The 411,011-nt window shown below is 38.2% G+C and overlaps 22 protein-coding genes, 2 long non-coding RNA genes and 3 pseudogenes across 35 annotated transcripts; 7 read left to right on the top strand and 20 right to left on the bottom strand.

The window, feature by feature from the left end:
• Positions 1–22,032: 22,032 nt before the first annotated feature.
• LOC129372553 (uncharacterized) lies at positions 22,033–28,691 on the bottom strand (annotated as a pseudogene).
• Positions 28,692–31,487: 2,796 nt separating this feature from the next.
• On the bottom strand, positions 31,488–34,132 carry LOC129372490 (uncharacterized). Of its 2 annotated transcripts, none has more exons than XR_008607253.1 (4): positions 33,957–34,132; positions 32,961–32,987; positions 32,238–32,328; positions 31,488–32,074 (listed from the first exon to the last, which is right to left on the bottom strand). It is a non-coding gene; the product is annotated as an uncharacterized LOC129372490 (long non-coding RNA). The 2 variants fall into 2 exon arrangements; XR_008607252.1 differs by having other exon boundaries at positions 32,904–32,987.
• A 2,019-nt stretch (positions 34,133–36,151) lies between these two features.
• On the bottom strand, positions 36,152–39,298 carry LOC129372491 (uncharacterized). The gene is made up of 3 exons (XR_008607254.1): positions 39,208–39,298; positions 37,480–37,526; positions 36,152–36,800 (listed from the first exon to the last, which is right to left on the bottom strand). It is a non-coding gene; the product is annotated as an uncharacterized LOC129372491 (long non-coding RNA).
• A 12,102-nt stretch (positions 39,299–51,400) lies between these two features.
• Positions 51,401–61,470, bottom strand: LOC129372489 (nucleotide-binding oligomerization domain-containing protein 1-like; annotated as a pseudogene).
• Positions 61,471–114,716: 53,246 nt separating this feature from the next.
• On the top strand, positions 114,717–116,409 carry selenok (selenoprotein K). The gene is made up of 4 exons (XM_055049930.1): positions 114,717–114,839; positions 115,277–115,367; positions 116,016–116,090; positions 116,310–116,409. The coding sequence occupies exons 1-4, from the start codon at positions 114,821–114,823 to the stop codon at positions 116,407–116,409; spliced, it is 285 nt and encodes a 94-aa protein (XP_054905905.1). The 5' UTR covers positions 114,717–114,820.
• Positions 116,410–116,965: 556 nt separating this feature from the next.
• On the bottom strand, positions 116,966–127,290 carry LOC129372531 (actin-related protein 8-like). 2 transcript variants are annotated; one of them, XM_055049929.1, is made up of 14 exons: positions 127,275–127,290; positions 121,654–121,779; positions 120,746–120,916; positions 120,545–120,655; positions 120,298–120,402; positions 120,024–120,197; positions 119,698–119,791; positions 119,322–119,454; positions 119,072–119,225; positions 118,858–118,953; positions 118,636–118,776; positions 118,218–118,530; positions 117,863–118,026; positions 116,966–117,570 (listed from the first exon to the last, which is right to left on the bottom strand). In XM_055049929.1, exons 4-14 carry the CDS (start codon positions 120,614–120,616, stop codon positions 117,427–117,429), a joined length of 1,590 nt encoding a protein of 529 aa, XP_054905904.1. In that variant the 5' UTR covers positions 120,617–120,655; positions 120,746–120,916; positions 121,654–121,779; positions 127,275–127,290; the 3' UTR covers positions 116,966–117,426. The 2 variants fall into 2 exon arrangements, with proteins under 2 accessions (XP_054905904.1, XP_054905903.1); XM_055049928.1 differs by lacking the exon at positions 127,275–127,290 and adding an exon at positions 125,501–126,351.
• Positions 127,291–128,344: 1,054 nt separating this feature from the next.
• LOC129372554 (uncharacterized) lies at positions 128,345–132,946 on the bottom strand (annotated as a pseudogene).
• A 126-nt stretch (positions 132,947–133,072) lies between these two features.
• Positions 133,073–143,163, top strand: chdh (choline dehydrogenase). The gene is given in 12 exon segments (XM_055049742.1): positions 133,073–133,110; positions 135,249–135,350; positions 135,430–135,684; positions 135,827–136,057; positions 137,136–137,302; positions 137,877–138,028; positions 138,156–138,285; positions 139,279–139,413; positions 140,662–140,804; positions 142,448–142,550; positions 142,634–143,006; positions 143,008–143,163. Coding segments are annotated over 11 exon segments (1,800 nt in total). The 5' UTR covers positions 133,073–133,110; positions 135,249–135,282; the 3' UTR covers positions 143,051–143,163.
• A 2,555-nt stretch (positions 143,164–145,718) lies between these two features.
• On the bottom strand, positions 145,719–214,803 carry LOC129372579 (voltage-dependent L-type calcium channel subunit alpha-1D-like). The gene is given in 56 exon segments (XM_055049997.1): positions 145,719–149,867; positions 150,518–150,703; positions 151,349–151,483; positions 151,567–151,676; positions 151,984–152,279; positions 152,612–152,638; positions 152,967–153,388; position 153,781; positions 153,945–154,060; positions 155,126–155,256; positions 158,079–158,180; positions 158,446–158,548; positions 158,649–158,745; positions 158,860–158,987; positions 159,114–159,273; positions 159,361–159,452; positions 159,595–159,660; positions 160,210–160,338; positions 161,103–161,144; positions 162,526–162,582; positions 162,584–162,610; positions 163,169–163,246; positions 163,419–163,529; positions 164,110–164,151; positions 164,153–164,269; positions 164,375–164,391; positions 164,394–164,575; positions 164,737–164,856; positions 164,858–164,881; positions 165,644–165,696; positions 165,782–165,889; positions 166,041–166,128; positions 166,340–166,446; positions 168,050–168,109; positions 168,198–168,257; positions 169,541–169,670; positions 169,803–169,944; positions 170,519–170,579; positions 170,710–170,764; positions 170,871–170,985; positions 171,372–171,492; positions 171,660–171,867; positions 172,055–172,280; positions 172,401–172,561; positions 172,889–172,915; positions 173,122–173,209; positions 174,684–174,758; positions 176,018–176,187; positions 176,290–176,393; positions 177,866–178,062; positions 178,797–178,949; positions 181,133–181,275; positions 182,092–182,231; positions 206,085–206,190; positions 206,715–207,183; positions 214,366–214,803. Coding segments are annotated over 56 exon segments (6,897 nt in total). The 5' UTR covers positions 214,484–214,803; the 3' UTR covers positions 145,719–149,573.
• dcp1a (decapping mRNA 1A) lies at positions 212,224–222,369 on the top strand. The gene is made up of 9 exons (XM_055049996.1): positions 212,224–212,425; positions 212,751–212,791; positions 213,769–213,896; positions 215,758–215,824; positions 217,203–217,341; positions 217,936–218,034; positions 218,609–219,178; positions 219,280–219,498; positions 219,926–222,369. The coding sequence occupies exons 1-9, from the start codon at positions 212,294–212,296 to the stop codon at positions 220,004–220,006; spliced, it is 1,476 nt and encodes a 491-aa protein (XP_054905971.1). The 5' UTR covers positions 212,224–212,293; the 3' UTR covers positions 220,007–222,369.
• A 314-nt stretch (positions 222,370–222,683) lies between these two features.
• On the top strand, positions 222,684–233,424 carry LOC129372544 (transketolase-like). Its single transcript, XM_055049950.1, has 14 exons — positions 222,684–223,114; positions 223,951–224,068; positions 224,372–224,485; positions 224,953–225,050; positions 227,574–227,765; positions 228,471–228,589; positions 229,222–229,418; positions 229,530–229,694; positions 230,485–230,641; positions 230,727–230,857; positions 230,937–231,020; positions 231,480–231,573; positions 231,676–231,798; positions 232,683–233,424. Exons 1-14 carry the CDS (start codon positions 223,008–223,010, stop codon positions 232,868–232,870), a joined length of 1,887 nt encoding a protein of 628 aa, XP_054905925.1. The 5' UTR covers positions 222,684–223,007; the 3' UTR covers positions 232,871–233,424.
• A 6,956-nt stretch (positions 233,425–240,380) lies between these two features.
• Positions 240,381–245,834, bottom strand: LOC129372513 (uncharacterized). The gene is made up of 8 exons (XM_055049893.1): positions 245,751–245,834; positions 245,513–245,651; positions 244,415–244,515; positions 243,669–243,749; positions 243,034–243,181; positions 242,727–242,806; positions 242,561–242,654; positions 240,381–242,388 (listed from the first exon to the last, which is right to left on the bottom strand). The coding sequence occupies exons 2-8, from the start codon at positions 245,625–245,627 to the stop codon at positions 241,979–241,981; spliced, it is 1,029 nt and encodes a 342-aa protein (XP_054905868.1). The 5' UTR covers positions 245,628–245,651; positions 245,751–245,834; the 3' UTR covers positions 240,381–241,978.
• Positions 245,835–246,005: 171 nt separating this feature from the next.
• Positions 246,006–248,388, bottom strand: nsun5 (NOP2/Sun RNA methyltransferase 5). Its single transcript, XM_055049892.1, has 4 exons — positions 247,268–248,388; positions 246,972–247,179; positions 246,570–246,734; positions 246,006–246,247 (listed from the first exon to the last, which is right to left on the bottom strand). Exons 1-4 carry the CDS (start codon positions 248,181–248,183, stop codon positions 246,058–246,060), a joined length of 1,479 nt encoding a protein of 492 aa, XP_054905867.1. The 5' UTR covers positions 248,184–248,388; the 3' UTR covers positions 246,006–246,057.
• A 581-nt stretch (positions 248,389–248,969) lies between these two features.
• mybl2a (v-myb avian myeloblastosis viral oncogene homolog-like 2a) lies at positions 248,970–256,306 on the bottom strand. 3 transcript variants are annotated; one of them, XM_055049925.1, is made up of 13 exons: positions 256,043–256,306; positions 255,766–255,901; positions 255,186–255,285; positions 255,024–255,095; positions 254,835–254,927; positions 254,168–254,388; positions 253,944–254,064; positions 253,757–253,813; positions 253,379–253,638; positions 252,589–253,291; positions 251,323–251,565; positions 250,545–250,745; positions 248,970–250,366 (listed from the first exon to the last, which is right to left on the bottom strand). In XM_055049925.1, the coding sequence occupies exons 3-13, from the start codon at positions 255,282–255,284 to the stop codon at positions 249,755–249,757; spliced, it is 2,682 nt and encodes an 893-aa protein (XP_054905900.1). In that variant the 5' UTR covers position 255,285; positions 255,766–255,901; positions 256,043–256,306; the 3' UTR covers positions 248,970–249,754. The 3 variants fall into 3 exon arrangements, with proteins under 3 accessions (XP_054905900.1, XP_054905902.1, XP_054905901.1); XM_055049927.1 differs by having other exon boundaries at positions 255,766–255,904; XM_055049926.1 differs by lacking the exon at positions 255,766–255,901.
• Positions 256,307–257,536: 1,230 nt separating this feature from the next.
• On the bottom strand, positions 257,537–270,006 carry sgk2a (serum/glucocorticoid regulated kinase 2a). The gene is made up of 13 exons (XM_055049862.1): positions 269,847–270,006; positions 266,766–266,817; positions 265,865–265,926; positions 264,791–264,848; positions 263,363–263,446; positions 261,324–261,455; positions 260,794–260,906; positions 260,674–260,710; positions 260,503–260,589; positions 260,216–260,311; positions 259,965–260,120; positions 259,588–259,677; positions 257,537–258,830 (listed from the first exon to the last, which is right to left on the bottom strand). Exons 2-13 carry the CDS (start codon positions 266,778–266,780, stop codon positions 258,675–258,677), a joined length of 1,086 nt encoding a protein of 361 aa, XP_054905837.1. The 5' UTR covers positions 266,781–266,817; positions 269,847–270,006; the 3' UTR covers positions 257,537–258,674.
• A 1,008-nt stretch (positions 270,007–271,014) lies between these two features.
• Positions 271,015–285,281, bottom strand: l3mbtl1 (L3MBTL histone methyl-lysine binding protein 1). Of its 5 annotated transcripts, none has more exons than XM_055049644.1 (22): positions 285,059–285,281; positions 283,433–283,628; positions 282,049–282,233; positions 281,637–281,763; positions 280,411–280,588; positions 279,956–280,094; positions 279,757–279,805; positions 279,397–279,485; positions 278,015–278,119; positions 277,715–277,850; positions 277,133–277,224; positions 276,702–276,853; positions 275,713–275,789; positions 275,312–275,415; positions 275,096–275,206; positions 274,812–274,953; positions 274,386–274,488; positions 273,795–273,983; positions 273,660–273,709; positions 272,559–272,716; positions 272,404–272,466; positions 271,015–272,302 (listed from the first exon to the last, which is right to left on the bottom strand). In XM_055049644.1, exons 2-22 carry the CDS (start codon positions 283,596–283,598, stop codon positions 272,168–272,170), a joined length of 2,550 nt encoding a protein of 849 aa, XP_054905619.1. In that variant the 5' UTR covers positions 283,599–283,628; positions 285,059–285,281; the 3' UTR covers positions 271,015–272,167. The 5 variants fall into 5 exon arrangements, with proteins under 5 accessions (XP_054905619.1, XP_054905621.1, XP_054905620.1 ...); XM_055049646.1 differs by having other exon boundaries at positions 285,048–285,281; XM_055049645.1 differs by having other exon boundaries at positions 285,006–285,281.
• Positions 285,282–285,393: 112 nt separating this feature from the next.
• On the bottom strand, positions 285,394–289,818 carry LOC129372382 (serine/arginine-rich splicing factor 6-like). Of its 2 annotated transcripts, none has more exons than XM_055049650.1 (6): positions 289,614–289,818; positions 289,110–289,243; positions 287,386–287,513; positions 287,088–287,290; positions 286,907–286,978; positions 285,394–286,802 (listed from the first exon to the last, which is right to left on the bottom strand). In XM_055049650.1, exons 1-6 carry the CDS (start codon positions 289,718–289,720, stop codon positions 286,331–286,333), a joined length of 1,116 nt encoding a protein of 371 aa, XP_054905625.1. In that variant the 5' UTR covers positions 289,721–289,818; the 3' UTR covers positions 285,394–286,330. The 2 variants fall into 2 exon arrangements, with proteins under 2 accessions (XP_054905625.1, XP_054905623.1); XM_055049648.1 differs by having other exon boundaries at positions 289,083–289,243.
• A 621-nt stretch (positions 289,819–290,439) lies between these two features.
• Positions 290,440–295,392, bottom strand: eif2s2 (eukaryotic translation initiation factor 2, subunit 2 beta). The gene is made up of 9 exons (XM_055049972.1): positions 295,278–295,392; positions 294,171–294,354; positions 293,939–294,045; positions 293,718–293,847; positions 293,542–293,642; positions 292,308–292,456; positions 292,154–292,210; positions 291,971–292,056; positions 290,440–291,716 (listed from the first exon to the last, which is right to left on the bottom strand). Exons 1-9 carry the CDS (start codon positions 295,290–295,292, stop codon positions 291,541–291,543), a joined length of 1,005 nt encoding a protein of 334 aa, XP_054905947.1. The 5' UTR covers positions 295,293–295,392; the 3' UTR covers positions 290,440–291,540.
• A 1,322-nt stretch (positions 295,393–296,714) lies between these two features.
• Positions 296,715–302,848, bottom strand: chmp4ba (charged multivesicular body protein 4Ba). The gene is made up of 5 exons (XM_055049976.1): positions 302,500–302,848; positions 299,201–299,378; positions 298,899–299,013; positions 298,385–298,511; positions 296,715–297,972 (listed from the first exon to the last, which is right to left on the bottom strand). The coding sequence occupies exons 1-5, from the start codon at positions 302,681–302,683 to the stop codon at positions 297,911–297,913; spliced, it is 666 nt and encodes a 221-aa protein (XP_054905951.1). The 5' UTR covers positions 302,684–302,848; the 3' UTR covers positions 296,715–297,910.
• Positions 302,849–304,450: 1,602 nt separating this feature from the next.
• Positions 304,451–314,350, bottom strand: LOC129372433 (vesicle-associated membrane protein-associated protein B/C-like). Of its 3 annotated transcripts, none has more exons than XM_055049753.1 (6): positions 314,092–314,350; positions 310,776–310,928; positions 309,664–309,767; positions 309,373–309,453; positions 308,815–308,946; positions 304,451–308,434 (listed from the first exon to the last, which is right to left on the bottom strand). In XM_055049753.1, the coding sequence occupies exons 1-6, from the start codon at positions 314,147–314,149 to the stop codon at positions 308,267–308,269; spliced, it is 696 nt and encodes a 231-aa protein (XP_054905728.1). In that variant the 5' UTR covers positions 314,150–314,350; the 3' UTR covers positions 304,451–308,266. The 3 variants fall into 3 exon arrangements, with proteins under 3 accessions (XP_054905728.1, XP_054905727.1, XP_054905726.1); XM_055049752.1 differs by having other exon boundaries at positions 308,815–308,994; XM_055049751.1 differs by having other exon boundaries at positions 308,815–309,021.
• A 2,180-nt stretch (positions 314,351–316,530) lies between these two features.
• On the bottom strand, positions 316,531–343,572 carry gnas (GNAS complex locus). Its single transcript, XM_055049502.1, has 12 exons — positions 342,070–343,572; positions 336,179–336,251; positions 331,602–331,656; positions 331,360–331,479; positions 326,857–326,954; positions 321,829–321,883; positions 321,423–321,496; positions 321,217–321,275; positions 321,005–321,125; positions 320,327–320,457; positions 319,548–319,615; positions 316,531–318,884 (listed from the first exon to the last, which is right to left on the bottom strand). Exons 1-12 carry the CDS (start codon positions 342,206–342,208, stop codon positions 318,738–318,740), a joined length of 1,140 nt encoding a protein of 379 aa, XP_054905477.1. The 5' UTR covers positions 342,209–343,572; the 3' UTR covers positions 316,531–318,737.
• On the top strand, positions 343,572–381,397 carry si:dkey-11f4.7 (piezo-type mechanosensitive ion channel component 2). Its single transcript, XM_055049501.1, has 56 exons — positions 343,572–344,135; positions 348,049–348,144; positions 351,316–351,417; positions 351,604–351,649; positions 353,060–353,219; positions 353,315–353,528; positions 353,845–354,058; positions 354,218–354,395; positions 354,595–354,693; positions 354,827–354,868; positions 355,852–355,984; positions 356,221–356,375; positions 357,503–357,769; positions 357,944–358,052; positions 358,272–358,393; positions 358,754–358,813; positions 361,202–361,350; positions 361,450–361,614; positions 362,157–362,198; positions 362,862–362,894; positions 363,100–363,212; positions 363,526–363,701; positions 364,167–364,343; positions 364,631–364,795; positions 364,965–365,165; positions 365,259–365,463; positions 366,020–366,121; positions 366,212–366,377; positions 367,227–367,470; positions 367,610–367,706; positions 368,001–368,160; positions 368,660–368,749; positions 368,901–368,989; positions 369,845–369,910; positions 370,370–370,482; positions 370,617–370,737; positions 370,818–370,892; positions 370,990–371,156; positions 371,288–371,484; positions 371,566–371,724; positions 372,417–372,728; positions 372,830–373,088; positions 373,689–373,877; positions 373,968–374,175; positions 374,272–374,404; positions 374,935–375,082; positions 375,163–375,377; positions 376,020–376,178; positions 376,292–376,439; positions 377,037–377,225; positions 377,389–377,481; positions 377,929–378,098; positions 378,580–378,696; positions 379,295–379,374; positions 379,501–379,726; positions 380,080–381,397. Exons 3-56 carry the CDS (start codon positions 351,384–351,386, stop codon positions 380,333–380,335), a joined length of 8,007 nt encoding a protein of 2,668 aa, XP_054905476.1. The 5' UTR covers positions 343,572–344,135; positions 348,049–348,144; positions 351,316–351,383; the 3' UTR covers positions 380,336–381,397.
• Positions 381,398–381,483: 86 nt separating this feature from the next.
• atp5f1e (ATP synthase F1 subunit epsilon) lies at positions 381,484–383,120 on the bottom strand. Its single transcript, XM_055049503.1, has 3 exons — positions 382,997–383,120; positions 382,544–382,665; positions 381,484–381,659 (listed from the first exon to the last, which is right to left on the bottom strand). Coding segments are annotated over exons 1-3 (156 nt in total). The 5' UTR covers positions 383,029–383,120; the 3' UTR covers positions 381,484–381,657.
• Positions 383,121–384,056: 936 nt separating this feature from the next.
• Positions 384,057–389,012, top strand: LOC129372543 (PRELI domain containing protein 3B-like). Its single transcript, XM_055049949.1, has 6 exons — positions 384,057–384,184; positions 385,662–385,830; positions 385,923–386,012; positions 386,726–386,796; positions 386,957–387,059; positions 387,182–389,012. Exons 1-6 carry the CDS (start codon positions 384,153–384,155, stop codon positions 387,296–387,298), a joined length of 582 nt encoding a protein of 193 aa, XP_054905924.1. The 5' UTR covers positions 384,057–384,152; the 3' UTR covers positions 387,299–389,012.
• A 543-nt stretch (positions 389,013–389,555) lies between these two features.
• On the bottom strand, positions 389,556–394,258 carry bpifcl (BPI fold containing family C, like). The gene is made up of 16 exons (XM_055049733.1): positions 394,136–394,258; positions 393,910–394,037; positions 393,523–393,634; positions 393,260–393,388; positions 391,974–392,129; positions 391,808–391,871; positions 391,645–391,705; positions 391,457–391,548; positions 391,178–391,354; positions 391,024–391,083; positions 390,747–390,914; positions 390,479–390,546; positions 390,350–390,392; positions 390,220–390,280; positions 389,994–390,070; positions 389,556–389,905 (listed from the first exon to the last, which is right to left on the bottom strand). Exons 2-16 carry the CDS (start codon positions 394,007–394,009, stop codon positions 389,828–389,830), a joined length of 1,446 nt encoding a protein of 481 aa, XP_054905708.1. The 5' UTR covers positions 394,010–394,037; positions 394,136–394,258; the 3' UTR covers positions 389,556–389,827.
• A 505-nt stretch (positions 394,259–394,763) lies between these two features.
• Positions 394,764–400,031, bottom strand: LOC129372536 (vesicular inhibitory amino acid transporter-like). The gene is made up of 2 exons (XM_055049936.1): positions 399,248–400,031; positions 394,764–397,638 (listed from the first exon to the last, which is right to left on the bottom strand). The coding sequence occupies exons 1-2, from the start codon at positions 399,629–399,631 to the stop codon at positions 396,451–396,453; spliced, it is 1,572 nt and encodes a 523-aa protein (XP_054905911.1). The 5' UTR covers positions 399,632–400,031; the 3' UTR covers positions 394,764–396,450.
• Positions 400,032–406,305: 6,274 nt separating this feature from the next.
• Positions 406,306–410,770, top strand: actr5 (actin related protein 5). The gene is made up of 9 exons (XM_055049365.1): positions 406,306–406,690; positions 406,925–407,163; positions 407,277–407,446; positions 407,522–407,739; positions 408,026–408,190; positions 408,980–409,084; positions 409,265–409,404; positions 409,581–409,713; positions 409,861–410,770. Exons 1-9 carry the CDS (start codon positions 406,307–406,309, stop codon positions 410,161–410,163), a joined length of 1,857 nt encoding a protein of 618 aa, XP_054905340.1. The 5' UTR covers position 406,306; the 3' UTR covers positions 410,164–410,770.
• Positions 410,771–411,011: the final 241 nt, after the last annotated feature.

A 411,011-nucleotide genomic window follows, 5' to 3' on the forward strand; every position in this document is an offset into this window, starting at 1 on the left:
GCCTCAGTTCATAAGGACATCCATCCAAAATGCCTCCTGTTTCGCTGCTGCGCTCAACACGTTCAATCGCACGCCCCAGCTTCCCAGCAAACCATCCCAGCGGATCCCTTTCTTGGTGATTCCTCGCGTACAGCTGCTTCACCGTGTCCTCGACCCTTCCTTCCCCATCAGACGCTCCCGAGTCTGCGCTCAGCCCACCTGCACCCCTTCTCCACCTCCACCGTCCAGGCTCCCAGGCATACTCATTCACTGACCTCACCACCAGGTCGGGTCCCGGGGGGATGTCATTCCTATCAGCATCGGGAATGCTCATCCGAGCTTATCGCGTCAGCTCGATGTCCTTATACGGGTCCGAGCGCCAAAGACTTAATTAACTTTTCTAATCGCTTTCATTCTCGTCTGAGTCTCTCCAGATTGAATTGTTAGTTATATTTACACTTAATTAGAAGTTATTAATTATCCACTAAATGGCCAGATACATTGTATAATTGGAAATTATTTCATTTCCATTCTCCGATGTATCTAGGCTAAAGTGACACACTTTCATATATTGATTTTTTAAATATTTGAAATTTAGGATTTGCTTCCCCTAGGATAATTGTCCGTTTGGTAAAGAAAAATGACACTTTTGCATGTAAATATCTTTTAAATATTGTAAGTAATGAATCTATTATTGTTTTTTCTATGTTTTGCATTTACTTTTTTTTAAAAATAGTATCGATTCAATTTATGTAGAAGTAATTAATGAATGTCTCAAGTCACTTTGCAAAAACATTAATTTCAGCAGAACATAAACAAGAATCCAGCGAAAAAAGAATGCCAGAGACAAAACTCCCAATACCTGAACTCTTTCAGTACTTTGGCCCAGTGGAACCAGTGGGCCTGAAAAGATGCCATCTTTAATGACTATTTTCCATCATAGATACAGCCACACAAGCTGCATCTTTTATGACCTATGACTATTATAAATTATTAACTTATTGCTGACAATGTTGTTATTTCTCCATTTCAATGCTGAAGATGCTATGCCGAAACAACTTGAGTCTGAACCACTTTTATAGTTTTTTAGTGCAAGAAACAGAAACTTTGTGATGACTCACATCAGTTTTGTACTGATTGGTAGTTAATCTTCCCTAATAAAGACATAGAAAATGATCCATCTTAACATCTCCTACAGAACATCATGGTTTATAGATCTCATTCCTCTTGGACTCACTTTTTCAGCATCAGTTTGTTACATTAAAAAATATCTTCATCTTCTGGCAGCAAAGAGTTTTTGTGTATCAAGTTAACTTTTCTTCTGTGAATGTTTTGCTGACATATCTTACCTTGGTACATTATAAGATGTAATAACATCAGTTGGTTCAGGCGACTCTGGTTCTTGTCATCTTGTGAACTTAACACAAAATAAATAGTTTCTTTTATGTCCTTTGATCAGAAAATTGGATCCTTGTGCCAGACCTGTTTCTAAACCAATACAATGCAGTACATGTTTCCAATAAAAATAATAATTTGGTTCTATTATTATTTGACCAACTATATACTTTTTTCTACTAACGGTTTTGACTCACACAATTTAAGGTTTCCTAGCAAAAATTGATTTTATTTTATTTTTCTATTCAGTGATCTTCACTTTCATTATCTTGATTTTCATATAATGATTTTATGTAAAATACAAATGACCAAAACATGATGTTGCAAATGAAAAGCTTCCTGAATTTTCTTGGCTGATTCTCTTCAATGGCTGAACAAATAAAAACTTTAAATGCCAATCTTACTTGTAATCATTTAATTGCATATAGATTTTATCAGATATAAATATTATTTAGATGTGCATTTAAGTACTGTCCACAAAAGTAAATTGTGCAGTGCTTTATAAAATCAACAACAAAGTCAAAACAGATCAGAAATGAGGGTTTGGGGCGAAAGATTTTCCTTTGAAAAACAACAGAATGGACTAAATTAAACAAAATCATTGAAAAAAAACTATAGTTCAGTAACTTTTTCTGTATTACTAAATCATTTTAAAACTTTTAATTTATTTCTGCAAAACATACCAAGAAGATCAACTTACATTCAAATAAGAAATAACTTGCACTTATATCTTCAAACAAAATATAAGTGCAAGTTGTTTGATGCAGGTTTTTCTATATTATTTAAAGTGTTCATGAAAACTCAAAGAACAGGGCATGACTTTCTATTGAAATTATCCACCTGATTTTTATTTAAACTATGTCTTGTCATTGTTTCTGTTTATATTTCTTTGCATAATTTCCCAATGAACATAATACTCTGCATTAAAATAATGTTCAAAAGTTTCAAAATCTATGGACTATCTTTTGAGCACAATTCACTGTGTTACCAACTAGTGTACATTGTGCTGCTGTTTATTGTGTTTTACTAAGAAAATACATGAAATTTTACCAAAGTGTCCTACCTTTCATCTTCACAGTGAAAATTTAAAGCTTCATCCTTGGATCTGTCACTTTTCAAACTCACTGAAGAAGAGTTTGTAGTTTGGTCCTGAGGTAAGCTACAAGAAAAATAGCAAAATATTTTTATAGACAAGCTCTACCAAATCAAAATCATTTTCCCCTTAAAATATTTCAGATTAACAATGTGATTAAATAAAACGTCTGGCATTGTCAAATATTTCACCTCTACAATGTAGTTTTAGGCTAATAGTTTAATTCTTAAATTATTTGAATAAATTCAGATGTCGCAATAAATAATGCTCTGCTCGCCCGTCTACAGCTATTGTTAGTTATATTTATACTTAATTAGAAGTTATTAAATTATCCACTAAATGGCCAGATACATGCATATAATTGGAAATTATTTCATTTCCATTCTCCGATGTATCTAGGCTAAAATGACACACTTTCATATATTGATTTTTTAAATATTTGAAATTTAGGATTTGCTTCCCCTAGGATAATTGTCCGTTTGGTAAAGAAAAAAATGACACTTTTGCATGTAAATATATTTTAAATATTGTAAGTAATGAATCTATTATTGTTTTTTCTATGCTTTGAATTTACTTTTTTTTAAAAATAGTATCGATTCAATTTATGTAGCAGTAATTAATGAATGTCTCAAGTCACTTTGCAAAAACATTAATTTCAGCAGAACATAAACAAGAATCCAGTGAAAAAAGAATGCCAGAGACAAAACTCCCAATACCTGAACTCTTTCAGTACTTTGGCCCAGTGGAACCAGTGGGCCTGAAAAGATGCCATCTTTAATGACTATTTTCCATCATAGATACAGCCACACAAGCTGCATCTTTTATGACCTATGACTATTATAAATTATTAACTTATTGCTGACAATGTTGTTATTTCTCCATTTCAATGCTGAAGATGCTACATGCCGAAACAACTTGAGTCTGAAACCACTTTTATAGTTTTTTAGTGCAAGAAACAGAAACTTTGTGATGACTCACATCAGTTTTGTACTGATTGGTAGTTAATCTTCCTAATAAAGACATAGAAAATGATCCATCTTAACATCTCCTACAGAACATCATGGTTTATAGATCTCATTCCTCTTGGACTCACTTTTTCAGCATCAGTTTGTTACATTAAAAAATATCTTCATCTTCTGGCAGCAAAGAGTTTTTGTGTATCAAATTAACTTTTCGTCTGTGAATGCTTTGCTGACATATCTTACCTTGGTACATTATAAGATGTAATAACATCAGTTGGTCCAGGAGACTCTGGTTCTTTGTCATCTTGTGAACTTAAACACAAAAGATAAATAGTTTCTTTTATGTCCTTTGATCAGAAAATTGGATCCTTGTGCCAGACCTGTTTCTAAACCAAAACACTGCAGTACATGTTTCCAATAAAAATAATAATTTGGTTCTATTATTATTTGACCAACTATATACTTTTTTCTACTAACTGGTTTTGACTCACACAATTTAAGGTTTCTTAGCAAAAATTGATTTTATTTTATTTTTCTATTCAGTGATCTTCACTTTCATTATCTTGATTTTCATATAATGATTTTATGTAAAATACAAATGACCAAAACATGATGTTGCAAATGAAAAGCTTCCTGAATTTTCTGGGCTGATTCTCTTCAATGGCTGAACAAATAACAACTTTAAATGCCAGTCTTACTTGTAATCATTTAATTGCATATAGATTTTATCAGATATAAATATTATTTAGATGTGCATTTAAGTACTGTCCACAAAAGTAAATTGTGCAGTGCTTTATAAAATCAACAACAAAGTCAAAACAGATCAGAAATGATGGTTTGGGGCGAAAGATTTTCCTTTAAAAACAACAGAATGGACTAAATTAAACAAAAACATTGAAAAAAACTACAGTTCAGTAACTTTTTCTGTATTACTAAATCATTTTAAAACTTTTAATTTATTTCTGCAAAACATACCAAGAAGATCAACTTACATTCAAATAAGAAATAACTTGCACTTATATCTTCAAACAAAATATAAGTGCAAGTTGTTTGATGCAGGTTTTCCTATATTATTTAAAGTGTTCATGAAAACTCAAAGAACAGGGCATGACTTTCTATTGAAATTATCCACCTGATTTTTATTTAAACTATGTCTTGTCATTGTTTCTGTTTATATTTCTTTGCATAATTTCCCAATGAACATAATACTCTGCATTAAAATAATGTTCAAAAGTTTCAAAATCTATGGACTATCTTTTGAGCACAATTCACTGTGTTACCAACTAGTGTACATTGTGCTGCTGTTTATTGTGTTTTACTAAGAAAATACATGAAATTTTACCAAAGTGTCCTACCTTTCATCTTCACAGTGAAAATTTAAAGCTTCATCCTTGGATCTGTCACTTTTCAAACTCACTGAAGAAGAGTTTGTAGTTTGGTCCTGAGGTAAGCTACAAGAAAAATAGCAAAATATTTTTATAGACAAGCTCTACCAAATCAAAATCATTTTCCCCTTAAAATATTTCAGATTAATAATGTGATTAAATAAAACGTCTGGCATTGACAAATATTTCACCTCTACAATGTAGTTTTAGGCTAATAGTTTTAATTCTTAAATTATTAGAATAAATTCAGATGTCGCAATAAATAATGCTCTGCTCGCCCGTCTACAGCTATTGTTAGTTATATTTATACTTAATTAGAAGTTATTAAATTATCCACTAAATGGCCAGATACATGTATATAATTGGAAATTATTTCATTTCCATTCTCCGATGTATCTAGGCTAAAATGACACACTTTCATATATTGATTTTTTAAATATTTGAAATTTAGGATTTGCTTCCCCTAGGATAATTGTCCGTTTGGTGAAGAAGAAAATGACACTTTTGCATGTAAATATATTTTAAATATTGTAAGTAATGAATCTATTATTGTTTTTTCTATGCTTTGAATTTACTTTTTTTTAAAAATAGTATCGATTCAATTTATGTAGAAGTAATTAATGAATGTCTCAAGTCACTTTGCAAAAACATTAATTTCAGCAGAACATAAACAAGAATCCAGCGAAAAAAGAATGCCAGAGACAAAACTCCCAATACCTGAACTCTTTCAGTACTTTGGCCCAGTGGAACCAGTGGGCCTGAAAAGATGCCATCTTTAATGACTATTTTCCATCATAGATACAGCCACACAAGCTGCATCTTTTATGACCTATGACTATTATAAATTATTAACTTATTGCTGACAATGTTGTTATTTCTCCATTTCAATGCTGAAGAAGCTACATGCCGAAACAACTTGAGTCTGAAACCACTTTTATAGTTTTTTAGTGCAAGAAACAGAAACTTTGTGATGACTCACATCAGTTTTGTACTGATTGATATTTAATCTTCCCTAATAAAGACATAGAAAATGATCCATCTTAACATCTCCTACAGAACATCATGGTTTATAGATCTCATTCCTCTTGGACTCACTTTTTCAGCATCAGTTTGTTACATTAAAAAATATCTTCATCTTCTGGCAGCAAAGAGTTTTTGTGTATCAAATTAACTTTTCGTCTGTGAATGCTTTGCTGACATATCTTACCTTGGTACATTATAAGATGTAATAACATCAGTTGGTCCAGGAGACTCTGGTTTTTTGTCATCTTGTGAACTTTAACACAAAAGATAAATAGTTTCTTTTATGTCCTTTGATCAGAAAATTGGATCCTTGTGCCAGACCTGTTTCTAAACCAAAACACTGCAGTACATGTTTCCAATAAAAATAATAATTTGGTTCTATTATTATTTGACCAACTATATACTTTTTTCTACTAACTGGTTTTGACTCACACAATTTAAGGTTTCTTAGCAAAAATTGATTTTATTTTATTTTTCTATTCAGTGATCTTCACTTTTATTATCCTGATTTTCATAGAATGATTTTATGTAAAATACAAATGACCAAAACATGATGTTGCACATGAAAAGCTTCCTGAATTTTCTTGGTTGATTCTCTTCAATGGCTGAACAAATAAAAACTTTAAATGCCAATCTTACTTGTAATCATTTAATTGCATACAGATTTTATCAGATGTAAATATTATTTAGATGTGCATTTAAGTACTGTCCACAAAAGTAAATAGTGCAGTGCTTTATAAAATCAACAACAAAGTCAAAACATCAGAAATGATGGTTTGGGGCGAAAGATTTTCCTTTGAAAAACAACAGAATGGACTAAATTAAACAAAAACATTGAAAAAAACTATAGTTCAGTAACTTTTTTCTGTATTACTAAATCATTTTAAAACTTTTAATTTATTTCTGCAAAACATACCAAGAAGATCAACTTACATTCAAATAAGAAATAACTTGCACTTATATCTTCAAACAAAATATAAGTGCAAGTTGTTTGATGCAGGTTTTCCTATATTATTTAAAGTGTTCATGAAAACTCAAAGAACAGGGCATGACTTTCTATTGAAATTATCCACCTGATTTTTATTTAAACTATGTCTTGTCATTGTTTCTGTTTATATTTCTTTGCATAATTTCCCAATGAACATAATACTCTTGGCATTAAAATAATGTTCAAAAGTTTCAAAATCTATGGACTATCTTTTGAGCACAATTCACTGTGTTACCAACTAGTGTACATTGTGCTGCTGTTTATTGTGTTTTACTAAGAAAATACATGAAATTTTACCAAAGTGTCCTACCTTTCATCTTCACAGTGAAAATTTAAAGCTTCATCCTTGGATCTGTCACTTTTCAAACTCACTGAAGAAGAGTTTGTAGTTTGGTCCTGAGGTAAGCTACAAGAAAAATAGCAAAATATTTTTATAGACAAGCTCTAACAAATCAAAATCATTTTCCCCTTAAAATATTTCAGATTAACAATGTGATTAAAAACGTCTGGCATTGACAAATATTCCACCTCTACAATGTAGTTTTAGGCTAATAGTTTAATTCTTAAATTATTTGAATAAATTCAGATGTCGCAATAAATAATGCTCTGCTCGCCCGTCTACAGCTATTGTTAGTTATATTTATACTTAATTAGAAGTTATTAAATTATCCACTAAATGGCCAGATACATGTATATAATTGGAAATTATTTCATTTCCATTCTCCGATGTATCTAGGCTAAAATGACACACTTTCATATATTGATTTTTTAAATATTTGAAATTTAGGATTTGCTTCCCCTAGGATAATTGTCCGTTGGTGAAGAAGAAAATGACACTTTTGCATGTAAATATCTTTTAAATATTGTAAGTTATGAATCTATTATTGTTTTTTCTATGCTTTGAATTTACTTTTTTAAAAAATAGTATCGATTCAATTTATGTAGCAGTAATTAATGAATGTCTCAAGTCACTTTGCAAAAACATTAATTTCAGCAGAACATAAACAAGAATCCAGCGAAAAAAGAATGCCAGAGACAAAACTCCCAATACCTGAACTCTTTCAGTACTTGGCCCAGTGGAACCAGTGGGCCTGAAAATGCCATCTTTAATGACTATTTTCCATCATAGATACAGCCACACAAGCTGCATCTTTTATGACCTATGACTATTATAAATTATTAACTTATTGCTGACAATGTTGTTATTTCTCCATTTCAATGCTGAAGAAGCTACATGCCGAAACAACTTGAGTCTGAAACCACTTTTATAGTTTTTTAGTGCAAGAAACAGAAACTTTGTGATGACTCACATCAGTTTTGTACTGATTGATATTTAATCTTCCCTAATAAAGACATAGAAAATGATCCATCTTAACATCTCCTACAGAACATCATGGTTTATAGATCTCATTCCTCTTGGACTCACTTTTTCAGCATCAGTTTGTTACATTAAAAAATATCTTCATCTTCTGGCAGCAAAGAGTTTTTGTGTATCAAATTAACTTTTCGTCTGTGAATGCTTTGCTGACATATCTTACCTTGGTACATTATAATGTAATAACATCAGTTGGTCCAGGAGACTCTGGTTCTTTGTCATCTTGTGAACTTAAACACAAAAGATAAATAGTTTCTTTTATGTCCTTTGATCAGAAAATTGGATCCTTGTGCCAGACCTGTTTCTAAACCAAAACACTGCAGTACATGTTTCCAATAAAAATAATAATTTGGTTCTATTATTATTTGACCAACTATATACTTTTTTCTACTAACTGGTTTTGACTCACACAATTTAAGGTTTCTTAGCAAAAATTGATTTTATTTTATTTTTCTATTCAGTGATCTTCACTTTCATTATCTTGATTTTCATATAATGATTTTATGTAAAATACAAATGACCAAAACATGATGTTGCAAATGAAAAGCTTCCTGAATTTTCTTGGCTGATTCTCTTCAATGGCTGAACAAATAAAAACTTTAAATGCCAATCTTACTTGTAATCATTTAATTGCATACAGATTTCATCAGATATAAATATTATTTAGATGTGCATTTAAGTACTGTCCACAAAAGTAAATTGTGCAGTGCTTTATAAAATCAACAACAAAATCAAAACAGATCAGAAATGAGGGTTTGGGGCAAAAGATTTTCCTTTAAAAACAACAGAATGGACTAAATTAAACAAAAACATTGAAAAAAAACTATAGTTCAGTAACTTTTTTCTGTATTACTAAATCATTTTAAAACTTTTAATTTATTTCTGCAAAACATACCAAGAAGATCAACTTACATTCAAATAAGAAATAACTTGCACTTATATTTTCAAACAAAATATAAGTGCAAGTTGTTTGATGCAGGTTTTCCTATATTATTTAAAGTGTTCATGAAAACTCAAAGAACAGGGCATGACTTTCTATTGAAATTATCCACCTGATTTTTATTTAAACTATGTCTTGTCATTGTTTCTGTTTATATTTCTTTGCATAATTTCCCAATGAACATAATACTCTTGGCATTAAAATAATGTTCAAAAGTTTCAAAATCTATGGACTATCTTTTGAGCACAATTCACTGTGTTACCAACTAGTGTACATTGTGCTGCTGTTTATTGTGTTTTACTAAGAAAATACATGAAATTTTACCAAAGTGTCCTACCTTTCATCTTCACAGTGAAAATTTAAAGCTTCATCCTTGGATCTGTCACTTTTCAAACTCACTGAAGAAGAGTTTGTAGTTTGGTCCTGAGGTAAGCTACAAGAAAAATAGCAAAATATTTTTATAGACAAGCTCTAACAAATCAAAATCATTTTCCCCTTAAAATATTTCAGATTAACAATGTGATTAAATAAAACGTCTGGCATTGACAAATATTTCACCTCTACAATGTAGTTTTAGGCTAATAGTTTAATTCTTAAATTATTTGAATAAATTCAGATGTCGCAATAAATAATGCTCTGCTCGCCCGTCTACAGCTATTGTTAGTTATATTTATACTTAATTAGAAGTTATTAAATTATCCACTAAATGGCCAGATACATGTATATAATTGGAAATTATTTCATTTCCATTCTCCGATGTATCTAGGCTAAAATGACACACTTTCATATATTGATTTTTTAAATATTTGAAATTTAGGATTTGCTTCCCCTAGGATAATTGTCCGTTTGGTGAAGAAGAAAATGACACTTTTGCATGTAAATATCTTTTAAATATTGTAAGTAATGAATCTATTATTGTTTTTTCTATGTTTTGCATTTACTTTAAAAACAAAAATAGTATCGATTCAATTTATGTAGCAGTAATTAATGAATGTCTCAAGTCACTTTGCAAAAACATTAATTTCAGCAGAACATAAACAAGAATCCAGTGAAAAAAGAATGCCAGAGACAAAACTCCCAATACCTGAACTCTTTCAGTACTTTGGCCCAGTGGAACCAGTGGGCCTGAAAAGATGCCATCTTTAATGACTATTTTCCATCATAGATACAGCCACACAAGCTGCATCTTTTATGACCTATGACTATTATAAATTATTAACTTATTGCTGACAATGTTGTTATTTCTCCATTTCAATGCTGAAGAAGCTACATGCCGAAACAACTTGAGTCTGAAACCACTTTTATAGTTTTTTAGTGCAAGAAACAGAAACTTTGTGATGACTCACATCAGTTTTGTACTGATTGGTAGTTAATCTTCCCTAATAAACAAATAGAAAATGATCCACCTTAACATCTCCTACAGAACATCATGGTTTATAGATCTCATTCCTCTTGGACTCACTTTTTCAGCATCAGTTTGTTACATTAAAAAATATCTTCATCTTCTGGCAGCAAAGAGTTTTTGTGTATCAAGTTAACTTTTCTTCTGTGAATGTTTTGCTGACATATCTTACCTTGGTACATTATAAGATGTAATAACATCAGTTGGTCCAGGAGACTCTGGTTCTTTGTCATCTTGTGAACTTTAACACAAAAGAAACAATAGTTTCTTTTATGTCCTTTGATCAGAAAATTGGATCCTTGTGCCAGACCTGTTTCTAAACCAAAACACTGCAGTACATGTTTCCAATAAAAATAATAATTTGGTTCTATTATTATTTGACCAACTATATACTTTTTTCTACTAACTGGTTTTGACTCACACAATTTAAGGTTTCTTAGCAAAAATTGATTTTATTTTATTTTTCTATTCAGTGATCTTCACTTTCATTATCTTGATTTTCATATAATGATTTTATGTAAAATACAAATGACCAAAACATGATGTTGCAAATGAAAAGCTTCCTGAATTTTCTTGGCTGATTCTCTTCAATGGCTGAACAAATAAAAACTTTAAATGCCAATCTTACTTGTAATCATTTAATTGCATACAGATTTCATCAGATATAAATATTATTTAGATGTGCATTTAAGTACTGTCCACAAAAGTAAATTGTGCAGTGCTTTATAAAATCAACAACAAAGTCAAAACAGATCAGAAATGAGGGTTTGGGGCGAAAGATTTTCCTTTGAAAAACAACAGAATGGACTAAATTAAACAAAAACATTGAAAAAAACTATAGTTCAGTAACTTTTTTCTGTATTACTAAATCATTTTAAAACTTTTAATTTATTTCTGCAAAACATACCAAGAAGATCAACTTACATTCAAATAAGAAATAACTTGCACTTATATTTTCAAACAAAATATAAGTGCAAGTTGTTTGATGCAGGTTTTCCTATATTATTTAAAGTGTTCATGAAAACTCAAAGAACAGGGCATGACTTTCTATTGAAATTATCCACCTGATTTTTATTTAAACTATGTCTTGTCATTGTTTCTGTTTATATTTCTTTGCATAATTTCCCAATGAACATAATACTCTTGGCATTAAAATAATGTTCAAAAGTTTCAAAATCTATGGACTATCTTTTGAGCACAATTCACTGTGTTACCAACTAGTGTACATTGTGCTGCTGTTTATTGTGTTTTACTAAGAAAATACATGAAATTTTACCAAAGTGTCCTACCTTTCATCTTCACAGTGAAAATTTAAAGCTTCATCCTTGGATCTGTCACTTTTCAAACTCACTGAAGAAGAGTTTGTAGTTTGGTCCTGAGGTAAGCTACAAGAAAAATAGCAAAATATTTTTATAGACAAGCTCTAACAAATCAAAATCATTTTCCCCTTAAAATATTTCAGATTAACAATGTGATTAAATAAAACGTCTGGCATTGACAAATATTTCACCTCTACAATGTAGTTTTAGGCTAATAGTTTAATTCTTAAATTATTTGAATAAATTCAGATGTCGCAATAAATAATGCTCTGCTCGCCCGTCTACAGCTATTGTTAGTTATATTTATACTTAATTAGAAGTTATTAAATTATCCACTAAATGGCCAGATACATGTATATAATTGGAAATTATTTCATTTCCATTCTCCGATGTATCTAGGCTAAAATGACACACTTTCATATATTGATTTTTTAAATATTTGAAATTTAGGATTTGCTTCCCCTAGGATAATTGTCCGTTTGGTGAAGAAGAAAATGACACTTTTGCATGTAAATATCTTTTAAATATTGTAAGTAATGAATCTATTATTGTTTTTTCTATGTTTTGCATTTACTTTAAAAACAAAAATAGTATCGATTCAATTTATGTAGCAGTAATTAATGAATGTCTCAAGTCACTTTGCAAAAACATTAATTTCAGCAGAACATAAACAAGAATCCAGCGAAAAAAGAATGCCAGAGACAAAACTCCCAATACCTGAACTCTTTCAGTACTTTGGCCCAGTGGAACCAGTGGGCCTGAAAAGATGCCATCTTTAATGACTATTTTCCATCATAGATACAGCCACACAAGCTGCATCTTTTATGACCTATGACTATTATAAATTATTAACTTATTGCTGACAATGTTGTTATTTCTCCATTTCAATGCTGAAGAAGCTACATGCCGAAACAACTTGAGTCTGAAACCACTTTTATAGTTTTTTAGTGCAAGAAACAGAAACTTTGTGATGACTCACATCAGTTTTGTACTGATTGGTAGTTAATCTTCCCTAATAAAGACATAGAAATGATCCATCTTAACATCTCCTACAGAACATCATGGTTTATAGATCTCATTCCTCTTGGACTCACTTTTTCAGCATCAGTTTGTTACATTAAAAAATATCTTCATCTTCTGGCAGCAAAGAGTTTTTGTGTATCAAATTAACTTTTCGTCTGTGAATGTTTTGCTGACATATCTTACCTTGGTACATTATAAGATGTAATAACATCAGTTGGTCCAGGAGACTCTGGTTCTTTGTCATCTTGTGAACTTAAACACAAAAGATAAATAGTTTCTTTTATGTCCTTTGATCAGAAAATTGGATCCTTGTGCCAGACCTGTTTCTAAATGCTCTTATTATTTTATCTAATTAAAAATTATTGAATTAATGTAATTAAATACAACAAATAAATTAATGATAGAGTGGATAATTTTTTATTTAACTGAGCGGAAAATGAATTTTGCTTTCTGCCAAAGCAATTCATGTCTGTTTTTCTTTTATTGTGCTTGCAAATTACAAAGATCCCTAAATGTTATTAATGCACACAACACTTAAAGAACAACACCTTTTTTTTATTTCCATGTATTTGAGATCATTGGAAAACTTAGGATTCACTCTTTCAGAATCTGTAAAAACTCAAATGTCAACTTGTTTTTGTCGTGGCTTTTCTCATTTTCTAAACAGCTTCAACTTTATCATTAGGATAAACAAAGAGAACAATAATAAGGATATTAAGAGACTAATATTTTTGTTTCAGGTTGTATATATTGACATGTTGTGTTATTGTCAGGGTATTTTCAAATTAGGTGATCTGTGAGCGTTTGTTAGCCCTCAGTCTGAAAATTACAGCCATAGCTAAATTGGGCCGTGTTCAATAAAACCAACAATAAAACAAAAACTGCTGAGAAAGTAAAGTTCAGAATGAAAGATTTTTCTTTCAAAAAAAGCCGTTTGGACAGAATTTAACAAAAACCACATATTATTCATTAACTTAAATTTGTATTACTATCTATTCTTCAATCTGTACATTTGTTTTTGCAAATCTTTACAAGAAGGTTGAATAAATTAAATTAAGAAAGAATTACAAAGTCTCTTTAGGGACTAATGTCACACAGTGTCTTCAAACAAACCATAGAATTTGTGGGGAATTTTCCAAACATGCCACATTGACACTACTAAATTTATGTGTCATATAAAACTACTTTTAGGCAAATTGCGTTGCTAATTCGTCTTTCAATAAAACAATCTTTAAGTTATAAGATGTAATTTTTGAAAATCCTTAATAATGATCAGTTTATCATTACTTATTACTTTTTCTTTTGAGGACCTTTTTCAGAAAAGACTTAAAACAAAAAAGCTTCACTTACGTCCCACCTGACATGATCCCATCCTCTTCCTCAGACATTTTGTTTTAGAGCTCCTCACTTTTCACTAGGATTGCATTTTATCTTCATAGGTTACTTCATACTAGACATCTTGCTTCAGTATTTTTTTCTTCTTGCAAAAACACAGTCATAGACGCCTGAAAAGTAGCAATCTATGAAAAAGGAGGAGATCTGTATGAAAGTCTTCTGACTGATGACTGAACTCTGTCACCAGATTTCTTCCAAAGAGAAAAGTTAATATTTAACAGCATTAGTACAAGAACTTTGGCCTTGATATCTAAATCCAAGAACATTTCCTGTTATAAATCTTTCAGTATGAGAGTCAAAGATTAAGCTCAAAACTACCTTTATAACAAACTTCTTACAGGTCATGTCTTCTATGATCTCCTAAGTATTCATTACAATTTAGTTCATGTTAAATTCACATCAAAGTGTGTTATTCTGCATTTCCCTTGTGTCAAAAAAATCTATATTATTTTCTGCTTTGCGTTGTCTTAATGTTTTTTTTTTTTTTTGGTGCCATAAAAAGTTTGATCAATGAACTCTGTTTTATTTCTTTAAGAACCAAATGTGTAATATCTTGTTAACACAGTAATGATAACAAAACATGCCGATAGCAGGTCCATGTTTCCTATGTCTTCCAGAATCATATAGAGAATGTACAGTTTCAGGAGACAAAATAATACATTCAATTTATTTATTTATTTAGTTCCGGTTATTTAGTTCATAAGTAAGAATGGAATATCAATAATAAAATAAAATCCTTGGACTTGAAAGTCTCTCGTAATTCTGGAGTAAAATGTAAATATGGAAGAGAGAAGTAAACAATTAATATCTAAGCACATTCTTTAAAAGTATTTTTCATACTTTAAAAGGCCATATCTTTAAATTTAGATCAAAAGCTCAAACCCTCATTTTGTGAGATGTGACCAACTCAGATCCTTCAGCTTTTAATATCTAAAAACTGGTTCTCCATCTTGACATGGTTGTACTCTCCTCTCTATATTCTTCAGAGTCTGAAATGGATTTAGCAGCTGCTTTTGAAACATAAATGAAACATCCTGAAGTTTAATGCTGCCACAAGAAAATATGTTATGTTTCAATTATTGCCTGTGTTTTCTATGATATGTTTTTATGATGTGAAGCCCTTTGAACTTCCTTGTTGGTGAAATGTGTTGTATAATTAAATTTGAGGATCCTTTCATTGAAGTTTAGATTGTGGTGATTTTATTCTTTTGCGCTGAGCTTACATGCATTTCTAGATTGTGTAACATTACCTTGTCCTCTATAATCATATGTCCTATTATATCACATGAGAAGACTTATCAGAAAAACTGCAGCAATTTTTACATTCAATGAATAAAAGTCTAATATTGATTAATTATAGAATGCAAATGTAAGATATACTATTTAGAAGCTTGTTTTTTCACAAGGTTCCTGCTTTTTCTCAGACTAATTGTAGTTGACAGTAGCTGTGGTGTGAATTATATGCATGACTGCGTCAAGCCACTTTATTTTACAGTTACAGGTAGTTTTATAGTAGTTTTATAGTAGAGACATTTCACTGCAGAGGTTTAGACAAACCACATTCACATGATAATAAAACGTCATCCAAGGATAGCTTCAATTTCAAAGGACACACAGGCATGTTCTGCAATTCACATTTTTTATTGCACTCATTATCACTTCCAGCTTTTTTTCATAGACATGACCCTTCATGTTTTAGTTTTACTTTTTATGCTGAAGCTTATATCCAGTTTTTTAACTTCATTATTTCCTGAAGTTTTATATTTTTGTTTAATCCATTTAGATTAGTTTTAATGCTGAGCACAAAAACATGATGATATTATCTTTCTTATCTTTATTTAGATAATTTTTCTCGATATACATTGCATTTGGAGTTAGTTGTGTGTTTGAAAGTGTTCCTTTGATCATCGATAAGTTTTAACAAATCTCCCACATTATTTATTTAAATAGTAAAGTAACATAAAGTGAAAATACATCATTGAAAACATGTGCTCTTCATTCAAGAAATACATACATTACCATAAGCTACTAAACAACAGCTAAAACTAATAGGTTTGCATTTATTTACTTATTTTATTATATTTCACACAAAGTCACAGAGCCTTTCTGAAACCAGAAACCTGCAAAAAGCTCCTTTGTGAATTTTGCATAGAAAGTGTGAATCAGACTCAGATTTCCAGAAGACATGTTAAAATAACTCAGTGTACCAACCTGCCAGTCAAGCAATACGGCTATTTTATGGCACGGTTTAATCCTAACATTGAGTCGATCCGTTCCATGTAAGGCAACACATTCAGTCTTGGAACATATCAAACACCAGGACCAGTCATTGCAGCCCAGACCACCGGCTGTCTCGTTCTCTGCCCACAGTTTTATACGCCACTGCAATCCCCACCTTGCCAGTCCATTCCACTTCCCAGTAGGAGATGCATTTTAGACTCTCCTCACAAAGAACCTGGGTCCTCTTAAATCTCTCCTCATTTTCTTGTTGTGAAACCCTATTGCTAATATTGAGTATAGTTTTTGCTTCTTTGTTTTTTTCAGACAGAAGAAGCCGTCGGCCTGCTTTTTTTCCATCAAGTTTTAGATCTGCAGCATCTGACAAAAATAAAAAGAAATGGAATTATCAGTCATTGAAGAGAAAAGTGAACAAAACATCAAATAAGCTAAAGATATGTCAGGAAAATTGTTGGAAAGTAAAGGAAAGTTAGTGAAAAAATTAAGAAAGAAAAAGAAAACATGGTGAATGCTGTAATTGTCATGTTGCTGGACTAAAAGTGAAACTTCTTGTATTTCCATCTTCTATCTAATTCTCTGGCCAGTTCATTAAATCAACAGGATATCTGAGAGTCTCTGGGTTTATATATGGCTTAGACTTTGTTCTTGCAAATAATCTCTCTTAACCTGCATCAGTAACCGCAGGGTTAGAGTTTGTTACGTCTGAAAGCTAAAAGGGTTTGAAGTCACGTCTTGGTCTAAGAACAGTCTTGATTAATTTTGGATTTTTAATCCAGATTAGAAATCTTTTAGAGAAGGCTCCCAGGCCTCTAATTGATCGTTCAGTAATTCACTGTATATATAATCTATGTAGATGTTTACGGTCACTGACCTCTAGGGGCTCTCTTCATGAGAGAGCTCTGTCTTTGTATGTATTTCAGTTCTACCTGGCTGCCACAGGTGTATTGTGTTGGAGCTTGTCAGCCTCCCCATAAACAGCTTCATACCAGAGCTGTCAGATCCCTTTTTCCCTGGACCTTGATCTGCAGTGATCTTGACTGTGAGCTGACTGCTTGTGGGGATTTAAATTATTTTGATGTGCGAATATTGTGGACAATCAGGTGTCTAACTAAAATTGTGTTTCTATTCACAGTGGCAGCTGGTAGTGGTTCTCTGCCATTTTGTTTAACTGTTTTCTCCTGTTTTGTGGTTAGACAGGGAGTTCAGATTTTGTACTTTTTTCCACTTCACCTCTAGAAAGTTTATTTTTAATTTCATAGTTAAAACAGAGAGTCTTTTGTTCATTATTTTGGCCTTGGGAAGCTTAAAGCCTCCCAGTGTTTTCTACCTGTTGTGATTGAGGTTTTACCTGAACTGCAAAATAAACTATATTTTGCTCCTGACATCAATTGTTCAGATTACTGATTTCTGTGTTACACCCGGTGCCAGAATTTACCCTTATTGGTCTCGCGGAGGGGTTGTAACAGTAGACATATTCCATCATAGACATCAACATCAACATTAAATAATCTCCTGACATCATATTTTGTCTGAATTTTCTTGGGTAATACTTACCTTCAGTTCCCTGCACTTTATTTCCATATTTAATCACACACAGGGACAATTCATGGCATGTATGTTACAGATATTGTAAACTGGCATCATTATCTTTGAATTCAAACTACTTTTAAGTGAATGCATTAAAGCACAGTTTAATCTTCCACCACTATGTTTAGAACACAAATAAACCATGGAGCCTGAGAACAATACAATGATATTAATTATATTAATATATTAATTGTACTCTCATTCCATGGTTATAAACTTCAGTGTGCTAACCAACTGGTATCATGACATGTCAGCTCCAAAACACACAAAAACTCTTCCAGTATATAAGAATTTGATAGCAACAGCAGTGACATCACCAAAAGTTGGACATTTTTTAATTGTCTTGTGTTTCATTGCTAACCCACATGTGTACATCTCCATGTACGAACTTGAAGTTTTACATGTACAAATATTCTTGATGGCTTAGCTGGAGGAGTGCAGCTGATTTTCTCCTCATTGCACAAGTTCCATAGAAAATGGAGAGAGAACGAAGTTGCCTCTCATGTCTCAAGTCTCTGATGCATTTTTGGCTTCCTGAAAATCTCCAATCTGGGAGAATTTATCTAATTTTTTTTCTTCTTTTCAATCAAGCTCATGTACATGATGCCAAAAACCATCTGACTGTGCATAGAGTAGAGATTATTACATACTTGTTAAAACTGTCACAATGTTGTGACAATACAAGATGAGACACATAATCTGTGCAAAGATTTTGCTTCTCCATCTTCTGCCAGGGCTACTATTGTCATCTGACTGACTGCACTGCTGGTGTTCAAAAACAATCAGAAGGTACTAGAATTGTCAATAAACACGCTACTAAATGTGCATATGGTGAAAAATCAACTTACCTTTCCAGAAAAACTGTTTATTCACTATTCTATGCTGAACATACATGACAGGCTCTGCTGGTAGAAGAGAGCAAATGGAGAAGGTGAAGCGGGGTTGCAGGTCATATACAAGGATGATTGACATCGCTGACGCCCTCCTCCTGACTGGTCGTTTCCAGTTAGCACTGGGAGCATCGTGCTAAGGCTTGTTATCGCAATATAGTGGACATTTAAAAAATATGTAAAAAAAGTTGGGGGTATTTTAATAAAAGTTACATACTGCAGCTTTACTGCACCCACTTATTCAGGTCAGCTATGCGGCAGAAAGAAACACCTAAACCAGTGATCCTCAAAGCCAGGCCTTCAGGGCCGGTGTCCTGCAGATTTTAGATACGTTTCTGCTTCAGCACACCAGTCAAATAATTAGGTAATTAGCAGGACTCTCAACAACTTCACTGCACACTTAGATAGTAGATCAGCCACTGGACTGAGTTGTGTGGAATCAGGGACACATCAAAATGTTGAAGGTCATCGGGCCTTGAGGCCAGAATTTGAAGATCCCTGACCTGAAACATGCAAGGCAGTGGAACCTGAGGAGAAGGATTCAGAAGCTCTTATGAGGTATAAGAGCAAGTTGTCAGAACTCAGAGCTGACACTACTTTGCTTGTCATACTGTGTCTCACTTTGCACAAGATTCCCAATAAACTTGAGAGCTTTTTATTAAAACAGTGCCTGGAGGATATTGTTACAAAAGACACAAAAACATGCAGACACCCCCCCCCCCTCCCCACACACACACACACACACACACAGGGCTTTGTAGAAAATAATTATTTATTAACTATACAGTACATATTTATGTTTTCAAAGATTTTAAATTACTTCATGTTAAAATATAGTTAAAATAAATGTATTGAACTCTGAACAAGTTAAAAAATATATATTTTAACAAATTTCTTAGGTAAAAAATAAAATACATGTTTTCTCAAGGAAAGGGAATAAAAGCTAAATGCCATTTTTATCAATCAGCAAATTTGTTGTCAAAAAGAATAAAAAGGTACAATTAAAATATTATTAATTTGATCAAATAGTTTAAATAACATGCTTGTATTTGTAAAAATTGAAAATGTGCATTATAAATTTATTAATAATAAAAACATAAAAACAATAAAATCTTTTGACTGGTTTAAAGTAAAAGTACAGAACCCTGTCTATAAAATAATAACAAATCCAGCAGAAAAAATGTTTCACATAGTATAAAATATTCAATCTAAATTTACTTAGCCTTCAGAGATGCTTTAGAATCTACTTTTATTTTAGTTCTCACATCCAATTAGCCACAAACATAAAACACATTTCTTTGATCAAAGCATATTTAAAGAAGTCTTAGTTTTGTTCTCTTTGTCTGAATCATTAGATTTGTCTTTGACATGTAAAGCAATTTTGATATATTGGAGTAGCGTACAATTGGAAACTGTGGCATAAATTACTGTAATGTTAAGTATGGTCACACAGTCACAATAATTATCTACCCGATAATTATATGTTGGAGCTACTTCACATGTATTGTGGCAACTGGCATGTCATCAATGTGTACATTAAAAATTCAGACTGTGTGGTCAGGTACTTCATGCCTGTAGACCTAAACAACCTAAACACTGTACATAATATAAAACAATAAAGTCGCTATTTTAAATAGAACATCAGTATTTTCTTCTGTTCACTAACTGCTGGGACTCTTTCCGTCCATCTTGTAACCCTAATTGGGATGAAGAATGTGCATGAAGAAAAGGATTCAAGTTCAATTTTTATTATGAATTATGACACTATACTGGTGTGGTGTTTGACTCTTCTTGATTTTCTGTTTTGGAATAATTTGTTACACTTCAGTGTCTCAGAACATTAAAACAATTTACATATTAGTCAAAATGCACAAAAATCCAAGCATGAAAGTGATTGCCAGCCACCTCTGGTCCATCACACCTGAATTCACTGTCTCTCGTCTCACCTGCGGTGGTTTAATGCTACACCTACTCCCAATCAAGACATCACTTAAACAGGACCCCCTGACAAAGAAGAAACCAAAAGATAATTAAAAGCTAGGTATCATGCTGACATGCAGAGAAATTAAGAAACAAATGACAAAAAATAATTGAGAGATCTTCCAATCAGGAAAGGTTGCAAAGCCATTTTTAAAGCTTTAGGACTCTTGTGAATCTCTGAACCACGGTGAGATCCTTTACCCTCACATGGCAAAATCATGGAACAGCTGTGTGAAGTTTCCCAGCAATGGCTGGCTGAATAAAATTACCCTATCAGTGCAACAACTTGTCAAAAGTGTTTTTTCCACTGGCAATTTAAGCCTTCACTGATTAATGTGTGGTTCAGTTTTACCCCAGGAGGTGATGTTTTCCATTATCCACTTCCTCACTACTGTGGGCAGGACGTGAGCAGCAACTCAGCGATGGAGAACTTCTAGGTTCTGGTTCTGATTAACTCAGATAAACCCAGATATTTAATTTTGTCTGATATAAATTAATTGCTAGACTCTGATCAGCTGAATATTTTGCTAAACATACAAATACAATTACATCCTAGCACTTGATTTTTTTTAAATGTGCAATCTTTTGGATTTAACTAATCCAGTACCTATAGCCACATATACTTTTTTTAATCCAAAGGAAAAATGAAATTCACATCACAAGTTAATATTATGTAGTTCCAGTATTTCACACTGTCTGCACAAATCAGCAGCTTTGTCAGAAAGCTGACCACAGTTTCACCGTTTGTCTCTTATTTATTGATGATCATTCTTCAGGACAATGCTCTGCTAAATCACGCATTCTGCTGCAAAACTTAATGCAAGTTCCTGGTGATGCTTCTTTCTAAGCAGCTCTCTGATAACAGTCACCATGTATGCAGTTCACAGCTAAACTATAATAGTTTTGGGAGTTTTCAATGAAATAATTCACGAGACAATGAATGAATGTGGTCCGCTGTCAATCAAATTGTTTAGGTGCCAAACCCTAAACAATTTTTATACATAAGTATAAAAATCTGAGAACAGCCCAGGCTGAAAGATGTCGGATCTGCTGATGGAAAATTAATCTGATCGGGGCGGACTGATACTGTATTGGTTAGAGGCGACCTAGAGGAATAGCAACTAAAAAGTTTCATAACATCATTTAAAAAACTATCTCAGTTAAGGTCAGAGGCCACGCCTCTACCATCAGAAAATGACTTATTTAAAATATGCCAGCAAAACACAAGAAGAAAACCACTGGAATTTTTCCTCTCATAATAATAAACACATTCATTTATAAACTCCATTTTGTGTCTAATTGTGTTGTCTTTGACTAATATGTATTTTTAATGTTTTGAAACCCTGAAGTGTAACAAATATGCAACAAAATGAAATCAGAAAGGGGCAAACACCTTTTCATACCACTCTAAATGCTTACAGTCTTTTTAACTTGTGCACTCATAAATCTACAGGTCACACAAAGTCACAGAACCTTTCAAAACCAGAAGGCTGGAAACAGCTCTGCTGTGAATTTTGCTCTGAACGTATGAATCAAGCTTCGCTCTTCTGACGTTATATTGTAGTAACTTAGAGTTCCTCCCTCCCAGTCAAGAAACACACCTATTTTGTTGCATGTAGGGACTTTGATTTCTTTTTTTCTGTTTTTATGCAAGGCTTTGTATCCAGTCTTGGTCTTGGTTTTGGAGCAGAGCAAACTCCAGGACTTGTCATTGCTTCCCAGACCACCATCACGGTTCCAGCTTCTACCCACATCTTTATATGCCACAGCAATTCCCACCACACCTTTCCATTCCACTTCCCAGTAACAAAATTGTTTCAGGCCTTTATCACAAAATACCTGGGTCCTCCTGAATCGTTCATCACTTGTATTTCGCATTTCCAACTTCTTGACATCATTATTAGTTTCCACTCTTTTGTTGTTTTCATTCAGAACAAGCCGTCTGCTTGCTGAGTTCTTATCGAACATAAGATCTACACCATCTGAAAGTGTTCAAGAAGAAAATTAAGTAAGCTTTGTGGAAATTTAAGCATTGACAGTTTCAGAATGTGAACTGTGTTTACCATAATGAAACCATAAATTTAAATATTATATCTGCTAAATTTGGAGAATTATGAGTATTTAAGTATTTTGGGATTTCCTTATATATAAAATCATGTTATCTTAATTGCCTGTTAAATACCCTTGTGATGATAAAGTTCTAACTTTCATTTTCAGATAAACATGTTTTATCTTGTAATACAAAAATGTAAAAGTTTGGAGGAAAAACAAACAGCTCACATTTCCTCCAACCAGGTTTTAGTCGACATTGTCCTCCATGGTCGAAGCTGTGCACAGTAAGACAAGAAAGATTCATTTTATTTTGGAAAAAAATCTGAAAGTCTTTAGATAATAGTTCATTCCTACTTTTTCAAGTTATGAAAGCTTATTCTCTTATTCACCACACACTGTGTGCATTAAGTTTAATTCCAGCTCTTGGACTATAACATTTATTATTCAGCCAAGCCTAACAAGCAAGTGACAGTGAGATCCCTCAGAAATACCTGACTGCTGTTACAAAGGCTGTACTCAGACATGGTGCATCATTAAATTAAGCCAGTTTTCTTTTAATAGCACTAAGTAATATCAGATTTATTTACTCACTTCACTGTCTCAAGTTTCTTGCTTGGATCCTCAACTATTGCATTGAGAGCCCTCATGCCATTGTCTCCAGGATGATTGTAACTCAGGTCCAAGTGTTTCAGAGATGAGTTTTGATGGGACTCAATAGCTTCAGCCAGAGAAATACAGCCTTTCTCTGTCACCTGACATCCTGCCAACCTGCACAAAGACACAATTTTGGATTAAAAATAGAGCTCAGCAAAATTTGACTGTGATATAAAGTCCAGTATTTTATACTATATGTATGATATGTAGATTAATTACAAAGAATAGAAATAATTCTTTGTAATCTTGAAGGTTATGGACAAATAGTGAGCGTCCAAAATATGGTGTAATAAAACATTAGAATATATTGCAGCTTATTTTTGATAATAAATCCATTATTTCCTCATACATTGCTTCTAACATGACATTTAATAATCTTTGAATATATTTGTGTGTAAAACTCAATTATGGTTTAAATGGAAAAGGCCTGAACTTGTCTAGCACTTTATCAGTTTCATAGGATCCCAAAGTGTTTCATACCACATTTGATCATTCACACACACATTCCACTCCAGTGGTAGCGAGATACTAGATTGTAGCTACAGCTTCCCTGAAACTGTCTGACAGAGGAGAAGCCGCCATGAACCATCAGGCCGTCTGACCACCAGAAGGAAAATCAGGTGAAATGTCTTTACCACAACACAATGGGGTTCAAACTGGAAACCTACTGGTTCCAGAATAGGAACTGGTAGGTTGAGCCACCGTCACCCTTAAGGAAAAACTTTCAAATTATTTAATTTATACATGGGCTGTTGTCTCTAAACTTTAGTTTTATCATTCTCAGTACAACTACTGTTGTATTTTATTGACACTTAACACTAACAAGAATTGTTAACACATAGAATAACCTTAAGTCTTGGGACAAACCAATTTATAAACTCAAAATAGTTTCTAACTATAACACTGGTTAATATATTACTTTCATGAATAAAAACCTACTTGAGAGTCTCTAGTTTACAGTTCATATGTTTCAACCATCAGCAAGTCGCTTCACTCCAGCATCCAGTAAATCATTATGACTCATGTCCAGCACTGTGAGGTTTGAGGATGGTTTGGTCAGCACTGATGATGTCAGACCGTCACAAGATTCTTCAGAGAGCTCACACCAACTCAGTCTGTAAAAAGATCCATGAAAACAAACACGTTAAATTGACAAACCCATGTGTGATTTTCTTCTAAAACAACAAAGGATCACAGTGAAGGAACAAAATTGCAAAAGCCCAATTCTGATGTGTAATATTAATACTTTGATTACAATGAAGAAAAGTAACATGAAGCCTTTTTGAACTAGGAAACTATAGTAAACACTACTTGGAAGCAACTTAAAGATTATTTTCACATTAATATTTTGCAGCTTTTTCTTGTTGAAGAGGTGAAGATTATGATTGAGTGAGTTTGTTTCATCAAGGTTCAAACTGATGGAAGTATGGCATTTGTATGAAGATATTAATTTATGATAGCCTTAAAAGTAAATGGTAATAAATGTAAAGTAGCTGTTTTATATAAATACTTACAAAGTAGTCTCTGAGACTTTGACCACTGGCATCAATCCCAGAAGAACTTTCTCTGATTTCAGGTATTTCTTAAGATCAAACACGTCAAGGTTTTGATCTGATGTCAGCAGCACAAAGGTTAACGCTGACCACTGAGAAGCAGTGAAAGTTTCAAAAGGTTTTTCTTCTGATTTAAGATAATTTTTGATTTCCTGAACAAGGGTTTGGTCATTCAGCTCATTAAGACAGTAGAAAAGATTAAGGTTTTTCTCTGGGTCACTGTTCTCTTTGATCTTCTTCTTGATGTAATCTGCTGCTTCCTTACTAACGTCTTTGTGTTTTTCACTCTTATCAATCAGATCTTGAAGTAAATCCTGATTAGATTCCACAGAGAGACCCACTAGGAAGCGAAGGAACATGTCCCAGTCCCCATGTTCATTCTCAAAGCCATGTCCACTGCATTCTTATAAAACTCTGAGGCAATTGGGTCTGAGGATGCTGAAGTTGATTCTATGAAACACATTTTCTCCTTTGTTTTTAAATAAGTGGAAGACATGGAGAGCTGCCATGTACTCTTGAATGCTTTTATGGACAAAGCAAAACAGCTTCTGAGGGTAAAGCTCGTGATTTTCTCTTTTGATCTGAGTTAACAACCCAGAGAAAACAGCAGCTTTGGTTACATCAGTCCCACAACTGGTCAAGTCTTCTTCACTAAAGAGAAGGTTCTTCTCCTTCAGCCCTTTGAAAGCAAGTTTCCCCAAAGACAGGACTGTTTCATCATTAGTTTTATCACAGGGTGTTTCTGTTCCAGATGTTTTAACGGTTTCATAGGTTCCAGAGGTTCCAGAGGTTCCAGAGGTTCCGGAGATTTCAGAGATTTCAGAGATTTCAGAGGTTTCAGAGGTTTCAGAGTTTTCAAAGATTTCAGAGGTTTCAGAGATTTTCAAAGATTTCAGAGATTTCAGAGGTTTCAGAGATTTCAAAGATTTCAGAGGTTTCAGAGATTTCAAAGATTTCAGAGGTTTCAGAGATTTCAAAGATTTCAGAGGTTTCAGATGTTCCAGAGATTTCAGAGGTTGACTGATCTGTGTTGTATTTTACTTTTGTCTGTCTGTGCTGGAGCAAAAGGAAATGTGTGTACATGTCAGTCAGAGTTTTTGGCAGTCCATCATCTTGATTTCGTTCAACAAAGTCCTCCAAAACTTTTGATGTGATGAAACGAAAACAGGGATGTGGCACATTATGTCAAGAATTCTTGATTTCTTCACATATGACAAGATTTTTTTAGCCACTTTCTCATTGAATCGTTTCATGAAATATTTTTTCCTTTTGCTCATCATTAAATCCTCTCACTTCTGTCATTCGACCAACTTTTTCTGGAGGAATGTTGTTGGATGCTGCAGGTCGAGAAGTGATCCAGATTTGAGCTTTAGGGAGCAAATTTCCCAGGATAAGATTTGACAACAGACCATTTATCGAGGTTGGTGTTGTGACATCACTCAATTTTTTTGTTTCATTGAACTCAAGATCAAGACGACATTCATCAAAACCATCCAGAACAATCAGAATCTTGTATTTGTCATAATCAGTTATTTCAGAAGTCCTCATTGCTGGGAAGAACTGATGAATCAGATCTTCTAGACTGCATTCTTTATCTGCTCTCAGATTTAGCTCTCGGAATGGAAGTGGAAAATGAAATGAATGTTTTCTGTTGCTTTGCTCTCTGCCCAGTCAAGTATGTACTTCATTGAGGCAAATGTTTTCCCTATTCCTGCCACTCCAACGGTGAGAACAGTCTTAATGTTTTGATTACTATTTGCAGGTTTGAAGATGTTACAGTATTTAATAGATGTTTCTTCATTTGTCGTCTTGAAATTTGCATCCTGAACCTCCATGGCTTCATTCTGAGCACGCTCTCCTTCTATGATGTAGAGGTCAGTGAAAACCTCTTTGAGAAGAGCTGAGGTCTTCTGTCCATCAATCCCTTCAGACACACTGGTGAATTGATCTTTTAGTTGACTTTTGAGTTTTCTTTGACTTGTGATATCAGGCTTCTCTGAAAAAATACAATGTAAATAAACAAAAATATAGATTAAAAAGATTTGAAACAATTTTATATATTCTTTTGACAAAGACTAAAACACACGCAATAAAAGTGTGACAAATGAAAAACTAAAACTAAACTTGTGCAATTTTCTGTTTATAGGGTATTTATGTAATGTTAATGCTGAAAATCCAACCACACTGTAGATTTAAACTTAAAACTACAGATGTTGTTGTAGATCACTCAAGATATATTTGGGATAACATATTTTTGTCAAAGCAAGTTCTTGCTGTCATGGGTTGAATTAAAAATATGAGTTTCATAAACACTGCTTAAATATTTTATGGTGCAGATGGTCAGTGAATGCACCAAGAATGACTGATATGGATATTTATACCTGATATGGAAAGAGTGAATGTGTCATGTGTGAACCAATAAAAATGGATTGCAACTCAATATAACTGTATGAGAAGTTGTCATAACATTCGACTAGTAAAGCAACGTCGACTTCTGCATGAAGGAACAGCTCTGCCTTTCAGCCTCCAACCTTGAAGAAATACCAATTTAAGGTTGTTGCTCCAACTCAACAGTCAGCCGAGCTTAGAAATAGGTGCTGAAAATGACTTATTATTAACACCTAATTTTGTATCACCTTTGCAATACAAAATTATTCATGAGTATTTGTGAATGAATATGTTATGGTCTTTCAATTTTTAGTTGTGTTTAGTGATTTATTGAATGATTTGTTGAAGTGGTTTTCACTACAGGTCCACCATATCAAAGCAAAAAAAATGAAAAGAAGAAATACACAGATAATGCACTGTTTACAAATTAATGAATCCATCTTTGGAAGGACTTAATGAGCAGCGGAAAACAATATTGTCATAAGATCATATGACAAATAAAGCTGAGGAAAAAAACAATTGTTAGCAATGGCTTTTTGTGGAGTGCATACATTTCTTTCAGAATTATATTTTTTTAATCTGATTTTACTATTTTGTGGAGATAGTTTTAATCATTGTTTCTTTAAACTGTCAGACTTAGAGTGGATTTTGTGCTTTTTAAATTTGTTTTTTGTGTTTGTTTTTATCTACTTGCTCTATTTTTAATAAATGAAACTTAAGTACGAGTTTATTTTACATCTTGGAACCTGAACAATACACTATAATTTCATTGAGATTTCTTTTATATTCATAGCTCTCTGGAATGGAAAAGATTCATCCTTGAAACTTAGTTTGAAAAGTTACATGGCTAATTAGTTTATAAATCTTAATATAATTTGATGTAGTTTTTACTAAAAGTCAAAATTTTGTAATTTTACTGCTAAAAAAACAAAAGTTTAAATGTCAGAAAATACATTAAAGTTAAATCTAATTGTAAGAAATTTGTATCTGCAGATCTTACCTCGTATTTCTGTCAGTCTGTCAATGAAACCATCAGGGATTTTCTCATCAGCTGGAGGCCGAGAGGTCATCCAGATCTTGGCCTCTGGCAGCAGGTTTCCTCTGATAAGGTTTGTTAGTAACACATCGACTGATGCTGGTTGTCTGATATCAGTCAAGACATCATTGTTTTCAAAGTCTAAACAATGTTGGTATGCATGGAGTCCATCCAAAATAAATAAAATATTTAACTGGGAATAGTCAGAGATGATGATATCTTTGGTCTCCTTGTAGAAGTTATTAAGAAGCTCAAACAAACTGATGTTAATTTTTATCAAGTTGAGTTTTGAGAAGTCAATAAGAAACAAAAGTTCTGCAGGTTTTGCCTCCCCATAGAAGGCATCTTCGATCCAGCTGAAATATGATCTTTTATCATTAATATTTTTAGCCCATTCTTTTATAAATTTTTTCATGTGAAAAGATTTTCCTGTTCCAGCTTCTCCAATGGTCATCACTGTTCTACTCTTTCCTTTCACATCTTTGAAGACTTCAGAGAGTTGAACCACTTTTGTAAACTTATTTTGTTTACTTTCTCCTTCTTCAGAGCCATTTTCTCTTCTGATGACATGTTCTGTTGTTCTCTGGTTTGGATGACTGAGCTCATCTTCTTCGTCAATGATTTCTTTCAGAAATCTATTTCTCAGACGTGACTCCAACTTCTTCTGTTGTTCATATGTTTCTAATCAGACAAAGTAAAGTTGTACAATGATGTAAAATCATATAACTTTTGAATAAAAAGTTATATGATTTATAACTTTTTATAGCTAAACTGTACATTTTTATTGTACAGTTTACCTTCTGTACAATAAAAATTTACAGAAGCTAAACTGCGAATAATTGACTTAGATGTTAAATATTCTTACCGTGACAGAAAACAGTTTTGTTGATATATTCAGGAGGAATCTTATCAACTCCTTTTGGTTGAGAAATTATCCAAATATGAGCTTCAGGAAGCAGATTTCCTTTGATCAGATTCGTTAGCAGCTCATCCATTCATGCTTCTTCCTTCAAGTCTTTAACTTCTTTGTTGTTTTCAAAGTCAAGAGGAAGTTTGCATTTTTCCAGACCATCAAGAATAAAGCATATCTTTTTCTTGTCATCTTTGAAAACAGCATTTTTTTTCTTGAAGAAATCATCCAGCAGAGATTCCATGCTTTTTACTTCATCTATCTTTGTATTCAACTCAGTGAAATCAAAGGTCACTAAAGACTTTATGTGTTTGTTGGAGTTTTCTTTTGCCCAGTCAATCATGAACATTTTTGTTTGGAAAGTTTTACCAACACCAGGGACTCCTTTCATCAGAACAGTTCGCACATTATTGGACACATCAGGACGTTTGGAAGCCTGAGATTTATTGTTGGTAAATAAATCTTTGGGCGTGATTTTATTCTTTATCCCACTTTCAAACATCACTATCTCAGAGAGCTTTGGGTTACTTTTCAGTTGACCCACCTCCTCAAGAATTACTTTCTTCAGGTATTTGTCTTCTTTTCCATCTCCTATTATTGAAAAAATATGATTTGTGAATAACAGGAATAACAATAACTTTGTATTTGAAACACTGTTAAAAACAATACCTTTAGAATTATTGCATAGAAAAAAATCTGTATTTCTTCCTGACAACAAGTTAATCTCCAAACTTCTGTAACTCCCTGTGAATTGTGCAAACCCTATTTCACTCAAAATGATATATTTGGAAAATGTTCTTGCAAAGCTGGTTTACTTTACCAGCATGTTAGTGATTGTTATAGGAAGGCTATCTTTTTGGAGAAACTGCAGCAACATATGCACCAGGTATTAAAACCCACTGCTTGCTCAACTCAAATCTCTAAGAGCGACTGCATTAAGGGTGAGATATAGTTAATCTTTTAGAGTTTCACATTGAGCACACAGTGAGGCTTATGTGATTAAAAATATGTTTGTGATCTAAGAATATGCATTATGTGCATTTACATATAATACATGTTAGCTCCACTTTGTTCTGGCATGTCCTTGATTCTGTATGTGTGAGTGTAACTTGATAAAATAGAATACACTGAAAAAAATAAGTCATTGGATGAACATAAAAAAATTATGGAAAGGATTTCCACCTGATTACTTTGCTTTATTTCAGCACCATGTACTTGTGTTACTCCTATTTAAAGCAAATGTGTTAGGTCAACCTAATTTATTAAGATTATTCCAATGTAAAGCAAATGTGTTGGCTCCACTTGTTACTATGGTGATTCAATGGGTGATTCTAAATCAAACATGTTGGCTCAACGTAATATATTGTGGTTATTCTTATATAAATAAAATGAGTTGGCAAAACATAATTCATTAAGGTTGTTCTAATTTAAACCAAATATGTTGGCTTAACCAGAATTATGGTAAGGCAATGGATGATTGTAAATCAAATGAGTTGGCTCAACTCCATTCATTAAGGTTATTCAAATTCAAATGAAATGTGTTGGCTCAACATATGTTTTAAAGGTTCCTTTAACTCAGTTACTATAGCATGACCCAGTGTAGTGCAATACAGCCCGCCCAACTAATCTGCAATGTTTAGGACCAAATCATTGATGTAACTTCATTAAGATGAATGTAAATCTAGTTGAAACCACCTTATTTTACAGTGGTACCTTCACACTACCTGATTCAGTAGGTCCAACTCACTAAAAGCAAGTTAGCTCAACAAATATGCTTCATGCTAAAAGACAGCTAGTTAATCGTGTGGAAATCCTTTCCATTATTTTATGACGTTAATTCAAAGACATATTTTCAAGCGTTAATCAAGCATTTTAAGATAGCACTAGGTGAAAGTGTAGGAAGAACACTCAACAATTAGAAAAGGTACAACAAATTGTATTTTCAGAATTGTTATACATCGTTTTTTTACACAGCACAAAACACAGCTGAGTTGGACATTGAAATAAAAAAACAACTACAAAAAGGTTACAGTTTCATTTCCCAGCCAATTCTTTACAACATAAAACATGTCAGTATAGTTGCTCAACTTAGAGAACCGTAACAATATAAATCTTTTCTACTGCAGACTTTAAACACTCATTTTCCATATGAAACTTTACTCAACTTAGCGGTGAGTTTCATATTGAGAACTTGTGCTTTCTTTGATAAGTTCTTTCCATCCAATTTCATTATTATTTTCTGTATTACTTCAAAGGTATGCTTGAGTTACTGAGCAAGTTGAGTGCTGAACGCACTAAACTTGAGGGTAGCTCAAGTTTAGTGCGTAGATTAGTCCCAGCAGCATCACTATTGCAGAAGATACACTGCCCAAGCTGTTCATAACTTCCACCTCCTCCAGGACAATCCCAACATCCAGATGTGCATCGGCAGCCTCTGCACCCTCTGCTCAAATGACGATTCCGAGGACAGCCTCGGCTTTGGCCATTTCTGCGCATTCATCAACGTCCTAAGGGAGTTAGGGAAGGGTATTGGGGGAGAGACAATTCACATGTAATTAAATAAATAAATTAAGATTGACATTGATTGAGTCACTCATGGACCTTAGTTGGTGAAAGTATTTTAACAACTCTTAGGAGTTCTATTGTAAACACAAAGAGAATTTAACATACCATGTACTCCCTCACCAGCTTCTCTGGATCTTCATTTAGGTACACACAGACATTTGAGGATGCACTCTCGTCTGACCTCAGCAGTGTCTTCCTAAATATGCAGATCAAAAAACAATGAGAACAATCTCCAAACTCCAGCAGTATAGGTTCACACACTTGAAAACATAGCTGCATTCAAAGGAAGTCACAACAAAAGTGATCAGTGGCTTGCAGTCTATTTGAAAGATATTTAAAATTGTTAGTATCCCTTCATTATGCCATGACTAAAATGGAGTTTAACATCTCATTTAAACATCTAACTGAAGCTGTTAGAGGTTTAAATAAAGACATGAATATATCACCAAAGAAATATGTGAAAAGTACAGAATGGTCAACACAGTCTATATCCTTCTACTTAAATGAATATGCAAAGCATTCCATGTCTTACAAGTACATGGACAGTCTATGTGTGGGCATGGATAACGTCGCATATGCCGGTGTTTAAGTGTAAAATGTTTTAACAGGTCATATCTACGAGACAGAGAGAGACTACACTCCTTACATTTCCACATCCCCACGCAAATAAAGACAAATAAAACAGACTGGCCAAATAAATGTTTAGCTGAACTCTAGCTCTATAAGCTCTCTAACACTACATTCAGTCACTTTAGATCTGGCAAAACTTACTATTAGCCACTGAAATCTATAACTTGATAGCCGATGAGCCCCTTGACCAGTACTTACGCAGGTGGATTACAGACAGGTGATGTTCTGAAAGAGATCAGATATATTTTCAGCCATTAAAATATGCAATTCATACTGAACTGAGTTGTATCTTTTAGTACAAGTCCCTTGAATGCCTCATGAATATAACCACTGGACACTTGTATGCAAGCACATATGTGCAGAACAATGGTGAATTGAACATGGTAGAAAGCAATAGTAACAAAGGTCAAAATGAGCACAATCAATCAACACAAAAAACATCAACATTTCAAAATTAAACCAATGAACTTCAATATTGTTTCTGAGCTACAATTATTTGGGGACAACAAAGAAGAGTCCAAAAAACCCCAACATCTTTACAGCAGAGGAATATGTATTTTAAAGAAAAAAAATAGAAAGCTCAAGTCTGTAATAATGGATAATCCATTGAGAGTTTTAGCCTGACAAAATATACTAGAAATCCATAACTAACAGGTATTTTAGGAACATTTAACAAAGCTCAGAAAGCAATGCTTTCTGCAGGTTTCACCGACTGAAATGTAGGACTTTTTATTACCATAATTAATTAAGAATCTCGATGATGATAGAAAGGTACCAAAGTGTGTGTGTGTGTGTATCTACATTTACCTCCATAGTAACATTACTGAAATAGAATTAAAATAGTTAAAAATAGACTGATGTTAGATCTGTGTGTTAAAAATCCACTAAACCTCCAGGGAGCTCAGGAGGAGCAAAACTGTGACATTTCCGGGGTCCATTTGTGTCTCTGGCAGCAGCTTTGTGACCCTTACACTACATATGGCTCTGCAGAGTTTTTTCGCACAGAATGTACCTAACATGGTGCGGCGATAAATGTAAACAAAAAGCTATCTGCCTTAACCTAACCGACTTAATCTACAGAACATGAAATAATGTGACACAAGTATGGAACAAGTAGAAAATGGTGCAAATGGTAGAGAAATTTTAAGTTACATATTTTTATATGGATTTAGATGAAAATAGTTTGACTCTTACCTTCTTCAAATTAAGTAGATGCACGCCAGGAATCTCCCCTCTGCCCTTGAAAAAACCCAACAAGGTGCGAGCCAGTTATCTCGCGTGATTTTCCGTAATCTCTTGATGTCGCTGGATCCTCTTCAGCGGGAGATGAGTCTGACACAATAGCGCTTTGGAACTGACGTCACTGTGTTTTTTTTTTATTAGATTAACTTTGACAAATATTGATATTGAATAAAATAAAAAAAACATATATATATATATATGTTTAAAAAAAAAAAAATATATATATATATATATATATATATATATATATATATATATATATATATATATATATATATATATATATATATATATATATATATATATATATATATATATATATATATATATATATATATATATATATATATCTTGGCACAGCCAAGATACTGCGCAGGACCCTCAAGCTCCCAGGCCTCTGGTAGAGGCCTGGGAGCTTGAGGAATTAGATGTATTCAAGTTGAGATAACGTCATTCAATCACGTTAGTTCAGTTGAGAAAAAACCGATTGTCTCGCGTGTTCTCGCGTGATATCCCATGATCTCACTCGTTGTCGTCATGACAATATCAGTCTAACTATAATGAATCATGTTAGCTCAACATGATTCAATTTTATAAATGTGAAGTCGTGGAATATCTTGTTTATCCAACATGATTTTATCACGTTTTCGCTTCAAACCCAACATTATTGTGAAAGGTACATGATATTTTTTTGTTAATGTAATACGCCCCGACGTTCTTTTTTTTTTTGGCGGAAGATCTAGCTGACGTAATTGAATCACGTTATCTCACCTTGAATACATTTTATTCCATTTGCGAGAAAAAACCGATTGTCTCGCGTATTCTCGCGTGATATCCCGTGATTTCCCGTAATCTTGCGTGAACTTGCGTGATATCGCGTGATCTCACTCGTGGTCTTCAGCATAGGATCGGTCTGACTATAATGAATCATGTTCGCTCAACATGATTCAATTTTATAAACGTTGAAGTTGTGGAATATCTTGTTTATGCAACATGATTGTATCATGTTTTTGGCTCAAACATGCAATTATTTAGTTAACAGTACATGATATTCTTTTGTTAATGTGATAACCCCTGAGGTTCCTTTTTTACAGTGTAGTGTGGGGACACTGAAACGTCCCGGACATTTCAGGGTAACAGCAAAGTGACAAAGCACTGAAAACATGTAGAGTTGCATTTATGTAAAAATCTAAAATATATTAAAAAGAATTAATAACAACAAACAGGATGGGCAAAAACATAAAATTCTATGTAGTATAAAAGCAGTAAAATGCAGATAGCTCAAGACATTATTATGCAAAATGGTTGGAGTAAAGAAAATTCCATAACACAGTAAAATTTACAGTAAATAGATACATTTTGTACCCTAAGAATATTTAATTGGAAATACAAATTCTTTTTATCATTATCAATTTTACAAAAATATTTATTTTCCTTTTCTTTACTTTTTGCTAGATAAGCATAGTGTATGTTTTGTAAATATGATGGCAAATTACTTAATTAGTAATTAACTGCAAAGAACATATTTAATTGCATTTTTTGTTAGTCTTTTTTAGCTGTTGCAAAAGAAATAGCAATAATGTCTTCCAACATCACGTTTTCAAATTTTCTGTCAACCTTTAACATTTTTTAATACAAAAGCAAAGTGGGTCAACGATGAGCTGCCCAGGCAAACCGTGTATAAAATTATTTATGAGGCTTTAATTTGAAGGAGAAAATAACTTGGTCTACTTAGAAGCTGTTTGCTTTTCCATGATAATTATATCCTTATTTTACAAATTGCGGCAACAAAATTATTTCAATTACTTTTAATTGGTTTAATTTTAACTTATTCTTGTAATTTCTAAATAAACAGAGTAAATCAATCAATCAATCAATCAATCAATCCCATTAATTCAGACACAAATATGCCCCATAAAAAACAAAAACAGTAAAAATAAAATAATCCACTGCCATCTAAAACTAAGGCACCTGTGATACCACACACAAAAAAAACCCTCACTGAGCTTTGAACAGGATTGGTCAAAAATTATGTAAAGTCATAAAATGATGTAAAATCATATAAGTCTTGAATAAAGTAAACAAAAATGGATTGAAGCTAAATTAAGAGTAATTGACTTAGATGTTAAATATTCTTACCGTGACAGAAAACAGTTTTGTTGATATATTCAGGAGGAATCTTATCAACTCCTTTTGGTTGAGAAATTATCCAAATATGAGCTTCAGGAAGCAGATTTCCTTTGATCAGATTCGTTAGCAGCTCATCCATTGATGTTTCTTCCTTCAAGTTTTTTACTTCTTTGTTGTTTACAAAGTCAAGAGGAAGTTTGCATTTTTCCAGACCATCAAGAATGAAACATATCTTTTTCTTGTCGTCTTTGAAAACATTAACTTTTTTTGTCTTGAAGAAATCATTCAGCAGAGATTCCATGTTTTTTTCTTCATCTATCTTTGTATTCAACTCAGTGAAATCAAAGGTCACTAAAGCCTTTATGTGTTTGTTGGAGTTTCCTTCTTCCCAGTCCTTCATGAACATTTTTTTTTGGAAAGTTTTACCAACACCAGGGACTCCTTCCATCAGAACAGTTCGCACATGATTGGGCATATTAGAAGTCTGAGTTTTATTGTTGGTAAATAAATTTTTAGGTGTGATTAGGTTCTTTTTCCCAATTTCAAACATCACTGTCTCAGAAAGTTTTATGTCTTTTTTATGTCGACCCATCTTCTTTGGAATTTCTTTGTCTTCCTTGGCATCTTCTATTATTGAAAATGATCCTTTGGGATTATCTCCTGTAACTTTTAAATTAAATATATGTGAGCCACAGCAATAACCATAACATATTTGATACATTTGATTGACAACACTCTTCAGAATATATTTTTGGCAATAATCTGCTCTCATTACTCATATTTCTTCCTGGCATCCAGCTGTCATCAACATCAAGCAGTCAGAATTATGGAAACTATCTGTATTTCTTCTGGGCATCACTTTAAACTCAGCTGACAAGTGATAAGATTCATTGAGTGTCACCTGAGTAAATTATTATTAGTTTACACCATTGACACTTTTGTCTTGAAACATAAACTATTGTTAAGACCTTGCCAATACTGGTTTAAGTATCAAGATTTGAGGCTTTATAATTTAAGAGGAGAAAAAAACAACATAAACATAAAAAATGTTTGGTCTTCTTAGAAGCAATTAGATTTACTTTCCTGTGAAATTTTTTAATGTTCAAATAGAAACAACAGGAATATTTTGACAACAGCAGGTAAGACACTAATCATTACTACGTCAAACAACACTTCATTAAAATAACACCAACAAAAAAACAAGTAAAAACAAAATCTTACAATTACAAAATAAAATATGACACTGGAAGTTTAACTCTTACAAATATGTTTTCATTAGTAAACAGTTTAAAGCCAATAGAATGTTAGACTTTAAAAAATACGTATCTTTTTAAGTGCTGCTCACCTGTGTCAGCTGGTCCAGATGTTTCAGATTGGTTGTCATTCGAAACACTGCAGACAAAGACAAGATATTTAACTGTTTTGACTTATATTTATTTAAAAGGACATATGTTTACATATTATATTTAAATTAAGACTGGAAAGTAAAGTATTTTATTTGCTCTAGGGCTGAAACTTCATCACATTTATTTTAATATTTCAATGTGTCAGAAATTTTAATGCAATTTAACCTAAAATACCATATCAACGCAAAACATGTTGCAGGAAGTGCAGATGTCCCCATCCCTAATGTCAGCATTCACAGTCCATATTTGTAAAGACATATATTTTCAAAGAAGTGAAATAAATGACAAGAAGGTTCCCAAAACACTTTAAAAGTGAATGGGTGTAAAGCACTTCTAGAATCTGGATAGGTTAACCTAAATCACAGATTAAAGCAATTTAATACAATTGATGTTGAGTTCATATGTCTATTAAAAGATTTTAGCAACAAAAACAGTTTTAAATTGAAAATATTTATTTTGTCAATATATGTTTTTCAACAGACAAAATCGCAATGATGTACTTCTTATGACCAAATGCAAACCGCCATTTTTTTGGCTGGTAAAACAACTTGCTCTCATCAATACGTGTAGGCAGAGTAATAATAACAACTGTATAAAACAGCAAAATGCCTGTAAGAAGATCCTGACTAAGACCCAATTATCTTTGATGTCCCACCTTCTCCAACACCAGACAAAAGCAGAAAACTCTTGAATGAAATGAAAACAAAAAACAAAAACTGATGTGGTTGATTAATCCTAATTGGATAGACATAGGCAGCGTGATGCAACACAGGAAGGCATTTACAATCCAAAACAGTAAATCCAAAAGTCAAAAGAAAAAGAAAAAAAAACTTTTAAAATTAAAGACATTTTATAAGCAAACTTTATTTTGTATGTGAAATGAATCTTCAGCACAAAAACACCACAATATTTTTTGGTAAGCCAAAAGAAATATGAGCACCAACCCTTACAAATTTGTCGAATAAACCAGATTGTGCTTCTTTTTCAGTGCAAATTGTTTGATTTCCTACATTATTAAAAGTAATGTAGGAAATCATATGAACTCATAAAGAAAAGGACATTACTTTTGAATTGAAGCTATCTACATGGTTTTTATTTAAATTATGTCCTGATATTGTTTCCATTTTTTCTATTTTTGATCATTTCACAATGAACATTAAAATAATTTTCTAAAGTCTCAAAATCTATGAACTATCTTTTCACCAGGATTCCCTTACCAAGAAGATAAATTTTAATTAAATTAGGAAATAATAATGGCTTCAAAGAAAGGGCTTTGACCATTTATACCAAAGCATAATAAAGTGCAGACTGCAACAGTATTTCACAAATTTGGCCAATAAACCAGATTGTGATTCAGATTCTTTTTCCAGTGAAAGTTGTTTGATGCATGTTTTTCTGCTTTATTTAAAGTGATCATACAAACTCATAAAGAACAGGGCAAACCTTTTGAATTGATTTTTATTTAAATTATGTCATTTTATCTTTTCTTTTCATGATTATTTCACAATGAACATAATCCTCTTCAGATTAAAATCATTTTCAAAAGTCTCAAAAGCTATGAACTATGTTTTGAGCAGAATTAATTATATGACCATAACTATTGTATATTTTGCTGCTTTTTATTGTGTTTTACTAAAAAATACATGAATATTGCCAAAGTGTCTTACCGTTTATCTTCAGTGTCAAAGCTTACAGGTTCATCCTTGGATCTGTCACTTTTTAAACTCACTGAAGAAGAGTTTGTTGTTTGGTACCAAGGTAAGCTACAAGACAAACAGCAAAATGTTTTTTTTATGTGACAACCTCTAATGAATAAAGATCAGTTTCCCCCTTATACATTTTTACATAATGATTTACATAGGTTAAGTGCTTCTCAGTCTGAAAACATTTGAGAAACACTGACATAAGTGAATTTGGCAGTGATTTATAAAACCAACAACACAGCAAAAACAGATGGGAAAATAAGGTTCCGGCTGTAAGATCTTTGTTTCAAAAACAGCTAATTGGACAGAATTAAACAAAAAACACATTATTCAGTAACTTTGTTCTCTGTGACTATATAATCTTCAATCTGTCGATTTGTTTCTGTAAAACTTACCAACGAGATAGATTTAAATTAAATTGAGACATAATTTGTCTTCAAAGAAAAGGCCTTGACAAGTCAGTTTATCTTAAAGGAGAATAAGTGCAGACTGCAACAGACATCACCCATCAGTATTGGCCTTGTTCACCTGCTTTATTTAAAGTGTTCATACAAACTTATAAAGAACAGGGCATACCTTTTGAATTGAAGCTATCTACTTGATCTTTATTTAAATTATGTCATTTTATCTTTTCTATTTTTGATCATTTCACAATGAACATAATGCTCTTTGCATTAAAATAATTTTCAAAAGTCTCAAAGGCTATGAACTATCTTTTCACCAGAATTCACTATGTTACCATAACTGTTGTACATTTTTGCTGTTTTTTATTGTAAAAATACATGAAATATTACCAAAGTGTCTTACCGTTTATCTTCAGTGTCAAAGCTTAAAGGTTCATCCTTGGATCTGTCACTTTTTAAACAACAAACAGCAAAATTTTATTTTTTTAAGACCAGTTCTAACAAATATAATGCTTTGCTCACCCGTGAAATGCTATTATTATTTTATCTAATTAAAAATTATTGAATTAATGTAATTAAATACAACAAATAAATTAATGATAGAGTGGATAATTTTTATATTTAATCATGCAGAAAAGGATTTTTGCTTTCTGCAAAAGCAATTCATGTCTGTTTTTCTTTTATTGTGCTTGCAAATTACGAAGACCCTAAATGTTATTAATGCACACAACACTTGGTAGTAAAGAACATTCATGTATCTGAGATCATTGGAAAACTTAGGATTCACTCTTTCAGAATCTGTAAAAACTCAAATGTCAACTTGTTTTTGTCGTGGCTGTTCTCATTTTCTAAATAGCTTCAACTTTATCATTAGGATAAACAAAGAGAACAATAATAAGGATATTAAGAGACTAATATTTTTGTTTCAGGTTGTATATATTGACATGTTGTGTTATTGTCAGGGTATTTTCAAATTAGGTGATCCGTGAGCGTTTGTTAGTCGTCCTCAGTCTGAAAATTACAGCCATAAGTAAATTGGGCCGTGTTCAATAAAACCAACAATAAAACAAAAACAGCTGAGAAAGTAAAGTTCAGAATAAAAGATTTTTCTTTCAAAAAAAGCCGTTTGGACAGAATTAAACAAAAACCACATATTATTCATTAACTTAAATCTGTATTACTATATATTCTTCAATCTGTACATTTGTTTCTGCAAATCTTAACATGGAAACAAAGTTTGCAGATTCAGAGAATGGAATTGCTTTACTAATTATTCTTTCAACAAAACAATCTTTAAGTTTTAAGATGTAATTTTTGAAAATCCTTAATAATAATGATCAGTTTATCATTACTTTTTCTTTTGAGGACCTTTTTCAGAAAAGACTTAAAACAAAAAAGCTTCACTTACCTCCCACCTGACATGATCCCATCCTCTTCTGCAGACATTTTGTTTTAGAGCTCCTCACTTTTCAGTAGAGTTGTATTTTATCTTCATAGGTTACTTCATACTAGACATCTTGCGTCAGTATTTTTTTCCTCTTGCAAAAACACAGCCTGAAAAGTAGCAATCTATAAAAAAGGAGAAGATCTCTATGAAAGTCTTCTGACTGATTACTGAAGTCTGTCACCAGATTTATTCCAAAGAGAAAAGTTAATATTTAACACCATTAGTACAAGAACTTTGGCCTTGATATCTAAATCTAAGAACATTTCCTGTTATAAATCTTTCAGTATGAGAGTCAAAGATTAAGCTCAAAACTACCTTAATAACAAACGTCTTACAGGTCATGTCTTCTATGATCTCCTAAGTATTCATTACAATTTAGTTCATGCTAAATTCACATCAAAATGTGTTATTCTGCATTTCCCTTGTGTCAAAAAAATCTTTATTATTTTCTGCTTTGCGTTGTCTTAATGTTTTTTTTTTTTTTGGTGCCATAAAAAGTTTGATCAATGAACTCTGTTTTATTTCTTTAAGAACCAAATGTGTAATATCTTGTTAACACAGTAATGATAACAAAACATGCCGATAGCAGGTCCATGTTTCCTATGTCTTCCAGAATAATATAGAGAATGTACAGTTTCAGGAGACAAATAATACATTCAATTTATTTATTTATTTAGTTCTATTAAGAATGGAATATCCAAAATAAAATAAAATCCTTGGACTTGAAAGTCTCTCGTAATTCTGGAGTAAAATGTAAACGTGGAAGACAGAAGTAAACAATTAATATCTAAGCACATTTTTTAAAAGTATTTTACTTTTAGGTATTCATACTTAAGAAATACTATCTAAAACAATGTAAAGAATATCAACACAGCTGTATGAGGCCATATCTTTAAATTTAGATCAAAAGCTCAAACCCTCATTTTGTGAGATGTGACCAACTCAGATCCTTCAGCTTTTAATATCTAAAAACTGGTTCTGTCCTCGTTTTCTCCCTCCATCTTGACATGGTTGTACTCTCCTCTCTATATTCTTCAGAGTCTGAAATGGATTTAGCAGCTGCTTTTGAAACATAAATGAAACATAAATGAAACATTAACAAACATCCTGAAGTTTAATGCTGCCACAAGAAAATATGTTATGCTTCAATTATTGCCTGTGTTTTCTATGATATGTTTTTATGATGTGAAGCCCTTTGAACTCCCTTGTTGTTGAAATGTGTTGTATAATTAAATTTAATTGACTGATAGATTGTATTCAGCAGGTTGTTTTCCTCTCAGAACAAAGACAGTTCTCTGATCTTCATGGAAAGAGAGATTATGATTCACGATAAGTGTCAATAAAAAATAACAGTATTAAAATACTGGGACAATAAATCCTACAGATTTGTTAATCATTTCATAAGTAAATCACTACAATGATTTACTTATGAAGTGATTTATTTACAATAAGAAAATAAGTTACCAGTTCAGACACTTCTAGGAACTTTTTATTGAAGTTTAGATTGTGGTGTGTTACAGCCCCTGGCCTCTTGGATCTGTGCAGGGTTTTGTTATGCAGGTTCAGTTGTGATGGCTCATCTCCTGATTGGCTACCTGGAAGCTGCAGGAACTACACCCATTGGACCAGAAGAGAACTGCAAGCCACCAGATGTTAATGAGACTCACGTGATCCTATAAAAGGCTCCCGAAATCATTTCCTCATTGGGACAGCTTGTAGGAGGAGGTTTTGCTCTGCTGTTCCCCACTTTTGATTGTGATTGTCTTTGACAATTTTGTGAATATTTTGGTTGTTTGTTCTGCTAGAGCAGGTTGACTTTGCTTTGGTTGTCTTCACAAGCCAGACACTAGTATTTAGGAGGCTTGCTGCTCCCTTTGTGTGTTTGTTCTTTTTTTTATTTTCTTTTTGGTTTATTTGAGTTACTTTAGACTGACCTGTTTGGACATTTTGTGATTTATTTCGCACTTAACCTTTCTTAATGCTGTCAGCCCCTTTCTTTTGTTTTAATTGGATTAAGTTGTATTGTGTCTTGGTTTTGTGAGAACTTTATTTCTTTTTGTAATAAATCACCTTTTTATTTATCCCTCCTATTCTCTGGACAATTTTTATGTTACCGCCCTGAACCCCTAGACCAATAGGGGCGTAACATGGTGATTTTATTATTTTGCGTTGAGCTTACATGCATTTCTAGTTTGTGTAACATTACCTTGTCCTCTATAATCATATGTCCTATTACATTACATGAGAAGACTTATCAGAAAAACTGCAGCAAGTTTTACATCCAATGAATAAAAGTCTAATATTGATTAATTATAGAATGCAAATGTAAGATACACTATTTAGAAGCTTGTTTTTTCACAAGGTTCCTGCTTTTTCTCAGACTAACTGTAGTTGACAGTAGCTGTGGTGTGAATTATATGCATGACTGCATCAAGCTACTTTATTTTAGTTACAGGTAGTTTTATAGTAGTTTTATAGTAGAGACATTTCACTGCAGAGGTTTAGACAAACCACATTCACATGATAATAAAACGTCATCCAAGGATAGCTTCAATTTCAAAGGACACACAGACATGTTCTGCAATTCACATTTTTTATTGCACTCATTATCACTTCCAGCTTTTATTCATAGACATGACCCTGCATGTTTTAGTTTTACTTTAATGCTGAAGCTTATATCCAGTTTTTTAACTTCATTATTTACCAAAGTATTATATTTTTGTTTAATCCATTTAGATTAGTTTTAATGCTGAGGACAAAAACATGATGATATTGTATCTTTCTTATCTATATTTAGATAATTTTTCTCTATATACATTGCATTTGGAGTTAGTTGTGTGTTTGAAAGTATTCCTTTGATCATCAATAAGTTTTAACAAATCTCCCACATTATTTCTTTAAATAGTAAAGTAACATAAAGTGAAAATACATCATTGAAAACATGTGCTCTTAATGTAAAATTATATATTATATATATATATATATATATATATATATATATATATTAATATATATATATATATATAATATATATATATATATATATATATATATATATATATATATATATATAGTCCTGAGAAGCCAGCTCAATGGCAAGAACAAAATCCGTGCGATAAACAGCTATGCCTTGCCAGTAATCAGATACCCTGCTGGAATAATTAGCTGGCCAAAGGAGGAGATAAAAGCCACAGATATTAAGACTAGAAAGCTACTAACCATGCATGGAGGGTTCCATCCCAAATCCAGCACCCTGAGATTGTACACGAGCCGCAAGGACGGAGGCAGAGGACTAGTGAGAGTGAGAACCACTGTCCAGGACGAAACAACTAAGATCCATAAATACATCAGGGACAAAGCCTCAACAGACAATGTGCTCAGTGAATGTCTCAGACAACAGGGAACGGAGGTTGAGGTGCCAGAGATACCATCATGGGAGGACAAGCCCCTACATGGGATGTACCACCAGCAAATAACCAACGTGGCTGATATCAGTAAATCCTACCAATGGCTGGAAAAAGCTGGACTCAACGACAGCACAGAGCCCCTCATCCTGGCCCCCAGGAACAGGCCCCAAACACCACAGCAATAGAGGCCCAGATCTACCACACCAGACAAGACCCAAGGTGTAGGTTGTGCAAGGAGGCCCCTGAGACAGTCCAGCACATCACAGCAGGGTGCAAGATACTGGCAGGGAAAGCGTACATGGAGCGACATAACCAAGTGGCAGGCATAGTGTACAGAAACATCTGTGCAGAATATGGACTGGAAACCCGAGATCAAAGTGGGAAACACCCCCAAAGGTGGTGGAGAACGCCAGAGCTAAGATCCTGTGGGACTTCCAGATCCAGACAGACAAAATGGTAATGGCGAACCAACCAGACATTGTCGTAGTGGATAAACAACAGAGGAAAGCCGTTGTGGTAGATGTAGCAATACCAAGTGATTGCAACATCAGGAAAAAGGAGCACGAGAAACTGGAGAAATACCAGGGTCTCAGGGAAGAACTGGAGAGGGCCTGGAAGGTGAAGACCACAGTGGTGCCTGTGGTCATCGGGCCCTCGGGGCAGTAACCCCCAAACTGGAGCAGTGGCTACAACAGATCCCAGGAACAACATCAGACATCTCAGTCCAGAAATGTGCAGTCCTTGGCACAGCCTATATATATATATATATATATATATATATATATATATATATATATATATATATATAAATATTATTTCACACAAAGTCACAGAGCCTTTCTGAAACCAGAAACCTGCAAAAAGCTCCTTTGTGAATTTTGCATAGAAAGTGTGAATCAGACTCAGATCTCCAGATGACATGTTAAAATAACTCAGTGTACCAACCTTCCAGTCGAGCAATACGGCTATTTTATGGTTTAATCCTAACATTGAGTCGATCCGTTCCATGTAAGGCAACACATTCAGTCTTGGAACAAAGCAAACTCCAGGACCAGTCATTGCAGCCCAGACCACCGGCGCTTCGTTCTCTGCCCACAGTTTTATACGCCACTGCAATCCCCACCTTGCCAGTCCATTCCACTTTCCAGTAGGAGATGCATTTTAGACTCTCCTCACAAAGAACCTGGGTCCTCTTAAATCTCTCCTCATTTTCTTGTTGTGAAACCCTATTGCTAATATTGAGTATAGTTTTTGCTTCTTTGTTGTTTTCAGACAGAAGAAGCCGTCGGCCTGCTGTTTTTCCATCAAGTTTTAGATCTACAGCATCTGACAAATATAAAAAAATAATTATCAGTCATTGAAGAGAAAAGTGAACAAAACATCAAATAAGCTAAAGATATGTCGGAAAAATTGTTGCAAAGCAAAGGAAGGTTTGTGAAAAAAGAAAGAAAGAAGAGAGACTTTGCTGGACTAAAAGTGAAACTCCTTGCATTTCTATTTTCTATCTAATTCTCTGGCCAGTTCATTAAATCAACAGGATATCTGAGAGTCTCTGGGCTTATGTTTGGCTTGGACTTTGTTCTTGCAACTAATCTCACTTAACCTGCATCAGTAACCGCAGGGTTAGAGTTTGTTACATCTGAAAGCTAAAAGGGTTTGAAGTCACGTCTTGGGTCTAAGAACAGTCTTGATTAATTTTGAATTTTTAATCCGAATTAGAAATCTTTTAGAGAAGGCTCCCAGAGGCTCCCAGGCCTCTAATTGATCGTTCAGTAATTCACTGTATATATAATCTATGTAGATGTTACGGTCACTGACCTCTAGGGGCTCTCTTCATGAGAGAGCTCTGTCTTTGTATGTATTTCAGTTCTACCTGGCTGCCACAGGTATTGTGTTGGAGCTTGTCAGCCTCCCCATAAACAGCTTCATACCAGAGCTGTCAGGTCCCTTTTTCCCTGAACCTTGATCTGCAGTGATCTTGACTGTGAGCTGACTGCTTGTGGGGATTTAAATTATTTTGATGTGCGAATATTGTGGACAATCAGGTGTCTAACTAAAATTGTGTTTCTATTCACAGTGGCAGCTGGTAGTGGTTCTCTGCCATTTTGTTTAACTGTTTTCTCCTGTTTTGTGGTTAGACAGGGAGTTCAGATTTTGTACTTTTTTCCACTTCACCTCTAGAAAGTTATTTTTAATTTCATAGTTAAAAGAGAGTCTTTTGTTCATTATTTTGGCCTTGGGAAGCTTAAAGCCTCCCAGTGTTTTCTACCTGTTGTGATTGAGGTTTTACCTGAACTGCAAAATAAACAATATTTTGCTACTGACATCAATTGTTCAGATTACTGATTTCTGTGTTACACCCGGTGCCAGAATTTACCCTTATTGGTCTCGCGGAGGGGTTGTAACAGTAGACATATTCCATCATAGACATCAACATCAACATTAGCTTTCCAGAAATAATCTTCTAACATCATATTTTGTCAGAATTTTCTTGGGTTACATGTACCTTCAGTTCTCTGCACTTTATATCCATATTTAATCACACACAGGGACAATTCATGGCATGTATGTTACAGATATTGTAAACTGGCATCATTATCTTTGAATTCAAACTACTTTTAAGTGAATGCATTAAAGCACAGTTTAACCTTCTACCACTATGTTTAGAACACAAATAAACCACGGAGCCTGAGAACAATACAATTATTTTAATTACATTAATATATTAATTGTACTCTCATTCCATGGTTGTAAACTTCCTTTACAACCGGTCTCTTACCTGCTGATACAGTGTGCTAACCAACTAGCATCATGACATGTTAGCTCCAAAACACACAAAAACTCTTCCAATATATAAGAATTTGATAGCAACAGCAGTGACATCAGTCAAAGTTGGACATTTTTTAATTTTCTTGTGTTTCATCACTAAATCTCCATGTGTACATCTCCATATACGAACTTGAAGTTTTACATGCACAAAATATTCTTGATGGCTTAGCTGGAGGTATAAGAGCTGATTTTCTCCTCATTGCACAAGTTCCATAGAAAATGGAGAGAGAACGAAGTTGCCTCTCATGTCTCAAGTCTGATGCATTTTTGGCTTCCTGAAAAACTCCAATCTGGGAGAATTGATCTGTTTTGTTTTGTTTTTTATTCAATCAAGCTCATGTACATGATGCCAAAACCATCTGACTGTGCATAGAGTAGAGATTATTACATACTTGTTAAAACTGTCACAATGTTGTGACAGTACAAGATGAGACACATAATCTGTGCAAAGATTTTGCTTCCCCATCTTCTCCCAGGGCTACTATTGTCATCTGAATGACTGCACTGCTGGTGTTCAAAAACAATCAGAAGGTACTAGAATTGTCAATAAACACGCTACTAAATAAATGTGCATATGGTGAAAAATCAACTTACCTTTCCAGAAAAACTGTTTATTCACTATACTGTGCTGAACATACATGACAGGCTCTGCTGGTAGAAGAGAGCAAACGGAGAAGGTGAAGCGGGGTTGAGCAGGTCATATACAAGGATGATTGACATCGCTGACACCTTCCTCCTGACTGTTTGGTCGTTTCTAGTTAGCACTGGGAGCATCGTGCTAAGGCTTGTTATCACAATATAGTGGACGTTTTAAAAATATGTAAAAAAAGTTGGGGGTATTTTAATAAAATTTACATTCTGCAGCTTTACTGCACCCACTGATTCAGGTCAGCTATGCAGCAGAAAGGAAACACCTAAACCAGTGATCCTCAAAGCCAGGCCTTCAGGGCCGGTGTCCTGCAGATTTTAGATACGTTTCTGCTTCAGCACACCAGAGTCAAATAATTAGGTAATTAGCAGGACTCTCAACAACTTCACTGCACACTTAGATATTAGATCAGCCACTGGACTGAGTTGTGTGGAATCAGGAACACATCGAAAAGTTGAAGGTCATTGGGCCTTGAGGCCAGAATTTGAAGATCCCTGACCTGAAACATGCAAGGCAGTGGAACCCGAGGAGAAGGATTCAGAAGCTCTTATGAGGTATAAGAGCAAGTTGTCAGAACTCAGAGTTGACTCTACTTTGCTTGTCATACTGTGTCTCACTTTGCACAAGATTCCCAATAAACTTGAGAGCTTTTTATTAAAACAGTGCCTTCATGATATTGTTACAAAATACACAAAAAACACGCACACACACACGGCTTTGTAGAAAATAGTTATTATTAACTATACAGCACATGTTTATATTTTCAAAGATTTTCAATTACTTCGTGTTAAAATATAGTAAAAATAAATGTATCGAACTCTGAACAAGTTAAAAAAATATATTTTAACAAATCTCTTGGGGGAAAAAAATCATAAAATACATGTTTTCTTAAGGAAAGGTGAAAAAAGCTAAATAGTTTTATTAATCAGCAAATTTGTTGTCAACAAAGAATAAAAGGGTACAATTAAAATATTATTAATTTGATCAAATAGTTTAAATAACATGCTTGTATTTGTAAAATTGAAAATGTGCATTACAAATTTATTAGTAATAAAGACATAAAAACAATAAAATCTTTTGACTGGTTTAAAGTAAAAGTTTTTATAAAATAATAACAAATCCAGCAGAAAATATGTTTCACATAGTATGAAATAGTCTAAATTTATTTAGCCTTCAGAGATGCTTTAGAATCTACTTTTATTTTAGTTCTCACATCCAATCAGCCACAAACATAAAACACATTTCTTTGATCAAAGCACATTATAAAGAAGTCTTAGTTTTGTTCTCTTTGTCTGAATCATTAGATTAGTCTTTGACATGTAAAGCAATTTTGATAGATTTGGAGTAGCGTACAATTGGAAACTTGGGCATAAATTACTGTAATGTTAAGTATAGTCACACAGTCACAATAATTATCTACCCGATAATTATATGTTGGAGCTACTTCACATGTATTGTGGCAACTGGCATGTCATCAATGTGTACATTAAAAAATTCAGACTGTGTGGTCAGGTACTTCATGCCTTTAGACCTAAACAACCTAAACACTGTACATAATATAAAACAATAAAGTCGCTATTTTAAATAGAACATCAGTACTTTCTGCTGTTCACTAACTGCTGGGACTCTTTCCATCCATCTTGTAACCCTATTTGGGATGAAGAATGTGCATGAAGAAAAGGATTCAAGTTCAATTTTTATTATGAATTATGACACTATACTGGTGTGGTGTTTGACCTCCTCTTGATTTTCTGTTTTGGAATAATTTGTTACACTTCATTGTCTCAGAACAATTTACATATTAGTCAAAGACAACACAGGTAAACACAAAATGCACTAAAATCCAAACCTACATAGCCCTGTGTGAAGGTGATTGCCACTACTATGATCTACCTAACGGTCCATCACACCTGAGTTCACTGTCTCTCGTCTCACCTGCGGTGGTTTAATGCTACACCTACTCCCAATCAAGACATCACTTAAACAGGACCTTCCTGACAAAGTGAAGTAAACCAAAAGATAATTAAAAGATGGATATTATGCTGACATGCAGAGAAATTAAGGAACAAATGACAAAGCAATAATTGAGATCTTCCAATCAGGAAAAGGTTGCAAAGCCATTTTTAAAGCTTTAGGACTCTTGTGAATCTCCAGTGAACCACGGTGAGATCCTTTACCCTCACATGGCGAAATCATGAAACAGCTGTGAAGTTTCCCAGCAATGGCTGGCTGAATAAAATTACCCTATCAGTGCAGCAACAACTTGTCAAGTGTTTTTTCCACTGGCAATTTAAGCCTTAACTGATTAATGTGTGGTTCAGTTTTACCCCAGGAGGTGATGTTTTCCATTATCCACTCTGTTCCTCACTACTGTGGGCAGGACGTGAGCAGCAACTCAGCGATGGAGAACTTCTAGGTTCTGGTTCTGATTAACTCAGATAAACCCAGATATTTAATTTTGTCTTATATTAATTAATTGCTAGACTCTGATCAGCTGATTATTTTGCTATACATACAAATACAATTACATCCTAGCACTTGATTTTTTTTAAATGTGCAATCTTTTGAATTTAACTAATCCAGTACCTATAGCCACATATACTTTTTTAATCCAAAGGAAAAATGAAATTCACATCACAAGTTAATATTATGTAGTTCCAGTATTTCACACTGTCTGCACAAATCAGCAGCTTTGTCAGAAAGCTGACCACAGTTTCACCGTTTGTCTCTTATTTATTGATGATCATTCTTCAGAGCAATGCTCTGCTAAATCACGCATTCTGCTGCAAAACTTAATGCAAGTTCCTGATGATGCTTCTTTCTAAGCAGCTCTCTGATAACAGTCACCATGTCTGCAGTTCATTGCTAAACTATAATATTTTTTGGAGTTTTCAATTAACACACGAGACAATGAATGAATGTGGTCCGCTGTCAATCAAATTGTTTAGCTGCCAAACCCTAAACAATTTTTTATACTTACGTATTTTTATACGCAAGTATAAAAATCTGAGAACAGCCAGGCTGAAAGACATCGGATCTGCTGATGGACAATTAATCTGATTGGGGTGGACTGATACTGTATTGGTTAGAGGCGACCTAGTGGAAAAGTACCTAAAAAAGTTTCAAAAGACGCCACAACATTTAAAAAACTATCTGAGTTAAGGTCAGAGGCCACTCCTCTGCCATCAGAAAATGACATTTAAAATATGCCAGCAAAACACCAGAAGAAACCACTGGAATTTTTCCTCTCGTATTAATAAACACATTCATTTAAAAACATTTTGCGTTTAATTGTGTTGTCTTTGACTAATATGTAAATGATTTAATGTTCTGAAAAATTGAAGTGCAACAAATATGCAACAAAATGAAATCAGGAAGGGGCAAACACCTTTTCATACCTCTAAGTGCTGACAGTCTGTCTAACTTATGCACTCATAAATCTACAGGTCACACAAAGTCACAGAACCTTTCTCAAACCAGAAGGCTGGAAATAGCTCTGCTGTGAATTTTGCTTTGAACGTATGAATCAAGGTTCGCTCCTCTGACGTTATATTGTAGTAACTTAGAGTTCCTCCCTCCCAGTCAAGAAATACACCTATTTTGTTGCATGTAGGGACTTTGATTTCTTCTTTTCTGTTTTTATGCAAGGCTTTGTATCCAGTCTTGGTCTTGGTTTTGGAGCAGAGCAAACTCCAGGACTTGTCATTGCTTCCCAGACCACCATCACGGTTCCAGTTTCTACCCACATCTTTATATGCCACAGCAATTCCCACCACACCTTTCCATTCCACTTCCCAGTAACAAAGTCGTTTCAGGCCTTCATCACAAAATACCTGGGTCCTCCTGAACCGTTCATCACTTGTATTTCGCATTTTCTTGACATCATTATCAGTTTCCGCTCTTTTGTTGTTTTCATTCAGAACAAGCCGTCTGCTTGCTGAGTTCTTATCGAACATAAGATCTGCACCATCTGAAAGTGTTCAAGAAGAAAATTAAGTAAGCTTTGTGAAAATTTAAGCATTGACAGTTTCAGAATGTGAATAATGAATCAATAAATTTAAATATTAAATCTGCTAAATTTGGAGAATTATGAGTCTTTAAGTATCTTGTGATTTCCTTATATATAAAGTCATATGTTATCTTTATACCCTGTTAAATACCCTTGAGATGATGAAGTTCTAACTTTCATTTTCAGATAAACATGTTTTATCTTGTAACACAAAAATGTTTGGAGGAAAAACAAACAGCTTACATTTAATACAACCAGGTTTTAGTCGACATTGTCCTCCATGGTTGAAGCTGTGCACAGTAAGACAAGAAAGATTCATTTTATTTGGAAAAAAATCAGAAAGTCTTTAGATAATAGTTCATTCCTACTTTTTTCAAGTTATGAAAGCTTATTATCTTATTCACCACACACTGTGTGTATTAAGTTTAATTCCAGCTCTTTGACTATAACATTTTTTATTCAGTCAAGCCTAACAAGCAAGTGATGGTGAGATCCCTCATAAATACCTGACTGCTTTTACAAAGGCTCTACTCAGACATGGTGCATAATTAAATTAAGCTAGTTTTCTAATAATAGTACTAAGTAATGTCAGATTATTTACTCACTTCACTGTCTCAAGTTTCTTGTTTGGATCCTCAACTATTGCATTGAGAGCCCTCATGCCATTGTCTCCAGGATGATTGTAACTCAGGTCCAAGTGTTTAAGAGTTGAGTTTTGATGGAACTCAATAGCTTCAGCCAGAGAAATGCAGCCTTTCTCTGTCACTTGACATCCTGCCAACCTGCACAAAGACACAATTTTGGATTAGAAATAGAGCTCAGCAAAATTTGACTGTGAAATAAAGTCCAGTACTGTATATTTTATATTATATTATATTATATTATATTATATTATATTATATTATATTATATTATTATATTATATTATATTATATTATATTACAAAGAATAGCTGTTGTTGTCATTTTGAAGGTTATGGCCTACAAATAATGAGAGTCCAAAATATGGTGTCTTAAAACATTAGAATATATTGCAGCTTATTTTTGATAATAAATCCATTATTTCCTCATACATTGCTTCTAACATGACATTTAATAATCTTTGAATATATTTGTGTGTAAAACTCAATTATGGTTTGATTGGTAAAGGCCTGAACTTGTCTAGCACTTTATCTGTTTCATAGGACCTCAAAGTGTTTCATACCACATTTGATCATTCACACACACATTCCACTCCAGTGGTAGCGAGCTACTAGATTATAGCTACAGCTTCCCTGAAACTGTCTGACAGAGGAGAAGCCGCCATGAACCATCAGGCCCTCTGACCACCAGAAGAAAGTCAGGTGAAATGTCTTTACCACAACACAATGGGGTTCAAACTGGAAACCTACTGGTTCCAGAATAGGAACTGGTAGGTTGAGCAACCGTCACCCTTAAGGGAAAACGTTCAAATTATTTAATTCATACAATGGGCTGTTTGTCTCTAAACTCTAGTTTTATCATTCTCAGTACCACTTTCTCAGTATTGTTGTATTTTATTGACTCTTAACACTAACAAGAATTGTGAACACATAGAATAACCTTAAGTCTTGGGACAAACCAATTTATAAACTCAAAATAGTGGCTAACTATAACACTGGTTAATATATTACTTTCATTAATAAAAACCTACTTGAGAGTCTCTAGTTTGCAGTTCATATTTTTCAACCCATCAGCAAGTCGCTTCACTCCAGCATCCAGTAAATCATTATGACTCATGTCCAGCACTGTGAGGTTTGAGGATGGTTTGGTCAGCACTGATGATGTCAGACCGTCACAAGATTCTTCAGAGAGCTCACACCAACTCAGTCTGTAGAAAGATCCATGAAAACAAACAAGTTACATTGAAAAACCCATGTGTGATTTTCTTCTAAAATAACAAAGGATCACAGTGAAGGAACAAAGTAAAAGTCTTGCTTTAAACAACAGTAAAAGATAAATTATCATGTCTGTGTTGTCAAACTAGACAAATGGCAAAAGCCCAACTCTCATGTGTAATATTAATATTTTGATCACAATGAAGAAAGTAACATGAAGTATTGTTTTGAACTAGTAAACTATAGTTAACACTACTTGGAAGCAACTTAAAGATTATTTTTACAATAATATTTTACAGCTTTCTCTTGTTGAGGTGAAGATTATGATTGAGTGAGTTTGTTTCATCAATGTTCAAACTGATGGAAGTATGGCATTTGTATGAAGATATTGATTTATGATAACCTTCAAAGTAAAAGATAATAACACTTTTTATATATCACAAACCAAATGATTTTTGTCAGTGATTTCAGTGTGAGATTTTTTTCCAATTTAATGACAGTTTGTCAAACACCAATTTGACTGGTAACCAATTTGCTTTCAATGCTTTAGCAAACGATGAGTATTTCTTGTTGTTGCTTCAAATAGTCATTCTGTTAAATATCATCTCAGGCTTTCATTTTGCCTTTGTATCTATTTGACCTTAATTTTAATAGCATTACTGCATCTTCAAGGAAGCCCTAATGAAAAAGTGCCTGCTAGTTTAAAGCTGTGGTTGTAATGCCTTACTATTACCACAAGAGAACAGAACTGTAAAAAGGTGAAAGAAGAGATCTGCTAACACAGTGCAGGACCTTGAACTTTTATATATTGTGAATTAGTTTTCAAATAAGCAGTGCAACATTTGTCTGTTTTGTTTCCTGATGGGAGATTCTAAAAGCAACTGCAACAATTATTAACTATTTTTTGCATCAAAATCCTAAAAAACACTGAATAAATTTGACAAGTTATAGCTCTACAAAAGACACATTTTACAGTTTTTATAAATACTTACAAAGTAGTCTTTGAGACTTTGACCACTGGCATCAATCCCAGAAGAACTTTCTCTGATTTCAGGTATTTCTTAAGATCAAACACGTCAAGGTTTTGATCTGATGTCAGCAGCACAAAGGTTAAAGCTGACCACTGAGAAGCAGTAAACTTTTCAAAATCTTTTTCTTCTGATTTAAGATAATTTTTGATTTCTTCAACAAGGCTATGGTCATTCAGCTCATTAAGACAGTAGAAAAGATTAAGGTTTCTCTCTGGATCACTATTCTCTCTGATCTTCTTCTTGATGTAATCTGCTGCTTTCTTACTAGCGTCTTTGTGTTTTTCACTCTTATCAATCAGATCTTGAAGTAAATCCTGATTAGATTCCACAGAGAGACCCACTAGGAAGCGAAGGAACATGTCCCAGTCCCCATTTTCATTCTCAAAAGCCTTGTCCACTGCATTCTTATAAAACTCTGAGGCAATTGGGTCTGAGGATGCTGAAGTTGGTTCTATGAACACATTTTCTCCTTTGTTTTTAAATGAGTGGAAGACATGGAGAGCTGCCATGTACTCTTGAATGCTTTGATGGACAAAGCAAAACATATTCTGAGGGTAAAGCTCGTGATTTTCTCTTTTGATCTGAGTTAACAACCCAGAGAAAACAGCAGCTTTGGTTACATCAGTCCCACAACTGGTCAAGTCTTCTTCACTAAAGAGAAGGTTCTTATCCTTCAGCCCTTTGAAAGCAAGTTTCCCCAAAGACATGATTGTTTCATCATTAGTTTTATCACAGGATGTTTCTGTTCCAGAGATTTCAGAGGTTGACTGATCTGTATTTTGCTTTTGTTTGTCTGCGCTGGAGCAAAAGGAAATGTGTGTACATGTCAGTCAGAGTTTTTGGCAGTCCATCATCTTTGTTTCTTGGCAGTCTATCATCTTTGTTTCTTGTCAGCCCATCATCTTTTTCTTGTCAGACTATCATCTTTGTTTCTTTCAACAAAGTCCTCCAAAACCTTTGATGTGATGAAACAGAAAACAGGAATGTGGCACATTATGTAAAGAATTCTTGATTTCTTCACATATGACCAGATTTTTTCAGCCACCTTCTCATCACTGAATCGTTTCTTGAAATACTTTTCCTTTTGCTCATCATTAAATCCTCTCACTTCTGTCATTCGATCAATTTTTTCTAGAGGAATGTTGTTGGATGCTGCAGGTCTAGAAGTGATCAGATTTGAGCTTTAGGGAGCAAATTTCCAAGGATAAGATTTGACAACAAACCATTTATCGAGGTTGGTCTTGTGACATCACTCAATTTGTTTGTTTCACTGAACTCAAGATCAAGACGACATTCATCAAAACCATCCAGAACAATCAGAATCTTGTATTGTCATAGTCAGTTATTTCAGAAGTCCTCATTGCTGGTAAGAACTGATGAATCAGATCTTCTAGACTGTGTTCTTTATCTGCTCTCAGATTTAGCTCTCGGAATGGAAGTGGAAAAATGAAATGAATGTTTTCTGTTGCTTTGCCCTCTGCCCAGTCAAGTATGTACTTCATTGAGGCAAATGTTTTTCCTATTCCTGCCACTCCAACAGTGACCACAGTCTTAATGTTTTGATCACTATTTGCAGGTTTGAAGATGTCGCAATATTTAATAGATGTTTCTTCATTTGTCGTCTTGAAATTTGCATCCTGAACCTCCATGGCTTCATTCTGAGCACGCTCTCCTTCTATGATGTAGAGGTCAGTGAAAACCTCTTTGAGAAGAGCTGAGGTCTTCTGTCCATCAATCCCTTCAGACACACTGGTGAATTGATCTTTTAGTTCATGTTTGAGTTTTTTTTTACTTGTGATATGAGGCTTCTCTGAAAACACAAAATGTAGATAAACAAAAAATATAGATTAAATAGTTTTGAAACAATTTTATATTAAATATTCTTTAGATATAAATATAAAAAGACACACAAAAGAAGACTGCTAATCACAAAATCTGACCTGCTCCTGTGTGACAAAGGAATGTATTGTAAAAACTAAACTTGTGCAATTTTCTGTTTTATGGGGTTTTATGTAGTAAAACTCAAAGCACACAGCAGACTAAAACTTAAAACTACACATGTTACATATAAAAGGACATTCTTACAACAAACAGTGGTCTAAATGGCTGACATACAAGAGCAAGGAAGCATAACTAGGAGTAACATCTTACAATGTTGTTTTCTCTCTTCCTATTTAACTATGAATCAGCGCCCCAAGATCTTTGTGTGTTATATGTTTCTTTGTAATAAAAAATTTATAAAAAATAAATAAATAAAAAACTACAGATGTTTCTGCAGATCATTCAAAATCTACTTGAGATCATAGATTTTGTCAAGGAAAGTTCTTGCTGCCATGTGTTGAATTAAAATCATGAGTTGTAATTATATACCAGTGCTTATACATTTTATGGTACAGATTGTCAGTGAATGCACCAGGAAAGTACCTGATATGCAAAGTGCTCATTTATGTTGTGTGGATCGATAAACATCAGGAAACATGTAACTCCATAAATGTGAATGAGAAGAGTTTTATAAGATTCTACTATTAATGTGACATCGACTTTTGCATGAAGGAACAGCTCTGCATTTCATCTTCCAACCTTCAAGAAACAAAGATCTAAAGCTGTTGGTGCTGAAACTCATCAGTCTGCCTAGCTTAGAAATAGGTGCTGGAAGTACACATCTGTACAGACTCAAACCAGTTCTGTTAGAATTGAAAGAGCAACTGGGAGTGCAGATACACATCTCGTCAATAAACATATTAATTGGTGCCTTTAATGCATGTTGCAATTTGTTTTGCTGAAATATTACTGGATTCATGAAGAGGACAGTTTTATCAGCATCATTTGCAATTTTAGACACGAGTATATTGCAGCGTATGAGATTTGGAGTATGCTTTGGTATATACTGATGACCATTGCCCTTTGGAAACTGTGATGGCCAAATTCATGGCCACACCCTGATGTTGACAAAAGATGGGGGCCAAGGCTCAGGAAGATTAAGTGCTGATTGGATTACACCACTAGTTCCTGCTGACAGGGGGAAATGATAGTTTTTTGTTTAGATAAGTTTGTATTTGATTAAACATTAGTATTTAAAGTGAAATATTTTTTATTTTTGGCTCTTTAGTTTAGCCAAACTTAGCTGTACTGTTGTTTGTTTTGTGTTATTTGTAATTGTTCTTTTTAGTTACAATTATAATTGCAATTATTGTGTCTTGGTCTGATCAGCCAGTATATAAACCCCTGTGTGTCATTTCTTTTTTAGGTCAGTCATGTTTGTTTGTGCAGATAGTTTGTTTACATTTTTTTGCCTGAGTTCAGTTTTGTTTCACCTCTTTTATGAGCTCAGATTATCTTTTGTCATTTATGTTTTTTGGGTTGAAATAAAAAACCCCAAGTATATCCTGTTTTCTAAATATATTCTGTGACTCTTCCTGTTTTAACTTGGTCCGTCACAAAAACCAAGAGGCAACCATTTCATTTAAGGCTTTTAATCAGTTTTATTTAATATAGTTTTAACTACCTATTTCTTAGTAGCAAGTATTAAGTCTCTCCTTTTGGTGTGAACCTTCATACTACTAATTAAATGTAGCTGCCGTCAGACTTTTGTGTAAATTATTTACGACTCTGATGTGCAAACTAGGCCCATAAATAAATAAACACAATTACAAAAAACAATAAAAAACACAACTACAAAATAAGAAAACACAACAGCTTTAACTAAACACAACTGCAAAAAAAAGTAAACTCAACAATGACCCTATTGTGTTGTGGGTATTTTTGTTAAAAATATAAATGATGCACACATAGCTGCTGAAATTATTACTTATTTGTCTTGTGATACAAAATATTTATGTGTATTTGTGAATGAGTATTTTGTTGTGCTGAAATTTTAAGGCTGAAACAAGTTTTACTCAGAATACATTTGGAGAAAATATTGGCCATTCACTTCTAAATTTGCGCAACAATGTTGCGCTATATTACACTACATGTAATATTTATTCAATATTTTATGCCTACTACATCACTAAAATAAATCAGTGTTACAAAGTCTTTAACAACCATGAGTCAACATTGACTGTGGCCACCTATTTAGCCCTGAAATACATCTTACTCCTCAGAATTTAATTGTGAGAGAATCCAACTTCTTTAACTCTTTTGAATCTGATAAAGGCTTGGATCAAAAAAGTAAAAATTTGCCTTGCATCTGGACTCTCTATGGATCTGTTCCAGGGATGTGCTGGAACAGATCCCTGGGGGGTCATTTCTTCCTAGGGAACTGACCCCCTGGGGCTCCTGAAGCTCCACCCTGACTTGTGCAGTTTTGTGCAATTGGACTGAATAACTCAAGTATAGATCTAAGTTGGAGTTGCACAGTAGCACAGTTGGTACCACTGTTGCCTTGCAGTAAGAAGGTAAGGTCTGGGTCCGATTCCCAGCCTGGGGTCTTTCTGCATGGAGTTTGCATGTTCTCCTTGTGCAAGCGTGAATTCTCTCCAGGTACAAAACACAGCTCAAAAAATTGATTGGTTAGTCTTTCTAAATTCTCCCTAGATGTGAGTGTGTATGTGCATGATTGTTTGTCCAGAACGTTGCTGGAGATAGGCACCAGCAACTTCCGACCGCATTAGGGTCAAGGGTGAACAGATATTAGATGGATGGAGATCTAAGTTGTTTAAATAAGAAGCTAATATGACTTAATTTTAATATAAACATACATACATATGTATAAATAAATAGAGCATTTATCTCCAACATAGTTGATTTATCCTAATTTGCTTTGTAATCACATTGTAACATAAACTAAAATAGTGTAGTTACAAAACTTAAATCAATTTATGCAATCAGTTTTACCAATTCATTTGAGTTTACTTGACTTGCTGGGTTTTACAGTATACATATATTTCTTTCAGAATTACATTTTTTTTTCACATTTGCCTGTTAGTTATTATTTGTTTAATCTGTCATGTGTAGAGTGAAACTGATTCTTTTCTAAATATATATTTCTGTGTCCATCTTGGGTTTTATCAACTTTCTTCACTTTTAATAATAAGAATAATGAAACTTAAGTGTCAGTTTCTGAGTTAGTTTTTAAGCAATACACAGTAATTTCATTTACACTTATTTAGTGTACATACATAGCTCTTTGGAAAAGAAAATATCCATCCTTGAAACTAATTTTGAAAAGCTGCATGGTTAATTAGTTTATAAATTTGAACATGATTTGATTTGATTTCAACTAGAAGTCAAACTTTTGTAATTTTACTGATGACAGCTTGAATGTTAGAAAACACATTTAAGTTCAATTTAATTGTAAGAAATTTGTATCTGTAGATCTTACCTCGTATTTCTGTCAGTCTGTCAATGAAACCATCAGGGATTTTCTCAGCAGCTGGAAGACGAGAGGTCATCCAGATCTTGGCCTCTGGCAGCAGGTTTCCTCTGATAAGGTTTGTTAGTAACACATTGACTGATGCTGGATCTCTGATATCAGTCAAGATTTCATTGTTTTCAAAGTCTAAATCTTTATGTGCATCAAGTCCATCCAAAAGACAAAAAACATTTAACTGGGAATAGTCAGAGATGATGATATCTTTGGTCTCCTTGTAGAAGTGATTAAGAAGCTCAAAGAAACTAATGTTTTTATTTTTTATCGAGTTGAGTTTTGAGAAGTTAATTAGAAACAAAACTTCTGCAGGTTTTGTCTGGCGAGAGAATAAACTTTTAAACCAGGCAAAATGACTGTTCTCATTATCATTTTTAGCCCATTCTTTTATAAATTTTTTCATGTGAAAAGATTTTCCTATATCAGCTTCTCCAATGGTCATCACTGTTCTAGTTTTCTTTCCTTTCACATCTTTGAAGATCTCAGAAAGTTGATTCACTTTTGGAAAATTTTTCGGTTTACTTTGCACTTCTTTAGAGCCATTTTCTCTTCTGATGATATGTTCTGTTGTTCCCTGGTTTGGATGACTGGTTTCATCTTTTTCATCAGTGATTTCTTCCAGAAATCTTTGTCTCATACATGACTCCAACTTCTTTTGTTGTTCATATGTTTCTAATCAGATAAAACAAAGTTGTACAATGATGTAAAATCATATAACTTTTAAATAAAGCCAATAAAAATCTGTAGAAGCTGAATTAAGAGTAATTGACTTAGATGATACATAATCTTACCTTGACAGAGAACAGTTTTGTTGATATATTCAGGAGGAATCTTATCAACTCCTATTGGTTGAGAAATTATCAAAATATGAGATTCAGGAAGCAGATTTCCTTTGATCAGATTCGTTAGCAGCTCATCCATTGATGTTTCTTCCTTCAAGTCTTTAACTTCTTTGTTGTTTACAAAGTCAAGAGGAAGTTTGCATTCTTCCAGGCCATCAAGAATAAAGCATATCTTTTTCTTGTCATCTTTGAAAACAGCATTTTTTTTCTTGAAGAAATCATCCAGCAGAGATTCCATGCTTTTTACTTCATCCTTCATTGAATTCAACTCAGTGAAATCAAGGGTCATTAAAGCCTTTATGTGTGTGTTAGACTTTTTGTTTGCCCAGTCCTTCATGAACATTTTAGTTTGAAATGTTTTACCAATTCCAGGAACTCCTTCCATCAGTACATTATTGTTCATACGAGCAGGGTTAGAAGTCTGAGATTTATTGTTGGAAAATAAATCTTTGAGCATGATTTGGTTCTTTTTCCCACTTTCAAACATCACTATCTCAGAAAGTTTTGGGTCACTTTCCTGTTGACCCACCTCCTCAAGAATTATTTCCTTCAGGTATTTTTCTTCCTTGGCATCTCCTATTATTGAAAAAATATGATTTGTGAATAACAGGAATAACAATAACTTTGTATTTGAAACACTGTTAGAAACACTACCTTCAGAAATATTGCAAAAAAATCTGTATTTCTTCCTGACAAGTTAAACTCAGCTCAATAACAATAAGATGCACTGAACTAGTGCCAGTAAATTAATATGTTTTTTGTGCACCTCCAAATTTCTCTAACTCGCTGTGGATTGTGCAAACCCTATTTCACTCAAAATGGTGTATTTGGAAAATGCTCATGTAAAAGCTGGTTTACCTTTACCAACATGTTTGTGATCGTTATAGGAAGACTGTCTTTTTGGAGAAACTGAAGCAACATATGCATTAGGTATTAAAACCCACTGTTTGCTCAGCTCAAATCTCTAATAGCGACTGCATTAAAGGTGAGATAAAGTTAATCTTTTAGAGGTTCACATTGAACACACAGTGAGGCTTATGTGATTGCAAATATGTGAACGAAGAATATGCAGCATGTGCATTTACATATAATACATGTTAGCTCCACTTTGTTCTGGCATGTCCTTGATTCTGTATGTGTGAGTGTAACTTGATAAAATAGAATAGAAATATCTTTCATTGTCCCACAGTGGGGAAATTTCAGTGTAAGAGCAGCAAAGTGACCAAACAATGAAAACCTTAAAACAGAATTAAGAATAAAAAAACGAATGGGCAAAAATACAACATAATACACTATGCAGCAGTATAAAGATCACCTAAACAGCAGTAAATGAAGAAAGCTCCACATGAAACAAAATGGTAGAAGTAAAGAAAATACAAAAACACAATCAAATTTACAGTAAACAGATAAATTTTGTACCCTAAGAATATTTAGTTAAAATACTAATTCTTTTTCATCATTGTCAATTTTACATATTTATTTCCCTTTCAATTACTTTTAAATGAATCAGCATTATATATCTAGTTTAAAATACAAAGGTAGATTAATTAATTAGTAGTTGACTTCAAAGAACATATTTAATTGTATGTTTTGTTAACCTTTTTTAGCTGGTGCTCAAGTATTAGCGATAATGTCTTCCAACATTACATGTTTTCAAATTTTCTGTCAACCTTCAACATTTTTTAATACAAAAACAAAGTGGGTCAACAATGAGCTGCCCTAAACAACCCGTGTATAAAAATATTTATGAGGATTTAATTTAAGGGAGAAAATAACTTGGGCTACTTAGAAGCTGTTTGCTTTACAATGATAATTCTTTCTTCATTTTACAATTTGCAGCAACAGGATTATTTTCATTACTTTTAATTGATTTAATTCTAACATCTTCTGGTACATAAGTTTCTAATTAAACCGAGTAAATCAAATAAATCAATCAATTATACTTATTCAGAAACAAATATGGCCCAAATAAAACAAAAACAGAGAGAACAATCATGAAAATAGTAAACATAAAATAATCATCTACTGCTATATAACACTAATGCCTCAGTGTTATATAGCATTATAACAGACCATAGAAACTCACTGAGCTTTGAACAGGATTGGTCAAAAATAATGTAAATTAATAAAATGATGTAAAATCAGAAAACTCTTGAATAAAGTTAACACAAATTATCATGTTCTGTACAATCTAAGTGTAATGTAGATGGATATTCTTACCGTGACAGAGAACAGTTTTGTCGATATATTCAGGAGGAATCTTATCAACTCCTTTTGGTTGAGAAATTATCAAAATATGAGCTTCAGGAAGCAGATTTCCTTTGATCAGATTCGTTAGCAGCTCCATTGATGTTTCTTCCTTCAAGTATTTAACTTCGTTGTTGTTTACAAAGTCAAGAGGAAGTGTGCAATTTTCCAGACCTTCAAGAATGAAACATATCTTTTTCTTGTCATCTTTGAAAACAGCATTTTTTTTCTTGAAGAAATCATCCAGCAGAGATTCCATGCTTTTTACTTCATCCTTCATTGAATTCAACTCAGTGAAATCAAGGGACACTAAAGCCTTTATGTGTTTGTTGGTGTTTTCTTCTGCCCAGTCCTTCATGAACATTTTTGTTTGGAAAGTTTTACCAACACCAGGGACTCCTTTCATCAGAACAGTTCGCACATTATTGGACACATCAGGAAGTTCGGAAGTCAGAGATTTATTATTGGTAAATAAATCTTTGGGTGTGATTAGGTTCTTTTTCCCACTTTCAAACATCACTATCTCAGAGAGTTTCTGGTCACTTTCCTGTTGACCACCTCCTCAAGAATTATTTCCTTCAGGTATTTGTCTTCCTTGGCCTCTCCTATCATTGAAAAAATATGATATGTGAATAACAGGAATAACAGTAACTTCATATTTCAAACATTGTTAAAAACACTACATTCAGAATTATTGCATAAAATAATCTGAATTTCTTCCTGACAAGTTAATATCTGCTAAATAACAATAAGATGCACAGAACCCACACAGTAAATTAATGTTTTTTGTGCACCTGCAAATTTTTCTAACTTCCTGTGGATTGTGCACAACGTATTTCACTCAAAATGGTGTATTTGGAAAATGCTCTTGCAAAGCTGGTTTACCTCTACCAACATGTTAGTGATCGTTATAGGAAGGCTATTTTTTTGGAGAAACTGGAACAACATATGCACCAAATATTAAAACTCACTGCTTGCTCAGCTCAAATACACTCAACTCAAATCTCTAATAGCGACTGCATTAAGGGTGAGATAAAGTTAATCTTTTAGAGGTTCACATTGAACACACAGTGAGGCTTATGTGATTGCAAATATGTGAATGAAGGATATGCAGCATGTGCATTTACATCTGATACATGTTAGCTCCACTTTGTTCTGGCATTTCCTTGATTCTGTGTCTGTGAGTGTAACTTGATAAAATAGAATAGAAATATCTTTCATTGTCCCACATTGGAAACATTTCAGAGTAACAGCAGCAAAGTGACCAATCAATCAAAACCTGTACAGAGTTGCACATATATAAAAATCTAAAATATATTAAAAGAGAATTAATAATAACATACAGAATGGGTAAAAATACAACATAAAATACTATGCAGTGTAAAGATTACCTAATGACAACCAGTAGCGCGTCACCAAATAACGCGTTACTAACGTCTGACCACTTTTTTCAGTAATTTGTAACCTAACACTTTGCTATTTCAAATCCAGTAGTCAGACTGCAGTTACTTTTCAAAATCACTTTGCATTACTATCTTATTTTGTTATTTAATTGTATTTTCACTACAAGTCTGGTTGAGTGGTCGACGTCTTTATGCGACAATATCAGCGACAAGGCCGTGCAGAGACCTTTGGAGGGGCAGAGGCTCAAAATGAAAAAAGGGCACATTGAATAAGATCTTAAAACACCATACAACATAGCAACAACCCATATCAAAAAAGAATTTAATTGGATCCTACTATATCGTTGCCATCATGTGGGTACAATGCAAAGCAAATGTATTCTATATTTTCCCCAACAGGTATAAAGTTGCTGTTTCTGCTGAGAACTGAGTTGATCTGAGACTGTAGCTGTTAAACAGCCCAGAGGAAAGAAAGTCTTTGGTTATGAAGTTAGGAAATAAGCAAATTTGCACCATTTTACCAATTAAGCCCTAATAATATCTATTTAACTTCTTGAACAATTTGGCTGCAGACTGATTGATAGATCAAAAAACTCAAAGGTGTTTAACGCTGTATAATTTTTTTGATGTTAGCATCTCTGAGATCTTGAATTGTAAGACTGGGATGTCAAGGCAAAGAAAACTAAGTTGCTGCTGGTAGGGGCCTCTAGAGATTCAGTGGCCCCTAGTATCATGGAGCAGTGGTGTGGTGAGGGGGTGAGGCAGGCGCTGGAGACCCAGGTATGGTGAATGATAATAACTTAATGAAATAACAGTCCAAAACAAAAGTCAACAAACAGAAAAAAACAGCTCGTGGCCAGGCAGCACAGCTGAGCGGAAGCCAGGGCTCAACACCGGTAGTAACTGGTCATACAGGCGGCTTAACAAACATGCAAATGTGCAACACGAAACGACAACAACTGACAATCTGACAGCTACTGACAAGGACCCGACAAGGAACAAAGGACACTGGAGGGACTAAATACACTGAGTAATCAGGGAAACAAGACACACCTGGGAGTAATCAAGGGAAAGACAGGACAACGAGGAGAACTCAGGACACAGAAAACTAAAAAAAAACACAACAGAAAACACACGGAACATGACACCTAGAAATGATTAATTGTAACGCAGACCATAGATCTAAACCTGTAGCATCATTTATAGAGAATGAAAATGTCATAAAATTTAATTTAATGCATTCAACTGAGGAAAAAATATAAATAAACATTTAGGATTGAATTAAGAAATTTACTTTGTAGAAGTTTAAGGAATCATCTTGATAGTTTGATTGATGTGTTACCATGACTACAACGTGGTGTAATCTTTGAGTTTGAATTTGGTTTGTTCACAAATACATCACAGCAAAGAATGAATAATCAGTAATTGATTTTAAACTTGGCCAATAAACCTGGTCTCCCTCTCACAGACTTCACCTTATCAATGTTCATATTTTCTCTGATGTTCATCTTTTGAACTCTAAATGCTCTGGGCTGAATCTTCCTTTAACACTTGAGGTTCTGCGGTAACTTCTATTAACAGCCGCAAACCTCCAGCCCAGATTAACAGTGGCTTTAACCCGCCTGGAGGAAACATTAAAGAGAAGCAGAGTAAACAGTCAGCAGGTGGTATCGGGTGGCACCGGGCCTTCGAACTTCGCCGTGACTCATGGCGACAGTCGCAGTACTATGTATTATATCAGGATGTCTGATATAAAGACAGACATTCTTTACATCTGTAGGTGGGACCGACTCAGACTGCCTGTAGCGAACTGCGCATTTAGCAGAATGATGAAGTTACAGTCAGAAGTTTCTCTGCAGCCGAAGCATTTGTTTAGGAGCGAGGTGGGTTTTTTTCCTGCTATTGCGAGGACAATTATGAAAATACAAATAGAAATAGTTTTTCTAAATCAACATCAGACCAACTTTTTTATTCACAAACAAGCGTATGAAAAAAATTGTTATAAGCACAGATCAGCTCTCCCCTCCATGGACCTGGAGTCTGAACAACATGGAGGCAGAAACTGAGTCATTATTAGACTGAAGCAGCCAGACTCATTTATTTTGCTAAATTATTATGTTTAGCAAAAATATAATTGCTGAGGGGCACAAACAGGCCTCCTGATACACAGATTAAAAAGAAAAAGAAGAAATAGAAAAAAAAACTGAAAAAGGGCACTAGGGGCATCAAGGATAAAAGGTGCAGGGGCTGAAGGTCCTTCACCCCCACACCCCTTCTGCACGTGCCTGATCAGTGACAGAAATGTAAACAATGGAGGGAGACGTGCCTTTTGAGTTTCTGTCGCCAAGGCCGATTATTATGACCGGCTTTCAACGAGTTGAGCCTTTTGGGCTCATTTTTGAATGTGAAGTTACTCATTTGTGCTTGGAAATAAGCAGAGATTCATAATAAATCCCAGAATTTGTCTGTCATCAAGGTAATTTTAGTCAGACTCTCCCTGTCCATCATTTCCCAGATGATCCGTTCCGCTGTGTCTTTGTTAATGTCAAGTTAATATGTTACGTCTGAATGACATCAAACTTTCCAGAAAACTCTAAAAATCGAGATTAATCTGAAAGAGCAATAAAACAGCCACGAATGAACGAGTCTGTAAATTGTGCAACTAAACGCCATTATAAGTATTAATATTTATATAAATGTCACAAATCTGTGCAGCAGCCATCAATAGTGGACCTGCAGGAGGAGATCTGTGCGCTGCACTGTGACACCAAACACAGGGCCGTAACGCACAACCTTGAGGTTGAGGGCAGGATGGGGGCTTTAAAATCCTTCTTAGAAAATAGAGAAGCACACAAAACCACACACAAATTACTAACTTTTTTGTTTTTGTACTTTTATGACCATTAAGAAATCTCCCTTTAGTTCAACCATATGAGTGGAGACAATGTTGATGTTACCATTATAAAATAACTTGCAATTAAGTATTGGCAAAGATCAATGTCATTTTCACAGGTGATAGTGTTGTTTGTAGCTGCTGAAACTAACTAAAAAAGTTACTGTAATGTAACTTAGATACTTTCTAAATCAAGTAGTCAGTAATCTAAGTTACTTTTTCAAGGAATAACCAGTAATCCGATTAAAGTTACTTTTTCAAAGTAGCTTTGCCATCTCTGATCACAACCAGCAAATAATGAAAGCTGCAGACATTAATCAACATGGTAGAAGTAAAGAATGGTCAAAAATAATGTAAATTAATAAATGATGTAAAATCAGATAACTCTTGAATGAAGTTAACACAAATTATCATGTTCTGTACAACTAAGTGTAATTTAGATGGATATTCTTACCGTGACAGAGAACAGTTTTGTTGATATATTCAGAAGGAATCTTATCAACTCCTTTTGGTTGAGAAATTATCAAAATATGAGCTTCAGGAAGCAGATTTCCTTTGATCAGATTCGTTAGCAGCTCATCCATTGATGTTTCTTCCTTCAAGTCTTTAACTTCTTTGTTGTTTACAAAGTCAAGAGGAAGTTTGCATTCTTCCAGACCATCAAGAATGAAACATATCTTTTTCTTGTCATCTTTGAAAACAGCATTGTTTTCTTGAAGAAATCATTCAGCAGAGATTTCATGCTTTTTACTCCATGTTTCTTTGTATTCAACTCAGTGAAATCAAGGGTCACTAAAGCCTTAAGTGTTCGTTGTACTTTTCTTCTGCCCAGTCCTTCATGAACATTTGTTTGGAAAGTTTTACCAACACCAGGAACTCCTTCCATCAGTACAGTCCGCACATTTTTGGACACATCAGGGCATTTGGAAGTCTGAGATTTATTGTTGGTAAATAAATCTTTGGGTGTGATTAAGTTCTTTTTCCCACTTTCAAACACACTATCTCAGAGAGTTTTGGGTTACTTTCCTGTTGACCCACCTCCTCAAGAATTATTTCCTTCAGGTATTTGTCTTCCTTGGCCTCTCCTATCGTTGAAAAAATGTGACATGTGAATGACAGGAATGAAAATAACTTCATATTTGAAACATTGTTACAAACACTACCTTCAAAATATTGAATAGAAACAATCTGACTTTCTTCCTGAAAACAAGTTAATCTCTGCTAAATAACAATAAGATGCACTGAACCCACACAGTAAATTAATATGTTTTTGTGCAATTCCAAATTCTTTGTAACTCCCTGTGGATTGTGCAAACCCCATTGATAAAATAAAATATCTTTCATTGTCCCACAGTGGGAAAATTTTAGTGTAACAGCAGCAAATTAACCAATCAATCAAAATATGTATGGAGTTGCACACATATAAAAATCTAAAATGTATTGAAACAGAATTAAGAATAAAAAAACGAATGGGCAAAAATACAACATAATACACTATGCAGTATAAAGATCACCTAATCACAAGCAGTAAATGAAGAAAGCTCCACACATGAAACAAAATGGTAGAAGTAAAGAAAATACAATAAAACACAATCAAATTTACAGTAAATATGTAAATTTTGTACCCTAAAAATCTTTAGTTAAAATACTAATTCTTTTTCATTAATGTCAATTTTACAAAATATGTATTTCTTTTACTTACCTTTAAAAGAATCAACATTATATATCTAGTTTTAAAATACAAAGGTAGATTAATTAATTAGTAGTTGACTTCAAGAACATATTTAATTGTATGTTTTGTTAACCTTTTTTAGCTGGTGCTCAAGTATTAGCGATAATGTCTTCCAACATTACATGTTTTCAAATTTTCTGTCAACCTTTAACATTTTTTATTACAAAAACAAAGTGGGTCAACAATGAGCTGCCCTAACAACCCGTGTATAAAAATATTTATAAGGATTTAATTTAAGGGAGAAAATAACTTGGGCTACTTAGAAGCTGTTTAATTTACAATGATAATTCTTTCTTTATTTTACAATTTTCATCAACAGGATTATTTTCATTACTTTTAATTGATTTAATTCTAACATCTTCTGGTACATAAGTTTCTAATTAAACAGAGTAAATCAAATAAATCAATCAATTATACTTATTCAGAAACAAATATGGCCCAAATAAAACAAAAACAGAGAGAACAATCATGAAAATAGTAAACATAAATAATCATCTACTGCTATATAACACTAATGCCTCAGTGTTATATAGCATTATAACAGACCATAGAAACTCACTGAGCTTTGAACAGGATTGGTCAAAAATAATGTAAATTAATAAAATGATGTAAAATCAGATAACTCTTGAATAAAGTTAACACAAATTATCATGTTCTGTACAATCTGAAATTTCTTCAAGTTTTTAAGTGTAATTTAGATGGATATTCTTACCGTGACAGAGAACAGTTTTGTTGATATATTCAGGAGGAATCTTATCAACTCCTTTTGGTTGAGAAATTATCCAAATATGAGCTTCAGGAAGCAGATTTCCTTTGATCAGATTCGTTAGCAGCTCATCCATTGATGTTTCTTCCTTCAAGTCGTTAACTTCTTTGTTGTTTTCAAAGTCAAGAGGAAGTTTGCAATTTTCCAGACCATCAAGAATGAAACATATCTTTTTCTTGTCATCTTTGAAAATAGCATTTTTTTCCTAAAGAAATCATTCAGCAGAGATTTCATGCTTTTTACTCCATGTTTCTTTGTATTCAACTCAGTGAAATCAAGTTTCACTAAAGCCTTTAAGTGTTTGTTGTACTTTTCTTCTGCCCAGTCCTTCATGAACATTTTTGTTTGGAAAGTTTTACCAACACCAGGAACTCCTTCCATTAGTACAGTTCGCACATTTTTGGACACATCAGGAAGTTCGGAAATCTGAGATTTATTGTTGGTAAATAAATCTCTGTGTGTGATTAGGTTCTTTTTCCCACTTTCAAACATCACTATCTCAGAGAGGTTTGGGTCACTTTCCTGTTGACCCACCTCCTCAAGAATGACTTTCGTCAGGTATTTTCTTCCTTGGCCTCTCCTATCGTTGAAAAAATGTGACATGTGAATAACAGGAATGAAAATAACTTCATATTTGAAACATTGTTACAAACACTACCTTCAGAATTATTGCATAAAAAAATCTGTATTTCTTCCTGACAAGTTAAACTCAGCTAAATAACAATAATATGCACTAAACTAGTGCCAGTAAATTAATGTTTTTGTGCAAATCCAAATTTTTTTTCTAAATTCCTGTGGATTGTGCAAACCTTATTTCACTCAAAATGATGTATTTGGAAAATGTTCTTGCAAAGCTGGTTTACCTCTACCAGCATGTTAGTGATCTTTACAAGAAGACTGTCTTTTTGGAGAAACTGCAGCAACATATGCACCAGGTATTAAAACCCACTGCTTGCTCGGCTCAAATACACTCAATTCAAATCTCTAAGAGCGACTGCATTAAGGGTGAGATATAGTTAATCTTTTAGAGTTTCACATTGAGCACACAGTGAGGCTTATGTGATTGCAAATATGTGAACGAAGAATATGCAGCATGTGCATTTACATCTGATACATGTTAGCTCCACTTTGTTCTGGCATGTCCTTGATTCTGTATGTGTGAGTGTAACTTGATAAAATAGAATAGAAATATCTTTCATTGTCCCACATTGGAAACATTTCAGAGTAACAGCAGCAAAGTGACCAATCAATCAAAACCTGTACAGAGTTGCACATATATAAATATCTAAAATATATTAAAACAGAATTAAGAATAAAATACAGAATGGTCAAAAACTTCTCTTGAATATAGTCAACAAAAATTATTATTTTGTGTACATGTTAACTGTAATTGATTTAGAAAAATATTCTTACCTTGACAGAGAACAGTTCTGTTGATGTATTCAGGAGGAATCTTATCAACTCCTTTTGGTTGAGAAATTATCAAAATATGAGATTCAGGAAGCAGATTTCCTTTGATCAGATTTGTTAGCAGCTCATCCATTGATGTTTCTTTCTTCAAGTTTTTAACTTCGTTGTTGTTTACAAAGTCAAGAGGAAGTTTGCATTCTTCCAGGCCATCAAGAATGAAACATATCTTTTTATTGTCATCTTTGAAAACTGCATTTTTATTCTTGAAGAAATCATTCAGCAGAGATTCCATGCTTTTTTTTTCATCCTTTTTTGAATTCAACTCAGTGAAATCAAAGGTCACTAAAGCCTTTATGTGTTGGTTGGAGTTTTCTTTTGCCCAGTCCTTCATGAACATTTTTGTTTGAAAAGTTTTACCAACACCAGGAACTCCTTCCATCAGAACAGTTCGCACATTTTTGGACATCAGGGCATTTGGAAGTCTGAGATTTATTGTTGGTAAATAAATCTTTGTGTGTGATTAGGTTCTTTTTCCCACTTTCAAACATCACTATCTCAGAAAGTTTTGGGTTACTTTCCTGTTGACCCACCTCCTCAAGAATTACTTTCTTCAGGTATTTGTCTTCTTTTCCATCTCCTATCGTTGAAAAAATGTGACATGTGAATAACAGGAATAAAATAACTTCATATTTGAAACATTGTTAAAAACAATACCTTCAGAAATATTTTAAAAATAAACAAATGTTTTTTGTGCACCTCCAAATTTCTGTAACTTCCTGTGGATTGTGCAAACCTTATTTCACTCAAAATGATGTATTTGGAAAATGTTCTTGCAAAGCTGGTTTACCTCTACCAGCATGTTAGTGATCTTTACAAGAAGACTGTCTTTTTGGAGAGTATTAGAGCAAAATATGCATCAGGTATTAAAACCCACTGCTTGCTCGGCTCAAATACACTCAACTCAAATCTCTAAGAGCGACTGAATTAAGGGAGAGATATAGTTACTCTTTTAGAGGTTCACATTGAACACACAATGAGGCTTATGTGACTGCAAATATGTGAACAAAGAATATGCAGCATGTGCATTTACATCTGATACATGTTAGCTCCACTTTGTTCTGGCATTTCCTTGACTCTGTATCTGTGAGTGTAACTTGATAAAATAGAATAGAAATATCTTTCATTGTCCACAGTGGGGAAATTTCAGTGTAACAACAGCAAATGAGGAAGCAATCAAAATATGTATATAGTTGCACATATATAAAAATCTAAAATATATTAAAACAGAATTAAGAATAAAATTCAGAATGGGCAAAAATACAACAAAAAATACTATGCAGTATAAAGATCACCTAATCCAGTACAGTAATTATATAAGTTAAGAGAGAATAAATATAATTTGCGAGGTTTGTATATATTTGAATGTGCAAAAGACAAGAGCAAAGTCTAGATGTATTTCAGTTATTGGTGTGAAATTGTGGAATGAACTAAATGATGAATTTAAGTTATGTTCTTTTTTAATAAACTTTAAAAGAACTTTAAGATGTAAAATGATAAAATCTTACGCTATTATTTAGATTTATATATGTATTGTGAGAATATCCTGGTAGGTTAAAGGGTAAAAAAAAATAGGGTAAGCAAGTATAAGCTTTGCTTCAGCCTATTACTTTTTTGGTAATTGTGGGTTTTATTGTTTATTGTTATTTCTTTGTTGTTTCTGGTGATGTGGACAATTTACCAAAATAAAATGAATGAATGAATGAATGAATGAATGAATGAATGAATGAAAATGAATGAATGAATGAATGAATGAATAAAATAAAATGCAGAAAGCTGCAGATATTACTTAACAAAATGGTAGAAGAAATAAAAAAACACATTAAAATTGACAATAAATAAATAAATTTTGTAGCCTAAGAATATTAGTTATTAATACAAATTCTTCATTATCATTGTAAATTTTACAAAATATTTAATTTCCTTTCCTTACTTTAAAATGAATCAGCACAATATATCTCATTTTAAAATACAAAGGTAGATTAATTAATTAGTAATTAACTTCAAAGAACATATTTAATTGCATTTTTTGTGAGACTTTTTTAGCTTTTGCTCAAGTATTAGCAATAATGTCTCCCAACATAAGATTTTTTCAAATTTTCTGTCAACCTTTAACATTTTTTATTACAAAATCAAAGTGGGTCAATGATGAGCTGCCCAAACAACCCGTGTATAAAAATATTTATGAGGCTTTACCAGATTAAATTAAGGAAGAAAATAAACGCCATATAAAATTAAAACGTCAGTGATTCTACAGACCATAGAAACTCACTGAGCTTTGAACAGGATTGGTCAAAAATTATGTAAAGTCATAAAATGATGTAAAATCATATAACTCTTGAATAAAGTTAACACAAATTATCATGTTCTGTACAATCTAAGTGTAATTTAGATGGATATTCTTACCGTGACAGAGAACAGTTTTGTTGATATATTCAGGAGGAATCTTATCAACTCCTATTGGTTGAAATTATCAAAATATGAGCTTCAGGAAGCAGATTTCCTTTGATCAGATTCGTTAGCAGCTCATCCATTGATGCTTCTTCCTTCAAGTATTTAACTTCGTTGTTGTTTACAAAGTCAAGAGGAAGTTTGCATTCTTCCAGGCCATCAAGAATGAAACATATCTTTTTCTTGTCATCTTCGAAAACATCAATTTTTTTCTTGAAGAAATCATTCAGCAGAGATTTCATGCTTTTTACTTCATCCTTCTTTGTATTCAACTCAGCAAATTCAAGGGACACTAAAGCCTTTATGTGTTTGTTGGTGTTTTCTTCTGCCCAGTCCTTCATGAACATTTTTGTTTGGAAAGTTTTACCAACACCAGGGACTCCTTCCATCAGAACAGTTCGGACATTTTTGGACATATCAGGGCATTTGGAAGTCTGAGATTTATTGTTGGTAAATAAATCTTTGGGTGATTAGGTTCTTTTTCCCACTTTCAAACATCACTATCTCAGAGAGTTTGGGTTACTTTCCTGTTGACCCACCTCCTCAAGAATTACTTTCTTCAGGTATTTGTCTTCTTTTCCATCTCCTATCATTGAAAAAAATGTGACATGTGAATAAAAGGAATAACAATCACTTCATTTTTGAAACATTGTTAAAAACACTACCTTCAGAATTATTGCATAAAATAATCTCCACTTCTTCCTGACAACAAGTTAAACTCAGCTAAATAACAATAAGATGCACTGAACTAGTGCCAATAAATGAATATGTTTTTGTGCACCTCCAAATTTTTCTAACTTCCTGTGGAATGTGCAAACCCTATTTCACTCAAAATGGTGTATTTGGAAAATGCTATTGCAAAGCTAGTTTACCTTTACCAGCATGTTTGTGATCTCTTCATTCCTTCCCATGTTCAGCACGTTATTACATCAAATCGGGTCTCACCCCATCTATTTTCTCTTTGCATATATTCGCCTGGTAAACCTTCACCAAGTTCTGCTCCAATATCAATTCTCCCCTCTTTATCCGTCAGTGTTCCCCTTTGTCATTCACTGTTTTGATCGTCGGTTCAAACTTTTCTTCATCTGCAGTCTGCTCCCAGGAAACATTTTTCATGCAACACTCAGCAACCTAGCACATCATCTAGGCTCCCCTCGAACCCAGTCGTGGAAACTCCTTAAAGGGTCTTCAAAGCTTAGCTCCTCTAATACCGATAGCCAGCTCTCTCACACTCCCATTTCTTAAGTACCTCAGCACACCACTCAGATCCAGTGCCTTCGAGAGTCATATCAAAGTACTCCTCTCACACGCTTTCTGCTATGGATTTCCTAGATTTAGTGAGTTCACTTCTGCATCTTTTGTTCAGTTGATCGGAGATATCCTCCTTATCAAGCTCACCAAAGAAAGGTGCAGCACCATCTCTATTGCGCACACAGACCGTCCGGCATCGCCGCTGTTCAAAGGGTCCCTACAGCTTCTCTCTTCTAGCTCGGCTGCTGGTCATCCTCAACCTTCTCAACATACATCAGTCCAGATCTTTCAGTGTGCTAGAAGCTTAACGTTTCATATCAACAGGTGAGTATCTCTTCAAATGTCTGGTGATGGAGCAATGTTCATCTTTAACACCTATCTTTACCTAGGCGATCTGGCCGGACCAGCGGTCCTCGGCCTTCAGCTCAGCACAGCTATCTCATCTTCCACAGCTCAGGCCCCCGCCAATGTAGACCAGCTAGGCCTCAACCCGGTCCTCCTTTTGGGGAGAAGACTGCCTGAGCTTCGCCGAGCCGACCACCTGCCCTTGGTGATCCCCAGCTCAGAAGTCTTCTACCGGGTTTGAGCGGTGGATTTAATGGAACGTTGTACCATTAAATCTTCTAACTGCTATTTTTGTGAGTCCATGCACATTGAAATATTAACATTTTTTTGCTGAAGAAATCATTCAGCAGAGATTCCATGCTTTGTTCTACATCCTTCTTTGTATTCAACTCTTTGAAATCAGGGGTCACTAAAGCCTTTATGTATTGGCTGGATTTTCCTGTTGCCAGTCGTTCTTAAACATTTTTGTTTGGAAAGTTTTACCAACACCAAGAACTCCTTCCATCAGAACAGTTCGCACATTTTTGAACATATCAGGACATTTGGAAGTCAGAGATTTATTGTTGAAAACTAAATTATTGGGTGATTAGGTTCTTTTTCCCACTTTAAAACATCACTATCTCAGAGAGTTTTGGATAATTTTTTTCCCTTGGTATCTCCTCCTGTAATTTTTTAATGAATTATATGTGAACAACAGAAATAACCGTAACATATTTGAAAAAATTATTGACAACACCCTTCAGAATATATTTTCACCAATAATCCTCACTTATAACTCATATTTCCTCCTGGCATCCAGCTTTCATCAACAATCAACATCAAACATATTTCTTCCAGACATCAATTTAAACTCAGCTCAATAGCAATAAGATCCACTGAGTGTCGCCTGAACAATTTATTATTTGTCTTTGATATTTTTGTCTTGAAACATCAACTAATGTTAAGACCTGACCAATATTGGTTTAAGTATCAAGATTTCAGGCTTTATAATTTAAGAGGACAAAAAACAACTTGGTCTTTTTAGAAACTATGAATTTAGGCAATTTTTTCTTTACTGTTCAAATTGAAACAGGGATATTTTGACAATAGCAGGTAAGACACTGATCATTACTACATCAGACAACACTGATGTAGCTGCAACCAAAACGCCTCCACCAACCCCTCCCAGGGACAAAGCAACCAGCCAAAGCCTCAAAACATTCTGACTCTGTGGGAATCCCACTGAAAACAGATTTTCTGCACTCCAACCTGAGCCTCTAAGTGAAACTTCGCCTTCAAACATCAACAGTGAGGCAAGACCAACACATCCATCCCCCAAAGCTCCAAAGGACAAAGCGACCACCAGGAAAACAAGAGTGATGTATTTTCCTGGTGACACTGTATCTGATTTAACCAACAAACTGCTCTCTCTAACCCGATCAGCCAGATATTGAGACTTTAATTGTGCATGTTGGAGTCAACGATCTGGCAAAGCAAAAGTCTGAGATTCTGAAAAAGGACTTTAACATTCTTCTGAACACTATGGGAAAACTAAAAATGAAGTTATTTCTCAGTGGTCCAATTCCATCACCTCAATGGGGAGATGAAAAACACTCCAGGCTGCTCACGATTAGCAAATGGCTGATTAAAACCTGCTCTACCAGCTCAGTGACCTTCATCGATAACCTCTGGATCTATTGGCAGTGCTTTCACCTTTTTGGAAGAGGAGGACGCAATCTTAATAAACATGGGATAAAGCTACTCGCTGCAAACCTTTTTTATTTATCAACAAGGACAGCAACAGGATCATCGCGTCAGAAGAGCAGGCTCAAGGATGTCTGACTAGGATGGAATGCTCCTGGGATCAGGAGCACGATATTCCAAAACAAGCTGATAAATCCACTGGAGACGGAGCGACTGCTTCCCTCGCTCCTTCCCCCCTCCCTCTCTGCTCCTCCAAGCATTCACAGGATTCAATGGATACCAATGAAGAAATGTCCTCCAGACCAGAGTTTTTTAGATTTACAGATGGAATGAATCAACAGGTTTGCCTTGGCATGTCTCTCCTTAACACTCACGTAGCAGACCTCACTACATTTAAGCCACCTGCCCCTGACTTTCCAGAGGATCCATCACTCTGCGTTTCTGAGGTCTGAGGCCGGGGACCAGATATTATCTTTACACCCATCTTCTTCCAGAATGGGTCTGGCCCCCCGGCACTGCAGAACAGGACATTACCTGTCTGGATCACTACAAGAAAATTTACAAAAAACAGAAATATGAGATACAGCGGTCCTAATTCGAACCTCAGACTGAACCACTATTGGCCTCCAAGTCACTTAAAGTAGCTCTTTTAAATATCAGATCACTCTGTGCTAAAGCTCTGTTAATTCATGATTTCATCACTGAGTATAATGTTGATGTTATGTTTCTGACAGAAACATGGTTGAATGAAAATAATGACCAAATCGTACTAATTGAATCAGCACCTCCTAACTACAAAATTGTAAGTGAGAATAGAAAACATAAAAAAGGAGGAGGCGTGGCTTCTATATTTAAGAAAACCATAAATTGTAGTAAAATGTCTTTGGGTCATTTCAGTTCTTTTGAGTATCTTGGAATTCAGGTTAAAGGCTTCAAACGAACTTTGACACTAACTTTATACAAAACTCCAGCATATGTGGAAATTTCTTTACTGACTTGAATGATCTTCTATCTCTCATATGCATTGATTATGATTGTTTAATAATTGCTGGTGATTTCAACATTCATGTGGACAAACCCCAAGACAGAGGAGCAAAAAAGCTCTCTGATATTTTAGAAAATTTTGGTTTAACACAACATGTTAAACAGGCAACACACACTCAAGGACACACACTGGACCTGGTTATCAGTAAGGGTGTGACTATTTCCAATATCTCTGTAACTGATGTCGCCCTGTCGGATCACTTTGCTGTTATCTTTGAAGGTTCTTTATTCTTTGACCCACTTGGACAAAACAGCTACTGTCACAAAACGTTCTTTCACAGAAAACACAGCAGAAACATTTAATCAAATCTACTCTTCTTCCTCACCCTTAAGCTGTAATGATGTAGATAAGTTGGTAGATGATTTTCAGTCTAAAGTTTCATATATTACTGATTCCATTGTCCCAGTTAAAGTAAAAGTTGTGTCTGGTAGGAAGAAATCTCCATGGAGAAAAGCACAAACAGTTCGATCTGCAAGACAACTCTGCCACAGGGCAGAACGACAATGGCGTAAAACTCAACTTCACGTTCATAATGACATCTATAAAGAAAGACTACGTAACTATCACTTAAACACTAAAACACGCAAGGGAGGCCTTCTTTGCAGATGTCATAAACAAAAACATTAATAATGCTCGAACTTTATTTGCAACAGTTGACAGGCTCACAAACCCTCCTGTGACGTTACCACCTGAACTCCAATCTATTGCTGCCTGTAACAAGTTTTCCAGCTGCTTTTCAGAGAAAAAATTCAAAAAAATCAGAGGATTAATCTGCACATCAACTTCAAAACCAGAACCATTGCTGAACAGAAAAATTACCCACTTTCAACCACTTAATTATAAACCCTAGAAGAAAATTATAAGTCAATTAAGTTCAAGCTCCTGCTGTCTGGATGTCCTTCCCACACTTTTCCTTAAGAAAGTCCTGCCTGTTATTGCTACTGATCTGATCCAAATCGTAAACTCATCGCTCACATCAGGCGTTTTCCCCCAGGCTTTGAAAACAGCAGTCATCAAACCACTGTTAAAAAAGACCCTGGACAAATCACTATTGCAGAATTACAGGCCGATCTCAAACCTCCCATTCATCAGCAAAGTTATTGACAAAACTGTGTGTAAACAATTAAATAGTTTCCTCATGATGACCAACTGCTTTGACTCTTTCCAGTCTGCCCTCGTAAAAGTACTCAATGATATCCATATAAATACGGACTGTGGCAGAACCATAGTGCTGGTTCTGTTGGCCCTCAGTGCAGCTTTTGACACTGTGGACCATGACATATTATTGAATCGACTGGAGAGTTGGGTTGGACTCTCCGGTTCGGTGCTCGACTGGTTTGAATCTTACATAAAGAACAGGGATTTCGTTGTTTCAATTGGAAACTTCTCATCAAAGAGTCAAAGGTCACATGAGGGGCACCCCAAGGTTCAATCTTAGGACCCCTCTTATTTAATATTTATATTCTCCCACTAGCTCAGGTCATAACAGGAAATAATATTAGCTACCATATATGCAGATGATACTCAGCTCTACATTATGATGTCACCAGGTGACTCTGAACCCATTCAATCACTGAATAAATGTTTAGAACAGATAAATATGTGGATGTGCCAAAACTTTCTCCAACTGAACAAAACAAAACTGAAGTCATTATTTTTGGACCTAAAGAGGAACGATCTAGAGTCAATGCACAGCTTCAGTTATTACAACTAAAAACTAGCGATCAGGCCCGAAACCTGGGAGTAGTGATGGACTCGGACTTGAACCTTGCGAGCCACATAAAGACAATTACAAAGTTGGGCTTCAATCACCTGAAGAACATCTCCAGGATTAGAGGACTAATGTCTCAGCCAGATCTAGAGAAACTCATTCATGCGTTTATCTTTAGTCGCATTGATTATTGTAACAGCGTCTTCACAGGCCTGTCCAACAAATCAATCAAACAGCTGCAGCTGATCCAGAACGCTGCTGCTCGCATTCTCACTAGAACCAGGAAAATAGAGCACATAACACCAGTTTTAAAGTCCCTCCACTGGCTCCCTGTAGCTCAAAGAATAGATTTTAATATATTGTTGTTAGTTTATAAATCACTGAATGGTTTAGCACCACAATACATCAAAGATCTGCTGTTGTTGTATCAACCTTCCAGACCTCTCAGGTCTTCTGGTTCTGGTCTGCTCTGCATCCCCAGAACCAGAACCAAGAGAGGAGAAACAGCTTTCAGCATCTATGCAACAAAAAATTGGAACAAACTTCCAGAAAACTGTAAAACAGCTGAAACCCTGACTTCCATTAAATCTCAACTAAAAACGCACCTGTTTAGAATTGTATTTGAAATGTAATATGTAACAATGTATGGTCTATTTTATGATGCATAACTTTGTGTTTATGATGTAAAGTACTTTGAGATGCCTTGTTGCTGAAATACAAATAAAATTTGATTGATTATCTTGATTGCTTTGGGTTCCTTGGATTGTAATCACATTATAAAATAAACTAAACTAAAAACTTAAATCAATTTATGCAATCAGTTTTACCAATTCATTTGAGTTAACTTGACTTCCTGGGTTTTACAGTTTACATATATTTCTTTTACAATTATATATTTTTTCACATTTGCCTGTTAGTTGTTGTTTGTTTAATCTGTCATGTGTAGAGTGAAACTGATGCTTTTCTAAATATATTTTCTGTGTCCATCTTGGGTTTTATCAACTTTCTTCACTTTTAATAATAATAATGAAACTTGTCAGTTTCTGAGTTAGTTTTTTAAGCCTAAGCAATACACAGTAATTTCATTCAGACTTATTTAGTGTACATACATAGCTCTTTGGAAAAGAAAATATCCATTCTTGAAACTAATTTTGCAAAGCTGCATGGTTAATTAGTTTATAAATTTTAATATAATTTGATTTTCACTAAAAGTCAAACTTTTGTAATTTTACTGATGACAGTTTGAATGTTTAGAAAACACATTAAAGTTCAATCTAATTGTGTGAAATTTGCATCAACAGAGCTTACCTCGTATTTCTGTCAGTCTGTCAATGAAACCATCAGGGATTTTCTCATCAGCTGGAGGCTGAGACGTTATCCAGATCTTGGCCTCTGGCAGCAGGTTTCCTCTGATAAGGTTTGTTAGTAACACATTGACTGATGCTGGATCTCTGATATCAGTCAAGATTTCATTGTTTTCAAAGTCTAAATCTTTATGTGCATCAAGTCCATCCAAAAGACAAAAAACATTTAACTGGGAATAGTCAGAGATGATGATATCTTTGGTCTCCTTGTAGAAGTGATTAAGAAGCTCAAAGAAACTAATGTTTTTATTTTTTATCGAGTTGAGTTTTGAGAAGTTAATTAGAAACAAAACTTCTGCAGGTTTTGTCTGGCGAGAGAATAAACTTTTAAACCAGGCAAAATGCCTGTTCTCATCATTTTTAGCCCATTCTTTTATAAATTTTTTAATGTGAAAAGATTTTCCTGTTCCAGCTTCTCCAATGGTCATCACTGTTCTAGTTTTCTTTCCTTTCACATCTTTGAAGATCTCAGAGAGTTGATTCACTTTTGTAAACTTGTTCCGTTTACTTTCTCCTTCAGAGCCATTTTCTCTTCTGATGATATGTTCTGTTGTTCCCTGGTTTGGATGACTGAGCTCACCTTCTTCATCAGTGATTTCTTCCAGAAATCTTTTTCTCATACATGACTCCAACTTCTTCTGTTGTTCATATGTTTCTAATCAGACAAATCAAAGTTGTACAACAAGGTAAAATCATATAACTTTTGAATAACGTCAATAAAAATGTATAGAAGCTAAATTGAGAGTAATTGACTTAGATGATAAATATTCTTACCATGACATTGAACAGTTTTTGTTGATATATTCAGGAGGAATCTTATCAACTCCTTTAGGTTGGGAAATTATCCAAATATCAGCTTCAGGAAGCAGATTTCCTTTGATCAGATTCGTTAGCAGCTCATCCATTGATGTTTCTTCCTTCAAGTCGTTAACTTCTTTGTTGTTTTCAAAGTCAAGAGGAAGTTTGCATTTTTCCAGACCATCAAGAATGAAACATATCTTTTTCTTGTCTTTGGAAACATTAACTTTTTTTTTGTTGAAGAAATCATTCAGCAGAGATTCCATGCTTTTTACTTCATCCTTCATTGAATTCAACTCAGTGAAATCAAAGGTCACTAAAGCCTTTATGTGTTGGTTGGAGTTTCCTTTTGCCCAATCGATCATGAACATTTTTGTTTGGAAAGTTTTACCAACACCAGGGACTCCTTTCATCAGAACAGTTCGCACATTATTGTTCCATAATGTATTATAATATAATAACTTCTTTTTCTCGTTTTCTATCTGAGAGAGTTTTTGGTCAATTTTTAGTTGACTCTCCTCCTGAAGAATTACTGTCTTCAGGTCATTTTTTCCCTTGGTTTCTCCTCCTGTAATTTATAAATTAATTATATGTGAACAACAAAAATAACCATAACATATTTGAAACAATGATTGACAATGGTCTTCAGAATATTTTTTCAGCAATAACCCATACTAATAACTCATATTTCCTCCAGGCATCCAGCTTTCATCATCAACATCAAGCACTCATATTTTAATGAATGACAATAATCTGTATTTCTTCCGGACAACAATTTAAACTCAGCTCAATAGCAAAAAGATCCACTGAGTGTCACCCCAGCAAATTATTATTACTTTGCATTATTGACACTTTTGTCTTGAAATGTCAACTATTGTCAGGAGCAATAATAATAAGACCTGGAAAATATTGATTGAAGTATCAATTGAGACTTTATAATTTAAGAAGAGAAAAAACAACTTGGTCTTCTTTCTTGTGACAATTTTCTCCTTAGTTGTTCAAATAGAAAGAACAGGAATAGTTTGACAACAGCAGGTAAGACGCTGATCTTTACTACATCAGACAACACTTAATTAAAATTACACCAACCAAAAAACATCTTAAATTTCAAAACATAATCTGACAACTGAGAGTTTATCGCTTAAAAATATTTATTTATTAGTAAATAGTTTAAAGCCAATGGACAGTTAGACTAAAAAAATAAAAAATAAAAAACTTATCTTTTTAAGTGATTCTCACCTGTGTTAGCAAGTCCAGATGTTTCAGGTTGGTTGTCATTTGGATCACTGCATGCAAAGACAAGATACTGTTTTGATTTATATTTATTTAAACAGATATATCAATCAAATTTTATTTGTAAAGCACATTTTAGTAACAAGGCATTTCAAAGTGCTTTACATCATAACAAACACAAAACTCAGTCATGCAAAATAGAATAAACAATCAAAACATCACATTAAGTCATTAAATTTTAAATTGATAACTTTTCAAATCCAACTCTAAACAGGTGCGTTTTTAGTTGAAATTTAAAGGAAGTCAGTGTTTTAGTTTTCTGGAAGTTTGTTCCAATTTTTTGGTGCATAGATGCTGAAAGCTGCTTCTCCTCCATATCAACGCAAAACATGTTACAGATGTCCCCATCGCTAAAGTCAGCATTCACAGTTCATATTTGTAAAGACGTATTTTCAAAGAAGTGAAATAAATGACAAGAAGGTTCCTCAAACACTTGAAAGCTGAGTGGGTATATTAGCAATTTGTAAAAATATGAATAGTTTACATAAACAACCAATTTAAACAATTAAATATAACTATTATTGACTTTATGTCTATTTATTCAATAATTTAACATCAAAAACTGTTTTTGAATTGAACATGTTTATTTTGTCAATCCATGGTTTTGAATACATTATGGGCATTGAAATAGTAACAATTCTATAAGACAGCAAAATTGCAGTGAAGAAGAAATTATACTTATATTTTGGGCTATAACTATTATAAATGATTAACTTATTACTGAGAATGTTGGGGTTTTTTTTCATTGTTTCACTGCTGATGAAGCATGGCCACGCAACTTGAATCTGAAAGTTTTCAGTAACTTCTAAGGTTAATTATTTCATCTCACTCAAACTGCAGACAGTGAAGGCAAGCTATTTAGAGAAAGCCATCTATAATATTTCTTTGTATACCAAAGATAAAATTTATGGAAGATATATAGCAGTTTCCTCCAGAAACTTGCTAACCCTGGTGGTTTTGTGTTTAAAATATGTTAAAAGTTTGATTTGAATATGACAAGGTAATCCAACTCAAAGCAAACACAAAAAACTTAATTAAAATAAATGTATATTTTTAAACTCACTTAACTTTTAAATAATCAGCCATTGAATCTTAAAACAAGACATTTATTGTAATTTCAAAATTTAAGAATGTATCGTATTAAGTCTCTGAAGAAGTTAGATAAAATACTTTGACATGTTTAGTAGACTTACTTTTTAGATCAGGAGGAAAATCAAGATTTTTTTTTATTCTCTTTACTATTATGCACCTCTGCAGCAATTTATTGCCACATAACTTAAGTAACTGGTACATATTATTGAGGCTGTTAGTTTAAGCAAACACTTTTATAGTTTTTTAGTGCAAGAAACATAAACTTTGTGATGAATCACATCAGTTTTGTACTGATTGGTAGTTAATCTTCCCTAATAAACAAATAAAATGATCCACCTTAACATCTCCTACAGAACATCATGGTTTATAGATCTCATTCCTCTTGGACTCACTTTTTCACCATCAGTTTGTTACATTAAAAAATATCTTCATCTTCTGGCAGCAAAGCGTTTTTGTGTATCAAGTTAACTTTTAGTCTGTGAATACTTAGCTGACATATCTTACCTTCGCACATCGTAAGACGTAATAACATCAGTTGGTCCAAGAGACGCTGGATCTTTGTCGTCATGTGAACTTAAAAAAAAAAGAAAAAATAGTTTCTTTTATGTCCTTTGATCAGAATATTGGATCCTTGTGCCAGACCTATTTCTAAAACCAAAACACTGCAGTACATGTTTCCAATAAAAATAATAATTTGGTTCTATTGTTATTTGACCAGCTACATACGTTTTTCTACTAACTGTTTTTTGACTCACATATTTTAAAGTTTCTTTGCAAAAACTGATTTTATTTTATTTTTCTATTCAGTGATCTTCACTTTAATTATTTTTCTATTCAGTGATCTTCACTTTATTTTATTTTTCTATTCAGTGATCTTCACTTTATTTTATTTTTCTATTCAGTGATCTTCACTTTAATTATCCTGATTTTCATAGAATGATATTCTGTAAAATACAAATGATCAAAACATGATGCTGCACATGAAAAGCTTCCTGAATTTTCTTGGCTGATTCACTTCAAAGGCTGAACCAAGAAAAAATTAAATGCCAGTCTGACTTATTATTTAGTTACATACAGATTTCATCACATATAAATATTATTTAGATGTGCATTTAAGTACTGTCCACATATGTAAATTGTGCAGTGCTTAATAAAATCAAAAACAAAACCAAAACAGTTCAGAAATTAGGGTTTAGGGTGAAAGATTTTCATTTGAAAAACACCAGAATGGACTAAATTAAACAAAAACATTTTCTTTTAAAAATCATTCGGTAACTTTATTCTGTATTACTAAAAATTATTTAATCTTTTAATTTATTTCTGCAAAATGTACCAAGAAGATCAACTTACATTAAAATAAGAAATAACTTGCACTAATATCTTCAAATAAAATATAAGTGCAAGTTGTTTGATGCATGTTTTATATTATTTAAAGTTTTCATTAAAACTCATAATGAACAGGTAACTGTTCATTACAGTTACTTCCTATTGAAACTATCCACTGGTTTTTATTTCAACCATGTCTTGTCATTGTTTCTATTTATATTTATTTGCCTAAATTCCCAATGAACATAATGCTCTTTGCATTAAAATAATGTTCAAAACTCTCAAAATCTATGGACAATCATTTGAGCAGAATTCACTGTGTTACCAACTAGTGTACATTGTGCTGCTGTTTACTGTGTTTTACTAAGAAAATACACTTAAATTTTACCAAAGTGTCCTACCTTTGATCTTCACAGTGAAAATTTAAATGTTCATCCTTGGATCTGTCACTTTTCAAACTCACTGAAGAAGAGTTTGTAGTTTGGTCCTGAGAAAAGCTACAAGAAAAATAGCACAATATTTTATAGATAAGCTCTAACAAATCAAAATCGTTTTCCCCTTAAAATATTTAAGATTAACAATGTGATTCAATAAAACATCTCGCATTGACAAATATCTCACCTCTACAATGTATTTTCATGGCCCGGTTAATAGTTTAATTCTTACATGACGAGAATAAAGTCAGAATGTTGCAATAAATAAAGCTCTGTTCGCCCGTCTACAGCTATTGTTAGTTATATTTATACTTAATTAGAAATTATTAAATTATCCACTAAATGGGCCGACTCATGTATATAATTGGAAATTATTTCATTTCCATTTTGCGATGTATCTGGGCTAAAATGACACACTTTCATATATATTGTTTTTAAGTATTTGAAATTAAGGGTTTGCTTCCCCTTGGATAATTGTCTGTTTGGGGTAGAAAAAAATGACAATTTTGCATAAAACTAATTTTTAAATATTGTAAGTAATGAATCTATCATGTTTTTTTCTGTTTTGCATTTACATGTTTTTAAAAAAAACCACAAATCAGTATCGATTCAATTTATGTCGCAGTAATTAATGAATGTCTCAAGTCACTTTACAATAAATTCATTTCAGCAGAACATAAACAGGAATCCAGTAAAATTCGAGAAATGCGAGTAAAATACTCCCAGTACCTGCACTCTTTCAGTACTTTGGCCCAATGCAACCAGTGGGCCTAAAAAGATAACATCTTTTATGACTATTTTCCATAATAGATACAGCCATACAAGCTGCATCTTTTATGTTCTATGACTATTATAAATTATTGACTTATTGCTGAGAATGTTGTTATTTTTCTATTTCACTGCTAATGAACTACATGCCCCACAACTTGAGTCTGAAACTTTCGGTCACACGTCTGGTTCATTATTTGATCCGACTCATAATGCAGATAAAGTAGGCAAGCTACACTGTAAACGCTTAACAGATGAGAAATTAACAAAGATCAAGTGAACATTTTATGTGAAAATGCAAACAATACAAAAACATAAAGTTGATGGATGAAAGCAAAGATTCCTCCAGAAAGGCTCTTTGCATTAAAATAATGTTCAAAAGTCTCAAAAGCTATGAACTATCTTTTGAGCAGAATTCATTTTATCTCACTTAAACTGCAGACAGTGAAGGCAAGCTATATTAGAGAAAGCCATCTATAATATTTCTTTGTATACCAAAGATAAAATTTATGGAAGATATATAGCAGTTTCCTCCAGAAACTTGCTAACCCTGGTGGTTTTGTGTTAAAATATGTTAAAAGTTTGATTTGAATATGACAAGGTAATCCAACTCAAAGCAAACACAAAAAACTTAATTAAAATAAATGTATATTTTTAAACTCACTTAACTTTTAAATAATAAGCCATTGAATCTTAAAACAAGACATTTATTGTAATTTCAAAATTTAAGAATGTATCGTATTAAGTCTCTGAAGAAGTTAGATAAAAATACTTTGACATGTTTAGTAGGCTTACTTTTTAGATCAGGAGGAAGAGTAAGAATTTTTTTTTTCTCTTTACTATTATGCACCTCTGCAGCAATTTATTGCCACAGAACTTAAGTAACTGATACATATTATTGAGGCTGTTAGTGTTTAAGCAAACACTTTTATAGTTTTTTAGTGCAAGAAACATAAACTTTGAGATGACTCACATCAGTTTTGTACTGATTGGTAGTTAATCTTCCCTAATAAACAAATAGAAAATGATCCACCTTAACATCTCCTACAGAACATCATGGTTTATAGATCTCATTCCTCTTGGACTCACTTTTTCACCATCAGTTTGTTACATTAAAAAATATCTTCATCTTCTGGCAGCAAAGAGTTTTTGCGTATCAAGTTAACTTTTAGTCTGTGAATACTTAGCTGACATATCTTACCTTCGCACATCGTAAGACGTAATAACATCAGTTGGTCCAAGAGACGCTGGATCTTTGTCGTCATGTGAACTTAAAACAAAAGAAAAAATAGTTTCTTTTATGTCCTTTGATCAGAATATTGGATCCTTGTGCCAGACCTATTTCTAAAACCAAAACACTGCAGTACATGTTTTCCAATAAAAATAATAATTTGGTTCTATTGTTATTTGACCAGCTACATACGTTTTTCTACTAACTGTTTTGACTCACATATTTTAAAGTTTCTTTGCAAAAACTGATTTTATTTTATTTTTCTATTCAGTGATCTTCACTTTAATTATTTTTCTATTCAGTGATCTTCACTTTAATTATTTTTCTATTCAGTGATCTTCACTTTATTTTATATTTCTATTCAATGATCTTCACTTTAATTATCCTGATTTTCATAGAATGATATTCTGTAAAATACAAATGATCAAAACATGATGCTGCACATGAAAAGCTTCCTGAATTTTCTTGGCTGATTCACTTCAAAGGCTGAACCAAGAAAAAATTAAATGCCAGTCTGACTTATTATTTAGTTACATACAGATTTCATCACATATAAATATTATTTAGATGTGCATTTAAGTACTGTCCACATATGTAAATTGTGCAGTGCTTAATAAAATCAAAAACAAAACCAAAACAGTTCAGAAATTAGGGTTTAGGGTGAAAGATTTTCCTTTGAAAAACACCAGAATGGACTAAATTAAACAAAAACATTTTCTTTTAAAAATCATTCGGTAACTTTATTCTGTATTACTAAAAATTATTTAATCTTTTAATTTATTTCTGCAAAATGTACCAAGAAGATCAACTTACATTAAAATAAGAAATAACTTGCACTAATATCTTCAAATAAAATATAAGTGCAAGTTGTTTGATGCATGTTTTCCTATATTATTTAAAGTTTTCATTAAAACTCATAATGAACAGGGCATGACTTTCTATTGAAATTATCCACCTGATTTTTATTTCAACCATGTCTTGTCATTGTTTCTATTTATATTTCTTTGCCTAAATTCCCAATGAACATAATACTCTTTGCATTAAAATAATGTTCAAAACTCTCAAAATCTTGGACAATCATTTGAGCAGAATTCACTGTGTTACCAACTAGTGTACATTGTGCTGCTGTTTACTGTGTTTTACTAAGAAAATACACTTAAATTTTACCAAAGTGTCCTACCTTTGATCTTCACAGTGAAAATTTAAATGTTCATCCTTGGATCTGTCACTTTTCAAACTCACTGAAGAAGAGTTTGTAGTTTGGTCCTGAGAAAAGCTACAAGAAAAATAGCACAATATTTTATAGATAAGCTCTAACAAATCAAAATCGTTTTCCCCTTAAAATATTTAAGATTAACAATGTGATTCAATAAAACATCTCGCATTGACAAATATCTCACCTCTACAATGTATTTTCATGGCCCGGTTAATAGTTTAATTCTTACATGACGAGAATAAAGTCAGAATGTTGCAATAAATAAAGCTCTGTTCGCCCGTCTACAGCTATTGTTAGTTATATTTATACTTAATTAGAAATTATTAAATTATCCACTAAATGGGCCGACTCATGTATATAATTGGAAATTATTTCATTTCCATTTTGCGATGTATCTGGGCTAAAATGACACACTTCATATATATTGTTTTTAAGTATTTGAAATTAAGGGTTTGCTTCCCCTTGGATAATTGTCTGTTTGGGGTAGAAAAAAATGACATTTTTGCATAAAACTAATTTTTAAATATTGTAATAAATCTATCATGTTTTTTTCTGTTTTGCATTTACATGTTTTTAAAAAAAACCACAAATCAGTATCGATTCAATTTATGTCGCAGTAATTAATGAATGTCTCAAGTCACTTTACAATAAAATTCATTTCAGCAGAACATAAACAGGAATCCAGTAAAATTCGAGAAATGCGAGTAAAATACTCCCAGTACCTGCACTCTTTCAGTACTTTGGCCCAATGCAACCAGTGGGCCTAAAAAGATAACATCTTTTATGACTATTTTCCATAATAGATACAGCCATACAAGCTGCATCTTTTATGTTCTATGACTATTATAAATTATTGAGTTATTGCTGAGAATGTTGTTATTTTTCTATTTCACTGCTAATGAAACTACATGCCCACACAACTTGAGTCTGAAACTTTTCGGTCACACGTCTGGTTCATTATTTGATCCGACTCATAATGCAGATAAAGTAGGCAAGCTGTACTGTAAACGCTTAACAGATGAGAAATTAACAAAGATCAAGTGAACATTTTATGTGAAAATGCAAACAATACAAAAACATAAAGTTGATGGATGAAAGCAAAGATTCCTCCAGAAAGGCTCTTTGCATTAAAATAATGTTCAAAAGTCTCAAAAGCTATGAACTATCTTTTGAGCAGAATTCATTTTATCTCACTCAAACTGCAGACAGTGAAGGCAAGCTATATTAGAGAAAGCCATCTATAATATTTCTTTGTATACCAAAGAAAATTTATGGACGATATATAGCAGTTTCCTCCAGAAACTTGCTAACCCTGGTGGTTTTGTGTTTAAAATATGTTAAAAGTTTGATTTGAATATGACAAGGTAATCCAATTCAAAGCAAACACAAAAAACTTAATTAAAATAAATGTATATTTTTAAACTCACTTAACTTTTAATAATAAGCCATTGAATCTTAAAACAAGACATTTATTGTAATTTCAAAATTTAAGAATGTATCGTATTAAGTCTCTGAAGAAGTTAGATAAAAATACTTTGACATGTTTAGTAGGCTTACTTTTTAGATCAGGAGGAAGAGTAAGAATTTTTTTTATTCTCTTTACTATTATGCACCTCTGCAGCAATTTATTGCCACAGAACTTAAGTAACTGATACATATTATTGAGGCTGTTAGTGTTTAAGCAAACACTTTTATAGTTTTTTAGTGCAAGAAACATAAACTTTGAGATGACTCACATCAGTTTTGTACTGATTGGTAGTTAATCTTCCCTAATAAACAAATAGAAAATGATCCACCTTAACATCTCCTACAGAACATCATGGTTTATAGATCTCATTCCTCTTGGACTCACTTTTTCACCATCAGTTTGTTACATTAAAAAATATCTTCATCTTCTGGCAGCAAAGCGTTTTTGTGTATCAAGTTAACTTTTAGTCTGTGAATACTTAGCTGACATCTTACCTTCGCACATCGTAAGACGTAATAACATCAGTTTGGTCCAAGAGACGCTGGATCTTTGTCGTCATGTGAACTTAAAACAAAAGAAAAAATAGTTTCTTTTATGTCCTTTGATCAGAATATTGGATCCTTGTGCCAGACCTATTTCTAAAACCAAAACACTGCAGTACATGTTTCCAATAAAAATAATAATTTGGTTCTATTGTTATTTGACCAGCTACATACGTTTTTCTACTAACTGTTTTTGACTCACATATTTTAAAGTTTCTTTGCAAAAACTGATTTTATTTTATTTTTCTATTCAATGATCTTCACTTTATTTTATTTTTCTATTCAGTGATCTTCACTTTAATTATCCTGATTTTCATAGAATGATATTCTGTAAAATACAAATGATCAAAACATGATGCTGCACATGAAAAGCTTCCTGAATTTTCTTGGCTGATTCACTTCAAAGGCTGAACCAAGAAAAAATTTAAATGCCAGTCTGACTTATTATTTAGTTACATACAGATTTCATCACATATAAATATTATTTAGATGTGCATTTAAGTACTGTCCACATATGTAAATTGTGCAGTGCTTAATAAAATCAAAAACAAAACCAAAACAGTTCAGAAATTAGGGTTTAGGGTGAAAGATTTTCCTTTGAAAAACACCAGAATGGACTAAATTAAACAAAAACATTTTTTAAAAAATCATTCGGTAACTTTATTCTGTATTACTAAAAATTATTTAATCTTTTAATTTATTTTTGCAAAATGTACCAAGAAGATCAACTTACATTAAAATAAGAAATAACTTGCACTAATATCTTCAAAGAAAATATAAGTGCAAGTTGTTTGATGCATGTTTTCCGATATTATTTAAAGTTTTCATTAAAACTCATAATGAACAGGGCATGACTTCCTATTGAAACTATCCACCTGGTTTTTATTTCAACCATGTCTTGTCATTGTTTCTAATGGAGCTAAGGCGTAAATTCAAGCTGGGAGACAGAACACAGCTGATCTACAAACAAGCTGATCCACTTCAATCACGTCACACCCCGCTGCGGCCAATCAGGATCGGCGCCCTTGCGCGTCCCAGCCAAACAACGTCAAGCCGGTCCATTCAAGAAGCCGAGCCTCCGGGATCTGCCTGCTCATCAGCTGTGGTCTGCAGAGCACCGTAGATGTCCTTCCCTTCTTTCACCGCTCAGGTCCAGGAATCATCCCTTGGCCGCCGGCTGCACTTCGTTAATCTTCCAGTGGCTCCTCACAGATCCTACTGCCGCGCCTAGCCTTCCTTCGGCCTCCATCGGCGGCGTCGAAGCGGGACATCTTCCCTTTTCATGTTGTGGTCATATTCCGTCATCCGCCTGGTTCCCTGCTCCGGCTCACGATCGTTCAATTGCTGCGGCTCTCCGACGCTGCCCCGCAGTCGTGCGCAGGTTCTCCCCAAGACCTGCTTTGGTTCCTCCTGCTGTTTCCGCTCTCTCATCATGAACTGGCTCCATTACCTGGACGGTCTCCTCCTGTTCGTCTCCGGGCGTAAGCTGCCTCCGGACCACTGCGCTCACTTCCGTGTCTTGGCTCCCAGCCGGCTCTTCAGTCTCATCATACCATAACCTCTCCCGCCCATCGAGGGCGTTGCCAGGTAAGACGCACCCGCTCCTGTCTAGTTCATCAGCCGTTCGCTCAGCTCTCAGTCAGTGCACCAGCACTTCAATGCATGTTCATGTCGCCCCTGGGCGGGTCAATCTGTACGTCTCAGGGACAACCGAACGCTTAGTGCAGTCAGCGAGCTGGGTTCACCTCATCTCAGCCTAATCGGCTCTCAATTCAGCATTTCGTTCTGGCATTCCCCGCCCGGGCCCCGAAGCCCTCGCCTCACTTCGCTGGCTTAGATCGCTCCATTCCGCCAGGAGCCCAGTCGCTCCTCGGCACACCCTGCCCTCTAATCCCAGAGGCCCGCAGTCTGTCTGCCACAGCTTCAGTTTATTTAAACAGGATGTGATTCTTTAAAGTCACGGACGAGTCCGGGTGTTAAGTCTGGTTCGATAAGGGTTTGTTTCTTTGTTGCTTCTTTTATATTTAGGGGTTGTGCTGTCTGAGTATCTTGTTTAGCTCCCGTAATTCTGCCTATTTTTCATTTAAATACGCGTAGTTGGTCGATCTCTTGTGCGGCTCTCGCTGGCCACCAGAGAGCGGCGCTCAAGGCAATTTCTGTTTTCTAAGGCGTCGGGTACGCATCTGCTATTCTACTTCCCGAATTCAGCGCGAACCGGTTTGTCTTAAACTCAAGTTGCCAACAACCTCTGGCGTTAAGAGCCCACGCTCATCGCTAAACAAGCATTTAGCATAATCGCCTAGTCCGAAAATTAATATAAGTCTCACCAGTATTTTAGTAGTTTTTGTATATTCGTGCAATTCGAATGTATTATGGGAATTTAAGTCTCAAGCTCATGATAACGCAGTTCATGGCTTTTTCATGGTCTCCTGCTACCATCTGCTGGACAAATTTAGAAGTGACGATCATGTCAATCAAGATTTATACCTTTCATTCATTTCCTCTTCTGCATTCCCCGTAGAACTCGCTCAGCCTATGAAAGAAGCCAGGTCTTTGCTGCCTGTCACTACTCACGGCCATTACTCTCCCTGAGCTGATCCATCCTTCTTAGAACCAACGCTCGACTAAATGACACTCTATATCCCTTCCTGTGTTCAGCATGTAATGGCACAAAATCGGGTTTTGCCCTTCTACTCCTTCCTCGTTTACGTCGTCCGGCAATCAGTCACCAAGTCCTGCTCTTATGAATCCGTCTCCCTTACTCCTCCAGTTCTCTCAGATACTTTAAGACGTCCAGTTCTCACCTTCATCACTCACCGTCTCGATGATTGTTGATCCAAACTTGTCACGTCCAGTTCTGCCTGTCGGAATTATTTCTGTGTAGCGCTTCAGCGATCTAGCACATCATCTAGTCTCTCCTCGATCCTTAGTCAAGGTATCTCCGTTACAAAGCGTCTTCTTTCACCAAGCGCCCTATCATGCGCTTCCTTCCTAGCATCCTTCAAATTTCTTAGTCCGTTCCCAATCCTTCCCTGACCACTACAACCTCCTCATAAGCTTCCCAAACGAAAGGCACTACTATCTATTCTGCACCACAGCCGGTTCAGCATAACCATTGTCCAAGTGTTCCTACAGCTTCTATCTATCGCTCGGCCATCGGCCATCCTCAGCCTTCCATTTCATGTCGGACTGAACTTCAGCTGTGCGTGAAGCTCAACGTTCTTATCCGCTATGTGAAGTATCTTTCAAATGCCTGGTGATGGAGCACTGACAGTCTTTAACACATTCTTACCTAGTAATCCGGCAGACCAGCAGCCTTCGGCCTTTAGTTAGCGCAGCTAACTCATCATTCACAGCTCAAAATGCGGCTCGCGCCCCTCGGAGGGCCCCCGCCAACGACACTGCTCGCGCCCCTCGGAGGGCCCCATCCAGCCCCTCGGAGGGCCCCCTCCAACAATGCGGCTCGCGCCCCTCGGAGGGCCCTCATAACAGCAGCGTTGTATTAAAAAAAATATGTATTTATATACTTCACTACTTAAGTATATTTCGAAGTACAGGGCATTTCAGATACTTTAAGACTTTAACTCAAGTAACATTTCAGTCAGTGACTTTGACTTTACCAAAGTCACATTTTGGAGAGGTTCATATTCTTTCACTTGAGTGCAGTACTTGTACAACATCGCCCCGCAATATAGCTGCGCCTCAATATTGCAGACAACAGGTCAGCTAGGTTGACCAAGTCCTCTTTTGGGGGGAAAAATGTTGCCTAAGCTTCGCCGTACCAACCACCTGCTCGGTGATCCTCAGCCAGAAGCTATTAATTCTACCTCATACTCTGTCACTGTGTCCAACGTCCTCGCCTTCATCACCCACCGTCAACCTTCGTCAGTCAAATCCCCTATATTCTCAGTCGTTCGCAGGAATCAATCTTCACGCAAACTTTCGCAACCAAGCACAGCACCCAGTCTCCTTTCAAACCCAGCCGCGAAACTTCTACTCTTCGACCTCTAAGCATTCCACCAGGTATCCCAACCGCTGAAGCCTATCACGCTCCCTCTACTCAGAAAGCTCATCACCGTGCTCCAAGCTAGTACTTTCTACCCCTATGCTAAAGCGCTCCTCTCCCGCGCTCTTCTCCAAGCATTTTATGGTTTCCTCAGGTCGGGCGAGTTTGCCTCAGCTTCTCCAGTCTTCAACCCTTCAAAAGACTTATCAATATCCGATATCAAGTTTTTCCCCGACCATTACACCCTCCTAATCACGCACTCCAAAATAAAAGGTCTTCGTACAATTCTATCGCACGCATAGACGGTCCATCTTGCCCCTTCCGTGCCACGCTCAAATTTGTGCAAAAGGCATCAAATCTATCAGGAAGCTAAACCCCTGTTTATAGCTCCCGTAGGCTTCCCCACGACCGCAGTTTGGTTTATCCGCCACCTCCGCCCTATTTTACAAGAAGGCGGCCTTCTCCCCGATCATTATTCAGGACATCCATTTAGAATAGGCGCTGCTACGTCCGCCCCAGCACAAGGCGTCCCCATCGCTTCCCTCCTCCAGCTCGGCCGCTGGTCATCTTCGGCCTTCACTTCCTACATCAGACCCAATCTCGCAACCGTGCTCGAAGCCCAACGCTCCATGTCATCAGGTGAGCAGTCAGCATGACAATGTAGTTTTTTTTTTGGGGCCATTTTTAACCATTAAATTTCTAGGGGGACCGGCCGGACCAGGGATCCTCGGCCTTCAGCCTGGCAGCAACCGGTCCCCTTCTCCGCCCCACATAGCGCATCGTGCTCATCAGGCCTCGTATACGTCGGGAAGTCCTCACGACGCGGCTCGCGCCTAACAAGTCCATCAGACTGCAGGCCCCCGCCAACGACGCGGTTGGCGCCTAGCAGGCCCCCGCCAACGACGCGGCTGGCGCCTAGCAGGCCCCCGCCAACGACGCGGCTGGCGCCTAACAAGTCTATCAGACTGCAGGCCCCCGCTCCAGAGCCTGCATACAAGTCCGTCGGACTGCAGGCAGCTAGGCCTCGGCCCGCACCCCTCTTTTGGGGGGTAAGACTAGTGAGCTTCGCCGGACTCAGCATCTTCCCCCGGCGATCTACGCTCACTAGTCTTCCGCCGGTTCGAGCGCCAAAGATTTGTTCATTAAAATCTCCTAACTGCTTATTTTCTCTGTGTGAGTTGATCCAGATTGAAATGGAGCTAAGGCGTAAATTCAAGCTGGGAGACAGAACACAGCTGATCTACAAACAAGCTGATCCACTTCAATCACGTCACACCCCGCTGCGGCCAATCAGGATCGGCGCCCTTGCGCGTCCCAGCCAATCAACGTCAAGCCAGTCCATTCAAGAAGCCGAGCCTCCTGGGATCTGCCTGCTCGTCAGCTGTGCTTCGCCCACCTCCTCCCCATCTCCACCTTCAGCCCGATGATCATTCTCCAGGCGCCCTACGCGCTCCTCCATCCAAGGCTCTGCTCCATCACTAGTTTTCGGACCGGGGGGTAAGACTAGTGAGCTTCGCCGGACTCATCATCTTCCCCCGGCGATCTACGCTCACTAGTCTTCCGCCGGTTCGAGCGCCAAAGATTTGTTCATTAAAATCTCCTAACTGCTTATTTTCTCTGTGTGAGTTGATCCAGATTGAATTTATATTTCTTTGCCTAAATTCCCAATGAACATAATGCTCTTTGCATTAAAATAATGTTTCAAAACTCTCAAAAGCTTTGGACTATCTTTTGAGCAGAATTCACTGTTACCAACTAGTGTACATTGTGCTGCTGTTTATTGTTTTTACTAAGAAAATACATAAAATTTTATCAGTGTCCTACCTTTCATCTTCACAGTGAAAATTTAAATGTTCATCCTTGGATCTGTCACTTTTCAAACTCACTGAAGAGTTTGTAGTTTGGTCCTGAGAAAAGCTATAAGAAAAAAAAAAAGCACAATATTTTTAGACAAGCTCTAACAAATCAAATCATTTTCCCCTTAAAATATACATTTTTACAAAATGATTATATAAAATGTTTGCCATTGGCCTGGCATTGACAAATATCTCACCTTTATGATGGACTTTTAATATTAACTTAACTCTAACTGCTCCTCCCACCCTGGTGGATTACAATAAAATCCCACAAAAAAGAAAAAAAAATCAACAGGGCACACACATCGTTTAACCAGACATAAACCTAAACACATATTTTGCTTTCAAACTCCATTCAAGTTTAATTCACACTTCAGGTTGCAACAAAACACACTACAAACCATCTATACAGTGAAACACTTTTGTGTAACTTTTTTTGTTGTTTGTTTGTTTGTTTATTTTCCATTCATCCATACTGCTTCCCGTGTTTATCATTATTACTTTTTTCTCTTGAGGAATTTTTTCAGAAAGAAAAGACTGAAAACAAAAAAGCTTCACTTACCTCCCACCTGACATGATCCCATCCTCTTCCTCAGACATTTTGTTTTGGATCGCCTCACTTCTCAGTAAGGTTGTATTTTATCTTCATCTGTTACATCTTGCTTCAATATTTTTTTCTTCTGGCACAAACACAGACGCCTGAAAAGTAGAAATCTATGAAAAAGGAGAACATCTGTATGAAAGTCTTCTGACTGATTACTGAAGTCGGTTCCAACAGTCACAAAATGTCTGCAAAAGAGAAAAGTTAATATTTAACAGCACTAGTAAAAGTAAGAACTTTGGCCTTGATATCTAAATCCAAGAACATTTCCTGTTATAATTCTTGCAGTAGCAAAGTCAAGCATGGAGATTCATTTTAATGTTAGCCTATAAACCATAGTTAAGCTCAAAACTGCAGTAACAAACATCTTCTTTCTTCTTTTGTTTTGTATTGGTGGATGGCAACCAAGTTAAGGTGCATTTACTGCCACCTACCAGACTGGGATATGGTCATCAATGATCTCAGAGGAACTATAATAATATATTATTTAACATTATTATACATCAATTAATTAAAAATCTAATTAATTGATTTCTAACAGAATTTTATTTATTTCCAAAAGATTTATCAAAGAAAATCCTATTTTTTCTATTTTTTAGTATCGACTTTGAGTGCTGAATTTCTTCTGAATACTTATATTCTAATAAGACAAGTTCCACTGTTTCTATCTGATTACAATGATTACAAGTCCATGTTTCATTTTTCCCTATTCTGAAAAGAGAACTATTAAGTCCAGTATAACCAATTCTAAGTCAAGATATGACTACCTCTTCTTTCCACCTTCCATTCCTACAACTATTATCCCCCACAGTCTTTTGTATTTTATATAAATCTCTACCAGTGTCATGATTAGCCCCTTGTTCCTGCCAAACCTTAAGGATTTTATTTTGAATAATGGCTTTACCCTCATTTTTTAGCTAATATATCTACTTCTTCATTTCCTTCTATACCTACATGAGAAGAAATTCAGGCAAATCAAACAAAACATTTCTTATTATGTAGCTGAAATAAGAGATATATACCTAATAATAAATCTAATCTACAAGATTTGCCAGATTTTATACATAATAATGCAGCTGACTATCTGATGCAATTATATATATACTTTCCTTTTACAAAAACCCCTTTGAAGAGGACAGAATATATTTTTACTTTCAAAAAAATATGATAGTTTATATGTGACAATTCTCTCCATTATTTTCCCTAATTGAGATGCAAGAGCAATAGGCCTATAGTTTCAAGGGTCCATTGCATTTTTACCTGGCTTCAACACAGGAATTATAACAGACTGTTTCCATGCCGCAGGAATAATCTCTATCTCCAAAATTGAAAAGGTTTAAAATAACAGTAAGTGATATATCGTTTAAATGTTTAAGCATTATATAACAAACTCCATCTTTTTCTGGTGTTGACTGTTTAGCATTAAAAAGCTTTTTTCAGCTCATACATAGTAAAATGCATTTCTAGATCTTGATTTGAAACTATTATGTTGTTAGTGGCTCCTAATAAGAGAATATTAGGACTAGACTTTAGATTCCAACTAAAATCTACTCTTCATATCTTCAGATAATTTTCTGAACTATGTGCTTTAATTAACATTTCTGCTAATAACTCTGCCTTTCTTTATTACTAACAGATATTTTCCCGTTAAATTCTACAAGGAAAAGTTCTTCTTAACACTATTCATTTTCTTCATAACTCTCCATACCTCAGATAACTTGGTTTCTCTTCCAATAGAATTACAATATTATCTCCAACATGCCTTCTTATCTGCTCTAATAGTCTTCCTAACTATAGCTTGTGCTTTGTTATATTGAATTAATGCCTCAAAGGTATACCATCTCTTTACCAATTTAAAACTTTATTTCTTGCCCTTATAGCAAGATTACATTTCTCATCCAACCATGGAAAAAACATTTTTTCTCTTTCCCGTTTTCGAAATTGCAGTTTTAGCTGCATTAACAATAACAGACATAAATCTTCAAATGAATAAAACAAGATTTCATCTAATTTGTCACACTGATTATTAACTAAATATTGAAATAATTCCCAATTAGCCCTACTTAGTCTCCACCTTGGAATCAGTACTTCCTCTTCTTTAACTACTTCAGAAACAATAGATATTATAAGGAAAATGATCACTACCCATAGGAGAATCACTCAGCACCTCCCAAGATGTAATTCCAGCTATTCCCTTTGACACCAATGTTAAATCTAAAACACTTTCTAAATTCCTATTACAATCATATCTAGTCGGACATCCATCATTAACACAAACCAGTGAATGTAATTCAAGAAACTCTTCAATAGCCAATCCATATGCATCTGTATTTAGACTCCCCCATAAAATATGTGAATTAAAATCACTACACCATACAGTCTTTCCTTCATTCTTTTCATTTACTTTATTAAGATCTTGAATGGTCAACTTCTTGCTAGAATTATATAGATTAATCACTGAAATCTGACCATTTCCTATCCAGATCTTAACAACCATTGATTCATAATTCTGCCCTATGAATTCCACTATATATCTTACACCGCCTTCTGCAAAAGTAATCTAACCCTAACCCCCACCATGGCTTTCCTTTGTATCCTTCCTGATTGTTGTATATCCAGGAATTACAAAATCTAATTTAAGCCAAGTTGCTTAAATGCAAATCCATCCATCCATTTTCTGATCTCCCTAACGGGGTCAGGAGGTGCTGGTACCTCTCTCCAGCTGCGTTCCGTGCGAGAGGCGGGATGCACCCTGGACAGATCGCCAGTCTGTCGCTGTAAATGCACATCAAATGAGGCTTATTTATCAATCAGATATGTATTTCTTAAAATCTAGACCATTACTAATTAGACTTCTTGCATTCCACTGGAATATCACTAACATGAAGAAGATGGACCACCACCGCATGATTGAAGTTGAAAAGATTGCGTCTCGTTCAGTTTTTCCTTAATTGATTCCCAGCTATCATTTTTAAAATTAAGATATTGTTGGGCTGCCTTCACAATTATTAGATTTTTTTTCTGTTTTCCTTTGTGTTTGAGCAGTGCAATTTATAACCTCCACCTTGAATAAAACAAAATCCTCTTTCTTCATGAGTAGAGTGTCTCATCTTTAATCTCGCTGCATTCTAGACAATTAGAACTTCCTTCTTCTGCCCTTGTCACTTCATTTGGATGCATCATTGGTTGAACAGGCCATTTCTTAGCCGCTTCTGCATAAGTGATCCCAGCAGTGATTTTAATTTTCTGTACTTCCGCAGCTCTTTTACTAGCTGCACATCCCTGAAACCTGAACTATGTTCACTTCCACAATTACAACATTTCAAGGAGCTCCCTCCTCACATTTCCCATACTCATGATCCCACACTTCTGTTTTCCCTTGCATACTGCTGCCACATGTTCAAATTTTTGACATTTAAAACACCGCAGTGGCTTAAGAATAAATGGTCGAACATCATCACTCATTTTAACCACAAATACTTTGTCTGGTAGAGTTTTCTCTTCAAACTTTAGCATGATAGAAAACTGTCCTTTCTTTCTCCATTTTTGTTTCTTTTTAACCTTTTGACTTCCACTACTTTCCCTCCTCACCTATTAAGATTTAATGTAATCAACTGGCACATCAGGAGAAATACCTGAAATTACGCCGCACACATATTTCCTGTTTCAAGCATTCTCCCCCTTACATTTTCACCTAGAACTTTTTCATTATTCATTGCCCTTTCTTTTTCTTGAACATAATTACAATAATCAATAAAGATCTATCTCTCAACGTATCTCACTTTTCCAACCAGTGAGTTGATTTCTTTAGTCAGTTTAATTGGATTCCACTTAGCCTCTTTGACTGTTTTCGAGACTGTTTTAAACTCTGTCATCACTGTTTCTCCTTCGGCCTCAGAAACAGACGATTCTGTTTGTTGTCTTGATTTTTTGCATTTGTGTTTAGCTTTTTGAGTTTACCATAGTCCTTCATTTCCCCCGCCATCACAACCCTAATCGATTTCCGCGAAATCACTTCCTGATACATAATTTCCCTCTGACGTCTTTCCAACCGCGTTCTTGTTCCTCCGGTCTCCAGAATCAGTTTTAACTAATTCTAGTTAAAACTGAATTAGTTTTAACTAATTCAGTTCGGTGTCCTTCTGTCGCGGGAGCGCGCATCACTCTAAACTCGCATATTGATGAGAAAACGGACTGAAATCTGACCGAAGAGGAAACTTTTAAAGATATTCGTAACATTATCACGTTTCTTCACCATGTAAGCCCTAAAACCGTAAATTTTATTATGCAGATTAATTAAAATAAATACGGTTTTTACAACTGTATTGAGACATATTTTCAGTCAGTGTTTTTTTTTTTGGCAATATGGATTTTGTTCCTGCCAAAATTTCCACAAATATTATCTTGTTGATGTGAAACAATCGACAAGATAATCTACTCTGATTATGTAGAAAAAGTTGAAATCCCTCTTCAATCTTTATTTCTTCAATTTAGCAGGGGGATGCATTTTACAACAAAGCCTATTATTAGCCTGCTGATATTGCATGTCCTCGCTATTTTCCTCAAATGTTTTCCTATTGATGTGAAACTCATACAAGTACGAAGCAACAAGGTGAGAAAAACAAGAACAATTATTGTGTATTATAATCAAAAATGTCATAATTGGATGACTAGAATGTTAATGTAACATTTTATCTTCTCAACAAGGGCATTAAGAGAAGCAAAGGGATGAAAGTGTCAAGGTGGAAATGTGAAACAGTCAAAAATGCCATCCAGCAAGATATCGTTCTATGTAGTGTGTTTGCTCTGAAAGTAAGCATAATATGTATAATATAATAGGATCATATTTAAGGAACATAGAGAGGGCATGCAAATTCTGGCAGAAACAAAATCCATTTTGCCAAAAAATGCATCCCCCTGCTAACTTGGAGAGATTTAGAGTTAAGAGGGATTTCACCTTTTCTTCTTAATCACACTTGTTCTGAGATCTACTGCTAGAAGTTTCTTATCAGCAGGACAATAGATAGGTGATGCACATATTGGCAGGCTCAGAAATTACAATGCATCCCCCCTATATTAATAGACAGGACAGTTAAAGGTGATAGAAAACCTTCTACATTATGGGCCTCTGTTTTGCAATGCTTTAAGCTATTATGGTGTTAAACGAAACAAAAGGAATTTCAGACCAGCTGCAGAAACATGTTCATCAGACACTGACTGAAAAACCTTTGACTCACATGTCTCAATATGTAAAATCGTATTTATTTCAATTAATCTGGTAAATAAAACCCACAGTTTGAAGGCTTACATGGTGAAGAAACGTGATAATGTTACAAATATCTTTAAAAGTTTCATCTTTGGTCAGATTTCAGTCCGTTTTCCGTTTTCTCATCAATATGCCAGAGTTTTGAGTGATGCGTGCTCCCTCACTGCAGGCGAGCGTTATGCCTTTCCGCTACTTCCGACTCTGGTCCACGTTCCGCACCAACAAGTGGACCGCTCGTCCTTTTCTTCCAGAATGCAGAATTAATTTTTAACAAATTCTAAAGCTTTCGGTGAACTTCTAAATCTGCTCCTTAGTCGCATTTTTTCGGGTTTGCTACTGCATCAGAAGTTGTTCATATTAGACTGGAGTCCAGTTTAAATAGAGACTGTTGAAATTGAATTTTAAAGTAGCACAATAGTACATAAGTTAACGTTTACATTGAGATAAACTTAGATACAAATCCAAACTAAGACAACTGGGGACTCTCTGAACTTACATAAATTTCTAATCAGAAAGCAGTCTTATACTCCCTAAGGAACATTTCAGACAGGGAGTGTATTGGCTATCAGGGCAATAAATTCTTTACTCAGGGTTGAATAGTTCAGACAAACATTAAAAACTATAGAAGTCCGTTGCAACATATAATCAAACACATTGGTATATTTCTTTAAGCATTAAAAAGCATGTTTTTAATGAGTTAGTTTTAGATCCAACTTATAGTTAGTATTAAGCAATACATTTTGTGCGAGTTTGTTTAAAAACACCAACTGGTTTCTTGTTGAATCATTTTGAGGCAGAGATGACGTTCCAGATCCACGCCATAAATCAGATCGCCTAAAGGATCCTGGTACGAGAAGAGCTGGGTGTTTCAGTGGTCTCAGAGGAAATAAAATTAACATTTAAGACAGCCCACACAAAGGAAAACACACCTCCTAATGCATATATTTAAATGAGGAGAATACACATACACATATTTCCATATTTTCTTAAATTAAATATTTCTATAATAACACATTCAAATTTTTTATTTGTTGAGTCTTTCATATAAGCTATTCCATCTTTAATTAAAGTGGCACATCCTCCTCCACTACTGTTACTCCTATCCTGTCTTTCTAATGCTATCTCCAGGAATCTTAAAATCTAGGTTACGTTTTAACCATGTTTCTTGAATACATATTAAATCTGGAATTATTTCTAATTTACAAACTTTTTAAATTCTTGTCCATTTGCTATTAAACTTCTAGCATTCCACTGGAGAATATGTAGAACCATTATAAAAGCTTGGATCCTAATCCTGAACATTTTCTGTTGTTTCAGTGACACTTAAAATGGTATGAATTTGATCTGCTTGGATTTCTTTCATATCTAAAAACCTTCCAGCTGCTGTTACAATTGCTCTCATTTTATCACTCACTTTTTCTTCTTCATTTGTACTGTTACATCAAATATATTTTTTTGCAACAAAATTTCCTTTTTTCACCACCATTGTATTTTCATCCACTCTACATTTATGCAAACATGCATTTTTGGAATATTTGTTGTTGGAACCAAGATTTGTCTCTGATAATTCTGCCCTTGATTTGTATTCCAAGTTGTTTCTTCCAACCTCATTCCTCTCCAGGCTGTATATTTAGATTACAGCAAAAGCTCACACCTTCATTCTTGTGAGATGCGACCAACTCAGATACTGACAACTTTTAATATCTAAAAACTGATTCTGTCCACATTTTCTCCCTCCATCCTGACATGATTGTGCTCTCCTCCCTGTAACCTTCATAGTCTGAATGGATTTAGCAGCTCTAAACAGAGCTGCTTTTGAAACATTGTAAATAAAATATTAAAAAACATCCTGATGTGTAAAGCGACACAAGACAACATTTTAATGCTTCAATTGTTGACTTTGTCTTCTATGACTGTATTTTTTTGTGTGTTTTCATGATGTAAAGCACTTTGAACTGCCTTGTTGTTGAAATGTGCTAAACAAATAAATTTGATCGATCCATTGATTAATAGCATGCAGCAGATCTTTTTCTTGTCAGCACAAAGGCAGTAGTCTTATCTTTATGGAAAGAGAGATCATGTTTCATGATAAGTGTCAATACAATTATAGTATTACAGAAATAGCTGTGGACAACAAATCCTTACAGACTTGTTAATCATTTCATGAGTAAATCATTGCAATAACCATAAACTATTAAATTGCCTACAAGTGCAAGATTTACATGTAAATAAGTTACCAGTTCAGACACTGTTTAATCCATTTATTTTTGTTTAGATTTAATGGTAAACAGTTTCCTTAGTAGAAAAACATATTACTGCATCTTCCTTGGTCTATATTTAGATTGTTTTTCTCAACATTGCATATTGGAGTTAGTTGTGTGTTTGAAAGTATCTCCTTCTTTATCATTAATAAGTTTTAACAAATCTCATAAATTATTTATTTAAATTGTAAAGTAACATAAAGCAAAAACACAACATTGAAAACATGTGCTCTTAATGTAAAATAATACAGCATACACTGACATAAGCTAAGAGCTAGATTTATAAAGACTTGTATTTATAATATATTATATTATATTTCACACAAAGTCACGGAGCCTTTCTGAAACCAGAAACCTGCAAAAAGCTCCTTTGTGAATTTTGCATAGAAAGTGTGAATCAGACTCAGATTTCCAGAAGACATGTTAAAATAACTCAGTGTACCAACCTTCCAGTCAAGCAATACGGCTATTTATGGTTTAATCCTAACATTGAGTCGATCCGTTCCATGTAAGGCAACACATTCAGTCTTGGAACATATCAAACACCAGGACCAGTCATTGCAGCCCAGACCACCGGCGCTGTCTCGTTCTCTGCCCACAGTTTTATACGTCACTGCAATCCCCACCTTGCCAGTCCATTCCACTTCCCAGTAGGAGATGCATTTTAGACTCTCCTCACTAAGAACCTGGGTCCTCTTAAATCTCTCCTCATTTTCTTGTTGTGAAACCCTATTGCTAATATTGAGTATAGTTTTTGCTTCTTTGTTGTTTTCAGACAGAAGAAGCCGACGGCCTGCTGTTTTTCCATCAAGTTTTAGATCTGCAGCATCTGACAAAAATAAAAAGAAATGGAATTATCAGTCATTGAAGAGAAAAGTGAACAAAACATCAAATAAGCTAAAGATATGTCAGGAAAATTGTTGGAAAGTAAAGGAAGGTTTGTGAAAAAAAAAGAAAGAAAAAGAAAACATGGTGCTGCTGTAGTTGTCATGTTGCTGGACTAAAAGTGAAACTTCTTGTATTTTCATCTTCTATCTAATTCTCTGGCCAGTTCATTAAATCAACAGGATATCTGAGAGTCTCTGGGTTTATATATGGCTTAGACTTTGTTCTTGCAAATAATCTCTCTTAACCTGCATCAGTAACCGCAGGGTTAGAGTTTGTTACGTCTAAAAACTGAAAGGGTTTGAAGTCACGTCTTGGGTTTAAGAACAGTCCTGATTAATTTTGGATTTTTAAACTGGATTAGAAATCTTTCAGAGAATAGACTTACATTTCATCATCCCAGGCTTTAACCGATGTGGTCCATTATAGTCAAAACTGTTAAAAAAAATAAATAAATAGAAACATGTTTAATAAAATCACACTTTTTATGTTTAAGAGTATTTTTGGTGTAAAACCTGTATATACGTTACTTGTATTTCTTATGAATATTTACTCTCACTTTGTTTACGTTACATATTTCTCCATTTGAACATTTTGATGCTCCATGACATGGTACAGGATAGTTCATAAGTTGCTTATCATAACCATAAATTAATTGGCTCAACACACAGGGGCGGCAGACAATGAAAGGTCACTGCTAAATTTTTGCTGACGATAGAAATCCACATCTGCAATAGTCGCTCCTCCCATAGATTATTGTGAGATTATCTGTGAAATATTTTCACAGATTATCTCACTCATGTTTTACTGTCACAACATTCTGACAGTTTTAACAAAAATGTTAGGAACATTTATATTTAAAGCTTTAAAGTGAGTGAGAATTTTATTAAATATGAATATTGAGATGTTTGACAAAGTACATGCAGGCCACTTGTTATATGTTTTTAACATAGTCTGCATAAAACATGCACTAAAATGTTAGTCGCATTAGAAAAACAGACACTTTAACGTACCACACTGCCTCCAGCTTCTGAGCTGGGTCTGCAGAGATGGCGTTGAGAACGCTCATTCCATAATCTCCACAGTGATTGTAACTCAAGTCTATGCAGCTATTTTTGTTTGCATTTCCTTCTAATCAGATTTCCTGATTTTCTGTTAATCAGTTTTGCTGTGACACTTTCATTTACCTTGTTTCCTCTCCTTTGAATTTTACATGACGCTCCCTGGAACAGTCGCTTCTCATTGAGACGCCGGTCGGATCAGGTGAAGATGATCTTTGATCCACAGACATTCTGAACATAATATCAATGAATAAGTAATATGGATGAATGAATAAGTCATTTATTTTTAATACACAATCAAGTACAATCCTTTGTGTATGTTTTTCACTGGACTTAAAAACGTCTATGCATGCATATCGTCATTTTGTGAATCTCAAATTTCATAAAATTCAACAAACATAATTTCAACATTAATTCTTCCCTGAAACTGGAGAAGCTCCTGTAAGAATCCAGCTTAGCACCAACAGAGCCAGACTGGAAGAGTGCAGTCTGGCTCTTGAAGATCCTTTGAAGTCGTTTTTTTCATCAGCCACCTTCATTTACCTCATTTCTTCCTCTCTTATCTCTGGTCTTTGGTCCATGGACCGACGACTTTTTGCAGGTGAAGGAGGTCGAGGACTGGAAGACAGACAGGTCCGTTCAGCAACTCTTGTTGGGACTCTGGTTTTTCATTTTATTGTGTAAATTGTGTTTCACAGCTCGGCGACGTGGTTGGAAGCAGGACGTCCAGCTTTTGTTACTTGAGAAAGGAAGACGAAGAGGGAACTTCTATCATAAGACTCCATTTGGAGGATATTCTTGTTGCGAGGACTGCTGGTGGCGCTCAGGATCCTTTTAAAGATTGTTGTGTAACAAAGGAGGACTGCATCCTCCAACAGAGGACGCAGTCACAGGTGAGCTCACCTGACTAATGCATTCTCGCATGCTGCCTGAAATAACACTAAAACTCAGTAGTCATGTGACCTCACCTTATCACTTCCTTCTTTGTGTATTAAAACTCAAGATTTTTTCTGTTTGCATCCATTATAACTTATGATACGGTTTGGATCTTATACGAAATGTTTTTCACTACAACACTAAAAGAAGGTCTTATTAGTTAATCAATTAAAACTTATTTTAATCAAACTTGAAAAGCCCCAAACCATTCAAAGCAGATATTTAATTTCTCTTTCTTACGTTGAATCCGTGTTTGGAGTAATACCGGCTCTGCCCTTAAAAAGCTGCTTTCTGTGGTTAAAGAGACAAATATAGGATTACACAATAATACAGTACATACTTCTACATTCAAAGACATAACATCATTTAAAGAGATCTCTAATATTGAATTCAAAGGAAAGCTGGAGTTTATTGTCAATCAGTAAAACCATATTCATATTTTATTTCCATGTTTCTGGTAGTGATTACTCATTTTTGAGCAACAACATAATTTGCCCCTGCTTCTTTAGTTTAGTTCTTCCACAGTGCATTCTGTTGATTAGATTTACCTGATTCTTGCTCCAACAAGCTGCCTCCCCAACATTTGGGCTTCTCTTTTCTGCCTCTCCTCTTCAAACTGGAGTTTAAGTCGTTTGCAGTTGTCTCTTGGTTTGCTCCCTGTGGTTCTTTCATGTCTCCAGCAGCATGTTTTCTTCAGTAATTCACATTAGTGGAGATTGCCGTCCTTTTGGCTTAGCTTCATGTGATTCCTCCACCAAACACAAAGAGTAAAATATGAATTTATATGCCGAAACATAAATGTGCCATTTTTATAAATTAACTATCAAAGGAACAACAAAGAAAACTATTTTGGAAAAAAAATTTGGAGCCACTTAAACCATAGAGAATGATGTAAAAACAGAAAGCAAAATACACAGCAGTAAACAAAGGAATATACTTGTAATGCAAATAACTGGAAAATCTAAGGTCAGAAACTTTAGTATGGAGGCAAAAATGAAACAAAAACCTTTTGTCTGTCACTTTGATGACAAATGAATACATTGGGCATTATTCCCATAGCAGACATCAAAGATGATTAAACAGAGTTTCATATATTTGAGATGAAGCCAAAGTTTTAATTTCACAGAGCAAAGTAAAAGAATTTAGAAAATAGAGCAACCAAGGAGGAAAAATAAAACTACAGATTCAACCTAAACTAACCCAGGAGGACAAAAAATTGTCAACAAGTACAACTCAAACCACAAAACATAAGTTTAACCTAGAAGTCCTAAAAGAAAAAGGAAATGAAGAAATGTGCATTGACACTGACTTGTAATGAAGAGCTGAAACAATTATTCAGAAAGAGGATATAAGAAGATGTATAAAGACTGGTTTTAGTTCAGTTGTTCAAGGTGTCACATTAAAGGCAGAAAAACAAATTGAATGAATTAATTTTGCTCTGATTGTTTCACATCACAAAAACAGTGTTTACATTGTTGAGAACCAGAGCAGCAGTAATTCAGGAAGAAAAAATACTAAATATTAAATACTAAAAATACATTAAAGCTCTCAAAGTCAGTGTTTATTGTTGTTTTTGTTGCTATTTTTGTTGTTTTTTTTTTCTTTACAAAAACTTAATTTATTTTTTAGATTTTCATGCATCATTTTAGACTGTTAATAAAAAATGTTCTGGAAAATAATTTGGATATTTTTAACTCCTCATATCTTTACATTTTCAAACAAATCTCAAAATTTAAAAAAATAGAATTAATTTGAGTCTTACAATTAACACTTACAACTGGCCTCTTCATACTTTAACTGAAACTTGAGGCCAATTTTTTTTCCAATATTGGATCCAAATTGGCTCTTTAAATAGAAATGTGATCAGTTTGACAGCACTTATAGATCTTACTGTACATGGTTCCTTAAAGCTACTGCTGGTTCTGATGTCACTCTTTGCAGTTGATGCGTTTTTGCACATGTCTGCGTGCTTCTGCTGCAGCAGATGTCTCTAGGTCTCTGAAAGTGACTGAGGTGTTTCCTGCAGAAGAATTTCACCTCTGAACCCCAAAGAACCACTCTGCCCATTCATCATGAGGAATCAGGAACACACACTCATTCAAACATACAGTCAGGAGAAAAGAGACCAGTGGGAACATGTGGGAATGAATACACTTCATTTAGGTTTTCCACGATGATTCATGAGATCGTGATGCTAATCAGTCTCCTAGAGCCTGAACCTTTGACCCCTGGAGCTGGAAGCAGCACATTTGGTTCTTGTTCTGAGTGATTATGTCTGAACAGTCTTTCTTCCTTCACAGTTCTCCACATCCTCAAATCTTCCTCGCCACCCCCTAAAACTTTCCTCAGTTATTCCAAAAATGTTGCTGTATGTGACATGTGTCTTTCACTACGTGAATTATATCCTTCTAATCGGAAACTATGCTAAGAAATCTCACTTTTCCTTTTCTTAGTTGTCTGGTTGCCTTCCCAGATCAAAATTTGTTTCGTTATTATTATTACTCAACGTATATCCTCAGCACACAGCTGGGGTTCTGGTGATTGTTGTTTTCCTCCTCTAAATTAGAGATGCCAAGACGACTGAATGTAGACAACAGGTTTCACACCAAAGGAACAAACACTCAAATACTAATATTCAGTACAATCAAATACTAAGGTACTAATACTAATCAGCAGGAATCTGTAGACCACAAGAACCTGCAAACTGTGGCTGATAATTCACCAAGTGAATATTTACATCTATTTATAATTACAGTCATTACTTAAATACCAAACCACCAAAAATACTCAAATTCTCACCAATGGATGTCCACACTAATGGTTCATATCTGACATCAGACACGGCTGATGTCACTGAGGAAGAGTGATCGCTTCAGGAGGAGGAAACTTGAAGGCTCTTTGTGTGTTTGAAGAAATCTGGTGTCTGGACTGCATTTGGCCATATTCTGTTTTTTTTTTTCTTTCTTTTTTGTGAAATATACCTTGACATAATAACAAGTGAGTTCTAGGGGGGGTTTTCGTGAGAGGTGTTAGAACCACCGCTGTGTAGATTATATATGCTCTGTTGGTAAGAGACTGGAGGGATAAGACAGATGAGGGAGACACAGAGAGTGTGTGAACTTCATGTTAATCACATGAAGCGATGAGAGTGTTGAAAGATTATTGTGAAAGAGCTGGCCCGCTTTTTTTTTTTTTTTTGAAAAGTCAGAGTGTGAAAAATACCTGACCCCGCTACTTAAAACTAATGGACTCATCCATTAAAGCCTTGTGAAAACACAGCCTAAGTGGAGGAGCATTAACTTCAGAGTCGGTTGGAATGCATGCGTGTGTGTTTGAGCAGCAAGCGATTGTCAAAGTGATAGATGAGTGTTTGTGTATTGTGTGTGTACAGTCATGAGTGAAGGTCTGTGTGCGGATGGGTAAGGCTGTGTGTCTTTGGAGTTCAGTGTGTGGCAAAAAGATGAATTAGCCACAAGTTATTCAGTTATTTCCTGTTTTAATAAATCAGGGAGCAGGTGTCCTTCGCAGGCCCACTGTGGAGCTACTGCACTGCATACAAACACTCACAGCGACATCAATTGCTGTGGACAGCTGGAAGAAAACTCTTTCAGTTCACATGTTACTTACTTAAACATTTGAGCCACAATTTATTACTTGAGCAACATGGAATGTCATAAAAAAAAAGTTGAAAACCAGCCAAAGTAGAAAAGAAGCATAAAGAGTAAAAAAATTGAAAATTAAATGTGATTGGCAATAAAAGTCATGGAGACAATTGATCCTTTTTATTTTGTCTTTAGAGTACTTAGCATACCTATAAAAGGAATTATGTAAGAATAAACTGATCATTTTTATTTGTGTTCTTCATGACCTTTATTTCTTTCTGACCCTGGATGTTCTCCAGGACTCCTCTGTTCCTCACCCCTCCTGGGTTTGTGCAACCTTTGCTGCAGATGTGGGAGTTATTAGTTAAACCACAACAGTTGTACGATATGGAGAGGAGCAACTGCAGGCCTAAAATCCCATAGATTTTACAGCTTAATTAAATGTTATAATAAGTGACTGTGGTAATAAGGAGAAGAACCACAAAACAAATGCCAGAACCCGAACTGTAGACATGAGAGTTTGCTTTGGAACAGATCTGGGCTTAATGAGAAGCACACTCTAGTTGGGATTTTGTTTTTCAGTCTCCAGATTAATTATATATAATTGCAGGTCATGCTTCTCTGTGGAGATGGATTTCTGGTGCAGAATGTAGTTTTATGTGTGAGTTGGACTGTGATGGTCAAACAATCTGTGCTTACTTAAAGCAGAGCAACATCTGTGGCCTTCGATGACCTTTGGTTGATGTGATCCAGCCTTGTTGGCTTGTGTTTTACCACTATGCTATTTGGGAAAATAGCTCTTGTCTAACTATTTTAAAATCTATGAACTAAACATTGGCATGGAAAATTTTGCATAAATCCTACCGTTATTTCTTTTTTGTCAAAAACAGAATACACCAAAGGTTACAGAAAGATTAGCATGAAACTTTTACCAGAGGTGGGACCCGACCCAACGCATGTCTGGAGGTTGGCCCAGATCCTGAGTTCAGATAATTTTATTAACTTATGTATTTATTTTTCTACTGCCTTCGTTATCCATCGTTTTTAACCTTAAACAAAAACCAAATTGAATAAAATCTGGAGCTTTTTCCAAAATAAAACTTGAGCAGAGGAAAGTTCTAATAGATAAGAGATTCTAAATGCCTTCTTGTGGAGCTTTATGAACGGTTTCTACTTTAGTAGTTTGCTTTAAGATAGGTTCAGTGCATTGCTGCTTTGTGTATTACTTAAACAAAATGTTCTGTGTTTGAATCAAAAATCATTTAGGACCAACCATAGAAGCCTCATTCAGCCAATGATGATGAATAAATAAACAACTGAAGAATATATTTTACCCTAAAGTCAGTTACACATAGAAAGTCGGGCACAAAAATACTAATAAATAAGGAGAAGAGTGCTCCTCTACTGTCTTGCCCCATGACCCTTCTCATTTTTTGAAAGTGATCCCTCAATCTGAGACAATAATCAAAACACTAAAATGTTGAGCCGTCAGGCTGGCATTAAGCACACCAAAGATAAAACATATATCCAAGATGTGGAGTTGTTTTTTTTTTTTTTGTTTGTTTGTTTGTTTGTTTTTTTTAGGTTTATTCTGTCCCAAAGAGATTAATAGAGAAATCTTAAGAGGTCACATAGTTAATCTAAAATATAAGCACAGCTTGTTATTTTCATTAGTTTATTTCAAAGCTGGATACTTTGGACAAAACATAAAATTATCTTGAAAATATATGATTTTAAAACGATCAAACAGTGAATTGGTGCAGTAAATATTTCTACATGTTTGCAGTATCTGCTGCCCTCTCCTGGATGAAAGAGGAAACATTTGAAAACGGTAATTTTACTCTGTGTTTAATGTTTCTCCCGGTGCCTAAGCTGAAAGCTGAAAGGAAGCACCAGAATGCTCTTTCACAAAACAGAGGATTAAACCAAAACACCCTCAGTCTGGAGTGGAGACCAGCCCTCATGTTGATTAGTGAGTGCTACCATAATAACCACTGCACCACTCTCATGCACCACTCATTTAAAGTATTATATATAGTATGTTGAATATGTATGCTCCAGAATTAACATAAAATTGCCTGACAGACCCACTTCTAGCAACTCTGACAATCTATACTGCTAAAAACAGTCTGCCTTTTCATTCTGTTCCTATGTGTGTTTTACTGCCTGCACTTACAACCTAGAAGGAAATATGTGTATGAGAATTACTTAGAATTTAATTCGGCATTAGGAATGTCTGCGTATGTGAAAGTACAAGTGACAGATTTAACATTTAAAAATAGCACTGTCCACAGCAATGCTCATTTGATGCAGCCACTATGTATCTGAAGTGTTCTGACCAAATGTGTCACAATTAGTCAAGCGAGTGAGCCAGGGACTTAAAGGGCAAAGCAGTGGGTTGAAGAAAGCTGGCCCTGTTTTGGAACTACTATGGAGATTATGGTACAAGAATATGAAAATAATAAATATATTATATAAGAAAATCAAGAGTATAACATACAACCTTGAGCAAATTCTTCAAGAGAGCGCATACTACAGAGCTTCTTATTTAAGTAAAATCGTGTGATAAGATGGAGAACACTTTTTGTTCTACATAAGCTCCTCCCTTGCCGCTGGCGAAGGTTTTCCAACCGCCTAATGCGACGTTGAACAGAAAGGAGCAGACCCCACATACACAGACCCGGAAGCACAGGCTAACTGTAAACACAGCTGTGAGGCTGTTTTGCCTTCTGAAAGATGGTGTACGTGTCCAACGGTGAGTGGATTGTACTTTCTTCACCACTCTTTTGTTAAAATAGAAAGATATGTGCAGCTTTGTATTGAAATCTAAATGTATGTAGACATTTTGAAGGTTACGTAGTGGTTTGTTTTGGGACCATTAAGCTACTATTAGCTGTTTAGTTCGTTAGCTTAGCCAGGCTGAATTAGCTTAGCAGCTGTCAACTGACAATATGTTTGTATATTTTACATCACCGTCGCATAACGTACCTCGAAATAACACAAATTAAAAGACGTGCTGTGATTTTGAGTCTGTCGTACTCCAAGTGGATTTTATGTAGAAAACACTTTAAGAGAAATCGAGTTAATGAGCAGATAAGAGAGAACTGAACATTTTCTGTTTTCGATTAGCAGTAATATTAAACTGTTTTTGTAACCTAATGTTTCATACTTCCCTCTTTGTGTCACATTCAGGCCAGGTCCTGGACAGCAGGTCTCAGTCCCCATGGAGCCTGTCGTTCCTGACTGACATGTTCTGGGGGGCTGTGGAGTTCATCAGCCTCTTGTGAGTTTTGATATTATGCAGTCGTTACCATAGAGGGATATTCAGCAGGCGTTTATTGCTGTTGATTTGTACGATTATTGCTTACAGCTAATAAAACCTAAGATTCTGTTTCTCAGAAAAATGTAACATTTTGAAAACACCAAATGCTATGTATCTTGAAACGGCAGGGACAAGCAGCAAAAGGTCATTTCCAAAGTTTTTTGAGTGCTGTATTCAGGGATATACAAAGAAAATTTGGTGGAAGGAAAAAAAGTGTCATTACCAGAACTTTTTTTCTGCACTTGGCATTTCTGTTAGCAATAATTTTTTTTATTTGATTGTATGTCCAGAACCCATTTTCACTAGTGTTTTTTTTTTCTTTAGATGCGAGTCATAGCTATGAAAGTGCTTGAAAGGCATCATTATGCGTTTATTGCAGGCAAATACTTTTTGAGTTTAATCTGGTCTGTTATGTACATAAATTAACTTTTTATATTTTGTGGGGAAGCCCCTGTAAAAGTAAAGATGAAATCTAGCCAACTTGGTGCTGTGTTGTCCTAATGAGGCATATACAGATAACAAAATCAAAATCATTCTCACACAAGTATTGTGTTATAAGCAACTCTCATTATTTCATATAGTCTGTTCTGACCTTTTGTTTTCTACCAGTTTTAGGACAATACTTCACCCTGACTTGTCAAGGAATGGAAACGTGGCTTCATCACGCTTCAGCGATGGCAGAGGGTAAGTCCCAGTTGTACTGTCATCTCACCACTGAGGCATGAAAACTGAGAAAAGCTGTGCCACAAGGGAGGGGATTGCAAACATTAAGCCAGTTATTACTTTTTCATTTCAAATGCTTTGAAACCTCATTAATTTACTATATACATCCAGAGATTGTGTTGATCACTTTTACACCCATGGATTTTTGATCTCTGTGGTGACATGTACTTGATTCTGCAGACCTCCAGGTCCTCCTGGTGGCAGAAGGCGGATGGGTCGAATAACTCACGGAGCGGGTCCCAACCCTCCACCAATGGGTGGAGGAGGATGAGGAAGGTGAGCAATAGTTTTTCCTTAATAAAACTCAAGACAACTTATGGTTAATTTGTACATTAATTCATGGAGTTTGTTGCTTTCTTTGCTTATTCATTAAGTTCTGGTAGCCACTGCAGAAATAAGTTGCTTTTAGCCTGATGGAGTTTAATGTCCATCTCCAAAAAAACCTACGTGACATTTTAAGGAATATAAATAACGTCGTTCCTGTACATTTCTTCACTTTAGGTAAACGCCTGCACATACAGTGTGGGCGTGGGGCCAAGCACAGTGTCTGACCACTGAGAGCACGCAGACGGAAACGGCACCGTGCTGAAGTCCTTCTTCATCAGCTGCCACTGCTGCTAGCAGTTTCTTGACGCCTTTCTGGGAATACCTACACATAGGAGCCGGATTGGTCGATTCAGCAGCTGTCTGCATCCCTCCTCCCTGTTTATGTTTTTCCTCTGCTTCTGTCCTTCCAGGTCACATCAATGTCTTACTCATTTAGGTTCTGCTCATCCTCTGGAATCATCATCATTTAGTTTCCTTCTTTAATTTTGTGTTTAAATAAATGACCTATGCTGAGACAAACACACACAAATTGAAAACTGTATGAAGCAGGGACGATTGTTTTCTATGTTTTGGTTAAGATTTTACAGTGTAGTTATTTTGTGAGTGGAAAAATAAATAAATTAAATAAAAACAGTTACGTGTTGTCATGTGGACACCAAGAGTTAAAACATTTTTGCCCAGATGAGGTGAATTAAGAAATGATTTTCTTCCAAATGCAGTTATTATTTTTCTTCAAATGAGACGAGTTTATTTACACTTCATGCATGAAAATGTGAAAACAGGAATCTTTACAGAACAATTAAAATTCTATAGAAGACATCTTATAAACAGAAAACTATAAAATGCATCCTGGGTTACAAACGCCAATCAGAACAACTATACATACCAAATGATATGCAATTTGTCCCTTTCCTTGTCTGCCCTCTGATGTATAAGTGGTGCGTTTTAGCTTCAGGACCTCAGTTGGGTTTCACCAGACGAATGCAGCTCTTTCTCGGAGCATTCTGACACCGAAGCGCTGCCACTCTCTCTGGTGAATCCACATCTCCTGTGTGGTGTCCAGGCACGCAAGCACTGCTCCGCCCTTCCATGAAATCAGCCTGGGGTCCATGTCCTTCGACACAAACACACCAGAATATATAATAAGTCATGAAACATGTTGCATATTTCTGTTAGTAGGAGACGCAGCACTTTGTAAAGTTTGTAAAGCGTTAAGGAAAAACAAAAGTCAGTTTTTGTACCATTATCTATTAAAATTTTAAGCAGTAACTTAAAGTAGATGTGGAATTTGAATAAGTTTAGAATAATCTATAATTATGACTGAATTTATCAGTGAATCATGGTTTGATAAGCACTACAATGGAAATTTTAGCGTAAAATAAAAAAATACATGTGGAAGTTATTACTTTAGGTCGTGTGATGACTTCCACGTTATCGACCAGCCTTCTGAAGGATGGCGGCATCTTGTTGATGATGCGATGAAGCAGGAATTCCTGAGCTCCGTGAAACATGAGCCCCCCTCCCACCACCAGGATGGAGCTGTACATCTTCCGTTTGGTTTCATCCGACGCTTCAGACACAAAAATAAAAGCTCAAATTTCCTCTGGGATATACTTTTATATATTGTTTTTCAAGATGCTTTAAATGATTTCCCTACATCACTTATTTATGTTTTGTGATCTCGTCCTACTCCCTTATTACTCAATCTGTCTACTAAAACATGTCATGCGTTTTATTTCACTCCTCCCAGCACTTTCTTACCACAACAGTCGATGCTATGCAGGATAGCCTTGTCCAGGCCCAAAGCCTTGCTCTCGAACTGGCTAATGATGGCCGTCTTCCTGGACAGGTGAGCGGACAGCGGCTCTTCCGCCTCTCCTGGAGCCATCAGACACTCGCCCTGGCTTGGCCCCAGCTCCATTTCTCCAAGCATTCCTCCTCCTGCTGCACTCCCGCTCCCACAGCCTCTGGGCATGTCGGACATCTCCCCCATCCTCCCCTGGCAGCTCAGTTCACCATCCAAACCTCCGCCTGGCCTGGAAACGGCCTTACGCTCAGCTGCAGATTTAGAGGACTGTTTGGGAGGGAAAAAATAAAAATCATGCAATAAACAACACAAGAGAACCAGCAATTATTTATCTGAATGCATGTAATTTCACTGTGTGGTAATGTGAGTTACCTGGTCCCCTTTGCTCTGTGTGGAGAGCAGGTAGTGTTCATCATGGGGATCTTCTGAGTTGCCTTGGGAACGGTGCTGTAGTGATGTCATTTTCTGACCAACGATGCCGAATGTGCTTGGGTAGAACAGACCCATTGGCGCCTGCAGGGGACACAGACATGTTTTTTATGGCAAAATTACAGACTCATTCATCAACTTCTTATAACTGTTTTGAACCTGTACCTGTAATTTTTCATCTCCGAGTCGAATTTGGTATAAAAGAGCCGGGGCTTCTGGGAAACGTGTCTGAAATTCATGATCTTGTAACCCTGATATGTCCTGTTACAAAGAGACAAAGATTGCAGATAGTACCAATTTAAAAAGCAACCCTGGAAGAAGAAACTGTTTCCCTCAAATTTTTAATTACTCATAAATTCTCTTCTCAACTAACACAGACCTGATCCAGATGACAGAATGTCTCCTTTAGATGCTGCAAGAGCTGACAGTCCAGCCTGCTGGTCAGCTGGCAGTCTCTGTAGGGAAACCCTGCCCTCTGCAGGAGCCAGAAGAAAGTGCGGGTCACGTCTGAACCACCATAGGCCAAACAGAGCCTGCAGAATGGAGGAGCGAGCAAACACACACAAAATGCAAGAAATCAACTATTTTCTGTTGTTTATAAGTGTGTGTGATTTGCAGCACTTCCCCACCTTGAGTTTCGATGGGACACTCCATCCTCAACACAGCAGATGCTGGTCTTCTGATCGCCCACATCCACGACACAAGCGCTGCTCAACCCGCTGCCGAATGTAGCACACACTGACTCCTGGTGCACAATGATGGCTGCAAATTACACATATTTTCACTCCATAAGGCAGAAACCATGAAGCAATGAACAGTTTATTAACATGTGTCTATTTTGCCCCAGTTTTAAATTTAGAAAAACAACAGTTTTCCCTGTCTTCTTGCTTTGTATTTGTCGACCACCCCAAATTCCAACAATACAACAGAGTGTGTGATTGCAACGTGTCAATGTGAAAAGTATTAAGGAGTGTGAAGACATTTGCAACAGTAAATGCCCAATACCTGAAAAACCCATGTTATGTAGCAACATGTTGACAATTTCCTTTACATGCTGTCTGTTGTAGATGTCGGGGACCAACAGGATGCATCTGTAATACTACAAGTCATGAACAAATAAAAACACAAAATCAAATGTTGATGTAGCAAAAGGAAGTTTTTCATCCCATTTTTGAAGTTTTATTGAAGCTAAAGCTGGTTGCAGAATTACAGCAAAAATGGTGCACATTCCATCAATAGAAACCTTTCCTTATCAAATTTTCTTGTACTTCTTTCTAGTTTGAAAAGAATGCAAAGAAGAAAGGCATAAAAAGCTGAAACGAGACTTTTACCTTTAGCTCTTTTAGGGGAATCTCCAGATGCTTCTGAATGACGTAACTCCACAGCGTCTCGAGATCGGCCAGCACTGCGGTCAGAGACCCTCCAGAGCCAGAATGCACATTGAGCTGACCTCTGACCACAGGCCAGTGGAGGTTGTAACAGTCTGATGGATTCACATGCAGAGCCTGTAACAAGACATGATCAAGATGGGTGAACAATAAATGAACCACACAGAATTTATCAAACATTATACAGACATTGTATATAGTTTTTTTTGTGTTTTACCTCCTCTCCCACCAGATAATTGGGATGGTGGCTTGTGTTTGTCCACTTCACTCTTGAACTGCTGTCTAGAACTGCTGGACGGATCTGACAGTTATAAGCCCTGGCCTGAAAACACAAGCAGGAAGTTGAATCAAGTGACTGCCTCCACAAACACCACATAATAACACCAACCCGAGTTGCTACGGCATCAATAGCCATTTCAAAACTTCTACAATTTCCGCACCGGTTGTCCCTTTTGTAAACAAACCTGTTCAGCAGACACAGGAGTCCTTCTCACACCGTTGGACATCTTCTTGGACCAGATGGCCTGGTCCACCATTTTCAGTCCATTCTGCCTCTGCTCGCTGCTCTCTGCCTTCTGTAAGCCATGAAGACAAATCAATCATATCACAAACAGCCAGGTACGACGGTTGTGTGTTAGACTCAAACCCGTCCAACAGTGACTTACATTCAGACCCTCTCTCAGCAGCCAAGCATCTTCATACCTCGCCTGTCCACCCTGCTTATGCCGCCGCGCAATTACATGAGGGATAATGACAGGAAGGGTGTCTGTGGCTCGGCCAATGCGAAGCGTTCTTGATCCAGGGTGGATTACGATGACAAAATTGCTCTGTATTTGCTATGAGACACAAAGGTAATGCATTTTAATGTAAAATATAAACAATGAATGGTTGTGCACACAAAATCTTTATTAGCTCAGCATTAAATATGATTTTATTAGCCACTCATGAATAAAAAGATTATAAGTGTTCAGGGAATTTATTTTAAGTTTTACTTCCATCCATTATTTGTGGAGGGATTCACCCTGGACAGGTCGCCAATCTATCGCAGGGCAACACAGAAACAAACAACCAAGCGCGCGCACACTCACACCTAGGGAGAATTTTGAAAGACCAATTAACCTAGCAGTCATCCTTTTGGACTGTGGGAGGAAGCCAGAGTACCCGGAGAGAACCCATGCATGCAAAGGGAGAACATGCAAACTCCATGCAGAAAGACCCCGGGCCAAGAATTGAACCCAGGACCTTCTTGCTTTAAGGCAACAGTGCTACCAACTGCACCACTGTGCACAGTGGTGCTGTTTTAAGTTTTAAAAACACTATTAAGCTTTTAAAGGAAACATTAATTTATTTGGATGAAAGCTTTCTTCAGGACGTAGTTCTGAAGATATCTACATTTAAATCAGATGTCAAAACACAACTTCACATTTATTTTAATTTTATTTTATTCTTAAACTAAGCTTTTACACACAACCCAAAACCAGAAGAAAAAATAAATAAAGACAGCTATTGCATTATACCTTGTAAAAATAAATTGTTTTCAAAATGAAAAGTTAATAAATAAAAGGCTGAATACTTCCTGGGCAGGTTCAGGGATCGCTGCAGGAGCGATGGGTCTCTTCACTCCGCGCTGCTGCTCCTTCTCTTTCTCCTTGTCTCGCTCCTTTTCCTTCTCCTTCCCGTTGTCCTGCTCTTTCTCGGCCTGCGTCATGGTCACGTTTTACATTTCAGTCAAAACACATCAGGAAAAAGATAAATTGTAGTTTCACAAAGCAACTCAAAGTGTAACAACAAATTTCCAGTCTTGCTTCGGTCAGTGAAGGTTTTACTTCCGTGTTTTATCACGTGACCCTTCTTCGCGGGTAGTTTTAGGAGTCACAGAGTTGCATTATCGCCATCAACTGGTAGAAAGCGTTGATTGCGATGACAGTTCTGCAAAGTGATGCAAATACCACCGATTTTACACTGATTACCAATTTCTGGAGCCTTCCTGTAATTCTCTCAGCTTTAAATTTGGAAAGTAAAAATGAGACAGTCCATCGTGGTGAAGAGAGACCTGAGTCAAAAAGCGAAGCTCTCGATTTACCGGTTGATCTACGTTCCCACCCTCATTTATGGTCATGAGCTTTGGGTCATGACCGAAAGAACGAGATCTCGAATACAAGCGCCGAAATGGGTTTTCTCCGTGGCTGGGCTCTCTCTTAGAGATCGGGTGAGAAGCTCAGTCATCCGGGAAGAACTCAGAGCCGCTGCTCCTTCAAGTCGAGAGGAGCCAGCTGAGGTGGCTTGGGCATCTGGTCAGGATGCCTCCTGGACGCCTCCCTTAAGAGGCGTTCCGGGCTCTTCCCACCAGGAGGAGGCCCTCAGGAAGACCCAGGACACGCTAGAAGGACTATGTCTCTCTGCTTGCCACAGTTTGATGATCGACTTTGTCATCGTTTCGTCTGATTTGCGGCCATATGACTTGGACACTCGGTAAAGAGAGGTGCGGAGCTGTCCATCAACCACTGTCTGGTGGTGAGTTGGCTCCAGTGGTGGGGGAGAATGCCGGTCAGACCTGGCAGGCCCAAACACGTTGTGAGGGTCTACTGGGAACATCTGGCAGAATCCCCTGTGAGACGGAGCTTTAACTCCCACCTCCGGCAGAGCTTCGAACACATTCCGGAGGTGGTATGGGACATTGAGTCCGAGTGGACCATGTTTCGCGACTCCATTGTCGAGGCAGCTCACCAGAGTTGTGGCCACAAGGTTGTCGGTGCCTATCGCGGCGGCAACCCTCAAACCTGTTAGTGGACACCTTCGGAGAAGGATGCCGTGAGGCTGAAGAAGTTCTATCAGGCCTTTTTGGCCTTTGGGACTCTGGAAGCAGCTGATGGGTACTGGTGGGTGAAGTGGCATGCAGCTTGTGTGGTTACTGAGGAAAAACTCAGGTGTTGGAGGAGTTTGGAGAGGCCATAGAAAAAGACTGCCACATGGCTTTGAGGCAATTTTGGTCCACCATCCAGCATCTCAGGAGGGGGAAGCAGTGCAGCACCAACACTGTTTATAGTGGGAGGACCCGGACCCAGAGGGTGTGCTCCAATTATAGGGGGTCACACTCTTAAGCTTCTCTGGCAAGGTATATTCGGGGTTCCTGGAGAGGAGGGTCCAAAGTCATGCTGCCTTCCTGAATCGATCCTCAGATTCAAGAATAACAGTGTGCTTTTCGTCCTGGCCATGGAACACTGAACCAACTCTACACACTCAGCAGGCTCCTGGAGGATACATGGGAGTTTGCCCAACCGGTCCACATGTGTTTTGTGGACTTGGAGAAGGCGTTCAACCGTTTTCCTCGGGAGCTCTGTGGGGGGTTCTCCGGGAGTATGGGGAGTACGGGCCCATTGATACGGGCTGTCAGGTCCCCTGTATGACCGGTATCAAAGTCTAGTCTGCATTGCTGGAAATTAGTCAGGCTCGTTTCCGGTGAGAGTTGGACCCCGCCAGGGCTGCCCTTTGTCACCGATTCTGTTCATTTCTTTCATGGACAGAATTTCTAGGCGCAGCCGAGGTGTGGAGGGGATCCATTTTGGTGGCCTTAGGATTGTATCTCTGCTTTTTGCGGTTGACGTGGTCCTATTGGCTTCATCAGGACACGATCTGCATCCCAGCCGAGTGGGAAGCGGCTGGGATGAGGACCAGTGCCTCCAAAACTGAGCCGTTGGTCTTGAGGCAGAAAAGAGTAGAGTGCCTTCTCCGGTCTAGGAGGGTGTCCTGCCTCAAATGGAGGAGTTCAAGTATCTCAGGATCTTGTTCACGAATGAGGGAAGAAGGGAACGGGAGTTCGACAGGCGGATTGGCACAGCGTCTGCTGTGAAGCAGGCACTGTACCGGTCCATCGTGGTGAAGAGAGAGCTGAGTCAAAAAGCAAAGCTCTTGATTTACCGGCCAATCTACATTCCTACCCTCATCTATGGTCATGAGCTTTGGGTCATGACCGAAAGAACGAGATCTCAGATACAAGCAGCCGAAGGGTGTCTGGGCTCTCCCTTAGAAATAGGGTGAGAAGCTCAGTATTCTGGGAGGGACTCAGAGTACTCTGCTGCTCCTCTACATCTAGAGAAGCCAGTTGAGGAGACTCGGACATCTGGTCAGGATGCCTCCTGAACGCCTCCCTGATGATGTGTTCCCCGCATGTCCTACCGGGAGGAGGCCCTTGGGAAGACCCAGGACACGCTAGAAGGACTATGTCTCTCGGCTGGCCTGGGAATGCCTTGGGGTTCACTCGAAAGAGCTGGAAGAATTGGCTGGGGAGAGGGAAGTCTGGACCTCCCTTCTGAAGCAGCTACCCCCGCGACCCGACTCCAGATAAGCGGAAGATGGATGGATGGATGGATGGATGGATGGACGGACGGACGGACGGACAGATGGATTTTTCAACTGCATCCTTAAAACAATTTTTTAACAGAATACAAAATACAAAAGTCTATCCATCCATCCATTGTCTGCCGCTTATCCGGGGTCGGGTCGTGGGGGTAGCAGCTTCAGAAGGGAGGCCCAGACTTCCCTCTCACCAGTCACTTCTTCCAGCTCCTCCGGCGGAATCCCAAGGCGTTCCCAGGCCAGCTGAGAAACATAGTGGGGAATCAGAACCTGAAACTATCTATCAGTGATACAAATGGCCACTGGGAAGCTATAATAGTGGACATTGATAGAAATAAGAACATTTTGGTGTATGTATATAGATATAATAATAAAGCAATGAATTGTATATTTTTGCTAACCTCGAAGTGATAAAAAAAAACAATGGAAAATAAGATATTCCACAACAATCTGACCCACATGTCTAAAAACTGTCAAAGGAGGTTGGAACCCCCCACATCTGAAGACTGTTGAAGGAAATCTGAACCCCCTACGTCTGAAGACTGTTGAAGGGAATCTGAACCCCCTACATCTTCTGAACCCCCTACATCTTCTGAACCCCCTACGTCTGAAGACTGTTGAAGGGAATCTGAACCCCCTACATCTTCTGAACCCCCTACGTCTGAAGACTGTTGAAGGGAATCTGATCCCCCTATGTCACCCCCTACGTCTAATGACTGTTGAAGGGACTCTGATCCCCCTGAGTCTTCTGAACCCCCTACGTCTAATGACTGTTGAAGGGACTCTGAACCCTCTAAGTCCATAGACTGTCTGTGAGAAGCTGGGGATTCAATTGCGTCTTTTTCTTTATCCTCACTATTTTCTGTCTCCAGAGTCTCTTGGATTGGATGAACTTTAATGCTGCGACAGAAAAAATTACAGACAGATTTGGTGTTTTTCCAAGCAGTTGTCAGAGGGAAATGCACTTTTCTAGGATGTGAAAAGACTCTTTTGAAACAACATAGAATCTTGTAATCTGAAATTGGGTGGCCCATTTCCATGAGATAGAAAAGTCTATCCCTTACCACATCCTCATTTCCAGTTAGAAGTTGGAAGATGTCTTTGCTGAGTTTTTTGTCCATATTGCTGAAAATTGGAAACTCTACGTCTCTTAGTTCTTCCCTCACGATCCCAGAAAGCCTTTTGAAGACTGGTACAGTGTCTTTAACTTTGTATGGGGTGACAGATGCGTAACTTGCCCTACAAATCAGTTTCCACACAACTTCATACACCATTTTACGACGTTCCTCTTCAGTTCCATGTTTGATTACTTCTATGTTCCCTATCAATGATTTTCTCCTTTCGGCAGCAATAACTTGACTGTCGGACAGACAGTTTTCATTAGAATACAAGCTCTCAGTGTCAAACAAAGCATTTTTGAGCGTTGTTCTTACAGATGAGAAAAATCTATCCATTTTTGTAGGCTCAGGAAGAATGGGATTCTCCAGGTGATACTTGAATTCTTCTACTATCCTCGGATACGCAACTGGGTAGAAAAGTATTGTGAACAAATGCAACTCGCTAGCAATATGGAAAGAATCGCTGGCGATGCCTTGGAAAATCCTTTCGCTTAGCTTGTCTGACATTTCCATCACAAAGGACAGCTCGAGTTTCCCAGTTTCTCTTACAATTTGGCGAAGTAGCTGACAGTGGGCCTCCTCAAACGTTTCTCTAATAAGATGCCGAGTTGGTATGTCTGCAACCTTCTCAATCACCTTCCAAAGAATGTCACTGACAATTCTCTTCTTTGAATAATCAGGGCTCCACAGTCGTTTTTTACTGTAGCGTTTTTCAATTTTTTTACTGATCTGTTCGCAAGATTCAGCCAATTTTTCAATCCAGGTTAACTTAGTCATGTCTGTGTCTCTGACTTGAACTCCGATAATGGATTCTGTGTTGAAAGATTGCAAGCAGTTTGCAGCTGATCATAAGGTAAATTCTACTCTATTCTAAGAGTTTAGACCTGGTGATGTCACAGAGTCTGACTCACCAATGATTGATTAATTCCACTTAAAAAAAAAAAAGATTAATTCACTTCACATAGAAGCCTTGGTGCCTGCACCATGGCAACTGTTGCTAGTGGTAATGAGCATGCTCAGTAGCAAATAGTAAAGCCCAGTTCACATTTACACAATTTCAGAATAGACGGCCGATCGTTGGATGATTCTCAAAACGTGAGAGTCCACACACTCGCCGATTTAAAATCGTAGGTTTGACGGATTTGCTCAAAGAGTGTGAGGTTTCAGTCAAGGACATTCGAAGTCCAGATATGAAATCCCTTAAAATTCTGCACACCTGAATTTAGAGTAAACAAACATGTAACTTTAGTTTGTGGACTTCTTTTAACCCCCCAAAAAGCGTGACCAAACATCAAAGCTTTGGATTAAGAACTGGAGACATCATGAGCAAGTTTTTTCCCCCTCATAACAAATACTAGTTTTAATTTTTAATGTTTTTATAATTTTTGGTTGTGTTGATGTTGTAGAATATGCATATACTGGTTACTATTGGATTAACAAACACGAAATGAAAAACAGAGTATTAATGTTCGAGGTGGGAGCTTCGGAAAAAGAGTCTGCTCCGTCTTGAGTCCAACCGGAAGTTCCTCTGGTTTACAGTTTTAGCAAAATTATTTGATTTTCTATTTAAATAAATGCAACAAAGCTATTTCTTACTACTTTCTCATAGAATAATATGTCTGTGACTTTTTGTCTCGGCAATCATAGCCTGAAAAACATAATCAGTGCTAAAGAACAACATAAATAAATGCAATACACTTAAGTAGAGAGACCAATTTACCTGACAGTCGTGTTTTTTTGGACTGTGGGAGGAACCCGGAGAGAACCCACGCATGCACAGGGAGAACATTCTCTTAACAAACCTTAGAGGTCATTAAAACAAGCTAATTCTAAACTGAAATTACGTCACTGGGAACCTGTTTTTACTGGAATAGGAGTCTTCTAAATGCAATCGTTGCACCAGATTTTGTATAGAGGCATCAAAGCAAAGTTAAATACTGATACAGAACTCTCTTTTCAATGCTTTATTTGTAAAATGTTTGACAAACATGCAATTCCTCTTCTGCTCCAAAATTATGTATCACTTGGTGTTGCTCCATCACAAGTCCCAATAAAACACAGAGTCTAGATACGTAGAAAGACTGTATGCTAAGAATTTTACAAAATATAACTTTGAGAAAAATAACTGACAACGAACAGCTCCTAAAATACATTACTTTATACAAGTTATTAAGTAAACGTCAAGGATATATTTGTTACAATAACAATGACAGCAATGTACCTGAAGGTCATGTTCATAGTACATTCTTTTGGAAATTAACCTATGTGATTTTATAAAATAATGCTATTCAAACATTGAATGAATGCTAACTAGGAGGTTGATGTGTTAGAAAAGATAGAAAAACAGTAACACAGACAGACAAAATTCAATATGAATCCTATATTTATCTGGATTCATATTAACCCTTTCAACAAAGATCTTTATTTAGGGTCCTGTCAGATATATCAGCCTTCTTTGCACTGAGCATTTCTACAGCTTCCCTCAATTTTGTTGTGCTGTTTTGGCTGTACAAAATCTTATGCTTGAACAACAGCGATGATATCTTCTTCCTAACCTTCCTCTGGGAATGAAGGCTCTTGTAGAGTCTGTTCAAATCTTTCATCAGACAGAAAGCCCTGCACATCTGCAGCTCTGGCAGCGGCACACAAGCATTCTTGTCTTTATCCGCATGCAGCTGCACCACCCAGAACTTGGCCAGCTCAGTGGCACTCCTGGCGTGACTGGCCACCATGTTGAGAATCAGAGGGTAAAGGTCACCAGTTGCAGCTGGGATGGGATGTCTTAGGAGGTTACTGGTGGGGTGCAGGTCCCGGCATAGAAGAGGGCTACAAGGACATAAAAAAACATTTAGTACAAACACACACATAGAGTCAAGGAATGAAAAGAGAAACAAAAGAGTTTCCACCTTAGGGGAGATGATCAGGACACGGTCCGCAAGCTTTACTTGTTCCGCTAACCAGCGCAGCGGTCCGAGTTCTGCAATTTGTCCCTGCTGCCACATATCAATCGCCACCCTGCAGCCACCGTGCCACTGCAGAAACTCAGCCAGCGCCACAACCGCCCGCTGAAAGGCCGGCGTCACCGAAGGATACACCACAACCACCATACTGGAGTCATGGGGGCCTCGGGAAGGATTTCAAACGCAGAGTACGACGAAAACATCTTATCTGGAGACCAACAAAAAGAGGCATTTACTTAGAGCACTGATGTAGACAAAGCACACATTTGGTGCTGATGCATGTCATCAATCAGTACTTTATAAATTTTAAATCCAAGGGGCTAAGGTATGCTTTCACGGTGAGCCAAGTAAAGCAAGTCTGCTGAAAAAGGCTGCAGAAAGACAAATGTATTTTAGGTGGAAAGTGTTTTAGAGTTTTAAAGATACTGAGAAATCTAAACCTTCTTCAAGGGAAGAGCATGTTTGCAAACTGGGATGACGACGTTCAACATCGATAGCTGTTTATTACTTTCAGTGGTTTAATCCAAGCTCAGATTAGGTATAAATATACATTTTACTTACAGATAACAAAGCAGGAAATCAAAATTATCAACAAGGCCACAATTCCAAAAGCGATTATGTTGATGTTCTTAACTTCTTCTTTTCGTACTGCAAAAGAAGAAAAATATATTTAATAATTGAGACAGTGTGGCATGACAAACACTAGAACAAGTGAAGTGTCCACATAGCTGGGATTGAAACATTTGCGATAGTGTTATTTGATCTCAATTATGCATTTGATGTAGTTCATACCAATTGATAGATTCGAAAAATTGTTCTTGGGATTGTCTGTTATTGTGCTAAACCAGTTCAGGTCACATTCAGCAAAGGTGAACAACCTTGTATTGGTAATTATAAATGTGGATGAACAAAAATCATCAGTCATTGTTTTTTTTTAATTTTATTATTTCCCCCTAAAATGCAAAAAAATTATGCAAGAAGAATTTATGTTGTCTTGAACTCAGACCTAACTTTTAATAACTGCATAATGCTTGATACTGAGCCTACTATCATCTTAGAAACATCGCCAAAATTCTGGTTTCCAGTCAAAACAAGACACAGAAAACTGATTTTCAGTCGGTTAAGTTGCTATAACAGTCTGGTGTGATTGGCAAACTATTGAAGGATATCTTTTTCTGATGGTCATTTTCAAAGACATGTTTGAAAGATTAGTGATGTTTGCCAAGCAAATAAAAAAACAATACATATTTAAATTGTATTGATAGTTATACAATAAATTTTTCTTACTTTCATTATTCGGTGTTGTTGGCATAGACTCTGCAACAGAAAACAAAAAGCAATAAACATTCTCCAGATTTCTAAACGATAAAATCAGTGTTTCCTAACACTGACTGTCAAGGCACCTGCCCACGCTTTAGATGTTTCCTGATCCACACTCCAAATAGTGGCTGTGATGCACCAGCCAATAAGTAGTACAAGAAGAACAAGATGAATGAGATGAACGAGAAGGATAAGAAGAAAAGGAAGGTGTGTAAAAGCAGGGAAACCACAGAGAGGGCTGTGGTATTTATAGCAGTGTAGTAAACACTGCTATAAATAAAATGCTTATCCAAGGTAGAAGTATTATTTTATATGTTGCAAAATACCTAGCTATTATTTACCCTAATAGAGTAAAGTTTAAAATTTTACATTAAATGTGTATTTAATATGCTGTGTTGTCAGCTAGGTATAGAAATGGGGTCTTCTTGGCTGTAAGGATTATTGGTCATTTAAAATGAGAATGTTTTTTCCAAAAGATTTAACTTTTGCTGAGCTTGACACTTGATTTGCTTACCCAAAGTTGCCTTTGTAGTACTTGGTGTAACAGTTGCTGCAAAAAGAGAGAACGGTTCAAACATTCATGGTATGTCAGGTTTTGATTTTTAATATGGTAATTATTTTGTTTTTGTTTGCAAAATTACAGACACAGCATTTCTTTCTTAGTATTTTATCTAACGAATTAGTGGCACGTTAAGTTTAAAAAAAAAAACATTCTTTTTGTTTCGTTTATTCTTCAGTATATCAGTTAAAGTTGCTGATATACATTCTTGAAAGGATTTGCTTACTTGTTGTTTGACGAGGTACTGAAAAAGGCTTTGATAGTATTATGGGGCTACTTCCATCTGGAGGTAAAGGCTCATTATAAACGGTGACATGGTAGGAACCATAATTGACGCCAACTAAAAAAGAAAACCATTCCTGTAGGTGATACAGAAGATATATATATATATATTTTAGTATGGACTTTTAATTATGCAAAAAAAAAAATAAAATAGTTGGACCATCATTACAGTGTGTGATCATGTTGTTTGAAATAAATATCAGATAGTTTAGTAAGTCATTTGTACCTTCTCCAATCCACTGAGGTTTGCTTGAGTCAAAGGGGGTTTGTAGTGACAGATGTGAGTTAATGTTCCTGCAATGACCCTTGTGCCATTCAGGTGAATAATACTAGCTAGAGAAGAAAAAACAGTTTATAAACATGGTTAGAATTGATGGTTCACATTATTATTTCTTCATAGAGATAGAAAAAAGAGCATCTATAATTGAGTGTCATTTTTAATTCCAATCTTGTCTTTACAAGGCGTTAGAAACTTTGATAGACATGGGCTTCATTGACTTTAAGGTGACAGCAAAGCAGATAGGTAAATACTTGATCAGCTGGAAATTTTACATCTCCAAGTAACTTCAAAACATCAGCCCAAAACAAAACCCCTTCATGAATGCATCCATTCTGATATGTTTGATAGGCTAAGAAGCCTATCTTCAGCACACAACCTGTACACATGCATTACCAACACACAGTGTACATAGTGGAGTGGACAGTCTTGTAATTTGTCATTTAAAATGTTGACTCATATAATCTTTACCTACATCTTTAAATCTGTCTTGAGGTGACGGTTCGTAACATCAAAAACAAGAATGGTTTTTCCTACCATCAATGTTGATCGCCCAGCTTATGTTCAGCTTTCTTTCATGTCCGACCGTCACCAGTTCCACTTTCAGGCCTGCCACCTGAGATGGACTGTCATTTAGGGCTGTTGTGGGAAAAGCTAGAACATAGTGAAGTGTAATAATTATGAAGGTTTGTAGTACATTTATAGAGGTCTCAGTGAAAATATATGTAGACATTATTTTTATGTCTACACTGTTTTCCAAACCTGCTCACCTGAGCAGACTGTGCTGGGGTTTTGAAAACTTTTAGTTTCATAATATAATGTGAAGTCAGTGACACATAACTGATTTTGTTTTTATGATGAGCCAACAATTTTTACTGTCCTTTTTACTGGTGGTAATTACTATCAGTGGGATTTAGCAAAATAAAAAACGCATGCTACTTGTATGTGTAACTTTTATTAGAAACTAGATTAACTAGATTTCAGAGTGGATATCAACTATTTAGCTTTGCATAATAATCAACATTTAAATTATTGGTTTTTGTTAATTAATGTCATTTATTTTGCAACGGGATTAAAAAGTTTTGGGGTTTTTTGTTTGGTCTGTTTTTTTGTTTGGTCTTTTTGTAGATTTTTTTTTTGATTCGTTGGAGGTGACGCTGAAGTCGTGTTGTTTCAAATGGTCAAAAAAAATAAACCAGACAAAGATGACCTGAGTGGATACAAAACGAAGTTTTAAAATTCATGTTACTTATCAACAACTTCCAGGGAAATTTATTTTTCTACCCTGAGTGCTGCCTGATCAGAACAATCAAAAAATTGCCTAAAGATCTCTAGCGTTGGGAAACCTCAATGAGAGATATGGAGAAAACATGGGCAGTGGCGGGACCATCAACAACTCATCCAAGAGGTCAACAAAGGACCAAGGACAATATTTAGATAATCCCCAGAACAGTTAGGAAAATATTATAGGACTGAGGACACAAAGGATATATTTTTCATGTGTCACTTCTCACTGTGGCATCTTTAAGACACTGACACTGTTTTAGCATAATCATAAACAAGAATTACCTTCTGTAAAATAGTTAATGGGCTAAAATTCACCCACAGCAATGTACAACATTTGCTGCCAGTTATGGCAAAGACTATAGCTGACAATAATAATAATAATAATAATAATAATAATAATAATAATAATAATAATAATAATAATAATAATAATAATAATAAACACTGGGCTTACCGTAAGTCTTCGCACACTCAACTTTCTGTAAGAAAATTTCAGACACAATGTTCTCAGACAATATCAAATTTGTCTACAGTGGGTATAATGATGGATAACTTACTATGTCGTGGGCTGTCCCCTGAGAAACCACAAAGCAGAGAGAAAACATTATAGTTTGCCACATGATCATTGTCTGATCTAGAACATTCAAAAATAAAAAGAAAGAAAGAAAATCAGCATGAATAAAGATTGCAGGAGCCCGTGTTGATGCCCGCTGCGGACTTAACGAGCCCTGTGACAAAACTGTGCAGAACGAGGGAAAGACCAGCAGACTTAACCCCCGCCACTCATTTGTTGATCTAGACCCCCACTCCAGAGCTAAGGTAATTGTTGACCCCCCCCACCCCCCCTCTAGAGCTGCAGTCGAGAGCTAAGGTAAGAGCAAAATACACATGAAAAACTACTTAACATGACAGAAAATGACGCATTTCATGTAGGTGGGTAGGAAACGTGTCTCGCTCTGCTTCAGCTCGACTGAACGGAGTCTCTGAAGCGACATGCAGCGGTTTTCCCTCAACATCGAGCTGAAGCGGCTAACGAGCTGCTCCTCAGCTTCTCTGAGCAAAGTTAGGAGTTTAATCTGGAAAACTAACGATGATGCAGCCACAAGGACTTTACACACAATATTTGTAAAGCGCTTTATTTTAATCCTTTAAAAAAAATCCACGTTTGTCAAATACACGATCGATTATGTAGGACTAAAGAATAGATGTCGTAAAAGTAACCTTTAGGAGCAAAAGTGGAAACTGCAAACTTTAAACAGGAGAGTTTGCATCTTAGGGAAGAAGTGGTTTTGCACATTCATGTTATCAGTGGAGCTGCTATTGAGTATTAAGCAAATAGTTTGTAAAATAAAGCACACTAGTTCTCAGGAAAGAACTGTTTCACCGCCACCTTTGAACTAAAAGCTGTAAATAGAAGCAGTCAGTCTGTGTTGCCATGTCCGAACAGAGCAACAGGTCTGCGCGCTGATCACATTCAACTTAATGCAATTACAATTGTTACCTTAATCATGTTTAGATTAAAAAGACAAACAAGAAGTACCCATCGGTCAGACATTGAACTTGCGCTAAATATTAGTGGTGAATGTTGTTTACATTTGTATATTAAAATAGAGGAGCTGCTAGAGATGCTCCACCTAACAATCAAAAATATCAATCAAATGCATCAAAACTGACATACATTAGATTTTCAGTCAAAATGATGTCTGCCATTGAAATGGGAATTAAATGAGGATATCTATGAATGGTTGAAATATACGTCTTTATATTGATCCTAACCAAAAGCATAGACATTACTCTTGAATTTCATCAAGGTTTGCTTTGGATTATTTTTGAGGAATAATCTTTAAAGTCTCATTTTATCTTTGTTGTAAACATTTAAATCACCCAAAGAAGCTGCAGCACCCCCCCCCCCCCCCCCCACCCTCCTAAAGTTTGACTATTTAGAAAAAAAAACGGAATCAGTCAGAGTCAGCTGACCTAAAGAAAAACCAGTGGTAAATTCTGAGGGAAATTTCATTGTAAAGGGAAGTATTTACAACAGAAGTGCTTTAAAATGTACCTCACGTCAATGACCAAATGTGATAACACTAAGATTTGCTGATAAAGGAGTTTTGCACTGACAGTCAGCCCTTACGTCAAACATGTGAAACCCTGGGGTTTTAAAAATGATTGGTAATGGGGAAATAGTCCCATTATGTATCATTTGACCAATGTACATTCATTGGTCAAAGTAGCAGTGTTTCTTCTGTGTTTAAAGGCCTGCATGAACAGCTCACACACAGTGCAGTTATTTGATTTATAATTGCGCTATATTTTCTGTAAATTCTGACGTCTTTATGTTACATCTACAAAAACGCAATGGCCCAGACAGAGCAATCTTACAAGACGTCAAAGTCTAATTTTCTTTTCTTTAATGGCAGAATAAGTAAAAACTGGAGACTCATACAATGCACCAGAGGCGACTACTGTACTTAAAATATGTCCAAAACTGCATGACATGCTTCTCTATTCATTTGCTTAAAGCTCCCTGATATTTGGGATAAACTAACCTGGCAACTTCTTTCTTGAATTAAATATTTGCAAGACCAGACAGTTTATTGCAGGTGCTGTAAATTTTAGTGCAGACTCAGCCTGTTTGCAACACAGCATCACACATGGTGAAATAATTGTCAGTACAAGGTAAAAATAAGAACTGTGTGAAAGAGAACCACAATGATGAATCCATTGCTCAGCATTAGTCACAAATGTGTGACGCTTGAGGTTTGTCATTCATTTAGTAAAATGCATGACAGTTCTAATACTAGACCAATAGGCAAAGGTATTAAAGAGAAAACAAGTTAATTTATTACTCTCTGATGACTGTTAGGAAAAAGCATGGGAAAACCATGCTTCATTTGGTTTTATCATTTGGCAGGTCTGTACTTGAAGAAACCCTCACCTTGTGTTTCAACTCTGTTTTAGTTTTACATTCACCTTGTGTCCTCGCTAAATCATCATTGTAATGTACAGCTCATAAAGGAAGTTTCCCCCACAATTTTTGGCCATGATGGGCCAAGCAGGAGCCCAGAGACTTGCGACAGGAACCTGGAGAAGATTCATAAAGGATGGCAGGTGCTTACTTGTCGCACTTTTTCAAGAGAAATGGCCAAACTTACAGGACTTCTTTTTAACCTCCCTTGCTCTACTGCAGATGTTTCACTACCTCAGCTTCTCACCGGAACGCTTCATCCTCACCTGCAGCCAATCAGAAAACGCCGTCCTATAGCTATGTGGTCATTGGGGCAGGGTCAGCGGGTTGCGTCCTCGCCAATCGCCTGACAGAAGACGCCCAGGAGTCCGTGTGTCTGCTGGAGGCCGGACCCAAGGACAAGTGGCTAGGAAGCTCCCGACTCTCGTGGAAAATCCACATGCCAGCCGCACTGACCTACAACCTCTGTGATGACAAGTACAGTGATTGAGTATAAATTTAAGCAATTAGATCATCCTCAGTTTACGCCAGTGACTGATAAACTTTTGTCTTGATAATAATTCAGAGCTCAGAATCTTCTTTTAATTGTCCTACTGCGTTTCTTTTCACTCCTTTTCAGGTATAACTGGTTCTACCACACGTTACCTCAGGCCCACATGGACAACAGGGTGCTGTACTGGCCCAGGGGTCGAGTCTGGGGAGGATCCTCCTCACTTAATGCCATGGTTTACATCCGTGGACATGCAGAGGACTACAACCGCTGGCAGAGAGAGGGTGCAGAGGGATGGGACTATGAGCATTGTCTGCCTTACTTCAGAAAAGCCCAGAGCCATGAACTGGGAGAAAATAGGTACTTAGTTTAAATGGCTTTATTTATTTTGCAAATTACTTTTTGTTTGCATCAGTTTGACAGAGTCTAAAAATGGGCGATAAGATTTTTTTATCACAAAGTGTCAATGCTTTAAAAAAAAAAATCCATCTCTTTTTCTTTTATTGGCTATAAATCTTTACTCTGACGCAATCAAAGCCACACAAACATGAGACTAATTTAAAAATAAAAGTTATCAAAAGACAACTCCACTACATAGGTTCCATCAAGTATTGGAGCTGTGCTAGTCCACGGTATGAAATAATAGTGTTTAATCATAATTGTCAGACATTAATTAATTTATTTTTGCTGTCATAGAACCAGCAATGGGAAAATAGTCTGAACAATACCATCAGTTTTTAGGATTAGAAAACATTATCAGGGTACTCAGTCTGATTGTATGAATACAGTGTAATACATTTCAAACCTCTTAGAAAGTTCAACACCACAAGTCAAGTCACCTTGAGTCAATGGAAAGAAGTTTTCCTGCGTGTATTTCATATATTCTAGGTACATGAGGACACTTGAGATGCAATGGGCTTACTTTAATTGAATGACAACAAAGTGTGTCTATGTGTATTTTAAGATGAACAGAAGTTTTTCAAGAGTATGAATGTGTCTTTGCTAATGGAAATGTGAAACTCCGCTTACCTTTGTAGATGGTCATGTTTTTTTTTGTGATGTCACGTTTGGTTTAATTCTTCTATTTTTAATATTCACTGAATATTCAATCTGAATCTGAAATGACAGGGCTTTATTCACAGTCATAGAGGAACCCAGGACTGTGCATAAACTATTAATTTAACTAATTTGTAAATATGTCCAACTTAAAGCTATTATCATTCTGAGGTGAATGAATCTTAATTAGTACAGACAGAGTGTATGGTCTACGCTAACTGGCTTTGTTATTATCAACATTAATAAGACAATTGTCTGACATTAATGAACATATTGTAGCAGAGGTGCTTATACGATAATCCCACGCTTCCTGCTGGAGTTTGAAACTTCCTAGCATTTGTGAGATATTGTAATATTTTGTTTTTCCATCTTTTTATTTCAGGTACAGAGGTGGCAGCGGTCCTCTTCACGTGTCCAGAGGAAAGACCAACCATCCTCTGCACAACGCTTTTATCGAAGCAGGCCAGCAGGCAGGATACCCCTTCACTGATGACATGAATGGATACCAGCAGGAAGGCGTTGGCTGGATGGACATGACCATCTACAAAGGTAACAGAAACAGAGAGGAAAACACTTGAGGTTTAGTAAAAATGATGGAAAGAAGAGTTAAAGGGATCAGGTCAGGCTTAATACAGGAGCTGCATTAATGAACTAACAAAAAATAACTATATTTTTTGCAATTTTATTATTGGCGCTTGATTATTTAATAATCACCCCAAATGTCTGAACATCTTATCCATTATGGTGCTTATGTAGTCCCTTAGTAAGATGGAAAACTTACTAATGCTAGCGAGATTATAAATGCTGTGAAAACCTTCCAGCTCATCAGAAAACTGAATTGAAATACTGTGAGAAAGAAAACCTCATGGTTTAATATGTTAAATATGATCCTATATTTCATCTTTTGTATGTTTTGCTTTAATTGCCAATGCTGAAATATCAGTAAATTGGCCACAACTGAAAGCCAAACTTCTAATCTAGAGTTAAAGCAAAATCTTTCACTTGGGGATTGTATCTTCTCAAAAATGGAGCGCTGAGCTGGGTGGAAAAAGTGGATACCACCACTAATCTCCAGGATTTTACTGGACAAATAAATCTTGTCTGAATAAACACATGTTTTCAGGAAAGAGATGGAGCACTGCCAGTGCCTACCTCAGACCTGCACTGGGTCGGCCCAATCTGACGACAGAGGTGCACTGCTTGACCACCAAGATCCTGTTTGATGGCAAGCGTGCTGTGGGGGTGGAGTACGTGCAGAACGGAGAGAAAAAGAGAGTAAGAAGCACAACTATCTCACTTAATACAGTAGACAAAAAAAAAGATGTTTTTTTTTTAAATCATTGTTACCATTTTTCATTTTTTTACAACAGCTCACAGACTCAGTTTTTTCATTATTACTCAGGTGTTTGCAGATAAAGAAGTGATCTTGAGTGGAGGAGCCATCAATTCCCCTCAGCTTCTCATGCTGTCTGGTGTGGGAAATGCAGATGAATTGAAAGACCTCGGTATTCCTGTCATTCAGCACTTGCCAGGTGCGTGAAGTTTAAAGACTCTGTTGACATTGCTCTGTATACATTTTATGGAGATTACATCTTAAGGCGTTCAGGATTTTGAATCACTTTTTGACCTTGTCGTTCCTTGGTAGCTGGTTCTCATACTCCTGAAGGAGGCAGTTGTTGCACAACCTGTAACTTTACAAACATTTTTTGTTTGAAAAAATTCAGCAACACTGGAGCACCACAGGCGATTTTACTCTCACCTTGTACACATCCGACTTAGCCTGCACTGAGCAAAGTCGCCTTCCTGTGTAACTCCACTCAAATAAAGACGTCACAGTCTGGGCTTTCTCTCACTCGCTTGGATTCCCTCTGCTAGATGTTGTACCAGACCAATCAGGGAGCAGAAGGAGAAGTGGTGAAAAGGACGTTGATTTTCTGCGCTGTTTTGGAATTGTAGTCTGCCTGTAGTTTTAGTAATGGTAGCGGAGACAGTCTGCGATGCCCTCGCTTCCACATTGAATTAACATTAACAGGTGTCTTGTTCTCTCTACATAGCGGAGGATGGTTGTTTACCGTAAGCTTCATAGACTTGAACTGGTGTATTTTATACTTCGGGGCAAACATTAACTATAGGAAATTTAAAACGGGAAGCAATCGTTTCTCAATAGTCGAGATCCCAGACTCTCTGCTTAAGACAAATAGCGTAGGACAACGGGTCTGGTTTTTACCAGGCTACCTCAGACCTCAAGTTGAAGTTCTGCCAGCTGCAGAAATGCTCGGAATACTTTTACTGAATGTATTATAAATGAATAAGAAGCTCCTTCAGATTCACCGCAGTACAAACCACTACTGAGAGTCCTCTCTGTCCACTGTCACCAGTGTCCACTGCATAATAACTCTTTGAACAAGCTTGCATATTCTGACTTTCAGCAAAAATGTAATAAAGTTATATTTATTGAAGTATTTTTTTAATTGGATTTGGATTGAACTGAACATAAACTTTTGTCTTTTCACTGTGTTGTTCAGGCGTTGGTAATAACCTGCAGGACCACTTGGAGCTGTACGTCCAGCAGCAGTGCACTCAGCCCATCACCTTGTACAAGGCCCAGAAGCCTTTCCACATGATCAAGATTGGCCTCGAGTGGCTAACTCTTTTCACCGGTAAACAAATTCACCTCGCAAATGTATTATATCCCCTGACGTTTTTACTGTTTTATCACATTACAATTATGCAAAACCCTGATGAACTTTATTGCAGTCGTATGTTAGACGAAACACAAGTAGTTCTTAATGCTGAAGTGGAATTAAAATCATGAACGGTTTTCAGCATTTTGTGCTAATAAGAATCTGAAAAACAATTTGCTTTCTCCTCCTTCCATTTAGGCAACTTCACGTGACCAGGTTGTGTTTCTTTGTTTTCCGTATGGCTTATGGCAAGCCTCTAATGTGACTTTTGCATCAGCAGATTCATGTTTCTCCTCCTGCTTAGAATAAACAAAAAGGAGAGCAAATTATCATTGGCAGTATTTTAAGTATTAAAAAAAAACCAATACTTATTGATAACAACGGTTATGAAATCCTTGTATCGCCCAGACCTGGTGAAAACAATTGTGGGTCACACATTTCAAACTTTTATTTGTAAATGACTTTGAACCATTATTTTTAGTCATTATTTTTGTCATTTTCTTTCCACATTAGCGCGGTACACTGCTTTGTGCTTTTACGTTACAAAGAGTTTACAATTCCCTGCAGAAATACATGTGAGAGCATATTAACCCTGTGGCATGTACAGATTTTATAGAAGCATTTCCTGACACAGGTCATCAAAGTGAACTGTCCCACCTGTTTCTGATGTGCCCCTGCTTGAAACAAACCCTGAGTCAGATGTCAAGTTTATTAGAAGCCAAATTTAGCCTCCAATTAAAATCAGGCGTGCTGAAGCAAAGCACCTAAATTTACAGGGCAGTGTGCCTTGAGGACCAGGTTGGGAAACATTCTGTGTTGTCTCCAAACATTATAATATTTTATTTTACCTAAATGTTTTGGGGTTTTTTCAACAAAATGATCAACAAAATGAATACACTTATATATATATATAAATTTTGTTTATATGTATATATAAAACTAAGACACATATATACCTTATAGGAACATTTTTTTAAAATTATTTTTACTCAATGCAATTTGTAGAATTTGCCTCAAATAGGACTCGGGTGTTTCTGGGAAATGTTCTATGCAGTGACAAACGGCACTGATTGACAACTGATTACTGCAGGAAACAACTCTGTGGTTTGGCAGTTAGGAACATTAGCTATGCCAGACATAGAGTTGGTAGACATACTTTTTTTAATCAGGTTGTGATTGTTTTTTTTTTTTTTTTTTTTTATTGTCTCAACCTTCTTCCCCCAGGCTACGGAGCTACAGCCCACTTGGAGAGCGGAGGGTTTATCCGGAGTCGACCTCACGTCACACACCCTGACATTCAGTTTCATTTCCTGCCCTCACAAGTTATTGACCATGGCCGGGTTCCTTCAAAGATAGAGGCGTATCAGGTGCGACAAATGACAGATATGCTCTTTTCTCTTTCTTCCTCCTAACTGTGGGCAGTGTGTGCAGCCAAATTTATTCATTACTTTCATTTAGACTGCTAATAATAAACTGTATGCTTTGTCTCTTCAACAGAAAGTTGAAGAGACAAAGTAGTACATGTAGTGTTCCCTTTACTGTTCCATGGAAAGTCACATTAATACCTGGCTCTTCACAGAAAATTCTTGGGAAATGATTCTCTCTTCCAGAGAATTACTCAAAGGGAAATAGCTTTGGGTTAACTCCATCTTTCCATGCAGATAATTTAAGAGACTCATGAAAAAACATATTCTACTGTGTGAAACTACCTAAAATGGGTGAAGTTGTTTAAGTAGGGCTTGATTCAAATAGATACCAAGTGAACACTGGTATTGGGTCAATGCTGTTGTCTCTTCCAAACCTCATGTAAATTTCAGAAATTTCCCCAGAGTTCATGCCATATGCCAATGCCAAACATCAGGCGCTTACTTTTTTATTATGATTCCGTGATGTCATGCCTTTATAATGTTGATATTAAAAACATCTGCTCATAAATGCAGCTTCTCTCCAACACTGTCAGTGCAGAAGGCATGTCCTTCCTCGGCTCCTCGATCTTGCAGGCTCACTTTGCCCCTCACTCTCCCTGCTTTGCAGAAGAGGGAATTTATCACTGTGATAACGCCACAAATTTACATAAACATATCAAAGCAGTTCACCTTCTAGTGAACTCCAAGACACAGAAAATGTTGGTAAAAGTTGATCAGAGATGCAGACTGATTAAATATTATAGTCTATATTCAGCCAGCTGAATACAATTATACTGGGTTTCAAAAATATTATATGTACCACAAACGTAAAATATGAATATAAAATGAATATGGTCACCCTTTTGTGTTAATTAAAGGCAAAATGGTATTGCTATAGAGGTTACATGCAGTTACAGGCGACGGTATACCAATATTTTTGGATTGTTGCAACGATTTGAAGGACCTACAAGCTCTCGCAACAAAACGGTTCAAGAGTTTGCTGAAGATCTCTGTGAAAAAAATCTTAGTAGTAAAGTTTCCTTGTGAGAAAACCAGCATAGGGCCAACAAAGGTGACTCAAAAATACTTTCTTAAGGGCTTTATGAACAAATTTTTCTATATTTCTGTTGTATTATCGATATCAGTGTATTCATATCATACTATTGGCTTTTATCCAACTTTTTTCTTAAACAAATGTGTAGAAGAAGATACTGTGAGAATTATTTTATCTATATACTGCTACATAATTTTATGTTGTTGTTTGTTGATTAAAAAAATACAAATTTTCCTAAAATTTGTGTCCCTTATAGTATCATTAACATAATGCAGTTAGCCAAAAATGAAATCACAGCATAATTATTAAATGATCATGACATTTCAAGACAATAAGTATTGGTACTACTTGCTATTCTAGCCCGTTATTTACTTGATAACAAATTCCCAGTATTACTTACCATTGTTGTGAAGAACTATATACTTAATTGACTGGTTTTTTATATGAGTACACTTTTTATTAAGCTTAATCTTCTGGAGCCTCTGCTATCCTGCCAACATCTCTAAAAGTGTAAAAGTCTTCAAAAATAAGGAGTGTTCTCATGTTTTAGGTTCATGTTGGACCGATGAGAAGCACCAGCATTGGCTGGATGAAGCTGAAAAGTCCCAATCCCACAGATCACCCAATTCTCCAGCCAAACTATCTCTCCACTGGTAAGAACTGAAGTCGCTTGCTTGGCTGAAATAGAGCAGAAGATAAAACAGAATCATGTGCGTTTTCTGTCTTATCTTTGCAGATATTGATGTGTGGGAATTCAGGCAGTGCGTCAAACTGTCCAGAGAAATTTTCGCTCAGAGTGCCTTCGACCAGTTCCGCGGTCCTGAGGTCCAGCCCGGTCTCCAGGTCCAGTCAGACGCCGACATCGACGCTTTCGTCCGCCAGAAGGCCGACAGCGCCTACCATCCCTCCTGCACCTGCAAAATGGGGTCCGCCTCCGATCCGACGGCGGTGGTGGACTCGAGCGCACGCGTCCTGGGTCTGGAGGGACTTCGGGTGGTTGACGCTTCCATCATGCCCAGCATCGTGAGCGGGAACCTGAACGCCCCTACGATCATGATAGCAGAAAAGGCAGCCGACATGATCAGGGGTCTGCCTCCTCTCGTGGACCGGGGTTCCTGTGTACCAGCCCCCGACGCTCGAAACGCAGAGATGATCGGCCGATTCGATGATTTAACTAGAACGATCTCTGAGGTGGGAGCAGCGGGGAATTTAATCAACAAAAAGTGTGACTTAATTTTGTTTAACTTTTGATTCGCTTAAACTCTTTTTGAACTCCACAAATTGCCCTTTGCGTTGAAGTGAAGGATTTAGCATGAAGTTTGATATGCAGGCAGTCTGCCGGTTGGGACCAACATACTAAGAGATCATACATCATTCTAAAAGTAGACATTATTATAGCCTGCCGCATAGCAGCTGTGCAGTAAATGCAAATTGCTTTTTGCAATTTGCATTTACTTCAAATTGCAGTAAATGCAATTTACTGCAAGTTCAGAGTGTTGCTGTACACTGAGCAACAGTGAACACTTGCTCAGTGTTTTTGTTTAAATCTACTAATACATGAGGGCTTAAGGGGAATGCCGTTTGCACCAACATGGTTCATCTCAATTTCACCGTATCCACAGCTTGAAATGTTTTCAGCATTACAGAGAAACAGGTGAAACACTAATAAAACAAAAATCAGACTATAAGTCATTTGGTTCAGCTTCAAATATTATTGTCCCGTTAATTATGATTTAATGCCTCTGATATGAAGGTTCAGTTACAGTGCAAGGTTCTGTCTTCTTGTCTACTGATCAGCTTCCTTCCTGCAAACCTGCAGCTGTTCAGTTCAGCTCATTTTCAGAGGTCTGTTTGCAAACTGTTGAAGTTAACAGGAAGGCAATCGCTCTTTAGTTTCTGTTTGAGTTAACCTTATCTCAAAAAGGGACGTTTTTACTGCAAGCCAGTGTGCTTGCACGGTTGCTTCTATGTTCAGAAAAAGATTTGTGCTGATTAGATTGGCCTGCAAAGCTGCCTACATCAGCATTTTCTATTTGAACAAATGTGGGACGACACTTGTTTTCTGACATAAGTCGTAGGGACATTTTTAAACCTCCTTCAAAAAACAAAAGCTTTAAAACACATATAAAAGGAAGAAACTTAAGATTTTGTGACCAAAAAAACTGCCTTTTTCAGATTCTAGCACTAGCAGATCTCTTTACTAATGTACAAAAGTTTTTTATTTTCTAGATTGCAGCTGTTGCATTTTAGGGCAAATACCATTTTTACATATTTTCCTTCTCAATTGTGTTCAATTCATTTCAATGCATTTTTATACCCCTTGCTCACTACAAATTTGGTCTCAAGGCTCTGTTCTTCTTTTTGTTCTTAATTGTTCATTTAATTTCAAAAATAAAACTATATATGTGGGGAACAAAGTGAAGAAAATGCAGCTGGAAGGTACAGAAGAGTAGTGCTGATACTTTTAGAACTGTTGCATTAATACATGCCAATATGCATCCAAGACAAAAGTAGGAAAGTGTAACTCTCTAGCTCCAATTTGAGTCAAAAGGTTTTACTTCATACAAGTCTCACTTTTTTCCAGTTTTATCACCAGTTTGTGTCCTTCTGTTGTTTCACCTATGCTGCAGTAAGGTCACAGCCTGTCACAACAAGCACACTTTAAACGACTGAGGTTAATTTTCTCAAATGTTATTTGGCTCTAACAAGTTACTCCACCCTAATGCAGCATGGAAAATCCAGGGGAGATTAGCATAAATTATCTATATTTAGGACTACAGCTGCTTAACTTGCTCTATAAGCTTTGGAGGAGAACGCTGTTTGCTTCCGTAGAGTTTTTGCTCACATTTCCTGCAGTGCAGCAAAAATGCTGACCACGTTGTTTTTCTGAGTCTCCAAAAAATGGAAACGCATGCATTCCACATTTTTATTTCAAGTCAGAAACAAAATTTTTCTCTGTCATTGCCTTGAGAGATTTCCATAATGACTGTGCCTGTTTCACTGATCATGACTCAAAAGGTCCTTTTTTGTTTCAGGAAAATGTGTTGGCATTCCTGATCCGCTTTGGAAAACAGTGGAAAACTCATTTTGCGATTTAATGCTTTTCATCATTTTCAATATCAAAGATGCAACATTTGCCCTTTAAAGCAGCAGTTCGCCTTGACTTGCTCCAGACCGTATCACAACATGCAGAGCACTAAACTGCACATTCATGTGGAGTGTTTATTAACAACAGCTAAATATCAAACACGGCAAATTATGTTAAAATGCACCTTTTTTCTCTACACTAAAAATTTAGAAATCCCAAGTATGTGTTAAATAAAATACATTTCTTGTATTGTTTTTATGAGTGATTACATAGATTATCTTAATAAAATTTATAAACGACTGATAAGGAAAATTAAGGTTTTAACATAAATGCAATAAAAGAAATAGTGCCTTTAAGATTATTTTATTGTTGATACAAATTTGTGATCGAAGTTGATGCATATTTGTTGTGATTTTATTTTATATTTTCACTAAAATCTTAAGTATTGACTGAAGTCAATTATCCGTATTATAAGCTACAATGGATCTTATTTTCTACAATGACCTTAACTGTGTTAAATTGTGTTTCTTTGTTAAAAATCCATACTGTGACAGCTATTGTTTACACTATACTGCACTGTTGTGCAATGATGCATTAATCATTTTTTTCTGTATTCTATTTTTCTGAAGGAATAAACATGTGAATCAGAAAAGGATATTTTATGTTTTATGTTAATATATCAGAGCTTTTCTTTATTTTTATTTTTTTTTAATTGATTGTCAACAAGCCATCCTGACCTTGTCCTCTTTATTTAGCAATTATTACAAAAATCAGCAGGTGCATCATCATTTCAGGCAAAAAAATCAAATGTACAAAACAAGGATGTTGCTTCTGTTGGTACAAAATCTAGAAGGTACTAATTATTCTGCTACAAAGTAGATAAAGACAACTTTTAAAGTGTTTTATACACAAATAGGTAGAAAGCAGAAATCTTCAAGTTAGTTCTTACAAACACTATACAAACTGTTTTTTTACAACCTTTTACAGACCTCTGTAAAGCAGTGGCAAAGTAGAAAAAATAAAGCTGAGTTGCACAACCAAGCCTTGTGTTCTTTGTCACTTTATCTCCTGATAAAACGAAATTGTTGATTTTTTTTTTTCTTCAAATACTTGTACTATAAATTGTGTTCTTCTGTAAGTGGATGACATTTGACAGTTGGACTGTGGCAGCATCATGCAGCATTGGCTGATATTTTGATTTTATTATAAAGTTATTTCTAGAAGCAGCAATTGATAAAAAACTGAATAAGGAAGATGTTTGGTACAAAACAGCTGCTGACGTCCTGTTGGCTGGTAATCCAAGACACCTCACTACTGTTGGACAGGTTTGTAAAGAGAATTAATGAAGTAAATGTTTTCCTTTCACCCTTGATTAAATCTTAGTACTTGAAAATTTTCAGTTTCGCTAGAAATCTAAGCTTTCAAATATCAGGATTATTTTTCTGTTGGTTCAACACAAACTCTGACTCACGGTCTCTAAACTCTTATTGCGTCTGTCCAAACCTCAGATAAACCATGACACAATATTTGTTTTTCCAAACAGTTTGCTTTCCTGTGCTGCTCAAGAATGTGTTAACGTAATCCTAAAAAATGAAAGACATCAGTCAGTCCTCATGAATAATTCGTAGTCTGCCCATTGATTCAACAAGGGATTATTTTTGTACTTAAAAAAACTCAATATTGTATCTTAGGTAAGTAATGTTCGCTTTAGAAAGGACTTTTTGTAGAAAAATGTTTTAATATTCAATGGTAACATTAAAACATTCCCACTATTGAGCATCGTGATGTAATGATTTTTGTTGCCTCGGTACTTGGATACTTAAGTCGCTGCTAAATCTTGGATCATTCCGAATACAATTGAATATCTTAACACCATTAAAACAAAGGAAGGCAATCAGGAGGATGATTCCAATAAATCAATGAGTATAAATGGATTAGTCAAAGTCCGGACCTCAAGTTGATTGGCATGCTTTCAGGACCTTATAAAAGTCATTGCATAATTTAATTTTTCTGCAAATATTGATGGGCTTAATTTATCATGTAATGGAGAGTGGCCAAAAGGCCTATAAAACAGCTTAAGAAGATAAATACAAGTTATTTCAGCTACACATCATCCTATTTGTTTCACACTGACTTTTGCAGCGTGGTAAAAGTTTTTGTCACATATTAAGTTTTACTGAGACACTTTCATGTGTGTGTGTTTTTTTTTTTTTTTTTTGAAAGCACGTTTTTTAACTGAAACATGTGGACCAGGTCAGGTCACTAAATATGTTTCTGTGTTGTTTTCCCCCATAACTACTATCCAATCTTAGGGGGGCAAAAAAATCATATCCAAATCCAGACAAATAGTTTTATAATTAGTTTAAATTTTAATGTGGTTATGAAATACCAAAGTCCCTATTGTTTATGTATGTGTGTCTACTGTGGTGAAGTGTGTGTAGCTGTGCACAGCAATCCCTTTGTTTTGGTCGTATCAGTAAAGAAGCCCTTTGATTTCACACATTGCCTTTCCACAGCCCAGAGCCGATATCTGCAAGTCGACCTGAAGCTGTCATAGTTTGGCAGTGCGTCGCGGAACATGCAGGCCAAAGCTGGAGCAAATAAAGCCGAGCCTCACATCCTGCTGGATCTGTGTGGTTCTCTTCTCTCTCCACAGATGTAATTGTTGTGAAACTGCCTTTAGGAAAAAGCTTCACAGAAACATGCAGGGCTGAGATAGATGGATGAGCTCACCCCCAGAAAATGTTCAACATGGAGGCTTGTTATATGTGTCCATCACATGTGAGTGCTATTCCACCCGATTTCACAGCTGGTCAACAATCTGACTGCTGACAGTTGTGAAACAGCGTTGAAGTAAAACTCTTGCAGCTGTGGAGGCGATCCTGAATGGTTTCGGGTTAAAAATGGGTGAGAGTAAAAGCGTCGCACACCTCAAGATCTGTTACAATGGTTTACATTTAAGCCTTTTCTCATAATAAACTCAACTCCATCCTTTTGGGATGATTTCTGGGAAAGTGACAAATTGCATATTTTAGGATGCAGGAGAAAGCACATAGAGTAGAAGGATATGCCTGAGGACAAAGTCTTGAATTATTGATATGTAATTTCCTCTTCAAATAAAAAAAAAACGAGAGCAATGGTTAACCCTGAACTTTTAACCCTCAGCAGCTTGATTTGAATATAGAGTCCTTTGCAAAAGCATAGATGCCTCTTGAACCTTTTCACAATTTGTCACCTTACAACCACAAGCTTTGACAGGTTTTACAGGGATATTATGTAAAGTAACGCATAATAATGAATGAAAACTGAGAAGCCAACATTCTGGAGAATCTGTTTCTGCTGTAAATGCTGCTGCGGCTCGCTTCTGTTGAGCAAGCTGCAGCAGTTTTTATGGAAACTAAAAGACGCCTTTTATTTTTACCTGCAAGATAAATTCTTATATTCCTCAAGCTCATTAAAATTGGATAGAGAGAAACTCTGAACATGGGTATCTATGTCATTGAAGCACATAAATATGCTTTGACCTAAGACAATACTTATTTAGTGGGTTTAACTGTATTATTATGACATCATTAATTTGATGCCAAAATAGACAGAGGGAAATTTGTGCCAACACTCCGACTTTTTTTTCCCAGTCATGACTTTCAGTTGTGCAAATATCGAGACAGTTTCACATTCATATCCTCCTTACGATTCTTTCTCCATCCTGCGGTTTCTACTGCCTTACGTCATTGAAGCACATAAATATGGCCTTTATTTTAGTCCTTCCTGTTCTTAAATATGCATGGTTTTGTTGGTCTATCAAATGAGATCACAGTAAACTACACTGAGGTTTGTGGTTCCAATGAGACTAAATGTGGAAAAGGTGAAAGAGGTGTGGCTGCTTTTGCTATCTGAGCTGCTCCTGCTTTGTTTCCATCTTATTCAGATAAGCAAACAAAAATATATGTTTTCATCAATCCTGACCAATAAGGTGTAAAATCACACATTTTATACACATAAAACGCAACTAATTGCAGGAATCCTTGGAAAACCAAAGGCCCAATTAGCTTTTGACATCTAAACTGCGAACCAGGCAGTAAGATTTAGAAATGCTTTGCCATCTAAAGCTATTTACACAACAATAGAAGTCTATTTAATTTTTCTGCTTGTGTGTGCAGGTGGTGAGTGGTGGCACATTTGTTTTTATTGTGTTGGCTCTTTATGAAGTAAACAATGAGATTTACGGCCTTGTATAATACTCACAATAGCCGAGTTATATCATCCTCAGAATCTAAAACCAAAAGTTTAGAATTTTTATCCATCTGATGTCAATTAGGAAAATAGAAAACAAGTTTCAACGACTGGCTTGCCCACCGGGAAGCTGGTGTGTAGATTTATGTCTCCTGATTTCAATTACAGCAGGTTTTTTGTGTTTGTTTCTCTATGACCATGTGTCCGTTTTATCTGCAATCTACTAAGCAGAAAAAGAAAACAAGGCACTTTGCTCTCACGTTTATCCCGTTTCTAATTTTCTGTTCTCCGCGGGGCCTGCTGAGACATTCCCGTATGTTAAATGAAACCAGACAGAGTCCGCTCTGAGTCGCTGCTATAGAGAAGTGATGCATATCATCTCGTCCGTTAGGTCCTCCTCACACTTCACAGCCACGTACTGCTCCTCATCGCTGTCGTCCCTCTGGTGCGCGTCGGCGAGTCGCGAGTCTGAGCTGACGCTTTCCGTCCCCGCCACGTCGCCGTTACCCATGCTGCCGTTCAGCAGATTGCTGGCGGCGCTCTCCATCTCGTCAATGGTCATCTCGCAGGCGTCTGCGATCTCGTGTTTGGCCGCTGTCACAAACTTGGGGTCCCTGGCGTATTTCCCGAGACCTTCAGAGATCAGGACCTGGGAGGGATGCGAGAGAAACGGAAGATCATGATGATAATATTAAAAGACAGATAAAAAAAAAAATCAGATCAGAAGGAGAGAATGTGTGAAAGCAGCTAAGGTAAACCAAAATGGTGGAACTAATTAAATAGCTGAATTATTAAGATTACTGAGGACGACAGCTGATTGTTAGCTGGACAGAATGCAAAGGTGAGAAACTCATAAGAAACAGCAGCCATTTTTGTCATTTTATGTCATAAATTATCCTTCAGTAACAATTACACCATGACTGGATGATGATGACAGTAACTGCTTCAGGATGTAGATAGAAAAAAACAGTAGGTTTTCATTACTACATGGTCCAAATGAACATTTTTAGACATTTTATAATCTATACATAGGTATGATATTTGACTGGTTCATTCTCACACATGGATATGGCCTTTTGTCAACCTGGATGGATGTCCAGGGTTTCTGTCATGCTGGAAGATGGACCACACTGATAGATAATTGATTTTTTCCCAGCATCGTCATGAATTTAGCTCCATCCATTTTTCAGTCAACTCAAGAAAGGCCACCACTGTCCTTCACTGTGAGGAAAGTGTCTTTTCGAGTCGCCTGCTGACCTGCACCGGAGCTGAGCAACATTAAGTTACTGATTCACTCACAGCCTCCACCAGACTGCTAGCGCTGCCTCTGTTTTGCAGGAAGTGTGAGCAGCTTTCTGCGGGTAGCTGCAGACGTGACGGTGTTTGGCTGCGGCTGGGCAGGCTGTCCTGGCAGTCGGTGTACCAAGAACTTCTCTTCATGGCCCCAGGGATGCTGCCCACACTGCCAGTACTGCGCCAGTCCACCTGAACACAGACATTTCACTCTTTAGCCTTTACAAAATCCACGAGGCAACAGCAGGGATTGGGTTTTTCTTTTAACAACAGCCGAAAACATAAGTTAATAATATTATTTGGTTTCAATGTATGGATAAAGAAGTGATAAGCTTTTGTTACAGTTTAAATTTCTAAACACACATTTTGAATTTCTAAATCTCATGAGTTTCTTTGATGTTTTTAAGACATTGTTTTCTGGGTATCCACAGTATGTCAAATTCAAGACTTTTAAAGACCTTTTTAATGCCATCTTAATCCAATTTAAGACCTAATAGAACTACAAACCCAGGGACTGGTCAAGCATAGATAAAAATGTGGAATTTCCTGGGTTTGTTTGTGGCTCTTGGCAGTGCTGTTTGTGTTTCTGCATATGGCTCTATGCAAAAATTCACCATAGACTGCAAAAAGCTAGCAAGCCTACAAGGGTACATTAGCAGCGAGACACTGGTAGCCTCATCCACTTCAAATCACAGAACGCAATATGGATGACACAAGTCTGACAGGAAATTACATGTATGAGATGAAAAAGTCCCAGACTTTAGACGTCTGTGGACCAGCAGATTTTAACGTTCCATTTCTACAGCAATGCAGACGGTCGATCGGCGCCGACCAGACCTGTATGAGTGGCGTGTAGCAAGGGCCGCAGTCACGGCTGATGGGGGAGGCGGGAGGCGTGGCCCACGAGCGTAGCGACCTGGTGGGAGACAGATGTGGGATCCTGGTGGCGTCCAGACCGGCTACTGCCATCACCTGAACGGGAGCGAGGAGACAAAACAGGTTTCTAACCCCAACATCAGCCACATTTCACTCGTTTCCAACAGGCGTAGGCGTACCTGCTGCTGCATCAGGTGCAGTGGAAGAGTGCATGATGGAGATGGAGGAGCTTCATCTATGCTACTTCTTCTGCGAAGACACTCAAAGCTGAATGTTGGTGTGTTGCAGGCTTAGAGGGAGCAAGAAGTGAAACTCTTTCAAACTCAGGATGTTTGAGGCTGATATTGTCAAAAAGCATATTATTTATTTTATAATGTCAAATGAGAAAGAGGAAACATTTAAGATTTTATACACAGAAATAGCCTAATCAAATATAACATATGCACTGCAATTTTCTACTAATTATTTTAAAATACATAAATTCTATCAAATTAAGGTACTTTGAGTAAAATGTTTACGTATTTGCAGATCTAAAAGATTTCAATCACTCAAACAACTTAATGACAAAAGCATTATTAAAGAGAAAGCAGCTGAACCTTGGGGGGATGGTAAAAACCATCTCCGAGGCGACCGCCGGTCATCCTGGCATATAGGCTGCTTGTCGTCGTCACAGTAACCTTCAGACTCACAGTCGTCCCTGAAAGGGTCCAAATCTCCGTCTGCAGCGTCATGGAAGTCCGACCTGGACAACCTGTCCTTGGTGAGCATGATGTCGTCTTCGTAAAATTCCTCCCCACTGAAGTATTCCCCAGACGCCCGCTCTTCATCGCTGTCCCTGCCGCCTGGCTCCTCTCGGCGAATGGTCGGGTGAAGCGCTCCGCCATTTTTTGACCTGTCAGCAAAATCACACAGACGTTTTGCAATTTTGGTTGTTTAAATTCCATTCATTGTACTGGACCCAGTTTGTTATTTGATTAATGTTTCTTAGAATCTTTCATCTAGATTTTGAGGAGCCCGGCCAAAAAATAAATAAATCTTGGCTTACAGCCCGTCTGCACAAAGCAAATACTGTAGAACAAGAGGCCGGTTTTTACCAGGCTAGATTGAGAGCAAAGATGTCAAATTTTGTCAGCGTGACTCCAAATTCAACCAAAATAGATTTGGCATCAAAAGTTGTGAAGCTCTAAGTTGTACGTCATTTCAGTGGCTGCATTGGTTACATACCTAATATAGGCCTCATAGTAACGCGTCCTGATCCATGTAAAGAAGGACGAGGCGATTCAGGCAGAGAAGAATGGTATAAGCAGAACAATGGAAACAAAAATGTGAAAATGTGAAAGTTTTAAATTTTTTTCAACAGATTCAGTTCTGGATTTTTACACAAGAACTGCAATCCGTACCTTGACAAATTCACTTTACAGGATAAACTGGTCGTAATATTTTACCTCTTAGATGTGTTTTTCAGTTTAGATCAAAATAATAGTTTTTTAAAACTTAACAATGATGTTGGACTGCTACTATTTTGACCAAAACTGTGAATACAGGTGAACTAAAACATAACGCTGTTTCTGTAACCCACCTTGTGGAGTGGGACTTCCACTGCTTGTCATGCAAGCCCCTGCTGTAAGACGTTGATGACTTATTTCTTGCTGAAGACGGGCGACATCGCTGCAATAAACACTTCTGCTGCCTCCCAGAGGACATCGAGAGAAGCGAGGGCACGTTGGCGTTGTTGAGGTTGGCGTTGGAGGGTATTGGGGACTGAGCGGAGGTGGAGTTACAGTGAGGGTAATCGTACAGGTGAGGGGAATGATGATGGTTGTAGTGGATGGGTGAGGAGTTCATCTCCGTCTCTCCTTCCTTGTCGCTGCTGCTGGCTCTCCTGCAAATCTGAGTGGGAGTGCAGTAGATGATCTGTAGGGGGCGCTGCGTGACGGTAGTGGGCTGGGGATGATCCATGCCAACGTGGTTAACATGATTCCCAAAAAGGCCGCCGTTGCGCTTCGAGAAAACAACAGACATTAGCAACAAAAAACAAAGACCAACAAACCAGATTACTTGATTGTAAATTGACTTTTTCTATTGTGAACAGTCTCAACCAACCGTCTTATTTTTAACAATTAGACAAAGCGTACATTAAAACATTAAGGAGACCTATTATGCTTCCTTGAACAAGTTAGTGTATGGGCTGTGCAAAACATATTCAGCACATTTTTACAAAAAATCCTCAGTTTGAGTTTTCACCTCATACTCTGAAATCAGTTTGAGCTTCTTTAGGGATCAGCTGTTTCATGTTTTAAATAGGTTTATGTCACACATATGCAAATAAGTGATGTTGGCCACACCCCCCAATTTAATGTTTTAAATATGAAAATGACTTCAACCAAATGCACACTTGCACAATGAAGCGTCTTTGACCCAAAAAACAACTGGTTGGTTGTTTTTGTGCTTGGTCTGTTTCTACAAGCAAATGGAAGTACAAAAATGTGCAAACAGACAATATTTTGAATAACAGGCCTCCTTTATAACACACATAATTTTTATTTTTGTTTTTTACCGATAAATCTCCTCTTCTTCCTCTCCCGTTGCTTCTACAAGCCCTTCCTCCTGTAGGTCACATGATATGGCTCGGCGAATTTCTGGTCCAATGTCATGCAGGGTGCGCAAGCCGGCCTGCAAAGTAAGAACAGCAACTGTAAGATGTGACAATTATCAATGTAGGGACTAAAATGTGGATTTAAATAATGTTTAAGGAATAGTTTTATAGCTGGGGTGAGTACTATAACTTTAAGGTCACTGTAAAAGTTAAGCCTGACTTTGCAGAATCACTTTAGAAGAGATAACAACCAAAAAATTACTTTGACAAAAGCAGAAAAAACACATTCCTGTGTGGGTGTGTTTGTTCGTCATGGATAATAGCGAGTGTTGATATTTGGAAACCTGCTTGTTTCTTCAGAACTGGCAAAGATTCGTGACCGTTTATGTTTCGGCTGTACAAAGATTTTTTTTTTCTTGAATTTTCATTAAATAGTTAATGTTTAGTTTATCATTGAAAAACTTAAAATACCAACAAATAAACAAATAATCACAATAAATATGTTTTTGTGTAATTAAGAAAAATGATAACTTTGTGACCCACGAGAAAAAGCACCAGACTAAACACACCGATACTACCAAACAGGCCACATGACTCAGTCATTATACGGTTTCCTTGTATTTCTCCAAGGAATCCAAAAGCTGTGCAGCTGATCACTCACAGGGAAAGAGTTTCTCCATCATGAGAACGGGACATGGTGGTGATTGGGGTTCCTCAGAATCTCTCCGATTTTTTTTTCTTTCGTTTTCACGCTATGCTCAAAAGTTCCTTCTCATCAGCAGAGGCAAAAACAAACAAATCTTCTGTTTTAGAGACCAAGCATGCGTCATATTCAGTCAATCATACCCTGGTTGCCGCAGAATACGCTTACTGTAGAGTATCGCTTTCTATTTGAGAAAATAAATTTAAGAAATTACTTTAATGCTCTAAAAATGTTTGTTTCACTTTAATTAAAATAAAATAGAAAATTATTAAAACAAAAACATGTAACTCCACATTTAAATGTACAAAATGTTCTTAAGTGGGGCATTTAAAAGGCACTACATTTAGGAATTAATTTAAATAATATTAATTTTTTTAATTACTTAATTTCTTTAGCGCCCATTCGCAAACCGTTTGAGATACAAACTGTTTTGACTCACCTGCAAAGCCAGAGTGGTGTTCTCCCAAGACCTCCTTCCCACCAGACCTTGCTCTTTGCGCCTCTTGAATTTTCTGAAGTAGTCCTGTATCAGGAAGGTGGCATAGAACTTCCCCACTGTTACCTCGTCATCTAAGTGAACAGACCAAACACACCAGAAGCCTCCCGCATCAGGACCCAAACACCTCAGCGCTGATATTCTGCAGTAAGCCGAGCCGAGGTCAAACACACGACATTCAAAAATACCCTGGAGTCTGAGAGGGACCAGAAGCACGAATGCCTGAATGTGCCTGATGATAGTCGACGCCACAGAGTGAGGGATGCCAAATACAGAAAGTGTGTGTCTAAAGTTAGAGCCATGTGTTGGGGAATGTCCAGTGTGGTCATGTGTTGGTTCTGTCATCTGATTTTAATCCACCAATTCTCCCCGAACATTTTGCAGGACCAACGACACGCTTTGCTCGGAAGTGTCTCCTGAGGAGATACGTAGCTATTTCTAGTTGTGTCTGGCTGACACTTAAAGACGGGGTTTGTGTGTTGTGTTTGTTTCTTCTGCTTACAGCCTGTGTCTGTAATGAAATATGATGCATTTAGAAATGTTAGCAGATTTTAGGCAACGTTAGATATAAAATGAGGGTCCAGACACAATGAAGAATGTACCTGGAGAATAATGTTTACAATTATTAATGCTTACACTAAGCAATAAGTCAGTTTTTCAGAAACAGGTTGAAAATTCTAATTTAATGATCGTTTTGTGTTTGTTTAAAAATATCAATAAAAGCTGGTATGACTGTTCTCGCACACAGTTGTAGGGTATTGTTAATTCCAGTTCTTAAAAATAAATTTAAAGCAATTAAATCCTCTACCAGCATGCCAGAGCTTTACAAAAAAAACTAATATTAGAGGCCAATTAACAGAAATTGCCCATAAATTTCCCTTTATGCATGAATACACTTCATCATCTCTGAACTATTTAATATTATTAAACACCGAAACGGGAAACATTTTAGAGCCATTCAAATTGTCTGTATGACTTTCTCCAGTTTTTGTCTTCAGATATATTTGTACTGTCTGTTTGCCATTTAGTTTGGTGGATCCACAATTGGGCTTTGGCATTTTTCAGACTTATGCAACTTTTTCAAAGTTTTTCAGAACATTTGGGGTTGTAAACAAAATGTTTCCAAAGTACTGAACTGATTCTTTGTACAAAACACTACAGGAGGAGAAGAAGACCAATCTTTGTGCACAATTTCACCAGTCATTTAAGATATCACGCCTGGAAGATTCTACTGCCAAATGATTTACGGTGTTTACACAAAGAAAGATCTAATCATGTGCAAATGCATTTTGAAACTATCCTGTTGCTTCATGTCAGAGAAAAAGACAATTTGTCTGGCATGAATTTTAGAGAAAGAAAAGTCTATGTTTTTTGGGGGGGTTGGGGTTTTACATTTCTTGGAACAACATAATCTGCAGCAGGAAGTGCATGCAACAGCAGAGCACGGGAAAATCAGAGTCGGATCTACACTATCAATCATGAGGGTTTGCAGAATGAACAAAGGATGTTCACCCTGGAGGAAGCTGTGTCTACAGTCTTGTTTATCTGCCATGCAGGGAGGCTCATCAGGTATGAGTCTGATTCCTCAGATAAGCTGTTGCTGAAGCAGAATGGGGAGCAGAGCGGAAAAACAAAACGCAGCTGAAACATGGTGGGTGGTAGAGTTCCTTTCAAAAGTATCACCTTTCTTTGACCCTCTTATTGACAGAATGTGGTCAAGCAAAGGTGACATGTGGAAGTAGACGCTTTAGTGTTTGTTACTTGAATAGTTTGAGAAGAAAAAGCGTCTCTACCTCACCTGAAACAACCAGAAAGAAACTTCAAGAGGCTCTGCTCAGAAAAAGAACCAAGTCATGTGTTTTTAATTTACACTTAAGATAAGTCTTATCTTAAGAAAATATGTCAGTAGTGTTTCAATTAGATATTTTTGTGCAATATATGGCTTAAAGTTTTAAAGTTAGTCATTAAATTTATTGTGAGAAGAGTACATAAGGGACCATCTGTTCTTTTTCTGTACAGAGCTTGTTGAAGTTTTTTTTATTTTTATTTTAAAAAGAGGTATCACTAGTTTCATGCCACCAGACCAAAGCAGAACTACTCCAGAGAGCTCAGGACGGCAGAAAGAGAAGAAAGACAATGCCAGCAACTGAAAGCGGAACAGAGACGCTTCTGTGGAACAGAGACGCTTTGCAAAAAAAGAAAATAAAAAACAAGCACAAGCAAAAGAAAAGAGAAGAAAGAGAGAAGGATTCAGAAATTAAAGCACAAAAACATGCAGCACTCTGACTAACTAAAGCAAACAAAGTGTGGAAGCTGCAAAAACTACTCAGACACAGGAAGTCACTTTAGAGCAGAATGACAAACATGGAGACGTTTCAGACACAGCAGATTTCAAACAGTAAACATTTAAGAAACGAGCGACAATAACCAACAATAAATATATCCAAGTAATTTGGAGCTTTGGAAAAATTAAATGAACCCTTAATTTTTTAATACTGAATTGTAAATAAATGCTCAGAATTGATACGGCAAGCGGTCAAATAATCTATTAGGATTGTGATTTTAAAACTGTGTGGTTTCTCTGCAACACGCCGACAGCTGTTAAATAATTATTAATAAAGGTATGTTTCTTGAGAGAATTACAGAATGAACAATACATTTTAACTAGTGACCCAAATTTAATTTAAAAAAAATAACATTATGAAAGCTGTTTGCTTCTGTTTCCTTTAATCATGTTATGTTATATTTGTTACCCCCCATTCAATGAATGTCATTTTTGTTCCTAACAAAAACTCTGTCTAGTTCAAATTTCTTTCAGCCTGCATTTCACACATTGGCGTGAATTCAAATGACTGGGTCTCAGAAAAGCGTTTTCCTGAGTGTAACGACCACTGACCGCCTGCAGGAGGCACTACTTGATCCAGCAGCTTCATGCTGGTCCTCTTCCAGATCTTCTTGATTACGGCTCTCAGCTCCTCGTTGGCTTGCTCCAAGTTACCTTCAAAGATAGTGAAAATGTTAGAGTGGTAATAATGAGTTCAAGTTAAGATCAGCATCTGATGATGGACTCTAAGCTATTGAATTGGGTGGAATTGAACTCCCTCTGGTGGCATAACATGGATCATGCATCTTTCTACATGAACATCATCACGACAGTTTTCATATTAGTTGTTATTATTCTGCCATGCAGCAATAATCAATGAGAAAATAAAACAGTAAAAATAATTTTGTAGGATTTCGACAACCTGAGCTTGTAGACTCACCCTCAGTCTTTATCTTAAGGGCGGTGCGGACTAAAGCAAACAAGGTGGCGTTAAACATGACGGTCCCGTCACTGTTGAGCGGCATGTTCATTGCCACCAGACGCTGCAGCAGAATTCAAACTTCATATTAATTTAGACGCATCAGTGTAATGGGAGGAGGTTTTTTTTCTGTGAATATGAGGTTGTGAGTTGTATAAACCCACCTTACAGGCGACTCTGTGAGGACAGAGCTTGCCAAAGCCCAACGGAGGCTGGATCCTCCTCAACAAGGTGACCACGTCAAGATGTTTAATCCTACCCCTGGGGACACATTAGGTGAAAAGAAAAGGAATGAACAGGTTTCAAGAATTAAAAAAAAAAAACATTAAGGAACAAATTTTAATCAAAATGTTGGGGTGGGGGTTTTGCCCTTACTTGGCTTCAGGATCATATTCAGACCATATCCTTTTAAATTCATCCAGATGGTGAGGGCCAAGAATGGACCAATCACGAGTCAGATAATCAAAGTTATCCATAATGACCGCAACAAAGAGGTTGATAATCTGAAACAAGAACATCCAGTATTTTTTAACCTTTTCATTGATTGCTTTGCTGTGAAATCTGGTTGACTGCTAGGTCTGTGGTAAACACGAGGGGCAATGGAAGTGGCGAGACAACCAGAGGGGTACCAGAAAGGCGCAGAGCATGTAGAAACTGATGAAGTAGATTATAGCAAAGTTGCTGCCGCAGGTTCTCTCCTCTCCCGGGTTGTAGTCGGACTCTGAGTCGCACAGCTTCCCCGGCAGACAGGCCAGCATGATCTCCTGCCACGCCTCCCCTGTTGCACATCTGACACGGAATAAGAAAAGTGACTGAGACAGCCGCGACACATTTAATCTGTATTGATAATGATTGTGCCAACTAAAGTTGCAAAACCTGAACAGCATGAGGACGGCTTGGGGAAAGGTTTGAAAGTTGTTGTTGCGGTTGATTTGGGTTCCGTCCACCATTGCTATTTTTCCAAACACCTAAAAACAGAATCTGCTAAAGTAAGATTCAAAAGCTACAGAAACAGATATAATCTTATTAAAAAGTAGGGTTTTTGGAACTGGCCATGCAAGGAAGGAGAAAGTTTTTCCAAGCATCTGTTTACACATCAGACAAGATTACCTGCATCCCGATGACAGCATAGATGAAGAACAGCATGGCTATCAGGAGGGCAACATATGGAAGAGCCTATTGTGGAATGAAAAAATTTAAAAGTATTATTGTTTTCTGCAACGTATATCGAAGTTGTTAAAGTTTTTGGCTAAGCAAACAGACAAAATACTATGGAGTGACAAATTTAGACACAAATTGCAGAGATATTTTGCATGGCTGGACACTTGATACCAGATTTGTAGCAATAAGTGTTCATGCTAATCTTGGTAGCTATGTTTGACTTTTACAAGATCCTAGTGGTGTTTCAGAAAATACCTTCTTTTAATTATTTGTATAACCTAGGGAAAATTATTAACTTCCTTTTGCATTCACCTGAGGACAGGTGTAATTTCAGTCTACTGGAGCTGAGGGAGGGTTTAGATAAGAATGCAGCGCTCCTCCATTTTCAATGTGTTGAAGTTCTTTGTCAAAGTTTTAACGCTGAGCCAGAAACAATGATTTCCAGACTCCATGTGAGAAACTCTGTGACAGCCCAACTCTGTCCAGTTAGCACAGAGCAGACTAAGCCCCTGATTGCGAGACTTCAAATACTTTTTCCCAACTCTGCATGCTCTAAGACTTCACCTGGAAAGACTTGATGAAGGTCCACAGCAGAGTCCTGATTCCTTCCCCTCTGCTCAGGAGTTTGACCAGTCGCATCACCCTGAACAGGCGGAAGAAGGTGATGGAGATGCGAGCGCTGTCCTCTGTGTTCTGGTTGTGAAGAGTAAACCAACCAATAAGAAAACGATACATGCTTGTTCCGCAGTATTCGCGGCTTCGCATTACTCATTCATTCATGCAGTCAGTGATACATGCACCCATTCAATATGCATGAATGAACCAAAAATGAGCAAAAACCAACAAGGAGGTGGATCCAAAAGCTGTTAAGTGTTATTATTGTCCTGCTTTATGACAACAACCAACCTGCATGCAGTCTTACTGAGAGTTACACCGCATAGCATTAACACACCTGGATGACTTGCACACAATGGCTGATTAAAACAGACAGAATATCCCAGAAATACAGGCTAAACAAACCATGACTTAAAACTAAAACATGAGGATTAGCCTGGCTTTGAACTAAACAAACATATCACACTTAAACAGAAATGGTTGGCGACCTGTCTTTAAGGACTTGAGTCAAACATTTTCAATGTATAACAAAAACCATCTCCGTGTTATCCTGTGTGCCATCATGCCATGCGCCGGACAAGATGAGATGCAGGGTCGAAGTGGAACTTATGCCAAAATGCAACAAACCAGAAAGAGCCATAACAAGACTGTCACAGTGAGGAATACCGACAATTCATACACAAACTTAACTTGCAACCATTTCTATAATTCATAAAAGCATCTTATTGATTTTCAAACAATCTCTCGACAAAAACTGTCACAACAGAACGATGTGGATGCTTTTGCTTTCAGATGACAACAGAGGGATGATGTTCTTGACAAAGAGTGGGGCTTATTCTTACCCCTGGATCCTCTATCACCTTCACAACAGGAATGGCTGCCGACTTGAAACCAGAAGTCTAACGTTAATCCCAGTTGCAGCTGCACAGCTTCAAACCATTTTTACACTACTTTTGTTTTCTACAACATGTTTTCACATTCATGACAGGCAGAAAACATTTACAATTTATCTGAGAGAACTTCGTCAGCAAAGTAAAGCTTCTTATGCAAAAGCTTTGACACATCCAGAGGAACACCAAATGTGTAAAAATGCCTTTTATTCCCCTTAAACCTTATCACACTTTGTGATTATGCGCTTAATTATACTTCACTGGAATCTTGACCAACACAAAGTAATGCTGAGGTGAAAGAAAAATAATATCATTATTGTTTGTTTGTTTTTACAAATTATGTATTATTTATCTGTATGTAGGCGACACAACAAGAGTGTGGAAGAATTTGTTCTGTTAAGATTAAACTAAAATGTAACTTAAGACTTAAACTGCACATCATCCCCATGGCGAAGCATGACAGTGTTAGCATCATGATGTTGGGATGCTTTTCTTCAGGATGCAGGTCAGAATTGGTAAGAGGACGGATGGAGCTATTTTCCTTTCAATTAATAATTATACGCCACCTGCAGTTTATCGTTTCAGATTCTATTAAAATCCTATTGAAAAGTCTGAGGTTGTAATGTGACAAAAGGTGAAAACGTTAATGAGGTGTCAGCAACCTTTACAAGGCAGCGGATTACAGAAAACACATGCATATCACAAACTTATGAGTAAAAACATTTCATGAGGTGAAAAACGTAAAACAAGACCCAAATTATGTCCCGGCTTTTGGTCAATAACTAACTATGTGTCATGAAATGCAGGCATGCTCTCGTGAAACATTCACAATTCTTTCTGTAGAATTTATTTTTCTACACTAAAAATTGTGTAAAAATTGTCTGCAGTGTGTTTATTCCCCCCGACCACTCACTCAGGATGAACCAACATTTAGCTGCGAACAAGCTGGAAAGAAGCTGGAAAGAAGCATGAAACCAGCGCTAACATGAGTCACAAACCAGGACATGGAGCGACCTTGCAGCAGCAGCAGCAGCAGCAGCAGCGCTGAACATTGTTGCTTTTTGAAGGGAATGCAAACATAAATGCTGATAGCAAGTAAGACAGTTGAGTGCAGCTGCATTCAAAGACAATTGTTCAAAAGAACAACAACATGGAGTTTGAACAGATGCGTCAACGACTTATCATCGCCTCTCTTTTTTTAAAACAAACAACTGGATGGATATCTATGCGTATGTGTGTAAAATCTGCTGCTAACGTTGTGAAAATCCAATAAAAACAAGAAGAAGGTTGTGTTCTTGGATGCATCTTTGATGCTAAAACAAGGCGCTCCTGCAGGGAACGACACGGTAAAGACGTGTGAGAGATGATTACTTACATTGATCTCAGTGATGGCAATGTCAACCACGCTACCCACAACAATTAAGGCATCAAAACGTGTTCCATGCATCAGCAAAATAGTTCTGCAAGCACAAGCAACAGAGACACACAGAAAAGAGGATAGACAGAGACAAAAAAAGCAGGTAGGAAGAAAAGGTAAGAAAGGAGAGACGTTTGACAGATAGAAAGTACATCAAAAAGTTGAGCTTCAGTAAGACAGGATGACAGTCAGAGTCGTCCTGTCAGAGTTTGTGGGAGCACATGCCTTTAAAGTTCAGCAGTAGTTCTCCAATTATTGTCATAAATCCTTTTTTTGTCTGTTTATATGACTGCTGAAGCTAAAAGAACAAAACGAGAATAAAGCAAAAACATTTTGGTTTCATAAGTATGATTTCCGTCACTGTAATTGCAGCTTTTTACAGTGACCGACAATCACTGTCGGGAACACACTGAATTTTCACATGCGGTTAAAGATTGACACACAAAAAGCCTTTATGTTTACATACTGGCCCACACAAAGATAGGACAGGAAGGAAAGGACAGGAAAAAGGAGACAGGTTTAGGAAGGATTCAAAGAAAAGCAGTAACATCTGAAGGAGCAGGAAGAGGGACTGACAGAGCTGCACATGACGTCTTTCTACCTGGCTGAGTATGATGTCGACTACACTGCCGATCACCACTAGAGCATCGAAGACATTCCAGGCGTCCCCGACATAGCCCTGAATACGGTGACGTACACAACCAGCAGGGCGGGGCAGAGGCAGGGCACAAGGGGAGGGAGCATAAGGTACGAGGAAAAGGCAAAGTGAGGGCTGAACATCAATCTATGGGGGTGGGGTATAAAACGTTTTCTAACAGGAGGAAGCAGAGGGGACAAGATGAGACACTTACTCTGGGTTTGAAGGCAATGAGCTTTAGGATCATCTCCACTGTGAAGACTCCTGTGAAGACCATGTTGAGGATGTCCATGGCGTAGTTAAACAGAAGAGACTGGCCATGGTGCTGAGGGGACACAAGCTGACCATTAGAGGCATTTATATGACACTGTTACAGCCACAAGCCGATCAATGCAAACGCAAGCGCTGAATTTTTAAGAAAGTTTTTCTTTTTATAAATTTTACAAAATGTAGAATGTTTTTTATTTTTCGGCCTAAAACAGAAAAGTATATTCTTCTGTTGAAACGCCTTAGTGAAAGTCCAGATCTTGTTTTTGTCTCAAGATATAGAAAGCTGCTGGAAGAGACATAATCCAAAAGACTTGCAGCTTTGATTACAGCAAGAAGTGGTTCTAGAAAATGGAACTCATGCATGATGAATACAAATGCATTTATATGGAGATTAAACTTCTAAAGTCAGCACTGGATTTTTATTCATGAGAATCACAATAATCAGGGCAGAAGCATATGCTTTGTGCAAATCATGCAACTTTTCCTTTTTTGGTTCATAATGTGTCACTTTGTGGTCACAATAAAACCCCAACAAACAGTACTTCTCATGGAGGCAATGTGACAAAATGTGAAGAAGTTCAATATAAATTCAAGTGTTTTAAATTAGGGTGATAAATCCTGCCAGGAGAACTTACCTGAATAGCCAGACACAGCGTGTTGAGAATGATCAGGACAAAACATGACGTACTCAAAGCCAGTGGAGTTGACCACATACCAGAACTTGTACTGGTAGGGATTTTTGGGAATGTAGCGGCGCAGAGGACGAGCTTTCAGTGCGTACTCCACACACTGGCGCTGTAGCGGTGTTGAGGGTGTTGCAAAGGAACAGAGAGACAAACAGGCTCCTGAGCGAAAACTAGACTACGGATTCCTGAGGCCGATTGTTCAGCAGCCACCGACCTGGTTCTTGTCCAGTCGCAGTTCTTGTACTCCTTCTCTCCCTGTTCCTGGAAGGTAACGATGACGAAACCAACGAAGATGTTCATCATGAAGAAGGCGATGATGATGATGTAGATGATGAAGAAGATGGAGATCTCGATGCGGTAGTTGTAGATGGGGCCCAAGTTCTCCCTGTTGGAGTCGATGGCCTTGTACAGCAGACTGTGGGGACAAACGCGATCCAGTTACAACACAGAGCGTAACCTGCTTTAATCACATAAAATCTTCAGCAACAACTAGATAAATACATGCATTCACAGACACCATCAGCCGTAAATATCCCTTTGCTCAGGTTTTTGAACTGACAGTGGACCAATACTCACGTGGGCCAACCCTCAAAGGTGGAGACAGTGAACAGGGCCATCATGGCCATGAGGACGTTGTCAAAGTTGAAGTCGCTGTTGTACCAGATCCTCTCCCTCACCATGGGCAGAGCCGTGTCCGTTGTTGTAAAGAATGTATGTCCCCCTATTTTAAAAAAACATCTTTAGACACTTAATGTACAAGCACAACACTGTCCGAATCTTTCAAACTTCTTCTTGTTTTTCATTATTTGCTTCCAGGCAGCAAGATATTCTCACAATAGTTTACAATGGCTTTGATAGTTTTTAAGCTTTCTGAAGGTCTTTCGTCAAACTTGTTTCAACTTTTGGCAGCTTGTCTATTCATTTCCTGTATTTGCCTTTGAGCTGAATGTCACCACATGTCCAAGGTCTGCATAGACAAGTGTGAGGGTAGATAAACAGAGGACAAGTACAATAAAAAAAAGGAAAAAGGAAAGTTTAAAAACAACTACAGCACTGAAACGATGTTATCTTCAAAACATAATAATTTTCAAATAAAATTTTAGCAAAGACCTGAACGATTCATCAGCCCAGCTGATAATATGATACAATTTTCTGTTGTTCAGGAACACTGACGCTTAAATGATACAGCTTGTATTATTTAAGGACTTTACAATAAGACATTTAAAGGTCCAATTTAAAATCGGCTCTTTGCCAAGTTCCCTTGACAATGGACCAGGACAGACCTCGATTTTAGCTTCTTCTTTTTTCCCTTTTTTTTAAACAATTTTCAAACAAAACATATTTAGACTGTCTCTAATAAAATACTAAATTATTATGCTAACAATTAGGCAGGAAAAAAGCCAAAGGCAAAATCATATCTTGCTCCTTGGAAGCAAAAATGAAGTCAGAAGCTGTGACCCAGAAAGAGATGAGAAGAACTAACTTGCACTCATCTGGGCTGGACTTTGCATCATCTGTGCACCGGTAGAATTTACCCTAAAAATGACAAGGTGAGACAACAGGGTCTTACTTAAAATAACATTATGGCACAGATTTCATGCCTGGTTTTGTGCTCTTGTACCTTGAAGAGCTGCACTCCGATGCAAGCAAACATGAACTGCAGGAGGGTGGTGACAATCATGATGTTGCCGATGGTTCTGATGGCCACAAATACACACTGCACCACGTGCTGCAGAGGAACCAAGTTATGAACTGTCAGTTCAAATACACAGCTGCACCAGAAACAGAGCCACAGGCAATCACAAGAACACAGGGAGAACCAGACACACTCATGGGGAGAAACACACAGGCGTCAGGCCTCACTGAGTGTCTGTTTTTACTTTCAGTCCTTTGGCTCTGTTGATGGCCCTGAGCGGACGGAGGACCCGCAAAACACGGAGGATCTTCACCACTGAGATCGCAGAAGACCTGCAGGGGGCGGTACAAACAATACAAGTTGAGATCTTCTGAAAACCTACTCTGCAAATCAAGTGACCTTGTCATAATCTATTCTGATTTTCAGGACCAACAGGAGAGAAGACACGTTCGTGTTCAACTTCAAGAAATATCTACCAGGCAAAAATGTGATTTTCACCAAGAAAGACAAATCATTTATGCAGCGAGATGGGAGGATACATACTGAATGCCAAAGGAGACGAGAGACACGCCGACGACCAGCAGGTCTAATAGGTTGAAATAGTTCCTGCAGAATGCTCCTTTATGCAGGAACGCTCCAAATGCCGTCATCTGAACAAAGACGAGAGAAATATTACACCAAAATTTACACACAGAGACACAAACACAAAGCAGAGAAAACAACAGCTTGACCTGGGCTAATTTTTAAACTTAAGAAACAGTAGATTTTGTTTTTTTATTATTCTTACATATTTTATATGCGGTTGGATAAAGCTGTGTTATGTAACTTTTATAAATAATAAGTTTTTTACATATTTCTTGACACTGTTACTATGTATTGACAGTATGGTTTGAGACAGATAATTCAGCTCCCTTTGCTCCCAGTGCAAACTAAAAATGACCAATCAGAGCCGGGAAGCAGGTCTTAGCGCTGTCAATCACTGTGCTGTGTGGTGCTACTCATCCTCCCTTTCCTCCGGTTACATAATCTTATTTTTCAAGCACATTCAGTATATTCCACAATTCTTTTGTTAGGTTTATTCAAAACTGAATGTGAAACTGAGTAAGTGATACCACTCATGGTATTTAGTATAATCTGAATGAATGTATTGTTGATTTTTACAAATTTATAATCAATCCTGGACCAATTGCAGCAATATAGCAATATATTTATATAGCAAGTTTATAAAAAGTTATGGTTTTGAAACCAGTACTGCAATCTAATTGTTTTTTAGGGAAAGTTTTAACAAGAAGCCAACTAAAGTTCAAAAGCTTTGTTGAAGCATAGAGTGAACACAGCACAGTGTTGTTGCAACCCCTGTATTATCTGTTATGTCATTGTTTTTGTAGCAGCATTTTTTCCCATAAAGTAGTCAAGTCATGCTGTACTTTTTTCACACTTTTGTGTAAATACTGTGAAGCCTAGAAATTTCTGAACAAGTTTAACATACAGTGAAAATGTCATTCTGGTCCATGCTTTATCCACTTTGCTAAACAAATGCATTTAAATTGAAAACATACAGATATGCATGCATGTGCAGTTCTGCACACACACACAGTGACAGACACATGTGAGCTACAAACAATGCAAAATATTGACACATGACAAGGAGAGCAGATTAATCCTAACAATGCAACACACATATCTTGGTATGGGCGATTAATCTACAGCCTTTGCAAAGGAGAGTTACCTGACATGCAGCGAGAAACGAGACAGGGGAAGAACTGAACAGTGACTGTGATTACCGTCGATTATTTCTGAATGTTGAATCATTATTTTTATTATCTGGGAAAAAAGCTAGAAAAAGAAAAAAAAACACTGACTAATATTTAATCAGGCGTTAAAGCAAGTCAGTGCTTCGTCACAAAAAGTTTTTTTTTTTAAATAGAAAAATGTGAAACTACTATAATTTCTATTTTTTGTTAGTTTTTTTTTTTTTTAACGTAAAAACTCTGTGATAATTATGGACAACACTGTGGCTAGAGATGGTTAGAAAACGTTGTCCATGAAGCAAAACGTGTTTTTGACAGACAAGGAGAGTAAAAAAAAAAACGACGTAAAACACAAAATTTCCGTATTGTAGTGTTGGGACAACACAACGAGCAGGCGGCCATTACTTTCCTAACATTAAAAATAAAAAAACGACGAGAGGAAGGACATTTGCAGCAAGCTGAGAGGTGATGTTGAGGCGCCACGACAGTCGCCGTTGTTTACCTTAATAATGATCTCAAATGTAAACATACTAGTGAAGACATAGTCTGCATAGCCTAGGATCTGAGAAGGCAATCAGAGTGACATAAGCACGCAGGGTTACTGAAGCTCTACCCAACACAGCACAGCACAGCACACACAGGACATTTACCTTCAACAGGATCTCAACAGTAAAGATTGCGGTGAAAGCATAGTCAAAATAACCAAGTATCTGCAAAAAGCAATGCACAAGTTCAAGTCATTGCAGGTGAACACATAAAGTGGTCTATTAAACACTTGTTGCTGCAAGATAATGTTGTTCAGACATACAAAACAGAAGCAAATCTCCAAATAGTGAAGCTGAACTGGGTAACATCTGAAGGTGGAAGCTGTTTTTATGATCAGTCACTTCAACAGTCATAGTGGAGAGGATGAAGTGTGGAGATAGAGGCTTGATTTTAGTTCCTGTCTGGAATCACTGCTGGGAGGAAAGGTCTGTGCAGTGATTTCAGGAGAGACAGATTAACTTTCTCCAATGCACAGCACGAAAACCCCAATGTTATTTATGACGTGTTCCTGTCACAAACCACCAAATCTGAGACCTGACGTCTCCTCGGACCGTCCATCCTGGTGGAATCGGCTAATAATACCTGTCAGGTCCAATCACACCTCACAGGCTTCCCCATTCTGGCTTCCTCTCATTTTTAGGATCAAATTAAATTCTTATTTTTAAGGGTTTAAAAGCCACTATGTCTATCAAAGCTTTTACACTATACAACTATTTCGTTATAGTTACATTTTTCACCCCTTTTTAGAAAATAAAAAACATCTGCGATTTTGGGGTTTGTCAGGTTCCAATCAGAAACTTTGCATTATCCGTGCTGCATTAGCATGTGGTGATGATATTTACCACCTAGTTACTGCTGCTCTATTGCAATGAGATATCTTTTCATTCTGCATCAAATGTAATCAAGTGCAGAAAAAAGTCTACTCAATGAGTAACTTTGCCGGGCAAAGTGTGAATGCATGACTGTGGATATTTAACAGCTAACTAATGATTGTAGTCCTAGGATATTCTGATAATATTTAAAACTGATCATATTTTCCTGAAGGTTCCAGTTATCATTGGGATCATCCCACATTCAGGATCACCAAGTGCAACTTGCTGCGGTTCAGAGAAATACAAAAACCCATCATCACACCACTGGTTGAAATTCAGAAGTGACTTCCTTTAATAAGGAAGAAAGCATTTTGAGGGGAAAATGTATTATTAAATATTTAGACATAAAAGAGACGAGCAATCTGGCCATGTATGTTGTTTTGAGAATATATAACATACTTTTGCCTCTCAAATGAAACATTCATGTCAATGTAATGAACAACAGTCTAAAGACGAGGCTCAACCCGGCTGTGTTTCTCCTGGCGTGTGGTAAAGTCCTCTGTGGAAAAGACTCTTCATTAGCTACAGTTAGCATGTGAAGCTTCCCTCACACAGGTCGATGTGGCTTTACGTACAATGTTGCGAGCGGAGAAGTTGCGGATGGGGTCCTCGGCCGCCAGGGAAACGGAGCTGAGCATGATGAAGACCAGGATCAGGTTGGTGAAGATCTGATGGTTGATGAGCTTATGGCAGAGCACACGAAACCTGCAGAAACAGAGCAGACAGAAAATATCAGACTGCTACATTTTAGGTTTCCTTTTTCTCTGTTGCACCTAAAGATTTCAGATTTTTTTTGTTTTTTGAACAGAGAAAGTGCCTGTTCTGACTCCAACTCACGAGTTGGTGCTGCTGAAGATGAAAAACGCACTGCCCTCCGGGATGGGTGGCGTCTTCTCCTTCATGGTGAGTTCAGAGAGTCGCTGGATCCGGGGGCCCGGCGGGGCTTCAGGGAGGTTCCCATGATCATCATCTTCATCACCTGTACAACAGCAGCTCAGTATCATAATGATGTTTATTGCTTGCACCATAATAGAACTGCCTAAATAAAAAAATATAAACATGTTTAATCACAAAAGTAAATATTATTTATTTCTTTGCTATATTGATTGTATTTCTGACAAACTCTGTAAAAAGAAAAGAAAATCTGCATCTATTTCCCTTTATTTTTACATTTCCTGCTGCTTTTTTTTCTTAATTTAATTATGTTTTCCATTTTATGTGCATTATTTGTTTTTATTCATTTCATTTCATTTCCTCACAATTATTTCATTCTATGTTTTCTCAGTTTCTTCTTCCTTTATCTTATATTTCCTGGTGCATTTTGTCAAAAAGGTATAATATCAGTTACATGTTTAGGTGATACCAGTGGATAACTCCTTTGACAGTACATTAAAAACTATAAATTCAATTCTGCTTAAACTTGATTAAAGTGACATTTCAAAATGGTTCTTTCTGAAAAATAAAAAGGACAGAGATTTGTGGTTTAAACATTATTCCCATATATTGTTAAACTCAAACCAGCTAAGCCTCATCTGCTAAACAAGCTTCTTCACCTGGTGAGTCGACGGTGGTGTACGATTCTTTGTCCCCCTCTAGCAAGGCCTCCGTTGGCATCTAGAAGATGTTTAGCAAAAAAATTTTTTACAGATTACTTCATACAAAAAAGAAAAATATCTAACATTAACAGAGTAGTGCTGGGATTATCTAATTTATGTAAGAGAGCTCCAGCTAATTTGCTTTTTACCGTTGTTTTTCCGTCTTCTGTTATTTCAATCCTCTTCTTCTCTGTGTTTGAGTCCCTGTTGGCAATGAATAAAGTTTAAAACCTCCAATGTATTTTTTCTTTCTTTTTGCAGATGGATTTTTTTTTTTAAAACTGTCAAATGAAAGCTTGTTGAACCATACTTAGCACTATTCTTTCTCTTTTTGGCCTCTTCTTCCTCTTTCTGTGCCGTGTTGAGGCTCTCCGCGTCAGCCAGGTTATCAACAGCGATGGCCAAGAACACATTCAGCAGGATGTCTGATCGAGCGAGTTACAGAATAAACAAAAACACTTACCAACATTTTAAAAACGTCGACTAAAAATCTCCACAGGCTTCACGGAAATAGATCAGTTCAGTTAAATGAGCTGTTTTCAATTTGGTAAAGTTGTAATTTCATCTAAATGTCTGTGACCGAATATAAAAACACACTTAGATTTGTATTTGTAACGAATTCAACAATCATTCGTCACTTTCCTTCCACTTTACAGTTACTCTTTACTTTGTGTTGGTCTGTCACAGAAAGTCCTAATTTAAAACAATTTGTGTTCATGTTCAAACTCAAAAACCTTAGCGGGTGTAACTCGTGTTTCAAGGCACTCTCTCGGCGATGTGAGTGATTGTGTGATTGCATTGAGTAGGATACAGTTTCCACAGATGAAGAGGATGATGAAGTAAATGCAGACCACCATGCCAGAGGACGCCGGACCACCGTACGCCATGATGCCGTCATACATCACGGTGTTCCAGTCCTCGCCTGTCAGGATCTGGTGAAAAATATTAGGAGAATAACACCGAAGCACCTGATTCTGGTCGAACCGCATTAATCGCAGTAATTAATCCCAGATATTGAAAACGAATGTCAGACTGGAATATGATATGCTTGATATGTGATAAAACCCTCGGTTCGTCTCTGATTCTCGCAAACACAAACCTGAAACACGGTGAGGAGGGCCTGGGGAAAATTATCAAATGTGCTTCTTTTGGTCACCGTCTCATCAAAGTTGAATTTTCCCCCGAAGAGTTGCATGCCCAGCAGGGAGAAAATAATGATGAAGAGGAAGAGCAGCAGCAGCAGGGAGGCGATGGACTTCATGGAGTTGAGCAGAGAGGCCACCAGGTTACTCAGAGACGCCCAGTGACTGAAGAAGACAGAGACAGAATTTAACTCTCCTGCTTTCTTTTTCCCCTTTTTCCTTTCTCTATTACTTTTCTTATAGAGAGAAATAAATTTATATGCCATTTTGAGTTTTTTTATTTCTGCTTTTATTTGTGCAGCGGTCTTTAGCCTTCATGACATGAACAAATATTAGCGTGAAATATGCTTACCGCGTAACTTTGAAGATCCTGAGGAGCCGTACGCAGCGCAAAACCGAGATCCCCAGTGGAGACATGATGGCCAGCTCCACCAGGATGGTCTCCACGATTCCTCCACACACCACAAAACAATCAAAGCGGTTGAACAGCGACACGAAGTAGGCCTGGAGCCCCAAACTGTACATCTTCACAAGCATCTCCAGAGTGAACAAAGCCAAAAGAACCTTATTGGCCACTTCTGGAGCAGAAAGAGAGAAAAACAGAGGAATGCTTTTTGTAGAAATATAACGGCTGTAGTATATTGAATTTCAACTTGGTAAAAGTAAAGCAAACAGAATGTAAAAAGTAAAACAGACACCTTGTACTTCTGTTAGCCATTCGGGCTGGTTGTAGTGCTCTGACGCGATGGTGAGGGTGTTGAGGAACACCAGGATGATGACGAGCCAATAAAACGTCACGGATTTCACGGCCGCCCTGCACTTCCTGCGGCAGAAGCGGTTCCACCGTCGCCACTGCCGACTGACAGAGGATCAGTTTGAGATATTTTCTCCGTCAGCTTGGAAAATCTAAAGGGAAACGTTACGATCTACCCAACATGCAAAAGGATCATTTGTTGTTGAGGTCAAGGAATTATATCACGGCAAATACGAGAGGATCAAAACCGATCAGGAGCAGACGGCTGGATTTTTGGTCAACATGGATCAGTGTTGAATTGCTGGTGAGCCGTCAGGGAAAGAAACGCATGGATGATTACAGCAGGGGTCAGAATGATTCAAATACGTGACCAGAATTGATCATGCACGATGAGAAGGAGAGCACCATGCAGCACCACAGCATAGTACTAACCTGCACTTTGATTTAGTTATTTTCTGACTGGTGGAAATAGAAGACAAGACAGCACTGTAAATCTCTAAAGCATGAACTCGGTGGTGAAATCTTCAGCTTATGTCAACGTGATCTGATTTCCGACTGCGTTGGTGACCATTTTCCCTCTAAAGGGAAACTTCTGCGTCAGCCGTGAGCTGCTCGATGAAAAACCTTTTGCATAACTGATTTGTGGTGTGATGTGTCAAACTCACCACAGCGGTCCACAGCACAAAAATTTGTCCTCTTCTCCATTGTGGTTGTCTGTGGTCGCCGACTCTGTCTCACTCGTGGGCATGCTGGCTGCAGAGTCACACACACATGCAAATGTAAAAAAAAAAAAGAAAAAGAAAAAGAATTGCATGAAAAAGCTTACAAATTTTACATGACTTACAATTTTATTTCATCAGCATTTTTATTATTATTTTTTAATAAAGCGTTTTTCTTTTTGGCATTAATTTCTTTGTGGTTTAGCTGAGCAATAGGCTAATAAAAGATGTACGTTTTTTCAGATCCATGACTTTTCAGAAAACCAACATCAAATGAAACATTAGAAGCAAAAAAACTGAGAAGCACCAATTTCTTTTATGTTGCAAGTTTCTCTCTTGCATCTTCTCTGCAGTTTGCGTGTGGTATTGTGGTATCTCTGATGGCCGTAAATTATTTGAAAGAAAAGGGAGGAAAAAAGCTAAACTATCTGTGTGACGTCTTCACAAAGTTAACAGGGAGGACAAATGTATCTAGCCTAGAACAGAATATGCTGACTGTTATCAATTACTATAGATTATTATCAAATCAGATTAGCAGATTTTCAAAGCCAGATACTGTACATCAGTTTTCCACAAATTAGGCTGAGCTCTGATTCCCTGGAATTGCATTAGAGTAGAAAGGTTATTGTTTAACTTTTCTGCATGGAAAAAGTCATAACAAATGCATCAGGGTGAAATAAGCTCATTAGCTGTAATCCAAACATCTGAATGTCTAAATGCAATGTTGAAACGTAATGCTTTACTATAGTTCTATATTGTGATATATGGTCTCTGCACTGCAGTAAGTGTTGGTTTTAATAGACATGGGATCAAAACATTTATAAAATACTGAAAATGGAACGATTCATGCATGCAGAAAAAAACAACCTTACTGATGAATAATGAACATATTTGATAATGAATGATGGGCAACCTTTACACCAACACTTCTGATTCAATCCAAGTAAAATATAATTTGCTAAGTAAAATCTTGGGGCAACATTCCAAAGATACTTTTATACCCACATAGACAAATCTCATGCTAAATTTTGTTTTGTTTTGGACAAAATCACCACTAGGTGGCACATTTTCTCCTAGAAACCCTTTAAAACAGGGAAAATGCAGCTGAGATAAGGAAGTTCTGCATTTAATCCTCATTAGCCAGGACATAATTGGAGGAAACTGTTCTGTTTCAAATATTTATATTTGCAGTTACTTATAACTGCTGAACCTATTTAATTTATTTTTTTGCTTTTTTTGCTTAAAACATGTCCTTCTTACACTACAATATGACTTCAGCATTAAAGAAAATGATTATAGATAATAATACAGATGAGGATGGTGATGATAGGGACCATGCACAATAAAACAGCATCAAGAAACAAAGTGCACAAAGGATCCAGCAAACCAAGCCCATCAATGCAAAGACATTCTTCAGGACGAAGGTGAAATGTCCTCATGAACACGCACAGGGGACAGATGAAGTCTTCCTGATGCTCCCGCGCTCAGGTGCACACAAATACATTTACCCTGTGTCTCTGTGGACTGAGAGAACCAGCCAAACTTTCCTTTCTTCTTCTCAGTGAGGTCAGCCAGCGTGACCCCTTGGTGTTATCAACATGCAGTTCACATAGCCAGACAGCAGAGGAAGCAGTGAGTCAACACAAAGCAGAACAAGAGAGAAGAATGAACAGCTACAGGCAACTTCAGAACAAACTACTGATGCAGCTACAGTATCCAGAAAATCACTGATAAACTACAGAAAAAAATATTGATGATTTAAATCTGTCCATACTGTGGAGTATAATAAGAAAAAATAATGGCATTCCTTCACCAGTAATTGATTCAAGGGTTGTTATTTATGAAATGATTAGTTATCAAACAGTATTAGCTATAATGAAAATCAATAAACCTGACTAGTCAGATCTCTCCGCTCATGATTTCTGGACACAATAACCACATACGACATTCTAAAACTGAGGATGATTAGCTGTAAACAAAACTTAAGTGAGAACGTGAGAAGTAAACAGTTGTTAAAAATAAGAAAGATGTGGCAACATATGGGAGGAAGAGGAGAGGAAAAGAGGGAACATCTGATGTTAGTGGCATTCTACAGGCAGTATCTACAAGACAACAGGGGCGCCGCCAGGAATCTTGGGCCCCATGACAAACATAAATAAATAAATGGATAAATAAATAAATGAATAAATAAATAAATTGCGGTGGGCCCCTTTGGGCCTTAGAATTGTCAGAACTTTTTCCCCAATATATGGCGCCCCTGCAAGACACACACGCACACGGACACCCACACTGCAGGAATCAAGGAGAGAACGTTAGTGTGTTATCTCTGTAAACAACAACAACAACAACAACAACAACAACAACAGCAGCAGCAGCAGCAATGGTAAAAGCAGTGCAGATACTGGAGAACATGAACACTGACAGGTGCATGTGAACTGACTGCAAGGCGCGGCAGAGCCATCAGTGCACAGAAGATGAGATTTGTATGATTTCTTTGCAGAAAAAAAAAAAAGATGCACCATCTCAAGTTTATTATGTAACTGCATGATTACTGATTATATAAACAGGGCTCTTCCTTCATCTGTCTTTCAGATGTCCACAAAAAAAAAAAAAAAGCCATGGAAAAAATTAGAAACGTGAGATCATCCAAACTTAGACATATTTTTGAATCCTCCAATTCAAACTTAACATGCGTTTGTTGAGTGGTGAATTGATGGTGAAACTTCACAAGCATTCAGTGACTTTGAAAGACTGCAGAAGAAAATCATGCCACAGTCCTGGGCGGGTCCCTCTGCTGTACTACACGGCGCAAACAGCAATCAAAAAGATCCGGGTGACTCACGATTGCGCTTGCCCTCCTCGTCCCCCTCCTCCTCGTTCTCGGGGTCGATGTCCTCGGCTTGTGTGATCCAGTCCAGGTAGCCTTTAAGGTCCTCCTCCAGCTGCTGCTTCTCGCGCAGCTTCTGGAAGTCGCCGCGAGCTTTGGCCTTTTCACGCTCTTTGGAAAACTCTCTGCAAGGACCAAAAGAGACGACTCAATTGCCTGATTAAGATTAAGGAAGGTTTTCGGGTTTGTTTTCACTTTTTTAGTGGCAAGTAAAAATGTAAACGTACCCACTCAACACTCCCAGGACCAGGTTCAGAACAAAGAACGATCCAAAGATGACCAGACTGACAAAGTAGACCCACGGCAGCTCAAAGCCCATCGCATCATTCATCTGCATTGGAAAATGTTTAATCAATCTCTGCTCACTTATGAAAATATTTGCCTAAGTATTTACTTGAGATAAAAAAAAAAAATTATGTATAAATATTAAATACATGTAAGTAAAAATACTGATTTGTACAAAAATGAAGCAGTGATCAAAAATGTAATGGGACATCAAAGATTCTTTAAAAATTACGCAAAAGATAAATACAAAATATAAATAAAGCTATTTATATTATATTGAAGTAATAACATGTCACTCTAATACATTTTAGTAAAAATCCAACCTTTAGTTTGATTAATATTGGGAAAAAAAATGCATATCAGGAAATAATCAACAGTTATTTTTTTGTTATTTTACATTTTTGAAGAAAACTTACTGGCAACCCTAATGAGAAGAAATGCAGCTTTTTTTAAAATCAAAATGTACTTTTTCAAATTGATCAAAAAGATTAGGAACTTTTAATTAGTGATCTATGACTCTTTTCTCTCAGGCATAAACATGAGGTGAAATAAAATCTGATTTAATTTAGATATGCTTTGGTCTTCATAACTCAGTAAACTGCTTCAAGAACCCATCTGCTAACCATAAAGTCTTTACTTACAAAGCTATTGCTTTATTTTACACTACAAAATATGTATTTTTAATTCATGCAAGTTGTAGTTAAAAAAATGGTTTGTGATTTATATTTCTAAAAGAAAAATCAGAAAGTGGAATCAGCAGGTCAGAGCTTTACAAAGTATGGCACAGGAAATGATTTCTGATCAGTGCATCGTTGCTCCTCAATACACAGAAAATTGGCTTCTTTTCTGTTTTCTGTTTTTTATAGATGTGGATCAATTGGATTTCAGCTTCACTCACAAAGTGCCACATACCCGCCCACCAGGCACGAACTGCTAAAGTTGGCCAATTCAACTAGAACAGGTCGTATGGCACATGTAACATAAATGACCATCTATCCGTAAATCAATTCTTTATTGTTTTGGGTTTGTCAGACCTTCTTCTCTCCAGCAACACAACACCAACACTGAGATGAAATTGCCATGGCAACACAGCGTAAAATATGTGGAGAGGAAGAAAAAAGGACTTCAGGAAGACAGCAGAGGAAGAGAAAGAGGGAGAAGTTCATTATTTCACAGATGAGGGTCACCGTTGGTAAATGAGTGGGAGGACTGAGATAAAGCTCGTAAGTGTTTTGGCTAATTAAAAGCCCTTGCTGGTTTTTGCTAATGAGAAGCCAAGAGTTTTCAAGCTTTTTAAATCGATGACACTTGTTTATTCAAAGGAAAGCCACTGTCCAGGCTGCAGCTCTGAAAGGAATCCTTGTCATGTGTGACCCTTGTGATGCTGCTTAATGAGATTTTATATCGCAAAGGCTTCAGCTGCATGTCAGAACAAATATTGTGATCACGCTTGAAACAAAAAGTCAGAAATCGGTGGCAGATTCAGGCTTCTGGGTCATTTTTGTAGCATTTGATTACCCAGTAGAGAACGTCGGTCCAGCCTTCCATGGTGATACACTGGAAAACGGTGAGCATGGCAAACAGGAAGTTGTCAAAGTTGGTGATGCCGTTGTTGGGGCCTTGCCAGCCCTCTCTGCAAATGGTGCCGTTGACCAGGCAGCGGCGGCCGTGCCCTGAGACAGCGCACGGCGCGGGCTCCTCCTCTGCCAGAGCTCCTGGAGGCGAGAACACAAACACACCAAACGCTAAAGACAAGCCAAAACTGTTTTCATGTCACGACCTTTACAGCACATGATTGGAGTTTAACACAGAGAGAAATGCAATCAGCATAAAAAAACTCCAAATCTCAGCCATTTTTTTCATGTTCAGCTTACATTATTGCACATCTGCATGTGTCTTAATGATCAAAATGATTAAATTAGGATAAAATACAACTCGGTCCTCCAAAAGCAGAGATATTGTTCAATCTGAAAAGCCTGGTCAGTTAATATTTTCCTTTTTTAACAACTGATGCAATAACTTCATGAGAAATGTTTTCTGGTTCCACTCCCAGTGATATTAAATAGATCACACAGATGCCCAGATACTTATTTCGACTTTCCAACAGCAAGAATCTCTCCTACTCTGCTTTTATTTTTTTTACATTTACACTTATTTATCTTTAAACATGAGTACATTTCTTGAATGATTGTGCGATTTTGTAAGCGACATTAAGTCAAAGAGTGGGCTTGTTTACATAATAGCTAGATATTTGTCATTTAATCACAGGATTTAATCCACCGTCTGCTGCTGTGTCCTGTTCTCAGCTGCTTGTCACCATTCACATACAAGGTGCATTATTCCATTCATTCCCAGGGATTAAATCCTGTACCTGTGGTAATCTCAGATCCACAATATGTCTGTTTCGTGTGAAAGAAAGATAGAAGCTATGAAATAAAGACCAGCTTACCTGATTTTATGACGAAGCATGTGGCGTGCATCTTTCCGATGAAGAGCTCCAGGCCGATGATGGCGTAGATGATGATTACAAAGAGGACCAGCAGAGCAATGTGAAGGAGGGGAACCATGGCTTTAATTATGGAGTTTAAAACCACCTGTAGACCTGTAAACACACACATTAGTGTCAAAGTCAAAGCCTCAGCAAATCATAACTTTTATTGATTTTCTGATAATAAAAGTATGTCCTTCCTTGCATTTTTGACAATTGGACGCTGCCATTGTTGAAGTTCAGGCTACAGCCAGATCGCATTTTTAAAAATGATTAATCTCAGAAAAGTTTTGTAGCTCAAGTAGAATATAAGACGCACTACTGGGTAACTAATGATCATCCAAATACCAATTAGTGTATCAACAGCATCCCGTATGCAAAGCAGCTGTACAAACCTCAAAACTAACAACCTGTTAAATCCTTCTACTAGCTCTCACAATGACATGATGTACACAAAAGCCCGGATGTTGTTTTCTGTGCGTAATTAAACTGCACAGACGAACATAGACAAATATCAGACAAAAGCAGAGCTGAAAAACACATTTTCAGGCTAACTTTGTGTTTCCCAGCCGTCCTTTCTTGCCTCAGAGAGCCAAATGATCCGCTGCCATGGAAACTGAAATAATGCAAACAGATCAGTGCACGTGCAAATGTAAGGTCGTACGTTTTGGAAACAGAAGCAGGGAAGAAAGCACCATCTTCTCGAGTTCACGATAGGAACTGTAGAGATGCTATGTGTGCAAAATAACCTTTTTTAAAATACTGTGGAAATAAATACATTGTAGAGGTTTTGTATTTGCATTTTTTTTTATTTTGGTAAGTATGTCGTCTTGGCTACTACAATAATCTTCTTTATTAATCCACGTTTATTGGCTAAATTGTTTTATTGTTTGAGGTCAGCAGTGTGCTCCAGAAATGAAAAGTGTAACAAAGTCAGACTGACTAACCTCAGCAATATACTCATATAGATAACCAGCCTTCTAAAACCGGGTCACCGGTCCAGTTTATGATGCTTCAGTACTGTCCACCAGTTCCCAATATCTCACAACAACTACATCTTTATTAAAACACTCACTGACTGCAATTAACACTGACTGTTTGCTGTAATGTGTTAGCTAAGCAAACACAAGGAGGAGGTCATACACACACACCTGAAATCACTGATAGCAAATTAATGTTTTGTTGTTGTTTTTTTTCTGGAGACTAAATGTCACGTAAGATTAAACCTTCAAATGTTTTATGCTTAACTTTATCACAAACTTGACGTTTTTGTTGTCTTTAGATAAAGTTTCTCCCTCACTGACATGTAACTAGCTGATTTTTTATTTCCAATAATGATGAACGCTCCCTCATTATTGGTGTTGCTGAAGAAAATTAACCCTCTACAGAAAGATTATAACATGTCCTTTGATCCTGACCTGCTACTGCCTTTAACCAGAGGCCTGATTTTACGTCATGAGTGGACGGGGTGTTGTAGAGCCCAGGTGTGTAGCTTTATGGGTGTGTTGTGCTTAAAATGCAAAACAGGCCCTGGCTGTTTCTGAGATAATATCTCAAATCAGTCAATATGTTTCTAACACAAATATTTGCAAAACCAGAAATTTTGCCTCTGAAATTGAAGTTGGTTTGGTCATTGTCAAATGCTATCAGCGCTTAATGTTGACATCCTGTTGCATGAAACTCTTAATTTCCATCCATCCATTTCCCCTCCATCCCTCTAGAGGGGTCGGGAGGAGTGCTGGTGCTTTTCGCCAGTGAACGTTTCGGGCGAGAGGCGAAGTTCACCCTGGGCGGGTCGCCAGTCTGTTGCAGAGACTCTTAATTTGAAAGAAAAAGTACATCATTCTTGAGTCGCCCTGCTGTGTAGAGAGACGACTGAAGAAGATCTTATTCATCTTTAAACTCAGCCCATCTTGTTCTCATCAACCTACTACAATGCATCGTCTCGTTGGGTGAGCTGGATGGATCTATACATTGTTCAGCCTGGACTCAACACACTAATGGAAGTTCTGGACACTTTTGGTCCACTCACTCTTTAAGTCACTTTAGTCTTTGCAAGCAAACTACTTGAGCTATTTCTTTTATAACAATACTTTTTCATGCTGATGAATCTGATGAGCAACAGCACCTTTAGTTTTTAGTCTATCAGGTCAACCCAAACCACCCAGGTTACATCAGTCTGTTTACAAATCACAGTAATAAGTGTCTTAAACCAAGCTTATGAAAACGGCTTGTGTGAATATTTACACAGTTCAGTGAACATTAAGGGATGACTGAAGATTTCTGAATTAACTCACTGGGAACTCCAGAAACAAGGCGAAGAGGTCGAAGCACGCGAAAGGCTCTGAGGGCCTTCACGTCAAAGCCCCCTGGTTTGCCTCCAGTCTGCCCACCAGAGTCAGCGTCTTTGGTTATCATTTCCAGGACAACACTGAACAACCTGAGCATAAAGTTAAATTAAATTAAATAAAATAAGGGATGGAGAGGTGAAAAGGGTAAAATGGCTATGATAGAGAAGAACAGTGACACCAAAAAGAAGAACTGCAGCTAAATGATTAAAGAACATGTGTCGCAAATCATAAACATAGCTTGGGATCGTTTTTGTATTTTGTCTGTGAGCATGCACCTGTGTGAGGCACACTGTGAACATATATGGCCAGTTCATATGAGGTGTTTGATTGCTGTCAGACATTTTATTGTAATTTGAGAAAAACCTGTGAGGAGAAAAAAAACCCTTCTGGGTTTAAAGAAAACATTTTAAGTGTCGATCTAACAGGGCCATTGATCAGTTTATTTATCTGTTCTGTATGTCATTGCTTGTTCACCTTATTCATTCACAAATCAGCTGAATTTACACTTAAATCCCACATGGGCGAGGTGGTTTACCCACAACCACACACACAGCCTTCACTCTGTTCCAGGATGCATGTGTGTGGATCTGCATCTGTGCACGTTTACGTAACTGTACATGTGCACAACAATTGCTGCCATCTGGAATTTGTTGGAATCATAATGTACAAATAAACGTATAAAAAGTCCTTTGAAAACCACCTCTTGCTCCGGATCTCTTGGCGTGTGTTTCTACAGGCTTTGTATAACGAGACATGTTTGGCTTAAACTCAGGCTGATTGAATGGGGAGAATTTGAGCACCTGCATTGAATTTCAGGTTGGATGATTGGGGCTATAATTGTTTGTGTCATAGTTCAGTACGGAGTAATTTAGAGAGAATGTCTGTGTAAATGGCAGTGATCTTACCCCACAATGACGATGACAAAGTCCAACATGTTCCATCCGTTTCTGACGTAGGAGTTTTGGTGCATGACTAAGCCATAGGCAATAATCTTCAGAAATGTTTCTATTGTAAAAATGATCAGGAAGGCATATTCTACTGTTTCCTGCAGAGAGAGATAGAGAAAAGAAACGAGAACAGGAGAAACACAGGTTAGGGTACTTTCTGAACATCAGTGTTGTTTTCATTAACAATGACAACAACAAAATTATTTAGCTGACGACCCTTTTTTTCATGAGGATAACGCGGCAATGACAAAAAAACAACATGGCTCTATATGGTGACTAAAGCTTGACAAGAAGAAAATGTTTGTGCGTAATCTGTCAGACTTCAGGAAGAGAGGAAGCAAGAAAACAAGGGAAAGAAGAAGGAAAAACACAATAATTAAACAAAGTCACAGGGAATAAAGTCTAGAATAGAGCAAATATTTTCCAATCTTTTCCAAACCTAAAAATATGTAATCAAATTCAGACTCTTCCATGGATCTCAAAATTGCGTGGAAAGGTTTTACTGTCTTTACCTTCATTTTCTCATTGTCCTGTTTCTTACATCAGTGTTTTTTTTTTGGGGGGGGGGGGTATCTCTTTCCCAAACATTAACTGTATGTTTCAAACCAGAAATCATAAAGTTAGCAAGCTGGCAGGTAAAATGCACAAAAAGACAGATGCATTGTTGATCTGAAGGACACAAAGCCGACACAAAGAAGCACAGTTACAGCAAAGACACTGATGACTCCGGTGACACGCACACTAACTTCACACCCACTCTCACAGGCTGAGAGTCTTGCAATGGTTTGGAAACTCAAAGCTTCTATCAGAAAGGCATTGAGCCAACAACACAAACACATTCACAGAAGGACTGTAGCTGCATCGCAGAAAGTGTTTTTCAAGTTTCAAATGCATAACCATCAATTTCTGCAGTTTACCCGGATGTCACAGGTTCACGTTCCTCTTCTGATCTAGTAACTAATTCCTGTAATGAACATCAAGATAAAGAGCCACTTCCAGGCACTAGATGCAGCACTGGTCCTTTACTCAAAGTTGTAAAGAGCAGCATTTAAATGCTAAATGGGGAGATTATTGTCAAGAAGCTGATAAAGCATCAGTTGATGACAAGACTTTTTAATGGACATAGAGTATTCGTTTATTTTAACTGGGTAAATAGGGTTTGTTGATCTGTGTTTGCATTCAGTTGTCACTAAATGCAACTGAATCAGGGAAGACAGACTTAAGTCCAAAGGTATAAACAGAAAAAATCTTTTGATTGAAAAAATAAATAAATATAAGCATTTTGTTCTAAAATTAAGTAAAAGTTTTTCTGTTACGGATGTATCTATTCATGTATTAGATCTGAAAAGTATTCTGGCTTAACTAGCATTTTGTCACTTCAATTCATTGTGGCCTTTTTGTAATAAAAGTCTGTATATACTGTGTGAGAGATTTGTCCACATGTTCTTTTTATTATTATCATTATTTTCAAAGAAATAATAAAAACCAGCAAAATAATAATCTTCAAGAATGTGAAACATTTTTTCTGTAGTGACAGTCACAAAAAGAAATGTGCAAAACCATTAATTCATCCCTCTTTCAGTCTGGATCATTCAGAAGAGCAACTCAGTGGCTGTTTAATAATTAATTTCTTGTGGGTGACTGTGTGTTTGACTCCGAAACGTTTACTAGCATTAACTGAGCGCAGCGCCACTGCAGCGGCTGGGTGATGACCTGTGAAGAACAACATAATTCAGAGCTTTTTCACACTAAGAGCCTTTGCCGTCTGCCTCCATTCGGTTTAACATCCACTTGTTGTTTACAGAAGACTGAAATGTCCATTCTTCTGCTTCTTGAACAGCTGACGGTCAGTGCTTGTGTGTGTGTGTGTGTGTGTGTCTGTGCGTGTGTGTGTGTCTGTGCGTGTGTGTGTGTGTCTGTGTGTGTGTGTGTCTGTGCGTGTGTGTGTGTCTGTGCGTGTGCGTGTGTGTGTCTGTGCGTCTTGAATTTGTAAAGCTGTGGCGACAAATGTGACAATGCAGATTACTGGGTTGCATTATTGCAAAACTGTTTGGTTTGCATTTCATTTTTTGTTTCTCTCTGCTGATCTAGATCAAGTGATGATATATTTATTTGGGGGAGCGGGGAAATCCCACTTGGAGAAATTGATTTTTTTTTTCCATGGGATCATTTGTACCACTATCGCTGGCATCGTTGCCCATCAGATTTCGAATGACCCCCTTTCAGCAATAGAGCAGTATTTGTCATTTTAGCTTTTATTTTAAAAGTTATTTACTGTAATTACATGTAGATAAATAAAATCCATAGTGTAAGTCACACTTTTTTACCCTCAAACTTTACACTTCTAATTCTGTGACCCGTCTTTTCAGGGAACTGAACCATTTCGTTTCTAACTTCTCGGCTCAGGAATCTTCTGTGCTGAGGGATCATTAAATCCATGGCATGGATTTTATAGGTGTAGGCAGATACATGAGAGGTTTTTCCCCTCTTTGTGTGTTACAAACCTTATAATGACCTCATAATGGGATTAACATGCATGACATGATATGACATAATATCATTAAAACCTTTACTCCTCACAACGCCATGGGGACATCAGGATGAGAGAAGCGCAGGCCTGAAGCTCTTTGATGATGCGTTCATTTAAGTCGACGTGATGAATAAATGAACAGAGAGACAGATTAACGGAGCTCCCGCTTTCTGTGCGTTTCTGCGTCATGTGAGCTATGCATCGACAAACGAGCGATACCCACTGTTTTTGTTTCCTGTGTCCTGGATCAGAGACGATCGTTCCCTCTGAGGTTGTAGTAAAAATAACGTTGCCATGGAAATCAGGCTTGTCTTGTGAGTGGGCAGAGAAAGAGACTTGAAATAATCAAGTGAGAGAAACTCAAGACAACTGCCCTTAATACAGCAAACTCCTTCAATTAGACTCCAGAGCGTCTCTCTCATCTCTAGGTTTTATGAGTCTTTTGTGGACTCTGGTCTCATTCTGACTAGTTTTGGCAACTCTGATGAAAATGGTTGGTTTTCTGGCAGACACCTGACTTCTGCAAATTATCACCAAGACTTAAATATATTATGAACTGGAAGATGCTGAAACATCAGTGTGTGAAATGAAAGGAGCACCTGCTCCAATATTATCAACAACAAGTGAGATTTGCAGCTCCACCTGCTGATAAGCTGAATAGTTTCTGGAGCAAAGTTTGTAGTCAGGTGTGATGAAGACTCAGCTGTTTGGCCTCAATATGAATAAGTTTATGTGGAGGAGTCAAGGTGAGGCTCTTTAAACCTAGGATAGCTGTTCCTTCTGTCAAGCATGGTGGTGGCAGCATCATGCCTAGGGTTTTTTATTTTTCATCAGTAAGAAAACTACCTATATGTTCTTCAACTTCACCTCAAATCAGCAGCTAGACGACTGAACACTGCAACAGGACAGTGATCTCAAACATATCAGAAGATGTTTGGGAGAGACATGACCAAACTCTTCTGAAGTTATATAAACTATTTTGAATTAAACATATTATTTCTATTTATATTTAGATTCCCGCTGCAAATAGATGTCAGATTTTCAGATAGATTCATGCCAGATGCTTGCAAGAGGCGTGAGGTTTCTCTACACCTTATAAAGTGACATTTAATCAAATAAAAATGGAAAATCCACAATGATTTCAAACTTGTGCATCCAATTGTTGCCTTCAAAATAAATTAAAGTGGCTACAAAAAGCAAATGTACCCCAATGTTAAGATAACAGTTAAAATACAAAATTAGAGGACCCCAGGGAAATGACAGATCAATGCTCTACCTTTAAGCCTGGGGACCGCTGCCACAAAAAATATCACAAAATGATGCTGGAAGAATGTTTTTGTGTTATTTTGTTTCATTTAAAACGGTAGATTATGCTGATCTGTCCGTGTCATAAATTGTGGTTGAAGAACGGTGAGGATGGAAGCGGAGGACCCAGGTTGGTGCAAAACGATGATGGTTTTAATGATGAAATACAAAAATCCAGACAGCACAGGTGAGCAGAAGACTAGGAGCTCAGAACTGGAATAACTTAAAAAACAAGCACAGGGGAGTACAGCCTGACACCACAACGGTACTGACAAGGCCCCTACAAGGAGCAGGGGACGCAGGTGGGATTAAATACACAAGGGATAATCAGGGAACACGAGCAGGGAGCAATCAAGGGGCGAGCGGGGACAACACAGAGACTCAACTGAACACAGAAACCTAAATTAATACACAGAAAAAACAAAACATTTCAGTCTGCTCTGCAGTTTCTCAAGGACTCAGTTATTTTGAATAAGGCTCAGACACCAAAAAAGACACAGCTTGATTAATTTAAGGCAGAACAGTGTCTCCTGCGAGCTCAAAAATCCCCTGGTTTGGAGGTGGGACAAGTTTGTTAGGTTGACCGAGCTGAAGCTAAAATGAACTGGAGGTTTCTGGGCATAGAAAGGAAGTCAATTCTCAACGTTACGCAAGTTTTAATCATGATACCTGCCAATCCTCTCTATTGAGTTTGAATTTCAGTGTTGCTCCGTCCCAATACCAATTGATTTTGTTGTGTTTCAGAATATTTTTAAAGCTTGTGGACATATATCTCTCTCACAGAGCATACAGGCTAAAAAAAATTGCACCTGAAAGGCTCTTTTATAAAAAAAAAAAAATCCACACTGAATTGAACTGACAAGATGTGAAAATGCTATTCAAGACTTTTCCTCTTGATGTCATACCCACAAGTTCACAACACTTTTCAGACTTAACACATTGAGCTTTCAGCTTATTTGATATTTGTTGAGATTTTAAGTAAGAGTTTCCTAAATCCATCTTTAAAATGAATAACTTTCTAGGTAATAAACTGCCTACTGATAACTATTTCACAGAAAAAACACTTAAAATTTTCCAAAATATCCCTTGGAAATTATAACAGGGTCCTACACCAATGTTCAAACAATGAGCTTGGTTCATTATAGACCAAGTCACAGAGAAATATATTTTCTACAGATGATTGTCTGTTATTAGAGCCAAAAAACATTGATAAGATTTTCACTCTTCATTGTCCCTCAACACTAAGAGGAACAGTTTTCATCAGTTCGACGGAGACAGAGTTAGATGGTACGTTTCATACAGAACATCATGAGTGTGCAGCCAGAATGCAGAACGTAAACCCAATCATTAAATCCCAAAATGGTAATTAAACTCTATCACTGTCGTCTCCAATAAAGACACGATGTCAGCAGCAGTAGTGAGTTGCTTGTACTCTGCAAGTGTCACATTATGTTGTGTGAATCTTTGCAGTTTTACAAACAAGCGAATCTTTTTGCGCTCCCCAGGCACTTATGACTAACTAATTATTCAAAAGAAGGTTTTATTGGACATTTTTTCTTCAGTTATCTAAAGCTACAATCATGCTGCGTGTACAAGCAGCTCGATCAATTAGAAACCTTCCTGTGATAAGATCAAGATCAACAACACTGAAAACATGATAAAGCCGAGCCTTTCAAAATGTGTTTTTTTATTTAGTTTAAATAATCCATAAAGTTATCAGCGATGTTTATGTGCGTTCAAATGTTTCTCCGCGCTCAGCTGATGGATTTTGTTTTTCTTTGTAAATTAGATTCAAGGACAAAAGCTCTTGGTCAACTTCAGGCCTTTCAGTTTATGTAGACGATCTTCCCTCAGATTTACGCTGACATGCAGACATGTAGCTTTATATTTGAATAATGAATTATTTAGAGACTTATGAAAAATGGATGAGCAGTTTTCTTGCAACCAGTTTAAAAAACATGCCAGACAAATCCATAAGAAAAGAAAAGGAGCTCAATTTAGTGGATTTAAAGCGTTTAAGTGAAACCAGCATGATACGATATGCCCAGCTTCCTCTGTGAAGAAATAATAATCAGTATCTTTGTTTTGTAAATTAGATCCAATTTCATGAAATCAAACATTAAGCGACACAAATCCAGACTCCTGGTTACACAAGGCCACATACAACCTGACAGCACTTTCTACTTCCAGAAGTAGAAAGTGTGAGAAAGAGTGATTGGAGGAGACAAGGGTGGATGTGTTAAAGGCACAGCTGCTGGTCTGCAGAATTTGATTTCTTTTTATAAAATTTTATTCTCTCTGGGTTTGCAGAAGATGGCAGTACATGAACATTTAGACTGCAATGTGAAAATGGCCACAACGTCATTCTAAAACAGGACAATCAAGAAAGAGCAGAGATATTTTTAGCCAACTGCATCCATCCATCCATCCATCCATCCATCCATCCATCCATCCATCCATCCATCCATCCATCCATCCATCAGAGGGCATCCTAACCAGGACAGTTTTAATTTCTCTTTAATGACAGAAAAAATACCTTTTCTAAATAAACAGAAAAAGTATCTACCATAACGACACATTTTTGTGGTAAAATATAGCAATGATTTTTCAAAAACACTTCAAAATTCCCATCTATTCAGGGCCTGTGGTACAAACATTCATACCCAGCATGTCATTCATGATTGAAGTTGGACAGTTACATCTGGGTGCCCCGGGTCTAAAGCCCAATAAACGAGGCGAAGATTATATTTGTCTGCCGCTTGTTCCACGGACTGTGCAGTCAGAAGATGTCTGCGTGGGACAGATTAGTGCAGAAAGAGACTGCTGACAGTATTTATGCAATAAAACCAAAAACACCATGATTGAACTTTAATATAGTGCCATGTTGCTTAACATGGCACTATATTAACATCGACAGTCACCAGAGAGAAAAAGCCAGAGTCAAAGGAATATTGAAGATAAATCACAAAACACAGCACTCTCAAAGATCCTTCACATTATGGGGCTCTTATAAAACACATACATTTAATCCTCTTTATTTGTGATATTTTAAGATTGGGCTTTTACTTCAGATTCTGTTAAACATGCCGTTTAAAACAGCAAAACTTCTGCTGTAGTCAAAACTTATTTGAGAGAGACTGTGCATTTGTGTACAATCGATCCAGGAAAAAAGCTGCTGCAGCCCCATGATCATCATGTCTGACCTACCTAACAAATCAGCTGGGTGCATCACATATACACACACACACACACACGTCCGCGTGGGCACGCACTCGCACACACACAGGGCAGTCACACGCTCAGTCGATGTCACCTCCCTGGCTGATGGTAACATGAGCTGACATAAGGCTCAATGCCGTGTGGCTCCAGTGTGTCTGGTTTGTGTGTGTGCTCAGTCTAACCTTCATCAGCCTCACCCAACCCAAAAGGTACTGCAACACAACTTAATGTAGTGACGACATCAGTCCAGGTCACGTGATGTAAACAAGACGTTATTACAAATGAACACAGTTTTAAAGTAGCAATAAAAAAAATCACTGAATGCAAAGAAATAGGGGGGGGGGGGATGTCGATAGTCAATAATAAAGAGCATGGTAGAGTCAGATAGTGCCTAATTTAGCTTTAGCAACCAGAAATTACTGAGGTCCATTTCTTTGTGGAGAAAACTTCCAAGCTCTGGTTCTCTGAGAAAAACAACATCTCAGATCAGCGTCAGCTTTAAAATAACATTAGTTGGCAAAACTGTTCATCTTCTGATAATAATCAAAAGGATTTTTACAGAAAAAGCAGTTCAGCATTTGTGCATGTCGTTATGAGGGTGCAAAAGTGAGAGTGTTAGAGTGTGTGCGGTTGTGTGAGCCATGAAGGTGAATCAGCCAGGCAGCCAGAAGCAGGCTCATCAGCCCCTATTATCCTGTGCTGCCTTTGGTTTTAATGAGATTAATGGGGGCAAGAAAGGCTCAGGATGGACTGCTCAGTGCTTCACAACACTGCCAGCAAATGATTCACTGATATCACCATTATGGAAGATATATTATGCCCCTACTTCACAAGATGACACCATTTCCTGAGGTCCTAATGTAATCTCAGTGACATGGTCAAAATGTGGCATAATTGCATCATCTAAGCTGTTTTAATATGGCTCCATCAGCCAGTTAATACACTGATCAGACCGACTGGATGCTGTAATTCTCTATTAAAAGTGAACTACCTTTTTGAGATGTTTCTGTAAGTTTAGTTGTTGTACTGGCTAAAATAAAATTAAAAAAAACACAGCTGCTTATGAGGATGACATTTATTCTATAATAAATGTTTAATTACCATTTTAAAAAATGATAAGTTCTCAAAAAAAGATAAACACTTGAGAAATTAGTTTTTGCAGTAAAGTATCCAGCATTCCTAAAAATGACTGTAAACGGCATAATGAGAAGCACTGTAGCAATGAGGAGGGTAGGTGCTTCTTAAAGAGACGGAGACCAAATTTTACGGTGTCAAATGGTGCCACATTTGAGTTTTTGGGATGTCATCAGACACCCTGACATGACCTTTCATTTTTAATTATGTCAGTTTTGGTCCTCCACATCCCTACTTTATTCTCCGTTTTTGTGAATAACTGTAGTACAAGGGGTCAATTTAGCAACTCAAGTAACATTAATTAGCACAGCTGCTCTGTAAATTGCACCAGTAACACCCCCAAAGTAATTTATTGAAGTTGTTCTAAACAACCAGTGGTGATTGTGAATGCATCACAATCTTGATCAGCTGATCTCCCATCTGCAGGAAGTAAGCATAGGTTTAGGGGCAACATTTAACAAAACAACCTGCTGACGGTAAAATACAAACAGTGACTAACACCGCTAAATGGGAAATAAACTTTACAAATCCAGCGACTAATACACAACTGTGAGTAGAGCAGTGAGCAAAGCATTGACCTACTTAAACTCTGTAACAAGTGATTTCACTGTGGGAAGATCCCAGATAGTGAGCCTTTGTTGTTCTGACACGCAGATGTTTCATCATTATTGAAGTGTAGTTATTTCATTTTTTTATTCTGTTTGTTGGAGCAAGATTTTTCCAAGACATCCTTTCTTCTATTGAAACAAACCTAAACTGAAAAATTATAAATTTGTAAGATATCTGCTAAAACACACTTTGACAAAACATTTATTTTTTAGGACGTCTTGCAAAAAAGAGTCCATTTTGATCTCTTTTTTCCAGACATTATTGCCTCCACTTTAGACTGAGAAAAAAAAAAAAACTAATGAAGCCTGTGTTGAATTATTCTTCACTAAATAGATATTATTTCAAATACACTTTGTGATTCTCAAAAACATTTCTTGATAATGTTGTTAAAATCTTCTCTTCTTCCACATGCTTGATCTGCAAAAACCTTAAACGGTACGTTAAGAACAAGGACTGTGAATTCTCCATAATCTTTAACTGTGCCATTTTTTTAAAGCTCTGGAATAAAGAAGAAACAGAGAGAATAGAAAGATGTGATTAACAGTGTCAGTTCCCCACCTCTCTTCTACATTTCCTGACCTTCATGTCTCTTCTTGCTTCTCTTAATGTTTCTCTTTTTATTCTTTTCATCTCCCACAGACATCTCCTCTGCAGAGCGAGGTCTGTCCTCAGATTAACGATTGTTGCAACATGAGCAGACAGAGATTCGTTCCCACTTGATAATTATCAAATCACCGAGTCGTGGCTGAGAATCCCTTAATGCGCATCACTGAAAACGGCCGCGTAATGTGCAGAACAGTTCATGCCGTGCAATAAGGAAAATGCGTTGTCAAGTCTACTTTATCAGCACGACTCTTTGAGTCAGACTGAATCTTTTAATTGAAATTAAATCAGCAGCTTCATGTTCTTGAACTTTCCGGCCAATTAATCTGCTTTTCCAGCTTCTTGTTTGAAAAAAAAAAAAAAAAAGCCTAGTTGCAACACGTGAAATAAATCCCCTTAAAAACTCTCATGTTTGGTTTCAGGGAATATCTGGATAACTGCTGTCTGTCAGTATTGAGCTGGTTTGTAGCAATAGAAAAATCTGTATTTCCCCTTTGTAAGGTTAAGATGTTGAAAGAATTTGTATGTATAGAATACGAAAGAGAAAACAAAGAAATGAAAAAGAAAAATGTTTTCTTTTTCATTGTCTAGGGATGAACACTCAGTACTGAGTTGGTCTTGTTGCATGCTAATAAGTAAGTCTTGGAAGATATTTACTGGATATGATGATTTTAGTCAACTTTTCAGGCAGAACCTGTTCCAGCTTTCTACGACATGATGAAGGCTCAGAAGAACTTTTTATTTACCACTTCCAAAAACAGCAGAAGAGATTTAGTTTGCCAAAACCTTTGTAACGCAGTCCAATACTTGTTGTCGTTGTAGCAGCATAAACCCATTTGAGTCACATGAGCTTATCCACAGAAGAAGATGTTGCATCACACCATTCCTTAGGAATACAAACATTATGAGCTTTTCACTATCAGGGCTTTTATAAGAAAACAACAGAAGCTTAAGCAGTCATAAGACCAAGAAATACCTCTCAGGGTACAGAGAAACCGAAAATCATGTCATTCTGCTCTTGCACATCATCTTGACACATCATTTGGCAGATTGTTTTTGTGCAGTGGGAGAGACGCACTGTACAATTAAGCACAACTTTGGTTAGATTTTTTTCACATAAAATCCTAATAAAATATATTTTACTTTGTGGTTCTATGATGAAGAAATGTGTAAAAGTTAAGACAGTATGAATAGTTTTGCAAGACACTAGCTCAGTGATTTTAAAGCTTTAAATCTATGTGGTCTCTGTCATTGTGCTTTATCTGTCTTGGACAGACGGATGGATACTAAATTCATCCTCAAGGGGAAATTTAAATATTCAGAAGCAGCACACAGAAATGCATCTACAGAAAGTAAACCAATGAACACACTGGATATGTGGTATTTGAGGGTGTTAAAAGACTAATTGACCAGAGAACAAACTATATTCTCCATCGACACTAACAACAACCACTTGTCTAATCCACTTTCCTGTCTAACAGATGTAGTAACAAATGCAGAGTCATTTCCACAGAAGATAACAACTACCAACATGTCTGAGTCAATATAAGAGAGAGGAAAAAAGCATGAAGCTAGTGGGCCATCAGAGAAAAGATTAACTCTGACACTGGCCATGCAACTGTCAGATAAGGTCAGACTCAGACGTAATGCTGCACTGCTCAGTAGTAATGATTAAAGCATGTACACGTTGCACGACGAAATGTTTAAAGCAGCACTGCAGTCCACAATTATTTGAATGCTGTTTCTTCCTGTAATAAAATGCAGAATACTGAAGGCTCATAAGAATATGCTTTGATGCTTTGCAGCAGCCATATTTCAGTAACTAAAACTGCCTCACATTTAAATGTCTCCACCAAATAAAGCTGCAATTACAGATCAATTCATCCCTAATGTTGGAGGAAACAACTTTGATCAACTTCTGTTATTACACTAACCTGATCACCTGGATCCTCACTAATAACATTCAATTAAGTAGTATGATATTTTGTTCCAATAAACCCTATACAGTTGTAGGTGAAATCTATTTTTTGTTCATAATCCGAATTTCTGAAGACTGAGCACGGCTACAGATACAGTCAAAACAGACAACAGCAGCAACACTGACCACCAAAACCTAATCCAGAGCTGGAATTAGGATGAGCGCAGCAGCATCGGTGTAATTCTTCACTATGACACATAAACAGTCTCAGATGTTTGACATAGTTTAACCAGACCCTGTGTTTAGGTAAGAATGCAAATTCAAAATTGAATGGCTTGAAACAGAGCACAGAGCCTCTCAACTTGGAAATACACACAAAAATGTGAGCATTTTACATCATAGATATTCTTTGTGATGCACAACTCAACTTTTAGGCGTCTAAATGCATCTCATTTTATATCATTGTTATACTTATTGATTATACAAAATAACAGATATTTCTTAATCAAAAGTAATGTCATTAATAGTTTCTATCCTCATCAAACACTTACATCATATATATATTCATATATATATTACCAAACTTACTAAACTTTGCAAAAACTTAAATCAATATTTTGGCTTAGACTTTAAAGAAACCAACACCAGGTTAAGAACATGGTGACAACAAGAAGTCATTGAGTCATTGAGGTTTGTGGCAATAAATGACAGAATGTAAAGCCTTCTTGTGGATTCTGTATTTAGGGAATAATGATATTGCAACTTTCAGCTGAACATCCTTAAATTCCCCTTCACTTTATATCTGTAGCTTCACACTTACCCTACCCACACCAGCCCTACCTTCATCCTCCAACATGCTAGCTAATTTTTTCACTCCGTTTTACGATCACAGACCAGTTCAGGGGCTCTTTCCACCCTTCTACCTCCTTCAAGCTATTCTCCGGCCCAGTTTGACCACTGTCCAGTCCTTTGCGCTCTTTTCTTAATATCCAGTTGCTGTCAGTAAGCCTCTTCGCACCTTTATCTCCCCTGTTGAGAGCTTGCTCCGTGGACACTTCACTAGTCTCCATGGCCACAGTTGTCACAGCAGCAGGCTGTGCTGTATGTAAAACTAGGTAAAGGAGGAACATAGTGAATATAAAGATGCAGGTTTTTCTCCAGACAAAAAAATAAAAGGACCTAGAAAAAATCTGAATTGAAAAAGAGCATAAAGTATCATGCAGATTTATGACAGTGAAACAAATGTGCTGCACTGTCATATATGACAAACAAAATGTGCTACAGTGAAGTAAGTTCTTTGTCTGCACAGCCAGGCATCCTGATGTCAAGAAGGAAACTGGTTTACGCTGGAGATTTAACTTCTCATTTATCCCACAAGCCATAAACCTGCTTAGCTGTAACAAATAATCTCCTCATCACATTTCCTGACCCTCAAATCTACGGGCTACTTTTATTTTTCAGTTTTGACAGCTTGGTTTGCATTTTGTCCTGTTTTCATTTCAGACGGGACATAAAAATCTCCTTCCAAGACGATGGAAGGACTGAAGAGGAACCAATAAAACATGTTAGCCATGATGTAGTTAATATTCTGTGTGCAATAAATGTTAGTTATTCAGAAAGCTTGTATTACAGTGTTATGCAATCAACAAAAATGTAGGTTCAGGTCATCATTTCTAAAAAATAAAGAAAAAATAGGCAGTCATGCTGAGGTTGGTTGGGACAGTAATCTTTTTGGGCCTAAAATATTTTTTAATGTCTGATATTTTTTTAGGCCTCTAATCTTTCACAGAAAGTGCTTGTAGCCTGCACAAATCAATTTGGGTCAAGTCCAACAGGAGACTGATTCCATCACTTTTTTCTGGTGCACAATGCCCATAACGCTTAGTGGCTGATTTCGAGAAAAATAAAAGGGACCTTTTAAAATATCAAGTGTTCAAACTACAGTATGCGCTTGTAAGGCTATGTATTTGTGTGGCTCAAAGAGCGTGTTTATGTTTGTGGCCCATATTTCCTCCAGAGGCTGCAGTCTCTTGGCAGTTGGGTGCTAAGCAATAAGTCCTGCAGGCCTCCTGACATCTGGGCATCTGTCACCCTGCAGCCTTAAAACCTGCAAAGCCCCTGGGCTCCATTTGCAAAACGCAAACACTTGCGTAACATTAAAACATGCATTCTGAAGCTGTGCTGCATGTGTGTCCATGCTGTTTATTAAAACATGCTCTCAAATGAAATCCAAACATGTTTAGTGATTTATGGCCACTAATTGATTCAAAATATGGCCTTTTGCTCCTCAAGCTACAGATACAGAAATTAGTATTTTAGTCACTAACCTCTGTGTGTTACTTCCTGTTCTTTGAGGTCAAATGAACTGTATTTTTATTTACACAGAGCCTATGTTTAATATGCCACAATGATGAAGAGGAGTGACAGCTCAGAGAAGGAAGAAGATGACTCACAGTGATGGTAATGAAGCTGTATTATCATAAATGTCCTGACGCTGCTTTACAGTAGCTACATACACAATCGCACAGAGAAATTCACATTCACCCACACACCTAGTTGTAAATCTGTCTCTCTGAGGACAGTAATTACAAATTGATCCCTATAGTCTACTGTCTTTACCTTAAGTATGAAACGCAGAGCTCTGCAATCTGAAAAAATTACTGAATTTTTCATTATCTTGCCAAAAGTAACAGGCCACTGACCTTCACACACATGAACTTCAGTGACCCCATTCTTAATCCATGGGGCTTAATATGATGTTGGCCCAGACTTTGCTGTTATAACAGCTTCAACTCTTCTGGGAAAGCTTTTCACAAGGTTCGTGAGTTTGTTTTAAAGAAATTCTGCCATGCTTCCAGAAGGACATTTGTGAGATCAGACACTGATGTTGGACGAGAAGGCTCAACTCCTCCAATTCATGTCAAAGGTGTTTTGTCAGGTTGAGCTCAGAACTCTGCAAGCTAGTTCAAGTTCTTCCCCAGAAAACTCACTCATTCACAGCTTCATGGACAATGTTGGTACAGAAAGACGATTTACACAAACTGCAAAATCTGAAGATGGTGTCTTCCTAGAACCTCAAACTACTCCTTCAAGATGAAAATGACATAACGTGTAGTTAGTTCAAAAGACTAAACTTCAAATTTCATAGACATTTTGAAATGTCTCTGGGCTTTGAGGCTTCTGTGTCAGTCGTAAAAACAAGCTTTTTATGATGTAGGACCTGCACTAAGAATGAACAGGAAAATCCAGACTGTAATGAGCGACAAGGTTATCAGGCTGCACCAGAGCAGTGAGCAAACATCAACAAAATGTGCAAACTTGCATGAAAGCCGAGAAAATATATAAGTCCATAATCTTGGTTGAACGGTTTTAGACAACAAGACTTGATTAGGGGCTGAACATAAAAAAATAGATATATGTAAAGTATTAAATTACTTGGTTTGCATTAAACAAAAACAATAAAATGTCACCTTCATAACAGGAACTAAACTTACTACTGAAATATTGAATATTAAATATTGTTCAGCATAAAAGAAAGTTGCTTTTCTTTTTAATTTTAATGTAAAAAGTATGTGATATATATGTGTGTGTGTGTGTGTGTAAATATATATATTATCTGTAAATTCAGTACTATAGCAGTGAGCTTAGGGTTTGTGTGTTTTTTTACTTCACTTAACCTCCTTGTCACTAAAATTGTTTATCATACAAGAATCAATACATACGTCACATAAATGGCATGTACCTTTATCTTTTCCATTTCAAAGTGCATCACAGGCTATTCATATTCCAAGAAAATTATAAATTAGTGATAAAAAGTTCCTCATACCAGTATTTAGTTTAAAAAGTATATTCTTATTTTTTTATGTCAAGCATATTCCTGTTATAAGGGACCAAAGCTGGAGCGATCTTTTCCATTGCCTCTGTCTCCAGACTGCTAGCTCATTGTTATTTTCCAGTTTTAATAAATCAGCCCTGATGTAGTCAGTGCTTTCTGTAACAGGACTTTATGGTTACTTAACTGGCGGCATAAACAATCTATTTTAGTGTGTGCATCAGTTTCTCTTGTGTTTACAAAGTTAATTTGTTATTCAGTACTATTACTCTCAAAGACAGAGGTTTACCAAACAGATGCACCTGAGATTACCTAATATATTTACACAAGATTCATGCATGAACCTTTTTCTCTGCCTGTGGTGTGGTAACTCAGTAAACATCTCTTTCTTTCTGCCTAACAATCCAAACACACACCCTCTCTCACACACACACACTCTTTCCCACACAAACATAACGTGACACATGGGCAGTGAGTGATCTTTAGCAGAGCAAGCCAGCCGGGTAAATGAAACATTAAGAAATCAGAAGATCTCTTTGTAACCTAACTGTGATGCCTAACTGTGGGCTTCAACAATGAAAATATTTATTTATTAATTCAGCATATTTTATGAGGAATATTGAAACAAATGTGAAAAATTATTACTTGTCTCAACTGCAACAATTTAGCTCAACCAGTATCCATTAAAACCCTTTGACACATCTTACACTCACTCACATAGTTAAATGTCTTTTATTTATAGTGTAGAAAACACAAATTATGAAACATGTTGTGTTCTGTCTGAATCCAGATTGTTGTAAATCTGATAAGCTCAGTTTCTGCACTGAAAATGAAGAGGAGTAAAGACTAAAATAAACCAAGGTAGTGTCTGTGTGAGTGGACTCAAATTGAACAAGACTTTGTGGAGACAGCAATTGTTCTTCAGTTTATGGAAAATATGTATAGAAAATTGATAATGAAAAAAAAAACTTGTTCAAGATTTGTCAGCATCCTACCCAATGTCTGCCATTTCTCAAAACCTGCAAAAATCCAACATTTAATTGTTTTACTTTCCTTTTGTGAAAAAAAATCCTATGTTATGAGAAACACATTTTTTTTACATAATAATATGGTCATATAAAATAGCATCCCTGACTAGTCCTATAAGTTACATGCAACTGAAATATTTTAGGTTATCCAGTGCTTTAAAAATATTTTCTTCAGTAATCCATGATTTCTTTTCTCCCTGCAACAAGACAAAAAAAAACTTCCTCGGTGTCAATACAAGAGAACAATTAAGTGAGGTAAATGTGTCTCCAACTTCAAAAGTAAGACAAAAAATGGAGACTCTCATGAGCGTGCCTACATCTAGAGTTGAAATAAAGTAACTAACAGCTTTTTTATAAGTAACATGCCCATTAGACAAGCATTTCATTCTAGGCACACAATGGCAGAAGAATTACAAATACATATTACATTTTGCAAAAAATAAAATTTCTCCTTCCTTCAAATTCTGAGTAGCACCTGTTTAGAACAACACAACCAACAACACAAGGATACTTATTTTATCATTTACAGCTTAGGAAATATTTCGCCTAAATATGACACAATTCACACTCTGTCATCTACACAAACACATCCTTTCTTACATCCACCTACACATATACTCCATATAGACTCAAACACATAATCATGGTGCAGTATGTTACCAAAAGTATCCTTCAAACCATTGAACACAGACATTTTAATGTCTTCCCGGGGCCACAGATGTAGGCATGCTTCTCAGGAGCTCTGTGAAGCTCAGCATGGTAATAAGATATGAGGCGAGCTGCACATATTTAAGACAAGGTGGAAGTGACTGAGAATGACAGAAACTCAGCCACAAAGTTGAGAGTTGAGTAAAATCAGAGTGGATTTCAGGTGTGTGGTGTAAAAAGGATTTCTGATTGTGTTTCAAGATGTTAATCAAGATGTTAATGGCAATACTATCCGATCCACAGGGAATTCAAACTCTCAACCTTAAAATTGGTTAGTAAAAGGTTTTACTCTTACTACGCAAAAATAGTGCTTTATAGAATATGTACCTATTTTGTTTTTGCTTTAAAATATGTATTTATTCATTATCTGTATTTTTATAGCAGAATTTTAAGTTTAAAAAAACAATATTTTTTCTTACCAATGCAGATTATTCTAAAACAAGATGGAAAACATCATTTTATTTTAGCACCAACTGCTCACACCCACCCCTTGTTCTCATATTTATTCACAAGTTTATAGCACTTTATAAAAATAATTTAGCATCACATCCTGTGTAATGTTTCCCACACCAATTTGAAAAATAAAAAATAAAACATTGGTGTCTTCTTCCTCTGCATTCTTTCACAAAGAACACTTTTAATCCTAAAACTCCATTCTACTGTGAGGGAAAAAAAGAAAACAGCAGAAAGAAACTAATAATCATCTAGTCTTCTGCAATGACCTTTGCTGGGATTCTCATGCATGTTGTTCAGAGTGAAGAATAATCTTATTGTAGAACTGAAGACAGAAATAAATGCAACAACTTGGAAGTCGCTGTGCAGTCTGTGACGATCCATAATTGCTCAGGCCTCACAAATCAAATCTCTCCAACACATTCAGCCTCTTTCACTCACTCTGTCTCTCTCACACACACACACACACACACACACACACACACACACACACACACACACACACACACACACACACACACACACACAAACACACACAGAAACACCACGTGATCAAAAAACTGTGCTGCTTTACTCTCATTTCCCTTACTCTCTAAACCTTTAATCCCTTGTGGGAAAAAAAAGAGTGACGCAACCTGACCTTCAGCACTCAGATTTACAATAAAACAGACAAAATTTGAACTTTGGGAAAATGCACATCAGTGTGTGTAGACTTGGGATTTCTGTTATATATAAAAGAGGCAAACAAGCTCCAAAAGACAGAAAACCTACACATGATTTAAATAGGTGTGGGCAGATATAAAAAAACCACAGTGTTCTACTTGATTTTTTCTTTTTTTTTTTACGAATGGAAACCTCAAATATACAGCACTTTGCCTATTTTATGCACATATACACACACGGAAGAGGAACTACTGTTTGAGAATAAGAAATCTACCCCACAGAATAAGACAATTTATTTGTGAATTACTATCAAGATCATAGATTGGATTGGATTATATTGCAAAGAGCAACAGAAAAAAAATCAATCCACTTTCCAAGTCGGTAGAGACAAACCCTGAAAGACTATCAGCCGTCACTGTAAAATATACAGATGAAATATTTAGTTAAGGGAGATGAAGACAAAAGCACCACACATGTTTAATTATCCTTCACTACATATTGTGTTACAGAAAATATGTTGGAGTTTGTCATTGTAACAAGTTCAAGCCCAAGAGTTGTTTCAGTTCACACTAAATATGTTCATTTTCTGTCCTTTTCCTCCATCCATCCATTTTCTACTACTTATCCCTAGTAGGTGCTAGTGCCTATCTCCAGCTAACATTACGGTTCGAGAGGCGGGGTCACCCTGGACAGGTCGACAGGACAAATAACCATGCACACACACACACACACACACACCAAGTGAGAATTTAGAGAGACCAATTAACCTAACAGTCATATTATTGGGCTGTGGGAGGAAACCGGAGAACCCAGAGAGAACCCATGCAAGCACAGGGAGAACGCAGGACCTTCTTGCTGTAAGGCTACGGTGCTACCAACTGCGCCACTGTGCACCCCTCCTTTTCCTTTTTTCTCTCATGTGACGTAATGTTAAACCTGATAGAACTATATATATATCTGAATTCATCCCAAAAATGCCAATAATGGTCCAATTTTCATACTAGATACGCTTGAAGAACGTCCATTGGAGCTCAATTATGTTACATCAAACATCCATCCTGCCCTCACTTTTAATGTTTTTAAGTAAGCTTGTTACCATGGTTTTAACTTTATTCTCTAAATTACCCAAAACATTATTTATCCTTTGATCCATGACTCATGCTGTTCACAGAAAGGCTCACCCACATGCAGTTCAAATGAACTCTAATAATCAGCGCAGACTCCGAACATGGATGACACATTTGGATACTTCACTCTATGACTTACTAAAGATCTGATAAAACTCAGAATCAACCAGTCTTGCAATTGGTCAAACCCAGCACATGACCCGTTCGTATAGCCAAACCGTAATCAACACATCAGTCAGTCATTTTAGTATCTAAAATACCAACATTTATTTTTTATCTGTCCATCTGATAAAGACAAAATATTGGTTTAAATGTCTAAATATCAAATCAGATTATCTGATCGGTTACTCTGCACTTCACTTACGTTTTGATGAATCTGGTTTATTCCTATTCATTTAATAAATTTAATAATTTTCTAAACTTTCAGCCTTTTTTGTTGTTGCTTTTCCTTGAAATTTCCAGCTAAGCAAAATCCTGAGAACTAGTCAGCAGCAGCTCTACAGTCAAACCAAACAACCTCCACACACCAAGCAGCCATGACACCATTTTACTGCTTGATTTGACCTTTATTTAAAAAACAAAATCACCCTGACGTCCTATGAAAAGAAGAAATGAAGTCAAATAGACGGCAGACTGAAAAACATAAAATATAGGACATAGATGAATTTGCCTATTTTCACATCCATCCGTCCATCCTTCTATCCCTTTCTTCCCGCTCTTCCTCTCTGCCTCAGCAACCTCCACTCATTTAGGGACTACTAATCCACTGCCCAGCTTAATCCCTCAAACTGCTCACACGCACAGTTTCTCTGCCCTCCTCTCGTTCGCCCTCACACTCAAAAACCCGATCACATTCATCAGGTATAAACACTCTCCAGGAGAAGATCAGAATAGATCCACTGCAAACAGCTAAACATGATCTCTGTGTAGGCTTTTTTTATAAGCCTAATGCTAACTTTATCTAATTAAAAAGCCTACATCATCTTCATGCATTACCAGAAGAACAATACTGTAGAAAGAGCTCCACTCGCAAATTATCCTGAAAGCAGATATCTGACACCTGATAGTTTAATAAAGATAACTACACTACACACACTGAATACTTAGGATCAGAGCTGTGTGAGAAATCAGTCAAAATGTGCTAAAAACATGCAACTTTATTGCTACTTCTAGCAACTTTTCAGTTTTTTTTTTTCTTTCAAAAAATCAACTATCTGCAAATGTAGAAACTTGTTTTTGTGTTATTGGAAACTTGGCAACATTGATTAACAGTGAGTGCTGCCGTGAGCCCCTCCGTCCTCCTGCACCTCCAACATGCTTACAGCAAACCCAGCCTGCAGTCAGGGCCGAAAGGAGACCCACTTCGCTCTGTTTCCACACTGCAATTGAATCATGAATGCACAAAGCTACCAGTGATCTGGCTCTAGATTACAAAGGATGTAAATATAATATGAAAATCATTTGTCATGTTGCGGTGGCACTAAAATAATTCCCTAAATTTGATTCGCACAGCCTCAGTCACTGATTCTCCTCCTCCAATGTGTGTGCTTCTGATAAATACTTTAGATCATATTTGATATTATGCAAAACTGATCCTTGTAGCTTCAGCTAAATATTTACATTATTAAATTATTTGTAGTTCTAAACATATTCAGTCTTCTTAATCACTTTTTGTCTCACCAAGAGTGATAGCACTTTCTTCTACTGCCCACATCACACAAGTATGGAAATTAGGCAATGATGTCATAGAGACTTCTAGCGACTTTTAGGAAAGCCAAGAGCTACTTTCCATGCTGACTAGTTGGCAATGGTGAGAATTGATGGCGCCATGCATCATATGGTGCATTCAGTTTACAAGAATGTAGGAATTTCCAATCACCTGGGTGAAAACATCAAATTGACAATCTGCTGAAACTGAAACTGCAACTTGGACATTCGCCATTCTAGGAGCAACGCCGAGTTAAACATCCAACATGGCTGCTGCACTTATGAAACACAGTCAACGTTCCATGAAACAGCTTATTTGGTTGTCTTCCTGACTTGGACTCTCAGGTTTAAAAAATAAACAACTTGTAGATTATTTTTTGGAAACAATTAGTGGATTAAATAATGAATCTAAAATTAAGTCCAGTTGAAAAAACTCAGCAAGAAAAACTTAAATAATCTCAAAAAAGTATAGTCCCATCCCCACTGGTAATATATTCTAAGTAACCCTGTTTATTTCGATAAGAAGAAATTAATTATTCCTTCAACATCCAAACAGAAAAAACTATATAGCATATGTCTCTTACATTTCATTAGACAAACTATGTATTGCAAAATGATTATTGTTTTCCTCAGCTACACATACTGTACATTGGGTAGAAAGAGATGAGTGTAGACTTGGGCAGTGTGAATAATCCCCATCTGTTGATAGACTATGAAACTGTGTCCGTCTCACTGGTTTATACACACACAATTCCCTCCGAGCCTAAGAAGGCTGCTTGCCAGACGCAGTGAGGAAAAGAAGGCAGTGGATGTATTGTCTGTATGAAAAAGCCTTCGGATGCTAATGTGAATGTTTGTATTATCTAACATCAGAAATTTATATTGCTCTTTCAGCAAATTGTTCTGTCCAGTAAATATTTCTGAACCTGAGCTTTCTGTTTTGTTTTGTTTTTCTTTTTATGCACGACCGATTTGTTGCATGGTGAAAATGCCGTGAATTGACATTTTCTGCAAACGGGGCTAAAAGTGATTGTTGTGAAGGACAAATGTTTTATGTTTGTTGATTACGTACAATATTAAACATGCCCTTTATAGCCTGTCATCAGTTAAATATGACATTCAAACTAGTCAGGCATCTACAAATATTGCAAATGATCTTTGAGCAAAATGGAAAAGAAAAAGGCTGAGGTCAACCATATCGGAACAAATGTGACGTAGTGAGTAGAGTGAACGTGACAACAGCAGCTGTCTGGAGCTGCAAATGGTGACGTTTTTCTGTTTTTCCAACCAAAGTAGCTCCATGTCAAACGACAGTTATTCGAAATTAAATTACAGAACAGAGATCTAAATTTTGGAATAGCCACTGCCTCTGAAAAAAACTACCAACAATCAAGTTTTCACAGCAAGTTTTATGGCAACACTTTCAATAAATCTTATGGCGTTAGTAAGAAAACAATTGAGAGAAAATTTGAGATATTTTAACATTGTATAAGGATATTGTTCTCTTTAGCCTCGTCCTAAATACCTCAGACTAATGAAGATGATGTGCTAGTGATGAGCAAATGGAGGGAATACCTCTTCATTTGAAAAACTTCCTTGTAAAAACTGAAACGTGCAGCAGAAATCTAAAAGACACTGTCATGTTGCCTACTATCTTTTTGATTTCTGCTGCACGTTGCATTTTTGTAAAAATCTACTGTTTCATCCGGAAACAGCATAATAACCTGGCAATCTTTGATCTGGGGATTATGTAAATCTTGGTTGGAAAATAGAGAAAACAATAGTAGCATGAAGAATCAGTAATTGTTGTTTTACCTCTACTTAGCAATCAGGAAAAAAAACTTTATTTGCACCCTTGTTATCACTGCAAACTAGCCTTTTACACATATTCACTGGTATTTTGATGATTTCTCTTTAGTGAATCCAAGTCATTGAGGTTGGAAAGACTACTTGCAATCACCCAAATTATTTACTTTCTCAATAGTTTCTCTATGTAATTAAACTTGCGTCTCTGCCTGGATCACAACATCACTTCCAGTCAGAAGAAACGCATCTAATTTCCAGAAGTATGAACACTTTTCGGTTCACTGTACATATGTTTCAAGTTTCAAAGATGATGAGGACATATTGGTAAACTAATAAATTCAATAGACTTGCATGGTATTCTGTTGGTCTTTAAATCAAGCGCAATCTGTTTACTTCCACACATTCCTTGGAAGTTGTTCTTTGGCATTACATAAACTGTGGCTTCAATACATTCCAGCTCTGTTCAGGGGATCTAAGTCCAACCAGAATGTTCTGCTCAGTTCATTCAGCTGTGATACCGTCAACAACGCGCATCTACCTCCATCCAAAAGTTCTTCCCTGAGATACCCTTTGCATCTTTTATGAAGCAAGGTTTACCCCACTAACTTCCATGACATCCAGTCCTGTTGAAGATGTGGACTTTCCCCCGTACAAATAGCCTCAACAGACTTTGAAAGTCGAAGCAGAGAGAGCTCAGGGGTAAATAATAACAAGGCTTGATCCAATTTTAATGACCCAGTTTCAGGGACCTGGATCAGACACCCGTGTCAGTGACCGGCACTGCAGAGACACTAATCCAGACCGAGCCTGCTAATGTTATTAGTCGCACCGGTGCTTTTTGTTACTACAACAGACAAGAACATAGGGAATTATTGTTTTGGATATGTGGGTATGGATCAGGAAAGCAATAAAAAATGCTATTTCAGATACAGCCCAATATTGAATCAGGATGTAATTTTAGCGTGTTACAAACTCTGATGTGAGACAAACTCATCCATATTCATTTGTACAGTATCTGACACCTAACATCCTAAGAATGTGTAATGTCAAATTTGCTTCTGCAAATTTAGTCAATCTCATTGTAGATTGACTAAAATGAATGCTCAAAAAGAATAAATCCATTTTATCACGTTATCTCCAGTATTCCAGTATATTCCAAATGGACATATCATTTTTTATTGCTATTTCCAACATGACAACTTAGTAATTTGGAAAGATCTGTTTTCTTTTAGTTTAATATTAGTCCATTATTAAGCTAATAATGGACTAATAGTGCACAGCTGAAATCAGCATCTACAATACTACTCACCAGTTCTTGGTTTGTGGAGTTGGAGTCATCTCCAGGAAAGGGAATGTAGATGGCTAAGGCCACGCAGTTGGCGAAAATAGATAGAAGTATAAATATATCAAATGGTCTGAAAGGAAAAAGTTAAGGAAAGAAATATTCACATTCACTTTGTCACATCCTCGGCTTCAGTAAAAGGTTATTTTTGAAGCCATACTTTTGGTTTTATCATCTTTACCAACTTTTTCTTCAATTCAAATAGCAATGGGGTGAAATAACTTTCAAAAGATGAAAGTTTTTACTTCAAAATGTACTCAGGGTATGCAGCAGTAATAACCACCCATCTCTTGGATATGTTTTATCTGTTGTTTAATTATTTTGCGGTGCTTTGTTGCAGTGCTTCATCTTCTCATGCATTAACTGAGATATTAAGTCAACATTATGTCAGTGACTCCATTCACCGCAGTATTCTTTATTAGTCACTGCAAGCAAAGCAACAAGGCACGTGTAGTTTATCCTCCAAAGTTATTGTGTTCAAAGTAAAGACACACACTGCTTCCAGGCATTTTCTGGTTGAAATTCATTCAAATGATCTAGAGGTCATCTCTAAAGGTCAGCCTTTAATGAATGTGGCAATTCCTGACAAAAAGATACTTCCATTCCACCAGGCTGATGCAGGCCCTTCGGATCGGGTTATTGAGGGTGAGGCAGAACAGCGCTCTGGGTGGCCGGCTGTTGGTGGATCCTCCTTGCTTTTTGCTTTTGGCGTACTGCTGTCTCTTCCTCTGTGCGAGTGAGCCAACAGGAGCCGGTCCAGAAGCGCAAGCCGCAGGACACGAGTCCTTTTCAGGCGTTTCGACATCATCTTGCGCTTGTCGAGCAGCAGTAATGGCAGCATGCCATGCAAGAACTGGGCTGACACCAGAACCAGACCCACCTGGGCCCTGACTACTACTACTCGCCCCAAGGAGCCCACAAGAGGAGCCGATAGGCTTGCCAGTGCTGGCCGGAGCCTGAACGGCCTCTGGTGAAGGGAGCTGGTGGAGGCTGGTACGGCTGTCAGACCAGAGCGCGGGAGTGTCACTGGAAAGAGTGGTCTTTCTGTTGCTGGCATATTGTGCCCCTGGAAAGACAGGGTGGAAAACAGACGAGAATGTTTTGAGACAATTTGCAAGACAGAAATATAATAACTGAGCTTTTTGACCACAAAGGACAGAACTATGTTTGGGGAAGTGAAGTGAAAGTTAAAACTGATACACTAACTGGGAAACTCTGTGACAATTGTATCATGTTGTGGAGCTTTCTCACAGCCAACTGGATGGAAAATACAGAAGATTTCTTTGTTTCATCTCATATTAACAGCCTGACATTAAAAATTTGGAAATCTAGGAGTTTTGGAACAAAAATTCCAAACGCACTTTAAAACTGGGCTTGATACGGCTGACTAACAGCTTTTGAACCAAATCTCCCTCAATCATACAAACAATTTAAATGAGCTCTGAAAAAATAATAAATAAATAAATTTAAAAAAAAAGAATTACCCTGACAGATTGTTGATGGCTTCACAGAGTCAGGAACTTGCTAAGCCATACCTAGTTTGTATATATGTTTCACTCTGTATGGATAATGCAAAAAAAATTATGATAAATAAGTTATTGTATTTGAAATTCATTAAAGCTTTTTATGAAATGAAATGACTTGGTTGCTGTAAATCATTAAAGCCTCCAAGTCAGTGAGAGTCAAGTATTTAGGCTTTGAATACCTCAGTAAAAACGAAACCCAGTCAACGGAAAACGAACCAAAATCATCCAACAAAGTTTATTGGGGTTTTTTATAAGACAAGAGCAAAATAAATGTTTATGGCTTTGACGCTCTTGATGCGGACCGGTCACTTTGTGCAGTTTAAGGGATTATCTACATTTGAGTTTCCACCTAAAGATCCCAGAATTTAATTTGAAGGTAAAAAAGTAAAATAAAATAAAAAAGACTGTCATCCCAGAAACAACTAAATTCAACTTTTACATTGTGGAACAATTCTGTCTTGCACTACAATTTGCTAGAAATGTGCTCAAGCATCCAACAGGAAGCAGTCCAGAAATACGTTGGCAGAAAAGGGAGCAGAGGAGGAACGGTTCAAAAGGATTACAGAAGAGTAGGAGAGTGGGACAGCCGGTGTGACTGAGGGAGGCAGTCGTTAAAATCAATGCAGGACATGAGTGAAAAAAGACAGTGCCCTTGACAGTTTGGTGCTCTGCACAAGAGAATTACACCCCATTCATGCTGTGCAACACTTCATGTCACCAAACGAAAACAATCCTGGAAGAATATCCATGTTTCCATCTGATAATCTGACCCATGCGAAAGGAAAGAGAGAAGGGTCATAAAATTGATTTCTGAAAGTTTTAGTAAAAACTTTAATTTGGTGTATGAATAGTTGCAAATTTTTTGAAACTGTTAATTGAGAGCTGAGAGTTGTATATGCGGGTTATTTGGTCTGAAGTTCTCTCAACGTTTCAAAACATTTTGGTTCCAGGATCCCAAAATGATTTCTTTCATCTAGCATTGTCCCCACAGTTTAATGGTGTAAAGGCTGGAGGTGATCCATACTTGACACGCAATCAAAATGAAACTGTTTTTGGAACTCACACTCAGCGTTAAGAAAAGTGAAAGCATTTTTACCACAAAAATAGTTCATAGATGAGGTAAAGCATGAATAATGTGTATTTCTGACCAAAGATTTTAGTACCTGGAGACTTCAGGAATTGAAAAAACATTAAAAATGAGGAGAATCACCTCGCATAGCCATGTAAAGAAAACAAATGTTACAGTATAAAAATGCTGGCCAAGCAACATTCTTATATGATTTGCAAGCACGCATCATCGCTATTGTCAATTATTGATAAAAAAAAAAAAAATGTTGCAAGCATGAATATTTTTTTCTTGCACTAAATGTAAGCATTTGTTTCTCAAGTAAACATCTTAATTAACCAAGAGTTTTTGTGTCATGTCAAAGTGACACCCTCTCAAAAACTATACGTGCACATATCCCTTGATTTTGAAAATCACATAATTTCATTTTTATCTAGATTGCTTAAATATGTACGAATGTCAACTTATACAGACTTTTTTGAACAGCCGGTCCAAAGAATGAATCAAACACATAAAAATCCAAACAGCAACAAGCCCATGATAGAAATAGCAGTAATATGTTGTATTATTTTTAAAGCCATTGTTTTTAAATAAAAGCAGATTATGCTACCAATTTTGTCTAAAATATTTTTTATACCTTAAAATAATGTATTTTTACTCAACTTTGCACTGCTCTGGCAATCTCTTGTATAAAAAGTCTTGACATATATTTGTCTTGCCTTACATGATCATGTATCACTGGAACAATCATGACTTTACCATTTTAGCTCAATTGACATTATTTGAGTTCTGGTTTGCAGCACTTTTGCGTCTCTTTACTAATTTAGAAAAAAAATAGAACTTGCTCAAAAACATTTAGCATCTCTGAGTTTGTTCTGCCTCGCATGCAGCATCCCAAACACCCTTCACTTTCAATCGATCATGGCATTATAACTAATACCGTCAACCATTTTTTTCCCCCCCGCTTCTAAGTGGAGCTGAAATGTTGAAGCAACGCATTTGCATTTATATGCAAATAAATATTCTCAGAAATTCGTACTGAGAACCTGTGAGCATCCTCTCAACAGGAGGCACGACTCGGATAAAAATCTGCGAGGTAATGGGGAGAGCCAGGGAATAAAATCAAACGAGCGCTCTCGCCCCCTCAGCGCTCCAACTCTCCTCCTGCTCTCAGCGCGCAGCAGCTTTGCTTTTTTTTTTTTTTTTTTTTTTTTTTTTTTTTACCTTCAGACTGTTCATCCGCCTCTTGCATCCTCGAATCCACATCGGAAAAAAAAAAATCCGTTTCAAATCCAACTCATCGTTGGAAGGAAACCCTCCTCTCTCCCCCCTCCTCCCCTGAAGACGACTGAGCGGAACCCGGAGCGGAGGCGCTAACCTGAACTATAAAAGATTTTCCGAGCGCAGACCCTGAGAGGAGCGCCGAACATTTTCGCCACACATCCGGGTGCCTGCCTGGCTGCACACACTCTACGGCGCATCCGAGAGGACTGGCTGCTGGCAGCGGCGGCGGCGGCGGCGCTGGCCAGTCAATCCGCTGCTGTCAATTATTCTCACTGCGAGGCAGGGCGAGAGAGAGGGGAGACCTGCGGAAAGTTTGGAGCGACCAGAACAGTGTGCGCGCAGAAAACGCGCGAGGCGGCGCGAGCCTGAGAGACGCATCCACACAACGATGCTAATTGTTTTCAGACGCTGCTTACAACCTGGAGGGAAAGACAAAAGTTTACTCCTACGTGTAAAAGTAGAGTTTTGGTGAAGGAGGAAGGCGGGAGGGGAGGGCATTGATGGCACTGGAAAACCAGGATCTGGTGATCGTGGCTGAATTACGTCATCTAGTCTTTTTCTCTACGGTTTGCAAATACCCACTTTGTTCATCAGACTCACCCCTGAGGGGTCTCCCCCTTATAATGAACGGCATTCTGTCACCTCGCTGTTCTCCCGGGCCTCATCGCGCCGTTGCGTGTGCTCACTCGACGGCGATGCAGAGGGAAATGAATTTGCTCAGAGAGGCTCTGGTGGAAGGTTAGCAGTGATTGGATTACCTGTGCCTGCACTGGGGATAAAACAGTTTCACCGCAGAGGCGTAATCCTGCGATTATAATCCCTGCTCCAATGTTCCCCAGACTAGAGAAGCAGGGCCAAGCAAGTGGGCTTGGCATTATCATTATTTAATGATAATATACCTATTTTATCCCTCAACGTCCTGCACTGTCACTGTTGTTGGAATTTCACTTCCACTAAGAGGCATGAAATTTGGTTTATTTTGTTTTAAAACAGCTCTAACAATGCTTTTTCATGTTTTATTGTTGAGTAAGATGTAGCACTTCTTCTGTAAGATCTTTGGTGTAATAATAGAAAAACGTGTTTTTTTGTTGTTGTTTGTTCTCTTTTTAGTGTTAAAGTAATTCAATTGAATATATTTTCTGTGGACTACATAATCATTTAACAGCAACAGTGATGTCAAAGCACTTCACGAGACGATATGTCAAGTTCCTGTCCAGTCCTGTCCTAAACAGTACCATCAAATTCAATAACAGGTTAAGTTTAGTCTAATTTTGGCATATTTGGAACATGAATGGCACAATTACAATCATTAAAAGTAAGCAGCGATAACCCATTGAGATGAAATTCTTTTGGGGTTCTCTATATGTTGCAATGTGCTGAATAAGAATCAGATTTAATGGCCAAGTTTGTGTCTTTAAACAGGGAAGTTGACTTCAGTTTGATATGCTCAGGATAGCCTACATATGTTACGAATACCGTTAAATATAAAAACTTTAGAGGAAATTTAAAAAAAAATACACACAACCTTATATATGTCAAATATTTTTGGTTAAAACTGCAAATATGCACCTCTTGTTTTACAATAGAGGTTTCTACACTTAATCCATATTAATTGTGTTCATCAGACAGAAAGAATCTACTGAGGAATGCTGGAACTTTTTACACCTACAAGGTGGAGCTTGTTTGTTTAATCATTATGAACAGATCATCCCTCTGCTGAGAAATTCATTTTTGGGGGGTGGGGAGTTTTGCAACATACAAACAAAATCCACTGATAAGACTGAATTTGTTTTGTTGTTTTAAAATACACCATGATCCTTGCATGTGCTATCAATATATGCAACAGATGCATCAATAAATATGCATATATACTGCACTGATATATTTGCATTAATATTTTTTTTTAAATGCAGCAACAATATCATTTAATCGTCCTGGAATACTGAATGCCCTTAAACTAAGCAAACATGATGATAGATTCACGCTTTTTTTCTTACAAGATTAACTAATAATAATAATAATAATAATAATAATAATAATAATAATAATAATAATAATAATAATAATAATAATAATAATAATAATAATAATAATCTACATACGCGATCAAATTACTTATTAATTTACCTTTTCGTGTTATTTACGAGCTATGGAAAAAATAAGAAGTTATAAAACCTCGTAACAATTTCTGAAGTTAAAAGTTTTGAGACGAGATAAAGGGTTCTCCGGGGACATTTTTGGACGCCACTATTTCCGGGTGCGGCGGAAGCTGCAAGTGTTTGCAGAAAATCCGTCCGAAGATGGAGACTTTGACTGCGGGACATATGATGAGTTTAGCGGCTCTGCAGAGACAAGACCCGTATATAAACAAGCTGCTGGATGTTACCGGCCAGGTAGCTCTCTACAACTTCAACTCCAAAGTGAACGAATGGGTAAGTTTGGGAAGAATGGACAAAGCTAGCTACATGTTTGTATAGCACATTAGCTATTCTCTCTAAAATAAAAATGATTAAAGACGTTTTAGTAAATCATGTTAAAGTTTATCCAGGCAGCACTGGTGGACGTCTGGTTCGATCCAGGTCCTTGTTCTTGTACTCTGTGGGAAATACGTAGATTATCGGCGTTATTAAGCTAACCGAGGCTCGCTAGCAGCGGCTAGCTGTAGCCGCTGTTTTTTTTTTTTTTTTTTTTTTTTTTTAACCCGATTTGGCTTTGCAGTAATTGTTCCTGACTGAAACCGCATGTTTTTTATTTTAGGAGAAGACTGAAATCGAAGGAACTCTATTTGTTTATTCGAGGTAAGCACACAAGATGTATAAATTGTGTTTAAACGGAGAATCGCGAAGGTTGTTTACTGGTGTTTGCTACGTCATTTGACGTATTTAGCACACGTGTGCAGGCCGCGGTTCTTGTAAACAACAGGGCCATGTGATGGAATCGCCTGCTCCTTCAACTGGAGAAATATACATGATTTAAAAAAAAGTATTTTCCTGCTTCAAGTGCACAGACACAGCATATCCCATGGTGTTATAACTTCTAGAGCAAAGATTAGATCCACGGTGTCCCATTTGATACTTTTTTCTTTTTCGTCTTCTTTGGCTTTAGAATAGGTTAGTTGGAAATTTTCTTGGAAGGATTGACAATTCATTGGTTTCCACATACATGTGCGGAGCGATTTACTTCATATTATTTGGAAACAGTAAGGTTGTACTTAGATCTTTGCATGAAGTTTTGTTTTCATTTCATTCAATAAAAGCTAGATCATTGAAAGCTAAATTATTGCTAAACTTAGTTTTGGTTTACCTTTGAACCTTTGACTTGAAACGCATTGTAAGTTTTGTCATGACTTTAGATGTCTATATTGTATAGATGTCAAATTAAAAAATTAATGTAAAAAATAAACTTGTAAATTTCCTGAGAAAATATTAGGAGTTCAACAGGGCACAAATTCAAACCCAAGAGTTTTTGGTATAGCTTTTTCTGTTTTGTACACATGTGTACCAAACAAATGCAGTGCTGATTTAAAGCTGACAACACAGAGAAAGACTTGACTACAGCTTTCATTATATCTTTGCTGGATGATGAATTATCCCTGTAATCATTGCAGTAAACAGAATATTGTTGTTTTGATACCATATTCAGATCAATAATAGATAACTATGATAGCGTAGCTTTGAATTCTCAAAGACTAAGCTAATTTTGTAAATAATACTTAACGCTGAAAATGGAAAGTATTTAACATAAGTGATTTGTATACCGTTTGTCCTTTTCAAAGGTCTGCCTCGCCTCACCATGGCTTCACCATCATGAATCGACTGAGTACAGAGAACCTTGTGGAGCCGATAAACAAAGATCTGGAGTTCCAGCTGCAGGATCCCTTCCTGCTCTACAGGAATGGCAACTGTGAGTGTTTTGAGGAAAAAATATAGACTTAAGAGATTTCTCAGCTCGAACAGATCTCAAAGGGTTTAGTCAGTTTTAGTTTTTCAATCTTCAGATGCACTTCTTGTTTCTTCAAAGGGTCATTTTGCACCTGATTTGAACAATACTTAACGCGATAACAAGTGTTGGAGTGACCAAAGTTGCCCAGTAAAGGTGATTGCACAGTTCTGCTACTTGCAAAAAAAGACAATAAACAAATGCTATAAATTTGATTAGAACTGTGATACTGTTAACAGCAGGATGAGTATTTGTTTCTTTCTGTTAAAAACTTGGAAATTTGTTTCAAGTTTCCTCGTAAATACAATAAAAAATGAATTTCTTCTCATTGTTATTATGCATTGAGAGTCTTTTACATTTGTGTGTGTCTGTCACAGTTAATTTGTACCTCAAAGCACACACAGTCGCTGTCACACTGGTGTTAAAGGTTTACCTCTGAAAAGGCTAGACAAACATCTTCCCACCGTCCGGTGGAACATTTCTCGTCCGTTCTGCATGAAGTCATCTTTGAGTCTCCTTGACGCATTGAGGAGGAAAACCTTGTTATTCATGGCCGTCGCTCGCCATGCAGCAACTCCAGCTCAGCTTGGCTGCTGCCGTCTTCCTGCATTTGGGAAAGAATCAAACCCACCAAACTCTGACTGCGGCACCAGACTGCTACTTGATGTTTATCTTACTGTAAGTTAGAGTCAGATCAGCAAAAAGGAATGTCAGAAAGTCCCTCAGATCTTCAGAAAGTAGCTGACAGCATTGCCGCCTAGGTAATCTATTAGAAGTCTGAAGACAAGTTTCATCACGGCAACGAACAAAGAGTTGGATTGCTTTCCCATTTGTTTGCTTATGAGAAAAAATAGCATAGCCAAGGTGAGGGTTAAAGTAGACTGCTCCCCCTTTGGACTCGGTTTCCCCATCAGCCTCGCTGGAATGGACGACATGATGCAGGAACTTGCCGGGTATCCAAATCAGCAGCTCCTCTTATTGCCTTACTAGAGACTGAAGGTTGTTTTTGTAATTCCTCCTTGGTTTTGATCCATTAGTTCGCCTTGGCTCCAGATCTAGGTCTCTCACTCTCTGGTCTGCTGTTCAGCTGCTGCTGTAAATGTCTAGCTGTTAGAACAGATTCCTGGCTTCTGATCTTAAGATGAATTGTACAAAGTTAAAAATCTGCAGAAGAAGGATGGTTATAAAAGAGCAGAGTGTCGAGAAGATGGAAGGGGAATTCCTCACAGAGATTTTGATAGTGATTATTTGAGTCTAAATCCAGTCCCGTTTGAGCGCCATTGAACTAAGTGCTGCAGGCTGTGGTTTGTGTTCAGATTTGAAGTATGCTATTGGAGAGAAACATGGACTTTAAGACACTTGTTTACATCTTTTCATATTCCCTCTGCTAACAGGAGGGTGCGCAGGGAGGCAAACACTTGGGTTGCTAGGCTAGCTCAGCCTCAGGAGGGTCCCTGAGTGCACCAGCATTTTGTCACACACAAATAACAAGATTGTTCTGTTGACTAATTATTGTTACTTTGGTGAAAGCAGGAAAACCTTCAGTTTTGTTTCAAGGCAGGTGAAGTTTCCTTCTTGTTTGCTGATTATTTTGGAGTTTGGAAACTTATTCCCTTAAACAAATCTGAATGTTCATCTAATCATTAAATTATTAATTAATACGTTACTGATATTTAAAAAAAATACGTTTAGATTTAGACACATCCCAAGATGTTCTCCTTTGTTTGTCTAGTATTTTAAAGTGCAGAGCTTTGTCTAGTGTAATTGTTCTCTAGATATTCACAGTAAACATTCTCTAAAATGAAGTGTTTGTGTTTTCTGACAGTGGGTATCTATAGCATTTGGTTCTACGACAAACGGGATTGTCACCGCATCGCCCAGCTGATGGTCAAGTAAGAATATTCATTTGGGTCTACTTGTACATAAAATGAGACATTTTCCTCTTTGATTTGAGTCATTAAAGCAGTATTAACTCCTCCAGATGACAAAAAAGCTTAAAATTACACTTTTCTATTTAATAGAATATCTTTGAAATAGTTTGTAAATTCATCTGTAAAAGGGAACACCATATTGCATACAGAGTAAAACATTTGAAGCATTTATTTCTGTCAGTTATGGCTAACAGCTAAATGAAAACTTCAAATTCAGGTCTCCAGAAAAGGATGAAAAAAAAGTTACTCTGTTATTTTATGGCCTAAACAATCACAAGGAAGACTGCGTACTTTACAGATGTCCAGGAAACGTCAACAAAAAGTGATTGTTAAAGACGCTGGTTGTTAACAGTGCAATGTCCAAGACTGCTAATGAAAAGATAAGGAGGAAAAAGTGTGTTAGAAAAAGGTGCAGGAGCTGCAGGGATAAGGACACACTTAAACAAATAAAACTCTATCAAGAGATTCTCAAGCTTTGAACAGCAGGTTGGGTCAGTGCTGGTTTTTTTAAAGATGTGAACTTAAACTATCACTCTTTGTGTTTTGGCTTTTCTGAATCAGAGATAATGGAAGTTTATTATTGAGGATAAAAAAAGATTGGACTCTTCTTCTGTTTAAAAGTTCCTTTTTGTAAGATGAAAGTTACATTTGGAGTTTACAGGAAGAAAGACTTCTTAAGTCCAAAGTAAGCATATTTGTCTACCAGGACATTTTATCCTCAGCAGAGGATGCTTCCCTCAGCAGATAAACTGTATAGAAATGTTGATTTCATTTAACTGGAGCTCTTGGCACTTGGCCGCACTCACAAAAGTACCAATTCCAGCTATAATACCTGTAGCATCTTGGTGCTTAACCTGCCAGTAAACTGCCTGACCCGAATGTCACAGAGAATCTAAGCAGGTTTTTCACAGACATAACAAACCCAGCAATGCAGAGAAGATGAAGGCCAGCATATTCCATAGATCTGAGGCAGTAATTCATGCAAACCCTAACCAATTATTGAGTTTATATACGAGAGCAGATGGGTGTACTTTTGAGCAGGAGGACATTACTTTGTGTCCCTCTTATTAAGTTTTTTTGGAAACTTGACTTTTGTTTTGGTTCTTGTTCGTAACTGGAAATGAAAATGTAATTGAATCGCAGTAGGTCTGATTAAACTATTCAAGTTTGACATTCTCAACTTGTAGAAAAGACTGGAATCTTCCTTTGTTTGTCCTTCAGTAGGAAAATTCACATATTCATCAGCAGCAAATTGACAGGCGAGTGTCAATGATGATAATACATCATCAAAGTCATTCTGATTTGAAAAGCACATGCCCTGCCTCAACCTATTCTCCAGGATTGTGAAACAAGAAATGGACCACGCCCTGAGAAAAACCCCAGAGAGGATGGACCCAGGGAGAACCAATGGAGTCGCAGAATCCCGACCCATCGACATCCTGGAGCTGCTCAGCAAAGCCAAGGAGGAATACCACAGGGTGAGGGAGCGCCTCGTGTTCCCTCATTGTTTCTGTTCATCTTTACAGGACAGCATTTTTACTGTAAAATATATAACAGTGAATGTCTTGCTTCTCCTCACTGAAACATCAACACAGAGTTTTGAAAATATGTTTTTATGTTGTAGAAAAAAAGTAGATTATTTTAGGCATAGCAGCTCCTAGACACTCTACTAAGAAGAGGTGTTTTTTTTTCTGAAAAAAAGACATTGTCCTATTCTGTCAAAATGGATGTAATGTCCAAATGCTGCCACCAGGTGGCAACAATATTAACGTCTAAGTAGTTTCTGAAAACTATTTATTTGATGTCTCCCAGGTCTAGAAAAGCATCACAAAGAAAATGGAAAATATTAGAAAAATCAGCATTAATATTTCTTTGTTGCATTTTCAACATTTTACATCAGGCACCAAATCTAAATAAATGTAGCTTTACACCTGGTTATTTTTTCAGGTTTTAAATTTTGAAACCTGTCCCATCCTTCTTAAACCTTTCTTTATTCTGTATGTGTTCCCTGTGTCGATTTTAGATAAATTAACTTAAATTTGTCAATTCTACATGTCTTGTGTGCTTTGAAGGCCCAGAGTGGAGAAACAGACGCGTCTGCAGAGTTAAATTTGAAAACGAGCATCAGCAGGGTCCCAGAACCTGCACACAGTACACATCCAGCTGAAAAGGTAGCTTGTTTATTTATTTATTTTCCAACATTTGCATTTGGAAACCAGAGCTGGTTATGCTGCAGACTAAAGCCAGTCTTCTTGAGAAGTAATTTAATAACTGAAGTCAAGATGGAGCGATTCTAATTCCTGAAAACATTTATTGAAATGAAAGTAGCAGAAGTGACAAAAGACAAAAATGTCATCATCCAAGCGGTGTATATAGATCAGTTTTTTTTTATTCCACATATTTTTATCTTATGTTAATATAATTCAAATTAAAAATTAAACAAATATGAAGTTATTTGAGCAGTGGTTCTAAAAGTTGGATTTACACTGAGGTTAAATTAGACGCTGTTTGGATGACTTCTGAACATAAAATTTTTGTAAAGGCTGCTGAGTACAAGCACGCCACACTTTTCAGAATTGTATTTGCAAAAATATTTTGAAGCCCTTCATAATTTTCTTTTCACAGTTTCTCCTTTGTCTTTATCTGTGTGACACAATCTGCGATTGTATTGTATTAATGCGAGTTTTGTTTATCTTGCACCAGTCACTGATTTAAGCTAATCATGTTGCACTGTCTACCACCCAGAGCTCTCACACCATGGTGAAGCAGATCACTGTTGAGGAGCTCTTTGGTTCTCCGCTCCCTAAAGAACATTCTGCGCAGAACGCCGCCTCATCCTCCTCCTCTGGCAGCCTCCCGAGCGCCTATGTGCAGAAGCAGCCGTATCCTGCTGCAGCTCACCAGGCTCCTCTCCTCACCCAGCAGTTCTCAACCCACGACCCCGGCTCTAGCCAGCAGCCACACGGACCTGCTCCCATCCCCACCCCCTACACACTCAATCCCAGTCCTGTCTTCAAGGCCATGATCCCCATGCCAGACCCCCAGCCTCACTGCTCCGTCTCCCCTCTGCTGATGGCTCCAGCTGGATCGGAGCATCAGAATAACCTCGCCGCACCTGCAGCACCTTCATCTGCCTTTCTGGGACAGGACATTGTTAGCTCTCTCAAGCCAGCAGCTTCATCTGTGAATTCCAGCATCCACAAACCCATCCTGGCTCCCAGCTTCCTGCCGAGCACGCTGGTCCCCCCTCACAGCTTCCAAGAGCCCAAGAAGGACGTTTTCTCTCAGCCTCCCAAATTGATTGCGCCGATGTCTGTGAGTTCAGCTTCTTGCTGTTTGTCTCTGGTAACTGATGCTCTACCAGTATTTGTTCTTAAATCACCATATTTCTTTCTTTGTTTCTTTTTTCCTCTCAGGCTATTCCTATGAGCCCTGGTCTTGCTGTTCCAGGCTCACATGCTTCAGTGCTGCTCTCCCCAAGTGCTTTCCAGCAGACTACAAATAAAACTACAACAGTACCGGTCATCCCGGCCGCCCCTCCGGATCCATCCTCTGCTTCTGGAAGAGCTGCAGAGAGTCTGCAGGCCCCCTGCAGTAAAACTCAGCTGCAGGACACTTTGATACACCTCATTAAGGTACTGGTCATCTGGAGTCTGTCAAACAATCAAAATAAGAACAGTTTCCTGACAAGCTTATGCTAACTGTCTGTCTATTGGCGCCTCTAGTGGCCATTAAACAATGGATTTTATTGCATTAACATGTCCTCATTCTGAAAATACAAAAAAAAAAAAATAACTTTTTACATTTATTCAGTTGTGAAAAATGGGCTAAATAATCATTTTTAAGCGAAAATCATTATTGCCACAGTTATTAATTTAAAAAAGATTAATGTAGAATTTTGATGTTGCAAGTGATAATTGAGCTCAAATAAAAAGGAGGATTTGAAGAAAAATTTGTGGAACATTGTGCTACTACATGAACTTTCATTGTAAGGCTTTTTTAAAGGGGTGCCACATTTAGTACACATTTTAATCATTCTACTTTTTTCGCTCCCTCCTCCAGAATGACTCGGACTTCCTCAGTGCCATTCATGACGCTTACCTGCAGAGCGTATCCAAGGACTTCAGCAGCTTGAAGCTGTAGTCTGGCTTCAAGCGGACATCATTTCAGTGTTAGGGCTTCTTTCTGGCCACAGAAGAGGACACATGATTTTGGGAGAAAACGAAGAATGAGCAGGCAGGTTTGTGACGCACGCTGTCTTTTTTTCGCCACTGGTTCGTGTGCCGAGGATTGTGACAGGAAAGCCGCGCAATCTACCCCCGGAATCTCCTGTTAGCCCGGATCAGTCGGTGGATAACCGAGGCAACACGAAGGGGAGACTATTTCTTCTCTGCGTCCCTCAGCCGTACTTTCCAAATAAGGTGAATCTGGTTAAACTAATGGCCGCTTCTTCAAGAAATCTGATTGCTTCCCGGAAAGGGAGGAAAACAATGGATGTTCATTTACAAAAAATTTTTTATTTTATTTTTATTTTTTTTAAATAAATACCTTCCTTTTCTACCGAGATGCAGTTGAAGCCAAAAAAGCATAAATTATGAATTTTTCTTTGAGCAGTTTTTTTTTTCTTCATTTTTTTAAAATTTACGTTCAGTGGTACAATATATTCGTGACTCCTAATCGCACAAAGCCCCATCTTTGCATCCTTTCTTTCCTCCAGTTGTTCCTGTATCCTTTTGTTTTCATCCTTGTTTGCTGTTGCCTCTCCTCCACCAGCTGAGCTCTCAGTGCTTGACCTTTGACCTTCTCGGGGGAGAAGACTTGTGCAATACACACGAGATTCAGACCAGCACTATGAGATGCTTAAGGAAGGTACTGCAGAACTAGATTTATATGAATTTTAATATCTTCTGCAAAAAAGTGGGAAAAATGTCATGATGGTGTTTGGATTCCTGTTTACATTCATTCTATAATCAATACGCATAAGGAAAAGTTGGGGTTGAATTTTCTTTAACAACTTCATTCTCATCTGTACTGGGGGGGGGCAAGTCGTTAAAGTTTGGATTGGACGAAATGAACTTTCTTTTTTTGTTTACAGTTTGATTTCAAACAAAGAAAAATCAGTAAAACTTCAATTAAATTGTCCTCTTTGCAGTAGAAGACTACTGCACTACATCTAGTGGTGAATCCTGACAGGAATAGTACATCCAGGGAGTCCAAGGGACAAGAAAAGTTTATTTTGCAGATGTTTTAGTCCACAAAAGCTTTCTCCACATCTGTAGTCACAACATAATGGGCATGCTGGCTCTTTTCCTCTCCAAAACTATGGATGTTAGTTTGCAGGCTCTGATTTATTTTCCAAAACAAGCAGTGAAACAATGTATTTTTGTTAGCAGTATGAAAGTCTGCCCTTTTTATCATTTTTTAAATAATTTTTTTTCATTTTGCTTCGCTTTATTTTTTTGAAAAATCAGAAACGTCCTTGAATAAATTGAGATTATATTAACTGCTAAATACAACACTCATAATAAAGTTGGAAATTAAAAATCATCCTTTACCGTATTGGCTTACCTTCACTGAAAAAAATGAAGAAACCTTTATTTATTTTTTAACAAAATTCTAAGTGCCACACTTATTGACACTCCTAATAATTACAATTCTGAACTGAAGGTTTTTTAAATGGATGTTTTTGCTTTTTTTTTTTAGTTGATCAGAGTGCCTAGGAAATATTTGTACTAATAATTACCTTCCTATTTCAAGACCCAAATTTTCTTAGTCACTGTTCAAAATGGGCACTTGGAGAAAATGCCTTTAAACACAAAAAGAGTTGCAACTGACTTTAAGAAATTCTCTGTTCTCCTAAACCAACCTGTGTCTGAAACATTGTGAAACATTGAAACTGCAGGTGAAAGAAATCTAGAGTTCACATTTGGATAACTGCAAGAAATTGGTGTAATAAATTACTAATTTAAAAAGAAAAACAAACAACCAATTGCCACTCCATTGTGTTCCTTGGTCTGTTGCTACAGCAAACTGTTTTTAATACTTTATCTGCTCATCTTTACCAATAATTGTGGCGTAAATCCTTTGACTGACATCATGACTTGAATGTGTTTGCCATCAACATCAGCTCTGTGCTTCAGTGCTGTTTCTTTTCTGTTTTTTTTTCTTTCTTTCTTTTTTTAATTAAGCTCAGAGATGCAAAGTTAAATATGTGCAGCCTGGAACAAACCAGATGTCAGTCGATGTTTCCGGTACTAAGTGGAAATCTTGATTAAATGAGTGCTTTTTTCCAGTCCATCTGTCCTAGGATTTCGAAATAAATCCTTTTGAAATAAATCCTAGAACAGATGTCATATTTTAGATTTTAAGATCATTATTTATCATTCTGGCCAGAGTTGTGTTTCTTGAATAAGTCATTGCAATTTGTTTTTTTCTTTTTCTTTTTGTCATTGTGCATAAGTGGACATTATTCATATTTTGTGATAATAAAGATCTGAACTCAAAAACGTGTGCTGCTTTTTGTCTTCTTTAAGACATTGCAAAGCTGAACTCATACTGGGCTTAGCCTTTGTAAAAAACAAAAACAAAAAAACAAAAACCCGATTAAGTCTTGCTGGTCTTCATTGATTTAATCAACGTTGCACTTCCCCGTATTGTCCACCAGGTGTCACTATCAGCCTTCAGCAAACATCTGGATGGACGATGGCGCTGTTGAATCTTTGGTCGTTTTGTTAACTGAGAATCGCGATATTGACTTCAGTGAATCTCTGCATCTATTAAACGATCCACATTAAAAGATCCGAGAAACGCACAGGCGGGTTTCTGATTTAATCCCTGGCACCCATACGAGTTGTGCCGCGTTTGGATGAACTCCAGAGCCATGTGATCCATATTCATGGGCTTTGCTTCCAAACACTCCCTCCATCCTCCGTGACTCCCTCACGCCGCTCAGCGCTGCCTCCTCTGAACTCCTGCCATCGTCCTCTGCGCTCCCATCATCTCCCATGTTTTATTCTCCTGAACCGAACATCTGACCTGCAGCCTTTTTTTAATTTAGGCTATTTATTTTTTAACTCTTTCCTTGAGTTTTGTCCCGTTTGTGTTGTTGCCGCTCCGCCTCTCTTTCTTTCGCTGCATCGGACAGATGGAGGACTACCACAAGCCGGACCAGCAGACGGTGCAGGCGCTCAGGAACGTCGCCGCCCGGCTCCGAATCAACTCCATCAGGGCGACGACTGCGGCGGGCGGCGGGTGAGACGAGATGACACACCGACCTGCTGGCTGGAGCTTTAAATTGCTTTAAATTATTGCCACCGAACAAGAAATCACCGCGAAAGGCATCGTGATCTGATGTTGGGGATGTTTGCTGCTGTTTCTCTGACTCTTTTGGTGGTTGTGCGCAATTTGGCAAAAAAAAATAAATACAAAAAAAAGCAATTATTTCATATGGATTTTGACAACTAAAACATGCTACTTTAGTGAGATTTCTTTTATTCTTCAACTAAGTGGAGTCGTGTATTTAGAACCCCTTCAATGCATTGTAGGTCATTTATAATATGGGATGAATTTGGAGGAGGGAGAGGATGGAGGGCCTTGAGTAATGTTAATTGGTTTTGCTGAAAATGTAATAAAAATCTGACATTCCGATTTGTTTGCAAAATTACTGCAAGTCACTTATTATTATTATTAGTGCTCTTCAGCCACTTTTCTTTTATTTCCTTTTTAAACACAAAAACAGTGAAAGTGCCTGTCTGGATTGCTAAGTTGGGTATAACTGGGCTGATTTGCGAACAAAAGGTTGAGCCTCGTTTCTGTTGAACCATTATGGCTCTCCCATATCTTGGCAACTGTTCAGTTTCTCTGGATGTATAACATACAGAGACGTATCAGGTGTATTGGTTCCAGAAACCAGTGGTGTGTCGTCGCATCATGGCATCACATGATGTCGGTCATCTTCCTGCTCGTCCCTGACCCATTCTCATCTCCATATCTGCATTTGCACAGAACATGTTTGGAGGATTTAAGCAAGAATCGCGTTTGTCTTTGGATAAAAGCCACATGCCTGAGTTCTCTCTTGTTTTTTGCAGCCATCCCACATCATGCTGCAGTGCAGCAGAGGTCATGTCTGTGCTCTTCTTTCATTCCATGAAGTATCGACCCGAAGACCCCCGTAACCCCAACAATGATCGCTTCGTCCTCTCCAAGGTAAAACCAGAACGCCCATCTGCACGGAGGCTTTGCAGTAGAAACTGAAGGAAATGGCTCATCAAAGTATGTTTGTATCTCTACTTGTTAACCGTTTTCATAACTCCGTTTCATATTTAACTATAAACATATTTGCAGCCATTTTATTTCTTCATGTGCTGCTACGCCACACAGCACTGTTCACTTTCTGCCTGTTTCCCTAAACCAAGACAAGCGACAAACACTGAGCCACGTTTTACCATGTCCACATAATTATTAATGATCACCAAGCAGCTGTTTAACGTCTTTCCTTTGCCTCTCCAGGGTCATGCAGCTCCTGTGCTGTATGCTGTCTGGGCAGAGGTCGGCTACCTGAAGGAGAACGAGCTTCTGAACCTCCGCAAAGTCGACTCTATCCTGGAGGGCCATCCTGTGCCGGTGAGGTGACACCGAGTGCTGCAGGAAGAAAAAAAGCATCCAAATAACGCAAAGTACCACTTACTTTCACCTCAAATTATCTGACAACTGCTTTCCGTAATTACTTACACCATCTTTTATTTTCACTTTTCTTTTTATGATGACGGATCAGAAGCTTTTAAGTGTGGCAAGTAAAGATTAAAAAAAATCTGTAAGGGAGTAAATAATTTTTCTCCGCACTGTATTTTCACTGATGACACCGCAGGCAGTTGCAAATCTCTTTCTGTTTGGCAAACAAAGTTTGTTCTCTGCTGCAGACATTGTCAGCACTGTTCACACCGAGTCCAGACACGACGACACCCAAACCCATTTCCAGTTTGGACCTCTGTCGCATGTCCTTGAGGATGGACAAAACAATCCATCCTCTGTCTCACTGAGCTCCGGCTGCCGTACCGTCTCACTGCTTGTGTCGCCGTTCTTCCCGACAGAAGCAGCAGTTCGTGGATGTGGCCACTGGATCTCTGGGTCAGGGCCTCGGAGCCGCCTGTGGAATGGCCTACACTGGAAAATACTTTGACAAGGCCAGGTAACATCCGCAGCGACGTGCACACCTGGAACAAGCTCACCCGCAGACTTAGCAACATCGAAACAGGAGTTCAGCAACTGGATTTGTAAAAAATGAAGATATGCTAGAAGTATTCGAAGACGGCTCATAAATCCAACAGATAAATAAAACATCCAAGATCTTAATTGTTACACGAGATGCAGAAAAATATGCTGATGATGTCTTGCTATTTGAATTCAAAACTGCTGAATAACTTCATCAGCATTTATTGTTCTGATCAAATGTAAGGACACAAAAATTACGTTTACAATATACAATATTTTCTTTTGTGCAGACAGATATATTTATACATGCTTGAAATGTATAAATATATCCAACAATCTGTTGTTGCAAATGTTTTATTTACTTTAATGAAATCTTAAAAACCTCTTAAAATCATTGAATGATTTAAATGTGACTTTGGTTCTTCTTTAAACATTCAGCTAAAAAAAATCCCGATATTCAACATTTTAAGAAAAAAACAACAACAACAACAATAAAGGATGCCCAGCACTTGAATTTGCACAAAATTATGCATGACATCACATCCACTGCAGGGAGCCGTGCTGATGTGACATTTTGGATTTGCATCAAATGCTCCCTGACAGACCCGAGTCTGTGGTGACATTTGGACCAGAGCAAAACTTCCTTTCGGTTCACTTTTAGACTTTAAGGTCTTAAATTGGAAGAAAATTACCAAAAAGGGGCGTTCAAGTGACAAAACATATTGATTCTGAGTGAGCTGTTAATGTACAAAGCTGCATTTATAATTCACATTGATTTATTGGCTGGAGTTCAAATGTATATTCCTCTTTGACTCCATGTCAGACGGAGCAGTTTTATTTAAACACTTACTCAGCTGATTGGTAACTGGTTTGGGTCGCTCCACGTGTGTCTCCTTTGTTCTGCGGCAATCTAGAAAGAATCGTGGATTTCTCTCCAACAATAGACTGCCGTCGCTTTAAGGCCTCTAAAGGGACAAAAAAAAAACAACAACAAAAAAACCGGAAAAAAAACATAAAATTCACACTTTCAAGGATTTAAACCAGGTTGAATAATTTCAGTCTGAACAGAAGTGAAGGAGAGCGAAACAGTTGTTAAAGTAATGCCGAATGTCCTGCTTGTTGCGTTCCGCATTCTGTGTGCGATCGATTATTTCTGCTCTAATAATCACACACGGAAAACAAAAAACACACACACACACACTAGCTCCTTCGTCGCTCTGCCTCACCAATGTGCCACATGTCCTCTCAAAACAACACTACAGTAAAATCAGATATATATGATAGATTTTTATTATAAATGCGTTTTTGTGTTTATATCTCATGTGATGGTGAGGATTCGATTGCCCAGAAACAAATGTTGTGTGGGCATATAACATTCTTTTAATTCTCAAATAGGTTACTTCTTCATTGATGGTTTTTATTAGCATGCTCTTTACAATTTTTACTTCGAATTTGTCATATTTATTATTACTATGCTTATGGTGCATTTTTGCAGCCTGATTTTCATTTTGGTGCCTTCTGAAATGTGCTTAATGCGCGTGGGCATAAACAAAACCTAACCAAACATAAATGACAGAAACATTGGATGTTATTATTAAATTTAAAATAAAATCTTCTGAACAGGACACGTAATCCAGTTTTTAAAGCGTAAAACTAATTGAAAACATCAGCTTTTCTAGTATTCAAAACTGAAAATACTACATGTTGTCTAGACTATATATTTTGTAAATGAATTTGCACTCGCAAATCACTTTGCACATCCAGGGATTTTTTCTTTCTTTTTTTTTTAAATAGTTTTATATGCCACACTTTTCAGATTATTTAAAATTTAAGACATGAATGCTGTGCTTTTTTTGTGTGTCGGTTTGTGACATAATGAGAACCAGATCAAGGAATTGATCCGAACCAGATCAAAGAATTGATCTGGTTCGGATAATGAAGCATCACAGAATGTTAACACTGGAGGCGTCACTCTTCATCTCCTCTGTGGTTTTGTTTAGACAGGATGTGATGCAACACGACTCACAGACATCGCCACTGGCTGAGTTTGGGTTGTTTGCAGTAATCGCTTTCACCTTGTCTAAATCTGTTATTCTCACCTCAGAACCTGAGAAATTGATTTTTTTCTTTCTTAGTTTGAATTGTTGGAGGTGTCCAGAATGCATTTCAAATGCACTTGAAAATGCTGCCGTGTAAAATAAATATGCTTTAATACATAGAAATATTCACTGACCATAAGGCTTGTATTTATTTTAAATCTTGTTTCAGAAGCTGGCAGGTTTTCTCATTCTGCTGTCTCTCTTCCTCTCATCTCTTTCCACTCGTCCTCCCCTCTCTGCCACGCGTTATTAATCTTGGAGCTCGTGGCTGGAAAGCGTGCTTTAGAGCTGCATGTCTCATGTCAAACATGTTCATCCTGTTTTTAGGCTCAGGAACAGGATTTTGTGGAGATGTGACAGAAGTGATGATGCTACTTCTCTGCATCTCTCCCTGTGTGTAGCTATCGGGTGTTCTGCCTGCTGGGTGATGGAGAGGTGTCGGAGGGCGCGGTGTGGGAGGCCATGGCCTTCGCCTCCTACTATCAGCTGGACAACCTGGTGGCCATAATGGACATTAACCGCCTGGGCCAGAGCGACCCGGCTCCACTGCAGCACCACGTGGAGAAGTACCAGCGACGCTGTGAGGCGTTCGGGTGAGCGAAGCGTGAAGCGGCGCGGGACGCACAACAGAAGAAAAATAAGCGATGTGCATTAACATTGGTGACTTGACACAATGTTGATAACCTGTGATAAACAAACAATTATAAACTGTTTTTATTCTGTTTTTAACCCGAACTTAAGATAATAAAATGTCTATACAGTTACTGGGAAAAAAAATCATTGTTTCCATCGCAGCAACAAGAGTTTCTTGAAAAAGTTGCTTTTGGCAAATGCCTGATGTTCTGGTATTATGGTTGCTGTAAACAACCAGTTCAGCAGAATATGTAGCAGATATAGAGATTTAACGCTTGGTACGTAAATAAATAGCCAACATTCATTGCAGTTCAAAAGCTTCTTTACAACACCGAATTTACACACAACAATAATGTTGCAAAATAATGTATAGCCACAAAAGCAAATATATGACTTCAAATTAATCTACTTTGGCTTTAAGAAATGGTCCAATAAAATTTCCATGAGTCCTAGTTGTTCCTCTTTAGGAAGCTTGACTTAATTTATGGACCTATTTGTTTTGGATGTGTTTTTTTTTTTTGTCTGGATTACTTGGACTGTCGCACAGACGCATAGTGTGGAATTGATGTTGATAACCATTAGAAACCCATATTCTGAAGAATATCTGCATGAGTAATGCTTATTTTCTCTAAGAAAAACAGAAAGTTTATTTCCTCTCTGTCCAGCTGGCATGCCGTCATTGTGGACGGTCACAGTGTGGAGGAGCTGTGCAAGGTGCTGAGTCAGCCCCGCCACCAGCCCCTCGCCATCATCGCCAAGACCATCAAGGGCAAAGGCATCCCAGGTACCGCCAAGATTTCTACCAATGAGAACCTGAAGCAATCGGAATGACTCGGTGATTTGTTAAGGTTAAAACTTATCTGGTTAAAGAGGTGGAAACTGACCCTGATTGGGTTTGACACGCCGTCAGTGCCTTTTGCCTCCAATAATCCAGGCAGCTCTGTACTGCTTCAGCTGCTGCAGCTCAATAATCCTCCAGAATGTGTAAGGTACACTCCCAGCAGCCACCCATTGTGCTCTTGTGATAATAAGGCCAAAAGTGTGAGACCACATCTGTGTGAGCGAGAAAGCAGCATGGAGTTATTTTAAGAACATAGTTTGCATTGAGAAGCTTTAAATCTTTACTAAGAAAGCCAAAAGTTTTTTTGACCTCTTATTTCAACCCCTCAAGTTTGAAACGGCCTGTCTTCACTTTGTGAAGTGAAAAATTGTTATCATTTGGACATCTGGACAGGCTCATTCCTGTCTGAACTTGGCTAAATGTAAAGATGATGGGGGGAGTTTTGGTTGCAGAGTATGCATGAAGGCGTCCTAAAGACCACTCCATGCAAATATCTGACCTCTGGAAGCCTGCAGGCCAACTCCACAGGTCAGTCCTTTGTAATAAATCATGTGTCTAAATTATGTGTCTGTCAGCGGCTGAGGATAAGATGGGCTGGCATGGAAAGCCTCTGCCCAAAGACATGTCGGAGAGCGTGATCAGGGAGCTGCAGAGCCGCATCGTCAGCTGCAACAAGCGCCTCTATCCTGCGCTGCCCAATGAGGACACATCGCCCGTCAGCCTGCGCAACATCCGCATGCCAAGCGCACCCAACTACAAACCTGGAGACAAGGTGAGATCTGTGACGATGACCGTGAGACATTTAGCTCGTTAAACGGGATGATTGACGGCATTTTTCAAGTTCCTCTCCACTGATTTGTGTTGTTGTTGTTTTTTTAACCAGATTGCCACGAGGAAGGCATACGGCGTGGCCCTGGCCAAGCTGGGCCGCTACAACGAACGAGTGGTGGTCCTCGATGGAGACACCAAAAACTCCACCTTCTCTGAGCTCTTCAAAAATGAGCATCCCAACCGCTACGTGGAGTGCTACATTGCAGAGCAGAACATGGTGAGAAAATTGAGGCACTTCCGGGGTTTCGAGTGGAGAGACTGGAGAACGTTGTGGTTTACGATAACTTTCCACCGTTCCCACTGAACAATGCCTTCAGTGACGCAAGCATGGATCTTTTTGATTAAAACTGAAAGAACTAAAGACGGTCCAGCAGAAATGAAAACGCAGATTTTGTCTTCACTGCTCTGATATGAATCTCCTGCGAATGAAATCGATTTTCAAAAAAGAAATTAGCTTCGATTTGGGGAAAAGGTCAATTTAGTCTGACTTTATTGAAAATCAAAGATAAGACGTTTCTGTGCTTCGTTTCAGTCGATTCCTTTTAGATATCAGAAAACTAATTCAAACTACTCCTGTAATTTAGAAAATTAATATATATTGTGTGCTGGTTTAAGACTTTTGCACAGTTTTACATGACAACTGTCTATGTAATTAAAAGTTACACAGAAGTACTGCACGTTTACGCAATATTTTATGCACACAAAGCAGTGCATAAATGCGAAAAGGAAATGAAACATGATTTTAAATATATTTTTGTTGATGCAGTCAGGAGGAATTGAAACAGTGATTCAAAGCTCTGGTTGAAAAGTCCATGCAGAAAATCAGCCATTATTTAAACCCTCTACAAATCTGGCCTACAGAGTAAGAGTAGGGCAAAGAAACGTGTGGATTAAGGAGCTCTGGTCAGATGAGAAAAACGCAAAACCCTTTCCTGAGTATATTTGTGCACAACACTACTCAACACACTTTGCGTCTCCTTAACCTTTACCTTTACTCTCTCGTGCAGGTCAGCGTGGCCATCGGCTGCGCTGCACGCGACCGTAACGTGGTGTTCGCCAGCACCTTCGCCACGTTCTTCACCCGAGCCTACGACCAGCTTCGCATGGCCGCCATCTCCGAGAGCAACATCAACCTCTGCGGCTCCCACTGCGGCGTTTCCATCGGTCAGTTCCTCTCGTGGTTTTGGATTGTCTTTTGTTTTACAACGCAACGCAACTTGTTTGAGAAGTGGCCCTGTTGTTGAATTAGGGGAAGACGGGCCGTCCCAGATGGGCCTGGAGGACCTGGCCATGTTCAGAGCCATTCCCACTGCGACCGTCTTCTACCCGAGCGACGGGGTCTCCACCGAGAAGGCCGTGGAGCTCGCAGCCATCACAAAGGTACTCGAATTGCACTTTTAATCAGCGACGGACTTAAAAACGGCGACATCACAGGACGATGACTTCTGGTTTGTTGCAGGGTTTGTGCTTCATACGCACAAGTCGCCCAGAAAACAACGTCATTTACAACTGCAACGAGGACTTCCATGTTGGTCAGGCTAAGGTCTGGAGCAGCGCTTCCTCTCCGTTTCATTTTTATTTTGTTTTCAATTTATTTTTTTTTACATACAGTGCAAACTGCATATTTACTCACCTGGTGTAAAAAAACGACATTTATTTTCATATGATCAGACACAAACTCAGATTACAGTGTGTCCTGGTACACTAAAATATTTTTTATTTGCTAAATGCTAACATAATCAGAGTATTCTCTCTTTAACTTCAGTAGTTTACATTTGCAATCCGAGAAAGTCCAGAAGATGATGACGTCAAACCTTTTGTAAGGTTCTGATTTCACAACATTTGGGCTGAAAATATTTTCAGACGAAGCGTCAGGAAGAGAACTGTGGACTAACCTTTGCTGCTTTCCTGATTCCTCTGCACTTTGCGAACATTGGAAGCAACAGGTCAAACCGACATTTCATATTTGTACTACGGCATAATGTTCCATGTTCGACTTCAGGTCGTGTATAAAACCAGTGACGACCATGTGACCGTGGTGGGAGCAGGGGTGACCCTCCACGAGGCTCTGGCTGCAGCAGAAATGCTGAAGAAAGGTTGGGAGCCACGGAACAAAAGATAGAGACCAACCAAAGGCAGCAGAAAATGATGGATAACCTTCAGTACATTGGAGTTTTTCTTCTTCTCCTTTTCTTCAGAGAGAATCAACATTCGCGTGATCGACCCGTTCACCATCAAACCCCTGGACTCCAAGACCATCATCGACAGTGCCAGAGCCACCAGAGGACGCATCATCACAGTGGAAGACCACTACTACGAAGGTAAACCACTTGTTTTGCTAGATACAAATGAAGCATTCTGGCTAAAGAACATGTAATGCTGTGTAATGTCAAATGTTTAACTGATCTTGATTGGCTACTGTTATAATAAGGTAGAGATAAATACCCGTTTTTTTTTTTTAAATGAGCTAATTTCATTGATTGATATTAATATCTACCTAGTCATATTGCAGTATTCTTAAAATTGTGTTCTGAATATTAAACAATGTTTATTTATTTTTGCACATTTCAGTAAAGTACAAAACTAATGAACGCCTCTGCAAAAATATAGTGACTTTTTTTGTTTTTGTCTCCATCATGTTCAGTTCAACTCAGAGAAGAAATATCTCTGGGTCTTTGTGTTACTTGCGTTAAACTTTGTGGTTTTACAGAAAACAAACTGAATATAGAGAAGAGAATGAAGGGGATAGATGTTGTACATGGCGGAGGAACCAGGGCTGTCAGTGCTTCTTAATTTCAACTCTGGCCTTTGGGCTCCTGCCGACCTAAATAACAGCTACAGCCTGACAGATACAAGCTTTGAGAAACTGCTTCCCTTCCGGTCTCGTTTTGTTTTTTTCATTGTATATGTTTCAGGTTATCTTGATTAAACTGCTGTTCCTATCATTTAATGAATACTTTACAGGTATTTTTTACCATTTTATGTGACTGACTAACACAAAATACCACGTAATTGAGAGGTGGGGGGGAGTGATACACGATTATTTTTTTTTATTTTAAGCAAAAATCTGAAAAGTGTGTTACATCACATCCCTCCAACAGAGAAGCCAAGTTGAATTCAGAAGGATGTGCTGGACGACTGGAGCGCACAGATAGCGATTTTGGGCGCAAACCGTCACTTTCGACTGGCTCTGCTCTGCTTTCAGGTGGACTCGGCGAGGCCGTGTGCTCGGCGGTGGTGAATGAACCCGGATTCACCGTTCACCGCCTGGCGGTCTCCCAGGTGCCCCGCAGCGGCAAGCCCCACGAGCTGCTGCGGCTCTTCGGCATCGACCGCGACGCCATCGCCCAGGCGGTGCGCAAGACGCTCAGCAGCTCTGCCAACGCCAAATAAGGACATCCGGCGGAGCGACATGATAACTGCCGCCATTTAACCTGTGATCACCGTGGAAACAAACAATAAAACCCTCACAGAAAGAAAGACGGTGTGGCCCGTCCGGGTCTCTCTCACTCTCTAACGAGCAAACAGAAGATTTTTGTTGGTAATGTGATCCGCTGCAGAGTTTTACCACCATCAGTTGGAGTTCGGTAAACATTCCTTTTCCTCTTTACTCACAGATATTCACTCCTTCACCCCGTAGTTCCCCTTCTACCTCTAAATTGAAAGTGCTGGTGCTGCTGTAGTGTTTCAGTAAAAAAAGCAGTAAACGTAGTTTGGAGTCGTGTATTTTTATATCGTATGTCATGTCTGTGGAGCCTCTCTCACGCTTCGGGCAAAGTGTGTTCTCCACCTGGTGTGAACGTGTAGATCTCACCCCACAGCCGGGTGGAGGAAACCTCAGGCTTGGCCTGTTTTGAGCACTGACTGTTTTTAACTCTTTCGACTCTGATTTTGGTTTGGACTGCTTCACACAAATAAAGGGATGGTTTATTCACAATCCGCCTGTCTGGTGTCGTCCTTGAGGCTTTCTTTCAAAGAAAAGGAAGAATGAGTGAGGTTTGCCAATCCTAAGCGTTTCAGTGAATAATGTATTCATCTGTTCTATTTGATGGGAAGTGGGAATATGGGTAAATTAAACCCAGGTTTTAAAATCATCATGTTGGGATTACTGAAATCTGATGGAATGTGTCTGAAACATTTGATTAGCTTTGAGAATAGACTTTTATTCTCACAACTTTTGCTGTTGCTAAATAATAAAGCAGAGAAATAAACATGGGATGTAAAGATGCAGGAAGACACCAACAAAACAAAAGCAGAAACAGAGCCACTATTTGCAACACCATCGGAGGTATCATAATTATTTTTTGTCAAAAGCTTTTCTAAAATAATGTTTTCAAAAATCCTATAAATGCCTTGGAAAGAAACAGAACAATGCCTGAAAAAGTTGTTGGGAGAGTTTTTATCCTTGAGTACTGAAAAAGTTAAAGTAATTTTATGCATTTGTTTTGTTCAGAGACCTGCTGACTGGCTGATATCTGCCTGATCATAAAAGCTCAAAGTTGCTCTGTTTCATCTATATTTAATGCTAGTTAATAATTAAAAAGCATGCTAAAAGATTTATGCAGGCTGCAGCCACTGCCTGTGCATCCAAAAATAAGACGCGTGTCATAAGACGCGTTGGTTCATTTTGTTTACCGGTCAGTGAGGGCATCAAACTGAGAACAAAGGATAGAGTGTAAAAAACAGGTAATGTCTGCAAAATTGCTTTGCAATTTATTTATACACCAATATATTAGGGTTAGCATAAAATATTCAAAAACATTCTCCTACAGAGACGTTGAAAATCTTGTAAACTTCTGGTGCAGACAGAAAACTGAAAATTATTATTTGTACTGTTAACCTGATGACCCACCTGCTTCAATATGGATCATAAAAGATCTGAGACAAACTGGATTCCCTAAATTTAGAAAGGAACAAAAGGGAAGAAAATCATCTTGTACTTTGAAATACAAAGCATTTTAGCTGAAATTAGTCAGTTTTGGTCAACCTGTGATGACATTTGTTGTTGTACCTTAGAGTTTTTCTGCTCTCAACTCCCAACAGCAAGAGAGGACCTCAGGAGATGTTATGTGTAGGATAACCTTTGACCCCTACTCCAATAGCTCAGCGGGAAGGGCGGTTGTCTGCAGTGTTAGCTGTCGGCGTGGGAGCAAAGGAAATAAAGCAGTCTGACAGATCGCGTGCGTGGGTGTAAGGGTCTACACCCTTACATCCAGCTTGTTGGACTTCTGTTGCACCGACTGCACCTGCTGGGTGTTTGAGTCCGACCCCATCTAAGCATCTGTCAGTGTGAATCCTCTGTATCGATGCAGAACACACACGCACACAAAACAATCCTGCTGTCAAATTCACTTACATCTAAAATACATATTGGCCATATAAATCGATCACATTAAAACTTGACCCTGTATCCTAACACTGATTTTGTGCTTTCACACACATATGGGTCACTGTGAGGAAAGCACCACGACATCAGACCGACATGCGTCAATTAAAGAGGCGATACAGCAAGACCATTTTGGATCAACAAGCGGGGGAGCAAGTTACAGAGACTGTTTTCATTATAAAGCACAGTAGCGGAGGCTACAGAAGAGGAGCAAGAGGCTGAGGAGGAAACCCCAGCAGAGGAGTTCAGCAAAGCTGCTCACTCTGAAGAGAAACAGGAACCATTTGGGTTGAAAGATGTGAACAGTTGGAAGTGTCTGTTTTCTCTCATGTCATAATTTAATGTGGTAAACATTGGTAAAACATTTTATTGAAGCACTTCAAGCTGCATGTAAACAGGTGATGAAATGAATCATATTTTAAGTAAAAAATTGATATCTAAAATAGTTCAGGTAATAATCATGTGTAATGAAAGACTATATTTTAAAATATTTTATGTTATTAAAGTAAACAATTATTTAATCAGACATTTTGCTGTAAACATTTAATTTAGGCGTAACCCACATAAAGTGGGGATGCCCTTTTAAGGAATAGATTGGGTGGTCTGCCTGGCCAATGGGAAGTTTGGTTTCCAGGAATTATAAACCAATCAGAATGCAGAAAGCTGAAGAGCTGCAAAATGCTGCAGAGCCTTCTTCCCCGTGTTGGCATTGTTGGTTGTGTGCGGGAAATCCAACTCTGATGAGACGGCAGATCTATGTCGAGTGAGTCTTTTGAGATGTCTTTAATGTTGCACACCAACTTTGAAGGAACCTTTTTTTTTTTGTAAATAGTTATTGTTTATAGTCCAACTTCTAAGCTAGAAATAGCTGAAAGTTCCAGGAAACTGAACTTCAGTTTTTCTGCCGTTAGAGCTGTTAAGATCAGTTAGAAATGTTAGCTCTTTCTGGTAGTTGTTCTCCGTTCAACTGAAGTGCCCTACGTATCCGGACTGAGAGTCACCATATAGTTGTCCTGAACGTTAGCACCGAGATCATCAGGTTTTTTTTTATATATACATATCCTGGATTTTTCCTGAGGTGGATTCCCCATGTAACTTTCCTGAGGTGGATTCCTCCATTGACCTTGATGGCGAGCCTTCACACCTGGACTTCGAGAGAACTGGATTTCTTCCTTTGCGTTCTAAGCCCTGCTGCACCCTGTGGTGTGGTAGGCATCTCCAATAGCCGAACCTATTGGCCCATCTATCTAAAACATATTAAATCCTTCTCTACTGTGTTACATAAACAATCAAAGCAGATGAAAGAGACCATCTTTAAACATTTAATGTGTTCAGAGTAAACAAAGATAAATGTTATGAAATAGATCACACTGTTCTACCCTTTAATTTGTCGTAAAATAGATTTTTAGTGTTAATTTTGTGACAGTACAAAGTTATTTTGAAGGTCAGGGATGGGACAGAAAATCAGCCACTTCGCTTATTTTTGCACTCAGTCACACCTGAAGAGGTGCATCTGTCAGAACCAAACCAATGGAAGTATGTGCCTACGGAGCATAATCCAGTTGACCATGCTTCTCGTTCAGGTCAAGCCTCAAAGCTCATTAAGATCAGCTGGCTCACAGGTCCAGCGTTCTTACGTAAATCACAGACGACCATTGAACAGCAAGAGACCTTTGAGCTCATCAATCCATATGTGGTTGCCAGGCGACTGTGCCAAAAAGGCAATTCCATGTTTCGTAAGCGAGCAGAGTCCGAAACTAAGGCCCTGTTTACACGACAATTTCTGGTGAAAATGGAAGAGTTTTGTTGCGTTTGTGCTGTACATTTACATGAAACCACTGAATGTTTTGTCTGACAATAGTACAGATTGAAAACGGGTTTCAGAGTGCAATGATTCTGAAACATACCGGTGTTTGTTGTCTTGTAAATAGAATAAGTGGATCTTTTCTTTCAGAGAATCCCTAGCTCATGCATAGTATGACGCAAAACATAGCTGCTTCCTACAATCCACAGAAGAAGAAACTACTGACAATGCTGGTGTTACTACAATTTGTGGTTTCCCCATCAGATACGGTTCCCTCAGCATCACTTCACCGCTCTCTAAAAGTAGCAAAATACACGCGTGCTTGTTCAGCGTTCATAACAAGCATTCACTTGTTAAGTGTTTTTAACCCATGTACTTCAGACACAGTTGAAAGCTCAAACAATGTGTTTCAGAGAAGTTATCCCACTTTTTTCCAACTGCGCCCTAATCAGATGTAGTGCGCGTTTTCCCCCCAGTATCTGGGGAAACCGTACCTGATGGGGAAGCGCGAATCGACATGCTTTTAAGTAGATTTTTTTTTTAAAACACATGCCCACTTAGTTTCACAGAACCTAGCACCAGCTCTCGAGCCCTGATTATTCAAAGAAGAGAATTGTCAGTGACATTCTTTGGAAGGTGTTTGAAAAGGTTGCAGACATAACCTTTGACCCCCTGGGTAGCTGACAGCACACTGTCAGCTACTTCGTCAAATTGCAAGAGAAACTGGGAAACTTAAGCTGTTCCTTGCGATGGAAATGTCAGACAAGCTAAGCGAAAAGAATCTTCCAAGGCATCGCCAGCGATTCTTTCCATATTTCTAGCGAGTTGCATTTGTTCGCTGTACTTTTCTACCCAGCTGTGTATCCGAGGATAGTAGAATAATTCAAGTATCACCTGGAGAATCCCATTCTTCCTGTGCGAGAAAATGGATAGATTTCTCTCATTTGTAAGAACAGCGCTCAAAAATGCTTTGTTTGAGACTGAGAGCTTGTATTCTAATGAAAACTGCCTAACCGAGATTCGCACCATTGCTTCTGAAAGGAGAAAATCATTGATACAGCACATAGAAGTAATCAAGCATGGAACTGAAGAGGAACGTCGTAAGAAAGAAGTTGTGTGGAAACTGACAGTTATACATCTGTCATCCCATACAAACTTAAAGACACTGTACCAGTCTTCGAAAGGCTTTCTGGGATAGTGTGGGAAGAACTAAAAGAACAAGACTTCCCAATTTTCAACAAGATGAATAAAAAACTCAGCAAAGACATCTTCCAACTTCTAACTGGAAATGAGGATGTGGTAAGAGATAGACTCTTCTATCTCATAGAAATGGGCCACCCAATTGCAGATCACAAGATTCTATGTTGTTTCAAAAGAGTCTTCACACATCCCAGAAAAGTGCATTTCCCTCTGACAACTGCTTGGAAAAACATCAAATTTGCGTGTAAATCTTTCTGTCGTGGTGTTAAAGTTCATCCAATCCAACAAACTCTGGAGACTGAAATAAGTGAGGATAAAGAAGAAGATGTAATTGAATTCCCAGCTTCTCGCAGACAGTCTATGGACTTAGGGGGTTTAGAGTCCCATAAACAGTCTTCAGACGTGGAGGTTAAGATTCCCGTCGAGTCTTTAGATGTGGAGGTTCAGATTCCCGTCGAGTCTTTAGACGTGGGGGATCAGATTCCTGTCGAGTCTTTAGACGTGGAGGTTCAGATTCCCGTCGAGTCTTTAGACGTGGAGGTTCAGATTCCCATCTACAGTCTTTAGACGTGGGGGGTTCAGTTTCTTGTGAAATATTTTATTTTCCATTGTTTTATCATCACTCCGAGGTCAGCAAAAAAATAAACTATTTGTCGCTTTATTATTGTAGCCATATCCTCATTGTTCCCTTTCTTACAAATCTGAATTTATTGGGAGCATCATTAAATATGAATGAATTTCAATTGATGGTTTGATGTACTCCCTGTGGTGCATGTGCGGGTTCTCTCCGGGTACTCCGGTTTCCTACTACAGTCCAAAAAAAAACTGTATATATATCTATATATATAAATATATATATATAGATATATATAATACATATATATGTATATATACATGTATATATATGTAGAGTAGTAGAAAAATTCAAGTATCACCTGGAGAATACAAATATATAAAATAAATAAAAAAATTCCCTTCTCACCCACCGTGGGTGGTTCTTATCCTCTGAGCTCGGGTCCTCTACCAGAGGCCTGGGAGCTTGAGGGTCCTGCGCAGTATCTTGGCTGTGCCAAGGACTGCACATTTCTGGACTGAGATGTCTGATGTTGTTCCTGGGATCTGTTGTAGCCACTGCTCCAGTTTGGGGGTTACTGCCCCGAGGGCCCCGATGACCACAGGCACTACTGTGGTCTTCACCTTCCAGGCCCTTTCCAGTTCTTCCCTGAGGCCCTGGTATTTCTCCAATTTCTCGTGCTCCTTTTTCCTGATGTTGTAGTCGCTTGGTATTGCTACATCTACCACAACGGCTTTCCTCTGTTGTTTATCCACTACGACAATGTCTGGTTGGTTCGCCATTACCATTCTGTCTGTCTGGATCTGGAAGTCCCACAGAATCTTAGCTCTGGCGTTCTCCACCACCTTTGGGGGTGTTTCCCACTTTGATCTCGGGGTTTTCAGTCCATATTCTGCACAGATGTTTCTGTACACTATGCCTGCCACTTGGTTATGTCGTTCCATGCATTCATTTCCCTGCCAGTATCTTGCACCCACCGCGGATAAGAACCACCCGCGGTGGGTGAGAAGGGAATTATATATATATTATATATATACACACATATATATACATATATAAGTCCTTTCTTCCAAATCAGCTTTTTAGGTTGCTGTCTGTCAGAGCCTGTGAGGTTTCATGTATGTAAACTTCTCTGGCTTACAAAGAGCTTCGTCACTATAACCGCCTCGTATTGGCTCCAAAATTCTTTCCTAAGCTAACATTTCCGTTTAATTTGTCAGTAATTAGCTTAGTCAGTCTCACTGTAGCATTACTGTGCTATTAGATGGGGCGTTTGCGTTGGTCTCACTCACTGCCGCCTGTCGGGGCTCTGTACTCGGTTTCATCCCTCGGTTTGCTCATCGGTTCTGGTGATGGGGTCGTTATCCAGGCCGCCTCCATCTTCGTCAGCAATTTCTCCTGCTTCCCGGGTTTCAGCACCAAAAATGCTGTATATTCGACGAATGCAAAGACGAAAAGAAGTCGGGTGGATTATTCAGATGAACTTTCGTGAATAATAAGGTTTGAACGAATCATACATAATGACAGAGTGCAGAGTCTCGGCTAGCTAGCTCTTTTCGGGAAAACCCCTCCAAAACTTTTCTTCGTCTTTGTCTAACTTCAAGTTCTTCTTCTACTAGTTCTAAAGCATCATGGGATATAGAGTCCATTCTGTTAAAGTTCCACAAATAGTCCGTTTTCAACCAGATACTATCAAATGCTAACTAGATCTATGAAATAACTGCAACTCAGATAGTTACATATTAAATTATTATATCCCAAATAATAAGTCTTAAACAAATCCTGGTTAAACCCAAAACAAATTCTCAACAATCACACTGGCCAAAAGATAACCCGAGATGCAATTTCCCGAAGTTTCTACTGGCCTGGAATGACTGGAGACATAGATAAATTGGTAAAAATACATATAAAATAATTGAATACATGCATAACTCAAATGTGTGCATAGATATATTTCCTTTATTTAACTAGGTAAACCCCGTTTTACCTGGATCTCATTTTCAAGAGGGATCTGAGCAGAAGTCTGCAATACACAGTAACCTGTTTACAAAATAAAACCAAGTAATGCATATTCACAAGTATAAAACAATAAAAACAAGTTAAAAGCAGTTAGTTCCGACTGAAGTTGATTCCACGCTGTCGCAGTCAACACACTGCTTGCTTCCCTTTTTCAGTTTGAACACGTGGGAAATGCAGAAGAATAATGTTGTTAGAGCGCAAAGAATGAAAACTAACAGATCTATGTAAGAGAGTGCATAAATATGCTGGGGTTAGGCCGAGAAGAGATTTATATATCAACATCATCAAATGATTGTTTCTCGGTACACTTAAAGGAGGCCATTCAGCTTTTGCACACAAATCACAATGAGGAGTAAAATGTCTACTACCAGTTATAAATCTTAAAGCACAATGATTACAGTGATCAATAATTGAAGACATTTGGTTGAGGCATTCATATATAAAACATCTCCATAATCCAAGAGTGGCAGGAATGTCACTGCTATTAATTCACTTCTCGCTTTGAGAAAGAAACAAGATCCATTTCGATAATAAAATCCAATCTTCATTTTCAATGTTCGTAATAAATTTGCTATGTGATTTTTAAAAGAAAGTTCATCATCTAGAATAAAATTGAGATATTTATAATGACTGACAAACTCAATTTGTGTACCTACAGCAGTGATAAGCAATAGAGGGATTTCTGGTAGTTTTCTAGAGTGAGAAAACCATTGCCTTTGTCTTATCCACTTACAAAACCAACTTCAGAGTTTGTAAGTGTGTTTGAACTACATAAAAAGCAGAATGTATATGCTGCATTGCCTGAGACAGAAATGAAGAATAGCAGTACATTATTAAATCATCTGCATAAAAATTATAAAAGGCTTTTGACAAATTGTCTCTATTATATAAATAGAGAATAAAAGTGGACCAAGAACTGAGCCTTGAGGTACGCCATTTAAAATAGTGAGAATAGAAGAAGTAAAGCCAGCCAATTGAACTCTCTGGGTTCTGTTGGACAAATAGACAGCTACCCACATGCTAGCTTGATGTGAGAGCAAAATCCAGGAAAATTGCAAAATTGGAATTTCAATTAAAAGCGTGTGACTTACGGTGTCAAATGCCTTTGATAAATCAACAAACAAAGCAACACAAGAGCCTGTATAAGATTATTGAAAACCTTTAAAGTGGAATTAACAGTTCTATGTTTTTTTCTAAAACCAGATTGTACATTTTGTGAAACACAATTAGAATCTAAAAAAATCTTTGATTGGCCACACTGGCCACTGAGCAGCCATGCCTCTTCCCCACTGTCTCCAAGGCGACATTTACCTGCGATGATATACATATATGACATAGTCTTGAAGGAAAAAAACTAAATATTATGGTGAAATTTCAATATTTTAAAGCAAGTAAATAGTTTAAGTTTTAAACAAATTCATCAATTTTATTCCCTGAGAAGTTTTTTTTATCATTATTTTCTGCTCCTCTTCCTCACTGACCTGCCAGATCCTGTCTGTCATCCCGCCCCTCCCCCCCTCATCTCCTGTACTCATCCCCACAGTCTCCTATGAGCGCCATCAGGTCGGTGGAGCGCCGCGTCACGCCCTCTATGGCTGCGTGATCCTCTGCTGTCAGCTGCAGCTCAGGGCTGCAGCTGCGCAGGCTGTCACCGATGTGCTGCCCCGCCCCGGCAACGCCAAACCGACACCCGACGATGACGCCGCCTACGGCCGGGCGGTCCAACACGTAGCGTGTGGCCACGCTGGCCACTGAGCAGCCATGCCTCTTCCCCACTGTCTCCAAGGCGACGAGGAGGTCCTGGAAGAGAGTCCATCCACCCCAGGAGTCAATCATGTTCTTGTACTTGGAGAGGGAAGCGGTGTTGAGCTCCGCCCGCGAGCTGGGCTCCACCTTCCCCGAGTAACGCTCAGAGAGCAGGCCGCCGGCTGAAGAGGGAGGAGGAGGAAACGGAGACAAGGGAGCATGATGAGTATGATGAGGAGGTGGAGGCAGGTCGACATGAGAAGCAGCTACGGAGGACTGACTCCATTTTGGAAAACCACCATTTTACCATCGGCTCTGTTTTAAATAATTTACATGCTGTAAGTTGTGCCTCACCCAGCGTTCCATACGTGAGGAGCTTTATGTTGTTGGCCACGCAGAACTGCTCCATCCTGGCTGCAGGTCGCTGGTCGATCAGAGAGTACTGCACCTGCAGGCAACAGCAGAGACGTGAACGTAGGAGAGGAAGGAGAAAAAGAAAATATGCAGGCCAGTGTGGTACCTGATTGCTGGAGATGCAGATGCCTTTCTGAGTGATCTCCTCCAGTCTCTGTGTGTCAAAGTTAGTGAGGGCAAGCTCTCCTAGTAAACAAAGAGAAAATACGTTTCGACGAGTTGACATGAAACTTCTATAAAGAGAATATTTTCCTTTTCTTTTTGCTGAAAAAAAAAAACAAACTGAAATTTTACCAATAAAAAATATTCTCAAATTTCTGCCTTCCTGCCAAATTGGTTAGAAACTACATCGATGCCATCATTATTCATTTATCTGTGTGATGAGCGCATAGGGAGAATGAGATCTCTCATACGTATGACTCCCTCCTTCTGCAGGTCAGACAGGTGTCCAAGAGCATCCAGGTATCGCTTGTCTTTGTAGTCCCACCAGTGGAACTGAACACAGTCCAGGGCCTCCACCTGCATCCGGCTCATGGAGCGCTGCAGCGCCTTCTCCACCACCTGCAAACAGAGCGGCACAAACGAATATTTAGCTGTAACAATGAGCCAATCAACGCCCAGATCAAACAGGAATGAGAGGCAGGTGTAACTGCAGTGACTCAGGAGTGTAGTGCAAAATGCACGCCACGTTTCAAAAACAAATATTTTCAAAGCATGAAAACCTTAAATGTGTGAAAACCTTAAATATGTCATTCCCCTCACAATTACCCACTACTTTATGTTTGTCTACTATTTAATCCCAGTTTAATTACATGAAGTATGGTATTGTAATGTGATAAAATATTGAAAAAGTTCAAAGATCATGACTACAGCATCTATATGGGGTACAGACCAATATGAGTTAGTCTGTGCCTCATAGGGATGCTGTGCTTTGGTCGGTACATTTTCGAAATTGTAAAATAGGCAGATCACAAAAATTTTTGAAAGATTTACACTGCCCCCTGGTGGATAAACACTTGCATCACAAAAACAACACAAGACGGCTCACCCTGCGGTCCATCGGTCCTGGTCGGGGAACAAATTTCGTCAGACCCTGCAGAGCTGGAGCTGCACTTCCTGAGGATTTCAGCTGGAGAGCAGAAGAATTATCTTGAAATTACAATCGATGTTGAACATCAATTAGTTTTAATCCATTATAACCTGTTTTGGCTGATCTGATCCTTATAAACTCTTGACATATTTAAAATCATCCCAAAAGGGGAATATAAATGTTGACAAATGTCTTCTGAATAGCTGTAGGCTGTTCAGTTACATTCACCATGACCGTGCTCCAGGTTAAAGGTCACTAATGGTCACTCTATGTTTATGTTGAGCGACTGTTTCTTTGCAAAATTATTAGGGGATCAAATGCTTTCTCGCCCGTGTTCAAAAGACGAAGTTTGAAAATCTAGCACAAATCTTCCACAGAAATTCCCAGCATGAATCCATATTTTAGTAAAGCTAACTCCAGACTGCAAGAGAAAAACATTTCTGAGAACACACACAGATCTTCATTCTGCAGGACCAAGATTTAACTTAATGTCAAAATTTGGACCAATGCAAGAGTAGCCTTTTACACTTCCATTTAGTAACTCTTTGACTAATTAAAATGTTTAAAACCTGCATAAACATCTCAGTTAGGAGCACATGATGAGATTACTCTACACGTATTTATTTATTTATCCATTAAAGGATGAAAACTAGTGAAATCACACTGAAGTGGGATTGTGAATTATTTGAAATGTCTGTGTCCACCTGGTTATTAAACAGTCCATATATCTCTTCAGCCGGTCCATAAATGTCTGCCATGTCAAATGTGGTGAGTCCAGCGTCCACATAGGCCTGCATGGCCTCGACTGGAGGAGGGAGGGCAGAAACAGACAGTTATCATCACAGCCATGTGTCCTCCAGAGATAAGCACAGAGTATGTTCCTGCTGAAATGTGATCAAATTCATCAACACCTGAGCATGGCTTTGCTGTCACTGAGTCTCAAAAGCACATTTACTGCTAAAATCGGATTTCAAAATAAGCTTTACCGAACTTTACTAAAGATTTTTGGAGCTCTTTCGAGTCAAAGTGTGTCCTAAATCTGTTCTAGCAATTAAAAACTAACCTGATTATACATTTTTACTTGAAAGGTGGCCCAGAAGTCTTGTTTAATTCTTCTTTCACAGGTCAAGAACTCATTTTTACTTAATTTTTGCCGAATAAAAATGCAAAAATATGTATTGTGTCATCTGAAAGCAGTCAAACTTTCCCAAAAATAATTTCTCAATTTCTTCCGGCTGCTGAGAGATCACACAACATTCTTTAAATGCTATGTTTACGTTCAGGCTTACTGACATTTTTTGTTCATATAATTTGCGTTTAGTTTAATTATGCCAAAGCTTTGACTTTACCATATATGTGTATATATTCTAAAGTCTGAAAGCTTGATGAAACTTTTGAGATGCAGAAAAATATTTGGATTCTTGTAAAAGAAGATGCGTTCAACCCAGTAGAAGAATTCATTGATTTTACTGCCAATGTTCAAGAAATCCACTAAATTAAAAGTTTATGCCTTTCTGTAACGTCACAACACTTAACACTACATTTAAAGTTCCTTTAAAAGACCCATAATGTATATATTTGTTTTAATCTAGATTGTTGGAGATAAATAAAATGGCACTAAATGCCCTTCTGGCATCTCAGAACTAATCGAAAACGACTCGCCCTTAACGGCACCCGTACTCTTTTACCTTAAGATCTAATGTATGTGCGCAGCTAATTTTCATACCTCATTCCTCAACTTCTCAAAAAATAATAATAATTAAAAACAATGCAAACTGAACATTATTAAATACTGCGTCTACCTGCTTTGGTTTTGTTCACGGTTCCGTGAGCGCCGGACACCTGCCACATCCCGTTCAGGACCCGGCAGACCTCCAGACCTCCGGCCAGCCTCACTTTGGGAACCGAGGAGGACATGCTGCTGTCGGGACAGGTTCTCCACTTCTCACCGCCGTGAGAATAAAAACCAGAAACACAATTAAACCCAATTTCCATTGCAGCGACGTTGAATGACTTTAACTGGTAGTATGTGTTACTTACATAAAATGCTCTTGAAGTCTAGCTGCACCCAAATCTCACTGCTCGTGCACGAGAAGCTCAAGGCTCATTGATATATTACAAAACACTTTGAGTAAGCGTTACAAAACATACGGCTCTGTTAACCACTAGGTGGCGCCCTTTCGCTGGAAATATGGCTGCTATCCCCTACTGGACAAAGTTAAAGATCTAAAACCCTTCAAGCAATAATAAAACAAACATTTTGAAGCATTCAATAACGAGTCAAAGAGCGATAACTTGAGTAAGAAATTATCTTTACTTCACATTTGCACAAAATTTATTTAAAATGTCAGTCTGCTTTGGTTGCCTTCTTCTTCTTCCTTTTTCTTTTTCTCCTTCTTTTCTTGCTGGATGAATCATTGATTTCTCCCACTGCAGATGTCAGCATCTCCTCTGCATCCGAGCAGTCAGAGTTTTCCTCAGTAGCAGCAGGTATTTTTGCATCAGCAGAGGGAGCAGGAGGAAAACTCTCAGCCTCACTGTGACAGGAAGAACATCAGGTCAGGTTGCACGATTATCTTAAAAGAGATGCCAGCTTCCTGCCTTTTGATACCACGAAATTAAGGCAGCAGCTTATTATGACTCTTGTAACATGTGATAACCGCATGTAGTTTATTTTGTTTCATGAACACAAATAAATATATAGAGAAACAAATTTGTGATAATTTTCCACAATTCATTTGTGGCTATTACCAGATTAATGAAGGGAAAGTTATGAAGAAAAACAAATTTTTCCTCAAAGACTATTAAAAAAAAAAAAAAACTAAAAAAGTTCATAAAAGCTTAATGCGCAATATTCACCTTGCTGGAACTGCAGGTTTCTTCTTTATGCCCCTAGCATCACTAACTTTTTCCAGCAGGGCCACAAAAAAGCCATGTGTGAGAGTCTTGGTGGTACTGGCCCGTAAACACTGCGAGAGCGGCTCCAGTCCTCGTTCAGGCCACTGAGCCAGCAGCGGCACCAACCTGGAGAGAAAATACGAAAGCTGTTTTGTAAGGTTTAGCCCCAAATCCTTTACAGATCTACTTGGTGACACAAAATACCAGATTCCATGTAGGATGGTATCAGTGTACCAGATCCAGGAATAACTGTATTCGTTTGTGTGCAAGTCTCCTATATAAATTAAGCAGTAGCCTAAGGCTCATTGTTACAATTACCCTCTTTACAGTAAGTTACCGTAAAAAAGAAGAGGGTAAAAATACCTGAAGTTGGGGTTCTGCTGCAGACAGGCGGCGACGACTTCCTCGTTCTCCTGGCTGTGGGTGGAGCAGGTGGAGTAGACCAGGCGCTTCAGGCGGGGGAACCTGAGGCTGTGATTCAGGCAGCGCAGCTGGAAGGAGGCCAGCGCCACCAGGCGAGCCTTTTCCTCCTCCTGGTCGGCAACAGAGCCGTCCCGCAGACACACCATACCTGGACACCACAGAGAAACGATTTGGTTTGCGTCAGTCAAGTTAGGATCTCGCCACATAATCGCTTCCACACAGAGATATCTGGGTACCTGAACCGCTGCAGGATGGATCCAGCAGGATGTACTCCACATCTTTATACTGTGGATCATCAGGGTCCACCGTTAGGAAGTCCCGATTGGCCAGCTGGTGACAGCTGACCCCCGCTCTGAGCAGCAGAGTGGACATGGTGCTCAACCGCTTCCCATCCAGGTCAAATGCAAACAACCTTCCTCTGTTCTTCATGATGGCTGCCAGGTGGCTGGTTTTGTTGCCAGGGGCAGCACAGGCGTCGATGACGTGGCTACCCGGTGGGGGGTGGAGCAGATACGCTGGGAGGCAGCTGGCTTTGTCCTGCAGGATGATGTGACCTGCTTTGTACAGGAAGTGGTCATGGAAGTCTGTGTTAGGGGGGAACGCCAGGACCTCTGGGAGGTGCAGGTCCAACACAAAGTCCTTATTCTTCAGGGTTAAGTTATCCAGCCTCACAGCCTGACCCAGGTAGGAGAAGCCCTCCCTCTTCAGGTAGTCCACAGCGTCCCCCACGGTGGTCTTCAGTGTGTTCACACGCACATACCTGGGCAGCTGGTCCGCGGGAGGCCCAGCAGGGAGGAGGTCTTCGTTCCGGCTGACCTTCCTCTTCACCTTCATGCGGGCCAGCTCCGCCTGCAGGCGGGCCCGGTGCTTCATCATGTTGGCCTTCCAGGTGCCGCCGCACTTCAGGCCCTGGCCAATCAGCAGGTCGTACAGCAGCACTTTGGCCAGGGGCATCTTCAGCTTGGTGAGCTTCAGCAGCTTGGTGGACTCGATGATCTCCTGCAGGACGGAGGAAAACTTCTGCGTCTCGCAAACCAGCGCGAAGAGCTGCTTGATGTTCGCAAACTTGCTGTCGTAAACCAGAGTCTTCAGGGCGCCTTGCTTCCGCTCTGCTTTCTCTAGGATCTGTGCGGCGGCCACGTACAGAGCCATGATGGAGGAAGGTCCTCAGCTGCCAACGCGCAGCACCACTTTGGGAACCTTTTAACAAGCTGCTGCTTATTATTATTATTATTATTATAAACCTGTCGCCTGGTTGGTCCTTCCTCTTTGCCGCTGATATCAGGAGAAAACTGGTTTATTTTGCTCAAGGGGTCGCAGCAGCGAGCTCCTCCATGTTTTCACCACGTGAGGGGAAGGATCCTGACTCCGGAAGTAAAATGTGACGCATTGTTTCTATGCGACGTCACGCAACGCCCAGCCAATCACAGATGGCAGCTGCAATTTTTTTTTTTATTTAAGTAGAAAATGATTTAAAGCTGTAGAGTTAACTTTGGTTTAAAAAAAAAAAAATTTTTTTTACATATTTGTTAAAACAGTCATCTTGTCGTGGCAGTATACGACAGATCTGAAAAAATCTCCTTGAGCTACTACTGCTGTCTGAAGAAATGCACTGAGATCAAAAAGAATCAGAGCCAGTAGGAGTGCATGCTTGATTGACAGCTCTAAGACCCTCCTCCTGGTTCTGATTGGTTTCTCATTCCAGACTGTCACTGCGGTGACAATCAACAAATATTTACAAAAAATATCTGCTTATAAAAGTTACATGTTGTAGCTTTAAAGGTAAATTATTTTTCATTTATAACATTGAAGGTTTATGGTTAACCAAAACTTCAAATTGGAGGTATTACATATATTTCTATTACAGAAATGTCACATTTTTGACGGCCATTGTAGAATTTGAGTTTTTATACAATGAAAATTAATGTCAAACACAGAAAATGTTTAACATTGCTTTATTTCCTACAAATACATTCTCACACATTTTCATAAAGAGTCACTTTGCTGCTTTGTTTACACAAAATCTGCAAACATCGCAGTCGGCTCGCATGACCGCTGAACTTAGTGTAAAAACTATAAACAATAAAATGCTATTACCCAGACTGTTTTACAAAGGTTTGTACACATTTATTACAAAAATACTATCTGGATTTTGCATAGAGGCTACATGAACATTTCATAAATGAAGGCAGGGAAGTATAAGGCCTTGAAAAGTCAAGCATGTAAACGTGAAAATATGAAACAGTAATGCAGATATTTCTTCCAAGCCTAATACATTTATTTTGTTACATCCATCCATATCTCTTTATTTAATACTGCAACACAGTCACTGCTGTTTATTTGTCACATTCAAACAGAGCAGTAACTTGTTTTCTTTATCTTTTCTAAAGAAAAACAAATAATTTAATCTAAACTGCATCTGATTCTTACAGTGGTTTCTAGTCTGCATATTATCTCATTGGAAATCTAAAATCACATTTCTGTCAGATATAAACTGTGCTACTGAAAAGTATTCCAGGTACACCAACTGCATACAGACGTGAACAATGAAGACTTGCAATAAAAAAATAAACTATTACCATTTCTTTGATCATAACTTTACAGTAACTGAACACATCTGCAGAATTCAAGCACATCTGATGTCTGCTTTACTCCAACGTGGAAACTTTGGTGATTCTTGTCGTCTCGTGCACCATGTGCCGGAACGATAATCTGACCAAGCATCACTTCATCTTTGCCGGCTTGGGAACTCCACTGACCCGACTGGCCGTCCTGACCTTCATAGAGTTCTTGTACAACAGCAGCCTCTCGGTAGTGTGAGATGGGAGGCGGTTCCTCTTGGCCCTAACGATGCAGGTTGCCATTGGATACAGCCGGTCGAAGCCCCCGGAGGAGGCGGGAGCAGCCAGCAGCTTCTTAGCAATATCCTGCAGCTGGGGGAACTGAGAGGCCGACTTCCAGTACGCAAGACTGGAGCCGCTTTCACACATGGGTTCAGACAAATACACGTCGAGCTCGGAAATCTTCATAGTCTTTGCTGGAGGCTGCAGGTAGCTGAAGATGGCCTTGCGCTTGAGGTCGTTTTCACCCACTGCATCACATTTGTCATTGGAGCTGCCAGCAGATGCCTCTGTTTTAACATCAGCATGGCTTCCTTCTGCTCCGTCTTGCTTCTTCATTGGCTGATTACCAGTCTGCTCCTTGGTTTCCGCCACAGGAACAGGTGCTGTTGCAGTCTGGTTTTCTAATAATGATGCTAAGATTCTGTGAGCCTCTGACTTTGAAGGAGGCGTTAGGAACCCTGTTTGGGTTTTAGCAGCGTCATCAGAAAACGGCTGAAACAATGAAGAAGATGAAGCTGGTGTGAGTTTGCTGAGCTAAAGTTACTACTGGAATTCACAAAAGTGCCTTTTAATACATCACTCATTCTTACTATAAAGAACTTCATTCATCCCAGTTCACCAAAAAGCAAATTATACGACATATGCTGCATTTCCAGGACATAACCAGTACCTGTAGTTTCATTCTGGGGTCGAGCACAGTAGCGAGAATAATCTCCTTCTGGTGAATCACAGACTGGAAATATCCGTGAAGGCTCGTCCGCAGGGCCTTACAGAAGTGATTGTAGTTGGTCACTCGGTTTTCTAGCGTCTTATCCAGACCGATGAGGGAGGGGATGATGAAAGACATGGTCACTCCGTTTCCTTGAAGAACCTGAGTTAAACAAGGATGAGAAGAATGTCAATGTTCTTCATTTGGATTTTACTAGCCCAACACAAAGTTTTCAGCCATACTGCTAAAAATCCAGAGCAACATATTATGTTCAGCAGTCGCCTGATTGGTAATATTGCTAAACAAAAACATTAATGGCATGGTCAAAACATGTTGAACACAATTACTGGGTAATTAACTCTTTATTATATTGTTGCTAGAAGAATTGTGTTCAATTCACCAGACATCCACCTGTTTGACATGATGGATGAGTGAAATTCTGTTTCTCTTTCATTAATTTTTCAGTTCTGTCTTCATTTATTTAACATTTTTGGAAAGGAAACCAACATGACTTAAAGAAAGAGCATTCTCCTCTGGACAAATGCTGCCTGGCTTTGCAATAAGAGATTGGGCAATAATTGCCTGAGATTCAAAATGTTAGAAAAGGTCTCATGACATTGCTATTGTACAAAGTTTTGCCACAAGAGAGAACTTTGTAAAAAAAAATAAATAAATGTTTTCTTTTCCATCACTTCACAAATACCTCCTTGCACATTATTATTAATTGGAAAACAATTACCTGCAGAGCCTCTTCAAAAGGCTCTAGGAGTCCCAGAATATCAACCACTTGCTCCCTCTTCACCATGATCAGCGGGGGGGCGGACGAGGCGTCGGTGGCCTCTATGCGGGCCTGGGCCAGGATTGTCATGACGATGCTCCACGTCGTCTCATGCACCATTCGCCGCAACGATGTCATCATAGAGTTCCAGCGACAGTTGGTGGAGGAAGGACATAGCGACACGTTGCCCTCCTTCAGTAAAAGCTGGGAGGAAAAAATGCAAAGCAGCAGATTTACTTTTGTAAAACAGTTTGAGCTAAAAATAAAAGATTTGCCAAAAATTCAAGCTGAGGGGTAAATAAATAACCTGTCATAAATTTTTGAGTGCTTCGTGGATTGACAGAAACTCTTCACAGAAAAAACAACTATCAGATACTTCTGGACCTGGATTGATCTTTCCAGGCACTTTAAATAAATATGCAGGTCCTGACCACTGACTAATACTTTCAGCAAGGGCTGCTATGGATTATTTTAGTAATCAATTATTCCATTGATTAATCAAATCAAAGAAATGGGCACTTTCTGCAAATTTTTTATTTAACCACCTATGCCTTCATTACACATAATACATATAATTATGTATTATTATAATATAACATATAATTTTCCTTTTTAAATATGACAATAAACATTTTATTGCATAAAATGACATAGCATTTAACATAGCAATAACATAGCATTCATTATTGTACGCTGAATCATTTGTAGCAAAGGAAGCATGTGCCGCCAAATAAATATTTCTAACAGCATGTGAAAAGCTCACCTCTTTCTGCTTGAATTAATATCAATTAATCAATTATCAATTAATTATCAGGGCTGATCTGTTGATTATTTTTGGATTTATCCATTTTTTAAGGCGCTTAACCAGGATTTTTATTTACAGAATTCGAACCAGGTGAAGCTACAACTGTACCACTTGAGGAGGTTTGGGTAGAACATATTTACAGATGGGATTTTGTTTTATCCTAAATACAAAATATAGTTTTTGTGCAGTTTTGGTGTAATTACTACTGTGAGGTTGATGTTCTTTCAGTAAGTAGCCTTTTTTGAGTCTGTTTTCTTGAGTTAACGATTATTTGATTACCAAATCAAAATGAACTGTTGCCGCCCTGCTCCGAGTGTAATTGTCCAAATATGAATGTATCAGTTAAGCTTGCAGTTGCATTAAATACAGAAAAAAATATCGAAAAAGTGGGATCCATTACATTATTACTGTAGCTCTACTACCTCGCTCCAGCAGGCACTGCTCCTGAAGAAAGCAACCACATTGTGAATCTGTGACAGAAGGTTCTCCACCACTCTGGAGTTTTTCAGGGCATCCCGGATCACGGCCTGCAAAGATCTGACAACGCACGTGTTCCTGGTCCCGATCTGCAGCTTTGAAAACGGGGCCTCTGACTCAGATATCTTCTCTGACAGAAAGGCCAGGATGTCATCTCCATCTGGCTCTCGCCGGTTTGAGGAGCACACAATCTTGTAGTCACAAAACAAATTATTTCCAGCTAGGATTTCTTTGGCCTGGTTGGCAAGGATGTAGCCGATATGACAAGGGAAGATGCCGTAGCTCAGCAGAACGCCCTCGAGCTCGCTGGCCACCGCCATGCTGAGATTTGTGTGGTTGAGGTGGCGGAAGGCGACGACTGGACGGCGAATTTGCCAAGTCTCGCTAATGTAGTGGAGTTGAACAACAAGGATAGGATCGTCCGCTTGTTTCGACTGGTCCCCTGCCCACAGGTCACAGGTCACATGAATGGTACTTTCACCGTTCTTGGCTTTGGCGAGGGAGAGCTTGAGGTCACGGATAAGCTGCGGCTTGATGGTTCTTTCCACGTCCTCGTAAAGCTGAAGGCCGATGATGCGCTGGGAGAGTTTGTTGTACTCGGGGCAGATGGTGCCCATTAACGACCTGAAGCCTGCGCCTTCAACAAAACTATTGACACGAGACAGAAAATGTTTCTTTTCCTCAAAGAAATGTATAGATCTGATTTAATCCAACGTCAGCAGCAGATGAACTTACCTGAGAGGCAGCATGTCTTCAGCAATCATCCTCAGTGCTGCGTCAACAAACTTCTTCTGGTCCACCTGTGTGGCTGAAGGAGCGACAGCAGAGCTGGGACTGGAGCTAGAGCTGGAACTGCGGGACAGAGAAGGACAGGGAGAGGACATGTCTCTTCTTGGAGCTGAAGTGGGTAGAGTTGGAACAGCTGCCTTTGGTTTCACTTTGTCAGACACCTTCTGCTGCTTCGCAACATCTGAATTCTCTGTTCCTGTTTTGATCTGTACACAAGCGACAATAGTAAAACAAACTGTATATTTTTAACCCACAAAACCTTTAAACAGAACTTATACTTCTACATGACTCTTGACATAAAGAGACGTTTGAAATGAAGCTTACCACAAGTTCTGGCGTCACTGGATCAGCATCTATTACAACATCACATTTGAAGTCCACCTAGAGCACAACACACATCACAAATGAAGAATTAAGAAGCCTTTTCGCAATCACAAACAATATTTTTATTATGAGCTGAAATGAACATGAATAGCTCAGTGAAGCATTTGCTGATTTTAAAGTGCTTTACCTCTCCGTCCGTAAAATGCTGAATGTCAATGGAAATTGTTTCAGATACTCCTTTGTAAAAGCCCATCTCGGCTTTGCGTCTGATGTTGCCGTTCCAATGATTCTTGATAGAGTTTTCGGATCTGTTTGTAAATATTTGAAAAAATTAATTAGCTTCTGAGTCTGCATTTGTAAAAAGCAAACATACATTTGAAGCTGTTAACCAGTGTAAACTAAGGGACTCACCTTCCAGGGAGCAGCTTGGAGATCTCAGCCCACCGGTTACCCAGAATGCAGTGGGCTTTGTAGATGATGAGGTCTTCTTCTGCAGACCAGATGCCCTTAGTAATTAGTGGGTCAAGGTGGTTAACCCAGCGCTCCCGGCACTGTTTCCCCTGCCTGCCATTTAGATGCTTGGCAATTGTCGTCCAGTTTTTAGTACCGTACTTATCCACCAGCTCCAATATCTACATGACATGAGCAAAAAAAACAGCAGGAAGAAAATTTTTTTTTCATATAAAATTGTAGATAGAATTAGATTCTGTACACACAGACTGCCAGTCAAAAACTTTAGACCAAACCTATCCTGTTCCAAATGATAGTGATCTGCATTTTCACTGTTCTGTTTCACAATTCTGTTTGCATTTTCCACAAGAAATGAATAATGAAGCCTGACAGAAAGATAACTGTTGTGTTTTAACATTCCACTTCAATATTAATCTATCTGAAATAACTAATAAAGGATTGATAAACTAAACTAAAATGTATGATTGGAGGGCTTTTAAAGCTGGGTTAAGAACATGAACTTTATTTAAGTTTCTAGAAGAGAAATCCAATCCATCTTTATGGTGTGAAAGCTCAAGAACCTCATTAATATTTCCACTTCGTAACAAATTGTATGTTCACTTCCCACCTTTTCATCTTCCTCTTTAGACCAGGGTCCCTTCACTAATTCAGGATCCAGATGTTTATTCCAGCGAAGAATACACTGTAGTTCTGTTCGACCCTGTCAGGAAATATGTTGGAGTTTGCAACATGACTAAACCTGGCTGACATTGAGATATTTGTCTTACTCTCTGATTTTGCTTCTTGGTGCACATACTGGTAAAAAGCTAGCAATGGTTTTCCAGTCCTTTTTTCCAAAGTTAGTGACAAGAATTTTGAGGTTTTCATCCTGCACATCAGAAAGAACACATTTAATACACATTATCTCACGGAGTCGAGAATGAAAGTGACGTTTACACCAACAAGGTATGTTACTCGCCTCTTCTTGGGTCCATTTGATCTTACACTCAGCGTCATTATTTTCCACTTTATTCAGACTAGTAAGAAAAGACGACTTACTGTCACCCTCTTCTTCCATCCTGCAAACATTTAGAATCAATAAAATAAACAAGGTCTCTCAGCTAAAATGTCTTAGAATGAACAATATGCTGTGGGTGATATGAGGAACATATCATGCTGCATAATGTAAAGCTTTATGAGCTACCCTTGTTGCCAAAGCAATCTGGTAACTTTATTTCAGCTAGTTTTCCAGCAGCTAGTGATTAGCTAAGTAGGTAAAACAACTTCAAGATAGAAAAGACAACAAATGCAAATATGGGCCGATGACTGCACTGCATGATTTATCAAATAAAACCTCTGGTGAATAATAATTACAAACAAAAAAACACTTTACGTCCCAACTCTGCTGGGAACACTCACTCACTAACACGTTGAGAAACTTGAGCGCCCCAAGCGGCGAAAGTCCATTACTGCAATTAGCCTCAGCGCTACTAGTTCAACGAGCGAAAATTGAGCGTTTAGGATAATTTAGGTTAGACTTTTAAATGTAATTTGCATACCTGATTGTAGAGCGCAAGCAGCGTTCTTTCCACGTCTATGAAGACTACAACGGTGTTTCACACACAAAGCTTTCTACAGGGACACTCAAGGTTTTCATTGGACGTGCAGTGGTGGGAGAAAACCACAATACCCACGCTGCTGGACGAAACAAAACAATCACTCCAGTTCCCAATGAACAGGCGAAAAAGTCATAACCATGTGTGTGAAAACGTGCCTACTTAAATATTTAGCTCTAAAATAGCGCATATCAACATAAACTACTGTTTTCACACTTACCCGCGCGACGTCCCTCCGGTGTCTGTGTGTGGAGCTGCTGCTAATTTAGCTGCAGTTCAGAGGCAGCTTGAAATGTTGTGTGCAGATACAGAGCAAACCCTTAGAGGAAATACGGAACGGCCCAACTATGCATGGCAAGTGGGAACTGTGCCAGACAAGTGAAAGACAGAGGAATTGAGACGCAACCTTAAAAAAGCGAACATTTACCCGCAAGTGAAAAAACGAAGGTCTGTTCAAGAGCAGAGCTGTTGCACAGCTAGCAGACGCCGGAAACAACCCACGTGACCAACAGCTCGAAGCCATGCTAGCGGCTAGCTTATGGGGGTGTCCTGAATGTTAGGGATTTTCCTGTGAAATAACTTAAGGCAGCAATTTAAATGAGGGATAATTTGATTTAATTGTGTTCTGAATGTAACACGTAGTCTATTGTAGTTCTAGAGCAACGTTTTAACTGAATTATTTTTCTTTATTTACTACAGGCTTTAATTTCTGTCAAAAGCTGCACATGAGCAGCTAAGCTAGCTCACTACACCTGAAATAAGTACATAACAATAGAAAAAAACAAAAACTGTGTCTAACACATTATAATTAATAATGAATTCCTATACTTTAATTAGTGTTTGAATCTCGCTATAACAGACTGTAATGCTCTTTAGTTACAGGGTTATTAACAGTCCAGCATGTCCTTACCTTCATTATTTGCCAAAAGTTATATTTTCACCTAAAGCATCATTTGGAAAGAAAGAGATGGTGTTTATTTACTTATACAAAATCACTTATGGCAAAAAATAACTTAAGCCATTACTTCACGAAGGTGACAATATGATATTTTAGTATAGTGTAATTTTACTACCATTCAGACGCACAGCACTTAAGATTTAGTATGTGCATATTCTAAACAAATCCTGGTTATTTTTATACTTGACCACAGGCAAAATGTCTATGTGAATTATTGTTGTATAATCCATCCAAAGTATATCGAAGCTATACACAGTGGTCAGTGGTCCTTCAACGATAATGAAAATCTAGAGAGCTGCAGTCAAGTCACAGTGGCTACTTTTTATGTTTCTCTTGATTTAAGCAAGCCGTCAGTCTTGACTTTATATTGAGAGCATACATCAAACTGTGATTTTTGTGTAATGATACACAAAAAATGTCATGTTTAAAGGCGTGCTTATGACTTAGGAGTAACAACAACTTAAGGCCAAAAATATTGACGTATTAGGTTCCCTTTTAAATAATATTGGATTTCTTCTATTGTCTTGTTGTCAACACCAACAAAGTGCTGCTGGAAATGTGGCCCACTTGTTTATAATGTTGGCTTCTCCGTTTACAACTATACCTAAGGAAGAAACAATTTGGCACACAGATTTAAATGTCGTAGCAAAAGCTGTGCCTTGTGATTACTTAGCCATTTAATGGAGGTAATAAAAGAGATATGTAGTTACTTCACCAAGAGCATATGGCTTGACAGAAAAACTTCTGACATGCGAGTTTAAATACATATTTTTATTTTACATAAACAGACAAGATGATTTATTTCACGAGGAATTATACATTAAATCCAAAACCTAGCAGCAATTATCACTAAAATAGTTATGGGAGATCCACTTCACATGTGTTTACACTGATACATCAATTTTACCACATTGCACAATTATTTTTGCAAAGCAGTTACTGTACATTCACAGTATTCAAGAGTTACAATACATAAGTATAAAAACCAGCTTTAATATTTATACTACGGTGTAGGTGACTGCTTCATCAAGGATGTTTTTGCTTGCAGATTAATGTAGAAATTCAAGCCCAAGAACATAACTGTCTATTTTTGTTCATAAATATATTTGTGATTATTATAGAAAAGACGCACATTTACAATTGGTTCTTTAAGCTCACCAAATTAATTTCTTTTCAATAAAAGTTCACATCTTTGTTTTATAAAGTAACTAGCGAAAAGCCTGGAAACAGACTTTAGAAGACTGGTGCTGTGCATAAGTTTACCTTTGTTCCACTGTGCAATTAACCCATTTATCTGTACATAAAAATCATACATTTTACAAAAATATAAAACGTAGATAAAAAAAAGCCCCTTTAGCCCACCAATCACACCAGAAATGATATTTAAATTATACAAGCAAGAGTTGACTTTACTGTCTTTTGATTTTCAGATATTTTTATGATTATTTCTTGTTTTTGTCTGTGTCCATTCAGTTTACACACACACACACGCACACACACACACACACACACACACACACACACACACACACAAACACATACACACACACACACCCCCACACACACACACACACACACACCCCCACACACACACACATATATATGTGTACTGGGAAGGTTGTTAGTGCATGTTTTTTTTTCCTTTTTCTTTTCAAAATTTCAAATACAATATAAATTTATGGCGAATCAATAAATTGTCTCTGTACATAATTGATTGGAAAGCATTATTATATATGTATATATATTACATATCCATTTTTTTTCACTGAACATGTCCTGCATATTTGCCCTCTGAGCTGTGTCAGCTGGGATCTCCGAGATGAAAACACAGAACAGAGATCGTCCCAACATATCATTTTCACAGTTTTTTTCTGAAAGTTTGAACCTTTTGGTCTCACAGGAAACTGTCTTCTGCGCCGACGAAGGAGAACCCATTGAAAGCGTTGTTGGAGCTGGTGCTGGCGTTAAACTCCGGGGTCCGACTCACTGAGCTGGGAACCATTTCCCTGGTGAACTCTGGATCGATGTGTTGGGTGTCGGCCGGGCCTCTCTGGAAGACCGTTCGATTGTGTCTGATTATTATTTGCTTGATTTCCTTCAATTTTTGTTTCATTATAACACTTTTTGGTTTAAGAAACAAATGTCAAAACAAGCCAATACACTTGTAAAATCTGTTATAAATTTAAAGAATCACTCAATTAATACTTGTCTGACAACATAATGTTGGCTGAAGCATTTCTAAGAGCAACATATCATGTTCTAATCAAAAGAAATTCAAAGTCTTTGATTTCTCTGGATGTCAGGACTCGGATTTTGGTTTTGATCTTATTTATCATTATGTTTTATTTCTCTTTAGATTAGCCCTTCATGGTCATTTCAGTTTTAATATTTGAAGTCATTTAGTGTGATTAGAAATGCCTTGTTGTTTTCCTTATCTGCAGCCCTTCATATCGTTTCTATTTAGGCTTATTCTGTAGTTACCTTAGGTTCTGTTTCTCTTGTATGTCGAGCTTCTTTGGTGATTATGGTTTATTTTTATTTAATCCTACTACTTTGTTTTGCTTTTTAGATTTTCTTGTACCCCTGGATTTTGGATTTTTTTTGTTAGTTGATTTTCTTCATGACAACATCCACTTATTTCCACGTCTACTGCCTGCTGCGTTTGGGTCCACCGCCACACCATAGGCCCAGCCATCAATAGATGGATAAAACATGATGGAACCGTGGATTTGAAGCTTCCCAAATCCGCCAACTAAAATTACTCCAGGGACACATAAACAATAGCAGTTTTACAGAACATAACTTACGACGTTGGGGTTGTAAGGAGGAGTGATCCTCTTGTGATAAAGGTCGTCCCAGTTGATTGGAGCAAAGAAGGGATGGTTCTTTATTTCTAACTGCAAGAAACCCAAAATGACAACAATGAAAAGATTAGTGGAAAAGTTATTTGTTCACATTTTTTAAAATATAATATCTTTTATTGGAAGTCATTGACTTGACAAATTCCATTAGAAACATTTTTGGAGTCATTTGAGATTTTTCTTTTCTCTCCAGAAGGAGCTGCTCCAGCTGTGTCAGCTCTGCTTCTGCTGGTCCTCAATTAACAAAATACTGAACATAACTGCTTTTACAAAATCGAAACATATTTATTGTCTGCAGGTTTTTAGGACAAACACACACTTACAAAGTCAGCAATCGTTCCGAGTCGTCTGTGCGGGTCTTTCTGCAGAAGACCGACCAGCAGAGAGCAGACGACCTCAGACTTCCCCGGAGGGAGCGGCAGCGTCTTGTGGAGAATCCCGTTGTACATTTCACCAACATCCCGGCTGTAGAAAGGAGGCTAAAGTGGAGTGAGAGACACTATGATCACCTAGAGCTGGTAAAAAAAAACAAATAAAATAAATGTTTGGATCAGCCTCTCATAAACACACATACCAGGCTATAGATCATCTCATAGAGAACGGCTCCCAGACACCACCAGTCCACCGTCCTGTCATATGGTTCCTTACGCAGAATCTCCGGTGCCAAGTACTTCAGAGAAAGAGAAGAAATTCATGAACAAGTAAAGGTAATCATAAAAGGAAGGGAAAAAAATGTGCTGCTTCTGACATTACACAAGCTTCAGTAAAAAAAAAAAACTTGTTTTAAAAAGGAGTATGTTAACTTCTTCATTAGTCCTCCAGTGTGAAATCATTATAGCTTGTCATGTTCTGTCCACTCACCTCTGGGGTGCCACAGAAAGTGGAGGTGGTTGATTCTGGCTCAACGCCTTCTTTGCACAGCCCAAAGTCTGTCAGCACCACATGACCCTGCAGACACGAGGCACACGCGATCCCAAACCACACGGACCATAGCAGTCAAATGAAATGAGCGAGGAGCTGTCAGTGGCTTACCTGAGAGTCTAAAAGGATGTTCTCTGGTTTTAAATCTCTGTCAAAAACAAGAGCAAAAGCCATGGTTATCAATCGGTCGCATTTCAAGGCGACTAATCTGACACGTCCTGCACGTCTGACCTGTAGACGATGTTAAGAGAGTGGAGGTAGCCGATGGCGCTTGCCACTTCGGCAGCGTAGAACCTCGCCCTCGGCTCCGAGAAACACCTCTCCCTCTGGAGGTGGAAGAAGAGCTGCAGAGGAAGATTAGATGTTTATTAGGTAGTAAAAAAAAAAAAGCCGTACATGGAGCAGGAAGTGGTGCTGGATTACAAATGTGACGGGGAAAGAGAGACATCTTTAAACAAAATATGGTGCAACACTTAGCAGAAAAACATCTGATATGATTGTAATATTTCAAACATAAGTAAAGAATTAGTCAAAAATGCTATTTGACTATAGTAACTGAGTATAAAATAAAAACCAATGAGGAAAAGAAAGAAAATGGCTGGGGTCATACTGAGTGACAACATGAAATTTTTCTAAAAGCAGAATATTGATGGTTTCTCTGCACTTAAAAAATGTCGATTGATTTTAGAATCTTTCTAAATCAGTCTCTAAATGAGTTCATCTAAGTTCAGTTTTGTGGTATTTGGCCATCAAACATGTACCTCTCCTCCGTTTACATAGTCCAGCACAAAGTAGAGTTTTTCTGCGGTCTGAAAGGAGTAGTGGAGCCGGACCAGAAACGGGTGTTTCAGGCTCTTCAGCAGCACGTTCCTCTCTGCCATGATGTTCTTTTGCTGGAAGAGGAAGAGCAAAATGACTGACATCTTCTGTCACAGTGAGAGAACTTCAGTATCTACGAAAGTCAGACTTTACTTTCACAAAATACTCAACAATAACACAACAGAGAGAGATAAAATCAGTTTCATCTCTGCTTTTCCCCGGTTGACGGCGCGAATGTTTCCAAATGGGGCCTGCATCTCATGAAGCCGTTGACCCTTCACGTTCTGTATTTAGGACACGGTTTATGACTCGGCCTCACCGTGTAGCAAAACGCAAAGTCATCTGTCTGTTCCTGTTTCCTGCTTATCACCGTTGCTGTTTACTGTAACCAACACGTCCAAGAACACAGCAAACGCCGTCGTCTAAAGAATGTTTAGGTCCCTCTCTTTCCTGGTCAGATTCATTAGCCGATGGACTATTAATGGTCATGAACTCCTTGTTTTTCTTCTGCTTTTTTTGTGTTTGTTCGTGGCTGATGTCAGTCGCTCATGCTGAGCTGGATTCTCCAGGGAGTTGCTTTCCGTTAAGTGGAGGTGTTTCCTCACCACCGTTGCCACATGCTTACTCAGGAAAGCACATCACTTGAAAGTCGGTGACTCGACGCAATCCGATGAGCTTTACAAGCATTACGTCCAGCATTATTGTGACTGAATGTGATTGCATTGTTTTATTAATTTGCCATGACCTGAACTGTCTTTGGTTATTTGAATCTAAACAAATGATTGCATTAGTAGCATGTCAAATAAACTTTGTGATATACTTCTAAACAGGTAGATGTAAATTAAATCCTTTTTTTCTTGATATGTTTATATTTTTTGTAAAACAAACAAAAAAAAGTTTAGTTTTTTTTTCTAAATTGATTTATTAATGAAAACATGATATTCTGGCTGAAGATCTGAGTGATTTATTAGTTAATGATAATATTTGTTTGACTTGTTCATATTTTCAATTATTAATGATGTAATTTGACATTAGTAATACATGATGATGAATATGTTAGAGAGTCCAGAAAAGTTAGGTTTATTTTAGTTTTAAGATGGAAAAATGGAGAATAATAAAACTATTTTATAATGGCATAAACTCCACCGCCTAGTAATGGCAAAATGAAGTTTTACTCAGAATAAAAAAAAGGAATTTGCTTTGTGTAGTTCTTGTTATATGTTATTCACGATAAGGCATAGGGTTTAAATGAAACACTTTGTGAAGTGGGATTATTACATTTTCTCTGTCAGACAGATAAAGTTGCTACATGCCATTGTAAGCAAAGAGAGACGTCTCCAAAAAAAATGGCCTTTTGAAGATAAATGTTACCACAGAGTTCTGAGAAAATGATCTTCAGCCCTGAGACAAGCATAAACACAAACAACTCTATAACCAAAAAGACAATGTATCAGTTTAACCAGAGCCGAGCTGAGCGCGCTGAGTGACAGGAGGATCTGGTTCTCTTTGCTCGGATGTTTTCACCGTGTTGTTCGACAAACACTGAAGTGTCCCGGTTTATTTTTCTGTGGGCCGTAAAATGTGTCCTTTGTACGGAACAAGCTGCAGATTAGATTAGATACAGATCAGATCTTGCCGGGTCAGAACTCTGTTTACTAATAACTCTCACAGATACTCACCCACCCACAGACAGAAAGGTTTCCATCTACGTTTGGTTTCCAGCAGTCCTCGGCATTATTTGCTTGTGCTGCTTAAATATAGTTTGTTTACAATAATCGCAAAAAATATATATATCTGATTTAATTACAGCTTGAAGCTCTATCGTGAGATACATTTATTTGAAAAGTGTATGGTAACTTGATGTTTGAATTATATAGAGATGCTGTTCCTCTGGGTGTACTTAACATTTGATTTGTCAGGATCAAGCTCAGTTTTAATAGCCAAAAATACCAAGAGAAAAATATTCAAAAGGATAAATTACCTCCTTTTTCTTGAGGATGATCTTCTTCTGCAGAACTTTGATTGCGTAGAACTTGTTGTCGGCTTTCAGCTTTGCAAGCAGGACCTGCATGGTGGTTGGCTTATTAGTGGTTTGTTTAGTAAATACTTTGCACCAGCATCTCATCACAATGGTGTCAGGACATTTCATCAAAAGTGTGCACCCAACACAGACAGCTGATCTCTGGGAACGCACAATGTCCGAGAAATGTCGGGAGGGTTGATGCAAAGGAAGAAAAAAAAAAGAGTCCCTTATCTTATTTTTTGCGTGATAAAAAAGTAGAAAATTATTAATTGGTTGAAATATTATATGACTAAATGAAAATAGGATTAAAAAAAACAAAAGCAAAGAAAGTAAACTCAAATAATATTATAAATGAGAATAAAAACGATTTGTTTTGAAGGGATGAAGCAATAAAAATTAGTTTTAGGATGGGGATTTCGAAAATACAGAGTTGGGTGTTTATCATCTGCCCCTTGGTATCAATACGATCTTCTTAATCAGTGACTTCGAGGTGCGTGAAGTTGAAACATCTGAGCAGAAACAACGCTTAGCCCATTTATCATGTTTACTTGAAACTAGGCAAGGGTCCAGAGTGGGTGGAAAATATGCTTTGTTTTCAAGAGATTGAGGAAAGCCTGTTTTAAAGAGTCTAGTAGGGCAAAAGAAAATAGTGAGTTGCTAAAATAATACTTTTTTATTTTTATTTAGATAAAAACATTATCTAGCTTTAAGGTTAAATCACAACGGCTTTGGTGTAGAAATAAATTTGGAAATCTTTTGCGTACCGCACAGGAAGAGATTAAACCTCATTACAGAACAAGATTTGACAAAATGATTTACAAAAAAATAATAATAATTTAAATTGGATATGTAAAATGAGCATCAGAGAACCCCAAATGCGAGAAAAGACAATAGAGGACGAAAAGTTTACTGTTTGATAGGTCAAACTTTGTTAATTTATAAACTAGTTTGAGTATCATTAGGCAAATTGAATGATAAGAAAAAGATTAAAAAAACATGGACACTTCATGTTTAAACCTCCATGGATTGAAAAGGTAAATTTCAGTAACACATCGTTATATAGTTAGTAAGAGAGAAGGCAGGAGGCACACTTTGAGTTCGAAGGCTCAATCACTGACTAGCTTGGATATCAATAGTTGGACACAATCTTACAAAATTCATTTTTCTCTCTCTGTTTCTCTTATGTAAGTAGGTCAGGGTAAAATCTCTGCTCCCTAACAACTCACAAAACTATAAAATGTATTCATTTATCAGGACAATCAATAATTCCTGCAGCATGGCTTGTGTTATGACCAAGAAAACAGACCTGAAGGTTTGTGAAGAACAAACCCCCCCAAAAAAACAACAGATCAGTTTAATAGTGCAGACATAAATAAGTGTTGTTACCTTCCCAAAGGTTCCTTTGCCAATGACAGCCAGGAAGTCAAAGTCAGTCGGTCTGGCGCTAAAACAACAGGAAGGTCGACTATTAAATGATCTGCATACTCTGAGGCTCATGATACGACTATTTCACAAAGGAGAAAACACACACACGTGAAAAACAAAAAAACTCAAAGTCAAACACTGGTGACTGTCATTCAAAAAGATCCAGTGTGAATCATTTATGAGGAACAAATGCGTGTGAACGTCTGGAAGCAAAACTGAAGAGAAAAACTTTTTTTTTTTCTTGCATTAAGTTTAGTACTGCAGTCGAGAGGTCATCGAAGAACGGCAATCAAGTTTGGTCTTGAAATACGTGTTTATCACTCCTTCGAACGTAAATGCGTAATAAAATAAAAACCTCTGATAATATCGGAATAAAAACAAATGAGTTGATCTGCAGGTGGCTGCCAAAAGTTGCCACACCGTGTTTAGTCAAAAGTTTCCATGGTGAGACTGAAAGCGAGGAGTGGCCAGAAAACCAACGGACAAGCTAAGTAAAGATTCCTGAGGCCATGGAGGGTTATATAAGTGCAACCAGAGGCTAGTCTCACATTGTTAAATGTTAATCTTGAGAAATAAATACCCACCGCTCCGCCTGTCCTCCACAGTTTGTTAAAGATTACATTAAGAAGTCAAAAAGGTTGCTGGAAAAACAATATCTTGACTTATGAGGTGGAAAGCAGAGCTGTTTTGGTCACATTTGGTAAACTTCCTCTGTACAACCTAATAAGGTTTGTTTGCTGCACTCTTCTCTTAAAGGTTTGAATTTATTGGGTGGGAAATGAGTACATTAACCATGAAGTGAGACTCTTGCAGAACGCAGTTTTTCTGTCCCAGTTATTCTTTCAAAGAGGGAATCACTCAAAACAAAGTTTCGCACACTTTTTAAGGAATATTGAATCACTTTCACCAAGATCACTTCACCAGCCTTTGCTCAGTTTGTTTTAGTTGATCTAGCATTACAGTTTCTATGGGTTCATTTGCAACTTCAAAAAATAAAGGGGAACAGATGGTTTAGTAAAAAGCAGAGTTACTGACTGTGGGTTTGCAGAAGGTCCCAAATTGACATCATCATGAGGAGAGGAGGGGGTCGACCGCAGCTGGAAAAATACAGAGGAAAATACACATGATGCTTAAAATGATTAAAGCAAGCCAACAGATTATAAATAATAATAATAATAATAATAAAACATTTTTTGGGGGGCGTCTCTTTTAAGGATTCTACATTACAACTTTAACTGTGCACTTCACAGAAAAGCAAATCATTTGAACCGCAACTCATAAACTGTCCATTTCAGGTGATCTTAGGAAAGTTTGACGTTCACTTTCAAAGCTTTGTTCGGTGAGAATAAGAGAAAGAAGAATACTTTGTTCCACCTGTTTGGTTTGGCAAACGCCACTGTACTTTACTGCAATCTGATGATGAAGAATGAAACTAACACAGACCATCTATGTCTGTCAGATGATTCCAGATGGAAATTTTGTCGAACATCCTTTAAAAACAAAGTCGTCTCACTGAAAGAAGCTCGACTGTCTAACATACTGAACAAATCATATGCAAAATAACAGCAGAGTTTATCAATCATATTATTTTGAGACAAAATCAGTGCAACAAAATGATCTAAAACAAAGACAAGTTGTTAGATGCAAACACAAACAACTCAGTCAACTTATTAATTGTTTCAATCATTGCTTGTGTTTCTTTCAACTCAACATTTTCCAACAGTCGCCACAAGCCAAATAACCAACAACGCAGTCAAAAGATAATGCAGACCTTAAAAATGTGCGTCCTGAAATAGTTTGGTCTCAAGACCTGCTGTTGAACAAAGCAGTCATTCTGATTGCTGATGTCTAAACCAACCTGCAGACAGACTTCCAGTGTCACATGCTCAAAAAGCCTGCTGGTTAAAACTAAAATAAAAGCATTTGGTTAACTCACGTTGCAGTGAGCCATGGCTGACGTGTTCTTAATCCACCTGGAGGATCCAAACCTGTTGGAGGACAGGACGGGTTCAGTCCACAGTCAACATGCCTTCCACCGTTTCTCCCTTCATAAATGTCCTTTCCTCCACTTCAGCTCTAACTCAGATGAACCTGGCCTTTTGTTCCTCGGCTGTCTGAGTGTGTTTTGTGCAAATGACTCCTGTGTGACAGCCTAAGGATACAGATGAGCTAGAAGTTCTTGTTTCCCAGGAATGACATGGTGGACAAACAGGAAGACAAAGAGGGACATAGTCTGTATAATGGGTAAGAGTGACATGGTGGACAAACAGGAAGACAAAGAGGGACATAGTCTGTATAATGGGTAAGAGTGACATGGTGGACAAACAGGAAGACAAAGAGGGACATAGTCTGTATAATGGGTAAGAGTGTCCATTTTGTTGTCGTTGTTGTGAGGACATCAGGTTTTATGCTGATGCTGGTTTTTCATTCTGAGCACATGATGTTGAAGATTAGATCTTAACAATACTAAAATGAGGCAAGGCTTTTTCTGCTTGTTTTGTTTTTTCAGTATTTTTATCAGATTGGATATTCTTGGGTATTTGCCATAAGTCTGACGCTTTGTTTCCATTGGTCACCCTTGTATTAACAATAACCTAAAGCTCAAATGTGAGACTCCATATCTTTCTCTATGATGACAAACATTTCCATCTCGGAGCATAGAGTTCAGTGCCGAACAGTGGAGAGATGGGATATGAGGCTGCAGAACTAAAAAAAATAAAAAAATAGTGAAATTCTTCTCTCACTTACAAAAGAGAAAAAAATTTGGTGTTTACAAAATATTTCAGGGTATTGTGTAATATCTTAGAAACCACTCTTTTTGAGCTAAGAGATTTTTAAAACGTGACATCAGAGTCTGGGGCGAGTCTGGAAAGCAAGTCTGGCTGCTTGAGCAGACAGCCTGACTAATTAACGAGGTTAAGCTCGCTATTCTTCTGGTGAGAGCAAAAATGCTTTTGATTATTCAGATGCTATTAACTCTACTTCAGCTAAGCTCAGCATTGATGCTAATTTTTTAGCATCAGAACGCCGGGTTCCGACTGATTAGTTACACTTTGGCAGGCCCCATTTAAATTTCTTCAGAAATATTCAAGTTTATGAATATGGGGCTTCTTCTCATTTCAGTTTTTTTTTTTTTTGCTCCATGACAGCAAACAGGACCTGGGCCTCGAGGGAGATCCGACAGCACAGCCGGTGTTACAAAGACCAAACTGGCTCTTCATTTTCAACTAAAGCATGTGGAAACATGGGATGTTTATCATTTGGATTAATGGAGAAAAACTATTCACTGCATCCAAATGAACATTTCAGACAGTGAAATGTTTCAATATTAATTTCCCATTTAAATATTGTTGCTGACCTGAGGACACAGTGATAGCAGTGATATGTGTCAGTGTCTGCATTGACTGGAAAGCCATAGTTCATGGCAAACTACTCTGCTGCAAGAAATAAGGCAAAAACAGACTCACTCTGTTTTTGTTTTGCTATTGATCATTTTTAATATCTGACAATGAGCAAATATAAAAATCACTTTTCAAATGATGAGTTTATTATTCACTAAGAAAAAAAGCTATCCAAACCAACCACGGCTGTAAAAAAGCAATTTCCGCCACAAACCTGACGACATGCTGTATCAGTTTAGGATACAGCCAATCATTTTTAACACCACCGTGGAAAAGGTTTGACCCTTCCTTTAGTGGTAAATTGATCTATTTTTCAATCTTCATCTTGGAGTAATTGTCGGGAACTCCAGAGAAAAATCACCTAACTTTTCCAGACTGGCAACTGATAATGACTTCCTTTCTTGTTTGTTTATTAAAGGCTGGAAATGTTGGCAAGGTCTCTACGGAAGAGATTTCCTGATTTTACAAATTGAGCATAAAGTCAAGCAAGACCGAAACTAAACAAAGCTGTCCAAAAATAAAATTCATTTCTAGCTTAACGAGTGAGGGATTAACTTTTCCAAAATGTCTTTTGTAACCTTAAGCATTTCGGTCTGACAAAAAAACCTAAAACAAAAGCAATATTTAAGGAGACATGTTTTTCCAGCACTATAATTATCTATTCACTGATGCCTCTGGTGGCTCCTGAAGCAAAAAGAATGAAGGTGGCGCAGGCGAGTGAAGCAAAGTCAAATCAGTTTGGCTCCGTTTCAGGGGCCCTTCAATGGAGGCTCTGCAAATACCTCCAGCTTCATGGCAACACGGTACATGGTGTTCTGGCAAGCTGATAATTACATAAATAAGGAAGGCTGAGCTTGACCCATTGACACGGGTGTTGCTGTTGATAATAGAATATGCTTATGTGTTATTAGGAGCTCATCTGGACATGTGAGGGCCATGTTAAGCAGCAGTATATTCTTAGGGAGTTAATAATTAACTTTGGTGTGGACCTTTGCAACTTTCCAGGTTTTGTATGCGGATAAAAAAAAACTGTAGCACATGCTAAAATCAATAAGAAACATGTGCAAAACTATGGTCCCTTGGTGTATTTTGTGCACAATGTGCACAAAATGCAAATGATGCATATTGTGCGTAAGTGAAATGAGCAGTTAAACACCATATCATGATATTAAAATAGTGAAAATGGCTATGAGCTAACATAGGAGTTATTTAATCTTTCAACAATAAGCTGCACTTAGTTAAAACAACTAATCTGTAAAATAAAATAAAATAAAATAACGGGGAATCTTGTTGAAATAAGAAATGAAAATCAAGCTCAAACCTTGTTGCATCAGCTTCAAAACTGTCCATCAGAATTGTAATAAAAATATAATTAAAGGTGTGATGAGACTATCTCAGGTGCATAAAGAGGTACATGTGCAGCAGCTTAAATTATGTTAATCATTACTAACACAAAAACATATTATTTTTAAAACTTCTAGGTAAAAACGCAGATAATTCAGATCAATAATGTAAAATCTAATTTAAAAGAAAAAGGATATATGGTGCAGCCCCCAAAACAAAACAAGGAACAGAATAGACAATCTGTCATAAAGTGTAGCTTGAAGCTTTCCTACCTGGGCAGCAGATGAGTGTGTTGGCCCGCTGCTCTTCCGCTCGGGAGTCTGGGCAGACTGACAGCACCAGTCTGGGGGCTGAGGCTCGTCTCGGCGTGTCGTTTTGTTTTTAAAATGTAACGGGAAGGTCAGCGGGTCGGATCCGACGCGGTGAATCATTGATGAAAAAGTTACAGAGCTCGGAAAGGGGCGAGGCGAAGCTTCACAGAAAACCGACCAGCGCTTCCTAAAGCTGCGGAGGGATTTCAAAATAAAAGCACCGCAGCGCCGTATGGTCTGATTGTCAACAACAACAACACAATGTAAACAATGCTATGTTGGTTTTTAAGAGGGAACAAAAAAAATCTAATTAAATTAAATCTAAAATTCAAGACACTCTGTAAACTGTTTTTAAAATGATTCAAATCTATGCATTAAGTAGTTTTGAAATAACAAAATTAAATCTACAAAAATGCTCAAAACACTGTTTAGGTGCTGAAGAAAGCTGTATGAGTTCCAGCAAAGACTGAGCTATTTTTAAAGAACGTAAAGTTGACATTATTTAAATCATTAGGTTGCATCTGGAGACAACACATTTCTATAATGTAGTCCAGATTTTCTTTAGTATTCTTTGTATTTTCACATTTCTGACTTTGGAAGAAATAATAAAAATGTTTATAAAATACAATTTGAAATATGTTTTTTTTTATTTTATTTTACTTTTTTTTAATCTTCTTGAATTTCAATGTTCCAGCAAACCATGACAGACACAATCTCTGAGCTCTGCCAATTGCAAAATAAGAACTTGAAGCGGGCACATTTTCAAAGGAAATAAAGTCACACTCTGAGATGGAAACCTGGGTTTTCCTCTTGGAGCCTTTTGTGGGGCCCTCTTCCTGTGTGAGGCACCTGGCGCACCGGCAGGCAGCGCTCGGTCCGGCTGGTTTATCAGCAGCGTCCTGGATGCCGCCGTGGATCAGCGCGATAAGCAGTGAAGACCAGCGGGGCGTGGAAGCAGTTGTCACCAACCACAGCCAACTGTTGACGACAATACGGTCGATAGGGGGACGCGACGCACGCAAACTCAGTTTATAGTCAATTCTTGGACACAAAACCTGCGCGAGGACAGGAAGCGCTTTTCCTCAAGACTCGGAACGAGACAAGAAAGGGAGGTTGGCCAAGATAGGGTTGGATGTTTTATTCTTTTGAATGTATTGGATGGCGTTTGTGACTCAAGATTATCTTCATTTTCTTCCACACACACATACACGCGCGCGCGCTCTCGCACACACAGAGAAATCCCACCAGAGAGACAAAACAGATATTCCGAAAGCCCTTAAAACATAAAACTCTTTTCACACAATTTCAACCTCATACAGTGTCTCAGCCAACCTGACACAAAATGTAAACAGATGCGCACTCTAAACGGAGCGCCGACCACAAGGAAACCTGCTGGACACCAAACACGTGTTTATAGTGCTAAATGTGGGTTTTTGCACTCTCTAGTGGCGGCTCGCGGTACCACTGCACCGTCCGGATTTTACAATTGTGCTAAAACGCGGATTCGTTTTTCCATTAGGAAAAAAAATAAGCTCAAAGCCTGTGCTGTTTTCTAACTCTCAATGGAGACATTTAAGTACAAACAACTTGAACTTCTGATTATAATACTCGAGTGTCTGTGTGCACGTAACAGTCTGACTAAAGTAGCTTATTTGTATGTGTTTAATTAAGTATTTTATGCTGTTACCAAGCAACAGCGAGGCATCTGTTTCCGTGCAGACCCCTTCTTTGAATTTATTATTGCACAAAATGTGAAGCCTGCAGAGGCCTCACCATCCGGCCTCCTTTACTGCAATGAACGCCTCCTTCTTACTTTTTCTACCCACGTTCTAGACTGTCCACTTTTCCCGTCTCTTTCATTTTTCCGTTTTCTTTCCTTCATTTAATTCAAGTATAATAATTCAGGTGTTTTGTCTGCGTTGTTGTATTTTATTTTAAATCGCGCCCCCTTTTTCTTCCCTCCGTTCAAATCTGTCCTCCACGTAAACTTTTCGATTACAATACTTTCTGCTAAACCCAGCTATTGTGTTGAATTTGAGCTCTCGTACAGGAAGTCACCGTTTTCCTCTGTCAGCTGTACAAGCGGTCTCCATTTATCCAACCTTCCCAGCTTTGTTTCTATCCCGTCTACTCCAGTCTCCCCCTTTTTCCCATCCCTCTCTCTGATGGGCACAAGACACCAAACACATGGAAAAACGTATTCAGGGTTCCTTTCTGACCCTGCTACAGAATGGATTTGGCACACAATGATCGACGCCTCGCTCCGGTGAGCGGAGGTGATATCACTTGAGCCCCTCGTCTGTGGTTTTGAACATGAGGATGGCGTTGGAGATCTTGAGGGCGGGCCCCAGCTTGATGCTCATTATCTTCACGATGTCAGTCTGGGTGAGCAGCAGCAAAGCTTCCCCGTCAATCATCTGGAGAAACACGGGCAGAGGTTGACGACAGGTTTGGTTTGCTGACAGTAGAGATCGGTGCGTCTTTTTAAAAAAATGTTTTCATCATTTGGTGGCCGTACCTCCTCTTTGAAGAGACGAGCCTGTTCTTCACAGCCAATCAAATTCTGGACGAACCTGAAGACCTGCAGAGATCCACCGAAGACATTCAGAACGATCAAAACAGAGACAGCAATGACTCCATGAACAGAAAGGCGAGCTGTGACGTTTGCCGAACCTCATCGACGCTCCATGCTGCCACCTGGCTGGCATGGATGCCCTGAACGCCCGGGAGCAGCTTACAGTGCTGCTCCCAGCAGAGAGACAGAGTCCGGTCGGACTGACCGGTCAGAGCCGACATGAACAGGGACGGGTAGACTCCCTCTGAGGACATGTCTGGACAAAAAGAACAAGAAATGGCCTGAGCACTCAAACAAGCTACATGGGTAAAAAAAAGGGGGCTCAACAGAAACAAGGTTAAAAATGAACATAAATCCTTTGACAAAAGGATTTAACACACTAACATCTGAATGGTCTATTCTCACATTATCAATATTTATTACATGACTGAAGCTTTTTAAAATACCTCATTCACTCTGCAGTCTATATGCAAATACATAGATATTAAATAACAAATGCAGCCATGTGAACAAATGAGAAAACCCAATTTAAAGTATCGCTGTCTGATCTTTATTTGTGTATCTCTGGAAAATAATGTGATTTGATGACTATTACAAACAAAAACTGACTTGAATTAACTTTAATAAAAGAACAACAAAATTGTAGTTTCTTTATGAGAGCAAAGTTAGGACACCTCACCACTGTTAATGGTTTTAGTTCAAATAACGTCTCGTAGCCATTTATCAGTCTTTGACGTCAGTGTGAGGAAGGTTTTCCTTTCAGCTGCAAGATGTTTGATAAGGAGTTTCTTAACATGCACAGATTGTTCCAATTCACCCCAGACCATCTCAGTGAGATGAAGGTCAGGGCTTTGACTATGCCCGGGATTTTCCATTACTTATTTCTAAGCCAGTCTTTGTGGATTTTCTGGTATGCTCTGTGTCATTGTCATGTTTTTTTTACATTTTCCTCTGGGACTCTCTGGGTGTTTGGTGCGTTCTATGATGCTGAGGTAGTTCTGACTGCATCGAAGATCCCCGAATCATCACACTTCCACCGCCGTGCTTCACAGTTAGCAGGAGGTTGATGACCTAGAATGCTGTCTTTGGTTTAATCCCCCCAAAAATGTCCCCTGTTCTGGTGTCTAATTAATTCAGTTTTAGAGACATCTGCCCAATGAAAGCTTATAGCGTAGAAACAACAACAGACAAAACCTTACTCTGGTAGTCCCTCTGTTGGTTCTTTCTGTATTTGGGTGGACGACCAATCCTTAAAACAAGAAAATATCTTTGTGACACTTGAATAAAACTTCCAGTCATTAGAAGGACACATATTGATGCGTCCGGGTTTCTACCTGCCGCGGTAATGAGTTTTCTTAGACCTCTGGCCAATGAAGACGTTTCTCTTGCACTCGGAGTCCGACAGGTCGGCCTTCAGCCTTCCCTGGTTGCGCTCGGCCAACGGGCAGCCGGATATGCAGTGATGGGCCGTGAACCGACCGGTCACATGACCTGAACCATCACAACCCGGGGTTGGGCACTTCCTGTTTCAAAGACAGAGCCCCAAATGAAAATTTGCATCCAGAGCAGTAAAAGGACCTCCTACATAATTTACAGTTTTTTTTGTTGATCATTTCAGTTTCCACATCTAGACATTTAATGTTTGGTGATGAATACATTTTTCATATGTTGACATTTTTAGATTTTAGAATAGAAAGAAATGGTTCCAGTGACAGCTATACATTTAATGAATATATTTACATTTCAATTTTAATTGGTAGCATTCAAACAGGTCAATTGTTGCATTTATCAGCTCAACAATGTGCTCTAGATTCTTTTTTTTTTTTGTTGTTCCAGAGATGTGTTATTATGCTTCAGCTCAAAGCAATATGTGTTTAAAAATGTGCAGTTTTTTTATGTCACTGGATGAGCAGGTCATTCCTGACCTGTTGTGGAAACTGTACTTGTTGGTTCTGGGGTGGCTGATGGGTTTGCAGGGGACCGTGGTGGGGTAGGTGTTCTGACCCAGAGCAGGAGGCTCTCTCACACCTAAATGTTTGCAAAAATAAAAATAAAAAAAGAACATGGTGAATAATCACATAAACAGTGAACAAATCCTGAATGTAGCCCAGTCCTGTAAAGATCAATCAATGAAGAGTTCTTCTGTCTAGACCAAGACTTAAAAAGGAAAGCTTTGGAAAGCTATTTCTCTTAATAAATGTAGTCATTATTTGAGAAATACTTTTTGTATTTACCCAGATTATCTTTACCTAAGTCCCTCAAATAAACATTTAAGAGACAAAGAAGGGAAGAAATCTGGAAGGATACAGTACTACATAGAAACGAACAGAGTCATGACTTCCTGTCGTTACCATGCGGCTGCTGACTTTTCGCGTCCCGAGGAGGAACTTTCAGCGGGTGGCCAGTCGCTTCGCACCACCCTGCTGGGTGGATGTCTGGGTGATCTGAGTCCATCCACTCGTCGTAGACGTGACTCCAACCATCATAATGCACCTGGGAAAGGAGAAACAAACGAAGTGAAGTAATGAGACAAACATTCAAAACGAACACGACTGACTGCAAAATGTGATGTCAGGTAGATCGATCAGGGGTTTATAACATCACACAGACATGCTACTCAGATGAAGAGTGCTACCTTAATGCGATGAGTCTCCACTTCTTCCACTGTCACCACTCGGATCAGACCAGGACTTCTCTTGTCCACGGCCTCCAGTTTCATCTGAGGCTGGAAGCTGTGAGGAGGCCTCTGCAAAACCAGTATACTTATAGCAAACATGTCTAACGTACTCTAAGAAATAGAAGAAGAAAAAAAGAAAAGAAAAACAGTTGTTGTGTTTCTTTATGTACTCACCACTTTAAAGGCGTCGGCAGCCACAGCCTTGGCGCCGGTCTCCTCCAGGTACCGAGACCAGGAAAACTGTCCGGGATCGGGATAATCTGGTGCAGCAGAAAACACTTTTTATGGTGTGAATATGTACTTTTCACTTCCTGCCAACAACAACTGTTCAACAATTGTGAACAAAGCGTGTCCAAAATTCATATTAGTGGAAAAAAGAAATGAAAAACATGAGAAAATAGTGTCTAGATGTAAAACGGACTTAAATCACATTTACAGAAATAAAGTGCTTCATGTATGAAAGTAAAAGGTGAACAAAAAAATTGCAGGGAAAATGAAGGATGGATAAACGTGATTTGGGGTATTTGAAAAAAAGTTATAGATGTAATTATTACTGGTAATATTGTGCTGGTCACCTTGGGGCGGCGTCAGCGGAAGGTTCCTCTCCTGGCACCAACCAACAGGATGGATGTACGGGCTGCTGGCGTCACACCTGCACAGGTTAAAATCAGAATGAACTGAAGTGCAAAAAATAAAAATAAAACAAAAATGAGTTGCTAGTGCAAGACAAGAAAATTTACTTTAAAAAATTATTCACTGGCATTCCATGTATTCTGTGTGTCAAAGATTCTTACCAAAGTATCTAAAATATGATGTATTTTATGTTTATGTTTTTTTGTATAGAAATGAGTATACAAAAAATTATTAAGACAAATAGAAATGAGTAAAGAAATCTATAAGAGGTACAAACTGTAAATATTTAAAATAAAAACAAAAAAAATGAAAGGCATCCATTTTTCTCAATCAGGTCGGGTTTTTATTCTAATTTGATTTTGCGAAATCCTATCTTCTGATTCAGTTGATGACATTTATGTGACATTATCAGTTAATTTCCCTTAACATTTCCTGTCCAAAAAAGACTTTAGGAGAAACAAATAGTGTGTTAATTAAATGTTGCAAACTCGGATTTCTGTAAATTGAAAAACAAACACTGATGAGGGTACGTACATGTGAATTGAAAATTACGTCTTCATTGTGAAAAATGCTCAATTTCTTTTCTGTCCTGATTGAGTCTCTCCTGATCATCACTCATTGATCCCGGATTCTCAGGAAACCGATAAATATATGAGAGTAAGTCACGCATTCTGATGCTCATGTTGCATCCATAGTTCAGAAACTTGACCTGATTGAGTAAAACCAGTGTGGTTTTTGGATTCAGCACGTCAAAATCACCCTAAAACACTTGAAAAACCCCAGGCAATTGTTTTGGCTCTTGATCAGTGTTATCATGAATAAAAAGCCAAGAGTGGCAATAAAAAAATTCTTCAAAGGAAAAATTTAGATACAAAATGACCAAATGAGAAGACAACAAAGCCAAAATGACCTGCAGATTCCAAGAGCTTACCAGTAGTCGTACGTATCATCCCAGTTGTCAAAATGAACCAGGAAACGGTTGTCAACCACGTCTGTGACGGTTGCCACGCAGATGAGCGAGGGATTCATCCGGTCGACGGCTTCCAGCTTCATTCCTGTCTCAAAGCCACACTTTACGTCCATCTGAGCAACGAGCACAAAGAACAACTTACAGACAAACACGTCGGGATTCGCTAAGACAAATAAAAACAGCAAAGTGAAGGCAATTGGTCCAGAGATTTCTTTCTTATTTCAAGCAATGCCATCTCTCTAAATTCCACAAACATTTAGTAACGATATATTAATCCAGCTAATAAAAAGCAGAACAAAAACAGAATTCGGTTTCCTGGCGTTGAACCTGTCAGCTCCTGGTGTTTGCAGCTCATATGCGCAGCATGAATCGTACTGTGCAGTGGCACTTACCCTCCCAGGACTGGCAAAAAGTTCTTTGGGAGCAACTTGAGCTTTAGTCATCCTCAGATAGTTGGTCCATGTGAACTCCTCCTCCTTACAACCTCCAGAAACAACAGGGAGACAGGGACAATGAGCGTCCGCTTCCAAACCTTTAGGGGTAATTATCCTGTTTTAATATATGTTTACACTGTAGCATGGCACTGCTTCTTTATGCAAATTACTTTAAAACCTCATTTTTAAACATTTAAGTTGATGAGATTGTGCCAAAATAGAAATATTTGCTACACCTTTGCTAGCACTTACACAAAAGTGTATTTATTCCCTGCCTTTAATTACTAACAAAAAAAAAAAAACTATTTCATTATGTATTCATTTCAGCTGATTATTATTTTTTTACTAGTTGAGTAAACCCCGAATATGGCTCCAATAGAAAAAACTTAATAAATATCGACAGAAGGCTGCACATTTTGGATAAATGTTTGAAAAAATGAGAAAACATTTTTCTTTTTTTACAGCTGAATTATTTGGTCAAAATACAAAAAAAAAAAGGGTTGTGAAATTTGTGTGTTTACAGATGCCATGACCTCTGACCTTTCGGAATGTGCAGCTTGTGTCCCGTGCTCTCGCACCAGCCTGCCGGGTGGATGTCGGGAGAGTTTGCGTTCACCCAGAAGTCGTGGCAGTCAGAGTAACCGTCAAAATGGAGCCGCAGCCGGTAACCGCACACCTGCAGCGCGACACACACGTTAGAGCGGCAAAACCCGGAGGAGGCCGCCTGACCCCCATCCTGCTCTGACCGCTCCATGGACGAGCCGCGATTTGTTAATCAACGTTGCTCATCGTGGTCTTTGTGAGCGACAGGCTGAATGTCTGGTTGCACGCGTGGCTCACCTCAGCCACGGTCAGAACAAAGTACATGGAAGGATGCTGCGGGTCGATGCCTTCCAGCTTCATCCCCTGCTTGAAGCCGTTCTTCACAGTGGGGACGGTCTGCGCCTGAACGCACGGGGACAACAAACTCGTCACTCACTTCAGCAGAGATGAAAGATATACAGATGAAGACTAAATTCATCTGTATGAATTACACTGAAAAAAATTGCATAGAAACTTTTAAATTTGTTTTTATCTCACACAGAACAGTTCAGAAAGATGCAGCCTGGCTCCCTTTATCGGCAGGAGGGAAAAATCGGGAAAATCCTATTAAAAAAACGCAACTAAAGCATTTTAATTATTGTGAGTGAATGTCTCGAGGAGCTTGGATTAGAAATCCCTGACTTCTGTTTCAACCACTGTTTCCCAGTGGTTGAAATAAGAGACAATTCAGAGGTCAAATTTCTCCAAGCTGTCGGCCGCTCGGCTGAAAGAGGAACTAAATTATCTTTCCATCAGACACAATGAAGGGGATAGCGGAGGAAGTAAAGAAACGTCTCAGCAAACTTCTGTCATTTTAAATGTCAAACGTTTTCAAATTCTTATATTTAACACTAAAATTCTTCTAATGTCTGGCAGATTGGGTTTTAATATGATTTTCATTCAACCAACAAATTTATTTCTGAAAGGGAATGACACAGAATGCTAAAAGATTATTAGTTTTCTAAAAACAACACAAAAAACTGAAAATGTTTCCATTTATTTACACTAATATTTTGTTTATTTAACTTTAGTGATGACCTCAAACTCCTGTGTATGCAGAAGTCTTTACCTGCAGAATTAAAACTTGGCTTTCATAACTTTACATCAAACCAGAGGCAATTTCTGAAGAAGCATCAACTATGAATATTGTTTATTTAGGTTGATTGTTTTGGAGGGTTTTCTTTAAACATAATTGTTTTTTAATATGCATCTTAATGTGATTTAGAGCTGTAAATGTTACAGTTCATGGCACTTAATAACAGCTTATGCCTTTTTTCTATACAACTACAGTCATAAACCTAAAGAAACAAAACTGACTGCTGGAGAACTGCAGGGAAGAGTGAATCAGATTGGATTACATTAGATGCTATCGACATGCTAGCTGGTTGTTTAGCAGCTGCAGGGTAAGAAATCTGGACACACACTTACACACACCCTCCACATCAGGACGTTTAAAAACAGATTAAAAACACTAAATGCAAACAGATTCTCTTTAAAAATCGACCCCCTCAAACTCCAAAGAAATATGACGTAAGAAAAATCTCAAAGGTAAATGTTTTTCCTATATTTCCTCTTATTCTTGGATGATTTGCTATTTTATATTTATGCTGCAAGTTATAAAAAAAGGAAGAGAAGGATACCTCATGGAAGAGCTTGTTGGGGGCAGCAACAGATTTGGTTTCCTCCAGATACTGAGTCCAGGTCCATTGTTCAGTTTTACTGTCTCCACCTTCTCAAAATAATATAAATCAGAGTATTTCCTTATGAGATGCGGCTCTGAAGCTTTTGTTAAAACTACAGACAGAGAAGAATAATGGTTATAATTAAATATTGACTGGAATGGAAGAAGGCAGAAAAAGCGAAGGAGTCAGCTCTAAAACTCGAGTTAATAGCCAGATTAACAAATTATCATTCGTTATTTTATTCATCACGTCATTTTGCAAATTTGAAACTTAAATCCAGCACTTTCAAGCACAAGAATGGGAAAAGGGAACAATAACCTCCTCTGATGAGTCGACCATCTGCTTTAGAATAATCCATCTTCTCATCCTAGAAAATATGTTTGAAATGAATTAAACACAGGAATTCTGTTGTATTTTATCTGAAAGAACATCTTGAAACTGAAACCTATCAAATCCCACAAGAAGCAGCAGCTTCACACTAAATGAAAAGCAAATAGAGAGCGAACTGCTGTCCCACCGTTCCCTCCATGTCAGAGTCTTCCTCGGACGGACTCAGGTACTCCTTCCTCTTCCTCTTCCTCATGGGCTTCAGGTGGTCTGGGTTCAGAGAGGAGACCCTCCCACCTGCAGGCACCTTCTCCACGCTGACACTTCTCCTACGACAAATGAGAAATGTGATGCAAAAAATCAAACTTCCCCTCAGCGAGGGAGATGAAGCCGCAATGAATTGCGCTGTTTGGTATTGAATTCAAATTTGACTAAAATGTGCTGAACTCATTGATCGAATGCGATACACTGAAAGAAAATTCATTTGAACCGAATTTGACTTTGGTTGATTAGAACTGATTTAACTGGGTTGGAATGAAATTTGATTAAATATGAATTTCATTCATGTGACCAGAATTAATTGAGTTGAATTTGCTTGCACAAAAAAAAAAAAAAAAAAACTCAATGTTTGTTTTGTAAGCGTACTTGTCTGAGACAGGGTCCCTGCGGAGCTCCTCCACGTAGCTCCTTTGTGCTCTTGGATTGTGGTTCTGTTGCTCCGGCCCCACCTGGGCCTCGGGTTTGACAGGAACCAGCCTCTCTGGCTCCACAGCAGCGGCGGCGGCGGCTCTCACGGTACCGACAGGGACAGACACTTCTGGAGCTGAGAGGAATTAAAAATTCATATTCAGTTCCCGGAAAACCGCATTTGTCTCGTTATTGCCGAACGACGCTGCGGACATGCAGCTGCAGCCTCTTGACTTCTCCACAGGAGCTCTGCTGCAGCTCGCGTAATTGTTGCTCATCTGCGCTTCATTCAGTGCACACAAGGTAGGATCACTGAATGGAGAAAATATTACATATGCAGGAAATAGCAGTGTGTCAATGTAACCGGTCCGGCGGCAAAACGAAATACACTTAGCATTACGGAAGAGTATTTAATGCTGCTTGGTTCAGTGACATAAACCCATATTTAAATTATTGTGCAGCTCATTTTCTGCTGTTTATTTCCAGTTACCAATCAAAACTATCTCTAGAAGCACAAATGTAAAATTAGTCAAATATAAGCAACATGAAATCTATTCAGTTCTATGGTTCAATCAGCTTGTTTAAACAATAATGCTGAGGCAGCATCACGTTCACAGCAACCAGCCGGATGAATCACTAACTGGCTATTTTATTTCTTCATAACCATTTAGAGAATATTTACCAAATTCTGTTCAAAATGTACAATGTCTAGACTGGAATATTCAACACAGGTTAAAACATTTTTTTAAAGTACGATCTGTGAAAGCTGTGATGCATTTGTGAAAATCTACAAAAAAGTGAGCAATTCCCCTGGTAATTTTATGTTTACACCAATGAAAACTTCATTTCATAACTGGATAAAGTTCATCTCGATTATTCTTCATGCATTAAAGGCCTTTTAATGGTCTGCAAAATTTGTATTCTTATTGTAAAAATATCTTTTTGAGCATTCATGTCGTTTTTACCAGCTGAATTTGCACTCTGGATTAGTCTAACACAATAAAGAGTTCCCATTACTGTTAAATATTTACTCTTTTCATCCTTCATGAAAATATAAATACATCCCAGTTTAAATCCTGGTTGTTATATCCGGGACATTTTTTATTTTTGTACGGTGTAAAAAGTGAAGCGTTTTCATTAAAATGCTGTATTTTGTCTTGTTTCCAGTGGTTTGGTGACTCTACCTGGTTTGTCCGGCGGGCTTTCTGCCCCGATGGACCGTCCAGACGTCCCTGCCGCTGGGTCAGTGGGGCCGCTGGTGGTCCCTGGGGTTATCAGCGTGCTCAGAGTGCCTACATCACTCACACAGAACTGCGACGTGCACAGAAGAGGGCCCGTTTGTGAAAATGAGTCAGACTTTCGGCCTCTCACGCAGGCACAGGATGTGTAAAACTAGTTCTGATATAATTCTGGCTCTTTCTGCTCCACAATAAGATTCGATGAACTGCATTATGTAGGAAAGCAACTAACAAAACATGTGGGAGAACCTGCTTTGATTAACATAACTCCCTAAAAGCTAACATGCACCGATCCTTCTGTTTCTGTTTCTCTGTGCACTGAACACTTCAGAGCATCAGATCAGAAACAGGATCTCACCTTGAGGTTGCTACTGGGCAGAATGGCCATCCCCTCCTTCCACTCGAGGACATGGACGATGCTACAAGCCCCCCCAACCTGTGCTGTCAGGGTGGGAGCAGCTATCTCATTTGGTCTGCTGCCTTTACCTGGGTTTGCCACAGCGAGAGCTTGAGTCAGTTCCACTTTCTGGTGACCAGGAGGAGCTGCAGGAAACACAACATGCATCACTGTTAGTGCGTCGTTTCTTACTGCGATCAACGAAAGTAACCGTTTGATTTCGATGTCAGAGAAAGGATATCACTGTTAGCTAAACTAGAGATAATTACATCATGTGACATAAATGTAAATGTACAGAAGCTGGAGCGCCATCATCATATCAAGACCTCTATCAATTACTCTCAAAATGCAATCTTCTTCCCTGAAGATTCATTTTTCTGTTCATCTCGGTTTTCCATCGGCGTGTGAAAACAAAAATAAAACTCTGTCCATTTTACATGACAAACAGGTATAATTTAAATCCAGTTGCTTCCACTTAATTTTATTTCATATATTTTAGTAACAACAGTAACAGTCCAACTGGTCTGATAGTGCAATTCTAAGCCAATCTAATTATTAAAAAGTTACCTAAAACAACAGATTACAATGCTGTAGGAAAGTAATAGATTTTCAGTTCTTTTGACTGTTTTCACTTTGTTGTTATCCTGAAATGTTTCAGTTTATCAACAATTCAGATGAAGCAGAAAGCTTGTAATAAGTGTTTTAAATTACTGTGGAGGATTTTTTTGGTTTTTTTGCCCGCTCTTCTTTGCAGAATTACCTAAATTCAGCCACGCTGAACAGTCTGCTTCAGGTCACACCACGACATCTGAGGTCCAGACTTTATCTAGGCAGCTGCATTTTAGGAGATGATAACCTAAACGTGCTTGATTTTAAAACAGAAACTGACACCTAAAATATGTGTCAAGGTGTTATTGTTTCTGGATATGGATAAATAATTTAAAATAAGTCAACTTGCTAAGTGGACGTGATCAGTGACTAGAAATTACACAGATCCAAAAGGGATCTACTGACCTGGTTAAGTGTGTGGTTCTAAAACTGTAACAAGACAGTTTGGGCTAATTGGGCTGCTTTGATTTGTAAGCAGGGTCATTTTTGCAGAATTATTTGCAATTTAAATACAAATTGACTCATTTAAATGTATCAGTAACAAGCCCTAAGTTCAGAGGAGATCATTTCAAGAACTTTCCACAAACTGAAGGAAGCGCTGGTGGTGGCTAACGCTGCGTTTTTCTTTAACATTTTCCATGAAATGACTGTTGAGCTTCTTTAACAACGTAAGAACCAAGCAGCATGAGTGGCTGAACAGAAACACTAATTGCAGCTCGTTAATGTGTCATTATACCTGGCAAGAGGAGAGCTGTGGTGGTGGTGGCGTGGGGCATGGCTCGTGCTTTCTTGGCGACATTGTCACAGATGAGGATGGTCTCGCCGGCAGGGGAGGGCGATGGGTCAGTAGTTGTACCGTCAGCTTCTTTGGGTTGAGTGTCCATGTTTACTTTGCCACTCATTGGTGGCTCCCTTTTTCTTGTGTTGGACCGCTGAAAAGTCAATAAACAACAACAAAAAAAAAAATTACTAAAAGACTAAGGGGTTTATAATGACTAGCAATTTTTATTATTATTATTATTCTGAAAAACTTTCACAGCACTCAGGTTTCCAAAGGTTCAGTTGTCTAAGAATCAGATTCCAAGTCTTTTGTGGTAATGGACCCTAATTTTACCTAACCACACCACTGATCCGTTAACTGTGTTCTTTGGTCTTTGCGATGTTGTTTGTCCACTAATGTTCCCAAACAAACCTCAAAAAACCTTGCAGAGCAAATCTGTCACACAAAGCTAGGTGCCTTCAGAAGTGAGTTGGCTTCACTGGATTGCATTTAGGGGCATCAGGGCAAAAAAGGGCTGCGTTCAAATGCATGCCACACTTTTTAGATTTATGCGAAACATGCCTTAGAGATCATTTCTCTTACACTTCACAAATTATCCACAACTTTATGTTGGGTCTTTGTCAAAATTGTAAAATGTTCAAGGAGAATTGATACGGAATACCATGTTTAACTAAAAGAAAATCCATAATTTTTGTGCCCTGTTTTACTTTTTAAGGGTTTGTTGACCTTAATCCATGTCACAAACTGTGTAAAGATCGGGTTGGATTTGGTGCCAAAACTGTCTTTGAATGGTAGCCTGTTTACAGAAGCAACATTTATTAAAAAAATTAAAATTAACCCAGAAATAACGATTTAATAAAAAAATAACAAAGTCCTTCCAAGAGGAACGCTGAATTTACTTTCACAAAACTACCAGACAGACAATGACTCCCAAACAACCATCCATTACATCCAATAAAATCAGGCAACAATGGTGACACGCAAATATTTACGCACAAGCATTCAAGTTCACACACACACACACACACACACACACACACACACACACACACACACACACACACACACACACAAAAATACAGCATTTCAGTTAAAATGGCGGAGGTTCTGAAACCCACAAACCAAAACAAAAAATGTGAAAAACCAAAACACTAAGTCCTTTAAAACCCACAATTACATACAATAAAAGAACCTACCAATTTCGCCATAGGCATCTTTAATGAATTAGTATTCTCACCCACACAACGTTAAGCATGTCGGACACCGTAGTAACAAAAATTGCAGCAGCCTAGTTTTATTATTTTAAAGACTAAGTCTTCGGCCATAATTGATCAAGTAATTGTTCTCTTGTATCGAAAAGGCTTCTGGTTGAATACAGCCATACCGTAAAAAAAAGAAAAAAAAAAAAAAAAAAAAAAGGATGCACCTAAAGGACATTTTGAAAATAAAATCAGCAAGCACACAAACCGGAGCCCGTTCTTATGAGGCGAGGTGAACAGCATCTCCTGGTCCGCTTTAAAATACTTACAAACGTGAAAGTAAAGGCGTTGGCAACATTTAGGAAACTGACATTTGGCTTACCAGCGCTGCTTTCCTGCGGCTCCGGGGCTCAATTTGCGCATGCGCGCAGCTCCAACACAGTAGCCTGATCGCTTATTTCTTTTCCTGACGACAGAAGGGCTTCTTTAGCCGGCGCTCAATGTTTAACATTTGAATTTATATATATTCGGGTTTATCGAGTAAACTGCTGACCGGACCGGATGGCCTATCATTTTTAAATAGACGTTTAATCATAGAACAGGATATTTTCACAGCCAGAGCCACTTTGAAGACAGACCACTTACATAATTAGCACGATATAGGTCACGTCAATACTGCAGTCAATTCTAGTTTTTTACCCAATAAAGCACGTCACGTTCTTTTCAAGCTCTTTAATTGAACATACAATAAAAAAAAAACATTTTATTCATTGAGGGGGAAAAATTAAATTGTTGGGACAAAATGACGACGCTGCATTCAGCTCATCATTTCGAAGCCAACAAAAACGCACAACATCCGAATTGTTTTAACCTGAAGAGAGTGACACCTGAAACCAGGAAGCGTGGAAAATAAACCGAACGGGCCAGAATCCAGAGGAGCTATGGTCAGGAAAGTATCAGCACTATTGTCTACTCTCACTCAATTTAACCATTGCCTCAATATTCCTAAGAATTTAGGGGAAAATACATCCTAGCACAGCTTATGAACAATTTTATAAAAAAAAAAAAAAAGCATAACCCAACTACAAAGCAAGACGTACAAAAGTACAACAAACTTTTCACAATGTAATTATGAAGTTTAATAGTACACGCTCTTCCTGCAAAAAAAAAAAAAGGCCCATAGGAGAAAAACCTGCATCAGTATCCAACAATCATAACTCTGCACTTCATAAAACTTAAACAAAATGTCTTTCTATAATCCAGGAAAAGTAAGAATGATGGCAAATTGTACACAGTGTGCCACAAGCAAATTTACTGGTAACGGTGACCAAAGAATATTTTACCTTGTTCATACAAAGCCAGAAAAGATTTTATTGAAAACATACTTAATAATAATAATAATAAAAAAAAATATCTATGGGCTACAAAATGAGTCTCAAGGGGAAGACTACTCAAAACTTAGGATCAGAAATCTTTTACATAGGCAGGTTTCCAAAAACAGCCCTGACAATGTGCATTTATTGATGGCATGTCAAAACAGCACTCTGAAGAGAAAAGGTAAGGAAGCAGAAGCCTGTGACACTGCTTGCTATTTACAGCATTATAATAAAACTCAAAAATGAAAAAAAGAGGAGGGGGAAAATGTTTCCCACATCTAATCTTGAGAGGCTGATCTAGATTGTGAACGAGACCTTGAGCGGGAGACTGAGCGGGACGCCGACCGCTTCTCTCTGGATTTAGATCGGCGTTCGTCTTCCTGTGGGGACGGGGAGCGGGACGCTGATTTGGCGGTGTGCTCCTCTTTCCCGTTCTCTACAGGGGAAGCTGAACGGCTGCGGGACTTCTTGTTGTTGCCTTCACCAGCACCAACATCCATCTCCTTGGATCTGCTACGAGAATCCCGCTCCGACTTGACCTTAGAACGGCTCTTGGAACGGGACTTTGATTTCCGGTCGGCGGAACGGGAACGAGATTTCTGTGAGCGCGAGCGAGATTTGGATTTATGGGATCCAGAACGAGATCTGTTGGTGCGAGAGCGCGATTTCCGTTCTCCCGACTTGGAACGAGACTTCCTCTCAGACCTCGAGCGAGAATGATGCCTTCTCTTGTTGCTACGGGAACGAGACCTAATGGCGAGAAAGAAATTATTCTCGTGACGTTTTGTAGATTTGCTGAGATTGACCAAAAACAAAGCTCTTAGCTGACTCAAAACATTTCAATGTGAACTTACCTGGAGTGAGATCTGGAGTGACTCCTTGAGCTCCTGTGGCTTCTGCTGCGGGAGCGGCGGCGACTTCGAGATCTGATGACAGACGAGGAATCAAACACAAGTTAATTTTTTTTAATCAGAAGATTGTTTTCCAGAGGAAAAAAAAATGTTATCCGTTTTTTAAATCCACGAGTAATCCCACCTGGAGCGGCTGCCAGAGTAAGACCTTCGTTTGCGAGGTCTGTCCTCCACCAATCGAATCTTTCGCCCGTTGATGTCTGTGCCGTCTAACTTGTCCATGGCCCGTTTCATGTCAGAGTGAGTCCGGAACTCTATCACCCCTTCGTTGGTCCGCTCCTTGTGGGCATCGGCATACGTCACCTCGCCTGCCTGACGCATGAAGTCCTTCACGAGACAGAGACAAATATAACGATGTGCTCACAGTTTCAGCATTCAACGCTTGACGAAGTAAATTAAAGAAGAAGAAAAAAATGGCTTACCTTGAGGTCCTGCCAGCTGCAGCGGCTTGACAAGTTTTCCACAATGAGGCGGTACTCTGTACGGACTGGAGGGCCATACTTGTCCCTTCCAGAGCGGCTCCTGCTGCTGCTGCTGCTGTAACCACTACCTTTAGAGACGACAGCACACACAAACATGCTTTAGAACAAACTAAAAGTGATACGGTCAAGAAAACTACTGGTCTGTACTACTGAATGAAAACAGGCCAGATCAAACTGGGGAATATATTCAAATAGGAGTCCCTCAGATCCCTATCTCCTTCACAGAATAAGAGATAAGAGATTTTATCAGCCACTGCAAAGACTCTTTAAAAGTCTATAGCATTCACATTATAAAGATGCTTGCTGCTGCAAAGAACACCACTGATTCTAATGCCAGCAAAGCAAAGGCTTTTAACTAAAGTGTATATCGTATAGAAATGCTTTGGCTGGACAGTGATGTTCTTTCAGACCCTCTGAACCCTGTAACAAAAAGAGAGGAGGCATCCACATGGTGTTTAGTCAAGGAGGCTGGCGAATTCAATTGAGTCTAAATGATACAATGACTTTTCTAAGCATTTCAAACTGGTACCTTACCAGATGCTAGTCTGGTGCACCCTTCTTCCCAGTTTTGCACTTACATATTTTCTTTAGATTGTAAGTTGTTCAACTACAGCCGATCCAGTCATGTTTGCGGTCAACATAGAAACCAATGGCAATCCTCACCATCACCCCTGGTCTATTGGCAAAAGGCTGCTGTCATCATGGCTTCCGGTTAGGTCAGCCAAGGATCAAGGGGGCAAAGGTCACACACACATTGTAAGGTGAAAGCCAAGGCCAAACGGGACAGGCAGTCATCTTAGCCAGTCATCTTTAGCCTCAATGGACTCTCAGCCTCAGCCCGCAGCTGGACTCTTTCAAATTGAAACATCAAGGACTTTTGTTAATGTTTAATATATAGAAAAATATAGAGAAATGCCAAAGTTAGCAAATACACAAATTAACGAAAAAGTGTTAGTTAAGTCCTAACCTCCAAGCACAATGTACACTTGCTATATTGGTTTAAATAATGTAAATATGAAGTAAATGAGTCAAAGAAGTATTAGAAAGAATTTTAACTTACAAAATGATTTCAGTTTACACTATGAAGAGCACTATGGATCGTCATACACCCTGACCTGCAGTTATTTACTCGTTCCCATCAAGAAACCGCTGTTTAATGCAGGGCGGCTCATGATCAGGGGGAGCAAAAACCCACAGGTCAGCGACTATTAATGGAACTAAAAACAACTTTAGAGTGGGGTGGGATTTGACCTAAACAAACAAACAAAAAACAAACAAAAAAAAAAAGCCAAAGAAAACTGTAATATGACCACAGATGAGTTTGGGAAAACAAAGTACTTCGTTTAGTCAAACTACTGCTTACACACGTGAAGAAACTAAATTTAAAAACTACAAAAAGTTTGAGATATTTTTCTTTTAAGAAAAGCATGCACTAAATGCGTGTATCCCAGGGCTCTCAGTCAAAATTATTTACCTGGGAAAAAACATAAAATTAACAAATACGAGTCAACCAGACATCAAATGCTCAACAAATTTGATTGATTTATAGCTAAAAACTGTTCTCTTCGTACTCTACACTGGAACCTCACCCTGAAGGGAAGGGGGAAAGAGAATATGGTGTAACAGATGGCACTTACTGCGCCCTCCGCCCCAGTAACCCCCACCGTAGCTATCGCGGTCTCGCCGTGGGCCCCGGGCATGCTCAACGATCACCCGTTCCCCGCACAAATCCTTTCCGTTCAGCTCATACACGGCATCGTCGGCATCCCGGTTGTCCTCAAACTCCACGAATCCATACCTGCGGGAAAGAATACGGTTCAACGCCAGGCCAGAGAACCACATTCCATCTAATAATAGCAATTCAAGAACACACATCAAGCGGCTAGCTTGGCTAGCTAGGCCCACGCTAGCGCTCCAATGTAGAAAATTCAAAGCCGCCATGTTGGCCATGCGGCATTTGCTACACCGAGTCGAAAGTCAGCTAATAAACTTAGGTTTAACGATGTATTTTCGGTTAAAATCAGCATATAACATTTTATGAAGCGACATTTACCAATTGGATCAAAGAATTTTTGAGTTACGGCGTTAGCATTTCCTGCACTTAACGTCGTTCAAGATCAGCGATTCCGAAGCTACGAGAAACGTTCGCATGTTCAGCCGAAACTCACCCATTTTTCAAGTCGATTTCCATTAGTTTTCCATATCCGCTGAAAAACCGCTGAATGTCCTTTTCGCGGACGTGATAACTTAGTCGTCCGATGTAGACTCGAGGCATGTTTATTTGCTATTTTAGGCAACGCTGTTCTCGACTGTTCCTTGAACTCCTAGCGTCGATTCAGTCACAACCTCAGTTACGACGGTTTCACCCGAGGCCAAAACCAGCCAATTAGAGTGAAGCTAAAGACTATGGTACTTCCTGTCCGGAATTTTCAAAATAAATGACCAGATATTTTCCCAATGCATTTGCTAGAAATGTGTGCGATTCTCTCATTTTAAACCGTTAAATGTTTATAAAAAGTGTTCCTTGTGGTGAATATCCAAACTTTAAAGCTGTTAGAACAAGGCAGCCAAGGTTAAGACCTAAATTCAGTTGACATTCTGTAGCAAGAGTTAAGAACACATTGAAATGTTAGTCCTTTTAGGTGCAGTTAAGATTTAAATCCCCAAAAATCTTGCACTTGGAACTACAGCAAAATGTAAGTATTAACAAAATGGTGAAGATAAGGCAGATCAAATTTTGGACTTATAGCATTAATATTTTTCTCCCTGTTCCCAAGTTATGCAGTGTTGATTTATAACAGAAAATGCTAACAATAAGGCATTATGAACACTCAAGCAATGGCTTGTTCCTGAATTGATTTCTGATCTTTATATAGGTGTCATTCACACCCTAGTGCCAATATGTGAAATATTGCCCCAAAGAGGCAAGTTGCCCTCTTTTGATTTGCAGCCCTTTTAAATGCCTACAACACAATAAAAAGGAAAAAAAGGAAATGACGAGGAGAGAACATTTTATTTCAGTAAAAACCCGGCTTTAAATTGACTAGTCGGACCTAATCCACATTAGGCTTATAGAAAAGCAAAACCAACATCATGTGGTCTGCAGCACACAAACTGATTTTATATTCTGGCTGAATTATGGAGTAAAACTCTGAACCAATACTTAAAATATCAAGCAGGAAGGAGAAACCGTGGTATTTTTTATTTTTTTTTATTTTGCTACAAACCAAAGTAAGCCAGATTTTTTTTCTTCCCAAAATTTTAATTTGAAATTGCTCAAATCAGGTTGATAAAAACATAGATCTAATCTTTAGAAATCCTCCATGCAACAAAAGTACTGTTTTAGTTTCTCAAAACAGTCATGTTCATCACAGTTTTTTTTTTGAGCCCAAAACATTTTTTTTTTTTAAACTTTTGACAGTAAAGCCATTCGGAAGCCAAATTAAAACAATTTTTCACAAGTTTGGCATAAACTATAAATGAAAAATAGTCCTGTCGCTTAGGTAATTTGTTAAATGGGGAAGCTGCACAGAAACCTAAACAATTTTGTGACTTGGGCCAAAATACAAACTGCGATGGCTTTCGGTCTATGAACCTAAGGATAAAAAGAAAGACATCAAAACTCTTATGTGGATCAGTGTAGTTTTAACACAATGCGGCTGGCTGTGGTGTCAGTGTAACCTTTTGTCTTCCTCTCTGGTATGTGTGAAGTGGGAGAGAAAAGAAAGAATTCAAGCTGTGGTCAATTAGGCTTTTCTTGAACAAAAAGAAATCACAGCAAATGCGGGGAAAAAAAAGAACCAGAGGATTCATGGGCTAAACAACAAAACAAATTCATTCAATCCAATGATGTTTCATGGTGAACGTCACCTGTTTTACTGCACCTGAACCTTTTTCTGTTGCTTTTGGATGCATCTCTCACTCCCCCACCAGCGTGTACAGGCAAATGACAACTAAACAACAGCCAAACTCCCGCAGTTCGATTCAGAGAGTTCTTTAAGCAAATCAATGAGGGCGTCTCGACCTCAGCTTCAGGGGAAAAAAAGAGGTCGTTAGAAGAGGGAGGGTGGGAGTGAGCCCAGGTTTCTTGGCCTTTTAGTTGGCTTTGGCGCGGAGCTGCGCCCTCTTGCCCGTCACAGCCTGGAAGCCAGTCTTGATGCTAGCGACGGAGCAGCGGGAGTGGCACGTCTCACACTGCAGAAAGTAAAGACGAGTGTCCTTCTGCAGGATGGTCTCTGGGGAGCGGCAGGTGTGACATGTCACGTATTCCTCTGCAGGAAGAAAAACAAGAATGACAGCAAAAAAAAAAAAACATTTAGGACTTAGGTGACATAGAGCTTCATTAAACAAGATAAGAAACGGACTCAGAGGTAAATACTAAGAGGTGCTGTGGTGCCAAATACAGACAACCTTGAGACTACATTACCCATAATCCAATACCACCGTAGCTTCACAATTGCTTACATTTGTAAATAAAATACGATACAAGTTAGTTCAACAGTAAATAGAGGCGCTTCCGACTTACTGATATATCTTCTCAATACATTTTCTATCTGTTTCTGTTGAAATCTGCCTTTGATCACAAGTTGGTTATTTCCATCTATAGAGCCGCTGTTAACAGACAAAAACATACAATCGTATTTTAACATGTAGTTTCACAGTACTATTAAACTAAACTAAACAAAAAAAAAAGATTACCACCACATACCTTGTTCCCAACTCAGCCAGCAGAAAAGCGAGAAGATGTTTAGGCTGGCGATGCAACCTGGGAGGAAGAAGGAAGAAGCATGAGGCCTCTAATGGGATGTTCGCCAGCCTGGGTCAGTGAGGCAAAAACAACGAGGATGGTTGTTGTGACTCACAGTTTACAGATATCTGTGAAGTTGACAAAGGACGTTTTCTTGGTTCCCACTCGAACCACCTGAGGGGGCTTCATCACAAACTTCCTCTTCTCCCCAGCCACCATGTCAGGATTTTTCTCCCTCATGATGTTGAAAACTCTGTTTAGGAGCTGGGATAAAAACAAAACAAACAAACAAAAACACCTCAAACATTTGTTCATAAGCATCGTAACAGCTGGTTTTAACTGGGAGTAGAGAACTGGTTTCTGGGTTTAGTTTTGTCCTTTTCCTAGAAAAAAGCCACTGCCTGAGATGTTGCAGTCATTAAGACTCTAATTTGATCATGTTTTACTCCTGGAAAGCATTTCTGGCTGAATACTTCTGTTTTTATTAGTGTCTCTTTCTTAGACACTACTCAGAAAGAAGCTGATGGAAATAATGTTACTACAGACTGTGCGTACCCATTGTGTTCGTCTTTCCAGTAGAAGGTATTCGATAGAAAGTGTCACTATAACAAATTTTCTCAGACGATAAATCGTCCCAAAAGCTAGCTCTCAAATGGTTGTTTTGAGGCCATTTTAATGGAATAATAATGCATGATCACACTCTTAAAGATTAATAACCTTTACATTCTAATGAACATTTAACCACTGGAACTGGAAGACGTTTTAAATAGCTGAAATAAGCAAAACAATTATTATAAAATCTCTGTGGATAAAACTGTGTCAACAAAACAAACGGGATAGATGAGAGCAACGCAAAAATTAAAGACTTTTATCATCAACTTTTTGGTGGAAAAACAGGAAAAAAAACTTTTAATTTATCATGTGGATAATTAATTTGTTCCTTATTGTGATGTGCCTATTTCTGCACATCTTTCATGGAATAATTATGAGTACCAAGGTTATTTTTCTTTTCTGAAGAAAGCCCCCCTGGCTCAGCACTGTTACTTTCAGCTGCGTTTTTCTTTTCGAGGCGGTGCTCAACTTCTTTTTGTATCTCTTAGAAAGTACTGCACGTCCAGTGCTTCTGCTTTTAGCTGTGAGCTGATGCTGCCATCATCTAGCCACACTATTCGTTTGTCCTTCCACGCTCTTAAGCATTTCATCTCAGTGTTCAGTTGTCTGCACCGTTCATACTGAGGCTGGAGGAGGCGCTCCTCCCCATTGCTGTCACATGTTTGCTTTGAAAGAAGGGATTGATGCTAAACCCAGTGAAGCAATCGCCTGTGTAGTTAGTGCCTGTGCCGTCTTACCTCATCATACGTGTAGTCTCTTTCCGTACCAGCCCACGCTGGACCCGTGGAGGAAATGAACGAGATTCCGTCATTATTCTTGCTCTCGTCGTCTTCCAGAGCTGCAGACACAATGTGCAAACCTTGTAACACCCAGCTGTCTGCGTTAAGTCTTCATAAATGACTGTAGCCGGTACCATCGTCTTTTTCCAAAGCCTCTCCCTCGTCGAAGTCAACTTTCTTTGACTTCTTTTTTTTGCTGGGAAGCATCAAATCCAGGTTGTCCTCCTCCAGCGCCTCAGTTTGCTCCCCTTCAATTTTCAGCTCCTGGTTTTTAACCAGTGAATAAGTAAAATTAATTTAAAAAAAAGAAGGAAAGAAAAAGAAGGAGGTAAAAAGCAGTTTATTAGAGACTGACCTTTAATCCTTCTTCGACATCATTCTCAATCCCAAAGTTCTTCTTCGGTTTCTTTTTCTTTTTCTTCTGGTTGAAGAAGTTCAGATCGTTCAAATCATCAGATAGTTCTGGAATGATAAACAAACCCAGCTAAAACAAACAAACAAACAAAAAAAACAAACAGCCAAATCTATGTTTCATGAAGAGAACTGTCACATACAGCTGTGAAACCTAAAGCAACCTTCTTTCAAACCTTTTTTCCTGCCTTCATCTTCATCTATATCCACCTCCTTGTCCTCCCCGACTTCCGGCTCGGCCTCCTTGACTTCCACCTCTTTCGCCTCTTCTCCTCCCACGCCCTCTCCTCCTTCCTCATCCAGCATGAAGGGCTTCTTCTTCTTTTTCTTCTTCTTGGTCATGTTGGGGTCGAAAATCATCTGAAAAGTGGAGGGGACCCGAATTAGGTACAAAGAAATCTTGGGATTTCGAGTTTGTGAGCAGAGCTACAGGGACCAATTCCTTGTTACATGTCACTTTATTTCAAATATCCTTAGTATTTCAGACTGAAGAGAGCTCAATTTTTAAAGAACATTTTTATGGCCTACATAATAAAGTTGAGTATTTGTAACCTGCAGGTATTTCCAATCAGTCTTAAAGTGCAAAATCCACAAAAACAAAAAGAGACGTTTGAATGGATGAACTGAAAGATGGTCAGGCGGTTAGCTGCTGGATGGAGGGAGCAGAAAAATAAATGATGAACAGATGGAAAGACGAATAAACAGCCGCCAGAGGGATGGATGAATCCGTAAAAGTTTTTAAGATTGTGTCGCGATCTGGAGCTAAAGGCAGCAAGAAAGCGTTAAGCGGCGAGAATGTAAAGGCAAAGTGTTACTGACTCGGTTTTGACCCGGTGGATTAACAACTGGCACGGTGATTTAGTCTGTTTTCGTCGAGCCAAACTGAGATAAATCTGTGTAGCTGTTAGAAATGAGCGGCTAGCAGCGCCGCTTCTGCTTAGCTTAGCCTCGTTAGCCGCTCAGTCTGAGCGATGCAACGGCAGCGACACGGCGGACCCGTTAGCTAAACTTCATTCTCGTCACCCACTCGGTGAACAGACCCCAGCGCAGCGGCGTGTTTCGCTGCTTTTTCTTTTTGTTTCTTACGGCGAACGTGAGTCCGACTAGTCGGCCCTCTGCCATCCCAGTTTGCACCAGCCATGTGTGAGCTGCCGCGGACAGGGAGGGGAGCAACACTGCCGAGGCCCAAAGTCATCGATAAGGGTCGATAAATCAACCGTCTGATCCCTGCGAAGCTCCCGCACTGACACCGACTGAAGACCGAATGGCCTGGGTTCTCTTACCTCGTCTCCCGACATGTTTGCGGTCAGAACGGCAGTAAAATTAGTCAACTTTTCTTATCCCTCGATCACTTCCACACGTCTGCTCAGGGATATTTCTTGCATCAGCGCTGGGCGAAGGTGCGCATGTGTGAAGTCGCCAAACCCTGACGTCACGGCAAGAGCGAGAGAGGAGCGTTCAAGATCAAAACTTTACACCGCATTGCTGTTTGCGTTTAGGATTAGATTGTTTTCGGGTCAGCAGAGCTGTGTGTAAAAAAGATAAATAGATTAACGGACGGATGGGATGAATTTATCTTCCGTTGTCCTGTGGTGAATATTACTTTGTGTTTGCATCTGTCCATCACTTCATACAAAAAAAAAAAAAAATAAAAATCAGCCCATCCATCCATTCATCCATCCATCCATCCATCTTCTACAGACGCTGCGCTAAGCCGCCTGTGGAGCAGGAGATCGACTAATGGAAGAGAGAAAAAGAATTGTTTTCTTATTTTTAAATAAATGTTTGTTTTGCAAACATTGTTCTTCATATAAAACTCATTGGCCCAAATCATGTGAGTTGTATTATATTGTTTTTTTTTTTATGAATATAAGCAGTATAGAGCACCAAAACTGGCTCAAGCCCAGGGACCCACAACCTTATAAATTCGGCCCTGAGTTTGACATAAAAAATCTGGTTAACAGTGAAAACTAAAATTAAGTTAATTTCTGTTACTGTGTAGAAATACTTCTTCCCTCTAATTTCCCAAACAGAATCCAATAGTACAAGTTTCTTGACGGAGTGCCGGCACAGGCGGAAAACATATAGCTCTTATTAAAAGCCATAAATTATGGCATAAAATTAGTAACTGGTGTCAAAAATTTCCAGAGAAGCCAATAAACTGATGATTTTTTTTGAGACCATGAATCATGAAATGCTTTAAAGTAATTGTATCAGTGATGTTACATTAAAGAGGCATTAATTCAGTCACCCAGGAACAAACTATGTGCAATAATATTAAACACCAAAAAGCAAAATGACTCAAGTTCAGGTAAACCCTGAAATATTATCACTACTTGTACAAGAGGTTGATTTTAAACTTTTCTTGCACTTTGACAATCTGTAGGTCTTTTCTGGTTCACCTAACGTGGGTGGAAACATTCCAGCTACAAAATGACAAGGCAAAAAAATGGGCGACAGTGGGAAGAGATGTAGCTTTACAATTGGAAAGTTTCAGGTTTGATTCCAACTTCCTTCTGCTATGCATATATTGCCACTGGGCGAGGGAATTAATCCCAAGCTTACTACTGATTTATATAAATGTGTGTGAATAAATTCGATCAATTAACCATTGAGTGGGGCTTATTTAGCCATATTCCGCAACAGGAGAGATTCATTTCGTCTCTATTTTAGGAATTAGACGACTGTGACAAGTGATAGAGATTGATCTTCCACAACAGTGAAGGAATTGTAAACTTTTAATGATTCTGCAAATAATATTCTCATCTGGATAAATAAAACATAGAAATGCAAACATGCTTTCCCATCTGTCCTTGTTTTTTTTTATTCTTGTGTATGTAAAAAAAAAAAAAAGTAAGTCGTGACTTAAAAAAACCCAGATTCCTTTGAACTCCAAAATGCCGATGTTGTGGATCGACTAATCAGAACTTCCATCTCGATGCAACCAATAATGTGTGACAATAGTTTATTATAACTATTATTATTATTTTAACAATATACAATTTGAAACAAAACCCTTATGAGAAGGACAAAGACAGACAGAGCAGGATGAAAAGTGTTAGGTTAAACATCTCTCGTCTCAAGCCGTGCGGTGTGATCTGTGTTGTGACTTCCCTTCTCTCTGCATGCTTCACACGACCTCAGCCGAAACCTCTCCACGCAGTAGATGAAAAAGAGATACATTTGAGATATTTACACCAAATAACGAGAACCACTGGCGAGGACGCCTTCTGGGGCTAAAAACGATGACAGGAGGTAAAGAGGAGGGTCAGAGCCCCGCAGCTTCAGACAAAATAAAGAGGTTACGGTTCTTGCAAACACACACACACACACACAGATTCTGGAGAATCCTCGCCCACTGCATGCCTCTAGTTTAGGAGTAATAATAACAATAACAATAAAAAAAAAAAACCCAAAACAAAACAAAGGGAGTTAAGGACACAAAAAAAATAATCAGGGAGTGAGCAACACAAATGCAAACGTTGGAACAAGGTTTTTATGGATTGAACTTCTGTGAAAATTCTCCTATCAGCCTGTGATGTTCTGAACATCTTGGTGCGCCAATCAAACGCTGCTTCCAATGAAATGACCCCATCTGGTTACGGGACAGTTAAGGTTTTTTGTTGTTTCTTCAATCGAGGGTAAAAACAACTAGGTGCCACTGAGATCCGACCTGCTGAGTAGGAACCGAGCGGCCCCGGGTTTTCCTGTTCTCTTTGGGGTCAAAATAATATAATAATTAAAAAAAAAAAAAAGTACAGCATTGTTGCTTAATTGTAGTGTTACACAATGTCAACTCTCCTCAGACACACAGAAAACACTCAACATCCGATCAGTTCATCCTATCCAATTCCTTGTTGTTTCTTCCTCTTCCGCCACCCATCAGACGCAGGTTCGATGTGACGGGATGCAGCGTTTACATCGCTTCTGCCCAGCGCTGCAGGTCCTGCATGTCGTCCTCGTCTTCTTCTTTCTTGGCTACGAGGTAAAATAAAATGAAAAAAATAAATAAATAAAAATTAGGCATATGAAAGCCAGATCTATTGTTCAAAGTCGCAGCTTGAGACATGATTGCAACAATTCTGTACTGTTTCTGGAAGTTTTTGATTCTTTCCGGATTTTTTCCATTGCAGTCAGCGTTGTGTCCCATCATTGGGATTTTAATGCGAAAGAACAACGATGAGTCGTGCGATGGCTTTTGAATGTTTGAAAAGGGTACACGTAGACAGCCCCCCCCTTTAACTGACACCCCTAAATAAAATCCAGTGCATTGATAAACGATGATAGACATCAGACGAGCAGAAACTGTTTCCTTTCTAGATTTGGAGCCGGACGAACAAGCCTGAATCATAACCCTATTCAATTAAAGATGAAATAAAAGAAGCCTCACCAGGTTTAGAAGGTAATGAAGTAGAAGGCACGTTGGGGAGGGGCGCGTTCTCCGGTCCACCGATCTCCAGCAGGTTTTTGTCCAGCTCTTCTTGTTCCAGCTCGTCCAGCTCCGCCAGCAGCTCATCCTTACAAGCGGGATCAACAGCAAAGATTAAGACCAGTCCGTACGCCACCAAGATGCATGAGATTTTTATTCAAAAGTTCAATCAAACACGGAAAAAGGGTGAAAGTGAGCGTTTCAAAAGACAGAAAATCAAACTGAGATCAAATCTGGTTCTGTAACAGGGAAATCTTAAATGAAAATCCTGAATCAGGATTCTTCAGGTCAGCTCACTGAACTCATTCAGAGCATCCTGGTGACTGCATACCGTCAGCTGAGCTGAATTACTCTATGAATAAGAGCATTTAGATTAAGGGCCAAATTGAGTCAGAGCAACGCCTCAAGAAACAGGGTTCAACTCCGTTCGGCGCCATGTTGGCTGGTGAAACGGTTCCCTCCGAGTTCTGCTCACCTCGTCAAACTCCTCTCCGAACCCAACGGGTTTAGAAATGGCGTCGGAGATTTCCTGAGCCAGCTCCTGCTGCTCGGTAATGTCCTGCATCAGATCGTCCACCTTGTCGATGTCCCTGATGCGACGACAAGAAAAGAAGGTCCGTTCACAAAAAGGTAAAAGAAAAAAAAAAAAAAAAAGAGAAAAACAAACCACAAAATAAAATGTTGATTTGGTGGGCATAACAATGACAGCTCATCTCATTTCATCTCAGAAGTAATTCATTAATTAGGACACGAATCGTTTTCTGCGTTTTCTCTTACATGTTTTCATGGGCAGACTTCATGGCCTTGGCGGCGAAGCCCATGTTTTTGAGCACTTCCGTGTTGGTGTTGGCGTTTTCCAGCGCCTCCCTCTGGAACTCGATGGTTGACAGCGTGCCGTCGATCTGGGCCAGCTGCTTCTCGTACCGCTTCTTTCTTTTCAAAGCCTGCAGCGCCGCTGAGGGCAAACAGAGCGCAGGGAGGCGTCAGGATCGGCAGAGCCACACACGGATATGCAACCAGTTCTCAGGTGGTAGAGTCAGGAATCATTTATTCCCAGAGGAGTTTTACCCAGACTACCTACAAAAGCATTTTTTAAATTTCTTTATGAAGCTTCTGTTTTGTTGTTTTTTAAGTTTTTTTTTATATATATATCAATAGATTCTTTACAATTCTGACAAATTTGAGACTAATTATTGCTCTCAGTGCTAAGGATCTGTTCAAAAGTTAGTTTATTTTATTCCCATCATTGCTTGCCAAACCTCTACTTGTTATGAACTTTTTCATTTGTGTTCTGACTGTAAATAGAAGCAACTTCTGATTTATTAAGAGCAACTCATGATCTATCTTCCGTGACCGGGATGCTCTATTGTCTTTTCCGATTTTGACGAGAGCTACAGAGAAATAGGTCTTTATTTTGTCACATTAGATCTACGTCCGGAATACTAATGAAATGTTTCCAGATTCTGTGATTTAATTTTGTGCAAAGTATACATTTTCTTAAGAAGATTGTTTTTTCTAAATGTGGGAGTTCCCACATGTAGTAAACGCATTGAAATGTTGACCTTTTTCAATATTTCCAGTGTGAAATATACTTAAAAAACAATGTCGTTTCAGAAGGTTTGTGTGGCCATTGTTCGCAGTATTTAAACAAGAAATGACCATTATCTATAAATTGGGCTCAGTAACTCTACATGCCGTTCTTGTACTATTATTTTCTGATTGTTGGCTTTTAGTCACTGGAACCTGAAAGTGGTCTATCAATAAAAATAAACGACACCACTACCGAAGCTTTACCTTTATCGAAGCCAAATGTACCCAATTAGAAAAGAAAGGACATCTTGAAGAAATCGAGATATTTGTGTAGTGAAATTAAAGTCAGCTTTAGACTTAATGGAAAAGTACCATAAAAAAACACAAAAAAAACAAAACAACTTAATCTCTTCCTGCCAACAGACACATGTACTTAATGAAAGATTTTCCTTCATCTGGTTACAGATTAGTTCTCGCTGGCTTTTCTCCTTTTGTGGATTTCCCTCAAAGTAATGTAAGTACATCTTGTACTTACCACGATGGCTGAATTTTACTTTAGTACATGGGCTGAGGTCAGTTTTGGTGCGAGTTCACATTCTGCTCTTGTCAGTGTTCAACATCATGCAGAGTCTTTATTTTAGATCACATGTGTCAAACTCAAGGCCCGGGGGCCAAATCCGGCCCGCCGTAGCTTTTTATGTGGCCCTCCACAGACTACACTAAACACTAAGTTTGATTAAATATTATACTATCAATCATATCAATGCAGTTTTTATCTGTTTACTGCCAATTTATATCAATCAGTCCCTCCAGTTTCTTGAGAATTTAGTTGATGTATGATTATAGTCCATAATTTATACAGCGAGTAAATAAACAGTCACATTTATTATTACTTCTTGAAGGAACTGAAAAGATGTTCAAAAATATTATGTAATTTTAAGAATTCATTGAAATATTAACAGTTTGTGAACAGGCTTTATCAACAGATTCTGGCACAACCGGCCCTTTAAGAGCCTTCATGATCTTGATTTGGCCCAAAACAAAAATGAGTTTGACACACCTGTTTTAGATGATAAGGTGAGTCAACAACACATGAAACCTCAGTAACTGTCATTGTGACGATGACCTCACCTGACACTTTATATATCAGACGTTCTTTGTTATGGTAGAGTTCAGTTCAAGTGTAGGTTTTAAAATCTAGGCAATGAATGTTAAATCATCATGTTACACATCTGTGTTTTAATCACACACAAACTGTGGCGTTTTCATTCAAGATAGTAATACCAGTCGGTTCCTACAGGTGATGCTCTATAGCCTGCTTTCTGACCCAAACCCTTAAGATTACTATAACCTAAATGAGTCAGAATCTAAAAATATAGGGTATTCCTATGTTTAGCCCGGAGTCATAAAAAGGACAAACAGGAAAATATGAGGTTGTCACCCACAGCATTACAACACCTGTACGTCATCCTGGGCTGAGTCATTGTGTCAAACTTTGTTGAGCCGGACCAGGAAATGATTACAACGGAGGCCAAGCACTGACAGTATTCAGGCTGGCCGGCGCAGGAACCTTTTCATTTCACTCACAACAAATGTGAACCAGCTACAGCTCCTCCTATTGTCAGGTAGAAACATCAGGATGATCAACTGTGCTGTTTCTATTATACGTTTCTCCCAAATGTGAGCTTTCGTTTGACAATCATCTGGAATTCAGCTTGATGAATTCTAATATCCATCAGCCAGATATTAGAATCAGTCAGTTTTTACTGGAAAAACTTTGATCAGTGATGTTGCAAATAGAATGCTGAAAAAATACTTATTTTATCCCAGTTTAATCAATGCACTAAAACTAACTAACGTCTTTGCTTGGTTGCACTAACCAATCATAATAATAATAATAATAATAATAATAATAATAATAATAATAATAATAACAATAATAATTATACTATAATGCATAAGACTAACATGAAAGCACATGTGTTTCTGTTGCTAAAAATCTTTGACACAAGTGTGACTTAATGTTACATGATCATTATTTTCAATAGTCAGATTTTTGTCCTTGCTTTCAGATACTTTCAAGGTTCCCCATGTCAAGATAAAATTAAAGGGCCTTTATAACAGCGTAGGTAGAAGGTGGAGGTGGAAACACGCCCACCACCCTGATGGATCTCAACCTTTGCCCTCAGACGTCGTGTTCTGATGGGCAGACTATCAGGAACACCTTTGACCATTCCTTCCGGATTTTAAATGGCCACTCGCTGATTCACCGCAAATATAATCACAGGGATATGTTGAGAGATGAGTCTACGCGGATGTTAAGTGGAAAAAAATGATGAAGTCAACATAAATTAAAAAAAAATCTAGCCTGTCATTTAAGCAGCGTTCCTGGGTGTCGACCTCAGAAAATAAAAACCATTTTACGATGGCGACGTAAAGTTAGCCAGTAATGCTAACGTGCTGGCTAACGTTTGACTCGTGCGGGTCGACCTGATATTTCACCTCGAGAAGTCAGACAGCAGATTGAAATAACACCGTCGTCTCACCTCTCTTGTTTTTCGTGCCGTTTTTCTTGGCGATCTGCAGCTCCTGCTCGATCTTTTTCTCCAGAAATTCCTGCTTCTTCGTTAGCATCTCCTCCGTCTCGCGGAGTTTCTGGATCGCCTCCTGCGCGCTCGGTCCCTTTCCCCCTTTTCCGCCTCCTCCAAATATCTTGCCGAACAACGACATGCCTGGGCTGCTACTGGACCCTCGCTGTGAAAATGGCTGAACGAAGCAGAGCGCAGGAGAAACCAAGGCTCTGGAAAGGCCACCTCGCTGAAACCTACCCCGACACTTCGCCCAACCTGGAAGGATTGTTGATGTTTTTCCACTTCCTGGATAAGGCCCGATGACGTCTGTTGCTAGACAACAGTAGTGGGCGTCGCCTCTGGTATCTCTGTCGCCCTCTGCTGGATAATTGTCGCAACTGCCGAACAGGCAAAAAAAAAATTTGAAAACGTACCGACTGCAGAAAAGTGAAATTAAACGTTTATTCACATTAAACATGTCATACGGAGAAGAAACAATGACGCTGCCGAGGAAAATAAATAAATAAATAAAAAGTTTAAATGAAAAGAAAAATATATCTTGATATAAATTAGCATGATAATACATACATCTACAAAACAACATAAAGAAATATAAGTTTAATTGAGATACTGTATGAGAGATTTAAGTACAGTATTATTGTTAACAGAAAGATACATGTTAAACAGCTTTGTACATCTACATTGGTTTGATTGCATATGTGAACATCTATTCCTATGAATTCATATTCAGAAAGTGATTGGACAGGATTCACGAAGACCAGCAGCGTTCATTTCAGCTGAAAGTCTTTTGAGTTGGCTTGTGACAAACTAAACATTTTCTTTTGACAGTATTTATCTTCTTAGCCATTTTTGGACAAAAATATGCCATGCGCATTATTAGTTGTTTTGTTGACCTGCCTGAGCTGTGGATCTCTGTTATTGCAAACTGTGAAACAGTTCAAGGAATGTGAAAACTTTTGTAATGGTGGGATGTTTTAAGCTTGTGGCAGGACGTCAGAAGCAAACGGCAGACCTTCTCAGGAAGTTACTGGTCGACCGAAATCAAACCAAGGTCGCATCAATGACCCAAGCATGTGAAGAACTTTGTGTTTCTTGGTCAAGGTCAGTGTTTCTGATTCACCAGACAGAGAAATGGCCTCCATGGGAGATTTTCCAAACCCAAACCGCTGCTGACCAGAGAACAAAAAGTACATAAAAAAAACCCTTTTTGATCTCCGAGACCTAAGAGAAAGTAATCCATGAAAAGCAAAAAGGATTCATGAAAGGTGTGCATTCTGTTATACAAAATTAATATAGCAACTCATAAAAAAAGAACATTCTGCTGCCAGGCACAGAAGAGTGCTGCAACAATCTGGGGTTGTCTTTCTGCTTCAGAGGCTGGATGATTTGTTGTATCGGATCGTCTAGCAGAATGCAGAAAATCCTGAATGGGAACATTATCGCTTCAGTGCAAGCAAACCGCACTTATGCAACAGAACAGTGATCCAAAAACACTTGCAAGTCTGACTGAATTAAAAACAAAAGGAAGGACTTGGGGAGTTCTTCTGCAGTGCTGCCAAAATCATAGCAGCTGTTGCCACCGAGGGTGGAAAAGCCAGTCCTTAGAATTTCTTTCACTAGGTAATTTCTTCTGTCACATACACAAAGCCCGGTTGGTATGCATGCCTCATTTCCCCTGAATGAATTAATAACTTAATATCTGTATTTACTCAGGTTTCAAGATCTGAAACATTCGTCTGAGAGAAAGCAATCCAGTTTCTGTGAGTAGGCAAAATGTTTTCAAGCACTTAAAAGTTTACAACCCATTTATGACCAAGTTTAAATTCATGACTTCACACACAGACTGGAATCCACAGTCCGTTAGGGTGAACAGACTTACACAAAAAAGAACCAGCTGGCAATGAGGGGAGTTTATGTACTGTATTTTATTATGACGCTACATGATCCATGGTGGCTCTTCAGGTCTTTTCTTGCTTTACTACATGTTTGAGTATTTATATGTATATACAAAAGAGTGTGATTACACTGCTGTGACTGCACCAATGCAGGAGTGGTCTAAAGCGCAAATACCTTTTATTATCATTTCCTTTAATGTAGTGCGTATTAACAGGTCAGTCCCCACACACGGCCACGCCCCAAATATTGCAGCACCTCCATCTTTTAAACATAAAAAAAAAGAAAACACATTTCTCTTTATTTTTCCTGAAACAGAACTGATTTATAAAGGCGGGTGCATGACGGTCAACATGAAGCAGCGGTTACCACCAACTGGAGCCGGGTGGGAAACGGAAACAAGGAGATGGACAAAACAGTTCAACCGATAAAACCCCAAGACTAAACTGGTCCCTTTTGAAAACACAGGCCTTGCTTGAATTTCCAAACTGAATAAATAACTACGGAACAGCAATCATAATTCAGGCTATTTCATGCAGGCTGCAGTATACTTGAAGATCATAAAATAATTTCTATAACAACACAACAAACAAAGCAAAGGTGGACAAAACTGATTCTCTTAACTCTGGATTTCCTGGAAGTGCATCTGCTGAGTCTGCAGGACCTGCTGTGGATTGAAACCGTTTCAGAACTGATTCTAATTATTATTATTTTTTAAATAGATCACTGTGCATCTTACGTTAGTCATCACAATCCTTTATTAAGTGATAACTTTATTAGTGGCCCAAAGATTTAATTCGATTGAGCAGATTTCTTGGTCTGGACAGAGAACAACATGATTAATAACTGTAATCCTTTTTTTTTTTTTTTTTTTCAATGAGCATTCTCCATTTTCTGGGACAGACAGGAAACTCTTTGCAGCCCCATCACATTAAAACATCCACACACACACACACAACCACACACAGCTTCTACTGGCTCATTCATACAGAATACATATTTTTATATATAATTTTTCACTTCACTCTTTAGAAGACAAGACACAAAGTTTGCATTCAGGAAAAAGAACAAAAAGTCTTTCAATGATTAGTTTTGTTCTTCTGTCCTGTCATATCATCAATAACGAGTGGAAGAGATGTGATAACAGAGGTAAAGAGACGCCAGTGAGAAACTTTCAGAATCAATGAAAGACTTTAAAAACATTCAGCCAACGTGAAGCCACTTCCACACACCGCTGCAAGATTGGGAAGGTCCTTTGGGAAGCGGATATGGACGGAGAGAAAAGATGAAAAGCAGGGAACAAAAAATGAAATAAAAATCAAAAAGAAAATGATAAAACCTGCGACAAAAAACGCTGAGCCTTGTGGTTTAACAGGGCCTGCCTTCCTTTGTTTGCCTTCTACACTTAACTCCCCTTAGACACAAACTTTATAGTTTGTCACAAATAACGCTGTTCTTTCTAATCCTTTGGAGATCCTGTCTGATAAAATTCTTCCTCTGCTGGTGACATCACAACGGGCAGAAGGTACTGGTTGGATACATTCCTTTGTGATTTTCAACTAGTTTTAAACAAATTTATCCTTGAGGGCCCGATTCAGAAAGCAGGGTTAACTCTGAATAAACCTACCCAGATCGGTGATACTCTGGGTTTTCGGTTTCAGAGCAGTAGATATCGGCTGGGCAACTCAATTCTGAGTCAAGTTACCCCTAAGTTAAGCGTGGCCAAACGACAGAGACCTCATCAATGGAAGGCAAATAACGCGATTACCCATGGCAATGGGAGAGAAAAACCATCCTGAAAGTCTGCATTTCTCACCAACAGAATTAGACGTTTAACTGACAGTATAGAGGGAATATAAAAACATTTAAGAAAAAAAAATGGCAATGCCGTTCCAAAATTGCTGAAGTGTGTGGGCAGAGACTCGATGTGTGGTAGGTTCAGCAGAGAATATTCTCTTTTTTTCCCCTGGAGGGGGTTTTTGTGAGCTCTAGTGTCCCTCAAATGAAGGTAAGCTCACACGGCTCTTTGTCTCGTGAGAACCCCACTCACCTGGGCTGCACATGCTTTTCAGATAGCGAGCAACTTATAGATGTTCAAGTCACAATGATCTACAGTCCAGCAGTGGGAGAGCTCTTGTCTAAAAAGCTCCTTTATAAAACATAAAATTTGTCTCGAACCTTTATTGATACCAATGGCACAAAAGAGAAAAAAGTTTATGTTTTATCAAGCGGCCCTGCCAGGGACTGAACTCCTGTGTCACCTGACAGGTGAAGACACACACCTCTTAAATTAGTAATCTCTCCTAGGTGACTTCTGCTATATATTAACAGATGCTACAGTAACATTTCAGACAGAATCCTGCTGGCAGTAATACGAATAATTAATACCAATACTGAGCGGGGTTGCTTCAAGAAGTAAGCCGCGGTGGCAAGTTGACTCGGGATAACACCTATGTGGCTTTCTGAAATCAAAACTCCAGAATATGCTCATAGTCAGTCACTCCAGAACTTCGTCAAGGTTTTCACTTCTCCTGCTTTCTGAAACCAGGCCCAGATGTGGTTTCTTGCATTCCACTTCAAGATGTTTGGAGACAAACACACACAGAGGGATGACTGATTGGGGATTAGAAATACTTCTGAGCAAAATACCTTAAAAAAAAAAAAAAAGAAATAAGTGGTAGGGCTAACGCATTTTGTTAGGAAATCAGAACTTAAACGGAGAATTCAAGTGCAATTGCCGATTTAGAGAACTGTTTCATCGTCCACCTACTGCTGAAGTCGCAGTAAAGAGTAATTAATACCAAGGAGGGAGGTTGGAAAACAAACTCAGGCTGAGCTCAACCAGTAAGGACTTTACCACCAGAACTGGAGCCGCCAAATTCATTTTGATTCATCAGAAGTTGGGAGAAAGTTAGCTATTGAATCGAATGCAAACATTACGGTGAGAACCATGGAGATAAATCACCAGGAAGACGGATAATAATCAGCTGGGTTCTACTAGTTAGTCCCATTATGATTGTTAAAGTGCATCCTAACACTAATTTCAATAAACAGCAGAAGGAAGAAGGGAATAAAAATAAAATTAAATTACAGCCAGCTAAGAGCTTATGTGAGTTTATTTGTCTGTAAACTATGTTGGGTTGGCATGTGTTTTCAGATACTGCATGCTCTGCCACAGCATTGATTCATTTTACGAATGGCTGACATGCACTGAAAACAATCAATTGGAAAAAATGTGAACAATATAAATAGATTCGTACCAATTAAGCAGCATTAACCGCCACTAACCTCTAAAGACAATTAATGGATCGCTATCAACAGCAGCGTCCATCATGGGAATCATGGAAACTCAGTTTTCCCCAGTCTAACCTTCAATTTAGTTTTCTTAAATACTTTGTATTCCTCAGGGAGAAGAGTATGGGTCTGAATTTACTCCTAAAACCCGCTAAGTGTTGCCCGATCACCACAGCGTTCACTAAAGCCAGCAGCTCTAACGTCTACCCTCATTGCCTGGTGTTACGTCAGTCGCACCGTTAAAAAAAAACTAACAAAAAAAAAAAAAAACATACATAGATTGTGAAGTCCAGCATTGGAAAATTATACTTTTTTTTGTTTTTCCTCAGCTGTGTTTTATCATCATTGCACAGTTGTTGTTGAAGGAAGATAAACCTCGGGCTAGTAGCTTTAAATGTTAAGAAAACAAGCAAACAGATCAACATAAACCCAGAAGACATCCCCGTTGCCGTCATTGGTACGTGCCCCTCAAGACACGCTGTCCGTCCCTTCGTTCCTGCATCCGTCCGTCCGTCACTGTGCTCAGTCTGTGTCTCTAAAGGACCAGCTTGCCAATGATGGCTCCAATCACAAAGAAGAGCAAGCACAATGCCAGGATGCGGGTGCTCAAGCCTTCATCCTTCGTCATGGCCATCCTATCCGCGGTATCGGAGTGAGAAACAGCCACCGGTGTGATCTTTCTCTTCCGCACACTGTCGTCCTCCTGAAGCAAAGAAGAAACACACAAGCTTACTTGGAGGTACTAAATAAAGGAAGGGTAGAAGAAATACAATAGGAAGAATGAAAAAAAAAATGTAGGAATGAAACAAGGAAGGAAAGGAAGACTTGAAGGGAGAAGACCAATAATAAAGGACTTAACATTTAGACAATCGAATAGGGATTAAAATCAGGAAATACCAGCTTTTCCCAGTATACTCTCATTGATATTTATTGAATAAATATGTATTTTCCTCTCATTTTTAAATGAAACTTAACCAAATATTTACTTTAGCCTTGCTGAGGCTGATAAATAGATTTTCCGTAAAGGGAGGGGGGAGGGAATCGGCCTGAAACTGTTGAAGCCACCGTTTCAACGCGTCTCACCCGGATCTGTTTGTTTTCTTCTCGTAGCCTCTGCACCTCCCTCTGCAGCTGCCTGCACTCCTCCATGATCTTCTTCACCTCCCCGTCATCCAGGGAGGCGCTGGATGACTTGGGCAGCGCAGAGTGCTCAGTCTTAACAGAGGTAGAGGAAGACACAGGTTTGATGCTTTCACTCTCATGCTGTGGAGAGAGAACGGGTGGGGGCGGCTGGGTGGAATGGTGGTGAGGGAGGAAGAAGGGAAAGTGGAATAAGGAAAAAAAAAAAGAAAACATGCCGACGCGGCGGGGAGTGAGATCCAGGCACAAGACGTGTATGACTACAAACATCATGTAATGAATGACTCGGGACACTGGAACCGTACTGGAAACATGACAAAAATCTATTTCACTAACATGTGACATTTATTGTTGGACTCATTAGAGAAACACCCGTTTCTCTCAGTGTCGTGTGAATGACAAAAATGACACTTATCTCTATCTGAAAGAAATGTATGCAGTGGTGAGCAAAAACATATGAATGTGGAAAAAACAAAAACAAAACAATAATCTTATACTTACAGTTTTGTCATTTTCTAGCGGCATCTCAAACGTACATCTTAACTTTGAGTCCATCAGCTCCTCAGGTTTGGCATCCTTCCACTGCAAACACAAACGAACCCGATTCATTCGTCATTCAGTCAGACTTCTTTGATGCTGCAGCAGCTGAACAGTTGTCCTCAACTCTAAATAACATCAACATAACTATATTTCTGCACATTTTTATTTCAGATGAATGCGCTGACTGATGAGACAGAGCCACGCTTAAATCCATCTTTGGGTTTATGAATCAACTTTCAGCTTAATACTCACAACTCCTTCCATGTCGGTCATGTCTCTGGGAGCCAGAATGGACTGCACCATGAATTTATGCTTGCTCTTCTCGTTGGGGTCGTACTCAAACGGTTGCAGCATCACTGTGGAGCAGAGGAGATGATGAAATACAATCAAAACTGCTCATATTCTACAGCTTGGAAATATATAGATGCCTTATAAGGAAACATTTTGAAATCTACACCACAGTGTAGACAGACTACTGTAATAACAGACCGTTAATCTAACAGGAAGAGGACAACGTGAGGGCAGTGGAAACATGGGCTTCAAAGAATAAAAAAGAAACAAATGAAATCCCAAAAACCAAGAATAAAAAAAATTACCTGACTTGTACTTTCTATTTTTTTTTAGCCATTTGTAATCATCTTGTTAATCTAAAATACATAGTTTGTGTTAAACTGGTCTAGCCTTTTATAGAGCCAAAGACTTTGGAGGAAATTGCATCTAAGAAGGCGTCTACAAAATACATTGAAAATTGTTTCTTTTTTTTACATATTACACATGGATAATATAACCCTAGTTTATCCATTAGGTTTAGGAGGCTTTATATCTGAATAATTCATAAGTTTGAGTTAAGCTGCTTAAAACACACACACACACACTACAACTTCTAACGTGATGAAATGAAGCTGAGAGAAAAAGCAATCACAGTAAAAAAAACAGCAACAGCTTTGAAGAAAAAACACTCAGAAAACCTGAAACCATATTTCAGAAGGTCATAAAAAAATATCGAAATAAAAATGCATTAAGACTTTTAATACTTCCTGATGAGGAAGTATAATAAAAAGTTGCTGACAAAAAATGGATTTATCATTCAAGGCTTCAACATAAAAGTTGTATTGTGCTAGTGCCTTGTACCTTTGCACATTAGGTAAAACTAATATAGATATTTTTAGTACTGTTAGGATGAAATAATCAATAAATACAACATTTTGTTCTCTCAGTAGAATCAAATGTTTCTTTATATTGCAAATGTTGTGCTCCAAATCAGGTTAAAGCTCCATTCAGAACATTAACACTCGTTACTAGTATAAGGTGTTGGCACAATATTTTCACGCAAATGAAAAATTCAACCAAATATGTTTACAAACCAGAAACATTTATGGAGGTTCCAGCCTCGATGATGCCACTGTTTGGACGCACACAATATCTGCGAGGTGCGGTCGTCTTCACTTTGAAACAGACATTTCTGTCTGTGGGGTTAGTGAGCTTCAGCGTGGCGGTGACAACATCTGTAAATGGGCCTGCAGGGGGGATAGAAAGAAAAAAAACTTGGTGACTTGAGGGCATGTGTGTTAAATGTCACTGAAATGTCAAAGTTGGATTTTCACTATTGTGGAAAACTTTATATAAACAATAAAGAAGATAGCATTTGAATGTCCATTGACTTGTAGCTGTTCTTTCTCAAAGAGGCCGATCAATTTGCTAGAAAAGGAAATCAGCAAGTAAGAGATGAGAAATTAGATTTTTCTCTGTCCATATATCAACAGAGAACTCAAACATTTAAATGCATTCAATAGAATGTAATGTGATGCAACAAATAAGACATGGAAACACAGTTTGACACACAGATGAGAAGGATCTAGAAAAACAACTTTGTTTTCAGTTTATTTGGAGATACAACCAATATCAAAGAAACTGCAGCACATTATCTTTCATTCAAGTTGCATTATTATTGACAAAAAAAGACATCGTGTAGGAAAAAAACCCAAAACCAGACTTTAATAATAAAGCCAAACAGCAGCATCTTTAATATTTATTTTTAATGTCCCACCCTTAGTTGCAAATTGAATCCAGACAAATACAAACATTGAGAGAATCAAACAGTTTTTACTATCTCTATCTCTTTAAAGTCTGCTTCATAACTCTTGTTTAAAACTTCAGGTCATCAGGGCAAACAACCTGACTGCTTTTTGCAGGAGAAGGACATCGCTGCAGCAAACAAAAACCTTATTTAGAAATGGGACCATTGCAATCCAGAAGTTTAGGGGGCGCTATTTCCTATATTATCTGCGATTTTCTTTTGAAATCTGTTATATATCTTAACCTTTAAGAAGGATTTTCACTCTCAGCATGTATTTGAACTTCTCTCTTATTTATTTCAGTGCAGCTCACAATTTTTAACAAATTCCATAGCTTTCTGTGTACTTTAAATCTGCTCCTTAGTTGCATCTTTTCGGGGCTGATACTGCCTCTAGTGGCGTGGGGGTGGTAACACAACTAATATAATTACATTACTAAATCCGAATACCACGAACATCTTTGTTATTTATTATTAATTCTGACATTACTGGAACTGTAAAAGATAAAGTCCCTCACAAAACACCAGACCTTTCTATTTCCTTAAGAAAGTAGCCCTAATTAAATGACATAAAAGAAAGACCTGAAAGTGGTTTCAGGTCCACTCCTGTGGCTAGTTCTGTCATTCCTGTACAGTCAGCTCGATTTTACTGAAAACACTATTTATATTTTTAAGAACTGTTTTCATAGACTCATCTTTTAAGATAGACTAAGAAGCACATCAAGAGGTTGTGTACAACCTCTACTTAGGAATTGGTTGTTGAGTTAAAATGTTAAAACTTAACATTTTAACTTGAGTTTTAACTCATCTCAAGTTTTAACTGAGTGTTTTAACTTTTCACCTTTGCAGCTGGTTTGGTCACCAACTTACAGACAATATTTTAAGTAACTATAGAACATCTATTAGAAGTGATTTGTTGACAGTGCAATAATTACTCTTAGCCAAACTAAATGGTAACATTTACCTACAGCATCCAAATATTTTACTCAATGCACAAATTGTTGATATTGTGATTCTATGAATGAGTTTGTTTTATTGTTTTACAGTCAAAGAAAAATGTTCACCATGGAAGACTAAATAGTTTAACCACATTTTTTCCAATACATAAGACTCTACTAACAAAATGTCTCAGAACAATATACATGGCACAGTAAAAATAAAAATGTGAATTATTGCTAGTGTCTGTTTAACAACCCTGGTTATTCTTCTGTGAACCTAGTTAATTTGTTTGTTATTAAATTTCTTATGTTTCTTATGTATACATTGTAAATGGTATTTTTATTATAGTTGATCATGTTGTGTTTCATGTCTTATTCCTTTGATATTATTTACAATGTAAAAAGGTATTGTTTGCCACCTAAGTATCTCTACATCCTGAGGAAAACAGAAAAACATGGTGTTTTAGAAGATAATTTATCTTTTACATTGCCAGTAATGACGAAATTAATAGTAAATAATAAAGACTGTGGTATTCTCATTTAGTGACATAATTATATTATTTGTGTTACCAACCCCACGCCACTAGAGGCAGTAGCAGGCCCAAGAAGATGAGACTATGGAGCAAATTTAAAAGTACTCAGAAAGCTACGCAATTTGTTAAAAAAAAAAAAGTGAGCCCCTTGAAGAAAATGAAAGAGAGAAGTTCAAGTACCTGCTGAGTGTAACTCCTCCCTAAGATGAAGATATAAAAAGAATTAAAAAGAAAATAAAAACCGGGGACTTGGATAATATAGGAAATAGCGCTCCCTTCAGTTCCGGAGTTCAATTGTCCCATTTCCAAATAAGGTATGAGACTGACAGCGGTCAGTCCCGCCCCTTTCTGTTTGCTGCAGCGAGATGTACTTGTTCTGCACACTGTTAACACAAAGCATCACTAACTATGTGTATGTGTGTGCTTCCTCTCTCCCTTGAATGCTCATCTTAGCATTCAAGGATCTGCAACAATCAATCAGAGAGCACCCCATTATACTGATCCAATGAAGCTAGTCCAACAATTTCCAGAGCAACAGGAGGGCTCAACGACAATCAAACGATGATCATTAGTAAAACACACGCAACGTCTGATTTCACAACAAGCCCGACTAAATGCAGCATATCGAGGAAGAAAATCGGGTTCCTTAGAAATGAAGAGTGAACGATAAAGCCTGGGCTTTCAAGCTTAGGTCATTGAGCAATAAGCATGGTAATGGGGCTAGGCAATGACCAACTCTGTAGAAAATGCTAGAATATCCGCTTCTTGGAGCGCAAGTGTTAACAACAAAACCGGTTTAAGGAAGTGTTCTACACATTAGCCAACTTGTGCGTGTTTCACATAATCGCAAAATGAATGGTAAAGTAAAAGAAGCGTATGAGATAATTGTAGTGATGGGACGAACGGCCTGTCCTGACGCTGCAATGACAGCTAGCAATTTACCCGGCTAGTTGGAGCAAATAAACGGTAACAGGTTAACTGTTTCATCCGTCACCAACTAAGAACACATCTCAGACATCTTTTGAAGACACAATGAGAAAACAACATAATAAAAGGGCTTACAGCTGACATAGATACTGGCTAACGACTAAAGCTAGCTGCCTAACTTCGGCCCTGCCCTCCGCCTTAGCCTTACCTCTGAATTTGAGTTCCTGTTGCGGATCAAGCACCAGGACTTGTTCTTGTCTGGCCATGTCCCAGGACTTCTGTCTATCGTGACGGCGAGGACAAAAATATAATACCACAGAAAACCCTTAGGAAAGAAAAACAACTGGCTACGGAGATAATAACACAGTGGTCCTCTAAAGGAAGCACAATCACTCAGACTGATAGGCTTGCTGACTGAGTGCCACCGACAGCTGTTGGGGAGCTAACTATGCTAGCGGCGGCGGCGACTAGAGGAAGGAGGAGACGTAGCGTGGTGACGTAACAAGGCGTTACGCTAACAGGAAGTCAGCTGTTTTTTTAAAATTCAAATCGTTATTGAAACAAATACTACAGAACAATACAATAAAATATAGTGTAATATATTGACAGCCGCCATGGTACAAGTTTAAGTACTGGTGGAATTTCTAATAGTGTTGATATATTGTTTGAATTCATTTTCTGTACTTCTAAGTAAAAATAACTAACCCAGCAGAGATTGCATAATTACAGTATTAAATCCTGTTTATATATTGCCGTATTTTGTGACAAAATCTTGATATGTCATTAAATAACTATCAAAGTTGAGCAACTGATGAACTAAAACAATGTTGTGAGTGAAACAGCAAATAAGGATTTGTTTCTTATGAAAGAGGTCTTTAGTGTTCCAGATGTAACCTGTGTGGGGAGAAATTATGCTTGTAAATTAAATGACCAAGAAATAAGCATTTTTAAAAAATGCTAACTGGATCATTTTAAGTACATTTTCTCAACAAAATTGCAAGATAAAAAAAAATTAAGGTAATTCTCTTCCCCGCAACAGGAACTCTGCAATTTGAGCTCTGCACTGCTGCAGTCAGATTCTCTATATAACCTTTTGAGACTTGTCTTCCTGTGGTGGCCCCCTTCCCTTTGAATGTGTAGGCCGTATCATAACACTTCTGCCTTAAAGACTTATTTTATTATACTTATGTAAAATTAAAATATTACTGTATAAGATGTAATTGTGAAACCTTTAAAATAAGCTGGCTCACTGCATATTTCAGACTTACTGAATGGAGCTTTCACTTCAAATGTCTGAAGTCGGGAACTCGTGGTTTTCAAAACACAAATGAACTTTTGACCTGAGCAATTGCAAATTTTTAAATGTACAATGAGTTAAAAAAATGTTTCTTCTTAACTTATGTTGCTTGTTTTCTGAAGGTCTGCTTATTGTATCTTGCGAGTCAGCATTAGGCTGCTACGAGGGGATACAAAGTTGTTTTCTCGTTGTAAAATATTTTTGTAAACCTAATTCTGCCATATAATTTTGGTCTCAGGTGCCAATGCTTACACTTGACATGATAGAAATGTCAGATCATCTACACTCAGAATTATATAGTGTATACATATACTTATAACCAATGAAGCATAAACACTATAAAACTACCTGGTGGACAGCTGTGCCAACCTTTACCTTGATAAAATCATCAACCTGTGGAAACTTCACTTTGCATATCAAGCAACTTGGTCTCTCTTCTTCTCCGTCCAGATTCTGGGGCCATGTTAAAATGCAAAGTTTATTTTTAGATGAAAACAAGAATTTTGACCCACTGAACAACAATCCTGCCATTGTTTTCAGTCCAAGTGGAAGCTTCCGACTTTGTCTCTGATTCAGTAGTCTTAGACCCCAGTAGCTGACGTTTCTTCTTCCACACTTTTTCCTTCCACTTACCTTTCCACGATTAAACTTTATTACAAGTCTGATTCTTGAGCAATGCATTTTTGCTGTTTACCTAACTTGTGAAAGTTGTCTATTCTTCCATAAAAGTATTCTCAGAAATTACAAATCAAAAGAAAATGAAATAAAACAGAAATATATCCCTGTGTAATTAATCTATAATAGTTCCACTTTCTAAACTGAATTATCGGAATAAATGTACTTTAATTCCTTGAGATGCACCTAAATATTGTCCACCACTCTCCCATAAAACTAATTTAAATATAGGAAAGTTGTGAAATATGTTACACAGTCTTATGCTGATGTGGTTCAAGAAAATCTGCTGGAATACTTGAATTTTTCTTTGCGGACTCCACCAGCGAAACAACTTGAGAGAGGCACTTTGCATCGACGCTGGCTGAAATAAACAGACTCTGTATCAAAAGAGGAAATGAATGGGAAACTTCACTTCCCTGGGCAGGGATTTACAACATCCCTCCCCACCGATAAAAATGAAGCAAAAATGACAAATGCAGGTGGTGAGAGCAGAAAATGGTGAAGTGTGCTTCTTGGGTTGAATGACTGGCCTGCAGCTGCGTACAGCTGCAGGCCATATTTCTTAGGATTTTATTCATTAGAGCTCTTTGTCCTTAAAATGAAGTCAGGTTTAACGTGTACATTCAACAAAGACGAGGGCACAGATTAACCAATAACTGTACAGGCTGCCTCTGCTTTGCAAAAACAAACTAAACCGATTTATTTTTGTCATATTTTTTTCTCTTTTTTATCATTTAAGTATTGTAAAACGGGTATCAGTCACCTCCAGTGCATTCTTTGGGAAAAGAAAAGAAAAGAAAAGAAATCGTTCTCTGCAATAGAAGAAAAACAAAAGAAACCCGAACACAACTTCAGTTGAAAGGATTTAAGTTATAGCAATACGCACACTATCAAGTGTACAATTTGTCAAGGTTCATTTGATTCTAATAAAATACTTTTTTTTTAAAACCCATATACATTTCATATATTTATCTTTTTGGGGTATATGGATCCAAAAATAGACATTTAAATCATAACGGGAGAACTGGGTGAGGAGGTGGGAAGGAGAGAAAGAGGAGGAGGGGAAAAACAAAACAAAAAAAACTACAAAAGCTACACATGGTTTTTTTTTGTCGTCTCCGAGGAGGAAAAGCGAGGACAGAGAGAGCAAGATGGGGAAGATACAGAACGGGGCGGTTTTAAAGAAAGACGAGGGAGAGAGAAAAGCGAGGATGGTGAGGAGTCAGGAGGAGGATTGGCCAAGCTATACAGCGCAGTATGACACCCACTTTAGCTCATTACACACGTACAGTCGTGATCAAGGCACAGGGATCTTCTAAAAGTTAATTCTTGTTTTTTTTTGTGTTTTTTTTTCTTCAATAAAGTTGTACAAAATAATACATTTTACAGTCTGTACAAGAATAATAGTTCAGCAGTACAGTAAAGACGTACGTACAAGGAAGCAGGAGGTCAGCGGGAGGAATGATGGGAGAGGAATGGCAGGGAGGCGCCGGGGCGTTTAACCACATGAATAGAAAAAAAAAAAACAGAAAGGGAGGTTTGGAGGGTTTGCTGTCTTCCTTTTCCAAAGTTCTGGGTTGTAACATTTCAGTTTTCACTTAATACAAAAACACTTTGAGGAAGGTGCAGATGGGAAGAGGTGAGGAGCAAAAGAGGGGTGAGAAACAAACAAACAAAAAAAAAAGATGAGAGTAGGCAAAACAGATAAAGAATGAGCACACAGGGCACAATGGCACTAAGTCTACACAGACAAAAACAGCTGTGGAGACAGTAAAACAGGATGAGAGTTCTCGTTAATTTATACGGTACTGTACTGTTTGGAGGATGCAGCCTCGTCCTCTTTGATTCCACAAAAGTTGGCAATTATTTTTTTTGTTTCTCCTTTTGTCTCTCTCTTTTAAATTCAACATGTCCTCCTTAGTTTGGCTCCGCTGCCGACGAGGCAGAGTCTGGTGGTGAAACGGCTCCGAAAGAGTCAGCGAGGCCCGAGCCTGGCATCGTCTCACCAACAGCTCCTCCCCCCGCCTCTTCCCCGAGCGTCTGTTCTCGTCGATCCGTTTGAAACTCAAAATCTCACTTGGGATGAAGGAGTTGGCACCTCGACAGAGCCCAGCGGCTTGAGGACAGAACGGAGCAGCCGCCTTTCTGAGGGCTTGCTGTCCAGAAAGCAGGACCGATGCGCCGGATCCCAAGATGTCTGTGAGCGACGGGAGGGTTTGGTGTTACACGGTTCAAGTTAAGTCCTGAGCACAGTGCTTGTGTGTGTGTTTTCTTAATGTTTTTTTTTTGTTTGTTTGTTTTTTAAATTCCATTTAGTTTTCTTTTTTTATGTATTTCGTTAGATACAGTGTTCTGCTGATCTATTGGTGACACATTTATTCTCTATTTGCAGTATTTCAACAGTTCTCTTTCCAGACCTTTTTTTTTTCCCTCTTTATAACTCTCTTGGTTTTCGTTGACGCAGATGTAACAAAATCTCTAAGCTGTCCAGACTCGGCCGCTCTCAGGAGGGTGACAGGGGACAATACTAGACTTTAAAAAAACCCAACAACAACAAAAATAGGTGAGGAGCTTGGAATATGGCTGCAGCTGGAGGTTTGAGTCTTTATTTTACTTCTCTGTTCATCCCCTGAAGCCCCTTCATCAAATCCCACATCACATGGGGACGTTGCATCAGGGGTAAGCTCTGGGTTTATAGTGTGTTTACTGCACAGGTGTGTGTGTGTGTGTGTGTTTGCGTGTGTGTGTACTTTGGCCTCATTTTCTGCAGCAGGCACTAACACACATCGGTAGAAGAGGGGAGTTCAGAGACCCAGTGTTCAACGTCTTTTCTTTTTTCTTTCCTGTTTTTAAACGGAGACGATGTGTTTTTGGCGTTCCCATCACAACAGCTCGTACTGCCGCAGGTGCATCCGCTGGATGATGTCTCGACAGTCGTTGAAGACCCTGCGGATATTTTCCGTGTCGACGGCGCAGGTGAAGTGGGGGTAGCAGTAGTGCCTCCCGTCCGCGCTCGCTGTGCTGATCCTCTGTAGGCGGTGCGAGAAAAACAACACAAAATCATCGACCTCTTTCATATTTTCAAAATTCAAAATAAAGCAGATGCATCCAAAAAGAAAAAAAAAAAAAAGAACGAGCCTGATACAGAAATCAGAAAACTCTGGAGTGAAATAAATTAAGAGAGCTGTCCTTCACACACCAGACTATATGCATCAGCAAGCGACTTCATCTGACTAGACATTCATAGAAAAAAAAAAATTAAATATTGTTCAGCTTAACGGTGGGCGTTTATCGTTTTGTGTCGTTCATTGTTTACGGTAATAAATTTCTCATCATAGATTAAATCGTTATTTATTTCGAACAAGAAAAATGTCTACACCATGTTCGTCTCCTGTATAAGAATTTTGATTCATCATCGTCATAATAAATTCCAAAAACTGCCTGTGCTGTAGTTAATGTCACTTTTGTATTTTCTCCACTGTTTTTTCAATGAGAGCAGAAATAAATACCAAAAAATACAATTAAGTGCAGCTACTGTTTGCTGTTTAGTGGTACAAATTTCTCTTTTTTTTTCCTAAAGAAGCATTTTACAAATGGAAATGTTTTTCAAGAGCGGAATTTATGTTTGTGGAGATATGATTGCTATACCATACAGTTAGCTAAAAAAAAAAGAAAAAAAAAGAAAGACTTACTAGGAACTCATCTCTTATGAAGTACTTTGCTCTTGTAACACGAGGATCTTCTCCAGGTTCTGGTGTCGCTGTCAGACAAAAGAGAAAACACAGATCATCATCTTTTGACACATTGTACATAATGTGTTCATTATGTGCAACGAACACATCAAGTGTTTTGCTATAGTAGGAGTTGAAATCACAAGGTCACTTGAAGACTTCATCCCAGTCACTGGGACACTCCTGAGCTCTCGACTGTTTGTCACGCAAAATATTTTCCAGAGTCAAATTCCTAATCCTGCCGTAACTATTTTACCAAAGGTTTAGGATTTCATACCAATTTGATTCAAAATTCATAAGATTTAATTCTAAACTTCCAAATATTCAGGTTATGATAAATGATATCTCTTTGCTTTTTCACGTTTTTTTCAGCCTGCAACTAAAATAACTTTACTAATCAATTGATTAATCTATTGGTTATTCTGACAGTTCTTGGATAAATAAATAGGAGCAGTCTGTAGATTCTCTATTAAACCACCTAAGTCTTATCTGTACAATATCAGAAATACAATCATTCATAAAATAAGAATATAAACATTTTATTGCTCAACTGCAATAACAAAGCATTTCTTTAGTCAATTTGAACTGGGTTAATAAAAAAAAAAAAAGGCCATCTAAGGAGTTTTAGATAAAACATATTGACAGACAAAAGTCAGAGGGTTTGTGTAGTTCTTTATATTTATTTGTTCAGGTGTCACTGTGCAGGAAGTCAAAGTCGGTGTCTGTTTCTGGCCCCCTACCGTCATCAGGTGTAGTGTAGCGAGCAAATTCAGGGAAGTATTCCTCAATTTTAGATTTCCCTGCGAGTACTTTCTCTGCGAGCAGGTCCTGTTTATTTAGGAACAAAATGACAGAAATGGTCCGCAGCCACCTGCAACAACAAAACAAACCCGAGCGTTAAGCCTAGAGTCCTTCACAACCTCCGCTATAAAACTCAGAGCTGTTCCAGATGAAAAAGTAAAGCTTTTCCCAGGTCAACATTTCCTGCATACCTTTAATTATATTCCAAATAAGTCTGCAGTATTAATGGCAAGGTTCAAATCCAGCTCACAATCAACTGACTGGTTCCTGAATATTGCTCTTGAGAAAGATACTAAAAGGCCAAAAACACTAGTCAAATATTTCTCGTCATACATTGAGTGACTCTTTAGTGTAAGAAGGATGAATCTTTGCCAAACTTTTCCCATCTGTACTGTTGCATTTTTCACAATTCAACTAAAGAAAATGCTTGGATATGTTGGAGAAAGAAATGTTAAAAAGAAAAAAGTTGGAACATTCAGAATCCCCCCAATTTAAAACATGGACCTAACTTGGCTCTCCTGTCTCGCGATTAGGAGATAAATATGTAGCTGAAATATTTCACTAAGGTTGTGGTTCCTCTTTTGCGAAAGAAAAAGTGAACTTCCTGCCGCCATCACCTGTTGTTCCAGATGTTCTTGAAGAGGTTGAGGGCCTCCTGTAGTCGATTGGTCTGATTGTCCTCTCTGATCACCATGTTGTAACTGCTACTGGCCACCACAAAGATGATGGCCGTCACATCTGTGGACCAAAAAAAGAAAGAAAAAAAAGTTGATTTACACATGCACTATAAAATAAAAAAGTAAGGGAAGGAGAAATGAACATGTCTTACCATTAAAGCACTGAATCCATTTCCTGCGCTCGTCTCTCTGACCTCCAACATCGAACATGCTGTGAAGATCAGACAAGAGGCATCGAGACTTCAAAACATACGCAACACTGCCATCATCTGGAGAAACTGGTGTTTTCATCTTGATGTGATGCAGTGAGAAAGCATCTAGAAATATAGATCTAGATCTTCTTGTTACTTTTACTTACTGGAAATTGACTTTGTCTACTTGAAATCTTGTTTCGAAGATCCCAGAAGTCAAAACTCTGCATCGAAGCAAATCCTGAGGGAGAAAAACAAAACAACAAATCACAAAATATTCAAAAGGCTTTGCTGCAAGAGGAGCTATTGCTGCCAATGGCTTCATGGGCTCCCTCTACGAATGATACAATGTTGCCGAATTTGACAATTTAATTGAGTGCAACTCCTCATATGACTGGACTGGTGTGATTATACATTTCTGTAAATAAATCGGTGATCCTCAACTTGAGAATATATGTTTTAAAATGGAGCTATACGTATAAGCTCGCTGACAGATTTCAGTCGCTTGGCAGCAACTCTACATTTTTGTTATTAAAATGTGAAACAGCATGTAGAAAAGCGTTAATACCCCACCTGATCTGTTGGAGTGTAGTCATTCTGTTTCACAATGTCGATCTTGTCTAGAAAGCTGGAAGGAAACATGAACAGCAGGGTGAGGAAAATTATATTTATTTATGGCACAAAAATACATACATAATGATGAGGTTAGAAACTGCTCCAGTTGGACTAAAAATAATGGCTGTATCCCGACAGTGTTCCCTCAAAGGCTTAGAGGAGAAATCCTTTGAGGGAACTTATTTAGTTGTAGATAAATTTGGAGATCCCAACTCAGATTCTTTAATTGACTTAAATACACCTTATATTTGCATACATCTGCACTACATATACGAGTTAAACCCTCCGATGTGCCTTGAGATTTTTGTTTGGGTTTTTAAAATTTTTTGTTAAGTTGCATTAATGCAAGTTTCAGTAATGTCTTCCTTGGATTAAGTCAGCAATTTTGGATAACCATTTCATTATTGCATTTTTTTTCTTAAACTCTTTAATGTTCCTTTTATACTAAACCTAGAGCTCCACTTTGCATATTTACTACTACCGATTTTGATTCTAACTTGAATTAAATTAAAGCAATTTAATTTATGTTTTAGCTTATTTCTCCCATTTCACAAAGTGAAAGTACTTTTTTAATACTATAATTCCACCAAACTGGAAATATAAGATGAAAAAAAAAAAAATTTTTTTTGATGACTTGTGTTTTCTCTTATGCAAAAACTAGCAAACTAGCCTTTAAGGTAGACATTACTACCTTAAAGGTAGATACCTATTAATGACAAATCAGAAATTAGACTTTTCCATACTTTTAGGGGATCTATTTGATATTTTTTGTGAAGGTAAGCAATGCAGCTCAGCTTTGTGTTGGTCCATCTCTTATCGTCCGTATAAAAAGCGAAGCAGCTTGTGGTTGTCATTTGACGACGTGGAGAAGTTCAAGGGGTGTGAGTGGTTTTGCACAGCACTGCAAACAAAACTGACAGTAGTTCTAATTTCACAGAGATTTGGTGGAATTAGAAAAAAAAACCCCATAATCAACAAAAAAACCAAATTCATGCTAATTTTAAAAGCAACAAAAAATGAAAAAAAAAAAAAGAGTTAGATTTTTAATTTTTTTTTTAATTTACCAAATCTGGATCAGCAAGAAAAAAAAGGCAGGATGAAAGCAATGTGGCGTCTGACTGACATTACGGAGCACATTTCAAAAATAGCTCCCTGCCACCCGGGCTTGCAGCGCCATAACCATGGAGACCCAACTACAGGAGCTATTAATAGTCTATCAGCTCCCAATCTTGTGCAGCTGGAGCTGCTCCAGAGAAAAGACAGACAGACGAATGAAGAGATGGAAGATGGAGGAGGAGCAAAAGGAAAATAAGAGCTGGGATCAGGATCAGTTTGTGTTTTTGTGCTGGACGTGTGAGAAAGAAGAGGGAGGGAACAAAACGCCGGACTGGAATATTTTCTTGCTCTTCCGTCTTTTTTTCTTTTGTAAACAGAGGACAACATGTAAATCCAATACATGTCAGACAGAAGATGAATGACTTCGTGCTACAAGCTGGTAGTGTTGAGCGGAGCAGTGAGGTGTCCCACCGCCTCCTCCTCCTCTAAACATCCTCTTATCTGTAGATGACTCGGTCTCAGCCATGCTTGCTCCCAAACACTAAAAACTGCTGCCGTTTCACCGCCACTCTCCCATTTCTGGAAGAGGCTTTGGAAAATACACACCAGTAAAATCTGATTCGATTTGAACGGCTGAGAGGAAATGTCAGCAGCCGAAACAGTTTCACATCTTCGAGCCTAAGTTTTCCCCTCGCCTCGCCATGCCCCACGTTGTGAGCGACAAAACATCGGCAAAAATGTATAGAATATTTGTGATTTCTGAATGAGGTCAGCCATATTTCAGGACCAACTTTATGCCGGACTCTTGTATTATAAACAGAGGAATGTGAAAAGTAATAAAGAAAGAAACATCGGCCATTTAAACACACTTCGATGCGTTTAAATCGGATTTTCAGATGAAATCACTGCAGAATTTTGATGTTGATGGGAACATCAAAACACATTTTAATGGTAATAAGTGGGGGTTGGTGCCTCATTTTGCCTTAAAAAAAAAAATCAAAATATTGCGTTCTTTTGTTTTCAGCCGACTGGATCTTCTGGGCTCTTTCCATACTATCTTTGTGAAATAACTCAAGCTCAGTCAAATGGCCTGAAAAGTATCTGCAAACATTTACAAAGTCTTGCCACAGACTTTCAAATGGAATTAGGTTTGGACTTTGACTACACCACAAACAAGCTTTGATCCACAGTATTCCTCTGAGTGCTTTGAGTTATTTTCCTGCTGAAGTATTGACCCCAGTTATTTGTGGAAAACTTCAAATAATGTTTTTTAATCTAATGTAGCTTTAAGCCTCTTCTCAACTTCCTCCCTGACCAGGCTGCGGTGTTCCTCAGTCTTCATGATGCTGTTTGTTCTCTAATAAACCTCAAACCATCACAAAACATACTGGGATTAAACTAAACACTACTTATCAGGCGACTTTTGAAGGAGAGTGGTGGACCAGGACTTTATTCAGGGTATCAGGGTAAAGGAGGCCAAATGCAAATGCCTGAAGCACTTTTCAGATTTGTATTTTTCTTTATTTTTGGAAACCGTGTGTTATGTTCCTTCCTCTTCACAATGATGCACTGTTTTGTGTTGTAATGACACAGTTCAAAAGGCTAATAAGTTGATTCATAAACATGTAAACAAAGGGTATTTTATCTACAATTTCAGTATTTTTGCTCATTTTATAAATGTACAGTACAATTCCTGTAAGGTATAGCTAATACATTAACATTTTTATTTATTTCAGTCAACAAAAATTTGTTCTGAATTTCACTTTTTGTTATTTTGTTAGTTTGAGTTAACTACAATAACCTTGGTTTCTTCTAGATGCCACCGGAGGGTCGGATCTTTCAGGAACCGTCGTGTACAAACCGAATAAGCTCAGAAAAGCCTGAATGTTTGCCGTAGATTTAATTCAGGTTTATCAAGAGGTCTTGGGAGAAACACAGCGGACCGCTAACGGTGCAAAACAGGGTCACAGCTGTCTCAACAAAACATCCGACTGGGGTCAAGCACATCGAGAGGGCCAATAAATTACAGAATCTTTCACAACTGGGTTATAAAATACTGTACGCTTTATGTATTTTTATGCCTAATTATTCTTTGACAACTGAAGAGGACATTGAAATTAACAAAGGAGACAAAACAAAGATGCATCAAGTTTCTAGAGCTTGAACTCCGAGCTGGAATTTTTTTAAAATTCAGAAAACATATTGATATCAGAGAAAATCACTGAAATTTATGAAATGCCATGTCAGGGAAAATAAAGGAGTCGCACTACATTGCATAGAAATTCAGACCTCCATTAATGCAGCTCTGTCTTAGCTACAGTAATTGTGCCAGGACTTGACTCACTCACATTCAACGGATCATTTTATTCTCTTTACGGTAACGGATCTGAGAAGTGAGTCAGCACAGAAAGTCTGGTCTCTGCGGCGAGACTCGTCTCTACAGTCAAAACTTATCTGGTTTGGGTTAAGATTAAACAGAAACTGTTGATGCTGGTAGCTTTTCCAAAAGAAGAAACATGTTTTAGAAACCCGGTTAGAAGAATTAACAGCCTGTTAAAATAGATAGTTTAATAGTTTACAGGCAGTTGTTGATATTTGAAGATCAGATGACAGGATTAAGAGTCTATGTGTTTGGAAAATATGAATATCATCCAGGAAGCTTGAACGGTAAGCCCCAGAGTTGATGAATCTGATATGAATAAAAAACAAAATACCTTAAATATCTCAATATCTAAGAAAAATATTCAACCAGTCACTTTATTATTTTTTTTTACCACTGCTGTGTCAATTTCATAGCTGCTTGCCAGATGAACACTTTGTGTTCGCTTTAGCAATACAAGATTTAAAACAGGGCTTAAACAAGTTCATTTTGAATAATTAATTAATGAATTTTAACACGTATAAATCCCTTTTCTTCTTCTTTTGGATACAGATGTTCTGAGCTGAATGACTAAGGTTAGAAGATAATTGTAAACCAAATGAACTTCGTCTCAGTATAATATCTACAGCAATAAAAATAACATCCTCCTCCTCACCACATCTTCAAATTTCACAAAATTCTCAGTCCTGACCTTTTCACTACTGCATGTCTGATGAATCATAGAAACATTTAAAGATTCCAGATGTCTGAGCTTGATAAGTGGAAAAAGACACCACTGGTTTAAGTAGTTTGTGAGGAAAAAAAACCCAACATTTTCCATAAAAACCCAATCCTGACCATTAATGTTTTGTCAGAGTGTCTGTATAATTCTGTGAAACAGAAATAAAATCCACTTCAAACGATGGTAAACATACATTAGGTATGAATTTTCACCTCTGTATTTTGGGAGAGATGATAAAAGGATGTCTACACATTTATATAAGCGAGAAAAACATTGGAATTTGTATTATATGAATTATCATCTGTATTTATTTACAAATGTAGAAAGAAGGAAGTGCTAGAAAGTCGAAAATGAACTCGAATGTGAAGGATGAACCATAATTATAATGTCCTAAATCTGGTACCCTTTATAGTTGGCTCCATTTGAAGCTAAATTTATTTTTTTAATCCAAGTGAACATGAGCAGCAGGTTTTTTTAGACTGACAACCTTTTGGAAATTTTCTATATTTTTATTTTTTAACTGATATTTAGTCAAGTTGGATTTCAATCATACGATTGAAATTTCAGAGTAACTGTAAATCAACCAAGCATTTTTTTTTATGAATAAATATAGACAAATATTTTCTTGTTTTTTTATTAATAATCTCCAGGAACTTTATCCTGAATCAGTTTAAAGAACCACAGATTTTTCTTAATGACAAGCAGCAGAATATGACTCTGAATTTACCTATATTGATTTATTCCTTTTAAATCCCTGCACTTGAGGGCCACTTCATTGCATTTTAAATAACTGGATGGCTTAAAAGTTGTGTCGTTCAAAGTTACTCACTATTGCGCGCAGTCGATTAGCTGATACTCGTTGGATCTCTCAAAGCACGCCCGGACGCCGTCATCCTGCCACAACATCTTCGCGTGATCGTAAAACTCCTGAGGGGGAAGAGCAAAATGTGATGAGAGTCAGAAAAGGTTTCACCGTTTCTGATGAACAGATTTCCTTGAACTACTTCATGAAAAAGAAGGAGAAGAAGAAGGAAAAAAAACTGTCGGATATTTTTATGTTGGTTTAACGCAGGTGAACAAACAGGCTTGATCTGCGTGATTAATCAATGGCTCACGTCGGACAGAAACGCTTCCTGTTTTAGGTCGTTGTGTTATGGTACAATTTGACAGATATGAAAGGAGACAGAAAAGGCGACAAGGTTGTCTGTTGTCCATGACGTGTGACTGAGATCAGTGGGTACGCAGCGTCTTTGTTGACACCACATGCAATGTACGTTGTGCCTGGGCGACGCCCCTGTATGTGCTTGTGAAGGTAAATAGTGGTGAAGGGGGAACAAAGTAAATAAAAGAAACACCTCACATCTCTCAGAGTTACTGACAAACTGGCACCACTTACACATATCGATTAAAAACAGAATGCGCATTCTGACGACGCTGGCTTTTCAGATTAAAAGTACTTTTTGAAAAACAAAAAAAACCCTTTGAGTAGGTACTGAACATACTTTTCATTAAGTTTTTTTATTGGTCTGATTTGATAATGCTATGTTAAGTGTTTTATTTTCGTCAGCTGTGAGCGGAAAATCATCACGATTGGAAATATTAAGATTTACAATATGTTTCAGTTTGTGTTTGAGTTTCTTAAATTAATTAACCTTTCAGTAATAATTCAACCCATAGAATAAACATAACTACAGACATTTTATTTTGAGTTTCATAAACTGCCTGAATTGTCACAAAATTTGTTTTTGTCTTTTACAATTTCCAATCTGAAATCCTAAGTCCTGCTTACTCACTTGCCTTTTTACACCAACTGACATGTTTGAGCAAGGATGATTGAGGTCTTGTTGATCAAAGTCAGAAATTAAGTTAAAGTCCCTCCTTTCAGCCAGATCAACAAATCAGCTTTTCTTCCAGTGAAGTCAAACCCGAATGAATGCAGCGCAGAATTTTGTCTTGCAAGTAGAGTCGGAAAAATATTACAAGAAGGCCGGACATCATTTATCCAGAAAATTACTAGCACTTTCTGTCTTCTCCTTCAGCATTTATTTTCTTTGTGAAGAAAAAAAAAGCACTTTTAAACATTGCTTTTTACAATTTGTAACATTGTGCTACTAAGCTCTCAGAAACAAACTTCGTGGTTGATTTAAACTGATTTTGAATCGAAATTTTCCAGGACTTTGTGAAGGATTTCAGGCTCCACAATGCTGATGGCTGCTTTAGCTCCTAATGTATGTAATACTAACATGTAAAAAAAAAAAAAAACATTGTGTCTTTTGTGCAATAATGCACTTTTAGTGTTCTACAACAAAATAATTCACAGAAATTGCAGTCTACTTACTGTTTTTGTTCTTTACATGATAGATTAAATAAGAAAAAGTCAAAAAAAGTATTTCTATTACACGCCACAGTGACACAAATTTATTGAGAATATATCATCATTTAACATATCAATTGGTGCAATAGTAATATACTACTATGGTACAGAATATAAAACTGTATATTTAGCCTGTTAGTACTGAATCTGCTGGAGCCAGAATATTGAAATATTCAACAAAAACATAGCAAATTCCAAATCTTACTAATTTTGTGAAATCCTAGATTGAAAAAAAAAGAATAAAAATGTCAATAAATGAAAATAAAAACTGTGAATTCCATTATGATGGTGCTTCTCATCATAAATATTTTGTATAATGTGACAAGCAGATGATCCATGCATCACTCTGTCAGTAATCAGATAAAAAAGCAATCAAAGGACAACAGAAAACAAAGGGACTTCATGTCTGTCCAAGTTATTTAAAGCTCTTTCTGTTGTTCAGCAATCTGGTTCAAGGTTGAATCATCTCAGATTTACAAATAAAGTGAATGCATCAGTAGACATGTTGCTCTCATAACCCCATTAGCGACCGCATCTAAACTGCCCTGTAATGTACAGAAACTTCTTGTTTCTGTACAAAACGTTTTAATTGTAGACATGTAATCTGATGGAACCACGCTGCCACGTAATCCCAGCTCTTATGATCCGACCAATCTAAGCTGAAGCTCCAAAAATTCAAACATTTCCCCCTTTACCTGCACTATTGAACTATGACAATAAGTAACTCAATGGGATCATGTTGCACACACATACGACTCTCTCAGTGCGCCCACACACAATCCTCAATATGAATTCCAGTGAGATGCAAAACACACTTTCGCCATCCTGTTTTGTAATTTGGAAACTATGCAGCGCTTGTCAAAAACAAGTCAACCAACCAAAGAAGTAATGCCAAATGACAACTGATGATGAACGGCAATAAATGATTGCCTCCCAACTGCTTAGTGTAGCAGCAACAGATGGGGAAGTGGAGGGCATTTTGTGGGTAAACAGAAAAAAAACACAATTGGCCTATCAGCTGTATATCACCCAGTATCAGCGCAAGAACTCAATGCCTTCATGTCGATGAAGATCATAAATCATTATGTCTGGTGAACATAGTTTTGACTTGAAAATGATTTACTGGGATGACAATTTCGGAAACCGCAGCACAAAAACTCAAAGGAAGAACATGAATGACAAAATGTTTAACCTTCAGCAGCTTTAAGGAGATTTAGAGTCAAGAAATCCCAAAGGATCTCTCTGGCAACATGAAGTAGGGTTAACAATCTCGACAAGCAAATGCAATAGGGTTTTGCAGCAAGACAATTATCCAAACTACGGTGGTAAGTCCGTGTCTTAATGGCTGAAAAACCCCAACAAAACTAAACAAAAAAAAAAAAAAAGAGAAAAACAAAATATAAGATTTGGAATGGCCTATTTAAAGAATGAAATCTTATTCAATTGCTGTAAAATTAACCGAAAAAGGCTGTTAGAATAAAACATATCACAGTTTCATGTTTTCTTAATTTGTCGACTGTAACAAATGTGAACAGATGAGCTTCAGCTTCAGTGTGTGGCAGCATAATCACTTTGAATTTCAACAATTGCAATTCACCAATAAAACATTTGTGGAGAAAGTTTCCGCAAACTTGCGGAAACTTTCAGGGTCTGATGTAGATTTTAGTGGCTGAGATGCTAAAGATCCTGGAGAAAAGTTTGGACACTATGATGATGGGGATAAACAAAACTGGCAAGAGAATGTGATTTAATCACAATACTGTTAATGCTGCATTCAGCAGAAACAAAACATGCAGACAGTTTCCTAATTTTATGAAGCCCTGCTTCAGTCCAATCCTGCAGGGTAATATCGTACACAATGTTTTCTTTTTAACCAAAATAAAACAAAGTTGTACATTCACTCAAGGTCTGTGGTTAAATTACAGAACAGAATGAATACATAAAAACACGAGGGCGTCTTATGTTCCGATAGTCAAGATCAGAACATGCATGTAGCCCAAAAGATGAAGAGGAAACTCTACTATCCTCTTTGCACCTATTTCAAGTGGACTGTTATATTAAATTAAAATATCTTATGAGCCCTTGAAAGTATTAATTCTATACAAAAAACTAAACAACAATAAACGAGACGGGGATGAAAGCAACAAGGCTCGTCTGCTGACAGGTGGCAAACAAATTCCAAGTAACAAACGCGCTGCAGCGCTCTGACACTATAAAACTTCAGGTTTGACAACAAAAAGGTTTGCACACACATCTCTCCAGTGGTTGTAACACAAACACTCCTGTTTCACTGAGAGGTGAGATTGCATATTGAATTAGGTTTGGCCCCAAAGGTGACTCAAGTGAGGCCTTAAGGCTGCATAATTAGTTAATGGCAAAATCCCACTGGGAACACTGAGCCCACACAGACAGTACCCGTGGGGTCGACCTCAGGGGGCAGCGACTGACTCGATACTTGGGCTATGGGACTGTCAGCTGGGGAACGGGGACTTAAACACAAACACAGCTTCAACAAACAGAAGTTTGTAGGTGAATTGATCAGCTGCACAACAACTGAAGCTGCAGAATTTATATATATTTATCTTTTTTTTTTATCACAACACTGCAGCACTAAAAAGCTAACAATAAGAACCGCTAACATAAATGCAATGAAAATTTAAAAAAAAAATGTTATTCTAGGGTTGCCTCAGTTAATTCCAAAACATGGACTGAATTTCCACATCATCAATCACGCAGTAAGGAGACATTCATTCGATCCAGGTGTGAAGACGGAGGACAGCACTATGTGATAGAAGCTCAGTAATCCAATATTTCTCTAACGAGTGAATCCAGCATATAAGCGACGGCCCTGCTACCATGAAAAACATGTTTCAATATCAACACAGCCGACACAGGAGGGAGATAAATGAAAGACATTAGTATCCCGGTAGTAGGAGCAAATGTTATTGTGCATCTCACCATTGGAAAGTCAAAGTCTTTCTGGTTGACGAGGTTGAGAACATATTCGATCCTGGACTGGTTCTCCGGACAGGCCAGCTGCACTGGTGGTGTGAGTGTGCTCATGGCTGTTACTATGGTCTGTCACAAGCACACAAGTTCAGAATGAAAAACACAAAATCAAAACAAATCATCAGATTATAACAAGACTTTTAAATGCTGAAGAGAAGACGGACAGAAAAGTTGTTCAACGAGTCACTTACCTCAATAGCCTCCTTAATATTGTTCTTGATGTCCTGAATTTTCTGCTTCTTTTCTCTGAAACAAACAAAACAGACATTTATATTAGAAATTGTGTGACAAAAGCAATTAGAAGTTTCATAACTTTCCTAAAATAATAAAAGTCATTGTTTTTGCTAAAAGTGATTTTTTGTTCTTCTTTTGTTGCCAAAATCACTTTTGGCAAAAGAAAGAAAAAAAAAAAACTTGTTTGCTATTATTTTTTTTAAGAAAGATGACAATATGAAATAAAGCAAGTCATTATATTTTAAAACTAAGACTCTCAATTGGTCCATAATGAGTCTGGCATTCAAAAGTAACAAAAGTTAGGAAATCTGAAAGTTTCACGTTAAATCAAATATAAAAAAACAAAAGAAAGTGAATTACCTCATTACAGGCTGATAACCTGAGCAGACAGCTCAACTAACATCAGCTTGTTGTACCAGTGTTGTTTGTTTTAGAACAGTTTTTACTTAGTTGCAACATGAAAACGTATGTAGAATAAATTTGCAAGCAATTCACTTGATATGTCAATATTTTCACCATTTTTTGTTCTCAACAGAAAAATCCCAAACGCAAAATTATTGAGGTAAAACATTGATTGGAAAACTAACTCAAGTCTTTTCTCTTGTGCTATGATCTGGCGAATTTCAGCGACATGTATGAAAAGTGCAGCAAAAGGAGCTGACAAGGCTCACTTCATCGCATCGCAAAAGAATTTGTTTTTGATCTGGAAGGGTAAACAGACCTCCATCGCCACGCGTGGTGCAGAAATTATGTCTGTGCAATGTGAATGATAGCTGTGTGTACAAGACATTTGGGACTCTCTGTGATAGAAATGTTTCTAATAAAGGCAACGAAGGAGCCAGTTTGTCCGTCTTTCACCTTGAGCCTGCCAAGACAACAGGGCATTGTGTTTATGATGGCTCCACGTCAGTGAAAAGGGGCGAACGCTGCATACTTTTCTCACTCATCTTTGGTGCTACTATTTTTACTGTTAATGTCAGATTTATGTGCAGAATCAACATGAACATAAAAAAGGACAATGAGAAAAAAAATATGCAAAAACCAGTGAAACTAAAATGCGTGATGAATGTGTACCACTAGAACAATTACTTTGATTTTAATCTAAAAGAAGGGATTATATATAAGGCCCAGTTCGCTCATTCTTTATTGGCGATGCTCCATAAATAAAAAAAACAACAACAAAAGAAATCTAGATGGAAAAAACCTAAACTGACCCTGTAATGACTACTACTCTACTTTTTCACAGCGTCGGTCACTCCCACATACCAGACATTCAATATTTTGTCCCCAGTTCTTCTGGCATCAGTTTAATGAGGGACAAAAAAAAATGAAGATGATTTTCATTTTCTAAGACAAGCCACCTGTGAGGTCACTGTGCGCCGATATGGGGAAACAGTGAAGGAGGGAACGCAGGACGGTTTATCGGGTTAGAAGGGAGATTGAGAAGGCCTTGTTTACATTTTCAACCTGATAGTCATTATAAATCACATGATTGTGTGTGTGTGTGTGTGTGTGTGTGTGCGTGTGTGCGTGCTCACTGTGCAGTGCTGAGTGTCAAGCTCTTCGCCTCTGTGTCTCTGCTTCTTGTTTATTTTTTTTTTAAAGATGTTTTAGGTTTGTTCTGTGTTGGGATTCATCTGTAACATTATCTATCCGATCAGCTGCAGCAGCAAATCCCCCACATTCTTCTTATATGAGTTTATGTCAGCTACTATGTGGAAAACTATTTAGTTTTCGTATCACATCAAAGTATCACAATTTCAGTCAAGAATACTTATGAAAAGATGTTTGTTTGTGAAACGTTGACAACTTCTGTCGACATTTCATTCAAACAGCTAAGATTTGACCCAATCACAGACCTTTTCAGCCAAACTCGAAAACTCAACAGTCAAAGGAAAATGTTACAAATCTAAAGGAAAAGAAATAAAATTATATGTATTCACAACAGTAGAGCAGTACAAAACACAACCAAGGAAGACTACCATACAAAACACCAATTTCTAAATACATTTATAAAGGCCAGAAGTTGAATGTATCTGTCCACTAATAAAGTTGTTCCCGGGTATTTCAAGTGTTTCAAAGCACTTTGGGAGTAGGAGAATTTTTGCCAGAATCTTTTTGATCCCAGAAGTTACTTGAAGCTTCATCTGCCATAAATTAACAGAGTTATATTTAGCAATTATCTCTACAATCTGAGAAACTTAAGAGAAAGTTTAAAAACTGTAGAAAATAGTCATTTTCGTGGCGACTGCTGTGTTTTGAGCATGTGGAGTTAAAGGCTCCCCTTGTTAAAACTTTTAGTATTTGCGTATATATTGCGCCAGGGTCCCATTATTGTATTTGCTGATGGAATAAATCAGCATTTCCACAGCTTTCTTTTTGGTATTTTACACATTTATATTTTTCTAATTGTCTCAGGTGACATTTGAGACTCATTTCGTTTTATGTGATCGAGGCAGAAACAATCTAAATGTGGTCAACTTTTTAACAATTCATGTGAATTAAATTATGTTTCTTTGTGTGAAAAGAACAAAACTTCTTTTTTAAAAAAATCAGATTTATGTTAACAGGTATCAAAATGTTTTTGGAAAATGATTCTATGACTTAAGCTTTCTTTCATCCAAAAATAATAATAATAAAAAAAACAATCTAGTCCATGATTTAATACATTTTAAGTTGTGAATTAGTTTGGTTCTAACTTATGAGATCAGAATTTGAACAAGCATTTGCTTGGAGTAAACTTGCACAATACTGCGAGTGTGAAATTCGACTGAAACAAAAACCTCCAATTCAACAATGTGAGAAAAAAAAAAAACCTCAAAGGCTGGACTTTGAAGAGTACATCTTCTCTTAATTTTTATTTTAATCTTTTGGGGCATGAATTGTATTCTTCACAGTCAGCTTTTGGGTTCAAAAGAGTTTTTTTTTTTTTCAGCCAAAAAAGTTTCACAGTTTTATTTCTTTGTTTTGACCACTTGAAAGCTCCAGTGGTGAATGCCTTGGCCAAAACAGTGCAGTCACCACAGTTAAAAGGCACATGGAGATCTAAGAGGGTGTTTCATTCATTCTCCCAAATCTGACCAACAGCAGATACCAGCAATCTTCCGGTGACAAGCTAATTACTCCGACTTCACCACAACACTTCTTCTATTCACCTCAAATCTTTCATCGCCGGCACTGCGATGAACATCTGAGGTCCTAAATCAGCATATTTACATCGTGCTGGAGGATATGTGGAAATTAAGACGCATTACTATGCCTGTCATGTGAACCCCCACTAGCAACCGGTCTGCTGTTTTGGTCTCAACAGATCTTCACTGACAAAAGTTATTTAATGCCACACAAACTTAGATGGAGGTACTCCAGCTTATTGAATGCAGGGAGAGTTAGCTAATGTCTGCTGTCCAATTTACGGTGTAGTCAAGTTTGCCGGACAGACACGGCCATCCCTACGCAGGACGTGGACAGATATGTACTCTTTGTATAAAAACAGTATTATGCACACACAAACACTGTTCAGTGTTGTGGAGTCACACACTGGGTCATATGCTCTGGTCTGCCTAAGGTGCTGATTTTCTAGTCAACCTTGCAAAGATGCTTCTGTCCAGTCCACTACATAACCACCACCAGACCAGACCACGCTTAGTCAATGACACACAATAACTCACACACAAATTCCTTTTTAGCTCACTAAAATAAGCAAGACTCAAGAATGTGGTCTAGAAACAAACAAAAACAGGAAGAGAACAGCTTTCTGGAGAGCCGTGGAAAAAAAAAAGAAAAGAAAAAAAGTGACTATTGGTTTGTTTCCAGAACTTTACAGAAAATGAAAGATCACATTGTACGATCAATTCGTCAGACTTCCCACAGGGTTTCTCCGACCTGGGTTACAACTCATGTGGTAAAACACAAGTTAATCAGCAGTCATTGCAACTAAACATGAACCAATCCAACCAGAGTCATCACAGCATCAGCTCTAAAAACTGGCAATACAATTAGTCAGGGCTCGTCATCCAGCATCAGTGTCTGACCTCCCAAATATTCTCCTGGAAGAATAGTCCAAAATTTCCCCCAAAGGAAACGACAGTATGAATTTTGTTTAGCAGAAATTCCCAGGCACCAGTCCTTAAACTTAGCCACCGTTAAGTTTAAGGCTAAAAAGAATCACAATTGGTCCAGTCAAAGTGCAGAGTTAGATTTAATCGTGATGCTGTAGTATGACCTCAAACTTCCAACAACATATGAAAACCTATGGACAACAATAAAAACACTCAAGTTAATTTGAGTGGATATTTTCTGTACTATAGGAGAAGGTACCTCAGAGTTTACCAAGGTATATAATGTTAGCGTTTTCTTGTTACTCAAAAATACTAAAAAAGTTGATAGTTTAAATATATATAAATCAAATTTATTTATTTATGTTTAGGATGCTTTGTGATTTTGAACAAAAAGAGAGGAGATTCAGCCCTGACATCTCGATGCACCGTGATCTTAAGTGAAAAGCCGATACGGCTCGTTTGTGAATCATACTCACTCTGCATTGAAGCCGTTGACATGTAGGATCCTCATCTGTTTCACGATGGTGCTCTTTCCTGACTCGCCAGCTCCTGAGGAAAAAGAAAGGTAGGTTTTAAAAACATACCAAAAAACCCTATAAATCTGAAAAGCCCCTTTCTAAAGATCAGCTCAGATGTTTGAATTGTTTAAGCTTTTCATTTTAGTAAAGGAAAATGCACCGTCAACTTTTTGGTTTTGTGTAAGAGTTGGGACAAGTCCTGCCTTAAGTCCACATATTCAAATATTTTTGTGCTCTGACTGAATCATGACTTTGGACTTTTCAAAAAAAAATAACTGGGAGTCACAAAATGGTATGCAAACATAGCAGAAAAGAAAAACTAGACTAATCCCAAGAGCGAACCACTGAAGGTTGATGAGAATCCAGTAGAATTGCATTGGAAGGCAACTGGCCAGGCTGGACACTGGGAAACCCAAAATCCAAAATTCTCAAAATCCTGAACCACTGATCTGCTAAAAGTATATTTCAGCATATACTAAAGATGGTGAATGCCCACAGTGAACACTTAAATTATTGATAATATAAAAAAGTATTCCTGTCACTACATGAGTCTTACAGATAAGTCAAACTCTTGCTGGAGTGAGTTTTGGCTTCGGTGTTCAGCGTCTGTTTGACAACAAACTCAAATTAATGCTACGTGGTCCTGCTGGGACGTTGACTGTGCGTCGGCAAGTCCCTACTCACTGTCTGCTGTCAGAACGAAACTCACATCAACAAAAATACAATGATTTAATTCAATTTTTCCTAATTGTATTGACTGAAACACTTAATTTTGTATATTTCAGCAAAATAGAACTGATGCTGCTCAAAGTGCTATTAAACACTTGTTAGACTAAAATTATAACATAAAATACTTCTCGTACATGTAATGTGTTATAGTTGACATGCAAAGGTAGCTCCAGAAATCCAATCAAGTTAGGGACTCGGTGGTAGTTGTAATGGGCAGGTTCCCCGATCATTTCTGCCCGATGTGACCAATGTGGACTTATCAATAAGTCCTTGATCTGCTAGGTGGAAAAATGCAACGTTCAAACAGGAACAGGATGTAATGCTGCTGATTTGATTTGTTGCACCAAAGTAGGCATAACTTTCTTCATTACACTCACTGAAATTAAATAACAGGTTGACAATAAAGGATTTCTTCATGCAAATGTTGAGATGAAACATGCTCTTTAAAAACAGGGATTAAAATCTTGCTAATGGTTGAATCAGCTCTAGCCAGTCCCTGGATACTGACGACTTCACGAATGAGCAAATTAAAAACCAAACTAACTAAACAGAAGGGGAAAAAAAACCAACACAGACTGAGAGCTGCACTACATGTAACTTTAGAGACCCTTATATTCTCTGTTTTTGTGGACCACAGTAAAGCCAAATCCACATATAAATCTATATATGCACAAAAGATAAGCTAATAAAGCCATGAAGTTACTATAAAAAGAAAAAAAGGGAACCAACTGTAATGGCACGCATCATTGTTTTGGGTCTTGTCCCACTGTTCTAATGTCGCCGCAACTTCCTCCATGAGAAAAACATAAGCTTGTCAAACGTGATCCATTCTCACTGGAAACAGACATTATGATATTTAGAAAGAGCAGAGACAATCAATCTGCACAACATGATCAATTTTATAAAATAAGTAAAAACTCACACATACATGAACATATAACAATTGGATGCTACATACTGACCTATTTAGGTCAGTGTAACTTTCAAACTCAATCTTTACCCAATGCCTTCCAGGGAGAAAACCAAAACCATAACCTGCCAAATTATATTTATTAGGCATTTCTTATTTCAAAATTCTATACTTTGCATTCTAAACTCACATTTCAATAATCTTTCCAACCACATTCTGGGTATTTGATGAGAAAACATATAATTCAGATGTATTGTACATTCCTAAAATTATGAAAAGGCCTTTTTTCATTAGCTGATATTAAAAAACGCTAATGTCTATGCTTTTTTAAGAATCCAAACAGGTCCTGGCTGAAACACCATGGATCCAGTTTAAGTCCCGATCTGAAAGAAAAATGGCCCTTTTTTGGTTTCTGAAGTCTTATTTTTGGGCTCTGGAAATCCTCTAATAAAGCAACTGAGCTTTATGAAAACATTAGTAATTATGTTGGAAGTCAGATTTAAATGACATCACCTACATGGAAACAAACATTTATTTTCAGAAAATCAAATATTTCTCATTTCAATAACCAAAAAAAAAAAAAATTCTTAGTCTATTTTTCTCCACATATGTACTCTGACTAGGAAAATCACCACAACTGATTTTAGACTTTTCTAGACTTTCTGAGGTAGCTTTTACTGAGGGATTTTTGGCCTAAGTGCTAAAAATAATCCTTTTTTCCACTCTAAACCAATAAATCTAAATATTCTGTAACAAAAAGTGCACACATTAACTCTAAAAAGTACACGAAATTGCTTTAATTAGGATCAGAAACTACTTAAAAATACAATAAAACACAATTGCAGCATGTTTTCATGCTGACAGGCCTTCAGTCTGAGAGCAACAGGCTAAAAAGCCCATCACAGTGCTGCCTTTTTGGCCTTATGCAATGGCAGTCACACTGTTGACAATGTTTCCTAAAACAACATCCCAGAAGGCCATGCAGGGAGGAAGCAGCGTCTCAACTGTGAAAACTATGAGGCCTGAAGAACAACCGCAAAAAGAGAAAGAGATCAATAAATGAAAGGCTGGGTCTCATTTTCCCAAAACTCCTCCTCTCTCTGGGTATATCAATGTAAAGTGAAATTATGTTAACCACCATCTCAATTAAAAATAATCAGCTGTCAATGCATAATACTATTCTGTTTGTTAAAGGATAAAAATTTGACAGCAACTATACACTTGAAACAAATCTGCTGTGATGTAAATAAATGCATTTAGAATGTACTGCTAACACTAACAACCACACATGCATTACAAAACCCATACAGTACAGTTGTTCCAAAAATAGCAGACCTTTAAATTGTTAAACATACTTGTGTGTGTTTAATATACTGATTAATAGAATGTGAGTCAACAAGTAATACATTTAATAAATTTATTTCTCCCAAACGTGAAGCGTCAGAACACATGGAGTTTTTTCCCCCATTATTTGAAACAAAATATGACACATTTTCCCCCCTTGTATTTTTCTTCCATTTAAGATTAAACGCTATCTCAAAAATTAATAGTTGCATGAATTCAGCTACACATTTTAGTTATTCTCGTGACGATTAAATACTTCAAAGCAACAAATGCCTTTCTTGCTTTTTCCAGAAAGGATTAGGGTTTCTTCTGTTCTTTAATAATTGAGTTAAGCATCATTTTGACAATTATAGACCCATGCCATGCCATTCCTTTTTTTTTTTTTTTTTTTTAAAGGAGCTTTACATGTTATAAAAAAAAGAAAATAAAATAAAAAAGAATTAGGCATTTTCAGCCTGGATTTTCAATAACTTTTTTGAACGATTTTTAAAAAGTTGCATAAAACTAAATGATTGGCTGATTGGATTATAGGCACTAAACATGGGTTAATAAACACAATTCAATATGGAGTCCTACAAGGCTTAGTGTTGGGACCCAAACCTTTTCAATTCAATATTATTGATAAGGGTGAAGTCTCCAGTGAACCACAAGTTATTTTTCTTTGCAGGTGAAAAACATTATTGCTGTGGGGTTAAATCAAAAGATGTTCTAGAAATTAAGGTTTATGATTGGGTTAAACTCAAGTTGTTTCATAATTTAGCACAATTAAAGGTATAAAGTATGATTTCTGTACAGTGAAAAGAGGACATGATCAAGAAAATATATGAAAATTCAGAGGGAACTAACTATATTTGAAATCAAGTTTTCAGGAATAGTGCGAGATCATTAATTTATTAAAGTAGACAAAAGCATAGCAGATTTGTTACCTTTGCATTAAAACCTTGTCTTTTTTTTGCAAGAGTAAGTTCTTCGTAACACAAAACAGCAATTAAATGTTATATAATATCGATGAAGGGGATAATACTAACAAACAGTGCATTCAGTCAAATATTGTGGAATTTAAAGACTTTAATATTTTTACTAAATATAAATGCTTGTAGTAAGTTATTGGTAAATAACTTGCAGTAATTCTTAACAAACATGTCTCATTAAAAGCTGTGTGAGCGCATTTGAGAACACAGGATGTATTTCAGGAAAAACTGAAACTGGGTTACAAAAGATCATATGGAACTGGTTTGCTAGGAAAACCAGTGCAGACATGAATGCAACATGAAAGGTTTTATGACACATCCAGAAATCTGTCAAAATTTACAAGCTATAATAATCACTAATGTGAGGTAGTTTGGGCAGTTTGTCAATTCACCGTGCAAAAACACCAAAAAATAAAATAAGTGTTTATGCTCAGTACACATCACAAATGAGAACCTTTTCAACTTTTTCCATTCAAAACCGTCTTTTTCGCTGGACAACATTCTGGACATGCTTATTCTTACTTCCAGTTTGCTCTTTGTGGAAGCACCAGCTTGGCATAAAAGCAATAAATATTCTCTGTATCAAAACAATGTTGCAAAATGTTACGATTTGCAACATGTGAAGCTTAATGCAAGAAACATATTAACTGGATTCAGCTGCAATATAGAGGATGTGCAACAGATTAATGGGGTAAAATTGGACTCAACTGACCATCAAGTACATTATGTCTGTACAAAAGTGATGAACTGGATATCCTGTGGCCAAAAACTATTTTATGATGACATTGCATGGATGACACTTTATCTTTATTGAAATTATAGATTGCATGTGTTTATAGAAATCTGACTAAATATAGAGTTTCTGTCTGATAATGTTTCAGTGTGGACTTGTAAAATGTGGGAGCATTTTACATTTATCAGCTAATTGGTTCATCCCAGTAGTTTTGTAAAGTCCAGACTTGCATAAAACAATTTTCGGCGGGACAACACCTGCAGGGTCCCAGAACGTTTACAAATCTTTGTGAACTCCAGACTCGGCTGGAGTTCACAGCTCCTTTCAGTCTATTCTTAAAGCATACATGAAAAATGTTTGCTCCAAATTTACAGTGGCTGTTTTTGCAGGGATCAGACTCTAAAGGTGAAAACTACAGGCAAGCAGTAGGGAAGGAATATCAATACCAAGCTTTGGGATGCAGAGGACGACTTGGATACAATAAATGGTAAGCTATGACACTTCAAGTGCCATGAATCAAAACTCAACTTTCCAAATACAAATTTGGCAAATTGGATGGACATTCAGATTCTAATCACAAAGAGCAGAAGATCCTGGCAGAAGAAAAACTAGATGTTGGAGGGAAGTTGGTACTTAACTGATATCAGTGAAGTACTATTGATTTTGAAATGTAATGTTTTCCCAATATCTTGTTTCTTTTGATGGATAAATGACAGGCATTTAGATGGATGGGTAGACAAAAGGAAGAATGGATGATAAAGAAACAGAAAAGTAGATGGCTGGATGAATGAATGAAAAACATGGGGGGACAGGTGATGACATGATGGATAAAAACTGGTGGATAAAAGGACTTGATGGAAAAACTGGTGGGTCTATGTATAGATCCAAAATTTTAGATGTGCCCCTACATCTAAAACATGTCGGGGCACAAATATGCAACGCAATATTGCGGCAAAAAGGCTTAAAAAGTTAAAAGTTTACAGCTGAAGGCTGCGAGTGTGAGACCAAAGTCAAATTTCTTGTTTGTGCCCATCTTTGCAGATAAAGTTGGTTCTGATTTGAAAAGGCAATGGATTAAATAATAAATGGCAAAGCAAATATCTGTAGAGCTGATAAACAGGGATAAAAACAAAAAACAAAAAAAGGTGTCAGTCAAACTCACCTAAAAGTAGTAGTCTGTGTGTTGCTCTGTAGATCTGCTTGTCCTTTTGGAGCTGCTTCTCAATCTTTTTGTTTGCTTCTCTTTGTGCCTTCTCCTCATTTCTCTGGTCTTCGGTCTTACTGTTGCCCAAACAACCCATCTTCCCGCAAGAAAAAAAAAAACTGAAAAAAATGGGGGTCCAGGGGAGGAGGAAGAGGAGTAGAAGAAGTAGAAGTGGAGGGAGGGACGGAGGGGGAGTATGTAGAAACGAAAATAAATATGTAAAAAATTGTCTAGGTCCCTCGCTTGACCCTCGGACTTGGCAACAACGCGACACACATTTACACAGCTATAGTTTGGAAAACTGTCCGTAGTTTAACTCTGGGTGGGTAATGTGTGCATAAAGCGTATTTTGCTGTCAGAAAAAGGGCAGGATACTGCTGCTGACGACACGGAGGCCGCCTTCTCAGTTAGCTTTCAATCCCTTTTTTTTTTCTTCTCTCCCCCCTTCCTTACATTCACTTTAGTGTTTGTTTTTCTTCTCATTAACTCCCCCCACCCCACTCGACAAGTATCGGTGGGCAATTATAATCCACAGCGTCCGCTACGACGCCAAAAGGCGAGATTTCACCTCGAAAGGAGGCAGCGAGAAAAGCCTCATTTGCATCTCCGAAAGCCGGGGTCTCGCGTCTCACTGCTGCCCGCGACAAGGAGCCGAACTCGGCGCGTCCGACGGGCTCGGCCGGCCTGAGGCGCTGCTCTTCTCCGCGTCGTCTTTGACGAGAAACATGTCCAAACGTGTAACACTTTTTTTTGGTGTGTGTGTGTGGATTTTCCTCGCTCCCCCGACGGCTGTCTTTGGTCGGGTACCCACCTAGGAGATCAGCAGGAAGGGAAATAATATGTATAAACCCGGACGAGCTACATGCATGATATTCTTCTTCCTTCCGTCGTCATCCGGCTCCTTCTCCGCATCAAATGGAGCTCCAAGCTCGCCGCGCTTGCCTGTCCGTCGCCACCTCCAACTCCGAAACGAGACCCCCAATTTGTCCTCCTTATTTGTGATGGCTGTTCCTTGCTGTATTTTCTCCTCCAAAGGGCCTTCTCTCTCTCTCCCTCTGTTGCTCTCTCTCTCTCTCTTTCTCTCTCTCCCTCTCTTTTGTTGCAGAAATGTGTTATCAATCCTTCACATCACCACCGAGCCTCTAAAACTGCGCACCGATATACTGTTTATTTTTTGAGATCCCAGATGAATCCCCCAGTGAGATAAAAAGCCCGAGTTCGGAAAAAAATAAAAATAAAAAATACAAAAAAAAAAAAAAAAAAAAAAAGGGCGGGTTAAAGACATGAAAGAGGAAAACGTGACCAAGATCCGAGAATCCTTCGAAATGTATCCACGTTTCTTGCAGGTGAAGAAAAAATAATAATAATAAAAATAAAAATGTAAAAGTCGACCCCCGCTGTCAGGCTTCAGTTTTTACACCGCCTCTAAATGTTTACACACCTACAGACCGTCACACAAACAGATATTTACAGATCTGCTTCCCCCCTCCCAACCCCCCCTGGATCCGAGGAGGGTAAACACACCACAGGCTTGACACTCTTACATGTGCATTTACATTCAGAAAAAATAGGACGCGGGTCTGTGGTAGCAGCACATTCCCACCGTGAAAGGCCGCTCCTCTCCGGGGGGGGGCGCGCTGGACGAGGAAGGTGAAACACGGTCCCAGGAAGGGAGTCTTGGGGGCGGGGGTGTTGGTGGGGGGGTTGTTGTTATTATTTTCTCCCTTTCTCTTTCTCCGAGAATAGCAGGCTACACTGAGAGAGGCAGACGGCGTTGAAGAGACGCGGGGTGGGGCCACGCGGCGCTCATTGAACCCTGGGAAGGAAGGACCGAGAGAGAGGCGGAGAGGAGAGGAGAGGAGAGGCCGCTGCGCTCCGTCACATGGCCGAGGCGCGGAGCTGCGTCAGCGGCACCGCCGTGCGCAGAAAACGGCGCCCTCTTCGAAGAAACGGGACCGTGACAGGGTGGGATCCCTGCTGACCAGGGGTCAGCGGCCTGGAGCGGGTTTACATCCAAACGGCGGGTAATTAAATGTTGCGATCTTACAGGAATAAACTGGGAATAATGACGTGTGAAAGCTACTAATGAGACTTTTTTGTAAAATTGATGAAAAAAAAAATCCCTTAAAATGTAGTTTGCCACCTCCAGAACATGTCGTGGCCACTTTTTCTGGCTCTTTCACTGTCATTTCTTATGTAATCAACATAAAAAAGCATTGCCAAAACAGGCTCTCAGGAACACATGCCTTTGATGACGTCACAGAAGGTATAAGAAGGCTGACCTGTGGTGTTGCAGCTGCAGCTGGTGCTCACGCTTCAGCAAAAAACGATCATTCTGTGCTTCTTTTTGAATTGGGACAATGTGTGTTACTTCCCGGACATTAACAAAGTCTTAACAGTTTTAATTCATGTAAATAAACACAGAAGTTGAATGACTCGCTTTGCAAGGGGGGCTCACCGGGCAGACTCACAGAAAAGACCCAATCCTCACCCGTTTGTCTAACCATGCAGGCCATTTCACTGAAACGTCACTTCCTCCTTCCTCAAACCGCCACAGCCCACTTTGCTTTAGTCCTCTGCTATGTGAATGGGAATAAATGCAAATACTGGGTGATTGGTATAGTAAAAGCATAAACAAATTGTGCGGCCTCAACACCACGCCAGACAACGACAACCACAACTACATCAAATCACTATTGATTTGGAAGATTACATGGAAAAATCACAGACGTAAAAAGAACTGAAGTCTGTCACTTTAGTCCGTCTCCACTGAGCTGCATGAATAACTTCAGAAAAACGAAATAACCTCAATGTCTCAGCTTACACAGATCATTGTTATTGTTGTTTTTACTAATTTAAAAAAAAAGTTGTGACATCTTTATATTATTTCAGTTATGCTGAGTTTAGTCTTGTGTTAGGCCTTTATGCTTTTTTGTTGTTGTTTTTTTTGCCATTGAAACAACAATTTTGACAGGTCATGATTAATTAGTTTCACAGTCAATGACTCCTGTTACTCATATGCAGATAACCTTTAACTGCACTGCCCCTTTAATCCTGTGACCCCTTAATGACGAACTCTCAGTTGTCCAATCATTCCTCCAGATAGCATGATTCACATCATCAGGCAACAGATTGGACATTAAGTGTGACATCAAGCCACACTTAAGCAATTTAGCTGTTTTTGACCAATTAATACATTTTGAAAGGTCGCTCCAAACAGCTTATCTGAAATTGTTTAGCAATTCAAAAAATATTTCTATTCCAAGAAGGCTGGTGAGAAAACAGAAACCGGAGGTGGATATTTATGCGTAATTTTCTCTCGTCTAAACTTTTTCAATTCAATTTCACATGCAAAAAATGTGAGTCAAAAAAAGGGAGTCAAAAAAGCTCTTGGTTTTCTTCAGTTGAGTGCAAACTTTGCTGCAAGGGTCTTAATAAGATCAAAGAATTCACATAAAAACGATGGTCGAGCTTCAAATTGTTGAGGCTACAGAGTCCAACTCGAGCTCCTGAGTCTTCAAATTAAAATCTTTTCTTTCCTCCCAAAAACCAGATTTATATAAAAAAAAATAAAAATAGAAGATCAAGGGGATTTCTCTGCGCAGACCTGATGCTCCTCGACTGGCAAACGAGCTTCCTCTGCTTCTTTGCTGCCTTCAGAGTCTGAACTCTGCATTTAAAAAACAATTGATAACATTCCTACTCAAACTTTCCCTTTTATCATGCTCGTTGAGAATCTTATTCATTTTTTAATGAGATGTATTTGTCTGTAAATAAAACGTATTCAGAAAAAATCAACAGTGCTTAATGCTGTTAGGCCTATTGGACACTAGAGGGCAGCCTTTCACTTACTCCAAGATGGAGGGTCTCAGATAATTTCCATCTTTTTCCAAGGACACCTCAAAATTTTCTCAGTTTAATTCTTCATTTTAAGTTCAACATCTGATAGATTTTGTTTGTTTGTTTTTGGAAAATAACTTCTAAAAGTAAAATTGCTCTAAGATGCAGTTTAAAGACTTAAATCTAAAATAACGAATATGTCGGTTGTTTTCCCAGGGAAAGTCACAGATTACTCACTGAAAATCTCTTTACATTGTTAAACTAACAGAAAAAAAAATATGGTAAAAATGCTTCAGTTAAATGTTTGACACCAAACAGTTTGTGAAAAAAATTAACTCCAAATGTGCTATATTTACTAGAAAAAAAACATATTTTAAGGCAACATGATCTTGTGACATGTATTTTATTCTTGCCATAAAATGTATGTTATTGATTCTCTCAGCATGCATACAGTGATTATTCCTCTGTAGTCACACCAGTGCTTTAATGGCCTCACAGCCATGAATATTAGATACACTTCCCTTCAACCTATAGTGCAAATATGATGAGGCAGCGCGAGGGTCCATGAGAAATACAGCTGTTTGTCAATGTCTGTCTGGCCAGAAACATTGTTTTCAACAGAAATGAAAGCTCTGTGTACACACAACATTTCTATAAAAGGCACCCATGATGGATGTTCAATAATTATGCTGTTTTAGGTGCTTTTATTTCACCGTGGAAGCAGACTTTTTCTGTCAGGTGAAAACAGAGGCCGTCCTCCTGTGTGAGATTATCTGCAATATGAGTATAAGAGATGCAGCACCTAATATGAGAGAGGTGAGGGAGGGAGTGGAGGGTGTGACAGAGACACAAGCAAAGAGCAAAAGGGAGTCACCATCAGTACCAGCATCATAAAGTCAAGGTCTTTTTCTCCGAGTCCTGCCTGTTTCTGGGCTCCCGTTTTACAGCTCCTGTTACTGTGTGAGGGCGTCGCACTTTGAAAAGCGGTTTCAGAGGACGCTTTGACGGAGGTTCATTGTCTTCTTCAAAATGAGTGAGACGGTTGGGTTTTTCCGTCCACCTTCCTGAAGCACTTCTTTGCAGAGCGTTTTGAGTCTGAAGGAATCTCAGGAAGCAGCATGGCAGGGGAGCTGGTGGTTGGAATACTTTATAACTTAGTACTACCTCTGCTTCTGCTGACGGGTGAGTGTTTTTTGTTGTTGTTTTGCTTAAATTACTGTATTTTTGGCTGTTTAAGGTTTTAACTTACAACCTGAGATGCTGGTTAATGGCATAAACTTGGTCAAATAAAGATCTCTCTGAGGTGAGCTGATGAAGAGTGCAGATATGAAGCTTTGAGAAAACACAAAAAGAAAGATTGAAAGTTTGTAATGGAAACGTCTAGCGTCCATAAACTGATGGCTCTAGAAAAAACAATAACTATATACCACAATCTGAGTGATTTTAGTGAGTAGCTTCAACTTCAGCTCTCTTTCTATGAAGATCAGACATTTTTGGGCGTCTTTTACTTTGCGAGGTGCTTTAGATCACTTTTATTTTACTTATTGTTCCATTGGAAATAACTTTAGGAAAAGTAAATATTTCTGCAGTTCAGAAATGGTATGTTTCTTATTGTTTTACTTCGTCCTCTGCCACCGGCTCTATTTGAAGAGCATCAGTCTTACTCCAGTCAGAAATGACTCAGGATCGCACACAGCATCCGGACTTTTATTGCTCTTACTTTTATGAAGAATGTGTCTAAACAGCATATGGAGAAGTTAAAATGTTGTTTTTTATTCATTCTTTGGACATGTAATTGTTTTACATTTCTGCTTATTTCTTGATATTAACAATTTTAGGTGTTTTTAAATGTGCTGTGGAAACAAGTTAGTCTTTTGAACACATATAAAATAATGCAAATAGAAAACTCCAGAACTCCAGAGGAGGGATCATTTCAGGTGTTTTTTGTTTTATTCTAAAATGAGTTTACACCCAAGACAGCCTATTGTGTAGCTACTAGATAAATAAATGGTAGAGTAAATTGTAAAAGGCCGCTCTGTTAGGCCGAGCTGGACTATTTCTATCCAACTCGTTGGTTCTGTCTCCTTTTCTCCTCAGCTTCTTCGTTTCGCTATAATGGCCTCTCTGTGGTGTACTTTGTGTTTCTGCTCACCGTTCCACTGCTGCCAAACCCGAGCCCGGTCTCCCTAAAAGGTGAGAGAAGCTCCTCTGACTCAGGTTGTATTTGAGATGTGGTGCATCTTTCCCCCCAGTTTCAATTATTCATGTCTGAATTATGAATTTCATCAAACCGAGTCATGCCCGTATGAAGTCTTGCACAAACACCCATGGTCATTTTAATCAAGAATGGCTTCAAATGCAACATTTGGATTAAAATATGGGATTCCAAGCAGGTCTTATGCTTCATATGATATGTTCAATGATGAGCTTTAACGCTGATTCAAAGTAGTCTGTAGAGCTTCAGGACTGTACACAGATTTTTGAATAGTTTGAATCATTTTTTCCATTATTTATTTTCTTGAGAGTTTCAGATGAGATGCTCTTACCGCTTTCACATCAATTAAAATGTTTATTAGTAATTTGGTTAAACACGGCCGGCGGTTTTTAACCTGGGTGTGTCCAGAAGATATGTACAAAATTATGTAATTGTGTAAACATGTCATTTTGTACGTAATGCTTCTATGTACAAAATTATTATTTGAAGCTTCTGTGTTTTGTCATAATTTAAGAATACTTATTTTAAAGCGCTCACTTTTAATGGCCTTCGTTTTATGAGGTCTGCAGAGTTTAATCTTTCTTGTTAAATATCCATCTGCATACTTCGTGTAAGCTTTTACAGGCTATTGATTAAAATTTGTAGTTTTATGGACACTTTTTTATAATGCTATAGGTGAGTCCTGATGCAGTCAATGAAAAATAGTAAGAGGTGTAACTTTTTTTCCCTGAAACATCTGAAATTTGTGTTAAGCAATATGTGAATTCCTCTCCCACCTTCTATTGAGAACAAATTATTGTGTTATATGATTTAAAAAAAAAAACGTTATTTTTTATTATTGTTTGTCTGTTAACCACAGACACACCTTGAATTTCCGTCCATCCGTCAGTCATCGTTTCCTCTGATCCCACAGGGTTGAGGTAAAAGTTTGGACAAACATGCTGTGTTTTCAACCCAAAAGATGAGTTAAATAATTGATGTCTGATTTCTGAGGGTGAGTCAGGATTGTTTTGAAGTGAGGATCTGTGAAGTTATTATCCCGCGTTTCCCTCACTGGTTGTACAGCGAGGTTATTGAACGTCTGCTAATCTGACTGGCTGTGTGCTGACTCAGTCTGCCATCAGACACTGATTCGGGGGAACTCAGGTAATCTTCAAACGCCTCTGACACTTGGAAAGTCCAGGAATAAACCGTCTTTGCAGCTGCTGCACGACTGACATCTCACACTTTCCCCGATTCAGAAGAGATGGAGCGGCTGAACAGACGCAGCCTTCAGGCTCAACTAGGCTAGACAACATGGACGTACAGCACCAAAAGTAACAATGAGATTGTAAGCTGTTAGTATCTGTCGACATCTATTATCCTGCTGGTGAGAACAGTTTCAGTTCGAGTGCTTTTAAACTAATAAAGTCAACTGAATGGTGTGCATTTAAATAGTTTGTTAGGCTTGTTCTGCCTACTTAGCAGCTGAGATTACTTGAAGAAAACAAACTCTTTTGACAGTATCAGCTAAAGCTATTAACACAACCCACTGACGGTAGCATTATATGCCATACATACAGTTTACCATCTAACGTCTTATTTCAGTTTGTGATAAAGTTTCAGAGACCAGATTGTTGTGCAGTTAAAAAAAAAACATCACTCTTTGATCAAAGCTTTTTTTTTTTTTAACTTCTGTCCTAACAGGAGAAACCCAACACTTAGGTTAAAAGAAAAAACTCTGCAGCATAAAAACGTCAATGCACAGTGAGCGCCAGCATAAATACAACAATCCAGCACAGTCACTGGTTTGAACTTTAACACTTGCTCCCTCATAACTGTGTTATAATAAACCTCATGCATGGACTTGTCTTATGAAGCAGGTTTAGTAGGTCAGACATGAGTGAGTAGGTCATGTGTGTTCTTCGTATCGATCGCTGCAAACAGATGAATTAAAGCCTCGTTGCCCCTCCCTCAAAGTACTTTGTAAAGGGGGGAAGTGATAGGAGTGACCCAATCAATTATGTATAGCCTCGTAATTACAGCAAAGAATTAAAAGATGTGATGTCAGCGATCTTCTATCCACCGTAACCGAACAAAAAAAAAAACACTAATTGCCTTTTAGCTCCATACATCCCATATGTTTTGCTCTCTATAATCCGATCCTGGACTAAGTGATGAAATGTGTGTTCATTCTGCATGTGTGCAATGTGTTTTATTTGTGGGCCCACCTATAATTCACCGAGCATGCATGTGTATCTGTGTAAGCAGAGAGGTTTAAGTGAAACAATGCTTTTAGTAAAAATGGTGAACATCAACAGCACATCTGCTGGCTCAGCTGCAGTTGAGCTGCGTCAGCTATTTGTCTTCTCTAATGTTCTGATCGCAAGCTTGAAACTCCAGAAAATTGATGAGGAATGTTTTCATTTCTCTGGATTTTCAACCAAAATCTATTGCACCGCTAATTGTTTTTTGACATGTAATGTGGTCTTGAATGCAGTTAATTAACAAAGTCGTCTGGTATTTATACACAGTGATGGATGGTTAAACTATAAAGGTTTATTTAAAAAAAAAAAAAAATCGACTTACCACAAATAACTGAGTGTGATCGAAGACACTTTCTGCGAAAGGCACTCGGTTCCATGATAAAACATACAGTAATCAGAAAATGATTCACACCCCTCAAACCTTATCACAGTTGGTCACAACTAAAAGCTTGAATGTATTTTAGAGGGATGTGAGTCTAAACAAATCTAAAAAGTGTGGGATTATTAAGTCCCTGAATTAGTAATAATCATTTACCTGTGTGTGTAATTTAAAGGGGCGGTTTTATGTATTTCCCAGGCACATCGTGCCACTTTATAGCCCAATCATGTTGCCGTCATGGTTATGACACCAACTTTGATCTTTTGTTTTTAATCTGCATTCAAGTACTCTGCAGCACCTGGCAGAACACAACACATCACCTGGAATACACCATCCAGACTTTGAAGCATGGCGGTGGCAGCATCATGTTGTGGAGATGCTTTTGTGTTGCACCGAAGGTGGTCAAAGTTGATGTGAAGATGGGCTGAACTAAGCACACATAAGTAGAAAATATTTGAATACTTTGCAAAGCACAAAGATAAAATAAAACAAACCTTGTGTTCTTCTTCTTTTGCTCTCTTCAGGTAAAACGGGCCGGTTTATTCGGTTAATAATCTACGTTAGTCTAACCTTCCTGACCCTGCAGTGCTTCATGCAGATCCCATTCAGCTACCTCCCTCCACATGGTAAAAAAACAACTTGTTACTTGTCTTAGCACATTTTTAAAATGCCACATATCCTGGAAAAGAAACTAAGCCACAAGAACAACAAAAATAGGCCAACGCATGGATCCCATACTGTTATTACTGACCTTTAGATGAAGCAGTTTTTCTAAGTTGTGCTCTTTTCACCATTTCCTTTGTTTTCAACAGTTGCTGGGATCTGGGAAGACGTCCTTTACCACTTAGGAATTGTGAGGTATGAAGTACTTGACGCTTGTAATTTCAAAACAGTTGAGTCTTTTATTTTATATTGTTTACTCTTGTGAACTTTATGTTTTTCTATGTTACAATAAAGGTAAAGTAGCAGAACATGAATGGGTTTATTAAGTAGACCAGCAAATCTGACAACAAAATGACAAAATAAATGTTTCCCACAAAAAAAGTCTCTGATTCTCTTACTTCTTTTCCTTACCTGCAGCTTTCCTCACCTGCAGCTGTGTTGTGCCTGCAAAGTTTAAACTCTTATGAATTTTATTTGTAGATAATTTTGTCAAGCCAGCTGTAGGACTTGCAGTGGTCCGTTTTCCTTTAAGTCTTGCTCAATGACACAACAATTGAAACAAACTGAACGGGGATTTGAACCAGCAACCAACCGATTATAAGATGGACTCGTACCAAAATTGCCACCTTTCACCCTTATGATATGATGTTTGGATTGGGGAGTCTCCAATAAAAATCAGAAGAATAGCATTATGGACTGATGAAGCCAGAATGCCTCTGCTTTTGGTATTTTAAAACAAGTAAAAAAAAAAAAAAATACAAATACAAAGTAATTAGATTAATTAGTTGCCAGATAGTGTTAAATTGCCTCAGCTTGCCTCAGAGTCTTGACTTTACACGTGAAACTCTGTAATGATTTTCTGAGCATCTCCATGTGCTGCATCACTGGACTTTACGTGAAAATTGTCATTCTTGCAAATAGAGGATAAAAAAAGGTCATAAAGGTCAGAGATACCGAAACCAAAAAATTTAACGGGTCATTACGGTTTTTTATGGTACTCATATCTCCAAGGAGCGCTTAATGCTTGCATCAGCTTGTCTTGCTGCACTACAGCTTTTATTTTGTATTGACCTTTATTTAATCTGGATATAAGGCTCTGGAGATTTAGTGCTCCAATGAAAACAGACAGCAGCTCAATACAGCAATAGTCACAACACACACACACACACACACACGCACACACACACACACACACACACACACACACACACACACACACACACACACACACACACACTATACCCGGGACATGCAAGCAAGAGCAGCATAGAAGATCAACAGAAAGCCATAAAATCAGAAGCTTTGCAAACTACAAGTCATTCCTCGCTTGTGCATTAGTGCTGTTTACAAACCAGAGGAAAAAAAGAGGGTGCTTCTTCACCACATTAGTTAAGCGAGTCATAAGATTTTATTTTTGTATGAACGTGGATGGATGTATTTTCAGAATGGCCGCGTCCTCCAAAGTCTGAGATTTTACCATAAATCCAAACTCAATTTGTCTTTGAAAACGTCGCAGTCTTGCCCGTACTCTTCCAGTCCGTTGCGGTGAGATAGCTTCATTAGCCAGCTGTGGTTCTGCTGTGATTTCTTTTTTTTCTTTTTCAGATTCAGTTCGGTTGACTCAGCAAACATCGTGCGACTCTTGGCTCCAGATATCGGCCTCTGCCTCTCTATCCTGTTCCTTCTGAGGTTGTGCCGAAAACTGCTGCGCCCCGCGCCCCAAGTCAACCTCCTTGAAAATGGGATCCCCTTTTCATCCTCAGAGGTGTCAGCAGATCTACTTTCTTAATGACGCAATTTAATCAAAGTAACATGCAGTCATATTAGACTTTTTCTTTTTTTTTTCTTTTGGCCTTGCAGGATGTGGAAACCTCTGACACGGAGTCAGAGGGCGAATATGAAACAGAGGCCTCGTCTTTTGACAGCTCTGAGGAGACCACTCTGCCGGTTCAGTCCAGCCCGCCGCAGTTTGTCCAGAAGCTGATCATGTTTGCAGCAGGAGTGAAGTTGCTGCTGTCAGCGATCATGAACACGGCGGGGAAAGTGGTGGTCACTCTGCTGCTGGGGCTGGCAGGTACACTACAGAGAAGACTTCAGGTTGTCTGAACGTGATGGATGGATGGATTTCCAAATCTAATAGATTATAAGACCCTTTCAAGAATGAAATATCATTATTTGCTAGTTTTTTTTTAGGGATTTTTTTTAGCTGTAGTGGACTTTATTTGGTACTGGGTTGTGAGAGAGAGGGAAAACATGCAGCAAAGGTCACTGGGCCGGACACAAACCCGTGACCTGTTCCCAACTTTCTAGTTTTTCCACACATGTTTTTTTTTCTTCCTAATTCTTCTCTTTTCTGTTTATTTTCCTGCTCTGTGTCCATGTGTCTGCAGGCATCATACTGCCTTCCCTCACCTCAGGAGTGTACTTTGGGGTGTTTTTAGGACTGGTGTGGTGGTGGATATTCAGTCGCTCCATTAGCATGCTGCTTTTCAGCTCCCTGTGTGTCATGATGGCTATCTTCAGTGGAGGACACCTGCTGGCTCTGTACCTCTACCAGCTGCCCCTGTCCCAGCAGCTCATCCCACCAGATGATGTTTATGTGAGGTAAACATGATTAAAAGAGAATGCACAAGTGTGAGTTTGAGGATAAAATCATGGGAAAATGTTTATTTTTTGTACATTGAGATGCATTTGTCATTAAACCTTGTCTACAGTAACTGAGCATCACTCTTTAGCCTGGTTTCCTTTTGTTTTTGTCTCCAGGTTGTTTGGTATGACGGGAGTTATCCGAACCAACAGTTCGATGCCCCACAGTCTTGGTCTGCATCCACACGTCTGCTGGCCTGACTTCGTCAACCCCTTCGTTCTCCTGCTGCTCTACTACACGCTGTTGGCTCTGCTGCACAAATGGGTCCAAATCACAGAGGAGGACTGTGACGATGTGAGGGACAGCTGTGGTTAAGTTCCACGTTTATGCATGCACGCGTTGCAGCTTTCCAAGCCTCTTTCCTCTGTCGTTCAATTTTATGTTATCAATATTACATATTGAGTATTGGTTTTCTTAACCACTGCTGCATCATAAACAATATTTACATCATATCGGTAGTTTATTAGCGTTTAATAGCTTCTTTCCATGTCAGGATACTGCTGACGTTGACAAATCTGACAGCCCATTAGAAAGCCCTGAAGTTCCTCCGAGCTTTTCCAGAGTCATCTACATCACAGGAGATAAGCAAGAGGTGACACGTAAACATCATTATTTGCCTTTTAAGGCAAATAATTTCCATACATTTTTTATAAAAATGTATGACAAACAGAATTATGCTCATATAGCCTAATGTCACTGCAATAACTCACAAATGCCTCTTTTAGCTGTTGAGCAGCACAGATGAGGAAACCTACCTACCTGATGAGGTAAACAGTTCTGTTATGTGTTTACTATATAGGCTTTATTGCCTAAAGTATGTGGAGGTTTGCCTTCACACACACGATACATACTGGTATTTTATTCTCTACTCTAATACAGTGTTAGCTCACTTTTTGCAAATAAAACAGCAGCTTTAACTCTGTTATTAAGGTATTCCACAAGGTTTAGGAGCATTTGTGAGGTCAGACACTGATGCTGGACAACACAGCATGCTCAGGTCTCATTTAGCACCCAAGGTGTTAATTGGGTTGACATCAGGGCAGTGCAGTCTCATGAGCATAAAATTGCCCAAATTGTCTTTGTGTCCTGCAGTATAAAGAGTTTCCTTCACTAGAGCTAAGGGGTCAAGCCCTGATAAACAACCTCACACTGTCAGGCTCCCACCATTAACCTGAACGCTAAACACAATGCAGTCAGGCAAGCATCATTCTCCTGACAGCCACAAAATCCATACTCCTGTATCGGACTGCATGACAGAGGAACGTGATTTATCACCCCCAAAGAACAAGTTTCCATTTGTTCAATATTATGGCAGAAAGCTTTAGACCAGTGGATCTGATGCTTTGCGCTCCACGTTGTAATATAATGTTTAGATGCAGCTGCTTTTAAATGAAGACCCATTTCAGGAAGCTGTCCTGCAGAAAGTGGTGGTGTTTGTTTCTATAGAGCACACAGTATCTTCTGCGATTTCAGAGCCAGAGTGATTGTCCTTCCCAAGTACGTTTAAGCTGTTTTTAAATACCAATAACACTGACTGTGTAACTTTCAGTGGCAAGAAAATGTTCATAAATAGAAACGTAGAGGTGGCATCCAATGGAAGAGACTGGTTCACCTGAACTCTCATCAATTGGAGAGATTTCAATATGTTTACCAGTAACCTGTACTGATCATTTGATTACACTGCAGTTGTTTAACAAATCTACAGATGTTCCTGTTAATCTCATAGGAGAATCTCTTTTTGTTCTTTCAGTCGATGGTTTTGATGACTGGAGGTTCCTGGCAGAACATCCACAGCAACCATCTGGGATGTCTGGTGGAGGAAGCCGGATACGTAAACTGTTACTCTCCGTCTCTTCGCAAAGAAAACGACTCTCCTCTACCTGGTAATCACAGCTCAAGAACTACACTGCCCCGGGAAGAAGGGACTCGTTCAGGACTGTGCAAAGAAACATTTTCTGATAAACTTTTTGTTACCTTTTTAAGCCTCTTAACTCTAGCCAACTCTTCATTCAGTCATGAGAAGACCTCCGACCTTAAGAGATTAAATAAGATGTGCAAACGTAGCACCAAATCAGAATTTTTAAATTTGATTGTTTTTCCTCTTTCTCTTTCACATTAGAGGCAGAAAATGATGAAGGAATGGCGGACAAAAGTGAGGACATCTCCAGGAGTCTGACGGAGCCCTCGCCTGTCCCTTCAGGCCCCAGCGGCCTCGTTGTGTTCGGCCGCCTGCTGCAGAAACACAGCTACGTTAGCGCCCTCGTCATCATGATGGTAGAGTCAACAAGTGACATGTTGCACATCTATGGCTGTGATGCACAACTACTGTTTCTCAACAGTAGAGGAAACGTTTCTGCAGCCATATTGAGACAACCTGCGGTTATTACAGGGCTGTAATTGTTTTAGTGGTCCCACAGTGGAACTCACACAGATCAGTGGGAATGGAACTGGAGAGCCACTGGGAGAAATTGTGGATTAATTGCGTGAGCGCTTTGCATTAGACCACTCAGTCCGTAATAAGTAAGCAAACTACTCCACTACCAGAGCTGCAGAGAATGGCATTAGACTAAATAAATTCAAACGAAATTATGTTTAGATAAGAACTAATAATTAATCACCCTTGTACTCTTCATCTTTGAATTTTGTTACTGTTAACTGACCATGTTGTAGCAAAGAAAAACTACAAAGGTCTGAGCAAATAAGGTTTGGTTCAAAATCAATAAAGGACAGAAAAAACTACTTTTAAAGAGTAAAAAAATCCCCCCAAAAAAACACATTTTGTCCTGTTGATGGATTTCTAAGGCTTAACTAATAAGCTAGGCTACATGATTTGGGTCATTTAGTTTCCACATTAAGAAATCACTGTTTTTCACAACATCCCACATTCACTAGTATTTTCTACCTTTAAGACATTCCAATGAAAACAATATGACAGGCGATGTTTCATAATCCTTTTCCAGTTGATCAGAGTCCCTCGAGACGTTCAGGTAGTTATCTATGATTTCCAGTTTTCTTATGGTTTAAATATCATTGTGTTTTAGACACTCTTCACTTTTAATCAGGCAGATAAGTGATGATCTCATAAGTTAGGAAATGACTGCAAGAAAATTGTTGCTTTCCAGAACTTGAATAAAAAATGTTATAAATAAGTTATGGTGTGTTTAATTTGTCTTTGGAGTCTAGGCATGTTCTCAATGTAAATAAGAAAACCAGTGGGATTTGCTAATTGTGTCAGATATAACCGATATAACAGGGTATTTCTCTCTCTTTTTAATGTGTTCAAATGCTAAAGGAACATGCTCACAATTAGAAGTTGCGTAGTAACCTGAGGTAAATTTCAGAAAGAAAAAGAAGAAATCTGTTGTAAAGCTGCCAAACAACCTGATTCCTTTGCCATCCAGGTGTGGAGTATAACTTACAACAACTGGCTGACCTTTGCCCTGCTGGTGTGGTCCTGCGTCATCTGGATGATGCGGGACCGCCGGCGGTACGCCATGATGTCCGCCCCTTTCCTTGCCGCTTACGGCACTGTCCTGGTGGTGCTGGGCTTCCTGAGCGGGCTGCGTTTGAGCCGAGCCGAGCTGTATCCCGGGCTGCCCCCAGCAGTGATAGTGGACTTTGACCTGAACAGCTACCATCCTGCACCTTGCATCCACCTGGGAGCTAAGGTGAGTCATGACTCACGAGATCCATCAGCCTAAAATGGAAAAACCATGACAAACTTTTTTTTTTGTTGCTGTTGAAGTTTTACAGAAAAGACCAGATTTTCTGTCGCGGATGTCTGTAAAATATCAGAACGCGGCCAATAAGTCCTCATGATTTGCTGCCTTCTTCGTCTGCAGGTCTTCTACACCTTCAGCTTCTGGGTGATGTTCCGCCAGCAGCTGAAAGAAAGAAAGGAGGAACAGAACATGAAGAAGGAATCTCTTGAAAACATTCCAGCCATCCCACGTAAATGAGCTTAAATTGCTTCTCTCAGCGTCTTTTTTTGGGCAGAAATGAGAGATTTAAAAAAAAATCCATCCTCACATCATTCTGTTTAGTTTGTTGTAGTTCACACAAATATTTATCCTTTTTCTTTCCTACTTTATCCTTTTTTTTCCTACTTTATCCTTTTTCTTTCCTACTCCCCTTTTATCTTTCACTTCTTCTTGATTTCCTTCGTCGCAGCGGAGGAAAGCCAGACGTCACCCCTGATAGGGATGCTGATCTCAGGGGTCAAAGGGCTTCTCATCAAATACTGGATCCTGTTCTGCTGCTCCATGTTCTTCATAGTAAGCTTCTCTGGAAAGGTGAGTAATTAATTCATTATTATATAATAATTAATTGATATAATTCAGTTGATGGAACATGGAAGTGATATTTTGATTCTACTTTTTAGCAGATGAATGCTCTATCTATCTATCTATCTATCTATCTATCTATCTATCTATCTATCTATCTATCTATCTATCTATCTATCTATCTATCTATCTATCTATCTATCTATCTATCTATCTATCTATCTATCTATCTATCTATCTATCTATCTATCTATCTATCTATCTATCTATCTATCTATCTATCTATCTATCTATCTATCTATCTATCTATCTATCTATCTATCTATCTATCTAATGTAGATATAAATGTATTTGATTATTTTTCATCAGGTGGTTGTGTATAAAATCCTCTACATCGTCCTCTTCCTCCTGTGTGTGGTTCTATACCAGGTTAGTGTATTTTATTATCTGGTGAATTATTATTATTATTTAATTCAGCATATTAAAGTCATTGTTTAATTTAACAGCCTGTTCCAATTTATATGACATTCTACTGTAAAAATCCATAGAAATAATTCTGAACAGTGTCCTATTGGTGGCCTGAAGTGCTTTGCATTTAAATGTAGTGTTGTTGAAGTGGTCGAATTAAAATGGTTTGTCCAATAATTTTACATATTTATTTATAATGTGGCAGTGTAAATGAATAGAGATTGAAACTGAAGTGTTTGTTGTTTATTTTGCAAACCTGTGCAACAGTAGTTTGGCGGCACCCCTAAATGGACAAATAATCGTGGCGTTGTAGTCACGGTTCAAACCAAATGTTTAACCTTTAGCGCTTTCAAGTGTTTCATCAGACACTAAACCTGTTCAGAAGGAACTTCCATGTGCGTCAGCAAGTTAACAAGCAGGTTAAGTGGATGTATTGGAGGGACATATCGTGAAAATTAAAATCACATCCTGTCACATTTTTGGAGTTTTTCAACCTGAATGACCCTGCATCCTGAAGTGAAGGGATCTTCATCAGGGGAGACAAAACATTTGCACTGTGTTGCATTAAATGACATATTTCGATATGGTCATTGCTGTGCTGTTTGAGTGGGATTTGTACAAATGTAAAAGCTGCAGCACTGGTTCACTTGCTGCATTTATTGTGTGGGGGCAGCTGTGGCAGTTTTACTGCTGCAGATCAAATTATAGTTTGCACAGTGTGAACAATTTCTGAAACCTAGTGTGGAGATGGCAGACTTAGAACCAAAACCAGCTTGAACAGTTTCTTTGGGAAGAATGGGCCAAAGTACGTATTGGCAGATCCAAGGGTCTTATTGTAAAGTAGAGCAATCAATTGTTGGCAATGGTTTCTGCAAAAGTTGCTGTCTCAAAATTTACCTGATGGGTTGCATCGTTTTTTTTTTTTTGTCAATGTCACTTTTATTTGTTTATCTATATAAAATATTCAGCTGAATCAGTTATTAAATCTGATGTCTGCTTGATATGGAATAAACAGTAAAGAACTTCATTAAACTATGTCTGCATATAAGTGATGCACAACTTTTTTGCATGTTTTATGAATATCAAATTTTTCTATTGTATTTAAAAGGAAGTGTGGAGAAACCTGCTCATTTTACAGCATATCTGAGTTAAATCCACTACTACATTTGGACAGATTAACTGAATCTACACAAAATGGATTAGATAAAAGACGGACGTGCTGCATTAAGGGAAATGTGAACCTATAGCGGCCAATAAAGACATAAAGTCATGGTGCTTTTAGTTTTAACCCTCTCCAGGCAGATGTTGCAGATTTGCAACAGCTTAATGCTACTTTGCTAGTCTTTGCAAGTAATTTGAGCCTGAGAGGATTAAACTTAAACAGACATTTGAACTAACATCAGTGAATCATCTGGCTTTGATTCTGCTTGGACACCTGAAGAAATGCACACACACACACACACCCACCCACACACACCCACACACACACACGCATGCAGCCTCTGAACCAATCTTCTCTGCTGTTTTTCAGCTAAAAGTATCGATTATGACTGCCAAGCTCACAACCTTTTTTTTTTTTTTTTTTTTTTTTTTTTTTGCCATAGTTTTACTGGTTTTCCTTCCCCCTATTATGTTTCTGCTGACCTTTTAGAGAGACAGTAGGCACTTACTGGAAGGCCTTAATGGCTGTGGAGATTACATGAGACAATGTTATTTCTCTATTTGAACAACATCAGCAACTACCTGGTGTTTTACATACCCACACAGAGGGAGAAGCACCGGCACAACAATCAGTTATGATGTTCTCATGTGTTTCCTCACAGGAAGCCCGTGAGCTCTGCACTTATGTGCACTTATATGCTTTCAAAAGAACAATCTCCCCTTTAACTATTTTCAAACGTTTGTGACGTTAAGGCCGCAAACTTTAATGTGTTTTTATTGGTATTTTTACTTTTATGGACCTACACAACGTAAAGAGGAAAGTAATACATGGTTTTTATTTTCCCTTACAAATCTGAGACGTCTACTCCTTGGTATTGAGAGCTTCCACTTAAGGAAAGTGCAGCTGCAAACTCTGCATGCCACACTTTTGAGATTTTTATTTGCAAAAAAAAAAAAAACACAAAAACTTTGTATTTTGTCCTAAAGACTCATAAATTACTACCTAGTGTTGATCCATGACCCCCAAAATGCTAATCCCATAACTTCGAGGGGTAGTCACATTTTTTCAAGGCATGTTGAAGAGACAAATATGTGGTAAGTGTAAGAAAAATGTCAACATTGATAGCCAGAGGGAAGAAAACAAATGCTTTTCTCTCTCTGTTTTCTTTTCATGTTCTCTTCCCTCAGATCCGGTATGATATTTGGCGTCGGGTTCTGAAGACGTTCTGGGCGGTGGTCGTGGGTTACTCCATGTTGGTGCTGATAGCCGTCTACATGTATCAGTTCAGGAGTGTTTCTGCCCTGTTCAGACAGATCATGGGCATGTCAGAGGAAGGGTGAGTCTCACGTTTTTTTTTAAAGCACTTGTTTGTGAACCTGGGTAATTCTGATATGTTTTTTTTTTTTTTTGATTCATCTCCCTCTTTCTTCCCCAGACTCCGTGACCTGGGTCTGGAGAGGTACAGCACAGTGGAGCTGTTTGCTCGTATTCTGCTTCCTGCTGCCTTCCTGTTGGCTTGTATCCTCCAGCTGCATTACTTCAACTCTGACTTCCTCGCTCTCACTGACCTGGAAAACGTACCTGTTCGGGAGACGAGCAGGTGAGACTGGAATGGGACGCAGTTTAAACCAAACACAACGCAAATGCTTTAAAACCAATAAAGAACCAGACTTTCTTCCAATCCAATCATTGGTGGCAGTTTTATGAGATAATAATAATAATAATAATAATAATAATAATAATAATAATAATAATAATAATAATAATAATAATAATAATAATAATAGGCACTTCTGAAATGCCCAGGATTTAAAACAGGTCCAAAACTAAACTATGGAACACCTGCTGATCTGGACTATTTCACAAAATTACAAGAATAAGTTGCTGTTTGCCAGTCTATGATGTCAAAAGTTGTTGTACATTTGTCGTATAAAACATGGCAATGTGCATGTGGCCACAATTACACTAACCACACCAACATAAAAAAATTTCAAACATGCTTCATTGCTTTTTGAATGTTAAAATCTTGAGGTAACCATGAAATGTGATGCATGTAACCAGTTAAGCCTAATCATGTTATTTGATCAGTCTGACCCCCTCATGCCTGTGGGTTCATCTAACGTCCTATTATCTCTCTTCCAGACAGGAAGAACTCAAGAACTCAGTCAATATGATTGCAGACTTGTAAGAACCTTCTTAATTTCCTCCTGACTGTCTTTCTGTACGTAAGAATCATAATTTATGTCTTGCATAAGAGCTGGTGCCCTTACTGTGTATGGAAACTATTAACGCTCAACGCTGACGTCCAGAGTTTGATTCCCAACTTGAAGTCGTTTGCTGCTCTGACAGCTCCTCCTTTTCTCTCTGCCTATATCCTATCTGATTACTGCAAATAAAAGCCATAACTCCACAAAACCTACAAAAATAATGTGCAGGAGTAGATTTCCTCATGACCAGTCAAGTCAAACAAATGTTGCTGTCTTTCAAGTCTACAACTTTAAAATGTTCATGGCAGTAATGTAATTCACACCATTTTCTTGATTCCACCCATACCTTACCCCTCCCGCCCCCTTATTTAAAAAAATAATGTTTATTTGCTACTTGCACCTTTTGTTTTACACTTTCAGTCTCTTAAAGATGAGTTGTAAAGGGACGTCCTCTGAAAAAAATTTGTTCCGACGAGAGACTATTTAGAAAATATGGTTCAATTGTGAATTCATTTATTAGGACCTGCTTGTGCCTGTAGAGTGCAAAATGAATACTGGAAATAATTTGTGAAATAAACAAAAACAATCAGGTCATTTTGTACGGGCATCATTTAATGAGATGCTGTCATTTCCCTTCCAGCATTAAAGAAAACATTGACAAGTTACAGAAAAGGTACGGCTTTCCTTCAGATCCTGACTTTTGACTTCTGGATGAATTTATCTCTTAAATCGCTTTTGATATACATTTTGTCAGCTATTACCAAGGAGTTGCTACTGTTTAACTACCCAAATAAATACATTATTGACTAAATTTAGCCAGACCCAATGTGTTGAGGAGAAAAGGTTTCTCCAAGTGCACATGCTCTGGGTTTTGACAGGCTTGTGAAGGAGCAGACAGGTAATAGCAGAAGTCAGGAAACTCTGGACAGCGTTGGAGTCCAGACACCCTCTGAGAAAGCAGCAGAGGAGCAGCAGGAGGCAGCAGAAGAAGGTAAATACTGTCCTGTTTTAAAAAAAAATCAACTTAAGATTTATTTTTGTGAAGGTCGGATCAGAGTTTCCTGCAGCATTTTTTTTCTTTAAGCATATACCAGCAGCCAGAGCTGCAGTCTCTTTCATGTATCAAATGCAAATGATTCTCTGTGAACTCCTTAGTAGCTGCTGTGGTTTAATATGGTGATTTGATTTAATTTAGATTTTATTGGCTGAAAGAGAACCAAGACAAAAAGTCTCTCGTAGCGTTTTGGACTTAATGCATTCGAATTGTCTCCAACGACTCCGTCTGCGATCCGTTTCTCCGTTAGAAACGGTGCCAACCAGCCCGGAGGACAAGTGGGTCATGATCGTGGACCGGGTGAGCCTGCTCATCATCCAGGCAGTGTCTTTACTCCGCCGGGTCCAGGAGCTGAGCTGGAGACTCATGGAGCTCCACAGCCTGAAAATCGTGTCTTCTGGCATCATCTGGGTGTCACTTCAAGAGGTTGGACGGATGTTCAGCTCGTCAATGTGAATTGCTTCCAGTTTTGTCTGCTCAGTTCAGAAACAGCACCTGGCTGTAATATTTTAATGTCTTCACATTTTGTAATTTTATCCTGTGTCAGTTACAAATCTTAATGTTTCACATTGAGATTTTACATGTCAGGCCAACAAAAGTAGTGAATATTTGTGAAATGGATGGAAAATGATGCATGGCCTTCGACATACTGAGATTCAAAGTTACACAAACGGTTCCTCTGAATTTCATTTTGGATAATCTTCACAAAGGAAGCTAGATTCAATTGCACTCCACACTTTTCAGATTTAAATTTGCAGAAAAGGCTTTACTTACTCTTCATTTACCTGACTACGTAGACTTATATGCACCACCTTTCCTTGATCTATCACATAAAATTTAAATGAATTCGAAGTTTGGAGCTGTGAAAAAAGATTGATTTTATCTTCATAGGTTTCCCTGATGAACTTCCTGTTCCTGGTCCTGTGGGTGTTTGCTCTTCCATTTCCACGACTGCGCCCGCTGGCCTCCAGCATCTCGGCGGTGTGGGCCTGTGTCATGGTGGTCTGCAAGATGTTTTACCAGCTCAAAGTGATCAAACCTCTGGATTACTCCTCCAACTGCACCGCTGTGAGTTCACCTCACCTCAGTTTCCAAGTCCATTTCAGTCTCTCCGTCCTTCTCCCGTCCACTTTCTTGGCTTTCAATTGGGACCAGAATGCTATTTTATGAGGAAAACATGTACCTCCAGAAACACTGCCATAAACATACCTATTTAGGTATGAATCATACCTAAATAGGTTTTATAAATTGTTATTCTTGTTTTAAAAAAAAAGGTCAAGGTAAACTCCTTCAAAAATCAGTTTTTTTGTGTCTTAATATTTTTACTTTTTCAAACTCGATGTTGGGGGTTTTAGGGCTTACTGGCCTCTAATGGTTCTGGGCCGGACGATGGCTCAGACTTGAGGGGAAACCTGATGGAGCTGCTCAGGAGGTCCGTTCTCTACATTGAACCTGTTGACCCGGTCTACTGGTGCGGAGCTCTGCAGAAGTGCGAGGGGAGAATCCTGCCCTGCCTCAGGGTACAATGAAATCTGCTTTCTGCTAAATTCCTTAATATTTTGCCACCTTAAAGATAAATAAAGCAAATATATATATATTAATGCCAATATGTTTTCAAAAGCAGAAAGGATAAACTTTGAAAATTGACAGTTTTTTTGATGGACTTGGGTTGTTTTGAACACGTTGTAGAACCATTTGATGGTACTCGGGTTGCTTGTTTTCGAGGCGACTGTCCATCGCCACCAGCTCTACTTTCGTCTCCGTAACGACCTGAAGCCTCCTCCCTTCAGCATCATCTTCCAGTTCATCACAAGGCAGCACCTGGATCACGGCATCCTGCCCTGCGTCAAATACCTCATCAACTTCGGCTTCTACAAATTTGGACTGGAGGTGCTGCTTTTAAAGTTTCTAAAATGTCCTTTCCAGTCTTCGCTCACCTGAATATGTCTGACTTCTTTCACTGCGCTCACACTCATTCCTCAGATCAGTTTGATCATGGCGGTGAACGTGATCGGTCAGAGGATGGACTTCTACGCTTTGCTTCACTCCGGCGCTTTGATGGCCCTGTTGTCCCGCCGCCGCAGGAAGGCCATCGGAGAGGTTTGGCCCAAATACTGCTGCTTCACAGCCGGGCTCATGGTGTTCCAGTATCTGCTCTGCATCGGCATCCCTCCTGCTCTCTGCGTCGGTACGCAAATGTGTTCAGTTTGGTTTGAATTAGCTTTGGTTTGTATCCCGCTCTTGGACACCTGCTTTCAAACACGACAGAGTAAAAAGCATGTCTGCTGTGGTTTTATTGAAAAAAAAAACAACAAAAAAAAAAAGAATGAAAGTTATCTGAATTTGAAAGTGCAAAAATATCCATTACTTTATTTAAAGGAGACGGTGTGTATTAAACAACTTTAGTTGTTCATCATATAAATATGCTGTATTTAGCCAAACTATTTTTGGTCAATAATTAAAGAAAACAAGCAGTTACACTGCGGCATAGAGTTTTTTAAACTTTAGTTGCACACATAAATCATGAAACTGTACATCTACAACATAACATAAAGTGGAAACACTAAGAAACTCAGTGACTCACAGACTGAGACACAGAGGACTCAACGTAATGCTGAGGTTGAAGCATTATGTTGAAGCATTTCAGGAAATCTGTCATTGCTTTTCTTTTACTCTGATATAATTTTATGCACGTCATTACATCAGTCATAATCAAATTCATTTCTTCTTGCATGTTTTGGCAGATTACCCCTGGAGAACTGCAACTCACCCTTTGAACTCTAACGTCATAAAGTGGTTTTACCTGCCAGACTTTGCAATGAGACCCAATCCTTCCTTTATCTTCTGTGAGTGGATCTTTGCTTCTCGTTTCTTTATTTGCTCCTGTGTTTCTACGCACCAACTTCTGACCTCCAGCTCTGTCCTCCTCCCTGCAGACGACCACCTTCTGCTGCTCTGCTCGTCTCTGCAGTGGCAGGTTTTTGTGGAGGAGAACCGAGGCGCTGTGCGACTTCTGGCTGGAGACAATGTGGAGATCAGCCGCAATTTGGATCCGTGTTCCTTCAACCAGTTCATACCAGTCGACAACTTCCTTCACTGCAGGTCGGTGTTGTTATTTCATGACGTTTCGTGACACTTTGAAGAATGACGTCTCATCCTGCATTGATGATGTCAGTTATTAGCTAAAGCAAAATCAAGTTGGAGTAATTTTAATGTATTTTGTCTGTGCTTTTTCTTATCTTTGACACCAATATTGACTCAAACTGTTGCTTTAGTATCTAATGGTTGAATCTGAGACTTTCTCTTTGCTGCACTTACAGCAAACTGTAATATCTTTCAGTGTGCTGAATGTGCATGGAGCTCAGAGGCTTCAGACTTGTTTACACACCGTTACCAAGCACTGGCACTGTATGCTGACAACTTTATTTGCAGAAAGTTGCCTTCACTGCTTCACTTAAGAGTCCGCAGATTTAGATTTTATTCTTCCTTCATGTACTTTATACACAGCATTGAACTTAAATAGTTACTAATCACAGTGTCTGGCGAAAATAGAAAAATACACATGGCATTATTATCTTTATTCTTTATTTTGATGCTCTGACTAGAATATAAAATGTTTTTTATGTTTTGCATTTGACAACAATCTTGTTGTTTTGGCTTTAATTTTTCAAACATTTTACTAGTATTGCATTATTTAATTATTTGTCCATGCAGCTTTTTTTTTTTGTGGTAATTCTTATCCTGTTTGGTTGTAGAGATTTTCTCTTCGGCGTTCCTCAAAATTCAGGTCATGCAGTAACTTAACTGACGTTTGGATATGTGACGTTAAACATGAGCATTTTATTTTGTAGGCTACTTGTGATCAATTTTTGGTTATCTAATGACAACTTTCTAACTTTTTTTAAATAGAAAACATGTGTGTATGTGTGTATATGTGTGTTTTGTCCGCAGGTCCTACCTGGACATGGTGAAGGTGTTTGTTTACAGCTACTTCTTCTGGCTGGTCCTCTGCCTCATCTTCATCACAGGCACCACGCGGATCAACATCTTCTGCCTCGGCTACCTGGTGGCCTGTTTTTACTTCATGCTGTTTGGCGGCAGCGTCCTGATGCAGCCTGTCAGATACATCCTTCGCCTGTGGGACTGGCTCATCGCCTACACCTGCTTTGTGATCGCCATGAAGAACCTCCTGTCTGTAAGTGGCAACACGGCACAAACACAAGGCCTCCGTCTTTGAAAGACAGAATCAGTACGGCAGCGAATCTTTTCAGACACGCGGCTCCTTGTTCTCAGATTTGTCAACCGGTTTTGACCCGTTTATCTGCTTCCTTCAGCTTGGCGCTTGTGCGTATCTGGACAGCCTGTTGAAGAACAGCTGCTGGTTAATTCAGGCCTTCAGCATGTTCTGCACCATCAAAGGCTACGATGTTCGTAAGTACATTAACAAGTACAGTGGCCCGCTCACATTTTCTTAGACGCAATTCCTTTACCATATTTAACACAAGAATAGTTTGGGATATTTCAACTTTTAAAATAAAACTGACTTTTAATGAAAAGCTTGAATGTTGTTCTTTTAAAGATGTGCTTCCACTCCAACAAACCAGCCTCAAATATTCCACCTCATTAAATACGACTGCACTTGACACACATTTGGTTATGGACCCAGTGTATTTGTGCCGACATTCATAGGCCGTAAAAAATGATGTCTGACTCTGTGCATCTCAGCCGAGCCTACAGATGAGTGCGAGCTGCCGGAGGGCGAGGCCGGCATCGTCTGGGATGCGATATGCTTCACCGTGCTGCTGGCACAGAGGAGGGTCTTCCTCAGCTACTACTTCCTCTACGTGGTGTCGGATCTCAAGTCCGCTAAGATATTGGCATCAAGGTCTGAGTTCCAGTTGTCAATGAAACTTTTATGGAGACATTTGCAACGTTTAAGCATGCGAGAGGCGCTTGATACTTTAATAGGTTTATCATAATGTTTATTATGTAAAAAGCCTACCGATCCCTTTTTTTATTTAAGCAGCCTGTTAATATATAAGTCATTACTACAGTTTGCTGGTCCCCATTATAAGATACGACTACATAATCACTGATAATGTAACACTGGGTTTTACTACAACCTGATAAAAAAAAAGTGAAACAAACAAAAAACTAATTGACTGTGTGTGTTAACTTTATCTAAAGTTATCTAAGTCATAAATATGAATCGTCATTGTGTGAACCTCAGAAAACCAGCTATTTTCCTCTAAAAAGGTGAAGAAAAGAACTATTAAAAATCCACAATAATCTTCCAAGCCAGTAAAAAAAAAAAACAAACACACACGCAAGTAAATGACGCCAGCAACAGTTAATTGGTGTTAATTGCTGTTTATCTCTCTAAGGGGCGCTGAGCTGTTTGAGGCCAAAGTGAAAAAACTGGTTGCAGCCAGATTGGAGATGGAGAAGAAATCTGTCGAGGCACTCAAGAGACAGTAAGCCTGAGCAGGAAAAGTCTATCAATCAGTTAATGGATGCAGTATATGATGATGACTGGCTTATTTCCTCTCCACTTCCATTTTTATCTTCTCGTGAAAGAGTAATGATGAGGTATAAACTTTTTCTCCCCCCCCCGTCTCTCTGTAGGATGGAGAAGATTAAATCCAAACAGAGGCCAACTCCTGCTGCGTCGGACAGAGCGGAACCGCCAGCAGATCCGGAGCGGGCGGCATCAGGTGCTGCTTGCTTACATGTTTTAGCCTGTAAACGGATAGCTGTCTATGTTACCATGGGGTTAATGTTAGCTGGAAGTATCTATATCCATAAGTCAGTTAAGTAGATTTTTTTTTTTAGCTGAATCCAAAAAGAAATTGTCAGGTTCAAATCCCCAAAGCATTCTGTGACAAATACAAACAAAGGAAGAGAGACAAGTGAATTGTTAACTCAAGGAGAGTAAAACAGGAGAGAGTGAACTGTACAATCTCCTATCTCACTCTAATTTCCATTTTCGCTGCTCCTCTCTTTATTGAGAATTGGAAACCCTAATTACAGACGTCAACAGCTGCTTGAAGGAGGGGCGAACCAGAAAACCAGCTGTGCACATTCAATTGTAATTCTTTCCTACGACAAAGAAGATTCCTGTCTTTGCATATCTAAAGTCATAAACCTGCAGTTCTCGTGATCCTCTGGGTCAATTCTTGTCTCCCTCTTGGTCGTAAACTGGAGTTCTTGAGACTGTGGGTCGTAAACTGATGACCCTTCCAAGGCATCACCCTTGCCATCTGTTTCCCATTTGGCATGTTTATTGTTTCCTACAAAGACAAATGATCACAGATCCCAGGAGCAAACAAAGGTCTCCCAGGCTAAAAATGTGAGAGAAATGAGTATAGCCTATATGAGAATAAGATGCTTAAAAATCTAACAGAAATTTTAAATACTGATCAGTAAAATCTTTTATAGTGGTTCTAAACTGGACGTTTTAAATTGCTTGACTGTTCCCACGATTCATTCCAGGCAACGTTTTGACCATCTGTCTCTACTCTTACCAGTAAAATATAAGCAAATAACCAGAATGGTCTGTTTATTTGCAGGCGGCGAGGACAGCGAAAAGAAAGATGCAGGAAAATGGTGGAAGCCTTGGGTCTCTCGGCCTGGAGGTGAGCGGCAAGATCCATCTGAAACCTGCTCAACGTTTTCACATTTGGTCTCACTACAGCCACAGATTTCACCGTCATTTCAGTAAATGTAACATTTATTTATTTATTTTTTTTGTGGTTTTATGTGTGACACCAACACAATGTAATAAAACTTGCTAAGCGTAAGGAAAGTTTGACACCACTAAACAAAACCCAATACAACATTCAAAAGACACCTGATTGGTACATTGAAGGATGTGACAAAATGTGCACAAAGTGAAAGGTTATGCATATTTCTTGTATGCTACATTGTAAAATTCTCAAATATCTTTCCTTTTTGTCCTTAGCCTGAACCTTAAAATGAGACATGTGTATGGATTTTTGTTTATGTCCGGTTGCAGAGTTTTTTTTTAGTAGGTTTCTTTATTCAGAGGGGTTTCCCCTGCTTAATGACAGCTCTGACTTTGGTGTTGAACACAGTGGAGAACAACTGTGGCTACCACCTGTTTGAGAGCGACAGCGAGGAGGAAGAAGAAGAAGTTACAGAGATGAAAGACGGAGAGGAACCACCAAAGAAGAAATCAGCTTTTCAGGTGGACAGATAAAGCAAAACGAAATGTTAAATTCAATTTTTTCAGGCTGTCACACACTGACAGAGAAGGGGGGATAATTTTTCTGCTGAAAGGAAACGTGAAGCATCTCAGTAACCTTCATGTTTATGTTCCAGTGGGCGTATAATGCCTGGACTACCAGCTCCAAATCGGCTCTGAAGGATTTAAAGAAAGAAAAGAAAAATATAAAGAAAGAGGAGAAAAAGAGGGCCAAGACAGAACTACGGAAGCAGCAGGGTGAGACAAAAAAAAAGTCACAATAACCAAAAGACTGGATAAAAAAAGAAAAAAAAAGAGATAAAAACTCTATTTTTCAGGCATAGACAGAGCCGATTCCAGTGAGGATGAGCTTGATGAAAGCACTGTGGCGGAAGAGGGAGAAGAAGAAAGAGGTGAGCACACCTGTGAGGGCCGTTGGTGTTTCTATATAAATTTGTTGATAAATAGTCAAACACCGAATTGTGCCCACATCTCGTTCGCATCCTGCAGAAAACATCCTGCAGCGTGTCCTGAACACGCTGAAGTTCAGCTGGGTGTTTCTGCAGTCTCTGCTTGACGACTTGACGGACAGTCTGAACGATTTCTGCAAAGACAGCCTGGACATTTCCAAAGTGCTGCGATTGGAGCGAGCGTTGCTCAACCAGCAGCAGAAGAAGGTGAGATGACAAAATAATCGACCTGATGACTGTAAAAGTGAGAGAAAATTTTTTTGTCCCACCTGGAAGTTCTCCAAATTCAAAATTTGTGCTGTAGAACGGAAGAACAAACTCTGTCGGTGTCTTTGCAGGGGAAAGAAGTGAGTCAGGAGAGTGTGAAGCAGTTTTACGAGACCTGGATATCCCGACAAAATACGTTGTCATCTGAGGACGGTCTAGATGCTCTCTCTCCTCCTCCGACCCCGCCTCCCGTTCTCTCCTCACGTCACGTCTATGTGAAACTAAGGAGCCAGGCCTCCAAAATGTCCGCAGGCAGCAGCTTTGACAGGTGGACCTCTGGACACAGTCTTCATTTTATACATTGAGGGAAGCCTCTGTCTAACCCCACTTGGTTCCTGATCATCTTCAGCTGTATGACGGATGAGACGATGCTGGGCTCCCGACAGCCAACGCAAGAGGAGCTGGATGAGCCTCCCATCACCCCGCCTGCTTCCCTGCTCCGACGGAGGCTGATAAAAGAGGCAAACATCGACCGGAGCTCCTTCGAGATCGACATCCCACCGCCGAGGTGAAGGAACGGGGATGCTAGACTTCAGTCGAAGCACAACTACGATTCAAACTGTGACCAAACATAGTGCAGAAGCATCATTTCACCTCTCAATTTAGCAAGAGTTAAGGGACAATGTGTTTGGGAGAGCTCAGATTTTATGCACAATTTCATCTGCATTTCAAAGTCTTGCTACACTAAGAAACTTTGAAAGAGTGTCGCTTGTGTTTAAAGCATTGCCACACGGTAAACTATACTAAAGCGAAAATCTATAATTGGAATCAGAATTCATTTTATTGTCACTGTGCATGAGAGAAAGCAGAACAACAACAAAAAGAAAAGCAACTCTGGGTAATCAGCCCAGAAGTAAATTTTTGGTTTGCTTGTTGGTTTATCAGTTAAATTTTAATTCTTATTTTAATTCAAAACTAACTTACAATTGTGAATATGACAGAGTATTAGGGCCATGATGAGAAAATAAAGTCGTAGTATTAACATTATGATTTTAGTCTCATGTTGTTATGGCTTCATTTTCTTACTACTTTATTCTCGTAATATTATAACTTTATTCCCGTAATATTTCTTATTTTAATCAATTTAGTCTCACGATTTTTATTTTATTCATTTATTTACTTATTTATATTTTCTTAGTATAGCCATAATACTCCGTTGTATTGCTGTGACTTGGTTTTTCTTCTTCTTTCCTTGTGAAGCCAAGAAGACGATGACCATCTTTACGACGACCCAAAGCAAGATGAGGACGTTAAGAAGGACGAGGAGGTTAGTGAAAAATCGGATCGGGACCAAAAGATAGAAGATGGAGACGACCAACAAGATCCTGCAGGCCTGGAGAAAGATGAGGAGGATGAAGAGCCGCAGCAGAGAGAAGAGGGTGAACACCCCAGATATGTGGAGTGTGGCTCAGTGACTGACCGTCAGAGCGAGGACGAAAAAAGTCTCGAGTCTCCTGCACCTCTGACTCAGGAAAGCAGGAACCTCACAGCCAGCGAGCTGCTGCTGAACAAGTCAGTACACATAACAACCAAAAAGCAAAATTATCAAATGTTTGCTTGCAGGTTCCATGATATGACGACTTTGTCTTCTTCCTGCCTCCATTTCTCCGCAGCATGTTTGAAAACGAAGAGATCTCAGAGTCTGATAAGTTTTTCAAGACGCTGCCGCGGCCGGTGAAGCTGCTCTTCGCTCTCTACAACACCATGGTGTCCAAGTCAGAGATGCTGTGCTACTTTGTCATCATCCTCAACCACATCGTGTCGGCGTCGTTCCTCTCGCTCATCCTGCCCATTCTGATATTCCTCTGGGCCATGCTGTCGGTGCCGCGGCCGACCAAACGCTTCTGGATGACGGCTATCATCTACACGGAGGTAGGTCGTTGCGTCGGCTGCGAATATGTTCACATTTTTCCCTCTTGTATTAAACAGCTTTTGTTTCATGTTCTTTAATTGAAGTGACCTGTGACCTTCATGATGTGTTAGTGAACTGGATTTTAAAATAAGCATTCACTGCCTTTTTTCACTTTATCACAAACTTCAGTGCGTTTTGTTGGAATTTCAGGTGATAAACTCGCACAAGTTAGAGCGTAATTGTGACATCAGTTTTAATTGTGATTAATACTTGATTGTATTTCTTGATTATCTTTGTGCCGTTTGCTCTATAATGCTCTCTGTCAAACTTCACACTCCAGCTGGATTTATGCTGCGATTAAACGACCCACAGGCAGACTCCTATTTACTTCAAATGTTTCTTCTGAAGACAGTTTTTGCTACTAAGATTTATTTGGTTGAAAACAAATAATTTCTAGACCACAATTATGCTCTGCTTTGTGTTGCTCTCTCCAATGAAATGCATTGAAGGTGGTCGCTACTTAGCACAATATGAAATTTGAAACACTTTCTCAAACACTGTTTGTTTGTCAGTATTCCTGAAATTCTGCTGTTTGGATTCGTCCCTTTTCTCTGTCCCAGCTTACAGTCGTGGTGAAGTACTTTTTCCAGTTCGGTTTCTTCCCCTGGACCACGTCTGCTTACAGAGGAATCAACGCGGACCGGCCCTTCGCCCTGCCAAACATCATCGGGGTGGAAAAGAAAGACGGCTACGTCCTGTTTGACCTCATCCAGCTGCTTGCTCTGTTTTTCCACCGATCTATTCTGAAGGTAAGTCCATCTTTCTGCTTAAATAGCCCCGTCTGACAACGTCGACGCCGGTGAGCTGGGTAGTTCTCATGCCTCTCCTCAAACCCGCAGTGCCACGGGCTGTGGGATAACAAGGAGGTGGAGATGCCCGACTTCTTCAAGAAGCTGAAGAAGAAAGTGGACAAGAAGAAGATGACCGGAGTGGATAAGACGGGGTGCAAGGAGAAATCGTTGCGGCGGCTAAAGTTCCTCCCCATTCAGGCCTCCACCACCTCCATATTCTGCAGACAAAAGCAAAGTGATTCTGAAGAATCCGCTGGTGAGAAGCATACATTTTGCCTGTGAGCCGCCTTTTACCACAAACACGCCTAAAGGTTTATTGATGTAGGTTTTCTTGGATTTTTTTGAATTGGAGAGGAGAAACCAAAGAGGCAATGCAGCAAGAAGAAGAGGACGCAGCGTCGCACTGCTCCTCTGTCCAGAAAGCAGAGGATCAGACAGCATATCAGAGAGACGATGCTGCAGGCCAAAACCGCCTGCATTGAAGTGTACGTTGTTTCTCTACTGGGCTTTCCGGAAGATATTCTCACTTTGCTCACTATTCAGTCCGGAGGTTTAGTTGCATTGAATTACTGCTTTTATTTCACGACCTGCTCAGAATTTGGTGGCGTTACAACAACATATCTTAATGCATGTTAGCAGAACTTTATGTGATTGCAGTGTATTAGAAGCCTGGTGGGCTACCAGGCTTTACTTGTGCCCCCACCAGGCTAAGCCTTGCTTATTTATTCAAGTATTTTTTTAAATGTTTGCCTTTTTTAAGGCTTTATAGTTGGTGTTCAGGTATTAATCTTTCAATGACACATAATTATCGAGTGATATTTAAACATTTTCTGTCAACCTTAAACATATTTTAACTCAAAAAAACAATAGGCCGCTGGATGAATGACCAACCACCGGGCTGAGCGAGTTTTCTCCTTCCTACTCACAATCTTGATGTATCATTTAAAACCCACTGAAGTGCATTTGTAGTTGTAGTGAGCGAACTGTGACGTCTCTCTCTCTTTCTCTATTTCAGAGCTCTTCACATCTATCTCCCCATCAGGCAGTTCTTCTACGACATCATCCACCCCGACTACAGCCCCGTGTGTGATGTCTACGCCCTCATGTTTCTTATCGATGTCGTCAATTTCATCGTGACCATATATGGATACGGGGCTTTTGGGGTACACATATAAGCACAACTGGTGCTAGGATTACACAGGATTCTGTGCGGAACGTCACCCAGTTTTTGTCTCCTCTTTAGAAATACTCTTCCTCAGTGGACATCTCAGAGACTCTGTCAGAAGACCAGGTTCCCGAGGCCTTCCTGGTCATGCTGCTCATCCAGTTCGGCACCATGATCGTCGACCGCGCCCTGTACCTGAAGAAGTCTCTGCTGGGAAAATGTGTTTTTCAGGTTGTGCTGGTGTTCGGCATACACTTCTGGATGTTCTTCATCCTCCCCGGAGTCACAGAGAGGTTAAAGCTTTTTTTTTCTCTTCAAACTGATTTACTGGGATCAAGCCGATTAACCTTCGCCATAAACTTAGAGTTGGAGTAAAGTTGTGGACTATGTTCAAAAACTGGAAATCAACCAGTTTTAAATCTATTATTTATTCAGAGTTATGAAAGAAACTTGATAGCGAATAGACAAGCGATACACTTCACTAAGGGACATTTGACCAAATATTAGAGGGTGTGTGTATATTAGAGATTTTATTTATGATGCCAACCTTGAGAGGACAAGAGAAAATCCACAGTACATTCCAACTTGTGCTTCCAACTTTTATTTTGTTGAAGTTAAGGTGTTCCAAATTCTGCCATGCAGAAAAAAATATTAATTCAATAATTATAAGCACTATAGTCATGCCTGTAAGCTGATCACCTGAGAAGTATAGATTGGGTTCATATCACTTTAAGAATTTATAAACTGAGAGAAAGACGCAACTTTAAAAACAAAGAAAGGAAGGGACTGGACTGACATAAATAACATTTTTTTTTATGACGCCCCGAGTCTGTGTATTTTCTGTCACAATAAACTCAGACAGTGAACCTGCCGCTTGGTAATAAAAAGACGGCGTTCAGATGGTTGATGTCTCTGCTTATCTCTGTCTGCTCCAGGAGGTTCAACAGTAACCCGATTGCTCAGCTTTGGTATTTTGTGAAGTGCATCTACTTTGGACTGTCTGCCTATCAAATCAAATGCGGCTATCCAAACCGCATCCTGGGCAACTTCCTCACCAAGAACTACAACTACCTCAACCTCTTTCTCTTCCAGGGGTACGATTCCCTTCAGCAGTTACCTAAAGCATAAGTAGAAACATTGTAGCTTTTAAAATATTTTGGTTTGTTTGTTTGCTTTTTTAAATGGCTTGCCGACTCTCTCCTTTCAGCTTTCGGATGGTCCCTTTCCTCACTGAGCTGAGGGCCGTGATGGACTGGGTTTGGACCGACACCACTCTGTCCCTCTCCAGCTGGATTTGTGTTGAAGACATCTATGCTAACATATTCATTCTCAAATGCTGGAGAGAGTCTGAAAAAGTACTTGAGTGTGCCTTGCAACAGCATCCATAATTCCAAATTTACAAGAAATTTATGTGGATTTTGTGTGATGAAACAACGGAAAGTAGTGAATGATGGATAAAACGTTGAACCTTTAAATGTCCAAACCTGATGGACACACATTAAAAGATATGCAGTTGCAGTGAAGGGATTTCTACACATTCACTTCGGGGATGTAGAAGTGAATGTGTATCAGGTTTTTATTGTTAAAAATGAAAAATAACTTTCTCTTCACAATCACTCTGCATTTCTTTGCTCTATCAGCCGAATCCCAACAAAATTTATTGAAATTTGCCATTGAAATTCCAGAAAGTTAAAAAGTTCCTGTGGTATAAAAACTTTTTCAGGCACTGTAGGTCACAGTTACTGTGGTAGCACTAATTTAAACTTATATGAAGTTATTAGTAAAAGTGAATAAAGCAATTAGTTGGAGTGATTAGACATTGTTTGTTTCTTTAAAGAAACTTCTAATACATTCTACAAGATTATATAGTGTGATGAATTTTTAAGTTTATTAGTCTGTAGGAGTTTTAATCTATATAAGGAGGAACTAAACAGCTGTACACCATTTTCCAGAAATTTCCACACCCTCCAGGACAGAAGAAGAAGAAAGTGGTCAAATATGGAATGGGTGGCTTCATAATCTTTGCCCTGATCAGCATCATCTGGTTCCCACTCCTCTTCATGTCTCTGGTCCAGTCAGCGGTCGGAGTGACCAATCAGCCGATAGACGTGTCCATCCAGCTCAGCATCGCAGGATATGAGGTCAGCCCCAGCTGGGTCTGCTAAGACTCTTCCTGTGACACAGAAAAGCTTAGAAGCTACCATTTTACTGCCTGATTTGAAGCGTGAGTCGGCTTTCACGTACTGCGCATGTTCATGTGTTGGTAGATAAATGTCTTTCTCTGTCTGGTGTGTCTTTTTACAGCCTCTGTTCTCCATGACCGCTCAGGAGCAGAACTTGGTCGCTTACACCGAAGCCGGCTTCAACAGACTCACAAAAGTTTATGCTACTCATCCAGTGAGACATGTTCACTTTACTGCAAAATCAAACAAATTCCCCGCATGGGACAACGAGCAGAGGAAAATTCTACAAACCAGTAGAAAACTGACTATAGCCAGTATGAAGTACCACACATTTCTACTTTTTTGTGATCAACGTAGAAAAAAATATATATTTCAAACAATAAAAAAGCAGATCTAATATTTATCTGCTTAGATATTTAGCAGATATTTAGATATTTAGCACATCTGTCCAAACAATTTCAATCCTGTTTGAGGTGAGAGTAGATGCACAAATCAAACCATAAATGCATTTGAAGGACTAAGATGAGGATTTGACTGTCTGTGCTGAAAATTAACAGTGGCTGATTTATTTTTTAGAATAAAATCCTACATTTCAAGTATCAGACATTTATTGAGACCCGCTAGAAGCTGTAAGTCTGTTCGCTGTTGCTGTGCGTTCCAGGGCGCCATGCAGTTCCTGATGAACTATGAAGCCGAGGACATCGTTGCCGCTAAAATCAAGAGCGACGCCAGTCTGCTTTGGACCATCAGCCCAGCCAGTCGAGCAGCAATGATCGAGGAACTGAGCAACTCTTCTCACATATACATCAGTTTACGATGGACACTGCTCAGGTTTGACCGTGCAAACACACACAGTTGCTTTTCCCACTGTATGTCATTTGCAAGGGCCTGGATTTACCAAAGGAGTGCTTATGGTGGCAACACACCTCAGAGTTGACCTTCTATATTAAACACATAGCATAGTTTTGTACCAGATCAGTGTTTTAGTTTGACTCAATTTCTATGTCTATATTTTTGTGTTTTTGCTGTTTCTGTGCCTTTAATTACCACTGCAAAGCAAATGCTCCCTCTGAGCAAACTGTTAGTTATACAGTAAAATAAAAAAAACAAATTAATGTTGTTTGTTCACGTCTTCTATAGGCTGAGTCTGAAATAGGCGCTGGTATGATTTAAAGGAGGCAAGTAGGGCTGTGTGAATTAAAATCAACATCAATTGGTATTAAAGGTGTTCATAAACGCGACATCTTATGTCACCAAACTGCATACCTTACAGATAATTATTGCTTGTTGCTTGTGCTGCTCTCCTCCTAAGGAACGCGTCCATATCGATGAATGTGGAGGCGGTGGGAGAACACACAGTGAAGTTTGACGATGTGGCGCTGAGGGACGGGATTGTCCAAATGCTCAAAGGCAACAGCAACAAACCTGTGTGAGTCCCTCTGACAGCACAACCAGCTGGACTTCAGGAGCTTTTTACCCTCCTCGCTGCTGTTCTGAAGTGAAACTTTACAAGCCTGAGGTGCTTTTACATTATCCCGACACTCCAGCTCTACTGTTGCTTCAACAGAGTGATAAAACCAGCAGAACTCCACTTCATTTCACTACTTCAGATGTTTTTCCTCACTGTTGTTGGATTGCAAAAACTGGTCACAACCAGATTGGATCGGTTATGTGCAGCCCTAAACTTCTTTACATCATGATAATTTATTTTACCGACTTATCTGCAAAAAGACAAATTCCACACGTCATATGACATTTATAGGAACAGGCAAATGAAGACGGTTCATGTGAGTAAAAAAGTTTCTTTTTTGGCAAGAAAAAGGAAAAGGCAATTTTATATATATAGCACATTTTCAGCAACAAGGCAATACAAAGTGCTTTAATGAAAAAGAAATACAAACAAAATAACAAACCAAAGGAAGGAGAAGGAAAGAGCAAAAGAAGAAATTTGCTAATAATGTTGATCCAAAGTAAGTAAGCCAGATACTTATTAATAAAGGTGTTCATTTGTGTCTTCTTTCCTGAAGGATGATTCATTCTCTTCTGCCAAAATACATACGAGGTCCCAAAGGACAAGAATCTAAAATGGCAACCAGGATGTCAGTAGGTAAGAGATTGTGCACTAAGAGGGGTGGTGGTCATTTTTGTAATGATAACTTGACCCTGAGAACGTTGCTCAAGTTTACGATTTAGGCCAACACTTGATTGGTGCAATATGGCGCGTCTCCCTCAGACTCATCCGAGCGCTCGGACCTCCGTGGACTCGCCTTCTTCCGGCCCATGTCCATCAGGCTCCAGCAGGTCAACGGCACGTCAGACAAAGAGGCGGCCCAGTGGTGGGTGGTGGAGGAGTGCTCCTCCATTCTCACCTCCAGCGAACAGAAGTGCCACAACATAGAGATTGTGGTGTTCAATGATAAGGTCAGCCCTTCAAGTCTGGGCTTTCTGGCCGGACATGGGTAGGTAACAAAAAAAAAAGAGAAAAAGATGTAGGACTTTACTGAAAGATTTACTGGCACTTTTGCTCCGATTTGCTGAGAAATAATGATCTGTTGAATCAGATTTCACACGTTCAATAATATAATCTGGTCAATATTTATTGTGTTGGTAATCATGTAGCACATACCAGATGTATGTGTTACATCTGGTATGCGCTACATACCAGATGTATGTGCTACATGAACCAGATTCTTTGGTTTAGCTGTATTAAATTGGATGATTGAATAATTAAACTATTTTTGATATTATTGTAGTTGTTTTGACATACGATTTTTAATTTGAAGCTGTTTTCTTCTATCTTTGTTGGCTGCAGAATTGTCGGCCTGTACATGTCGGTGGTTCTCGTCATCGGGAAGTTCGTCCGGGAGTTCTTCAACGGGATCTCTCGCTCCATCATGTTTGAGGAGCTGCCCTGCGTGGACAGAGTCCTGAAGCTGTGCACGGACATCTTCGTGGTGCGGGAGACCGGAGAGATGGAGCTGGAGGAGACGCTGTTCGAGAAACTCATCTTCCTCTACCGATCGCCGGAGACTATGATCAAGATGACCAGAGAGAAGAAAGATAGCTAAGACTTAGGATGCCCACCCTGTTACTAGGGTTGAAAGTGCGCACTTTTTAGTGTCTTAGGGTAAAGCAAAGACATTAGTTGTAGTAGTTAGTAAGAACCGCCAGGCACACTATGCAGCAAGACTATCTTTTCTTCAGGTTTCCCAACTTGTACATGTAAAAAACAAAAATAGCTCTTAATACTGAAAAGATTGATCTCAAAGTCCTGAATATTTTTTTTTATAAGAACTTCATCCTTTCCCAACAAAAAGACTATCAATCAATCACACACACACAAAAACAAACATGTTTTGTGTTTCAGTCTGTTATCTATCATCAGTGTAATGATGCACAACGTAGATGAATGTAGGCCATGATTGCTGCATTTATCTCTGGTTCACACAAAATAAAATTTTGATTTGTTTTATTTTAGTAAGATTAGAAACACCCCTTCCATATTAAAGTGGTATGTGGAGGAAATTACATAATTTAGATACATGAACCATACTAGTTAAAGGCAGATGTTTCAATTTAGGAATAAAATATTCCTTATGTCCAGTTAATCTGAGTTGTAAAGGTACATCTGCACCAATGCAACTTCCATGGAATAAAATAACCTAGTTTGAATGTTAAGATTCAACTGACTTTACTGACAAAATTCAAACTAACAAACTGATGCAAAGTGTGAACTAAGACTTTTAATTTTGACTTGAAACCTTCAATAGCGAGATTTTCCAACTCCTCAATTTTCTTCTCATTCACGCTTAATAAAACACTGGAGAATGTTAGACCTACTGGAAGAGAAGGGAAAAATAGTCACTGATGTTACAGAACAAATCAGACTTTAACCATGCAGGAGGCATTCACAACAGAACCAAACGTCTGATGTAGCCACTTAGAAATTATGTATTTAACAATTGTTTGTCCAACTTAATAATCAGTTTTGGATTCAGGATTTGATGGTATTTATTACAGATCCTTCTAGTGTTAAACTCCAAACTTGGACAAGTGAATGTATTAAAGCACTCATGCCTCTGTAAATATCACATTTCTGTACATGTCCATATACACTCATTAAATACCAAAACTTGTTACACAAAAATCTCTCAGCATCTCATTCTGCACCTCTTGATGACATGCACCAACTAAAAACCCAAGGAGACAAACAGGATTCAAGGTACTCATTTTTAATTACAAATGAAAAAGAACAATTTCATTCAGGTCCCAGACTTTGATGTGACATCTAGATGTTTTCAAACTCTTCTTCTCCATGTTTTGAAGGACAGGAGGGCAGCAGGGCCTCACAACCCAGGAAAAAAAAAAACTATTTACACCACAGTTCACGTCCTAGGAGGAAACAAAGAAGAAACAGTAATACATATCCCTTTGAAAATCTACTTGGAAGTGATGACAAACAAGACTTTATTTCAAAGATGAGCAATGTATTAGTTGTACACTTCAATCAATAAAAAGGGCTCTGTATTGTTTTTGAACAATACAAGTATCGTAAGAGAGTTTCCAATAATAACCTTTTTCACAGTACTCTAATTTTCTGAGACACTAAATTTGGGATTTTCATTACTTGTAAACCATAATCATTAAATGCGCAAAAAATGAAAGCTCAAAACGTATTACTATGTGTGATTAATCTTTCAAAACTCAGTTCAGACTACTGGAAGGAAATACAGCCCTTTTACACAATATGTATTTTTTAAATATGTAATAGTAAATATTTTACACTGTCTGCATGATGACAAAAGATACTACTTTTTCCTTTGTTTACAATTGCAGGTCAATTAATTGACTAAACTATTTATTTAAAAAAATTTAGTCTCCTTAACATTTTGTAGCACAAATATATATATTTTTTTAAATCTAATGACGCACTTTTTAGCAATTATGGGTCAAGTTTTCAGATTAAAATTAAAGAGAAATTACAAAACAATTTCAGATCTTAAAACATACTTTTAACCTACACACAAGAATTTGGCATCATTTTAATGTTAAGATATTTGTCAAACAAATCTGAAAGTTTTGCTCACTACCAACAGACATGAATAATACTAATAATGGCTAATTAAAAGTCTTGGGGGACAATGCACCATTGAATGATGTGGATTTCACAATGACTGTCAGACCCTGAATAAAAGCTGCTCATCGTCACCCTAATCCTAGCACAAGGATGAAGAGAACTACTCTCCAGCAGGTTGTTTTTTTTTTAATGAACTTACATGCTGTTTTTGGCTTGATGACTTTAACGCTGGCTTCTGCGGCCTTCAGCGCCTCGACTTTGAACTGCGGCTTCAGCGCAGCCCGCACAGCGTTGGCGCAGATAGCGGAGAAGCGGATGTAGCTGCATGAAGGACGCACCGGTTAGCTTAATGCTAAACAACATATGCTAAGTCTAGTTATGGCCGGGAAAGTAGTTCCATCTGTTTCAAGTCACAAGTGCACCTAAAAGAGACAGTCAACATTTTCGTTGACTGTCTAACTCTAATTAGAACCCGTGCAAATCGGAATGTTAGGCATCAAAGCTAACTGAGGCTAATAGCATGGAGCTGAACTGCAGGAAAAATTAAAGGCGAAACAACACTTAAAAATACTCTTACTTGTACTAACAAGTTATGGTACATATCACAGTTTCTAAAGAAGCACCAACTAAATAAATTTAACAATCTTATTACCTCAGGCCTGCCTGTCTCCAGTATGCAACCATTTTGACTGCTCCGTAACTTCAAGGACAGGTCGGGAAGGTGCGTGATGACGTCATATTATCTACGCCAGGCCTTCTTCGTCCAATCGGGAGCGAGTCGTCTCCTTCTTCTTCTTCTGTCTTTATGGCGGTTGATAAGGAATCTTATTCATGTGCATTACCGCCATCTACTGGGGAGCGAGTCTGGCAGCGATCGACAGAAATGGCAGCCACACAAGCTCTCTCAAACACAGACAAGACAATGGTCTCTAACAGAATTAATTCCGCTTCATGCAGTCCACTGACTGACTGTAAAATATTACCTTAACATTTATTCATGTGCAGTCTTACCCCATGCAGTGCTCCTCCTGTTTTTCTACGATGATGTGAACCAAGTCTTTGTAATTTAAATATTCTATTCTATTCTATTCTATTCTATTCTATTCTATTCTATTCTATTCTATTCTATTCTATTACCATAGTATTTCATTTTATCATAATTTGATGAATTATATATTCATTTTTAAAAACATGGCTTGTGTATATTCGTGCTTGTATATATCACTGCTAGATGTAAAAAAATAATAATAAATTTTTAACTTGAACCCATTCTTTTTTTATTTATAAACCCTTTGCAATGTTGTATATATAAATGAGGTTTATTTTGTTTTGACTGATTGAGATTCTAAATAAAATAAGCTAAAAACAGACTTAATTTTATTTTAGAATGTCGTTACATAAAGAGTGTTTATATACACCCAGTTTTCATTTTAGAGACATTAAGATTTATTTTTCATAATTTAGAGCAGAACTGTATAGCTATGCTATAACCCTTATATTGAACGCACATAGCATTTATTTTTGTCAGAAATCTTGAATTTAGACTGGCTTTGTATAAAACCACATAGTGAGTAACTATAGCCTGATTATCTTTAATCCGTTATAGACAAAAGGAGAAATTAATTAAATAAATTGTAGATTGTTCTGGATAACGCTGTGAAGTATGCAGTTCTACCACCAGGGGGCAGTATCTCCGTTCAGCTGAAATCACCCAAAGCAGGGCTTTAGTCGGTTGTCGTCCTTCCTCCCCTCGGTCACGCTGTTACTGGTCACCGGCTCCTGAGCTTCTGACGGAAAACCGTGTAGAAATGAAGATCTGGGCGTCAGAGCACATTTTCAAGTAATTGCCTCTTTTCCTGCCAAAACATTTGACCAGCCGTACGGGCTGCGGAGCTGTGGTTTTGTCTACTGTGGAGCCAGTTTGAGTTGTACCGTCTTCTTTTTAGCCGCTACCGTTGTTAGCTTCTTCGGCTAAGGTTGTGGAGAAGTTAGGTAACTGGAATGAAAGCGGTTTAAAGTGCCTTGCCAGTCGTTTATCGGTCATGTATGTTGCCGCTTACAATGACTACCGAGACATACTTTAAGCCTCTTAGCATATGAAGTGTTTCTTGAGTGGATCTAGTTAGCCGAGTTAAACACACGACGGGTTTAGTTTTCTACTCTAAGCTTTTTTTTTTTTTTTTTGTTTCGTCACATTGTTTAAAATGAACTGATGTTTTCGTGTATTTTGCTTGAATTCGGGTGGTTTTCTCCCCAGCGGTTGTTAATTTTCCTTGTTCATCGTGGGTTTAGGTCTGCGCCCCGCGGCGGCCAGTTCAACCTTATCAGTGTTGCATAACTGTGGGCGTGATGCAATCAGCGTTGGAGCTGCATCCATCAAATAAGCAATTATTAAATTACACTCTGGTCCATTCAGGAGGCTGAATGGATTAGATGCAGAACAGTAGTCTGGTTTCTGTTATTTTCCATTTCTAGAAGTTTCTGGCTGAGCTGCTACGTAGTGACGCTGTGAGTCTGCGCAGTGCTGCCTGGAAAGGGCCAGTCGGGTTGCGATTGATTCAGATCTGTGTTCCTGTGACATAACAATCTTTATTTATTTATTTATTTCATCCGCAAAGCAATATAAAAATACTTTTAGTGAATATTGATGTGTGCTCTTATGTTATCCAGGTAACATAATGTCAAACTGAATCATTATTTGTTCAGAATTATCGTAGTTCAGAAAAATATATGTACATAAGAAAGGAAAAGCGGCAATGCAGAGAAAAAGAAAACGACATCCTGCAAGTTCTGAAAAAAACACACCAAAAAAAAAAAAAAACAGTGCAACAGAAGCATGGCACAAACTACAATTGTTGATATTTAGATATATGGTTTGAAATACATACACTTTGGGACAGTTTGCAATTTTTTTTCCTTCCTTTTTTCTTTTTACTCATGCACAATACGCAGTTATCTTCCCCTCTATGTAATTTAATTTTGGTCTCTGCGTGGACCTGTCTTCTCTTATGAAATATGGTCAAGCTATACAGGGAGTCAGCTTCAATTAATGTATTTTCAGACATTAAGTTATTGAAAACTTAAAGTAATTGGTTTTCAAAACGGCTTCAAAAGTGACCCCTTGCTGGTATGAATTAATGCATAAATGCCGTTAAACAACCTCCCAAACTCTATTTTATACCCATTTGTTTAATTGTGGTGTAAATTCTTTGCTTATTTTAAAATAGTTCAGAAAACTGGATTGAAGACAACAACTCAAGTCTTTTTGTACACGTTGAGCTGTAATAAACATAATCTCTTTATTTTCATATTACCAGCCACCCATGGGAGACGGTGACCAAGGCAGCGATGCAGAAGTACCCCAACCCGATGAACCCCAGTGTGTTTGGTGTTGATGTTCTGGACAGAAATGTTGACTCAGATGGACGGTTACACAGCACCAGACTCCTGAGCACAGAGTGGGGGCTTCCCGCCATAGCAAAATCTGTATGTCTATTCATCTATGATACACTTTTGACTTAAATCATATTCCAAGTTGTTCAGTCTGCATCAGGCTTGACAGGTGGCTTTGCTTTCAGATCATTGGAGTAACAAGAACATGCACGTATGTTCAAGAGCATTCGGTTGTGGACCCCAAGCAGAAAACATTAGAGCTGCAGTCAACAAATGTAAGTAGAACTGATATGAATGTTAGAGGAACAGATTAATGTATTTAAGCTTGAGTGCAAAGTGGGATTAGATGAAAAATAACTCAATCAAAGGGTCTCGGTTTTTGTTGGCTGCTGGTCATTTAAACCATTCACCAGTTTGCAGCCATGTTTCCTTTCTTAATATTTACAGTATTTTAGTCATTTGCATGACTAAAATACTCTCTAAGTTGACCATTTTGGTGCATTATGGAATTTTATTTTATGTTTCTTTGAAAAAATTGGAAAATAGTAATAAAGAAAATCCTAATTACTGCAGTTGTTCTACTGGAAGATGCTTGACATATTGTTGTAAAAGCATTTCTTAGTTTTAAATTATAACATAGTATGTTTTTGTTGCAAATAGTTGGCCATTTGAGTAGATTTAGGCATTCAGACAATATTCAAGTAAAGAATTTACTGCACAGGTTTGAGATTTTTAATGTTGATCTGAAGTGACACATAGTTGGAGGTGTTGGCGCTTCCAAAAGAATCGGTTGCAAAACGGCAAAGGTAAAAATTGATCAAGGGGAATATAGACCAGCATCTGTTTTGTTTTTAAGACTTTTGGAGGTAGGAGAAAACAATGTTAGAAAATGACTCTTTCTTTGCTCTTTCGGATGTAAATTTAATTGAGAGGTGTTTCAACGTTTTGCTTATCAAAACCATTAACTGTACGTGTTTCATCTGCCTAGATCTCCTTCACTAACCTCGTATCTGTCGATGAGAAGTTGACATACAAGCCGCATCCAGAAGACCCTGGAAAGTAAGTGACTCAGATTTACTTGTGTATAGCGTAACCAGAAGCAGTACATCTGCCCAAAATATTTCTCACATGTTTGTCCTAATGAATATGATCTTTATAACAGAAAAACAGTGAGGTTTGTACTTTTTATAACCTGCAGTGGTTTGCTTTGTGCTTTCAGAACGGTGTTAACTCAGGAGGCGCTGATCAGTGTAAAAGGCGTCAGTCTGAGCAGCTATCTAGAGGGACTCATGGCTAATACTATATCTGTTAATGCTAATAAGGTGAGTGTGTTTTCATTTGATCTTTTTAAACAAAACACCAAAACAAAATTGTCTGAATGTTTCTTTTACGTCAAAAGTCTTGGTTTCCTGTTGTTTGTGACTTGTGTGAACATCTGTTTCAGGGTCGGGAGGCGATGGAGTGGGTCATCAGACGGCTGAACACTGAGATCGAGGAGCTAGCAGCCACTGCTTGTGGCTCTATGCGCGTTCCCATGGCAGCTGCTGTCACAGAAAAATGACCCCTGCATTTCTTTTTAACTTATTTTCTGCTTACTTCAGCACCATTAACTGACAGACTGAAACATGTCCCCCTACCCCTTCTAACCTGCCAAAACAGCCTAAAACCGACCGTCTCGTCTTCTGGTCCCACACACAGACGCTTGTCTGGATTTTCCACTGGAACTTGGTCTGTTTTTCCTCAGCAAGTCCGCACCGACCGTCTCCACTCGTTTCTGAGGAGAATACCAGGGAACACTGAGATGGTTTAGAAAAACAGGGTTGATTCAGACTGAACTCACAGGACTGTCGTTTTGTAGACGTGGAAGTGTTTTTAAAAATGATTCACACTGTGCCTACACATCCACCCAGCAACGCCAACTTTTCCGTCCCCCTCGTTTTTCTTCGGGTTTAACATTTCATTGTTATTTCAAAGCATTTTTAGACCGTCTGACCACTTCATGCAGTTCTAAAAGCCGTCAGAGCAGACAGGTTGTAGGAGTAACTGGAAGGTAAAAATCTCAACAGCTGTTCATATTTTGAGGTTACATTTATCTGTTTCCTGTATTTTGTACAACAGGGTGTGTTTAAATTGCATCTAGTCTTGTTGTGGTACTTAAGAGGTGGAGTTGGTGATAGAAAAGGCAGGTTCTCTATGTACTTACAGAAATTTGACTCTGCAGATTTGCTCTGATCCAAAGCCAACCATGAGCAGAAGGTGGCGCTGTAGAGTATTGTTCCTAAGAAACAAGCAGCTTTGAGCTTCTCAAAATGATTACAATGTGATGCAGGTGCTGTTTATCAGCATAGTTGATTGGTCTCCTCTTAGTCTTTCTGATCTATTTATATAAAAAAAGATTTCCTTCCATTTTGCAGTGAGGTTATGGTTTACATGTTACAATTTAAGAATGTTCATATTTGAATGTTTAACTTACTTTCAGTATGTAAACTTCATAAGTGGAAGAAGGTCCCAGAAGGGTGCAAATGTAAAACGGAACGAGTGGGTTCGGTGCTTTGCTAATTCGCACTAATGTCGTAGGAGGATCTCTGCACTGACCTTGCCAACATCTGTTACAAATAACTTTACTAATTTAATACCAGCTTATGCTTGAACTTTGTGACATTAGCCTCTCTGTATGCTTTGACCACTTCATCTTCCGGTTTGTAAATGTCAGTATTTTTATTTGTTGCCTTGAATACTTGTTAAGACTGTTGGACTACTCATTGTGGATGATACGAAGCGGGTATTTTATTCAGCTTTGGTTCTAACTGAATGGAGGAGGCTCATATAAACAAGTAGATGTTGGGTCTGTCGGACTTCCTTCCTCTTCTCACTGTAAAATTTTCATTTGTACAAATGGAAGTTTGTTTCGACTAATGCTCTTACAGAATTCAAGTTAGTAACATTACCAGTGTGCAGTCGGTCCGATCTCATTATCAAACACATTCTGAGCTTTTTCACTCCAGCTACCAATACAAAACATCTTTTATTTTTTTTCTAAGTAATATTTTCCGAACTGTTTCCATCATGTTATCCTCCTCTGAATACAGCATCTTGTTTCATAAAAGTAGTGTTTTTTTTTCTTTTTCTCTATGGGAACATTTTAACATCGGCTGTAAATACTCACAGACTCATATTTATATTTTCATGGTGCTACATTCCAAGAATGTAAATATGTACCAGGAACAAGAGTGAGCACTGGATTGTTTCAAAATAAAAGGGATGTCATTGTTTCATCAATGCTGTGGAGTCTACTTTTTGAATTGTGTCTATATTTCAAACAGATAATTTGTGATGGTTTCTTTTTAGCTTGCAAGTAAAGTTTTCTTGAATTTGGATTTAAATGAAATTTTAAAAGAAATCCACTCTTTAATAAATTATTTCTTCGCAAAAAGCAGCCCAAAAAAATAAAAAAAATTAGGAAATGCATAAAAAAGATGCAAGTAAAGCAGCAAGTAGGTTTCTAATAGTTGCTGTGGAGAGTTGTTTACCCAAAGATCCCACATTTTGCAATGATTTTCTAACACGATTAATAAGATTTGGAGAATTTTTTTCTCCTTATCATCCTATTCAAAATAAACAGATTCTTTCAGTCTAGCATACTGGCTAAAATAATTGAGCTCTGTCATAATTATACCCTGAGAAAATGGAACATAACATTTTTAATTGCAGTATTTTAGCATTTATTCATGAAAATGAAACTGTGTAAATAGGTTTTTGATAAGCTTAACTAAGGATGTGAAAGTTGCAGTGTTTGGATAAAGGCCATGAAGGAACAATGTGGGAAGCATATTAATATTTATTATGAGACAAATAGAAATACTTCCAGTTGTTGGTCAGTTGTTTTACTGAGCACCAGACGAACAGTCATATTTTGTACATGTGTTAATTTTCTATTTATTTGTTAGTCTGAATTGGGTAGCAAGGTGTGGTAGATTCAAGTTTATACTCCAGTCAAAGATGCATTTCTCTCATGGAGAAATTTGAACCCAATCATTTAAAGCGGTTTAGATTTTGAGAGTGAGTCTAGAACACACACACAAAAAAAGTTTCACAAGTATGATGTTGATAAGAAGGAGCTTCTGTCTGTCTGCAGAATCTGCACATCTGAGTAAATGGCTACAAACCCCTGTTTGGAAGACAGACAATAATCAGTCAGACAAAAGACTTTAGTGTTAATCAAAGAAGCGTGAATGTGTGTTGGATAAGTTGGTTACCTTCTGCATTTTGAGGATTGTGTTGACCAGTTGTGCGTGTTTCATTCTTGGTAAAATGATCCCTTTTCCCAGTTTTGCTGAAACAAAATATATTTTATGACACAAATGCTTGACTTATGTAAATATTTATTATATACTTATTTACATCTATCGCATGTAAAACTTAATGAAGTTGAAATCAGTCATGAGATCATGAACTGAGCAAAGTTATGTAACTAAAACTTACCGTTCAGTTGACCTAAGGCCACAATCATCCCACTCTTTATTCCACTTTTCAAAGCATCAGTCTGCAAGCAGAAACATGGCATATTGCACCATAACCAAAAGCAAATGACCTACTTTTACTTGCCACTTACCTTAAACTCTCCAATTTCAGTTGCCCCCACTGTCAAGGTAACACTAAAAGGGAGCAGTGTTGTTAACTTTGAGAGATGCTAAAACTTTGGGTGTCAAATATTTCTTTCTGAAACATATTTAAGGCGTACTTATTCAACATCACGTTGCCCTTCAGCTTTCCGTCAGCAATCATCATTTTACCGGTGAAACTTGAGTTCTTGAAGGAAAACAATATGGGATGATCAAATTATTTGTTTTGAGTTAATCTAGCTGATTGGCATGTGAAATATCAGCAGACTCAAAGCAGAAATCAGTTCATATTTGAGTAACCAACACTGTTATGTAAAATTAGAAGGTGAGGGTGCATAAAAGAATTAATTTAGTCTCTCTCTCCGGTAAAACAGCACAGGTACTTACAACGGAAAGTGTGAACAGAGGGATCTGTGTACCATTGGCTTCAATGGCAGCAGCCTTTACATCAACTTGGACATTCAGAAGACCAGAGCCGAGCTGGAGGGAAAACATTGGAGCCTGTTTGGCATTCACCTGAAGATTCATCAGCAAACCCGGATACATCTTGGGAAGCTGGACACAGAGAGAGAAAGAGAGAGGGAAAGGTTTCAGAATAGTTAGTTTAAAGGAAGAAAACTTAATGCTTCCTTGTGGCTAAGTCGGAACAGAGGGATGAACCTACCTGAGGGATGAACATTCCCATTGATGAGGTATTCAGGTGGAAAGGAATACATGGCGGTATCTGAAACCATGAAGCATTGGCAAACCAAGAAATATGTGAATACAAATTCACAATGTTTTCCTCCTCTGCTCTCTCTCTTTGTGGCTGCACCTACCATGCTGTCATTGATGAAGGCTTGAAGCTCCCCTGCTGAGAAGTACCCAAATGAGGCAGAGTTCAGCGTGAACTCTGATATCCCCACTGACAGCATATAACCTGCCAGCTCAGGCAAGATGAACTCCTGGGCCACAAATGGAGGCTCTTTGTGAGTTTTGATGCTCTGGAACTCCCCCTTCAAATGAAAAGACCACACGATGCATCATAAAACATGTATACATGTTCACAATGCCACACAGAAACAGATCCTGAAGGTGAGCTGGTTGCCCTACCTTACCTTAAACCCTAACTTCATATTCTGAGGCTCGACGTCAGGGACGCCAGTGAGAGGGACGTCAAAGTTAAGAACTTCATTTACGTCAAAGGAAACTGACACAACATAAAGAGTATTGTTTTAATTCAGTCAATAATCTTTGATTGTTCAATTAAATCTGAAGAGAATCTGTTTAAAGAATGTTGCAGTACCATTCATTGCCTGTAGATGGCGGTCTAAGTTCATGATGGAGTTCTCAACTTCAGGACAAATCTGAGTAGGAAACAAGCCACTGTTCAACACGACAGGCTCATCTTTAGAGTGTGGTCAGGTTAAGTAACATCATATCAATAGCATGTTTGCTGAAATACATACTTGATTTTGTATTCTCCCAATGATATGTCCTTTGAAATGCTTGACAAATGGCTGGAAAATCTTACTGTGGACAGAAAATAAGACAGATCTGACATCTTGGCATCATACTGGGGTAGATAAATCCCTTTGTTTATTTTTGCTTTTATTTATTTAATTTTCTCTGTACCTGGCTCCACCGTAGAACTGTATGGCCAAATCTCCGACCGAAGCTTTGCAGCTGACGCTGGTGACAGACAGATGCCCCCCAGCATCTCTCCCAAGCTGCACAGTGGAGGTCACGTCGATGTTAAATATAGCCATGTTGAATGATCCGCCGTCATGTCTGGAGATTTAAAAGATGAAGATCAGTGGTGCTGCTGCACATCTCACCAAGGTCTAGAGAAATACTAACGCAGTTTGTTTTTATATAAAATGATGAACATATACTCGATTTTGTGTTGGTTTTTCACCAATGTAGGTGAAATGTATGTCAAAAAGTTGCATTCTGGTGTCATCTGACCAGAGATCTTTCTTCCTCATTTGCTGTGTTCACCGATTGGATTGCAGGAAACTGCAAACAGGGATTTTTATGACAGTCATGTTTTTTGTTGTTGTTGCTTGTCTTGAATGAGGAAAGAGATCTGTGACCAGATTGAAACATTTCCTTCTCAAGAGTCTCATGAGGTCATTTTAAGGTGTGCCACGCACACACACACCTACACACACACGCACGCACGCACAACCCTCCCCCCCCCCCACAACACACACATGCAGGACACATTTTTCAACCTTTGTTTTGTGAATTCGATAACTACTGTGTGTCTATTTTTTTCTCCTTTCACTTCTGTGACTTTATGTTAGCCTCTGATACATAATCTGTATAAAATACATAGAAATATGAAGCCAGTGGGACAGAATGGGAAACATTTTAAGGGATGTGGATATTTTTGAAAGGCATTGAAATGATGTCAATGAAACGTGTCTTAGTTTTATTTTATGCTCACAATAATGTGCTTCATTTTCTCAGTGCTATAATTTTGCTACTTGAGGCCATTCAGAATCTAAATCTTGCTAAGACTGTGTTGAATATTCTTTTCTGTTCTATTTTTATGTGCTAAGCTTGATATGAAAGACAGAGGTGGAAACAAGAAGTAAAAGAAATCACAAGCTTCCTCATTAGAGCAAAAAGGAAACCTAAGACATTATTCAATTGTTTTATGATGCCACTGTGATAAAATAATTCCCTGGTAGAGTTATAAAAGCAACGAAGACTGCCTTCCTTTAAACCAGTCTGGCTAACTAATTGGAAAAAAATGATTTATTTGGAAGGTCAGGATGTCTTGAAAACTTTATCGTATTGTGACCAATGCTTGTGACATTGGTCACAAGCCCCAATGTGACGGGTCTTAGGGCCAGATGGGGCATTCGAGTTCTAATCAAAGCGCTGAAGGTCAAAAAGGAATGAGAACTTACATTGTACAAAAACGAGTCCTCCACTCCCCAGCAACAGCAAAACTGAGACCTGCTATTGATGTCGTCAAACCTCCCGGCTGGACAAACTCTACGCTAGGCTCTGGAAGGTCACACTTTTTTATAGTCACGCTAAAACAAGAGGAAAAGAAACAGGGGTGGAAATGTTCATTGAAGCCAGGGATATCTGCATATTACATGGATGAAACATGGCAAACGAGTGGACACATGAACTGTTTCTTGTCACTGGGAAGACATAATCCTACCCTGATAGTGTGTAGTATACCCTTCCGATGTAGATGTTAACACTGCCAGTGATGTCAGGAAAGGTTATTTGCTCCAACTTCTCCTGAATCCATCCTGTGCTCTCGTGTTTTCCTGCAAACACAGTGCATGAATAGCAGAGCAGGACATATGCGGAGCAAACTATGCAAACTATCCAAACATCCATCCATCCATGGATGACACCTTCGACCATTTCGGGTCAAAGGTGTCATGTGACAAATTTAAATATCTGAATAATTGGAAAGATTTTAGGCTTTGCCAGAAAAGCAGCGGATATTTTGTGATAAAGTCAATGATTGTGATATAGTCAGTGGCTGACAGGAATTAGAAGCATATGGGTGGTTTAAGAGTTTCTCACATCCCCTTACCATACTGAAGCCCTTTGTCTGTCAGGATGACTTTTACTCCAGGGTTCTCTCCACAGGCACACGACAGGAGCACAAAAACTACTATCACACATGGAAGCATTTTTCTTCTTCTTCTGTGCCTTCCTTACCTGTAAAATGACAAAAAAGAAATCAGTTTGAACAACAGCTTGACCTTTCTGGTATGTTTCGAAGCCTCTGAAAAGCAAACATGACAATGATAGCAAACCTGAAATGAGGAACAGACGGCGGACGGAGTTGAATAAAAAGCTTTGGCAGAAGGACTTGATCTGGGTGAAAACTCAGTCCTTTTGTACTGTGGCTGCAGACAAGCGAAGACATGCGACTTGTACTTCCTGCACTGCACTAATGAGAAGTGAAACTGGCTGACACCTGACAACAGCGGCAACATATCTATCTACGACGGTATGAGGAACTGAAAGTAACAAATTTAATTTTCTGCTGTTGCTCTGAAGCTAAGGGGTGCAGGTAATCTCATCAAAAGTACCTCAACTGTTCAAGACTTAAACATTAACAAACAGGAAATTATATTTTTCCCCATTGTTTTTGCACCGTCAGGAACAATTGGTACGACCAATAATTTGGAAGAGTTCTTTGTTATCCTCCAGATGAAAATAGTGATTGTTGTTTGACTTAGAATGTCTGTGCTGTAAAGGGATGGAGATGTTTTGCTTAAATGCAGTAGATCAAACTAATAGGGGTTTATTGAACTACAACACATTAAAACTGTATTCTTTGAGTGCTAACACTACAGAAAGAGGAAGCTTAAATAACCATTCAAAACAGAAGTTCAAAAGTGTTCTGTGGAAACGTGAATGACTCTAAGCAATGAAACATTAGAGTCACCAGCCATAAAATATTTCATTTATTTACCTCTTAAGTCAACAAATACTCTTAATCTCACACACCATGAGTAGTTCCAATAAATCACAATGAACACGTTCAACAGGAACAGAATATTATCAGACACGCATTTTTTTTGTTTTGTTTTGTTCTTGTAATATTACACAATTAGGATCCACTTGCCTGCACTTGATTTCACTCCATCCAGAATGACACTTGAAAACACAGAGGAAACAAACCAGGACTTCAGATTATTAAAAAAGAAGAAGAAACTACAAATCTCGACAGAAATGTATTCATTCTGTTTAGATCACTACACAGAAGATATTCATGGTTTATAGAGCACCATCTGATCTGATGAGTGCCTGTTTTCTCTGATTATTGATACCTATAGCAGCTCAAAAACCAACGATAACATATTGACTTCATTGTTTTTCCACATATTTCATTCCTCGAATACGAACACTGACACACTTACTGACATTTTCACTGAATCTTTGCATAAAGATTGACACATGGACAGAGTCTTTAATGCCCTCTTCTTCTGGTGCGGAGGTTGTGTCCTCTCTGTCCGCTGGATGAAACACTTTTTTTTTTGAATGAGTAAACTACTTTACACAACACCGATTAGGAATAACATTATGACCACCTGACTAATAGTGCGTTGGTCCTGATTTTTGCTGCCAAAACATCCCTGACCTATAAAGCCATGGACCCTTGAAAGTGAATTGCGGTATTTGGCACCAAAATGCAGGCCGTGGGGCTTCCAAGACTTGGACTTGTTTATCCATCACATCACACAAAATGCTGGACTGGATTGAGATCTGCTGAATTCAGAGGCCAAGTCAACACTTCGAAAGCTGGAAATATGAAGCAACATAGTATGGCATCTTATTGTCTTTGCTTTCCTTCTTTCATTATGTTAAACTTTGCTAACTGCGGTGCAAGAACTACTGCTGGTAAAAATTAAAAATAAAAAAAATAAAAAAGTTAGTATCAGCGATAGTAAAGACCAAGCGAGTTAAGTTAATGTGCAGCCAATAAGTCAAAAGGGTAGTTATAACACACTGACTTTTGCTTTGTTAAAAGGGAAGTACAGTGGAGGAAATGAATTGAACACTGAAATATAAGATTAGATTTTGAAGACAAACAACAAACTCGACTAAAATGTGTCGTAGTTTCAAATTAGAAAATCAGTACATGTTCAAATGTTGGCATTGAGACATTTGAGCCAGGCTACACCTAATCCCCACATAGGGGTGTCGAATCTCCAATCACTGCAAATGCGAAAGGCAATTAGGGTGCAACTGACTGATAAGCTATTTATTTTAATTTAGTGCCTGTGCTGCCCCATTTCTAAAACCGCCCTGGGCAACTACCCATAAGGACGACTCCAGCTGAAAACTGGAAACCCCTCACCATAGTTTGGGCCCCCTTTGAGGACAAAATGTTAATTTGCCATAGAACATATCCCACCCACTAACAGGAACAAAAACAATAAGCTAATCAGTGTATTTCACCTCATTTCTCAGTGGTCATAATGTTGAGCTTGATCGGCGAATAGAGTTCTTTATTGCACATTATCACGAAGGCAAAAATAAAAAGATAATACATTTCACACAAATTATTCTCCTTTTAATGTCCAGACGGTCAACCGTGTGTTTTGCGAGCCATCCTCTCTCAGTCATGGATGTCGTACCTGTAGGCTTCTATGAGCCCTTCAACGGAGTGGATGAAGCCTGATATGGCACATATGCCTCCAATAACAAAAATGGAGACGTCAAAGAAGACGTGGTGCCACAGAAGGTTTCTCCACTGGAGCTTCAGGTGGAAGAGGCTCGGTAGGAGGAAGCACAGGCCTGCACCCGTCAGGCTTCCAGTTAGACCCATCAGCAGGGCAAAATGCGGGACAAAGACGGCCATGAGCAGGGTAAAGACCACCAAGCCTACTCTTAAGCCAAGACCCCAGGTTTTTAGCTGCCCGCCGGGGCCGTAGCAGTCAGGAAAGAGGGCTCTGCCGCCGTCCTGGAACAGGGATTTCTCCAGAACTTCTACAGCTGCAAAGAACGGCAGAGGGTAGGACAGGAGCGCTTTGGCGACAAGGAAGAGGTTCACCACAGCCCGGATGGTCGAGGGCAGGTTATCTGTGATGACCTCTTTGGTGGCGTCCGCCCAGGTCAGGTAGGCCACCAGGGCGAAGAGGCCCTTGAGGACACAGGCTGCGATGTGGGTCCAGTCCATCATGCAGTGGAACTCGCTGGGCTTCTGCATGTTCCCCTCCAGGGAGGGCAGGAAGATCTGGGAGGTGTAGCTGAACACGATGATGCCGATGGAAATGGGGAACTTCTTCACGTCGATGTAGAACTTGACCTTCTCCCACGCCCACTCGCGCGCCCTGGACAGACAGTAGGCGATCACGAGGATGTTGATGACGAAATGCGCCAGCGTGCACAGGAGGCTGAACTTGGAGACGGCCTTGAGATTTTTCAGGAACGCGCAGGGCAGCAGCGCGGCCGTGGCCAGCACCGACCAGGCCTTCTGAGAGACGGGGAAGCTGGGAAAGCTGTTGTACATCAGGTTGCCGCTGACCACCACGTACAGGATGCACGTCATGACCAGCTCGATGATCTGGGCCACGTTCACCACGTGGCCGCCGAGTGCCGGGAAGCGGGGCGCGCAGCAGGCGTTGGCGATGTCCACGTAGGAGTCTCTGACGCGCACCTTGATCCCGTCCTCGTTGTCCTCGTACAGGCACGCGATGAGGATTTTGCCCGTGTAGCAGCACACCACCGCCGCGAAGATGATGAGGAAGAGGCCGAGGTATCCGCCGTGGAGGATGGCGTACGGCAGGCCGAGGACGAACATGCCCTGCGGACAGAGAAGCGCAGCTCAGTGATAATAAGCGAGGCCCCGCATCGCAGTGGCAGGCCGATCAGCCCGGGCGGCCAGCGGCGGGCACACTCACTCACTCAGCTCCCGTGTTACATAATAACGATTTAAGACATTCATGGAATGGGCTTCAGAGTAATTATAATAATAATAAGTGCAATCCGTTAATGAACTACGCGTTGAACATCCCATTCGGTCTGCTCCACGTCGAATCATTCAAATGTTATTATTTATTTATTTATTTTTATTTCTTTGACTGTAATTGTAATTTGATGAAGACGCCGATAAGCGCACCTCGTGGCAATCGACGTCAGCCAGGCCCTGCCTGAAGCTGCGCTGATAAAAAGATTTGAATACATAAACCGCGAGAGCCGCTCGCCGCAGTGGATTCACGCACAAAGCGTGAATGCAGCGTGAAATTGTTCCGCATTTCATTATGACCAAAATCCAGCCCCAGTTTTTTTTTTTTTTTTGTCCTGCTTCAGTCCTACAACAACAACAACGTGTTTCAATCTTACATTTCCGACTGTCTGAAGATGTTTCAAACGTAAAGATGTCAAATCAAGGTGACTTGTTTTGTCCTGCAGGGCCGCATGCAGAGACGATCCGAGTGGGTTTGGGGCCCTAATCAGATTTCGATGTGCGCGTTTTACTGAAGCTTATACCTTACGAATATAACATAACCTCTATTAGGAAATCAAATACCAGCCAGGATACATAACACTTTTATTCATGCTTTAGTGAATTTGATTCTGTACATTTCTACCCTTTTTTTTTTTGTTAATTGTAAATGATCTGAAATAAATACTCATCATTGTAAATTTGCTTACAAAAACCTAAAAAGGAGTAAAAAATAATAATTATTGCAATTAGAAGATGTAAAAATAAGAGAGATGAATTCGTAGCTTTAAAACCCATTAATGTTATTGAAGAGATTTTTTTTTTTGCTGTAATTAAATATTTTAGTTGTAAGTACAGAGTTGTATATCATCTGGCACACGGTTTTAGTTTTATGTTATCTTAATTTAAGATTTTGGAATTGTAAATTAGTTGTCTTCGATTTGTTTCTTTCACTGCTTTTTATGTGAACTTTACATTTTAAACTGTTTCGTTTGAATTGAGCTGTAAAATATAGAGGCCTAGTCAAAGCACTTAAGATAAAGTAGGCTACATCTGTATTTTTAATGTTTGTTCTTAATACACATTACCTTAATCCTGTTTTTTTTATTGTTGATACCAATCCGAAGTCTCTAATAGAGAAATCCAAACAATATTATTATTATTATTATTATTATTATTTTTTTTTTTTTTTTGCTGAGGTTGTAATTTTATACTTTTTTTCTTCTAGTCAGCTGAAAACTAAACATGTAACGTTCTGCTCCACTCAGAAAACGTTTTGAATTCTACGCCTGACCTGTGGGATGAAGCTCCTGCATGCGCTGTTGTAGTGGGAGCTGCCTGCTTCGCCTATTCCTCCGGCTGGCTGTGAGCACACATAGCACCCCACCCCCCAGCCCCCACCCACCACCACCACCACGCCTCACTCCCCCTCCACCCCCATCGACTCACACATGGTCGATAAAAGCACCTGAATGGCATTGGTGACGTTCCATCCAGCTTCCCATGACGTGATTTTGGGCTTGTCCTCCTCCAGGGAGCCGCCGCTCTTCAGGGTCGACTGCCTCGGACCGGTACCGTCCCTCTGGTAGCGGGTGTCCCCCTCCACGTCGCCCTCTCCCTCCGCCTCTCCTGCTTCCTCCTCTTCCCCCCGGAGGACGTCCATCTGCATTCCTTGCCTGTAGTCGTAGTCCAGGTCGTCGCACTCCGCAAAGCCCAGACCCTCTTCGTCCGTGGCGGCCTGGAAGCCCAGCCGGGCGAACACCCCGCTGACCTTGGCCTGGGATTTGTTGGACACCGTGTGGGCCGCATTGGTCAGTTTGTTGCTGATCTTGTGTCGGATTAGATGAGCCATGTTTATTTATTGTTTTTTTTATTTTTATTTTATGATTACTTATCCAAGATCAATTTGTTCTTTGCGTCAAGAAATCTGACAGATTATCCCCCCCAAAAGAACATGCAGATTGATGTTTTCGCTCCTACACTGAAATCATGCCTGTTGGCCTTTGAATGTCGTCGCAGCTGCTGTTTCCTCCAAATCGCTAGAAAAATCCTCATCCGCTTCTCTTTGCTTGTCCATCCATGTTACTCCATCAGAAATTACCTTCCCTCATAAAGGAAGAGACAAAAAGCAGCAGAAGAAGAAGAAACCAGCACGCGTCCCGGATGCTCGTATTTTTTCCAGAGTCTTTTCAGTTTAGAATCCAGCGTCTGATGCTGGAATCAGAAAGATGCTGGATTCTCAGCATCAGCACCAGAGAGAGAAACAGGGGGGGTTGGGGGGGGAGAGGAGCGTGCACGTGTCCTCAAAGGGTGCCACAGTCCTCGCGCTCCCGACTCGCGCGGGTGGCAGAGAGAGAGAGAGAGAGAAAGAGAGAGATGTTTATTCCCTCGGCAAGAGTTTAACGAGAGAGTGATCACGACCTAAAGAACGAAACAAATAAATGGATAATATATTTATATATATTTTTAAAAATCCGGCCTGTTGTAGCCAGAGCTTCAGGATAATTTCCTCTGAAATGATGCATGAATTAAAAAACAAACAAAAAACAGCTACCACAACGTAGCAATGTGGCGGAATGGCAAAGACACCCGCCACCAAAAACCAGCGGGTGACTTCTTTCTAAAAATGTCATGTAAAAAAACAAAAATAAAAAAAGAAACAAAATACTTACAAATGTCCTAAATTATTATTCCAGACAAGAAAAAAGGGGGGAAAACCTCGACGCTTTATTTATTTATTTATATTTTTTACGAGCAAAAACAGCACACACCCCCACGCCCCTCCCTCCGTCCCGTGGAGCTGCAGTCTAACATGTGAAACCAATCTGAAATTTGTGAAAGAAGCGCGCGCCACTCGACATCCCCACCCACACACACCACACACACCACACACACACACACACACACACACACACACACACACACACACACACAACACACACACACACACACGGGCCTCCACATCATCATGCAGATTCGCATGCTCGCGTATTAGGGGGCCACATTTTTGTGCAGACAAACAAACAAAAAACATTATCTTGTAGGCACGGTGTTTTGACTTGTTTCTGCAAATTGCGGAACAAAACAAAACAGAAGCAGGATTGTTGATTCAAATGGGAACCATTTTATGTTGTTGTTTTTGGATACGCTTGCCTATTAAAGATCTTAAAGTCTATTTCTTTATCTTTTCTGCCTCATCTGTCCTGCTCCTGATCAGTGCAGATGACCTCTCTCCTCAGGCTGTGAATGGATGCAACTCGTTGCTGACATGATGAGCCTCCTGCAGCTGGCCAGATGCGGAGCTCCGGCAGCACCGCGGACATCCGACTCGTCTGTCTTTTAGCGCCCTTGAGCCGCCTATTCATTAAGCATTTGTGTGTGTATTTTTTTTGTGTGTGTGTGTGTGGTGGTGTGTGTGTGTGTGTGTGTGTGTGTGTGTGTGTGTGTGTGTGTGTGTGTGTGTGTGTGTATGTTGTGGATTATATTTTCTGAATGTGCACACAGAAAACAAGCCAGAGAGGAGTAACGCGGTCTCTCCTCCACCTCAGCTCGAATCCCTGCAAATAGGAAGCACCTCGTCTTTTCCTCCCTGATCCGCTGTGACAGGGCTGAGCAGAAGCCGTCATCCGGTCTCTGCAGTCGGCTTGCAGAAACGCAGCCGACTGTGGCAGGGAGCCAAGAAGAAACAAATTCCGCTGCAATTCGAGAAATGAGAATAAAATCAAATAAAGATGCGGGGCGTTTTTATGAACCAGCAAGATGTCTGTTTCTGGCTGAGCCTTTGTTCTAGGTGATAATTGTTTTGGCATCAGGAGAACTGAGTTATATAAAAAAAAAAGGCGAGTCAGTGCGGCAGGAGAAAAACTGCAAGACAAAAATAAATAAATAAATAAATAAAACACGCAGCATGGATGAGAGGTCTAAATTTAGCGAGAGGCCGCAGGACAGAGAAAGTTCCGCATATTTTTATGCTTGGCTTGGTGCTGCTCTGGCAAGCTGCTGTTCGCGCTCGTGTTTGTTGGGTTGAGTGGGTCATCCGTGTGTTTGGGGATGTGAGCGGACACGCGTGCGTGGGACGGCGGAGGAACCACGGAGAGTCCTCGAGGCGTCCCCCCACCCCACCAACCCCCCTCGCATAACGCGCAGAGTCCCCGGGCCCACGCCGCGCGGGACAGAGGAAATGTCACACACACGCAAACACGCAGGGAAAAAAAAAAAACACAAAAACATGCAGATCAATTTCGTTTATGAGTCCAAGGGACTGGAACATGTAAAATACAGACATTTGAACATAATATACAAAATTAAATTCACCTCACTGCTGAGAGAATTTCTGACAAAGGACTTTTGTTGGCTTGATGACTGAGGCTAAAACAGGAGGATTAATTCACAGTCCGCGTGTACAAAGAAGAAGGAGTCTTCAGTGGGTGTGCGTTAAGTGTTAGTGTGTGTGTGTGTGTGTGTGTGTTTGCGCAGAGGCTTACTGCCTCCGCTGACAGCCGTGGAGCGCTGACTGAGAGCAATAATCTCTGATAGTTGCCATGGCCACTGTAATTGGACTGTGTGTGTGCACGTTCAGATTTAAAGGTGTGTGTGTGTGTGTGTGTGGGGTGTGTGTGTGTGTGTGTGTAGGGGTTGGGGGGCAGATTTTCACACCACAAGGTCTTTATTGCGAGGAAGCTTTTAGTAAAAGCCCAAAATAAAGCCATTTCAGTAAGTTCTGTTAATTTTTTACAATTACATTTTAAGGATTGGATCTTTGACGGAGAGGAAGGGCTTGAGAAAATCAACAGAGAGCATAAACTCCTGAGGAAGAGGACTGCTTCGATGGAACAAAGTTCAATGAAAAGTAGAACAATGGTTTTGAAAGATATGTGTTCCTGGACCAGAGTTGGTTCTGCTGCTCTTCTCACAGATCAAGATAAAGCAAAAACAGGTTTGTCCTCTTTAAAAAAGCCAGTTTATAACAAGAATTATTATTATTATTTTTTTTTAATGTGTGTGTAAAATTCTGCAGAGGCCTGGTGTTATTTGTAAATAAGTAAATGGTTACACAAAAAAGTTGTTTACACGAAAAAAAAAACAACAACAAAAAAAACCCCCAACAACAACAAAAAGCCAGTTTGCCTTACTTTCTGACTGGATTTCATTGTTTTAAACATTTACTCGGGTGCATGTGAAACAAGGTGGTTTCATACTTGGAACCAACAAGATTCGATTCAAGTGGCCTTTAATTCTTCAGCTCTTTACTGTGATGCAGAAAGAACCTATTTAAAATTGACTGAAAATTGTGCTTGAAAAACACACACACACAAAATATGCACAAATACTTTATCTCCTATAAGTCAGGGGCTCATGACAAATCCCTGGGCTCCTGTGTGAGCTCTGGATGGGATTTCTCTTCCTCTTGGTTCTTAAAGACGTGACTTTCAGACACTGTGGACTTTTAATTGACCTGACAGTTCTTCTTGTCCTGCACATTTCCTTCCTCTTTTCTTGGATTTTACGTGCACTATGTCAAAATCAGATATAAGACCTAAGCTAAGATGTAAGTAACAAGAAAAAAAAATAGAAAAAAAGAAAACAAAAACATGAAAGAGCTTCAAAAACCTCAGAGAACTGTTCTTCTAAATGTGATCATTATTCATTCAATAAAATTGCTTTTTTTCTCTTTTTTGCTGCCTTCCTTCAGTTCGTGTCTCTCCATCAATACATTTTTCAGTGAATCAGACATTGTACAATTCTTTTACACAGTTTTATGAAACCAAAATGCTCTATGTGGGAAAAAAACGCTGGAGTGTGAAAGTAGGTCGTCTTTCTGTGCCGCGGTGTTTGTTTTGAAGTCAAAGCCGTTTCATTGATTTATAATATCTGGAACTAAATTAGAGACAAGGCCACCAAGAGTGATATTTCTCTCTGAAAAATGAAAAAAAAAGGCTTTTTTTAAATCATACTTCTGCTTCCTCTTTTTGATTTGACTGCTGATACAAATCAACTGAACAAAGGGAGACCTTTCATGGTTGTGGAGTATGTGGGTGGACTTTGTGTGACCTTTTCACAAAGTCGCACAGGAATTTCTTCAATAACTCAGACAGCTGCCCTTTGGTTTTTGCTTATAAAAGCAGTTTATTTGTTACTGGCTCTAATTAGTTGTTAGTTCATTGCGACATTAAAAGCTTGATTGTACTAATTACCTGGTGATGCAAATTCACAGTGGATTAATATTACACAGGCACATTTTTACATAGGATTAAATTCCATGTGACTGAACACAAATGCATGCCACACTTTGTAGTTTTTAACGTCATCGTTCCTCAATTTCACAGATATGTGCTTCTTTTTTTGGGACCAAATAAAATCCCACTAAAATGCAAGAAAACCTAGTTCTGATGTGGAAACAGTGTTTTTGCAAGGTACTGTAAGTCTGAGTAAATTTTATAATACAGATTTCTCTTCTGTATTGATGATTCTATTACAATAGAATCGAACGGCATGCATGATGATCCCTGTCAGCTCTTCATCTCTTTAAGAAGACTCTATTTTTGTGGTAGAGAGGGAAGAGGAGGGCGGAATGGGGTGTTGGAATCAAAATGGTGCACCGTCAAAACCGTAAAATTCAAACAAACACAAATGATTTTACTGAACAATTTGAACCGAGGTAACGTGGAGATGCCACAGAGTCATTTCATCAGAACCGAGCTTGACATGATTCACCCACCTCCCCCCCTCTCTCTTCTCTTCCTTGTCAGAGAACCAGCAGTCTGCTCATTCCTCCACAAAATGGAGGCTGCTTGGCATCATGCATAGCAGTCCCACAACGTTTGTAGGCTGTTTGTTCCCTCGTGCCTCATCACCGCTGCCTGGATGTCAAGCACAACAAGCAGAGAGCTGCGAGCGCTGTGTGCAGACAGCAGCACCATGTCACGTCCTGCTGCCCTGGAGGAATCAGAGCCTCCCCGTGTGTGTGTGTGTGTGTGTGTGTGTGTGTGTGTGTGTGTGTGTGTGTGTGTGTTTTTAAATAGAGAGTAGACAGGGTGTTTTCTTTTTTTTTTTAGTTTATGTCTGCCTGCATATGTGTGTGTGTGCGCGTGTGTGAAGGGGCGTGGGCGGGTGCCTGTGAGTTGTGGGCGGTTACAGTATGAGGCATGATGTTGTGTCACTGAAGCCCGTGCACAGTTCACTGCTCAGGCACAAAGCTCGAAGTGACTGCGTCCTTCTCCTCCTGATGCTAATAAGCAGATCTGGGTCACCTCACCCTCTTAGACACACGTGCAGGGATGCACACACACTCACAACTGCAACCTTACCATCCACCCACTCAGACACACACACACACACACACACACACACACACACACACACACACACACACACACACACACACACACACACACACAACACACACACACACACACACACACACACACACACACGCACGCACGCACGCACGCACGCACACACCCTTCTTACTTTTCATTTTGCCTCTCAATATCTGTGCTATCTAGGAAATAAATCCATCCAGAAAACAGAAACAAACATTCATTTCTTGCCATCTTACTTTATCACATTCGTCTAATAACGCATTTCTAGATAATTCAATGGTTAAACATTCAGAAAAGATTAGTGATGCGTGTAGTTCTTGTTTAGTTTGTGATAAATAGAACTGAAACAGTGGGTGAAATGTCTATTTCCTTCTCTTACAGACAGGCTTGACTGAAACGCACAGCAGTTCTCTTCAGAGATACCTGAAGCTTTACAGCCGAGACAGACAGTAACTCACTATTTGAAAGCATTGGTAAAACATGTAATTACTGCTACTTGCAGCCTATAACCTGAATTCAAAGTCTGTTGTGAGATAATCTCCACTATCTCACAACCACAAATCCCCATCGTCTTGTACAGGATTTAACCTGTAACTTCAGTTTTTGCTGTCAAGATGACAATGAAAATGGAAAGTAAGGGGAAAAAACATGTAAGAAAGAATCAGAGTTTTCAGAAAGAAATGTCTAACTTGAATATGGGTGTCCATATGAACTGTAGATCAATAGTCTTCCTTACTGAAGCAGAACCATGAAATAATCTGTTTCTCTGAGTCAAATCAAATCGGTTTCGTGCGACCTCTGGTGGTTAAATTGAATCATTACAGTTCCAGGCCACATTATGAGTGAGAAAAAGTAAAAAAGTGACCTAAAACCCTGGAAACTTTATGCATTTTACATTGCAGTGGCATATTCTCATGATGGAAAAAAGAAATAAAGAACGAAAACATGTAAGCCAATTTAGTACATAGAACTGAAAGTCAAGTATTTTATACAGAGCCCGATTGGTGAGGTGGGAGAAAAAATACAAATAAAAATCGTGGCCACAGCCTAACGTAACTCGTGGGAACGACTTCATATTTCGTAGAGTATGAGCAACATTTTCAGTCTCTATTTCTTACACTGAAACAGTTCAAAGCAACTCGGAACTAATAGTTGGCAACATTCAGTTTTAACACGGGTGTATTTTGCTGTGACACATTTCAAACATGGCGTCCAAAGACCAACCGGTGTGTCAAATCTTCTCCTTCCAGGACTGTAAAACGTCCCCAGACCCAGTCTTTGAGCTGCCGGCCCAGTGCTTGACCCCCACAGCGGCCCCGATAGTGATAGACAACGGCTCCTTTCAGACTCGGGCCGGCTGGGCGGCTCCGGCCGCGGAGTTCGACTCTCCGCGGCTGCTGTTCAGGTCGGTGGCGGCTCGCAGCAGAGGGGCCGCCCGCAGCGAAACCCAGATAGGGAACGATATCCCGAATTTGGAGCCGCTGCGGTGGCTGCTCAAGAGCCAGTTCGACCGCAACGTGGTGGTGAACTTCGAGATCCAGGAGCTCATCTTGGACTATGTTTTCACACACCTGGGGCTCAGCTCGGAGGTCAGGGAAACACAATGAAACTCAGTGACAGTGGATTCATTGGTTGTGTTTCCAGGAAAGAAATGACGAGTATTCACAGATTAACAGACATTATCAAATAATGTTTGCATTCAAAGTCTCTCTGTAAAAACGTTAAAAAAAGGCATTTATATTTTACTATTACCTTTATTTGTTCTGCATAAATAATAAAAAAAAGAGTTTAGCTGAATTTGTTTCTGATTCTCTCACATCTAGGGCAGTGTGGAGCATCCCATCCTGATGACAGAGGCCCCCTGCAACCCGCTGCACTGCCGGCAGATGATGTCAGAGCTGCTGTTCGAGTGCTACCGCGTCCCGTTTGTGTCTTATGGCGTGGACGGCTTGTACAGTTTCCACCACAACAACAATCAGAGGAAGCTGCAGCAGCCAAACACCGGCATCATTCTGTCCTCCGGCTACCACTGCTCTCACATCCTGCCTGTCGTCAACGGCAGGTGAGCCTAAACATGCAAACATCATCCTGAGTACTTCCACCTTATTCTGACTGTATTATACTTTCACTGAATGCAGCGTTCCCTGTTTCACCTGATGTGATTTTTGATTTCAGATTGGACGCTGTAAACTCTAAACGCGTGAACGTGGCTGGAAGTCAGGCGGCTTCCTACCTGCAGCGCCTCCTGCAGCTGAAATATCCAGGTCACCTCGCCGCCATCACACTGAGCCGCATGGAGGAACTGCTGCATGGGCACAGTTACGCTGCCGTGGATTATCATGAAGGTACAACGCAGATTGACATACCAACATCTTATTTTTATGCATTTATTTAATCCATTTGTTGCGGATGGTCTACAGAGCTGGAGAAGTGGCGCTGCCCGGAGTTTTATGAGCGGGAGGTTCACCGGATACAGCTTCCTTTCTCTGGGAAGGTGCCAGGAGGCTGCGTGAGTGCGGAGGAGCGGCAAGAGAGGCGAGCTCAGCAGCTTCGAAGACTTCAGGAGATAAACACTCGTCGGCGGGAAGAGAAGCTGCAGCAGGATCAAGAGAGGCTGGACCGACTTTTGGCCGTACAAGTAATTGTTACTCTAAATATGTAATAAAAGACAAAGATGAAGCTTTCCAACTCTTTAAACATATTTTCAAACTACTTTTATACATCACTAACAAAATATGTGGCTCCACATCTGTTTTATTTCATTGTTATTATTATGATTGAATAAAATTAGTGTAAACATACTTTGATTACTCCATCACTTCAGCACTGCAGCAACAACCAAAAGCCAAACAAACTGCGATTCTAAAAGCAGCCATTGTTGAGTCATTGTGCAGCACAGCAATCACAGAGCACTGTGTGTGCAGGAGCTGCTGGAGGACGGCCTGTTGGATCAGTTCCACAAAAGCCTCATGGAGCTCAACATGGATTCAGCCGAGGAGCTGCAGTCGTACATCAATAAGCTGCAGCTGGCGGTGGAGCAGGGGAGGCTGAAGCTGCTGCAGAGCGACGGAGGGGAGGGGAAGATGGAGGTACGGCTTAGTTGATCATTACTTCAGTAATCAATTAATTACAATCCTAGTATGTTTTCTCTTTGGATATGATTGATTGAAAACTCAACCTTATCAAGATCAACAGAAAAAGTTGTCTGCTTCGTAAGCTTTAAATGTTGCTTTGAACGTCATAAAAGTTCATGCCTGGTGTTTCAGCTGCTCTCTAAACATGAGCTGGACACACGTCAAAGGAGTCACCAGAAACCGGTGCAGTTAGCTCTGTGTTTCAGTGTAAACACTCTTCGAATGGGTGGAAAACCCCTTAGAGTTGAGGGAGAATCCAACTTTGATCAACATGATACAGTTTTGAACATGTACATGAAGCTGGGCCTTGATTTGCCTTCTTAAAGTTCTGAGTAACTTTATTTCCTATCTTTAATAAATTAAATAATAATGTAAAAACTGAATTATGTATTCACTCTGTTTATCTTTGCCGGATTAGTTAGATAAACTGAAACAGAGATGAAGCACTTTTTCTTTGCACTCTAGATAAATAATTGAACCATGTTTTAGTAAAATAAGCAGATTCCATATTTCCACTACTTTGCGTTACACTGAGTATGCAAAAGCTTGAGTAGGTAAAAGTCAGGAGCACACTTAGTGATCAAACTTCATCTGTAGTCTAAAAATTTAGATGAGCCAGTCTTTTTTTTTTTTCTTTAATTTTGTTGAGACTCCTAATGAATGTGCAGGATTTGTTCCCGCCTGCTGCAGTGAATTATCTGCGGCTGACATGACGCCCGAGGCTGTTCTCTCGCTCTCTGCCAGGTGTCGGAGTTAGAGCAGCCGGTGGATGAAGGAGACGGAGTGGCACTGATGGATTCAGACTTCCCCGAGGACCCGCTGTCAGAAAAATCCGCCGGCGTCGTTCAGGTAGTGGCACACTGACAGCGTAGATTCTCTAATAAATACACGGGAACCTCATTAACGTTGTGCTGACGGGCCAGAGAGTGTGGAGGAGTATCTGCAAGTAAACTTTTAGTCAAGTTTTCTGCTCGTGCTCGACAGACGATGGGACAGGATTTAAAAGGATGAGCTCAATCTGTTTTCCAGCCCGCCTTCAACATGGCCGAGTACCACCAGCTGTTTGTGGGGACGGAGCGGCTGCGCTGTCCGGAGATCCTGTTCCAGCCTTCTCTGATCGGAGAAGACCAGATGGGACTGATGGAGACGCTGCAGTATGTCCTAGCAAGGTAAAAACACAATACTACAGATCCACTGCAGTAATAAAGCTCCACACTGATTTGCATTGTAATCGGATGGCCAATAAGAACCTTTTCTTTTAAAACAATACACAACAAGGTTTTATTTCATGGAAATTCATACAGTTTTATTGGAACTTCACATATAAATGTGTTTTACCAAACAGATACACCCCTGAGCAGCAGGAGGCGCTGGTGAGCAATGTGTTTCTGACGGGAGGGAACATGCAGCACCCGGGCATGAAGGAGCGGGTGGAGAGGGAGCTGTTGGCACTGAGGCCATTCCAGTCTCATTTCAAGGTTTCAAAATGTCTTTTTAAAATAATGCAAAACATGTTGTGACACATAATGCAGATTTTGACAAGCAAAATTATTTTGAATTGAAATCGAGTGACAAAAAAAAAAAAAAATCTACATATAAAAATATAATTTTACCTCCCTACACAGGTAACCATGGCAACCCGGCCAGGCTTGGACGCGTGGTACGGAGCGCGGGATTGGGCGTTGGAGCATCCGGCCACAGCCGGAGCAGAAGGATGGATTAGCCGGCAGGATTACGAGGAGAAAGGAGGCGAATATCTGAGCGAACACTGCGCTTCTAACGTCTTCGTTCCCATGAAGCTCGCCAAACCGGTTCCTGTTCGTCCCGCCGAGCCCCCTGCGGCTCTTCAGACCCTGACCACCATTACAGCCGCCCCAACTCCATTCTTATCCACAGATTCTGCTGACGTCAACATGGCTGCCTCCTGAAACGAGGAATATTCATTGAGCTCAGTTTGAACTGACGTGATGCATTTATTTTTTTCTTTTGGTTTGATTTGGTATTCCCAACCTTTGAGTCGTTTGCAGTTGGATTATTGCATTATATGACAAATGTTACTCAATATGTTTTGCAGCTGTAATTTCAACCAAACGTTGCTACATCTTTTTCCAGTGATATAATTTTAGAGCTCTCCTCAAAGACGTCTCTTATTCAGACTATCCTTTGTGAGTCTTTTGTAAATTTGTAATTAACGTCTGTAGAAATGCTGATCGAAACCTTTCATATTGAGTGGTGATCACCTTTTAAGGTCTAGTGGAAACGCATATTTCAATATTTTGTTAAAAAAGAAACAAAAAAAAACATGAGTTTTCTTTGTTTCTTTGAATACAGTTTTGTTATTTTAAATAAAGTTGAGTCTGTTTCATCACTACATTTTTTTCTCTAATCTAACCTCTTTTCCTCAGGTTTTCCTTTTGTCCATTCATCATGTCTGTATTGTGTTTAGTGTAAACAAATCCTTTCGTCAGGAACCTAATTACTTTATGTTGCAGTATATTCTTGTTTCCACTAGATGGCGAAAAGAAACAAAATGTTATGTCTTTCCTTTTTTATAAATGTAAACTGTTGTATAACACTGACTTTTGTGTTTGCAACATAGAGATGACTAAATGTCACTTTTCTGCTTTTCCCAGTAGTGTGAAACTTACTAAATTGTCTGATTTTATGGTCATGATGTGCACAAACTACAGATTTTAGTCCGGTCTTCCTGGCCAGTGTGTGAGCCATCCGGTAAATGCGTGGTGACCTCGCACTGCAGCAGGCCTGAGTAGTTCAA

Source organism: Poeciliopsis prolifica, unplaced genomic scaffold, assembly GCF_027474105.1.
Source record: "Poeciliopsis prolifica strain line A6 unplaced genomic scaffold, Auburn_PproV2 SCAFFOLD029, whole genome shotgun sequence".
NCBI lineage: Eukaryota > Metazoa > Chordata > Actinopteri > Cyprinodontiformes > Poeciliidae > Poeciliopsis > Poeciliopsis prolifica.

Coding starts and splice junctions, on each gene's coding strand:
- LOC129372531 (XM_055049928.1), bottom strand. CDS start 126,331: ATGACTAAGTTAACCTGGATTGAAAAATTGGCTGAATCTTGCGAACAG. Junction 118,777..118,857: donor TCGGAGATGAAAAATTACAG/GTACAGGTTCAA, acceptor TGTCCCCTGCAG/GCGCCAATGGGTCTGTTCTA. Junction 118,027..118,217: donor GCATAGCATCGACTGTTGTG/GTAAGAAAGTGC, acceptor TTGTGTCTGAAG/CGTCGGATGAAACCAAACGG.
- dcp1a (XM_055049996.1), top strand. CDS start 212,294: ATGGAGACTTTGACTGCGGGACATATGATGAGTTTAGCGGCTCTGCAG. Junction 219,179..219,279: donor AATTGATTGCGCCGATGTCT/GTGAGTTCAGCT, acceptor TTTTCCTCTCAG/GCTATTCCTATGAGCCCTGG. Junction 219,499..219,925: donor CTTTGATACACCTCATTAAG/GTACTGGTCATC, acceptor TCCCTCCTCCAG/AATGACTCGGACTTCCTCAG.
- LOC129372544 (XM_055049950.1), top strand. CDS start 223,008: ATGGAGGACTACCACAAGCCGGACCAGCAGACGGTGCAGGCGCTCAGG. Junction 223,115..223,950: donor ACGACTGCGGCGGGCGGCGG/GTGAGACGAGAT, acceptor TGTTTTTTGCAG/CCATCCCACATCATGCTGCA. Junction 224,486..224,952: donor TGGAGGGCCATCCTGTGCCG/GTGAGGTGACAC, acceptor TCTTCCCGACAG/AAGCAGCAGTTCGTGGATGT.
- LOC129372513 (XM_055049893.1), bottom strand. CDS start 245,627: ATGTCCTCCTCGGTTCCCAAAGTGAGGCTGGCCGGAGGTCTGGAGGTC. Junction 243,182..243,668: donor CAGGACCGATGGACCGCAGG/GTGAGCCGTCTT, acceptor CTCTGTTTGCAG/GTGGTGGAGAAGGCGCTGCA. Junction 242,807..243,033: donor GCAGAAGGAGGGAGTCATAC/GTATGAGAGATC, acceptor TTTGTTTACTAG/GAGAGCTTGCCCTCACTAAC.
- nsun5 (XM_055049892.1), bottom strand. CDS start 248,183: ATGGCTCTGTACGTGGCCGCCGCACAGATCCTAGAGAAAGCAGAGCGG. Junction 246,735..246,971: donor CAGCAGAACCCCAACTTCAG/GTATTTTTACCC, acceptor TTTTCTCTCCAG/GTTGGTGCCGCTGCTGGCTC. Junction 246,248..246,569: donor AAACCTGCAGTTCCAGCAAG/GTGAATATTGCG, acceptor TTCCTGTCACAG/TGAGGCTGAGAGTTTTCCTC.
- mybl2a (XM_055049926.1), bottom strand. CDS start 255,284: ATGGAAGAAGAGGGTGACAGTAAGTCGTCTTTTCTTACTAGTCTGAAT. Junction 254,065..254,167: donor TCCAAGCTGCTCCCTGGAAG/GTGAGTCCCTTA, acceptor ATTTACAAACAG/ATCCGAAAACTCTATCAAGA. Junction 253,814..253,943: donor AGCATTTTACGGACGGAGAG/GTAAAGCACTTT, acceptor GTTGTGCTCTAG/GTGGACTTCAAATGTGATGT.
- sgk2a (XM_055049862.1), bottom strand. Junction 261,456..263,362: donor TCATCCTCAAGAAAAAGGAG/GTAATTTATCCT, acceptor TTCCTCTTCCAG/CAAAAGAACATCATGGCAGA. Junction 260,312..260,502: donor CTTTCTGTGGCACCCCAGAG/GTGAGTGGACAG, acceptor CTTTCTCTGAAG/TACTTGGCACCGGAGATTCT.
- l3mbtl1 (XM_055049644.1), bottom strand. CDS start 283,598: ATGAGTGGCAAAGTAAACATGGACACTCAACCCAAAGAAGCTGACGGT. Junction 279,806..279,955: donor ACTCTGACATGGAGGGAACG/GTGGGACAGCAG, acceptor CATATTTTCTAG/GATGAGAAGATGGATTATTC. Junction 274,954..275,095: donor TGGAGACTCATCGCATTAAG/GTAGCACTCTTC, acceptor CTCCTTTCCCAG/GTGCATTATGATGGTTGGAG.
- LOC129372382 (XM_055049648.1), bottom strand. CDS start 289,720: ATGCCTCGAGTCTACATCGGACGACTAAGTTATCACGTCCGCGAAAAG. Junction 289,244..289,613: donor GAAATCGACTTGAAAAATGG/GTGAGTTTCGGC, acceptor TCTTTCCCGCAG/GTATGGATTCGTGGAGTTTG. Junction 286,979..287,087: donor TACTCTGGCAGCCGCTCCAG/GTGGGATTACTC, acceptor GTCTGTCATCAG/ATCTCGAAGTCGCCGCCGCT.
- eif2s2 (XM_055049972.1), bottom strand. Junction 293,848..293,938: donor ATGTCGAAGAAGGATTAAAG/GTCAGTCTCTAA, acceptor GTTAAAAACCAG/GAGCTGAAAATTGAAGGGGA. Junction 292,457..293,541: donor GAGACTACACGTATGATGAG/GTAAGACGGCAC, acceptor TTTTTATCCCAG/CTCCTAAACAGAGTTTTCAA.
- chmp4ba (XM_055049976.1), bottom strand. CDS start 302,683: ATGTCGTTGTTCGGCAAGATATTTGGAGGAGGCGGAAAAGGGGGAAAG. Junction 298,512..298,898: donor TCGGAGAGGAGTTTGACGAG/GTGAGCAGAACT, acceptor CCCGCTTGTAAG/GATGAGCTGCTGGCGGAGCT. Junction 297,973..298,384: donor TTCATTACCTTCTAAACCTG/GTGAGGCTTCTT, acceptor TTTACCTCGTAG/CCAAGAAAGAAGAAGACGAG.
- LOC129372433 (XM_055049751.1), bottom strand. CDS start 314,149: ATGGCCAGACAAGAACAAGTCCTGGTGCTTGATCCGCAACAGGAACTC. Junction 309,454..309,663: donor TGACCGACATGGAAGGAGTT/GTGAGTATTAAG, acceptor TTGTGTTTGCAG/TGGAAGGATGCCAAACCTGA. Junction 309,022..309,372: donor CGCTAGAAAATGACAAAACT/GTAAGTATAAGA, acceptor CATTCCACCCAG/CCGCCCCCACCCGTTCTCTC.
- gnas (XM_055049502.1), bottom strand. CDS start 342,208: ATGGGTTGTTTGGGCAACAGTAAGACCGAAGACCAGAGAAATGAGGAG. Junction 321,884..326,856: donor CTAATCGACTGCGCGCAATA/GTGAGTAACTTT, acceptor GTTTCCTTCCAG/CTTTCTAGACAAGATCGACA. Junction 321,497..321,828: donor ACTACACTCCAACAGATCAG/GTGGGGTATTAA, acceptor TTTCTCCCTCAG/GATTTGCTTCGATGCAGAGT.
- si:dkey-11f4.7 (XM_055049501.1), top strand. CDS start 351,384: ATGCAGATCCCATTCAGCTACCTCCCTCCACATG. Junction 370,738..370,817: donor AGAACTACGGAAGCAGCAGG/GTGAGACAAAAA, acceptor TCTATTTTTCAG/GCATAGACAGAGCCGATTCC. Junction 370,893..370,989: donor AGAGGGAGAAGAAGAAAGAG/GTGAGCACACCT, acceptor CGCATCCTGCAG/AAAACATCCTGCAGCGTGTC.
- atp5f1e (XM_055049503.1), bottom strand. CDS start 383,028: ATGGTTGCATACTGGAGACAGGCAGGCCTGAG. Junction 382,666..382,996: donor TGGAGACAGGCAGGCCTGAG/GTAATAAGATTG, acceptor TCCTTCATGCAG/CTACATCCGCTTCTCCGCTA.
- LOC129372543 (XM_055049949.1), top strand. CDS start 384,153: ATGAAGATCTGGGCGTCAGAGCACATTTTCAA. Junction 384,185..385,661: donor GCGTCAGAGCACATTTTCAA/GTAATTGCCTCT, acceptor TCATATTACCAG/CCACCCATGGGAGACGGTGA. Junction 386,013..386,725: donor TAGAGCTGCAGTCAACAAAT/GTAAGTAGAACT, acceptor TCATCTGCCTAG/ATCTCCTTCACTAACCTCGT.
- bpifcl (XM_055049733.1), bottom strand. CDS start 394,009: ATGCTTCCATGTGTGATAGTAGTTTTTGTGCTCCTGTCGTGTGCCTGT. Junction 392,130..393,259: donor AGGACTCGTTTTTGTACAAT/GTAAGTTCTCAT, acceptor TTAAATCTCCAG/ACATGACGGCGGATCATTCA. Junction 391,549..391,644: donor CCATCTACAGGCAATGAATG/GTACTGCAACAT, acceptor ATGTTGTGTCAG/TTTCCTTTGACGTAAATGAA.
- LOC129372536 (XM_055049936.1), bottom strand. CDS start 399,631: ATGGCTCATCTAATCCGACACAAGATCAGCAACAAACTGACCAATGCG. Junction 397,639..399,247: donor ACGTCACCAATGCCATTCAG/GTGCTTTTATCG, acceptor CTCTGTCCGCAG/GGCATGTTCGTCCTCGGCCT.
- actr5 (XM_055049365.1), top strand. CDS start 406,307: ATGGCGTCCAAAGACCAACCGGTGTGTCAAATCTTCTCCTTCCAGGAC. Junction 407,164..407,276: donor CTGCCTGTCGTCAACGGCAG/GTGAGCCTAAAC, acceptor TTTTGATTTCAG/ATTGGACGCTGTAAACTCTA. Junction 407,447..407,521: donor TGCCGTGGATTATCATGAAG/GTACAACGCAGA, acceptor GATGGTCTACAG/AGCTGGAGAAGTGGCGCTGC.